At 41.9% G+C, this 566559-nt stretch overlaps 19 protein-coding genes and 1 non-coding gene across 44 annotated transcripts in view; 9 read left to right on the forward strand and 11 right to left on the reverse strand.

Annotated features, from left to right (window-relative positions):
• Positions 1–17804, reverse strand: part of LOC132881784 (NACHT, LRR and PYD domains-containing protein 12-like) — a 19124-nt gene extending 1320 nt beyond the window's left edge. The window contains exons 1-21 of one of the 2 annotated variants that reach the window (XM_060914670.1): positions 17727–17804; positions 16167–16218; positions 15942–16052; positions 13797–13907; positions 13612–13672; positions 13303–13498; positions 10356–12129; positions 10087–10260; positions 9830–10000; positions 7222–7389; positions 6915–7088; positions 5952–6125; positions 5514–5687; positions 4316–4489; positions 4021–4194; positions 3771–3944; positions 3498–3671; positions 2745–2918; positions 569–742; positions 317–490; positions 1–136 (exon numbers count right to left, since the gene is read on the reverse strand). The exon at positions 1–136 is cut by the window's left edge and continues 1320 nt beyond it. In XM_060914670.1, the coding sequence (XP_060770653.1) occupies positions 97–136; positions 317–490; positions 569–742; positions 2745–2918; positions 3498–3671; positions 3771–3944; positions 4021–4194; positions 4316–4489; positions 5514–5687; positions 5952–6125; positions 6915–7088; positions 7222–7389; positions 9830–10000; positions 10087–10260; positions 10356–12129; positions 13303–13498; positions 13612–13672; positions 13797–13907; positions 15942–16052; positions 16167–16201 (4581 nt within the window). In that variant the 5' untranslated portion in view covers positions 16202–16218; positions 17727–17804 and the 3' untranslated portion in view covers positions 1–96. Of the gene's footprint in view, positions 137–316; positions 491–568; positions 743–2744; positions 2919–3497; positions 3672–3770; positions 3945–4020; positions 4195–4315; positions 4490–5513; positions 5688–5951; positions 6126–6914; positions 7089–7221; positions 7390–9829; positions 10001–10086; positions 10261–10355; positions 12136–13302; positions 13499–13611; positions 13673–13796; positions 13908–15941; positions 16053–16166; positions 16219–17726 lie in introns of both variants that reach the window. The other variant, XM_060914669.1, reaches the window with a different exon arrangement.
• A 4187-nt stretch (positions 17805–21991) lies between these two features.
• thoc5 (THO complex 5) lies at positions 21992–48277 on the reverse strand. The gene is made up of 20 exons (XM_060914671.1): positions 48177–48277; positions 47438–47584; positions 46684–46827; positions 46476–46589; positions 46303–46400; positions 44349–44495; positions 36508–36622; positions 32879–33011; positions 32649–32726; positions 32244–32287; positions 32019–32118; positions 31790–31898; positions 31533–31634; positions 31306–31402; positions 29327–29438; positions 27004–27107; positions 26601–26688; positions 26301–26416; positions 22309–22502; positions 21992–22176 (listed from the first exon to the last, which is right to left on the reverse strand). Exons 2-20 carry the CDS (start codon positions 47531–47533, stop codon positions 22113–22115), a joined length of 2055 nt encoding a protein of 684 aa, XP_060770654.1. The 5' UTR covers positions 47534–47584; positions 48177–48277; the 3' UTR covers positions 21992–22112.
• Positions 48278–50931: 2654 nt separating this feature from the next.
• zgc:158398 (uncharacterized protein LOC568894 homolog) lies at positions 50932–68911 on the forward strand. Of its 4 annotated transcripts, none has more exons than XM_060914675.1 (7): positions 50932–51021; positions 58532–58723; positions 58851–59109; positions 59203–59374; positions 59467–59620; positions 68148–68282; positions 68414–68911. In XM_060914675.1, the coding sequence occupies exons 2-7, from the start codon at positions 58565–58567 to the stop codon at positions 68429–68431; spliced, it is 897 nt and encodes a 298-aa protein (XP_060770658.1). In that variant the 5' UTR covers positions 50932–51021; positions 58532–58564; the 3' UTR covers positions 68432–68911. The 4 variants fall into 4 exon arrangements, with proteins under 4 accessions (XP_060770658.1, XP_060770657.1, XP_060770656.1 ...); XM_060914674.1 differs by having other exon boundaries at positions 50932–51017; XM_060914673.1 differs by lacking the exon at positions 50932–51021 and adding an exon at positions 51063–51309.
• An 18229-nt stretch (positions 68912–87140) lies between these two features.
• morc2 (MORC family CW-type zinc finger 2) lies at positions 87141–122412 on the forward strand. 2 transcript variants are annotated; one of them, XM_060914677.1, is made up of 27 exons: positions 87141–87324; positions 89284–89441; positions 100015–100068; positions 100150–100184; positions 100349–100417; positions 100537–100627; positions 100755–100863; positions 101458–101617; positions 101713–101824; positions 101935–102060; positions 105683–105762; positions 105914–105996; positions 107019–107104; positions 107795–107935; positions 111796–111950; positions 112044–112172; positions 114654–114759; positions 114911–115043; positions 115137–115223; positions 115479–115769; positions 115922–116188; positions 116317–116377; positions 116492–116630; positions 119303–119479; positions 120900–120993; positions 121173–121361; positions 121674–122412. In XM_060914677.1, the coding sequence occupies exons 1-27, from the start codon at positions 87322–87324 to the stop codon at positions 121740–121742; spliced, it is 3204 nt and encodes a 1067-aa protein (XP_060770660.1). In that variant the 5' UTR covers positions 87141–87321; the 3' UTR covers positions 121743–122412. The 2 variants fall into 2 exon arrangements, with proteins under 2 accessions (XP_060770660.1, XP_060770661.1); XM_060914678.1 differs by having other exon boundaries at positions 87141–87316.
• Positions 122413–123894: 1482 nt separating this feature from the next.
• On the reverse strand, positions 123895–128378 carry LOC132869748 (glucose-dependent insulinotropic receptor). The gene is made up of 2 exons (XM_060903134.1): positions 127504–128378; positions 123895–123967 (listed from the first exon to the last, which is right to left on the reverse strand). Exons 1-2 carry the CDS (start codon positions 128376–128378, stop codon positions 123895–123897), a joined length of 948 nt encoding a protein of 315 aa, XP_060759117.1.
• A 25809-nt stretch (positions 128379–154187) lies between these two features.
• On the reverse strand, positions 154188–156028 carry prnprs3 (prion protein, related sequence 3). The gene has a single exon (XM_060908866.1). The coding sequence runs from the start codon at positions 156026–156028 to the stop codon at positions 154397–154399; it is 1632 nt and encodes a 543-aa protein (XP_060764849.1). The 3' UTR covers positions 154188–154396.
• Positions 156029–169598: 13570 nt separating this feature from the next.
• LOC132869756 (adrenocorticotropic hormone receptor-like) lies at positions 169599–170492 on the forward strand. Its single transcript, XM_060903146.1, has one exon. It carries the CDS (start codon positions 169599–169601, stop codon positions 170490–170492), a length of 894 nt encoding a protein of 297 aa, XP_060759129.1.
• A 7849-nt stretch (positions 170493–178341) lies between these two features.
• On the reverse strand, positions 178342–191119 carry LOC132881788 (prisilkin-39-like). Of its 2 annotated transcripts, none has more exons than XM_060914680.1 (2): positions 191010–191119; positions 178342–184748 (listed from the first exon to the last, which is right to left on the reverse strand). In XM_060914680.1, exon 2 carries the CDS (start codon positions 184746–184748, stop codon positions 183105–183107), a length of 1644 nt encoding a protein of 547 aa, XP_060770663.1. In that variant the 5' UTR covers positions 191010–191119; the 3' UTR covers positions 178342–183104. The 2 variants fall into 2 exon arrangements, with proteins under 2 accessions (XP_060770663.1, XP_060770662.1); XM_060914679.1 differs by lacking the exon at positions 191010–191119 and adding an exon at positions 188689–188881.
• Positions 191120–221791: 30672 nt separating this feature from the next.
• Positions 221792–242098, reverse strand: incenp (inner centromere protein). 4 transcript variants are annotated; one of them, XM_060914682.1, is made up of 21 exons: positions 241954–242098; positions 240928–241077; positions 240695–240802; positions 239682–240304; positions 237166–237229; positions 237026–237092; positions 236530–236668; positions 235116–235149; positions 234929–235028; positions 234639–234773; positions 234434–234451; positions 230811–230920; positions 230581–230704; positions 230317–230439; positions 224379–224569; positions 224151–224265; positions 223586–223690; positions 223409–223492; positions 223239–223328; positions 222538–222685; positions 221792–222374 (listed from the first exon to the last, which is right to left on the reverse strand). In XM_060914682.1, the coding sequence occupies exons 2-21, from the start codon at positions 241065–241067 to the stop codon at positions 222190–222192; spliced, it is 2703 nt and encodes a 900-aa protein (XP_060770665.1). In that variant the 5' UTR covers positions 241068–241077; positions 241954–242098; the 3' UTR covers positions 221792–222189. The 4 variants fall into 4 exon arrangements, with proteins under 4 accessions (XP_060770665.1, XP_060770668.1, XP_060770664.1 ...); XM_060914685.1 differs by having other exon boundaries at positions 223604–223690; positions 241914–242098; XM_060914681.1 differs by having other exon boundaries at positions 241914–242098.
• A 322-nt stretch (positions 242099–242420) lies between these two features.
• si:ch211-272n13.3 (ankyrin repeat domain-containing protein 26) lies at positions 242421–337826 on the forward strand. 8 transcript variants are annotated; one of them, XM_060914686.1, is made up of 45 exons: positions 242421–242895; positions 243369–243666; positions 262239–262353; positions 263027–263200; positions 263545–263651; positions 263804–263941; positions 264091–264239; positions 266153–266179; positions 268071–268107; positions 268201–268291; positions 272179–272239; positions 272318–272508; positions 277250–277379; positions 277473–277537; positions 277625–277748; positions 281186–281244; positions 281335–281410; positions 281502–281546; positions 281647–281661; positions 281791–282108; positions 282224–282301; positions 288209–288273; positions 288621–289448; positions 290266–290507; positions 291002–291187; positions 291451–291484; positions 297430–297571; positions 297791–298004; positions 298146–298329; positions 299824–299970; positions 303346–303732; positions 303912–304493; positions 304597–304749; positions 305136–305311; positions 307929–308022; positions 308411–308437; positions 323433–323510; positions 324187–324321; positions 324522–324634; positions 326507–326651; positions 326906–327196; positions 330259–330494; positions 334223–334433; positions 335245–335290; positions 336566–337826. In XM_060914686.1, the coding sequence occupies exons 2-45, from the start codon at positions 243467–243469 to the stop codon at positions 336727–336729; spliced, it is 7080 nt and encodes a 2359-aa protein (XP_060770669.1). In that variant the 5' UTR covers positions 242421–242895; positions 243369–243466; the 3' UTR covers positions 336730–337826. The 8 variants fall into 8 exon arrangements, with proteins under 8 accessions (XP_060770669.1, XP_060770670.1, XP_060770672.1 ...); XM_060914687.1 differs by having other exon boundaries at positions 282230–282301; XM_060914689.1 differs by having other exon boundaries at positions 277649–277748.
• On the reverse strand, positions 337806–353313 carry ccdc77 (coiled-coil domain containing 77). 6 transcript variants are annotated; one of them, XM_060914700.1, is made up of 12 exons: positions 353275–353313; positions 351666–351718; positions 349878–350055; positions 349571–349713; positions 346719–346815; positions 346564–346633; positions 346399–346484; positions 340392–340540; positions 340038–340284; positions 338751–338876; positions 338521–338673; positions 337806–338265 (listed from the first exon to the last, which is right to left on the reverse strand). In XM_060914700.1, the coding sequence occupies exons 2-12, from the start codon at positions 351701–351703 to the stop codon at positions 338119–338121; spliced, it is 1434 nt and encodes a 477-aa protein (XP_060770683.1). In that variant the 5' UTR covers positions 351704–351718; positions 353275–353313; the 3' UTR covers positions 337806–338118. The 6 variants fall into 6 exon arrangements, with proteins under 6 accessions (XP_060770683.1, XP_060770681.1, XP_060770679.1 ...); XM_060914698.1 differs by having other exon boundaries at positions 349878–350061; XM_060914696.1 differs by lacking the exon at positions 353275–353313 and adding an exon at positions 352704–352999.
• An 85-nt stretch (positions 353314–353398) lies between these two features.
• hdhd5 (haloacid dehalogenase like hydrolase domain containing 5) lies at positions 353399–370978 on the forward strand. The gene is made up of 8 exons (XM_060914701.1): positions 353399–353812; positions 360944–361159; positions 361234–361346; positions 362277–362370; positions 365120–365153; positions 365250–365424; positions 365955–366143; positions 370125–370978. Exons 1-8 carry the CDS (start codon positions 353720–353722, stop codon positions 370534–370536), a joined length of 1326 nt encoding a protein of 441 aa, XP_060770684.1. The 5' UTR covers positions 353399–353719; the 3' UTR covers positions 370537–370978.
• A 102-nt stretch (positions 370979–371080) lies between these two features.
• On the reverse strand, positions 371081–383140 carry LOC132881795 (ras-related protein Rab-19). 2 transcript variants are annotated; one of them, XM_060914705.1, is made up of 5 exons: positions 383049–383140; positions 382476–382550; positions 381975–382163; positions 377518–377701; positions 371081–371650 (listed from the first exon to the last, which is right to left on the reverse strand). In XM_060914705.1, exons 2-5 carry the CDS (start codon positions 382524–382526, stop codon positions 371373–371375), a joined length of 702 nt encoding a protein of 233 aa, XP_060770688.1. In that variant the 5' UTR covers positions 382527–382550; positions 383049–383140; the 3' UTR covers positions 371081–371372. The 2 variants fall into 2 exon arrangements, with proteins under 2 accessions (XP_060770688.1, XP_060770686.1); XM_060914703.1 differs by having other exon boundaries at positions 382639–383140.
• Positions 383141–383222: 82 nt separating this feature from the next.
• ccdc34 (coiled-coil domain containing 34) lies at positions 383223–398896 on the reverse strand. Its single transcript, XM_060914702.1, has 7 exons — positions 398811–398896; positions 393662–393925; positions 393437–393557; positions 392902–393009; positions 386006–386164; positions 385790–385919; positions 383223–384101 (listed from the first exon to the last, which is right to left on the reverse strand). Exons 2-7 carry the CDS (start codon positions 393916–393918, stop codon positions 383899–383901), a joined length of 978 nt encoding a protein of 325 aa, XP_060770685.1. The 5' UTR covers positions 393919–393925; positions 398811–398896; the 3' UTR covers positions 383223–383898.
• Positions 398897–401289: 2393 nt separating this feature from the next.
• LOC132881796 (chymotrypsin A-like) lies at positions 401290–407004 on the forward strand. Of its 2 annotated transcripts, none has more exons than XM_060914707.1 (8): positions 401290–401840; positions 403303–404146; positions 404776–404879; positions 405002–405081; positions 405388–405466; positions 405631–405811; positions 405952–406085; positions 406772–407004. In XM_060914707.1, exons 2-8 carry the CDS (start codon positions 404092–404094, stop codon positions 406931–406933), a joined length of 795 nt encoding a protein of 264 aa, XP_060770690.1. In that variant the 5' UTR covers positions 401290–401840; positions 403303–404091; the 3' UTR covers positions 406934–407004. The 2 variants fall into 2 exon arrangements, with proteins under 2 accessions (XP_060770690.1, XP_060770689.1); XM_060914706.1 differs by having other exon boundaries at positions 404077–404146.
• Positions 407005–419501: 12497 nt separating this feature from the next.
• trnat-agu (transfer RNA threonine (anticodon AGU)) lies at positions 419502–419575 on the forward strand. Its single transcript has one exon. It is a non-coding gene; the product is annotated as a tRNA-Thr (tRNA).
• A 3062-nt stretch (positions 419576–422637) lies between these two features.
• On the reverse strand, positions 422638–447520 carry slc7a10b (solute carrier family 7 member 10b). Its single transcript, XM_060908879.1, has 11 exons — positions 447367–447520; positions 441290–441494; positions 440480–440631; positions 430348–430473; positions 429914–430067; positions 428577–428700; positions 428267–428370; positions 426470–426566; positions 426168–426317; positions 425321–425498; positions 422638–422844 (listed from the first exon to the last, which is right to left on the reverse strand). The coding sequence occupies exons 1-11, from the start codon at positions 447518–447520 to the stop codon at positions 422714–422716; spliced, it is 1575 nt and encodes a 524-aa protein (XP_060764862.1). The 3' UTR covers positions 422638–422713.
• Positions 447521–450330: 2810 nt separating this feature from the next.
• faap24 (FA core complex associated protein 24) lies at positions 450331–459403 on the reverse strand. The gene is made up of 4 exons (XM_060914710.1): positions 458941–459403; positions 455375–455514; positions 453573–453728; positions 450331–451209 (listed from the first exon to the last, which is right to left on the reverse strand). Exons 1-4 carry the CDS (start codon positions 459047–459049, stop codon positions 450967–450969), a joined length of 648 nt encoding a protein of 215 aa, XP_060770693.1. The 5' UTR covers positions 459050–459403; the 3' UTR covers positions 450331–450966.
• Positions 459167–480036, forward strand: bmb (brambleberry). 2 transcript variants are annotated; one of them, XM_060914709.1, is made up of 13 exons: positions 459167–459575; positions 463285–463552; positions 463854–463982; positions 464972–465157; positions 467700–467922; positions 468117–468233; positions 471948–472127; positions 474368–474574; positions 474663–474825; positions 477828–477892; positions 477979–478103; positions 479508–479608; positions 479712–480036. In XM_060914709.1, exons 2-13 carry the CDS (start codon positions 463292–463294, stop codon positions 479839–479841), a joined length of 1887 nt encoding a protein of 628 aa, XP_060770692.1. In that variant the 5' UTR covers positions 459167–459575; positions 463285–463291; the 3' UTR covers positions 479842–480036. The 2 variants fall into 2 exon arrangements, with proteins under 2 accessions (XP_060770692.1, XP_060770691.1); XM_060914708.1 differs by having other exon boundaries at positions 459168–459566.
• A 33372-nt stretch (positions 480037–513408) lies between these two features.
• Positions 513409–566559, forward strand: part of ankrd27 (ankyrin repeat domain 27 (VPS9 domain)) — a 78113-nt gene continuing 24962 nt past the window's right edge. The window contains exons 1-12 of the mRNA XM_060914711.1: positions 513409–513537; positions 545191–545313; positions 552803–552913; positions 553005–553161; positions 556890–557044; positions 557136–557195; positions 557289–557342; positions 557760–557825; positions 562878–562954; positions 563073–563194; positions 563754–563832; positions 564656–564788. Coding sequence (XP_060770694.1) covers positions 545212–545313; positions 552803–552913; positions 553005–553161; positions 556890–557044; positions 557136–557195; positions 557289–557342; positions 557760–557825; positions 562878–562954; positions 563073–563194; positions 563754–563832; positions 564656–564788 — 1116 coding nt within the window. The 5' untranslated portion in view covers positions 513409–513537; positions 545191–545211. The remainder of the gene's footprint in view (positions 513538–545190; positions 545314–552802; positions 552914–553004; positions 553162–556889; positions 557045–557135; positions 557196–557288; positions 557343–557759; positions 557826–562877; positions 562955–563072; positions 563195–563753; positions 563833–564655; positions 564789–566559) is intronic.

Raw genomic sequence — 566559 nt, forward strand, 5'->3', positions numbered from 1 at the left:
ACCAGTTTGATTCACAAAGAGAAAATACAGAAGAGGAAGTGAAATGTCAAGGGAATGTTCCACATTGCTTTTCAGCGTCAAACTTGCATCCAGTCTTCACACGCTGTGTAATTGTTGTTCTCTGAAGGATTTTATCCTGTGATATAAAACAGCTGATAAATACATATGTAAAATAAAAAAAATCTATTTGTTTATACAATTTAATTATAATTATATTAATTATTTAATTAATCTCATAATTAATTTGTCCTATATATATTTAACTTTCTTATGCACTAGATTAGGCCAGATTTTGTTCAAATAATTTGTTACTCACCTTAGTTTTCTAAGTTTAACATTCGAATCACTCAGCACAGCAGAGAGCAGCTCCACCCCTGAGTCTCCTGGTCTGTTCTGTCTCAGGTCCAGTTCTCTCAGATGGGAAGGATTCAAACGAAGAGCTGAGGCCAAATAAGCACAGCCCACTTCTGTAATACCGCAGTTAAAAAGCCTGCAAATAAGATAATAGTTTTATTTTATTTTGCACAAGAAAATTATTTTCAAATGAATATCCATGTGAATGTCTTACTTGAGAGATTCAAGTTTGCATTGCGGGTTTTCAAGGACAGCAGAGAGCAGCTTTATTCCTGAGTCTCCTGCTTTATTAAGGCTCAGATCCAGCTCTCGTATGTGTGAGGGGTTCAACCTGAGAGCCTCAGCTAGATAGCCATATCCCTCATCTGTTATATTGCAGCTGTTAAGTCTATTGATAAATTTAAAAAAGAATAAAATCCAAGTGATTTGTTTACCTTAGCTATTAATAAAAGATATACAGTTAGGTCCATAAATATTTGGACAGAGACAACATTTTTCTAATTTTGGTTCTGTACATTAACACAATGAATTTTGAACAAAACAATTCGGATGCAGTTGAAGTTCAGACTTTCAGCTTTAATTCAGTGGGTTGAACAAAATGATTGCATAAAAATGTGAGGAACTAAAGCATTTTTTAAACACAATCCCTTCATTTCAGGGGCTCAAAAGTAATTGGACAAATTAAATAATTGTAAATAAAATGTTCATTTCTAATACTTGGTTGAAAACCCTTTGTTGGCAATGACTGCCTGAAGCCTTGAACTCATGGACATCACCAGACGCTGTGTTTCCTCACTTTTTAATGCTCTGCCAGGCCTTTACTGCAGCGGTTTTCAGTTGCTGTTTGTTTGTGGGCCTTTCTGTCTGAAGTTTAGTCTTTAACAAGCGAAATGCATGCTCAATTGGGTTGAGATCAGGTGACTGACTTGGCCATTCAAGAATATTCCACTTCTTTGCTTTAATAAACTCCTGGGTTGCTTTGGCTTTATGTTTTGGGTCATTGTCCATCTGTATTATGAAATGCCGACCAATCAGTTTGGCTGCATTTGGCTGGATTTGAGCACACAGTATGTCTCTGAATACCTCAGAATTCATCCGGCTGCTTCTGTCCTGTGTCACATCATCAATAAACACTAGTGACCCAGTGCCACTGGCAGCCATGCATGCCCAAGCCATCACACTGCCTCCACCGTGTTTTACAGATGATGTGGTATGCTTTGGATCATGAGCTGTACCACGCCTTCGCCATACTTTTTTCTTTCCATCATTCTGGTCAAGGTCGATCTTGGTTTCATCTGTCCAAAGAATGTTCTTCCAGAACTGTGCTGGCATTTTTAGATGTTTTTTAGCAAAGTCCAATCTAGCCTTTTTATTCTTGAGGCTTATGAGTGGCTTGCACCGTGCAGTGGATCCTCTGTATTTACTTTCATGCAATCTTCTCTTTATGGTAGATTTGGATATTGATACACCTACTTCCTGGAGAGTGTTGTTCACTTGGTTGGCTGTTGTGAAGGGGTTTCTCTTCACCATGGAAATTATTCTGCGATCATCCACCACTGTTGTCTTCTGTGGGCATCCAGGTCTTTTTGCACTGATGAGTTCACCAGTGCTTTCTTTCTTTCTTTCTTTCTTTCTCAGGATGTACCAAACTGTAGATTTTGCCACTCCTAATATTGTAGCAGTTTCTCGGATGGGTTTTTTTCTGTTTTTGCAGCTTAAGGATGGCTTGTTTCACCTGCATGGAGAGCTCCTTTGACCGCATGTTTTCTTCACAGCAAAATCTTCCAAATGCAAGCACCACACCTCAAATCAACTCCAGGCCTTTTATCTGCTTAATTGAGAATGACATAACGAAGGAATTGCCCACACCTGCCCATGAAATAGCCTTTGAGTCAATTGTCCAATTACTTTTGGTCCCTTTAAAAACAGGGCGGCACATGTTAAGGAGCTGAAACTCCTAAACCCTTCATCCAATTTTAATGTGGATACCCTCAAATGAAAGCTGAAAGTCTGGACTTTATGTCCATGTCCATTATATAACTATAACTTGAATATGTTTCAGTAAACAGGTAAAAAAAAGAAAATTTGTGTCAGTGTCCAAATATATATGGACCTAACTGCAGATAAGCCACTTTGGTTATATAGTCTTGTTCACTGGCAATCACCCCATTATTATTATTATTATTATTATTATTATTATTATTATTATGTCTGACACACTATACAATACTAGGTGATACTTGTTGATGCAGACTAGAAGCTAGTTGCATACTTAGTTAAGTAGTTATTTAATATGTCATCACCTCAGCTCTTGTGAACACAAATTTTCTTTCTATTATGCTTGAATCATGACTTAGTGTTTGTGTAATGTTTTCAATTTTATCGCTTACTTTAAAATCTCCAGTTTGCAGTTTAGGTCTCTTATGGCCTCCGAAAGAAATTTTGCCCCAGAGTCACCTGTGTGATTGTAGGTTAGATCCAGTTCTGTCAGGTGTGAGGGGTTTGAACTCAAAGCTGATGCGACAAAAGAACAGCCTTCTTCTGTGATACTGCAATATCTGAGCCTACAGTTAAACACAGAGAAGACTGAGCACATTGCCAGGTTCTAGTCCTAGTTTACAGTTTACATACTCAATTTTAATCATCTACTAGCTGATAAATGACACAATGAGGACACAATGTTTTGTTCTGTATTATACACAGCTTCTTAAATGGCATTCATAGCATTGCATTGATAGCAAGTGGCACTGAAAAAAAATTGAGCATGTTTGACAGTCTGCCTCTTTATACTAAGCTATATTTATTCAAAATGTAAAATTTCTCAGAGCTGCATAAAATAGTATAGCATGGACTTCCAGGAGCGGTGAGCTGAGAGCGTGTAGTTTCAGACATAGCTACCAGATACCAAATCCATCTATTATTAAGCTGTGCTTAAGCTGTCAGATGTGTTAATGTAGAGATTTTACTTACCTATACATTAAACCAGCACTTTCAGAACTGGTGTTATTATATTGTTGAACCACAGAGTTAATACAAGTTGTAAAAATATGCCTAAATGACCAAAAACATCAGAATATACACAAGATTCTCTCTCTCTCTTTTTTTGTTTGCGTTATATATACAGTATATTCATATGAATATACCTCATTCTTTCCAATTTACAATTTGGATTCTGTAGTAAATCTGCAACATGCTTTACGCCTAAATCTCCTGATTTATTGCCACTCAGATCCATTTCTCTCAGGTGTTCTGGGTGTGAAAGTAAGGCTGATGCCAGAACTATACAGTCTTCCTCGGTGATGCCGCAGTAAGTCAACCTGCAACAAGAGGGAGGGAATTTTAACCAAAGTCTTCATGGCCTTCACTGGGGTATTTATGACTTTAGGCCATTATACAACATAAGGAAAAACATTTACTTTAATGTGTCAAGTTTAAATATTGGGTCCTTCATTAAAGCAGAGAGACTCTTAATGCCTGAATGTCCAGGCTTACTAAAGCTCAAATCCAGCTCTTGTAGGTAGGAGGGGTTGGATTTCAGTGCTGAAGTCAGAAGTACACAGCTCCCCTCTGTCAGACCACAGTCATGTAACCTTTAATGAAAGTTAGAATATGTTAAATGGAGACAGTTACCAAAGTTATTTATTTCTGTAAACAAAACCCACATACTTCATTCTCTCCAATTTACAATGTGGTTCCTTCACTAGAGAAGAAAGCGATTCACTGCCCTCATCCCCTAGTCTGTTGTCACTCAAATCTAGTTCTCTGAGGTGAGAGGGATTTGAACCAAGCGATGAAGTGACACAGACAGCACCCTCATCTGTAATATTACAATTCTGGAGCCTGGAAATTACAGAAAGAAATTGTATTAATTGCACTCACAATACAAGCAAATATACAGTGAAAATAAATGACCGTGAGCAAAGGTCCAACTAAAAGTATTGTACTTTTAAATAACAAATACCCAATTTTCTCGAGCTGACAGAGTGGATCCTTAAACCAAGCTGAGAGATGTTTCACTCCTAAGTCACCCAGTCTATTTCCATCAAGATACAGTTCCCTCAGATGTGAAGGATTTAAGCGCCAAGCCAAAACCAAAGCAGCACAGCCTTCATCTGAAATCCGGCAGTTTGACAGTCTGCAAATTGGCATAACAGACATATTTATAATGTGTTGTACTGCATTTAGACCAATACTTTAACAGGGACATCTGTACATCTGCTCATTGATGCAATTCTTCAGTCAGTCAATGAGGTGGCACAAGAGCAATGAATAAAATCATGCAGCTACAGGTCAAGAGCTTCAGTTAATGTTCACATGAAACATCAGAATGGGGACAAATGTGATCTCGGTGATTTTTTTGACTATGGTGCCAAATGGACTAGTTTGAATCTGACAAAAACTGTTGATCTCCTTGGATTTTTTGCACAGAACAATCTCTGGAGTTTCCACAGAAGGGTATAAAAAACATCCAGTGAGTGGTAGTTCTTTGGGCAGAAATGCCTTGAGGTTAATAGAGATCTGAGTAGAACAGCCAAAGTTGTTTGAGCTGACATGAAGATTATGGTAATTTCAGTAACCACTCTTTTACAACTGTGGTGAGCAGAAGAACATCTCATAATATACAACACCTGCCTTTAGGCGGCTGGGCTACAACAGCAGAAGGGTTTCATTGGGTTCCACTTCTGTCAGCCAAAAACAGGAATCTGAATTCAGGAATCAAAACTGGGCAGATAAAGACTGGAAAAAGACCATGTTTTTACCATCTTTAATTGTCCAGTTTCAGTGAGCCAGTGTCCACTATAACCTCAGATTCCTGTTCTTGGCTGACAGAAGTGAAACCCAATGTGGTCTTCTGCTGTTTTAGCTCCTCAGCCTAAAGCTTTGACATGTTGTGCATCATGAGTTGCTTTCCCATTCTCCATGGTTGTAAAAAGTCATCATTACCACAGTCTTCCTGTCCGCTCATACCAGTCTGGTCATTCTCCTCTGACCGCAGAACTGATGCTTACTGGATGTTTTTTTGCTTTTCGCACCATTCTGTGTAAACAAGTCCTTTATGACATCAGAATGGGAGTGTTTCAGATGCTAAAATGTGCAGTATAGGACACACCAATATTGGTCAACACCGATGTGCAGAAAGACACAACAAAGCCACTCACACTAACTTCTCAAGTATACATAGAGGATTTCTTAGAACAGTACAAAGAAGCTCCATTCCCCCATCTCCAAATTTATTTCCACTCAGGTCCAGTTCTTTTATATAGGAAGGATTTTGGTTGAGAGCTGAAGCTACAATGGAGATACTTTCCTCTGTTAGACTGCAGTGTTTTAGCCTGCACATAAAGGGCAAGGTGTGAAAAAAGTATTAAAGTCAATGTGGCACAGTAATAGTGATAAATTCACGTGCTACCATACTGAATGAAACACATAAAAGACATGAATTTTGGAAGTTAACCTCAAGTTTCACTTGTGTGGCAGGACATTAATAAATTTATGCAAAAAAAAAAAAGTCCTAAAACCAAAACAAAGAAAAGTTAAATTTGGCCACAAAAGGCACTGAATGCTGCAAAATTGTAGTAACATGAAATTTAATGAACCTTAATTTCTCCAGTCTAAACTGTGGGTTCATTAGCTCATTGAAAAGCAGCTTCATTCCAGAATCTCCTGGCTCATTCTCACTCAGGTCCAGCTCTCTCAGGTGTGACGGGTTCATGTTTAAACTTAATGCTAATGCAGCACAGTCTTCCTCTGTGATATTGAACTCGTTAAGTCTGCAAAGAGTACGTACACATACACACACACGCAGACATTATTATGTACATCTACTGTAGGCATAGGTAATAATTATTATACCATTTATAGTCTGAAAGTGGTTAACAATATATTTTTAATATCACTCCTTCAATTAAATTCAATGATTTATTGCCATATCAACCACTGGAGTTTGTTTCAACACACTACCACAGCAAACATATAATCACATAGTATACACGATAAGCATATAATCAGCAATCATATACAAAAATGAACACTGTCACAATTACAATATACTGTAGTATATACAAAATAGTGCAACGGTGTGAGAAATCCTTTAAAATTTTAAAACTCTTCCACCGAATGTGGATATGGCATAGTTCAGAAATGGCAGAGAATTTGCAGCCTTTTTTTTTTTAAAGCTGTGTGTATGACTCTGTCCAGCAGATCTTTCTCGTTATACTTTTAAGTCAGTTCACTGATGGTAAACATTTCTCCAGTGACCTCTTTCATCAATGATACGTTTGTGGGTACTCTCTGGATAACTTATCTATGCGGATAAATCCATTTTATATCTATACAGACATCAGAATGATGCTGTGCAAATGAATCTGTCTGTGATGCATGAATTAGCTATTAGAGTGGGAATGTAAATCTATGCCTATCAAATTATATAAATATACCTGATCCCCTATTCTAAATACTCAGAAGAGTTCGATACAGTCAGCTGATGTCTTTGTACAACAGTGGTGAATGATAGAACTTAATGGTTGGTTAATCACCAATCATTAAAGAAAAAAACTCACTTTAATGTCATTACTCTACAGTGTGGATCCTCCAGCAAAGCAGATAATTTGTTAACACCAAAAGCTTGAAATTTACAGCAGCTCAGGTCCAGAATGTGAAGTAGTAATGGGTTTACTCCAAGAGCTGATTGCAGAGAATCACAAGCCTCCTCTGTGGCGGGGCTATTCAGAAGTCTGCCAAAGAAAGACCTTCTATGAGTTCATGGCATAAAGTGGTAAACTATTGTTTAATAATCACTCAAAAGAAACAAATGCGATAATTAATCATTTGTTGTTTGGAAAAAGTCCATGTTCTATTTGATACTACCTGAGTTTCTCCATTTTACAGAATGGATCCTCAAGCAAAGCAAACAGAAGCTTCACTCCAGTGTCTCCAGGATCGTTTCCCCTGAGGTCCAGCTCTCTGAGGTGTGAGCACTTTGAACTCTGGGCCAAAGCTGCGTATCCTTCTTCTTTTACTCCACAGTTTGATAATCTGAAAATTTGTGATTTAGTTTAATAACAGGACTGAGACAGGGAAAAAAATCACTGATTAATTGATAGTTAATAATTATTTTGTTGTTGTTGCTCGAGACATATTAACAAATGTAAAATGTAAGCCTAGGAATATTTAATAGTAGCATTTAATTGAAAAAGATGTACATATTTAAAGATAAAAAAAATAGGCTAGAAATTATTTCCATGACAACCTTCTGTATATTCTAGTCCACTGCATAAGGGGGTCAGTTCTGTGACTAATACAGTCTTCCAGTGCTCATTTCCTTTCTGGACATAAAGATACTAAGAAACTATCCTATGATAGTTTCCTGGTATTATGTCATATTCATCCTCTTTCTCATCATTGTCTTGCAGGTAATCAAATATACTGAAATATGACTCTTTTTTTATTTGCCTGTCTATTACTCTTAAATCTGACTGTATTTTAAGAACAGACTATAGCTTATGAAGGCTATAGTCAAAATGGCCTTTCAACTTTTGTACTGTCTGGGCAAGATGGAGTGCCGTTTACTCTGCCAAACGCTGATGAAGTTGGATGATGAACTGTGACTAATGCCTGGACTTGTTGCTAAATAATTTGTTTGCTTCATGTTTTTGATTTTTTCAGACAGCTTCTTGCTCGCCATTACTACTGTGAGACCAACCAGTGAATTGCATGCATTTTTGCTTAGCACACGATGCCTGTGTTGAGAACCAGAAATCAAACATGTCATTTTGTGGGTGAATGCAGCATTTCTGCAAAAGGCATCATCACAGAATCATATTAATAAAACAAATCAGTCCACACTATATGACCAGAGGTTTGTGGATACCTGACCATTGCACTGATATGAGGGTCTTCCCCCAACTGTTGCCACAAAATTGGAAGCACACAGTTGTATAAGATGCCCTTGTATGTTGTAAGTATTACAATTTCTCTTTACTGGAACTAAGAGGGGGCGGCACTGTGGTGTAGTGGCCAACACTGTCGCCTCACAGCAAGAAGGTCCTGGGTTCGAGCCCAGCCCACGACTTGTCCAGCATGTACCCTCTCGTCCATAGTCAGCTGGGATAGGCTCCAACTTGCCTGCAACCCTGTAGAACAGGATAATTGGCTACAGATAACGGATGGATGGATGGAACTAAGAGGCTCAAATCTGTTCCAGCATGACAATGCCCCTGTGCACAAAGCAAGCTCCATAAAGACATGGTGTGCCAGGGTTGATTTGGAAGAACATGAGTGGCCTGTAAAGAGCCCTAACCTCAACCCCACTTAACACCTTTGTGTTGTGCTGGAATGCTGGCTGTGTTCCAGGCCTCCTTGCTCAACATCATTGCCTGACCGTACTAATGCTCTTGTGGTTGAATGGGCAAATCCCCACAGCCACACTCCAAAATCTAGTTGAAAGCCTTTTCAGAAGAGTGGAGGTTATTATAACAATAAAAGTGGGATGAGAAGTTCAACAAGCACATATGGGTATGATGGTCATGTGGACAACAAATGTTTGGCCAGATAGTTTATCTACTTTTCCAGATGAGCCCAGGCCAGGCTTCTGTCCAGTGATACCCCTTTTCCACTAAATCAGTTCCAGGGCTGGTTCGGGGCCAGTGCTGGTGCTGGTTCACAACTCGTTCAACTTGCGAGCCAGCTGAGAACCAGTTTGCTTTTCCATAGCTCGCAGTGCTAAGCAGAGCCACGTCATTACGTCGCTGTATACGTCAGTTACGTCGCTGTATACGTCATTACGTCGCTGTATACGTCAGTTACGTCGCTGTATACGTCATTACGTCGCTGTATACGTCAGTTACAGCGCTACGTTTACATAAACCTTGGCGCGAATATCAAAGCAAAAACAATGAGGAAGCAGCAGCAGCAACAACAACAATAATAATAATAATGGATGACTTCGCGTTTGTACAGCTGCTGCTTCTCGCAGCTTAAAAATGGCGATCTTTCGTGGTCTTGTTATTGTTGTTGGTCTTAACAACTCCGTCTCCCCGCTGACGTAAGCGGTTTTTTCCTCTGGCCCAGCAGAGAGTTGGTGCTAGCCTGGAACCGGTTTTTCTGGCCCCAGAGCCGGTTCTTTGTCAGTGGAAACAGAAAGCCTGGTTCCAAACTAAGCACTGGCCCCGAACCAGCCCTGGAACTGCTTTGGTGGAAAAGGGGCATGGGTGCTCTCAAGCATCATGTGGAAGCTACTACCTGCTGGTCACTAGCTAGTTACTGGTCAGAGGACAAACATGACATAGCAGTGAAGCTACACAATATGACATTGACATTTGTACTCAGCAAGGACAAAAGTACAAAGTTATACTCCACTAGCTTCAAAGTAAACAGCCCTGACTGTCATTCGCCTTAGTTATAGGACCACTGTTACATATTTAACCTTTAATTTCAGCCAACTGTTATTGTTAAAATTGTGATTTGATGACCTTACCCAAGTTTCTCTAATTTACATTTCTGATTCTCCAGGCCAGTACACAGCCATTTTATTCCTGAATCCAGGAGCATATTTTGTCCAAGGTCCAGCTCTTTTAGATGACAGTTCGTTTTAAGAACTTTTGCCAGAGTCACACAGCTGTTGTGTGTGAGGTTGCATTCCCTGATCCTGGGGAAATTTTGCAATTTGTAGTTAATTCATACCTAAATTTCTCCATTAGAATGAATAGAAAAGGGAGAGAAGAGAAACTTAACCTCAGTATTTCAAGTTTGCAGAATGAATTCTTCAGTCCAGCAGAGAGCAGTCCCAACCCATTATCCTGCAGATTATTTTCACTCAGATCCAGCTCATTCCAGCATGTGGTGGATGAGTGCAGAGCTGTAGCTAATAAAGCACAAATTGTATGCGTCAAGTTACACCCATTGAGCCTGAGGGTAAGAAAAAAAAAAAAGAGTCTGTGTTACTTTTACAGCATTTGTTAATATAATTTGGGGGCTACTTGATTTACTGAGCCACTACTTACAGAGCTTTTTTAGCACATTTAACTGCAGGCAGCAGCCTGAGAAGACATTCTTCTGATCTGATGTACTTCTTCAGATCAAACTTATCCATGTGATCTTCTGAGGTCCGCAACAAAAAGACCAGAGCTGACCAGTGTGCAGGGTAGAGCTCAGTTTTGGAGAGGCTTCCAGAACTCAGAAAAGTTTGGACTTCCTGCACCAGTGTGTGGTCATTCAGCTCACTCAGACAGTGGAATAGGTTAATGGATTTCTCTGGAGAAGGATTCATCTTGATGATGTTCTTGATATAGGTCAGTGTGTTTGTTGTGCATTGCATCTTTTTTACGTTCTGTGTTAATAGGTTTTGGAGAAGAACTTGATTTGGCTCCGAAGAGAGGCCCAGCAGGAAGCGGACAAAAAGGTCTAGATGTCCATTCTCACTCGCCAGTGCTTTGTCTATTACGCTTTTGTGTAACAGTGTGATATCTCTGAATTGCATTCTTTTGATGAAGGAATTCTCTGTTGAGAATAAGTTGACATTGCTTTTAACAAACTTCAAAAACACATATAGAGCTGCGAGAAACTCCTGAATGCTCAGATGAACAAAGCAATACACCTTTCCCAGATACATCCCAAATTCCTCTCTGAAGATCTGTGTGAACACTCCTGAGTACACCGACGCATCTGTGATGTCAATGCCACACTCTCTGATGTCTTCCTCATAGAAGATTATGTTTCCTTTTTCCAGTTGTTGAAATGCTAACTTCCCAAGGAGGAGAATGCTCTTCTTGTTAAACCGAGGATCTACATATTTATTTCCATAGTACTTCTGATTCTTTTGCTGTGTCTGAAAAATCAGGAAGTAAATGTACATTTGGGTGAGTGTTTTTGGAAGCTCCCAGGAGTCTGGCTGAAAAAGCATACTTTCAAAAACAGTAGCTAAAATCCAGCAGAAGACAGGAATGTGGCACATGATGAAGAGGCTTCTGGATGACTTAATGTGTGTTATAATTTTGCTGGCATGGTTCTCATTAGTAATCTTTCTCCTGAAGTACTCCTGCTTTTGAGAGTCGTTGAATCCTCGAATCTCCGTCAGTCGATCAATGCACTCAGGAGGGATAGAATTGGCTGCTCCTGGCCGAGACGTTATCCAGATAAGAGCAGAAGGAAGCAGATTTCCTTTAATAAGATTTGTCAGGAGAGTATCAATTGAACTAGATACTGTCACATCACACACATTCTCGTTGCTCTGGAAGTTTAGTGGAAGACGACATTCGTCTAGCCCGTCGAAGATGAAGAGCATCTTGCGTTTTTCATTGCTTGAAAATGACAATTCTTTTGTCTCTGGGAAGAAACGTTGAAGGATATCTGTCAAACTGAGATGTGTTTCCTTCAATAAGTTCAGCTCTCGAAATGGCAGCGGAAATATTAGGTGCACGTCTTGGTTTGCCCTCTCATCAGCCCAGTCCAGAATGAATTTATGCACTGAGACCGTTTTCCCGATGCCAGCAACACCCATGGTCAGCACTGTTCTGATCTCTGTCTTTTCCTCCGCCATTTGCTTAAACATGTCATTGATTTTAATTGGGATATCAGGACGCCTGTGTGCAGTTTCAATCTGTCTCGTTTCATGTTCAAAATTGACCTCTCCGCTTTCCCCTTCTGTGATATAGAGCTCTGTGTATATCTTATTGAGAAGTGTTGGATTCCCTCTCTTTGCTCTTCCTTCAAATACACACTGAAATCTTGTTCTCATATTTACCTTGTGGCCATGAAAACATGCTGCAAGTAGTTTATCTGTTGCTGAAAGATCAAATACGAATTAATTTGTCAAATACACATGCTACCAGGTAATACTTTAGAATGACTAAATTAGAACTATCAATTAATGTGCACAAATAATGAAATAAGCCTGCCCAAAAAGCAGCAGTGGTTTCAGAAAGTATTTTTCTGAACAATTCATATATTGAATTTAAAATGTATTTATTTTAACTTTACTTTTTTTGGCCATTAATGTACACACAATAATCCATAATGAAAGATTTTAGACATTTCTGTAAATTTATTAAAAATCTAAACTTGAAATATTTAAATACATATCCAGAACCTTGGCTAAGGCACTCCAAACTGTACTGAGGTACATCCTGTTTGTTTTGATTATCTTGAGATGTCTCTAGACATCTAGAACAAACTTGAGTTCATTTGTTGCAAATACAGTAGCTTAAACATGACTTGGCATATTACCTATGTGTATAAGGCCCTACAATTCACATTCCATGTCAGATCAAAAACCAAGCCTTTAAACACAAGGATCACTCTGTTGATCTCCATAAACAAATTGTGTTGAGACATAGACTTGGACAAGGGTATAAAACCATTTTTAAAGGTTTGAATGTTCCCAAGAGCACAGTGGGCTCAATCATTGTGAAATGGATGAACCACCAGGACTCTTCCAGCCAACTGGGCGAGAAGGGCCTTGGTCAGGGAGGTGACCAAGAACCCAGTGACCATGTTCAGAGAGCTTCAGAAGGCCTTTGCAAACTGAGACATGAGAACTTGTCAACCATCTTCGAAATAAATGCTTTCTCAATCGGCCCTTTATTATCGAGTGATGAAATGGAAGGCACTCAAGGCATGGCATTTAAAGAATTCATGAGGAAAAAGATTCTCTGGTATAATTAGACAGACATTGTTTTTGAAACTTACTCAAGATGACCTGAAGCTGAAATTGCTGCCAAATGTGCTTCTAAAGAGTACTGAATAAACAATCTGAATACTTATCTAAATGTCATATTTTGATTTTGAAAATATTTTAAAAAACTGTTTTTGCTTTGTTATTGTGTGTATATTGATGGCCACAAAAATGAAATTTAATCCATTTAAAATAAATCTATAACACAAAGTGTGCGAAAGCTGAAGCGGTCTGAAGATCTTCTGAAGCCACTGTATATTAAAACATAGAACTCCTACATTTCTCTAGAGCATCTGCAAGGTCGTTCTCGTCCATGTCTCTCAGAAAGTGCAGCGTGATCTTTAGAGCCCCCTCTCTTGCATTGCTCATTTCTTCCACTGAACTCCCACAGTGAGCTGGAGTATCATTACTTAGAGTCTTGCTTAACCTTTTGAGCTCAGTCTTCACAAATGTTATGATTTTGTTCTCAAGTACCTTTAGATCAGCAAAGCAATATACAAACTTCATTATTTTATGGATTTCATTTAGGGAATAAAATGAACACTCACTGATTTGATTTTTCTTAAAAAAAAAAAACAGCAACATACCTGAAAAATGTACACCAAATCTTTCTGACATTTTTCTGGGTTCAGTTGATCCTGGTTATAGCTATAGTGAAATGAGATGCATTCAAGCAAAATGAACATGCTTTGTACTTATGTTCCACAGTTTGTAACATATTTTGAATAGTGCTATAACTAAAGTCTTAACACTTATGATGCAGTTATGATACCTTTGTTCATCATGGCCTTCTTCCTTAAAGTTAAACGGCAAATATCGTGACTGCTCACTTGCTAAACTTTCACAGCTGGGTGTCGGGGAATCTACGTTCCTGTGAGTTAGACTTAATAAATGGCACAGAAATACAGAATAAATCAGGATCATTCAGAGTTTGTAACATAGTGTTTTAAATAGGGCTACAAACTTTGCAAACTTCAGTATAATCTTAACGCTTGTAGTAGTAATAATAGTAATCTCATCTCATCTCATTATCTCTAGCCACTTTATCCTGTTCTACAGGGTCGCAGGCAAGCTGGAGCCTATCCCAGCTGACTACGGGCGAAAGGCGGGGTACACCCTGGACGAGTCATGGGGTCATCACAGGGCTGACACATAGACACAGACAACCATTCACACTTACATTCACACCTACGGTCAATTTAGAGTCACCAGTTAACCTAACCTGCATGTCTTTGGACTGTGGAGGAAACCGGAGCACCCGGAGGAAACCCACGCGGACACGGGGAGAACATGCAAACTCCACACAGAAAGGCCCTCGTCGGCCACGGGGCTCGAACCCGGACCTTCTTGCTGTGAGGCGACAGCGCTAACCACTACACCACCGTGCCGCCCAATAATAATAATAATCTCATCTCATCTCATTATCTCTCGCCGCTTTATCCTTCTACAGGGTCACAGGCAAGCTGGAGCCTATCCCAGCTGACTACGGGCGAAAGGCGGGGTACACCCTGGACAAGTCGCCAGGTCATCACAGGGCTGACACATAGACACAGACAACCATTCACACTCACACCTACAGTCAATTTAGAGTCACCAGTCAACCTAACCTGCATGTCTTTGGACTGTGGGGGAAACCGGAGCACCCGGACAAAACCCACGCGGACACGGGGAGAACATGCAAACTCCGCACAGAAAGGCCCTCGTCGGCCACGGGGCTCGAACCCGGACCTTCTTGCTGTGAGGCGACAGCGCTAACCACTACACCACCGTGCCGCCCAATAATAATAATAATAATAATAAGTTACATTTCTGTTGCACCTTTCAGTCCCAAGGTAGCTTTACAGGAGGGAGGCGGGAAAATAGACTAAGCAGTAATAGAGAAAAAGAGAAATGTTCACGGAAGAGATAAATCTTCAATTGATATTTGAAAGTAGAGAAAGAAAAGCAATCATGGAGAGCTTGAGGAAGAGAATTCCAGAGTTTGGGGTCAGTGTCACTGAAGGACGTGCCCCCCATGGTGGAAAGTCTTGTGTGTAGGACAGCAAGTAGGTGGTTGCTAGAAGACCTTAGTGAGCGAGAGGAGGTATAGGGGTTTAGTAGTTCCCTAAGGTAGATTGGAGCAAGATTATGCAGGGCTTTGAAAGTGACAAGCAAGATTTTAAATTTCATCCAGGACAGAACCAGTAGTAAGTGTAGCTGCGAGAGGCTGGGGTGATGTGAGCAGAGCATTTAGTATGAGTTAGAACTCTAGCTGAAGAGTTCTGAATATATTGTAGCTTTTGTAAAGACTTTGCAGGAAGGTCTATGGAGAGTGAATTACAGTAATTTAAACGGGACATAATGAAAACATGAACCAGAGTTTGTGCATCATTACTAGTCAGAAGGGGACAGAGGCGAGCAATGTTACGGAGGTGAAAGAATGCAAGTTTGGTGAGTAACTTAATATGAAAATCAAAATTGAGTGATGGATCGAATAGTACTCCAAGATTTCTGACAACATGAGCAGGCTTAACAAGCACACCATCAATACTAATAGAAAAGTTGGATGATTCAGATAGTAGGGATTTAGGGCCAAACAGTAGGACTTCAGTTTTCTCAGTATTAAACTTGAGAAAGTTTTCTCGCAACCAAAGCTTTAAATGTGAGGAACAGTCAGTTAGTGTACTGGGAGGAGAGTCCGCGGGTGAGTCTGTACTGAGATAGAGCTGAATATCATCTGCATAGAAGTGAAATTTAAGGCCATGGCTACAAATAATATGACCATATCTGAACTTGTGATGACCTTTATATAACCAAGCCACCACATATTAGACAAGCAGTGACTTATTGTATGTAAGCAACTTTGGAACACCCACATCATGATATTTTCACAGGGCATTAAGTGAAAAGAGAAAGGAAAAAATATGTATTATGATACCTTTGTTCATCATGGCCTTCCTTCTTAAAGTTGAATGGCAAATGTCGTGACTGCTCACTCGCTAAACTTTCACAGGTGGGTGTAGGGGAATCTAATTTCCTGTGAGTTAGACTTAATAAATGGCACACACACATGCAAAATAAATAGGGATCATTCAGATAAGGTTCTTTTTGTTTTAGAAAAATAAAGTAAGTGTAGTAAAGGCAGGTTGGATAAAGGAAATACCACTCAGCGTCAGCTTGTTTATCTAAGGAATCCATCCTGCAGCACACAGAACCTTAATGAGAAAAGCAAAAACAACAATCTATGTTAGTGTTTAGTCCTCCATGAAAGTTACATGTTTTTACTAAAGAAATATCCTTATTTTTTAAAAATTAATCTTTGATGGATTTATAATTATTACTTGCTAAAAAGATATAATGGCTCAAATAAGCCTTTAAAGAAACAGGATCACGTTTGTGCATACACAGGAAAATATTTCCTCACATGACTGATCAAGGAAACTGCTGACTTTTTTCTTAAAATAAAAAAGTCTGAAGATTGTTCGAATTGGAATTTGATCTCAAATGCTTTAAAATGGCAACAAACCCCAAAACACACAGGAGAAAATGAGCAACTATCAAGGAATAGTCAGAATGGCAAAGATTCAGCCATCCATCACCTCCAGAAAGATGATCTAAATTTACCTGGAAGTACCATTTACAGTCAGAAGACATTTGATCGAAGCTAAGCTATCAGCAAGAAGCCCTCATAAAGCACCATTGTTGAAAAAATGGCATGCGCAGAACTAGTTAAAATTTGCTAAGGAACACATCGATTGGCCCAAAGAGAAATGGCGTAACATTCTGTCGACTGATAAGAGTAAAATTGTTCTTTTCGGGTCTAGTGGTCATTGACAGTATGTCAGACGACCCCTGGGTACTGAATTCAAGCCACAGTATACTGTGAAGATAGTGAAGCATGGTGGTGCAAAAATCATGGGATGAGGCTGCTTTTCATACAACAGTGTTGGGCCAATTTATTGTATATCAGGGATCATGGATCAGTTTGAATACATCAAAATACTTGAAGCGATTATGTTGCCGAAGAGGAAATGCCCCTGAAATGGGTCTTTCAACAAGACAACAACCCCAAACACACAAGTAAGCGAGCAATATCTTGGTTCCAGACAAAGAGGTAATGGAGTGGCCAGCTCAATTCCCTGACCTCAACCCCATTGAAAACTTGTGGGGTGACATTAAAAATGCAGTTTCTAAAGCAAAACCCAAAAATTCACAGGAATTGTGGAATGTAGTTCTGCCTGTTTATAGATGCCAGAAGTTGGTTGACTCGATGCAACACCGATGCGTAACAGTTATCAAAAACAATGCTTATGCAACTAAATGTTAGTTCAGAAAAAATGTCGACACTGCTATATTTTTTTCACAGATTAATATTCCTTTTCTTTGCTCCTTGTAAAAGAATAACACAGACTTGATAAAATTTGCTAATGCTTTGATTTGGAATTGAATGTGGAATGTTACGACTACATTTGAAATATGGAAATAAAGGCTATTAAAAATTTTCACTTTTCACTTTTTTTAAATGCACTATTTATTTGAACACAATTCTAAGTGCAATATATGGTTAACAAACACTTCAGCAGAACCTATACTTAATTAGTATTTAATCCAGTTTACTACGTGCATTCACCTATTACATTACCAGAATCTCATCTCATTATCTCTAGCCACTTTATCCTGTCAAGTTACACTATAGTGGTCAAAAACACAACTTGTACCTTACCTTCATCATACTTCAATAAAGCATTTCTTTTTCTCTTCTCACTGTATACCGCTTTCCCTTTAAAGTCATACTATGCACTGTCATATGCTTATTTACTTGCATCTGGGCTCGATCGCTATCCTCCTAGATGAAAAAATGCAGTCAATCCAGTTATCATTTTTCCATCTTACGTTTTGTTGACACTTGTACCCAGGCATACAGAAAGTAAAATCTCATCTCATTATCTCTAGCTGCTTTATTCTGTTCTACAGGGTTGCAGGCAAGCTGGAGCCTATCCCAGCTGACTACGGGCGAGAGGCGGGGTACACCCTGGACAAGTCGCCAGGTCATCGCAGGGTTGACACATAGACACAGACAACTATTCACACTCACATTCACATCTACGGTCAATTTAGAGTCACCAGTTAACCTAACCTGCATGTCTTTGGACTGTGGGGGAAACCGGAGCACCCGGAGGAAACCCACGTGGACACGGGGAGAACATGCAAACTCTGCATAGAAAGGCCCTCGCCGGCCATGGGGCTCGAACCCGGACCTTCTTGCTGTGAGGCAACAGCGCTAACCACTACACCACTGTGCCGCCAGAAAGCAAAATAGTAGTTTAAATAAATTTGTCAGTCTGTCAGCCATTGTTCATTGTCTGGTCAATTGATTTGTGTCATAAGTTTAGGAATTATTTATGAAAAAGACAAACAAACATTACAGAAACATACAAAGGTGTGTGTGTGTGTGTGTGTATAGATAGATAGATAGATAGATAGATAGATAGATAGTGGAGTTTACATATATGGACAATAATGTCATCATGGACATTAATATCATGGGGTCAGGACTTGTTTAGTTTCATGTTAGCCTGCTTTATCCATTTTACAACCAGTTTTGATGTGCGTTTGGGTTCATTGTTCTGTTGGAACACCCAAATAGTGTTGTTTTGAGGTTATACTGAAGAATTCTGAGATAGTCCTCCTTCTTTATGACTCCATCCACTTCACCTGGCAGCAAAACAGCCCCAAATCATGATGCTACCACCACCATGCTTGACACACTGTTGGTACAATGTTCCTCTGTGCCTTTAGTCACTGTGGCCCTCCTCAAGAAGGCTTTTTCTTTGTCCATGTGGTCAGTTGCAAACTTTAGTCAAGCTTGAAGGTGTCAGTTTTGAAGTAGGGGCTTCTTTCTTGGATGACAGCCTCTCAGTCCATGGTGACATAAAACTCACTTGACTGTAGACAGTGACACTGGTATTCCACTCGCTTCCAGTTCATGGCAGGCCTGTCCCTTGGTGGTTCCTGGTCATCCAAACCAATTACCTTTCAGTTGAGGGTGACAGTTCGGGTCTTCTTCCAGCACAGCAGCTTGGCAAAGTGGCGACACCTCCTAATAACTTATGTACAGTTGTTTGAACTGATGATCTTGGAATCTGCACTTGTTTAGAATTGGCTCCAAAAGGAATTCCTGAGTTGTATTTATCTGTGGTCCTCTTTTTCAGATCTGCACTGAGCTCATTGGACTTTCCCATCATACTGTGTTCGTCAATCCAACGAGTACTGTCAAACAAACCCTTTTTATGTTGGCACAGAGAAGCTACCAGCTGTAGTCAGTCATGATCACTAACAGGAACACTAGAGGCCTTAGCAAAAAAACATTTTGGAATTTTCAGCACCACTGAATTAATAATCCAAGTGGATGTGTGTATACTTTTGACTCTGTATGTATAATTTTGACCTGGTGTTGATTTCAGAAAACCAAACATAAATTAAAACTTGTACACCAAATTCTTGTTTTTTTCCATTGAAGATGTATGTTGTACAATCATTCTGCCACGGAAAAGGAAGAGTTTAACAAAATAATTAAAACCAACATTGCATGACATCCCATACTGACATCCATGTTCATGTATGCAAACTTTTGACTGCAACTGTGTGTAGATAGATAGATAGATAGATAGATAGATAGATAGATAATCAGACATCAGTGGTTAAAGAAGAATAAAATCAATGCTTTGGAATGTCCAAGTCACAGTACTGACCTTAATCAAATGGAAATGCTATGGAAGAGCCTGAAGAAGACCCACCTACCTGAAGAGGACCACCTATGAAGAAACCCACCTACATCCCAGAGTTGAAGCTGTTCTGTACGGAGGAATGGGCTAAAATTCCTCCAAGCTGATGCACAGGACTGAGCAACAGTTACTAGAAATGTTTACTTGCAGTTATTACTGCGCAAGAGGGTCACACCAGATATTGAAAGCAAATGTTCACATACTTTTGCCATTCACACATACATAATATTGGATCATTTTCCTCAATAAATATATGACCAAGTATTTAATTTTGTCTCATTGGGTTATTGATCACTACTTTTGTGACTTATGTGAAAAACATATTTTAGATCATATTTATGTAGCAATACTGTAGGAATGTAGGAATTACTGTATTTATAAAAGTATTTACCCTTTCTAGAGCATGTTTTGCATGTGTGAAGAAGAAAGAGGGAAGTAAATCATGAATACTGCTGGCACAGGGTTTCAGGGGTGGACAATAACGAAGTACATTTACTTGAGTACTGTGCTTAAGTACACTTTGAATATTTGTACTTTACTTGAGTATTATTTTTTTTTGGAAACTTGTAACTTTAACTTCACTACATTTGAAAGACAAATATCGTACTTTTCACTCCACTACATTTCTATCAAGGTCCTCGTTACTATGAAGCAGCTTTAAAAGTGTTTTTTTTCTTTCTAAAATGTGATTGTTTTTTTTGCAGGTGACACTGAGAGCCCATCAGTAATCACTAGGGTCACATCACATCCATAGACTGTATAAAATCAAGTTCAGTGATTTCCCAGTAGCATTATTTGAACATGATCAGTTGATGGCAGAATGGAAGGAGGCGGTTCTTCTGGGGAATGCACACACCCATGGCCCACGAACCCACGTTTCAGTTTTCTGAAAGGATTAAAGATTCGTTTCATTTTAAATGCTTGCTTTGCTTGCCTACAACAAACCACATCATGGCCTATAAAAACCCGCTGTCCAACCTGCATTTTATTGAGGTATATAAACATTTTATTCCAAGAGAAAGCTTGCAATGAAGTTGTCTGTGCTTTTAGAGCTGGCAATAATGTTGCAATAGCGATGCAGTCTGGTTAGTCAAATGACTTTCTATGGAGTTGCCTGCCAAGTTGCCATCGCCTTGTCCACAGCTAACGTTAACACATAGCCAGTTAACTTGGACACTGTTAGTTAGCATGTAAAAACGGAGTTATGCCAACATGAATAACGTTAACTTATCTGAAGTGCTTTCAGAAATGTTTTAGTATCTCATCTCATCATCTCTAGCCGCTTTATCCTTCTACAGGGTCGCAGGCAAGCTGGAGCCTATCCCAGCTGACTATGGGTGAAAGGCGGGGTACACCCTGGACAAGTCACCAGGTCATCACAGGGCTGACACATAGACACAGACAACCATTCACACTCACATTCACACCTACGCTCAATTTAGAGTCACCAGTCAACCTAAACTGCATGTCTCTGAACTGTGGGGGAAACCGGAGCACCCGGAGGAAACCCACGCGGACACGGGGAGAACATGCAAACTCCGCACAGAAAGGCCCTCGCCGGCCCCGGGGCTCGAACCCAGGACCTTCTTGCTGTGAGGCGACAGCGCTAACCACTACACCACCGTGCTGCCATGTTTTAGTATAATCTTGCCAAATAAACAAAATGTAGAAATCTCTTTTCTAGTAACATTAGCTACCAAATATGACTTTGAGTTTGAAAAGAGTTTGCTAGCATGTCAGGTGGAGCATCACTGACTAGCTAGCTTAACATTAAAACCACCATGATGGCACAGCATACATTCATTTTGTGAATCCAGTCGGTTGTTTCAGAGACATTAGGTTTTGTAAGCGTTGTGGCAATAATACAATGATACACTGACAGAAAATGTACTTTTAATACTTAAGTATTTTTAAAAGCAAATACTTCAGTACTTTAACTTAAGTAAAAATTTGACTGGACAACTTTCACTTGTATCGGAGTAACATTTGACCAGTGGGATCTCTACTTTGACTTAAGTAATGAAGTTGGGTACTTTGCCCACCTCTGCAGGGTTTAAAGCCCTGCTCTAGTGTATAACCGGAGACAGTATGTATACTCCACCTATTGATGAAAGTTGTGACATCTTAGATGTGAGGCTTCCTGAGTGAGTAAACACCAAATTCATCTCAAAGATTTAGCAGAGAATTCAGTGGAGACAAAACGTATCACAAAGTGTTTTATTTCTTATTCTACACAGTGAAACATTACAATATAGGATTAACACTTGAAAAATTATTCAAGCTGTAAAAAAGAAAGCAAAATGTAGAGAAGAGGAAAGACAGATTTAACGATGACTGAAAAAGCCCTGAGGGTGGTTGTACTTAAAAGGCTTCAGACGATTAGGTCCCCTGGAAGTCAAGAAAGACATTCATCAGTGGTTAAAGTGTGTGAAATATTAAAAATTAATAATAAAGAGAAACTGGTGATTACTTCGGTACAAAATTTCAGTTGATGCATGCCTGTGCACTGAATGTTTTTACCTGGCAGAACGTAAGCACATTTTCTCCCTTGGGAATTCTCTCGGGCCCTCAGAACCGTCACACACTTGGCTTTCGGTCTCCAGATAGACATCTAGACACACACACAGACGCTGGATCTGATTGGTCAGTAGCTGTAGGCCTGGTCGGGGTCCCTGGAGTTCAGACCTAAACACATTCACCTCGCTCTCCAACGCCTGTCCGAAGAAGAACCAATCAGAAAGGCTGTGTACAATATGATATACCACTATACAACTTTACAAACACTGTTACTGATGCAGCGGACTTGTAACTCAATATGCGTGAGATCACGGTGCACGATTCAGCTAAACACTCCTGGCTACTGGACTTTGAACTGCTGCCTCAGTAAACTCCATGGAAAAAACAAATTGACAATCAATACAATTTGATAATTAAAAACATTTTATTTCAAATGTCATTAATGATTAAATGTTATAGTGCACAACAGTGTGCTTCATTTCACTTATATAGACACTAAAATTGCATTTGAAGACGGAAATGGTAGAGCATGCTACCACAGAGAAAACAATACAATTAAAGGCCTATAAAAGTATGAAGTCTGTTTGCATAACACTACACTGTTGGTCTCATGACAACTTATGCTTTCATGGGAGTAATATTTCGATTTGTAATTATCCAGTTGTGGGAATGTGAGAAACACTGGAGGCATATCATCCTTGGTTACACTATGCTTATTAATTGCTGTGTATTCTTTTTAGTTGTTCTGCATTATCTGGTTTTCTAGCTAATTTGCATACATCTGGCCAAAAAGTTAATGGGGTCAAAATGACAGAACATGATCCTCAAATGAATGATTAGTTAAGGACATTAATGTTTTCTCATTTCAAAACACAACACATGCCATGAAGCATGTGAATTACGCAGCTGTGAACAGTACCATAGTGTTTCTGACCACATACAGGTCAAGTCTCCGTATCAGTATTTTTGGTTCACGTGGAACTCAATTCCAGAAGAGCTGACTCACTGATTGCAGACACTGAAAACTAAAAGTCAACCCCAAAGCTTTGGAATCGATTCCACACGCTGAAAATGACTTGCCTAGTGTGCACATTTTGCAATGAAATTTATTTTGCCTTTATTTTGAATTTGTCTGGTTGGATTTGATCAAGGCCTTGGCATGCAGGCAAGATATACAGTACCAAACAAAAGGTTGGATACCTTCTAATTCAATGGTTTTTCATTATTTTTATTAATTAAAAGTCACTTCATGTCTTAAAGGTCATAGGCAAGGGTCGGAGGTGGAACGTAGAATATCAACTTTATTTTCTAGAAGAACGACCCAAAAAGCAAATTCAATCTTCCTGGTGTCTAATTTGCACCCTAAAATTGAGTAAAATGGTTAAAATATACTGGTTTGCGCAAGTTCCGAAAGTTTGTTTACATCTCACTTACGCGCACTTTCACCGCCAGGGGACCGTCGTCGTGATGTCATTTAAGCCAAACAGACTGGGAGCAGTTCTGTGTTTACTTGCGAACCGAGTACACGTGTATGGACTTTGGTTGTGAGAGGTTGTGTAAAATGTCTGAAAGCGATGGCGATTTTGAAGTAGGAACTCTCCAAATTGAATATCGAGAGGTGAAACCATATATGTATGAACCTATGGCCGTTGTGAAGCAATCGGTGAATGTGGCTCACTGGTTTAACCGTACAGCCTCGGAATCGGACAGTGACTCGGCCGACTCTGATCGCGGTGACCCCAGACCTCAACAAGACTCGCGCCCAAACGATTTATCCTGGTAGTTATGATAAATTCCTACTTTTGTCGTAATACTAAATAAGAGCCCTTTTGAAGAATAATTAAACCGCCCTCCCTAGCGGATATAGGTAACGATTATTTGACAGTACGCTGGTAGGCCACATTAGCCTGCCATCCACGGCATTATACTATTTATGGCCTACTCTAAGCAAGAAAATATCCCTTTGTCTCATTTCCACAATGATTGTACAGGATCCCTCAGGATTCTTGACTTGTCAATTGCAAGCAAAAGTAAAAATGTTTCCCTCCAATCTTCTCCTTTTTGCTTGAGCGTTGCTGCTCCGTTTCTTTTTTGACTACTTGATTTTGTGTTCGAATTTTGTTGGAACAGCGTCAGGTTTGAGCCTTCTCTGTCCAACACTGACACCTAAACTATCCAACAGATGGGGATTCTTCAAAAAGTGATCGGAGCACAGAGTGGTGTATTTACCCGGCTGCCAACCCTCTCGCTTCACGCGCACAATCCACTCTCTCCGGCTCTTCTCCTCTCTCGGTAAAAGGTAAAAACTTCTTCCTGAACCGGTCCCGTTGTTACAGTTCACTGCACAACAATAAGCCATGTTTTTTCTTTGGAAATTCCTGAACGCATGTCTGCGCTCAAGCTAAACGGCAATGTAAGTAAACGGAAGTGGACTCAACTCAAGTGGTTTGTTTGGCTTAAATGACATCACGCGCCGAGTGGTCACGAAAATAGCCGAACAGAAATTCGCCGCGATCCGCACCAACTTATTTTAATTATTACTTATTAACAATACTTCTTGGGACCAGAAGAAAATTACAGAGGGTTTTTTAACATATAAAGTTTCAAATGTGCATAAATTTAAAACCTTTGCCTATGACCTTTAAAAGTAATGATGGATGTCGTTTCTCTTTATTTAGCCGAGCGGTTCTTGACATTATATGGATTACTACAGTTGTGGAATAGGGAGATTTATTATATTTATATTATTTACTGTTTGATCACAAACACATTAAGAAGGCAAGAAATTGCACTCATTAACTTTTGACAAGGCATGCCTGTTAACTGAAAAGCATTTCAGGTGACTCCCTCATGAAGCTGGTTAAGATAATGCCAATAGTGTGCAAAGCGTCATCAAGGTAAACGCTGGCTACTTTGAAGAATCTAAAATAGAAACCATATTTAAAAAATTTTTAACACTGTTTTGTTTACCACTTTATAATACATAGGGCCAAATTACTCAATTCTGACTGGTCAATCAAGGAGGGCTTTTTTCCTTAACACGGGGCCGTATTTCTGAAATGCTATTGGCTAGCTCGTTGCTTGGTTACGGTTACAAAAATTAGCAAATTTTGTCAACAAAATGGCTTTTGTAAAGAAGTTCCAATAAAATTTTGTATACCACTTTCAAAATCCTCGTGTCGTGTCGCCGTGTCATGATGAAAGACGCTTTAGAAACTGATTCAAACGTGCAAGATAGTCTTGCGCCCTGATTGGTTCAGAAAAAGTGAATGACAAATGTTGTGAACTTGAATGGCTTCCGAAGTATGAATTTGGCCCTATATATTATAAACAAGTAATCGTATGATTCCTCGTAAAATTAAGGATCAATTTCACTTGTGATTTCAAAGTTTTGAATTTTCAAAACTTCAAAATCACTCGTGAAATTAATCCTTAATTTGGCCCCATACGATTACCTATTCTAATTCCATAGGTTATTTCATAGTGTTGATGTCTTTAGTATTGTTCGACAATGTAGAAAATAGTCACAATAAAGAAAAACCTATGAATAGAAGTAGGTGTGTCCAAACTTTTGAATGGTACTGTACAGTTACAAAAATAGTGTGACAAATCAGTCAAAAAAAATTCCGAGAATACCGTCATCTCAAGTTAGTTTAAATGTCTTCTTTAGTTGACATGAACACTTCATAATATTCTCCAATTTTGACCGATTATCTGATAAAACATCAGCAATTGTTGTATTGCTAGCAGTCTGTTATTTAATTAAGCCGTGTTAAGAGTTCTGTTGTAGTATTAGTTGACAGAAATGCTGCAAAGAATATTTTTAAATAAATATTACTTAAAATATTTTTAAATAATCTAATTATTAAAAAAAAAACAAAATTGATGGATTCATCAATGATCAAAATCATGATTAGTTCATCAGCTTTTGACCTCTGAAGATTAAAGATATCTTTCTGAAATCAGTACACTGTTTCCTCTAATACTGTTCTTACCCGCAGGTTATCATCTGTGCGGCCACTGCGTTCTCCTTTCCAGAGCAGGGAAAGTGAAAAGATAGGCGTGATCTCTGGATAGCGAGGATTCAACACCACCGCCGCCTGAAGACGAGCTGAGAGCCACAAAAAGGTCACGAAAATCAGACATACTGTAACTTTTAGTCAACTGTAAGATGTCATTTGTAAGTTTGTGAGAACAAAATGTTTACCTAGAGATTTAAATCATGTGCTTTGCTCAGCTTTTTGTTTCGTGCTTTTAAACCCAGTGAAAAGTATCTGCAAATGATTCCTACTCACCTGTTCCCCTCTCCACTACTGCCATGAAGAACAGGTCAGTCTCCCGCACCAGGCCAGCCTTCACCACATGCTGCACAAAGTCTAACTCCTAAAAAAACACACACACAAAATTTCTTGGCCACAGTGTATACAGATATTTATTCCTTGGATTTAATAAAACAGAGCTTCTCTTCTGTCCTGCATTAGAACATCATTACACTGAACTGAAAGTTACATTAGAAGAGTGACTTGTGTTTTATTGTATGACACCCAGGTATAAATCTGAAATGTAGAGAACCAGCTCACGACAAACTTCATCTCACACTGACAACAGTGCAACGTGAAAATCATCTTCTGAGCAGCTACTAATTCAGCTATAATGTCAAAATCATAAAACAATTCAAATATCGACAAACAGTCATACCAGGAAATCCTGACAGCTCATCATAGTCCAGCGAGCCAGGCGAGAGACCACTTTAGCTGGGAAGAGATGCTGGCACTCGGTGGAGACAGGAACTATGCTATGCTCTATAACAAGGGACACAAGCATCAACAAAATGCCCTGTCTTGTAAACACAAGTTAAAGGAAACTTTAAGAGGTTTTCAACATAATCTGCACTTAGAAATTAACTTTAAAAAAAAAACACCTAAAATGGAAGTACAGGACAGTTGTTGGAGCTCTCAATAAACAGTGTATACCAAATATATTTTTGTAGAATGCTACCATTAACATTTCAGTCTGCAGTGTTTGTATATTGAACCCGAATTCATTTTCCCTTTTTTAAGAGAGACAAATTTGTAAATATACAGTGGGGCAAAAAAGTATTTAGCCACCAATTGTGCAAGTTCTCCCACTTAAAAAGATGAGAGAGGCCTGTAATTTTCATCATAGGTACACTTCAACTATGAGAGACAGAATGGGGGGAAAGAATCCAGGAAATCACATTGTAGGATTTTTAATGAATTAATTGGTAAATTCCTCGGTAAAATAAGTATTTGGTCACCTACAAACAAGCAAGATTTCTGGCTCTCACAGACCTGTAACAACTTCTTTAAGAGGCTCCTCTGTCCTCCACTCGTTACCTGTATTAATGGCACCTGTTTGAACTCGTTATCAGTATAAAAGACACCTGTCCACAACCTCAAACAGTCACACTCCAAACTCCACTATGGCCAAGACCAAAGAGCTGTCAAAGGACACCAGAAACAAAATTGTAGACCTGCACCAGGCTGGGAAGACTGAATCTGCAATAGGTAAGCAGCTTGGTGTGAACAAATCAACTGTGGGAGCAATTATTAGAAAATGGAAGACATACAAGACCACTGATAATCTCCCTCGATCTGGGGCTCCACGCAAGATCTCACCCCGTGGGGTCAAAATGATCACAAGAACGGTGAGCAAAAATCCCAGAACCACACGGGGGGACCTAGTGAATGACCTGCAGAGAGCTGGGACCAAAGTAACAAAGGCTACCATCAGTAACACACTACGCTGCCAGGGACTCAAATCCTGCAGTGCCAGACGTGTCCCCCTGCTTAAGCCAGTACATGTCCAGGCCCATCTGAAGTTTGCTAGAGAGCATTTGGATGATCCAGAAGAGGATTGGGAGAATGTCATATGGTCAGATGAAACCAAAATAGAACTTTTTGGTAAAAACTCAACTTGTCGTGTTTGGAGGAGAAAGAATGCTGAGTTGCATCCAAAGAACACCATACCTACTGTGAAGCATGGGGGTGGAAACATCATGCTTTGGGGCTGTTTTTCTGCAAAGGGACCAGGACAACTGATCCGTGTAAAGGAAAGAATGAATGGGGCCATGTATCGTGAGATTTTGAGTGAAAACCTCCTTCCATCAGCAAGGGCATTGAAGATGAAACGTGGCTGGGTCTTTCAGCATGACAATGATCCCAAACACACCACCCGGGCAATGAAGGAGTGGCTTCGTAAGAAGCATTTCAAGGTCCTGGAGTGGCCTAGCCAGTCTCCAGATCTCAACCCCATAGAAAATCTTTGGAGGGAGTTGAAAGTCCGTGTTGCCCAGCGATAGCCCCAAAACATCACTGCTCTAGAGGAGATCTGCATGGAGGAATGGGCCAAAATACCAGCAACAGTGTGTGAAAACCTTGTGAAGACTTACAGAAAACGTTTGACCTCTGTCATTGCCAACAAAGGGTATATAACAAAGTATTGAGATGAACTTTTGTTATTGACCAAATACTTATTTTCCACCATAATTTGCAAATAAATTATTTAAAAATCAGACAATGTGATTTTCTGGATTTTTTTTTTCTCATTTTGTCTCTCATAGTTGAAGTGTACCTATGATGAAAATTACAGGCCTCTCTCATCTTTTTAAGTGGGAGAACTTGCACAATTGGTGACTGACTAAATACTTTTTTGCCCCACTGTAATGAACATGGTCAAAGTAGTAAACCTCAGGTTATGCATTTAGACACCACATAAATGTCAGAGTACCATCAGTAATGATAAGTAATTACATTTTACTGTATTGCTCCAGTCTTGGAAAGTTGAATAAAACTCCAGCTTAGGAAGAGACAGATAAGACAGAAAGACTTTCCAAAGACTCTTACTGTTTGAGTATAACAGCTGTAGTTTTAAATTTGCATTGTATAGTTTTATAACTGTCCTAAGGCTTCCATGCTTTCAAATCAACCGCATTTCTTATTATTCTTTTGTAACTACATTCTCAAAACCAAGTATGTTGAAGGCAATGAAGAGTATGAACCTAGAGAGCTGAACTGTTTGTGCAAAGCCAGGCGAGACAGCAAGCGTCCTCTCAGCAGCTTCACGGTGTTCTCCATATGACTGGCACTGAGAGAACTGCGTACCCCTTCCACCTGCAAGTGGTCAGTCACAGTCACTCAAATCTGTCATTACTACACTTTTATATGACACTTTCTATAGTGTTTTATATGACTCTTACAGTATATGACACTTTCTGTATCATACAAAAGAATAGAATTATGATGAAGTATATGACAGCATCCATCCAGCCATTATCTGGAATTGCTTATCCTATGCAGGGTTGCGGGTATATGACAGCACCTCGTCCTTAATTCAGAATCACTCTTTTAGTTTATAAAAACCGTAATGGACTACAATACAGTATCTTCAGAAAGTAAATGCCATGAGACAGTTATCATACTGTTTAGAAAAGGAACACCAAGCATGACATCCAAAGTCAGTGTTTCCCCTACCGTTAGAATTTTTTTTTTTGGTGGTAATCCCCCCACACACACATTTGAAAGTATAAACAAAAAAAGAAAGAAAACCCACAACAACCCTGGAGTGCAGTTCTATCGTAAAAATTGTTCTAAAATAAATGTGAGGACTTCGATATGAATCCTTTAACCGTTTGTTCAGGTCCAAATGCTCTGTAATAGGAGCCACAGGGAAGGGTCCTCATCCGCTCCCCCCCCCAAAAAAAGTAAACTTAGGGGAAACACTCAGTGCGTTTACATGCACATAGAGAAAAGCGAATTTCTGCCGTTGCTTGACTGAAATCGAAGTTCTAAATGGCATGGAAACACCTTAGCTAGGCTGAAATTGAACCGAACTTGATTCCTCGCAATCGAGCTACACGACCTAGATTATGCGATTTTTGCCGAGCTACTTAGTGCATGTAAACCCTATCGAGCTACGTAGTCGAGCTGCTTACTTCACCACTGCCCCTTCCGGAAGTGACGAGACCACAAGCAGGAAACACAACAGCCTCGGTCGGAAAAAAAAAAACCAGCCTCGGTCGGGGGCGGCACGGTGGTGTAGTGGTTAGCGCTGTCGCCTCACAGCAAGAAGGTCTGGGTTCGAGCCCCGTGGCCGGCGAGGGCCTTTCTGTGCGGAGTTTGCATGTTCTCCCCGTGTCCGCGTGGGTTTCCTCCGGGTGCTCCGGTTTCCCCCACAGTCCAAAGACATGCAGGTTAGGTTAACTGGTGACTCTAAATTGAGCGTAGGTGTGAATGTGAGTGTGAATGGTTGTCTGTGTCTATGTGTCAGCCCTGTGATGACCTGGCGACTTGTCCAGGGTGTACCCCGCCTTTCGCCCGTAGTCAGCTGGGATTGGCTCCAGCTTGCCTGCGACCCTGTAGAAGGATAAAGCGGCTACAGATAATGAGATGAGCCTCGGTCGGCATGACACTTCACCTTAGCCGCCACTTTATTAGGAACACTTGTGTCTGGGCATGTACGCACCCATTTCCAATTAGTTGCTAAGTTATTAGCAGGCTAACAGTTAATATGTTCATCACAGATCAACTTCAACTTAGTGGCCATTTTATTAGGAACACTTCTGTTCGTACATACAAACTACAAACACTTCTTGTGAACACGGAACTGATAACTTTGTTTATACTCTTGAACAGTGTTGCCAGATTGGGCGGTTTTAAGTGCATTTTGGCGGGTTTTGAACATATTTTGGGCTGGAAAACGTCAGCAGTATCTGGCAACACTGCTCTTGAATAGCTCTTCTTCATGACGACAACCGGAAGTGTACCAACACAATGGGGCGTGTAGCGCCACCTGTGGCTCGGGTGCACAATGTACCTCACACAATAGCTCTATTTCTTTGTGTGCATGTAGGATTGGATTTCTCTGGCACCCCTGCTGGGACCCTTAGCTCGATTACCGACAGCAGCTCGATTTGGATGTGCATGTAAACGTACTGACTGAAAGTACTGCAGTAAATACACTAAGGAACACATTTCTTACCTGTGGTGTGTCACTGGAAAATTGTAATCCTCCCAGATTCTGCACCCAAATGTACGGATGTCCAAGTTCAGACACATAATCAGCAAAAGTTGTGATGCTATATAACAAGAAAGAACAAAATCCATTAGCTGAACATTCCACTTCCCAAACCAAGGCCCTACCATTATTGATGTAGTTTATCTAATCAATATATCGAAGCTGTAGTCTGACCGAGAGAACTGTCTTACCCCACTTTGTCAAACTGGTAGCGGTTGGTAGGATTGGGGGTTTCTCGGCCATCATCATTAGCATACAGGCAGTTCAGCAGAGATTCTGGGTTCAGCAGCTCCCTACACAGCACAATAGGCGTTGTTTAGGAAAACTGAAATGGTCTAAAAACCGAGCAGCTGTTTTCTTGCACTTAGTTAGAGCTTGTTCATGTTTCCCATGAAGGCAGCTTTTTATTTATTTTTGTTTCATGATCTGAAGAACATGATAAACTCACCCTGCGCTGATGGCTCCTGAAAGGTCTGTGGAGGCTGAAACTTTTGCTTTCACAGTGAGAATGTTGAGGTTCATCAGGTAATAAAAAAACAGATGCAACACACTGCCATCTACACCAGCGCAGGGAGAACAGACATCATGGTCATACAGATTAGTGCATTTCAAAATGAATAATGCTGTCACGCATATGACTGACATCTATTCTTTGCACCTAGACTGACCCCACCCACCTTTACACTTGAGGTCGATGCACAATGAAAGAGGATGCCGTTTCAGCATTTCTTTACGCTTGTCATCAAGCTGAACACCAACAGTTCCTCGCCGTCGTTTCTGAACAAAAATAGAGACAACAGTGACAGGAATTTGGGAGGATTTACTCCAAATGTAGCTTTATTTTTGTTTCTCTACAATGATAAATGAATTAAATCAGAACTAGAGGGCACAACGTGACTTACAGTGTTCTGTTGTTCCTCCTCTGCATCAGAATCACTCTCATCATCTTGAGGAAAAAAAAGACAAGCATCAACTTAATCCACCGTGACTTATTTTGTCACAGTTAGACATGAGTGGCATTTCGATAGGGTGTCATATTCTGAGTGATTCATTTAATTAGCTTACAACACACGTTTTGTGGCCAAATGTTTCTAGTTACCCTGCTATATTCGAAAAACACCGTGACCTAAATCTCATTTTGAGACATTAAAAACAAAGCTTATATAAACATTTTGATTAATTTTTACTACTTTTTCTTCTTTATATATACAGCATCACTCTGTATAATCAGACATCAAAGAATCAAAGTGTTTATATAAAAATAAAAAACCTTGCACAAAAGCATATCAACAAAAGCACATTTTAACCTTGAGAATCCTCGGGTGGTCTGGAAAGAGCCTTGGCTTCATCCACATCTCCACTGATGGACACAGACAGATTCTTGTCTGAAACACAAACACAATCAGCTGCACTCATTTTCAATTTTCACTTTGATTGGTTATGAGATGCCACAGCTATAAAAATCAACAAATCTGGAAAAAAAAAAAAAAAAAGCGTGTTGTCTGAAATAGAAGCAGGAGAGAAGCATTTGCATTACCACAGGCTTGTCCATAAGCACTGGCTTGCACAAGCAGCACGTACAGAGGAGGTGGAAGGTGCCGCGCAATCTCAGCCTGTTTCTGCACATGCTCAAATGGCATGGACAAGTACTCCTGCACGGGCAGAGACGCCTGACAGACAGAGAGAGAGAGGGAGAGATGGACAATATGCTGTCATTTCTCATTTTAGAGCATTTTCAAGTACTGTTAATGGATTCGTTAATAATGCCAGATTAGGGCGTGTCCCCATATAGCATTTTTCTCTGGCAGAAAAGCGCTGGCTTCATCAAAAAGGAAAAAAATGGGTTTCCCCCCATGACAATTATATCTTGGCAACACATCACCACTCTAACCACCACTGTATGACAGACTAGCATCGCCCCTTTGCTTTTTATTATCCCTTTGTTATTCTTCTAGCTTAGGATAAACAGACTCGACCAGAACAAGCTTCTCCTCAATTTTCTTTGTTACCAGGGTAACAAGTCCTGCCCATATGACTGGTTGCCTGAAAAGGAGTGAAAGGGATATCAGTACCTTTCTGAAAAGTTCAGAGATTTTCAACTAGAAGTGCTTGGATCGGCTGCGAAAAAATAAATAAAGAGGCAGTGCTCTGAAAAAAAAAAAGATGCTGGGTGCAGCACGTTTACTCTAGGTAGGCCGTAAGGTGAACCCCGAAAAGTCTTTCAGAAACAAGATTCCGCTCCGACGTCTCCGAACTACATAATATCCAATTCTTAAAAATGGACGTATTATGAAATGATGTCATCAAAAAGTTCTCACCTTGTAATGCTGTCAATTTTTCACACGAAGGCTTGAAAAAGCGAACTAATGTCATCGGCGCGGAATGATATTTTGGCACCGCGGAATAAGATTTCGCTACAGAACAGGTTCCACGGTTGCTGACGTATCCCATAAACACCCGCGACGTAGCCCCATTTCGTAAACAAGAGACCAACATGGCAGTCGCCACAGCCTCGTCTAGCAGCAGTGGAGGAGAGGAAAGTTTGGAAATAACAGCAAAAAGGAGAAAACTTCTTGCACGTAAGCATTGCTATATGCATATATCTTCTGTAAAGCACGGAGTGACCCAGGAATTTACCTTCAAACGGTGGAATACCGGGACAGTATCCGACAGTGGCTGCAGTTGAGCGGTGAGAACAGGAGAGTAGCCGATTAGAGTTTGACAAGATACCCGAGGATGCTGCCTTCCACCCTGCATGTTACCGCAGGTTTACGGACAAACTTGCTATTGAACGAGCGGGAAAGCGTATGGTGCGCGAGAAAGAAGGGGGAGATGAAACTCAAGACGCCGCAAGACCCCCCGAAGCTGCCCCCCCCTCCGAAACTGGCCCCTCAACATCGGGCAGCACTAAGAGTCTTAGATCCAGGTCAGCACTGCCTATGTCCAGCTCAGGTCCCGTCCTTCCTGCCCTGTGCATTATATGTAAAAAAAAAACTCAAATTCGTCTTAAAGGGAGGCAAACGACAAAGGGAAGCTCTTTCAAAAGCTGAGACCTTAACAGCAGGTAAGCAAACCCACCCATCCCCCCCACACACACACAAAGGGTCACAATCACTGATCAACCCACCAACCCCCCTGCCCCCACACACACAAAGGGTCACTATCACTGATGACTATCTACAGTGCTATCTCCCTCTGCAAGTGTGTTTGCATGCATGGATGTTATGTTTCAATGTTTGTATGCATGTAACATATGTGTGCCTTTATGTGAATATGCTACTGGCAAACTTAAATTCCTACGTGGTAATAAGCATGTCTTTCTGTCTGGCAAGGCAAGTTGCAGACTGCTGCTGAGACTAAAGATGACCACAGTATTCTGGTACACATTAAGGACAAAGACTGTGTGGCTCTGGAGGTGCAGTACCACAAGAGCTGCTACCAGCAGTACACCAGATTTCTGAATGAGCCTGCTAGACAAGAGAAGGACAAGTAAGCCATGTACTAACTTCTCATACATGACCATAGAATGCTACTTGCTACTGTTCAATGTGAAGACAATTAGTCACAGCACTGTGTGTGTGTGTGTGTGTGTGTGTGTGTGTGTGTGTGTGTGTGTGTCTTCCCCCCCCTCTCTCTTTCTCTGTCACCTAGGTCATTGCCTGGATGCTGACCCCTGCCTTTTTGCACCGTGCCACAGGACTTTTATATATATAAAAAAGGAGGACTTATATATATATATATATATATATATATATATATATATATATATATATATATATATAGAGAGAGAGAGAGAGAGAGATTTTTTTTTTTGTATATATAAATTTGCATTTGTAATGTGTATATATCACTGTTTTGTTGTTTACATTTTCTATTAAAGTTTGCAATTTGCCACATAGTTCTGTTGTGTGATGTATGATGACTCAGTCTTGCATCTTCTTTGTTGCCGCTGCTGCAGGTGCATAGTGCTGCCTAGTGCGTTTACCTACCTCTACTGTGCCGCTGCATAGGTAGTGAATACTTGAATCCCTGCCATTGTGCCTCTGAACTGAGCAATAGAACTGCAAATATTATATATAGGTTGTATTATTATTATTATTATTATTGTGTATTATTATTCCTATGGACTCTTCTCCTTCCTGCACAATTTCTTAAATCTTGATCTGAAATCACACGCATTGGCTATATATTATATATGCCATTTTATGGCTAATCCATGGTGTGTATAGCCCACAATGACGAGTCAATACTCTATTCCATTACTGCCTGTGTAACATTGTAGGTCTGTTTTTCAAGCAAATTGTTTTATGGTTGATCAGTACTTTATAGTTAATAACCTAAGAGAATGAATACATGAATGGTCCTAGTCATAGACCATTACACCATATTTTGTACTATAATAATGGTGATAATAAAAATTATTTTTATTCTAATAATAATATAAACACTTCAATATATCACATATATGCAATATTGTCTTAGTGATGTATTCAAAGCACTATTTAGGACTTAGAAGACATTTCACCCACTTTGGAGGGTGTTTTGGAGACTTTTTCTACTAATGTGACTGTAATTACGCAAGCTGTCAGCTGATCTGTGGTCAAAAATCGGCAACGCGATTGGTCCAGACCGGTCACGTGATGTCCCGACACGTCATTTTTAGAGGAAAATACTTCGCCACGCGATCACTCGGTGCGAGGAATTGACAGGATTATAAGGTGAGAACTTTTTTCGCCACACTTTCTAGTACTCATTCTTAGTTTTAAAATAAATATTTCGTAGTTCGGAGACGTCGGAGCGAGATGAAACGAAAACGGGGTTCACCTTACGGCCTAAGGTGGCCACATGCAGCCACATACACACTCTCTTCATCGGAAACAACTGAAAAAGACACTGGTGCTCTGTGGGCACTCAACCTCAGCTACTTCTTTTAATCAAGAAAAAAAATTTAAATGTAACATCATGCTTCGTTCAAGCAAGATCAGCTTCTCGATTTATTAACGGTTGGATATGTTTTAGTTCAGTAGAAATAAAAAGTAATCCTGGATGGTCTTAAAACCTAGGACTAATCACTGATCACATGTGATAAAACGATACAAGTACATTGTGGACTCATCAAAACAAGCGAACCATCTGGGCACATGTTGACCTGTGTCAGTGAATTACCTGCATGATGGCCTGCAGGCCTGGCTGAAGACTGCTCAGGTACTCCTTCTTCAGCTCAATTCCTTTCAAGATCTTCTCCTTAGTGCATAGCGAGCTCTTATACTGCTCAGCCAACCTAAAATACAAATTGGCACCAACAAATCCTAATCAAATCACGTTCCTTTTAAAACCCTGCACATCGTAGGGTTCCATGAAAATGGCTAAAATTATAAACATGGTTGCTTTGTCAATACTGAATAAATTCTCCATAAATTGTACATTACAAGCTTATATTCCTTCAAATCTTTTAATCAAAATGAGGTCCGTCCCTAATTACAATAATCTAATCCTTTCGATGTTAAACCTGATTAAATGCTATACACAAAACACATCAAACACACAGCTAAAACAGAAATGTGAACCATGAGGAGTTGCAGTTAGGTTAACGTGGGGCGGCCTTGGGCGGAGGTGCCCTTGAGCAAGGTACCCTTGAGCAAGGTACCTGACCCCTGACTGCTCCCTGGGCGCTCTGGTGTGGCTGCCCACTGCTCTTAGTGTGTGCGCGCGCGTGTTCACTGCTTTAGATGGGTGTGGCAGCGGGGGCGTGGTCAAGCATAGGTCTGTGACCGGAGGGTGGAGTCAGGGAAAGTAAGTGGCAGAATCACTACACCTGACGTTAATTAATGTGTTTGTGTGTCTTCCCCAGTGACCGCGCCCTATTTAAGGAGAGAGAGCGAGAGCAGAGAGAGCTCTCTCCCCAACCAGACGACTGATGTGTGCGCGTGTGTCTGAGTGTGTGAGAGAGTGAATATAGAAGCTGAAAAGCTAAATAAAAGAGTTTTGTGAACTCAGTTCTGGCCTGCCGTCCTTCTGTGCTCCACCCACCTACACGAACTGTCACAGTGGTGCTGAAACCCAGACGAGCACAGAAGAGAACAGCCCCAGGGAGTCCTCCCCCTTCGCAGACCTGATCCACGTCCTCACCACAGCCCAACAGAGCCAGCACCAGGCGCTGCTCGCCCTCCGAAAGGAGCAAGAACAACGGTTCAAGGCCCTGGTGCTGGCGCAACAGGAAGATCGTCGGGCATTCCGGCACCTCCTCGCGTCGGCGGGGTCCACCATCTCCACCGCCGTGGGCCCTTCCCCCCTCACCCTCACGAAGATGGGCCCGCAGGACGACCCTGAGGCCTTCCTCATGCTCTTTGAGCAGGTAGCAGAGACCTCGGGGTGGCCGGTGGAACAGCGCGCGGCGCGCCTCCTCCCCCTGCTAACGGGAGAGGCGCAGCTGGCCGCGCTACAGCTCCCCGCCGGCTGGCCTATGCTGACCTTCGCTGGGCCGTCCTCCAGCGGGTGGGGCGCACCCCCGAGCAACAACGTCAGCGCTTTGCGCTTGGAGGAAGTCGGCCGGCTGTTCGCGTTTGGCCAGCAACTCCGGGACGCCTGCTGGCAGTGGTTGAGGGCCGACAACCGCGACGCCAAGGGACTCATCGACCAGGTGGTACTGGAGCAGTTCATCGCGCGTTTACCAGCAGGAACCGCAGAGTGGGTCCAGTGCCACCGCCCAGCGTCGCTGGATCAGGCAATCGAGCTGGCGGAGGACCATTTGGCGGCTGTCCCGACGGCAGGACAGCAGATGACCTCTTCTCTCTCTCCCCTCCTCCTGTGTCTCCTCCTCGCCCCATTCCCCCACCGCGGAGGCAGGGCCGGCGCCACCCCAGCTGGCCCGCCGCACCCGCAGTGCCCTCCCGTTTCTCCCTTCTGTGTCTGTCTCTCCCCCCCAGGTGAGTGAGCCCCAGACCACTAGTGCAGAGAGGAAGCCCGGGCTGGTTTGCTGGCGCTGTGGGGAGCCGGGCCACCTCCAACAGCAGTGCTCGGCAATGGAGGTGGGCGCAGTGGTTTGGATCCCCGACGCGCCAGGAGCCGCCCTCGATCGGGCCGGAGCACATTGCATACCGGTGAGTATCCAAGGGGATACATATCAGGCGTTGGTGGATTCTGGCTGTAATCAGACCTCAATCCACCAAAGCCTGGTGCAAGACGAGGCATGGGGGGGAGCACAATTGGTTAAGGTGTTGTGTGTGCACGGGGATGTTCACAACTACCCTCTAGTGTCGGTCCACATTCTTTTTCGAGGGGAAAAATTTATAGTGAAGGCGGCAGTTAATCCTCGCCTTACCCACTCAATAATTTTGGGGACTGATTGGTCGGGATTTCGGGATTTAATGACACACTTAGTGAAGAGTGGGTCCTGCCATAGTTTAACAGGGGGAGGTCCCGGTGTCGCGTTGGCGGGAGCAGCTGTCACAGAGCCGTCTACGTTGACTCCATGTCAGAGTGAGGAGCAGCTGGCTCCTCCTCTCTCTGTTGGGGAATCCCTCGCGGATTTTCCATTAGAGCAGTCGCGAGACGAGACGCTGCGGCAGGCATTTGACCAAGTGAGAGTAATCAATGGTCAAACGCTCCATCCAAACGCCACCCCGTCCTTCCCCTACATTGCAATTATGAAGGATAGATTATACTGAGTGACGCAGGACACTCAGACTAAAGAGCGAGTCACGCAGCTTTTGATTCCGAAGAGCCGCCGGGAATTGGTATTCCAGGCGGCTCACTTTAATCCCATGGCTGGACACTTAGGGCAGGATAAAACACTAGCCCGAATAATGGCCTGGTTCTATTGGCCAAGGATTCGCGGCGATGTCCGTAGGTGGTGTACGGCGTGCAGCGAATGCCAGTTAGTAAATCCAGCGGCCATTCCAAAAGCACCTTTGCGCCCTCTACCGTTAATCAAGACCCTGTTCGAAAGAATTGGGATGGATCTCGTCGGGCCATTAGATCGGTCAACACGAGGGTACCGCTTTATATTAGTTCTGGTGGACTGCAACGCGATACCCGGAAGCAGTGCCTCTTCGCAATATCTCAGCACGCAGTATTGCGGCGGCACTCTTCCGCGTTATCTCCCGAGTTGGAATCCCGAAAGAGATTCTGACTGACTAAGGCACCTCGTTCATGTCATGTATACTGAACGAACTGTATGGGTTGTTGTGTATTAAGCCGATCCGCACCAGCGTTTATCACCCACAAACGGACGGTTTAGTTGAACGGTTCAACCGCACCCTCAAGAATATAATTAAAAAATTCGTAAGTGAGGACGCACGTAATTGGGATAAATGCCTCGAACCCTTGCTATTTGCAGTGCGAGAGGTCCCCCAAGCCTCCACGGGGTTCTCCCCATTTGAATTGCTATACGGGTGTATGCCGCGCGGCATTCTAGATGTGCTGCGGGAAAATTGGGAGGAGGGACCTTCACCAAGTAAAAATGAAATCCAATACGTTATTGATCTGCGCGCAAAACTCCACACACTCACGCACCTAACTCAGGAGAATTTGCGGCAGGCCCAAGAACGACAAACCCGCCTGTATGACAAGGGTACGCGCCTTAGGGAGTTCACACCGGGAGATAAAGTACTCGTACTGTTGCCCACATCGAGCTCCAAATTGGTCACCAAGTGGCAAGGACCCTTTGAGGTCACACGGTGAGTCGGGGATGTTGACTATGAGGTGAGGCGAACGGATAGGGGTGGGGCGCTACGGATTTACCACTTCAACCTGCTCAAACTCTGGAACGAGGAGGTCCCCGTGGCGTTGGTGTCGGTGGTTCCGGAGAAGGCGGAGCTGGGGCCGGAGGTTCAAAAGGGAACATTGGCATCACGTACCTCTCTGGTCCCCTGTGGAGACCACCTCTCCCCGACCCAACTCACGGAGGTTGCCCAGTTGCAGACCGAGTTTTCGGATGTGTTCTTGCCCCTGCCCGGCCGCACCAACCTCATAGAGCACCACACTGAGATGCCCCGGGGGTGGTAGTACGTAGCCGCCCTTACAGGTTACCCGAACACAAGAAAAAAGTGGTTCGGGAAGAACTCAAGGCCATGCTCGAAATGGGCATCATTGAGGAGTCCCACAGTGACTGGAGCAGCCCAGTGGTCTTGGTACCCAAGGCCGACGGGTCGGTCCGGTTCTGTGTAGACTATAGAAAAGTCAATGCGGTGTCTAAATTCGACGCGTACCCAATGCCTCATATTGATGAGTTGCTCAATCGGCTAGGCACGGCTCGTTTTTACTCGACACTGGATTTAACAAAGGGTTATTGGCAGATCCCCTTGACTCCATTATCCCGAGAAAAAAACGGCCTTTTCCACACCGTTCGGCTTACACCAATTTGTCACACTTCCTTTTGGGCTGTTTGGGGCGCCCGCTACATTTCAGCGGCTGATGGATAGGGTCCTCCGCCCCCATGCCACCTATCTCGACGACATTATTATCTATAATAATGACTGGCCGAGGCACCTCGAACATCTGAGGGCTGTCCTTAGGTCGCTGAGGCGAGCAGGTCTCACAGCCAACCCGAAGAAGTGTGCGATTGGGCGGCTGGAAGTACAGTATCTGGGCTTCCACTTGGGCAACTGGCAGGTGCGTCCCCAAATTAACAAAGCAGCAATTGCGGCCTGCCCGAGGCCCAAGACCAAAAAGGGGGTGAGACAGTTCCTGGGGCTGGCTGGCTATTATCGTAGGTTTATACCTAATTATTCGGACGTCACCAGCCCGCTGACTGATCTGACTAAAAAGGGGGCACCAGATCCGGTCCAGTGGACGGAGCAATGCCAGCGGGCTTTTTCTAAGGTAAAGGCTGCACTGTGTGGGGGGCCACTTTTACACTCCCCTGACTTTTCTCTCCCCTTTATGTTACAGACGGATGCATCGGACAGAGGGCTGGGGGCTGTTTTGTCCCAGGAGGTGGAGGATTGCCCAGTACTGTATATCAGTCGCAAGCTGTCGGTGAGTGAGGGGCGCTACAGCACCATTGAGAAAGAGTGCCTGGTGATCAAGTGGGCGGTCCTCGCCCTCCGTTACTACTTGCTGGGACGCCCTTTCACCCTCTGTTCGGACCACGCACCCCTCCAGTGGCTCCACCGCATGAAGGATGCCAACACGCGGATCACCCGTTGGTATCTGGCACTCCAACCCTTTAACTTCAAGGTGATCCACAGGCCGGGGGCGCAGATGGTCGTGGCAGACTTCCTCTCCCATCAAGGGGGGGGGGGGGGGGGGGGGGGGGTCAGCTGCAGGCCGGACAGCCGCCCGGCCTCAGTCGGGCAGTGGGGGTATGTGGCAGCGGGGGCGTGGTCAAGCATCGGTCTGTGACCAGAGGGCGGAGTCAGGGAAGGTAAGTGGCAGAATCACTACACCTGACGTTAATGTGTTTGTGTGTCTTCCCCAGTGACCGCGCCCTATTTAAGGAGAGCGAGACCAGAGGGAGCTCTCTCCCCAACCAGACGACTGATGTGTGTGCGTGTGTCTGAGTGTGTGCAAGAGTGAATATAGAAGCTGAAAAGCTAAATAAAAGTTGTGTGAACTCAGTTCTGGCCTGCCGTCCTTCTGTGCTCCACCCACCTACACGAACTGTCACAATGGGTTAAATGAAGAGGATGAATTTCACTGTGCTTGAAGTGTGCATATGACAAATAAAGGTTTCTTCTTCTTCTGCAGTCAATAAAATACCTGAAAAGCTACATTTAACGTTAGCTAAATGTATCATATCCTTAGCATACCTATAGCTACACTCATCTGTATTGTAGGTGATCATGCTTAATTCATTGTAAGAAAAATAGTAAAAGACATTATGATTAAACTACAATTAATTGTGGAGTCCTGTTACACCGTATATACAGGGGTGCTTGAAAGTTTGTGAACCCTTTAGAATTTTCTATATTTCTGCATAAATATGACAGTAAACATCATCAGATTTTCACACAAGTCCTAAAAGTAGATAAAGAGAACCCAGTTAAACAAATGAGACAAAAATATTATACTTGGTCATTTATTTATTGAGGAAAATGATCCAATATTACATATCTGTGAGTGGCAAAAGTATGTGAACCTTTGCTTTCAGTATCTGGTGTGACCCCCTTGTGCAGCAATAACTGCAACTAAACGTTTCCAGAAACTGTTGATCAGTCCTGCACACCGGCTTGGAGGAATTTTAGCCCATTCCTCCATACAGGACAGCTTCAACTCTGGGATGTTGGTGGGTTTCCTCACATGAACTGCTCGCTTCAGGTCCTTCCACAACATTTCCATTGGATTAAGGTCAGGACTTTGACTTGGCCATTCCAAAACATTAACTTTATTCTTCTTTAACCATTATTTGGTAGAAGACTTGTGTGCTTAGGGTCGTTGTCTTGCTGCATGACCCACCTTCTCGAGATTCAGTTCATGGACAGATGTCTTGACATTTTCCTTTAGAATTCACTGGTATAATTCAGAACTCATTGTTCCATCAATGATGGTAAGCCGTCCTGGCCCAGATGCAGCAAAACAGGCCCAAACCATGATACTACTACCAGCATGTTTCACACAAATGGGATAAGGTTCTTATGCTGGAATGCAGTGTTTTCCTTTCTCCAAACATAACACTTCTCATTTAAACCAAAAAGTTCCATTTTGGTCTCATCCGTCGACAAAACTTTTTTCCAATAGCCTTCTGGCTTGTCCACGTGATCTTTAGCAAACTGCAGACGAGCAGCAATGTTCTTTTTGGAGAGCAGTGGCTTTCTCCTTGCAACCCTGTCATGCACACCATTGTTGTTCAGTGTTCTCCTGATGGTGGACTCATGAACATTAGCCAATGTGAGAGAGGCCTTCAGTTGCTTAGAAGTTACCCTGGGGTCCTTTGTGACCTCGCCGACTATTACACGCCTTGCTCTTGGAGTGATCTTTGTTGGTCGACCACTCCTGGGGAGGGTAACAATGGTCTTGAATTTCCTCCATTTATACACAATCTGTCCGACTGTGGGTTGGTGGAGTCCAAACTCTTTAGAGATGGTTTTGTAACCTTTTCCTGCCTGATGAGCATCAACAATGTTTTTTCTGAGGTCCTTAGAAATCTCCTTTTTTCGTGCCATGATACACTTCCACCAACATGTGTTGTGAAGATCAGACTTTGATAGATCCCTGTTCTTTAAATAAAACAGGGTGCCCACTCACACCTGATTGTCATCCCATTGATTGAAAACACCTGACTAATTTCACCTTCAAATTAACTGCTAATCCTAGAGGTTCACATACTTTTGCCACTCACAGATATGTAATATTGGATCATTTTCCTCAATAAATAAATGACCAAGTATAATATTTTTGTCTCAATTGTTTAACTGGGTTCTCTTTATCTACTTTTAGGACTTGTGTGAAAATCTGATGATGCTTTAGGTCATATTTATGCAGAAACATAGAAAATTCTAAAGGGTTCACAAACTTTCAAGCACCACTGTATGTCTCAAGGCTACCAACAATAAGAAACATTCATTCCAAATGATAGCAAGTATTACCAAAGCTCACGCTAGTTAAGACCCCTTATGCACAGTGCTGTTTAATTCTCAAAACAGATCGGAATTGATTAATTTTCTATATCAGCACAGTTCTGACAGTAGTGCAGGCTGTGATAATGTGCTCATTCAAATATGTTATAGTTTCTATTGTAAGAGCTCATTCACATTGTAACCCTTCCATTCAAACTAAACTAACCTTATGGTTTTGTCATCTGTCCTGTGGTTTACTCTGTACTCTGATTATACAAAGTGTACTTAATATATCTACTTTTAGCTTACAAGAGCATGAGTGAGGAACAAGGGTGGTGTAGTGGTTAGCACTCTCGCCTCACAGCAAGGAGGTCCTGGGTTCGAGCCCAGTGGCCGACGAGGGCCTTTCTGTGTGGAAAATTCTGAAGGGTTCACAAACTTTCAAGCGTGTGTGTATGTTGACAGGTTGTGTGTATGCGTGCAGAAGTGTTATTTCTTTGCATTTCTCACCTTTTCCTCTGCTCCAGTTCCCAATCGAGCCGAGCAAGTGTGAGCTGGTGAGGGTCGTCTTTGGTGAGATGAGGGCGGGAGATTTCAGCTGGGGCCTCCTTAAAGAACTCATCCACACTGACTAACTCAATCTCTTCATGCTGGGACCTACACACATGGGTTATTTTTAAAAACATTTCATTTGCAAACAGTACTTGAAGATTAAGGGCCTCTGCATGCTCTTGCGACAAGGCTTTCGCAGACAGCTTTTCGCAGACAGTTGTAATTTATCGTTGAGCGGGGAGTAATAGGCGTGCGCGATGTTATTCACCGCCACAACGCAAGGGGGCGTGAAATCGCTAGGAGTAGTTGGTGGGTGTGGTTAGTGGAGTGTTTATCCTCCGGTTACTTATAATGACTAGAACTGGAGTCGTATAGATGTACGTACTTCCTCACTTCCTCGATCAACCACTCTTCGTGCTGCTCCATCTTCGCTCGTGTTTTTAAAAATGGCGGTCGTGAAAACAAAACAAACCAGGAAAGTAGGGAAGCGGAAGTGCATGTACAGCGGATGTAGAGTGGACCAATCGGAGCCCTCTTGTCTGCGACGCTGTCTGCGAGGCTTCTGCAGTGGTCACAATTTTTGGGAGGTGCGCACAGAGCGTCTGCAAAGGGGGGGGGGCTACGCAGACGCCATCTGCGAGGACTGCGTTGTCAGCATAAATTGGCCTTAAGGCACAATAGCATACTGAATAACGCTCGAGTTTGGTCTTGGGAGTGTTATCGCTAAAATTTTCAGGGTGCAAGCTTTGAAATTTACCATTAAAAAAAGAAAATCCCTGTGTCCAAAATCACTCACTTATTCACTACTCCCTACTCACTATCTAGGGAATTCTATATAGAGGACTATATAGTGAGCTCATTGGTAAAATGAAAAAACGCTTTCGGACACGACTCTGTCACGCCGTTATTTACATCATTACTGTAGTACAATTAAAACGTGCCAGATCAGTCGGCTGGTGGGTTTTCAAAATAATAAATACATGCACGTGTTTTTGTGATAAATCCATATTATACTGAATGGATTTCCCACATTAATAAATACAAAGTACTTTGTGTCTGCTCCATCTTTCAGTTCTTTTAAATCAAAGCTGAATACTTTCTTCTTTACCGTTGCATTTTATTAAACCAAATTTGAGGCTTTTGATTAATTCCTCGCACAGCACTCTAACTTTTATTCTTGTATTTTATCTGTCTTATTCTATTTTAGATTTTCTATTCTCTTACTATTTTTAATTGTACTTGGACATCCATTTATAATGTGTTTCTTCCTTCGTCCATTCACCCCAACATGCTTTTTTTTCTTTCAGCGCGACCGCAGTGCATGATAGCACATAGTACTTGGTTAGTGACCATCGGTTGTACACTACTTTCATGATGCATTGTGGGATACTTTGAGTCAACTATACAAGGCGTAATAATTCTCACTCTACATTCGGACAGCACTACAAAATGGTGAACTCACTATCTAGGCCACTATATTGTGAGTAGTAAGTGATTTCAGACACAGGGAATGTGTCTATTACAATATTCTGTATCAATGTCCACGTCCTTTGTTAAATAAATCCCCAAATAAAGAACCAAAAACAAACATATCAAACCCCCTAATTATTGTTCTTTCTTAGAAATACAGTATATGCTTGAGAATAACTTTTGTAAAAAAAAAAATTATATCGTCAGCATTTAATCACCTTGTTATGGCAAGTGTAACAAGATAAATCAGCCACACCAAAAAAAAAAAAATCTAACTAGTGCAGCAGTGTGTAATGCTGTTTAGCCAAAATCAGACAGTTGTTTCATTTCATTTGGACTCATAGCTGTTGTGTGATAAAGTTACAAACATGCCATGTTTACAACTGTATTATATTATAAGGGATGAGGGACCAACAAGCTAAATGAAGATCTCCTCACTTACTTGAACTCGAGGCATTTTCCAATTTCTTTCTGAAGATGCATGACTTCATAGAGAAGATTCTGAAGCTGTAGGTGCAACACGTCCACTTTCTGCTTCGCCTGCAGAACATCAAAACTCCATATAAGTGCACTAGAAATATGACAGAAATTAAAAAAAAAGTGCATTGTGTAGACCTCATGTGTCTGATCCCGTGCTTTCTTCAGCCTCATGTGTGACAGACGATTCAACTTCTTCAGAGTGATGAAGTGAACACATCCTTGCCTGCGTTTTGCCTCAACCTCGATACTCTGGATACACAAACAGTGGTAGGTTTGCTTGAGTTGCACTTGGCTGTAACTCAAGATAGCTAGGTTTTGTTTTTTTTAATTTATAAAGACTCACCCCTTCTTTAGCTCCACTGGCTTTCAGCTCTTGGATTTCACTCATTAGTGTAGCCAGCGCCTCACAGGTGTTTTTATACAGGGCATAATCCTGTTCAGGGTCTCGAGCCTCCAGTTCCAATTCTTCATTATATGTACGCACATCCTAATGGAGGCACACTTGGTCAGAGACGCATAGACACAGTGTGTATATGTGTACACGCGCACATTCCCTCATATGCATCAGCTGATCAAGGATACTCTCTTCTAGTCAGATGCAGATAACCATCTAGTGTAAGTACTCCCTTCTCTTGCCCAAGTGTGTATGCAGAGAGATGTTTTGCTGAACCAGAGTCCTCACTGATAACAGCTTCCTCCGGCCAACACCGGCGAGCGCAACTGGAAACCCTACCTAGCAATAACAGTTGACATGAACCTGGATCTTAGCATCATCTCTGTTTCTCCTTGCATGTCACAAAACTTCTGTAAGATATCTTCAGTAACATGGATGGATCATAAAGCTCTAAAACTACCCAGTCCCTCAGGAGATTCTGAACGTACTGCAGTAGTAAGTAGAGGTGACTGTGTTTGTGTTTTAATCCTGAAGAAAAACATTTTCAATGAAGGAGCCTTACAGAGGCTGAGGACTTCACAGGAGGCCACTGTTTACTGCTACAGTCCGTTCCGAATGGTTATGTCGGGTTTCATTTAAAGACTTTGGCAGGATAGCATGTGCGAATCGGAATGTTTACCAGCGGCAGAAGGTGGGCACTGACCTGGTCTCCTTCTCCCCGAGCCCGTTTAGTTTCAGGAGTGCTGCCGTCACTGCGGATCACTTTGGTCTTGCGCTTTTTGAGAGGCTCAGAAGACATGGCTGAAAGAAAGCAGGAACACACCACGAAACCAGCACACAGATGGGGAGGCTGCATTTGGCAACATAGGAAGACAGAAATAATACATTAATAAAGCAATTTCAGTGCATTGTTTCTGTAGTAAAGTGCTATTAAACACCATGAAGTGCAGTAAAGATATCATTTTTCTAAATTTTTTTAATGTAGGTATATTTACTTTTATACATAATTGTTAGCTATATTCAGTTAGTTGCTTTAATTATGAGGCGCTTTTGAAAACTGTATAGCTGAATTTGCACAGTATATAATAATAATAATAATAATAATAATAATAATAATAATAATAATAAACATATGAAGCCCCTAAAGTCCTGGAAGGTTGTTTTTTTTTTCAATGCACACAATTTATTTAAATATCATTAATGTTTATTAAATAATTATTTAAATAACACACGTAGGGGCTTCATAAACACTTGCACACTCACACTAAACAACACTGTACACTATTTAACATACGGCTTTAGACTTAACTGCTAATCCACACTATCCAGGTTAGCGAGCAACGAGGTTTATTAAAATCAAATTTATTTATTTTTAAGCCTCACACTAAATCTTATATATCGCACAAACATTTCATTTGCTAACTAACATCATTAGTCCTCACCTTTGATTAATTTCTTCTGCTAAACCTAAAACTATATTACTATTAACCAATAACCGAGGCCGGGATCATTTGTTGAAGCCAACTACAGTCTCACTTCCGGATTTTGTTCCCCCTTTTCAAAATAAAAGTCTGCCTTTGAAAGACCTTTTACACCATTTACCTCAGAGAGCTTCTTCTTCTTCTTCTGGCGGCACGGTGGTGCCGCCTCACAGCAAGAAGGTTCTGGGTTTGTGCCCAGCAGCCGGCGAGGGCCTTTCTGTGCGGAATTTGCATGTTCTCCCCGTGTCTGCATGGGTTTCCTCCGGGTGCTCCGGTTTCCCCTACAGTCCAAAGGCATGCAGGTTAGGTTAATTGAAAAAGAAAAGAAAGAAAGCACAACTTTTATTCATCACACTCGTGTGAAATTTCCTCTCTGCATTTAACCCATCTGAAGCAGTGAACACACACATACCCAGAGCAGTGGGCAGCCATGCTAACAGTGCCTGGGGAGCAGTTGGGAGTTAGGCGCCTCGCTCAAGGGCACCTCAGCCCAAGGCCGTCCCATATTAACCTAACCTGCATGTCTTTGGACTGTGGGGGAAACTATAGCACCCGGAGGAAACCCACGCAGACACGGGGAGAACATGTAAACTCCACACAGAAATGCCCCGCCGGCCGCTGGGTTCGAACCCAGAACCTTCTTGGTGTGAGGTGGCCGTGCTAACCACTACAAAACCGTGCCGCCCAAGAAGAAGAAGAAAGAAGAAGCCTTTATTTGTCACATGCACACTTCAAGCACAGTGAAATTCATCCTCTGCATTTAACCCATCTGAAGCAGTGAACACACACGCACACACACCCAGAGCAGTGGGCAGCCACACTAGAGCGCCCAGGGAGCAGTCAGGGGTTAGGTGCCTCGCTCAAAGGCACCTCAGCCCAAGGCCGCCCCACGTTAACCTAACTGCATGTCTTTGGACTGTGGGGGAAGCTGGAGCACCCAGAGGAAACCCATGCAGACACGGGGAGAACATGCAAACTCCACACAGAAAGGCCCTCGCCAGCCGCTGGGTTCAAACCCAGAACCTTCTTGCTGTGAGGCGACCGTGCTAACCACTACACGGCGGCTCTAAATTGACCGTAGGTGTGAATGTGAGTGTGAATGGTTGTCTGTGTCTCTGTGTCAGCCCTGAGATAACCTGGCCACTTGTCCAGGGTGTACCCTGTCTCTCACCCATAGTCAGCTGGGATAGGCTCCAGCTTGCCTGTGACCCTGTAGGACAGGATAAGCGGCTACAAATAATGGATGGATGGAATTAAAGGAGACCCAAAAAGAGAGAACGAGACTTTTATTTTGAAAAAAAAAATCTTTCCTTCCACCTGAAGAAGTAAACAGATTCCCAGGGCATTTCAACTAGTTTTCTTTGGGCACCAGCTCATGTTGGTGTGGAGAGAAATGAGCAGGTTGACAAGCTGGCTAAGCAAACTCTTAATAATAAAGAAATACATTTGCAATCCAATTAGTAAGGCAGAGGCTAAGATTTATATCAAGTCCTATGCAAAGTCAGCCTGGCAGGAGTATTGGGATGGTATTGGGTACTAGACTACTTCACTGCAAGAAATATAAACATGAGAGAAATGAGCCTTTTCAATCTCTTAGAACGGTTAAACATCATAATTTCACATTACCTGGGTTATTAGGGAGACCATCAAGTCAGATATATATGTTATTTACCAGCTGGGAGGTCCGTATTGTGAAATACCGTGACCGAGGTCACGGTATTTCACCATACGGACCGACCTTAAGCTGGTAAATAATATATTCATTGTTTTCTTTACCAAATTCTAACAGAAAACGAGAGCGCCCGAAAGGGAAAACCGAGCTGAGCTGCCATTTTGAATCCTCAGTCACGGCTGTAATGCAAATTGCTTCCTCCTCAGTATACAAGTGCACTTCCATGGCAGGAAAAAAAAAAACTACGTTCTGCTGCCTATGTAGTCCCCTATTTATACAAATAGGAGTCATTCAGGATTCAGCCACGTTTTTGCTCGGTGTTAGCAAGTTAGAGGTTTTTAGCTTTCTCCTGAAATGTTTTCTTTTATTTCTTCTTCCTCAGGGTAGTAAAACTCGCTTTCACTGAACACTGTCGTTATCCATGCTGTAAAATTAATGCTATTCTCCTGAGAAATGCTGGCAAAATTTTATAATATTTTTGATAATCTTATAAAAAAAAAAAGATAAATGTTGACAAAAAATGCTACTATGTTTGTTGTTGTGAACGAGCGAGTTGCCAGAGGTCCATAACCGGAGTCTGGGTCCATACCGTAGGATATGGACCCGCTCGCCAACCAATCAGAGCACAGGATTTGGACCGCAAAAAAAAAAATATTATTATTATATCAAATTTCTGAAAGATACAGAAATAGCGGGCGGCACGGTGGTGTAGTGGTTAGCGCTGTCGTCTCACAGCACGAAGGTCTGGGTTCGAGCCCTGTGGCCGGCGAGGGCCTTTCTGTGCGGAGTTTGCATGTTCTCCCCGTGTCCGCGTGGGTTTCCTCCGGGTGCTCCGGTTTCCCCCACAGTCCAAAGACATGCAGGTTAGGTTAACTGACTGCGACCCTGTAGAACAGGATAAAGCGGCTACAGATAATGAGATGAGAGACAGAAATAGCTAAAATAATATAATTTTCCCCTCCCTATAGCTCCTGCTCTACACTCCAGCCCAATAGGTGGCGGTAATGCACATTTAAGTTGGTTTGCCAACCGCCATAAAACCAAGAAGAAGCAGGCTGTAAACATGCAACGAATATTTCTGCAGACGGGAAATCTACAGACAAGCTTATAGTATATGGGCAACGATTTAAGCAAGTATATGATATTAAATTTGTATGAGTTTGGTGTTTGTGTTAAAACTACTGGCTAAATGTTTAGCAGGGAGTAAGTGAAGAGCTGACTGCAGAAAACTCAAGTACTTTTATTATGTGTGGTAGTTAAATCAGTCAGCCATAGGCTGCACAGTCTTGGATCATCAAGTGAAGAAATTTGAGGATTAAATCACTCAGGATGTGCTGGGGAGCTATCAGATGAGTTGAAATACCACTGGTATTGACCTGTCAGTGGCTACAGCTAGTATCCTGGGCTTCCTTGTGGTGAATGGTGGGATCATAGACAAAAATCATCAAAAGATTAGTTTTTATGGCTCAGACCATCCTTAAAAAAAAAAAAAATCCGTTTCCTGTCCACCGGGTGAGCAAAAAAATTTTCAGTATGGAGTGAGGGATTTATATATATATATATATATATATATATATATATATATATATATATGGATGGATAAGAAATCGCAATGCTGTTTGCTTTTTCTTTCAGAACTTTTTTTTATTACAAAAGCAGACACATTTAATAAAATGACAGTTTAATCAACTGAAGCTTGTACAAAAACTTTAAGTTAGCATTTTAAATACTGACTGCAACATTTGCAGAACTTTTACAAAGGTACTTAAAATGTCCGACACACGGACTTTTTGCAATTCTAAATCGACCGTTAGGCCTAGTTCGGATGAAATTATTAAAACGATCACTGAATGATTTGTTTTTCTGAATCTTTACTATTTTGTTGTTCGCTAGAATACTCCGGATCTCCTTCCTTCATGGTGGCTGCCATTTTTTTTGTGCCGCACGGCGCATGCGCAGAGCTGATTCAATTCTATATTCTGCACGGAATGCGTAAATGTCAAGTTCGATTTTAGATTTACGAACCCGAAAAAAATGTCGAAAAACCGGCGCTAAAAAAAAATCAACCGCACAAACGGCACTCACCCGGCCGGTGGACCGGAAACAGAACATTTTTTAATAATGGCCTCGGTCAGTGTATTTCGTAGAAGAGTGCAAATCCCCAGGTCATATTGTTCATCAGTATTTAAACATGAAGGAACTACAGTATACACTGACTGATTGAAAGACAGAGTTAACAAATACTTATCTCACAAGTTCAGGCAATCTGATGACCTGTTTGATTTCAGAGACAGAAATTCTGTTGGCACTATAATGAGTGGAGGATTAGAAACCAGGAGGAGCGATTATATGGACAGATTCATCGCAGTTTGCAAGATCTTGTCTGTGTAGAATTTCTCCAAGCTATATTTCGCAACCTAGGTTGTATTTAAGACAACAATAATGACAACAGCCTTGCTGCCAAACAGCTTTCAAAACATCACGTTGTCTTCTGAAAAACTCAGCATGACTGAGTATAGTACAGTATCTATTTTATTGGTTGGGATATATCTATATAGATGTGCTTTTCTTCTCTTTGGATGATGATGATAGACTTTCCACATCACTAGTTCACATGCAAATGCAGTTGGTGCTAGTAATCATAACCATAACATTGGCTGGCCAAAATTAAACACAGAATAAGAAAATGTTTTCCATGTCTATTTAGTCTTTTATAATTTTAGCCTGCATTGTCATCTCTCTAGCCGCTTTATCCTTCTACAGGGTCGCAGGCAAGCTGGAGCCTATCCCAGCTGACTACGGGCGAAAGGCGGGGTACACCCTGGACAAGTCGCCAGGTCATCACAGGGCTGACACATAGACACAGACCACCATTCACACTCACGGTCAATTTAGAGTCACCAGTTAACCTAACCTGCATGTCTTTGGACTGTGGGGGAAACCGGAGCACCCGGAGGAAACCCACGCGGACACGGGGAGAACATGCAAACTCCACACAGAAAGGCCCTCGCCAGCCCCGGGGCTCGAACCCAGGACCTTCTTGCTGTGAGGCGACAGCGCTAACCACTACACTACCGTGCCGCCCCCTGCATTGTCAATTTATTAAATTTCATGATCTGTTTCATAATGAGGGGCGGCACGGTGGTGTAGTGGTTAGCGCTGTCGCCTCACAGCAAGAAGGTCCTGGGTTCGAGCCCCGGGGCCGGCGAGGGCCCTTCTGTGTGGAGTTTGCATGTTCTCCCCGTGTCCGCGTGGGTTTCCTCCGGGTGCTCCGGTTTCCCCCACAGTCCAAAGACATGCAGGTTAGGTTAACTGGTGACTCTAAATTGACCGTGAGTGTGAATGGTTGTCTGTGTCTATGTGTCAGCCCTGTGATGACCTGGCGACTTGTCCAGGGTGTACCCCGCCTTTCGCCCGTAGTCAGCTGGGATAGGCTCCAGCTTTCCTGCGACCCTGTAGAAGGATAAAGCAGCTAGAGATAATGAGATGAGATGTTTCATAATGTGCTGTCTATTGGAAGCGAATGTCTAGGTATCAGAATTTTGACAAGAGTATCATTCATTCACTCAGCGCTTCAGTGTATTTGTGCAGTCAACCAAGTCAAACGTATAACCAGCACTTGAATTGGAAAAGTGTTTTACCGAACCATTAACTAGTTTAAGGTATTAAGTAAATAAGACACTAAACATTCATTGTTTAAAACATACGGTATTACATTACAGTGCCTTGCAAATGTATTCATCCCCCTTGGTGTTTGTCCTGCTTTGTCGCATTACAAGCTGGAATTAAAATGGATTTTTGGATGGTTGGCACCATTTGATTTACACAACATGCCTACCACTTTAAAGGTGCACTTTTTTTTAAATTATGACAAACAATAATTAAGATGAAAAAACAGAAATCTGGAGTATGCATAAGTATTAAACAACCCCCCCCCCCAAAAAAAAAAAAAAAAAAAAATCAGTACTTTTATAGAGCAATCCTTTTGCTGCAATTACAGCTGCAAGTCTCTTGGGATATGTCTCTATTAGCTTAGCACATCTAGCCACTGGGATTTTTGCCCATTCCTCAAGGCAAAACTGCTCCAACTCCTTCAAGTTAGATGGGTTATGTTGGTGTACAGCAATCTTCAAGTTATGCCACAGATTCTCAATTGGATTGAGGTCTGGGCTTTGATTAGGCCATTTCAAGGCATTTAAATGTTTCCCTTTAAACCACTCCACTGTAGCTTTAGCAGAAGGTTTAGGGTCCTTCGGGGATAAATAAAGTTTTGTCTGATTCTTGTCCTGCTAGACCATAAACCTTCGTCCCAGTCTCAAACCTCTGGCCGACTAAAACAGGTTTTCCTCCAGAATTGCCCTGTATTTAGTGCCATCCATCTTTCCTTCAGTCCTGACCAGCTTTCCTGTCCCTGTAGATGAAAAATATCTCCACAGCATGATGCTGCCACCACCATGCTTCATTGTAGGGATGGTGTTATCAGGGTGTTGTCCATAGGACACGACATTTCCCATGATGGCCAAAAAGTTAAATTTTAGTCTCATCAGACCAGAGAATCATCTTCCATGTGCTTGGGGAGTCTGCCACATGCTGTTGGACAAACTCCAAACGTGATTTTTTTTTTTTTTTTTTAAGCAATGACTTTTCTTTTTCTGGCCACTCTTCCATAAAGCCCCACTCTGTGGAATGTACGGCTTAAAGTGATGGACAGATACTCCCATCTCTGCTGTGGATCTTTGCAGCTCTCTCAGCATTATCATTGGTGTCTTTGTTGCATCTCTGATTAATGCCCTCCTTTCCCAGTCTGAGAGTTTTGGTGGGTGGCCTTCTCTTGTCAGGTTTGTAGTGGTGCCATGTTCTTTCCATTTTGCTATAATGGATTTAATGGTGCTCTGTGGGATATTCAAAGTTTGGGATATTTTTTTATAACCCAACCCTGATCTATACTTCTCTACAACTTTGTCTCTGACCTGTTTGGAGGCTCCTTGGTTCTCATGCTGCTTGCTTACTAGTGTTGCAGAGTCAGGGTGTGTTCACTAGTGTTGCAGAGTCAGGGTCCTTCCAGAACAGGTTGATTTATACAGACATCATGTGACACTTTGCACACAGGTGGATCTTAATCAACTAATTATGTGACTTAAGTGAATTGGTTGGACCAGCTCTTATTTAGGGGTTTAATACGAAAGAGGGTGAATACTTATGCATACTCCAGATTTCTGGGGTTTTTTTTCATCTTAATTATTGTTTGTGTCACAATTTAAAAAAAAAAAAAAATGTGCCCCTTTGGGCGGCACGGTGGTGTAGTGGTTAGCACTGTCGCCTCACAGCAAGGAGGTTCTGGGTTTGAGCCCAGCGGCTGGCGAGGGCCTTTCTGTGTGGAGTTTGCATGTTCTCCCCGTGTCTGCGTGGGTTTCCTCCGGGTGCTCCGGTTTCCCCCACAATCCAAAGACATGTAGTTAGGTTAATATGGGGCGGCCTTGGGCTGAAGTGCCCTTGAGCAAGGTACCTGACCCCTGACTGCTCCCCGGGCGCGCTGGTGTGGCTGCCCACTGCTCTGGGTGTGTGCGCGTGTGTTCACTGCTTCAGATGGGTTAAATGCAGAGGATGAATTTCACTGTGCTTGAAGTGTGCATGTGATTTTAAAAAAAGGTTTCTTCTTTAAAGTGGTAGGCATGTTGTGTAAATCAAATGGTGCTAACCCCCCCAAAATTCATTTTAATTCCAGCTTGTAATGCAACAAAACAGGACAAACACCAAGGGAGATGAATACTTTTGCAAGGCACTGTATTTGGAAACAAGTGTTTTACTGGGAAATACACCACTCATAGGTTTTGGGGTTTTTTTTTTTCTCCTCATAAGAACTACATCCAGGACATGAAGATCCAAAACCATGAAATAAATCTCTATATGTCACTCATGAGGAAATCAGTGAAATGTTTTGATAAATTTGGGTACTTTTTGTTTGTGAATGTGTCTGTATAATAAAAAGAAAATCACACACTGACTTGAAGGTATGAAGTTTGAACATGATATTGAACGAGTTGAAGACGGCTTTGATTATATATAAAAAAGCCAGCCAATATTATTTATTATTATTATTATTATTATTATTATTATTATAATACATTCCTTTCGGGTGTTCAACACGTCTTTCTCTTTCAAAATCTTGCATATTTAACAAGGCAAACCTGGCGGCCATGTTTGTTTACAAATTGTCACGGTTGCTCGCTAGCGCGGACGTTTTACGTCTCCGACGTCGTGTTGTCTTGACAACCATGCGGTATCGTAAACCATATTCAATGCTCATTCTCCATTGGGTAGAGTGATGTAATACACGTAGGATAAGTGATATGCTAACAATACTGCATGCTATCAAACCAAATGAATGAAACCCATCAGAAAGGAATAGAATACATGTTTTTATTCCATGGAAAAAGTGTCCTGTATGGATAATAATTCCGGATATTTCACTCTGATGATGTCACGCCCAGTGTTTTTCCGCTGACTCGGCATGTGTTGTCAAAATGGTGAACCGGTTCAGAATTAAAACATGTCTGTATGTGTAAGTTAAAACACTTACACATACAAATATCATGCATGTGCAAAAGTGCTGGATATAAACAAACCAAAGAGCAGAAGTCATAATCACTGTTTTTAAAAAAGTGATGTCAAGATGTTTATATTTGTCAGGTTGCCATTACCAGCAATCTATAACTCACTCAACTGCTTTGTAGACTTGTCACATTGTGTGTGTGTGTCCATTTGCAGTACCTCAGCATATATTGAGGGTGTACATTAATCCAGGGGTTTTCAAAGTGTGGGAGAGTCAGCCCCCCCTCGGAGAGCAAATAAACAACAGCGCCCCCCCTTACAATTTTTGTTGTTGCTATACTTAATGTTCCATTCGTATTTTTAAAAAATGGTTGTTGTACACATTATTTTTTTTCTTTTTCACATTTTAAACATCTGTGCTTTTTAAAACATCTTGTTTTACACATTTTAAACATCCCATAGCATCGTTAGCTAGCACCTCTTGGCAGACAACACACTGTGGCAGTGGAGCATCTTCAGATCCAGTCCATGAAAATCCAAACTTTAAATAATCGTGGTCATACTTCCTTCTTTTTCCAGTCCCCCAGGATTCCGCGGGCCTTTTTTGTGATTGTTGTGGGCTAAAATGTCTGATGTTGCGGGGGGGTTTCCAAAAAAATTGCGATGAAAGTTGCGGTGTTTTTTAGGTTTTTGTTGCGATTACATTGCGGGAGGAAGTGAAAGTTGCGAGAAATTGTTGCGATTTTCTCTTTTTGTGATTAAAATTGAGTGATATGTTAAATATTAAGTTATTACTGAAAAACTATTGATTAAAAAAACAAAGAGAAATGGTCCTATAAACAACTTTACCAATATAAAAGATTACCAGGACTACAAAAATGCAGAAAAATAGGCTTTACTTATCCAAATGCACCTGTTGGTTCAAAAGTTAAAGTGCATAGAACCTCACAGCACAACATGAAGTTACCTTAAAATATAATATAAATGCCTCAGCTTTTATGTAAGAAAAAAAAACTATTAATACTAGTACTGTGTGCAGGCAGTCTCTCCTGAAGACTAAATTAAACAATAATTATAAACTAATAAAATAAATGGCTCAGGCTTCATAGAAGAAAAAAACAATTTGAACAGAATCTCACAGTATGATGCTGAAGCTGCCTAAACAATGGAAAATAAAATACCATTTTGGCAAAAATGTTGGCATCCATTAACTTCTTGTATTAAGTAAAAAAAATAAAGTGCACACAGTCCTTCACTGTAAACATAACACACTTTCAGTGTTGCCAGATACTGCTGACGTTTTCCAGTCCAAAATGTTCAAAACCCGCCAAAATGCACTTGAAATCGCCCAATCTGGCAACACTGCGCGCATGCTGCTTCTCTTGAACACACGGAAGTAAGGCGGAAGGTAGTTTGTCGACATCACCTCAAGACGACGCCAACGATTGGTCAAATTTGCGGGAAAGTTGCGGTGATTGGATATAATTGCAACACCGCCCTGAATTCGCGGGGATTGGTTGAATTTGCGCTGAAGTTGCAAATCGCAACATCCTGGAGGCTCTGTTTTTTTGCTTGGCCCAGACTTTGTCTCCTCACTCACTGTAGCTTTAGGTACTAAAAATCGATCCATTTTGTCTCTCACGTTGCGCCCCCCCTGAAGAACTCTGGCTCCCCCCAGGGGGGGCGCGCCCCACACTTTGAAAAGCCCTGCATTAATCCACACCGTCTGTGTAAAATGTGACCTATCATGTTGAGCTTCAGCATTCTTTATTTTCACTCATGTATAAGGGAAGCGTAAAATTCCCTAGAATTCCACTGAAATATTAGTTTTTATATGCTGTGAACTTCCGTCTAGTTTTGGGTTTTTGATTCTCTGGCTGGTCCGGAGTAAAGCAGAATAGGATACTTTGTCCCTCTGAGGGAACCTTTTAAAAGCTCTATGCTGAAGGACTCCAAAGTAGAGCAGTTTTTGGAGGCTAAAAACCCTTAAATCTTAGCCTCTTATCCAAATGAACGCATTTTTTTTTTTTAAATGAGTGTGTATAATATGACACCAAAGCTGTTCAGTGTTAAAGACTGACATGTGTTTCAGCATTGGGGTTTAGTGCAGGTTGTGGACTGCACTATGGCTCACTGGAAACCTGTCGCAAACCTGAGGAGCCAAATTATACACCATCCACCTGTGACTGTGTTTTTTGTGTGCCTGCTGCTCCTGGCTGGAGCCTTCATTAGCATTGGGCTGTACTCACGGAACCATGACATCAAGAACCCAGACATTTACATGGTGATTATACTGTTTATTTTTTAATTAAAAAAAAAAAAATCCACCTGAGATCTGGTGTCCTAGGTTGAGTTTGTTTGTTGTCAATCCTTTTTTGTTCTTTGTGTGTGGTTTTTTTTTTTTTTTTCAGGACTGGAATCGGATGCTGGTCTCTCTTGCAGATTGGAAGTTCTGCACACATTTAAACGACACAGATCTTTTAAATTTTAAGCCGGATATGATCTCGCCGCCGCTGTTAGATCATGCTGATGTATTGATCAAAAACACGCAACAAAAAAGTGAAGATGTTATTACCATGTTTCTGCTAGTGCCTCTCATCCATGTTGGAGATGACCTTGATCACAAGAACATTCGTGCCACATTACTGGGGAGCCAGTTAGACATGAAAGGTATGTATACTGGCTCTAAAAGAATGCAAACTGATGGCATGTGTTGAAGGTTTGGGGATATTTTTTTTCAACGGATTAATTTTCTGCCCACAGGTTCTGCTGGGAAACAGTCATTAAATATATCGCTGTTCTTGGATCTACAGACTTGTATGTCGGGCACTGATTCTGAAAGTATCCAAAAGCCTTCTAACAAGCAATCCAAGCCCCCGTCTTCCAGTTCTTGTCTGAAGATTACTGCTCCACGTTACGTTCTGCCTCACACTCCGTAAGAAAACACTGCTGCAAGATAGCAGCAATACATACTTCATGGATGTTTTGATGTTCTATATCTGTAGGCTGAGTTGATGTTATTTTCAGGCCTCCACCACAGTGTCCTTGTAATAAAAAGCTGGAGAACGACATGTCTCCTGTAAGGGCACATGCTGTAGAATCATATACGAGCTCTAATTCACTGCCATGCCTCAGCTTGAAGTTCACTCCTGACCCCAAACTGACTGTCCTGCTCACTCAGGTAAAACACTGGAGACGATATATCACTGAGGTACTGTAATATGCATGAAATAGTTAAGAAATTTCAGTTTCTTCATTCTGATAGGTGAATGAAAAATTTTTGGGCGATGAATTGAATTATTTAATACTTAATTGAAAAACTACAAAAAGTAATGAAAATAAACCATGGCAAGTCCATCTTTTTAATAGGAAATTACTCCAAAAACAGAGCAGACAAATAAATATAAAAATATTATACGTGTTGCCGCATCACTACTCCAGCGTCCCTGGTTGAATCGTTTTTAACTGTTTGGAGTTTCACGTGTTCTCCCCCTGTCCATGTAGGTTTCCTCCAGGTTCTCGTATTTCTTCACATCTCTTGTAGTAGGTGAATTGGTGACTTTACATGGCCGCTAGATGTGTACAAATATGAAAATGTGTGTGCATAGTGCACTGACATGGACTGTCATCCCACCCAGAGTGTAGTCCCACCTCGCAGTGTCTGGGGGATTGGCTCTATATCCACCACAATCCTGACCAGGATAAAGTGGTTACTGAAGATGAATGAATAAAACATGAGCTGCACATTGAGCAGAATATCAGGTTTTCTGGTGTTAATAATTTGTATGGTGTAGGGTTGTTTCTGATATGTTTGCATGAAATTTTTGGAAGTTCTGTTTTTAAAACCTGCTTCCACAGGCTGAGAGTGCGGAATATCTGATAAATGTAAAGCTGCCCCCCCCCCCCCCCCCCCCCCCCCACACACACACACACACACACACACACACACACAGCAAAAAGCATTTTCCTTATACGTAATGCCTTTTTGTGATCGGTCCCTTTTAGGGGAGGGTATAGATGATTTGATGATGTGATATGTAGTGAAAGTAGAAAGGAGGTTGAGTTGGGTTTGGAGAGATGGAGGTATGCATTGGAACGAAGAGGAATGAAGGTGAGCAGCAGAACAGAATACATGTGCATCAATGAGAATGGGGATGAGAGTGTAGTGAAGATGCAAGGAGTAGACGTAAAGAAAGTTGGTGAATTCAAGTACCTGGGGTCAACTGTGCAGAAAAATGGAGGCTGCGATAGTGAGGTGAGAAAGAGAGTGCAGGCAGGGTGGAGTAGTTGGAGAAGGATTTCAGGAGTCATTTGTGATAGGAAAGTCCCAGCAAAAGTGAAAGGTAAGCTGTATAAGACAGTAGTGAGACCAGCTGTGATGTATGGATTGGAGACCGTACCCTTAACGAAGAGACAGGAGGCAAAGTTGGAGGTGGCGGAGTTGAGGATGTTAAGGTTTGCGATGGGAGGTTGGACAGGATAAGGAACGAGCACATCAGAGGGACAGGACATGTGGAGAGCTTGGGAATTAAGCTAAGAGAGATGAGACTGAGATGGAATGGGCACATCCTGAGAAGAGATGCAGAGCATGTGGGAAGGAGAATGTTGAGGATGGAGCTGCCAGGCAAACGAAAATGAGGAAGGCCAAAGAGGAGATACATGGATGTGGTGAGAGAGGACATGAAAGTGGCAGGTGTAGTAGAGAAGGATGCGGAAGACAGGGAGCAATGGAGACGAAAGAACCTGCTGTGGCGACCCCTAATCGGGAGCAGCCAAAAGAAGAAGATAGATGACTTGCAACCACGTGATCAAAATGTGCTACGTCATGAGCGCCTGCCGTAATGGTGGATATACAAAGCAACTAGGATGGCAGCCGCTGAAAGCGTGTCTGTAAACAATGCTGAATTTTCTCAGTATTACGATTTGAACAGTCGAGCGAAGATTCAATACAAAGAGAAGCTAGAGGTGTGTGGTTTTGACCCATATTGTTTAAAAAAAAAAAAGACTTTTCTGAAGATAAGATGCTTCTACCGACCATCGAGTACCCAGATATCGCGTTCTATCTGGTTTGGCTGCTGAAGAATCAAGTCCGACCTTGGACGAAACATAGCCCATTTTCTGAGTGGGTGCCCAGTCTGGATTGTTTCTATCATATAATTTTGCTGGCACTCCTAGAAGCGAAATGGTAATACACGTGTTAAAATTATAACCATGACAAGAGAACTCATTTTAGAACAAAATTCTAGCAACACAAAATAAAATTCTTCCATGCTATTATTGAGGGAGCTTTTGAATCTCACCTGAGGTAAAAATGATAACTGCAAACACAAGCTGTTTTAGTTTTAGCCTCCGTTAGATCAGCCCTGCCGATGTTCAGCTGTGCTTGTCTTCTCTCCGTACTAAGCCTCAGTTTCCTCGCCCTCTTTCCGAATCACAGACGGAATTCTGGGCGGCACGGTGGTGCAGTGGTTAGCGCTGTCGCCTCACAGCAAGAAGGTCCTGGGTTCGAGCCCCGGGGCTGGCGAGGGCCTTTCTGTGCGGAGTTTGCATGTTCTCCCCGTGTCCGCGTGGGTTTCCTCCGGGTGCTCCGGTTTCCCCCACAGTCCAAAGACATGCAGGTTAGGTTAACTGGTGACTCTAAATTGACCGTAGGTGTGAATGTGAGTGTGAATGGTTGTCTGTGTCAGCCCTGTGATGACCTGGCGACTTGTCCAGGGTGTACCCCGCCTTTTGCCCGTAGTCAGCTGGGATGGGCTCCAGCTTGCCTGCGACCCTGTAGAAGGATAAAGCGGCTAGAGATAATGAGAGAGATGAGACGGAATTCTAAAAAATTGGAACATGCCATGTAGGGATCGACCGATTATGGTTTTTTTTTCAGGGCCAATACCAATTATTATGGAATTGGGATGCCGATAACCGATAAATGTAAACATTATAATTCACATGAAATTAAACATAGCACACACTGACACAGACCTTCATATCCATGAAATGTATGTTTAATTGTAAAATTGAACATGAAATTTTGTGCAGGGAGATGCCAGCAGCATTTGTACAATAAAGTCAAACATATTAGTTAGAATAAAATGAGAAATAAAATAATAATAAAATATTCACCAATAAAAAAATACACTCTGGATTCTTTTACACTAAGAACTAAGTAAGACTTACCAACGTCAAGTAGTTTTTAAATAATAAATCAAGTGTAGGGAGCTGCCTGCAGCATTTTTTAAAAAGTAAAATCAAACAAAGTAGGCTATCACTCCCTATTATGTAACAACTTAACAAGTAACCATCTACATTCTAATGCTTTTAATGCCCAAGCCTAATATTCCCAATTTAGGAGGATTATATTGTAGTGAAGGAAGCACAGTTGCTCTGCATGTTGTCCACTGAGGCGGTTTCTGTTTTTTGTATAAATTGCCGCGGCTCTGCTCCTTTAAGAGTATATCGCTTTCCGAATCGGAAGCGCTAGTGAGGAGAATCACTTGCGCAAGAATTATAAATACTAGTGGAGTACATTACAGCGCAATGTGAAGTAGCATAAGAACATTTAAGTCAAGAGTTTAATTGATGTATTTCGTTCATTACCGTTTATCCAAGCAAGTGTGCATCCACGACACAATTACTGAGCCCACAACAAGCGTCCTGACAAACTCCCTACAGTATTACATAGCTTACTAGCGCCATATCACACCTGGCTTGTTTAAATGTTCAAATAGCGCTTTATAAAGTTACCTAACATATACAAGTGCAATGCGCTTTTTGAGCACGAGTCACGTCATGAAGTTTACTCATCACCATAACAAATAGCCAGTAGGCTTGCGCTAGCCTACAGAATACAAACACTACGTTTTATTTCGTCTTCCCTTGACCACCTCTCTGTATGGCTGTCATTCTACTGTTCGAGTAGAACGACTGACACATTCACAACGTTTCCAGACGGGGATTTAAAAATGACTGCAGCCTACATTATGCTGGGGACTGCTTACTATGGACATTACATGTAGTTTCAGCGAGACTAGTTGGTTGTAGGCTAATTCAAGTGCTTCCTTCCGTAAGCTAAGTTTGCCTGGCTACACAGATGCAAATGGACAATTTTAACGAGTAGCAGATGAAGAATGTAAACATATAATGATGTTGTTCTTTTGCAACTTGTGTGTTTGTGACTTATTGTGGCAAAAGCAGCGTGTCCTTACCTCGAAGTGGGATCTGCTTCTGCCCGAGTGCCCATACGGCCACCTTGAAACAGTTCACAGCGTTTAGCTACGCGTGTTGATTGGCTGTACCCCTTGTGCCGCTTCTGCCTGAGTGCCCGTACGGCCGCCTTGAAACGGTTCACAGCGTTTAGCTACGCGTGTTGATTGGCTGTAACCCTTGTGCCGCTTCTGCCCGAGTGCCCGTACGGCCGCCTTGAAACGGTTCACAGCGTTTAGCTACACGTGTCGATTGACTATATCTCTTGTGCCAAACAAATCAGATGTTGTGGTGGGCGGGATCGTGTTCTTGAACTCAGAGAGGCGAGTGCAGGAAAGGACGTGCAGTGACAGTCGCGTTAGGAACGAAATGGCTGCAAAAAGGCATGTTATCGGCAGCGCTCGAAACTAACGGTGTCCCGATGTCCCGGGGACCATAAAAAATGTCATCGGGACACAAAATTATCATATCTGGGACAATCCCGGGACAATGGAAAAAAATAGATCTAGAAAAAAGTTCTACATTAATATTATTTACAAAGCCGTAACACATACGTAGACATTCACCTAATTTGTCAATTTTAATTTTAAAACGTTAACAGCGAAAAATACATAGTAGCTACACTTTCGATGCACCTGCTTCCGTAGGCTACAGAGCAGCGCATTCTGTTCTAGAATCTTCGGCCGGTGTCCGCATTATATGGACTTGGAATGGAATTGCTACCGCACACGCTGCGCCGACTCTTGCCAGAACAAAAATGCTTAAGTGGTTGAAGCGGACCGACCGCGGGGAAGAAACTGAAAGCCCAGACATAACGTCTCCGGGACCTTCAGGATCCAAAGTGTCATCGCCTGGTCTGCAGGCAACGCTAGCAACTGAATGAACTTAATGAACACTGTTAGACACGTTATAAAATACAACAGGAATGATGTGGATGATATTGACGGAAGATACCGTTCAACAGAATAAGTGAGTTTTCTTGGTGTCTTTCTAGTTCAGAAAGTTTAGTCAGTCAGCAGCACCACTAGGCTCGGACCTGCCACTATGCTGATGGTGCTAACATTTGCACCCGGCAGCGAAAGTTCATAAAAATGGATAACGGAAAGTTCATAAAAATGGATAACGGAAAGTTCATAAAAATGGATAACGGTAATGGATAACGGTAATGGATAACGGAAAGTTCATAAAAATGGATAACGGTAATGGTGAAAATTATAAGTTGGCCTTATAAGTGCCAACAGATATTCAAGGTATAAGTAGATGAAATGAACATAAAAGGGGTCTTATTTTCAACTAAAGTGTACTGCAGATGTAGGGAGTTGAAACATTTTCTGAATGAGCTAGTTGGCCCCTTTAAATAAACGGGTATCTATTCATACAGTGAGATCGCCAAAGTTTAATAAACTGAAAATGCAATAACTGTAATTTTGAAGTAGATGATGTATAGGACATGTGTCGCTTGTGTCTTGTGACTTATTGTAAAAATGATATAAAGGGTTCAAAATCGCATAGTTACAAATATAATAGTAACTTCATATGATGGGCGGCACGGTGGTGTAGTGGTTAGCGCTGTCGCCTCACAGCAAGAAGGTCCTGGGTTCGAGCCCCGGGGCTGGCGAGGGCCTTTCTGTGTGGAGTTTGCATGTTCTCCCCGTGTCCGCGTGGGTTTCCTCCGGGTGCTCCGGTTTCCCCCACAGTCCAAAGACATGCAGGTTAGGTTAACTGGTGACTCTAAATTGACCGTAGGTGTGAATGTGAGTGTGAATGGTTGTCTGTGTCAGCCCTGTGATGACCTGGCGACTTGTCCAGGGTGTACCCCACCTTTCGCCCATGGTCAGCTGGGATGGGCTCCGGCTTGCCTACGACCCTGTAGGGCAGGATAAAGCGGCTAGAGATAATGAGATGAGATGAGACTTCATATGATAATATTAACCACTGGTTATTTCAGAGAGGAAAAAAATGGGGACACTATTGCTTCCATTCGGGACAATACAACACAGAATTCGGGACCACTGGGGGACACAAAGAAAAAAAGTTAATTTCGAGCCCTGGTTATCGGCATATCGGTGGAAATTATGGCCGATACTGATAACCCTAAAAATGCAGAATATCGGCCCGATATATCGGCCAGGCCGATTATCGGTCGACCCCTAATGCCATGGTCATGAGTGCAGTTGTGACCATAACCATATACAGCACAAAGATATGGCATAGCTAAAAGAACCACTTAAAGCAGTGGAAAAACAAAGGGTTGCGCACGCGTGACTTTTGTATGGAATGTCGCTTGACCCCACACTTTGGAGATCCACCAACATGGGTGACATCTGGGTTTCTATTTTGCTTTGACGTCACTTGCAAGTCAAGGATGGACAGCATCTTTTCAGTCATAACAAAATCACATTCTTGTGACTCCTAAGGGGCTCAAATGCCTAAATGAAAGCTTTCTCGTTAGATCACGAAGATGTCATATACACGATGAAGAACAATCGGCATCTTCTCTCGGCTTGTTCAACTGACCAAGCAGCAATTCAAAAATGTCAGGAAGCACATGTTAACTTTTCCCTTCCCACATTGGCAACTCTCCTATGATAGGGAGATAAAACAGTGTTGAAAGTAGACCATCACCTCCACGTCTCAAAATTTAATTCAATTTATTTCCAGACTATGGCCAAAAGTATGCGGACACCCGACTCTTCTTCATCCCATAGCCGACAAGGGCCGTAGGGGCACCACTGATGACGTTTTAGCAGTTCATCATTGGTGCATCTAGGGCATTTAAACTTGGTGGAGCCCATCCCTCTCCAAGCTTGATCAATGGACAGTTTAGTGTAGCCAGTTAGCCTAACTGCATATCTTTTGGACTGCGGGGGAAACCGGAGCACGCAGAGGAAACCCACGCAGGCATGGGGAGAACATGCAAACTGGACACCTGACCATCACACCTGTATATGTTTCTTGAACAACCCTTTCTGAACTTGGTCCCCCTTTGCTGTTATTAAAAAATCTCCAGCCTCCTGGAAAGGCTTTCCTCTAGATTGGAGTAGGGTGTGAAGATTTGCTCATTCAACCACAAGAGCATTAGAGAGATCAGGTGCTGATATCAGGCAAGGAGGTTTGGGGTGCAATCAGTATACCAGTTCTTCACAAAGGTGTTCAGTGGGGTTGAGGTCAGGGTTCTGTGAAGGCCACTTGGGTTCTTCCACTCCATCGTTGGCAAACTATGTCTTTATGGAGCTTGCTCTGTACACAGGGGTATTGTCATGCTGGAACAAGTTTGGGCCTCTTAGTTCCTGAGATGGTAGATAATGCTACAGTAGTGATGCTCCATCCAACACTGATGCCCTGGTGTGTGTGTGTCCAGCACTTCTGCCGAAGCCCCATATCGAAGCATGTACAGTGCCTTGAAAAAGTATTCATACCCCTGAACTTTTTCACATTTTTCCACCTTACAACCACGAACTTAAGTGTTTTATTGAGATTTTATGATAGACCAACACAGAGTAGCACATAATTGTGAAGTGAAACGAAAATGATAAATGGTCTTTATCTCCAGGGTTGTTCAAAATTGAGTCATTCAGCCATGTTTTTGCTCAGCGTTAGCAACAGTTACAGGTTTTAACATTTAAGGAGAAAGCTATTCTTTTATTTCTTCTTCTTCAAGGTAGTAAAACTCGCTTTCGCTATGGAACACTGTCGTTATTGCTATCCATGATGTAAAATTTAATACTATTCTCTTGAGAAATGCGAAAATAAATGTTGACAAAAATTGCTACTTTGTTTGTTGTTGTGAACGAGCGAGTCGCCAAAGGTCCATATCCGGGGTCCGTACCATAGGATACGGACCCGCTCGCCAGCCAATCAGAGCCCGGGATTTGATGGAAACTGGACCGCGAAAAAAATAAACAACCTTATTTCAGCACTTTAATCAACAATCACATTCATTAGTTTATGACCATGCGTCACTTGTGTCTTTAATCCATATACAAGATTAGATAGAGCATCTTGCTATTACTTCTATTATCCACTAGATGTCGCTGTTTCACGACACGCCGACACAGGAAGGGGACGCGTTATGCGCTTCAAGGCTCCATCTGCCCATCACTATGCTACATCATACAATGGCATCCTATAAAATTGTATGCTACCAGTTTTGTGGCAACAGTTTAGGGAAGGTCCACAGATGGTGTGATGGTCAGATGTCCTCAAACCTTTGGCTATATAGTGTATATACCTCGATAATTTACCACTCATCCCTGTGCTGCACCTAACACATTTTAACTGGAAACTTTGATGGAAAACTGATTTTTTTTTTTCCCTCCCTCAGTGATTTATCTCCAAGTAACGATTCAGCTGTGTAGTCCTGTATTCCACCAGTCGCTCCAGACTGTATCAAGAGCTATGATACTTTATATACAGTATCTTGGAAAATGTCAGAGTATTTTGCAGGTGAACTACAAACAGTGATGCTTTTATATATGACCACCTGACTTATTTTTATTTTACCCAACCAGGATGAAAAAGCTCTTGCTAGATATCACCTGCTGTTGGTCAGCATTGTGCTGTTGATTCTCTGCATCATGATGTGTCTTTTTGGAACTCTTACCTGCTCCAAATCACGCCGTCACCTTGTAAACGATCCTCAAAAGGTAATCAAAATAAATTGACCAGCCTAAATGCATAGGTTGGTGGGCAAAAATGTGCCTATTTTTATTTTTTTTTAATTCAGTGATTATTTGGTACAACAATCCTCCTCTGAAATATCCACTTGACCTTACAGGAAACTCTGCTGGAGTGAAGAGGATGAGAGCTGCATCAAGAGTAGTGCAGAAGGTTTATCAATCCTGAAGAAGTCTATTTATGTTAAACATCTGTGAACAAAATACCAAGTGTCTTTGGATTTGCTGTGAAGCACATGTAATATAAAATCTTCTATGGGGTGTGTTTTGTGATCAGTTTACCTGTTCAGTCTTCTCTGTTAGGTGTGCAAAGTGAAAGTAATGTGGTGTTTTGTTTTGTTTTTTGTAAAATTAGGATTAAGTAGTTTTGAACAGAAGTTACAGATTTACACCACATGCATTTTGGTTATGTTCACACCTTAGTGCTCAAATTGGATTTTTTTTTTTTGTTGTTTGGCTGTTCACATTTTAAAAATTATGTGGCCAAAATCAGACGCCAGTGTGAACTGGTCATGGTCCTGAACTGATCTGCATGTGCAAAAGAACAGACATCTTATGCAGTACACTGTTATATAGAAGTAAACCTGGAGGCCACTGAAGTCAGTATTTATGGTTTTATTTATAAGTTGCTGTGCAGTGGAAGTCAGCGAATTTGTTCGATAATGAGGAGAAAGCGAACTACATTTTTAATTCTGGCTTTTTGTAGGGCAATAGCTGCCACCGTGTGTGTGTGTGTGTGGTGGGACCATGATGTGAATGACCGAGATTTCATCCAAAATGTCAGGATGTTGAGGGCTAATTTTAAGATCATCTGTTATCGCAGCAGTCTTCCATGTCTGTATTCAATGAGCAATTCCTGTCAGTGCAGGATTATGATGAATGTCTGTCTAGAGTATTCAGAATTTGTCAGTCACGTGAATTTTTTTTTTTTTTTTTGGGGGGGGGGGGGGGGGGGGGGAATCAGACCTGTACCTGATACAAGTCCCTTGCACACAAAGTCTAAATATTTGCAGGAAATCACACAGGTCATTAAAAATGTTCTTATTAGTCTTTACACACCAAGAATGAAATTCAAGACAATGAAAAAAATAAATTCAAATCCATGGTAGTTGTGAAAAGTCACATTGCAAAAATGACTGCCAAACCAATCAAATGAGGGTTCAATTGATGTCACACAATAGAATGACGAGAAGAAAAAGCCAGCAAAACAATGAGCATTTGCTACGCAGAAGTGTCACTCGCGTCCGGGTGCTGAGTGGCTGTATTTCACCTGTAAACACACAATACCATAAGGGTTGCTTTCTTTCATGTTGTCCAACATCCCATCTCTCAGCTTCAACTCTTGAACAAGATTATAAAACTCTCTTTGTCGTCATCGTCTCCATTCCGGCAACAGGTGTACCCAAAACATCCTTTTTCCTGAGAGCATGTCTATAATTGTCTTTTCATCACTACTAGACAACTTCATTGTTCACTCAGGACCAGAGGTGGGTAGAGTAGCCAAAAATTGTACTCAAGTAAGAGTATTGTTACTTTAGAATAATATTACTCAAGTAAAAAGTAGTCGTCCAATTAATTACTTGAGTAAGAGTAAAAAGTACTAAGTGAAAAAACTACTCAAGTACTGAGTAACTGCTGAGTAACTAGTTTATTGATCAGGATGTCATAACAGGCAGAGATTTCATATATATTTCACACAAACTGTGTGTAGTTCTGTGTATTAAACAATAACAAGAAGCTTAAGGCAGTCTGCACATAAACCATAACACTGTGTGTGTACGCGTGCATGTTCACGCTGTGAAGTGACTGTTCAGCTTTAACAGCAGCTGAACATCACACGTAATATCTCCTTATACGAAAAAGACTGGAAATAATCCTGTAAGATGCGATCAACGATGTTAATCCTTTCATCTCCCAAAAAGTTGTTTACTGGCTCCATCTCGTAGAGGAGTTAGCAAGTGGAAGTAACAAGCAAAAAGGTTGCTAACTAGCTGCCAGTGCCCAGCTTGGCTGGGTGGTGGTGGGGATTGCTAGCAAGCGGTCAAGCTAACAAGCTATGCCCTTCCTTTTGTGAACAAGCACTTGTAGACAAATAAAACAAATCTCACAGAAAAAAACACCTAAAGTCTTCACAAATCCCTCTAATCCACAACAAATACAGTAGCTTGAAAAATGGATATTTCACAAACGATATGTTGCACGTTTTATTTATTAAGTTTTCACCAGTCTTCCATTCCCAGTTTTTGACCAGAGCCGTGTATAACTGTAACGCTATTGAGGAGCTGACATTAGGCGAGCAACCTTATTTTCATTAGCATTTTTTGGTTTCACATCAATAAAAAGTGATTGTTAGGAAGATTTTTTTTTTGTAGTTTTATTTAGCCTAGGTCACAACCGGACGTACGATTTTTTGGCCGTGCGATTTTTGGCATTTCCCAAATCGCTGTTTTTTTTTTTTTTGTTCGTAGAGAAAGACGGGCATTGGCCGTAAGTTTGTCTTGCAACCTGAAAAAAACATAAGCACCCGTAGAGTTTGTTTGACAAGACAAAGAACCTCTGCGGCCGGTCTACGGCTCGAAAATCGGCATGTCACACGCGCGCCCTCCGTGCGTTTCTTGCACGTAGACCGGCCGTAGGAACACGTACGGCCAGTTGTAACCTAGGCTTTTCTTGGTTCTCTGGTGTGTGTGTGTGTGTGTGAGTTATCTTGCCGTCTGAGGCTGCAGTGCGTCAATACATTTCCACAAAACAATGTATTTTACAGTTATGATGTTACAACAGGGCTAACGTCTGCCTACGAAGACAGCCAAAGGCACATAGCCTACTTACCGCACTGTGTTTCCTCAAATTCGACGTTGAGTTTTTATAAGCTGAAACGTCCACTGGTTTGGGGAGACACATGTGACACCCCATAACATAACTATTATTTTTTGTTGTTTGGAGAGTGAACATGGTTTGTATGTGTGGCCAGGGGTGTGCCTCTTCGGCTTGATGAGAAACGCTGGCCGTTGTCTCTGCCATTTTTCTTCTGCTTCCGTGCTCTTTTCCACCTGGACTGGTCTTGCCGTGGGAATTTTGTGTGCGGGTACGCGTGGCGGCTTGGCTCTGTTTGATTGGCGAAATGGAGTTAAACCATAGCTCCTCCCACTATGGCTCTGGCTGCTACATTTGATCGGTGAGATGCTGTCATGTGACAGAGCCTCTGCTGGAAGTCTCGACAAAACAAACAGACCACGCATCACATGGATCAATAAAAATAAAGTAGCGAGTAATGAGCAGAATATAGCCCAATGTAACGGAGTAAAAGTACCGCTTCTTCACAAATATACTCAAGTAAAAAGTATGCTGCATTAAAACTACTCTTACAAGTACAACTCATCCAAAAAGTTACTCAAGTAAATGTAACGGAGTAAATGTAGCGCGTTACTACCCACCTCTGCTCAAGACACTACCAACAGTTGCAGCATAATAATAATAATAATAATATGTAGTATGTTGAGCGGGTGGGTGGAGCACAGAAGTACAGCAGGCCAGAACTGAGTTTGCAAAAACTCTTTATTTTCAACTTCAAATATTACTCCCAGTCACGCGCACACACATCAGTTGCCTGGTAGGGGAGAGAGCTTCCGTCCTCTGGTCTCTCTCTCCTTATATAGGGCGCGGTCACTGGGGAAGACACACAAACACAGATTAACCAACATCAGGTGCAGTGATTCTGCCACTTACCTTCCCTGACTCTGCCCTCCAGTCACAGACCGACGCTTGACCACGCCCCTGCTGCCACATATCCCCACCGCCCGACTGAGGTCGGGCAGCCGTCTGGCCTGCAGCCGACTGCTCCCCCTTGATGGGAGAGGAAGTCCGCCACGACCATCTGCGCCCCGGCCTGTGGAACACCTTGAAATTAAAGGGCTGGAGTGCCAGATACCAACGGGTGATCCGCACATTGGCATCCTTCATGCGGTGGAGCCACTGGAGGGGCGCGTAGTCCGAACAGAGGGTGAAAGGACGCCCCAGGAGGTAGTAGCGGAGGGTGAGGACCGCCCACTTGATCGCCAGGCACTCCTTCTCGATGGTGCTGTAGCGCCCCTCACGCACCGACAGCTTCCTGCTTATGTACAGCACGGGGCGGTCCTCCACCTCCTGGGACAGAATGGCCCCCAGCCCTCTGTCCGACGCGTCCATCTGCAACGTAAAGGGGAGAGAAAAGTCAGGGGAGTGTAACAGTGGCCCCCCGCACAGTGCAGCCTTCACCTCAGACAAAGCCCGCTCGCATTGCTCCGTCCACTGGACCGGATCTGGCGCTCCCTTTTTAGTAAGATCAGTCAGCGGGCTGGTGACATCCGAATAATTTGGTATAAACCTACGATAGTAGCTAGCCAGCCAGCCCCAGGAACCGTCTCACCCCCTTTTTGGTCTTGGGCCTCGGGCAGGCCGCAATCACTGCGGTCTTATTAATTTGGGGATGCACCTACCCATTGCCCAAGTGGAAGCCCAGATACCGTACTTCCACCCACCCAGTCGCACACTTCTTCGGGTTGGCTGTGAGACCCGCTCGCCTCAGCGACCCAAGGACGGCCCTCAGGTGTTGCAGGTGCCGCGGCCAGTCGTTACTATAGATTATGATATCGTCCAAGTACGCGGCCGCATAGGTGGTGTGGGGGCGGAGGACCCTGTCCATAAGCCGCTGGAACATAGCGGGTGCCCCAAACAACCCAAAAGGAAGTGTGACAAATTAGTGTAAGCCAAATGATGTGGAAAAGGCCGGTTTTTCTCGGGATAGTGGAGTCAAGGGGATCTGCTAATAACCCTTTGTCAAATCCAGTGTCAAATAAAAGCGAGCTGTGCTGAGTCGATCAAGCAACTCGTCAATACGAGGCATTGGGTACGCATCGAATTTAGACACTGCGTTGACTTTTCTATAGTCCACACAGAACCGGACCGACCTGCCGGCCTTGGGAACCAAGACCACCGGGCTGCTCCAGTCACTGTGGGACTCCTCGACGATACCCATTTCGGGCATGGCCTCGAGTTCTTCCCGCACCACCTTTTTCTTGTGTTCGGGCAGCCTGTAAGGGCGGCTGCGCACTGCCAGCCCCGGGGGCGTCTCAATGTGGTGTTCTATGAGGCGGGTGCGGCCGGGCAGGAGCGAGAACACGTCCAAAAATTCGGTCTGCAACTGGGCAACCTCCATGAGTTGGGTCGGGGAGAGGTGGTCTCCACAGGGGACCGGAGAGGTACGCGATGCCAATGTTCCCTTTGGAACCTCCGGCCCCAGCTCTGCCTTCTCCGGAACCAACGACACCAACACCACCTCCTCCCAATTTTCCCGCAGTACATCTAGGATGCCGCGCGGCTTACGCCCATATAATAATTCAGGCTTGTGGGACCTCTCGCACAGTGAATAACAGGGGTTCGAGCCATTTATCCCAATTGCGTGCGTCCTCGCATACAAATTTTTTAATTATATTCTTGAGGGTGCGATTGAACCGTTCGACTAAACCGTCCGTTTGTGGGTGATAAACGCTGGTGCGGATCGGCTTAATTCCCAGTAATCCATACAGTTTGCGCAGTGTGCTTGACATAAACGAAGTGCCTTGATCAGTCAGAATCTCTTTGGGGATTCCGACTCAGGAGATGACGTGGAAGAGCGCTTCCGCAATACTGCGTGCGGAGATATTGCGAAGAGGCACTGCTTCCGGGTATCGCGTTGCATAGTCCACCAGAACTAAAATAAAGCGATACCCTCGTGTTGACCAATCTAATGGCCCGACGAGATCCATCCCAATTCTTTCGAACGGGGTCTCGATTAATGGCAGAGGGCGCAAAGGCGCTTTTGGAATGGCCGCTGGATTTACCAACTAGCATTCGCGGCATGCCGTACACCACCTACGGACATCGCCACGAATCCCTGGCCAATAGAATCGGGCCATTATTCGGGCTAGTGTCTTATCCTGCCCCAAGTGTCCAGCCATGGGATTAAAGTGAGCCGCCTGGAATACCAATTCCCGGCGGCTCTTTGGGATTAAAAGCTGCGTGATCAGCTCCTTAGTCTGAGTGTCCTGGGGCACTCAGTGTAATCTATCCTTTATAATGGAGAAATAGGGGAAGGACGGGGTGGCGTTTGGCTGGAGCGTTTGACCATCGATTACTCTCACTTGGTCAAACGCATGCCGCAGAGTCTCATCTCGCGACTGCTCTAACGGAAAATCAGCGAGGGATTCCCCGAGAAAGGGAGGAGGAGCCTGCAGCTCCTCACTCTGATGCAGAGATGATGTAGACGGCTCCGTGACAGCTGCTCCCGCCAATGCCATACTAGGACCTCCCCTTGCTGAACTATGGCAGGACCCACTCTTCACGAAATGTGCAATTAACTCCCGAAATCCTGGCCAATCAGTCCCCAAAATTATCGAGTGGGTAAGGCAAAGATTAACCGCCGTCTTTACACTAAATTTCTCCTGTCAAAATAGAACGTGGACCGACACTAAAGGGTAATTGTGAACATCCCCGTGCACACACAACACCTTCACCAATTGTGCTCTCCCCAATGCCTCGTCTTGCACCAGGCTTTGGTGGATTGAGGTCTGATTACAGCCGGAGTCCACCAAAGCCTGATACGTATACGCTCCGGCCCGATGGAGGGCGGTTCCTGGCGCGTCGGGGATCCGAACCACCGCGCCCACCTCCATTGCCGAGCACTGATGCTGGAGGTGCCCCAGTTCCCCGCAGCGCCAACAAACCGGCCCGGGCTCACTCACCTGAGGGAGACAGACACGGAAGCGGGAAACGGGAGGGCACCGTGGGTGCGGCGGGCTGGCTGGGGTGGAGCTGGCCCCCGCCTCCACAGTGGGGGAACGGGGCGAGGACGAGACACGGGGGGACAGATCTGCGATCCTGCCGTGGGAACAGCCGCTAAATGATCCTCCGCCAACTCGATGGCCTGATCCAGCAACGCCAGGCGATGGCACTGGACCCACTCCGCGGTTCCGTCGGGGAGTCGTGCGATGAACTGTTCCAGTACCACCAGATTGACGATTCCCTCGGTGTCGCGGTTGTCAGCCCTCAGCTACCGCCGGCAGGTGTCCCGGAGTTGCTGGCCAAACGCGAACGGCCGGCCAACCTCCTCTAGGCGTAGAGCGTGGAAGCGCTGGCGTTGTTCTTCAGAGGTGCACCGCACACGCTGGAGGATGGCCTGGCGCAGGTCTGCGTAGACCAGCTGACTGTCGGCAGGGAGCTGTAGCGCGGCCAGCTGCGCCTCGCCTGTTAGCAGGGGGAGGAGGCGCGCCGTGCGCTGTTCCACCAGCCAGCCCCAGGCCTCTGCTGCTTGCTCGAAGAGCACTAGGAAGGCCTCGAGGTCGTCGTGCGGGCCCATCTTCGTTAGGGTGAAGGGGGGAGGACCCGCGGCGGTGGAGGTGGTGGACCCCGCCGACGCGAGGAGGTGCCGGAACGCCTGACGATCTTCCTGTTGCACCAGCACCAGGGCCTCAAACCTTCGCGCTTGCTCCTTTCGGAGGGCGACCAGCGCCTGGTGCTGGCTCTGTTGGGCCGTGGCGAGGGTGTGGATCAGGTCCGCGAAGGGGGACGACTCTATGGGGCTGTTCTCCTCTGCGCTCCCGTCCCAGGTTTCAGCACCACTGTCGTATGTTGAGCAGGTGGGTGGAGCACAGAAATACGGCAGGCCAGAACAGAGTTTGCAAAAACTATTTTCAGCTTTTCAGCTTCAAATACTACTCCCAGTCACACAGACACGCACACAAACATCAGTTGCCTGGTAGGAGCTTCCTTCCTCTGCTCTCTCTCTCCTTATATAGGGCGCAGTCACTGGGGAAGACACACAAAACACAGATTAACCAACATCAGGTGCAGTGACTCCGCCCAGAGACCGACACTTGACCACGCCCCCACTGCCACAACAATATTATTATTAATAATAATAATAATAATAATAATAATACACCACTACATCAGATTTGGTGTGCAAAAATGTAATGTCATGCATGGTAGTAAAGTGGTTAACACAGGCTACGTTTACATTACGTCGAATCAGCGGATCATCAGATTAACGTTCTTAAAACGATTCGCGTTTACACTAAAACCGTTAGCCGTGCACACAGCAATACCAATACACGGATACGCTCGGCTCCGCAGGCATCCTGCGCTCCAAATCACTCCGCCCTGAACAGCGAGTGCCCTCTGAAGGGTGCGCACTCCGGCCCTGCGCAGCTCACAGAGCGCGCGAGTGAAGTGCACAAGCCACGATTCGGGACTGAGCCGCTGTGTGTGAGATCCCAGCGCATATCACTTACTACTTGCAAGTGGAAGGATGGCAAGCCTAAAGACAATCATAACTACACAATGGGCAGTATTTGCATCAGTATTTGCAGTATTTTCATACTTTTATACTCTTTAATGAAAGGTGATACAAGGCGGAAGTCCGCGCCGTTTTTCAGCAGTCGTGTCACATGACCAACGCCAGCGAATCAGGAAGGTGGATGTCACAGTGACGTTGTCCAATGACGACACCAGCTAGAGCTCAGCACAGCGTATTCGCGTATCTCAATGTTTACACAGCACCGGACCAGATACGATCTAGACTGAATACGTGGACGCTGGCGGATTCCCGTTTCCCGGCTTTTCCAGGTGGTTTAATGTAAACGGACAGTGCATCCGCGAAGAAAACGAGACAGATACGGTCTAATGTAAACGTAGCCACAGTCACCTCACAGGAAGAAGATTCTAGGTTCAAACCTGCTGTACAACTTTCTGTTTCCCCTTTTCTACCAACAGCGAATGAGCTCCGTTCTGGTTCACGCACCAAATTTTGAACTGTTGAAGGCATTTCAAGCAAAACAAATTGGTTTGGAACCTGAAAAGTTAGTTCCCAGCTGGTACCAAAACACAGGTGGTTTTTCCAGTGCAACCGTGATGATATCAGTGGGCCCATTAGTTTGGAGAAGAAGCAGAACACAGCAAGAGAGAACGCAACAGAAAAGGATACTTCATAAAAAATGAAATGAAAAATATCCGCAATAACAGAACAAAGGCTCAGGAGATAATGAGTGCACCCTGCCATCTTGCTGCTACTGTTTAGTCCCATTGTTCATTGTGCAACGCCCTCCATTCATGACATCTTTGATTACAATGATTCTGCTCAAAACAGGCTGGTTCACTAGCTGGCACCAAGGTTCAAAGAATCCTGAACAGAACCAGTTCAAAAACCGGTTTCTTGTTGGTCAAAAAGGGGTGTGTGTGGAGTTTGCATGTTCTCATGTCTGCATGGGTTTCCTCCCACAGTCCAAAGACACCATAGGTGTGAATGACAGTGTGTCCATCTCTCTGTTCAAGCTCTGTGATAGATTGACAACCTGCCCAGGTGTACCCCGCCTCTTGCCTGAAGTCAGCAGGGTTTGGCTCCAGTTTCCTCCACAACCCACAAGGGATAAGCGATATAGATGATGGATGGATTTTGTCATATATGGTGTGTAAAAGCCTTTAAGACCACATATGAAAGTGGCTCCAAATCAGAATGGAAAAGATCAGATTCCATGTGATTTGTGCTGTTCTTACATAGAAGAAGGGAAAAGGAAAAAAATTCCAGCTCAGTGTCATATATGATGGGTGGTACGGTGGTTAGCAATGTCACCTCACAGCAAGAAGATTCCGAGTTCAAACCTCATAGCTGACAGGGGCCTTTCTGTGTGGAGTTTGCATGTTCTCCCCATGTCTGTGTGGGTTTCCTCCGGGTGTTCCGGTTTCCCGCACAGTTCAAAAGACATATAGGTTATGCAAAATATCCAGCCACTGGGTTTGTACAGGACAGTGCCAGTCCCAAGCCCAGATAGATTAGAAGACCCAGTGAGAGATTAGCGTGAGCTAAACTTATTAACCTTCTGAAAGTAGTCATATTATGAGTTTACAAAATCAGATCTGGGCCACTTGCGCCTCCAGTCTGAACATAGCCTTGGTGGTCAGACAGTGACAAATGCTTGTTTTTTTTAGCCATTCAGGTCATCTTGTGTGCAAAAAAAAAAAAATAGATCCATGAACATCACCTTTGACAGCATTCACCCTTGACTTGCAAGTGACGTCAAAGCAAAATAGAAATCCGGATGTTGGCCATGTTGGTGGATATACAAATGCGGGGTCAAGCAACACTCCATACAAAACAGTCACCCATGCACAACTCTGTTTTTCCACTGCTTTAAGTGTTCTTTTAGCTATGCCATATCTTTGTTCTGGACAGTGGTGCTTGAAAGTTTGTGAACCCTTTAGAATTTTCTATATTTTTGCATAAATATGACCTAAAATATCAGATTTCCACACAAGTCCTAAAAGTAGATAAAGAGAACCCAGTTAAACAAATGAGACAAAAATATTATACTTGGTCATTTATTTATTGAAGAAAATGTTCCAATATTACATATCTGTGAGTGGCAAAAGTATGTGAACCTCTAGGATTAGCAATTAATTTGAAGATGAAATTAGAGTCAGGTGTTTTCGATCAATGGGATGACAATCAGGTGTGAGTGGGCACCCTGTTTTATTTAAAGAACAGGGATCTATCAAAGTCTGATCTTCACAACACGTTTGTGGAAGTGCATCATGGCACGAACAAAGGAGATTTCTGAGGACCTCAGAAAAAGCATTGTTGATGCTCATCAGGCTGGAAAAGGTTACAAAACCATCTCTAAAGAGTTTGGACTCCAACAATCCACAGTCAGACAGATTGTGTACAAATGGAAGAAATTCAAGACCATTGTTACCCTCCCTAGGAGTGGTCGACCAACAAAGATCACTCCAAGAGCAAGGCATATAATAGTCAGCAAGGTCACAAAGGACCCCAGGGTAATGTCAAAGCAACTGAAGGCCTCTCTTACATTGGCTAATGTTAATGTTCATGAGTCCACCATTAGGAGAACACTGAACAATGGTGTGCATGGCAGGGTTGCAAGGAGAAAGCCACTGCTCTCCAAAAAGAACATTGCTGCTCATCTGCAGTTTGCTAAAGATCACATGGACAAGCCAGAAAGCTACTGGAAAAAAGTTTTGTCGACTGATGAGACCAAAATAGAACTTTTTGGTTTAAATGAGAAGCGTTATGTTTGGAGAAAGGAAAACACTGCATTCCAGCATAAGAACCTTATCCCATCTGTGAAACATGCTGGTGGTAGTATCATGGTTTGGGCCTGTTTTGCTGCATCTAGGCCAGGATGGCTTGCCATCAATGATGGAACAATGAATTCTGAATTATACCAGCAAATTCTAAAGGAAAATGTCAGGACATCTGTCCATGAACTGAGGCCAAATTTACATTAGACCGTATCTGTCTCGTGTTCTTCGCGGATGCACTGTCCGTTTACATTAAAACGCCGGGAAACGGGAATCCGCCAGGGTCCACGTTAGGGCTGTCACGATTACCGGTGTACACGGTTACCACGCTAAAATATTTTGACGGTGACCATAACCTTCTGAGTGTCAAAACCGCGATAGCTTCCATTTTCGCGAGACTTTGAACTTTCGTGCGAGTTTTCCCGCCGACGCCACTCAAGTTCACTCACTCACTCACTCACTCACTGTCTGAAGTTCAAGCATGGCGGAAGGAGGAGACTGTGGTGGTCATCAAGATGAAGACATCTATCCGCCTTCCAAGCGGATAAAATCGGAATTGTGGAATTATTTTGGATATTTCAAAAATTCGGAGGGACAACTTGTTGATGACGGTGCTCCTGCATGTAGAGTGTGCAGAAAAAAGGTGTCAGCGAAAGGCAGCAATACATCAAATCTAATGACTCATCTGTGAGACCATCATCAGCATCTGTACAGCAAGTGCAAGGTAGGTTAACGTGTATGTTTTAGCTGAAATGCGCAAAGTAACTTTTGACGAGGGAAGATGAAACAATTATTTCCGACTGTCAATAATGTTAGACCTTGATGATAATCTTTATTGTCGAAAGACGGCCACTGCTAGCAGTTTTAAAATGCATCTATCATCTGCGAGACCACCATCAGCATCTGTACAGCAAGTGCAAGGTGGTTAATGTGTATGTTTTAGCTGAAATGCGCAAAGTAACTTTTGACTTTTGACGAGGGAAGATGAAACAATTATTTCCGACTGTCAATAATGTTAGACCTTGATGATAATCTTTATTGTCGAAAGACGGCCACTGCTAGCAGTTTTAAAATGCATCTAGCACTAGCTGTGGTTAGCGCTATTCTGAGGTAAACATCACCATTCTAAGCTAAGTTACACAGCTAAACTTTCATTCGCCACAAGACGGTGAAAATGGATCAGTGAAACACACGAAGTAACGTATGACTTCGGGTCGAGGGAAAATACAACAGTTGTATCCGACTGTCAATAATGTTAAACTTTGATAATGATCTTTATTGCGAAGTGCGCCCACTGCTAGCATTTTAAAATGTGTCTAGCTGTGGTGTTTTGCGCTATTCGGAGGTAAACACCATTCTAACCTTTACCATGATGTTGAAAACGGCAGTTTTCATTAGAATTTATATATATATATATATATATATATATATATATATATATATATATATATATTTTACATTATATAATAAACACTGCACTTTTTAACCCATTGCTGCATGCTCCCTATTTCCACATACTGTACTTGCATCTCCAGGTCAGGATCCACTTGTCCACAGTCCAAACTTGAAAACCTGAACCACGCCCACTCAACCTGAGCCACGCCCACTCAAATAACTGTGATAATACCATACACCGCGATAATTTTGGTCACAATAACCGTCATGTTAAATTTTCATACCATGACACCCCTAGTCCACGTATTCAATCCAGATCGTGTCTGGTCCGGTGCTGTGTAAACATTGAGATACGCGGATACGCTGTGCTGAGCTCTAGCTGGCGTCGTCATTGGACAACGTCACTGTGACATTCACCTTCCTGATTCGCTGGCGTTGGTCATGTGACGCGACTGCTGAAAAACGGCGCGGACTTCCGCCTTGTATCACCTTTCATTAAAGAGTATAAAAGTATGAAAATACTGCAAATACTGATGCAAATACTGCCCATTGTGTAGTTATGATTGTCTTTAGGCTTGCCATCCTTCCACTTGCAAGTGGTAAGTGACGCGCATGCCCGATATGCACTGAGATCACACACACAGCGGCTCAGTCCCGAATCACTGCTCGTGCGCTTCACTCGCGCGCTCTGTGAGCTGCGCAGGGCTGGAGTGCGCACCCTCCAGAGGGCACTTGCTGTTCAGGGCGGAGTGATTTGGAGCGCAGGATGCCTGCGTAGCCGAGCGTATCCGTGTATTGGCGTTGCTGTGTGCACGCGAATCGTGTATTGGCGTTGCTGTGTGCACGCTAATCATTTTAAAAATGTTAATCTGATGATCCACTGATACAGTCTAATGTAAACCCCACCTGAATCTCAAGAGAAGGTGGGCCATGCAGCAAGACAACGACCCTAAGCACACAAGTCGTTCTACCAAAGAATGGTTAAAGAAGAATAAACAGTTAATGTTTTGGAATGGCCAAGTCAAAGTCCTGACCTTAATCCAATCGAAATGTTGTGGAAGGACCTGAAGCAAGCAGTTCATATGAGGAAAGCCACCAACATCCCAGAGTTGAAGCTGTTCTGTACGGAGGAATGGGCCAAAATTCCTCCAAGCCGGTGTGCAGGACTGATCAACAGTTACCGGAAACGTTTAGTTGCAGTTATTGCTGCACAAGGGTCTCACACCAGACACTGAAAGCAAAAGTTCACATACTTTTGCTACTCACATATGTAATATTGGATTATTTTCCTCAATAAATAAATTACCAAGTATAATACTTTTGTCTCATTTGTTTAACTGGGTTCTGTTTATCTACTTTTAGGACTTGTGTGGAAATCTGATGTTGTTTTAGGTCATATTTATGCAGAAATATAGAAAATTCTAAAGGGTTCACAAACTTTCAAGCACCACTGTATACAGTTGAACTCAAAATTATTAGCCCCCCTTAAATTTTGGAACATTTTCCCAAATATCCTCCAAATGTTTAAAGCACTGATAAAAATTGATATACACAAACAATCACCAGTACTATTCAGATGTTTGTGGTGCATTTTGGAATATGAAATTAGTTTTAGGCTGTCTTTATATGAAATATGGTAAAAATGAGTTGGTCAAAAAGATTAGCCCCCATGTGGATTCTTGCTTTTAAAACACAGTTAATTAACCAATCAGCTTTTAAACAACACCTGTGCAATCAATTGGCTTCCTAGCAACACCTGTAGTCAATTGGCTCCATTCAACAGTTTAAAAGGACTCCAAGGAACAGGGCATTTGAATGAATGAGGAGGATTACTATTTGTCACAATGCCGAAGACTAAAGAAATAAGTCTTGAACTCCGACAAAAGATTGTGGAGGCTCATGACAAGGGCCAAGGCTACACTGCCATTTCGAAGAGGTTTACAGTCTCCAGAACTGCAGTTCGGTGCATCATTGCCAAGTACAAGGAGACAAATTCGATCAAGAACAAACCTGGTCGTGGACGCAAGTGTAAGATCTCAAGAACTCTGGAAAGAAAAATTGTCAGAGATGTCCGTAAAGAGCCCCGTACATCTGCGAAGGAAATTGTTGTTGACCTGGCCTCTTCTGGAGTTTGTGTGTCAAGGCACACTGTTGTGAGGGCTCTTCATCGGAATGGGCTTCGGGGCTATCGTCCCAGAAGAACCCCCTTACTAAAACATCGTCACATCAAAGCCTGACTAAAGTTTGCCCGTGAGTACTTGAAGAAGAAAGATGAGTTTTGGAAGTCTGTGCTTTGGTCAGATGAGACGAAATTGGAGCTGTTTGGGCATATGGACATTGACTATGTATGGCGAAGAAAGGGAGAGGCCTTCAACCCTGTGAACACAGTTCCCACAGTTAAACATGGTGGTGGCAGCATCATGCTGTGGGGCTGTTTTGCAGCCTCAGGTACAGGCAGTCTGGTTCGGGTGCATGGCACCATGAAAAAGGAAGATTACCTAAAAATACTGAAGGAAAACATGCAGAAGTCTGCTCTCACTTTGCACTTAGGTCGTCGTTGGGTCTTCCAGCAAGATAACGACCCAAAGCATACATCTAAAATAGTCCAGCAATACTTCAAGGATACCAAGACCAACGTCATACAGTGGCCTGCACAGAGCCCAGATCTCAATCCAATAGAAAACCTGTGGCAAGTGCTGAAAAAGAACGTCCATACACGAAAACCATCCAATTTGGGCCAGTTGGAACAGTTTGCAATGGAGGAATGGGCCAAAATTCCTCAGGAGACCTGTGCCAACCTAGTGAAAAACTATTCCAAGAGGTTGTTGTCAGTTGTGGGTCAAAAAGGGTACACAATTGACTACTAATGGTCAGGGGGCTAATAATTTTGAACATCTCACTTTTGCTGTTTTTGGTTGAAACTCAGTGTGATAATAGGATATCGTAATTAAACTTGTTGGACAATGTCTTCATAGTGCATTTATTTCAAGAATAAAAACATTTGTTGTCAATGGTCATTTTCATGGAGAAATCAAGAATTATGTTCAATTCCACAAGGGGGGCTAATAATTTTGAGTTCAACTGTATGGTTGTGGTTACAACAGTACTCATGACCATGGCACATTCCGATTTTTTAGAATTCTGTCCGAGAGTCAGAAAGATGAAATTCAGAAAGACGAAACTCTGAGGCTTAGTACGGAGAAGAGACGAAGGGATCAGGACACTTCGTCCAATAGTTAAGACATTCCACGCAAAGCCTTTTTCATACGCACTACTTTATATTTCAGGTGTTCACGAATGAAATATTTTTATATTTCAGGTGTTCATGAACTATTTTATATTCCTGTGTTCACGAATGAAAGCCCCATGAGAGCGCTGCTCTGCGCCTAAAGATTTAATATGATCCAGCCAGCTTTAAAAATTAACAACTCGGCTGACAAAGCTCACAGCGAAGCCAAATTTTACAGGCACCTCCCTCTAAGGCTAAGTTTACATTAGACCATATCTGTCTCGTTTTCTTCGCGGATGCACTGTCCGTTTACATTAAAACGCCTGGAAACGCCGGGAAACGGGAATCCGCCAGGGTCCACGTATTCAATCCAGATCGTGTCTGATCCGGTGCTGTGTAAACATTGAGAATACGCGGATACGCTGTGCTGAGCTCTAGCTGGCGTCGTCATTGGACAACGTCACTGTGACATCCACCTTCCTGATTCGCTGGTGTTGGTCATGTGACGCGACTGCTGAAAAACGGCGCAGACTTCCGCCTTGTATCACCTTTCATTAAAGAGTATAAAAGTATGAAAATACTGCAAATACTGATGCAAATACTGCCCATTGTGTAGTTATGATGGTCTTTAGGCTTGCCATCCTTCCACTTGCAAGTGGTAAGTGACTTGCGCACACCGGCTCAGTCCCGAATCACTGCTCGTGCACTACACTCGCACGCTCTGTGAGCTGCGCAGGGCCAGAGTGCGCACCCTCCAGAGGGCACTCGCTGTTCAGGGCGGAGTGATTTGGAGCGCAGCCGCTGAGGAGGAAGCGATGAGCCGCACGGACACATTTCAACTTACGTGCCGAATTAGTCATGTGATTAGCGTATCCGTGTATTGGCATTGCTGTGTGCACGCTAATCGTTTTTAAAAACGTTAATCTGATGATCTGCTGATACTGTCTAATGTAAACCCCACCTAAGCCTCCCCCTTCAAAAGCGCATGGTCTCAGGTTGGTAGGACCACGCCTCAGCCTGGTATTCATAAACGAAGCCCCCGCGAGAGCACTGCTCAGCACCTAAAGATTTAATACGACCCATTAGAGCTGGGCGATATGGCCTTAAAAAAATCTTTGATTTTTTCACAAAAAAAAAATCCAATTTTAATCGATTTTTTCCCCCTATTAAAAATCAAACTACAGATGACAAAGAAATGGTTCAAAACAAGTTTTACCTTTATTTTGTTTTCACTTAAATTTCCCCTTTGGGGTTAAAGTGCAACCAGAAACTAAAAAGAAGCCAAAAAATAAGCTTGTAGATGAGAAAACATCGCGATAGCATCTGTGATTGCCTTCCACCATGCCTCATTCTTATCATAAGGCACACAGTTTGAAAACGTGTCAGGGATGGTTGCTTGCTTTACTGTGGATGGTGCGCTCGTGCTGCGGCTGTTTTCATTCTGCTGGGAGCAGCACTTCTCCCACTCCGCTGCATGCTTCTGTTTAAGGTGTTGGAATAAATTCGTCGTGCTGCTTCCTTTGGAAGCAACAGTTTTCAAACACACCTTACAATGAGGACTAGTTGGTCTGCGTCTGACGCCGCAAAACCGAACCAATTCCAGATCATGGAGGAAGTTACTCCTTTCTTGGGCACAAATTGCGGTTTCCCCCCCAGTCACTGCCATGTTGTTTGTATGTGTCTATGGCAAGTGCATGGGAGGAGGGCTATAGTGTCAGTGCCCGATCCGTCCCTGCTGCCCGATCCGTTCTGCACATACGCAGAGGGGAGCATCAGTGGCGGAAGTTAAAACTGAAAGAAAACCAATTTTCATAAAAACACACCGTCCTTAACTGTAAATTCAAATTAATCGATAAGATTGATTTATCACCCAGCTCTATGACCCATACTATGGCACTCATTTGCTTTGGTCAAATTCCATTGAGAATTCCTCCTTTTTTCAAACAAACAAATAGCTGCAATATAAAATAACTAGTGTGTGTGAAAAAGGCTTTGGACAAAATGGTCATGGGATGAAATGTCCTGTATTCGTACTCGATGGTCGATAGAAGCGTCTTATCTTCAGAAAAGCCTGACTTTTATATATGAGTCAAAACCGGGCAGCACAGTGGTGTAGTGGTTAGCGCCTCACAGCAAGAAGGTTCGAGCCCCGTGGCCGACGAGGGCCTTTCTGTGCAGAGCTTGCATGTTCTCCCCGTGTCCGCATGGGTTTCCTCCGGGTGCTCCGGTTTCCCCCACAGTCCAAAGACATGCAGGTTAAGTTAATTGGTGACCGTAGGTGTGAATGGTTGTCTGTGTCTACGTGTCAGCCCTGTGATGACCTGGCGACTTGTCCAGGGTGTACCCCGCCTTTCGCCCGTAGTCAGCTGGGATAGGCTCCAGCTTGCCTGCGACCCTGTAGAACAGGAATAAAGCGGCTACAGATAATGAGATGAGATGGGTCAAAACCACACATATCTATCTTCGCTCGATCAAATTGTGGTAAGACTGAGAAAAATCAGCATTATTTACAGACACGCTTTCAGTGGCTGCCATCTTTGTATATCCACAATCATGGCGGACGCTCATGACGTAGCACATTTTGATCACGTGGTTGAAAATCATCTATTGTTGCAGCCTCCATCAGTAACGTTTCTGATCTCCCGACCTTACACATTTAATCCAAGACATGTGCAGCATCAGTGTCTCCTCTCCACACACACACAGCCTTCATCCTTGGTAACAACAGCACCAAACCTCATCTACATGCAACATAACATCAAGATAAACCACTGAAAGTGAACAAACTGCAAACACCGGTGTGGTACTGCTCAGTAACGCCTAGCCTTCTACAAAAGTACTATAATCTCCTTCTTCCTATGTCGAGTAATAACTTTAAAGAATATTTAAATACCTAACGTCGACACACAAACTATAGTTATTCACCAGGAAACGACAAACCTCGCCTTTTCTTTTCCATGCCACACGCGACTCCACCATGAAATCCACCAGTCATGCTCTTACTGACTGACAGTCATATTGGCGAATCCGATGCGCAGGAATGAACATGGCGCCTTGTGATTGGCTGAGTCTTTGGTCAGGGGGCGGGCCGTTGATTTTCGTTCTCTAGTGTTTTTGCGCAGGACAACGAAGGAAGCTCGTGTGGTGCTAAAATTTTTTCGCGGCCTTTGGAGTGTCGGTCTTATGCACACCAGGACAAGGAATAAACACGACCGACTACTGAGAACTGGAAAAAGACTGGAGATAAACTACAAACGACAATCCCTGGAAGGTTAAATGGTTTGCAATATTGAATGGACATTTCTGAAAACATAACTGCACTAGTGGTATTTTAATACTAGTTAGCGCCTGTTAGCTAGCTAGCTAGCTAGCTAGTTAGCTAGCTAGCAGTTGGGGACATGGTATTGCTCCTAGGTTTTAGCAATGGAGACCATAAGTTGACCACCGCTCAGTGTTGATAAATATTCAGTTCTGTTTGAGAAGGACTGACTCAAGGGTAAGAGTGCATGGCTCCTGGGGAAGTCCTGGTGGCAATGTGTGAGTCCTGAGACTTGGTTTATAATAACTTTAGTGATTTAAGGAGTATTGAGAGGCTACTGCATGCAGCAGGGCCCATTTAAGTGTCTCAGTGTACGAGACATGGCCACCATGCAGCTCACACTCCAGCCTGCACTTCATTCATCCTGTTAGCTGATCATGGAAACAGAGACAGCATGTCTGCTATGAAGTCATGTAGAAGCCACATGAGCTCATTGTTACTTCTAGCACTTGTCTTTTGGACAGAGAGAGACCTCTTTTAAACTGGGTATCTGTTCTCTCACATGATGTGTTGTTACTATGTAAAGCATATCATTCAATAGACCAAAGTGAAGATTAAATGCAATAGATGCATATAAAACAGTTTTTTGTTTGGTTTATTTTTCAAGAGATGAAGTTTATAACTTGCCAAAAACAGACTGTGAAGGTATTAAAGCATCTGTGTTTTACATCTACTGTGCAAAAAAGCACATGGAAAGAAATGGTGTAGACCAAAAATGGCTTAAAAATAATGAAATGAAACTTTTCAGCAACAGTAAGCCATAATAAATGAAACAAAGTCAATATTTGGTCTGAGACAACCCTTTGCTTAAAAAAAAAAAAAAAACAGTAGTCTCAGGTACAGTGAGTGCAGTTTTATAAGGAAATGAGCTGTAGGTTTCACTGAGCATCTTACAGAACCAGCCACAGTTCTTCTCAACACTTTGTCACACTCGCGTCTTAATTCTGCATCAAAACCCAGCAGCCTTCATTATGTTTTTTTTTTTTTAATCTGAAAAGTGGTCTCGTATGTAATATGCTGCTCAGATAACATTTAATTTTGTGCTGGAAAACGAATATTTGGAACAATAAAATGTTTTTGGACTGACTCGATAATGTAGAAGTCATAAAATAGAAATCTATAACAAAAAAATAGGGTGCCTAAGACTTTTCACAGTACTGTATATATGTATAATTATAGAGGATATTACATGGTGGCAAGAAGATATGAAGTTTGTCTTCGAGCGGTGAATGTATACATCATGAGCGAGCAAAGCAAATGAGTGAAATATTTTTCAGCACAAGAAGAATATCTTCATATCTTCATGCCACTGTGTAATGTTCTTTGTTATATAAACGCATCCACAAAAAAAATGCAAGTTAATCAAAAACATTTTAATTTTGAATGATATATTTATTATATAAACATGAGTGTTTTCCTGGGAAATATGCCACTCATATTTTTCATACGAAATACATCGGGACATCAAGTAACAATATCCTCACTAATGAGGATATCAGTGACTCATTTTGATTAACTTGCATAATTTTTGTTTGTGAATGTATCGATATATTGAAAAGAAAATCACATTGGCTTGAAGTTATGAAGTGTGTCTTCTTGTCTTGAAAAACTCATATTTTTCATACGAAATACATTGCGGACACGAGTGACATATTTTCCAATATTTTCACTCGTGAAGATATTGATGATGTCACTTCCAGTGTTTTCGTTTTGTTTACTCGTGAAATATGTTCACCACTCAAAGATAAACTTAATATCTTAATGCCATCGTGTAATATCCTCTTTCTCTCATATAGATAAAAATGAGAGAGAAAATGGTGTGTATGGATAAAGGAGTTGAGACTTTGCAATAAAATAATTGGCATAATTGTTCATTAAAATTTGTTCTTTGTTGTTGGTTTTTTTTATTTCTTTCATAGGTGCTACAGAACTGCTGCAGAGGTACATCACTTCAAAAGTATGTAAAAAAGAGAAGTGACCAAGAGTGTTTTCCTCATCCGCATGAGACAATGGCTTATTCAAATTATAGCAGCTTAAACCGTGCTCAGCTCACCTTTGAGTACCTGCACACAAACTCGTAAGTATCACTGTGTTTTATGAGTGAAAGAAATTGTGTCTGCATGACAGCAGGAAAAAAAAACCTAATTCACTAATTACTCATCTCATCTCATTATCTGTAGCCACTTTATCCTGTTCTACAGGGTCGCAGGCAAGCTGGAGCCTATCCCAGCTGACTACGGGCGAAAGGCGGGGTACACCCTGGACAAGTCGCCAGGTCATCACAGGGCTGACACAGAGACACAGACAACCATTCACGCTCACATTCACACCTACGGTCAATTTAGAGTCACCAGTTAACCTAACCTGCATGTCTTTGGACTGTGGGGGAAACCGGAGCACCCAGAGGAAACCCACGCGGACACAGGGAGAACATGCAAACTCCGCACAGAAAGGCCCTCGCTGGCCACGGGGCTCGAACCCGGACCTTCTTGCTGTGAGGCGACAGCACTAACCACTACACCACCGTGCCACCCCTCACTAATTACTATGAGTCTTAATTACAAGAAATGGACCAGGAACTATTTTTTTGGTGTGTGATGTATTAAATAATGCAAGTAATATTGCTCTTGTTGAATGTGATTTAGAACTTATTTCAGCTTATTTGTAAAGTATGAATAAGTAGTTATAGTTCAAAGTCCTTCCTGCACCATTCATGGTGCATTTGGCGGCGCCAATCTCTGTTTCATAGCCCTTGGCCTCTGGTAACCGCGAGAGTTTGACTCCCCACTCGCATCTGTATTGCAGCATGCCCTGCCAGATGGCAGTAGGCACCATTTTTATGATGGTCTTTGGTATGGCCCGATCGAGAGGTGGACACTAGGCCACTTGCCTATTAGCCTGGGCCCGCCCATCCTAAGCGTGACGCAACACGAGGGCCTGTTGCGAGCTTAGTCTGGCCAGGCAAGCTATCTACAGCTCTTCCAAGCTCCTGAAAAATCGGGAACCAATCAACTTTGAGCATCTCCAACGGCCCTGGGTAGAGGCGTGTTCAAGGCACTGACGTAGTAGAACTGCGACCGGAAGCCATAGATTGTTTACAGAATCTATGCCGGAAGCGCTTCATTCACATCACGAACATGGAGCAGCGGCAAGCCTTTAACACAGCGGTAGATGCTGTATTGAAAGCATTCAACGGGAAGTTCTCATTGAAAACGGAGCAAAGAGCAGCCCTGGAGGTATTTATTGAAAGGAAGGACGCTTTCGCCTTGCTCCCGACCGGCTTCGGTAAGAGTTTAATCTACCAGTTAGCCCCGTCGCGTCACATACGTCAGAGGAAAGAGTGATGTGATTGGTTTAAGCTTCGTCACAGCCTTTTCTGGCTTCGACCAGTAGCAAACTGAGGCATTTCAGGGAGGCGGGTCAAGCACGCACTTTGGGAAACGGTTGGGCTTAATATCTTGGCCAGACCAATAGCTCGTAGAGCTTTGCAGTCGCGTTAGCCAGACTACTCGCCTATAGACCCTTTTCAGTCACGTGACCTTCGTAAACGCGACTGCCATTTTGGACATGTAGTGGACTTCGGCTCGAATCAGTTTGAATGCGAGGAAGGCGACAAACGAAAAACATAAAAGAAAAAGGAGCGAGATGCAGAAAACACCTTCACTATCCAGCGACGTAGGGCATTTACAGGGCGAGCAGAGGGAGAGGTATTTGCAAAAATTGAGGTTAGCAGGCTTAGAGAACGACGTTTACCTGCTTCCACCAGGATTGTTCACTGACGTACGGAAGTACACGAAGCCCTCGTCTTTACCTGACTTCGGCCCACATGATCTGTATACCTATGTCGTTAAAAACCCATCGCCATACACATACACACCAACGTCCGAGGTTCCGGAGCGCGCTCCGGCTTGCTCCCGGAGTGCTCCGGCCGAGGTTACGGAGCGTGCTCCGGCTTGCTCCCGGAGTGCTCCGGCCGAGGTTACGGAGCGCACTCAGGCTTGCTCCCGGAGTGCTCCGGCCGAGGTTACGGAGCGCGCTCCGGCTTGCTCCAGGAGTGCTCCGGCCGAGGTTACGGAGCGCGCTCCGGCTTGCTCCAGGAGTGCTCCGGCCGAGGTTACGGAGCGCGCTCCGGCTTGCTCCAGGAGTGCTCCGGCCGAGGTTACGGAGCGCGCTCCGGCTTGCTCCGGAGCAAGCCGGAGCGCGCTGCTTAATTTGAGGGAAACCTCGGCCGGAGCACTCCGGGAGCAAGCCGGCGCGCGCTGCTTAATTTGAGGGGAACCTCGGCCGGAGCACTCCGGGAGCAAGCCGGCGCGCGCTGCTTAATTTGAGGGGAACCTCGGCCGGATCATAATTACAGTAAACTAGTAAATACAGTAAAGGAAAAACTTGAGACTGAAAGGCTTTAACAGTCATCCAAATGACTGAACGTAAACATTGCTACAGTAACATACCAGCTACTTGTTGACATTAGCTAGTCAACAATAGCTACTACAGAAGAACAAAGAGGTTACAATGGGTTATTTTAACCTATTTGGTTACACACTCGCCGCCACAGAATGTTAACAGCAATGTAATGCCTTTTCTGGCTAATTTTATACGTCTTACCTCCAACAAAGTGGTCACTACACAAGCGTTGGTATGCCGAGGGCTGCCAATCTTTCCTGTTAATGGCCGCTATCCATCTTCTCCGTCGGGATCCGATAAAATGATAAACCTTGCCTTGTTTGTTGATGGTTACTACATCCAGGTGCACAACAATATAGTGGCATGATGGAAGTCTTGCTGAAAGTAAAAACTTTCTTTGCTGCCGTTCCTCAATGCTGGCTGTGGTAAACTACTGGTAGTACATGTCCAAAATGGCGGCCGCGTTTGTCGTGACGTCACGTGAAAAGGGTCCATAGGAGAACGGTAGAAATTGGTCATTTATCATTTGAGGAGGTTCACTGACGCTGAAAACCCACTTCAGATTTATTTTTTGTCATTAGGCGTAGCTAGTGATGAAGCACATTAACGTAATCACACGTGAAGAAACAGTGTAAAATAAAGAGTGATCTGTACTAATGTGTTTGATTATCTGACGGATTTTGTGCGTTTTAGATCTTATCTCCTATATGTACAATATTGTGCTCTAACATTTTTGAATTAATACAACAATCACCCAGTTGATTGATTACAGAACAAGTACATATGTGGCATCCTGGTGATGCAACAGAAAAAAACATTTACCAGGAGATTGTGAATCCCAAGAATGCCACGGCCATCCATGCCCAGGAGCCCAAAAGAACAAAATCCTCATGCCTGCTGGGTGGGAGGGATGGCTTTACTCTCTCCCCTGTCCATCTGAGTGGCATTAGTCAATCATGGACATCTGTGAGCTCCTGCATGTGGAAGTGGGCAGTTAACACTTTCCTTTGAGTGTGTTACTTTGTGTTTGGTGGTATGGTAGCTGTTTTTTTTGTGTCTTGGAGGCAGCACGTGCTCCTCCAAGCCCTCATTGTCCCGGTTGGTACCTGTTGTATGAGAAGGAGAGAACTGACTTTTGGAAACTGGCAAATGACCATACTGATATTGGGATATTATTAATAAATATGGAATAACTGCTGGATGAATGAGACATCTGTGGATGCTGTGAAGACTGACATAGTCTTAATGGTCTTATTTATAATTTGTTTATCTTATTTATGGCATATTAAGTTCTAAATTGCATGCGTTTAGACAGTGTTTTGGTGTTTTTCAGATGACCACGGAATGGAGTCTCTAAATGTAGTTTTCTCCTTTTTCACTTTTGTGGCCACACGTGCATTGATATGTAATCAGACAAGCACTTGTAGAACAGTAAGCAAGACTTTGCACGTTGACGTTAATTGAAAGTGGATATTTTCCAAGTATGTCATATTCTCACTCAAAATCTTACACGCTAATTGTGGTGTTTTAGATTTTGGAGAGGTCTTTGGTTACCATTACTTTGGTGGTAATACTCATCTTATTACACTGGAATGCCATAAAGCCTATTCCATTTACAATATATTTGCCATTTTATCCATATATCTGTAGAAAAAACAGTATTACAGCTGTCCCTTTGCTCCAGTTTGCTGGTTTTAAGGTGTGAACAACAGGTCAGTGTCGGTTCTTACGTTCTTGTTTTCCCATTCTGTTTTGGAACTGCTTTTGGCTGGCTCTATGACCAGATTGTGTTTCAGTTAAACGATTAACTTATTTTCAAGTATAAATTAATTCCTTCTACTCAGGCCATGGCAATTGGCTGTATAAGGCTGTATCTGAATACTAAGTGTGTACTACCATCAGTTAAGTATCTACTACCCAACTGTTATTGTAGTATGAGCATGCAAGCAAGTATGCAAATTAAGGACACAATTCAGATGTACTCTACCGCCGTCTTAGATAACGTATACCCACGTATGCAGCAAAAATAAAAAAACAATTATTTCTGCAGTGGCAGAAATGTTTCATATATTCCTGATACCTACATTTGTACACTGCCAGAGACACCACTTGGACGCTGCAACAACCAGCTTTGCTTCCGTCCTCTCCAGGTTGGTGGAGAAGTCCTGCCTCAAGTGGAGGAGTTTAAGTATCTCGGGATCTTGTTCACGAGTGAGGGAAGGATGGAGTGCGAGATCGACAGGCGGATCGGTGCAGCCTCTGCAGTGATGCGGTCGCTTTACCGGTCCGTCGTGGTGAAGAAGGAGCTGAGCCAAAAGGCGAAGCTCTCAATTTACCGGTCGATCTACGTTCCGACTCTCACCTATGGTCATGAGCTTTGGGTAATGACCGAAAGAACAAGATCGCGGATACAAGCGGCCTAAATGAGTTTCCTTCGCAGGGTGGCTGGGCGCTCCCTTAGAGATAGGGTGAGAAGCACAGTCACTCAGGAGGAGCTCGGAGTAGAGCCGCTGCTCCTCCACATCGAGAGGAATCGGCTGAGGTGGCTCGGGCATCTTTTTCGGATGCCTCCTGGACGCCTCCCTGGGGAGGTGTTCCAGGCATGTCCCCCGGGAGGAGGCCCCGAGGAAGACCCAGGACACGCTGGAGGGACTATGTCTCTCGGCTGGCCTGGGAACGCCTCGGTGTTCTTCCCAAGGAGCTGGCCGAGGTGTCTGGGGAAAGGGAAGGTTGGGCTTCCCTGCTTAGACTGCTGCCTCCGCGACCCGGTCCCGGATAAAGCAGAAGAAGATGAGACGAGATTTCTTTATCTTCTGTTATTTGGAGACTCCAGCTGAATTATGGGATAGTGTAGTGTGGTTCAGTTTCATGCTATGGATGTAGTAGATCATCCGGGTACTGTTTGACTACTATTAAATATTTGCTGAGTATTCGGACACCTTGCATGCTTCTTTCTGCATAGTAATAGTATGTAGGACTGTGCGATATGGGAAAAAATGAATATCCCGATACATTTTCTCCATTTCACGATATACGATATATATCTCGATATATTTAAATCTCCTCTAAAGGACCCCATGAAATCTAACTTTTACTCTTTACTGTTTTCACTACAATCCCTGCAGATTAAATAACATTCTTGGTTAACTTTACAGGTGGTTTTCAACAACACATTTTAAATTTTCATGTTAGTGATTAATCACAATTGAACTGAAATAAGACTATATTTTTATTCAACAAAGATGTGGCACAAACTGCAAAAACAATCTTGAAAATTGCAACAAAGGGGCAATACAATACAGAGCTGCTCAGAGCTCAAACCAATAAAGTGCAAGCTCGACACTGAGAGAGACATTTAGCCTAAATAAGAAAAGTGCTCATTCATTAAATTATTTTAAAAAATAGATCTCCAAGCTGGGCGGCACGGTGGTGTAGTGGTTAGCGCTGTCGCCTCACAGCAAGAAGGTCCTGGGTTCGAGCCCCGGCGAGGGCCTTTCTGTGTGGAGTTTGCATGTTCTCCCTGTGTCCGCGTGGGTTTCCTCCGGGTGCTCCGGTTTCCCCCACAGTCCAAAGACATGCAGGTTAGGTTAACTGGTGACTCTAAATTGACCGTAGGTGTGAATGTGAGTGTGAATGGTTGTCTGTGTCTATGTGTCAACCCTGCGATGACCTGGTGACTTGTCCAGGGTGTACCCCGCCTCTCGCCCGTAGTCAGCTGGGATAGGCTCCAGCTTGCCCGCAACCCTGTAGAACAGGATAAAGCGGCTAGAGATAATGAGATGAGATGAGATCTCCAAGCTATTAACCTGACTACTGAGAACCACTGGAACATTCACAATAGAGAGAGAGATTGAGGGAGAGAAGCGAGAGATCTGCAAAACATAATTTTTCTCTTTGCACACTTTTGAACTGAATGTTTTCTGGCTCTGCCTCTCTGATGTATATAATTCTGGTATTGACTTCTCTGTAAAATGTCTGTGACCAGGCAACTCATATTTGGGATCGAGTGTGTTTAGTAATTTTTGGAAGCCTGGTTTTTCCACTACACTAACTGGGATCATGTCTTCGGCAATGACGTTAGTGATCGCATCCGTTATAGCTCTCCATCTCTGACTCGTTTTCTCATATGGGGTGGCTTTGGAGAGCGAGGCCGCTATGGTCATTTGTTTAGCTCGTGGGGGGGTTTTAGCTCGTGGGCAAGTAGTTCGGAGTTTAAGAGACTCTTCATACTGTACCGGGTGAGTCTTCAGGTGATGGAACATATTTGTAGTGCTGCTGCCTTTCGTGATGACAGGTTTTTTTGCACACTTTACAAACTGGCATTCGCTGTTCCACGTCCTCCTCGCGATATCCAAAAAATGCCAGATGACTGACCCCTTACTAGTTCATTTAGGAACCAATTCGTCCGCTTCCATTTTTAATTTGTCGCTGAAATTTCCAGACCTTACACAGTAGCCTATGCAACACCAGCGATTGCACGAACTGAGTCAGTGCTGTAAACCGAAACTAGAAAATCTTCCCGCCGGCTGTGTTGCCAGATACTGCTGACGTTTTCCAGCCCAAAATATGTTCAAAACCCGCCAAAACGCACTTAAAACCACCCAATCTGGCAACACAACCGAAACTAGAAAATCTTCCCGGAAGTTCCTTTCAGCACCGAGATGTCGCCCGGGATTGGTTGGCGAGTGTGTGACGTTATTGTTTTTTTTACCCTTAGGCAGCCTCTCGCGTTACTGCCTGAGGGACAGGGAGAAAACCACCAGAAAATGTTTTAAACAAACACGAAACAAACGCAAGTCGGAAGATGACCATAAAATACTCGATAGTTACGATATAATAATTTTATGTATCGCACACAGAATTTTCAGCGATATATCGAGTATATTCGATATATCGCACAGCCCTAATAGTATGGAACTATGCGTATTCGAATGTAGCCAGTGTTTGGTTGTGTTTCAGGGACTTGAAAGTATTGTCATCAAACATGCCAACTTTTTATTTAAAAATATACTTTCTGTGCATTCCCACCTTAGCCATAGTGCCAGAAATCCTTTTAGTTGGTTTTTCAGGGAAGGTATTACAGTGTATTTAAAAAAAAAAAATCTACACATCCCTGTTAAAATGGCAAGTTTTTGTGAAGTTAAAAAAAATTGAACTAAGATAAATCATGTCAGGTGTTTTCTTACCTTTAATGCAAAATTGCAAACTATTGGAAAAAAAACCTGCATTAACCTAGTTGCATAAGTATGCACACCTCTAAACCAAGCCACATTGTGTGACATGGATCTAATAAACTTGGATACTACATCAAGTTTGATGTATGTAGACTGTACAGTGATGACGTCTACTGAATCATAGGCAATGACACAAGTCACTATACAAGGATAAGACGTTATCACTGTTCCCCATCCATCTGGTCTGCTATAGTGCTAAACCATGAAGCTAAGCGAGAATCAAGCCCTTGCTGAATTGGCACCAGTGTCCCGTTGAGCCGTGTGTCATTTCATGCTGCATTCATATTGTTTGGGAAGTAGACGTAGGTCTCCCTAAATGGTCATCCTAAATTTCTGACACTGTGTCAGAATTTTGTGCCAGGCTATCTTTGGTTGCAAGACTGTGATAGTAGCCATCGTCGAACCTCTCTCACAGTGTAACATAGGACCATGGTTTTAGAGCCACGACAAAAGATATCGCCACATTTCTTTCACGTTGGTTATCTTTTTTGTTTGGTACAGCCCAAAATCGCACAGTGTATACCTGCCATAAGAGTCTATCAGCATAGCACATCTTGACTTGGCAATATTTCTTTCCCCCCCAAAAAATAAAATATTTCTAGGCCTGTCAAATTGTGAGGGCATTTCCTGTGCACAGCCCTCTTCAGATCACCCCACAGATTTTTAGTATCAGGTATGGACTCTGGCTAGGCCATTCAGTCCTCAGATTTTCATCTTTTTTTAGTTAAGCTATGCCTTTACTGATTTAGACGTATGCGTTGGGTCATTGTTGTGCTGAAATTCCTTTTCATCTTCAGCTTAATGGCAGATGTCTGAATGTTTTACACTAAAATTGACTGGTAACTATTCATTATTCACTCCACCTTGATAAAAGCCCCACTCCTGGCTGAAGAAAAACAGCCTTGAAGCATGATGCTGCCACCACCATGTTTCATTGTAGGTATAGTACGGGATCAATAAAGTTTTATCTAATTTAATCTAGTGTTCTTTTAGTGATGTACTATTTTTTTTTCCACCAAACAAAACTTTTTTGGAATTATACCTTTTGGAATTGGTCTCATTAGACCATAACGCATTTTGCCAAATGGTTTGGGATGATTTAGTTGGATTATGATGTCTTTTTGTTAGAAAGGGGTTCCATTTAGCCCCCCAACCCCATAGCCCAGATATGTGAAGAATGAGAGAATTTTGTCACATACAAAGAGTAATCAGTACTTGTCAGATATTCCTGCAACTCCTTTAATGTTGTTGTAGGTCTCTCGGCAGCATTCCTGGTAAGTTTTTGCCTCGTCTTTTTGTAAATATTGGAGGGATGTCTTGTTATTGCTACTGTTGCTGTCGCGCCCCATTTTCTGTGCTAGTTGATGATGGAACACAATAAAGTCCATGGTACATCTAATGTTTTGGAAATCCATTTGTACCCCTTTCCTGATCAATATCTTTTGACAAGTGAGATACTGTGCATGCTTTGTAAGCTCTTTACAGACCATGGCTTCAGCAGTCACATGAATCCAAGAAGATGTCAAGAAATTCCAACAGACAAAACAGCTGATCTTTATTTGGGGTTAAACAGAATAATTTTATTGATGAGAGCTGTATGATGAGTACTTTTGAACATGAGATTGAATGTGATTGGTTCATTCTGAACACAGAATCACATTTTTTTGCTTCATAAAAACTTGCCATTTTAAAGGGGAACTGAAGGCAATTTTTTATCATCAAAATTCTATTTATCTCATTTTATTAAATATAGGAATGCATTTTTGATCGCTATTTTGTCACTGCTATAGCAAGTTATGAGTGTTTGAAATATGCTCTGTAATATATCAGTCCATATGTCAAAGCAATGGCTGTAAACGAGGTTCATTGAGACCTGCGCAAGACATCGTAGGACGGAAGTAAAATGTACAGCAGAAATCAAAGTGACCGACATCTGCCAACATTGTCAAAAGACGCACGTGCCCTCTTTCGAACACTGATGTAATCAAGCCGGAAGTTTTGTTTGTTCTGATAGCAATCAGGAAAGTTTGAAAAAAGTAGGCAGTAATCGTCATTTAAACTCGTTTTTGTGCAATATTTCGTTTGGAAAGCAGTTTTCAAAATGGCGGCACTGACACCTGGCTGATAGTTCACGTTTCAAAGTCTCGCACAAGTCTCGTGAAGATCGCACGGAAAAGTGACGCCTGCCGTGGACCAAACGAACTAAATTCAACATGGCTAAAAACCGAATAGGCCGATAAGTATAATATTTAATTGCAATTAGTTGCCAATACGAGTCACAATATAAGGTTACTAAAACCGAAAACGTAATTGAATAACACATTAATTAAGAAAATAAAGCAAGTTAAAAATGACTTCAGTTCTCCTTTAACAGGGGTTTGTAGACTTTTTATGTCCACTGTACTGTATCTGCAGATCAGGAACTTCTGGGGTGGACGTTAACATACTGAACATTGATTGGTCAAACACAAGTTCCACAGAATGACCAAACTGCATTTAGCCAATAAGCATGTTTTAGATCAGAGGCACTGGCAGACTGGAATATTTTTGTGAAGTTTTTAGGTTTTACCCAAGTACATGTTTCCTGTGAACTGTCTACATCACAAAATAAAGCATTTCTGTTGGTCTACATAATTATCAGTTATTACAGTTACAACTTGTTCATGAATTCTGTAGGATTTTTATTTTTTTTAAAGACACATCTTTATGACTTTGGACGCGCTGAACAAAAAACTATAGGTATTGAAACAGTGATTTGTGTGTGTGTGTGTGTGTGTGTGTGTGTGTGTGTGTGTGTGCCGCCAATATGGCATTTAGCTGATGGCTATGGCATTGCTTATCCACATCCTAATGTTTCCATATGCAGACATTCTTATATATTGACTGAGCTAATGAATCTTGTTAGGGGGCCAAGCACCAAAGGTGCATTTCTTCTTGTTCTTCATAATGATAATGATAGTCGTAGTAGTATTTTCCTTTGATTTTATATTTTGTATTATATTTAACCAACAGGACAACACATGAGTTTCTTTTTGGAGCCTTGGCCGAGCTTGTAGACAACTCAAGGTATCTGTCTAGTATTCCCTTCTTTTATTGATAAGTAAGTAACACTGAAAATGTCATCTCATCACTGTCTTTCATCTACAGAGATGCAAATGCTACAAGGATTGACATATATACAGGTACTGAATAATTCAGGAACACTTTAATATGTTGAGATGTTTTAGTATGACCAGGATATTCAAAATGGAGCTTAATTTAACATGCTAAATTCAACTATTGCATAATCATGCATAATCAACCCTTTTTTAATATCAGTTCATATTTACTTCTCTTGGAAATTCAGAGAAAAGACCAGACCTTCGAGGAGGCTTCATGCTTTGTTTCTTAGACGATGGGACTGGAATGGAACCAAGTGAGTATGCTTAATATCTAATATAGACTCACCTTCAAAACTCAACACTCCGCATCTCTCAGTAAACAAATGATGTAGTTGTTGAATGCTAAGGAAGAATACCAATCTCATTTGTATAGGTGAGGCAACGCATGTCATTCAGTTTGGTAAATCGAGCAAGAGGTTTCCTGAATCCACCCATATTGGCCAGTATGGGAATGGCCTTAAGTCGTAAGTGCCGTTAATATGTGCTTCCATAAGTTCTCATGAAAGAAAAATCTACCTGGAATGTTCTGTAAAGGTTTGTATTTACTCGTTCCTGTATAGGTTTTTCATAATTTCAATTTTTTTTTTTTAGTGGTTCAATGCGTATTGGCAAAGACTTCATCCTGTTCACGAAGAAAGATGAAAAATTAACATGTTTATTTTTGTCCCGAACGTTTCATGAAGAGGAGGGATTGGATGAGGTAAGAAATTATTTCAGTATGTCCAAAAGAGGCATATTTCAGTGTTTTTAAACAACATCTATTAATGTGTTTAGTTAAATATAAAGCACTGGGCCCATTTTAAATACTGTCCATGTATTTAATAGAAATAAGTACACTTAGAAACGTTTGTGACTTTTTATTGGAAACAAATGCAAACAATTTTACTGAATACTTTAATCAAGCAGTTGTAGCACACAACATAAATTTTTCTTACTTGTATATAAATGCATGTCTGGTTAACCCTTCTTTTTCCCTGCTGAATTAGTCATGAGTTAGATTGAACATTGGGCCAAATTTTCTCAGAGCAAGTATTTGGAACAAACCTACTGATGTGAAATGGAGATATTCCTCTGTTCGTTATTTGATAATCCTGGTTATAGAGCCTTATTAGGTTTTGAAAATTTGCCATTTAATCTATGCTTAAATAAAAACAATTAGGTCTTTATTTGAACATTGTTTTTCTTAATTAAACACACAATAAAAGCCATGTGTTTCTTATACGTCTTGCTTAATTTACAATAAACAAACATTCTTGGATATTATTTTCTCCTTCTCACTGTTGCGTGCTTGTAGGTTATTGTTCCATTGCCCAGTTGGGATCTGAAGACCCAGCAGCCTCTTACTCAAGACCCAGAGAAATATGCGATTGAAACAGAACTCATTTTCAAATATTCGCCTTTCAAGAGCGAAGAGCAGCTCTTCCAGCAGTTCAAAAAAATTGAGGGAGCCAGTGGTATGATTTCTAAATTCACAATGTGCCAAGTTCATAAAGTTGTGTGCCTCTGAATATGTGTGTCAGTCTCTTAAACCTTGTGTGTGCATTTACAGGGACACTGGTTGTGGTTTATAATCTGAAGCTTATGGATAACAGAGAGCCTGAGTTGGATGTGCAGACAGATCACCAAGACATTCTGATGGCAGGGACACCTGTAGAGGGAGTGTGGGTATTTTAGGCACCGTCCCACACACCGCTGTTGTCTTATTTAATTTGTTCTTTCCAAATTTCTCTGTTATTTTCCTTCATAAGTAAACATTTTGTTTTTGGAACAGGAAGCCTGAAAGACGGTCGTTTCGTGCCTATGCAGCTGTTCTGTACATTGATCCTAGGATGAGAATCTTTATTCAGGGACACAAAGTCAGGACCAAGAGGCTCTCCTGCTGCTTATATAATCCTAGGTACACACACATTATTTGTATATGGATATAATATTTTTGTGATTTGTGTGCGTGTGTGTTAGTGGGGGAAAATGCAGGTAATAGAAGTTTTGTCTTGTTTTATTTAACATTCATGACCGCCAAAAAATACAGTGGTGCTTGAAAGTTTGTGAACCCTATAGAATTTTCTATATTTCTGCATAAATATGACCTAAAACATCATCAGATTTTCAAACAAGTCCTAAAAGTAGATAAAGAGAACCCAGTTAAACAAATGAGACAAAAATATCAGGGTTCCCGCGGGGTTTTAAAAGGTAGTAAAAGGTAGTTAATTAAAATAGGCTAAATTATGGCCAGTAAAAGGTAGTAAACGTAATCTGACGTGGTAGTACATTTTTTTGACCCCCATCCAACTGGGCCTATGTGTTTTTCTAATTCGTTTAATTAACCTGCATGCCATAATATCCATAAATTACTACATTTGGGCAAATTTATTTTTATGTCTCGAGGAGGACCGCAGTGAGGAGTTGGTGGCGCATGCGCATTGAATTCCAATAACGGTCGAATCCAGTATAAATTTATACCAGAGATTGTTTAGTACGAGACTGACTTTGTTTATACGGCTCTAGTCGGATCTATCTGTTGACCCGACTGGTGACATCTGCACGAGAATTAAACAATGGGGAAATGCAAATTTTCAGACCTCTGGCTGGAGGAACCTGATTTTAAAGACTGGCTAAAGGCGGTAGATGGCAATCGGCGAGAGGCGTTCATTGAAAAGTTGATCGAGGCACATGTAATGCGTTGTGTGCGCGCGCGCGCCTGGTGCGTTGTGTGCGCGCGCGCCTGGTGCGTTGTGTGCGCGCGCGCGCCTGGTGCGTTGTGTGCGCGCGCGCGCCTGGTGCGTTGTGTGTGCGCCATTTGAGGCATCCAAAATGTGATGAGCAAATCTGTTGAACTGTTCAAATGATTAAGATTAACCCTCTAAAACACTGATCTCTGGGAGGAAGGTGTTGACTCTGCCCACGGGCCTTCACGACTACAGGACTGGTGCAAATGACTATCTTAAACAAACTTGGCAATGTGTTGAGAGACTGCCAAAATAGGGCTTGGGTTATGTGTGTTTTGTATCTTTAGGGTGTGTGTCTTGTCTTTGTCATGTGTGTGCGCGCTTTGTGTGTGTGTGTGTGTTCGTGTTTGCCATTTGACCTGATTTAAATGTAATGAGTTGATGTACCTAAGCACATAAGATTTTTTGTGCAAATCTGTTCACCTGTTCAAAAGATTATTCCACAAACAAAAGGTTGGCCACCTTGAAAGTGTTGGCTGACAAAATGTAATCAGATCTTGTACCTAATGTGAAGTGTTGACACACAAGGTTTAGTGCAAATCCGTGTACCCGTTAAGAGGTTATGGGCCACAGTTTCACAGTTCAATAAAATTATAACTTATATGTGGAAGTTTGTTTTCTTTTATGCAAATATGCATTACTCCATGTGTAGCCCTAGCAATGGGAGGTTCTATTATGCGTCCAAAGGGAAAGAGTTACACTACCGGTACGTTCAGATTTTCTTTCTATCTTGTCTCATCAATCCAACTCTTTGGGTAGAGTTGTCACTAACTTATGTAGCACATTCACTTGGACTAACACATACACTCAAAGATTACCTTGTTAAATTGTGAGAAAATGTCCAAATCCAAATTGTCGCTGTGGTAGTAAAAAAAATTGTGAAGGTAGTAAAAAGGTAGTAAATTCAACATAAAATATCTGTAGGAACCCTGAATATTATACTTGGTCATTTATTTATTGAGGAAAATGATCCAATATTACATATCTGTGAATGGCAAAAGTATGTGAACCTCCAGGACTAGCAGTTAATTTGAAGATGAAATTAGAGTCAGGTGTTTTCAATCAATGGGATGAAAATCAGGTGTGAGTGGGCACCCTGTTTTATTTAAAGAACAGGGATCTATCAAAGTCTGATCTTCACAACACATGTTTGTGGAAGTGTATCATGGCATGAACAAAGGAGATTTCTGAGGACCTCAGAAAAAGCATTGTTGATGCTCATCAGGCTGGAAAAGGTTACAAAACCATCTCTAAAGAGTTTGGACTCCACCAATCCACAGTCAGACAGATTGTGTACAAATGAAGGAAATTCAAGACCATTGTTACCCTCCCCAGGAGTGGTCGACCAACAAAGATCACTCCAAGAGCAAGGCGTGTAATAGTCAGCAAGGTCACAAAGGACCCCAGAGTAACTTCTAAGCAACTGAAGGCCTCTCTCACATTGGCTAATGTTAATGTTCATGAGTCCATCATCAGGAGAACACTGAACAACAATGGTATGCGTGGCAGGGTTACAAGGAGAAAGCCACTGCTCTCCAAAAAGAACATTGCTGCTCGTCTGCAGTTTGCTAAAGATCACGTGGACAAGCCAGAAGGCTATTGGAAAAATGTTTTGTGGCTGGATGAGACCAAAATAGAACTTTTTGGTTTAAAGGAGAAGCATTATGTTTGGAGAAAGGAAAACACTGCATTCGAGCATAAGAACCTTATCCCATCTGTGAAACATGGTGGTGGTAGTACCATGGTTTGGGCCTGTTTTGCTGCATCTGGGCCAGGACGGCTTGCTATCATTAATGGAACAATGAATTCTGAATTATACCAGCGAATTCTAAAGGAAAATGTCAGGACATCTGTCCATGAACTGAATCTCAAGAGAAGGTGGGTCATGCAGCAAGACAATGACCCTAAGCACACAAGTCGTTCTACCAAAGAATGGTTAAAGAAGAATAAAGTTAATGTTTTGGAATGGCCAAGTCAAAGTCCTGACCTTAATCCAATCAAAATGTTATGGAAGGACCTGAAGCGAGCAGTTCATGTGAGGAAACCCACCAACATCCCAGAGCTGAAGCTGTTTTGTACGGAGGAATGGGCTAAAATTCCTCCAAGCCGGTGTGCAGGACTGACCAACAGTTACCGGAAACGTTTAGCTGCAGTTATTGCTGCACAAGGGGGTCACACCAGATACTGAAAGCAAAGGTTCACATACTTTTGCCATTCACAGATGTGTAATATTGGATTATTTTCCTCAATAAATAAATGACCAAGTATAATATGTTTGTCTCATTTGTTTAACTGGGTTTTCTTTATCTGCTTTTAGGACTTGTGTGAAAATCTGATGATGCTTTCGGTCATATTTATGCAGAAATATAGAAAATTCTAAAGGGTTCACAAACTTTCAAGCACCACTGTAGATGAGCAAAAGCTGAATGAGGGATGCATAAATCCCAATTTTTCCACTTTATTTTTCCATTCATGTTGCCAACATAGAGTGGAAGTCTTAGATCAGTATTGGTATCAAAAGTCCTTACAGAGCTAAGCAGCAAGCCAAGTAAGGTGAAGCATCACATTGTGATAGTGACATGTTTTAAGACACTTTGTGTCCTGTGTTCATATGTGAGGTATGTGATGTTTCTATTAACATGTTCACGGGATAAACTCCATTAGTGGATCAGAAAAATGTATTAAATTTGATCTGATGCCAGTCCAGCATTTTATGGTATTGTTGGATGTTCAGTGTTGGATTGGTACATCCCTAAGTAGAGCTACGCTCAAATAGTGTTTGCTTTCTTGCAGGATGTATAAATACACATCAACACGCTTTAAAACACGTGCAGAGCAAGAAGTAAAGAAAGCTGATCACCTTGCAAAACTTTGTGAGTACATTAAAACACACTTTATAGAGGTACTGGTGATGAGGCCAAAGGTAGCCATAAGAAATACTGATTGGTGTTTTAGATTTGTGATGTGGGTGTGATAACTGCAACTTTATAGTCCTGTCTGTTTTTTTTTTCCTTTTCTCTAAAGCGGAGGAGAAAGCCAGAGAAGCAGAGAGTAAAGCTCGTGCTCTGGAATTGAAACTGGGAAATGATTTATCTAAAGAGGCCAGGGTGAGAACTCAGCCATCTGTTACACATTACCCATGTTATCTACACTATATGGCTAAAAGTATATGGACACAAACAGACCCATATGTAACCATTGCAAAACTATGGGCATTAACATGGAGTTGGTCCCCTTCTGCTGCTATAACAGCCTCCACTTTTCTGGGAAGGATTTCCACTAGGTTTGGAGCATGGCTTTGGATTTGCCTATTCAGCCACAAGAGCTTTAGTCAGGTCAGACACGACACGACATGGACAAATGGACCAACAGTGAAGTCCAGGCTTTACTGAGCTTATATGCGATGGAGAAAATACAGCGCAATTTTGATGAAATATAAAAATCTTAATTAAACTACCCCATGTTTTTTTAGTTATCACGAAAGAAAACCCTTAGCCTATAAAATAATAGTCCATGCTAACATGTCCGGTAAACACATCTTAGTCAGTCACTATTTTCCATCACAAATTTGTTCTTTATTATGTAAAATAAAGAATTTACTGTCGGCATGTAACACTTCCTGGTCTCTCCCATTCTACAGTGCACTGGAGCGATCCGTTTCTATAGAAACCTGTGATCAAAACACGGCACACGGAAGTAGACAAGTTGAAATCCTAATATTGCTAGTTTTCTGTTTTCAGAGCAAAACAAGAACATTGGTGGACAATATGCACATTTTAAAAGCAACAAATTAGTGACACGTCACAATAGCAACAGTCAGCCAGTTTATGGCACGGCACTTCAGCGTTCCTACTGATGGTGCAAATGCAAAAATGAAAAAAGCCCTTGAAGGTATATAGTTCTTGGGGGAGCTCCCCAGAGCATAGTTCCTCTTAATAAGTCCCTAGAAGTGTTGGTCCAAAAGTGCCATAATCTAGAACAGCCTTTTAAAGTCTCTTCACAAGGAATAGTGATGTACCTTTATGGTCTTTTTTTATATGTTTTAAAAGTTTTACCTTTTTTGCAGATGACTGTATATAGCTTCAGTTGTTTCTTTTAATTTATTGTTCTCTGTCTCAATTGTTTTCAGGCTGCGTTGAGAAAAGCACAAGATTCAGCTACAGCACTGCGTGCAGAAGCTAATCGAAAACAAGCCATTCATGCATCGAAACAGAAGTACTGCATACACACACAAAATCTACCCATATGGGTCAGCCAAAAACATTCTCACACAGTTCTTAGTACTTCAAAAAACTGTCAAAGTGCATCACATCAGCATTCAGTTGTAAACTGTTAAAACAAGTCCAGAACCTCAAGGTTCTGAATGTAACTATGTTTTGAGAAGTGAGTGGAAATAATTGAGTATTTCTGTTTGCTTGTTTATTTACTGAATAGCAAAGTGATGACCTTGGTAGCTTGTGACTGTGACCTAACGCGTGCAGCCTAAAAGAACCCTGCTATGATACTTTTGTCCTCTAGCCATTCTCATAAAAGCCACATGAGCCAGGTGGCCTAGTAGTCCTCTCGTCAGTCATAGAAAAACAGTTACAGAACCACTTCCTGACATTTTGGGCTACTAGGATAGTTTAATTTGGAGCTAGTAGAATTTGTGGATAAAAGTCACCATAAGGGTTCCTAGCACGTCCTGATCTCCTGCTCTCGTAAGTAGTGCTGGTAGCAAGGATTGTAATTGCTGATACTGCCCCCTATGGAAGGTGAGAGTCAATCAGACTCGCTACAGAGCACAGGAGCTGCAATGATGCAAGTCAGTGGGTCTAGGTAGATTGAGCTCCATGTTGTTGCTCCACAAAGAAGCAAACAGGAACTGTCTGATTAACACCCTGATTTCTGATGTTCATTTGGCAGGGCGCTAAAGGAGCCCAAAGAGCTGAATTTCATCTTTGGCGTGAACATTGAAAGGCGAGACCAAGACGGCATGTTTATCTATAACTGTAGTCGACTCATTAAGATGTATGAGAAGACCGGGCCACAGCTGGATGGGGGAATGTGAGTATGTGGACATCTAGCACGTGCAAGGTTTCAAATGTACCTGTATTGTGTAGTAGTAATATAGATATTTAGACAATGCCTAAAAGCGGAGCTCCTGATGAGTGTATGAGCAAAATACTTGCAAGGGCACAAAATCAACCTGAATAGAATAATAATATTCTAGCATATGAACCATCGAATTGTGTAGTTTCATGTATTTCGTGTCAGTAAATTGCTGCATTGTCTTGTGACAGTTAGACCAATAATGAGATACGCATCACATTTACGATACATATTTATTCCTTTCTTTGACACCGCATGCCATACGCCCGAAACAACACTACAGCATTTATTATGGTGTGACTCTGCTGGGTGCCTGGTGAACAGCGGTGAACCAGCGCTTTCACTTTATATCATTACTGTATAGTTACCATCGAATAACAAACTTGATGTGTCAAACAGTTGTCTGGTTACATCTCTCATGTTCATGCGCTTTGGAGCTCGGCACGTGCAGCCAGACTGTAAAGCACATGCATGCCATTATGACTAATTAGCATGCGTCTGTTGCTGATTACACGCCGTGATTGAGCTCTACATATAAAGACTCTCAGTAATACAGACTTTGTGAAAGCCTTGTATTTTGTATCACATTTCTGGTTTTGGCCGTTTGTGTTTTTGGACTTTGAGTATTGTATTACCTCTATCTTGTCTGTGACTCACTGACCACCACCTGTGTTTCTACTCTGCCTTTGTCTGCGTTTTGGATCTGTTTGCTACTGTGGTTTCAGTAAAACTCTTCCTCTGATTACATCCATCTATCGCCCTTACATGACAGAAACTGTCAACTGTCCAACAAGCTAGTGGATTGTTTTAACTAGTTTGATATGAAACTGCTATGAATATTTTTTTATAAAATGCGTTGGCAAATAATCCCATGTTATCTTTTTAAAAAGCAAATTAAAAATAAACGCTGGATTTAAAAACCCATCTATCTTACAGGGAGTGCAGAATTATTAGGCAAGTTGTATTTTTGAGGATTAGTTTTATTATTGAAAAACAACTATGTTCTTGATGAACCCAAAAGACTCAAATATCAAAGCTGAGTATTTTTGGAAGTTGGAGTAGGGCTTTCTTAGTTTTAGCTATCTTAGGAGGATATCTGTGTGTGCAGGTGACTATAACTGTGCATAATTATTAGGCAACTTAACAAAAAACAAACATATATACCCATTTCACTCATTTATTTTCACCAGGGAAACCAATATAACAACTCAACATTCACTAATATACATTGCTGGCATTCAAAAAAACAAACAAACAAATCAGTGACTAATATAGCCGCCTTTCTTTACAAGGACACTCAAAAGCCTGCCATCCATGGATTCGGTCAGTGTTTTGATCTGTTTGTGATCAACATTGCATGCAGCAGCAACCACAGCCTCCCAGACACTGTTCAGAGATGTGTACTGTTTCCCCTCCTTGTAGATCTCACATTTGATGAGGGACCACAGGTTTTCTATGGGGTTCAGATCAGTTGAACAAGGAGGCCACGTCATTAATCTTTCTTCCTTTAGACCCTTTCTGGCCAGCCATGCTGTGGAGTACTTGGATGCATGTGATGGAGCATTGTCCTGCATGAAAATCATGTTTTTCTTGAAGGATGCTGACTTCTTCCTGTACCACTGCTTGAAGAAGGTGTCTTCCAAAAACTGACAATAGGACTGGGAGTTGAGCTTGACGCCATCCTCAACCCGAAAAGGTCCCACAAGCTCATCTTTGATGATACCAGCCCATACCAGTACCCCACCTCCACCTTGCTGGCGTCTGAGTCGGACTGGAGCTCTCTGCCCTTTGCTGATCCAGCCACGAGCCCATCCATCTGGCCCATCAAGACTCACTCTCATTTCATCTGTCCATAAGACCTTAGAAAAATCAGTCTTGTGATACTTCTTGGCCCAGTCTTGACGTTTCATCTTGTGTGTCTTGTTCAGTGGTGGTCGTTTTTCAGCCTTTGTTACCTTGGCCGTGTCCCTGAGTATTGCACACCTTGTGCTTTTTGACACTCCAGTGATGTTGCAGCTCTGAAATATGGCAAAACTGGTGGCGAGTGGCATCTTGGCAGCTTCACGCTTGACTTTCCTCAGTTCACGGGCAGTTAGTTTGCGCCTTTTTTTTCAACGCGCTTCTTGCGACCCTGTTGACTATTTTGAATGAAGCGCTTGATTGTTCGATGGTCACGCTTCAAAAGCTGGGCAATTTTAAGAGTGCTCCATCCCTTTGCAATATATGTCACTATTTTTTACTTTTCTGAGTCCGTCAAATCCCTCTTCTGACCCATTTTGCCAAAGGAAAGGAAGTTGCCTAATAATTTTGCACACCTGATATAGGGTGTTGATGTCATTAGACCACACCCCTTTTCATTACAGAGATGCACATCACCTGGTATGCTTAATTGGTAGGAGGCTTTCAAGCCTATGCAGCTTGGAGTAGGCCAACATGCATAGAGAGGGTAATGTGGTCAACATACTCATTTGCCTAATAATTCTGCACTCCCTGTATGTAAATAAAGATACAAATTTCATTGTCCGGTGGTCAAGTGTTTGAGATGCATTGCCTTGCACTTACGGTCGGGTTCCCTGTGGTGGTACATCGTTCATCGTATGTATGGACAGACGTCAAGCCATCAAAAATCAGGTCAATGCATTATCATATTCTCTTAAGTATGGAGCTCTGCTAATATGTCCAAGTGATTAAACTTGTCTTTTATAATATCCTTAGTTTATACTGGTGTTTATTGGTTTTTAGGTTTCAGTGACCTACTGTAGATGCGTCAAAATTTTCATAACACAGTACCAGTCAAAAGTTTGGACACAGCTACTCCGTCATAGGTTTTTCTGTATTCTGACTATTTTCTACATTGTAGAACAGTACTGAAGACTATGAAATGACGTACATGGATCAGCCATAACATTATGACTACCGACAGGTGAAGTGAATAACTTTGATTATCTCATTACACTGGCACCTGTCAAGGGGTGGGATATATTAGGCAGTAAGAGAACAGTTAGTTCTTGAAATTGATGTGTTGGAAGCAGGAAAAATGGGCAAGTGTAAGAATCTGAGCAACTTTGACAAGAGCCAAATGGTGATGGCTAGATCACTGGGTCTGAGCATCTCTAAAATGGCACATCTTGTGGGGTGTTCCCAGTATGCAGTGGTTAGTACCTACCAAAAGTGGTCCAAGCAAGGACAACCAGTGAACTGACGACAGGTTCATGGGTGTCGAAGGCTCACTGATTTGCGTGGGGCAAAAAGGTTAGCCCATATGGTCCAGTCCCACAGAAGAGCTACTGTTGCACAAACTGCTAAAAAAGTTAATGTTGACACCTTTCTGTTTTAGCCAAAGTAGCCACCGTGTACCTTGATGACAACTTTGCATGCTATTGGCATTATCTTAATCAGCTTTATGAGATAGTCACCTGGAATGCTTTTCAATTAACAGGTGTGCCTTGTCAAAAGTTAATTAGTTGAATTTCTTGACTTCTTAATGCATTTGAGATCAAACATTAAATAGTAAATAATAAAAATATAGTAAATAGCCCTGTTCCACAACTGTAGCAATCCATATTAAGTCAATAACCGCTCAACTAAGTAAAGAGAAACGACATCCATCATTACTTTAAGACAGAAGTGTCTTTTAATTAATAAAAATAAAGAAAAAACATTGAATTCGAAGATGGGTCCAGACTTTTGATTGGTGCTGTACATCTTGAAAGACTTGCATGTTTGATGAGTTGAGTTATCTTGTAAAACTAAAATGTAGATGTCTCGTGTTGGCTGTAGTAGGACATTGTTTGCTCTGTTTGTGCATATTTCAGGGCATGTGGAGGAGTAGTAGGGGTAGTAGATGTTCCCTATCTTGTATTAGAGCCAACGCATAATAAGCAAGATTTTGCAGATGCAAAAGAGTACAGACATTTACTCAGAGCTATGGGAGAATATCTTGCCCAGTACTGGAAGGACATTGGTATTGGTGAGTATGTGAGGTCTTTTCTAATTCATATTTACATTCTTTTTTTCCTCCCAAAATGAATTCTAACTTGTATAACTTTAATTTACTGAACAGCTCAGAAAGGCATAGTGAAGTTCTGGGATGAGTTTGGCTACCTGTCAGCCAACTGGAATGCTTCACCTTCAAATGATCTCAGGTTCCGCCGACGCAGAGCCATGGAGATTCCAGTGACGATACAGTGTGGTATGAGCACAGGCCTTTTGGGTCTAGCACACACACTACTAATGGCCTAAACATGATTTATTGTACACTACCTGGCCAAAAAAGGTCACCATTTGGATTTAAATAAGTTAAGAGCCTTTGATTGGCTAATTACTGCTATGATTAATATGTTTCAGCTGGCAACAATTCTTTTAACCCTAACTGATACAGTGAGTAACTTCTCATTTCTTAAACAACCATGTCAGAAGATGTATCCCGTGATCGTGGAAAAGATGTTTGGGTGTTTCAGAAGGGTCAAATTATTGGCTTGCATCAAGAAAAGAAAATTAAGGAGATTGATGAAATTACTGTAATTGGATTAAGATCTCTACAACGCATTATTAAAACCTGAAAAGATAGTGGTGAACCATAAACTTTGTGGAAGAAATATGGTTGGAAAAAAAAATCTTAATTGAGCATGAGCAGAGATCAATTCTTGAAGTCAAATCGTAAAAAAAAAAAAAAATGACAGTATAACTCACGGCTATGTTTAATAAGGGAGAAGCCATGGCCTAATGGATAGAGAAGCAGCTTTGGGACTAAAAGGTCGCTGGTTTGATTCCCTGGACCAGCAGTACTGGCTGAAGTGCCCTTGAGCAAAGCACCTAACCCCCAACTGCTCTGGTAAGAGTGGCGGCCTACCTTGTGTCTGATTAGCCAAAGAAAAACTGATGATGTGATTATCAGTTCGGACAGTGCCCGGCAGTTCATTTTGTCGTATGTTTAATAGTGAAAGTAAGAGCATTTCCACATCCATGATGTGTCGAAAACCACTGGTTTGTTGTCATCACTTTTTTTGTCGGGTTTGAGGTGAACTATATTTGGTTGACTTGGTCAGATTTGCAGCAGTAGGATGGCCAGTTCCTTTCTACGCACTCTCTCACACTAGCCTGGGCCCGCCCATCCTAAGCGTGACGCAACACGAGGGCCTGTTGCGAGCTTAGTCTGGCACGGCAAGCTATCTACAGCTGTACCAAGCTCCCGAAAAATCAGGAGCCAATCAACTTTGAGCATCTCCAACGGCCCTGGGTAGAGGCGTGTTCAAGGCAGTGACGTAGTAGAACTGCGACCGGAAGCCATAGATTGTTTACAGAATCTATGCCGGAAGCGCTTGATTCACTAGAAACATTACGAACATGGAGCAGCGGCAAGCCTTTGACACAGCGGTAGATGCTGTATTGAAAGCATTCAATGGGAAGTTCTCATTGAAAACGGAGCAAAGAGCAGCCCTGGAGGTATTTATGTTCTTCCTGTTACTCAAGCAGTTTCCGTCGCGTCACATACGTCAGAGGAAAGAGTGATGTGATTGGTTTAAGCTTCGTCACAGCCTTTTCTGGCTTCAACCAGTAGCAAACTGAGGCATTTCAGGGAGGCGGGTCAACCACGCCTTTGGGAAACGGTTGGGCTTAATATCGTTGCCAGACCAAATGCTCGCAGAGCTTTGAAGTCGTGTTAGCCAGACTACTCTCACACACACATTCACACTTATAGGCAATTTAGAATAGCCAGTTAACCTAACTGCATGTCTTTGAACTGTGGGGGAAACCGGAGCACCTGGAGGAAGCCCACGCAGACATGGAGAGAACGTGCAAACTCCACACCCTGCAAAAAATGATATCTTAGCAAGTGAAAATATCTTGAAAATAGTTGAAACGATCTAGCATTTCCTATTGGAAGAATACAAGACACCAGTTCTGAGATTATTAAACCTAGTTCTAGATTGCAACCAACTTATTCTAAGATGTCTTATGAAGTAAAAATATCTGTCCATGCAGCAAGATAATTTCATGAGTATTAAGTAATTTTCTCCTCAAATTCAGTTTTCAGTTTTTTGCAGTGCACAGAAAGACCCCTGTCGGCCACTGGGCTCAAACCCAGAACCTTCTTGCTGTGAGGCAACATTGCTAACCACCATAACCAAAGACTTCAATTTACATTACTCTGGAGCAATGGAAAAGGTCATGTGGTCTGATGAGTCCAGATTTATTCTATTCCAGAGGAACGTGTGTCAAGATAAGAAGGGAAACGCATGAAGCGATGCACCCATCATGGATAGTGGCCTCTGTACTCTGAAGACAGTGTTATGATCTGGGCTTGCTCTAAATGGTCAGGTCGAGGCTCAGAAACGTTATGTGGCAATAAAATGAAGTCAACTGACTATCTGTATGTACTGAATGACCAGGTTATCCCATCAATCGATATATATATATATTTTTTTTTTTCTTCCCTGATGGCACGGGCATAAAATTATGGCTCAAATCATTTTCATACATGAATTGGCCACCACAGAGTTCTTAACTTAACCCCACTGAAAGTCTTTGGTATGCGCGGGAGTAGACTTGCTGGAGTTGTTCAATCCTCCCGTCTTCATAGTGTGCAACTTTTTTTTTTTGGCCTGGACAGTGTATATTTACAATAACATGTTTTCATTAACCCTCTCAACCCGTTTTTCTATTCTCTCAGATAAATGTCTGAAGTGGCGTACATTGCCGTTTCAGATGGATGCTGTGGATAAGCGTTACCCAGATAGCTGGGTCTGCCTCATGAACCCTGATGGAACGCAGGATAGGTACAGAAAATAAAGATAATAAGAGGGTTTGCTTGGTATTTTATTAATTCCCTCTCTTTCATATTATTTGTACACTGTCCAGTCCCTGCCTTTCAGGACTATAAAATTATCATTTTCCACTCTCTTGTTTCACACCATTTATGACTCCCAGGTGTGATGCCCCTGAACAGAAGCAAAATTTACCAGTTGGTGTTATGAAGAAAGATACCAAAACCTCGGAAGACAAACAAAAGGAGATCTCTGAAAAAATTCGCCAGCAACAAGAGAAATTGGAGGCTTTACAGGTACTGATCCATGCTTTTATATATTTTTGTTCTTTGGTATATATTGTTGTCTGTCTGACTTATTGTAACCCATTACATTACCTTCCATTACAGAAAACCACAACTGTTAAGTCGGCAGCAGATGTAAAACGGCTCCCACTAGATGTCAGTGTGAAGGCTGTAGAGGAGCGTACACCTCAGGTACTGCTTTTGAAGCTTCCCTGTTTGTTTATTAACTGTTGAGTGGTGCATGTGTCCTCCTTAAAAAAAAAAAATAAGAGTCAAATTGTTTCCTTTTGGTTACTGGGGTTACGATTAAGATTCAGTTTATTATGGTAGGTCCTCACCAGAATTATAAGACAAACGTGTTTGTGTGTAAGCATGTGCACGTATTTGCTCGTTTGTATATATGAAAAAGAAAGAATGCGATTTTGTTTTGTTTATTTTTCCTTGTAGACTGCCGTTCGGTCATCGCAGCGTGCAGCAGCTCGTCCTCGTTCACCCCCACTTCCCGCTGTGGTCAAAAATGCTGTGAGTCAGTCATCTACAGCTAAAACTCCACCTGCTAAATCTACAGGACCTGTACGTTCTAGTAGAACTCAACCAGCTGCTACGACTTCAGCTAAAGCCAAACCAGCCCCCACTCCACCCCCCAAATCGACAAAAGCCACCACTAAAGCCGTGCCCACACCTCCACCTTCAAAAGCATCACCTCGCAGGAGTGTAACTCAAACACGCAGTACAACAGTGAGTATGCACAAACATGCCTCAACATTGGCCAGGAGTTAGTAGTAGTTTCGAAAATCTGAATTGCAGGATTTGAAGATTATGATTGTAAATCAGTATAAGCCTTAAGTTTTTGGAAGAAATTCAAATGGTATATTTGTAAATGGTTCTAGCCATCCTCTACAAAGACAACCAGGCAAACATCAGCTAGCAAGAGAGGAAGTGCCAAGAAGGGTAAAGCACAAAAAGAAGAGGAAGCAGAAGAAAGTGAAGAGGAAGAGGAGGATGAGCAGGAAGAGGAGGAGGAAGAAGAGGAAGACAGTGAAGAGGAAGAAGAGCCACAACCCAAGAAATCCAAACTTGCAGCACCTGCTCAAACTCGTGGCAAGGGAACAGTTGAGAAGAAGGTCCTGCCAACCAAACAAGTTAATAGTACAGAGGTATTTAAACTATGCTATCATACTTCTCGGTCCTCTTTGCTAATTTTATACTGTATAAACACAATTAATAAATAAAGCATAAAATTTACAGATTTTTTTTAAACTAAGCACAAGTCGTCTTTTTTTAGCGAGTCAGCAATAGCACAGAAGATGATTTAAAACAAGATGCGCTGAAAATTGCCCAAAAAGGTACTCACCCCTTCTATATAAATACAAATCCATGTCCCTTCAAAACTTGAAACATTAGCTTGGCAATGGTAGACTTGCATCAAATATGAGCTTATGTGTTTGTGTGTTTCACAGATAAAGGCTTACAGGTAGAGGCAAAGGTGAATGGAGAATGGTTCACTGGCCGAGTGACTGCAGTGGAAACGAGCAAAGAGAATGTGCGCTGGAAAGTAAAGTTCGATTACGTCCCAATGAACACTCCACGAGACCGCTGGTATGAATTTATATACATGGCAAAATGCACTATCTGGCCAAAAAACTGTCGCAGTGTGGATTTAAATAAGCAAATACTTAAGAGCCTTTGATTATATAATTGGAAGAAGAAGAAGCCTTTATTTGTCACCAAGCACAGTGAAATTCCTCCTCTGCATTTAACCCATCTGAAGCAGTGAACACACGTGTACGCACATGTGAGCACACACGCATACCCAGAGCAGTGGGCAGCTATGCTATAGTGCCCAGTGAGCAGTTGGGGGTTAGGTGCCGTACTCAAGGGCACTTCAACCATGAAACAGTGGGTGGGGAAAGTGTTGTTTATTCATTCCCTTCACATTTTTCCTGCTGATCCCAGGAATTAAACCAGCGACAGTGATTAACATGTTTCAGTTGGCAACTTTTAACCCTAACTGATGCAGTGAGGAGCTTCTCACTTCTTAAACAACTACAGTGGTGCTTGAAACCCTAAAGGGTACAGTGAACCCTTTAGAATGTTCTATATTTCTGCATAAATATGACCTAAAACAACATCAGATTTTCACACAAGTCCTAAAAGTAGATGAAGAGAACCCAGTTAAACAAATGAGACAAACATATTATACTTGGTCATTTATTTATTGAGGAAAATGATCCAATATTACATATGTGAGTGGCAAAAGTATGCGAACCTTTGCCTTCAGTATCTGGTGTAACCCCCTTGTGCAGCAATAACTGCAACTAAACGTTTCCGGTAACTGTTGATCAATCCTGCACACCAGCTTGGAGGAATTTTAGCCCATTCCTCCATACAGAACAGCTTCAACTCTGGGATGTTGGTGGGCTTCCTCACATGAACTGCTCGCTTCAGGTCCTTCCACAACATTTCCATTGGATTAAAGTCAGGATTTTGACTTGGCCTGATTGTGGTCTGATGAGTCCAGATTTACTCTATTCCAGAGCAATTGGTACATCAGGGTAAGAAGGGAAGCCCATGAAGTGATGCACCCATCATGCGTAGTGGCCACTGTACAAGCTGCTCTCTACAAGCAGCTTTCTGAACATATACAGTGTCTTGCAAAAGTATTCATCCCCCTTGGTGTTTGTCCTGTTTTGTCATATTACAAGCTGGAATTAAAATGGATTTTCGGGGGGTTAGCACCATTTGATTTACACAATATGCCTACCACTTTAAAGGTGCATACTGTTGTTTTATTGTGACCCCTAAATAAGAGCTGGTCCAACCAATTAACTTCATAAGTCAGATAATTAGTTCAATAAGATCCACCTCTATGCAGTCAGTGTCACATGATCTGTCACATGATGTCTGTATAAATCAACCTGTTCTGGAAGGACCCTGACTCTGCAACATGACTAAGCAAGCAACATGAAAACCAAGGAGCACTCCAAATCTGACAGACAAAGTTATGGAGAAATATAGATCAGGGTTGGGTTATAAAAAAAATCCCAAAATTTGAATATCCCACACAGCACCACTAAATCAATTATAGCAAAATAGAAAGAATATGGCACCACTACAAACCTAGCAAGAGAGGGCTGCCCACCAAAACTCACAGACTGGGCAAGGAGGGCATTAATCAGAGATTCAGCAAAGACACCAAAAATGACACTGAAGGAGCTGCAAAGATCCACAGCAGAGATGGGAGTATCTGTCCATAGGACCATTTTAAGCTGTACACTCCACAGAGTAGGGCTTGATGGAAGAGTGGCCAGAAAAAAGCCATTGCTTAAGAAAACATGTTTGGAGTTTGCCCAGCAGTATGTGGCAGACTCCCCAAACACATGGAAGAAGATTCTCTGGTCAAATGAGACTATTTTTCATCTGCAGGGACAGGAAAGCTGGTCAGGACTGAAGGAAAGATGGATGGCACTAAATACAGGGCAATTCTGGAGGAAAACCTGTTTGAGTCAGCCAGAGGTTTAAGACCGGGACAAAGGTCCACATTCCAGCAGGCCAATGACCCTAAACCTTCTGCTAAAGCTACAGTGGAGTGGTTTAAAGGGAAACATTTAAATGTCTTTGGAATGGCTTAATCAAAGCCCAGACCTCAATCCAATTGAGAATCTGTGGCATAACTTGAAGATTGCTGTCCACCAACACAACCCATCTAACTTGAAGGAGTTGCAGCAGTTTTGCCTTGAGGAATGGGCAAAAATCCCAGTGGCTAAATGTGCTAAGCTAATAGAGACATATCCCAAGAGACTTGCAGCTGTAACTGCAGCAAAACGTAGCTCTGCAAAGTATTGACACTTTTTCTGCACACTCCAGATTTCTGTTTTTTCATCTTATTGTGTCACAATAAAAAACAGTTTTTACCTTTAAAGTTGTAGGCATGTTGTGTAAATCAAATGGTGCTAACCCCCCAAAAATCCATTTTAATTCCAGCTTGTAATGCGACAAAACAGTCGCACTACTAAATGTTTAGTAGTCCAACATTTCGCGTCTTTGCAAGACACTGTAAATGTTGTACTACTAAAATTTTCCACAAAAGTCTTCATCACAAGGTGGAAACATGTTTGCCTAACACACTACAGTAAAGTGCTTGATCAAAAAAATGACACTTGACACTGTGATATAACATCTTGGAGATAGGGTTTGTAATATGAGCATTTTGACAAATTAAATGTTAGCTTATTGTGTTTACAATACTTTTTTTTTTCTTCTTTGTTAAGGGTGTTTAAGGGTAGTGAAGACGTCCGCCTTATGCGGCCTGCCTCACCAGAGTCACGTAGTCCAGACACCAATCAGGCCCCAGCGCGGTCTGTGACTCCGCCTACCGCTGCAGAGCCTGATACAACCCAGAGCGTCCCGAGCAGAGAAACAACAGAAGGCCTTGTCACTATGATGAGGTGGGTGTGTGCATGTTTGTGACAAGACTGGTAATTAAGGCTTTTTCTCTTCCATCATGATTGAGTTGATTTAAATACCATCGTTTGATGGTAACATACACTCATGCACTTTATTAGGAACAGCTGTGCGTCTACTCATTCATGCAGTTATCTAATCAGCCAATCATGTGACAGTAGCGCAGTGCATAAAATAATGTAGATACGGGCCAGAAACTTCAGGTAATGTTCATATCAACCATCAGAATATGGAAGCAATGTGATCTCAGTGATTTTGACCGTGGCATGATTGTTGGTACCAAACAGTCTGGTTTGAGTATTCCTATTACTGCTGATCTCCTGGGATTTTCTCTAACAACAGTCTCTAGAGTTTACTCCGATTGGTTCAGTAAAGGGGGAAAAAAAACATCCAATGAGTGGCATTGCTACAAACAGAAATGCGTTGTTGTTGTCTTTGAGAGAGGTCAGTGGAGAATGGCCAGACTGGTTCAAGCTGACAGAAAGGCTACAGTAACTCAACTGGTCACTCTACAGTTGTGATGAGCAGAAAAGCATCTCAGAATGCACAACAGGTTGAACCTTGAGGAGGATGGGCTACAACAGCAGAAGACTACATCAGGTTCCACTTCTGTCAGCCAAGAACATCAGCAGTGGGCACAGGCTCACCAAAACTGGACAGCTGAAGATTGGACAGACATATCCTGGTTTGATGAATCTTGATTTCTGCTGAGGCAAACAGATGGGAGGATTAGAACTTGGTGCCAAAAGCATGAATCCATGGACCCAATCTGCCTTCCACAGTCCAGGCTGGTGGAGGTGGTGTAATGGTGTGGAAAATGTTTTGCTGGCAAACTTGCTCAACTTCTGTTGCTTTAAATGTGCTCTATAAATAAACTTTGACTTGATTTTTTTTTTTTTTTAACCAGTCAATCTTTGCTTGAATGCCATGGCCTATTTGAGTATTGTTGCTGACCATGTGCATCCCTTCACGGCCACAATTTACCATCTTCTGATGGCTACTTCCAGCATAATAATGCACCATGTCACAAAGCAAAAGTCGTCTCAAACTGGTTTCATGAATATGACAATGAGTTCAGTGTTCTTCAGTGGCCTTCCCAGTCACCAGATCTGAATCCAATAGAACGCCTTTGGGATGTGGTAGAACAGGAGAGTCACAGCATGAAAGTGCACCTGAAAAAAATCTGGAGGAGTTATGTGATGCAATTATGTCGACATGGACCAGCATCTCAAAGGAATGTTGGCAACATCTTGTGAAATCCATGCCGTGAAGAATTGAGGCCATTTTGAGAACAAAGGAAAGCCCTACCCAGTATTAGTATAGTGCTCCTAATAAAGTGTTCTGTGAGCGTACATATTTGTTTTGAGTTGAGTTGACTTTTTTTTTTTTTTTAAATAATTCTAGGACGTTGCTGCGGTACTTTTTCCCGCCCGATTTCCGAATCCCAAAAGATTCTGTCAACACTATGAGTGCTGAAGACCTTGTGGCTTTCCCCATTGTGAGTACATTTCTTACTGTTGTGCAGCTCAGTACTTTGGATTAATTTAATCAGCGTTAGCAGAGAGTCCATGTGAACTGTGGCTTGAGCAAAGCTGATAATCCCCTAGTTAATATATATATGTGTGTGTGTTAATACAAGTTTATTATTAACTAATACAAGCCATGTCTGTGTTGCAGAAAGAGTATTTTCAGCAGTATGAGGCAGGGCTGCAGAAGCTGTGTAACTCGTACCAAAGCCGTGCTGAGTCTCGAGCTCGGGCCGTGGAGGAAAAGAGCAACGGGGCAGAGGCTAAACTCCGAGAGTCTGAAGAAAAACTACGCAAACTCCGAACAAATATAGTTGCGCTGCTGCAGAAAGTCCAAGAGGTCTGAGACACACACACTCTCTCTCTCTCTCTCTCTCTCTCTCTCTCTCTCTCTCTCTCTCTCTCACACACTCAGCATACATTAACACCACTGCACACACACAATTGCATAAAAATGTATTCTCTCACTCGGGTATTAGAAATCAATTCAGTATTTATTATTAACTATTCAATAACTAAAATGAAGTTATGAAGAAATGTAATTAATTAGTCTGGACTGATTGATGGGTCTTTGGACATTTTGTTTAATCATATGTGTTTCTCTATACTGTAAATGGTGTCTGAGCATATACCATATGGATGTTTTTTCTAGGATATTGAGATCAGCAGTGATGATGAGCTGGATGCCTACATAGAGGATCTGGTCACTAAGGGCGAGTGAAACACTCCAGTGCTTTCTCCGTCTCTCCCTGGTTTCCTTTGTATGTTCTCTCAGAATCTGATTTCCTCTTTATTCATCCATATTCTTCATTGATTTTATAAGTTCTGTTGACTGGTCAGAAGTCACGACGTTTCCGTTATGCCTCCCACTTCCAGCCTGAAGTTAGCGATGTGCAGACAGCATTTTTACACAATGTTCACAAACTTCCTTCCCCTGTGCATATATTGTAAGCTTTGATCAAAGGAGCTTATGCTGTATGCTTCACGTATTTTATGTTATACAGACACTAGTCTCTGTTTGTTTCTTCATTTGGATATACATACGAGTCATTGAGTATTTCAATCCCATCTCCAAAAACATCTGCAGTATATCAGTATAAGCTTGCAACATTAAGGAGAAAAGAAACCTACTGTTATGAGGAAGGCTGAAACTTAATTACTGTAAGTTCTGTGTTCAATCCCTGCTTGCTTTTTCTTTTGTTCCTGTAGGTTCCCTGTGTTTTGCAAGCATTAGCGTGGGTTCCAGGACTGTTTTTGTTTTCTTCTTTCTGAATAACTGTAAAATGGTTTACCCCACAGTTCACATTTAGTCACCGTCTTTATATATGAATATATTTTTTAAACACTTTTAAGAAAATGTTCCAATGTTCCAATAAAAATTAGGATGTTTATGCAGTGTTCTGTTGTTTTTCTATGACATATTCTTTAAATAATTATATAGCATTTTAATACACGAGTCTCACTTTTTAAACATTCATGTAGTGTCATTCAGCATTCAGTAAATCTTGTCTTAAGTGTGTAAGCCGGAAGCCCTTGTAGCATTTTCTTACTAGGGCATGAAGTGATATTAAAAACCCACAGCACAAATGCCAAAGGATACTGATCTGATGGGAAATTGAACAATTGCACAACCGAAGTGGAATATGGAAACATTTTTATAAAATTGCATTTGGCATTTTCTCATTTCTTTTTTTAGCAAGGCCAAAATAGGCTCATATTATATATGATTACTGAACATTAACATTATTTACATTTTCAGACATTATTCAACTCATTTACACAGTATCTTTATTTTGGAATAAACTGGCATAAAGATGAGGTCAGTATTTTTCCTTGAGTTATTTAAAGTGGTTCTGAGAAGTTTGTAAACAAGTTTCTTAGCTAAAAGAAATAAATATTGTCAATCTCAAATACCTTGCTTTATGAAATAGTCTTTGCATTCACATTTACCTTCAGCATCACAGCTAAAGCCTCCTGTTATCGTATTCAGATTGTGAAAATATTCCGCTGTGACTATTCATCCATCCATTATCTGTAGCTGCTTATCCTGTGCAGGATCACGGGCAAGCTGGAGCCTATCCCAGCTGACTATGGGTGAGAGGCAGGGTACACCCGGGACAAGTCGCCAGATCATTGCAGGGCTGATGCATAGAGACAAACAACCATTCACACACTCATTCACACCTATGGTCAATTTAAACCCACCGATTAACCTAACCTGTATGTCTTTGGACTGTGAGGGAAACCAGAGGAAACCCACGCAGACATCGGGAGAACATGCAAACTCCACACAGAAAGGCCCCCGTCGGCTACTGGGCTTGAACCCAGAACCTTCTTGCTGTGAGGCAATAGTGCTAACCACTACATAACTGTGTTGCCAACTCTATTCACTGATTAGAAAAATAAATACATTTTCTCAAAAAATCTAAATCAAGTTATATGCTTTTTTTTTTTATTTTTTAATTGTGATCACAAAATGTTTAGATAAAAAGTTCTTCAAAATGTACCTTGTAGAGTTAAGGTTTCTTATAATTAAAGGTTCTAGTGTGAACCAGTTTCTGATTTAAAAAAAAACAAAAACCCATACGCATTAGGGTCATGCATGTAACCTTTAAGGGTTCCCCAGAGGGATAAGTGAAGAAGCATTAATGATTCAAATATTTGTGTTTATTTACAAATAATTCACAATCAGTGGTGTAGTATAGCTGTACAGAAACCTTGTTCATTTGACTTGCTGTGTCAAGCATATGGAACAAGTGCCTTTCCATATAAAACAAACTCAAGTTTGAAATATTAAAGATAAACCAGTCTAATCCAGACCTGGCTGTGCAATGATTAGCTCTTCGTCTGTTTCTGTCTCCTGCTTTTGCCATTCACATGTCCTTCGAGCTCTGTGAAATGCTCGGTGCTTTATCGTTCTCTGGTTTCATGTTCATACTGAATACTCTAAGAAAGAAAAGAAAGCATGAAATGAATAATTACAGTCCACCAGCCTTATTTAAACGATAGTTCACAATATATACATTTAAATCTGATTTGTTTTAAACTTTGCTTTGTAATACCTACTGCATTTTTTGAGCTCTTAACCCTTGTGTTCAGTTCAGGTCAACGTTATCAATTTTAGTGGAACTGTACTAAATTATTTTTCAATATGCAACTTTATGTTCTTGGTTCATTGTGTCTACTGAACCTGGAAAAAAAAGATAAATTTACTTCTGATGTATCTGCTATACCTCACTTCATATTTATATTCCAATCCTTTTGACCTGAGCATAAAATATATTACAGCAAGTGGTGAAATGTCAGTTGACACAGAGGCATTTTGATTGATAGATCGACAGACAGACAAATAAGCAAACACAAACATACTATATTACATGACCTCCGTGTCTTATTTGCACTCATGCCAGATTACACGCCCCTGTATCCCCAGACCTGAGAAGTCATTTTTGGGCATCTTTACTGTTCCCCAAAAATATAAATATACCTGTATTCGAAGTAGGTTATTTCAAATGTATCTATCTGTCTTAAATGTCAAAAGTCAATATGGCCTGTGAACAGCACATCCATTGCTACGCAGTAAACAGAACACAACAGTTAAGGTCTTCAGTATAGGATACAGATAGCCTGTCCTGCAGCAGTGATTTTTGTCCTGTTTGAAGTTTTTTTCCCAGTCAAACACACCTAATCCAACTCAGCTAATACCAGTCCCTCCCTGAGTGGAAGTGTGTGTGGTAGTGTTCTATCCATCTATTATCTGTAGCTGCTTATCCTGTTCTACAGGGTCGCAGACAAGCTGGAGCCTATCCCAGCTGACTATGGGCGAGAGGCAGGGTACACCCTGGACAAGTCGCCAGGTTATCGCAGGGCTGACAGAGACAAACAACCATTCACACCTACGGTCAATTTAGAGCTATCAATTAACTTAACCTGCAATGTTCCGGTTTCCCCCACAGTCCAATGTTCTTTGGAGGAAACCCACACAGACAAGGGGAGAATGTGCAAACTCCATGCAGAAAAGCCCTCGCTGGCTGCTGGGCTCAAACCCAGGACCTTCTTGCTGTGAGGCGACAGTGCTAACCACTACACCACCATGCCGCCCTGGTAGTGTTCTAGCAAAGAAAATAATGAACGGTGCAGCACAGGGCTACTCCAGGACCAGGGTTGGGAGTCACCCAGCTTCACTGCTGAGCAAATTGAACTGATATCGGTTGAACCCCCACAGAGTTGAATAGCACGTTTTCCAGAGCTCTTTTGTGGCCTGTTGCACATTTCCATATGTGAAAACAAAATCACTACGGAGTTTGTCCATATAATAATAGCCATATTTGTTTTATCTGTAACTACTTATCCTGTGCAGGGGGCAAGCTGGAGCCTATCACCAGCTCATCGCAGGGCTGACACACACAACCATTTACGGTCAATTTAGAGCCACCAATTAACCTACATATCTTTGGACTGGACGGCACGGTGGTGTAGTGGTTAGCACTGTCGCCTCACAGCAAGAAGGTCCGGGTTCGAGCCCTGTGGCCGGTGAGGGCCTTTCTGTGTGGAGTTTGCATGTTCTCCCCGTGGGTTTCCTCCGGGTGCTCCGGTTTCCCCCACAGTCCAAAGACATGCAGGTTAGGTTAACTGGTGACTCTAAATTGACCGTAGGTGTGAATGTGAGTGGTTGTCTGTGTCTGTGTCAGCCCTGTGATGACCTGGCGACTTGTCCAGGGTGTACCCCGCCTTTCGCCCGTAGTCAGCTGGGATAGGCTCCAGCTTGCCTGCAGAACAGGATAAAGCGGCTAGAGATAATGAGATCTTTGGACTGTGAGAGGAAACACACACAGACAGGCCCTCATCAGCCACTGGGTTTGAACCCTGAACCTTCTTGCTGTGAGGTGACGGTGCTAACCACTACACCACCTGATATAGATATATCCGAGCTATATCCTGATCGAGCTATATTTAGTGCACTGAATTGGTGCTATTTCTGAAAGATGATGCTTTTCAGAGATGAACTCCAAAATGCTGCACTAATGCTGGTGTCTGAAAATCAGGGTTAGGGTTTCTGTGCAAATAACACTGGGGAACAATTTGAAAAAAAATTTCTGTTGAGTTAGATTTTTATGCTGATTAAAACTAAAATTGGCATGCTGATCCCAAAATTGCAGCCAGTTTTTTTTCTAGCACGTCAAGTTTTTTCTCCACAGCTTACCCTCCAGATAAGCAAAATTCCACTGTAGTAAGACTATTTGAAGGTTATGGAAGAACGTTATCAGGGTAGATGGGATGTACATATGATGGCTGACTATTGTTGGAGCATCAAACGCGATAGTCCTCAAGATGAACACTCCAGAAAGAGCTATAAATGTACATTTTTACCTTAACTACTTGCACAGGTGGCACGGTGGTGTAGTGGTTAGCACGGTCGCCTCACAGCACGAAGGTTCCAGGTTTGAACCCAGTGGCCGGCGAGGGCCTTTCTGTGTGGAGTTTGCATGTTTTCCCTGTGTCTGTGTGGGGGTGCTCTGGTTTCCCCCACCAATCCAAAGACATGCAGTTAAGTTAACATGGGGCGGCCTTGGGCTGAGGTGCCCTTGAGCAAAGTACCTGACTGCTCCCCGGGCGCTGTGTGTGGCTGCCCACTGCTCTGAGTGTGTTCACTGCTTCAGATGGGTTAAATGCAGAGGATGAATTTCACTGTGCTTGAAGTGTGCATGTGACGAATAAAAGTTTTTTCTTCTTCTTGCACACAATTATAATTACAGTAGCCATCTCATCATCTCTAGCCACTTTATCCTTCTACAGGGTCGCAGGCAAGCTGGAGCCTATCCCAGCTGACTATGGGCGAAAGGCAGGGTACACCCTGGACAAGTCGCCAGGTCATTACAGGGCTGACACATAGACACAGACAACCATTCACACTCACAGTCAATTTAGAGTCACTAGTTAACCTAACCTGCATGTCTTTGGACTGTGGGGGAAACCAGAGCACCCGGAGGAAACCCATGCGGACACGGGGAGAACATGCAAACTCCACACAGAAAGGCCCTCGCCGGCCCCGGGGCTCGAACCCGGACCTTCTTGCTGTGAGGCGACAGCGCTAACCACTACACTACACCACCGCGCCACCCTACAGTAGCCATATCCTTTGTAAAAACATAAGTGTTAAATAAACATTGCAGTCATGCCTGTTTCTTTCATATTTCATTGTATGTCAATATTTGTAAATTTTTATAAAACAAGCACATATCTGTTAAGTACAGTATTTTTCATATTTTTAAGAAAACGGGGATTCAAAAACTTGACGTGATAGAGAAAAACTGAGATCAGTTTTGGATTCCGCACCCAAAAAATTAGTTAAAAACAGCTGTCAGACCTAACTCAACAAAAATTGTGTTCCCCAGTGTAATGTACCCGAGCTGTTCCAGAACACACTGTATCTATCAGAAAAGGTTTGTGGAGGAAGCTGTCAGTGTGTGTGTGTAAGGGACCTTGTAGTCCTGATGTGGCACGGTGCACACACTCTCCTCCACACCGTGTTCCACACCGCGGCGCGCAGAGCCGGACTGCCCCAGATGTAAAGCGCAGGAGTGCTGAGCGCGTTAAAGCGCGCCATGCTGGCAAACACGTTGGTCGCTTCGTTACTAAAGCGCAGGCCGCTGTTTGACAGATACCTGACTATGATATTCACGAAGGAGGGACACCACAGCGACAAAAAACAAATCACTACGAACACGATGAGGCGCAGTGACTCCTTCTTGCTGTCTCTGTCCGGACTGGGCGCCTCGCGTCCGAGCTGGTGTTTGGCGATGATATATAACTTAATGGTCATCAGGACTTTGATCACAACTATGATCTGCAGCATCATGACGCCGAAGGCGCTCAGCTTGACAGCTTGTGCGACTGGTAAAACGTTCTGAACAGTCAGGATGAGGTAGGTGTACACCCAGGAGAACACACAGCACGCGATGACAAAGGCGCGCGTAATGAAGCGGCTGTAAAAGAACGGGTGGCCCACAGCCAGGTAGCGGTCAAACTGCGCCAACAGAAACGTGATCACATTCACCCCTAAAAAGGAGGGCAAAATGTAAAAGGTGCCGTTTCTGGATGGGTAACCCTCCTGCACGTCGAACAGGCCGAGGTAATAGACGGAGAAACCGGTGAGGGTGTCACTAATGCTGGTGTTGAGCATGAAGATGAAGCGGTTCTGCTGGCGGAGCGCCCGGGTGCACACGATCCCGAGGACCACCGAGCCCGCCAGCACAACCGCACATGTGGCGAACACGAGGTGGTAAATGAAGATGAAAAAATCTCCCAGACTTGTAAAGTCAACCGAGAGAGAAATGGTGAAATTCAAACTAGACATTTCTTTCTTGAAGGCGAGGTGACCCGCTCGCCCTCCACGAACAGAGGACAGGGCTGTGTTTTATGAGCTGTGTGTGGAGACCTGGGGGACTTACATTCACTTTTTCAACAAATCATTATGCCAAATGCCACACGAGAGCAGCCATCACCTTGAAGTGTTCTTATTTACGTTGTTCTGATGGAGGCCATAGACGTCCAGACCCGCTGTTGTGCTAAGACTTACACTACCGTTCAAAAGTTTGGGGTCACTTTGAAATGTCCTTATTTTTGAAAGAAAAGCACTGTTCTTTTCAATGAAGATCACTTTAAACTAATCAGAAATGCACTCTATACATTGCTAATGTGGTAAATGACTATTCTAGCTGCTGGTTTTTGGTGCAATATCTCCATAGGTGTATAGAGGCCCATTTCCAGCAACTCTCACTCCAGTGTTCTAATGGTACAATGTGTTTGCTCATTGCCTCAGAAGGCTAATGGATGATTAGAAAACCCTTGTACAATCATGTTAGCACAGCTGAAAACAGTTGAGCTCTTTAGAGAAGCTATAAAACTGACCTTCCTTTGAGCAGATTGAGTTTCTGGAGCATCACATTTGTGGGGTTGATTAAATGCTTAAAATGGCCAGAAAAATGGCTTGACTATATTTTCTATTCATTTTACAACTTATGGTGGGAAATAAAAGTGTGACTTTTCATGGAAAACACAAATTGTCTGGGTGACCCCAAACTTTTGAATGGTAGTGTACATAGACATGGCCTCCATCAGAACAAGAACACTTCTTAAAGCATATACGCAGAACCATGGCTTCACTTTCGTTTATAAATGCCTTGAGACCTCAGGAATGGCACAGGAATAATAATAAGTTCAATTTATATAGCACCTTTCTCAAAACCCAAGGTCGCTTTACAATCCATCCATCCATTATCTGTAGCCGCTTATCCTGTTCTACAGGGTCGCAGGCAAGCTGGAGCCTATCCCAGCTGACTATGGGCGAGAGGCAGAGTACACCCTGGACAAGTCGCCAGGTCATCGCAGGGCTAACACATAGACAACCATTCACGATCACACCTATGGTCAATTTAGAGCCACCGATTAGCCTAACCTGCATGCCTTTGGACTGTGGGGGAAACCGGAGCACCCGGAGAGCATGCAAACTCCACACAGAAAGACCCTCGCCGGCTGCAAACCCAGGACCTTCTTGCTGTGAGGCGACAGTGCTAACCACTACACTACCGTGCCACCCTGCTTTACAATTATAGGGAACAAAAAGTCCACCAAGTAAAGGTCAGGATGTCATTCCAATGGTGTAGCACCCACAGTCCCACCAAAAGGCGCATGAAAACAAGTTCCACACCTCCAGCACAGCTGCCATGACAGCACCGGGCAACACCGCCCGGAACACCATGCCATGGATCCACAAAGCGAGTACAGATACACTGCTATGCCGAGCGCTGGTATGTCCCAAACCGCCTGAACAGCTGCTGCGACGCTACCGAGCAACATCTCTCGGAACATCACGCCAAGCACAAAAGCACCGCTGCACAGAGCACTGGACAACCACAATGTTAAAATGAGCAACGAACTCACAGCAGTCCATAACTAGGAGCACAGATATCACCCATGGTGAACCAAGGCCTGGAGGGAACTGACACCCAAAACTGGGTCCGGAGCTACACCACAACCGGCAGACAAAAACACTCAAACAAAAAAACAAACATCACACTACACAAACACAAAAAAAACAAAAGAGAAAATAAAATAAAAATACAAAGCTCGGCTGAGAAGTGGCAGCCAGAATGCGCACGGCATACTCTCAACCGGAAACGGAAAAAGGAATAGTTTTAAGCATTAACAATAAATCTAATATAGTAATTTTTACGATTAAAGTGATTCATATAGGTAGCGGTCTGAGTGAATGACCTTGACGTCCATAACGTCACAGCAGGTAGGCTATCGGTCTCATCGCCATTTCCACTATGCTAAAACACAGAGCTGACTGCAACTCTGATCCTCCATTTTAAGCTAATTTATCGCCATGCCACGTGGATGTGTTACTAGCTGGTACAGCAACATGATAGAAGGTGGATTTACGTTGCATTCATGGCCCAAGAATGTTCAAACTGCAAAGATTTGGACGCATTTTGCAAGAAATTCATAGACACATTGGGCGCCTATGAAGTAGTCTCTCCTCTGCTCTGCACATTTTACTGAAGACTCGTATGAGACCTCAGATCTGTTGAGGAGCATTGGCTATAAGCCCGTATTGAAAGAGGGTGCAGTACTGCCAATTAAATAAAACTACAAGAAAAGGAAAGTATTTATTTATTTATTTATTTTATTTATTTTTTTAGAAGGAAAGTGAATTCAGTCGCACCAGTTCTCCCGGAGCGTGAGCCGAGGGTTGCTGGTAAAACCTGGGATGAAATGGGACGGGACATATCGCGCGGGCAGTGACCTCCCCGCGGTTGTTGCTAAAACCGGTGACATACCGTTCCGTCCCGGGTTTTAGCTGAGCAGTAATGGCGGAGTACTCAGGATGGAGAAAATGGAGAAAGAGTGGACCAGCCGTCTTATTTCTAAACTGGATATTGCTGCCATCTTGCCCTTACATGGAAGAAGCGAATGAACGGAGAACTGAACGAACAACTGAAAGTCAGATTGTTTCAAAACAATCGGCCGCAAGATCGGCCTTCAAGAAGCGAGAACACAGATGGGTAAGCTCCGACTCTCATTTGGATAAAAAAAAACACGTTGTTTACCTGCATTTAGATTAATACATGTAACTTGTATTGTGTGTTTAAATTACTGGAATAAAATTATTTAATTTACTTCAGAATGTGATTGTCTCAATTCATCTGATTATTTAATTAGCCTTTTACGTTTTATCAGTGAAAATGCATGCATGTACATGTATGTTGCATAAGTTATAACACCTATCCTGTTTTAATGAGAGTCAACCCACAATCATTGAAGTTAAATCAGTCTTAGTTGAGCAAGTTGGTAACGTTATTTCTTACTTTCACCATAAATTTTTATTTATATGACTTTGGTCTATAGCTGTAAAAGGCCTTGGCCTTAAAACTGGTTCCCGCTGTGACGTCACGCACTCAGGGCTGGCTGGCTCAGTGGGGCAGCTCAAATGCCAACTTTGCGGTCGATTTTAACTCTCAAAAATATTTTTTAAAATTCCCATTTATGCAGCATACAAGAGTCAAAGATGGAGATACTATCCACTCAGAAATGTATTTAAAAATAAAGGTTCTGTGTATCTCCTTTAAACATTTACAAGGTGATAGCTTGTATGGATCCTCCATGACCCTAAGCAGGATAAGTCAAAGTCCCTCTCATGCCAGGCAGTCTCCTGTCCTAGTACTAACCAACTCTTTAAGGCGTATCTTCGTTTTGATAGCCCTCAGCCTCTCACCTATACAGCTAGGGTTACAGTGGGGGGCTAGTCCTCTGGTAACTTTGAGAGTTTGACTCCCCACTCGCATCTGTATTGCAGCGTGCCTTGCCAGACAGTAGTAGGTATAATTTTTATGATGGTCTTTGGTATGATCTGACCGCAAGTAGAACTCGCGGTCTTCCAGTCGAGAGGCGGACACGCTAATCACTAGGCCAACTCGCAGTTGAGCAGGATAAGGCAGTTACTAAATATTAATGAATTAATGACCAGTTGGCAGCACAGTGGTGGTGTAGGTCGATTTAGTACTATTTAGTTCAGAACACTATGGCAGCTTCATTAGTTATTTATATATTTAAAAGCTTTATTATTCAATTGGTCAGTCTTCTTCAGTGTTCTGCCTGATGGCAGGTCTGGCTCTGACATCCATCAGAGTTTCTAGGGAACATTACAGTAGTGATTTCCCATTGCCTTCTACTGGATTATTATAGATGTTTTCTCATCTCAACCATTCACACTTGTGGACAATTTAGAGTAGCCAATTAACCTAACTGCATCAGGGGCGATTTCTCAGAGACAACAAGGGAAGCCGAACTTCCCCTAAAATTCTCTCCCCAAACTGCGGCGTCTACGACGTTGAATTCTCATTAAAACAATAACTTGCATAACATAATATATGCCCAAGATTGTATTTACGTTCATAACTATCTCTATAGGCGGCACGGTGGTGTAGTGGTTAGCGCTGTCGCCTCACAGCAAGAAGGTCCTGGGTTCGAGCCCCGGGGCCGGCGAGGGCCTTTCTGTGTGGAGTTTGCATGTTCTCCCCGTGTCCGCGTGGGTTTCCTCCGGGTGCTCCGGTTTCCCCCACAGTCCAAAGACATGCAGGTTAGGTTAACTGGTGACTCTAAATTGACCGTAGGTGTGAATGTGAGTGTGAATGGTTGTCTGTGTCTATGTGTCAGCCCTGTGATGACCTGGCGACTTGTCCAGGGTGTACCCCGCCTTTCGCCCGTAGTCAGCTGGGATAGGCTCCAGCTTGCCTGCGACCCTGTAGAAGGATAAAGCGGCTAGAGATAATGAATGAATGAACTATCTCTATGTCATCCTGTAACTTATTTGAGTGATGTCTGACGAACTTGCAGTTCGCTACGAGAATCACCTTTGCTGCCAGGCTGTAACCTTACCTTTCTTATTTCAATGGGCTCTATAGACTGGCAGCCGGGTATCCGTTGCAGTCTACGAGACGGCTCTGAACAGCCAATTTTGGCTAGTTGTTATTGGTTAAAATCGACAAAATCGTCACTTCCAGGGAAGCCAGGTATCTCTGGGGGTAAACGGGACATTGGGAGGGCCAAGAAGCCGGGCTGATAAAGGATTATTGGAGGTGGTGTTTGAAAGACATGAGGAGGGCGGTCACTGTACTTTGGCGAGGAACACGGTAAGCATGATCAGCCAGTCCCTAGCAGATTTCGAGAAAGTGTATTCGTGTGCCAAAGTGCTGTCTGAATTTCTTTTCATATAAACGTTTCTTCTCATTGATGTCTCTGTACATTACTCTGTAAATAAATGTAAATATTACTCGTTGTGCTCCGTTAACTTTCATCCATTCTATCAGTTTGATCATTCGTGAATTCACTTGTTTATTTCATTTGTAGTTCAATCAACGTGGTTGTAGGCTAGCTTGAGCCTTATTGGGATCTGCAGTGCTAGCTGCTAACAGCTGGTATCTATCTGCTATAATGGCAAACGTCGTGGACATGCTTTTGTCAAAACGTTTTGACACTCTGCCATATGAGGAGAAAGTGATAATTAAAGAGCAAGGCAGACCAAAGCCCAAGCTTAATCTCATTCAAAAATCAGCAGGTCATAACAGGTCTTTTCAGGTGTCTTGGTATGAAAATGTGAACTGGTTGACTGGGTCTCTTGTGACTAATAAAATGTACTGTTGGCCATGTCTTTTGATGAAGCCCTCTCAGGGAAATTTAGTTTGGTCAAAAGATGGGTTTGGGGACCTGGTGAATTTCAAAAGGGCTTGCAAAAGGCATGAAACGAGCAATGAGCATGTCACTTCATGTGCAAGACTTAGCTGTCTGGGGAGGGTCAGGGTGGAATATGCCATCGATGAAGGTGCTCGTATACAGTGTGCATCATATAATGTTCATGAATCTGAAGTGTGTATATTGTTCAGTAATGTTAAGAGAATGGTGGGCTCTGTGTTATAGGTTATACCTGGGTATAATATTCAAGGTTCTGTGTGTTGCATAGCCTACCTGGTTATGAATTTCCAGACTGTGTTGCAGAAGATGTTCAAGGATGTGTTGGACAGCTGGGTGTTGTGTTAAAGACTCTGTGTTGCATATCAGGGTATGATGTTCAAGGCTCTTCGTTGAATAGCCAGTGATTTTTGGATGTTTGATATTTTTGATTAAGGATATGAGGCACTAGCCTGGCAAGCCAGACTATAACATGAAATGTACAAGCAAAAATACTTTCTGCCACTAGGTGGGGTTGTCTAGTTCACTATGCTAATGGCGCACACCTTTCTATGCTTTGATATCTGGCCTACAGGTTTTACGATGAATGCGTAAAATGGGCTTCCCCTGTTTTAAAAACCAGCAGCCGCCACTGAACTGCATGTCTTTGGACTGTGGGGGAAATCAGAGCACCAGGAGGAAACCCACACAGATACAGTGAGAGCATGCAAACTCCACACCGAAAGGCCCCCTCCAATGAGCCGCTGGGCTTGAACCCAGAACTTTCTTGCTGTGAAGTAACAGTGCTAACCACTACACCACCATGCTGCCAACTGGTCATTTATTCATTCATTAATATTTAATAACTGCCTTATCCTGCTCAACCATAAGTTGGCCTAGTGGTTAGCATGTCTGCCTTTCGACCAAGAGATTGCGAATTCTACTCGCGGTTGGGTCATACCAAAGACTATCATAAAAATGGTACCTACTACCGTCTAGCAAGGTATGCTGCAATACAGATGCGATTGGGGGAAGTCAAACTCTTGTGGTTACCAGAGGACTAGCCCCCCCCCCCCCCCCCCACACACACACACACACACACACACACACTGTAACCCTAGTTGTATTGGTGAGAGGCTGAGGGCTATTGAAATGGAGATATGCCTTAAAGACTTGGTTAGTACTGGGACAGGAGACTGCCTGGGAAGACCAGATTCTGGTGTGAGAGGGACGTTGACTTATCCTGCTCAGGGTCATGGAGGATCCAGAGCCGGGATGTTTTTGGGAGGTGGAAGAAAACCAGAGAACCCAGAGGAAAGCCATACATTCACAGACAGAAAAATTAAGTAGCTAATAACAGTGTAATAAGAGTCCATAGGCTACACAGTTTACACGATTTACATCTTTGTGGAGGAATTATATCACAGCAATGCATACTTGCCAACTCTACCAAGTCACATGGTAGTTGACTGATTTTGACAGGTGAATACAGCCTACCGCTTTAAGTTCTAAAAAATACTGCATTACAAAATAATCAGTGAACACTGTTGGATTCGCTCTTCTGAGCTTCCTTCAGCTGTTTTCATCATAGGGGATACAAGTATATACTGTCAAATAGTCATATTAAGTGAAGCCGAACGGAACAGTGTGAGAATTATGTTGAATCTAAATTGTATTGCTCTATTGTGCCATTCCATTGGTTCTTGTTATAGATCTAGCCAATCGACAATGAGCTCACATATTACAACAAATCATGCCAGTATTTGTTAAAACCAAACATGCTGTGGTGCTCATGAACAATGAAAATTCTGAAGAAAAAAAGATTCACTATGACAACAAGTCCAAGGTGACTTGGTCATTGGATCATCCAGCATCAAAGCATCAAGGCAAGGTGAGAGGCATGCATTTTGTGAAGTATGTTGATCCAATTTCCCAGTCAGTTTTCATTAAATATGGCACTTAGAATGCAGGAGAAGGCACCTTTTTTTTTCAAAATTTTTTATTTTTGTCACACAATCTGATCTCCCACTTTTCATTCTCTGGGGGTTGGCAAGTATGACAATGAGTGCAACATAACGATCATATGACATTAAAGACAATATGTTTCAACTAATAAAAAGTAGTTTACCTAGGCTATGGACTTACCAACACTCATTCCACATCAGCTAGAGAAAGTGCACACACTGTACAGTGAAACAGGCTTTTTATTCTAACAATAATACATCCATGAGTGTAACACAGCAGCCTGTGTGAGGCAATGACAAAAGTCATTATCGCCATCTGCAGGTACACTATAACATTACAGGTTACTACTGATAGACTAATTCTAGTGAATATGATAGTAGAGTGAGTTCACCGATTTTCTGATCTTTATATTTGGCTTATATTGCATTGTCTTGTCTTATTGATACTGTGTGCATTTAAATTGATGTCTTTTTTATTGTTTTTGTGTGGACCCCAGGAAAACTTGAGGGAAGGTAATCCTAGACAACGCAATAGGCCAGTGACAGATAAGATCATGTAGAGTTCCATCTATGTCCCCAGCACTTTTCAAACCAAAACCCATGGTTAGCCTATAAAATTAGCAGTCTGGTGGTTTGCCTTAACAGTGTGATCTGGGATAGAGTCAAATTCCTGGCCTGGATTATTGTTTCAGTCCACCCCTGTCGACCAACAAAGATCACTCCAAGAGCAAGGCAGGTAATAATCTGTAAGGCCACAAAGGAATCCAGGGTAACTTCTAAGCAACTAAACTTGGTTAAAGTTAATGTTCCTGAGTCTACCATCAAGGGTCCAGAAGGTGCCCGTCTGCACCTTATACCAGCCGTGAAACATGGAGGTGGTAGTATCATGGTTTGGGCCTGTTTTGCTGCGTCTGGGCCAGGATGGCTTGCCATCATTGTTGGAGCAATGAATTCTGAAATATACCAGCGAATTCTAAAGGAAAATCTCAGAACATCTGTTCATGAACTGTCTCAAGAGAAAGTGGGTCATGCAGCAAGACAGTGACCCTAAGCATACAAGTTATTCTACCAAAGAATGGTAAAATAAGAATAAAGTTAGTGTTTTGGAATGGCCAAGTCAAAGTCCTGACCTTCCTCCAATGGAAATGTTATGGAAGGACTTGAAGTGAGCAGTTCATGTGAGGAAATCCACCAACATCCCAGATTTGAAGCTGTTCTGCACAGAGGAATGGGCTAAACTTCCTCCAAGCCAAAGTGCACGACTGATCAACAGTTACGGGAAACATTTAGTTGAAGTTATTGCTGCACAAGGGGCTTATACCAGATATGGAAATCATTAGGTTCACATACCTTTGCCACTCACAGATATGTAATATTGGGTCATTTTCCTTGATAAATAAATGACCAAGTGTAATATTATTTTCTCCTTTGTTTAATTGGGTTCTCTTTATCTATGTTTAGGATTTGTGTGAAAATCTAATGATGTTTTCACAAACTTTCAAAAATATACATATAACACACCTAATATTTGGTTCAAAGTCCTTGAGCAAGTTTCACCTTGTCTTGTTGGATCACCCAGTCGTGTACAAGTTTCTGATAGTTTGAGGTTATGCTGAAGAATTCTGAGGTAGTCTTCCTTTTTCATTATTCCATTCATTTTGTGCAATGCATCAGTTCCACTAGCAGCAAAATAACCCCAGAGCATGATGCTACCACCACTGTGCTTAACAGTTGGGACAGTGTTCCTCTGTACCTTTGGTCATTGTGGCCAAACAATGTTATAATTGTCTTATCTGATGATAAAACTTTTCTCCAGAAGGACTTTTCTTTGTCCATCTGGTCAGCTGAAATCTTTATTCGAGTTTGAAGGTGTCAATTTTGGATTGGGGCTTCTTTCTTGAATGGCAGCCTCTCAGTCCATGGTAAAATAAATCTCACTTGACTGTAGAAAGTATTCCAGCAGCTTCCAGTTCATGGCAGGCCTGTGCCTTGGTGGTTCCTGGGTTATTCCTGACCATCCAAACCAATTTTCTCTCATCTGAGGGTGACAGTTTGGGTCTTCTTCCAGCAAAGTGGCTTGACAAAGTGGCAACATCTCTAAATAACTTGTACGTACATACAATTGTTTGAACTGATGATCTTGGAATCTGGAGTTGTTTAGAAATGGCTCCAAGAGACATTACTGAGTTGTGCAAATCTACAATCCTCATTCCTGGATCTGCACTGAGTTCATTGGACTGTGTGTCAGTCAATCCAATGAGTGCTGTCAAACAAGCCCTTTTTATGTTGGCACAGAGAAGCTACCAGTTGTAGTCAATCATGATCACTAACAGCTAAGAGGCTATGGCAAGTTAAGACATTTGGAACTTAGAGCACCACTGAATTAATAATTTAAGTGGGTGTATGTAAATTTTTAACCATGTATGTATAATTTTGACCATGTATTGATTTCAGAAAGCCCAAAATAAATTATAACTTGTGCACCAAATTGTTGTTGGAATTTTTTTAATTAAAAATGAATATAACATCAATATTTAAAAAAAGGATTGGTGCATAAAATTGGCCACTATAAAATGAGTCATGAAAGAATTAGCATAATGTTTATTTAAAAAATTGTGGCATAATTTATACTTATTTATAATTTAAGTCACATTAAGTAGTAGTGTGTTTACTAACAGCTGTTGACTAATTTAGACTATTATGAAATATAATCAATGCTAGGTAATTTAAGGTTATTTTGATAAATTCAAATGTTGTAATTTACTTTAAAAAAAAACCCATCAAAACCCATTTATATCCAAAGTATCAAAATGGAATAGTTTTAATCTGAAATACTCAATGGTATGATGCCAGATTGTGAAGGGCCTTGCAGCATTTTCTGCATGGTTTCATCTCTCTCATTCTTTTGATCTAAATGCAGCTGGACATGAGCGCAATTAAGTGAGTTTTGTTTACGTGCTGTTCTAACTCCCGGGCTGACTGTCGGTCCCACTCCGGTCCTGCTGCTCCCAACAGGTCTGAAGTGTTTTCATGTTGTTTTGAAAGGTTTGAGAGACCGCAAAGGAAATCTCTGAGTCATTTTAAAAGCTCTATGGCTAATGAAATGTCCACATTTGTGTGTTTACTGCTCTGATGGCTTTGCTCCCGCATGGCCACCCTGATTAAATCTAATTCCTCTGTTTTTGTTAGTGGTTTGGGCCCCGTTCTGCCCTCAGCAGCTTTGGGAACGTGCTGCTGTTTCTCTTCAATATCCTCCTGGCTACGGCCATAATCTTTCTCAATGTGTCTGTTTTTGTGTCCATCCTATTAAACAAGTCACTGCATGGCAAGAACTGCTTCATGTACATGCTGAGCACGTGCCTGAGTGACACGTGCTCAGAAGTTTTGTACTACTACTGCAGTGCACTGGATGTGCATGACAATTCTGACTCTCCCACTCAAACTTACTACATAGTGCCTACTTTTTTGGGTCTGTCCTACATGGCCATTTTAGCAGCTCAGGCAGATCGCTATCATGCGGTGTCTGCACCATTCAAGTACTCACAGTGCATGACGTGCAGCAGGACGCTGGTAGTACTTGCATTCTACTGGGTGTACGCTTTCATCATCATGGCTGTCAATAACCTTGTGACGCAGGACATTGCCAAGCAGGCCACAGGCTTTGGCACTTTTGTGAGAAACTTTTTCACCTTGATTATCATGATTGGGCTAAATGTGCACCTGTTCTTGATTGCGAGGTACCAGCTGGAGTGTGAGCCGCCCAGCATAGAGCGGGAAAACAAGTGCACATCCATCTATCTCATAGTGGTCGTGGCCTATATGCTGGCTGCCAATATTCTTGCACATTATTGTGTGTACTTTCTCAGGCACCTCGTGCTACTCATCTCGCAATGAGGGCTAGGACCCGCTGTGCATCATACCATGCATAAACACTGCACTCACATCCGTGCTGTACATCAGGGGCTGTGCAGGACTCCGGGCCACACTGCTCACCAAAGTGTGGAGAGTGTGCTACAGGCATGTTGGGTAAATCTGAGGTCTCTCTCTCTGCATAACACACCTAAAATTAACAGCACCTTGGCTTTCATTAACTATGCACCATACACTCCCAGAAATAAAGGAATAAATTGTACTTTTCCTTATCACTGGGGTGGTGCCATCAATTGTACATCTTGTGTACCTTTATTAAGATAAGATAAGATAAGATAAGATAAGATAAGATAAGATAAGATAAGATAAGATAAGATAAGATAAGATAAGATAAGACTTTATTTATCCCCAAGGGGAAATTCAAATATCCAGCAGCTCATTTAAAAAAAAATCATTTTCCACCAGTCATAACCATAAAGACTAAAATAAACAGAACAATTAAATAACAATAAAAATAGGGATAAGAAATAAGATAAAAACATGATAAATAAATACATAAAAAGTGCAAAATGGGGGAGGGGTCAGAGGGCATTAAAAAGTCTTATTGCAGTGGGGACAAAGGACCTCCTGAACCACTCAGATCTGCAGCGCAGTGAGAGGAGCCGCCTGCTACTGCTGCTCCTCTGCCCAACAAGGAGGCTGTGGAGAGGGTGTCTGCTGTTATCCATTAAAGCTTTCAGTTTGTTCAATGTACCCCTCTCCACCACAGTTCTAAGTGAGTCCAGCCTCCTGCCAAGCACCGAGCTGGCTTTTTTCACCAGCTTGTTCAGCCGCTTGGTGTTTTTGTCCATCAGGCTGCACCCCAACACACAGTAGCATAAAAGATGACACCGGCCACCACAGTATGATAAAATATGTGCAGCATCTCATCACACATATCAAAGAACCTCAGCCTCCACAGTAAGAAGAGGCAGCTCTGCCCCTTCTTGTAGATAGCATCAGTGTTCAGGGACCAGTCCAGCTTGTCATCCAATAGGACCCCCAGGTATTTATAGGAGTGCACCACCTCAATTTCCTGTCCTTGCATGGAGACTGGCAGATGGGGTGGCCTACATCTTCTGAAATCCACCATGATCTCCTTGGTCTTAGAGGTGTTAAAGGGATAGTTCGGGATTTTTGACATGAATCTGTATGGCATCCCCATCAATAGTGTCGTGCAAACACACTGACTTACCCCCGACAGCATCCTGTGAGTCCAGTTCTTGTCCAGTTTTGGTCCAGACGAAAGTAGTCCGGCAAGTTTGTTGGGGTCACGAAAGTAAAACGTTTTTCGTCTCAAAACAGTATGTGTTCAAAAGAGTGATATATTTGCATCACAAAACCGTTGCCAAATAAAAAGTCAGACCTCGAAATCGCTTGGCACTATTTTCTCTCCCTTCTTATCACTGCGCGCTGCCGCCAGGTGACAGCCACGGCTGTTTCATTCATTGTTTTAGTGATGGGAATTTCGGCTCTTTTGGCTCTTCTTACTATAAGGAGCCGGCTCTTTCGGAAGATTTTTTATAATTATTTCTCATGACTTGTACATTCACATCGAGTACACATATCAATGCAAATTAACACAAAGGGATTTACTAGACCAATTTATATCTGGAACTATTTTCAGCCACAGCACAGGCAAAGCACCGCTGCAGGCGCAAAGACACCGCGCAGCGTCTGAAAACGGGTTTTCAGGCGCTGCGCACCCGTTTTCAGGCGCTGCGCGGTGTCTTTGCGCCTGCAGCGGTGTTTTGCCTGTGCTGTGGCTGAAAATAGTAGGCTTGCTTGGTAGTTATGTGTTTGTTTTGACAGCAATAAACCACATATTTCTCATCATCACACCGCAAATCCAGTCAATAGAAGATTGGCCTACTATGAGAGGGGTCTATGAGTGGCCTTTACGTAACCTGTTTTATGCTATGGTTTTATGTCGTTGTCACTTACCAGTACCTCCTCCTCTGGTGAAATTCCCTCAACTGCCCGCCCCTCATCATGACTATCATCATCAGCATGTGGTTGGTCAGGTTGGATGTCCACCTGGTTCTCAGTCTCGCTCGATGATAACGTGACATGAACATTACTGTTGCTGCTTGCAGTTGCACTGCTGCCAAAAAGCTCTGTGAGCTTTCTACATTTTGAAGCATCTTCTTCAAGTGACTTCACTTTCTTTTGTTTTAACTTTTCCCATCCACCTTTCTCCTTACATTTTCTGCTTGCCATCTTTCTGTTGACAGACACTAGCCTTACTCTTCTTTGTTGGCTTTTAGGCCTATGGAATAATGACTGACAGATAAATTATCGTTAGCGCCACCTGTTGTTAGCTGATAGACTGAAAATTTTGGTTATTAAACAGGGCCGACGGCCGTAGACCGGACAGCCGTTCTGGACTTTTCCAGAACGCACAGATTGCCAGTCCGCCCCTGCTACCAAAGGTGTAGCCCTTATGGTACCAACCCCAGTTAGGAGGCAAAGTACAGTTTTCTACCTTCATTTCTGAGAGTGTATCATATAATCCTCAGTCACCTTTATCATGCATTAAAAACTCCACCATGTTCATATGATTGTTCATTTGTATATGAAATTAGAGGACTCTCAACGTACCATACACAAACCATACCAAACACAAAGATAACCAATCTGTTTAACTTTCTGATGCTGGGTAAACTTAATAATTGTGCCATTAGAGTATCCCATAAGAGATAGTGAAAGTATCCTGGATCTATGGAATGTAATGTGCTGTGTTATTGTTTTGTAGAGCTTGTGAACACTTATTTATGTTAAAATGACTAAAGCCTGAGATATAAATAGGCCACAGCAGAATGTACCATGTAGCTATGCAAACAGTATAACATGGCACGTTGGTGTAAGTGGTTAACACTGTCGCCTCACAGCAAGAAAGTTCTGGGTTCGAGCCCAGCAGCCGACGGGGGCCTTTCTGTGTGGAGTTTGCATATTCTCCCCGTGTCTGTGTGGGTTTCATCTGGGTGCTCCGATTTCCCCCACAGTCCAAAGACATGCAGTTAGGTTTACATAGGACGGCCTTGGGCTGAAGTGCCCAAGAGTGGTGGCACATACATATGCAGCGGCTTTGCTCTCCTGTGATGAACTAAATTTCATTGTACATTTGTGCAGTGACAATAAAAGCATTCTATTCTAATGGGTTGGTTCCAGTTGCAAAACTCAGCATTACAGGAGAAAAGAAATGATTTTTATGTAGGCTATACAGGGACACAATGAGAAAAGCTTGAAGATGCTACAGGGTAATTGGCTATAGGTATCCCCTTTTATATTAAGGAACATTAATGCATTATAGACAGCTGACTTGCAACACCATGATCGTCAAAGTACACTGCTATATACTGTAGTGTTTCCCATTAAATATAAAAGAATTGGGCTTTTAGTTCACTTTATTTTATGCTCCACGTTAGACAAGTGAAGTGCTTCTAACCTAAATCATATACACCAACGATGGCCACACATACGTACATGTGTTAGATCAGCTGTAGTTAAAACATTGATGTGTTATCCTGAGTGGTGTCACAGTTGTTATTTCACTTGATTGAATGCATCATGGAAATCAGTTTATCAGTCGGCTAAATGTGGATAATTTTGTCTGCTGTTATCTTTTTCCTTTATAGAATTTATCCGGGGTATCGGGAGAGGTCTATCACACCTAATGTCCAGTCTGTTTCCATGGTGTGCAAAAAGTAGAAGACCAAGTCAAATAGAGTAAAATCATGGTGTCTTTGTCATTAAATCAACTTCTTTAGATTGATAAGGATAGTTATAAAGGCGATTATGTGGTCAGAGAAAGGAACACACTATTCATGTGTCATGTTCAAATAGGCATACAACTGCATCCCCAAATCAGAAAAAGTTGGGACAGTATGTGGAAATTAAAATTAAAACTGAAAACAATGATTTGTGAATAATATTTGACCTGTATTACACTCAAAGCAATATAACAGCACATTATTTGACATTTTGCCTCATGAATTTGATTGTTTTTCAAAATAAACACATTTCACTTGTGATTCTTTTAACACATTTCAAAAAAGTTGGGACAGTAAAGCATTTACCACTTTATAATGTTGGGTTTCTTCTCGCAACACTTAAAATAATGTTAAGGGACTGAAGACACTAAGTGATGAAGCATTTCAGGTGTTATTTTGTCCCATTCTTCTGGCAAACAGGTCTTAAGGTATGCAACAGTATGGGGTTGTCGTCTGATTTTTCCTTTCAAAATTTACCACACATGCTCTATTAGGGACAGAGGGGACAGACACCCTCTTCTTCCGCAGCCATGTCTTTGTAATGTGTGCAGAATGTGGTTTTGTCAAGTCAAGTCAACTTTATTGTCAAATATGCTATACATGCTTGACATACAGCACAGATGAAGTTTCAGTCCTCTCTGACCCACGGTGCAAACGGGCAATGCAATAAATAAAAATAGAATAACTGAAATAAAACATTGTAAACAGTATAAACAGTCTACAGTAGATAAGAAATAGACATAGACGCTCTCTCTCTCTCTCATATATATATATATATATATATATATATATATATACATACATACATACATACATACATACACACACACACATACACACACATATAAATTGGAGCAAAAGGACATAAAATAAACAGTCAAGGGCACTTGAGGTATAGCAGGTAAACATGAAATAAGCAGTATAAACAATAATAGCTGTTAAGGTGAGGTAGTGCAGAATAGTGCAAATGAGCGAGGTAAAGTGAAATGTGCAGTCCCTGAGTTCAGTGTGCGAATGAATGTTGAGAGTATGTGTGTGTGTGTGTGTGTTGGGGGGGAAACTGTGAGGGTGACATGATGTCAGATGCTGAAGGGGGGGCAGAGTATTTGCACTGTATTGTTGAAATATCCCTGGAAAAGATGTCGTCTTCAAGGCAGCATATGTTGCTCCAAAATCTCACTGTACTTTTCTGCATTAATGCTGCCATCACAGAAGTGTAAGTTACCTTTGCCAAGGGCACTGACACAACCCCATACCATGACAGACCCTGGCTTTTGGACTTGTTTCTGGTAACAGTTTGGATGGTCCATTTTCGTCTTTGGTCCAGAGCACACAGTGTCTATTTCTTGCAAAAAAGACCTGGAATACTGATTTGTCTGACCACAATACACATTTCCTTTTTTTTTAAAGATATTTTTTTGGGCTTTTTGCACCTTTATTGGATAGGACAGTGTAGAGACAGGAAATGAGCGGGAGAGAGAGAGAGACAGGAAGGGATCGGGAAATGACCTCGGGCCAGAATCGAACCCGGGTCGCCCGCATTCATGGTATGGCGCCTTAACCACCTGAGCCACGACAATACACATTTCCAGTGTGATGGTCCATCCTAGAAGCCTCTGAGCCCAGAGAAGTCGATGGTGCTTCTGGACACAGTTAACATAAGGCTTCCTTTTTTCACAGTAAAGTTTTAACTGGTATTTGAGGGTGTAACTCTGTATTGTAGCGCTTGACAAAGGTTTGCTAAAGTAATCCTGAGCCCATGTGGTTCTATCAGATAAATGATGGTTCTTGATGCAGTGCCATCTGAGGGATCAGAGGTGTTCAGCTTAGGCCCTTCTCCTTAATGCATTGAAATTCCTCCAGATTCCTATGCACTGTAGAGGGTGAAATATCCAAATCCCTTCATAGCTTTCTTTGAAGTGTTAGGGTTTTGCTGGGATTCAAACCCAGGTCACTGGCATGATAATCCAGCAAACCCCCACTAGGCCACCAGGGGGATAACTCAAGTGCAGAGGCGTGAGGCGAAAGTAGAGTATCAAAAATAGTTTATTTACACTATATACAGTCCAAAAGGAAAAAAACAAAAGGATAATCCAAAAGCTCAGAAGATGTACAAAAAACAAAAATATCCAAAGGGTCAAAGTCCAAAATCCAACTAAGAAAAGAAGAGGCAAAAACTCAAACGCTCAGAAGATCAAAAGGTCAAAACAAAATCCACAAAGTCCAAAAGAAAGAAGCAAAAACCAAGAATACAAAGACACAGGCAAGGTACATGGGACAGAGGGAACTAGCACTAACAGCATAGCATAGGAAAAAGACTCTGTGACAAGGGAACAAACAGAGGGGTATTTATACACACAATAAATTGAACACAGGTGAAAATAATGAGGATTAAACAGGCAATCAACACAAACACAAAACACAGAAACAGTGGAGGCCTCTAGAGGCCAAAACAAACATGACACAAAAAGGAAATAACAGCGGCCTCTAGAGGCCAAAACAGTCCCAGTCCTAACATGAAGAACATTGTTTTTAAATATTTCAATAACTTTTGCATGCATTTGTTGACAAACTGGAGATCCTCAGCCCATTTTTACTCCTCAAAGACTAGGACTTTCCTGGATATTGCATTTGTACTGAATCATGATTACAATAAACTGTTGACATCACCTGTTTCAAATCACATCATTATTTAATAGTTTTACATCATTACTAGCCCCAGATTGCCCCATCTCAACTTTCTTTGGAATGTGTTTCAGGCTTGAAATAGAGGAATGGATGTATATTAACAAATGAAATGAAGTTGACCAGACAAAACATGAAATATATTGGATTCATACTGTCTGCAATGAAATACAAGTCAAAGTACATTTATAAATAATTGCTTTCTTTTTTATTTGCATTTTCCACACTGTCCCAACTTTTTCTGATTTGGTGGTTGTAAATATATTTACTCTTGTGTTGGCGATAAGTTAAAGGTAATGCTTTTTTTTTGTCAGTCATGCTAATATTTAGATTAATGACAAAGCTGTAGTCATCAGTACTTGGCTGTAGTAATTACATGTTTTGTGCTTGGTTTTGATGACTTTGTATGGAATTAATATTGAGAATAAGAGTCAGGGACATACCTCCAAGCCTGCATACTACTGTACTCAAAAGTATGGACCAATGCTAGCAGTGTATAATTTTTTACATAGTTTCACATGATCAGCTATGCAGAGCATCACCATGCAGAGCCCTGATACCATGACAGGGATGTAAAATTACGTGACATAACACAAACAGATTTTTGACTATTTCATGATCATTTAATTAAAATTATATTTTTTCTTTAGGTTTCATTTCATTATCTTTAATTATTCCATTGTGTTTTATTATCTTTGATGTGTATGCTGATTTGTAATTGTATTATAAATATAATAAATGTAAGTCCAAGAAAAAAGGAAGAAACATTCTTTTATTTTTCAACCACACCAAAAAGAGTGAAACTATAGTTTGCTAAAATTATATCAACATCTTCAGGCATACTAAAGACACAGGATCCTGGTCAGGATCAATAATTGCAAATATTTCTCATTAATTGTCATGCTAATACATTTTAAATATAAAACAATCCTATAAAAAATCATCATCATCATCATCATCATCATCATCATAACCTTCTACATTATAAAGCATCTAAGCTCTGCTGTAATAAAAAAAAGATTAAAAAACATTAACATGTCAACAGAAAGAGTGTCTAAATCACAGAAATTGCAACAAATTAAATCAGTCACCTGAAAATAAATGTCATGTCTGCACCCACTGGGACTTCACAGCAGCCTTCAACATGGCCGCTGTGGACTACAATAACCATCCTGCACTTCACTGTGCTCACTCTCCAGAGTACTGATTATCTCACACACCTGTTCCTGATCACAGCCTCATCCCCACTCTACATATAAGCACTTTCACAGCAAAAGGCCTTTGTGAAGTCAAAGTGTTCTTGTACCTGACTTTATCAATCTTTTGTTGCTTCATGCTATTTAATGACCCAGTTTGTTCTTTGATAAATAAAAGGGAGAGCCAGAAGGGAACACGGATTTGAGGGAGCCTTGGGACATAAAGTAGTCAGCCTCTCCACCGTCAACAAACCCAAGTGGAGGGGCAACAGCATCCATACATCCCAGTTTACCAAAACACTCTATGCCTGAGGACCTTCCAGATCTTCTCCTTTACTTAATAAAAAGCTATTAACAAAAGGCTTGAACAAAAAGATATGTTTTCAGCCTAGACTTAAACACTGAGACTGTGTCTGAGTCCCGAACCCTACTTGGAAGGCTGTTCCATAACTGTGGGGCTTTGTAAGAAAAGGATCTGCTCTCTGATCTAGCCTTCACTATATGGGGTACCAACAGATAGCCTGCACCTTTTGATCTAAGTAGGCATGGCGGGTCATAAAGGACCAGAAGTTCACTTAGGTACTGTGGCACGAGATCATTCAGTGCTTTATTATATTTATGATTAACAAATTGAATGATTAACTTGACTTAAAGGTCCCATGGCATGAAATTTTCACTTTCTGAGGTTTTTTAACGTTAAAATGAGTTCCTCTGACCTTCTTAAGTCACCCCAGTGGCTAGAAATTTCATAATGTGTAAACCAAACTATGCCCAACATTTGAGAATGGCGCGTCAAAATGGCGCGTTGATAAGCTCTTCCCTTTACTACGTCAGCAAGGGAGATGATCCCCACACCCCCCCTCTGGATTCCCACCCACTGTATGGATTGCCCCGCCCAGCTGTAGTGAGGAGACCATACAGGACACAACAACATGGCATCACCTAAGCGAGCGAAACATGGAAATTGCGCTGTACATGGATGTGACAACACAGAAAAGAGTCTGTTTTTACTGCCGACGGGAGAGCCCCTGAAGACGCAGTGGCTTAATTTTATTTACTTCAATAATACGCCGTCGAGTCTACCTAAGACGGTGTATGTTTGTCGGAAGCATTTTCCTGAGGAATGTTTCCACAACTTGGGACAGTACAGGGCAGGTTTTGCACATCAACTGTCACTGAAGCCTGGGTCCGTACCAAGCATCCCTGCCGCATCAGCCACAAACACCGAACAAGTAAGTGTATAACTGTTAAGTCGTTTTGCCGTGTTTTAAAATCGGTGCGTTTGCAATGGCTACATTAGCTGTGCAGCTAACCGCTTCCTGCAGTTAGCCAGGTACTCTGCACTACCTCTGTTATAATAGCCAATCAAAACAGTTTTTACAAAGACACCCACATTCTTTTTTTAAGTCACTCGTTCATTTTATTTGTTTGTTTGTTCAGTAAAAACCCAAACATTTGTTGAATTTATTTTATTTCCTCGCGTCGCACCTTAATGACGTCAGCGCGCGGTATTTTTCCCTGATTCTGGGCCGGGGTGTCGTGAGTGGCAGAGCAGCTCCATCGCTGCGATCCATTGAAAGTCAGCCCTAGATCCAATCTTTTGTCGGGAGCCGAGGTCGCGCGGGCGGCCCTCCAGCGGCACCGGCCGCCCGTGGAGGCAGCGGTTCTCCCAGGGGCGAGTTGGGGGGAGGAAACGGCAAAGTCCCCACTCCTCCATGGTAAAACTGCTCAGTTTTACCATGGGCCTCAGGCTGAAAAAAACCCGACAAAGTCCCAGTTTTACCATGGGCTCGAGTTGTACCATTTTTTTAGACAGGGCGGACGGACCAGGGCATTCGCCCGCCTGGCCGTGCCCGATGAGGAGCGCTCTCTGTCAGCTTGGGAGGCAGACGGCAGCCCCTCCCCCCATGGCATGCCCCCACCCTCTACCCTTCCCCGCCTCCTGCTTCTCATTAGCAAAACGACGCACTGGGAAAAGTGCTGAAATGGGGCTTTCTCCCAGGAGGCTATATCTACGTTCCGAGGGTTCATTTCGAGAAAGGCTGCGGATATAACATCCGGAAGCCTCCACGATCCCGTTTAAAGCATCAACAAACCACCATGCCATGGGACCTTTAATGAAACTAATACTAAAACCCCGATTCCAAAAAAGTTGGGACAAAGTACAAATTGTAAATAAAAACGGAATGCAATAATTTACAAATCTCAAAAACTGATATTGTATTCACAATAGAACATAGACAACATATCAAATGTCGAAAGTGAGACATTTTGAAATTTCATGCCAAATATTGGCTCATTTGAAATTTCATGACAGTAACACATCTCAAAAAAGTTGGGACAGGGGCAATAAGAGGCTGGAAAAGTTAAAGGTACAAAAAAGGAACAGCTGGAGGACCAAATTGCAACTCATTAGGTCAATTGGCAATAGGTCATTAACATGACTGGGTATAAAAAGAGCATCTTGGAGTGGCAGCGGCTCTCAGAAGTAAAGATGGGAAGAGGATCACCAATCCCCCTAATTCTGTGCCGACAAATAGTGGAGCAATATCAGAAAGGAGTTCGACAGTGTAAAATTGCAAAGAGTTTGAACATATCATCATCTACAGTGCATATCATCATCAAAAGATTCAGAGAATCTGGAAGAATCTCTGTGCGTAAGGGTCAAGGCCGGAAAACCATACTGGGTGCCCGTGATCTTTGGGCCCTTAGATAGCACTGCATCACATACAGGCATGCTTCTGTATTGGAAATCACAAAATGGGCTCAGGAATATTTCCAGAGAACATTATCTGTGAACACAATTCACTGTGCCATCCGCCGTTGCCAGCTAAAACCCTATAGTTCAAAGAAGAAGCCATATCTAAACATGATCCAGAAGCGCAGACGTCTTCTCTGGGCCAAGGCTCATTTAAAATGGACTGTGGCAAAGTGGAAAACTGTTCTGTGGTCAGACGAATCAAAATTTGAAGTTTTTTATGGAAATCAGGGACGCCGTGTCATTCGGACTAAAGAGGAGAAGGACGACCCAAGTTGTTATCAGCGCTCAGTTCAGAAGCCTGCATCTCTGATGGTACGGGGTTGCATTAGTGCGTGTGGCATGGGCAGCTTACACATCTGGAAAGACACCATCAATGCTGAAAGGTATATCCAGGTTCTAGAGCAACATATGCTCCCATCCAGATGACGTCTCTTTCAGGGAAGACCTTGCATTTTCCAACATGACAATGCCAAACCACATACTGCATCAATTACAGCATCATGGCTGTGTAGAAGAAGGGTCCGGGTACTGAACTGGCCAGCCTGCAGTCCAGATCTTTCACCCATAGAAAACATTTGGCGCATCATAAAACGGAAGATACGACAAAAAAGACCTAAGACAGTGGAGCAACTAGAATCCTACATTAGACAAGAATGGGTTAACATTCCTATCCCTAAACTTGAGCAACTTGTCTCCTCAGTCCCCAGACGTTTACAGACTGTTGTAAAGAGAAAAGGGGCTGTCTCACAGTGGTAAACATGGCCTTGTCCCAACTTTTTTGAGATGTGTTGTTGTCATGAAATTTAAAATCACCTAATTTTTCTCTTTAAATGATACATTTTCTCAGTTTAAACATTTGATATGTCATCTGTTCTATTCTGAATAAAATATGGAATTTTGAAACTTCCACATCATTGCATTCCTTATTTATTTACAATTTGTACTTTGTCTCAACTTTTTTGGAATCGGGGTTGTAGTTGCTGTAGATAAAGGTGCTATCATTTGTCTGCTTATGAATGATTTTGTCATTGAGGCGGTGTTGATGATGCAAAGTAGGCCCTTCAGTAACAAACACCAATTCACTAATTATGATACAGTTATAAGTAATTAAGAAACTGTTAGTTAAACAATAGCTCTATTAGGTTCTCCTACAGATCTGTCAGGGTCATTAATAAAGTAGGTAATGAATTTCGCATAACAAAACTCAAAAGCTGTTTGTAACGTCTCGGATGGATCAAGATCAAGCAAATTTTCCAGTAACGGTTTGTGATGGTCCGACACACGGACTTTTTGTAGTTCTAAATCGAGCGTTAGGCCTAGTTCGGATGAAATTACACTATTAAAATGATCACTGAATGATTTGTTTTTCTGAATCTTTACTATTTTGTTGTTCGCTAGAATACTATTTTGCAATTTCACACTTAAGCAAATGTTTGAAAACTCCGGATCTCCTTCCTTCATGGTGGCTGCCATTTTTTTGTGCCGCACGACGCATGCGCAGAACTGATTCGATTCTATATTCTGCGCGGAATGCGTAAATGTCAAGTTTGATTTTAGATTTACGAACCCGAAAAAAATGTCAAAAAACCGGCATTAAAAAAAAATTCAACCGCACAAACGGCACTCACCCGGCCAGTGGACCGGAAACAGAACATTTTTTAATAATGGCCCTGCATGTTTCAGCTTTTCAATGTAACGTGATCTGCAGGTATAATCTAAATTGTTAATCGTTTCAGAGAGATTGTGCTGACAGCAGTCATCTCAATTTTCCCCACATAGCACTGGCGGCTCGTTAATAGGGGCGATTTGGGCAACGCACTCCCAAACAGGGAGGGAGTTTTTTTTTTTTTTATCTACTCCTACTACCACGGCAACAGTAATGTCATTGTCCAATCAGGCTAAGGTCGCGCCTGGTGTAGCCACGCCCTTTTGGGGCAATTTCTGTCAGGTTCAGATTTGCCCCAAAATCTCCCATTGACACTAATAGTACGTAGTTTTTTTTTTCGAAAATCCTGCTCCCAATGCATTTTCTATTAGGTTTTATGTGCTCGCACAAGCAGCGTGCTTACGTCATACGCCTGTTGCGCCGCGCAAGTGTTGCCAGATTGGGAGGTTTTAAGTGCTTTTTGGCGGGTTTTGAACATAATTTTGGGCTGGAAAACGCAACTTGCGCAGGAAATGTGTGAACATTCTATGAAGATGGCGGCGAATGTTGAGTGCAACAATACGATAGCGGCTCTGAAAGAAGTTCCCTTTAGTCGTCGTACCAATGAGGAGAAAACGGCAATCAAACAGCTAGGACCTCCTAGACCGAATTTAAACATCAAGCAAGTGTCTACGAAGGGGGAGAAGACCTACTCAAGAGGTTTTAACAAGAACTGGTACCACTGGAAAACTTGCCTAGCTGGCTGTGATGTAGTCAATGCTCTTTTTTGCTACCCTTGCGTTCTCTTCCACCCTGGAAGTAGCACAGCAGATGGTACAGTGATATCTGATATTTGAATTTACTAGGCAAAAGTTGTTTTTGTGTGTGTTTTACCAATGGCAGTTTAACATTGCCATGTTTTTGTTTTACCAATGGCAGTTTAACATTGCCATGCTTGGAATATTTCAGTAGCCTCAAGTTCTCTCTGATTTGGTGTAAATTAAGCATATTTTCAGTTTTTATATATTGTACAGTATATGTGTTCATTGGAGCCAGCAGCACCTTACCTTTTTTCCAACTTGTTAAGCCAAGTTGCACTGACTACAAAACCTTGTGTAACCTTGTGTGTATATAGCTAAATAACTAAAGCCTTTTGTGTTCATTGACATGCTTGTAATACTTTAAATTTCCTTTTAAGGCATGGCTTTCTGGAGGAATTCTTGGAAAAAAAAAACTGCAGAATTTATTTAGAATTATTTGTTGTTAAAATGGTGCAATTCCATATTAAAAAAAACACATAATTAAGCTGCACATGTTTGTTTGATGGTTATGCTTTTCTTCATCTTTTTCAAAACTTAAATAAACACTTGTTTTGGATTTATATCCTGCCACTTTAATTGCATTCTTTAGAATTGAAGAAATTAGAATGTTTATAATTAAGAATTTGTGTCTACTTATTATAGAATACTGGAATAATATGAGAAAATAAATGAGTAATGTAATATTAATTGATTGTGATGCCAAATGTTTTGCTTTGAAGGCTTCACAATGAATCTTCCTTAGTTTTAGCCTGGCAAGCCAGACTAAATGTGAATATTTGCCACTTGTAGGCAAAAATATTTTTGGCCGCTAGGCAGGTGGGTCTAGGCTACCTTAGTTTGCCACCTTTAACTTGTTTAGTGTTGCCACCTATTGGAGAGAAGAGATATTGTCTATATTGATATCTGAATTTACCAGGCAAAAACAAGTTCGGCCAATTGATTTGCTACCTACAGTAGGTCAATTTACTTCAGTCCTGTGGACATTTACGGTCCGTGTAGACATAACAGGGGAAAATTGCCCCCCCTGAAAAAAAATTCAGGAGCCGCCACTGCCACACAGGCATGAGGAGAACATACAAACTCCACACAGAAAGGTCCCAGTCAGCCACTGGGCTCCAACCCAGAACCTTCTCGTTGTGAGGCGACAGTGAGGCGTCACCCAAACGTGACTGTGTAATCCATATATACCCACGTGCAGTAATCCTGGAAAATTATATAACTGGAAGTTGCTCAATCAACATTCATATTAGCTAGACTTGTATAAATTTACGCACACTCAGAAGCACAAGTACGATTGATAAATGAGGCCTATTGTAATTTCTAGAGTACCACAAGCAGTAACATTACTGATCTAAAGACATGAAAATATTTAATAAGCAGCATGTGTCCAGATTGTGGATCTGATATCCATAAGTCAGCAGGAAATAAAAAAAAAAAAGTACAGTTTTGATTGCAGAAATGGTGCAACATGTTGAAGACCAAGGGGTGCGGCAGTCTACACACTCATGTAGTGAGATCATGAAAACAAGACAGATTTATCTTCATTCAGTGTAATGACAAAATCAATCATGAGTCATTGCAAAAAACAGGTAATGTCCTCTGGGGTTTTCTTAATCAATAATAATAATAATAATAATAATAATAATAATAATAATAATAATAATAATAATAAATGTTTGAGGCAGAACTCCTTACTTATTCTGAAATATGGATTCCTTGCTTTTTATAATTAGCCAGGACTGAGCGTATATACATCAACAGATTATGTTTATATTCTCAACTCAGTGTCTGCATGCCGGACATCAATTTTTTTTCCCTTGTAGTTCACTTAATATAGGTCTTACCATAACTAAAGAGGGTGTACATGATTTCAGAAAAGCTCACTAGGTTCAGTAGAATAACAAAGAGCTCATAAGCAGAGAGATGAGCATGAGCCCATGACTAAGCTGTATGAGCTGTTCAGCACCATTAGCATCATTACCACGATTACCACCACCGTGCACTTGAGCCTGTTTCTCAGCATGTTGCTGAGAGTAAACCATGTAAAGATCAATACAGCGACGAGCTTTCATCTGCTCAATCAGTGCAGGATAGCCTATCTCCAATATGCTTACGGTATCATCTTCCTTGTTCAGCTCATCAGTCGTCTTCTCCTGAGGCTCAGTGGGTGGCTCTGTAGCACCTGTAAGCTTTGCAGCGAAGGGCAGAGGGTTATCTGTGGCATTGCTAGTTACATTTTTTCCCCCAGTGTTCTCATTTCTTGTAATAAGGTCTGATCCTTGAGATTCTGCTTCCCCAACTGGTTTATCACCCAGCTGCTCATTTGGACCTTCTTCAGTCAGAACCTTTTTACTATCCTCTGCCTCTTGTGGCAATGAGTATTCAGCAGCTCTCTTATTTCTGCCCTGCTCCTCTCGCAACAAATCCGTCCTCTTCATACAGCTGTCCATGTACTTGTCATATGACTGCGGTGGAGGATATTGAAGGATGTTGTGAACATTACTAGTTGAACTTGATCCAGAGTCACTTGGCCCCGCTCCTGGAGAGCTGGGGTTTGTGTTACTGTCAGGAGGTCTGGTACCATAGCGCCGGTACATGTAGTGGTTATAATAATATTCTTCTTGTGGGCTGTGAAACGTGAAGTGTGGGCGTGGAAAACTGCCCAGGTCATAACCCACCGCCATGCCAGCCATAGCTCCAACTCCAGCAGCCAACACTGCCTGCTTACCAAACCCCTTTGATTGGATAGAGGGCTTCATACCCATATTGTGCACAGACTGGGCAAAAGGAGAACCTCCTGCTCCATAACCACCATATCCATAGTTACCACCATAACGAGGGCTGATGATTTTATTGTTGGGGTTCCAGTAGGGGTATTGTGCTGCTCCAGGATATCCTCCTGCACCACCATACTGGTTAGGGCTGGAACCAGGATAAGATGCTCCCCGGACTGGGTACCCAGGGTAAGAACCACCTTGAGGATAAGGGTACCCTCCACTCCTTCCTGGTTGGCTGTTAGGATATGAAGCTGCACCAGGATATGATCCTTGACGTGGATATGATCCTTGACCTCCCTGATTAGGATAGCCTCCCCGATTAGGATAGCCTCCCCGATTAGGATAGCCTCCCTGATTAGGATAGCCTCCCTGATTAGGATAGCCTCCAGCACCCCCTCTGCCTGGATAAGAGCCAGCATGTCCTCCACCAGTGCCAGGATATGGTGGAGGGTTTTGGTTAGGCACTTGAGGCTGACGAGGATAATTGGCTGGCTGGGAGTGTGTTCCTCCAGCTGAGGACCCTCTGGTGTTACTGCCTCCTCTGTTTCCCGTGCTGCTCCCTTTACTGCTGCTGCTGCCCCCTTTACTGCTGCTGCTGCTCCATTTACTGCTGCTGCTGCCCCCTTTACTGCTGCTGCTGCCCTTGCACCAGCTGAAACCCCCTTTAAAACCACCGCTTCCTCGTCTGGCCATCGCACACACCACCAAAGCCAGACACACCCACACCACTGCAACACGATTCATCTTTAAGCAAACAGAAGAAAAAATATATATATATTAGAAATTGTTAGACAGTAGTGTAAACCCATTTCTGGCACCATAATAACGAGAAGGTTTCTCATAGTTATGACTCGAGTACTCATGATAAATGAGACTGAAAGTCATAATTATGAGAAATTTCTCATAATGTAGAGTTTCTCTCAACAAGTTACTGTAGCAGAGGCTCCAACTCTCCCGCCATGGGCGGGAGATCTCCCGCTTTAGGGAACATTTAGAAAATCCTCCCGACCTCCCGCTGACAACATAAAATCTCCCGCCTGCCCTTACTACACATGATTAGTAAAAAAAAATTAAAAATTATATATATAAACTTGATACGTTTATGTTGACGAAAATTAATAGTTGACTTTCCGCTTTTCGTATGTCTGACGTATGGGTGGACTCAAGTGTGTACCCCGCGGTATATGCCGATTCCCCGGTCGGTACACCAATCGGCGTAACGGGGGGATTGGAGTGAATGCCGGAGGCATGCGCGCGCAGATCAAGCGCGCATATGAATGGAGCGGAATTCAGTATGCCGCGGGGTGCACACTTGAGCCACCCACTGTCTTAGCAGTTACCAATAAAGCATACAGATGGTGCTATTAATTATACATGTGAGAGAACGAGAAAACCCGCGACACAACCATTTTGTTTGTTTTTTTGCATCTGCATTTATCACCTGCTCATCTTTAACTTTATGTTCTCTTGAATGAGATAATGAAACAAAGTTCCGTTGGTGGAAATGGCGAAAGCCAAACTACGAAGAAAAAAATATCAGAAAATCACCAAGATAAAGTTGGGATCGCCCGTCGCGATGGTCGCCAGGGACGAATGGCGGACTATTTTGGATGGCAGCAAGACGACCCTATATCTGACAAAGTTAGATCACCAGACCAGATGTTAGATTCTAACCAACTTGTCTGACTTTTACTAACTTAGACTTAGAAATAGAATATTATTAGAACAACATTATCATCAGAGGGTCTACCACTGGCAATTTATAATAGGGTTGTTTTACAATCAGGGTACAAAGTTTGTGTCACAGGGGTCCAAAATTCAAACTGATTCAAACTGGTTCTTGTACCAGTTTTTAAGTGAAGGACAAGTTAAAGAACAGATTTCAGGTAATTTTTTGACATATGTGTATGGTAGTTTTGTGTAATCTGCTATAAGATAAAGAAGATTAAGTGTAGCTTTAAGCAGGGCTGGGAGAAACAAATGAAGTGATTCTCAGAGAGGACATTTTTTTTTTGACAATTCAGAATCCACTACTTCCATCATGCTTTTAAATATAAGGCTGTAAGCTTTGTGTTAGTTGTCTCTAATATTTATGTCCCAATATCTTGACCACATTTTAGGATGAAAATAATAATTTTAGATATGTTAATTAGACAGGGAGATTCTTTTGTGTAATCTGAGGTGAAGTGGGGTTTGCGCGCGCTCTCTCTCTCTGCTATGCCGGTCGGTCCTCGAGAAAAGGGGTAAAAGCCCGCCCACACTGAAAGCTGATTGGCTTATTTTGCTGAGTAACCCAATCAGGATGCTCTTTGTCTGGCATGCACTACATGAACAGGCACACAGGCAGTGTTGCCACATTGGGTGGTTTTAAGTGCATTTTGGCGGGTTTTGAACATATTTTGGGATGGAAAACGTCAGCAATATCTGGCAACACTGCACACAGTCTCCCTCGCGCGCGCACATTCTAAGATGCGTGATGCAGACCTTAATGTTGCGCGCGCACGCTCTTGCTCGCTTCTATCAATATGCAGGAGACTCCCGGAACTTCCGGGAGACTTGGGATGTCTGCGTTATAAGGTGACCACAGATCGTTAATCATACCCCCCCCCCCGAAAATTTCTCAACGGATTTACATCGATCTCAAAAACGATCATTTTGGTCTGAAAAAGTCGGAAATCCGACATTTTTTTGACACAATTACATACTAATTTGATCAAAATAGTCTGAAAACTTACTGGCATTCAACATTAAAACTTAACTATGTTTCCAATGATATGGAACCATATATTTGTTTTATGGTATAAAAAATGATTTAAGTGCATTCCTTTTGGAGCTACCTGTGGTCAAAAAAAGCACTTTTTCTAAATGACACGAGTAATTTTGCTAAATATGACATTGTAAGTGTAGAGGCTTGTTCGTAGTGAGACCTTGAGAAAAGTGCTATAGCTTACGCTGATGAAGTCTCTGTCCCAAAGTAACTGTTTCCACTCTGTGTCCGTGTGCCTTGTATAAATCCACTTGAAACGTCTTGAAAGTTGAACTTTAATCCTCGTTTAACAATTACAAAAGGTTCTAAGATACAGAGAGTCGGTGAGTCAGAGAGTCAGGTAAGAAAAACTGTTCGCTTCTCGAGATCTCCATGAGAAGCGTAAGACCGTTCTTATATAGCTGAATGAATTCTAATTCTAATTCTTGAGAAGCGTGAGACCGTTCTAATTCTTGTTCTAATTCTTCACATATGAATTCTTAAGAAGCGTGAGACAGTTCTGAACATAAGAATTGCAGACGTTTACAGACTGTTGTAAAGAGAAAAGGGGATGTCTCACAGTGGTAAACATGGCCTTGTCCCAACTTTTTTGAGATGTGTTGTTGTCATGAAATTTAAAATCACCTAATTTTTCTCTTTAAATGATGCATTTTCTCAGTTTAAACATTTGATATGTCATCTATGTTCTATTCTGAATAAAATATGGAATTTTGAAACTTCCACATCATTGCATTCCATTTTTATTTACAATTTGTACTTTGTCCCAACTTTTTTGGAATCGGGGTTGTAGTTGCTGTAGATAAAGGTGCTATCATTTGTCTGCTTATGAATGATTTTGTCATTGAGGCGGTGTTGATGATGCAAAGTAGGCCCTTCAGTAACAAACACCAAGTCACTAATTATGCTACAGTTATAAGTAATTAAGAAACTGTTAGTTAAACAATAAACTGTTGTTTACTTTTAAACTAACCATCTGAGTGATTACAGGGATATGTGGGTATCTGGGATGTAACAGGTAGGTCAGAATATTTAATCTGTTAACTGGTGGTATATGTCAAATGCATGCTTCATTAGGCAGAGAAAAGCTGTGGCTCTCAAACATTGTCCACTTAATCAAGTTGTCACGTCAGTGTGCACTGGCACTCAGAGCGCACAGCATGGACTGCAACTTGCATGCAGTGTTGCGCTCAAGCTCATTGGGACTAATTGCCATGCACATGCTGCTGATCAGAGTGCAATCTCAGTGAATCCATTTTAGAAATTTCCTAAACACACAGACTTTGAAGTATACGTTTAGTACCCTATGTCTAACATTACTAAGCCTTTGTCATTGCATTGCTTTTCTGGTTTTGACTCTCTTTTGTATTTTGCCCCGTTTCGGTCTTTGATATTGTTTGTGCCTTGCATGACCCTTGCCTGTTTCTTCACTTTGCTTTTGCTGGATGTTTTGCCAGCTTGTTTTTAAATAAACTCTTTCAGCACTTACATCTGCCTATCACTTATTTTACCTGACAGAATATTTCACTGACCACAAGGCTGTAATAGAAGAGAGAAGGCATGCTGAGCAACACCACACCAAGCCAGATTCAGAGAGGTAATGACACCTAGAATTTTTTTTTTTGGGTGGGTGCTAATACCTGTAAGGCTGACATGGTGGCAGATGGGGAGACCTCCACTCCAGAGCTCCCTCCTAAGGCCAACAGGGCAGCCCTTGTTCTAGAGCTTGCACCAGAGGCAGACAGGGCAGCCTTCACTTCAGGCTTCAGGGAGGATGAGATCATTTGATTTTCACACATGTTGTACAAGTAGATAAATAGAACTCAAACAAATGAGACAAATGTGAGTGTGAATGGTTGTCTGTGTCTATGTGTCAGCCCTGTGATGACCTGGCGACTTGTCCAGGGTGTACCCCGCCTTTCGCCCGTAGTCAGCTGGGATAGGCTCCAGCTTGCCTGCGACCCTGTAGAAGGATAAAGCGGCTAGAGATAATGAGATGAGAATGAGACAAATGAGACAAAATAAAAATACTTGGTCATTTATTTATTGAGGAAAATGACCTAATATTACATATCAGTGAGTGGCAAAAGTATGTGAACCTTTGCTTTCAATATCTGGTGTGCCCCCCCCCCCCAATGCAGTAATAACTGTAAATAAACATTTCCGGTAACTGTTGATCAGTCCTGCACATTGGCTTGGAGGAATTTTAGCCCATTCATCTACAGAACAGCTTCAACTCTGGGATATTGGTGGCTTTCCTCATATGAACTGCCCGCTTCAGGTCCTTTGGATGATGGTCAGAACTTTGACTTGGCCATTCCAAAACATTAACTTTTCTTCTTTAACCATTCTTTGGTAGAATGACTTGTATGCTCATTGTCTTTTTCCTTCTGTATGACCCACTTTGTCTTGAGATTCAGTGCACTCACAGGTATCCTGACATTTTTCTTCAGAATTTGCTGGAATAATTCTGAATTCATTGTGCCATCACTAATGGCAAGCCATCCTGGCCCACATGCAGCAAGACTGGCCCAAACCGTGATACTACCACCTCCGTGTTTCACAGATGGATTAAGATTCTTATTCTGGAATGCAGTGTTTTCCTTTCTTTAACCATAACACTTCTCATTTAAACCAAAAAGTTCTATTTTGGTCTTATTTATCCACAAAACATTTTCCCAGTGGTCTTCTGACTTGTCCATGTTATCTTTAGCAAAGTATAGATGAACACCAGTGTTATTTTTGGAGAGCAATGGCTTTATCCTTGCAACCCTGCCATGCACACCATTGATATCCAGTGTTCTCCTGATGGTTTACTCATGAACATTAACATTAGACAATGTGAGAGAGGTGTTTAGTTGCTTATAAATTACCCTGGGTTCTTTTATAACTTTGTGGACTATTACACACCTTGCTCTTGGAGTGATCTTTGTTGGTTGACCACTCCTGGAGAGGGTCACAATGGTCTTGAATTTTCTCCATTTGTACACAGTCTGTCTGACTGTGATTTGGTGGAGTCCAAACTCTTTAGAGATGGTTTTGTTACATTTTCCAGCCTAATGAACATCAACAACTCATTTTCTGAGGTCTGCAGAAATCTCTTTTGTTTGTGCCATAATACACTTCCACAAATATGTTGTGAAGCTCAGACATTGATGGATCCCTGTTCTTTAAATAAAACTTGCCCTCACTCACACCTGATAGTCATCCCATCAGTTGAAAACACCTGATTCAAATTTCACCTTCAAACTAACTGTTAATCCTAGAGATTCACATACTTTTGCCACTCACAGATATTGGATCATTTTCCTCAAAAAATAAATGACCAAGTATAATATTTTGGCTCATTTGTTTAATTGAGTTTAATTGGGTTCTTTTTTGAGGCAGCATGGTGGTACAGTGGTTAGCACTATCACCTCACAGCAAGAAGGTTCTGGATTCAAACCTGCTGGTCGACTGGGACCTTTCTGTAAGGAGCTTGCATGTTCTCCCCATGCCTGTGTGGGTTTCCTCCGGGTGCTCCCTTTTCCTCCCACAGTCTGAAAACATGTGGATTAGGTCACCTGACTACTCTAAATTGCTGTTAGCCCTGCAACAGGCTGGCGAGTCCAGGGTGTATCCCGCCTCTCGCCCAATGTCATCTGGGACTGGCTCCAGCTCACCTGTGACCCACAATAGATAAGCAGTATAGAAAATTAATGAAATAATGGGTTCTTTTTTATTTTCAATTCATTTTATGTATTAGATGTTCATTTTACATTACAACAAACACATCCCATTTGAAAGGCGGCACAGTGGTGTAGTGATTAGCACTGTCACCTCACAGCAAGAAGGTTCTGGGTTTGAGCCCAGTGGCCAATGGGGGTCTTTCTGTGTGGAGTTTGCATATTTTCCCCGTGTCTGCATGGGTTTCCTCTGAGTGCTCTGGTTTCCCCCACAGTCCAAAGACATGCAGGTTAGGTTAATTGGTGGTTCTAAATTGACTGAGTGTGAATGGTTGTTTGTCTCTATGTGTCAGCCCTGCGATGACTTGGCGACTTGTCCAGGGTGTACCCCACCTCTCGCCCATAGTCAGCTGGGATCGGCTCCAGCTTGCCCGTGACCCTGCACAGGATAAGCGGTTACAGATAATGGATGGACATCCCATTTGAGTCTGCACTAAATACTAAAAGTCCATCCATCCTTTATCTGTAGCCCCTTATCCTGTTCTACAGGCAAGCTGGAGCCTATCCCAGCTGACTGTGGGCGAGAGGCGGAGTACACCCTGGACAAGTCGCCAGGTTATCGCAGGGCTGACACAGAGACAAACAACCATTCACACTCACTTTAGAGCCACCAATTAACCTAACCTGCATGTCTTTGGGGGAGAAACCAGAGCACCCAGAGGAAACCCATGCAAACACAGGGAGAATATGCAAACTCCACACAGAAAGGCCCTCGCCGGCCACTGGGCTTGAACCCAGGACTTTCTTACTATGAGGCAACAGTGCTAACCACTACACCACTGTGCCGCCCATACTCAAAGTCAAGTCTATTAAAATGCAATTGCTTTGCTAATGCCTGTCACTCCATTGAAACATCAATCATATTTACACTTCAACATTAATTATACTGTATGTCAGTGAAGGCAGTGTTTGCGTATTAGCTCCACAGTAACCATCATCTCTGAGACATGTCGTGCCATGACATTTGGAGGCTGTGGGGCTCATTATGTCAATACACTGGTGATATAAGTAGTAGTCTGAGTCCTGTGGTTATACACATGGTCTGAAATTCATTTTAGCTCTGCTTGATTAACCGTGTTAATGATACCAGTGATGTCAGAAAAAATGGCTCTCTCCAAGGTGTTAATGTTTCCCCATAACAGCCAAATTAAAATAAGTGGCAGTGACAAGGTTGTGCTTTTGTGTGCATTTTGAAGGGTATCAAGATACCTTGGAACCCAGGTAGACCAGGAGAGCTGTTAATTCATACCCAGGGACCAATTAGTGTAGCTGATTAGTGATCATTAGGGTTAAATATGTGTGGGTATATATGTGCATATGTCACACCAGGTAAATCAGCTATACTGAACTTGGGAGGAGAAAAGGTCACACAACACATGATAAGGCTCAGGAGTATTAAAAAATATTTCCCATGCAAATTTAAAGCTGGCCCTTTGGAGACATCACAAATGATGTTTTGCTTCAAGGGTGTGTGTTTTGTAAAATTGACTAAATTGTAAGAAGATAATTGCTTAGACTGACATCATTATTCTGAGGGTCTTTTTGTGTTTCTTTTACAGAAATTAGTTAGTTCCCCCACTTTCAGGTGCATGATGCTTGTGGTTCTACCATTCATACTACAGTACATGACAAAAGCAATATAAACAATTCAAATGTTAAAAAAAGCTGATTCTTTTGAAGTGAAACAAACATCACTTTAACCTGAAATTGATCACCCATATTACACTTAACATAAGTGTAATATAAAATAAATCCAAATCGGATTCAAATAATTTACATACAGTAAACCATACAAATTTTCTTCAAAAGATGCTGCCACGTTGTGCAAAGTTTGAATCTAAGAATGACAGAAACCTTAAAATTGAATATGAGGATTACTTTTCACAGGTTATACAAGATTTCATTTATAAGTGAAGGCAAGGTTATGGATGCTGGAGAGGTGAATTTAGATTTCAGGGCGGTTCTTCCACTGTTTACCTTTAGTCTAATCATTCATTCATATTCAGTAACCTGGTTATCCTGCTCAACTCCTCTATTAACCAACAACTGGAAGCTGCTTTAGCTGAGGCATACCTCATAAGATGGCTACATTTACTCAAAACATCCAATCAGATCAAACACCAATCAAGCAATTACAGTACATATAGGCTCATTTAAACGAACAGGGTGTAACATAAGGGTATAAAGTAATGGTATAAATTATATACCGTATATAACCATGTGTTGAGAGTTGTGTTCACTTTGGCATTCTGTTCTATTCTGATTAGATTGACTGACTGTTAAAGCCTAAATTAAAGGTTAAAGATGAAAACTGAATCAGGATTGCCAGATGACTGTTTCATATGTACAGATAGGAGATTCTAATCCAGTTGATATTACTATCTCTGCTCTCAAGGAAGGACAACGGGTGAACAGGTGACAGGGTCATGGGCACCCAAGGCTCATTGATGCACATGGGGAGTGAAGGCTAGCCTGTCTGGTCCAATCCCACAAAAGAGCTTCTGTAGCAAAACTACTGATAGAATTCATGTTGGCAATGACAGAAAAGTGTCAGAACACAGTGTATAACAGCTTGCTGTGTATGGGCCTGCATAGCTGCAGACTGGTCAGAGTGCCCATGCTGATCCCTGTCCACCGTTGAAAACAACTACGATGGGTAAGCATAAGAACTGGACCGTGGAGCAATGGAAGAAGGTGGCCTGGTCTGATGAATGTTTTCTTTTACATCACGTAGAAGGCTGGGTGCCTGTGCATCACTTACCTGGGGAAGAGATGACACCAGGATGCAGGATGATATGGGAAGAAAGCAACCTGGTGAAAGAACTGTATAGAAGAAACCTTTATTCGTCACATGCACACTTCAAGCACAGTGAAATTCATCCTATGCATTTAATCCATCTGAAGCAGTGAACACACACACACACACATGCTCAGAGCAGCGGGCAGCCACACCAGAGCGTCCGGGGAGCAGTCAAGGGTCAGGTACCTTGCTCAAGGGCACCTCAGCCCAAGGCTGCCCCACAGTGTGGGCCCCACGCCCCATACCTCACCCCAAGTGTGATGCTCTGGGCAATGTTCTGCTGGGAAACTTTGAGTCCTGGCATTCATGTGGATTTTATTTTGAAATGTACCACCTACCTAAACATTGTTGTATACCATGTACATCCCTTCATGGCAATGGTATTCCCTAATGGCAGTGGCCTCTTTCAGCAGGATATTGCGACTTGCCACACTGCAAAAATTATTCAGGAACATGACAAAAGGTGTTGAATTGGATTCCATATTCCCCAGCTCGCAATCAGATCAAGCATCCGTGAGATGTCCTGGACAAACAAATCTGATCCATGGAGGCCCTTCCTCACAACTTACAGGACTTAAAGGATCTGCTGGTAACATCTTGATGCCAGATACCACAGCACACCTTCAGAGGTCTTATGGAGACTATGTCTTGACAGGTCAGGCAGGTAGTTTTAATATTATGGGTGATTGGTATAACAGTATATGGGGTCCCAAGTCTGAGGCCATTCATGAAAATTCTTCTAATGCTTTCGAATTTAATGCAACAATTTTTATTACAAATTATATTATTGACAACAACTTGAATGAAAAGGAAAATCTTTGAAATATTTACATGAATTCAGAGTTTTTTAAGTATATGGTACATCCCCTTTTCACTTTAATGAGAGTGTACACTTGAGCTGGCATGGACTCCACAAGTTTGTGTAAAACCTTATGATCTGTTTCAGATCAAATCCATGTCATCTGAACACATGCTTCAGTCGAAGAGATTAAGAATGAGAAAAATCTGACCTTTTGTACAAAGCTGTTAAAGGGGAACTGAAGTCATTTTAAAACTTGCTTTATTTCTTAGTTAATGTGTTATTCAATTACGTTTTCGGTTTTATTAACCTTATATCGTGACTCGTATTGGCATATTATATTACACTTATCAGCCTTTTCGGTTTTTAGCCATGTTGAATGTAGTTTGTATGGTCCACGGCAGGCATCGCTTATCCGCGCGATCTTCGCGAGACTTGTGCGAGACTTCAAACATGAAGTGTCAGCGCCGTCATTTTGAAAACTGTTTACACAGCAGCCAGATTGCCATATCATTCCAATTTAGATTAATTTCGAGATTTGCCAGCTTCATCAGTGATGGAGTGTCAGTCCTGCGCGCTGTGGCGCGTGCACCCGAAGGCGCGCCTCCGGCTGCGCATGCACTGCGCATGCGCTGAGTGGACTCCAGCACGTGCGCTGTGAACAAGGTGCACCTGAGCTCAATTAAGGAACTATGTGTTTGCCTATTTAAGGACTGTGCCGATGCATCGTGAAGTATTACGATACGCATGTACACCTTACCGAGCCTTTCTACCTGTTGTCTTGATTTCCTGTTTCACGATCCTTGTGCCTGTTTCTCGTTCTTGTCCTCGCTTAGCCTTTGATATACTGTTTGCACCTCGACCGACCCTTTTGCCTGTATTCTCGTTTTGATCTCGCCTGCCGTTTTGGATTGTTTGCCTGTGTATATATTGTCTCACTGTATATATATTCTGCACTTTATTAAACTGCATACTTATGCACATACATCTGCCTCCCTTGTGTACGTGACATGGAGATTATTCTATACGACTTCGAACCAACGTGGAGTAGAGAAGAGTTGGAAAGACGACAGGATAAGGACTAGTCCGTCGCGCTGGTATTTACGTCATTACTGTCGCACAATTAAAACGTGCCAGATCAGGTGGCTGGTGGGTTTTCAAAATAATAAATATATGCATGAATTTTTGTGATAAATACATATTATACTGAGCACATTTCCCACATAATCCCCACTAAGGTTTCGGACAGCACTACAAAATGGTGTCTCCACTATATAGTGCCCTATATAGTGAGAAGGGAGCAATTTCGGATACAGGGAAAACTTCCGGCTTGATTGATCCAGCATTCGAAAGAGGGCACGCGTGTCTTTTGACAACATTGGCAGATGTCGGTCACTTTGATTTCCGCTGTACGTTTTACTTCCGTCCTATGAAGTCTCGCACAGGTCTCAGCAAATCTCGTTTACGGCCATTGCTTTGACATATGGACTGATATATTACAGAGCATATTTCAAACACTCATAACTTGCTATAGCAGTGACAAAATAGCTGTCAGAAATGCATTCCTACATCTTATAAAACGAAAGATAGAATTTTGATAATAAAAAATTTGCCTTCAGTTCCCCTTTAACATGGTCAATATCACAGACATGTTTACATTTAAACAGGGGCCTAAAAATAGTGCAGAATTCATCCATCCATCCATCCATCCATCCATTATCTATGCCACTTATCCATCAGGGTTGCAGGTGAGCTGGAGCGAATCTCAGCTGACTTCAGATGAGAAGCAGGGTACACCCTGGACAGGTTGCCAATCTATCGCAGGGCTAACACTCAGACAAACAACCATTCATGCTCACATTCACACCTATGGGCAATTTAGAGTAGCCAGTTGGCCTAATCTGCATGTCTTTGGACTGTGGGACGAAACCAGAGCATATGGAGAAAACCCACGCAGGCATGAGGAGAACACACAAACTCCATACCGAAAAGCCCCAGTTGGTCATGAAGTTCGAGTTCAGAATCTTGAATATTAAACATTTAAGATATTAAACATTTACTTGATTCATTTTAAATACAAGGTGTTTAAAAATATATATATATTACTTGAGATGTAAATATCCCAGAAACTACATAGTCTAGGCAAATGAAACTGAACAGGCTTAATGTTGAGCAATATAAGATTTATTCCTCAACATCTGAATGAGAAATTCAAAAGTATGTGGATTCCATGAACGAGTTCACAAATTTTCATTATTTGCGAACTCGCTCGACCGTCTTTTCTGATGCTGGTGGTCATCCAGATCCTTTTTCCCTGCACAGACAGCCTTCCTCTTTGAACTTTTTGTGCCGTGTCCAAATCTGCATTGCAGTCGGTGCATTTTTAGAGAATTCTTTCATAAATACACTCTGCACTGTCCTGTTCAACTGTGTTTGAGCGTACTCTAACACACAATGCCTTTTCTTTTCCACTGAATGGCAGTTCTATACCTAAAAAGATAAAAACAAAAAACATTAAACATAAAATTTTGATGTTTCCACACATGCTGTTAAAATTTGAGCTCAACTGAACGAGAACTGGCAAAGTTATTAGATTGTGAAAGGATATCAAATTTTTTGAAACACCCTGTATTTCAAAATTTTAAAACATTTTGTTTATTTACAATTTTAAATAAGAAAGAGCCATCCCAGATATTTAATGTGGTCTCAGGAAATATTTTGATGATGGTGATGGTAATGTTTTTCACTACTAATGACAGTCACTGTTCATTAACATCGAGCTGCTTTATAATTCAACACAGCTTTACTCTCTTTTTCCCTTTCCCTTCTGTTGATACACAATATGGGCCTACCCATTATAATTGTAATGGTTTTACAGGCCTGCTTTCACAATACCGAATCTGGGCTGATAATTATTACCTGATGATCAAGTGATGCTTCTGAAAGAAGTGAGAATTAAAAAGAAAAGGGTGAGCAGAGCACGGTTCAAGACACAGTAGATTAACATTGTGTTAACTATGTGATTGTGGTTGGTTTGGTTCTGTGTTCCTTGAAACACTAGATGGTGCAGCTTGGACATAGTGATGTTCAAGGGTGTTCAGGTGTTTCAGGACATAGATCATCAGACACCATCACCCTGGCAACCCAGCTGGGGGTAATCAATCCTCTTGTGTCCAAGTGGTGTGCTACACCATGGACCTCGATGACTTTTCTATAGCTTTGATGATGATCTTGGTGGCTCTGCTTTCCTGCAATCCTCTGTTGCCAAGGTGTTTGATTAAATATTGCCCTGCAAAACCACTGTAGCCTACCTCAGTGGGCTTGCAGCAGGCTTTCCACCCATTCCTTCTATATTCCTTTACCAGCTCAGGATATTTAGCCTTCTTACGCTTGTGGGCCTCCTCTATCTGGTCTTCCCAGGGACAATAAGTTCCAACATGACCGCTTGTTTTGAACAGTGAGATGTTAAGACCAAATCTGGAGTATGATCACAATGGAATAGCTTTGATCTGAAATACTTGAATGTTTGATGCTAGCTTACGGGTGGCATGGTGGTGTAGTGGTTAGCACGGTTGCCTCACAGCAAGAAGGTTCCAGGTTCGAACCCAGTGGCTGGCGAGGGCCTTTCTGTGCGGAGTTTGCATGTTCTCCCCGTGTCTGTGTGGGTTTCCTCTGGGTGCTCCAGTTTCCCCCACAATCCAAATACATGCAGTTAGGTTGACGTGGGGTGGCCTTGGGCTGAGGTGCCCTTGAGCAAGGTACCTGACCCCTGACTGTTCCCTGGGTGCTCTGGTGTGGCTGCCCACTGCTGTGTGTGTGTGTTCACTGCTTCAGATGGGTTAAATGCAGAGGATGAATTTCACTGTGCTTGAAGTGTGCATGTGACCAAATAAAAGGTTTCTTCTCTTTCTTCTTGTGAAGGTCCATGCAGCATTTTTTGCATGGTTTCTTCTCTCTCATTCTTTTGATTAAATGCAATTGGACACAAGCGCAATTAAGCAAGGTTTGTTTATGTGCTGCTCTAACTCCCGGGCTGACTGTCAGTCCCACACCGGTCCTGCTGCTCCCAATGGGTCTCAGGTGTTTTCACACTATTTTGAAAGGTTTGAAAGACCACAGAGGAAATCTTCAAGGCATTTTAAAAGCTCTGTCTGGGCTTACAGTGCATGTAACCTAATGAAATGTCCACATCTATGTGTTTACTGCTCTGATGGCTTTGCTCCCGCATGGCCACCCTGATTGAATCCAATTCCTCTGTTTTGGTTAGTGGTTTGGGCCCCATTCTGCCCCTCAACAGCTTTGGGAACGTGCTGCTGTTCCTCTTCAATATCCTCCTGGCTACGGCCATAATTTTCCTCAACGTGTCTGTTTTTGTGTCCATCCTACTGAACAAGTCACTGCGTGGTGAGAACCGCTTCATGTACATGCTGAGCACGTGCCTGAGCGACATGTGCTCAGGAGTTTCGTACTACTACTGCGGTGCACTGGACGTGCGTGACAGCTACGACTCTCCCACGCGTACTTACTACATCGCCCCCACTTTTCTAGGTCTGTCCTACATGGCCATTTTAGCAGCTCAGGCAGATCGCTACCATGCCGTTTCTGCACCATTCAAGTATTCACAGCGCATGACGCGCAGCAGGACACTGGTAGTAATTGCAGTCTACTGGGTGTACGCGTTCATCATCGTGGCTGTCAATAACCTTGTGACGATGGGGATCGCCAAGCAGGTCACAGGCTTCGGCACTTTTGTGAGCAACATTTTCACCGTGATCATCATGATTGGGCTAAATGTGCGCCTGTTCCTGATTGCCAGGTATCAGCTGGAGCGTGAGCCGCCCAGCATAGAGCGGGAAAACAAGCGCACATCCATCTATCTCATAGTGGTTGTGGCCTTGTGCTTTCTTATATGTTGGCTGCCAATATTCTTGCACATTATCGTGTGTAATTTCTCGGGCAAACCGTGCTATTCGTTCCACAATGAGGGCTCGGACCCTCTGCGCATCATGCCACGTGTAAACGCTGCTCTCACGCCTGTGCTGTACATCAGAGGCTGTGCAGGACTCCGAGCCACACTGCTCACCAAAGTGTGGAGAGTGTGCTACAGGCATGTTGGGTAAATCTAAGGTCTCTCTCTCTGCATAACACACCTAAAATTAAAAGCACCCTGGCTTTCATTAACTATGCACCATACACTCCCAGAAATAAATTTTACTTTTCCTTGTCACTGGGGTGGTGCCATCAATTGTACATCTTGTGTACCTTAATTATGCACATTTTACCTGAGAAACTGGATGGGATGTACTTTACACTTCTAACTGGAAAGTCCTTAAAGTTTTATTATGTACCTTACATTTTTTTTTAAGATATGAAGAGACACACTACCAAAGGTGTAGCCCTTATGGTACCAACCCCAGTTAGGAGGAAAAGTACAACTTTGTACCTTCATTCATGTACCATATAATCTTCACCTTTATCATGCATTAAAAACTCCACCATGTTGATATGATTTTTCATTTGTATATGAAATTAGAGCACTCTCAACCTATCATAAAACACAAAGATAACCAATCTGTTTAACTTTCTGATGCTGGGTAAACTTAATAATTGTGCTATTACAGTATTCCATAAGAGATAGTGAATGTATCCTGGATCTATGTAATGTAATATGCTGTGTTATTGTTTTGTAGAGCTTGTGAACACTTATGTTAAACTGACTAAAGCCTGAGATATAAATAAGCCGCTGCAGAATGTATCATGCAGTTGTCCATACAATATAACAAAATAACGGGTTCCATTTTCAAAACTCGGCATTACAAGACAAAAAGAAATGATTTTTATGTAGGCTATACAGGGACACAGTGAGAAAAGCTTGAAGATGCTACAGGGTAATTGGCTATATGTATCCCCTTTTATATTATAATCTAAAACAAAAATGCTCTTGTTTTTAAGGAATAGTAATGCATTACAGACAGCTGACTTGCCACACCATGATCGTCAAAGCACACTGCTATATACTGTATTAAATATAAAAGATTTGGGCTTTTAGTTCACTTTATTTTAGGTTCCATGTTAGACATGTGCTTCAAACCTAAATCATACACACGAACGATGGCCACACATGTTAGATCAGCTGTAGTTAAAACACTGATGTGTTATCCTGAGTGGTGTCACAGTTGTTATTTCACTTGCATGAATGCATCATGGAAATCAATTTATCAGTCGGCTAAATGTGGATGATTTTGTCTGCTGTTATCTTTTTCCTTTATAGAATTTATCCGGGGTATCGGGAGAGGTCTGTCGCACCCGATGTCCAGTCTGTTTCCATGGTGTGCAAAAAGTAGAAGACCAAGTCAAGCAGAGTAAAATCATGGTGTCTTTGTCATCAAATCAACTTCTTTAGATTGATACAAGATGAAGTTGATTATTGTCAGTCATGCAAATATTTAGATTAATGACAAAGTTATAGTCATCAGTACTTGGCTGTAGTAATTACATGTTTTGTGCTTGGTTTTGATGACTTTGTATGGAATTTTTACTGAGAATAAAAATTGGGGACCTACCTGTGAACCTGCATACTCATCTCATCTCATTATCTCTAGCTGCTTTATCCTGTTCTACAGGGTCGCAGGCAAGCTGGAGCCTATCCCAGCTGACTACAGGCGAAAGGCGGGGTACACCCTGGACAAGTCGCCAGGTCATCACAGGGCTGACACATAGACACAGACAACCATTCACACTCACATTCACACCTACGGTCAATTTAGAGTCACCAGTTAACCTAACCTGCATGTCTTTGGACTGTGGGGAAAACCGGAGCACCCGGAGGAAACCCACGCGGACACGGGGAGAACATGCAAACTCCACACAGAAAGGCCCTCGCCGGCCACAGGGCTCGAACCTGGACCTTCTTGCTGTGAGGCGACAGCGCTAACCACTACACCACCGTGCCGCCCAACCTGCATACTACTGTACTTAAAAGTAAGGACCAATGCTGGCAGTGTATTATTATTTTTTACATTGTTTCACATGATCAGCCATGCAGAGCATCACCATGCAGAGCACTGATACCATGACAGGGATGTAACAGTGAAATTACATGACATAAACAGATTTTTGACTATTTCATTATTGTTTAATTAAAATTATATTTGTTCTTTATATTTAATTTCATTGTCTCATTATTTCATTAGAGGACAAGATAAGTGTGCTTTCTCTTATGGTCTTCCATTGTGTTTTATTATCTTTGATGTGTATACTGATTTGTAATTGTATTATAAATATAATAAATGTAAGTACAAGAATAAAGTAAGAAACATCCTTTAATTTTTTTAACCACACCCAGAAGAGTGAGACTACAGTTTACTCAAATTATATGAACATCTTCAGGCATACTACAGACACACTCTCCAATTTTGAAAACATGACAGTGATGACTGTTCCAATTTTTAATGCAACAGTTTAAATGCAGATTCATTCATTCATCTTCACTATCTGCTTTACCCTGGCCAAGCTGTTCTATTTATACAATAACATAAAACAGTGGCAATTTAATCATCATCATCGTCATAAGAAGAAGATGAATATAACTTTCTGCATTCTAAGGAACCTAAGGTCTTCTGTAACAAAAAAAAAACTAAATAAAAATTAACACAACACAAGGGTCTCTAAATCACAGAAAGGGCAATAAATTAAAGCAGTGGCCTAAAATAAAACAATACCATATTTTAGATTTCATGATCCAGTCCAGAAGACATCACAGTAAAGCAAATCAAGATTAAAAACGTATAATTATTATATCAGGGTTTTTTTTAATAGTGTTCCTTTTTTTTTTTTTTGGTGGGGGGCAAAATAACAAGCATCCCACTTATACCCGGAACATATGGATTTTAAAATATTCCAGCTTTTATACATCACCATCACGTTGAGCAAAAAAAATATATATATATTTGATCTGGGTTCGCCCCCCCCCCCCAATATTCTTCATTCTACTGTAAACCTATTGGCCTTAAATTTAAAGACATTCACCTTTCTGAGTCTCATCGTGCTCTGTGTGATGTCTTCGACCTTTGTCTGTGTGTCTGTTTTGTCTTTCTGTCTTCTGTCACTTTTTGACACAGTTATAGAAGAGAAATTATTTATAATCACACTGTTCGGTCCTTCACCCAGATGATGATAGGTTTCCTTTTGAGCCTGGTTCCTCTCAAGGTGTCTTCCTCTATGGCAATTTTTCCTTGCCATCATCACCTCTGGCTTGCTAATTAGGGCAAAAGTTATAAATTAAAAATTTACATATATCTAGAATGTATATATTGCTGTAAATCTGCTTTATGACAATGTCTATTGTTGAAATTGATATACAAATAAATTTGAATTTATATGAATTCTGTCTCCCGGATTCAGTACAGCTGATCACCTTGTGTTGACATAGCCTTAGTTAATCACAATATAAGGTTTTCTAACATTAATAAAGTCCTTCCCATGCCATGTGGCGCATAGGGTAGCGCCGATCTCCGTTTCTGTAGCCCTCGGCCTCTTGCCTAGTACATAGCTAGGGTTACAGTGGGGGGCTAGTCTTCTGGTAACCGCAAGAGTTTGACTCCCCACTCGCATCTGTATTGCAGCGTGCCTTGCCAGATGGCAGTAGGTCTGTCAAGGTCTGTCAGAGTCTGTCAAGGTCCTGGCAACTTGTCCAGGGTGTACCCTGCTTCTCACCCATAGTCAACTGGGATAGGTTCCAGCCTGCCCGCGACCCTTCCCAGGATAAGTGGCTACAGATAATGGATGGATGGATGGATGGATGGATGGATTAATCAGCCTCCCAATAGTCACAATGGCCTTCATAAAGACAGAAGTGACAAATGTAAAATAAATGGCATTTAAAAAAGCATTCTCACATAAACTATAAAATGATAAACTATATTTCACCAATTCCAAAGAGGACTGCAAAATCTGTATGGTAACGTGATGAAGTGACATGAATTACACAGCATTTGCTTCTTCAAATATATTTCAGATCATGTTACTATAACAGTGTTCAGAGGCATCACAACAAGTGACTGATTTACATCTGAACTGGGAAAAATCACACACATGGGATACATCCAGATGATATTAACAGTCTCTGCAGCATTTGTTTTGAAGACGTTACATCATGCATAACTCCTGACGTTTCAATTAGCGTGATGAAAACAGCTGCACACACAATCTACAAAAGAAAGCACAATGTCAACTTAGTGATTACATCACTGCCTAGCGCCACCACCACCCTACTCTTTACCAAAATGGTGAGAGACATTCATTGGGTCAATAAACACATGATAACACATAATATATGCAGTAATAGTACAACCCCGATTCCAAAAAAGTTGGGACAAAGTACAAATTGTAAATAAAAACGGAATGCAATAATTTACAAATCTCAAAAACTGATATTGTATTCACAATAGAACACAGACAACATATCAAATGTTGAAAGTGAGACATTTTGAAATTTCATGCCAAATATTGGCTCATTTGAAATTTCATGACAGCAACACATCTCAAAAAAGTTGGGACAGGGGCAATAAGAGGCTGGAAAAGTTAAAGGTACAAAAAAGGAACAGCTGGAGGACCAAATTGCAACTCATTAGGTCAATTGGCAATAGGTCATTAACATGACTGGGTATAAAAAGAGCATCTTGGAGTGGCAGCGGCTCTCAGAAGTAAAGATGGGAAGAGGATCACCAATCCCCCTAATTCTGCGCCGACAAATAGTGGAGCAAAATCAGAAAGGAGTTCGACAGTGTAAAATTGCAGAGTTTGAACATATCATCATCTACAGTGCATAATATCATCAAAAGATTCAGAGAATCTGGAAGAATCTCTGTGCGTAAGGGTCAAGGCCGGAAAACCATACTGGGTGCCCGTGATCTTCGGGCCCTTAGACGGCACTGCATCACATACAGGCATGCTTCTGTATTGGAAATCACAAAATGGGCTCAGGAATGTTTCCAGAGAACATTATCTGTGAACACAATTCACCGTGCCATCCACCGTTGCCAGCTAAAACTCTATTAGTTCAAAGAAGAAGCCGTATCTAAACATGATCCAGAAGCACAGACGTCTTCTCTGGGCCAAGGCTCATTTAAAATGGACTGTGGCAAAGTGGAAAACTGTTCTGTGGTCAGACGAATCAAAATTTGAAGTTCTTCATGGAAATCAGGGACGACGTGTCATTCAGACTAAAGAGGAGAAGGACGACCCAAGTTGTTATCAGCGCTCAGTTCAGAAGCCTGCATCTCTGATGGTATGGGGTTGCATTAGTGCGTGTGGCATGGGCAGCTTACACATCCGGAAAGACACCATCAATGCTGAAAGGTATCCAGGTTCTAGAGCAACATATGCTCCCATCCAGACGACGTCTCTTTCAGGGAAGACCTTGCATTTTCCAACATGACAATGCCAAACCACATACTGCATCAATTACAGCATCATGGCTGCGTAGAAGAAGGGTCCGGGTACTGAAGTGGCCAGCCTGCAGTCCAGATCTTTCACCCATAGAAAACATTTGGCGCATCATAAAACGGAAGATACGACAAAAAAGACCCAAGACAGTTGAGCAACTAGAATCCTACATTAGACAAGAATGGGTTAACATTCCTATCCCTAAACTTGAGCAACTTGTCTCCTCAGTCCCCAGACGTTTACAGACTGTTGTAAAGAGAAAAGGGGATGTCTCACAGTGGTAAACATGGCCTTGTCCCAACTTTTTTGAGATATGTTGTTGTCATGAAATTTAAAAATCGCCTAATTTTTCTCTTTAAATGATACAGTTTCTCAGTTTAAACATGTCATCTATGTTCTATTCTGAATAAAATATGGAATTTTGAAACTTGCACATCATTGCATTCCGTTTTTATTTACAATTTGTACTTTGTCCCAACTTTTTTGGAATCGGGGTTGTACAAAAAGAATGGCAAATGGCAGCTGTGGTTAAGTGCACAGCAAAAGCGGTTCAAAACAGGCTCCTCTGGGCGGGATTGAAGTCATGCAAAGCTAGAAAAAAGCCCTTCATCAATGAGAAGCAAAGAAGATCCAGGCTGAGGTTTGCTAAAGACCATAAGGATTGGACTGTAGAAGACTGGAGTAAGATCATCTTCTCTTTACATGTTTTAAACTTAACTTTTACAGTCTCTGCATGTTTTAAACTTTACTTAACTTTTATTCTGCTGTTTTTTACTGAACTTTTACTTCATTTTATTATTTTATTTCTACTATTGTTTAATTCTTATTTTTTTCTCTTCTTCCCCCTTTATTTTATGTAATTTTATTTTCTATTGTTTACTGTTTTGCTTTTACCTCTGTAAAGCACATTGAACTGCCACTGTGTATGAAATGCGCTATATAAATAAACTTGCCTTGCCTTCTCTGATGAGTTCCAATTTTCAGCTTTTCCCATCACCTGGTCATCTAATGGTTAGACGGAGACCCGGAGAAGGCTACAAGCCACAGTGTGTCGCACCTGATGGAGGATCATTGATGATCTGGCGGTGCTTCAGTAAGGTGAGAATGGGGCAGATTTTTGTTTGTGAAGGACACATGAATCAAGCTATGTACAAAGTTATCCTGGAAGAAAACTTATTTCATTCTGCTCTGACAATATTCCTGAACTCTGAGGATTGGGTTTTCTAGCAGACAATGCTCCATGCCACACAGACAGGTCAATCAAAGTGTGGATGGAGGACCACAAGATCAAGACCCTGTCATGGAATAAAACATAAATGTTCATGTTCCTCAAACATGTACCTATAAATAGTAAAACTAAGAAACTGATAATTTTGCAGTGGTCTCATAATTTTTTCCAGAGCTGTGTACATACACACGAAAACAGGTTTTCCTATATTTTGTCTATAGAACAATACTGAAGACAATTCAATCAATTATTGGCACACCTGGAAATTATAATGTACAAACTGTAACTGAAACATGTTTCCCATTTAAATTGTATATTTTTGAGTTGTGTGTGTAGGAACTTTCAAGCTGTAATCCATGACTTCCTGATTAACTGGGGTACAAATATGAGGTGACAAAATAATTATTTCTTGATAAGGGGTTTGTTTTTCTCTGAATAAGAGAGTATGTTGAACAGCATTAAAAGACAATGCCATGGAAAACAGAACCTAACACTGCCCAAGTCATTGCAGCCCATCCACCCTTTATTACATTAATAGCACTTAGCAGATGCTCTTATCCAGAGCATACCCAGAGCAGCCTTGCTCAAAGGCACTTCAGCTATTCCAGGGAATTGAACTGGTGAGCATTAGTTCCCAAAGCTGCTTCTCTAACCATTATGCCATGACTTTCTCTTTAGGCATCAATATTCTTTATTGATTGACTGGTCTTGTCTTAATTTATGGATTTAATGGGCTTTTCCTTGGTCCATGCTACACCCTTCTACCAAGTTTTATGGAAATCAGGTCGACAGGTTTTGCGCAATTCTGCACACAAAGAAATCACAATGAAAACATCACCTGCTTGGCCGAGGTAATAATATTAATACACAAGTTGAAATTTGTCAATTATTTTCCAATGATGATATTATAAAACTTCATAAAAAGTCAAATACTTTGTGTTTTTATGGTGTTTATGTTGTTTTCAACATTAGTGTTTTCCCTCAGGCAGTTTTTCTGCTCACCAGGCTGCAATTGTGAAAAAAAGAATTGGTTCTCTTAAAATTATACTGCAGCCTAGGTAAGCAACAACTTAAGACTAGGCGACCTTAACTACTCTCAATTATGAGTTCCTGATCTCATGGTTCCATGATATTTTCTCATAATTACAAAATCCTGAACTTATAATTATGAGATATTTTCTTGCAATTACAAGATAGTAACTCCTAATTACAAGATAAGGTGTCTTTTTTAATGAATACAATGTGCTTCCATAGTTTACTGACTAAACTGAAAAAAAAATACATACAAGGAGTGAGACAGTGAAACACCGCATTTAATTTAAGATCAAGAGAAATATTGACAGTGATGTTTTAAAAGTATTAGTAAACCATGAGTACAGGGTACATTGTCAGTGCAGTATTCAGAAATAGGTAAACACACCAAGACATCCACATTTCCATCTTTGTATCTGTTACAATGCTTCAAGAAGCAAAACGTAACCGTCTTGCCCTTTACGAAACCATTCATCAAGCACACATGGTGTGTTACGTATACATTTAAGGTGAGCTATGAATCCTGTAGTGAAGTTAAGTTCAGAGGTCCACATCGAGGGAATAAACAGAGTTTAGACACAAACTTGTACGAAAATTTAAATCGTGACTTAAAGGCCTTTACACACCGTTTTTTTCCCTCTCGTGCGATTAATTCATGTTGATATATTTTTTTGAACTGTTGTTTTTGTCATGAGTACTTTCACACAGAACACACACATTATGCAGTGAAAAAGTAACTTTTTTTTTTTGCACCGAGATCAAATTTCTCTGAACTTTTGTGCTGTGAATAAACGCATCAACCGATAACATTGTATGGAACAGATGTCACATGGGGATGTAGGAGACAGCCAGCAAAACAGCTTTGAATGTAGCAGTGAGCTTCTGCTACGCATCAGTCACATCCAGGAGCTGAGCGGCTGTATTTCTATACAGTTTTATTTCTATCTTTAATCGAGAGCACCGTCTTTCAATTCGAGAGCAGTGTTCATTAATTTCACGTTCAGATTTTGCATTGCGAGCAGATGATCCACAAGCACACAAAGCAGTCTGACCACGAGCAGGGGCTATGGGGGGGAGGGGGGATGCTGCAAAATCTGAACTTGACATGAATAAATACTGCTGTCAAATTGAAAGACCATGCTTTTGATTAAAGATAGGAATATAAAACTCCATATTATTTAACCTGTGAACATAACACAGTGAGCATTGCTTTCTTTCTTGTTGTCCAACACTGTCTCAGGTTCAACTTGAACAAGATTATGAAACTCCCTGTTGTCATTTGTACCTTAAATTTTCTCTTTCTTGCGAGCATGTCTATAATTCTTATCACTGATAGACGACTCCTTTATTCGCTCAGGGTACTACTGACAGTCATAGTGCAAAACCAGCATGAACGAGAGCACAACATATTAAAAAATTCGCATCAGACTGTGTATATACACTTACACTATACACACATTAATTTTTCACATTTTCATATGGCAATTTCGTGTCGTATTGGGTGTGTAAAGGTCTTAACACTTTTAAAATCAACTCATGTCTTTAAAAATAAATAAATAAAGTTGCACATTTTACAGTGGTGTATTAGGGCCATTATAGGTTTAAAAAAATACGGAGCTGAAGGAGGGGATAATATTCCATGCAATATTCTCAGCTGAGCTGAGTTATAGAAAATGCAGACTTTCCACCTTGATTGCACAATAAAAGGCGAAGAAATTTTCAACCGCATTTTCCAGGATGCCCTGCAGCTGGGTACGTGATCGTTGCACTTCCTAGAGGCAAAAGAAGTGAAAGTATAAAGCACATAGCTTTGTTTATCCATGTCCTTTTTTTTTCTTGTCTTAGCTGTTTATAAATGTAATGATTGTGCCCAAGCTCCATATTTTTTTTTTATCTACAATGGCCCTAATATGTGGTCATAACATCTAAAACAAAAGAGTTCAAAAATAATCCGTCTCGAGATTTTTACTGAAAACCTTAAAAACAGTGCAGTGAAATAAATGTACATTCATGTAGTTTACATAGACTAATGTATTTTAGCAGAGTCATAGATGCCATCACTGCGCTATTTACAAAGTAAATCAACAAGTACAGGAGAAGCCTTTGTGTCACATGTACACTAGAGCACAGCGAAATTCCTCCTCTGCATCTAACCCATCTGAAGCAGTGAACACACACACAAAAGTCAGCAATGAGCACAGACAGCAGTTGGGAGTTTCAGCCATAGACAGAGGATAGTGCTGTTCATTCACCCTCCCACATTTTCCTACTGATCCAGGGAATCAAACCAGCAACCCTTTGGACCCAAGGCTGCTTCTCTTAACTTTAGGCCACGGCTGCCCCTGCTGAGCCACAGACACGGAGCCTCATGTATTAATCTTTTAGTAAAACTGTGTGTAAATGTTTCCGTAAGCCAGACTGAACTAAATTATTTGCACAATGTACAAACATTTTGGAAAAGCTGATTTTCTTTGAGCTTCCATATGTATACTGAGTACCTGTAAAGTGCAAAGACCATTCCTGACACAAGTCATTTAGTGACAACCAAAAAAAAAAGTCGTCAAGCACTCAGAGGGCTGAAATCACAAATTGACTACAGGGCCCTTTCACGATAGCCTGGGAAATCCCATGCTGCTTTGCACAATCGTTCCGATCTGAAAAGACAGCATGGAAACTATGGTCTAAAGGCTCGCCTGAGTTAGGGAGCCAATCAGAGAGTGGGGAGGGGTGGAAAGACGGTGACGTGTACTACTCGACAAACGGAAGCTTGTAGTTTATTTGGGACTGTTTACGGATCACATTTAACATGGCGGCGAGCGATACGAACCAAACTTTTATTTTATTATATATATATATATATATATATATATATATATATATATATATATATATATAAAAAACTTTTTTGTCTTGCACAAACGGCAGTAATCGTTCGGTGCCATTGTTTTCCTATTTTTGTTTTGCCTTCTCTTTCCTTCTCTTCTTCGCCTCTTCGTCGCGCTAACTACATCACCGGGTACAACTGCCATGATTGGCCATGGGCTACGTATACGCCAAATGATAGACATTCGCAACGTCCAATAAACGGCCGTTGACAATCGTAAACCACACCTCCCCTACGAGAAATTCAATAGGCGGATTCCAGACCATATTCACTTGTGATATGGTCTGGTGTTAACCAGACTACTTTCACGATATCATAACTGCAGATTTGTTTACACGGCCATATTGCTGGCCAAGCTTTGTGTTTGACACTTGTGCCAGTCATTGTGTGCGAGTGATTGTAAGCCCAATTCAGTAAACATCTACAGATAAACTTGTAGAAGTTTATTTCACTGCCTCTTTATGTCCTGGTGGCCGTCTAAATACCACAAGCAGTTTATAATGTTGATTACTACATTTGTTCCTTCAGTTTGGCCAGTATGTCTAGATAGACAAGGTCCTTCTCTCTGGATGTCTTTTATAATTTCGTTGTGTAATTCGTTCTTTTTATCTGCTACAGACACAGCTTTTAATTCTGTCCAGCCAACCAGCATTAGTTCCGTAAACACATTTTTTTGTTCAGTTCCATTCTCATTTTGAATAGCTCTATTAGGTTCTCCTACAGATCTGTCAGGGTCATTAACAAAGTAGGTAATGAATTTCGCATAACAAAACTCAAAAGCTGTTTGTAACGTCTCAGATGGATCAAGATCAAACAAATTTTCCAGTAACGGTTTGTGATGGTCCGACACACGGACTTTTTGTAGTTCTAAATCGAGCGTTAGGCCTAGTTCGGATGAAATTACACTATTAAAATGATCACTGAATGATTTGTTTTTCTGAATCTTTACTATTTTGTTGTTCGCTAGAATACCATTTTGCGATTTCACACTTAAGCAAAAGTTTGAAAACTCTGGATCCCCTTCCTTCATGGTGGCTGCCATTTTTTTGTGCCGCACGGCGCATGTGCAGAGCTGATTCGATTCTATATTCTGCGCGGAATGCGTAAATGTCAAGTTTGATTTTAGATTTACGAACCCGAAAAAAATGTCAAAAAAACGGCGTTAAAAAAAAAAAATTTCAACCGCACAAACGGCACTCACCCGGCCGGTGGACCAGAAACAGAACATTTTTTAATAATGGCCCTGCATGTTTCAGCTTTTCAATGTAACGTGATCTGTGGGTATAATCTAAATTGTTAATCGTTTCAGAGAGATTGTACTGACAGCAGTCATCTCAATTTTCCCCACACAGGCATGAGGAGAACATACAAACTCCACACAGAAAGGTCCCAGTCAGCCACTGGGCTCCAACCCAGAACCTTCTCGTTGTGAGGCGACAGTGAGGCGTCACCCAAACGTGACTGTGTAATCCATATATACCCACGTGCAGTAATCCTGGAAAATTATATAACTGGAAGTTGCTCAATCAACATTCATATTAGCTAGACTTGTATAAATTTACACACACTCAGAAGCACAAGTACGATTGATAAATGAGGCCCATTGTAATTTCTAGAGTACCACAAGCAGTAACATTACTGATCTAAAGACATGAAAATATTTAATAAGCAGCATGTGTCCAGATTGTGGATCTGATATCCATAAGTCAGCAGGAAATTTAAAAAAAAAAAAAAAAAAGTACAGTTTTGATTGCAGAAATGGTGCAACATGTTGAAGACCAAGGGAGTCTACACACTCGTAGTGAGATCATGAAAACAAGACAGATTTATCTTCATTCAGTGTGAATGACAAAATCAATCATGAGTCATTGCAAAAACCGGGTAATGTCCTCTGGGGTTTTCTTAATCAATAATAATAATAATAAATGTTTGAGGCAGAACTCCTTACTTATTCTGAAATATGGATTCCTTGCTTTTTATAATTAGCCAGGACTGAGCGTATATACATCAACAGATTATGTTTATATTCTCAACTCAGTGTCTGCATGCCGGACATCAATTTTTTTTCCCTTGTAGTTCACTTAATATAGGTCTTACCATAACTAAAGAGGGTGTACATGATTTCAGAAAAGCTCACTAGGTTCAGTAGAATAACAGAGAGCTCATAAGCAGAGAGATGAGCATGAGCCCATGACTAAGCTGTATGAGCTGTTCACCACCATTAGCATCATTACCACGATTACCACCACCGTGCACTTGAGCCTGTTTCTCAGCATGTTGCTGAGAGTAAACCATGTAAAGATCAATACAGCGACGAGCTTTCATCTGCTCAATCAGTGCAGGATAGCCTATCTCCAATATGCTTACGGTATCATCTTCCTTGTTCAGCTCATCAGTCGTCTTCTCCTGAGGCTCAGTGGGTGGCTCTGTAGCACCAGTAAGCTTTGCAGCGAAGGGCAGAGGGTTATCTGTGGCATTGCTAGTTACATTTTTTCCCCCAGTGTTCTCATTTCTTGTAATAAGGTCTGATCCTTGAGACTCTGCTTCCCCAACTGGTTTATCACCCAGCTGCTCATTTGGACCTTCTTCAGTCAGAACCTTTTTACTATCCTCTGCCTCTTGTGGCAATGAGTATTCAGCAGCTCTCTTATTTCTGCCCTGCTCCTCTCGCAACAAATCCGTCCTCTTCATACAGCTGTCCATGTACTTGTCATATGACTGCGGTGGAGGATATTGAAGGATGTTGTGAACATTACTAGTTGAACTTGATCCAGAGTCACTTGGCCCCGCTCCTGGAGAGCTGGGGTTTGTGTTACTGTCAGGAGGTTTGGTACCATAGCGCCGGTACATGTAGTGGTTATAATAATATTCTTCTTGTGGGCTGTGAAACGTGAAGTGTGGGCGTGGAAAACTGCCCAGGCCATAACCCACCGCCATGCCAGCCATAGCTCCAACTCCAGCAGCCAACACTGCCTGCTTACCAAACCCCTTTGATTGGATAGAGGGCTTCATACCCATATTGTGCACAGACTGGGCAAAAGGAGAACCTCCTGCTCCATAACCACCATATCCATAGTTACCACCATAACGAGGGCTGATGATTTTATTGTTGGGGTTCCAGTAGGGGTATTGTGCTGCTCCAGGATATCCTCCTGCACCACCATACTGGTTAGGGCTGGAACCAGGATAAGATGCTCCCCGGACTGGGTACCCAGGGTAAGAACCACCTTGAGGATAAGGGTACCCTCCACTCCTTCCTGGTTGGCTGTTAGGATATGAAGCTGCACCAGGATATGATCCTTGACGTGGATATGATCCTTGACCTCCCTGATTAGGATAGCCTCCCTGATTAGGATAGCCTCCCCGATTAGGATAGCCTCCCTGATTAGGATAGCCTCCCTGATTAGGATAGCCTCCCCGATTAGGATAGCCTCCCTGATTAGGATAGCCTCCCTGATTAGGATAGCCTCCCTGATTAGGATAGCCTCCAGCACCCCCTCTGCCTGGATAAGAGCCAGCATATCCTCCACCAGTGCCAGGATATGGTGGAGGGTTTTGGTTAGGCACTTGAGGCTGACGAGGATAATTGGCTGGCTGGGAGTGTGTTCCTCCAGTTGAGGACCCTCTGGTGTTACTGCCTCCTCTGTTTCCCGTGCTGCTCCCTTTACTGCTGCTGCTGCCCCATTTACTGCTGCTGCTGCCCCCTTTAAAACCACCGCTTCCTCGTCTGGCCATCGCACACACCACCAAAGCCAGACACACCCACACCACTGCAACACGATTCATCTTTAAGCAAACAGAAGAAAAAAAATATATATATATTAGAAATTGTTAGACAGTAGTGTAAACCCATTTCTGGCACCATAATAACAAGAAGGTTTCTCATAGTTATGACTCGAGTACTCATGATAAATGAGACTGAAAGTCATAATTATGAGAAATTTCTCATAATGTAGAGTTTCTCTCAACAAGTTACTGTAGCAGAGGCTCCAACTCTCCCGCCATGGGCGGGAGATCTCCCGCTTTAGGGAACATTTAGAAAATCCTCCCGACCTCCCGCTGACAACATAAAATCTCCCGCCTGCCCTTACTACACATGATTAGTAAAAACATTTTTTATATACGAGTGATTCCACGCTTATGGGTACTGAAATGGGGACATTAACTTATTTTTTAAAATTCACCTAAAACCATTTCTTTTTTTACCATCAGGTCACAAAACATGCAATCTTTAATGAATGATATGTTAAAAGATAACTTTAATTTTCTGAGATGTAATAAAAACATATTTATATGCCAAAGTCAAGCCTATGAGTTCCAAAATGATGTCTGTTACATTACTTCTGTTACGATTGTCCATCTCGCGTCTGTTACAAATTAATTACAATCTAGCTATATACCATGTTAATCTTATTGAAAGAATGTGTATGTTTATTCTACTACACACGTTTATTAATTATATTTGCTAAAACATCACCTTCCTCTGTTTCAAAAAGTAATTCTACATTGTTAAAATTGAGAATATATATGTCCACAACACTTCTGTTACGTTCTGACTTTGGCATATAAATATGTTTTTATTACATCTCAGAAAATTAAAGTTATCTTTTAACATATCATTCATTAAAGATTACATGTTTTGTGACCTGATGGTAAAAAAAGAAATGGTTTTAGGTGAATTTTTAAAAATAAGTTCATGTCCCCATTTCAGTACCCATAAGCGTGGAATCACTCATTATATATATATATATATATATATATATATAAACTTGAAACGTTTATGTTGACGAAAATTAATAGTTGACTTTCCGCTTTTCGTATGTCTGACATTGTATGGGTGGACTCAAGTGTGTACCCCGCGGTATATGCCGATTCCCCGGTCGGTACACCAATCGGCGTAACGGGGGGATTGGAGTGAATGCCGGAGGCATGCGCACGCAGATCAAGCGCGCATATGAATGGAGCGGAATTCAGTATGCCGCGGGGTGCACACTTGAGCCACCCACTGTCTTAGCAGTTACCAATAAAGCATACAGATGGTGCTATTAATTATACGTGTGAGAGAACGAGAAAACCCGCGACACTCCACCATTTTGTTTGTTTTTTTGCATCTGCATTTATCACCTGCTCGTCTTTAACTTTATGTTCTCTTGAATGAGATAATGAAACAAAGTTCCGTTGGTGGAAATGGCGAAAGCCAAACTACGAAGAAAAAAATATCAGAAAATCACCAAGATAAAGTTGGGATCGCCCGTCGCGATGGTCGCCAGGGACGAATGGCGGACTATTTTGGACGGCAGCAAGACGACCCTATATCTGACAAGGTTAGATCACCAGACCAGACGTTAGATTCTAACCAACTTGTCTGACTTTTACTAACTTAGACTTAGAAATAGAATATTATTAGAACAACATTATCATCAGAGGGTCTACCACTGGCAATTTATAATAGGGTTGTTTTACAATCAGGGTACAAAGTTTGTGTCACAGGGGTCCAAAATTCAAACTGATTCAAACTGGTTATTGTACCAGTTTTTAAGTGAAGGACAAGTTAAAGAACAGATTTCAGGTAATTTTTTGACATGTGTGTATGGTAGTTTTGTGTAATCTGCTATAAGATAAAGAAGATTAAGTGTAGCTTTAAGCAGGGCTGGGAGAAACAAATGAAGTGATTCTCAGAGAGGACATTTTTTTTTGACAATTCAGAATCCACTACTTCAATTATGCTTTTAAATATAAGGCTGTAAGCTTTGTGTTAGTTGTCTCTAATATTTATGTCCCAATATCTTGACCACATTTTAGGATGAAAATAATCATTTTAGATATGTTATTTTCAGGGATGAGAATGGAAAATATTTAAAAAGTCTGAAAAAACCAGGGCGGGGCCCATGCCTGCATATTAAGCAGGCAACATTCAACATCACTTATCACTTCCCTTTCAACTGTTGTGTGTACTAACTAGGATTTATCTGGACAGGATGTTGTGTAATGTAATGCATATACCATATGGTCAATTTGAAGATCGAGATGGTGATTTTGAGTTAAAGAACAGGCATGTACAATGGGCATTACAAATTGGAAAAATTTTTTTAAATCAAAAACTATAAGTTCATCTCAGCCTAAAAAAACGTGGGCAGACGCTCCTGCGCGGCACGTGCCAGCAATTCCCCCCCATGAAATGAGCAATAAGTAGGAGAGTTATACACGGTATCATACCTAAAATTTTATCAGAAATATAGATATGATACTATGATTCTCCCCAACATGCTACATTAGACAAGCTAACCTCATTTATAAAAAGATACACACTTATATATGACGTGTATTTGATATATATGATGTATATTCATACATTGTTACTTTACGGAAATCTTCAATAAGTTTGGTCTTTTCATGACAGCCTGTTGTTGACCTAAATATAATGCACATGAACTAACACTCCTCACCTCAACATGTCCTTTACAATCATTTAAGCCACCATGGGCAATGCTGAAACCACTGCTGCAAACAGTACATCGCGCAAAACTGTCATTATTTTCTACCCTTATTAGACAGGGAGATTCTTTTGTGTAATCTGAGGTGAAGTGGGGTTTGTACTTTGGTTTTTTGGGGCGCGCGCTCTCTCTGCTATGCCGGTCCTGTCGGCTGCATTGACTCAACTAAAAACTTCGGTCCTCGAGAAAAGGGATAAAAGCCCGCCCACACTGAAAGCTGATTGGCTTATTTTGCTGAGTAACCCAATCAGGATGCTCTTTGTCTGGCATGCACTACATGAACAGGCACACAGGCAGTGTTGCCACATTGGGTGGTTTTAAGTGCATTTTGGCGGGTTTTGAACATATTTTGGGATGGAAAACGTCAGCAATATCTGGCAACACTGCACAGTCTCCCTCGCGCGCGCACATTCTAAGATGCGTGATGCAGACCTTAATGTTGCGCGCGCACGCTCTTGCTCGCTTCTATCAATATGCAGGAGACTCCCGGAACTTCCGGGAGACTTGGGATGTCTGCGTTATAAGGTGACCACAGATCGTTAATCATACCCCCCCCCGAAAATTTCTCAACGGATTTACATCGATCTCAAAAACGATCATTTTGGTCTGAAAAAGTCGGAAATCCGCCGATCGGCGGAAAATTCTCATCCCTGTATTTTATATTGAAAAATTAGCTGTCTCGGAGAGGACATTTTTTTGACACAATTACATACTAATTTGATCAAAATAGTCTGAAAACTTACTGGCATTCAACATTAAAACTTAACTATGTTTCCAATGATATGGAACCAAATATTTGTTTTATGGTATAAAAAATGATTTAAGTGCATCCCTTTTGGAGCTACCTGTGGTCAAAAAAAGCACTTTTTCTAAATGACACGAGTAATTTTGCTAAATATGACATTGTAAGTGTAGAGGCTTGTTCGTAGTGAGACCTTGAGAAAAGCGCTATAGCTTACGCTGATGAAGTCTCTGTCCCAAAGTAAAGGCCTCTGCATGCTCTTGCGACAAGGCTTTCGCAGATAGCTTTTCGCAGACAGTTGTAATTTATTGTTGAGCGGGGCAATAGGCGTGCGCGATGTTATTCACCGGCACAACGCAAGGGGGCGCGAAGTCGCTAGGAGTAGTTGGTGGGTGTGGTTAGTGGAGTGTTTATCCTCCGGTTACTTATAATGACTAGAACTTTTTTTTTTTTATAATGACTAGAACTGGAGTCGTATAGATGTACGTACTTCCTCGATCAATCGCTCTTCATGCTGCTCCATCTTCGCTCGTGTTTTTAAAAATGCCGGTCGTGAAAACAAAACAAACCGGGAAAGTAGGGAAGCGGAAGTGCGTGTACAGTGGGTAGAGTGGACCAATCAGAGCCCTCTTGTCTGCGACGCTGTCTGCGAGGCTTCTGCGGTGGTCACAATTTTTGGCAGGTGCGCGCAGAGCGTCTGCGAAGGTGGAGGGGCTACGCAGACACTGTCTGCGACACCATCTGCGAGGACTGGGTTGTCAGCATAAATTGGCCTTAACTGTTTCCACTCTGTGTCCGTGTGCCTTGTAATAAATCCACTTGAAACGTCTTGAAAGTTGAACTTTAATCCTCGTTTAACAATTACAAAGGTTCTAAGATACAGAGAGTCGGTGAGTCAGAGAGTCAGGTAAGAAAAGCTGTTCGTTTCCACGGCTTCTCGAGATCTCCCTGAGAAGCGTAAGACCGTTCTTATATAGCTGAATGAATTCTAATTCTAATTCTTGAGAAGCGTGAGACCGTTCTAATTCTTGTTCTAATTCTTCACATATGAATTCTTAAGCGTGAGACAGTTCTAATTCTTAACATATGAATTCTAATTCTTCTAACCTTGCCACATATTATTCGTCATCTTAATCATGAAATAAACTACTTATATGAAATTACACACTCAAATGAAATTATTTATACCTTTTAACATAAATTGTAATTCACATCTATATGAATTCTACTTTGGCCGCTACAGTAAGGTTTTATTCCTTTGTAAGGATAAATAATTATAAGTATTTATTCTTGACCAAGAAGGCAGTAATTTATTTTGTGACAAAATTGTAAGGATTTATTCTTAATATTCTGTTTTATTCTTAATGTTCTGTTTATTCTTAATGTTCTGTTCTATTTCAGCTAGAAGGCACTGAATTCTTCTGTGACCTTCTGTTTCCTGTGTAACTGTGTTACCTTCTGTCTAAGCTAGACACATTGCTCGAGACGTAATATTGATAACTTTTGGAACATTCTATCAGAACTGTGCTATCTCTGACCTAAGGTTGTGCGTAAATGCTGATATCTGTTAGAACATCTGCTAATATGAAATGATCCAAGGTTTCACTCTGTGAATATAAAAACCCCTGTATTCTTTCGTTGTGTTGGGGGACTTGCGAATAAAGATGTGAACTACTTTGGGGTTCCTGTCTTTCTTTGCAACCCACCCCCCAGAGCTCTGGGTGCACGCGGGGGGGACTGACCTCGAGAAGTTGACCGTTCCAGCTGGGGGAACCCTTACAGACATATTGCCATACATTCACCAAAAATAACTATCACCAAATTTTTTTTGCATGGTAAATAGAGCGATCACAGGACTACAATAAACAACCAAGTTTAATTAGTCAAGCCTTTTGATATTGAAGATAATAAGTGTTAAATGTGATTTTTAGCTTGCGGACCCTGATTGTAAAACAACCCAATAGTCATTATTGACATTAACATTAGGCATATTAAAGTTTGGTCTATAGTCACTGGATTTATCTAGGTCTGTTACTATTAATAAGATTTAATTGACACGAAATGTGGTGAATCATATTCATATATATATATAAAACTCGCCGAGGGAAAATCTCCCTCTTTGCAATTTCCCAAGTTGGAGCCTCTGCTGTATCATAATACTAATTGTAAGGCTATAACAATTCTGACTCAAGGTCTCAATGATTACTCTCATAATAATACAATATTAATTCAATTTTGAGAAAATGCTCTCATTATTATTAAATAGGTCAGTCATTAATATGACTGTCATAATTACGAGCTACTATGTGGCTTCATTTTCCCCCCCAAACAGCTGAAACGGGTTTCCACAGAAGTGCCTGTCGAATCTAAATCAAATCTAAAATAACTAAAACCAAAAACTGCTAAACAGTCGAACCCAAAAAGATACCACATGACCCAGCTGGCCATCATGGTTAACCAGAAACGCCCGTTTGTTTTTCCAGAAATGGCTACTTAGCTACATTAACAGGCCGATAATAATAATAATAATAAATACCCATGTAGCTCGCTAACCAAACAATGGTATGACAGCTAATAAATAGTAAAAGAGAATTTGTGAGTTGTGTGCGTATTACACGGCAGCTAACAGAACTGCGCATTAATCCTCTTTGCTAGCTTGCTAAGCTCACAACGCGAATAACGGCGCAAAACTAGCGAGATAATAATAACATCATCCTCCAACAGAACGAACCACATTTATATCAACAGGTCATACTCGAGGTCCAGCCACAGAGTTATTAGAGAAAAATAAACACGCATTTGTACAGCTACCTTCTTCTGGACTCGAGACGACGTCTATTCAACAACAGCAATCAAAACGCTGAACTGGAATCCGACTCTGGGGGAAAAAAAAAAAGAGAGAGTCGATTCTCTGATTTGGAGTCGACTCCGCCCGGTTCTGTTCGACTCGTGTTCCAGAAGTACCAGCTACATCAGAGGCTCCAACTTGGGAAACTGCAAAGAGGGAGTAGCTCGGAGGGAGACAAGTTTGAGCGCGGCACGGTGGTGTAGTGGTTAGCAGAGGTGGGACAAAGTCACTAATGTGCAAGTCACAAGTAAGACTCAAGTCCGAGACAAGTCAAGGCACTTTTGACCAAATCGAGTCCAAGTCTCATTTTTTTCCAAGTCCCTAACAAGTCACCATTTATTCTACAGGCAATCAACACATTTTTGATCACAAATGTATTACCTCTCCACACTGCAGTGTATGTCCTCCTTTTCCAGTCACCTTGGATAAAAATGTCTGCTAAATGTAATGTCAATGATTCATAGAGTCAGCACAAGTAACTACAGTACACCCATTCTTTTCCATTTTAAAATGTTTTAGAGCTTGTGCCCCAAGACAATCAAAGAATCTCAGAGGAGACAATGATTAGTTAGTTAACGTTAGTAAAGCATCCTAAATTTTCAGTGAGTTTAGTTTGAGTGAGTCAGTGTACATCTGAGGCTAAGGGTGTGAGAATGAGTGAAAGTATGACCATTTCCTTAAATTTTTTATTGGAAAATTAGTGAGAAATTAAAACAAAATTCTAAACAAAACTAGTACTGGTACTGTGTAACAAAAATCATTTTCTTTTCATTTCATTCATGTCATTTTTCACATAAAAATGCTTTTCATGTGCATTTTAAGACATGAAACTCAAAGTCCAAGCTAACAGATGATCTGTGTACTTTTAGAATCAAAGAATGGTTTTCCTTCTGAAGTTAGGCACTGTCCCAACATACAACATGACATGCCTTTAACACAATACAATGTGACTTGAGTACGTTTGTGTGTGTGAGAGAGACCAACTAACTGACAAAAAATTCCAGAAATATCTGTTCTCCACTACTGAGAGAGGGATGCTGCATCCAATGACCAAATCTGTTAGTATTGAATTTGTGATGGCTTTTTGTTGTGGGTGGGTAGCATTGTACTGTCTATCTTTTGCAGTAAGGAATCCAGAAATGGACGGCTGCTCTGTCTCACTTGGATGATCTTGTTCTTCAGATATTCTGCAAATCTAAACAAGAAAAAAAAAATGTAAAATTAGTAGGCCTACTTGTTTTCTGTTTTTAATCATGTAGACATTAACATGTTTTTATCATTTTCAATATCAAAGTCTGAGTTCATTTAATCTGAACATATTTGTTTATACACAGTATAATGTTTAATACAAGCCAGCCAGGATGTTCCCTTAAGCAGTTTAGCTAGACCACAATGCATTCACTAAACACTCGCTAAAATACCGGTAGCCTCAGTAAACACAGAACGTTGTGACGATGTAGCCAGAATCAGAGTCCTCTAGGGCTCTGGCCAGAATGTGAGAATGAAGCCCTGGCAACATTCTAGAGAGCCGTATAATAAAGTAGAATAAACAGTTGTTGTGAATTTCAGAATGTTCAGCGGAATCCTCCAGATCCAAGTTGCGTGCTTTTGGCGAATTTGGTTTCTCGCCAGAGACTAATAAATGCACTGGTAAAGCCACGCTATGTAGAGGCATTGTGTGCCCTGTCGTTTGGGTAAGACTGTGGGATAATGCTTCGCGTCGGAGTAGGCTACACTCCAATCTGTCGGGATGTACTGCGCTATAAAACGTCAGCTGAGCTTACATTTTACATAGCCCAAAAATGGCCCATTATTCACATTGCCTACATGACACCAGAGAGAGGAAGAGAATAGAATTGAATGTTTCTGATGACACGTAACCCCAGCACTAATAACACACATCGCACAGCGTCCATGACTTGGTGCAGTACGTAGCAAACAGTTAAACGCCTGGTTTAACTTGCATTGCTAGTCATCTCGTCTCAGTGGTTTAAATGCCTTTCATGACAAGCACTGACTCTCATTGCAAAGAGCGAACTTCTGTTTTACATACTTAGTTTGCAGCCTGGGTAACTGTTTATTTGATTCACGTTTTATCCTTTGCTGTCCGGTTCTTATCATAAGTCTGTGTCGTTCTGACCAGAGCCTTTATAACAATCTTGTAAACGTTCTCTGCTCTGACCAAATCACCACCTTCTGGCTATGCCTTCCCAATGTGTGTTAACTGGTAGCCTAGCCCACATAATCTAACACTAGACTGAACACAAAAGCAATCCAATAAAAAAAAAATCTACTTCACTATTTTATATTCAGCAAAGCAAAACAAATCCTTGACAGCGTTAATATATTAACACATTCCACTTCTAGCCACCAACTAGCCTGGACAGATTCTTGCTAGCTGTAGCCTAGCTTTGTTACTTACTTTTCCTTATGCAGCCTCAGGTGACGAGCGAAGTTTGATGTGGTTGACTGGCTGTCCGAAATTGTGGCTCCACATGTTCTGCACGTAGCAATGCGTTTGCCATCTGTATTGGAGTATTCTTTAAATCCAAAGGAAATTACGCGGGGAATCATGTTTTTATCCGTCCGTTCATCATTCAGCGTCCTCGTTGCCCATCACCGTTTGGTTTTTCATTTGAACCAGTTGAAGTGCTTGAGTGACACGTAGTGCTAGTGGATTGAGCTGCCGTAGCCTAGGACAAGGAGCTACACCGCATTCAAATAATAACGAGTGTACTTGGATTCAAAATCGAGGGGGGGAAAAAAGAATATTTTATACCTGATACGCCAAGTCATTGCAAGCTAAAACTGTCAAGTCCAAGTCAAGTCTCGAGTCAACAGTGTGCAAGTCCGAGTCGAGTTGCAAGTCATTCCTCATCTAGTGATTTCAAGTCTCAAGTCATCAAAATGGTGACTCGAGTCTGACTCGAGTCCAAGTCACATGACTCGAGTCCACATGTCTGGTGGTTAGCGCTGTCGCCTCACAGCAAGAAGGTTCTGGGTTCGAGCCCCGTGGCCGGCAAGGGCCTTTCTGTGCTGAGTTTGCATGTTCTCCCCGTGTCCGCGTGGGTTTCCTCGGGGTGCTCCGGTTTCCCCCACAGTCCAAGACATGCAGGTTAGGTTAACTGGTGACTCTAAATTGACCGTAGGTGTGAATGGTTGTCTGTGTCTATGTGTCAGCCCTGTGATGACCTGGCGACTTGTCCAGGGTGTACCCCGCCTTTCGCCCGTAGTCAGCTGGGATAGACTCCAGCTTGCCTGCGACCCTGTAGAACAGGATAAAGCGGCTAGCAGGGCCGTGCAAAGACCTTTGGAGGGGCAGGGGCTCAACATTCAAAAAAAGGGCACTTGGAACAAATTTTTCACACAAGTTAACTTTATTCAAAACTAAATTTCAATTGCAACTGAACATTCTGTGTGTGTGTGTGTGTGTGTGTGTGTGAGTGAGATCCATCTCAATGCTTTTGAATGTATTCTTCAAAGCAGCAGTCTTTGGTTTGCCATGTTCTTGAAAATGTCTATGACAACACTGTATTCAATATGGATATCTTTCTCAATTGCCAGCAAAAGAAGGTCTGACAGCCTAGAATATGTTGTGGACGTCGTCATTCAGCCTTAAGTTTTCGAAGCTGCTAGAATATGTTATTAACGCCGTCGTTCAAACTAAAGTTTCCGAATCTGCCACGTTAATGAAATGGATGGAGCAAACGGTTTAAATATAGCCTAGGCGGCTTCATTAAATGATAAACAACCCTACGCATTTACTGTTGTGTTCTAAGCTGCACAATATTGCATGTTCAGATAAGAAATGAAAGGAGACTTTCAGTGTGACCTTACCATGCCGTTCCTCGCACTGTCTCCCACTGTCAACCGCCTGCATGTGCTTTCTGCACGGAGGTTCACTGAATGCATGACGTCACGGATTGATGCCCGCATTTACATAGAAAAACATTATTTTATAAATCTATAATTTCATATATTATTGTCAAATTGTAGAGAATATTGATGTTGGAGCTAACTTATCTTTTACAAATATTAAAAAAACAAACAAACAAGGGCGGTGTAGTGGTTAGCGCTGTCGCCTCACAGCAAGAAGGTCCTGGGTTCAAGCCCCGTGGCCGGCGAGGGCCTTTCTGTGCGGAGTTTGCATGTTCTCCCCGTGTCCGCGTGGGTTTCCTCCGGGTGCTCCGGTTTCCCCCACAGTCCAAAGACATGCAGGTTAGGTTAACTGGTGACTCTAAATTGACCGTAGGTGTGAATGTGAGTGTGAATGGTTGTCTGTGTCTACGTGTCAGCCCTGTGATGACCTGACGACTTGTCCAGGCTGTACCCTGCCTTTCGCCCGTAGTCAGCTGGGATAGGCTCCAGCTTGCCTGCGACCCTGTAGAAGGATAAAGCGGCTAGAGATAATGAGATGAGATGAGAAAAAAAAACCCCAACAAAACAGTCCCTATGAAAAGGGCACTTTGGACAGCAAACAGAAAAGGGGCAGGGGCTAGAGCACCTGTAGCACCGGTTCATTGCACGTGGGTGGCGGCTAGAGATAATGAGATGATATATATATATATATATATGATTGATTCAGGGCGGCACGGTGGTGTAGTGGTTAGCGCTGTCGCCTCACAGCAAGAAGGTCCTGGGTTCGAGCCCCGGGGCCGGCGAGGGCCTTTCTGTGTGGAGTTTGCATGTTCTCCCCGTGTCCGCGTGGGTTTCCTCCGGGTGCTCCGGTTTCCCCCACAGTCCAAAGACATGCAGGTTAGGTTAACTGGTGACTCTAAATTGACCGTAGATGTGAATGGTTGTCTGTGTCTATGTGTCAGCCCTGTGATGACCTGGGGACTTGTCCAGGGTGTACCCCGCCTTTCGCCCGTAGTCAGCTGGGATAGGCTCCAGCTTGCCTGCGACCCTGTAGAAGGATAAAGCGGCTAGAGATAATGAGATGATTGATTCACCACATTTTGTGTCGATTAGATAAAACTTTATTGATCCCTTTTGTTCGTGTGAGAACCCTAGCCGCTGCATTTTGAACCAGCTGAAGTCGTTTGATGGTCTTTTTTGGCAGGCCTGTGAAAAGGCCATTGCAGTAATCAACCCTACTAGAGATGAAGGCATGTATAAGTTTTTCCAGATCATTTTTTGACATAAGTCCTCTTAGTTTGGAAATGTTTTTTAGGTGATAAAATGACAATTTAGTGATTGCTTTCATGTGACTGTCAAAGTTTAGCTCGCTGTCAATGAAAACACCAAGATTTTTAACCATATCTTTTGTTTTAATTCCCTTTGTGTCAAGAATAGTGGTAATCCTGAGTCTTTCATCTTTTTTCCCAAATAGAATTACTTCTGTTTTATCTGTGTTCAGCTGGAGAAAATTTTGTGACATCCAGTTGTTGATTTGGTCGATACACTGGTAGAGACATTCAAGGGGGGCATAATCATTAGGTGATAGAGCAAAATAAATTTGGGTGTCATCTGCATAGCAGTGATACAAAATTGAGTTGTTCTTGATAATTTGTCCAAGTGGGAGCATATAAAGGTTGAATAGTAATGGTCCAAGGATCGACCCCTGGGGGACACCACAGGTCAAGGACATTGATGTTGAGGTACAATTTCCCAGGGTAACAAAGAAGCTTCTATCTTTTAAGTATGATTTTAACCAATTGATAACTTTACCAGTCAACGCAACCCAGTGTTCAAGTCGATATAGCAGTATGTTGTGATCAACAGTATCAAAAGCTGCACTGAGGTCCAGTAACACCAGGACCGATGTTTTGCCTGCATCAGTATTAAGACGTATGTCATTTATAACTTTAATCAGCGCTGTTTCAGTGCTATGATTGGCACGAAATCCTGACTGAAAGTTATCAAAACAGCTGTTTGATATCAAGAAGGCAGTTAATTGATTGAAGACAATTTTTTTAAGGATTTTCCCGATGAATGGTAGATTTGATATTGGCCTGTAGTTGTTCAATACTGAAGCATCTAGATTATTCTTTTTAAGTAGGGGCTTTACAACGGCTTTTTTCAGGGACACAGGAAGAATGCCAGTCTCTAGGGATGTATTTATGATCTGAAGCACATCTGTAATTATAAGGTGAAGCACAGACTTAAAAAAGTTGGTGGGCAGAATGTCCAAATCAGATGTTGAGGAACTGAGATTTTGTACAGTTTTTTCAAGAGTCTCATAATCAAACAAAATTCTGACATTGTGTTGAAATTGTCTGTCTGTGTCACTGGTGATTGCAGTTTTTCAGTTATTTGCAACTGAGATATATTATGAGCAATATTCTGCTGTATTTTATCAATTTTACCTTTGAAGAAAGATGCAAACTCATTGCATTTATTAACTGAGAGAAGTTCAGGTGCTAATTGTGGTGGAGGATTAGTTAGCTTCTCTACTGTTGAAAATAGCACATGGGCATTGTTCATATTCCTGTTGATGATGTTGGAGAAGAAAGACTGTCTTGCTTTACCAATTTCATAATTATATTTACAAAGCATCTCTTTATGAATTTGATAATGGATGTGAAGTTTAGATTTGCGCCATTTTCTTTCAGTCTTCCTACATTCTCTCTTTAGCAATTTAACAGCTGGGTATTGCTTCCATGGTGCTTTCTGCTTGTCATTGACTCTTTTGATTTTGAATGGAGCAATATCATCCATAATTTGGGTCATATTTAAATTAAAAATTTCCAGTAAGTCATCTACAGAGTCTGACATTTTAGTTGAGATCCAAGAGAGAGCTTGCTCAAAGAGAACGCATGTGTTGTCGTTTATGACTCTCCTACCCATAGTCGTTGAGCTGTTCTGAATGTGAGGGGACATAGAAACATCAGAGAAAACACAGAAATGATCAGATAAGGCCAGGTCAACAACAGTAGTAGAAACAATAAGACCCTTTGTGATAACGAGGTCAAGGGTATGACCACGAGAGTGGGTCGGCCCCTGTACATGTTGTACTAGGTTGAAGTTGTCAATAAGTGCAAGTAGTTCTCTGGCATAAGTGTTTTCAGGATTATCTACATACAAGTTAAAATCCTCAGATATAATAAGACAGTCAAACTCTAAGCAAATGACTGACAACAGTTCACCAAACTCTTCCAGAAAAACTTTGGCTGAATGTCTTGGAGGCCTGTAAATAGTTAATAACAATATGTTAGGAGAGCATGTAACAAGTGCACATAAGTGTTCAAAGGATGTAAAATCACCAAGTGAGGACTGTGTACATTGAAAAGAGGCTTTGAATATATTTGCAATCCCTCCACCTTTCCCATGTCGGGTAGCACTCATGAAATTAAAATTTGGGGGGGCTGCTTCAGTAAGGGTGGTAGCAGTCTTTGCTTGATCCAGCCATGTTTCAGTTAGAAGCAAAAAAAATCAAAATTGTTTGCAAATAAGATCGTTAATTAAAAATGACTTGTTTGAAAGTGATCTAACGTTCAGAAGAGCTAGCTTTACAGAAAGTCTAGAAGTAATATCCGCTTGGGCATTCCGATGTTGTTTTAAAACAGGAAGGAGACTAGACTGGTTTACCCCCTGGGTTAAATATGCTCTATGTTTTCTATTTCTTATCAACACAGCAGTGGCGGCTGCTGGTTTTTAAAACAGGGGAAGCCCATTTTACGCATTCATCGTAAAACCTGTAGGCCGGATATCAAAGCATAGAAAAGTGTGCCCCATTAGCACAGTGAACTAGACAACCCTACCTAGTGGCAGAAAGTATTTTTGCTTGTACATTTCATGTTATAGTCTGGCTTGCCAGGCTAGTGCCTCATATCCTTAATCAAAAATATCAAACATCCAAAAATCACTGGCTATTCAACGAAGAGCCTTGAACATCATACCCTGATATGCAACACAGAGTCTTTAACACAACACCCAGCTGTGCAACACATCCTTGAACATCTTCTGCAACACAGTCTGGAAATTCATAACCAGGTAGGCTATGCAACACACAGAACCTTGAATATTATACCCAGGTATAACCTATAACACAGAGCCCACCATTCTCTTAACATTACTGAACAATATACACACTTCAGATTCATGAACATGAACACTATTTATACACAAATTCTGCCCTCCGCTCCTTTTCCAGAAAATGGTCTGTGACCCTGTCATACCAGCTGGTTGTGCTTTCCAGAGACTTCACCAATTTCTGTTAGCAGCTAGCACTGCAGATCCCAATAAGGCTCAAGCTAGCCTACAACCAGATTGAACTACAAATGAAATAAACGAGTGAATTCGCGAATGATCAAACTGATAGAATGGATGAAAGTTAACAGAGCACAACGAGTAATATTTACATTTATTTACAGAGTAATGTACAGAGACATCAATGAGAAGAACCGTTTATTTGAAAAGAAATTCGGACAGCACTTTGGCACACGACTACACTTTCTCGACATCCGCTAGGCTGACTGATCATATTTCCGTGTTCCTCGCCGAAGTACCGCCCTCCTCATGTCTTTCAAACACTACCTCCAATAATCCTTCATCAGCCCGGCTTCTTGTCCCTCCCACTGTCTCGTTTAGTCCCAGAGAAGCCCGGCTTCCCTGGAAGTGACGATTTTGTTGATTTTAACCAATAACAACTAGCCGAAATTGGCTGTTCAGAGCCGTCTCATAGACTGCAACGGATACCCGGCTGCCAGTCAGTGTTGCCAGATACTGCTGACGTTTTTCATCCCAAAATATATTCAAAACCCGCCAAAATGCACTTAAAACCGCCCAATCTGGCAACACTGCTGCCAGTCCATAGAGCCCATTGAAATAAGAAAGGTTACAGCCTGGCAGCAAAGGTGATTCTCATAGCGAACTGCACATTCGTCAGACATCACTCAAATAAGTTACAGGATAGTTATGAACATAAATACAATCTTGGGCATATATTATGTTATGCAAGTTATTGTTTTAATGAGAATTCAACGTCGTCGACGCCGCAGTTTGGGGAGAGAATTTTAGGGGAAGCTCGGCTTCCCTTGTTGTCTCTGAGAAATCGCCCCTGCAACACAGAAATAGAGAATGGCATAGGCATACTGGGTCCCAGCTTGTTTTCAAAACTACACCCAATGCAGGGACCCACAGCACATCATACAAGACTCTCTGTATGTTCCATGAGGATGGGAGGGGGAAGGATTGGAGATGTCATGTATTTTTTAGATGGTGAAAAAGATTGGTAGCCAGCTGAAAGTCCTGGGCGAACACAATTCAGTCTGTTGGTTGATTTTCGATGAACTGGGTACACTGCTTGTCGCGAATGATTTGGGCTGGAAAAAGAAAGTGCAGCCATTGGCAGCAATCTCTGCATACTTTTAGGGAAATCCATGCAGGGGGGAGACGGAGATGGTACAACAAAGTCAGAAGAGCGAGACTGAGATTGGGACTTTGGTGAGGTCTCTGTGAGTGTCTCCATGACTGTCTCTGTGGTGACTGTCTCCCTGACAGTCTCTGTGATACTTGCATGGGGTCGAGATGTGGATGATGCAGCCTTGGCATGATTGTCTTTGGTCAGGTCCTCAATCTGGATGGGCAATGCAGATATCTGTGGCTGCTCATTGTTAACAATATGTTCTCCATGTGATTGTAGATGTCCTTGGCAGTCTGCCCCAGATGGTTCTTGGCAGTCTGCCCCTGATGGCTGTGTGTCATTGTTGAAGCATCTTTGATGTGCTTGCATGGATGGTTGTTTTGACTTTGCAGAGGTATTGTTGATATCTGTAACTGGGTCAGTCTGTGATATCTTATCAACAGTTCTGCTCAATGTTGGCTGAGAAAAGAATGCATGCTGGAGAGAGAGGCTGTAGTGATCAGCTAAAACTTTGGTCCCAATCCGGCTGAATTCAGTGCTATTTGGCTTGAAGAATTCTCTGCGATTCCAGAAAAGGTTAAAATTGTCTATGAAGTTCATACCAAATAAAAAACAAGTTTTTCCAAGCCAGGTGTTAAGACTGAAGAGTCTAGTAAATGCAAAGCTTCCCCTTGCAGGGAGTGGGCCACTGATAAAAGATAAACATAAAAGAATATACAAATATAAAAGAATAAGATATGGGAAGGGGGAGAAGTGGGGTTAGGGTAAGTGTGTGTGTGTGTGTGTGGGGGGGGGGGGGGGGGAGAAGCAGGAAAGATATTGCACATTGTCCGGTATTGCTTATTGTTAGGCTAGGCTACTGCTCCTTCCCGTCCTCTGTCCTCCTGTTACCCCTCCTCCCCCCCAGAGAGGAGTTGTACAGTCTGATGGCGTGAGGGACAAAGGAGTTTTTGAGTCTGTTCGTCCTGCACTTGGGAAGGAGCATTCTGTCACTGAACAGGCTCCTCTGGTTGCTGATGACGGTGTGCAGAGGGTGATTGGCATCGTCCATGATGTTCAATAGTTTGTCCATAGACCTCTTCTCTGCCACCATCACCAGAGAGTCCAGCTTCATGCCGACCACAGAACCGGCCTGCCTGATCAGTTTGTCCAGCCTGGATGTGTCCTTCTTGGATGTGCTGCCCCCCCAGCACACCACGGTATAAAACAGGACACTGGCAACCACAGACTGATAGAACATCCACAGGAGTTTCCTGCAGATGTTAAAGGACCACAGCCTCCTAAGGAAGTATAGCCTGCTCTGTCCCTTCCTGTATAAGTGATTGGTGTTGCAAGTCCAGTCCAGCTTGCTGTCCAGCCACAGCCCGAGGTACTTGTAGGAATCCACAGCCTCCACCTCGACTCCCTTGATCAAAACTGGTCGTGACCTTGGTCTGGACCTCCCAAAGTCAATGACCAGTTCCTTGGTCTTCGAGGTGTTGAGCTGCAGATGGTTCCTGTTGCACCACACAGCAAAGTCCCTCACCAGGCTCCTATACTCCTCCTCTCTGTCATCACTGATACACCCAATGATAGCTGTGTCATCGGCAAACTTCTGAATGTGACACAGCTCCGAGTTGTAGCAGAAGTCTGCGGTGTACAGGGTGAAGAGAAGAGGAGCCAGCACTGTGCCCTGGGGTGCTCCAGTGCTGCTAATTACAGTGTCAGATGTGATGTCCATCAGCCTGACGTACTGCGGCCTGTCCATGAGGTAGCTGGAGATCCAGGTGACCAGGCAGGGGTCCACTCGCATCCTGTTCAGTTTGTCCCGAAGCAGTAGGGGCTGGATGGTGTTGAAGGCACTTGAGGAATCCAAGAAGAGGATCCTCACTGTGCCATTTCCCTTATCCAGATGCGAGTAGGCTCGGTGTAGCAGGTAGAGGATGGCGTCTTCCACACCAACACCTGCCCGGTACGCAAACTGCAGACAGTCCTGGGCATGTTGTACCTGGGGTCTGAGGAGGCTGAGGAAGAGCCGCTCCAGTGTCTTCATCAGATGTGAAGTGAGTGTCACCAGTCGGAAGTCGTTCAGCTCGCTGGGCCGATTCTTTTTGGGAACTGGAACGATACATGATGTCTTCCAGAGGGTTGGCACTCTCCCCAGCTGCAGGCTGAGGTTGAAGATGCGTTGGAGTGGTTCACCCAGTTCAGCAGCACAGGTCTTCAGTAGTCGTGGACACACCTTGTCCGGGCCTGCTGCTTTCCTGGGGTGAAGCTTCCTCAGTTGACCTCTGACCTGGTCTGCAGTAATGCATAGAGGAGTCTGCGTTGAGGTGGGGGAGGAGGGGGCTGCTGTGTTGACTGGGGGAGGTGTGTTGAGGGAAGAAGGAGAGATGGCTGCAGTGAAGGAGAGGGTGGGGGGGACGTGGACTGGTTGAACCGATTGAAGAAGTCATTCAACTTGTTCGCCCTCTCCACTGTCCCCTCAATGACTCTGGTCTTTGTATTGTGGCCTGTGATGGTTTTCACACCTTCCCAGACCTCCCTCATGCTGTTCTCCTTCAGCTTCTGCTCCACCTTTCTCCTGTAGCTGTCCTTAGCTTCCCTCATGCAGCGTTTCACCTCCTGCTGTGCTGCTTTCATCGTCTCCCTATCCCTGCTCCTGAAGGCGGCCTTCTTCCTGTTGAGGACAGCTTTGACTTCCTGTGTTACCCATGGCTTGTTATTAGGGTAACACCGTACAGTCTTAGCGGGGGAGACCACGTCTGCACAGAAGTTGAGGTAATCTGTCAGACAGTGTGTCAGCCCCTCTATGTCCTCACAGTGTGGGCTAAGCAGCACATCCCAGTCCGTGATGTCATAGCAGTCTCTGAGGGCATCTTCCATTTCAGGGGACCACCTCCTGATGGAGCTAGTTGTTGCAGGCTGCCTTTGAACCAGGGAGGTGTACTTTGGCTGTAGAAGAACCAGGTTGTGGTCAGACTTCCCTAGTGGGGGGAGGGGTGTGGCTCTGTATGTATCCCTCACATTAGCATACAGCAAAGTCAATTGTTCTGTTGTTCCTTGTTGGACAATCCACAGCCTGGTAAAAAGCAGCCAAAGTAGAGTCCAAAGTAGCGTGATTAAAGTCTCCAGAAATTATGATAAATGCCTCAGGGTGCTGTGTCTGCAGCCTTGCTGTGACAGAGTGAATCAAATTTTATTAATAGTAACAGATCTAGATAAATCCAGTGCCTATAGACCAAACTTTAATATGCATAAAGTCAATGTTAATGTCAATAATGACTATTATAAATTGCCAGTGGTAGACCCTCTGATGATAATGTTCTTCTAATAATATTCTATTTCTAAGTTTAAGTTAGTAAAAGTCAGACAAGTTGATTAGAATCTAACGTCTGGTCTGGTGATCTAATCTTGTCAGATATAGGGTCGTCTTGCTGCCGTCCAAAATAGTCCGCCATTCGTCCCTGGCGACCATCGCGACGGGCGATCCCAACTTTATCTTGCTGATTTTCTGATATTTTTTCTTCGTAGTTTGGCTTTCGCCATTTCCACCAACAGAACTTTGTTTCATTATCTCATTCAAGAGAACATAAAGTTAAAGATGAGCAGGTGATAAATGCAGACGCAAAAAAACAAACAAAATGGTGGAGTGTCGCGGGTTTTCTCGTTCTCTTGCATGTATAATTAATAGCACCATCTGTATGCTTTATCGGTAACTGCTAAGACAGTGGGTGGCTCAAGTGTGCACCCCGCGGCGTACTGAATTCCGCTCCATTCATATGCGCGTTTGATCTGCGCGCGCATGCCTCCGGCATTCACTCCAATCCCCCCGTTACGCCGATTGGTGTACCGACCGGGGAATCAGCATATACCGCGGGGTACACACTTGAGTCCACCCATACAATGCCAGACACACGAAAAGCAGAAAGTCAACTATTAATTTTCGTCAGCATAAACGTATCAAGTTCAGGGCCGGAACAGAATTTTAAAATCCCCAAGGTCCGTGATGCGCAAAGCGCGCGCCGAAAATTTTCCGACATATTTAAATGAGCGGGGTGAATTACACGCCACACAAGAGATCTATTCCTGAAATTACTTTTAATGGTATTTGAACTGAATACCATCAGTTTTGAAAAAAAAATCATGTATGTGGCAAGAGTAAGAATAATTTAAGCTTGTTTAATGGTTTGATCTGGCCCAAGGAATGAGGACAAAACTGCGCTGCTTCGAAAATGTAAATTTAACAGCTTGATGAAAGTGCGCTGATGGTTACTATGGAAACCCCGTGTCTCCTGCACTGCGTTCCTCCCCCGAGTCGCACGCTCATTTGCTTTTGTGTTCTTGGTCTCAGAGCTGCGCGCACCAAACAGACACAGAAGACAGAATCAACATTTAACATCATTAACAATGCACTTTTTACGGAGATGTTTTAATGTTATTCTTTATTTTTTTTATCCAGTTGAATATTTAGCGTACAAATGTATTTTCAGCTCTTAAAAATGACCGAGGTCCGGTCCACGGGGGCCTCATAGTTGGCTACAGCCATTATCATATTATATATTTTTTTAACTAATCATGTGTAGTCAGGGCAGGCGGGAGATTTTATGTTGTCAGCGGGAGGTTGGGAGGATTTTCTAAATGTTCCTTAAAGCGGGAGATCTCCCAGTTGGAGCCTCTGCTACATTCATGAGAGATCTTAAAGGAGATACGCAGAACCTTTATTTTTAAATAAATTTGAGTGGATAGTATCTCCATCCTTGACTCTTGTATGCTGCATAAATGGGAATAAAATATTTATTTTTTTGGCGGTCCAAATCCTGCGCTCTGATTGGCTGACGAGCGGGTCCGTATCCTATGGTACGGACCCCGGTTACGGACTCTGGCGACTCACTCGTTCACAAGAACAAACATAGTAGCAATTTTTATCAACATTTATTTTCGCGTTTCTCAGGAGAATAGCATTAATTTTACATCATGGATAGTGATAACGACAGTGTTCACAGTGAAAGCGAGTTTTACTACCCTGAGGAAGAAGAAATAAAATAAAACATTTCAGGAGAAAGCTAAAAACCTCTAACTTGCTAACGCCGAGCAAAAACATGGCTGAATCCTGAATGACTCCTATTTGTATAAATAGGGGACTACATAGGCAGCAAAATGTAGTTGTTTTCCTGCCATGGAAGTGCACTTGTATACTGAGGAGGAAGCAATTTGCATTACAGCCGTGAATCGGAATTCAAAATGGCCGCTTGCCTCGGCTCGGTTTTCCCTTTCAGGCACTCTCGTTTTCTGTTAGAATTTCATCTCATCTCATTATCTCTAGCCGCTTTATCCTTCTACAGGGTCGCAGGCAAGCTGGAGCCTATCCCAGCTGACTACGGGCGAAAGGCGGGGTACACCCTGGACAAGTCGCCAGGTCATCACAGGGCTGACACATAGACACAGACAACCATTCACACTCACACCTACGGTCAATTTAGAGTCACCAGTTAACCTAACCTGCATGTCTTTGGACTGTGGGGGAAACCGGAGCACCCGGAGGAAACCCACGCGGACACAGGGAGAACATGCAAACTCCGCACAGAAAGGCCCTCGCCGGCCCCGGGGCTCGAACCCAGGACCTTCTTGCTGTGAGGCGACAGCGCTAACCACTACACCACCGTGCCGCCCTGTTAGAATTTGGTAAAGAAAAAAATAAATATTATTTACCAGGTCGGTCTGTATGGTGAAATACCGTGACCTTGGCCCAGAGGGCCTCGGTCAGTACTTTCAAGACCTCAGTCATGGTATTTCACGATACGGACCTCCCAGCTGGTAAATAACATGTATATATTTTTTGAGAGTTAAAATCGACCGCAAAGTTGGCATTCGAGCTGCCGTCACAGCAGAAACCGGTTTTAAAGGCTAAGGCCTTTGACAGCTATGGACCCTTTTCACGTGACGTCACGACAAACGCGGCCGCCATTTTGGACATGTACTACCAGTAGTTTACCACAGCCAACATTGAGGAATGGCAGCAAAGAAAGTTTTTACTTTCAGCAAGACTTCCATCATGCCACTATATTGTTGTGCACCTGGATGTAGTAACCATCAACAAACAAGGCAAGGGTTATCATTTTATCGGATCCCGGTAGATGCTGACCAACGGAGAAGATGGATAGCGGCATACCAACGCTTGTGCAGTGACCACTTTGTTGGAGGTAAGACGAATAAAATTAGCCAGAAAAGGCATTACATTGCTGTTAACATTCTGTGGCGGCGAGTGTGTAACCAAATAGGCTAAAATAACCCATTGTAACCTCTTTGTTCTTCTGTAGTAGCTATTGTTGACTAGCTAATGTCAACAAGTAGCTGGTATGTTACTGTAGCAATGTTTACGTTCAGTCATTTGGATGACTGTTAAAACCTTTCAGTCTCAAGTTTTTCCTTTACTGTATTTACTAGTTTACTGTAATTATGATCCGGCAGCTATTTACACCGGATCCAGTATAAATAGCTGCCGGAGCCAACGTCCGAGGTTCCGGAGCGCGCTCCGGCTTGCTCCCGGAGTGCTCCGGCCGAGGTTCCCCTCAAATTAAGCAGCGCGCGCCGGCTTGCTCCCGGAGTGCTCCGGCCGAGGTTCCGGAGCACACTCCGGCCGAAGTTCCCCTCAAATTAAGCAGCGTGCTCCGGCTTGCTCCGGAGCAAGCCGGAGCGCGCTCCGTGACCTCGGCCGGAGCACTCCTGGAGCAAGCTGGCGCGCGCTGCTTAATTTGAGGGGAACCTCGGCCGGAGCACTCCGGGAGCAAGCCGGAGCGCGCTCCGGAACCTCGGACGTTGGCGTGCATGTGTATGGTGATGGGTTTTTAACGACATAGGTATACAGATCATGTGGGCCGAAGTCAGGTAAAGATGAGGGCTTCGTGTACTTCCGTACGTCAGTGAACAATCCTGGTGGAAGCAGGTAAACGTCGTTCTCTAAGCCTGCTAACCTCAATTTTTGCAAATACCTCTCCCTCTGCTCACCCTGTAAATGCCCTACGTCGCTGGATAGTGAAGGTGTTTTCTGCATCTCGCTCCTTTTTCTTTTATGTTCTTTTATGTTTTCTGTTTGTCGCCTTCCTCGCATTCAAACCGATTCGAGCCGAAGTCCACTACATGTCCAAAATGGTGGTCGCGTTTACGAAGGTCACGTGACTGAAAAGGGTCTATAGACCAAAGTCCATCCATCCATCCATCCATCCATCCATCCATCCATTATCTGTAGCCACTTATCCTGTTCGCAGGCAAGCTGGAGCCTATCCCAGCTGACTATGAGTGAGAGGCGGGGTACACCCTGGACAAGTCGCCAGGTTATCACAGGGCTGACCGTAGGTGTGAATGTGAGTGGTTGTTTGTCTCTGTGTCAGCCCTGCGATAACCTGGCGACTTGTCCAGGTGTATTAGCGTTCAAATGTAGCTGGAACACAGTAGGAATACCTAGAATGCTGTTAGAATGCAGTAAGAATATTAAGAATGCACTTCAAATGCCGTACGAGTGTGGTTCCATTGCTGCCTGAATACCACCTGAAGTCGGGTTGGAAGGTGCCTCGAATGCTGTACGAATTCACCTCAAATGCAGTCAGAACACTCCCAGAATAGCCGATGAATATGTTTTGAACATCTAAGAATTCAAAGAGAATGCAGCTTGAATACTTAGAATGTACTTCGAATGTAACACGAATGTCCCGAGTTTACCAAGAATGCCACCGGAATGGTCCCCGGTAGGGTATAAAACGCTGCCGAATCTAGCATTTTCATCAGTCTCAGCCCAGACACCATAGAGTATGGACCCCCTGGACCATGTTGCTTTGCTCCAGATTACTGTCCTCTAGCAAGACCTGCTTGAAAGAGATGTGGAGAAGGCTAGGAGAAGAAACATTAGAAGGAGAAAACCCAGAAGGTATCAGACCCGACCATGGCCGCGGCCAGTGGTGGAGTTCTTGACCTTGGCTTCCTTCTTTCTTGGCAGCATGACGTGAGAAACTTGGGAAACTTTTAAAACTTTTTTAAAACAATGGACAAAAGGTTGATGTTGAGCAGGCGACTCCTCAATGCAGACTGAAGTTCAAGCGGCAGCTAGCCGCATTTTTATGCGATTCAGTGGTGTTCTGAATCACGTCCGGACTCATTTGAGGGCCAATCGGGAGGTTCCGACTGCATTTGAGATGTATTCGAGCGGCAATCAAAATATTCAGATGGCATTCGAAGTGCATTCCAGCTGACCTATTTTAATATCGAAATAGATTCTGGCAGCAGTCGAGATGCACTCGAGGTGCATTCCGGCTCATTCGAGGCACATTCGAGACATTCTGGCAGGATTTGAAGTGGCTTGCCATTTCGATTTTTCCCTCGAACACGATCAGAATGTTTCAAATGCCGTAAGAATATTTAGAATGCAGTTAGAAGACATGTCGAATGTCGTTTGATATTTCTCCTCTTCGAATGCACCTTGAATGTTTTGCACATGAGCAAAACATTCGGGCCGGCCACAAGAATGGGCCCGAATGTTTGGAATGCACTCAGAATGCAGTCAGAATTTTTAGAATGCACTTTGAATATCCTGGAATATCCGAAGAATTTTCATTCCGACATTCCTGCTCATTCCGCCTCTAGTGTGACTCCATGAGTTGTTGAAGTCCAAGCTGTACAGTATGTCCAGAATGTGCAAAAATAGTTCACATGATGATGATGATGATGGAGAAGAGACATGATCAAAATGCATGTGAGGAAGAGAATGCGTGTAATGGGCTAAGTCAATAACCAAGCTGTACAGTGTGTGCCGGAATGTGCAATAAAGGTTCACAGGATGGAGATGTAGGACATGGCCTTGAAATGTGCAAAACCGCAGTTCAGAGAAAAAATTCCATTAATGTTACAGATTGAAGTGTGAGGTTAGAGTCAGTGGGGTCTCTGACCTTATTGATGGGGCCAGGCCCCTCCCCGACACACACACACCCCGACTGCTTTTATCTAAAAAAAAAAAAAAAGTTATCACACCAAATATTGACTTTGTCGAGTTTATTGTTCTATATAGTTTTTTTTTTAAATGTATAAACAGTAAATGATTATTGTTGAAGGCTTCTTGGCGTTACAGCATTTCTTTGCATGTACCCAAGACTGTTGCACAGTACTGTATAGTGGAATCGGTTCTTCGAACTGACTCGATCGATTCCCAATTATTGGAATCAGAGTCGAGTCCACATTCCTCGGTTGACCATATATGGATTATTCACCCTGTGGTCTTATTCCTCCAACACACACACACATACAGATAATGGATGGGTCATAAAGCTTCACAGTTATAGCTGAAATACACTCTGTACACTTTTTGGAGGTAAACAGTCAGCCGTTGTAACATTAAATAGTAATTATACATCACAGTTAACTGGAATAACCAACACACTTCGAATAAATGCTTTGATCCTTCAGACAGAGCTGAGGTTGTGCAGTGTGACCTGGGTCACGTGACCATGCTGTGAGCACATTTTTCCATCTGCCGCTTAGGGTGGAAAAATCCAGTGAGGAACGAGTGCTGGGAAACATTTGAGACAAGGCAGGACGCCCAACTTGTGACGTCCCACTGGGAGGGAAACAAAACAAAACAAAACCAATTAAATTGTCAACTTAAAAGTAAAATAATACAGCTCCAGGGTTGTCAGATCTCCATCACAAAGCAGCTTAAAAAATACCTGAAGTAGCATTAAACAGACCTTTCACCCATGCCTAAAAGCTTATATTAAAATATTACCAATATTGTCATATATAAGAATGAACAAACCAATTCATACAGTAACGCAGAATTATGTGACAGTAGTGTTTCTCAACCCTCCTCCTGGAACCCCTCTGTTCTGCATATCTTCTGTTCCATGCCCTCTCTCTCCAGACCAAACACACCTGATGATTGAAGTTAGTGTGATTAACATGCTCTTGATTAAATCCGATGTGCTCAGCTAATCAAAAGTGCCCCTGATGAGTTCAGTCAGGTCGGTAGAGCAAGGAAAGATGCAGAGCAAGGGGCCCTCAGGAGCAGGATTGAGAACCAGTGTGTTAAAGAATGAGAGCAAGAGGTACAAAATGCTATAGTGGCCATATAGTCTCCAAATCCACTCTGCTATGAATAACTGCAGTAATCACATGCATAATTACAACCCGATTCCAAAAAAGTTGGGACAAAGTGCAAATTGTAAATAAAAACGGAATGCAATGATGTGGAAGTTTCAAAATTCCATATTTTATTCAGAATAGAACATAGATGACATATCAAATGTTTAAACTGAGAAAATGTATCATTTAAAGAGAAAAATTAGGTGATTTTAAATTTTATGACAACAACACATCTCAAAAAAGTTGGGACAAGGCCATGTTTACCACTGTGAGACATCCCCTTTTCTCTTTACAACAGGCTGTAAACGTCTGGGGACTGAGGAGACAAGTTGGTAAAGTTTAGGGATAGGAATGTTAACCCATTCTTGTCTAATGTAGGATTCTAGTTGCTCAACTGTCTTAGGTCTTTTTTGTCGTATCTTCCGTTTTATGATGCGCCAAATGTTTCTATGGGTGAAAGGTCTGGACTGCAGGCTGGCCAGTTCAGTACCCGGACCCTTCTTCTACGCAGCCATGATGCTGTAATTGATGCAGTATGTGGTTTGGCATTGTCATGTTGGAAAATGCAAGGTCTTCCCTGAAAGAGATGTTGTCTGGATGGGAGCATATGTTGCTCTAGAACCTGGATATACCTTTCAGCATTGATGGTGTCTTTCCAGATGTGTAAGCTGCCCATGCCACATGCACTAATGCCAACCCCATACCATCAGAGATGCAGGCTTCTGAACTGGGCGCTGATAACAACTCGGGTTGTCCTTCTCCTCTTTAGTCCAAATGACACTGCGTCCCTGATTTCCATAAAGAACTTCAAATTTTGATTCATCTGACCACAGAACAGTTTTCCACTTTGCCACAGTCCATTTTAAATGAGCCTTGGCCCAGAGAAGACGTCTGCGCTTCTGGATCATATTTAGATACGGCTTCTTCTTTGAACTATAGAGTTTTAGCTGGCAACGGTGGATGGCACGGTGAATTGTGTTCACAGATAATGTTCTCTGGAAATATTCCTGAGCCCATTTTGTGATTTCCAATACAGAAGCATGCCTGTATGTGATGCAGTGCCGTCTAAGGGCCCGAAGATCACGGGCACCCAGTATGGTTTTCCAGCCTTGACCCTTACACACAGAGATTCTTCCAGATTCTCTGAATCTTTTGATGATATTATGCACTGTAGATGTTGCTATGTTCAAACTCTTTGCAATTTTACACTGTCGAACTCCTTTCTGATATTGCTCCACTATTTGTCGGCGCAGAATTAGGGGGATTGGTGATCCTCTTCCCATCTTTACTTCTGAGAACCGCTGCCACTCCAAGATGCTCTTTTTATACCCGGTCATGTTAATGACCTATTGCCAGTTGACCTAATGAGTTGCAATTTGGTCCTCCAGCTGTTCCTTTTTGTATCTTTAACTTTTCCAGCCTCTTATTGCTCCTGTCCCAACTTTTTTGAAATGTGTTGCTGTCATGAAATTTCAAATGAGCCAATATTTGGCATGAAATTTTAAAATGTCTCACTTTCGACATTTGATATGTTGTCCGTGTTCTATTATGAATACAATATCAGTTTTTGAGATTTGTAAATTATTGCATTCCGTTTTTATTTACAATTTGTACTTTGTCCCAACTTTTTTGGAATTGGGGTTGTATAAATACACAGGATAAAATAATTACAGTGTTGAGATCAGAGGTCTCATATCAACTTCAACCAGTTAAGTATCTTACAACCTTTGTCACATACTATTTTTTTTTCGTGGTCCAGTTTCCATCAAATCATGCGCTCTGATTGGCTCATGAGCGGTCTGGAATCCTACGATACGGACCCCAGTTACGGAACTTTGGGGACTCGCTTATTCACAACAACAACAACAACAACAACAACAACAAACATAGTAGCAATTTTTTGTCAACATTTATTTTTGCATTTCTCAGTATAATACAGTTGTGCTTGAATGTTTGTGAACCCTTTAGAATTTTCTATATTTCTGCATAAATATGATCTAAAACATCATCAGATTTTCACACAAGTCCTAAAAGTAGATAAAGAGAACCCAGTTAAACAAATGAGACAAAAATATTATACGTGGTCCCTTATTTATTAAGGAAAATGATCCAGTATTGCATAGCTGTGAGTGGCAAAAGTATGTGAACCTCTAAGATTAGCAGTTAATTTGAAGGTGAAATTCGAGTCAGGTGTTTTCAATCAATGGGATGACAATCAGGTGTGAGTGGGCACCCTGTTTTATTTAAAGAACCGGGATCTATCAAAGTCTGATCTTCACAACACATGTTTGTGGAAGTGTATCATGGCATGAACAAAGGAGATTTCTGAGGACCTCAGAAAAAACGTTGTTGATGCTCATCAGGCTGGAAAAGGTTACAAAACCATCTCTAAAGAGTTTGGACTCCACCAATCCAGTCAGACAGATTGTGTACAAATGGAGGAAATTCAAGACCGTTGTTACCCTCCCCAGGAGTGGTCGACCAACAAAGATCACTCCAATAGCAAGGCGTGTGTAACGTTCCGTAGAAGTGGGTGGAGCACAGAGGACGGCAGGACAGAGACTGAGTTCGCAAAACTCTTTTATTTTCACTTTTCAGTGGGAAAACGTTTCTCTCTCAGCCACGCACGCACACACATTCCGGTCCTCGGCTTGTGGAGAGAGACCCTCTGCTCTCGCTCTCCCTCCTTAAATAGCCCGGTTTACTGGGGAGAACACACACAAAACAGATTAATCACACTCAGGTGAAGCGATTCTGCCACTTACCTTCCCCAACTCCGCCCTCCTGTCACAGACCGGCGCTTGACCACGCCCCCGCTGCCACATACCCCCACCGCCCGACTCAGGCCGGGCGCCCGTCCGGCCCGCAGCCGACTCTCCCCCCCCCTTGACGGGAGAGGAAGTCCGCAACGACCATCTGCGCCCCCGGCCTGTGGACCACCTTGAAGTTGAAAGGTTGGAGCGCTAGATACCAACGGGTGATCCGCGCGTTGGCATCCTTCATGCGGTGGAGCCACTGGAGGGGCGCGTGGTCCGAACAGAGGGTGAAAGAGCGCCCCAGCAGGTAGTAACGGAGGGCGAGGACCGCCCACTTGATCGCCAGACACTCTTTCTCGATGGTGCTGTAGCGCCCCTCACGCACCGACAGCTTTCGGCTGATGTATAATACTGGGCGATCCTCTCCCCCCACCTGCTGGGACAAAACGGCCCCCAGCCCTCTGTCCGACGCATCCGTCTGTAACAAAAAAGGGAGAGAGAAGTCAGGGGAGTGTAAAAGTGGCCCCCCACACAGTGCAGCCTTTACCTCAGAGAAAGCCCGCTGGCACTGCTCCGTCCACTGCACCGGATCTGGCGCCCCCTTTTTAGTGAGGTCAGTCAGCGGGCTGGTGACGTCCGAATAATTAGGTATAAACCTACGATAATAGCCAGCCAGCCCCAGGAACTGTCTCACCCCCTTTTTGGTCTTAGGCCTCGGGCAGGCCGCAATCGCTGCTGTCTTATTAATTTGGGGACGCACCTGCCCGTTACCCAAGTGGAAGCCCAGATACCGTACTTCCACCCGCCCAATCGCACACTTCTTCGGGTTGGCAGTGAGCCCCGCCCGCCTCAGCGACCTAAGGACGGCCCTCAGGTGTTGCAGGTGCCGCTGCCAGTCATTACTATAAATGATGATGTCATCCAAGTAAGCGGCCGCATAGGTGGCGTGGGGCCGGAGGATCCGGTCCATCAGCCGCTGAAACGTAGCGGGCACCCCAAACAGCCCAAACGGAAGTGTGACGAACTGGTGTAAGCCGAACGGTGTGGAAAAGGCCGTTTTTTCCCGGGATAATGGAGTCAAGGGGATCTGCCAATATCCCTTCGTCAAATCCAGTGTCGAGTAAAAGCGAGCCGTGCCTAGTCGATCGAGCAGCTCATCAATATGAGGCATTGGGTACGCGTCGAATTTAGACACCGCGTTGACTTTTCTATAGTCCACACAGAACCGGACCGAGCCGTCGGCCTTGGGAACCAAGACCACTGGGCTGCTCCAGTCACTGTGGGACTCCTCGACGATGCCCATTTCGAGCATGGCCTGAAGTTCTTCCCGAACCACCTTTTTTTTGTGTTCGGGTAATCTATAAGGACGGCTATGCACTACCACCCCCGGGGGCGTCTCTATGTGGTGTTCTATGAGGTTGGTGCGACCGGGCAGGGGCGAGAACACATCCGAAAACTCGGCCTGCAACTGGGCGACCTCCGTGAGTTGGGTCGGGGAGAGGTGGTCTCCACAGGGGACCGGAGAGGTGCGAGATGCCAATGACCCTTTTTGGACCTCCGGCCCCAGCTCCGCCTTCTCCGGAACTACCGACACCAACGCCACGGGGACCTCCTCGTTCCAGAGCTTCAGCAGATTGAGGTGGTAGATCTGTAGCGCCCCCTCCCTGTCCGTTCGCCTAACCTCATAGTCAACGTCCCCGACTCGCCGTGTGACCTTGAAGGGCCCTTGCCACTTGGCGATTAATTTGGAGCTCGACGTGGGCAGCAGGACGAGTACCTTATCTCCCGGAGTGAACTCTCTAAGGCGCGTGCCCTTGTTGTACAGGCGGGTTTGCTGTTCCTGGGCCTGCCGCAAATTCTCCTGAGTTAAGTGGGTGAGCGTGTGGAGTTTTGCACGCAGATCCATAACGTATTGAATTTCATTTTTGCTCTGCGAAGGTCCCTCCTCCCAATTTTCCCGCAGTACATCTAAGATGCCGCGCGGCTTACGCCCATACAATAATTCAAACGGGGAGAACCCCGTGGAGGCTTGGGGGACCTCTCGCACTGCAAACAGCAAGGGTTCGAGCCACTTATCCCAGTTACGTGCATCCTCACTTACGAATTTTTTGATAATGTTCTTGAGGGTGCGGTTGAACCGTTCAACTAAACCGTCCGTCTGTGGGTGATACACGCTGGTGCGGATCGGCTTAATACCCAGTAGCCCATACAATTCTGCCAGTGTTCGTGACATAAACGAGGTGCCTTGGTCAGTCAGAATCTCTTTCGGGATTCCGACCCGGGAGATGACGTGGAAGAGGGCCTCTGCAATACTACGTGCGGAGATATTGCGAAGAGGCACCGCCTCCGGGTATCGCGTTGCATAGTCCACCAGAACCAATATAAAGCGGTACCCTCGTGTTGACCGATCTAATGGCCCGACGAGATCCATCCCAATTCTTTCAAACGGGGTCTCGATTAATGGTAGGGGGCGCAAAGGCGCTTTTGGAATGGCCGCTGGATTTACTAACTGGCATTCGCGGCACGCCGTACACCACTTACGGATGTCGCCGCGAATCCCCGGCCAATAGAATTGGGCCATTATCCGGGCGAGTGTTTTATCCTGCCCGAGGTGTCCCGCCATGGGATTAAAGTGAGCCGCCTGGAATACCAATTCCCGGCGGCTCTTTGGAATTAACAACTGGGTGACACGCTCCTTCGTCTGAGTGTCCTCCGTCACTCGGTACAACCTATCCTTTAAAATGGAAAAATAGGGGAAGGTCGGGGTGGCGTTCGGCTGGAGCGTTTGACCATCGATTACTCTCACTTGGTCAAACGCGTGTCGCAGAGTTTCGTCTCGCGATTGTTCCAGTGGGAAATCCGCGAGGGATTCCCCAATAGAAAGAGGAGGGGCCGGGGGCTCCTCACTCTGTCGCGGAGATGACGTAGACGGCTCTGCGACCGCAGCTCCAGCCAAAACGACACCGGGACCCCCCCCTGCTAACCGGCAGGACCCACTCTTTACTAGGTGTGCCATCAACCCCCGGAATCCCGGCCAATCAGTCCCCAAGATCAAAGAGTGGGTAAGGCGAGGATTAACCGCCGCCTTTACTATGGATTTGTCCCCTCTGAAATGTATGTGGACCGACACCAACGGGTAGCAGTGAACATCCCCGTGCACACACAACACCTTCACCCCTTGTGCTCCCCCCAATGCCTCGTCTTGCACCAGGCTTTGGCGGATCGAGGTCTGGTTGCAACCCGAATCCACCAACGCCTGATATGTCGCCCCTTGTACACTTACCGGTATGCGATACGCTCCGGCCTGATCAAGGGCAGCCTCTGGCGCGTCGGGGATCCGCACCACCACCCCCACCTCCATCGCGACACACTGTTGCTGCAGGTGGCCCGGTTCCCCGCAGCGCCAGCAAACCGGCCCGGGCCTCCCCTCTGCAGCTGTGGTTTGAGGGTCACTCACCTGAGGGGGGGGAGAGACAGACACAGAAGGGAGAAACGGGAGGGCACCATGAATGCGGCGGGCCGGCTGGGGTGGAGCCGGCCCCCGCCTCCATGGTGGGGGACTGGGGCGAGGACGGGACACAGGAGGAGGGGGAAGAGAGAGAGAAAGAGAAGAGGAGAGAGAAGATGATGACAGCCGTTGTCCTGCCGCCGGGACAGCCGCCAGATGATCCTCCGCCAGTCCTACGGCCTGATCCAGCGACGCCGGGCGGTGGCACTGGACCCACTCCGCGGTTCCGGCGGGTAGGCGGGCGATGAACTGTTCCAGCGCCACCTGGTCGATGATCCCCTCGGCGTCACGATCTTCGGCCCTCAGCCACCGCCAGCAGGCGTCCCGGAGCTGCTAGCTGAACACGAACGGGCTGCCGACTTCCTCCATTCGCAGCGCGCGGAAGCGCTGGCGCTGCTGCTCCGGCGTGCGCCCCACGCGCTGGAGGACAGCCCGGCGAAGGTCGGCGTAGGCCAGCCGGTGGTCGGCGGGGAGCTGTAGTGTGGCTAACTGCGCCTCTCCCATCAGGAGGGGGAGGAGGCGCGCCACGCGCTGCTCCATCAGCCACCTCGAGGCTTCAGCGACCTGTTCGAACAACGCGATGAATGCCTCGGGGTTGTCCTGCGGGCCCATCTTAGTCAAGGTGATGGGAGATGGGCCCGCGGCCGGGGCGCTGGTGGACCCCGCCGACGCGAGGAGGCGCCGGAACGCCTCTCGGTCTTCCTGTTGAGCCAGCACCAGGGCTTCGAAGCGCTGCTCCTGCTCCTTCCGGAGCGTGACGAGTGCCTGGTGCTGGCTCTGCTGAGCCGTGGCGAGGGCGTGGATCAAGTCCGCGAACGGGGAGGATTCCATGGGGCTGCAGGACAGGTGCTCCACGATCCCCGGGTTTCGGCACCACTGTAACGTTCCGTAGAAGTGGGTGGAGCACAGAGGACGGCAGGACAGAGACTGAGTTCGCAAAACTCTTTTATTTTCACTTTTCAGTGGGAAAACGTTTCTCTCTCAGCCACGCACGCACACACATTCCGGTCCTTGGCTTGTGGAGAGAGACCCTCTGCTCTCGTTCTCCCTCCTTAAATAGCCCAGTTTACTGGGGAGAACACACACAAAACAGATTAATCACACTCAGGTGAAGCGATTCTGCCACTTACCTTCCCCAACTCCACCCTCCTGTCACAGACCGGCACTTGACCACGCCCCCGCTGCCACAGCGTGTAATAGTCTGCGAGGTCACAAAGGACCCCAGGGTAACTTCTAAGCAACTGAAGGCCTCTCTCACATTGGCTAATGTTAATGTTCATGAGTCCACCATCAAGAGAACACTGAACAACAATAGTGTGCATGGCAGGGTTGCAAGGAGAAAACCACTCCAAAAAGAACATTGCTGCTTGTCTGCAGTTTGCTAAAGATCACTTGGACAAGCCAGAAGACTATTGGAAAAATGCTTTTTAGACAGATGAGACCAAAATAGGGCAGCACGGTGGTGTAGTGGTTAGCGCTGTCGCCTCACAGCAAGAAGGTTCTAGGTTCGAGCCCCGTGGCTGGCGAGGGCCTTTCTGTGTGGAGTTTGCATGTTCTCCCCGTGTCCACGTGGGTTTCCTCTGGGTGCTCCGGTTTCCCCCACAGTCCAAAGACATGCAGGTTAGGTTAACTGGTGACTCTAAATTGACTGTGAGTGTGAATGGTTGTCTGTGTCTATGTGTCAGCCCTGTGATGACCTGGCGACTTGTCCAGGGTGTACCCCGCCTTTCGCCCATAGTCAGCTGGGATAGGCTCCAGCTTGCCTGCGACCCTGTAGAACAGCATAAAGCGGCTAGAGATAATGAGATGAATGAGATGAGACCAAAATATAACTTTTTGGTTTAAATGAGAAGCGTTATGTTTGGAGAAAGGAAAACACTGCGTTCCAGCATAAGAACCTTATCCCATCTGTGAAACATGGTGGTGGTAGTATCATGGTTTGGGCCTGTTTTGCTGCATCTGGGCCAGGACGGCTTGCCATCATTGATGGAACCATGAATTCTGAATTATACGAGCAAATTCTAAAGGAAAATGTCAGGACATCTGTCCATGAACTGAATCTCAAGAGAAGGTGGGTCATGCAGCAAGACAACGACCCTAAGTACACAAGTTGCTCTACCAAAGAATGGTTAAAGAAGAATAAAATTAATGTTTTGGAATGGCCAAGTCAAAGTCCTGACCTTAATCCAATCGAATTGCTGTGGAAGGACCTGAAGCGAGCAGTTCTTGTGAGGAAACCCACCAACATCCCAGAGTTGCAGCTGTTCTGTACGGAGGAATGGACTAAAATTCCTCCAAGCCGGTGTGCAGGACTGATCAACAGTTACCAGAAATGTTTAGTTGCAGTTATTGCTGCACAAAGGGGTCACACCAGATACTGAAAGCAAAGGTTCACATACTTTTGCCACTCACAGATATGTAATATTGGATCATTTTCCTCAATAAATAAATGACCAAGTATAATATTTTTGTCTCATTTGTTTAACTGGGTTCTCTTTATCTACTTTTAGGACTTGTGTGAAAATCTGACGATGTTTTCGGTCATACTTATGCAGAAATATAGAAAATTCTAAAGGGTTCACAAAGTTTCAAGCACCACTGTAGCATTAATTTTACAGCATGGATAGCGATAATGACAGTATTCACAGTGAAAGCAAGTTTTACTACCCCGATGAAGACGAAATAAAAGAAAATATTCCAGGAGAAAGCCAAAAACCTGTAACTGTTGCTAACGCCGAGCAAATCCAGCAGTTTATTGAGGAGCAAAGGGCAGAAAATACAACAAAAAAGACGACCTACAACCTCAATGTCTTTGGGAAGTTCTGTCGAAACCTAAATGAAGGTCAAAAGGTGGAAGACATACCTGGCGAAGAACTAAACATGTTGCTGTACAACTTTTTGATGTCTGCCATTTTTCTTTGTTGCAATGTGTATGAGCCATCCTTGCTCACATCTTTCCAGAGAAGTATCCAGCGCTATCTGAATCAGTCCGGCTCAAAACTAAATATCTTCACGGACCCTGAGTTCAACAAGGCAAGAGAAGTCCTTGTGGTCTGTAAACGGCAGTTGGTCGAGGTTTTCCACAAGCAGCCAGGCCGTGTTTTTGACGAGCTTGTAGCAGGTTTGTTCTAAATATGTTTTCCCTTTCAGGCACTCTCATTTTGTGTTAGAATTTGGTAAAGAAAAAAATAAATATGTTATTTACCAGCTTAAGGTCAGTCCGTATCGTGAAATACCATGACCGAGGCCTCTAGGCCAAGGTCACGGTATTTCACGATACCGACCGAGCTTAAGCTGGTAAATAATATATATGTATAATTAACGAGGCATATTCTATCAGATTATAACAAATAAAGCAACTTTTATGGTTTTTTAAAATTCAATATAAAATGTTAACTCTCCTCCTTTATCATAGGCTCACTTATACTATGGCCAAAAGTTTGCAGACACCTGACTTGCTCGATATCTCACTTCAGATTTAGCTCCCCTGTTATAATAACCTCCCCTCTTCTGGGAAGGCTTTCCATTAGATATTGAAGTGTGTTTGGATATCCACTAGATATTGGAGTGTGTGTGTAGGGGGTGGATTTGCCCATTCAGCCAAAAAAGCATTAATGAGCTCAAGCATTAATATTAAGCGAAGAGAGCAGGGGGCAGTCAGTGTTCCAGTTCATCCCAAAGGTGTTCAGCGGGGTTGATGTCAGGACTCTGTGCAGAACACTCAAGTTCTTCAGTTCAGCCTTGGCAAACCATGTCCTCGTGGACCTCACTTTGTGCACAGGGGAATTGTCATGCTGGAACAGGTTTGGGCCTCTTGATTCCAGAGAAGGGAAATTTTAAAGCTACAGAATACAAAGACATCATGTACAATTGGGTGCCTTCAGCTTTGTGGCAACAGTAAGGGGGAGACTATATTCCCCAAAATGTTTGAGAACCTCAACCCACGTATGCAGTCTAGAGAGGTGGCTGAAGTTGTCTGCTTTTACTTAGATGAGAGTTAAAACTCAAGCCAAGAAGTAATTCATCCTGCTACTACCAATACACTGTATACGTTCACTGAACACTTCTATGCACACTACACACTCTCAGAACACTGTACTAATACCAGGTAGAGCCTCCCTTTCCTCTCAAAGCATGCTCAGGTTTTTTTTTTTTGTGGCATGGATTCCACAAGATGTTGGAAACATCCCTTGGAAATTCTGGTCCATGTCAACATGATTGTATCACACAATTCTCCACTGAACTCTCTCAAAGGGTTTCCCTCCTCAGAACTGCTGCTCACCGGATCTTATTTCTTTATTGCACCGGTCTACGTAAACTGTAGAAGCTGTTGTGCATGAAAATCCCAGGAGATCAGCAGTTATAGAAATACTCAAACCTGTCCACCTGGCACCGTCAATCATACCATGGTCAAAATCCTCCTCCCCAAACCGATGGTTGATGTGAGCATTACCCAAGGCTGCTGAACCATACCTGCATGATTTTATGCATTGCACTGCTGCCACATGATTAGCTGATTAAATAACTGCATTAATGAATAGGTATACAGGTGTTCCTAAGTGCGATATGAGGGGATAATGAGATACATGGTATAATGTAATGACTACAGTATGCATACTGTACACCACGTTATAATAAATGTGGATTTTTGAAATAATTACATGCTCTCATTTTTAACTGAATGTCATGATTAATTCCCTAGGCTGAGGAAACATGCACCTTTTGGTTATGTAACTTTTATTCTATCATTTAAGGGCAAAAAGAAATCAAACTTTAGTTTACTCTTTAAAAAAAAAAAAGAAAAAAGAAAAACCCACCCAATAAAGACACAAAACAGCATATCGCTGAAATATTTAGGCAATGAGAGTTTCTTTTTCTCAGCATATTAAAAAAAGAAAATATGACAGTTTGGTAAAAAGTCTATACTTAAATGAGAAGATATTAAAACTTAACTCTCTCCCCCCCCCAACTACTCAGACAAATGTGGGGAACTTAAACCCTGCATGTTTAAATATATTGGAAGGTTCAAAATGAAAATCAGGGGGGAATTAATGACACAAACTCTGATCAATTAAACTGCTTCATTTCACAACAAACATTAAGATTATGCAGGTTTTAAGCAGAGAATTTTACATTAGACATATAGTGATTTCTATAAACCATAAGAGAGTGTATCCCAAAGTGGCCATGCCATTTCCTAATGAATGTATGAAGACCATCATTCCTAACAGTATTAAGAAATACTGTAGGTTTAAAAAAAAAAAAAAAAGAAAAGAAAACCAGAGGGGTGCATTGCCACAGCATTTTGTTGCAAAACCATTTTTGATTTTGTATTACTCTACTTCTGATACATTTTATAGCACTTTATTTAAAGTGAAATCCAAATGTTTTATACAAACACAAACCTAAAATGCTTACATATATAAAAAGACAGAAAAATAAACAAGGCTAACAACAGTTTCCAGCTAGTTGGGCATGGCACCCATGCGTGGAGGGGAGTGCCAGACAGCAGAGCTTGTGCGCTTGAAGAAACGTGGTTTGCTCCTTTGGAAAATCTTCTCTAGTTTAGGCTGCTCAACATTCCCAAAGTAGGAGTGGAGATCCAGTGGGTCATAATACTGCTTCATAATAGCTTGCTGAAGCTGCATGCCTGTATACACAAGAGTCTATGCTTAATATATTCTGTTAAAACCACTTTTGAAGAAAAAAAAAAAAATAGAGGCAAGGGCAAGTAAAATCAAACCTCCAAAGAACCCCTCCCCAACACACACAAGAGAGAGAGAGAGAGAGAGAGAGAGGTGCCGATATCTTACCCTCAGCCCATGAAGGGATGGGTTTCCTGGGTGCCGACTCATCATCTGTAGAGTCATCACTGTTCTGATCCATGCCATAGTCCTCTGGATTGACTAAAACCTCAACCTTCTTACCTTTAGGTGTAATCTGGTAGGACTGTGGAGACTGCTGTAGGATACAAGTCATAAACAGTTTATCCTCTGGTGTAGACCACCACATCATCCAGACACACAACTTTTCCAGTCTGTACAATAACAAATTTAAAGGAAGGTGACCTTGAACATATGAATCCAGTTACCATATTTTAAAGAGCTGTTCCATTCAAAGAAAACAGCTTTGTGTTTAACCTAACAAGCACCGTTGCATACAGATACATCAATGCACTCATGAGGAAAGAAAAAATTATTTTATATACTGAGAGATGCTGTGTGATAGTATGGCGCTATACTGATTATATACTGGGGGGGGGTCTATTAAAATATGAGCACTCAATCCGTTTTAATAAATATTTCAGCAGTTCATTACAACTGCAAGATTTTGGCATGTAAATTTATCACCTTGTCAAACTCCACCTTTAACTGCTGACAAATTCAGCTTTCAGGTCTCATTGGCATTTTTTTTGGTATTGTGAAATTCTAGTATGGCAAGAACTCTACTCAGATGGCCTTTACCAGATTAATAAACAAGCATTAATCTTAAAGGGAGACAAGCGTTAACTTACCTCAACATCTACAGTAACATTCAGTGCTGATCCCTGATCAATCGTCTTATGAGCCGTCCCTTTGGCAGCAGGAGTTTTCATGACTGATTGCTGAAAGAGACGAACAACTGAATACCACCAATACCTGAAAATAAGGTAAGTGATCTGGCAGTAGAAGACAAGAGTCTCACCTCAATATCTACAGTAACATTTAGTGCAGGACTGTGTGTAAATGTGGTGTTAAGAGTTTTGCTGACAGGCAGTTTTACAACAGTCTGGAAAGGTGGACAAAATATAATTCAACACAATTAATGGTAAGGTAGCATGAAGGATTCCAGTTACTTTAGTAATAATAACAGTAATAATACAGTGGATGTAGTGGGTACAGTAGCAGCAGCAGCAGCACGTTTCTGTTGGGCCATTCTCTCCTCCTCAGCCCTTTTCTGCTCCTCAGCCCTTTTCTGCTCTTCTTCCTAAATGAATAATGCACACTTGATCTGAATATTTTATCTCTGAAATTCCTATAAATGCATGCCAACAAGTCTAGTCCTTGTTACAAATTTGTATGCCTGAAATACTTAAAAAAAAAAAAAACAACCTATGAGTAGCTATTGAAGAAAAACTAAAGAGGATGACATTTGACCTTGCTGTGACACGGATTTGGATTGATTCCTAATCGACTGAATCAGTTCATCTGCTGGTTACAGTGACAATCCATGAACATCATTCAACCACTCCTCCTAAAGTTCATGCTTGGTGGGATGCACAACCCAAAATGATAATGCCTGAAACCCCCTAGTACATAGAGAACACAATCTAAAAGCAACCTCCCTGTCCCTCCCAAAATAATCGAAAACAAACACCCACAATAAACTTGAAAAATGTTTTCTTGATGGCCACTGTGAATTACAGGAGCAGAGGTCAGAGACTGACCTTCCTCCTCTTCTCCTCCAGCTCTCTCCTCTCTTTCTCCTTGGCTGCTCTCTCCAGTTCCTTCTGAAGAGCTATGGCCTTCTCCCGCTCCACTCTCTCCCGCTCTAACTGCTCTCTGAAACAGTTTAATTTCCTATTATGTGCTTGCCCCATTTTCCCCATGTAATACCATCAAGAATTAAAAAAGTATGAGAAAAATGACCGATTTGGGGAGTTTTCAGCACCAACCTCTCAGCAGCAGCCTGTCGTTCTCGCTCCCTCTCTCTCTCCTCATGTTGCCTCTCGCGCTCTCGTTCCCGCTCTTGCTCCTTCTTGAGCTCCAGAGCACGAGCAGCCTCGGCTTGTTTGCGTGCCTTCTCCCTCTCCTCCTCAGCCTTACGCTTGGCCAGGAGCTCCTGGTGTCGCCGCTCTTCCTCCTCCTGGGAAGGAACACATACTTCAGCGTGACATTCAGTAGGGATGGATGATGTGGCTTTCCAACATCAACTTTCAGAAAATATTTGGAAGATTGGGGAAAAGACTTTGGTTATAGAGCAAGGTTGCAGTGCATCTGATCCATCTAAAAACCCAAGTCCAAAAAAACAAAACCCTCCATTTTTTAAATATTTTTTTGGGGGGCTTTTTTCACCTTTATTGGATAGGACAGTGTAGAGACAGGAAATGAGCGGGAGAGAGAGACGGGGAGGGATCAGGAAATGACCTCGGGTCAGAATCGAACCTGGGTCCCCGGATTTATGGTATGGTGCCTTAGCCGCCTGAGCCACAATGCCCCCACTCCATTTTTTTTAACTGAGAAATGTTAGTTAAAAAAAAAAAAAAAAAAAAAAAAAAGATGCTCATTTTGAACTTGATGTCAGCAACACATTTCAGAAAAGTTGGAATGGGGCAACAAAAGACTGAAAAAATTGAGTAATGCTAACCCCCCCCCAAAAAAATCCAACCCTCATTTGGTTAATTGGTAACAGGTCAGTAACATGATTGGGTATAAAAAGAGCATCCCAGAGAGGCTGAGTCTCTCAGAAGTAAAGATGGGGAGGGGTTCACTGCTCTGTGAAAGACTGCGTGGGCAAACAGTGCAACAATTTACAAAACTTTCCTCAATGTAAAATTTCAAAGAATTTGGGGATCACATCATCTGTGGTACAGATCATTAAATGATTCACAGAATCTGGAGAAATCTCTGTATGCAAGAGACAAGGCTGAAAACTGACATTGGATGCCTGTGATCTTCAGGCCCTCAGGCGACACTGCATTAAAAGCAGACATGTCTGTAGTGGAAATCACTGTATTGACTCAAGAACACTTCAGAAAACCATCGTGTGTGAAGAGAGTTCATTACTGCATCCACAAATGCAAGTTAAAACCAGATAAATAATATCCAGAAACACCACCGCCTCCTCTGGGCCCGAGCTCTTTTACGATGGACTGAGACAAAAGTGGAAAATTGTTCCGAAGTCTGATGAATCAAAAGTAGAAATTTTTAGAAATCATGGACACCATGTCCCTCTAGGCAAAAGAGGAGAGGGACCATCCGGCTTATCAGTTCAAAAGCCAGCATCTGTGATGGTATGAGGGTGCATTAGTGCACATCTCAGAAGGCACGATTAATACTGAATGAATGATTATATAACTAATACACACACACACACACACACACACACACACACACACACACACACACACACACACACACACACACACACACACTTACTTCAGAGCAACATGCTGCTATCTCGAGTGCCTTCAACACCATCCAGAACCCTATTGCTTCAGGACAAACTGAACCGGATGCGAGTGGACCCCTGCCTGGCCACCTGGATCTCCAGCTACCTCAGTGACCGGCCACAGTACGTCAGGCTGAAGGACATCACATCTGACACTGATTAGCAGCACCGGAGCACCCCAGGGCACGGTGCTGGCCCCTCTTCTCTTCACCCTGTACACCGCAGACTTCTGTTACAACTCGGAGCTGTGTCACATTCAGAAGTTTGCCGATGACACAGCTATCGTTGGGTGTATCAGTGACGACAGAGAGGAGGAGTATAGGAGCCTGGTGAGGGACTTTGCTGTGTGGTGCAACAGGAACCATCTGCAGCTCAACACCTCGAAGACCAAGGAGCTGGTCATTGACTTTGGGAGGTCCAGACCAAGGTCACAACCAGTTCTGATCGAGGTAGTCTAGGTGGAGGCTGTGGATTCCTACAAGTACCTCAGGCTGTGGCTGGACAACAAGCTGGACTGGACTTGCAACACCAAACACTTATACAGGAAGGGACAGAGCAGGCTATACTTCCTTAGGAGGCTGCGGTCCTTTAACATCTGCAGGAAACTCCTGTGGATGTTCTATCAGTCTGTGGTCGCCAGTGTCCTGTTTTACACCGTGGTGTGCTGGGGGGCAGCACATCCAAGGAGGACACATCCAGGCTGGACAAACTGATCAGGCGGGCCGGCTCTGTGGTCGGCATGAAGCTGGACTCTCTGGTGACGGTGGCAGAGAAGAGGTCTATGGGCAAACTATTGAACATCACGGACGATGCCAGTCACCCTCTGCACACCGTCATCAGCAACCAGAGGAGCCTGTTCAGTGACAGAATGCTCCTTCCCAAGTGCAGGACGAACAGACTCAAAAACTCCTTTGTCCCTCACGCCATCAGACTGTACAACTCCTCTCTAGGGGGGAGGAGGGGTAACAGGAGGACAGAGGACTGGAAGGAGCAGTAGCCTAGCCTAACAATAAGCAATACCGGACAATGTGCAATATAATGTGCAATCTCTCTCATGCTGCCCCCCCTTTCCCTTCTTCCCCATATCTTATTCTTTTTATTTGTATATGTAAATAATTTGTTTTAATTTATCTAGAAGTTCTCTCTATTTATTTTCTCTGTTCATCTGTAATGATGCTGCTGGAATCTTAATTTCCCTGAGGGAACCCTCCCAAAGGGATCAATAAAGTTCTCATCTAATCCAGACAAAATCTTTTTTCAGGGAAGGCCTTCCTTCTTTCAGCAAGACAAAGCCAAACTGCTTTCTGCACATTAAAATTGCATAGCTCCATAGTTTAAAAAAATAAGTTTGTCCAGGTGCTAAATTGGCCTGCCTGTAGTCCAGATTTGTCTCCCATTTAAAATGTTTGGTGCATTATGAAGCACAAAATACAACAAAGCATTTTGTCCCTCTAACAGTTGAGCAACTGAAATTGTGCATCAGGCAAGAACGGGACAACGTTTCTCTTTCAAAACTAGAGCAATTGGTCTCCTCAGTTCCCAAACATTTACAGATTGTTAAAATTCGAGGTGATGCAACACCGTGGTAAACATAACCCCTGTCCCAACTTTGAAACATACTGCTGACATCAAATTCAAAACGAGCGCGAGCATATTTTTATACATCTCCCCCTCAATTTTGGTATGTTTTTACTCAAATATAACTACACTGAAGTTTAAAGCTAGACTGCCTTTCAGATTTTTCAAGTGTAGGTCATAAAAACAATTTTCCCGACACCCAATTATTTTTATTTAGTGGACCGAAAGCTACTGAATTCAAATTACAAACTTCCAATTTTATTATTTTTTTAAATAAATAAAAATTAATGAATTGAGAGCCCCGTGGCCCTAAATTCTCCACTGTTTTTTTTCTTGCTTCACCATGACACAAAACAAGAGACTGCCATGCATCACGTGGTGGGCTTTCCCTGTTCGCGCAAGGCATTGTGGGATACGAATTTGAAACTTGAGAGAAAAATGGACGAGTGAGTGTGCAAATGAAACGTGAAAAACCAACTACAGTAACGGAAATCGAGAAGACACGTTATATACGAAGGAAAGGAAACGCAGGACCAAACTAATAAATATTGGTGGTCAGTGAGCACCCTGGTGTGATCAGCTGTTTGCTTAGCGACAGAATGATGTAACCGTCAGTCCTCTGTCTGCTTGAAGCATGAAATCGCTTGCACATTATTTGCTAGGGAATCCACTCAAAGTACAGAACTTGCCAGCCACAGAATGGCCTGCATTTTTGTGAGATATTACAGAAATAAACTTACATCACAATGACCAAATTTCAGAGGGAACTAACACTACGTTAAGGCCAAGTTTACATTAGACCGTATCTGTCTCGTTTTCTTTGCGGATGCACTGTCCGTTTACATTAAACCGCCTGGAAACGCCGGGAAACGGGAATCCGCCAGCGTCCACGTATTCAATCTAGATCGTATCTGGTCTGGTGCTGTGTAAACATTGAGAATACGCAGATACACTGTGCTGAGCTCTAGCTGGCGTCGTCATTGGACAACGTCACTGACATCCACCTTCCTGATTCGCTGGCGTTGGTCATGTGACACGACTGCTGAAAAACGGCGTGGACTTCTGCCTTGTATCACCTTTCATTAAAGAGTATAAAAGTATGAAAATACTGCAAATACTGATGCAAATACTGCCCATTGTGTAGTTATGATTGTCTTTAGGCTTGCCATCCTTCCACTTGCAAGTGGTAAGTGACGCGCATGCCCGATATGCACTGAGATCACACACACAGCGGCTCAGTCCCGAATTACTGCTCGTGCGCTTCACTCACGCGCTGTGTGAGCTGCGCAGGGCCGGAGTGCGCACCCTCCAGAGGGCACTCGCTGTTCAGGGCGGAGTGATTTGGAGCGCAGGATGCCTGCGGAGCCGAGCGTATCCGTGTATTGGCGTTGCTGTGTGCAGGCGAATCGTTTATTGGTGTTGCTGTGTGCATGTTAATCGTTTTAAAAACGTCAATCTGATGATCCGCTGATACGGTCTAATGTAAACCCCACCTAAGACTGCAACCTGAAACGACCCATATCCGATTTGTTGTGAAATCCGATTTTTTTGTTAGGCCGTTCACATTACCAATTATATGAGACTTGTATGCGATCTCCAATATGAACGGAAAACGACCCAAAAGTGTCCCGCATGCGCAAACTGACACGTAATAAGCACATCTACGTAATACGTTAAAAAAAAAAAAAAAAGCGCACTCATGTTTAATGATTTCTTTTTTTTGTTTGTTTGTTTAATTATCTGGTTAGTGTTAAAGTGTGAGGTCTCGTGTGTGTTTGTTTCTGAACTGAAATGAAAACGTGTAGCCTGGTAACGAGGGTTGACTCCTAAATGTCTCTCTAATTTCTATAAGTGTACTACATGTTACTAGGAAGTAATGGATTTTTAAACTCTATAGTGCACTCGAGCTTCAGTAGGCAGTCATTTGGGATACGGCCGCTGTATTACCAAACTCTTAATTCAGGCTTAATAATTTGCACATATTTATTTCGTCATATTAATAAACTTTTTCTACATTTTTATAAATATTTATTTAGATTGTTTATAGCCAGCTGAATTCTGCAGCTTCTCTCAGTGCTGGCTCAAGGTGCAGAAACCAGTGCAGTTTGCGATGGAGATGAGGCGAGACCTGGCGATGTGGTTTTTGTGGCGGCAGCGGAACTCACACAATAATCTGATTAACAGCAGACTAATGAGACCGAAGGTGTCAAATTACTGGAAATTTCCAGAACAATCTTATAAAGTAATACAGGATGGTTTAAGTTATAAATCAGTTATAGAAACTGTTTTATTTAATCAGGCTAACAGATCAACATCCAGGTCCCTACCAAATCCACCATTAGCTTGATCAATTCTATAAAAGTCTATTTAAATTCTGAAAACTGTACAAATGTTGTTTTCCACCAAAGAGGCGGGATTAGCCAACGCAGAATAGTGACGTTTGTCTCTTGTTGATGACGTGTAGGTCGCATGAATGCGACCTGTCCGGTCAGACTGCAGTCGCATGTGAAAATATCGGATATGCATCGGATTTAGGACCACATATCCAAGCGGCCTGGGTCGCATGTGAAAAAAATCGGATCTGCGTCATTCAGATTGTCAATAACAAATCGGATACAGGTCACATATGGGCAAAAAAAATCGGATATGGGTCGTTTCAGGCTGCAGTCTGAACGTAGTCTAAATTTCACCAAGTTTATGAAATCGAAAGGCCGTCCACTTTCAAGATTGAAAGTGTGACATTTTGTTGAAACAATGAATTTCTGAAAATAAGAAAGGCCAGTAGCAGCTTCTGTATTTTAGAACAAAGACGGACATTTTCTAAAACATTTTCATGCAGTGGGATTAAGTATGAAAGTGCTCACAACTTGCTGAAGCTTTTTCTTCCGTGCTGCTTCTTCCTGTTTCTTGCGAAGTTCCAATTCCTCTTGACGCTTCGTTGCCACTTTTTTCTTAGCTTTCTCCTCAGCGAGCCGCTCCACACGCATCTGACAGTGCAAGATAAAGGTTACAATCTAGACTTACAAACCTGTTCATAGGAGCCTCTCAATTATATAAAGATTTTAACTTGAAACAAAAACCTACAAATTGCATTCAATGAGCAGAACACTTGTTAAATGATAACCAACCATATCGTTTTTCTTCTCCATTTGTGCCATTTTCTCTTCTATTTTTTTCTTCTTTTCCAGCTCCTTCTCCTTTTCTCCTTTCACTCGGGCCTCCACTACCCGTCTCAAACGCTCGTCCCGTTTCCTAAAAAGGAGACATTTCTATAGCTTAATCTCCTCAAAAACACACACACTGGATTTTATTTATTTTTGTAGGAGAGAGAGAGAGAGAGAGAGAGACACTTTCATACTTTTTCATTTCTTCCTGTTTCTTCCTTCTCTCCTCCTCCAGCTTTTTCTTTCTTTCATTTTCTTGTTCAATCTTCTTGTTAAGAGCATCCCATTTCTGTCGCTCCCGCTCCTGACCGAAGAGGTAGGTAGGTCAGGGAGAGTAATGACAAACACACACAGTGCCAAATCTGACAGCCATGGGGTGATTTTAATGAGACGTTAATTGGGTTGGAAATTAGGATGATTAATAAGTAAATGGTCCCCCCACCCAGGTGCAGCCTTTGGAACTCAAGTCATAGCCATGTATTGGAGTAGTAAAGCATTGCCAAATATACACCCATCTTTTAGTAAGGTCGAATAATCCTTGACACATGAACAGTACGAGTCCCTTATCCCAAATGGGGATGTAACAGCTTTAATCAATGGTGCAAAACTAGGTACTAAAATAGCAATTTTCCACCGAACGGTATAGCACGGCACAAGTCAGTAACAAATCAGAACCCAGGACAAATCAATAACTGGGCCAAATACATGTGATGATTTATTGTCACGTACAAGTGAGAGTATGTCTGGGAATACCAGTAATGGGCAGGAGACACAGCAATCCTTACTTAACTGCAAAATGCACACCAAATTAGTGCAGCAATCCTTACTTAACTGCAAAATGCACACCAAATTAGTGCACCAATACTTAAACTTTAGATATGCACAGGTTCTAAAGCTGAAATGCAAATGGTATTCTATACTAATATATATATATATATATATATATATATATATATATATATATATATATATATATATATATATATATATATGGCATTACATAGGATGTACAGCACCATTATGTTATACTTTATATAGGGTGTAAACAAAGTGAATAGGGAGCCATTTAAGGCACGCTAGAAGATGGCAGAAAGGAACCGAGGTATAAAATGTAAAATAAAAGGTAAATTGTGTGTAAATAAATACATCTGAATTGAATTGATTAAACAGACAAAATGGATAGATGGATAAAACTGATGTGAAATGTTGATGTTAATTCACTAAAATCAGCCAAAAAACTTGGCAAGCAAAAAACTTTGCCAGATATTTTCTACACTACTACTATGCAAGAGAAGTGACTCCAGACACTCAGGATGACTGCATGTGACCAATCAATGGACTATTTTAGGTCCACCTGTATGTCCCTGTTAGACCGACTTGGTACTCGGACACAAAGGAGAACCAAATTCAGCAAGGATAGCGCACGGCTTACGTGGCAGTGAAAACGTAATTCTCTCACATCAAGTCATGCTGCACTGTCAAGTGGAAAGGCACTATAAAGCACAGCTCCTTCAGTGATGTTTGGTGTTAAATTCTGATTGTGCACAAACAATAAAGAAGGCAGTAATTTGGTGTATAGAATTTGATACAGGAACAAACCAAATCATGCAGAATCTGGTCAGTGTTAACATGCGAGCCACAATACAAAATCCCAAGCAGACCAGAGTTTAAAAGGTCATAGGCAACAGTTTTAATTTTATGCACATTTGAAACTTTATATGTTAAAAACCTTCTGTAATTTTCTTCTGGTCCCAAGCAGTATTGTTAATAAGTAATAATTAAAATAAGTTAGTGCGGATCGCGGCGAATTTCTGTTCGGCTATTTTCGTGACCACTTGGCGCGTGACGTCATTTAAGCCAAACAAACCGCTTGAGTTGAGTCCACTTCCATTTACTTACATTGCCGTTCGGCTCGAGTGCAGACGTGCGTTCAGGAATTTCCAAAGAAAAAGCCCATGCCTTATTGTTGTACAGTGAACTGTAACAACGGGACCGGTTCAGAAAGAAGTTTTTACCTTTTTCCGAGAGAGGAGAAGACGCAGAGCGAGAGGGTTGGCTTTTTCCAAAAGAGGAGAAGAGGCAGAGCAAGAGGATTGGCTTTTTCCAAGAGAGGAGAAGAGGCAGAGCGAGAGGATTGGCTTTTTCCAAGAGAGGAGAAGCGGCAGAGCGAGAGGGTTGGCTTTTTCCAAAAGAGGAAAAGAGGCGGAGCGAGAGGGTTGGCTTTTTCCAAGAGAGGAGAAGAGGCACAGCGAGAGGGTTGGCTTTTTCCAAAAGAGGAGGAGAAGAGGCGGAGCGAGAGGGTTGGCTTTTTCCAAAAGAGGAGAAGAGGCGGAGCGAGAGGGTTGGCTTTTTCCAAAAGAGGAGAAGAGGAAGAGCGAGAGGGTTGGCTTTTTCCGAAAGAGGAGGAGAAGAGGCAGAGCGAGAGGATTGGCTTTTTCCGAAAGAGGAGAAGAGGCAGAGCGAGAGGATTGGCTTTTTCCGAAAGAGGAGAAGAGGCAGAGCGAGAGGATTGGCTTTTTCCGAAAGAGGAGAAGAGGCAGAGCGAGAGGATTGGCTTTTTCCGAAAGAGGAGACAAGGCAGAGAGAGTGGATTGTGCACATGAAGCCAGAGGGTTGTTTTTTTCCCCCGGAAGAGGAGACGAGGCAGAGAGAGTGGATTGTGCGCGTGAAGCCAGAGGGCTGGCTTTTTCCGAAACAGGAGAAGAGGCGGACAGAGTGGATTGTGTGCGTGAGGGGGTGGAAAAACAAAAACAAACAAACAGTCAAGCAGTCAAAGACGACACGGAGCAGCAACGCTCAAGCAAAAGGGAGAAGATTGGAGGGAAACATTTTTACTTTTGCTTGCAATTGACAAGTCAAGAATCCTGAGGGATCCTGTACAATCATTGTGGAAATGAGACAAAGGGATATTTCCTCGCTCAGAGTAAGCTATAAATAGTATAATGCCGCAGATGGCAGGCTAATGTGGCCTACCGGCGCACTGTCAAGTAATCGTTACCTATATCCACTAGGGAGGGCGGTTTAATTATTCTTCAAAAGGGCTCTTATTTAGTATTACGACAAAAGTAGGAATTTATCATAACTACCAGGATAATTCGTTTGGGCGCGAGTCTTGTTGAGGTCTGGGGTCACCGCGATCAGAGTCGGCCGAGTCACTGTCCGATTCCAAGGCTGCACAGTCAAAACAGTGAGCCACGTTCACCGATTGCTTCACAACGGCCATAGGTTCATACATATATGGTTTCACCTCTCGATATTCAATTTGGAGAGTTCCTACTTCAAAATCGTTATCGCTTTCGGACATTTTACACAACCTCTCACGACCAAAGTTCGTACACGTGTGCTCGGTTCGCAATAAACACAGAACTGTTCCCAGTCTGTTTGGCTTAAATGACGTCATGACGACGGTCCCCTGGCGGTGAAAGTGCGCATAAGTGAGATGTAAACAAACCTTCAGAAATTGAGCAAAACAGTATATTTTAAGCGTTTTATTCAATTTTAGAGTGCAAATTAGACACTAGGAAAATTGAATTAGCTTTTTGGGTCGTTCTTCTAAAACAATACATTTGATATTCTATGTTTCACCTCCAACCCTTAACCCTTACCTATGACCTTTAAGACTAACGATGTTGACACAAATACTGAGGACTAAACAGAACCGTGAGCAAGGTGAACCATTACACCCCTAAATGTTAGATGCCAAAAAGTAAGCACCCAATTACATGTGTACACAGACCTCCCAAACAAATAAACAAACAAACAAACAAACAAACAAAAAAAGGTCAGTGGCTTAAACCAATACCAGAGTTTAACTTACCACTGAGCCAGTGCTCAACTGGGGGGGGAACAAACAAGAGCAGGATTACTAGCTCAGCAAGTATGCTACATCTGCTTTTAACCCATTAGTCGTGATCAAATATCTAAGTGAAACAATTCCAAGCCCACAATCTATGTGATGAAAGACCTTGATAAGCAGTGTAATTTTAGCATTAATGGTCTGTGTGAGGTGAGCAGACTGTTACCTTGACATCAAGTTTTCCACTCTGTTTAATAAAGGATTTCATGACAGAGCTACGACCAAGAGAGTTTGGAGTCATCATCAGCAGCTGGTTCTTCTGCACCGTGTGCAGGAAAGAGCGCATGCCGGGTGTGATGCCCTATTACAGCCAAAACAAAACGCATGTAGGTAATTTAAAACTAGACCAAGGAATGTCAACAATTTCCCGATTAACTAACATTCAGAAGAGATATAGACAGAAATAGCTGATCCCTGAGGAGCATTACAATTGGTTAATTATGGAAGGGGTCTTACAGTCATGCACTTCTTGGGAGGAGAGTGCTTCTTCTTGGGGGTGCTGAATGCTTCTGCTGCTGCCTCTGCGGCTGCACGTTTGGAAGCTGAGCGAGAGGCCCTGAAACACACAACTACTAGTACACACTATTCTAAACTATATAAAATTAGCACAAGCTAAAACAGAGTATTAGCAAAGCAAACTTACCGAACATCATCCTGAGCGTTTTTCCCACTGTCATCTACAGATAAACACACAGAGTTGCAACCATTTCAGGACTTTTATTAAAAAAAAAAAGTGTATGTAATGCCTTATTGTAACACTTTAAAATGAATATTTTATTAGTAACAACCAAAATGACTTAATAAAGCTTGGGGGATAATATTGGTTATTTTATCATCAAGCATAAAACTAATCGATAAATCGCGGCTTTCGGATCCCGGAAAAAGGCAGCCTTGCCCCAGGGCTAATCTCGCATGACGTCACGCATGGAACCCTGGTTATCTGGGTCATTTTGGTTCCTTTGACACTGTGCTTGTTTACTCCCTGAAATTGGATACATTTTTGTTGAAATCTTACAAAAATAACGATAGGAAAGCGCTGCATTGTGTTTGGACATTCAAATTGATATATAACAGGACATTCAATTCACAAATTTCCGAGAAATGACACTAATCTAAAGCAACAGTGGGTGAGGTTTGTACAAACGAAGTGGGCAGATTTCATGTCGCCTACTAATAATAAATTAGATTCATCAAGTGTTCATCACCACCAGAACGACCACATGAGAATTACTGGAGAAAAAAAAAAAAAAACATTTATTTAATAAATGACGTTTGAACAGTTCGTTGACTCTCCTATTATCGTCCACTTCATATTTTCTTTCAATAATTACACTGAATAAGTATGTTTTAAAGTTCATATGTTTTAATTTACTGAGGTACATGTAAATATTTTCCCTATATTTTACCATGGCCAGCTTGGAATAAAAATCCACAAACCAATCAGTGTTTCCAGTTCTCTCTGGCTGGTGGTGCGCTATCGGCGGTGAGTGGGACTGTCATGAATTGAGTTAACTGGCAGTTTCTCATCTTGGGGGCTCAAAAAGATAACCATTTGCTCCAGAATATTCTTAATAATCATCTGCCCCTTCATCCAACATAAGAATCCTAATCACTATCAGAATTCTCTCCAAAACATGATTCCATATTGAGACTAGTCTAACTACTGCTGCATACGAGAATGAAATTGAGACCTGGATTTGTTACACGTGATGTCACGCACCCTTTTGGGATCTTCCGGTTCAGTCTCGCCAGATTCCATGAAAATCAGCTGATTTTACATTCATTTACGGCCTTTTGGATCAGCTATGGTTTGAAAACACATGGTCAATCAACATGATTATTGCTTTGTACAAGGGGGAGGAGGAAAAAAAAAAAAAAAAAAAAAGTGGGGTTTAGGGACATTAAATCCACTTTAACATGCTGTTAAACCACACCACCTGAAGCAATAATTGTCTTCATGATGGCTAGGCTTTATTGTGTAGCCCAAGCTCCAGTTTTTGTCAGAGTCATTAACGGCCAATTTAACAATAAAGTGGAAGCTTCAGACACCATGGTACCTGATCCTGAGGGCTGAGCCATGGACCGGGTGAAGCGGCAGTTTTCCTGGACACTGGGAGATGCTGTCACTTCTTCCTCCACCAGTCTGGGAACATCCTCCACTACATGCTTCATGGGCTCAGACTCCTGATCAAGCACCTGCACACACACGTATGAGAATTCCCTAAATCACTTGAGGATATACAAGATAACTGCTAAGAGATTGTGGCTTTTAAATTAAAGTGCAAGCCAGCTGCACAAATGAAAACATACTTAGCCTTAATATTAAATCAGAAACTTGAGTAAAATAAAAAATTTGGAAATGAAGAAAATAGTAAATGTCAATTATTAGAGCCTTTTAGAGGTTTTATTATTAGAGTTTATGACATATATAAATTTCATTTTATGAATTATTTACCTTTTGAAATATGAGAATGTGCTTCTACTCCTCGAGGTCATTATGAATTTTTAATCTCATGAGAACTTTAAACTGACCATGCTAATGAACATCTTTACCTTAGGCTGGGTTGGCTCAGTTTTAACATTAGATTCTGCTGCTGCTGTCTCTCTCTCAGTAACCACCCTACAACAGAGGTGGTGATTAATCTCAGATACATAACTTGAGCATTGCAAAGAAAGAAAATTTTTTTACTTACTCCTCCATCCTGTCCTCCAGCAATTCCTCATTTTCCTCCGGTTCTATATCCACAGACACATCCCCTACACAAACAAGTTGTTTTTTTTTTTTATAAAAAAAAACAGACAAAAAAAAAACCACACCCCCTCAAGCATCAGCAATGTTATACACGGCAGGATAAGTATTTAGTTTTACATTGACCATAATCAACTTCAATCCCAACTGGCCACTGCAATGAAGGCCTGCAACCAGGGATCCGTGTTCAAACTTTCAGGAAAGATTAGTTCAGCTCCCACCAAGTTTATGCCCATAATTCAAGTGGGGAAAAGAGGCAAACTTTTTGCCAGGAACTCAGTTCCATTAAAAAGACATTTTGTAATAAAAATGCCTTACGCATGTCCTGAAGCAACAGGCTGTCAAATTTTTTTTTTGCTCCCCCATAAATAAATAAATGAAAAACAAAGAAACGAACCATACTATGGCATGACATTTCCAACAAGAATATTGCAAAATTTCCTACCTAATCATCTCATCACCTAATGTGGGTGCACAGACAACTGATCTACAGTGCACTGATTACAGGGATGTGATTTGGGGCTGGTGAAATTATCTGAAAATTTTAGCAGGGGGTCTGGGGGCTGTAGGCCCCCAGCTGGTCCAGGGCAGCGCCCTGGTGGGGGGACAAGGGGGGCAAAGCCCCCCCAAAGCTCCTGGGTTCTGGGGTTTTCTGACTTAAAAATTGTACTAAAATGGCAAGCAAACACACAAGAAAAAACTTGTCATGATTAACAAATTCAAGCCAATTTAATGGTCAACATGCAACTCAGAGCCCCTATAGTAAATTCAATTATTCTTAACTGACAAAAAGCCAAAACATGAAACCTAAAAATGTCATTCTAAATTAAAATCTGCATTAGAATAAATATAAAATTGTATAAGGAAAAACAAAATTTATACTTTCAATTACTGTCGAAGTTGAACATACCTAAATGTGTCTTTTCAAACAAACATGATGCAACATAAGAATTCATCCACAAGTCTTCAGGAACTCTCAAAGGAAAAAGATGCTCGCATCCATGTCCAGTTCCAGCATATCAGTCACTTTTTTCTGCAGTTTCTACTCTAGCAATGTCAACTTCATATACATAACTCCACAGTGTTCACTCACCAAAGGATAATCATAACTCCACAGTGTTCACTCACTTAAGGATATTCAAAACTGTGTTCACTCACTTAGGTTTCGTTTCTATCCTGGGCTCCAGCCCGACTTTGCACGTTCGTAGCTCGGGCAGGGGAGGTCCCAGCTGCCCCAAACTTGACAGCCAGGGTCCTCTGCCCTCTCCCCAAAGAAACAGTGCGGGCAGGGCGCGCCAGCCCCGCGCCTCGGGACGAAGAGCCACGGTGCTCGGCTTCAGTTTCGCTTTCCCATCGGCGGCTCCTGCCCGACTTTGCACGCTCGTAGCTCGAGCAGGGGAGGTCCCAGCCTCCCCAAACTTGACAGCCAGAGTCCTCTGCCCTCCCCCCAAAGAACCAGTGCGGGCAGGGCGCGCTAGCACCGCGCCTCGGGACGTAATTCGCCCCGAGGCGAGCCGCGGCGCTCCACTTAGGTTTTGTTTCTATCACGGGCTCCAGCCCGACTTTGCACGCTCGTAGCTCGGGCAGGGGAGGTCCCAGCTGCCCCAAACTTGACAGCCAGAGACCTCTGCCCTCTCCCCAAAGAACAAAATCGCTGAACAAATGTCTCACAGTCTTATGTCCAACGTCTGTAGCAACCTTTTTCTCCAACCATTCCCAGCGGAACTTGTTTTTCACTATTCTGTCGATTTCTTTAACTCGATTTGCATCTTTACGCTCGATCACGGAGGCTGCCATCTTTCAACTCTGTTTGAAGCGAGCTTACGTACAGCTATCTAACAAGCGCGTTCATTGGTTGTTACAGAGCGATGGGCCAATCACGTACCTTGTTTCATCTCAATGACGGAATTACTGAAAGTCGGAATGAATAGGATACGAATGAGGATTTTTGAGCGAAAAATCGGAAATTTTTTTTTCAAATTTTGAGGTGAAAAAAGCAGAATTCCACGAATTTGCGGAAAAGTCACATCCCTGTGATTAACGTTGGTCATTATGATTTTAATGTGTTACCAAATCTCCACAGTGAAAAACTTCCACATAGCCTGAGGTCACATGGAATTACAAAACACTGCTATAACGTACTGTAGTTTATCATCAGATATAGTAATTGCAGTTTTCATCCTGACAAAATGTTTCCAAAATCACTTCACTAATGGACAAGGATTTATCTGCTAAAGTTACTGTTTCATACTATTTAATAAATGTTTCTATTACCTACATTTCAAAAATAATATATATATATATATATATATATATATACACACACTTTTTATTTGAATAGAAACCTGGCCTATGGAAAGACTCAGCTCTTCATAAGCTTAACCATCCTATTTTTCAAACTTAGTGGCTTTCTCCAAATATTATAATAAATCCTGTCATTGTGTGCATGTGTAATCTCACCACTGACGGTGCTGCTGCATGTAGAGTTGCCTAGCCTGGCCTTCTTCTTCAGGAATGAGCGTCGAGAAGCACGCCGCACTGCTTCTTGCGTCATATTGTGCCTGAGGCCTGCTAGGGAGCGCCGCACCACCAGGGAGTGTCGGGTTGAGCGCCGCATCGATGCCTGGCTACCTGCATCTGCGATTGTAATCTTCTGTGCAGCGCGACCAGAAGAGGGGGAGCACTGAAGCAGCTTTTCAGCAGAAAGACGCTCAACTGAGGGGATTTTCACCACAACCTCAGACACCAGTGCCTGCACAGGAGGTGAAGAGCTGCACGACTCCTCTACCTTGTGCTCCTTTTTCTTTGAAACATTCTCAGGTGACTGTGGAGCAACTGGCGACTCCTCTGCCATCTTCTCAGCCTGCTCCTTTGCCTTGGCAGCTTTGTTGCGCGTGCTGCGTTTGACTGGCTCGCTGTCTGCAGCTACGGTGGCTTTATTACGGCGTGTGCGGCGAGCAGGCTCCTCAGCCACACTGTCAATACTGTTATTGGGGACATGTGAAACCACCAACTCAGAGACTGTATTTAGAGTGAGCTGGACTGAGGAACGTCGCAGGTTACTGCGCTTCCCCTTAGAAAAACTGAAAGAGAAAAAAAAAAAGTAATAAAAAAAAAGAAAAATGGTTACAACAGACACATAATGACTAAAGATTTGTAAGAATGTGCCAATATAGAAATTCTGGGCCGTTACATACTGTCAACATGTACATCTATATTTTATACATTGCAAAAATATATCATACACAAATAGGGAATAAAATTTTACTGTTTGTGCTCCAACAGCTACAAAACCTATCAAAATATACCAGAGGTGTTTTTTGTTGGTTTTTTTTGGGTGAGAGTAAGAATAGTGCCTGTAATCCCTCTTTAAAAACAGCATTATTGCCAATGTATAGTACTCAATGAGTACAAGCACAGTCTAAAACTCATGTATTTACACCGATTCAATGGTATAATCTCCTCACTCTCACCGTCTTCTGCTACGAGCGTCACTGAGCTCTGTGGACACCCGTTTCCTGCGGTTTGTCTTTTTCTGTGATGGAGTCTTTGGCATAAGCTCTGGCTCTGTGCTAAAGTCACTGCAATACAAACCCCCGAGAATTAGTTCTCTCCACATAATGACAGATCAAGCTCAACAGTAACAAAATCCATTGAGACAAAACAGAAACAGCAGTGTTCACTGATGCAAATCTGTACTGTATACCTGGAGAACATGCGTTTAGCCTCTTGCTGAATCTCCTCCAGCCATACCATGTGGACAGTCTCGATCTCATTGGTGAACACCTGCAGCTTCCCATTGAATACCTGCATGAGAGAACGCGTGGCCTCTGGCAGGGAACTCATGGCTGCGTCCCTAAAAACACAAAACGAGACTACTGAATGAGGGATGAAGTCAGAACTGAGAAAATGCACAACATAAAAAAAAAAACAACAACAAAGCTGTAGCTACAAATTAAGGAAATGGACATAAGGGATGCCTTTCGGTCAGCAGCAGGACTTCAGATCATATATACCTCATACGTTGACCCCTTTAAAATGAGATCTGAAGACAGGAATACACTGTTCAATTAAAAGTGAAAAAGATAAATAAAAAGGCATGTGCAAAAAGTCCATACTTTTTGCACATGCTTTTAGACTGTCAATATAAAGTGTCAAGATATCCATTTGATCCATGCACGACAAATATCAGGATTTACCCATTGTGCATTCTGCCATGAAAAACAGCATCACAGCACTGTATCTGCTTGGCTCATTTTAACTTAACCGTGGTTTAGAAACAAATCTACTGATTATTTACTTCCGGTTACTGCCAAATTTATTCTGAATGGCTCAGTAAAATGTAGGTAATTTAAACTACGACACCACCATGTAGCTCATTATAATTATGCAGCTTATTGTTTAAGGCGTTTTTTTTTATTTATTTATTTATTCCACTGGACTGTAGCTAGTTAGCTAGCTAGCTAGCTAGCAGTAAGCAAAAGAAAATATTAGCATCCTAGATCATTGATACATAACACGTACACAAAATGTGTAAAAAAAATAAATCTGGTTAAAACAAGGTTTCGATATTGTTCCTAAGAAAACATTAAACTAACGAGTCAATTTGCTAACCGTTGAAGCTTTGCTACCACAACTACCGACAAAAAGCTAACACACTATCAACTTCAGAGAAACACTGAACCAGTCTACCTTTTGGTTAAAAAAAACAAAAACAAAAAATAAGCCTAACAATTCAGTAGACGTCTTCTTCTGGCCCCGTGTCTCCGTTTATCAACAACATCCAAACCCGGCTGCACTACAAAAACAATTACAATTTCTCTCATATGTAGGAAATCGTCCTTTCGAGCCACCCGCTCAAAACGGTTTAAGTAGTTTAAAATTCTAAGAACACCAATCAGAGGCTACACGCCAAGCCATTGGTCAATATCTTTGTCTGTCAGACTCAATATGCCCAATCACAACAGAGAGCAGACGAGTTGACACAAATGGGCAGTCTTCTTAGAGGAAGTATAAAATCAGTCAATTTGATTGGACAACCCGGACGTCCATCATTGATTCAAACCACCCAATCCAACTGAAACTAGAAATCTAGCTCCGCCTTCTGGCTATATTTTTTCCCCCCCGTGTGTTTTAAAAAAAAAAAAAATCCACGCACGCAACTAAAGTACACAGCGATTCGACTTTTACGTTAGATAACACTGACTGAAAATGTCAATCGAAACGCGGATATACTTTATACCAAAATATCCACCTGGCTTCTAATGATAATTTTCGCAAATGTGAACGTGTTGAATATGACGTTCTCTTCAGATACACATTTAAATTTTTTTTTTTTTTGGGGGGGAGGAATTGATCATGAAATAAGTGAAAATTGACGTTTATTTATTACCGAGTTCAGACTGCATTTTATCCGCTTCTAAACTGCGAATCAGCAGCTTGAATCAGATGCTCAGATACTGTTGCGTTGCCTTGGTTACCGAGCTAGCCTAGCGTGGATTCAGCGTCCACTTGGCAATCAGCTAGCTAGCTGGCTAGCTAAGGTTGGAGAACCAGTGATGTGTTCCTGGTTAGCTGGTTAAACGTAACACGTAATACATTTCGATCTGTATATTTATCTGATGTGTGAGACTTTGTAATGAAGACTCTCCCAGTTTGCCTGTTGATCAGCAAGGTGAGTTAGAACTGCCTGGTTGGTAAAGAATGTTATTATTAGTTAGCTTACACGAGTGTAGAAGTAGCTCGTGGATAAACAGAAATACTATTAATTTAACAAGGAAATTTAACTAGTGAACAAAATGAATAGTTAGCTAAATACCTAGGGACGTAAGTTATTAGTTTCTGTTTGAATGATAACGTTGACGTGTACAGCTAGCTAGTTGATTAGCTTGCTGTATTGTCATGTAACGTGACTTGGCTGATTAACTAGCCACTGATACTCTGTGATGTTAATTTATCTCGAATATTACATTAGACGAGAAGAGCTTTTATTTCCATTAACGTCATGTCTCGTTAAAACCAATGGACTTTGGCACTAGACTGACACCTTGAATGAAATCCTCATCAGTTGCACTCTGCTCGTTGATGCTTTGTGTCCTTGGGCTTTAAAACTCTTAAAGTGAATCCTCTTACACACTTTATTTTTAGTAAGATAAGAGGGAGACACGATGAGCGAGCGCCTGAGCCTGAGGTAAACCTGTTAGAAGAATGCAGTATTGCTCCTGTGGACTGCAGTGCTGGATAAGATGAAGAAAATATTCCATTTCACCAAAAGAAGAAAAGGCTCTCCAAGTGCGTCTGAAACAGCCAGTGTGCTTTCTGTGGGCTATGACCTGAAGGAGAAAGACCTGGGCAAAGTGCACAAGGCTGCATTTACTGGAGATGTGGCTAAACTCAAACAGCTTGCCAAAAAGAATGATTTAAACCAGCTTGACAAAGAGAACAGGTGAGTTGTAGGTATAGTACTCATCACTAACAATGTAATAACAATACTAGTGCGGTGGCTACAATTGTCGACAGTCCATAATTATCGACACCTTTTCAGATTTACCAGGTTATAATACATAGGGCCAAATTACTCAATTCTGATTGGTCAATCAAAGAGGGCTTTTTTCCTTAACACGGGGCCGTATTTCTGAAACGCTATTGGCTTGTTCGTTGCTTGGTTACGGTTACAAAAATTAGCAAATTTTGTCAACAAAATGGCTGACTCAGCAATGCCGCATTTCACTATATTTGACGAAGAAATGATAAACCAATTGAAAGCTGCAAACGAAAATGAAAATACCAAAAAAAGTAAGAATTTTTGTCTTTCCGTGTTTAAAGACAAATAAACGACTCTCTGATGGCATATGAATGCTGTGAGTTAGACAAGGTGCTATCGCAGTTTTATGCAGAAGTGAGGAAAGAAAATGGGGAAAACTACGAACCAGACTCTCTTAAAGTAATGCAGGCTTTTGTAAAGAAGTTCCAATAAAATTTTGTAAACCACTTTCAAAATCCTCGTGTCGTGTTGCCGTGTCATGATGAAAGACGCTTTAGAAACTGATTCAAACGTGCAAGATAGTCTTGCGCCCTGATTGGTTCAGAAAACGTGAATGACAAATGTTGTGAACTTGAATGGCTTCCGAAGTGTGAATTTGGCCCGATATATTATAAACAAGTAATCATATGGTTCCTTGTAAAATTAAGGATTAATTTCACTCGTGATTTCAAAGTTTTGAATTGCCAAAACTTCGAAATCACTCTTGAAATTAATTCTTAATTTTACTCAGCCCCATACGATTACCTGTACAAAAAACAATTTTACAAAGGTGAGTTTCAGTTACAACAGTTATTATTGGTTAATTAATCAATCAGCAGACCCCCTCGCCCTTTGATCTTCTTGTCTGATGACACAGCTCGTTACCTGAGATGGAATTTTTTTTTAGCACGATCAGCAATTTGAGGAAAACCCAGATGTTATCATCGCAGGTAAGCATGGTGGAAAGATCATGGACATGTTTTTACTGATCAAATTCACCAATATTTCATGATATCCTTGTCGGAACCTACTTTGTTTCTTACTCTTTCATTTGACAGTCACCATTTTGTATCTAAACTCGCGTTTGAGAATTCACGTGAGGAGTTGATAATAGTGAGCACTTTCACCGGTGTCCACCATTATCGACACCCTGTGGAATTAAGTGACATTTACAACTTTTATGTATTGATCTTTGTGTAATATTGTTGAAGTAGATGAAGTACTTAAAAAAAAAGTGCTGTGATTTATAATATTTTTTTCTGATTCATAGCAGAATGGAATGTTTATAGAGTATTTAGAATCCTATTCCGATAAATAGAATTAGACCAGAATTAAATTCCTAGTGTATAAAAAATTACATGCTTGAAATATTCAGATTTTTCTATTCCATTCAGAGTTTATTTATTTATTTATTTATTTTGCAGCTTGTTGTAATTATCTACCACACGTTACAATGTCAGTAGACATTTTATATTTTTAGATGTAAACTTAAAATTTAAATTAAAAAAAATTAAACACTTGTTACAGTGTCAATTGCCTGTTGAAATTTTTGGTAAACTACAAAACTAGAAATTAATACAAACAACAACGAATGATTAACAAAATGTGATACTTAGAAAGTGGGTAGAAAGTGGAACAAAAAGATTTTCTAACACAGGTTAAACATTATCAGTGCATTTGTTTACAAACATTAGAATTACTTCCTCATTTACGTAAGCACTGATATCGATACATTTATATAAAAGATATTTTGTACTAAATATGTCTGTGTACAACAAATTTTAAATAAAAACTATGTTTTGTTAACTTAATCCCATATACCGATGGATGTCAATAGAGGATGTGCAGTCACGTGACCTGTCCATGTTTACTCCGCCATATTGGACGGCTTCAGGATTGTTTACCTTGCGCGAGCGTAATGGATCCAGGGGGTAATCCCCAAGAAAATTTGGAAAATACCCCATCTACATCGCGCGATAACTTGTCTAAGTTTGTTCAGCATCTTGAAGGTGACGTGAGGCAGCGTTACGTGGAAAAGTGTTCCAGGTTGGGGATTGCAGATCCGTACAACTTGCCGCAATCCTTGTTCAGGGAAATTGGGAGCTGCGGTGCCGGCGATTTGCCCGATCTGGCCGACCACGACAATTTTCTTGTTAATCGTGAATCGTGTTACACTGGCAAAGCCCTCAAAGCTTACAAGAGCCTGGAAGCTTATAAATATTTTGTTGCGGGATGGGTATCCCAACTATACCTCTGGAAGGTTCCGAAGAAGAATGTCTACTTGATAACCTCACGGGTAAGTGGCATTAAAACGTTTATCATAAAGAGACTATGCAGGACGTTTTATCGTAAGAATGTTCGAAATCTAAACTCAGTTCCAGATAATGACAGGGTTGTAAATATGTATGTTTTTGTCTGAAAAAAAAAATCACAAATCACCACTATCTTTATCTGTGCAGAATTATTATTCAATATCAGATATAAATGTTTTAGAAGATTACACCTACCTGATGTGAAGTGTTCACTACAAATTCGGCTGGTAGAACTGGGGTACCAGTTTTCTCTTCGCACAGCGGACACCCATTTTGCGCGTCTCTCCTCGTCTGCGGGGAATCTATAAAATGACAGGCCCTCCTTTTGGTCCTGTCTATTGGTACAACCAAATGCTGAACAAGATAAAACCATTCTCGAAAGATCTACTCCCACACACTTGATAATTAGAATGGGTTCGTCTAAGTTCTATGCGCACCCATGCCATCCAAGATGGCAGATAAACAAATATCACGTGCCCTCGTGATGTCACGTGCACGCTCTCTATAATTGTGGAATGGTGTCGATAACTGTGGACAAAGGTGTCGATAATTATGGAACAATGTCATGTGATCTGATACGCCAAGTAATCGGGAATCAACTCATTTTTTTTCCAGTGGAAGTTTGAGTAATTATTCATGCACAATTTACGTATTGAAAATCTTTTAGACTTTTGCAATGGCCAGAAGATTGTTAAGGTGTCAATAACTGTAGCTGCCACTTTATTAATGATTTATTTGTTCCAGCTTCAGGTTTTGCATCTACCATAAGTTATTCAAAGACAGATAACTAATGAACCAGGAAGGTCAGGTATGACCACCCAAAAGTTGATTATTTTTCGGTAACAGTGTGTCCTGAAGTATACGTGTCCTGAGTGGCATGGTGATGTAGTGGTTAGCACTGTCGCCTGTCCGGATGGTGCATGACTACATGTTAACTCTGGTCAAGCAAATCCACCCACACCTGATGAGTGGGATCACCTGGATGTTCCTGGAGGGTGAAGCCAACTGTGGGGTTGTGAGCATGATTGAAGATCCTGAGCTCCTATGTGCCGGAGAGAGTGTAGTGTGGATTGTGTTGTGTAGTGTAGAGTGTGTTATAGAACATACTGTGAAATGTGTTACAGAATACAGTATAGAATCTGTATGGAATATAGTTTCAAGTGTGTTATGGAATACAGTGTAGAATCTGTATGGAATATAGTGTCGAGTGTGTTACAGAATACAGTGTAGAATCTGTATGGAATATAGCATCGAGTGTTATGGAATACAATGTAGAACCTGTATGGAATATAGTGTTGAATGTCTTATGGAATACAGTGTAGAATCTGTATGGAATATAGTGTCGAGTGTGTTACGGAATACAGTGTAGAATCTGTATGGAATATAGCAGCGAGTGTTACGGAATACAATGTAGAATCTGTATGGAATATAGTGTTGAAAGTCTTATGGAATACAGTGTAGAATCTGTATGGAATATAGCGTCCAGTGTGTACGGAATACAGTGTAGAATTTGTATGGAATATAGTTTCGAGTGTGTTACGGAATACAGTGTAGAATCTGTATGGAATATAGTGTTGAAAGTCTTATGAAATACAGTGTAGAATCTGTATGGAATATAGCGTCCAGTGTGTACGGAATACAGTGTAGAATTTGTATGGAATAGAGTGTCAAGTGTGTTACGGAATACAGTGTAGAATCTGTATGGAATATAGCGTTGAATGTCTTATGGAATACAGTGTAGAATCTGTATGGAATATAGCGTCCAGGGTGTACAGAATACAGTGTAGAATTTGTATGGAATATAGTGTCAAGTGTGTTACAGAATACAGTGTAGAATCTGTATGGAATATAGTCAAAGTGTGTTACGGAATACAGTGTAGAATCTGTATGGAATATAGTGTCGAGTGTGTTAAAGAATACAGTGTAGAATCTGTATGGAATATCATGTCGCGTGTGTATGGAATACAGTGTAGAATCTGTATGGAATATAGCATCCAGTGTGTATGGAATACAGTGTAGAATTTGTATGGAATATAGTGTCGAGTGTGTTATGGAATACAGTGTAGAATCTGTATGGAATATAGTCAAGTGTGTTACGGAATACAGTGTAGAATCTGTATGGAATATAGTGTCGAGTGTGTTAAGGAATACAGTGTAGAATCTTTATGGAATATCGTGTCAAGTGTGTACGGAATACAGTGTAGAATCTGTATGGAATATAGCATCCAGTGTGTATGGAATACAGTGTAGAATCTGTATGGAATATAGCGTCCAGTGTGTACAGAATATAGTGTAGAATTTGTATGGAATATAGTGTCGAGTGTGTTACAGAATACAGTGTAGAATCTGTATGGAATATAGTGTTGAAAGTCTTATGGAATACAGTGTAGAATCTGTATGGAATATAGTGCCGAGTGTGTACAGAATATAGTGTAGAATTTGTATGGAATATAGTGTCGAGTGTATTACGGAATACAGTGTAGAATTTGTATGCAATATAGTGTCGAGTGTTATGGAATACAATGTAGAATCTGTATGGAATATAGCGTCCAGTGTGTACAGAATATAGTGTAGAATTTGTATGGAATATAGTGTCGAGTGTGTTACGGAATACAGTGTAGAATCTGTATGGAATATAGCGTCCAGTGCGTACAGAATACAGTGTAGAATCTGTATGGAATATAGCGTCCAGTGCGTACAGAATATAGTGTAGAATCTGTATGGAATATAGTGTCGAGTGTTCCAGAATACAATGTAGAATCTGTCACTGTGACCCTTTAACAAAAGAATAATCCGGAGCCTTCTTTTGTTAAATGGATCCCAGTGACATCATACTGCCAAAAATGCTTATGATTATTATTTGAAATGATGCTATATTTGTCACATTTGGACAACTTCATTTCGTGAGAGTGTTTATAAGTACATAATCTTTCTGCAAACCCAAACTAATGAATTAAGTTTTCTACTCCTTTAAAGCAGATTAATTCTCCTTGGCTTTTCTTGGCCCAATGTTGGGCAACCCTCTCATAGTCCATCTCGCTGTCATCCATGCTGATGTGGATCAAATTGTCCAGCAAGTGCTTTTTGAGCCAGTTGCTGTGATCAAAAGTGACGGCGTTTTCGTTGTCGTGACAGTTGTCTGGTTTTGTGTGCCATCACTCGCATGGGTTTGTTGACGTTTAGTCAACCAATCTTTGATCAAAGCCATAATGATAATAGACTAGGTCAAACTTTTGTGATTAAAATAAGTCGGCTTTGTCCGTCTGGTGGGGGACAACATCGGCAGCCAATGAGATCGCTTATAATGAATCTGAAAATTCCGGGATGTCTGACGTTTTCTTTCGATATTTTTATTGGTTGGTTTGAACACGTGATCTTGACATTGCCAACAGATTGCAGTTTGTTTACATCATACCACGCGGACATATTACTTTGACAGAATCAACACAAACATTGGAAAAAAAGACCACTTGTTTAATACAAATATCAATCAATATGTAAATGGATCTATTATTTGCTCTCCTATGTATCTAGTTACTTGTGGGTAGGAAATTTAACGTATCGGTATAAATCTAAGCTTATCGAATTTTAACTAAAGCGACTAAGCGTATCGGCAGGCAGAGCAAGTGTATCTGGCCCAATACACTAAAATGCTTTGGGGAAAACCATGAATTTGTATGGAATATAGCGTCCAGTGTGTACAAAATCCAGTGTAGAATCTGTATGGAATATAGCATCCAGTGTGTATGGAATCCAGTGTAGAATCTGTATGGAATATACAACCCCGATTCCAAAAAAGTTGGGACAAAGTACAAATTGTAAATAAAAACGGAATGCAGTGATGTGGAAGTTTCAAAATTCCATATTTTATTCAGAATAGAACATAGATGACATATCAAATGTTTAAACTGAGAAAATGTATCATTTAAAGAGAAAAATTAGGTGATTTTTAAATTTCATGACAACAACACATCTCAAAAAAGTTGGGACAAGGCCATGTTTACCACTGTGAGACATCCCCTTTTCTCTTTACAACAGTCTGTAAACGTCTGGGGACTGAGGAGACAAGTTGCTCAAGTTTAGGGATAGGAATGTTAACCCATTCTTGTCTAATGTAGGATTCTAGTTGCTCAACTGTCTTAGGTCTTTTTTGTCGTATCTTCTGTTTTATGATGCGCCAAATGTTTTCTATGGGTGAAAGATCTGGACTACAGGCTGGCCAGTTCAGTACCCGGACCCTTCTTCTACGCAGCCATGATGCTGTAATTGATGCAGTATGTGGTTTGGCATTGTCATGTTGGAAAATGCAAGGTCTTCCCTGAAAGAGACGTCGTCTGGATGGGAGCATATGTTGCTCTAGAACCTGGATATACCTTTCAGCATTGATGGTGTCTTTCCAGATGTGTAAGCTGCCCATGCCACACGCACTAATGCAACCCCATACCATCAGAGATGCAGGCTTCTGAACTGAGCGCTGATAACAACTTGGGTCGTCCTTCTCCTCTTTAGTCCGAATGACACGGCGTCCCTGATTTCCATAAAGAACTTCAAATTTTGATTCGTCTGACCACAGAACAGTTTTCCACTTTGCCACAGTCCATTTTTAAATGAGTCTTGGCCCAGAGAAGACGTCTGCACTTCTGGATCATGGTTAGATACGGCTTCTTCTTTGAACTGTAGAGTTTTAGCTGGCAACAGCGGATGGCACGGTGAATTGTGTTCACAGATAATGTTCTCTGGAAATATTCCTGAGCCCATTTTGTGATTTCCAATACAGAAGCATGCCTGTATGTGATGCAGTGCCGTCTAAGGGCCCGAAGATCACGGGCACCCAGTTAGGGGTGGGTGATGTGGGCAAAAAATAATATCTCGATATTTTTTAGGATTTTAACGATAACGATATTTTGACGATATTTAAAAAAAAACCACTTGCTTAAAGATTACAATAATTACAATGACTAAAAGAATCATTGCAGTGACACAAGTATTTAAGGAAAAGCCATATTTATTTTCTTAAACAACTTTAAATTAATAAAAATGAATAATTCAAATGACAGTTCGTAACGGCAGCAAACATTCTAATCAACCGTCTCTGACGGCAGTACGGGTCTGCAAATATCCTGCCTGTTCCGCTGCCAACAACCAATCATATGTCGATCTGAACCAACAGCTTTCCAATCATCTTGCAGCTTCGTGCTCCGCTGTCCCTCTCCTGCCGTTATAGAAGTACTGCGCCTGCGCAGTGTCAAAATAATCCACGAGAAAAGTGGATTTTAAAGCTTTTTCTGAGTCATGAGAACCAACCTAACACTCAAGTATAATCAACTTTTCATGGCGATTTCAATCATATGCTCTTCGCGACCGTTAGTTTTCACAGAGTCCAGTATTGATATCTCCCCATTCATGTTCAGAGGGTCTGGTCTCACTAATCCGAAAAAGATGCCTGAAAGTGGCCGGCGAGTGACAGCACTTGGCCTGATAGGAGCCCGTCACAGCTTCTTCTTCTTTGTTTTTTTTCCCCCCTCAAAAAAACCCCCCGTAAACTACAAGTCAAAGTTTTTCAGTATAACAACAATAAAGAAAAAATGTGCTCAATTTAAAATGTATTGAAACTATTCGAAATCGGCTGATCGGTTCATTCATTATTATCCGTGAGTACACTAGTAATAATTTCTGGATCATTGCTATAAACGTGGACTAATATTTCTTGGGAACCAATGGGTTAATGACATGGAATGAACCAACCAACCAATCGCATTTTTTCTTCAGATGGTATCTGGGTAAATGAGCAGCTGTCTCAGCCAATCACATTTTATTGCTGGACGGGATCATATCACGACATCTTCCGGTAGATACCCGAAATCAGCTTTGTGCGTTGTGAGGCCAGCGGAGCAAAAAAAAAAAAAAAACTTTTAATATGCTGAGCAATGTTTGATACATTTTGGAAAGTTGTTTTGGTTGCTTTATAGGTTTCTTAGAATATTTAACTCGTCACGTCTGTGCTGCTCTCCTGGGTTGCTAGAAACAGTTGTGTTGCCCTGGCTTGGCGTATAAAATGTGTGCCCCCCCCAAAGCAATTCAAGGCCTGTCCGTCAGTCCGTGTCTGGCGCCGGGTCTGCTCCGCTCTGTATTGATTTTTGGCGGCTTAATTAAAAAAACTCGATAATGCAAAATTACACATCGTCGAAACAACATTCACGATGACATCGCAGACGATACATATCGCCCACCCCTACACCCAGTATGGTTTTCCGGCCTTGACCCTTACGCACAGAGATTCTTCCAGATTCTCTGAATCTTTTGATGATATTATGCACTGTAGATGATGATATGTTCAAACTCTTTGCAATTTTACACTGTCGAACTCCTTTCTGATATTGCTCCACTATTTGTCAGTGCAGAATTAGGGGGATTGGTCATTCTCTTCCCATCTTTACTTCTGAGAGCCGCTGCCACTCCAAGATGCTCTTTTTATACCCAGTCATGTTAATGACCTATTGCCAGTTGACCTAATGAGTTGCAATTTGGTCCTCCAGCTGTTCCTTTTTTGTACCTTTAACTTTTCCAGCCTCTTATTGCCCCTGTCCCAACTTTTTTGAAATGTGTTGCTGTCATGAAATTTCAAATGAGCCAATATTTGGCATGAAATTTAAAAATGTCTCACTTTCGACATTTGATATGTTGTCTATGTTCTATTGTGAATACAATATCAGTTTTTGAGATTTGTAAATTATTGCATTCCGTTTTTATTTACAATTTGTACTTTGTCCCAACTTTTTTGGAATCAGGGTTGTAGTTTCGAGTGTGTTACGGAATACAGTGTAGAATCTGTATGGAATATAATGTCGAGTGTGTTACGGAATACAGTGTAGAATCTGTATGGAATATAGTTTCGAGTGTGTTACGGAATACAGTGTAGAATCTGTATGGAATATAGTGTCGAGTGTGTTACGGAATACAGTGTAGAATCTGTATGGAATATAGCATCGAGTGTGTTACGGAATACAGTGTAAAATCTGTATGGAATATAATGTCGAGTGTGTTACGGAATACAGTGTAGAATCTGTATGGAATATAGTGTCGAGTGTGTTACAGAATACAGTGTAGAATCTGTATGGAATATAGTGCCCAGTGTGTTACAGAATAAAGTGTAGAATCTGTATGAGGGCAGTGGGCATGTGCTGTCCTTGACCGCCATGCAATGGAGTAGTAAGGTGTCTCCTTCCCTCCACTATCCTGGGGTTGTTCCTTGAGCAAGCACTAGCAACCCTTCACTCCCCCTAGTCAGGCTTACGACCAAAGACTAGACTCGGCAGATTGCATGGAGCAGACCATCACCTGGCGGTTCAATGGGTAGGAAGGCGGACCCAGCAAAGTGTTTGTGCAGCATGATCAGGGCACAGTGCAACACGTAGAACACTGTTGCCCATCCACTGCATCCTGACCTAGCTCCAGCCATCTTGATTCTGTCTTGCCCCAGACCCAGTTAGGTCGGGATGAGAGAGTGAGGCTGATGGCCGCGCAGCTCGCCCTCACTCTAATCCAAGTCATGTGCAAGTCATGACTTCAAATTCAAGTCCTGTGGTGATGGGCAAGTCGCAGAGCAGCAGGTGCAGAAACACTGGAAGCTGTAGTCACGAACTTGCACACAGGCGGCCCAGGGCATAGGGTTGCTCTCTGCTGGAACAAAGCAGCAGTGGAGTTTGGCAGCCCCCTGAGTGTCTGAGCAACCCTGTTTAGGATTCATTCTGCTCACCTCCATGGGGGAAGGGGCTTGAAGAGGTGTCCCAAACATAGCCTGCTTCACCTCACCCTGGCCAGCACACCGTGGCTGGCAGCGATCCCACTTAGCAGTCGAAATACAACACATAAGAAAATAAATAAGATAGTGAAGGTACTCAACATTGGCACATGGAACAAGTACACTCTGCTGGATAACATCAAAGCAGACAGGTCGGAGAGAAGAACTGCACTAGTCACCAGGGAACTAGCTCATTACAATGTGGACATACGTAGCTGCCCTCACTCAGCGAAACACTTCTAGCAGACAAGGTCCAGCTCATGGAACGTGGTGGTGATTATACCTTCTTTTGGAGTGGTCGTAGCAGCACTGAACAGTGAGAGGCAGGTGTTGGATTTACTGTAAAGTCCCACCTCGCCCAGAAACTTATCAAACTCTCGGAGGGCATCAACGATCGCCTGATGACACTTCAGCTCCCACTTGGAGGCAAGAAGAACACAACGGTGATTAGTGCTTATGCTTCCACAATAGATGAAATGCATCCCAGAGGCCCAGAAGAAACCAGCTGCGCAGAAGGCTCGAACTATCACCACCCTCACAACAGCACCTATCCACATGTGCCCAACATGTGGGCGTACCTTCAAAGCCCAGATTGGCCTCATCAGTCACCTCCGGACCCACAACTGCCACCCACCAAATTGAAGTCATGGTTATCTTTGACCCCGAAGGATGAACATCACTGTTGCCTCACAGCAAGAAGGTTCCAGGTTCAAACCTCACTGCCGACGGGGGCCTTTCTGTGTAGAGTTTGCATGTCCTTCCTGTGTTTGTGTAGGTTTCCTCCGGGTGCTCCAGTTTCCCTGACAGTTCAAAGACATGCAGATTAAAATACACAGCTACTGGGTTTGTACAAGAACGTGCATACTTAGTGCCAGTCCCAAGCCTGGACAGATTGGAGAGGGTTGCGTCAAGAAGGGCATCCGGTGCAAAACCTATGCCAAATCAAGTATGCAGAACAGATCCACTGTGGTGACCTGAGCAGCCAAAAGAAGTGTGTATTATTCATCTTGTACCACAGCAATTTGCCAACGATTCCAATTTTTTAATCCATTAATGAACAATTGGTCATGCTTTTTAGCCATTTATAGTTACATTTACATTGTCCACAAGACTGTTTATTTAGTTCTTGTTACTGCTTAGCAGGAGTAAGCAGTTGTTCCTTCATCAGCCTTTCATTTTTCTCTCTCTTGAAATTAATGACCAAAAAAAATTGCAACTTGTCATTTTATAGAAAAACTGGAAAGTGTCCTGAAGTGTCCCATCCTGAAGACTCTCATAAACCTGACACTCCTTACATAAATGTTACAAAAATACAAACACTGTATGGCCAAAAGTATGTCGACACCTGTGTGGACTTTGTATACTACAGGGTTCCTACGCAGTATGGAAAAGTATGGAATTTGATTTTAGTATTTTCCAGGTCTGGAAAAGTATGGAAAATGGAAATTAGGGTATGGAGAAATATTTGTGTTTCCAGACCTTTGCCGCTACATAGTAAAATGAAGCTCAACATTCCGACATTCAGTTGAATTTTGCCAAAGAAATGTGTTGAAATGCGGAGGGAGAGAAACGGGTGTTCTGTTGTACTGGCATGCGCTCCACCACACCTCCTGAACCTGCTTGCTTCTTGCAAGACTTTGGACAAGACGCAGGAAAACCCCCTGCTACAAAACGCCTCTTGAACACGCGTGAACACACATCATAGCTCCAGTCAGTGTAAAAATGCTTATGGCTTATTTGGCAGTGTTGCCAGAATTTGCTAGAAAAATAAGGCACATGGACCCTGAAAACAAGCGACCCAAGACAAAAAAAACTGCCAACAAAAATATGAAGGCTGTGTAAGCAAACATACATATAAACTGAACAATACTGTTATTACATTATTATTATAATTACATTACATTTAGTTGTCGCTTTTATCCAAAGCCACTTAGTTATTACAGGGTACAACATGGTTACAACCTGGAGCAATGTGGGGTTAAATGCCTTGCTCAAGGGCACTGCAGCCATTACATACTGGTTAGGGTGGCCACGTCTCGGCCACGTCTGCCATCTCTTGGTATGTGGACAAAATGTGATCTACAGTGGAACTAACACAGGGCCTTCATAAAACACAATAGTAAATACAAAAAATGCCATAATGACTGTTTTCAAATTAGAAGCTTCAGTAAACTTGTGTGTGCGCACAACATACAGGGTGTCCCGAAAAAATGTATACACACTTTGAATCATTGTGAAGTAGGTGTTTATTCAAATTCATTTCATTTTCAAGGTGTAATAGAATTTACAGACATCACTTTATTGTTTTATCACTGCCTCTAACTGACGTTTATAGTCAACGCTATGAGACCTGCAACAGTCACTGAAAGTGAATGTCCAAAAATACCAAGAGAATTGAATGTGATTTGCATTGTCAGCAGTGACTGGACCAGAATGGATGTCAGTTTGAGAACAGGCGGTGACTAAATAATAAAATGTCTGTAAATTCTATTACTCTTTGAAAATTACATGGATTTTAATAAACACATACAGTACTTTACAGTGATTAAAAGTGTGTATACATTTTTTTTCGGGACATCCTGTATGTGCTTGACATCTTCACACACCTGTGTTTTAATGTCTTGAAGTGTGCATCAGATACGTGTGCGTCAGAGTGGCATCCTGTATTTTGTGTAATGTGTATATATATTTATGACAAAAACAGGGCACTGATACAAATTTTAGGCCAAGCTAAATATGGTACGCATTTTGGTGGTATGTCATAATGTGAGTACCTGTTTGATTTTCAAGTAATTCTTTTAAATATATGAGTAGTTGTTTGTTCGCTGAAGTCTCCAAACCTGAGAATTTGAGTATGGAAAAAGTCTGGAATTTTAAATTTGAAAATGTGTAGGAACCCTGATACTAGAGCATTATGATTTTCCTTCACTGAACAGTAACAAAAACATACTCAGACACAATAGAAATTGCAGCATTCACGATGGTGCAAATCCAGAGAACATGTGTTTAGCCATCTTCTGAATCTCCTCCAGCCATACCATGTAAATATTCTCAATCTCACTGGTGAACTCCTGCAGCTTACCATTGAAACGTGTTGAAATGGCACGGTGGTGCAGTGGTTAGCGCTGTCGCCTCACAGCAAGAAGTTTCCAGGTTCAAACCTCACAGCTGAAGAGGGCCTTTCTGTGTGGAGTCTGCATGTTCTACCCATGTCTGCGTGGGATTCCTCTGGGTGCTCCAGTTTCCCCCACAGTTCAAAGACCTGTAGATTAGGTACAATGGGGGCCACTGTAATGCCGCTTTTCCACTACCAACGCGGCTGAGCCGTGCCGTGCTGAGTTGGGCTGAGTCGAGCTGAGTGGGGCTGTTTGAGTTGCATTTCGACTACAACCACGCTGAACCGTGCTGGCTGGAAGTGGGTGGACACATTGGGTGGAGTTAGCGAAAGTGGGTGGACGTCAGGTGATGTCGTTTGGCGGCGCAAACAGTGACATCAGTGAGCTTTTAAGCGGTAGTCTCACAACCCGGAGAGTAAACAATAAACATGGAGGACATGGAGTCGTTAGTGTTGCTGGTCTTGGTGCTGTGGCTTGTTGTCACCGACAACGCCAACAGATACTGGCAAGAGCGTATAGATGAGGCGAGGCGCATAAGGCTTCATAATTCTCGTAATTCGTAACTCTCCTTCTTCCGGGTTTACGGTGTTTACAGATCCCAGCATGCTCGCGGGGCGTGTGTGAGCATGTGAGGACACTCCTCCTCACCAATCAGCGCGCAGGGGAGTGTCTGCTCATGCCCCTAGCCTCACTCAGCTCGGTTTGGCTCGCTTCAGCCCCACTCCAAAACCGTGCGAGTTTTGGGGGCTAAGCAGGGCTGAAGCAAGCTGAGTCGTGCTGTTTTTGGATAGTCGAAATGCGAGCCGTGTCGGGCTGAAGTGAGCTGAAATGAGCTGAAAAAGGGTAGTGGAAAAGGGCCATAATTGGCACAAGCTGTAGTGGTTTCCCAGCCACAATGTATGTACATTATACTGTATATCTTGCTATGGCAAAGCTAAATAAATTAAAATGTTCTAGTATGAGAATGCCCCTGACTGCACCCCAGGCCTCCTTGTCTGACATCAGTGCTTGTTCCTCACTATCCATCCATCCATTATCTGTAGCCACTTATCCTGTCCTACAGGGTCGCAGGCAAGCTGGAGCCTACCCCAGCTGACTATGGGCGAAAGGTGGGGTACACCCTGGACAAGTCACCAGGTCATCGCAGGGCTGACACATAGACACAGACAACCATTCACACCTACGGTCAATTTAGAGCCACCTGTTAGCCTAACCTGTATGTCTTTGGACTGTGGGGGAAACCGGAGCACCAGGAGGAAACCCACGCGGACACGGGGAGAACATGCAAACTCCACACAGAAAGGCCCTCGTCGGCCACTGGGCTCGAACCCAGGACCTTCTTGCTGTGAAGCGAGAGTGCTAACCACTACACCACCCTTGTTCCTCACTCATGCTCTTGTAAGCTAAAAGTAGATATATTAAGTACACTTTGTATAATCAGAGTACAGAGTAAACCACAGGACAGATGACAGAACCATAAGGTTAGTTTAGTTTGAATGGAAGGGTTACAATGTGAATGAGCTCTTACAACAGAAACTATAACATATTAGAATGAGCACATTATCACAGCCTGCACTACTGTCAGAACTGTGCTGATATAGAAAATTAATCAATTCCGATCTGTTTTGAGAATTAAACAGCACTGTGCATAAGGGGTCTTAACTAGCCTGAGCTTTGGTAATAGTTGCTATCATTTGGAATGAATGTTTCTTATTGTTCGTAGCCTTGAGACATACAGTGGTGCTTGAAAGTTTGTGAACCCTTTAGAATTTTCTGTTTCTGCATAAATATGACCTAAAGCATTTTCACACAAGTCCTAAAAGTAGATAAAAAGAACCCAGTTAAACAAATGAGACAGAAATATTATACTTGGTCATTTATTTATTGAGGAAGATGATCCAATATTACATATCTGTGAGTGGCAAAAGTTTGTGAACCTCTAGGATTAGCAGTTAATTTGAAGGTGAAATTAGAGTCAGGTGTTTTCAATCAATGGGATGACAATCAGGTGTGAGTGGGCACCCTGTTTTATTTAAAGAACAGGGATCTATCAATGTCTGATCTTCACAACACATGTTTGTGGAAGTGTATCATGGCACGAACAAAGGAGATTTCTGAGGACCTCAGAAAAAGCGTTGTTGATGCTCATCAGGCTGGAAAAGGTTACAAAACCATCTCTAAAGAGTTTGGACTCCACCAATCCACAGTCAGACAGATTGTGTACAATCCCCAGGAGTGGTAGACCAACAAAGATCACTCCAAGAGCAAGGCGTGCAATAGTCGGTGAGGTCACAGAGGACCCCAGGGTAACGTCTAAGCAATTGAAGGCCTCTCTCACATTGGCTAATGTTAATGTTCATGAGTCCACCATCAGGAGAACACTGAACAACAATGGTGTGCATGATAGGGTTGCGAGGAGAAAACCACTGCTCTCCAAAAAGAGCATTGCTGCGCGTCTGCAATAAAGATCACGTGGACAAGCCAGAAGGCTATAGATAGTTTTCACTGACGTCACGGCATTCCGGGGAATGCCCCCAGCCGCCATCTTGCGGGGCAAACAAAACGGACCATCGCCACTACCGGCTACATTATCTCGGACGACTTTATGAAGTTATATAGTCAGTTTTCTAAAATAAAGATCAATGTCGGCAAAATCAAGCAAACAGAAGTATATAGATACACATCTCACGGTATGCAGCCAAACTGGCCTTGATTGGGGGAATTGACCCCTACGAAGTGGACAAAGATGCATTTTCAAGTGACTATGCAGGGCTGCCAAAGCCTGAAACTGCCAAAGCCTGCTCCAAAGCCTGCAACTGACTTCATCAAACTTTAAAGGCTGTCTGATATATACAACTTTATATATTCACAGCGCGCCTTTTGGCGGATGCCGCCTGAATCGCGCAGATCCGATTTTTTTTTTGGGGGGGGGCGTTGGAGTGTCTGATTATAATTTCAAAGTAAATTCTGTATTAAAATTATTAAATAAGCAAATCCGTTACAGTCCATGAAACAGGAAGTATAAGGATGAGAAAAAACAGTTTAAATCGGGAAGCTGCGCACATTTGCGCAGTCCTGCACACCGCTCGGGCTGCGCAAATGTGCACAGCTTTCCGATTTAAACTGTTTTTTTCTCATCCTTATACTTCCTGTTTCATGGACTGTAACGGATTTGCTTATTTAGTAATTTTAATACAGAATTTACTTTGAAATTATAATCAGACACTCCAACGCCCCCCCCCCCCCCCCCCCCCCCCAAAAAAAAAAATCGGATCTGCGCGATTCAGGCGGCATCCGCCAAAAGGCGCGCTGTTTGCATCCCAAACACAAATCAAATCATACAGAATAGATCTAAAATGTTTTTCAAAAATGACCCTCGCGTGAGTGAAGTGACAAGTTTCAAATAGAAACGTGACAAACGAGCGATATTAAGTGTACATTACAATGTAAACGTACACTCAGCGGTTCCAGTTAGGCATTCTCCAGAGATTGTTCACATGATGTTTTGGTTTCCAAAAACAAACTTAAACACAATTGATTGTTTATTTAAACAACTTACCACTTATAAAATGATTGGAGCAGATTTTGCTGTGTTTGGAAGGCTGATAATCCTTGCGGTTGATTCTCGCAAGCCATAGATTTCTCCTTTGTATGCTGAGTTTGTTTGCTCGCCTTCGTGCTCCCGTACAGTGGGAATTCCATAAAAGCGCCGCTTGACGTCATCATCTGACCTATTACGACAGCCGTGAATACAACAGGTGTGCATCATTGCTAGCTTTAAATAGCCTGCTTGGGTTCTTTTGAAGACTTTGTACTCACGCGTTACAATGTGTGCTCAGTCACCCGTACAGTAAGCTTGACCTGCAAGATGGCCGCCACTAGGGAATCCCCGACTCTGTGACGTCATGTGAAAACTATCTATTGGAACTAGATAGAACTCGATGGGGATGCCTCCGCCCGATAGACTACATGCCTTATTAAGTTGTGATTTGGGGATGGACATTTGACCTCACAGTAATCTTGACCTGGTGAAATTACTTATATTAGCCTTGGAGATACTGTGTTCACAAGGTTTTCGGACAGACATTTGACCTCACAGTGACCTTGACCTTAGACCTTTTGATCTCAAAATCTAATCAGTTTATCTTTGTCCCCAAGTGCACAAATGGTGAAAGTTTGGTGAAATTCCTTTCATCAGCCTTTGAGATATCGCATTCACAAGGTTTCGGGACGGACACACGGATGGACGGGAGGATGGATGGACGCGCGGACAGACGGACAACCTGAAAACATAATGCCTCCTGCACCTTACGGTGGCGGAGGCATAAAAATGTTTTGTGGACAGATGAGACCAAAATCGAACTTTTTGGTTTAAATGAGAAGCGTTATGTTTGGAGAAAGGAAAACACTGCATTCCAGCATAAGAACCTTATCCCATCTGTGAAACATGGTGGTGGTAGTATCATGGTTTGGGCCTGTTTTGCTGCATCTGGGGCAGGACGGCTTGCCATCATTGATGGAACAATGAATTCTGAATTATACCAGTGAATTCTAAAGGAAATTGTCAGGACATCTGTCCATGGACTGAATCTCAAGAGAAGGTGGGTCATGCAGCAAGACAGCGACCCTAAGCACACAAGTCGTTCTACCAAGGAATGGTTAAAGAAGAATAAAGTTAATGGTTTGGAATGGCCAAGTCAAAGTCCTGACCTTCATCCAATCGAAATGTTGTGGAAGGACCTGAAGCGAGCAGTTCATGTGAGGAAACCCACCAACATCCCAGAGTTGAAGCTGTTCTGTACGGAGGAATGGGCTAAAATTCCTCCAAGCTGGTGTGCAGGACTGATCAACAGTTACCGCAAACGTTTAGTTGCAGTTATTGCTGCACAAGGGGGTCACACCAGATACTGAAAGCAAAGGTTCACATACTTTTGCCACTCACAGATATGTAATATTGGATCATTTTTCTCAATAAATAAATGACCAAGTGTAATATTATTGTCTCATTTGTTTAACTAGGTTCTCTTGATCTACTTTTAGGACTTGTGTGAAACTCTGATGATGTTTTAGGTCACATTTATGCAGAAATATAGAAAATTCTAAAGGGTTCACAGAATTTCAAGCACCACTGTATATAGTTTTGTGTTATACTGTATGTGTATTGTTAAGCTTAAAATTCCAGTTACAGTGCTGCTTTCATAACATGATCATATTGGGTTGTATGGAAAATCTGTATTTGTCACTGGTTTTTTTTGGGGCTTGCAGAACTGCACTACATATAGCCTGCGTTCATGGACACACAGAAGTGGTTCAGTATTTGGTGGAAAACAAAGTTAAACTCAACCTATGTGACAATCAAAATCGCTCCGCCTTAATGAAGGTAAGACCAGATGTCCTTGTGTATACCGGTATGTACTTTTTCCCAAATGCCGGCAAATCAGTGTCAGTCAGAAAAATAGCTGTTTTGCATTGTTGTAACCCAAAACTAGACTGTTAATTGTTTTCCTAAAAGAGCATTAAAGAGGCTGACTCACCCTTTCCAGAATTCAATTCATTGTTTTTGTTTTAAAAGCATGTGACCACTACGTGATAGCTGTCTGTGCAGCGTAGCTTACGTAAATTCACTGTTAGTGAGCCCTATGAAACCCAACTCAAACATTTTCTTCATCTACGCGTCACATGTGGAAGGTTTGAACAAAATACTTATTTTTTCTTTACTTCGCGGCTGCATGCAAGATGGCCGAGGCCAGTTCGGGTCCATTAGAGTGGAATAACCAAATGAATGGACCAGTTGAAAAAATTTGAAATATTGAAACTTGACAAATATCTTCAATTTCATGTTACAATTCAAGATTTATGGCCTAGGATGTTGCCGGATTGTTTTCGGACCATCATTTGCATAGAAAATGCCAAATTGCTACTTGGTGAAGAGGATTCTGGGAAGGGTGAGCTGGCCCTTTTAACTTTACATGATGAACACAATCATTATATAGTCGCTTTACTCTGTGTGCCTCCTTGAATGTGTTTGTTGGGTTTTCTGTGGGCCTTCGTAGGCGGTGCAGTGCCAGCAGGATCGCTGTGTGTCCATCCTCCTGGAGCATGAGGCAGATCCCAACTTGGTGGATATCAACGGGAACACAGCATTGCACTTGGCTGCTCGCATCCCCTCGCTGCCTGTGGCACTGAAGCTCCTCGAACATGAGGCGCACATCAATGCCCAGAACAAGGTGAAGCCATAACAGGGTATTTGCCTGGACTTTCCATTTAGCATTTCATTTACGGTAGCTTTATCCTTACTCGACAGGTGAGGGATCCATTTCTGTAAGTGGATCCTAGTGGCACCATGAAATTGAACCGTCACATACCAACAGATGAAAGAGCAAAGAGAACTTTTGCTTTCTTTCTGATAAGATCTCAGCTTTCAGTGGATAATATGATGTGAATGTGATTTATTTTTCCGGGATGCTAGGTGTTTAGGTTTTAGGTTTTGGATACATTTTTATTCACAAATGGAAGTAAACAAAATGAAACTTATTCTGTGGTTCAACACTTTTGTTTAATGTATTGATAGGAAGGCAATACTCCCTTGATATTGTCAGTGGAAGAAAATCATGCAGAGATGGCTGAATTTTTACTTAAGGAGGGGACAGATGTTAACCTTCAGAACAAGGAACAACGGTAAGGATGCAACTCTTTAAATTTAAATCTCAAGTAAAAGATCATCTTCTCAACACCCAACAGTTACTTGTTATTACAAATAATACATACTGTAATTACATTGAACTGCCAGGAAATCATTCATATCATTTATACATCTTTTTGCCAACAAGAACCCCTTTACTGATTGCTGCTTGCAATGGCCAAATCAGTATGGTGCGACTGCTCTTGCAGTACAATGCTGATATCACTGTGAGGGATAATAAAGGATGGTCATCTGACGACTATGCTGTAATGAATGGGCATCATGCGTAAGTGTTATTTATGTATTTATCTGTACAAGTGCTGTTTAGTTTGTTCGTCTGTGTGATTTAAAATTCAGCCACAAAAGTATTGCGCAAGCTCTCCTTATCTGCAGAAACAGTACAGAGACCTAATCCATATTGCAAATGATTTTCAGTTGTTCACATCTAATCATTGAGCATGGGACAAAGAAGAAGCCGATGCAGTCACCCTCCCATCTTCCCTTCAATAAAAACAAGCAGACTTCACTATTGGGCAGTCCTGAGGCTGGCTTTGCTCTCGCAGGTCCAGCTCTAGGCAAAGACGGTGAGTGCTGAATGTCACCTCTGAAGTCTGTTAGTGATCTGTATATAGAGTGCTTTCCTAAGGCCCTGTCCACACGGCAACGGATTCAGGTGACTCCGATACAATTGCTTATTGTTTCGGCCTGGCGTCCACACGGCACCGGCGTTTTGGGTGCCCAAAACGCAATCTTTTTGAGAACGGGTTCCAGAGTGGAAAGATCTGGCAACGTTGCCGTTGTGAAGTCGTCTGGATGAGTAAAACGGATTTGTTTACGATGACGTCACAACCACATGACTGTGAGTGCTTCACGCCGGGTAGAAGTGTAACGAACTCAATGCGAGTTGTCAACAAATCCTATAACTTGGTTCATGAAACGCGCTTACAAAATATTTTCACTGTGAATATTTATTGTGTAATGGTGCAAAGTGAGAGAGAGAGAGAGACTCTGCAATCCCGTCAGCAAAAATAGGGGAAAAAAAAGGAGCGATCTCACCTCTTCAGATGTGGGTTTAAGTCTTACAGTACATTCCTCAAAAAGGGCGTAGAAGAAATTAATCCATCAACGTGTATCATTCAATTTATTCCGGACCATTAAAGACGCCGCCTTCCGCGTAGAATCATACGTCATCCTCGTCGCCATTTTGGAGAGGTCAAAGCGGAGAATAAAGATTAGCTGCGTTTAACTGTACCAACAGGTTTACCATCCAAACGAGATCACATGGGATTACCTTTCACAGGTGAGAAACAACAAATGAATCCATCAACGTGTATCATTCAATTTATTCCAGACCATTAAAGACGCCGCCTCCGCGTAGAATCATACGTCATCCTCGCCGCCATTTTGGAGAGGTCAAAGCGGAGAATAAAGATTAGCTGCGTTTTAACTGTACCAACAGGTTTACCGTCCAAACGAGATCACATGGGATTACCTTTCACAGGTGAGAAACAACAAACTAATCCACCAACGTGTATCATTCAATTTATTCCGGACCATTAAAGACGCCGCCTTCCGCGTAGAATCATACGTCATCCTCGCTGCCATTTTGGAGAGGTCAAAGCGGAGAATAAAGATAAGCTGCGTTTAACTGTACCAACAGGTTTACCGTCCAAATGAGATCACATGGGATTACCTTTCACAGGTGAGAAACAACAAATGAATCCATCAACGTGTATCATTCAATTTATTCCGGACCATTAAAGACGCCGCCTCCGCTTAGAATCATACGTCATCCTCGCCGCCATTTTGGAGAGGTCAAAGCGGAGAATAAAGATTAGCTGCGTTTAACTGTACCAGCAGGTTTGCCGTCCAAACGAGATCACATGGGATTACCTTTCACAGGTGAGACTGGAAAAATACTTTGCATTGTATTTGGTCATTATAATGTAATTTTACAAACAGATTTTCCTGACTTTGTGGCTAATATGAAGTCTCGCGCATAATAGTTTATGCGCATGCGTCCTTACTTCTTCTATTGTTCTGGTGTCTCCGAAGGGACCGTCTTACAGCTCCCCTAGAGGTGTGGCATGTGTATTGCATCGTTTTCAGCAAGCGTTGCGTTGCCATATGGACCTGATATTTTACTGATCGTTGCCCATTTGGACGTGATATATTTTTAAATAACATCTCGTTGCCGTTGTCGTGTGGATGTAGCCTAAGATTCAGTGTTTCATATAATACACATGGTTCAGAATGAATGAAAGAACTTTTCTGATTCTTTAGCTTTCATTCTTGGTTATACCATACATAACCTCAAGATCTTTGTAACTCATGCTAGATGTTGCATTACCGTATTAAAGCATTTCATAATGCTTTTGCATCCTCATTTGTGCTCCAGAATTCTTATACCATTGTAATGTGCAATGTTCCATCTGAAGGCCTTTTATTTTCCTCTCATTCCTATTGCTTACATTTGCTTGTCAATGGATAACTGCAGGAGGAAGTGCAAAAGAAGAAGGGAAAGGTATTAATGAAGCCGCTAATATGCCACAAACCAGACACAACATTGTTTACCATCAATCAACTAGCTAATGAAAATATACAATGGGGTCCAAATTTCTGAGACCACTTAGAAATCTGGGAATATTTTTCCCTTTAAAGCTGGAAATAAACAAAGTTTTAGCTGAAAAATTTGAATATTTTAAAGAAGAAGAAGCCTTTATTTGTCAAATGCACACTCAAGCACAGTGAAATTCATCCTCTGCATTTAACCCATCGGAAGCGGTGAACACATGCATACACACACACATACATGTGAGCAATGAATACACACACATACCCAGAGCAGTGGGTAGCTCTGCTACAGCCCCCATGGAGCAGTTGGGGGTTAGGTGCCTTGCTCAAGGGCACGTCAGCTAACAGCCGCCCCACGTTAATCTAACCTGCCTGTCTTTGGACTGTGCGGGAAACCAGAGCACCTGGAGGAAACCCATGCAGACACGGGGAGAACATGCAAACTCCACACGGAAAGGTCCTCGTCGGCCGCTGGGCTCGAACCCAGAACCTTCTTGCTGTGAGGCGACAGTGCTAACCACTACACCACAGTGCCGCCCCCTCTTAGTTCCAGTAAAGAAAATGATGGTGGACTCATGAACATTAGCCAATGTGAGAGAGGCCTTCAGTTGCTTAGAAGTTACCCTAGGGTCCTTTGTGACCTCGCCAACTATTACACGCCTTGCTCCTGGAGTGATCTTTGTTGGTCGACCACTCCTGGGGAGGGTAACAATGGTCTTGAATTTCCTCCATTTGTACACAATCTGTCTGACTGTGGATTGTTGGAGTCCAAACTCTTTAGAGATGGTTTTGTAACCTTTTCCAGCCTGATGAGCATCAACAACGCTTTTTCTGAGGTCCTCAGAAATCTCCTTTGTTCGTGCCATGATACACTTCCACAAACATGTGTTGTGAAGATCAGACTTTGATAGATCCCTGTTCTTTAAATAAAACAGGGTGCCCACTCACACCTGATTGTCATCCCATTGATCGAAAACACCTGACTCGAATTTCACCTTCAAATTAACTGCTAATCCTAGAGGTTCACATACTTTTGCCACTCACAGATATGTAATATTGGATCATTTTCCTCAATAAATAAATGACCAAGTATAATATTTTTGTCTCATTTGTTTAACTGGGTTCTCTTTATCTACTTTTAGGACTTGTGTGAAAATCTGATTGTTTTCGGTCATATTTATGCAGAAATATAGAAAATTCAAAATGGTTCACAAACTTTCAAGCATCATTGTAAGAAACTGAAAATGTTCAGTATCTTCATTATTCAGTAATCAAGATTCTACACTGATGAAATGTAAGAAAATTTTATGTTGAATATATTAACTACGTTGTACAAAAGATCAGATTTGTCTTGGGTCTTACCCCTTCAATTGAAGCATGTGTTCAGAAGACACTCTGGTGGATTTGACAATCTTTTGGAGAACATGCCAGCTCGAGTTCACAGTGTCATTAAAGCAAAAGGTCAAATACTAAGAAATTCCGATTCTACATTTCACTCAAATTATCGCTGATATAATGAAAATGTTTGTATTCAATTAATAAATGCAAAATAGAAGCATTTTCATTGGTGGTCTCAGACTATTGGACCTCACTGAATTTGTGTTATTGAAAATGGTGTAAGTCAGTTAAATTAATATATAGATATCAAATGAAATTGTCAAATGATTGATTTAGTTTCACATTAATATAACCCAAATCTTTTGTTCTGACTCTATTGCCAATTATATCTGTATGGCTTAGAAAAAAAGTAATAAATCATAAATGTAACAATAGCATTGTTAAAAATACATCCACAATCCAAATCAGTGATGTGTAATAAATATGCAAATTGTGTTTTCCAGATACAGAGGACAATTCACATGCAGATTCCATTAGCAGGTAAGAAAATATACAGAACAACTAGAATTCTGCAATTGATGAGGGTGTGTTTGAGTATGAGCTCATATACCTAATAATAAACTCAAATTTCAGAGCATCAAAAAGCGGTCCTGCTGATTCCTGGCCCTCGACAGATGATGATGATGATGATGATGACAATGAAGAATTTGATCTCAGCCCAAAGGTAATTATTAACGCCCTGCAGAGATTCATATACTGGAGACATTTTCTCCGATATAGATCTACAACCCCGATTCCAAAAAAGTTGGGACAAAGTACAAATTGTAAATAAATAAAAACAGAATGCAATGATGTGGAAGTTTCAAAATTCCATATTTTATTCAGAATAGAACATAGATGACATATCAAATGTTTAAACTGAGAAAATGTATCATTTAAAGAGAAAAATTAGGTGATTTTAAATTTCATGACAACAACACATCTCAAAAAAGTTGGGACAAGGCCATGTTTACCACTGTGAGACATCCCCTTTTCTCTTTACAACAGTCTGTAAATGTCTGGGGACTGAGGAGACAAGTTGCTCAAGTTTAGGGATAGGAATGTTAACCCATTCTTGTCTAATGTAGGATTCTAGTTGCTCAACTGTCTTAGGTCTTTTTTGTCGTATCTTCCGTTTTATGATGCGCCAAATGTTTTCTATGAGTGAAAGATCTGGACTGCAGGCTGGCCAGTTCAGTACCCGGACCCTTCTTCTACGCAGCCATGATGCTGTAATTGATGCAGTATGTGGTTTGGCATTGTCATGTTGGAAAATGCAAGGGCTTCCCTGAAAGAGACGTCATCTGGATGGGAGCATATGTTGCTCTAGAACCTGGATATACCTTTCAGCATTGATGGTGTCTTTCCAGATGTGTAAGCTGCCCATGCCACACGCACTAATGCAACCCCATACCATCAGAGATGCAGGCTTCTGAACTGAGCGCTGATAACAACTTGGGTCGTCCTTATCCTCTTTAGTCCGAATGACACGGCGTCCCTGATTTCCATAAAGAACTTCAAATTTTGATTCGTCTGACCACAGAACAGTTTTCCACTTTGCCACAGTCCATTTTAAATGAGCCTTGGCCCAGAGAAGACGTCTGCGCTTCTGGATCATGTTTAGATACGGCTTCTTCTTTGAACAATAGAGTTTTAACTGGCAACAGCGGATGGCACGGTGAATTGTGTTCACAGATAATGTTCTCTGGAAATATTCCTGAGCCCATTTTGTGATTTCCAGTACAGAAGCATGCCTGTATGTGATGCAGTGCCGTCTAAGGGCCCGAAGATCACGGGCACCCAGTATGGTTTTTCCGGCCTTGACCCTTACGCACAGAGGTTCTTCCAGATTCTCTGAATCTTTTGATGATGATATGCACTGTAGATGATGATATGTTCAAACTCTTTGCAATTTTACACCGTCGAACTCCTTTCTGATATTGCTCCACTATTTGTCGGCGCAGAATTAGGGGGATTGGTGATCCTCTTCCCATCTTTACTTCTGAGAGCCGCTGCCACTCCAAGATGCTCTTTTTATACCCAGTCATGTTAATGACCTATTGCCAATTGACCTAATGAGTTGCAATTTGGTCCTCCAGCTGTTCCTTTTTTGTACCTTTAACTTTTCCAGCCTCTTATTGCCCCTGTCCCAACTTTTTTGAGATGTGTTGCTGTCATGAAATTTCAAATGAGCCAATATTTGACATGAAATTTCAAAATGTCTCACTTTCGACATTTGATATGTTGTCTGTGTTCTACTGTGAATACAATATCAGTTTTTGAGATTTGTAAATTATCGCATTCCGTTTTTATTTACAATTTGTACTTTCTCCCAACTTTTTTGGAATCGGGGTTGTATATAATATAAACATGTGTCTTACAGCTGTAGTGTAGCATGAGTAACTCTACAAGTAACAACCTGTTTCTGATCACATAAAGGGTGTTGGAACCTTTTCAAAAACTTGTATCTGACATAAATGAAAACAGATGATGTAAATCTGTACTACAGTGGTGCTTGAAAGTTTGTGAACCCTTTAGAATTTTCTATATTTCTGCATAAATATGATCTAAAACATCATCAGATTTTCACACAAGTCCTAAAAGTAGATAAAGAGAACCCAGTTAAACAAATGAGACAAAAATATTATACTTGGTCATTTATTTATTGAGGAAAATGATCCAATATCACATATCTGTGAGTGGCAAAAGTATGTGAACCTTTGCTTTCAGTATCTGGTGTGACCCCCTTGTGCAGCAATAACTGCAACTAAACATTTCCAGTAACTGTTGATCAGTCCTGCACATTGGCTTGGAGGAATTTTAGCCCATTCCTCCATACAGAACAGCTTCAACGCTGGGATGTTGGTGGGTTTCCTCACATGAACTGCTCGCTTCAGGTCCTTCCACAACATTTTGATTGGATTAAGGTCAGGACTTTCACTTGGCCATTCCAAAACATTAACTTTATTCTTCTTTGGTAGAACGACTTGTGTGCTTCGGGTCGTTGTCTTGCTGCATGACCCACCTTCTCTTGAGATTCAGTTCATGGACAGATGTCCTGACATTTTCCTTTAGAATTTGCTGGTATAATTCAGAATTAATTGTTCCATCAATGATGGCAAGCCATCCTGGCCCAGATGCAGCAAAACAGGCCCAAACCATGGTACTACCACCACCATGTTTCACAGATGGGATAAGGTTCTTATACTAGAATGCAGTGTCTTCCTTTCTCCAAACATAACACTTCTCATTTGAACCAAAAATTTCTATTTTGGTCTCATCCGTCCACAAAACATTTTTCCAATAGCCTTCTGGCTTGTCCACGTGATCTTTAGCAAACTGGAGATGAGCAGCAATGTTATTTTTGGAGAGCAGTGGCTTTCTCCTTGCAACCCTGCCATGCACACCATTGTTGTTCAGTGTTCTCCTGATGGTGGACTCATGAACATTAACATTAGCCAATGTGAGAGAAGCCTTCAGTTGCTTAGAAGTTACCCTGGAGTCCTTTGTGATCTCGCCGGCTATTACACGCCTTGCTCTTGGAGTGATCTTTGTTGGTCGACCACTCCTGGGGAGGTAACAGTGGTCTTGAATTTCCTCCATTTGTACACAATCTGTCTGATTGTGGATTGGTGGAGTCCAAACCCTTTAGAGATGGTTTTGTAACCTTTTCCAGCCTGATGAGCATCAACAACACTTTTTCTGAGTTCCTCAGAAATCTCCTTTGTTCGTGCCATGATACACTTCCACAAACGTGTGTTGTGAAGATCAGACTTTGATAGATCCCTGTTCTTTAAATAAAACAGGGTGCCCACTCACACCTGATTGTCATCCCATTGATTGAAAACACCCGAGTCTAATTTCACCTTTAAAATAACTGTTAATCCTAGAGGTTCACAAACTTTTGCCACTCACAGATATGTAATATTGGATCATTTTCCTCAATAAGTAAATGACCAAGTATAATATTTTTGTCTCATTTGTTTAACTGGGTTCTCTTTATCTAATTTTAAGATTTGTGTGAAAATCTGATGATGTTTTCGGTCATATTTATGCAGAAATATAGAAAATTCTAAAAGGTTCACAAACTTTCAAGCACCACTGTATGTTAGCATCATGAATAATGCAGGAATAAGCAGCGAAGTGTTCAATCACAATGTTTCCTGGAGAGATTGCTCAGAAATTTTGCAGTAAATACCGGAAACTTTTAGCTTGATGGGATTTTTTTTGCATAGACAGTCACTGAAGAACAGCACAGCATCTCTGTTACCTCTGCAGACCTTTCATATGCCAGGGCATTATAATAGGCCAGTTCTGTAATTTAACGATTGATATATTTTGTCTTAGATTAGATGCTGTTGCATTGTGCCCAGCAATAAACCTTCCTTTAAGAAATCCAAGGAGACTTAAGTTAGCTAACCACTATGTACAATCATTGTCCTATTATATTATAGCTGGCTGAATCCAGTATAATAGACATATTAGCCAATTATGTTTGAGGTTACTCTAGTGTTTTGTACTATGTTAATAGATTATCATCATAATAAGATAATACCTGTTCTATTGCTGTAGAAACCTCAAAAGCTAAACTTGAAGAAACTCATGAGTGCCTCCAAAATCAAGGGGAAACGATGTAAGTACCGTGTTCGATGTTTAGTACATCTTCTTTTAGCTTGTGGTTGTGCTTTAACTTGAAACCCCTGCCCTGTAGTCGCTGTGGATCAGGATCCAGATAAATCCTGGAGTGGCACTGAGTCCGAGCCTATCAGCGAGGGCAATGCAGTAGAACACATGGCTTTCCCTGGTAGCAGTGCGTCCACCCAGCCTCCTGTAACCCCCAAACCTATCTCCTTTTCCAACCTTCCCCAAATAACCTCCACCCCCGTCATCAGTTCCCAAAAGGTAATCTCACCAGCCAGTCTCTCATTGTGGTCTTCTTCTAAATTTTGCTTTTCTATCCTTTTCTCTCTATGCATTCCATCCCATCCTTTTGGGGTAGGTGATGAGGCTGAAGTCTCAGAGTTGCCCTGTGGCAGCAAATCGGATGCAGTGGCCAGTGAAAGTTCAGAAGAAGAATCAGAGGAAAGTGAAGAGGTTGAAGATAGCGAAGATGAGGAAGAAGAAGAGGATGAAGAAGATGAAAATGTTGATGAAGAAGATGATGAAGAGGACTGTGAAGAAGGTGAAGACAATGAAGAAAGTGAAGACTATGAAGACAATGAAACCAGTGTTGCAATAACACAAGAAGGTGATCACGGGAGAGAGGTTCCTGAGATGTCAAAGATCCCAGGTGTAGAGGAGAACTGTGATGTTCAGCTGCACCATGATGCAAACATGGAACCTACTGTACAACCTGAGCCATCAAGCACATTGGTTAAGTATAGTGATCGCACGAAAGAGCACTTTAGTTTGATGGAGGCAAAAGTCTCAGAAAACCGTGATCTTACAGAGAGAGCAGAGTTGGAGGACTTGGAGAGAGAAAAAATAATACTTTCAGAGGTCACCAATGATGCCATGGAAAAGGCAGTGCTACAGACACTAGATATAAAAGATGGCTGTCTTTTATCAGGCATTAGGGTTGAGTCAACATTTTCTGATGAAGAAGAAAATAATTACAGTAACACAGGAGCATTTAGAACACCTCTACAAATTTCAGGCACTATGCCAAGAACTGAGAAGAATTATAAAGGTGATGGTGATGAAGAGAACTGGGATGAGGATGAAGACAGTGAACCCATCAGAGCTGGGAAACACTCTGGTGTTTCAGAATTTTCAGAAAATACTCTGGTAGTTGAACCAAACATCACATCCAGACAAAGTAAGATGGTATCTAAAAAACCTCATGAAATAGGCGATGAAAAGAATATCACTTATGACATAAAAGCTGATAATACTGGTTCACAAACACTCTCTCAGTTGTCTACAATTCAGGGCAAAGCAGATGATGACAGCCATCAAGAAAATGTAAATGAGACAACAAATCCATCAGAATCAATCTTGAAGATTCTGGGACATAAAGAAGAACCCGAAAGTTCTGAAGACACCTGGGGACCTGGCTCAGAGAATGAAAAAGAAGGTTCAGTGGAAGGTGACACTTCAGATACTGAGCCAGTTAATCTTAAGCTTTATGAGCGGGAATTTATGAGAGTTGAGGACCGGACAGTAATACATCATGATGATGAGAATTTGCCAGTGTCCATGATTGTTGGCAGTGATCATTTAGAAGATACAGAAAGGCATATCAGGTTACGCGATGAAAGTGTTGCTAAGGATGGAGAACTTGTATGTCATGAAGAAATCCCACAGACAGTCATTGATGATATTGACGTGACTTCTTATCCTGATAAAAATGATGAAGATAAAGAGCATGGAAATGTAAAGGTACAAGAGCCTTTATACCATATTATTCCAGAGCAAAGAACATTGCAGGTATGGGGAAGCCTCACATAGTTTTAGATTGGGGGATGGTGTATTTAAGACCTTCAGCTGTTTTGATGCATTAAAGTGGTGATAATTATTCATTCCTTCCATTGTATATTCTTCATCCAGAATGACTGTAATCTAAAATGTACTTAATATCCTACAGTGGTGCTTGAAAGTTTGTGAACCCTTTAGAATTTTCTAAATTTCTGCATAAATATGACCTAAAACATCAGATTTTCACACAAGTCCTAAAAGTAGATAAACAGAACCCATTTAAAAATATGAGACAAAAATATTATACTTGGTCATTTATTTATTGAGGAAAATGATCCAATATCACATATCTGTGAGTGGCAAAAGAATGTGAACCTTTGCTTTCAGTATCTGGTGTGACCCCCTTGTGCAGCAGTAACTGCAACTAAACATTTGCGGTAACTGTTGATCAGTCCTGCACACCGGCTTGGAGGAATTTTAGCCCATTACTCCGTACAGAACAGCTTCAACTCTGGGATGTTGGTGGGTTTCCTCACATGAACTGCTCGCTTCAGGTCCTTCCACAGCATTTTGATTGGATTAAGGTCAGGACTTTGACTTGGCCATTCCAAAACATTAATTTTATTCTTCTTTAACCATTCTTTCATGGTTCTTTCATGTTTCACAGATGGGATAAGGTTCTTATGCTGGAATGCAGTGTTTTCCTTTCTCCAAACATAACGCTTCTCATTTAAACCAAAAAGTTCTATTTTGGTCTCATCTGTCCACAAAACATTTTTCCAATAGTCTTCTGGCTTGTCCACATGATCTTTAGCAAACTACAGATGCACAGCAATGTTCTTTTTGGAGAACAGTGGCTTTCTTCTTGCAACCCTGCCATGCACACCATTGTTGTTCAGTGTTCTCCTGATGGTGGATTCATGAACAACATTAGCCAATGTGAGAGAGGCCTTCAGTTGCTTAGAAGTTACCCTGGGGTCCTTTGTGACCTCGCTGACTATTACACGCCTCGCTCTTGGAGTGATCTTTGTTGGTCGACCACTCCTGGAGAGGGTAACAATGGTCTTGAATTTCCTCCATTTGTACACAATCTGTCTGACTGTGGATTGGTGGAGTCCAAACTCTTTAGAGATGGTTTTGTAACCTTTTCCAGCCTGATGAGCATCAACAATGCTTTTTCTGAGGTCCTCAGAAATCTCCTTTGCTCGTACCATGATACACTTTCACAAACATGTGTTGTGAAGATCAGACTTTGATAGATCCCTGTTCTTTAAATACAACCCCGATTCCAAAAAAGTTGGGACAAAGTACAAATTGTAAATAAAAACGGAATGCAATAATTTACAAATCTCAAAAACTGATATTGTGTTTACAATAGAACATAGACAACATATCAAATGTTGAAAGTGAGACATTTTGAAATTTCATGCCAAATATTGGCTCATTTGAAATTTCATGACAGCAACACATCTCAAAAAAGTTGGGACAGGGGCAATAAAAGGTTGGAAAAGTTAAAGGTACAAAAAAGGAACAGCTGGAGGACCAAATTGCAACTCATTAGGTCAACTGGCAATAGGTCATTAACATGACTGGGTATAAAAAGAGCATCTTGGAGTGGTAGCGGCTCTCAGAAGTAAAGATGGGAAGAGGATCACCAATCCCCCTAATTCTGCGCCGACAAATAGTGGAGCAATATCAGAAAGGAGTTCGACAGTGTGAAATTGCAAAGAGTTTGAACATATCATTATCTACAGTGCATAATATCATCAAAAGATTCAGAGAATCTGGAAGAATCTCTGTGCGTAAGGGTCAAGGCCGGAAAACCATACTGGGTGCCCGTGATCTTTGGGCCCTTAGACGGCACTGCATCACATACAGGCATGCTTCTGTATTGGAAATCACAAAATGGGCTCAGGAATATTTCCAGAGAACATTATCTGTGAACACAATTCACCGTGCCATCCGCCGTTGCCAGCTAAAACTCTATAGTTCAAAGAAGAAGCCGTATCTAAACATGATCCAGAAGCGCAGACGTCTTCTCTGGGCCAAGGCTCATTTAAAATGGACTGTGGTAAAGTGGAAAACTGTTCTGTGGTCAGACGAATCAAAATTTGAAGTTCTTTATGGAAATCAGGGACGCGGTGTCATTCGGACTAAAGAGGATAAGGACAACCCAAGTTGTTATCAGCACTCAGTTCAGAAGCCTGCATCTCTGATGGTATGGGGTTACATTAGTGCATGTGGCATGGGCAGCTTACACATCTGGAAAGACACCATCAATGCTGAAAGGTATATCCAGGTTCTAGAGCAACATATGCTCCCATCCAGACAACGTCTCTTTCAGGGAAGACCTTGCATTTTCCGACATGACAATGCCAAACCACATACTGCATCAATTACAGCATCATGGCTGTGTAGAAGAAGGGTCCGGGTACTGAACTGGCCAGCCTGCCGTCCAGATCTTTCACCCATGGAAAACATTTGGCGCATCATAAAACGGAAGATACGACAAAAAAGACCTAAGACAGTTGAGCAACTAGAATCCTACATTAGACAAGAATGGGTTAACATTCCTGTCCCTAAACTTGAGCAACTTGTCTCCTCAGTCCACAGACGTTTACAGACTGTTGTAAAGAGAAAAGGGGATGTCTCACAGTGGTAAACATGGCCTTGTCCCAACTTTTTTGAGATGTGTTGTTGTCATGAAATTTAAAATCACCTAATTTTTCTCTTTAAATGATACATTTTCACAGTTTAAACATTTGATATGTCATCTATGTTCTATTATGAATAAAATATGGAATTTTGAAACTTCCACATCATTGCATTCCGTTTTTATTTACAATTTGTACTTTGTCCCAACTTTTTTGGAATCGGGGTTGTAAAACAGAGTGCCCACTCACACCTGATTGTCATCCCATTGATTGAAAACACCTGACTCTAATTTCACCTTCAAATGAACTGCTAATCCTAGATGTTCACATACTTTTGCCACTCACAGATGTGTAATATTGGATCATTTTCTTTGATAAATAAAGGACCAAGTATAATATTTTTGTCTCATTTGTTTAACTGGCTTCTCTTTATCTACTTTTAGGACTTGTGTGAAAATCTGATGATGTTTTAGATCATATTTATGCAGAAATCTAGAACATTCTAAAGGGTTCACAAACTTTCAAGCACCACTCATCTCATCTCATTACTTTTAACAAATCTTTGTTCTCAGGAAAGAGAGGAAAAGTCATCTTCAGAAGATGAATGTGAGGAAGAGGATGTGGATGAAGAATACGATGAAGTACAAAATGAAAGATCAGAGATTGTGCATGTACAAAAGACAGAAACTTGCAAGAAGAGGGGTAAGATTTAAAATGTTATAGATCCATGTAAGGCTTATAGAAGAAATTTGCTTCTCACGTATTTCATGAACGTGTTTAAACACCGCATTTCAGATTTTTTGTCAGAGCTGGGAATTGAAAAGGAAGATGAGGAAGAAGATTCTCCTTGGGATTCCGAGGTTAGTATTATAGCACTTGTCAGTTTTGCTGTTTAAATAGTGTGCAAACCCTCTTCATTTTCTTGAATTAATGTTCTTTGTTTCAAGCTAAGTGACGCTCTTGTCTCTCAGTCTGGCTCAGACAGCGCGAGCAAAAAGGAGGAAAGTGGGCTGAACTCTCCACCCAAGTCACATAAACCCATGTCCAGTATTCGTGAGGAGAGCAATGAAGGTATGGACGTTATAGCACTTTTTGCCCTTTCATGCTTAGAGCTAGAAACCAGTTTTAAACAGGACAAGCTTTGCTTCATTAAGCCATCTCTGCAGTCATTTCATGCTTCAAGAAAAATTCAAAGCTGCAAAAACATTTTTATTGTGGTTCACTGCTTCTGCTTTCTCTCAACTGACGCCATCCAAGCATTTCAGTATGGACTTTCCCGTTATAAGAGTTATAAAGGTGTAACAGGTACAGTCGGAGGAAAATGTTTGTACACCCTTTGGAATTTTTTACATTTCTGCCTAAATTGGTCATAAAACATCGCCTGAACTCTCCAGCAATCTTAAGAATGAACAAACAGTGTCTGCTTGAACTAAAACCACTCAAACAATTACATGTTATCATATTTTTATTGGCCATAAGATGGAAATATTGACAGGATAGGGAGGCATAAGTAAGTACACCCTTAGCTAAGGCTCATCCAAGAGCTAATTAAACTAATTAGATGATTAAACAATTTGACTCAGGTGTGAGCCAACCTGATGTCCAATCACTGAGGTGTGTCGTAAGCTACCCACCCCACTGGAAAACCAGTTAAAAGGTGTGTTTTGATGAGAGGCATGTTCTGTGCATCATGCCTCGCTCAAAGGAGCTGTCTGAAGACTTAAGACACAAAATAATTGATTTGTATAAAGCTAAAAAGGGTTACAAAACCATCTCTAAGACCCTTGGTGTTCATGTGTCTACAATTAGAAAAATTGTGTATAAATGGAGACAATTTGGAACTGTTGTTACTCTGCCAAGGAGTGGCCGCCCTGCGAAGATCACTCCAAAGGCACTGTGAGTCATCATCAATGAGGTAAAAAAGAATCCAAGAGTGTCCGCTGAAGACTTGAGGAAATCACTGAAACATGCAGACATCTCTGTGGACACATCTACTATAAGAAAGACACTGAACAAGAATGGGATTCATGGGAGAAGGCCACGGAGGAAGCCATTGCTGTCCAGAAAGAACATTTCTGCTCGTTTGGAGTTCGCGAAAAAGCATTTGGATGCTCCTCAGCGCCACTGGAAAAACATATTGTGGTCTGATGAAACCAAAGTTGAATTGTTTGGGGGGAACACACCACATCATGTGTGGAGGAAAGTCGGTACAGCACACCATCAGCAAAACCTCATCCCCACCGTCAAGTATGGCGGCGGTAGCATCATGGTGTGGGGGTGCTTTGCTGCCTTTGGGCCTGGACAACTGGCTATAATCAATGGGAAAATGAATTCTCAAGTATATCAAGATATTTTGCAGAAAAACCTGAGGCAATCTGTCAAAAAGTTGAAACTCAAGAGAGGATGGGTCCTGCAACAGGACAATGACCCTAAACACAGAAGCAGGTCGACATTAGAATGGTTTCAGAAGAACAAAATTCATGTTCTGGAATGGCCCAGTCAAAGCCCCGACCTCAATCCAATCGAGATGTTGTGGCATGACCTCAAGAAAGCCATCCATTCCAGGCATCCCAGGAATCTTGCTGAATTGCAACAGTTTTGCAAAGAGGAATGGTGCAAGATTTCTCCTGATCGTTGTGCCCATCTAGTCTGCAACTACAGGAAACGTCTGGTTGAAGTTATTGCAGCCAGAGGAGGGTCAACCAGCTACTAAATCAAAGGGTGTACTTACTTATGCCTCCCTATCCTGTGAATAATTCCATCTTATGGTCAATAAAAATATGATAAAACGCAAATGTTTGGGTGGTTTTAGTTCAAGCAGACACTGTTTGTTCATTCTTAAGATTGCTGGAGAGTTCAGATGATGTTTTATGACCAATTTAGGCAGAAATGTAAAAAATTCCAAAGGGTGTACAAACATTTTCCTCCGACTGTAGTTATTTGTGTAGGAATATTTTAATTTAAATAAAAACGATACATTTTGTAAAGCACAGTTGAACACATTCTACTATTTTCCTGTAAATCATTTGTAATCGATTCCTTTTTTTAGCCCTGCATTATATTCCATCTTTCTTAAGAGGATCGAATCACACTAGTGTATTCAGGACTGTTGCTCGGCCTGGAGGTCAGAAGGCAGTGGGTATGCCAATTAAATTGCTGCACGATGTCCTGTTTTTCTCCAGGACTTGATATATCCCATAACCCCCTGCTTTTACCATTTCACGTCGTATTATGTTACTTTCTCATGTCTGTTACAGGTCTTGGTCCATAATGGTTTATTTGTGTTTTTGCATATTTGTTGTCTTTGTCTGTGTTGAACACGGCGGTCTTTATCACTTGCGTTCTGTAGAACGGATTTATTGTGAAGAGAGAATGTGATTTACAACTGACTTATGATAGGTTGTCTAAGTGACAGGTACTGATGCTTAAAATGAAGTGATAATAGTGACCTCACCAAGCAGTGAGACTGAGTTAATTACATTTGAGTTGACAGACTGCGAGTTTAATAAAAGACACACATACACACTAGTATCTTATAGTGTTTCACTTCACTAAAGTTTAAAACACTGATCGTGACAGTGAAGCATATGAAATAATATAACGCAGCTTGTGTGAAAATTAAGAGCATTATATAGATGTTTGTAGGCCAGGCAAAAAAAATCTAAATATTTGTGCTTTGAAGTGTACAATTTACCTTACCTGCACTGTGTGTGAGTTTACATCTGTTCTCTATGGTCTGTTTACGTGCTTTACATAATTTGATTGCTAATAGTCATTGGGTTTCTTTCTTGATTGATTAAATGATTTGATTGCCAGTTGCTTCTTTGGTTGCTTTATGGAGTGGGCTTTCTAATGTCTCCGATAAACAAAACTGATACATGTAGCCAGTAAGGGTTTGTGTGTAAATTTGAATTAAGCCTAGTTTTAGCATTAGTGCCCAAGTTACAGCTTGAACACAAAAAAATATTCCTGTTATGCCGAAGAACATAGTTAGATATCCTTCTTAGTTCAGTAGTGCGGTTTCTCATGGAGAGTTAATTGATTAAAATAGAAACATACAATTGTGGACTCTAACATTATCGTGTTTTGTTGCAAAAGCAGGTGTTTCTGTTATGTCGTGACAATAAAGGTACACTCCATATAAAAGTGATTGAACAGGATCTAGTCCTGAGAGAGAGGATTTAGTACAGAGAGTTTGTAGTATTGTAATATCAGGAATTTCAGGACTTGTATCTCTTGCAGCTGCACTAACATATACAATGGTGCTATGCAGTTTGTAAATCTTAATGTATGAAAAAAAATCTGCATAATTTTCAGTGCTTTGCCTGCAGATCAAAAGCTCACATGCATTAAGGAAATTGGCATTTTGCATGTGCATGCCTGCACTGTAACTGCTCTAGAGGCTTGTTTATTCATTGTTTTTATGTCTTGTGTTCTTGTACAAGAGTAGAAATATGTGCTTTTTTACTCTTAATGTGTCAATATTTCAAATTTCTTTCCTTATGCAGTTTTAAGGACTAGTCAGGAAAAGGAGGATAACAGTGATGAAGAAAAATCAGAAAAGCAGGTAAACTTTCAGTATGCCTTTTTCATTATATTTTTATTTATTTATTTACATTTAAATTTATGAATGATTCCCTTTTTTTTTTTTGCTCAGCACAAACTGCTTCACAGGGAGCGAGTATCTGTGCTGAATAAGCTGCTGGAGTCCAAAGATGCTAGAAAAAAGACAGGTAATAACAGTGGTGTATCTTTATTTTAATGTGGCTTTAACTTGTCATTTAGACACTCCTAATAATCTCAGTGCTACGTCTTTGCTTACAGATGTAATGGAGGAACTTGGTTTAGGAGATGTTGATGATCTTGAAGGTAATTTTTGACCTGATTGGACCTTTCATTATATTCTCAATCAGGTTTTTTTTGTAAGGATTAAACTTTTTTGTGTATTTTTATCTTCTCTATGTAAAAGAAAACCACCCAGCAGGTCAGATGTTCTGTATTTCATTCTGCTCCGAGTTTTGTAGTGTTAGGATTTTTTTTTTTTTACAGTAAACGCTACAACATTAACACCTTAATGTATAGTCCCAGACTAAATATCTTGTTCTCACCACAGATGCTTCAGACTGGGACTCAGCTAGTACCAGCAGTAAAGCCAGTAAAAACCTGCCAGTCTACAAACCAGAGGAAGAGATGGCGAGGGAAACCCCAGTGCCTTTGCCAGTTGTACGAGAGCAAGAACTGTATACATCTGTTGCAGAAACACAGCGAGCTGCCAACACAAAAAAAGAAGAAGGAAAAGAATCTTCCCTTTTAGGAACTCGCCCACTGCCAAGTCCACGCTCATTCAAACCTCTTACCAGCACACCGCTCCAACCTGAACCTCAAACATGCACTCACAAGGAGTCCATTAAGCAATCAATGAGTGATGAAGGTGAGAGAGAACTTTGCTTTTTTTTTTTAAACCTGTGAAGCATGTCCTTTGTGATTTGGGTATGCAAAGAATGATCAGTCAGCCTAAAGTTATTATTTTTCAAATGATCTTGGAGACTCAGACTGGGACACAGACAACACGTTCAGTCCTACAAAGATGACAACTCCACTGCCAAATGTTGAGACTGAAACAGGTATGTAGATCACTTGAACATACTGATACCAGCTTTAAATAAATTCCTTAACACAAGTACTATCAGATATTCATCTTCCAATTCTGCTTCCACTGATATGCTACATGATGGGGTATCTCTCATAGTTTTCTTAGTGGTTGGGGGTTAAATGTCGGGGGGGGGGGGGGGGTGTCAAGGTCATTGCTAAAATTTGCACATTTTCCATTATAACTCGAAAATGGTTAGAGAGGTTTATCATTATCAACATATGGACCCTTTTCACGTGACGTCACGACAAACGCGGCCACCATTTTGGACGTGTACTACCAGTAGTTTACCACAGCCAGCATTGAGGAACGGCAGCAAAGAAAGTGTTTATTTTCAGCAAGACTTCCATCATGCCACTATATTGTCGTGCACCTGGATGTAGTAACCATCAACAAACAAGGCAAGGGTTATCATTTTATCGGATCCCGACGGAGAAGATGGATAGCGGCCATAAACAGGAAAGATTGGCAGCCCTCGGCATACCAGCGCTTGTGTAGTGACCACTTTGTTGGAGGTAAGACAAATAAAATTAGCCAGAAAAGGCATTACATTGCTGTTAACATTCTGTGGCGGCGAGTGTGTAACCAAATAGGCTAAAATAACCCATTGTAACCTCTTTGTTCTTCTGTAGTAGCTATTGTTGACTAGCTAATGTCAACAACATCATAGCTGGTATGTTACTGTAGCAATGTTTACGTTCAGTCATTTGGATGACTGTTAAAACCTTTCAGTCTCAAGTTTTTCCTTTACTGGATTTACTAGTTTACTGTAATTATGATCCGGCAGCTATTTACACCGGATCCAGTGTAAATAGCTGCCGGAGCCAACGTCCGAGAATTAAGCAGCGCGCTCCGGCTTGCTCCCGGAGTGCTCCGGCCGAGGTTCCGGAGCTCGCTCCGGCTTGCTCGCCCTCAAATTAAGCGGCTTGCTCCGGAGCAAGCCGGAGCGCGCTGCTTAATTTGAGGGCGAGCAAGCCAGACCGCGCTGCTTAATTTGAGGGCGAGCAAGCCGGAGCGAGCTCCGGAACCTCGGCCGGAGCACTCCGGGAGCAAGCCGGAGCGCGCTGCTTAATTTGAGGGCGAGCAAGCCAGAGCGCGCTGCTTAATTCTCGGACGTTGGCTCCGGCAGCTATTTACACTGGATCCGGTGTAAATAGCTGCCGGATCATAATTACAGTAAACTAGTAAATCCAGTAAAGCCGGAGCGCGCTCCGGAACCTCAGCCGGAGCACTCCTGGAGCAAGCCGGAGCGTGCTCCGGAACCTCGGACGTTGGCGTGTATGGCGATGGGTTTTTAATGACATAGGTATACAGATCATGTGGGCCGAAGTCAGGTAAAGACGAGGGCTTGGTGTACTTCCGTACGTCAGTGAACAATCCTGGTGGAAGCAGGTAAACGTCGCTCTCTAAGCCTGCTAACCTCAATTTTTGCAAATACCTCTCCCTCTGCTCGCCCTGTAAATGCCCTACGTCGCTGGATAGTGAAGGTGTTTTCTGCATCTCGCTCCTTTTTCTTTTATGTTTTTCGTTTGTCGCCTTCCTCGCATTCAAACTGATTCGAGCCGAAGTCCACTACATGTCCAAAATGGTGGTCGCGTTTACGAAGGTCACGTGACTGAAAAGGGTCTATAGGAAGTCATATATGGGCTTTCATTTGGCACCATGACCTTTGACCTTGTTTGTGTGTGTGTCTGCCTGTTAACAATCTAGCGTCTAGACCAGGGGTCCCCAAACTTTTTCCTGTGAGGGCCAAATAACTTTTCCCTTCTCTGATGGCGGGCCGGGGCCAGTTTGTAACAAAAAGTGAGACGATCGCAGAGGTGTCTAAACGTAAACATTTATTGTTTTCCAGAAAGCCACACATAACCAAAAATTAACCCTTTCTGGGATCTTGACAGGAAAAAAAAATCAGAAAATAAATAATAACATTATTAATGAAATAAATAACACTATTTATGAAATAAATAATAACCAAATAACCCTTTTCAAGTTTTCACAGAAAAAAAGACCATGGAACATTAACTTTCTTGTAGACACAACTGTTTGCAGCTCTCTCTCATCATCTTCACTCTGAAAACCAGAAAGCAAGCAGGCTATGAAACCAAACTGATACCAACACCTACCAACACAATACATTTCACTACCAGTATGGTTGTAGAACGGATTTTATCTCAGTAGATTTCATTATGATTATATTTGTTTGTACTCAGAATGGCTCGTTCAAGTCAGAAAAGTAAGCTTACCTATATATGTTCATCAGTGTGAACTGTGGGCCTGCATCTGGCTGGTGAGAAGTTCAATGTCAGGTTCCATTTTAGTCACAGCAAGTCTCAAACACTGATGGAGATGTTCATCTGTCAATCTTGATCTCATCGGAGTTTTCAGGTGGTTCATGCGTGAAAAGGTTTGCTCACAGATATACGTGCTGCCAAAAGCTGTGGACATCTTCATTGCGTGTTTTTTAATGTTTGGGTACGTGTTGTTTGGGAGGGCAGCATAGAAGTCAATGAGACTGTTGGGCTTGAATGCATCTTTCAGGGCATCACAGTTCTGTAACTCGGCCAACTCAAACTGATAAGAAGGTTGGGCTTCGTCAATGTCGGAAACAAAGGGGTTCTGGAAAAGGCGGATATCTTTTGCATTAACATGTAGTTCACTGAATCGCACACTGAACTCCGCCTTCAGCATTTCCAGTGCTTCCACACACTTTTCAGCTGGGAACGGGACCGCTGGGTTCTCTGTAGAGAGGTTTTGGGTAGCAGGAAGATGGATGAAGTTGTTGTTTTTCACTTGATCCAAAAGCAGCGCTAGTTTCACCTCAAATGCTTTTATGTGGGAATACATGTCGCAGATTAGTTTCCCTTGGCCTTGTAGCTGCAAGTTAAGGCTGTTCAGTATTTCTGTCACGTCTGTTAAAAATGCTAGGTGCCATTTCCATTCTGGGTCGATCAGCTCGGGGACCGTTTTGTCTTTTGAATGAAGAAATGCGTTTATCTCAGGTAGCAGCTCGTAAAAATGCCTCAAAACTCTGCCGCGGCTCAACCATCTGACCTCTGTGTAGTAAAGCACATTGCCATGCGCAGACTCCAGTTCAGACAGGAATTGTTGGAACTGCCTGTGTGCCTGTGCCTGTGTCCCTTTGCCCTGATGAAGTTTATGCATGACGCCACAACCTTCATGACAGAATCCCACTTCAACACTTTGCAGCACCGTGCTTGCTGGTGAATTAGGCAGTGGACTTGTAGCGGGGCGATAAGACCCCGTTCTTCCATCTCCCGGTTCACGAGCCCGATCAGACCCCGAGACGCGCCCACCATACTAGGAGCTCCGTCAGTCGTGATGCTAACAAGCTTTGACTAGTCCAGGTTCAAGTCTTCCATGGTTTGGCATACTTTGCCAAAAATATCCTCCCCCGTCGTAGTCCCTTTGAGACTTTGGAGGGCTGCCAGATCCTCGCACATTTCAAAGTTTGCGCTAACTCCACGAATAAAAATTAGCAGCTGCGCTGTGTCCTGCACATCCATGCTCTCATCCAGTGCTAATGAAAAAAAGTCATATTCTTTCGTCTTCTGCTGCAGCTGGGCATATACATTACCCCCAAGTTCTTCAGTGCGTCTTGTGATTGTAGTCGCCAACAGACTCACGGCATTAAAGACATCTTTCTTCTCAGGACACACCTCCTCCGCGACAGCATTCAAACATTTCTTGACAAATTCTCCATCAGTGAAAGGTTTACCGCTGCTAGCTATCAGTTGAGCAACCCGAAAGCTCGCTCGAACAGACGACTGGTTCAGCTGAGCTTGGCGTACAAATGTATTCTGCTGAGCTAACAGTATACTTTTTAGCTTTGAGAGTTTGTCTGCTCGCATTTGGCCTTGCAAGCTATCATACTTGTCTTTGTGACAGGATTCATAGTGTCTGCGCAGATTGTATTCTTTGAATACAGCCACTGTCTCTTGACAGATGAGACAAACAGCCTTTTCTTTGCATTGAACAAAAAAATAATCGTTTGTCCACTGCAGGTTAAATACCCTGCATTCTGAATCTATTTTTCTCTTACCTAATCTTTTCGCCATTATTCCGTGTTATTTGACAGTGGTGTGTCCAGGATTTTTATTTTTGAGGGAGGGGTTTCAGATATGGCACAGACTGCAGAAGGGTGGAATAGAATGTTACGTTTCTATGCATGTACAAGTCCAATCACGCGGCCAGACTGAAAAATAAATCATAATGCATCTCTGGTATTGTTCAGGGGGCCGGGCAAAATGTGGAGGCGGGCCGTATCCGGCCCGCGGGCCATAGTTTGGGGACCACTGGTCTAGACGGTTGCACCAATTGACTTCAGATTTTCAGGGTAGGTGGGCAATGGTCCGTAGATTACATGATTAAAGGGATAGTTCGGGATTTTTGACATGAATCTATATGGTATCCCCGTCAGCAGTGTCGTGCATCCACACTGACTTACCCCCGACAGTGTTCTGTGAGCCTAGATATTGTACAGTGTTGGTCAGTGCACAAGTGGTTCCGGCAGGTTTCCTGGGGTCTGCAAAGTAACACGTTTTTCTTCTCAAAACAGCTCGTGTTCGAATGAGTGATTTAATTAGCATAACAAAACCCTTGTAGTCCAAAAAGTCACACCTTGTAATTGCTTGGGGCTACTTTCTCTCGATAGCGATCAGTGCACGCTGTCACTGTTAACAGTTGTGTGCGAGCTAGCCAACAACTTTCATTAGTTGTTCGACAGTGTTTAGCAGCAGCAAATTGCTTTCCTCCTCAGTATACAAGTGCGCTTCCATGGCAGGGAAAAAGAAACTACCACTGCTGCCTATGTAGTGCCCTATTTATACAAATAGGAGTCATTCAGGATTCAGCCATGTTTTTGCTCCGTGTCATGGCTGAATCCTGAATGACTCCTATTTGTATAAATAGGGCACTACATAGGCAGCAGTGGTAGTTTCTTTTTCCCTGCCATGGAAGCGCACTTGTATACTGAGGAGGAAAGCAATTTGCTGCTGCTAAACACTGTCGAACAACTAATGAAAGTTGTTGGCTAGCTCGCACACAACTGTTAACAGTGACAGCGCGCACTGATCGCTATTGAGAGAAAGTAGCCCCAAGAAATTACAAGGTGTGACTTTTTGGACTACAAGGGTTTTGTTATGCTAATAAATCACTCATTCGAACACGAGCTGTTTTGAGAAGAAAAACGTGTTACTTTGCAGACCCCAGGAAACCTGCCGGAACTACTTGTGCACTGACCAACACTGTACAATATCTAGGCTCACAGAACACTGTCGGGGGTAAGTCAGTGTGGATGCACGACACTGCTGACGGGGATACCATATAGATTCATGTCAAAAATCCCGAACTATCCCTTTAAATTTTGGGGGTAATCGGGTTAAGGTCAAACTCAAGGTCACCGGAAAGATCAACCTTTCAGTGAAAATAACATATTTTCCATTATAACTCAAAAACAGATGCCGATCGACAAATGTTTACTATTATGAGCATATAGGAACTCCCATATGGCCTTTCATTTGGCACCATGATCTTTGACCTTGAGTGACCATGAAAGGTCAAACTCAAGGTCACGGATTTTCAGAGGGCTATAACTTGAAAACGGTTGATGGTAGACAGATATTTACCATTATCAACTTATAGGAAGTGTCATATGGGCTTTCGTTTGGCACCATGACCTTTGACCTTGAATGACTCTGAAATGTCAAACTCAAGGTCATGGATTTTCATAGGACTATAACCTGACAGCTGATGATTGAGAAATATTACCATTATCAACATATAGGTATAAAATAAGTGCTGCCGAGCGAGGTTTGTTTTACCTGGCAACATTTGTTGAATATTATTCCCTCTGTTGCTCCAGTGTCCCCACCAAAAGAAGACAGAGAGAGAGCTTGTAGCTCAGAGGACAATGAACATCCAGAAGAGGTGGGCAGAATTCAATGTATTCTATGACACACACACACACACACACACACACACACACACACACACACACACACACCTTTATTTCATGCACCTGCCTCCCCCTTGGTTGTTTTTATTTAGGTGTCTTGCTGTAGTTTATATTGTTGTTGTTGTTGTTGTTGTTGTTGTTGTTGTTGTTGATAAGCAACCATTTGAGCAGTGTTTGTGGAGTTGAAACTACATTTGATAAGCTTCTCAATTCAAAAGTATTCTGTATCCTGTAAATGTAATTTTGGTTAATGCACAGTTCTTCCCATTGTTTTTTTTCAATGTTAATTGTATTTCTTTGTCCACTCATGCTGTCAAAGGAGAGAGAGACATTAGATGCGCTTGAGAGAGACCTAAATAGTCCATATCAGCTAGCCCCCTCTGAATCCCAGACCACTGAGGTAGAGGAGAAAGAAGAGGATAAAGAAGAGCAAGAGGATAGAGAAAATACATCTTTCCATGAGTCTACCTGGGAGCAACGCTATGAGAAAATCTGGGTGGAAATCGAGAAAAAAGAGACAAAATCCCAATACAAAAGCGTAGCTGCCGAGCTGAAAGAAAGGTTTGGAGAGATAGAGCAGAACGAGCAAAGTGAGACTGCCCAGGACAAAGAGGCAAAGGAAGAGAAAGAAGAAGCAAATAAAGATATAAAGAAAAACACAGAAGTTCCTGTGGGAGCATCTGAAGAAGACTCCAGTGAAGACAAGGAAGAGTTGATAGTGCGACCCACTGCACGGGCTAGGAGTGTTGGACTGCTACCTATTCCTGAACAGAGGGAGTCTGGACAAGAGGAATCCTACTCTGAAGAGCTTCCCAATAATGAGTTTGCCAAACACAAAGCTATCCAGCAACATTCGTCAGAAATTCTGAATGAAACTGCTCAAGAAACAGGAAGCACCTCTTACCAAATGCCTGGCGATAGTGCAGACTCTTTCTCTAATATATGTGAAAATAAAGAGAACTTAAGATTGGCTCACTTGGGTGATCTCGATTCTCCATTTGCTATGACCCAAGAATCTTCACCGGAAGCCGGGATTAGTCCGCTGCATTTGGTTGGGGAGGCAAGGGTCCTTCCCTCTATACCAGATGCAGTCTCTTGCAACTCAGATGAATTGGTTGAGGAGGACCCTCAGAGGTCCATAATTGAGGTAGGGAAATGGACAAGAAGGATTTTGTAGCAGTCGTCTCCAATGTCATTTTTGTCTTTTTGTCACATCCTTTCCTTCACTAATACTGTAACTATGAGCAGGACAGATTTTTAATTAGACCTATTTGTTCCTCTCAAATATTATAGTCTTTACGCCAGGTTGCTGTTGTAGTTTAACTGTTTCAGTATTTTACATGATACATGCATGATGATTGTTTGTTTATTATTAGTGATTATAACCTTAAAGACAATGAAACAGTGAACCTGCAAAATATAATTTGGTGTTTGTGGCCTTTTGCAAAAACCACGATCCATGTGTTGCACATTAAGTATTTACTTGTGCAGCCCTAGTTCCTTCCTACCTATTTATTCAAATAGCAGAGTCTGAACTGCTCATACCTTATTCCCCATCTGGCTCAGGCTGCTTAGCCATTAAAATTTAACAGCTTGAATTTTGCCCAGGTGTCAGGTTATAAAATCGCACACCTTATACTGTCTTTAGGGCATCTTTTCACAATTCAGCTTTTGTGTGTCATTCATAATTTCCTTCAGCTACCTGAAGATCACATCTAATCCTACCCGAGTAGTGTACCGTATATCGTGTGAGTGTGTCTGTGCATTTACATCCCTTGCTGAGCCCTTGTTTGGTTTGAAGTGTTTTCCATTATTAATGCTTCTTTTAAAAATTTTAAAAGAAGACTTCTGTATTGTTGAATGTTGTGTTTTTCTGCTTGTTTCTGTACTTTAAATGTTACACATTTGTACACAAATACTAAATTCTTGTAAACTAAACAAACAGCATACGCTCTTGTTTTTAGGGTGGTGTGGCAGAGGCTGGTGTCATGAGAGGAGAACCTAAATCCAGTGCCTTATGGAAGGCTCGTGGCTCTGGAAAACAAACTGACGTTGACCAAGGAAAAGGCAAGAAAGCGGACACCAACCCTGACCAGCCAAACCCTAAACAGGAAGGGACCTGTGATATTGGATCCCATCAGAAGGATGATGCATTAAAGAAAAGGGATCGTGTTTCACCAAAATGGCCAACAAGAAGCCCAAGGAGGTAAGATTCTATCAGTTGGAAGTTGGGGTTGACATTTAGAAATGTTACTATGAAATGTCAAAGAAATCTGGCTTCCATCCGTTCAGTTTTCTGTGTGGAAAAATTTATGCACGAACATGGCTAGTCAGACACCATTTCCAGTAAACGTGGCAGTTTTTTTAATTAGTAGATTAACCCGAGTTCAGTACAGAGTTAAATAGCATGTACACAAACCTACATACTCATGATCGTAGAAACAGTTTAATTTTATTTCAGTGACAGTTCCTAGTCTGAGTTTCAGGCTGTGTATATATTTAGTCATTCTGCATTTGTTTTGAATTAAATGAGGTGCCTTTAGCAGTAGGCAAAAACGTGTGTCCTGTGGTCTGTGACCTTACTATTACTTCCTCGAAAACACTAATTTATGGTTATTTTAGTATCTTTGAGTGAAAGCTGGGGGTGGGCGGCAAAATCTTTTCACCCTCATGATGAATGATGAGATTTGTAATCCCCAGCACTAACAGGAGGACATCACTACTTGATGATGAGGAGAAGAGAGCTATGGGTAGCCAGGGGAAACTACTACATGTTCCTGCCCCAAAGCAGTCTAGAGATCCCTGCACTGTGAACCACCGTAATGGAGGCCTCCTGTCTGTGTTTGATGATAGTACTTTAAGTGAGGTGTCAGAAGATGAAGGAAGGTACACATGCAGTATGGCTTTCTTTTCACAGGATTTGGACTTTCTGGCTTGCTCATTATGCACTCAAATATCAGATACTACTACTAAAATCTGTTTACCCTGGATGCCACATACATGTGTGGTACAGTATAGATACTGCATTGTACCATTTCTAGATTGCGCAACCCAGGTTGTCCCTGGGTATCAGTGTATTTTTTTTATATTACATAATAGCATATGAAGCTTAAACAAGTTTTGTATTGTCTTTTGTTGATTCTGTGTAGGTCTCCATCCTCATGGCAGAGGCCTGAGAAAAAGGTAGGGTTGTTTATTAAAACACTGTGTTCAAGTTATAATCCCTTTTATAATATCATCATTTGATGACCCCTAAGTTTACTGGCTGGGGGGGGGGACCTCAACAAACAGTTAAAGGAGTCGTATTTAAGTCTTCACATTTATTTTAGAACAATAATTAGAGTAAATTTACAACAGCTCTCTTTTTTAAATCCAAGTTGGATCAAAGCCAGTGATCCTGTGGTGAGTCCTATGCTGAGGGGATGCAGTTTCAGCAGGAGAGCTGGTCGTGTTCTATTTGGGCAGGGGTGGAATCTTGATTTCAAAGATGGGGGGGACAAAGTACAGGCACAAATCCTCGAAAGACCTTAAGTTTTTCAGATACCCCTACCTGAGGCCTATCTACTGTACTCCGGTCTCTCTTGCAAAAGGAATCTTGATCTCAATTAAATTCCCTGATTAACCCTGACTGGTACACATGCCCAGACTGATGCATCTGTACACAACACTATTTCATGTGCTTTGTATCTATATTCAGTATACAACTGCCTCAATTTGTTTGAATGATGTGTGAACTTGTAAGTCCACAGCGAAAACAGAAAAAAAATCACCAATATTTGATGGTATCTTTCTGTTCTATAATGTACGTTTTGTGCCTTCCAACACAAAAATGCAGTAACTCACCATTTTTCGTCGCACAACAGAGTTTCACATCTAAATGACTGCAATTTTCTTCCGCTTCTGACGCCAATCTTTGTGCAGCTCAATTATGCACCCCAAATAAGGGAATTCCCAGAAACTTCAGGCATATTGGTCACAGCTCGGGGAGGGCTTGGATGCCGTCAGTGCTGATGACATCACGGCCAGGCTCATTTGCATGGGTTTTGGCGCGAAAGGTGATGGCGAACATCGGATACAAAGGGATGCCGTCGGGGCACGCGGACAATGGAATGCAGCGGGATCTAGCAGGGCAAAACAAAGGCGCACGGCGGGTGCTAATTGCGAGCGCTCTCCTTTTTTTTTTTTTAACCTCCTTGGTATCTGCAACAAACTATACAAAAATAGTGAAATGAATCCTGTTAATGTTGGTGAGTATATTGTTTGAATAAAGTGTGGCTGAAAATAGCTGAAAATTAGAGTCTGGCTGGGGTCCACATGGACCCCAAATGAAAATCTATTATAGAAATTCTATAAATGCGTGCAACACAATAATCTCTAGTGTGTGGAGTGACAACTACATAATATAGCAGACAAAAAAATTGGTAACATAAAAAATATTACAAAATATGTAGTGCTGGGTTCCGCGCGGACCCCAAGTGTACTGATTAGGGTTAAATAAAGGTTGTATATAAATGAGAGAATATCTTGGAGGAAAGTTCATCCCTCCAATGCGGTTCCACAGGCTTGGCAAGGAGCACCTGAAGATATTCTGGAGACTCATGGTGGCCTCACTACTAAGACACTTCATTTTGATTTTAATTTGTCACCCATCTGTACCACAGCCTCTCATACCTTATTGCTTGATTCTGTAATTTCTAATTTGCTCACCTCTCCACTTTCTACATGCTGTCTCTGCTCCCTGCCTATCACCTGGGGCAGCTGTCCCTGCTCCCTGCCTATCACCTGGGGCAGCTGTCTCTGCTCCCTGCCTGTCACCTGGGGCAGCTGTTCCTGCTGAGTTACAGACACAATAAATTATTTCCAAATAAAAATACTTTCATGAATGAAAGTATTATTATGTAGTGATTTAGAGATTAAAATTGCATATGAACTACAGTTTTAATGGATTTATAATTCTAACTAGAAAGTCGGAGAGCTTATTTCTTCTTTCTATAATTTTTCACTCACCTCTCCACTGCCTGTCACTACTCTGATTTATGTGCTGAGTGAAGAACTACAGGAGTAGACTGACTGTGCTTCTTTGAAATAACACATTTTTTTTAAAAAAAGTCATTTTCTAAGGCTAGCTAACTTGAAGATGTTTACAAAGTGATATCATATTCCAACATGAGCTCACTATGAATATCCGTAACATAACATTAGCTAACTGTAACAGTCCGGTATGGATGGGTGGAGCACAGAAGACGGCAGGACAGAGATCAGGTTGATAAACCGTTATTTTTATTGTCACACTTTTCAGTCTAACTTGGAAACCACAGACAGCCACACACACAACCGGCGTCTGGTTCGGGGAAGAGCCCCTCTGCTCTCGCTCTCCCTCCTTAAATAGGGTGCGGTTGCCCAACTCAGGCCGGGCGGCCGTCTGGCCCGCAGCCGACTCCCCCCCGCCCCCTTGACGGGAGAGGAAGTCCACCACGACCATCTGCGCCCCCGGCCTGTGGACCACCTTAAAATTGAAGGGTTGGAGTGCCAGATACCAACAGGTGATCCGCGCGTTGGCATCTTTCATGTGGTGGAGCCACTGGAGGGGCGCGTGGTCCGAACAGAGGGTGAAAGGGCGCCCCAGCAGGTAGTAACGGAGGGCGAGGACCGCCCACTTGATCGCCAGACACTCCTTCTCGATCTTGCTGTAGCGCCCCTCACGCACTGACAGCTTCCTGCTAATGTACAGGATGGGGCGGTCCTCCCCCTCCACCTCCTGGGACAAAACCGCCCCCAGCCCTCTGTCCGACGCATCGGTCTGCAACACAAAGGGGAGAGAAAAGTCAGGGGAGTGTAAAAGTGGCCCCCCACACAGTGCAGCCTTCACCTCAGAAAAAGCCCGCTGGCATTGCTCCGTCCGCTGGACCAGATCTGGTGCCCCCTTTTTAGTGAGATCAGTCAGCGGGCTGGTGACGTCCGAATAATTAGGTATAAACCTACGGTAATAGCCAGCCAACCCCAGGAACTGTCTCACCCCCTTTTTGGTCTTGGGCCTCGGGCAGGCCGCAATCGCTGCCGTCTTATTAATTTGGGGACGCACCTGCCCGTTGCCCAAGTGGAAGCCCAGGTACCATACTTCCACCCGCCCAATCGCACACTTCTTTGGGTTGGCTGTGAGCCCCGCTCGCCTCAGCGACCTAAGGACGGCCCTCAGATGTTCGAGGTGCCTCTGCCAGTCATTACTATAGATGATATCATCTAGATAGGCAGCCGCATACATGGCGTGAGGGCGGAGGACTCTGTCCATCAGCCGCTGAAACGTCGCGGGCGCCCCAAACAGCCCAAACGGAAGGGTGACGAATTGGTGTAAACCAAACGGTGTGGAAAAGGCCGTTTTTTCTCGGGATAATGGAGTCAAGGGGATCTGCCAATATCCCTTCGTCAAATCCAGCGTCGAATAAAAGCGAGCAGTGCCGAGTCGATCGAGCAACTCATCAATACGAGGCACCGGGTATGCATCGAATTTAGACACCGCGTTGACTTTTCTATAGTCCACACAGAACCGGACCGACCTGTCGGCCTTGGGTACCAAGACCACCGGGCTGCTCCAGTCACTGTGGGACTCCTCGACGATGCCCATTTCGAGCATGGTCTCAAGTTCTTCCCGAACCACCTTTTTTTTGTGTTCGGGTAGTCTGTAAGGGCGGCTACGCACTACTACTCCCGGGGGCGTCTCTGTGTGGTGCTCTATGAGGTTAGTGCGACCGGGCAGGGGCGAGAACACATCCAAAAACTCGGTCTGCAACTGGGCGACCTCCGTGAGTTGGGTCGGGGAGAGGTGGTCTCCACAGGGGACCGGAGAGGTGCATGATGCCAATGCCCCCTTTTGGACCTCCAGCCCCAGCTCCGCCTTCTCTGGAACCACCGACACCAACGCCACGGGGACCTCCTCATTCCAGAGTTTAAGCAGGTTGAGGTGGTAAATTTGTAGTACCCCACCCCTGTCCGTTCGCCTCACCTCATAGTCGACGTCCCCGACTCGCCGTGTGACCTCAAAGAGTGGGTAAGGCGAGGATTAACCGCCGCCTTCACTATAAATTTTTCCCCTCGGAAAAAAATGTGGACCGACACCAAAGGGTAGCTGTGAACGTCCCCATGCACACAACACCTTCACCCCCTGTGCTCCTCCCAATGCCTCGTTTTGAACCAGGCTTTGGTGAATTGAGGTCTGGTTACAACCAGAATCCACCAACGCCTGATATGTATCCCCTTGGATACTCACCGGTATGTGATACGCTCCGGCCCGATCGAGGGCGGCCTCTGGCGCGTCGGGGATCCGAACCACCGCGCCCACTTCCATCGCCGTGCACTGCTGTTGCAAGTGGCCCGGCTCTCCGCAGCACCAGCAAACCGGCCCGGGCTTTCCCTCTGCACCGGTGATCTGGGGCTCACTCACCTGAGGTGGGGGAGAGACAGACACAGAAGGGAGAAACGGGAGGGCACCGCGGGTGCGGCGGGCCGGCTGGGGTGGTGCCAGCCCCCGCCTCCGCGGCGGGGGAATGGGGCGAGGACAGGACACAGGAGGAGGGGGAGAGAGAGAGAGAGAAGAGGAGAGAAGAGACTATGCCATCTGCTGTCCTGCCGCCGGGACAGCCGCCAAATGGTCCTCCGCCAGCTCGACTGCCTGATCCAGCGACGCCGGGCGGTGGCACTGGACCCACTCCGCAGTTCCTGTTGGCAAGCGAGCGATGAACTGTTCCAGCACCACCTGGTCGATGATTCCCTCGGCGTCGCGGTTGTCGGCCCTCAACCACCGCCAGCAGGCGTCCCGGAACTGCTGGCCAAACGCAAACGGCCGGCCGACTTCCTCCAAGCGCAACACGCGGAAGCACTGGCGCTGCTGCTCTGGGGTGCGCCCCACGCGCTGGAGGACGGCCCGGCGAAGGTCCACGTAGGCCAGCCGGCGGTCGGCGGGGAGCTGTAGCGCGGCCAGCTGTGCCTCTCCCGTTAGCAGGGGGAGGAGGCGCGCCGCGCGCTGGTCCATCGGCCACCCCGAGGCTTCGGTGACTTGCTCGAAGAGCGTGATGAACGCCTCGGGGTCATCCTGCGGGCCCATCTTGGTGACGGTGAGGGGAGACGGGCTCGCGGTAGGAGCGCTGGTGGACCCCGCCGATGCGAGGAGGTGCCGGAACGCCTCTCGATCTTCTTGCTGGGCCAGCACCAGGGCCTCGAAGTGTCGCTCTTGTTCCTTTCGGAGGGTGACGAGCGCCTGGTGCTGGATTTGCTGGGCCGTGGCGAGGGCGTGGACCAGGTCGGCGAACGGGGAGGACTCCATGGGGCTGATCGGCTGGTGCTCCACTCCCGGGTTTCGGCACCACTGTAACAGTCCAGTATGGATGGGTGGAGCACAGAAGACGGCAGGACAGAGATCAGGTTGATAAACCGTTATTTTTATTGTCGCACTTTTCAGTCTAACTTAGAAACCACAGACAGCCACACACACAACCGGCGTCTGGTTCGGGGAAGAGCCCCTCTGCTCTCGCTCTCCCTCCTTAAATAGGGCGCGGTCACTGGGAAGACACATACAAACAGGTTAATTGTCGTCAGGTGTAGTGATTTTGCCACTTACCTTCCCTGACTCCGCCCTCCTGTCACAGACCGACCCTTGACCACGCCCCCGCTGCCACACTAACTTAATATAGAGTGTGTCTGAAGACATCACTCTCTTTTTGGAAGAAAAAATGTCGTATGTCCTCCATCTTTTGCCGCTTGGGGGGTTCTGACATTGCTAACTATTGTTTGAATTGAATCATTTGAATTGTTTTTGAGCGCACAAGAGGAGAGCGCAGCTTGAGTGGGGGCTGTTTCTACATGGTCCTAGTGCCTGCACCCCTGTTTTTGAGCAGGCACACTTTCCGCGTGGTCCTAGCGCCTGCACCCCTATTTTTTAATTATTATTATTATTATTCCAGAACTTAAAATGTGTGTGTGTTTGGTGGTGGTGGGGTTTATTTAATGGTGGGGGGAACACTGTCACTGTTGTATTTTTCATTCTTCTTATTCCTCTTCAGTTGATAATGTGCAATGTGTATATGGCTGTACTTTAAACAGAAATTTAAAACTTTGTGAAACTTTTATCTGTGCAGAATGATAGAGATTTGGAAATGGCAGATGACTTTGAAGACCTCACACAGTCGTCCGACACAGCTACTGAGGAGCTGGAGTCTGCTACATCAGGCTACTTTAATGCCTCTCTACTCATCAAGCAGCTGGACACCAGCTCTTTAGGTGAACTGGACTTGTATATTTTCATACATTTCCAGTAAGCACTATATTGAAGACTGCCAATTTGAGCAAAGAAAATATTCTGATTCATTTCTGCAGGCTTCATGTGACTTAATTTGTTTCCTAAGGGTACAGTGATAATGTAGTAAGATACACTTCATGCAGAAAGGCAGGTATTAATGATAGTTGATCCTTCATTTTCTTTTCTACCTGTCTCTATAGATTCAGTGAGTATGGTGAAGTTGCAGAACATGTTCCATGAGTACGAGCACACCATCCAGAAGGAACGCAACAGACACAGTCGACTGGCTGATAAGGTTTCTCAGCTGGAGCAGGAGCGGAATGAGCTCAAACTCCTGTTAGATGAGAGCAGAGAGAGCAAGTCCACCTTGGAGCATCTCCGACTAGAGCTGGAGACAGACCTGAACAACCTCAAGTGAGTTGCACTGGATTTTGTCTGTGCGATTTTTACAATTTTCCTAAATAGCAAGTGTCAGCATGTTTTCATGGTCACTAGAAACACAGTTGATTTATTACCACAAAGACTCTGAGCTCAAAGTTGCACTTTCCACCATAGGTTTCTGTTGAAGCAGGAACAGGAGAAGCACCAGAGTGCTTCTATGCTGTATGATAAGACCCGGGAACAACTGTTTAGGAAAGAAGAGCAGCACCGAGACGAGGCAGAGGAGAGGGAGAAAGTGGAGCTCAAAATGAGGAACCTGGAACTAGAGATTAGGGCCCTGATGAACAACATGAAGCAGGTAAATCTATGACAGTGAGAAAGTTAGACTGAGAGCAAATTTGATATAAATAATAATATAAAATCAGGTACTACCTAATAGCGGAGCTTCTATTCAAATGAAAACAAACATGCAACAGATGATGTACTTTGATGTGTTTCAATTTCAATTTTATCACGAGAAGATAAATTTCTCCAAACTCACATGTATATTATTCTTTTTATTACTATAAATTGGGGGGTACGGTGGTGTAGTGGTTAGCGCTGTCACCTCACAGCAAGAAGGTCCGGGTTCGAGCCCCGTGGCCGGCGAGGGCCTTTCTGTGCGGAGTTTGCATGTTCTCCCCGTGTCCGCGTGGGTTTCCTCCGGGTGCTCCGGTTTCCCCCACAGTCCAAAGACATGCAGGTTAGGTTAACTGGTGACTCTAAATTGACCGTAGGTGTGAATGTGAGTGTGAATGTTTGTCCGTGTCTATGTGTCAGCCCTGTGATGACCTGGCAACTTGTCCAGGGTGTACCCCGCCTTTCGCCCGTAGTCAGCTGGGATAGGCTCCAGCTTGCCTGCGACCCTGTAGAACAGGATAAAGCGGCTAGAGATAATGAGATGAGATTACTATAAACTACAGTGTGCTTTAGGGATTTATAGCAAAATGTTTTGAAAACAAAAGGTCCACGATTCATGAAAACACCGACTGGATTCAGGTCAACTTGTCAGATCCTGAAGGATTTCGCAGTGATTTCAAAATCAACATCACTATTTAGAATTAAATTCCTACAACTCATCATTTCTATTAATTCATTTTTTACACGTTTTCTTTCTCTTTCAGCTTGTCGCTTTTCTTGTGAAAGATTTCTTTGCCTTTCTCTCGCTCTTTCACGTCTTCTTTCCTTTTCTTCCTCTGTCAAAACTCTCTTTCTCTTCCCGGTTTTGACTTCATCTTTCTCTCCTTGGTTAACTTGTTCTGACATCTTTTTAAAGTTTGTATTAAAGTTTGTAAAAATGATTATCATTTTGTTGCGCTGTTTGAGTTGTTCTCGGTGGAAAAACCCGATAAATATGAAAATATCTGTAGACAAAAATAAGTTATGTAGGCGCACTCGCTTCTAGTTCCCACCAAAATCAAACAGCCAATCAGAATCGCGAAGGGCACGGATGGACGGACGTATACGGCTGGGATCCCTGTGTGTCCATGAAAAATCAACTTGATGGGTTACCATATTTTCTTAAGTATGGAGCTCCGCTCGTGCGGGCCTTTGATCTGCGCGAAAGCTCTGCTATAATGATTTGTTTATATAAATCAGTCAAAAACTCCTGAGATTCCTGAGTTAATTATTTATGAGTTATTCAATGTTTGTATATTTCCTAAAAAACTGAAACATTCAATGAGGGGGAAAAAATGCAATAATGTAGGAAATACTTTTCATGGAACTATAGTAATAGTTAAAACCGAATAAGCCGTAATCTATTCAGTTTATTTTTACTTTGTCTAATGAGTACATGTGGTATGCTGCATAGTTGGAGGAAGACAGGAATGAAACCCAGCGTCTTTTGGTTCATGAGCAAAGTGCTCGAGCCTTACAAGAGGACCTTCTGAATAGTCACCTACGCAAGCAGCAGGACATTGAGGAGAAGAACCTCAGGAACCTCACCAAGAGCAATGAGGTAATGGCCAAACTATGTGAATCTGATGCTAATCCGGTAAGAATCATACTGGAGTCATTGTACTGTATTTGTCACTGAGGTCAGTTAAAGCATATACGCAGAGCCATGGCCTCACTTTTGTTTATAAATGCCTTGAGACCTCAAGAATGGCACAGGAATAGTTTTAAGCGTTAACAATAAATCTAATATAGTAATTTTTATGATTAAAGTGATTTATATAGGTAGCGGTCTGAGTGAATGACCTTGACATCCGTAACGTCACAACAGGAAGGTTATCGGTCTCATCGCCATTTCCACTATACTAAAACACAGAGCTGACTGCAACTCCGAGCCTCCATTTTGAGCTAATTTATCGCCATGCCACGTAGATGTGTTGCTGGTGGGTGCAACAACACGACAGAAGGTGGATTTACGTTGCATTCATGGCCAAAGAATGTTCAAACTGCAAAGATTTGGACGCGTTTTGCGAGAAGTTCATGGGCACATTGGGCGCCTACGAAGTGGTCTCTCGTCTGCTCTGCACATTTTATTGAAGACTCGTATGAGACCTCTGATCTGTTGAGGAGTGTTGGCTATAAGCCCGTATTGAAAGAGGGTGCAGTAACAACAATTAAAGGAAAAGAAAACTAAAAGAAAAGGAAAGGATTTATTTATTTATTTTTATAAAGGAAAGTAAGTTCAGTTTCACCAGTTCTCCGGGAGTGTGAGCGGAGGGTTGTTGGTAAAACCCAGGACGGAACGGGACGTGACATATTATCACTCGGGCATTGACCTCCCCACGGTTGTTGCTAAAACCGGTGACGTCCCATCCCGTCCTGAGCTGAGCAGTAATGGCGGAGTACTCAGTATGGAGAAAATGGAGAATGAGTGGACCAGCCATCTGATTTCTCCACTAGATATTGCTGCCATCTCACCCTTACGTGGAAGAAGCGAATTAATGGAAAACTGAACGAACAACTGAAAGTCAGATTGTTTCAAAACATTTGGCCACAAGATCGGCCTTCAAGAAGCGAGAACACAGATGGGTAAGCTCCGACTCTCATTTGGATACAAAACAATTAAAAAAAAACACGTTTACCTGGATTTAGATTAGTACATGTAACTTGTATTGTGTGTTTAAGTTACCGGTATAAGATTATTTAATTTGCTTCAGAATGTGATTGTCTCAGTTTATCTGATTATTTAATTAGTCTTTTACGTTTTATCAGTGAAAATGCATGCATGTACCTGTATGTTGCATAAGTTATGACGCCTATCCTGTTTTAATGAGTCAACCCACAATCAATGAAGTCAAATCAGTCTTAGTTGAGCAAGTTGGTAACGGTATTTCTTACTTTCACCATAAATTTTTATTTATATGACTTTGGTCTATAGCTGTAAAAGGCCTTGGCCTTAAAACTGGTTACCGCTGTGACATCACACACTCAGGCATGGTTAGCTCAGCGGGGCAGTTTGAATGGCAACTTTGCGGTCGATTTTAACTCTCAAAAATATATATATTTTTTATTCCCGTTTATGCAGCATACAAGAGTCAAGGATGGAGATACTATCCACCAGTGGCGGCTCCTGAATTTTTTTTCAGGGGGGGCAATTTTCCCCCGTTATGTCTACACGGACCGTAAATGTCCACAGGACTGAAGTAAATTGACCTACAGTAGGTAGCAAATCAATTGGCCGAACTTGTTTTTGCCTGGTAAATTCAGATATCAATATAGACAATATCTCTTCTCTCCACTAGGTGGCAACACTAAACAAGTTAAAGGTGGCAAACTAAGGTAGCCTAGTAAACTAGACCCACCCGCCTAGCGGCCAAAAATATTTTTGCCTACGAGTGGCAAATATTCACATTTAGTCTGGCTTGCCAGGCTAAAACTAAGGAAGATTCATTGTGAAGCCTTCAAAGCAAAACATTTGGCATCACAATCAATTAATATTACATTACTCATTTATTTTCTCATATTATTCCAGTATTCTATAATAAGTAGACACAAATTCTTAATTATAAACATATTCTAATTTCTTCAATTCTAAAGAATGCAATTAAAGTGGCAGGATATAAATCCAAAACAAGTGTTTATTTAAGTTTTGAAAAAGATGAAGAAAAGCATAACCATCAAACAAACATGTGCAGCTTAATTATGTGGTTTTTTTAATGGAATTGCACCATTTTAACAACAAATAATTCTAAATTAATTCTGCAGTTTTTTCCCCCAAGAATTCCTCCAGAAAGCCATGCCTTAAAAGGAAATTTAAAGTATTACAAGCATGTCAATGAACACAAAAGGCTTTAGTTATTTAGCTATATACACACAAGGTTACACAAGGTTTTGTAGTCAGTGCAACTTGGCTTAACAAGTTGGAAAAAAGGTAAGGTGCTGCTGGCTCCAATGAACACATATACTGTACAATATATAAAAACTGAAAATATGCTTAATTTACACCAAGTCAGAGAGAACTTGAGGCTACTGAAATATTCCAAGCATGGCAATGTTAAACTGCCATTGGTAAAACAAAAACATGGCAATGTTAAACTGCCATTGGTAAAACACACACAAACTTTGCCTAGTAAATTCAAATATCAGATATCACTGTACCGTCTGCTGTGCTACTTCCAGGGTGGAAGAGAACGCAAGGGTAGCAAAAAAGAGCATTGACTACATCACAGCCAGCTAGCCAAGTTTTCCGGTGGTACCAGTTCTTGTTAAAACCTCTTGAGTCAGTCTTCTCCCCATTCGTAGACACTTGCTTGATGTTTAAATTCGGTCTAGGAGGTCCTAGCTGTTTGATTGCCTTTTTCTCCTCATTGGTACGACGACTAAAGGGAACTTCTTTCAGAGACGCTATCGTATTGTTGCACTCAACACTCGCCGCCATCTTCCCGCGCAAGTTGCGTTTTCCAGCCCAAAATTATGTTCAAAACCCGCCAAAATGCACTTAAAACCAATCTGGCAACACTTGCGCAGCGCAACAGGTGTATGACGTAAGCACGCTGCTTGTGCGAGCACATAAAACCCAATAGAAAATGCATTGGGAGCAGGATTTTCGAAAAAAACGTACGTACCATTAGTGTCAATGGGAGATTTTGGGGCAAATCTGAACCTGACAGAAATTGCTCCAAAAGGGCGTGGCTACACCAGGCGCGACCTTAGCCTGATTGGACAATGACATTACTGTTGGTAGTAGGAGTAGATTAAAAAAAAAAATCTCCCTCCCTGTTTGGGAGTGTGTCGCCCAAATCGCCCCTATTAACGAGCCGCCAGTGCTATCCACTCAGAAATTTATTTAAAAATAAAGGTTCTGCGTATCTCCTTTAATGTTGACCCATTTATCACTGTAAGCCTGTATTAACCTAAGGTTGTTGACTGCCTTGGATAGGCCGCATCCCAAATGACTGAAGCCAGTGAGCGTGAGAGGGAGCTGCAGCAGCAGGTCTGCACCTTGCAGGAGGAGCTGAGCTCAGTGCGGGTTGACCTAGAGCATTTTCGTTCCCTCAGCCAGCAGGAGGAGAGCAGACTGGTTGATGAGAGAGATGCACTGCGAGAGAGACTAGAGGATACTCGACGTGACCTAAAGCTAAATGATGAGACTCTAGCCCAGACCGTCTTCCAGTACAACGGGCAGGTGAGCACCCTGAAGTCAGAGTGTGCGCTGCTCAGCACCAAACTGGAGCACGAGAGGCAGGTGCGCCAACAGCTAGAGGCTGAGGCTGAAACCAACAAAACACGGCTGCAAGTAGCACTGCAGGAGACCGAGAGATGTCAGGTGCGTATGTGTGCTGTTTGCGGTTTTAATATAAGGTCTATAAGGTGCATATTTGTACTCCTCTTTGTTACTGCAATTGTCTGGTGCCAATTTTATATACTGCATCCTTGAACAAAGTTCATTCAGTTTAGTTTGTGCTAGTACTGCTCTTTGCTAACTCCCTCTGCTCTTGTTATCAGGCGGCACGTGCAGAGACAGAGCGCACCCTGCAGCGTGAGCGTGAACAGCATGAGCGATCTGAAGAGAAGCGGACATCAGAATCCAGTTCACAGCGTGACATCATCCAGTCACTTTCTCAGAAGCTGAGTGAGGCTGAGGCCCGTGCCAACAGCCTGGAGAATGAGTGGCACAGAGCCACTCTGAGTGTGGCTGAGAAGAGTGCGCTGCTGGAGACAGCAGCTCGCGAACGGGAACAGACCCGTACACGACTTGAGGAGCTGGAGGGGACGCTGCAGAGTGAGCGTGATCGGGCCAGCCGTGCAACTGCGAGACATGATGCCATGCAGGAGAGGCTAGCACAGGCACAGAGCGAGGGTGCCTTGCTCAGGCAGCAGTTGGAGGAGGCACAGAATAGAGGCACAGCCAAGGAGCAAGCTGTTACAGATGCACAGGAGTGCTTCACTCAAGCGCTCAACCAGATGCGCGCCAACAGTGAGGAGATAGTGCAGCTGGTTGAAGAGAGGAGCAAAGAGCTGGCAACCAAAAACGCAGAGCTCCAAGAGCAAAACTACAGACTAGAGCAGGAGAAATCTGATAGAGAGGTGTGCATGATTTAAAATCGGTCCTGTTAGACGTGTTTTTTTTAAATGAACACTTACGGTTATTTTAATAGAGAGTTGTGATGCGCTGTTGTCCCTATGGTAGAGTGCTCTAAGGCAGCTTCAACAGGAGTTGGCTGACTCTCTAAAGAAGCTATCCATGTGTGAGGCGTCTCTGGAGGTGAACACTCGGTACCGCAGCGATCTGGAGGAAGAAAAAGTGCGTACTCAGAAGGACATGGACAGACTCAGGGGAAAGGTATCCAAAGAAGTCCCATTTTCTAATGACATCATACTGCGTGATGATTGTGGCATGATAGTTGTAGCATAAACTGAAGTTCAGTCAAGTTTCAATTTCACTGTTCAGTTACTCAAAGTAGTAACTGAACAGTGAATTTTTTTTTATCTTCTATTACAGTTTTTATTACTTATTGTATTTTTATATAGTATTCATACAGTATTTTTATATAGATTTGATTGGATTTTCTGGATGAAGAGCCAAAATTGTGTTTGGAAAGCCGGAAATAAACCATTATTATTATTATTATTATTATTGTTATTATTATTATTATTATTAACCAGTAATATCAAGTTGGCTGAGCGTTGTGAAGTGAATTTTTTTGTTTTGTTTTGTTTTAACTCTAGCTTCAGGAGAGTGAGGAGCACAACATTCAGGTGGAAAGGCGCATTAATACTTTGATGGGCACTTTGGACGAGAAGGAGCGGGACCTCATCAGCACTAATCAGAAACTCCAGGAGGTGCACACTGCTACAACACATTCAGAACAAACCATTAAACAGCTAGAGGAGGCAGTACAAAGGTATAAGATTTGGAGATGCAATATTTGATGCTTTTTTTAATGTGCTGTGTTGCTAGATTGTTTTTTAATTTTGTGTTATTTGTAATAAGTAAATCGTAAAATCTTTGTGGGTTTTTTATCCCCTGCCACGAAGTGCGCAGGGGGAAATAGGAATGGAGTCCGTCCATCCGTTTCAATCTGGACAAGTTTTCTCAGAAACTACAACCCCGATTCCAAAAAAGATGGGACAAAGTACAAATTGTAAATAAAAACGGAATGCAATGATGTGGGCGTTTCAAAATTCCATATTTTATTCAGAATAGAACATAGATGACATATCAAATGTTTAAACTGAGAAAATGTATCATTTAAAGAGAAAAATTAGGTGATTTTAAATTTCATGACAACAACACATCTCAAAAAAGTTGGGACAAGGCTATGTTTACCACTGTGAGACATCCCCTTTTCTCTTTACAACAGTCTGTAAACGTCTGGGGACTGAGGAGACAAGTTGCTCAAGTTTAGGGATAGGAATGTTAGCCCATTCTTGTCTAATGTAGGATTCCAGTTGCTCAACTGTCTTAGGTCTTTTTTGTCGTATCTTCCATTTTATGATGCACCAAATGTTTTCTATGGGTGAAAGATCTGGACTGCAGGCTGGCCAGTTCAGTACCCGGACCCTTCTTCTACGCAGCCATGATGCTGTAATTGATGCAGTATGTGGTTTGGCATTGTCATGTTGGAAAATGCAAGGTCTTCCCTGAAAGATGTCGTCTGGATGGGAGCATATGTTGCTCTAGAACCTGGATATACCTTTCAGCATTGATGGTGTCTTTCCAGATGTGTAAGCTGCCCATGCCACACACACTAATGTAACCCCATACCATCAGAGATGCAGGCTTCTGAACTGAGCGCTGATAACAACTTGGGTCGTCCTTCTCCTCTTGAGTCTGAATGACACGGCGTCCCTGATTTCCATAAAGAACTTCAAATTTTGATTCGTCTGACCACAGAACAGTTTTCCACTTTGCCACAGTCCATTTTAAATGAGCCTTGGCTCAGAGAAGACGTCTGCGCTTCTGGATCATGCTTAGATACGGCTTCTTCTTTGAACTATAGAGTTTTAGCTGGCAACGGCGGATGGCACGGTGAATTGTGTTCACAGATAATGTTCTCTGGAAATATTCCTGAGCCCATTTTGTGATTTCCAATACAGAAGCATGCCTGTATGTGATGCAGTGCCGTCTAAGGGCCCGAAGATCACGGACACCCAGTATGGTTTTCCGGCCTTGACCCTTACGCACAGAGATTCTTCCAGATTCTCTGAATCTTTTGATGATATTATGCACTGTAGATGATATGTTCAAACTCTTTGCAATTTTACACTGTCGAACTCCTTTCTGATATTGCTCCACTATTTGTCGGTGCAGAATTAGGGGGATTGGTGAGCCTCTTCCCATCTTTACTTCTGAGAGCCGCTGCCACTCCAAGATGCTCTTTTTATACCCAGTCATGTTAATGACCTATTGCCAATTGACCTAATGAGTTGCAATTTGGTCCTCCAGCTGTTCCTTTTTTGTACCTTTAACTTTTCCAGCCTCTTATTGCCCCTGTCCCAACTTTTTTGAGATGTGTTGCTGTCATGAAATTTCAAATGAGCCAATATTTGGCATGAAATTTCAAAATGTCCCGCTTTCGACATTTGATATGTTGTCTATGTTCTATTGTGAATACAATATCAGTTTTTGAGATTTGTAAATTATTGCATTCCGTTTTTATTTACAATTTGTACTTTGTCCCAACTTTTTTGGAATCGGGGTTGTACATAAATTACACCAATGAAACTTCGTACGCTCAGATTACTATTCATGATCTACGTTGAATTTGAAAATCATTTACGAGAAATTATTATTTTCAGAGTTATAGCCCTTGATTTTCGTTATTGTACTTTGTACAAGTGGACTCAATCTGGACAGGTTTTCTCAGAAACTACGTCAGTGAAGTTTTGCGTGCTCATTCTACTGAAAAATGCTGGGTAGCATCTTATGAAGGTGTCATAGCACTTACGACATCATAAGTCAGTATTAAGGCAATGGGCTTATAAGGGCGTAAGTGTTAAGAGGTCTTCATAAAATGCTCGTGGCGGGGGATAGTGATGATCATGCCTTCTTGTTTTTTGAGATTTGATCATTAGTGTCTGATGCTTAGGGCATCTAAAGTGGTGGTTCTCTCTCTCTCTCTCTGTCTCTCTCTCTTTCATTTTTTACAGCAGTGTAAATCACAACCCACCATTTATCAAATATATTACATTTACTTATTGGGTTCTTATAGTATTTTAACCTGATTGACTGGTAACTTGAATTGATTGTGTTTAATCCAAACCTTAAAAACTCAAAAACAAATCTGCCTATAAATAATGTCAATTTGCACCTTATTTATTCTGTATTCTGTCAGTAAAAAGTTCAGGAATTTAAAAAATGGGTTCAATAAATAGCCTATTAATATTATTGTACATATTTAAATAATGAACCTAATATTTAAATGATTCATTTTCAAAAAGTCTGTGCTGAGGAGTTTTTGGATTTCTTTAACTGGTTCAAGTGATTATAGAAATAATGTGATTTTGACATGTTCACAGATTGGAGATTGAGAACGCCAGACTAGAGGCAACGGTAAAACAACAAAATAACCGCATTGAAATACTCCAGAAAGAAGCTCAGGAAGCTACTGCTGTAAGTACAGATTATTATTATTATTATATAATTAAGCTGTCTCACTAATTGCATTACTTTTTTATGTTTCTTCTATTCTGTTATAGTAAAGAGATGAAGTGAATAAATTAAGGAAAAAGGGAAGGGAAAATATGAACTCTAACAACTAATAATAGACTGTTTGTGTCTGTACTTGTATCATGCATCAGTAGGGGTACTCAACTCTAGTTCTGGGGACCCACACAAAACATTTGAGTGCAGTGAGTCCCCAGTACTGGTCCAGAGATCCTCTGCTATAGAACGTTTAAACCCGAGTGTGCATTTATAGCTCATAAATCTTGTACATTCTCACCTCCATGAAATGCTTCATGCCTGCTGTGAACTGATAGTATGAGTATTCTTTTCACAGCTGACGGAGTCATCACCAGGAGGAGCGGTTGGTATTTTACATGTAGCTGTGATGCTAATTGCTATTTCTACTGAGTTCTTAATCAACCACTTTACTAAGTGTCCACATACAGCCCAAGCCAAAGTGCAAACCTTTAAGTTGTTGGGTTCCTATGCTCCAGCTAATAAAATGATGTTGAGTGTAAGTGCAGAATGCCAGAGAATATTTACATTTCATTTGAGTTTACTAGATGGTATTACATCTCTATTGGATGACTCATAAAAGAATGAGAGCTCTTTTATCCATACATTTTTCAAGTCAAGTCAACTTTATTGTCAAATGTGCTATACATGCTCGACATACAGCACAGATGAAATTTCAGTCCTCTCTGACCCACGGTGCAAATAGGCAATGCAATAAATAAAAATAGAATAACTGAAATAAACAATATAAACAGTATAAACACCCTAGATAAGAAATAGACATAGACTAAACACTCACAGGTGTATATTGTATATACTAGTGCATCTCAAAAAATTAGAATACCATGAAAAAGTTCCTTTTTTTCACAATTTAATTCAAAAAGGTAAACTTTCATATATTCTATCTTCATTACATGTAAAGTGAAATATTTAAAGCCTTTTTTGTTTTAATTTTGATGATTATGGCTTATAACTCATGAAAATCAGAAATCCAGTATCTCAAATTATTAGAATATTCCCTAAGATCAATCAAAAAAAAGGATTTACAATACAGAAATGTCCAATTTCTGAAAAGTATATTCATTTATACACTCAATACTTGGTTGGGGCTCCTTTACCATGAATTACTGTATCAATGCGGTGTGGCATGGAGGTGATCAGTCTGTGGCACTGCTGAGGTGTTATTGAAGCCCAGGTTGCTTTGATAGTGGCCTTCAGCGTATCTGTATTTTTGAGTCGGGTGTTTCTCATCTTCCTCTTGACAATACCCCATAGGTTCTCTATGGGGTTCAGGTCAGGCAAGTTGGCTGGCCAATCAAACACAGTAATATCATGGTCAGCAAACCATTTGGTAGTAGTTTTGGCACTGTGGGTAGGTGCTAAGTCCTGCTGGAAAAGGAAATCAGCATCTCCAAAAAGCTCGTCAGCAGATGGAAGCATGAAGTGCTCTAAAATCTCCTGGTAGATGGCTGTGTTGACTTGATAAAATACAGTGGACCAACACCAACAGATGACATGGCACCCCAAATCATCACAGACTGTGGAAACTTCACACTGGGCTTCAAACACCTTGGATTCTGTGCCTCTCCACTCTTCCTCCAGGCTCTAGAACTGTGATTTCCAAATTAAATGCAAAATGTACTTTCATCTGAAAAGAGGACTTTGGACCACTGAGCGACAGTCCATTTCTTTCTCTCCTTAGCCCAGATAAGACACTTCTGACATTGTCTCTGGCTCAAGAGTAGCTTGATATTAGGAATGCGAAAGTTGTATCCCCTTTCTTGAAGATGTCTGTTCGTGATGGGTCTTGATACACTGACACCAGCCTCAGTCCACTCCTTGTGAAGCTCTCCCAAGTTCTTGAATCAACTTTTCTTGACAATCCTCTCAAGACTGCGGCCATCCCTGTTGCTTGTGCACCTTTTCCAGCCACCCTTTTCAGCAATGACCTTTTGTGGCTTACCCTCCTTGTGGAGGGCATCAGTGATCATCTTCTGGACAACAGTCAAGTCAGCAGTCTTCCCCATGATTGTGGTTGTGTGTACTGAACTAGACCGAGAGATACACTGTGTTCATACTGTTTTACTCAAACTCGAAATGAAATATTCTAATATTTTGAGATGGGTTTTTTGTTTTTGTACTGTATGCCATACTGATTAAAATTAAAATAGAAAAATGCCTGAAACATTTTAGTTTATGTGTAATGAGTCTATAATATATAACATTTTCACTTTCTTAAACAACTGATGGAAAATATTGAACTTTTTCACAATATTCAAATTTTTTGAGATGCACTAGTGTGTGTGTGTGTGTGTGTGTGTGTGTGTGTGTGTGTATATACAGTTGAAACCGTATATTTACATACACTTTAGGAAAAGACAATCTTTTTTTTCTCATAGTCAGACATGAAATCAGACATTCACTTTAACTTTTTCATGTCTGTCTGAATATTTAAAATTATTTCAATGTACTTAATGCCAAATTAATCAGAGAAGGAGTTTTTTATTCAATATTTTAATTGCTTTTATCAAATCAGAAGTTTACATACACTTCATCAGTACTTGGTACAATTGCCCTTAAACTGTCTGACTTGGGTCAAACGTTTTGGATAACCTTCAACAAGCTTTGCACAATACTTGACAGGAATTTTGGCCCATTCCTCTTGGCAGAACTGGTATAACTGGGCCATATTTTTTGGCTGCTTTGCATGCACATGTCGTTTCAGCTCTGCCCACAAATGCTCAATAGGGTTGAGGTTGGGGCTTTGTGATGGCCACTCCAAAACATTGACTTTGTTGTCATCAAGCCATTTTTTGACCAGTTTGGCGGTGTGCTTCGGGTCATTGTCCATTTGGAAGACCCATTTGCGGCCAAGCTTTAACTTCCTGGCAGATGCTTTCAGGTGTTGGTTCAGTATCTCCACATACTGTTCCTTCTTCATTACTCCATTGATTTTGTGAAGTGCACCAGTACCTCCTGCAGCAAAACAACCCCACAACATGATGCTGCCTCCGCCATGTTTCACTGTTGGTATGGTGTTGTTAGGATTGTAAGCGTCTCCTTTTTTTATCCAAACATATCATTGTTGATTATGGCCAAACAGCTCAATTTTAGTTTCATCCGACCACAAGACATGTCTCCAAAAATTGAGATCCTTTCCCCTGTGTTCATTTGCAAACTGTAATCTGGCCTGTTTATGTTTGTGTTGGAGTAATGGCTTTCTCCTGGCAGAGTGGCCTTTCAGCCCATGTTGGTGCAGAACTCGTTTCACCGTGGACAGTGACACACTCTTACCAGCTTCAGCCATCATCTTCACGAGGTCCTTTGCATTCATTCTTGGGTTCTTACGCACAGCACTGACCAGAACCCGCTCATCTCTGGGACTCAGAATCCGTCTCCTTCCTGTGCGGTATGATGGCTCGACATTCCCACATTGTTTATACTTTCGTATAATGGTTTGAACTGAAGACCGTGGCACCTTCAGGCTTCTTGAAATTTCCCCCAAAGATGAGCCAGACTTGTGCAAGTTAACCATTCTTAGTCTGAGATCTTGATCAATTTCTTTAGATTTACCCATGTTGTGTACAAGGAAGCACTGTGTTTGAGGTGTTCCTTAAAATACAATCACAGGTGTGTGTCTCAGGTGTGTCTCCAATTAATTCAAATGTTGCCAATTAACCTATCAGAAGCTTCCAAAGACATGACATCATCATCTGGGCGTTCCTACATTGTTTAAAAGCACACAAACTGCAGTGTATGTAAACTTCTGATTAGATAAAAGCAATTAAAATATTGAATAAAAAACTCCTTCTCTGATTAATTTGGCATTAAGTACATTGAAATAATTTTAAATATTCAGACAGACATGAAAAAGTTAAAGTGAATGTCTGATTTCATGTCTGACTATGAGAAAAAAAAGATTGTGTCTTTTCCTAAAGTGTATGTAAATATATGGTTTCAACTGTATATATACACACACACGTACATATACAGGTGCTGGTCATATAATTAGAATATCATGAAAAAGTTGATTTATTTCAGTAATTCCATTCAAAAAGTGAAACTTGTATATTATATTCATTCATTACACACAGACTGATATATTTCAAATGTTTATTTATTTTAATTTTGATGATTATAACTGACAATTAATGAAAATCCCAAATTCAGTATCTCAGAAAATTAGAATATTACTTAAGACCAATACAAAAAAAGGATTTTTAGAAATGTTGGCCAACTGAAAAGTATGAACATGAAAAGTATGAGCATGTACAGCACTCAATACTTAGTTGTGGCTCCTTTTGCCTGAATTACTGCAGCAATGCGGCGTGGCATGGAGTCGATCAGTCTGTGGCACTGCTCAGGTGTTATGAGAGCCCAGGTTGCTCTGATAGTGGCCTTCAGCTCTTTTGCATTGTTGGGTCTGGCGTATCGCATCTTCCTCTTCACAATACCCCATAGATTTTCTATGGGGTTAAGGTCAGGCGAGTTTGCTGGCCAATTAAGAACAGGGATACCATGGTCCTTAAACCAGGTACTAGTAGCTTTGGCACTGTGTGCAGGTGCCAAGTCCTGTTGGAAAATGAAATCTGCATTTCCATAAAGTTGGTCAGCAGCAGGAAGCATGAAGTGCTCTAAAACTTACTGGTAGACGGCTGCGTTGACCTTGGACCTCAGAAAACACAGTGGACCAACACCAGCAGATGACATGGCACCCCAAACCATCACTGACCGTGGAAACTTTACACTGGACCTCAAGCAACATGGATTCTGTGCCTCTCCTCTCTTCTTCCAGACTCTGGGACCTTGATTTCCAAAGGAAATGCAAAATTTACTTTCATCAGAGAACATAACTTTGGACCACTCAGCAGCAGTCCAGTCCTTTTTGTCTTTAGCCCAGGCGAGACGCTTCTGACGCTGTCTCTTGTTCAAGAGTGGCTTGACACAAGGAATGCGACAGCTGAAACCCATGTCTTGCATACGTCTGTGCGTGGTGGTTCTTGAAGCACTGACTCCGGCTGCAGTCCACTCTTTGTGAATCTCCCCCACATTTTTGAATGGGTTTTGTTTCACAATCCTCTCCAGGGTGCGGTTATCCCTATTGCTTGTACACTTTTTTCTACCACATCTTTTCCTTCCCTTCGCCTCTCTGTTAACGTGCTTGGACACAGAGCTCTGTGAACAGCCAGCCTCTTTAGCAATGACCTTTTGTGTCTTGCCCTCCTTGTGCAAGGTGTCAATGGTCGTCTTTTGGACAACTGTCAAGTCAGCAGTCTTCCCCATGATTGTGTCGCCTACCAGTGGCGTGCACAGACATTTTGGGGGGCAAGTGCTCTGGGGGGAAAAAAGGGCACTTTTTTTGTGCATGTGGAACACCTTATTATAAAAGTCTGAGATTTAACCCTCCTCTTGTGTTCGGGTCGCCACTGACCCGTTTTAGTTTTTAAAGGTGTAAAACAACCACTTAATGTTAATTTATTACATCAAGGCTTTTTGACTTTGCCAGGAATCTCTAGTTGAACAAAATAGAAAAATAAATTTTTGTTTTCCTAAATCTGAAAATGGTCTAGCAAAAAATATAATACTTATGTGCAGTTGTTTCTGTATGCGATGGGCTACTTCACGACAAAATAATTACAGCTTGGGCTTAGAGGGCAAACAATACATTTTCACTCAGTTCATGTGTTACCTGGCTGGTGGGGCAGGGGAAGAGCTGACTGACTGCCCGATGTGTTGTCTGCGCTACGACAAGGCCGTAGCTTCCAGGACGCTATGCTGCTGCAACCTCACATTGAATGCACTGCACGCTTGTTCACGTGACAGAGCAAGAGAGACAGAGGTCCGGTGTGTGTGCGGAGGGGGCACACATCGGGACATTATTTTCACACACGCTTTTAATGCCGCGGCTTTTCTAAAAGATCATGTCGACATTGGCCTCAGTAAACTGTAAAAAAAAAAAATTAAAAAGGGCACTTTTTTGGACAGAGGGCAGAGGGGCAGGTGCTTGAGCACCACCTTGTGTCTATCTGTGCACGCCACTGTCGCCTACAGAACTCGACTGAGAGACCATTTAAAGGCCTTTGCAGGGGTTTTGAGTTAATTAGCTGATTAGAGTGTGGCACCAGGTGTCAATATTGAACCTTTTCACAATATTCTAATTTTCTGAGATACTGAATTTGGGATTTTCATTAGTTGTCAGTTATAATCATCAAAATTAAAAGAAATAAACATTTGAAATATATCAGTCTGTGTGTAATGAATGAATATAATATACAAGTTTCACTTTTTGAATGGAATTACTGAAATAAATCAACTTTTTCATGATATTCTAATTATATGACCAGCACTTGTATATGTGTGTGTGTGTGTGTGTGTGTGTGTGTGTATATATATATATATATATATATATACACACACACTACCGTTCAAAAGTTTGGGGTCACCCAGACAATTTTGTGTTTTCCATGAAAAGTCACACTTTTATTTACCACCATAAGTTGTAAAATGAATAGAAAATATAGTGAAGACATTTTTCTGGCCATTTTGAGCATTTAATCGACCCCACAAATGTGATGCTCCAGAAACTCAATCTGCTCAAAGGAAGGTCAGTTTTATAGCTTCTCTAAAGAGCTCAACTGTTTTCAGCTGTGCTAACATGATTGTACAAGGGTTTTCTAATCATCCATTAGCCTTCTGAGGCAATGAGCAAACACATTGTACCATTAGAACACTGGAGTGAGAGTTGCTGGAAATGGGCCTCTATACACCTATGGAGATATTGCACCAAAAACCAGCAGCTAGAATAGTCATTTACCACATTAGCAATGTACAGAGTGGATTTCTGATTAGTTTAAAGTGATCTTCATTGAAAAGAACAGTGCTTTTCTTTCAAAAATAAGGACATTTCAAAGTGACCCCAAACTTTTGAACGGTAGTGTGTGTGTGTATATATATATATATATATATATATAAAAGGACAAAAACAGTCAAGGGCACTTGAGGTATAGCAGGTAAACATGAAATAAGCAGTATAAATAATAAACTAATAGCTGTTAAGGTGAGGTAGTGCGGAATAGTGCAAATGAGCGAGGTAAAGTGAAATGTGCAGTCCCTGAGTTCAGTGTGTTAATGAACGTTGAGTGTGTGTGTGTGTGTGTGTGTGTGTTTGGGGGGGGGAACTGTGAGGGTGACATGATGTCAGATGCTGAAGGGGGGAGGCAGGGGTGTGTGCGAGCAGAATCTGTGACAGGGGGCAGAGGGGGGAGGAGGGGCAGAACAGGGAGGGAGTTGAGCCTCCTGACCGCCTGGTGAAAGAAACTGTCCTTGAGCCTGCTGGTTTTGGCCCAGAGACTCTGCAGTCTCCTCCCCGACAGCAGCAGACTGAAGAGGCTATGAAATGGGTGGGTGGGGTCACCTGCAATCCTGATGGCTTTGCAGGTGAGGCGGGAGTTATAGGTCAAGTTTACATTAGACCATATCTGTCTCGTTTTCTTCGCGGATGCACTGTCCGTTTACATTAAAACGCCTGGAAACGCCGGGAAACGGGAATCTGCCAGGGTACACGTATTCAATCCAGATCGTGTCTGGTCCGGTGCTGTGTAAACATTGAGATACGCGGATACGCTGTGCTGAGCTCTAGCTGGCGTCATCATTGGACAACGTCACTGTGACATCCACCTTCCTGATTCGCTGGCATTGGTCATGTGACGCGACTGCTGAAAAACGGCGTGGACTTCCGCCTTGTATCACCTTTCATTAAAGAGTATAAAAGTATGAAAATACTGCAAATACTGATGCAAATACTGCCCATTGTGTAGTTATGACTGTCTTTAGGCTTGCCATCCTTCCACTTGCAAGTGGTAAGTGACGCGCATGCCCGACATGCACTGAGATCACACACACAGCGGCTCAGTCCCAAATCACTGCTCGTGCGCTCCACTCGCGCGCTCTGTGAGCTGCGCAGGGCCGGAGTGCGCACCCTCCAGAGGGCACTCGCTGTTCAGGGCGGAGTGATTTGGAGCGCAGGATGCCTGCGGAGCCGAGCGTATCCGTGTATCGGTGTTGCTGTGTGCACGCGAATCGTGTATTGGCGTTGCTGTGTGCACACTAATCGTTTTAAAAACGTTAATTTGATGATCCGCTGATACGGTCTAATGTAAACCCCACCATAGATATCCATTAGAGAAGGGAGAGAGACACCAATGATCCTCTCAGCTGCTCTCACGATGCGCTGCAGAGTCTTGCAGCAGGACACGGTGCAGGCGCCGTACCACACGGTGATGCAGCTGGTCAGGATGTTCTCGATGGTGCCTCTGTAGAAAGTGTGCATGATGGGGGTTGGGGCTCTTGCTCTCCTCAGTTTGTGGAGGAAGTACAGACGCTGTTGGGCTTTTTTGGCCAGTGATGCAGTGTTGTTGCTCCAGGACAGGTCTTCAGAGATGTGCACACCCAGAAACTTGGTGCTGCTCACCCTCTCCACTGCAGCACTTTTATAGCAAAAAAGGAGACATTCTGCATCTTAGATATTATTTCATTTCAAATTAATTGTGCTGAACTACAGAAGGTGAAATAATGAAAATGTGGCTGTCCAATTTTTCGAGGGAAGAATGTTTAAAGTAGCCAGTTCACCTTTCCCAGCAGCCTCTGCGCTAAGTAGCAAATCGCCGTTTTCAGCGTTATCAATGCACAAACAATCTGCAACAGCAATGCGCAAACAATCCACAACAATGCGATGACATCCTAGGCCATAGATCATAAATTGTAACGTGAAATTGTAGATATTTTGACAAAGTATTTATAATTTAAATTCTTTTGACTAATCCATTCTGTTTTTTATATGGTTATTCCATTGTAATGGACCAGAAGCAGCCTTGGTTGTCTTGTGGGCAGCCACAAAGGAAAGAATATCTCATCTCATCTCATTATCTCTAGCCGCTTTATCCTTCTACAGGGTCGTAGGCAAGCTGGAGCCTATCCCAGCTGACTACGGGCGAAAGGCGGGGTACACCCTGGACAAGTCGCCAGGTCATCACAGGGCTGACACATAGACACAGACAACCATTCACACTCACATTCATACCTACGGTCAATTTAGAGTCACCAGTTAACCTAACCTGCATGTCTTTGGACTGTGGGGGAAACTGGAGCACCCGGAGGAAACCCACGCGGACACGGGGAGAACATGCAAACTCCGCACAGAAAGGCCCTCGCCGGCCCCGGGGCTCGAACCCAGGACCTTCTTGCTGTGAGGCGACAGCGCTAACCACTACACCACCGTGCCGCCCCAGGAAAGAATATATCAGGCATAATGTGCTCAAAACTTTCATGTATGACATGTGGATGAAGAAAAAGTTTGAGATAGGTTTTGTGAAGATTCTGCTGCAGCATGCACATGGTGACCCAGAGGTGGTTAGAATAAGCAAAAAACTGTAATCAAATAAAAGTATTGTTACTTATTATTAATAATAATAATAATAATAATAATAATAATAATAATAATGGGCGGTGCGGTGGTGTAGTGGTTAGCACTGTCGCCTCACAGCAAGAAGGTCCGGGTTCGAGCCCAGCAGCCGGCAAGGGCCTTTCTGTGTGGAGTTTGCATGTTCTCCCCTTGTCCGCGTGGGTTTCCTCCGGGTGCTCCGGTTTCCCCCACAGTCCAAAGACATGCAGGTTAGGATAATTGGTGGCTCTAAATTGACCGTAGGTGTGAATGTGAGTGTGAATGGTTGTTTGTCTCTATGTGTCAGTCCTGCGATAACCTGGCGACTTGTCCAGAGTGTACCCCGCCTCTCGCCCATAGTCAGCTGGGATAGGCTCCAGCTTGCCTGCGACCCTGTAGAACAGGATAAGTGGCTACAGATAATGGATGGATGGAATAATAATAAGAATGACTCAAGAAGAAATAAAAGTACTCATCAAATAACTTGAGTGTGAGTAAAAAAGAATCTCATAAAATGACTACTCAAGTAGGGAATAACTTCACATGATGATTTATGTAATGTATTACATTCAAATATATCAGAGCATCAGTTATGTCCAAAATAACAATTTAAAGTGCTTGTCTAATAAATACAAGGTAAAATCTGTTCATTCAAGTACTGTACCTTCCATCCATTATCTATACTGCTTGTTGTCAGGGTCATGGGGAAGTTGGAGCCAATCCCAGCTGACTTTGGGCAAGAACTGGGGCACACCCTAGGCAGATCGCTAATCTATCGCAGGGCTAACACAGAGACGAACAACCATTCACACCTATGGGAAATTTAGAGTAGCCAGTTGACCTAATCTGTGGAGCACCCGGAGCAAAACTGCGCAGCTACTGGAAGAACATGCAAAGTCCACACAGAAAGGCTCCAGTTGGCCACAAGGTTCGAACCCAGGACCTTCTTGTTGTGAGGCGACAGTGCAAACCACTGCACCACCGTGTTGCCATACAATATCATTATCTTAATAAAAAATACTAAATTATATATTTACCAAATAACATGGGTGGCACGGTGGTGTAGTGGTTAGCGCTGTCGCCTCACAGCAAGAAAGTCCGGGTTCGAACCCCGTGGCCGGCGAGGGCCTTTCTGTGCGGAGTTTGCATGTTCTCCCCGTGTCCGCGTGGGTTTCCTCCGGGTGCTCCGGTTTCCCCCACAGTCCAAAGACATGCAGGTTAGGTTAACTGGTGACTCTAAATTGACCGTAGGTGTGAATGTGAGTGTGAATGGTTGTCTGTGTCTATGTGTCAGCCCTGTGATGACCTGGTGGACTTGTCCAGGGTGTACCCCGCCTTTCACCCGTAGCCAGCTGGGATAGGCTCCAGCTTGCCTGCGACCCTGTAGAACAGGATAAAGCGGCTAGAGATAATGAGATGAGATGAGACCAAATAACATAAATTAGGGCAATTTTGCCACAGGTTAGTTTCATAAATCTTCCTAACTAGTTTAACATCTTGTGAAAGCGGGGGCATGGTTGATGCCAGTTTGTGAAATGGTAAGGAGTTTTACCTGTGAGGGATTTATGTTAATAAGCATACTGTGTTACAGAGAACTGAGCAATACAGAGCCATGTGTGTGGTCAGAAAAAACGAAAATCTCTGAAAAGCAAAAGTGAATGAAAATAAAGCACACACTTGAGTTGTCGTAAGCCTGCCTCCTGTCTCCTTATTTTCCCCTCGAGTGTTACACATCTCTTCCATTATTTCTTAATATAAATCTTTTGAAACCCATACCAAAGTCACAAAACTGTTTAATTTCTTCAAACTTAATACAGTCCATTTGTGTGTTCAAAATCTATGTATCAAAGCAATCAACGTTGTAGAACCTGTGCGCTCGTGAATAAAATGTAATAAATAAAAAATAGCGAGAAGTGTATAGTCGAATGTAATGGGGTATAAATATGTATTTTCGATTGTAAAAAAAGATACTCAAGAGTGAAAACTATTATACATTAAGACTACTCCTATAAGTAAAAATTTTTGGAAAAACAATGCACTGAATTCTGGGAAGAGTGAGATGGCCCATTTGAATAGCCATTTTCATAAGACAGAAATATAATACATACCTTTTTTAAGGCATACGGTGGTGCTTGAAAGTTTGTGAACCCTTTAGAATTTTCTATATTTCTGCATAAACATGACCTAAAACATCAGATTTTCACACAAGTCCTAAAAGTAGATAAACAGAACCCAGTTAAACAAATGAGGCAAAAATATCATACTTGGTCATTTATTTATTGAGGAAAATGATCCAATATTACATATCTGTGAGTGGCAAAAGTATGTGAACCTCTAGGATTAGCAGTTAATTTGAAGGTGAAATTAGAGTCAGGTGTTTTCAATCAATGGGATGACAATCAGGTGTGAGTGGGCACCCTGTTTTATTTAAAGAACGGGGATCTATCAAAGTCTGATCTTCACAACACATGTTTGTGGAAGTGTATCATGGCACGAACAAAGGAGATTCCTGAGGACCTCAGAAAAAGCGTCGTTGATGCTCATCAGGCTGGAAAAGATTACAAAACCATCTCTAAAGAGTTTGGACTCCACCAATTCACAGTCAGACAGATTGTGTACAAATGAAGGAAATTCAAGACCATTGTTGCCCTCCCCACAAGTGGTCAACCAACAAAGATCACTCCAAGAGCAAGGCGTGTAATAGTCGGTGAGGTCACAAAGGACCCCAGGGTAACTTCTAAGCAACTGAAGGCCTCTCTCACATTGGCTAATGTTCATGAGTCCACCATCAGGAGAACACTGAACAATAATGGTGTGCATGGCAGGGTTGCAAGGAGAAAGCCACTGCTCTCCAAAAAGAACGTTGCTGCTCGTCTGCAGTTTGCTAAAGCTCATGTGGATAAGCCAGAAGGCTATTGGAAAAATGTTTTGTGGATGGATGAGACCAAAATAGAACTTTTTGGTTTAAATGAGAAGCGGTATGTTTGGAGAAAGGAAAACACTGCATTCCAGCAGAAGAACCTTATCCCATTTGTGTGAAACATGCTGGTGGTAGTATCATGGTTTGGGCCTGTTTTGCTGCATCTGGACCAGGACGGCTTGCCATCATTGATGGAACAATGAATTCTGAATTATACCAGTGAATTCTAAAGGAAAATGTCAGGACATCTGTCCATGAACTGAATCTCAAGAGAAGGTGGGTCATGCAGCAAAACAACAAGCCTAAGCCCACAAGTCGTTCTACCAAAGAATGGTTAAAGAAGAATACAGTTCATGTTTTAGAATGGCCAAGTGAAAGTCCTGACCTTAATCCAATCGAAATGTTGTGGAAGGACCTGAAGCGAGCAGTTCATGTGAGGAAACCCACCAACATCCCAGAGTTGAAGCTGTTCTGTACGGAGTAATGGGCTAAAATTCCTCCAAGCCGGTGTGCAGGACTGATCAACAGTTATCGGACACGTTTAGTTGCAGTTATTGCTGCACAAGGGGGTCACACCAGATACTGAAAGCAAAGGTTCACATACTTTTGCCACTCACAAATATGTAATATTGGATCATTTTCCTCAATAAATAAATGACCATGTATAATATTTCTGTCTCATTTGTTTAACTGGGTTCTCTTTATCTACTTTTAGGACTTGTGTGAAAATCTGATGATGTTTTAGGCTGGGCTGCCAACTCTCACGCAATGAGCGTGAGACACACGCATTTGTCTGTCTTCGCATGCTCACACGCCATACCTCCGATTTCTCACGCTAGAAAAAAAATCTACTTTATCTATCTGATCTAGGCTACCCATTGCGTTGCGCCAACCACTTGCAATCGATCAATTATGCCTTACGCACGGCTAAACAGGCAGAGAGGTGTTCCCTTCTGTACACACTCCCCTATGGTAGGTGGCGCATCTAATGATGCTGCACTCGCCGGAAGTTGGATAATTGCCTACCGTCAATTTAGAGGAAGAGGAGAGAGAAGAAGGTATCTGAGTTGAAGACGGGTGACTCAGACAGGTTTGTACATATGCACGCCAATGTGTGGTGTTACTGGCGTAATTATGAACTTAAAGTTTCTTAATCGTTTTAGCCTATAAGTGTTGTGAAAATATTTAATGTCATATCGAGAGCTGTGTACTAGGCATGCTAAATCATTATAGGCCTACTGCCGTGCCACAGCCTCTATCTTCCCCAACAAGCAGCACGGGAGAGCACCTCCTTAGCACACGTTTATTAAGGTGCATTTTTAGTTTGTTTACTGTATGTTATCATACTTTATGACTTTATTTGAAGCCATACTGGAAATGTTGTAAAATAAAGCAAGTAAGAGATAATATTACAAATGCAAGAAGAGCCATTAGCCACCATACCTACTGTTTATTTACAGGGTATTTATTTTTAATTATTTATGATGTATGTAATTGCTCAGTTAAAGTAAATAAAGCATGGTCACCTGTAATATCAAAGAACTTGAACTTGTGAATAATTAAAAAAAAGACAGAGAACAATATACTGAGGAGACAGGGTTTCAAAGAGGGCGAGACAGGTAGAGAATATTTGTCAGATAACAGGCCCTGACGAATGCTCTATTACTAATAAGAAACATAGATAAGAAATAAATTAATAAGAAATATATTAATATAGCTTATTTAAGTATGACCAAAATTTTTAAGCCCAACTTTGTGTGCACATTCCCACCTATGGCCAAGGTTCAGCTTTTTGTGTTTCAATACTGTTCAAACTTAATCATTTTAATGTTTCTTGTAGCACATGCACATTTTGCTTACTGTTTAAGCATTTTATTTGTTATTTTGCTGTTGATATTTTTCCCCATGCCAATCTTCTGCTGAACCCAGTGGTGGGGAAAGCCCTTAAATGCATAATGAATAGTCAGTGAGGGACAATCTTATTTTTTGCAACAGTTATTAAAAACTTAACATTTAGTTTCAATTCAGAAGGTGTTTAGGCTTAGCTGATGAAATATTTTCAAACATGAACTTGCCTTTAAATCTGAAACACAGGTCTATAGGGCTACAGGAACATTGGCAGTCATCTGTAGTTTTCTAGTGTGGGGGCTTTTAAGCCAAAACTTGGTGCTTTTGTTGGCCACAAGCTGAAGGCCTGGCAAGTCAGGGTGGTAAGAATGTAGGTATGGCACAGCAGGCCACTCCAAAAATCCACCAGAATGCAGGAACATCTACTAAATCCAAAATCTCAACCCCCCCTCCCCCCCCATTGTCCATCTCCAGCTGGACGACCCACAAACAAAACACCAGAATGCAGGGGGACAAATGAATATCAAACTGAATACAAAATTCCCACTTACTGCATGGTGTGCGGAAAAATTTTGCTGCCCCCCCCCCCCAAAAAAAAAAAAAAAATCTCACTCCAAGGAATTTTGAAAAGTTAGCAGCCCTGTTTTAGGTCATATTTATGCAGAAATGTAGAAAATTCTAAAGGGCTCACAAACTTTCAAGCACCACTGTATGTTGTAGTAAATTTTTATCGTAAATGTTATAACAAAGTGTTTCTGAGACATATATCTGTACCACAATTCCATCAGTGCTCCTAAGTTTCCAGTGCACTGCACAAAATATCAAGGCCTTCAAGACAATGCCTGCCATATTTGAATAATTAGTTGGGTTGTTTATGGACATTTTCTGCTCTTGGTGGTGGCATTTCTATCGGGTTTTTTTTTTTCCCCATTTGGTTGAGCTTGCTGTTACATGAAACTTCTGCTGTGTTTATGGTTCTTGGGGGTCTGAACTGCATTTTAGTGTTGGTTTGTGATGAAAATAGTTTAAAATCTGCATGAATGTCACTGTATGCTTAAAGATTGCAAAGAACTCTTCATATCGCTATGGAAATGCCTCACGTGCCTTTGTATGACCTCTTTTGCATTCTCATAGGTACGAAATCAGTTGGAGAATTTAGTCACAAATTTGCAAAGCAGCAAGATGACTCTCGAAGATCAGCTCAGTCGTGAGGTGCGACTTTTCTCACTCTGCTATTCAATTAAAAGTATCTGGTTTGGCTTTTCAGTTGCATTGCTGAGGAGTATGTTAAACTTACGTTTTTTAAAGTACATTCAACATGATTTCAGTAGCTGCTGTAGTAGTTATACCAGAGGGTGATATTTGGATCACAAATCTGCAAGACTCTTACCATTACTGGAGGCCCAGAAGTCGAAAATGTAATTTTTTTTTTCATAGGACGAGATAATACAGTTATAGAGGTTGGTTGTCAAATTCAGAATGATGAGTATTGGCCAAAATTAAGATCAGTTACAGGCAAGATAAGATGGCGGTATTATTACTGCATGATACAACTACATATCTGGAATGATCATTTTAATAGGTAGTATGCTAGCTTCAGATCTGTGGTGTTTTAGATGATGTTGAAGATGTTAGCTTATATGCACAAGCGCTGCAGATGCTACAGACGGGAGATGTTTTTTGACACAACATTACCATTTATGAAAGGACTTAATTACAAATTTGAGTGTGATTAAGATTAATATAGGAACCTACTGGGTAGGACAGTATAGAATAAAAAATAATTACAGACTTGTTCACTAATGTTATTATTGTTAAGTGCATGCATGGTTTAAATATGCTGGTAAAAGCTTAAACTTAAATTAGACTGATGTTGCTTTCCTCTCAGGTACAGAAGCAGAGTACGCTTTCCCACAATGTCCATGACTCTCAGGCTCTGTGGGAAGAGGAGCTGAAGAATCGGTCACGGTTCAGTCTCCGACTGGCTGAACTGGAGAAAGAGAAAGGAGAGCTCAGCAACCAGGTCACTGTAACAGCCAGCCTCACTTTTGTTCTGTAATTTTATGTCATTCATACGATGAAATCTTTCCTAAAGGAAAAACCATACAATGGAGTAAGGCTGTGTGAACACGGTCATTGTGTCAGTTAAAGTAATTAAGTGGAATCGGAGGTAATTTCCAGAATCTTTGTTGGTTTTGTGCCACTACTCTATGTGTACTCCAGATGGAGCTAGAAAAGAAGAAAGCCAAAAAGATAGCAGAGCAAAAGAAGGCCGTGGATGCCCGACTGGACCAAGAGATGAAAAGAAACACTGAACTTCAGAAAGAAATGTACAGGTAATTCTAAAAGTCCATCTGCCTCTCCCTGCAGTACTGAGAGACCAAGCTGTGTTTAGCAAGTCATGCTTAAGCGGATAGTACGTTTCCTGCTTCAATACCGACTAGTGGCCTAGTGGTAGCGTGTCCGCCTCTCGATCGGGAGATCGTGAGTTCTATTCACGGTCGGGTCATACCAAAGACCATCATAAAAATGGTACCTACTATCATCTGGCAAGGCACGCTGCAATACAGATGTGCATGGAGAGTCAAACTCTCGTGGTTACCAGAGGACTAGCCCCCCCACTGTAACCCTAGCTATGTAATAGGCGAGAGGCTGAGGGCTATGGAAACGGAGATCGGCGCCGCCCGATGCGCCACCATACAGGTTGGGCCTGGTTAGTACTTGAGTGGGAGACTGCCTAGGAATACCAGGTACTGTAAGCGGCGTGGGAAGGACTTTGATTTGATTTTGACGTTTCCTGCTTCTGGATGTCCCAATGGACTGTGGGATTAGGGCGAGTTGTTCTTATTAGATGCCATGTCATGGTCAGGCAGCACAGTGGTGCAGTGGTTAGCACTGTCGCCTCACAGTAAGAAGGTTCTGGGTATGTGTACCTGCCACCAGATGTGTGTGCTATATTCACCCAAGAGAATTCAGGGAAGCTACTTGATGGCGTCCTGGATCGCCAACCCTCAACTATGAGGATGGCAGCAGACAGATCGACATTGACATCAAGGCCTGGTTTGGTCAAACACTTAGAAATTATTTTTATAGCAGGACATATTAACACTTCTTTATCTATATCTGTGTATATAGATATATCTATCTATACATTTATTGGCATAAAACACTTGTCCTACAAAGGCAAAATGGCAGTAGCACTGACAATAAGAAAATAGCATCAAATTTTTGCAGTGAATATTAATTATTCTATCCACATTCACTGGATATGAGCAACTGCATGCTCTGATTGGCTACTCTACTACTACGATATCAGCTCATATACCGTGAGTAGAGAAAAACAAAATGGCAGAGCGTCTTGCTGAACCAACTGAGGATGAAATAAAAACTGTACTCGAAAACAAAACCCTAAAAGTTATCAAGTATTTAAAAGAGAAATACCGAAAAGAATATAGTTTGTTGTTTTTGTGTGTTCCCCCCCATTATCTCCTGTTCCACCCTCCAGCCCAGTCGGTGGTGGTAATGCACCTTTAAGTTGGTTTGCCAACCACCAAAAAACCCAAAAGGAGAAGACGACCAAACTCCCCCCCCCCCCCCCCCAAAAAAAAAAAAAAATGGAATAAAAGTATTTGATGGGAAGAACATCTTTTTTTATTTTTCAAGAATTACGGTATTATTATAGCATTTTTCACAAATTGCTCCTGTCATTTCACCAGTTTGTTTACATTCTCAGCGGAAATTATTTTGTCGGACGTTTTGTGTAAAGTTTTTATTTATCGAATTTGCAAAAAATAAAAATGCTCTGTTTCTCAAAATCCAGTGAATGTGGATAGAATAAAACAGTTATTCCACTCAATCTCATCGTACACGGCTTATCGCCGACTCGGTGCTCCGCACCTCGTCAGCTATCAACTCGTGTACGACTCGATCTCATGGAATAACTGTTAATTATCTACCATGAATTAACTTCTGATTTTTAAAGATTTTGACACATTTTGTGTGCATAACTGCAATAATTTCAAACTTGCTGCTCGGTGGGGGAAACCTGGACAACCCAGAGGAAACCCATATAGACAGGAGAATACGAAACTGTGCATAGACAATAACCCAAGTACAGGATTGAACTGGGGACCCTGCTTTATATGGACAGAACCATTTGTTTATTGTACTTGTATATGCTGAATAAAGGGAAATGTGTGTGTTTGCAGGTTGCGGACTCTGGTGAAAACTGCTAAGAAGAAGCTGCGGGAGCAGGACATAGGAGAACTGGGTTCTCCACTGGGCAGTCTGAGAGGAGAGCTTTCCTATAGACAGAATGAGATGGAGGGAGCTGTCAGCAGGATGAAGATAAAAGTATGTCTCAACGTACAAAACTGTTTATGCTCAAACATGGCAGAATTGTTTGATCCTGTATTCATTTTACATCTTAAAGATATTGTATGGGGCTATTCCTGTCGTATAGGTGATCAACAACTCATGAGGTTTCAGCATTTATTATTTTGAACTCTACAGTTTTTCTTTTTTTTTTACCCCTGTTTATTTATTGGTCTTCCTTCTCATGCCAGTTATCTTACTCCCTACATCTCCCCCTCTCTGTATCTCTACAGGTGGATGAGTTACAGGTGCAGTTGGAGCGGGAGGCGTCGCGCTGCTCCAAGCTGGAAGACATGAACCGGGAGCTGAAGGAGCAGCTCAACTCTCTTAAGAGCCTGGGGCGCACTCACGAGCGTCTGGAGCGCAGTAAGCAACAGCTGGAGGATGAGGTGACAGTCCTGCGCAGGAGGGTGGAGGCAGGAGTCATGGACCAGAGCCAGGCTGAACAATTCCGAAGAGAGACAGAGGAGAGAGCCAGACAGGAGGTCCGGCGTAAACTAGAGGAGATCAACCTCTTCTTGCAGGTACAGGCAAAGGGAATATGGTGAAGCTTATAAGGAGCAAGGATTTTAGAAAGCTTTTTGTTAATGTGCTCGTCGATCCATATCATTCTTTACATGATGATTATATTAATTGGTGCAGTCACCACACCTTTTTATATTTTAAGGTGTCAAAGCGCAACTGTGGGCTGCAAGAATGACAGAAACATGGACCTAGTGTAATCCCAAACCCTTAGCTTATCAGTCATTTTATACCTAAAGATGAGTCATGCCTCTATACAGGAACCTTTATCTGAAATTCACCAAATGAAACCATTGGTATGGCGATGGCCAAATAGACAATCCTTATATTATACTTTCATAATGCAAAAATTATTCTTTATTTCACGACATTGTATAAACAAGATCAGCTGTGAGCTACTGCTCACTTGCGTATCCCCCCCGCTCTCACTTATATCAGAATGCAAGCAATCGAAGGAACAGGACACTTATTATGAATGTTGACTTCAACAAATAATTAACCCTGAAACGAGTAAGTAAAGAGCAGTGTTCTCCCCAGGGATTTCAAATAGCATCCTGGTAAACTGTCATTTTGAAATAGCATCTTGCTTCTTGAAATAGTGTCAAAATCCACGCTATATGTTTCGTAAATACATTCAATCGGTAAACAGGAAGTCGATGTGGGACAGACCCGAAAATGGTATACATGGTATAGAACCCCAAGCTGAAGTTAAGTACCAAATATCAAGCAGGTGTGATTTGTAGTTGCTGAGAAAAGTGTTACAAAAATTTTGTACATCCACCTTATACAGTGGGGCAAAAAAGTATTTAGTCAGCCACCAATTGTGCAAGTTCTCCCACTTAAAAAGATGAGAGAGGCCTGTAATTTTCATCATAGGTACACTTCAACTAAGAGACAGAATGGGGGGAAAAGAATCCAGGAAATCACATTATAGGATTTTTAATGAATTAATTGGTAAATTCCTCGGTAAAATAAGTATTTGGTCACCTACAAACAAACAAGCAAGATTTCTGGCTCTCACAGACCTGTAACAACTTCTTTAAGAGGCTCCTCTGTCCTCCACTCGTTACCTGTATTAATGGCACCTGTTTGAACTCGTTATCAGTATAAAAGACACCTGTCCACAACCTCAAACAGTCACACTCCAAACTCCACTATGGCCAAGACTAAAGAGCTGTCAAAGGACACCAGAAACAAAATTGTAGACCTGCACCAAGCTGGGAAGACTGAATCTGCAATAGGTAAGCAGCTTGGTGTGAAGAAATCAACTGTGGGAGCAATTATTAGAAAATGGAAGACATACAAGACCACTGATAATCTCCCTCAATCTGGGGCTCCACGCAAGATCTCACCCCATGGGGTCAAAATGATCACAAGAACGGTGAGCAAAAATCCCAGAACCACACGGGGGGACCTAGTGAATGACCTGCAGAGAGCTGGGACCAAAGTAACAAAGGCTACCATCAGTAACACACTACGCCGCCAGGGACTCAAATCCTGCAGTGCCAGACGTGTCCCCCTGCTTAAGCCAGTACATGTCCAGGCCCATCTGAAGTTTGCTAGAGAGCATTTGGATGATCCAGAAGAGGATTGGGAGAATGTCATATGGTCAGATGAAACCAAAATAGAACTTTTTGGTAAAAACTCAGCTTGTCGTGTTTGGAGGAGAAAGAATGCTGAGTTGCATCCAAAGAACACCATACCTACTGTGAAGCATGGGGGTGGAAACATCATGCTTTGGGGCTGTTTTTCTGCAAAGGGACCAGGACGACTGATCCGTGTAAAGGAAAGAATGAATGGGGCCATGTATCGTGAGATTTTGAGTGAAAGCCTCCTTCCATCAGCAAGGGCATTGAAGATGAAATGTGGCTGGGTCTTTCAGCATGACAATGATCCCAAACACACCGCCCGGGCAACGAAGGAGTGGCTTCGTAAGAAGCATTTCAAGGTCCTGGAGTGATCTAGCCAGTCTCCAGATCTCAGAAAATCTTTGGAGGGAGTTGAAAGTCTGTGTTGCCCAGCGACAGCCCCAAAACATCACTGCTCTAGAGGAGATCTGCATGGAGGAATGGGCCAAAATACCAGCAACAGTGTGTGAAAACCTTGTGAAGAGTTACAGAAAACGTTTGACCTCTATCATTGCCAACAAAGGGTATATAAAGTATTGAGATGAACTTTTGTTATTGACCAAATACTTATTTTCCACCATAATTTGCAAATAAATTCTTTAAAAATCAGACAATGTGATTTTCTGGATTTTTTTTTCCTCATTCTGTCTCATAGTTGAGGTATACCTATGATGAAAATTACAGGCCTCTCTCATCTTTTTAAGTGGGAGAACTTGCACAATTGGTGACTGACTAAATACTTTTTTGCCCCACTGTATGTTTCATAAATACATTCAGTCGGTAAACAGGAAGTCGATGTGCGACAGACCTGAAAACGGTATACACAGTATAGAACCCCAAGCTGAAGTTTGGTACCAAGTGGCTATGACTTGTGGTTGCTGAGAAAAAGGACATTTCAGACGGACAGAAATATGGACAGACGTTAACCAGTATACCCCGCCCCCTCCTTTGGAGCAGGGGTATAATTACCCTTTTTCTAAACTTGTTCATATCTCAGTAGATATGAACACTTGAACCTTGCAAGCTATCAAGATACCTATTCTGACACATAGGGCATATTGCATTAACTACCTGAATTTATTGTTGGAAATGACTCCATGCAGTTCTTAATAACAGATATCAACCTCATCTATCTAAAAATCTTTTTATAAAGCACTTGTACCTGTAAACATATTCCTCCTCGAACAACAGGTCTGACCAAAATACAACACTTTTTAGAAAAACAGTTGTCCTTCTCGACCCTTTATAATGGAACAGCCTATTTTTTAAGAGCATATAAGATACTATCTTGTGTTGTACGTTTAGAAGTGTTGCTTCCAGAATGAAATGAAATGCTGGTGGCAGTATTTTAAGATGTCATCACAATAGATTTTCTAACTGATTATCAGGTCATGCCTGTGGTCAGGTGTAGTAACTATGATGTTATTTGTTTGCAGACACAGGCAGCGTCTCAGGAAGCTCTGGAGCAGATGAAGGCTGCTAATGAGGCGAGTCAGAGAGCTGAGCTGGAGCAGCGCATTAGGGAGCTGGAGGCCGACCTGAGCCGTGCAAACTCCACTCAGCAGGACAGTCTTCTGCAGAGAGATTCCAGCCGCGCAGAGCTTGATCGCTACAGACAACTCTACACTGATGAGCTGAGACTCCGGAAGAATCTCGCTACCAAGCTGGAGAGGTAAGGCACACACGAACACCTGCAGGTTATTTTTCTATACATGTTTTTCTTGTATTGCATTTTGTGATGTATTATTTTGCTCAGTTATTGTTCTTGCCAGTCATACCTCTGCAATACTGAGCAGTTCAGGTCCTTAAAGGAGATACGCAGAACCATGGCCTCACTTTTTGTTTATAAATGCCTTGAGACCTCAAGAATGGCATAGGAATAGTTTTAAGTGTTAACAATAAATCTCATCTCATTATCTCTAGCCGCTTTATCCTTCTACAGGGTCGCAGGCAAGCTGGAGCCTATCCCAGCTGACTACGGGCGAAAGGCGGGGTACACCCTGGACAAGTTGCCAGGTCATCACAGGGCTGACACATAGACACAGACAACCATTCACACTCACATTCACACCTACGGTCAATTTAGAGTCACCAGTTAACCTAACCTGCATGTCTTTGGACTGTGGGGGAAACCGGAGCACCCGGAGGAAACCCACGCGGACACGGGGAGAACATGCAAACTCCACACAGAAAGGCCCTCGCCGGCCCCGGGGCTCGAACCCAGGACCTTCTTGCTGTGAGGCGACAGCGCTAACCACTACACCACCGTGCCGCCCAACAATAAATCTAATAAAGTAATTTTTATGATTAAAATGATTCATATAGGTAGCGGTCTGAGTGAATGACCTTGACATCTATGATGTCACAGCAGGAAGGCTATCGGTCTCATTGCCATTTTTGCTATACTAAAACACAGAGCTGACTGCAACTCTGATCCTCCATTTTGAACTAATTTATCACCATGCAACGTAGGTGTGTTGCTGGCGGGTGCAGCAACACGACAGAAGGTGGATTTATGTTGCATTCATGGCCCAAGAATGTTCAAACTGCAAAGACTTGGACGCATTTTGCGAGAAATTCACAGATTGGGCACCTACGAAGTGGTCTCTCCTCTACTCTGCACATTTTACTGAGGACTCGTACAAAACCTCTGATCTGTTGAGGAGTGTTGGCTATAAGCCTGTATTGAAAGAGGGTGCAGTACCAACAATTAAAGGAAAAGAAAACTACAAGAAAAGGAAAGTAAATTCAGTTGCACCAGTTCTCCCGGAGTGTGAGCTGAGCAGTAATGGCGGAGTACTCAGTATGAAGAATGAGTGGACCAGTCAGATTTCTCCACTGGATATGCTTGCCTCAGCAGCAACATCTCGCCCTTACGTGGAAGAAGCGAATGAACGAAGAACTGAAAGTCAGATTGTTTCAAAACAATCGGCAACAAGCTCGGCCTTCAAGAAGCAAGAACCCAGACAAGTAAGATGCGACTCTCATTTGGTTACATCACAACAACACTCGTTGTTTACCTGCATTTAGATTAGTACATATAACTTGTATTGTGTATTTAAGTTACCGGTATAAGATTATTTAATTTGCTTCAGAATGTGATTGTCTCAGTTCATCTGATTATTTAATTAGCCTTTTACATTTTATCAGTGAAAATGTATGCATGTACATTTATGTTGCACAGGTTACAGTGGGGCAAAAAAGTATTTAGTCAGTCACCAATTGTGCAAGTTCTCCCACTTAAAAAGATGAGAGAGGCCTGTAATTTTCATCATAGGTATCCCTCAACTATGAGAGACAAAATGAGAAAAAAAAATCCAGAAAATCTCATTGTCTGATTTTTAAAGAATTTGTTTGCAAATTATGGTGGAATATAAGTATTTGGTCAATAGCAAAAGTTCATCTCAATACTTTGTTATATACCCTTTGTTGGCATGACAGAGGTCAAATGTTTTCTGTAAGTCTTCACAAGGTTTTCACACACTGTTGCTGGTATTTTGGCCCATTCCTCCATGCAGATCTCCTCTAGAGCAGTGATGTTTTGGGGCTGTCGCTGGGCAACACGGACTTTCAACTCCCTCCAAAGATTTTCTATGGGGTTGAGATCTGGAGACTGGCTAGGCCACTCCAGGACCTTGAAATGCTTCTTACGAAGCCACTCCTTCGTTGCCCGGGCAGTGTGTTTGGGATCATTATCATGCTGAAAGACCCAGCCACGTTTCATCTTCAATGCCCTTGCTGATGGAAGGAGGTTTTCACTCAAAATCTCACGATACATGGCCCCATTCATTCTTTCCTTTACACGGATCAGTCGTCCTGGTCCCTTTGCAGAAAAACAGCCCCAAAGCATGATGTTTCCACCCCCATGCTTCACAGTAGGTATGGTGTTCTTTGGATGCAACTCAGCATTCTTTCTCCTCCAAACACGACAAGTTGAGTTTTTACCAAAAAGTTCTATTTTGGTTTCATCTGACCATATGACGTTCTCACAATCCTCTTCTGGATCATCCAAATGCTCTCTAGCAAACTTCAGACAGGCCTGGACATGTACTGGCTTAAGCAGGGGGACACGTCTGGCACTGCAGGATTTGAATCCCTGGCGGCGTAGTGTGTTACTGATGGTAGCCTTTGTTACTTTGGTCCCAGCTCTCTGCAGGTCATTCACTAGGTCCCCCCGTGTGGTTCTGGGATTTTTGCTCACCGTTCTTGTGATCATTTTGACCCCACGGGGTGAGATCTTGCGTGGAGCCCCAGATCGAGGGAGATTATCAGTGGTCTTGTATGTCTTCCATTTTCTAATAATTGCTCCCACAGTTGATTTGTTCACACCAAGCTGCTTACCTATTGCAGATTCAGTCTTCCCAGCCTGGTGCAGGTCTACAGTTTTGTTTCTGGTGTCCTTTGACAGCTCTTTGGTCTTGGCCATAGTGGAGTTTGGAGTGTGACTGTTTGAGGTTGTGGACAGGTGTCTTTTATACTGATAACGAGTTCAAACAGGTGCCATTAATACAGGTAACGAGTGGAGGACAGAGGAGCCTCTTAAAGAAGTTGTTACAGGTCTGTGAGAGCCAGAAATCTTGCTTGTTTGTTTGTAGGTGACCAAATACTTATTTTACAGAGGAATTTACCAATTAATTCATTAAAAATCCTACAAATGTGATTTCCTGGATTCTTTCCCCCCATTCTGTCTCTCATAGTTGAAGTGTACCTATGATGACAATTACAGGCCTCTCTCATCTTTTTAAGTGGGAGAACTTGCACAATTGGTGGCTGACTAAATACTTTTTTGCCCCACTGCATAACATCTATCCTGTTTTAATGAGAGTCACGTGAGACTGTCAGTTCAATTCCATCCAGTTCTCTAGACGGCTTTGTTCTCTGGCTTTATTCCGTAAGATGGGGGCCTCCGTGGCTGACGTGTTACTATCGGATTCACTTTCCGATGGTTCGAACTGATACGGTTCTACATGTATAGCAGTAGCATGTACACACACACACTCCAATTTCAGGACTATCACAGTCAGATGTACTACTGTCTGAGGAATCCAAAGAATCTCCAATAAATCTGAACGAAGAGGCCATTGCAACCACTCTCGCCTACCGAGTCTGGCTTTGGTCTTTAGCACCGGTTCCCACTGTGACGTCACTCACCCAGGGCTGGCTGGCTCAGCGGGGCAGCTCGAATGCCAACTTTGTGGTCGATTTTAACTCTCAAAAATTATATATATTTTTAATTCCCAATTATGCAGCATACAAGAGTCAAGGATGGAGATACTATTCACTCAGAAATGTATTTAAAAATAAAGGTTCTGCATATCTCCTTTAAATGCATTGCCATTATGTATTGGAATCAGTTATCTGCATTTTATTTTTTTCCACTGATATTGTTTTTCTTTTCAGGTCTAATGAGCGGCTAGCAGAGGCCAATGCAAAACTACTAGGTGAAAGACAGCGCAGCAAGTCTCTCCTCAGCAGCAGTATCATTAACGGAAGCCTGGGAGGAACAGCTCTGGATGCACATCCCTCTCTTGGACGCCTGGGTTTGGGAGCGTCTCTGCTCAGCCCTGTGGGGGAACAACACAGTAACCGTGTGGAGGCCTACCTGGCAAAGGTAAGCTGGAGCAGACTTGAGTCATTGTTTAGTAAGTGCGAGTTTTAGCTTTTGAAACATTTGTTTTCAGTGTCATTACAAACAGATTTGTAAGGAAGGAATTAGCAAGTCCTTCCTTAGGCAGTTACCAAATATCAGCCATTTTCACTCTGCAGCAAGGAAAGCTTTCCACTCCTTTCTACATCAGCAACTAAACACTGCTCTTCCACTTTTCCTCCCTTTTCTATTTGTCACTCCCTCTTTTTTGGGTTTCCTATAGTGTATGCACGCATAACCTCTTCTGTTTCTTACTTCTTCAGCTCCTAGCTCAAAAGTCTGTCTCTCACCTCTCCTCTCTTCAGCCTGATTCATAAGCAGGTGTGTAATTGGGTGTAATTCACTGCTGCAAAAAGCATGGCAGCATAGCATTGCTTTCAAATTAGCTTTAGCTGTTAAGCTTGACGAAGTTGTTGTGTTTTGTTTGTTTTTTTTTCCCCCAACTTTGGTATTGAGAACTTATGGATTTTAACATCAAAATGTTTCCATTACAGGCATTCATTCATTTCATAGTAATGTGCTTGAACCTTTATTTCAGAGTTTATAATAAATCTTATTTGAATCAAAGCTTTAAACAACACTGAGCACAGGATATCATTGGACCCTTCATAGATGATGATAATAATAATAATAATGTGTGAAAAATTTGTTCTGACATTAATCACAGCTTATAGCAGCAACCAAATTTTCATCCAGTATTATGAGGTCTGCAAAATAAAAGTAGTGAATAAATGAGTACACACACTAATCTATTTTATCCACCTGCTTTATGTAGATGCAGTCTGAACTGGAGAAAAACATATCAAAGGAGCTGGACTATGGTGAGTGCCTCTGTTTATGTACAGAGAAGAGCAATATCCACCTTCACAATCACATCATAATTCAGTTATGACTATAGGTTGTGTGGTGGGTTTTTTGTAAATACAAACTCAAATCGGTTTTTGAAGACAAACCCTGTGTCCAAAATCACTCACTACTCACTATACAGTGGACTATATAGTGAGTTTGCCATTTCGTAGTGCTGTCTGAACGTATAGTGAGAATTATTACACCCTCGATAGTGGACTCGAAGTATCCCACAATGCATCGTGAAAAGTAGTGTACAACCGCTGGTCACTAATAAGCAATATACACACACCATCATGCATTGCAGTCACACTAAGAGGGGGAGAGGGGAAGAAAAAGAAAGAAAAAAGTGGTTGAGGTGAATGGACGGAGGAAGAAACAAACGGACGTTCAAATACAATTAAAAACAAAGAATAGAAAATAATCTAAAATAGAATAAGACAGATAAAATACAAGAATAAGTTACAGTGCAGAGCGAGGAATTAATCATTCATTCATCTCTCGCCGCTTTATCCTGTTCTACAGGGTCGCAGGCAAGCTGGAGCCTATCCCAGCTGACTACGGGCGAAAGGCGGGGTACACCCTGGACAAGTCGCCAGGTCATCACAGGGCTGACACATAGACACAGACAACCATTCACACTCACATTCACACCTACGCTCAATTTAGAGCCACCAGTTAACCTAACCTGCATGTCTTTGGACTGTGGGGGAAACCGGAGCACCCGGAGGAAACCCACGCGGACACGGGGAGAACATGCAAACTCCACACAGAAAGGCCCTCGCCGGCCACGGGGCTCGAACCCGGACCTTCTTACTGTGAGGCGACAGCGCTAACCACTACACCACCGTGCTGCCGGAATTAATCAAAAGCCTCAAATTTGATTTAATAAAATGCAGCGGTAAAGAAGAAAGTATTCAGCCTTGATTTAAAAGAACTGAAAGATGCAGCAGACACAAAGCACTTTGTATTTATTAATGTGGGAAATACGCCCAGTATAATATGGATTTATCACAAAAACACATGCATGTATTTATTTTGAAAACCCACCAGCCGACTGATCTGGCACGTTTGAATTGTGCGACAGTAATGTAAATAACAGTGCGACAGACTAGTGTCCGAAAGCTTTGTTTTATCTATCATCAATGAGCTCACTATATAGTCCTCTATATAGTAATTCCCTAGATAGTGAGTAGAGAATGAGTGATTTCAGACATAGCCAAACTCTAATTTTGGCTTCTTTCATTCAGGTACAAGTGAGCTGGAGGGTGCCTCTACCCGGATGTCTCCAGTGGGTTCTGCTTGTGGCTCCCAGAAGAATCTCAACTCGAATCTGAATGTGGAGCAGCAGGACCCACTGAGTCGAGCCACCCAACAGTACCTGGAGGTTCTCAAAAAAAACTACATGATCTGAAGTGTTTCAACACTAAAATAGGCCAGTGGGACAGATTCCTTAGCACAAGCAAATTAAGGTGACAGAATTTGTTATATTTAAGTAAAAGGTGAATTGTGTGTGGAGAGAAACCCATTGTTACCACCTAATCTTTACGGTTAAAGTTATTGGTCTAGTGCTGTAAAAATGCACTTTACAGCCTTCATGTACAATTTCTCCTGGTGGTTCTGTCTGTTGTGAATCCTCATTGAAGTATTAGCAACAACAGCGGTACTAGTGTCACTCCGTGCAAGAACTGCCTCTGCGCAAACATAATGGATAAAGGCTTACAAATAAGCCTTGTGACCGAGAGAATTCACTTCATACAGGTAGACATGTATGAAGCCTTCAGGAAAAATTCTACATAATGCTACTACACTATCAAAAAAGGCCAAAGCCGAAGTACTAATGTTTTATTTGTATTACTATTTTTATCTATAATGCATCGACAATGCACTTTGTACCTCAGCTACTCAGGAGAACGAATAAAACTTTTAAAAACAATTAAGTGGCAGTAAAAGCTACAGTGGTTCTATAACAAATGGGTACACAGAGTGCTGCTACATTTTTATGCCTGTTACAGCTTAAGGTATTTTGAATGTACAATGATGAGTTTGTACTTGTATATGCCATTTCTGGAAGCATTTGATTTCGTACCATGAATATTATTGCCAATTACTCATGATAGTACAGTCTGTGCTCTTGTGCAATACAGTGGTTAACTTTAGTTTTAATTTCTGAGGATAAATTTTTTTTTTTACACGTTATTTTGAAATGAAACTAGACCACAAACTACCTAGTGACTCCTTCATTGTAACACTGCGTCATGTAGTATTATACGGTACAGTGGTTCAGTGTGGTGTCTCCCCCCCTCCAAAAAAAACCCCCAAAGCATTTCAGTATTTCCATGTTTAAAGAACAGAAACATTAAATGAGATGGTTTAATCCCCTCCCCCCAAAGTGTGTGTGTGTGTTAGTGACTTCAATTAATTAATTGATCTGTAAATTGAGTTATTTATTTGCTTTTCAGCCAATAAATAAATAAAAGGCCAAATACCTGCAAAGCCATTCCATTTATTAATTCACTTAAAAATAAGTTACCAAAAATGACTTGTATCTGAAAAATCCACAATGCACCATTATTGCTAATGCTGGTAGAATTTGCACATGGAAAGGACTCCACAAATCCTTTCTTCTGCATCACTATAGTTTGTGTCAAATGTTACGCAATGATATTGAATAATGAACCAGTCCATCATAAATCAGTCAGCTGATCAATATAACCGATTAACTCACCCCTAGTGGGACTTTCTTGGTGAAATTTTATATTGGCTGCACTGCAAAGGCTCAAAAAGAGCAAGATTTTAAAATTCAGCTGAATCTCAGTTCATTCTCCAGTCCATATATCTTTGCTTTTAGGCTTTTTAATTCATCCTGGATTTTCTTGGTGCGGGCGTTTGACTGTCGAACTTCATGTAGAATGGCCAAGTCCTGATCCGGCCCCACGTTAAGGGTCACCTGAAAAACGAATGGATTGTATCATGATTTACATGTACAAAGTTAACCCCCCCCCAAATTGCCCATAGGTGCAAGCGTAAATGGTTGTCTGTCTGTCTGTCGGTCTGTGTTGGCCCTGCAGTAGGTAAGCGACCTGCTCAGGATGTACCCCGCCTCTCACCTGAAGTCAACAGAGATCGGCTCCAGCTTCCCCGTGACCCTGACGGATAAATGATACAGAAAATGGATAGTTTGAGGATTGTGTTGGCCAATTACCTTAAAGAGTTGCTTCTCCACATCTTTGAGTTTCTGTCGCAGCTGTTTGATGTCAGTCTTAAAGCCTTCCACCTCCATGGATCTCCTCTTTTCCAGAGCTTCATAACGCTGAGTCATTAAGTGGAGACGCTTGGCCATCTTGTCTGAGCGCTCCTGCACAGACACATCGCATCTAGATCACTTCGAATTTAATTTAAAAACATTAAGCGCCTTTACGTTTGTCTACTTGCCTTGAAGATCTCTCTGCCTACGTCTCCCTCCTCTCGGATCTGCGCCAGATCAGTCTCCAGACTGACACACTGCTCTCTGTACATGTCTGCTAGTTTATGGGCTTGCTTCAACTCCTCTTGTAGCACCTAAGGAAGAAACAGAGCAACTTGTACGCAAGTTCCTCACTGACAATAATGATGTTTGTTTTCAAAGATCTAGTTCAAGTACACTACCGTTCAAAAGTTTGGGGTCACCCAGACAATGTTGTGTTTTCCATGAAAAGTCACACTTTTATTTCCCACCATAAGTTGTAAAATGAATAGAAAATATAGTCAAGCCATTTTTCTGGCCATTTTGAGCATTTAATCGACCCCACAAATGTGATGCTCCAGAAACTCAATCTGCTCAAAGGAAGGTCAGTTTTATAGCTTCTCTAAAGAGCTCAACTGTTTTCAGCTGCGCTAACATGATTGTACAAGGGTTTTCTAATCATCCATTAGCCTTCTGAGGCAATGAGCAAACACATTGTACCATTAGAACACTGGAGTGAGAGTTGCTGGAAATGGGCCTCTATACACCTATGGAGATATTGCACCAAAAACCAGCAGCTAGAATAGTCATTTACCACATTAGCAATGTATAGAGTGGATTTCTGATTAGTTTAAAGTGATCTTCATTGAAAAGAACAGTGCTTTTCTTTCAAAAATAAGGACATTTCAAAGTGACCCCAAATTTTTGAACGGTAGTGTATTTTTGTTGGATCAGTCATGGAAATGACAGACTTCCACGATTAAGTGGATGACTGAACCAGAAAAGGTCAGAAAATCACTTCAATATACTGTTTTGATATTTATGATCCATGTTACACAAGTGGTCATTTTAGATGAAGTAGATTGTTCAGTTTTTTTTTTTAAAACAATAAGACCAGCTGATTCAGTCAAGTGAGTTTCAGAGCCTCCGCCATGTACAGTTACATCAGCTTTCTGTCGAACTTGCTCGGCCACAAGCTATTGTGATTAGCCATCAAAATAGAGTATAAAAATTAACTGAAAGACAGCATATTATTATTTAAAATATTCAATAGTTCACTGCCTTTTATACATTTTCTACATTCACCAATCCTGTTTGACAATAAATTGAAAATTGCATTATTGCAGTGTATTAGAAGGAAGGTTCTGCTCCTGAACTCTTCAATGCTTCATCTATCAAACTTCCTTAAGATGGTAACATGGTTTCCTCCCAGAATAAATTGAAAGTTGACATTAGCATGTTAAACTAGTTTTAGAATGCAGTTTCTCTGCTCTTACTCTGATCTGGTCACGATGCATCTGGCTGCTCTCTGGAGTTGGTTGGGTGAAATGTAATGGGCTTGTGAAGGCTCCTGGCTGCTCTTGGAAGCTGTGCCTCTCCCTCAACCTCTCCTGACACGAGTCCATCTCTCTCAGAAGTCTGTCCTTCTCCACCATCCAGCTCTTCTCATGGGCTCGACTTTCAAACTTCAGCTGCAGAAAGTCTCTGGTGCTCTCATAGAGCAAGTTCTGTGTGCGCTGGAGTCTGAAGAGATGAGCAAAATTGGATTGAGAAAAAGCATGTACACAATTTTCACTAAAGCTCTAGATCATTAGAAACTAAATGGGGATTTCTTAGAAGGATGGAACTACTTCTCCGTTAATGCAGCGATTCTCTCCTGGTCTCTCTGACGCTGGACCTGTCCCTCCTCTATGTGAATTCGTCTGTCCTCCAGTAAGGACTCCAGCTGCTCTTTAGCCAGGCGCGTCTGCTCTTCTAGCTGTGCCTGCAGTGCCTCCACCTCACAAGACCAATCATAGCAATATTTGTCATCAAGAAGCTTATACTGTGTTTGAACTCACTAACTCCGTCCCTCACTTCACTGGTTTATTACACTGCTCTTTATAGAACACTAAATTGACAGCAGTGAGGGAGACATTGGGCTGAATTCAGACAAGTCCCTTGAAGCACAAATTCATGCATGCTAATACATTTTTCAAGACCATTCTTAAACTAGATTTTAAAAGGTTCTGATACGTACCTGTAGTACAACCCCGATTCCAAAAAAAATTGGGACAAAGTACAAATTGTAAATAAAAACGGAATGCAATAATTTACAAATCTCAAAAACTGATATTGTATTCGGGCGGCACGGTGGTGTAGTGGTTAGCGCTGTCACCTCACAGCAAGAAGGTCCGGGTCCGAGCCCCGTGGCCGGTGAGGGCCTTTCTGTGCGGAGTTTGCATGTTCTCCCTGTGTCCGCGTGGGTTTCCTCCGGGTGCTCCGGTTTCCCCCACAGTCCAAAGACATGCAGGTTAGGTTAACTGGTGACTCTAAATTGACCGTAGGTGTGAATGTGAGTGTGAATGGTTGTCTGTGTCTCTGTGTCAGCCCTGTGATGACCTGGCGACTTGTCCAGGGTGTACCCTGCCTTTCGCCCGTAGTCAGTTGGGATAGGCTCCAGCTTGCCTGCGACCCTGTAGAACAGGATAAAGCAGCTAGAGATAATGAGATGAGAATGATATTGTATTCACAATAGAACAGACAACATATCAAATGTCGAAAGTGAGACATTTTGAAATTTCATGACAGCAACGCATCTCAAAAAAGTTGGGACAGGGGCAATAAAAGGCTGGAAAAGTTAAAGGTACAAAAAAGGAACAGCTGGAGGACCAAATTGCAACTCATTAGGTCAATTGGCAATAGGTCATTAACATGACTGGGTATAAAAAGAGCATCTTGGAGTGGCAGCGGCTCTCAGAAGTAAAGATGGGAAGAGGATCACCAATCCCCCTAATTCTGCGCCGACAAATAGTGGAGCAATATCAGAAAGGAGTTCGACAGTGTAAAATTGCAAAGAGTTTGAACATATCATCATCTACAGTGCATAATATCATCAAAAGATTCAGAGAATCTGGAAGAATCTCTGTGCATAAGGGTCAAGGCCGGAAAACCATACTGGGTGCCCGTGATCTTCGGGCCCTTAGACAGCACTGCATCACATACAGGCATGCTTCTGTATTGGAAATCACAAAATGGGCTCAGGAATATTTCCAGAGAACATTATCTGTGAACACAATTCACCGTGCCATCCACCGTTGCCAGCTAAAACTCTATTAGTTCAAAGAAGAAGCCGTATCTAAACATGATCCAGAAGTGCAGACGTCTTCTCTGGGCCAAGGCTCATTTAAAATGGACTGTGGCAAAGTGGAAAACTGTTCTGTGGTCAGACGAATCAAAATTTGAAGTTCTTTATGGAAATCAGGGACGCCGTGTCATTCGGACTAAAGAGGAGAAGGACGACCCAAGTTGTTATCAGCGCTCAGTTCAGAAGCCTGCATCTCTGATGGTATGGGGTTGCATTAGTGCGGGTGGCATGGGCAGCTTACACATCTGGAAAGACACCATCAATGCTGAAAGGTATATCCAGGTTCTAGAGCAACATATGCTCCCATCCAGACGACGTCTCTTTCAGGGAAGACCTTGCATTTTCCAACATGACAATGCCAAACCACATACTGCATCAATTACAGCATCATGGCTGTGTAGAAGAAGGGTCCGGGTACTGAACTGGCCAGCCTGCAGTCCAGATCTTTCACCCATACAAAACATTTGGCGCATCATAAAACGGAAGATACGACAAAAAAGACCTAAGACAGTTGAGCAACTAGAATCCTACATTAGACAAGAATGGGTTAACATTCCTCTCCCTAAACTTGAGCAGCTTGTCTCCTCAGTCCCCAGACGTTTACAGACTGTTGTAAAGAGAAAAGGGGATGTCTCACAGTGGGAAACATGGCCTTGTCCCAACTTTTTTGAGATGTGTTGTTGTCATGAAATTTAAAATCACCTAATTTTTCTCTTTAAATGATACATTTTCTCAGTTTAAACATTTGATATGTCATCTATGTTCTATTCTGAATAAAATATGGAATTTTGAAACTTCCACATCATTGGATTCCATTTTTATTTACAATTTGTACTTTGTCCCAACTTTTTTGGAATTGGGGTTGTAAAGTGTCGTAGTGATTTTTTTTTAAAGCCACGTCAGCACCGAAGGCTATTTCATTGCAAGATCATTTCTAAAAAAGGCACATCTCCCATAACCCGGTACGGAACAGTACAGTCATGTATTTTAATGTGGGGTCACGCATTTTCTTATATTTAATATGGGTTTTAATATGCTGTTCCGTCTCATGTATAACAAGTGTTCCCTCCTGCAATACCATTTTTGTGACATTTACTTACATAATGTATAATCTTACCTTTTTTGTTTCAGTTTCACAGAGACATCTGTCACGTCCACCATTTTATTAATCGGTACTTACATTAGTCATCCCACCTTTATAGATGAACCCGTCCCGTATGATAAATAAAGTTAGAAGAAAAACAAAATCTATTGTTTTGTTTTATTGTCAAAACAATAAATTGTCTATTTTACAATTTCTTGCCTCTTCCCCTACCTCTACCTTTTCGTTTCTTCAGCTGACATTGTATACATTTCAAGTTCTTTTTTGATCTGCGCTTCTGTTTTATGACCCACGTTTTCACAATCAGTGTGAAACCACATTTTACATTAATTGCACAAAAAATACAAATCTGAATCTTCTGGTAACTTACAACTACAGTAAAGCCTTTCTACATGAATGGTTCTATATCGATCATCTCATCTCATCTCATTATCTCTAGCCGCTTTATCCTTCTACAGGGTCGCAGGCAAGCTGGAGCCTATCCCAGCTGACTATGGGCGAAAGGCGGGGTACACCCTGGACAAGTCGCCAGGTCATCACAGGGCTAGACACAGACAACCATTCACACTCACATTCACACCTACGGTCAATTTAGAGTCACCAGTTAACCTAACCTGCATGTCTTTGGACTGTGGGGGAAACCGGAGCACCCGGAGGAAACCCACGCGGACACGGGGAGAACATGCAAACTCCACACAGAAAGGCCCTCGCCGGCCCCGGGGCTCGAACCCAGGACCTTCTTGCTGTGAGGCGACAGCGCTAACCACTACACCACCGTGCCGCCCCTATATCGATCAGTTTTCTCAATTTTATATGGGAACATGGTAAAGAGTTTGTTTCGCATACAAGTGTGTAAGTGCTCTCTCATGACCCATAAAATCATACTAGACAGTACATGGGTCAATGCCATGTAAAATACTGACAGTTTGCTATGGCAAATACACCACAGGAATTAGTATCAGGTTGGGATTGAACATCTACAAATTTCTGTGACATTGATGACACTGGTCTTGCAAACCGAGCCACACTTCTTAAACATGTTAACCTGAGATAGTTGCCTCCTCCACTGTCCAACACTTTTATTCTGAAATTCATTCTTCTCTTTCGCAAGTAGCGCTTTCTCATAAAGCTGACTGCTGTCTCTCTGCTTTCTCTCCTGTTGATTCTTCTAAAGTATCGGAAATTACGACCAAGTCCTCCTCCTCCTTATGTCTGTTGGACCCTGCACCCACTGCACTTCTTAAATCCTGTGTATCTGCTATCTCCCCTTATATTGTTTTGCTTTAGGCACTGTTCCCATCTCCCTCAAAATTGCTTCTGTTACACCAATACTAAAGAAGCCTGGTCTAGATTCTTTTTCACGGTCCAATTACAGACCCATTTCAAATCTCCCTTTCCTAGCTAAAGTAACGGAGAGAGTTGTAGCCTCTCAGCTTCATACTTTCCTTGCTCGTAATGATCTCTATGAACCCTTTCAGTCAGGCTTCTGCAATCTGCACAGCACTGAATCTGCTCTCTTAAGAGTTGTTAATGACCTCCTGCTCTCACCTGATGCTGGTCATCTCAATATCCTTGTTCTCTTGGACCTCACAGCTGCCTTTGACACTGTACATCATGAGATATTCATTTCCAGACTGTCTTCTTTTGGTATTACTGGCTTAGCTTTATCCTGGTTTCAGTCATATCTAGCAAACAGGCAACAGTTTATTTCTATTGGTGTTCATAAATCATCCACTGCTACTGTTGCTCAAGGTGTGCCTCAGGGTTCTGTCCTTGGTCCCCTTCTTTTTATATTATACGTTTCTCCTATAGGCCAGATTATTCGTAACCATGGCCTTAATTTTCATTGTTATGCTGATGACATTCAAATCTACATCACTATCACCCCTTCCATAGCCTCTGTTCAGCTCCTAAGGACTTGCATCACTGACCTTAAGCAATGGCTGCATAAGAACTGCCTTAAACTTAATGCCAGCAAAAAGGAGGTTCTATTAGTAGGTACCAAAAGACAGGTTCTGAACTTCTCCAGTTTTATTATTGATGTTGATGGTGTGTCTATTAGTCCTTCCCAAGTTCTAAAAAACCTTGGCGTTCTCTTTGACTCCACCCTTACATTTGAACCCCATCTTAAACTCATTACTAAGAATGCTTTCCTTCACCTCCACAATATTGCACGTCTCCACCCTTTTCTCTTTGAAACGGATGCCAAAATGTTGGTCAGTGCGTTTTTTTTCTCGTCTTGACTACTGCAATTCTCTCTTTTATGGTCTCCCTGCCACATTGCTCAATCGCCTGCAGTACATCCAAAACTCAGCAGCTAGAGTCCTCACACTCATCAAGCGCACTGCTCACATCACTCCTGTTTTACAGCAACTGCATTGGTTGCCAGTTCTCTCTCGGATAAAATACAAAATCTTGCTTTTAACCTATAAAGCTCTTCATGGTCTCGCCCCTTCCTATCTCTGTGAGCTAATTAATTTGTACTGTCCCTCCCGCTCCCTCAGATCTTCGGTCTGTGGACTTTTGCCTGTCCCATGTTTTAAACTGGCATCTATGGGTGGCAGATCATTCAGTGTTGCTGCTCCTAAACTTTGGAACTCGTTACTACAATCGCTTCGTCACTGTTCCACTCTCTCGTCCTTCAAAGCTAACTTGAAAACTTCTCTTTACCTCACGCTACTCTTCCTAGTGTGCCTTTTTTGTTTTTTTTGGTAACTCCTGTGTAAAGCATCCTTGGGTTTGTGAAAAGCGCTATATAAATTGAACTTATTATAACGTATCAAAATCATGACAGTTAAAAGTGGAGACAACTATCCAGTGAGAACCCATCCCAACAGGATGGCACTCGTTCTGCCATACGGGATTTCTTTGTGACGTCATGCCGAGGTATATTCCGTAATTGGAGTTCTGGGCTTTTAGATAAATTTCGATTGAAAACATCGTGAATATAACGTTAATACAATGTGTCGGGATATAATAAATACCGGATAATCAAAGAAGACAAGACAGTGATACGTGTGAGTACAAGATGTTAAGTATGAAACCCCTGAATATTTAGAAAACGTAAATGTTATTGTAATGTACAGTCCCGTTCTGGTTCATACTTTCCGTACTGGGTTATGGGAGATACCTTAAAAAAAAAGGTACTATAATTTCTTCATTAATAATTAAAAACAAATAAAAAGTGAATCAATAAACAAATAACTAAATGAGATACTTCAGATACACGTGATAATTTTAAAACTTTGTGGTGACACCTTGTTAAAAACATCATCCAAAGTACTTTGAGAATAAAATTGTTCCCTTGTGGTGTTCAGACCAGGACAACAAAGTAAAATATGCTTGACTGTCAGACATATTCTGCAGAAACGGCATGGTAGTGGTTCTTCACCCTTTAATAAAAACACACCTGTAGTAAAAGTGTCTGGTTATCTTTCTTGTACTGCTCAGAGTTTGTGTCATCTCCTCCACTTTTTGACGGTCTCTTACCCCCTTCTACAGGAGAAAAATTCAAATGGTGAACGGAGACCAAATTCAGCTCAAACACATAAAATTCATAAAACACCACCACGACCTTTTGATGAGCCGTGCCTTGGTTTTGTCTGCTGGGTTCTGGGTTGGACTTTCTTTTGTGGAATAGTGACCTAATGAAAAGTTGCATAGGAAGCTGATGGTTACTTTTATGCATCTGAAACAAATGACATTATCAACAGAAATAACGTTTCTAACCTTGTGTGGAGGCTCTCTGTGAAAATAAGTGATCTCGCCTGCATCTGGGCCCACCAGCACTAAAAGGTGCTGAATCTTCTTCCGGTCTTCAAGCTCTCTAGATAGCAATAGCAGTAAACCTGATTACTACAGCTTTTCAATTTGGCAACATTACGGGGGGGGGGGGGGGGGGAGAGGTTGGGCTTAATGTCACTAAAGCTTTTTACTGAAAATTAGTCAGTACAACTCAGCTACAGGGCGGCACGGTGGTGTAGTGGTTAGCGCTGTCGCCTCACAGCAAGAAGGTCCTGGGTTCGAGCCCCGTGGCCGGCGAGGGCCTTTCTGTGTGGAGTTTGCATGTTCTCCCCGTGTCCGCGTGGGTTTCCTCCGGGTGCTCCGGTTTCCCCCACAGTCCAAAGACATGCAGGTTAGGTTAACTGGTGACTCTAAATTGACCGTAGGTGTGAATGTGAGTGTGAATGGTTGTCTGTGTCTATGTGTCAGCCCTGTGATGACCTGGCGACTTGTCCAGGGTGTACCCCGCCTTTCGCCCGTAGTCAGCTGGGATAGGCTCCAGCTTGCCTGCGACCCTGTAGAAGGATAAAGCGGCTAGAGATAATGAGATGAGATGAGATGAGAACTCAGCTACATTAATTTTACTGGGTCCTGCATATTTATACTTTGTAATGTTAGTATTTTGTTACTAATTTGACCTTTACATTTTATGACAATAAAATAATATTTCTCTTCACTTAGAAATGGAAACCCCCCGAGTAGGTACAGGTGTTCCTAATATTCTTGCTATTCTAAAGGTTTGCACTCAAAGTTCTTTAATACAGAACTACAGCCACCATGGGCATCCAGTCAAGGATAAAGGAGACGGTAGAAGTTTGTTTGCAACCTTTAATCTCCTTTCGTCATTGATGGAGTGTGGTTATTTGTTTTCATGTTGACAAATCCAATAATACTGGGTCGTTCTTCTGAAGTTATCTTCTAACCAGTTCTGAACCTTCTTCTGTTGGTGGTTTCCAAAATTTGTGTACGTGTACTGTGCAGCGCTCAATTATACCTTCCCTCCCTGCTTCCACTTCTTATAGCCATCCTTCACAGAATACCACTCCAAATTATCCCTCTAGGGTACTGATCGGTCAACAGAACACACATCTAACCAATCACCTAAAGCAATACTGAACATTGTAGGTCTTAAAGAAACATACGCATCACTTTTGTTAGGGCATTTTCAACGCTTGCAGTTGTCTAATCAGACAACCATGGGACAGTGGTGCAGTGATGAAGTCATGAAGATATGAGCCAACAGCTTTAGGTAATGTCTGGTCTGGTGAATCGCAGTTTTTGCTGAGGCACACAGATGGGAGAGTCAGAATTTGGCTTCAACAGAATAAAAATTCATGGACCCAACCTGCCTTGTGTTAACAGTCCAGGCAGGTGGAAGCTTAAGGATGTTTTCTTAACACACTTTGGGCATGTTAATACCAAATCACCTGAATGCCACAGACTTTTTGTTGGGGACCATGTGCATCCCTTCATAGCCACAATTTTCCATCTTCTGATGGCTACTTCCAGCATGATAAATGCACCATGTCACAAAGTAAAAGTCACCTCAAACTGGTTTCATGAACATGACAATGAGTTCAGTGTTCTTCAGTGGCCTTCCCAGTCACCGGATCTGAATCCAATAGAACATCTTTGGGATGTGGTAGAACAGGAAATTCTCAGTATGGAAGTGCACCTGAAAAACTTGCAGGAACTGTGTGATGCAGTAATGTCGACATGGACCAGAATCTCAAAGGAATGTTTCCAACATCTTGAGGAATCCATACCACAAAGAACCAAGGCCGTTTTGAGAGCAAAGGGAAGCTCTACGCAGTATTAGTCGTGTTCCTAATAAAAGTGCTCAGTGAACATAATTAAGTTCATTACATAATAAACTCAGCTGCCACACACATTTTACTAAAAATATTCTATTATTTTTCTGAGGCATTTTTCCATCACTACAAATAAAATTTGGATTATTAAAAAAAAAGGATTTAATTAATTCCCTAGGACCTTTTCCTGAACTTTTTTATTTTAAACGACATAGCCACTTTAAAAAGTGTGATGATATTGAGGATAATGAAAAATCCCATGACTATTCCAAACCCTAATGGATATTTCGCCGTCTCTGGACTGTCCTCTGGACTCCATTGAGGAGGTTGGTGAGAGGATGTTGTTAACCAAGCTGACATCTATCATGGATAACCCCTCTCACCCCCTACATGAGGCTGTGGGGGCTTTAAGCAGCTCTTTTAGTTGTAGACTGCTACACCCACGGTGTAAGAAAGAGAGATACCGCAGGTCATTCATACTTACTGCTGTCAGACTGTATAACACCCACAACTTGTAATGTAGCACCAATAACCTGTTTGTCGTTATATTTGCACTACTTCACCACTACTACCTCTGCCATCTCTCATCGATGCAATTATTATGTGCAATAATATAGGCCTTAAACTATTTTTATGCATACTTATATATGTATGTGTCTGTATACACACACACAGAGTCTACTTGTAGTGTGCAATTTTTCCGAGCCTCTCAATAAGGCAATATTTCTATACTTTTTCACGGTAGATAATGCAAATAACCCTCTGTATTTAATCTTTCGTTTGTCTAATTTTTATTTCAGTTTTATTTGTTATCTGTATGACATTTTCTTGCTAATGTAACACGTGAATTTCCCCGATGTGGGATCAATAAAGTGAATCTAATCTACGAAAACTTTTCCTCCCCAAGGACTTTTTTTCCCCAGAAAATTTGATTTATGACTTTCCAGAATCACACCAATCCTAAAACTGTAAAAACAAAATTCTTACTTGATCTTAAGGCGGTCATTCTCAGCATACAGCCGAAGAGCCTGTTCTCGCTCCTGGAAGAGGTAAACCTGCATATCACTCAGAGCCTTCTGCAGTTCTGCGATCTCCTCTTCCCGCTGACGCACTTCCCACTGCAGCTTGTGCTACAGGAACACACAGACGTTTAAACACACCAGTGCAAAACCATATAAAGAAATTGTGGTTCATGCTGTGAACATTCCATAGTCATAAATGAGCGCAAATGCAAATCCAAAGACACAGGAACGTGTACAAATATTTAGTCACTGTTCTCACTGCAAAGGCCTACCTGGTCCTCTGTAGTGCTCTTATACTTCTCAAGCAGCTGCAATAGGTCATCATGTTCTGCATCAAATTGAGCCACTTTCTGTCTGTAAAACTCCAGAAGCTCACGAGATGGCCTCAGATAAGCTAAGCGCTCAGAGATGGGCGGCAGCGGGGAGTCTGTCTCATCCTTGGACTCACAGCTAATCCTCACAGAAGATCAAAGAATCAATCAATCAATGAATTAATCAATGAATGAACCAATCAAAGAATCAAATCAATGAACCACTCAATGAAATAATGAAAGAAAGGTGTTAACAGCCAGGTCTATATATTCCAGATTTTTTTTTTCATGCAAACTTTGTAAAGCTGGATTTGTAGAACAAATAATTAAAACAAATTAGGTTTGAGATTATGTTGTGAAGTGAGAAGTAATACTTGATATGCATCATTAAAATAAGGCCAAATAAAATACATAACAGTAATTGTCAATCACCGAATGCAGAAAACTCGTTTAATGATTGAGTAAACGAACACAAAAATCATTTTGCCACTTTTAAAGAAAGTCCATTAATTAACTAACAAACAAAGAAAGCTTGAGTCTTAGTCTGTTTTAGTCAAGTCCACAACCCTTAACTGGATAAACAGGAGATTTTATGGTGCATTCACTCTAATTATGACAATCATTTTTACACCCATTTTCCAAATACCACCAGCTTTTTCACATCCTTAGTTCTAGCAGTGACTGGTGGTGTGCATGTGCATATAACGTGAATGCATGTAAATCAAACTTCTGGTATTTTAACCAATTTAATGGCATGTTGCTGCTGCTATGTTGATCTAAAACCTCTGATGTTTGGGTCTATATTAAGCTTACAATAAAAATTCCATGAAACAAGATTTCTCATTCACACTAATAAATTTGTATTTAATCCAAAGCATATCAGCAGCGTGAGGAATCCTGATTGGTTAAAGTTTCAGTCCCTGATGTCAGCGAAAAAAAAATTAGAAGTTCTGTGTCTCCCCCCCAAAAACAAACAAACAAACAAAAAAAACCCCCACAACACTTGTGCTCAAAAGTATGTGGACACCCGACCATCAACACCCATAAGTGGAATTTCCCCAAACTCTTGACACACAATTGTTTAGAATGTCTTTGTGTACTATCATCTCCCTTCAGTGGAACTAAAAAGCCCAAACCTGTTTCAGCATGACAATGTTCCTGTGCACAAAGCATTACATTACAGGCGTTTAGCCGATGCCATTATCCAGCGTGACATACAATGAGCGCGCGCATGCACACCTAGTGCCTGGGGAGCAGTTGGGGATTAGGTGCCATGCTGAAGGGGACTTCAGCCATAGATTTTCCTGCCGGTCCAGGGAATCGAACCAACAACCTTTTCAGCACAAGGCTGCTTCTCTAACCTTGAGGCCATGGCTGCCCAAAGCAAGCTCCATGAAGACATGGTTTGCCAAAGTTGGAGTGGAAGAACTCCAGTGTCCTGCACGGAGCCATGACCTCAACCCCACTGAACACCAGGACAAACTGGAATACCAACCGCACCCCAGGTCTCCTCACCCACCATTAGTGCCTGACCTCACAAATACTCTTGTAGCTGAAGGAGCAAAAATCTCCACAGCCACAATTTAGTGGAAACCCTTCCCAGAAGAGTGGAGGTTATAACAACAGTAAAGAGGGGAATAAATCTGGAACGGTGTGTTCAAAAGCACATATGGGTGTAATGATCAGGTGTCCACAAATTTTTGGCCATAGTGTATGTGGCACTAATCTAGACTCTATATGAAGACCTACCCTTCTCTGATACGCTGCCGCGTTGGTGAAAAATCCATCACGCTTCTTATTACCTGGAAAAACAGGAAATAGCACAAACAAAGATCAAGTAAAACAGATAAAGCAGCACAATGTGTTATCGTAATGTACTTTATACCATCAGGATTTTACATTACGGTTAAGGGTTGTTTTACAATCAGGGTACAAAGTTTGTGTCACAGGGGTCCAAAATTAAAATTGATTTAAACGGGTTCTTGTACCAGTTTTTAAGTGAAGGACAAGTTAAAGAACAGATTTCAGGTAATTTTTTGACATGTGTGTATGGTAGTTCTGTGTAATCTGCTATAAGATAAAGAAGATTAAGTGTAGCTTTAAGCAGGGCTGGGAGAAACAAATGAAGTGATTCTTGGAGAGGACTTTTTTTTGGACAATTCAGAATCCACTACTTCCACTACTTGCTTTTAAATATAAGGCTGTAAGCTTTGTGTTAGTTGTCTCTAATATTTATGTCCCAATATCTTGACCACATTTTAGGATGAAAATAATCATTTTAGATATGTTATTTTATATTGAAAAATTAGCTGTCTCTGAGAGGACTTTTTTTGACATAATTACATACTAATTTGACCAAAATAGTCTGAAAACTTACTGGCATTCAACATTAAAACTTAACTATGTTTCCAATGATATGGAACCAAATATGTGTTTTATGGTATAAAAAATGATTTAAGTGCATCCCTTTTGGAGCTACCTGTGGTCAAAAAAGCACTTTTTCTAAATGACACGAGTAATTTTGCTAAATATGACATATATTGCCATACATTCACCAAAAATAACATTATCACCAAATTTTTTTTGCATGGTAAATAGAGCGATCACAGGGCTACAATAAACAACCACGTTTATTTAGTCAAGCCTTTTGATATTGAAGATAGTAAGTGTTAAATGTGATTTTTAGCTTGCGGACCCTGATTGTAAAACAACCCTTAATAATTAAACTGTTCCAGTACAATGAACGACCAAATGCTTACTATTAATCAGGAAATTACACTGAAATACCATAAACAGAGTGCAGATATAAGGAATATCTGCAAAGATGCATTAAATTAAGTCTTGAAGTAAACAACAGCGTCTCCTTGTTAAACACCGCGCGGTTGCCAGGCGGAAGTGACGCAGCCCAGTGACGGGAAGTTTAAACAGACCGATTTGTTTTTTATATATTATCAACCTAGATGCGTAGCCATGCATTTACTACTAATACATTTTTATTCAAGCAGAAATAATCAAAACCAAATGACTGTGGGCGCCATATCATAAATCCGGGGACCCGAGGTCATTTCCCGATCCCTCCCCGTCTCTCTCTCTCCCGCTCATTTCCTGTCTCTACACTGTCCTATCCAATAAAGGTGAAAAAAGCCCAAAAAGATCTTTAAAAAACAAACAAACAAATGATTAAAAGCTGAAAAAAACAAACTGTTAGCTAACTTTAATATTCCCTGTTAGCTCGTATAAAGAGTAGCACCCGTTAGCATTACAAACCAAATGGCTGGAATGGAAGTTTGATTATTACATGCTGTTAAAATGCGTTTATTATTATTATTTTGAAAACTGATGTCACACAATTCACTACCTTATCATACAGTACAGGACATAAATTCGTGCTTTTGTTTGTTTGTTTGCCCATTAACCCGGAAGTTGTTCAGGGTAACCCGCTGCGCAACAATACTGCGCCTTTTATGCGCAAACTAGCCGCAAGAGGTTTTTTTTTTTTTAGGTAGTTGTGATCGGTTAATGTCAGCTGATGGAATCCTCGTTATTTATTTTAAAAATAATCGGTATTTGGACTGCTGTTTGTGGACCAGGCTCGTTGCTTGTTTTCTGCAAATAAATAGTTAATGTCATTTGGTCGTAAATTATTGTACAGAAACAATGTTTAGGCTGAGCCTCGGTAACTAACCACACAGAGAGTGAAACTAATTTAGCCGGTTGGATAGCAGCTGAAACTAAAACCTCTGAAGTGTCATGTACTGAACGAGGTAGTTGTCTAGTTCCTGCATTGTGCCAAAGTAAAAGAAATGATCGAGTTAATTTCGCGATTGAACATGTTTAAACTGGGCTGGCAGGCTCTGAGATTCGGCACAGCGGCGCAAATACGGCGCTACACCAATGTAAGTTCATCTTTTTATTCATCGAGTTTTCTATAAATATCTTAATGTGCAGTACAAGTTACGTGTTTATTTCTTGGTGGTTTGGTATTCTGTTGTATGTGAGAGAACCAACAATGAATTATAATGTCGGTATGTTAAGGGATGGATGGCAATCAGGAAAGATGTATTGTTTCAGTCTGTTTATTTGCCTGTGCGCATGCGCATTTCAACCAGCAGTTAGCACTAGGTGGCTGCGGGTCGAGACGCGCGCGCCCCTGAGTGCCCTGAAGTAGTGATGGGAAGTTCGGTTCTTTTCAGAGAGCCGGCTCCCAAAGAAGAGTCGGCTCTTTCGGCTCCCAGTTTATCATCTGTAGCCTCATATTTTAGCCTAACTTGGCAAATATGAATGCTTTGTGTGTTGATAAACCCTTTTGCATTTAGTGTTTTTATGAGAAGCCTTATTGCCTAATTTTGTGTATTTGTTCTGTTACAAAAGCAGGCATTCTTACTTTTGTTTAACATTTTAATTTAACACAAACAAATGAACAAAACACTGCAAACAAATCCACAGAACCAGAACCAAACTCAGTAACCAAACAGTATGTCCTCAGTGCAGGTTGGCATTCAAAAAAATCAAATGCCTCCGCTTGGATGGGCTGATGCGGTTTCTCCTCTCACTCAGTATCTGCCCTGTTTTTGAGACGACTCTCTCTGAAGGAACAGATGTTGCCACAATACACAGTCTCCCCTTCATCACCTTCATCAGGTGTGGGAAGACTGAGGGCTTGGCCTGCCACCAGCTCAGTAGGTCTTCTGCTCGTTGGATGAGGGGCTCCTCAAGATAACATCACATCTCCATTATAACGTCAGCTGTAGTATTTCTCCTTGCAGCATCTCCTGTAGCTCTTTCATCAAAGATCGTCCACGCAGCAGAAGTTTGTGGTTTCTCCTCCACTTGGCCCTTTAATGGTGGAGCTGGCTGCCTGCTGGGGGTGCATTTTGCATCAGTACTTGCACTACTAGTAGCTGCTGCAGCAGTTGTTGGTTTGGGACCAGGGTCAGTTGACGTTGAGCCAGCTTGCCCTCTCTCCTCCAACTGCACTGTGGGACGGACAGTTCTGATTAGATTAGATAGATTTGGGAGGGTTCCCTCAGGGAAATTAAGATTCCAGCAGCATCGTTACAGGATAAATAGAGAATAGAAAAAAGAGGAAAAAACTTCGAGATAAATTACATTAAGTATTTACATATACACATATAAATGCTTGATGCTTGATCCATCCTGGTGCCCTGTGTCTGGTCGGAGTTTTATCGCATCGCTCCTGAGGAGGATGGCCCCATGCGGACAGTTGAAAGTCACACTTGGAGGACGCTCTGGACTCTTACAGTAATGCTTTTATGGCTGAGGACTACAGTTGACTTGCTAACTTTAGGACTGCAGTTGTCATGAACAGTTTTGCACTCAAGTTTCCATCAGTGAAGAGTTTATAACATCAATAAAACTGACTTCATGTTAAAACTGTTAATGTTTGTGGCAGTTCGGAGCAGGTGGGTGGAGCACAGAGGACGGCAGGACAGAGATCAAGTTCCAATTTAGTATTTATTGTCACACTTTTCAGCATAACATTCACTCACAGACACAAACAACGGGTGTCTGTTCAGGCAAGAGTCCCCTGCTCTCTGCTCTCACTCCCTATATAGGGCACGGTCACTGGGAAGACACACAAACACAGGTTAATTGCTCTCAGGTGTAGTGATTCTGCCACTCACCTTCCCTGACTCCGCCCTCCTGTCACAGACTGGCGTTTGACCACGCCCCTGCTGCCACATACCCCCACCGCCCGACTCAGGCCGGGTGGCCGTCCGGCCTGCAGCCGACTCCCCCCCCCGGCAGGAGAGGAACTCCGCCACGACCATCTACGCCCCTGGCCTGTGGACCACCTTGAAATTAAAGGGTTGGAGTGCCAGATACCAATGGGTGATCCGCGCGTTGGCATCTTTCATGCGGTGGAGCCACTGGAGGGGCGCATGGTCCGAACAGAGGGTGAAAGGGCGCCCCAGCAGGTAGTACCGGAGGGCGAGGACTGCCCACTTGATGGCCAGACACTCTTTCTCTATGGTGCTGTAGCGCCCCTCACGTACCGACAGCTTCCTGCTGATATACAGGACGGGGCGGTCCTCCCCCTCCACCTCCTGGGACAAAACCGCCCCCAGCCCTCTGTCCGACGCATCGGTCTGCAACATAAAGGGGAGAGAAAAGTCAGGGGAGTGTAGAAGTGGCCCCCCACACAGTGCAGCCTTTACCTCTGAAAAAGCCTACTGGCATTGCTCCGTCCACTGGACCGGATCTGGTGCCCCCTTTTTAGTGAGATCAGTCAGCGGGCTGGTGACGTCCGAATAATTAGGTATAAACCTACGATAATAGCCAGCCAGCCCCAGGAACTGTCGCGCCCCCTTTTTGGTCTTGGGCCTCGGGCAGGCCGCAATCGCTGTGGTCTTGTTAATTTGGGGACGCACCTGCCCGTTGCCCAAGTGGAAGCCCAGATACCGTACTTCCACCCGCCCAATCGCACAGTTCTTTGGGTTGGCTGTGAGACCCGCTCACCTCAGCGACCTAAGGACGGCCCTTAGGTGTTCCAAGTGCCTCGGCCAGTCATTACTATATATGATGATGTCATCAAGATAGGCGGCCGCATAGGTGGTGTGGGGGCGGAGGACCCAGTCCATCAGCCGCTGAAACGTAGCGGGCGCCCCAGACAGCCCAAACGGAAGTGTGACGAATTGGTGTAACCCAAACGGTGTGGAAAAGGCTGTTTTTTCTCGGGATAGTGGAGTCAAGGGGATCTGCCAATATCCCTTCGTCAAATCCAGTGTCGAATAAAAGCGAGCCGTGCCTAGTCGATTGAGCAGCTCGTCAATACGAGGCATTGGGTACGCGTCAAATTTAGACACCGCGTTGACTTTCCTATAGTCCACACAGAACCGGACCGACCCATTGGCCTTGGGTACCAAGACCACCGGGCTGCTCCAGTCACTGTGGGACTTCTCGACGATGCCCATTTCGAGCATGGTCTGAAGTTCTTCCCGACCACCTTTTTTTTGTGTTCGGGTAGCCTGTAAGGGCGGCTACGCACTACCACCCCCGGGGGCGTCTCGATGTGGTGCTCTATGAGGTTAGTGCGCCCGGGCAGGGGCGAGAACACATCCGAAAACTCGGTCTGCAACTGGGCGACCTCCGTGAGTTGGGTCGGGGAGAGGTGGTCTCCACAGGGGACCGGAGAGGTACGTGATGCCAATGTCCCTTTTTGAACCTCCGGCCCCAGCTCCGCCTTCTCCGGAACTACCGACACCAACGCCACGGGGACCTCCTCGTTCCAGAGTTTAAGTAGATTGAGGTGGTAAATCTGTAGCGCCCCATCCCTGTCCATTCGCCTCACCTCATAGTCGACGTCCCCGACTCGCCGTGTGACCTCAAAGGGTCCTTGCCACTTGGCGATCAATTTGGAGCTCGACGTGGGCAGCAGTACGAGTACTTTATCTCCCGGAGTGAACTCTCTAAGGCGCGTACCCTTGTTGTACAGGCGGGCTTGCCGTTCCTGGGCCTGCCGCAAATTCTCCTGAGTTAGGTGGGTGAGCGTGTGGAGTTTTGCGCGCAGGTCCATAACGTACTGAATTTCGTTTTTGCTTTGTGAAGGTCCCTCCTCCCAATTTTCCCGCAGCACATCCAGGATGTCGCGCGGCTTGCGCCCATATAATAATTCGAATGGGGAGAACCCCGTGGAGGCTTGGGGGACCTCTCGCACTGAGAACAGCAAGGGTTCGAGCCACTTATCCCAATTACGTGCATCCTCACTTACGAATTTTTTAATAATATTTTTGAGGGTGCGGTTGAACCGTTCTACTAAACCGTCCGTTTGTGGGTGATACACGCTGGTGCGGATCGGCTTAATCCCCAATAACCCATACAGTTCGCGCAGTGTCCGTGACATAAACGTAGTGCCTTGATCAGTCAGAATCTCTTTCGGGATTCCAACTCGGGAGATGACGCGGAAGAGCGCCTCTGCAATACTGCGTGCTGAGATATTGCGCAGAGGCACTGCTTCCGGGTATCGCGTTGCATAGTCCACCAGAACTAATATAAAGTGGTACCCTCGTGCTGACCGATCTAATGGCCCGACGAGATCCATCCCAATTCTCTCAAACGGGGTCTCGATTAACGGTAGAGGGCGCAAAGGCGCTTTTGGAATGGCCGCTGGGTTTACTAAGTGGCATTCGCGGCATGCCGTACACCACCTACGGACATCACCGCGAATCCCCGGCCAATAGAATCGGGCCATTATTCGGGCTAGTGTTTTATCCTGCCCCAAGTGTCCAGCCATGGGATTAAAGTGAGCCGCCTGGAATACCAATTCCCGGCGGCTCTTCGGAGTTAAAAGCTGCGTGACTCGCTCTTTAGTGTCCTGCGTCACTCGGTATAATCTATCCTTCATAATCGCGAAGTAGGGGAAGGATGGGGTGGCGTTCGGCTGGAGCGTTTGACCATCAATTACTCTCACTTGGTCAAACGCATGCCGCAGAGTCTCGTCTCGCGACTGCTCTAATGGGAAATCCGTGAGAGATTCCCTAATAGAGAGAGGAGGAGCCGGCGGCTCCTCACTCTGACGCGGGGATGACGTAGACGGCTCTGTGACAGCTGCTCCCGCCAAAGCGACACCGGGACCTCCCCCTGTCAAATGGCAGGACCCACTCTCTACTAGGCGCGTCATTAAACCCCGAAATCCCGGCCAATCAGTCCCCAAAATTAAAGAGTGGGTAAGGCGAGGATTAACCGCCGCCTTCACTATAAATTTTTCCCCTCTGAAAATAATGTGGACCGACACCAAAGGGTAGCGGTGAACATACCCATGTACACACAACACCTTCACCCCTTGTGCTCCCCCAATGCCTCGTTTTGAACCAGGCTTTGGTGAATTGAGGTCTGATTACAACCAGAATCCACCAACGCCTGATATGTAGCCCCTTGGATACTCACCGGTATGCGATACGCTCCGGCCCGATCGAGGGCGGCCTCTGGCGCGTCGGGGATCCGAACCACCGCACCCACTTCCATTGCTGTGCACTGCTGTTGAAGGTGGCCCGGCTCCCCGCAGCGCCAGCAAACCGGCCTGGGCTTTCCCTCTGTACCGGTGATCTGGGGCTCACTCACCTGAGGTGGGGGAGAGACAGACACAGAAGGGAGAAACAGGAGGGCACCGCGGGTGCGGCAGGCCGGCTGGGGTGGCGCCGGCCCCCACCTCCGCAGTGGGGGAATGGGGCGAGGATGGGACACAGGAGGAGGGGGAGAGAGAGAGAAGAGGAGAGAAGAGAAGATGCCATCTGCTGTCCTGCCGCCGGGACAGCCATCAAATGGTCCTCTGCCAGCTCGACTGCTTGATCCAGCGACGCCGGGCGGTGACGCCGGGCAGTGGCACCGGACCCACTCCGCAGTTCCTGCTGGCAAGCGAGCGACGAACTGTTCCAGCGCCACCTGGTCGAGGATTCCTTCGGCGTCACGGTTGTTGGCCCTCAGCCACTGCCAGCAGGCGTCCCGGAGCTGCTGGCCAAACGCGAACGGCCGGCCGCCTTCCTCCAAGCGCAGCGCGCAGAAGCGCTGGCGCTGCTGTTCTGGAGTGCGCCCCACGCGCTGGAGGACGGCCCGGCGGAGGTCCGCGTAGGCCAGCCGGTGGTCGGCGGGGAGCTGTAGCGCAGCCAGCTGTGCTTCTCCCGTGAGCAGGGAGAGGAGGCGCGCCGCGCGCTGCTCCATCGGCCACCCCGAGGCTTCGGCGACTTGCTCAAAGAGCGTGATGAACGCCTCGGGGTCATCCTGCGGGCCCATCTTGGTGACCGTAAGGGGAGACGGGCCCGCGGTAGGAGCGCTGGTGGGCCCCGCCGACGCAAGGAGGTGCCGGAACGCCTGTCGATCTTCTTGTTGGGCCAACACCAGGGCCTCAAACCGCTCTTCTTGCTCCTTTCGGAGGGTGAGTAGCGCCTGGTGCTGGCTTTGCTGGGCCGTGGCAAGGGCGTGGACCAGTTCAGCGAACGGGGAGGACTCCATGGGGCTGTGAGGCTGCTGTGCTCCAGGTCCCGGGTTTCGGCACCACTGTGGCAGTTCGGAGCAGGTGAGTGGAGCACAGAGGACGGCAGGACAGAGATCAAGTTCCAATTTAGTATTTATTGTCACACTTTTCAGCATAACAGACACACACAGACACACACACACACGACAGTTGTCTGTTCAGGCAAGAGTCCCCTGCTCTCTGCTCTCACTCCCTATATAGGGCACGGTCACTGGGAAGACACACAAACACAGGTTAATTGCTCTCAGGTGTAGTGATTCTGCCACTCACCTTTCCTGACTCCGCCCTCCTGTCACAGACCGGCGCTTGACCACGCCCCCGCTGCCACAGTGTTATAGTCATGTTGTCTGTTGTTGCCCAAATGAGGATGGGTTCCCTTTTGAGTCTGGTTCATCTCAAGGTTTCTTCCTCATGTCGTCTGAGGGAGTTTTTCCTCGCCACCGTTGCCACAGGCTTGCTCATTGGGGATAGATTAGGGATAAAATTAGCTCATGTTTTAAGTCGTTCAAATTCTGTAAAGCTGCTTTGCGACAATTTTTATTGTTAAAAGCGCTATACAAATAAACTTGACTTGACAAAGAATAAGATATGGGGAAGGGGGGGAGGTGTGTCTGTGCAGGTTTGTCGTGGAACCTGCTCTTACTGTTATTTTCATTTTACAGTGAAGGCAGTCTGCTCTGCTATTCCCAATATCTTTAAACTGCAGCCAGATGCTGCTTCGTTTATGGGTGTCAGTCATATTTACGTGTTTTTGTGACGCACTCGCACTCTCCTCCTCACCACTGTCTACTGTCTCGCTCTTAGAGCCGATGCTTTTGTGCATGACACATCACTACCCTGAAACGTGATCTTTGACTTGATTTGCCTCTTTCTCCAAAGTACCCAAATAGTTTAAAAGAAAAATAAAGCGTTCCCTTCTGAGACATGTTTTTACCCATCAGACCAAATTAACTCCATTCGATTATTAAGTGTTTCTAATATTTTTCAGCAGCACTGTTTCTTGAAACTGATCTGTTTTTGAATGCTGTTTTTAAAGCCTTCCCACTGCAGTCACAACTCTTTTGGTCTGCTTTTCGACATTGATGGGGTCCTGGTCCGTGGAAGAACCCCCATTCCAGCAGCCAAGCAATGCTTTAGACATCTAGTGGATGGAAATGGAAAATATAAAGTCCCAGTGGTCTTTGTGACCAATGCTGGGAACTCTGTCCGGCAGACCAAAGCAGAGCAGCTGTCTCATCTTCTTGAAGTGGAGGTCAGTCTTGCAGATCTACAGTGTGCCCTGTCCAAGAAGTCAGCATTTATCTGTTAATGTTTTTTTTTTTTTAGGTGTCACCGGATCAGGTCATGTTGTCCCATAGTCCTTTACGGGTCTTCAGTCAGTTCCATAAGATGTGTGTGCTAGTGTCTGGACAGGGGCCGGTTGTGGAAGTTGCACACAAGTATCCTTAAATATCTGTTTGTTCTCAGCAACTCGTATTGCTGTTCATATTTATGTCACCTTAGTCCAAATATACTGATGGTTTGTGCAGCAATAATTTGAAATAAGACCTAGACCTTTACCGTACACTGTCAGAAATAGGGGTTACAGTAGGAGTCCATTTCTGTCCCCCAAGGTACAGTCTACACTAATGTACCCACAAGGACTCATTATTGGACCTTAGAGTAACTATGTGTACCTTTTTAGGGCCAAAAAGGTACATATATGTTCCTGAGCGGTATACAAAGGGTACAAATCCGTACCTTAGAGGGTACTGGCTCAGTGACTAGCTGTTGTACCCCTAAAGGTACAATAATGTACTTTTTCTGAAAGAGCAGTGAGTACAGTTTCTTTGCGTTTGTATTCTGTACCTACATCGATCCATTATCTGTAGCCACTTATCCTGTTCTACAGGGTCACAGGCAAGCTGGAGCCTATCCCAACTGACTCTGGGTGAGAGGCGGGGTACACCCTGGACAAGTCACCAGGTCATCACAGGGCTGATACATGGGCACAGACAACCATTCACACTCCCATTCACACCTACGGTCAATTTAGAGTCACCAGTTAACCTAACCTGCATGTCTTTGGACTGTGGGGGAAACCGGAGCACCCCCACGCGGACACGGGGAGAACATGCAAACTCTGCACAGAAAGGCCCTCGCTGGCCACTGGGCTCGAACCCAGGACCTTCTTTCTGTGAGGCGACAGTGCTAACCACTGTGCCACCCCTCTGTACCTACAATTATATTTATTTTTAATACTCTTTTTAGTCACCGATGGACAATCTTTATGTTGCACTCCCACTATCCCGTCAAAATAATTCATGTTTCTGTTTCAAACAATCCTTGCATTTGTTTTAAAAGATTGACTTTAACAAAAACAACTCCAGTTTGGGCTTTCAGAATGTTGTCACCATTGATATGCTACGAGAGGCGTACCCTCTACTGGATGTGGTGGATCACAATCGCAGACCCAAAGATGTGGTGAGGAACGACATTGACAGTAATACAACAGTTTCCACATGATGGATAGGGATTAAAACAAAATGAACTTTTAGATTTGTTTGAAGACTGCATTCTTTATTCCAAAACCGATCAGAATCTCATCTTATTATCTCTAGCCGCTTTATCCTGTTCTACAGGGTCGCAGGCAAGCTGGAGCCTATCCCAGCTGACTACGGGCGAAAGGCGGGGTACACCCTGGACAAGTCGCCAGGTCATCACAGGGCTGACACATAGACACAGACAACCATTCACACTCACATTCACACCTACGGTCAATTTAGAGTCACCAGTTAACCTAACCTGCATGTCTTTGGACTGTGGGGGAAACCGGAGCACCCAGAGGAAACCCACGCGGACATGGGGAGAACATGCAAACTCCACACAGAAAGGCCCTCGCCGGCCACGGGGCTCAAACCCGGACCTTCTTGCTGTGAGGCGACAGCGCTAACCACTACACCACCGTGCCGCCCACCGATCAGAATGTTTAAGCAATTGCAGTATATTTCTGCATACACATATCAAATAGCTTTATGCCTTAGAAATGATGTACAGTCAAAGTAAAAAGTATGTGAATCCTTTGGAATTATCTGGTTTTCTGCATGTATTGGTAATAAAAAGTGATCTGATCTTCATCTAAGTCACAGGTACTGATTTACACAATGAGCTTAAGCCAATAACACACAAAGTTCTACTTTTTCATGACTTTATTATACAAATGCATTCAACATTCACAGTAGTGGTGGAAAAAGTAAGTGAACCTTTGGATTTAATAACTGGTTGACCCTCCTTCGGCAGCAATGACCTCAACCAGGTGCTTCCTGTAACTGCAGATCAGACCTGCATGTCGTGCAGGGGGAATTTAAGTCCATTCTTCCCTGCAGAACTGCCATATTCTTGGGTTGTCTTCTGCGTATGGCTGTCTTCAAGTCATTCCACAGCATCTCAATAGGATTGAGATCCGTGCTCTGACTAGGCCACTCCAAAAGGCGGATTTTGTTCTTCTGAAACCATTGTGCTGTGGATTTGCTGCAATGTTTGGGGTCATTGTTCTGTTGCATCACCCAGCCTCTTCTGAACTTCAGTTGACAGACAGACACCCTCACATTATCCTGGAGAACTTGTTGATAAGTTTGTGAATTCATTTTCCCCCTCTATGATGGCAAGCTGTCCAGGCCCTGATGCAGCAAAGCAGGCCCAAATCATGATGTTCCCTCCACCATACTTTACTGTAGCTATGATGTTTTGATGTTGATATGCAGTGCCCTTTTTACACCAAATGGAGTTCTGCTTGTTCCTCCCAAATAGTTCAATTTTGGTTTCATCACTCCACAAACCATTTTCCCAGTACCACTGTGGAGTGTCCAAGTACTCTTTTGCAAAGTTCAGGCATGCAGCAATGTTCTTTTTTTGACAGCAGTGGCTTCCTTCTTGGTGTCCTGCCATGGACTCCTTTCTTGTTCAATGTTTTGCATATTGTTGAATCATGAACAGAGATGTTAGCCAGTTCTAATGACATCTTCAAGTCTTTCGCGGTCACTCTAGGGTTCTTCTTTACCTCATTAATGATTTTGCTTTGTGCTCTTGGGGTTATCTTGGTGGGGTGCCCACTTCTATTGTGGCAGAGTAGCCACAATACCTAATCATCTCCATTTATAGACAACTTGCCTGACAGTAGACTGATGAATACCTAAAATCTTTGAGATGACTTTGTAACCCTTTCCAGCCATATGCAAGTTAACAATTCTTGATCTTAGGTCTTCAGATAGCTCTTTTGTGTGAGGCATGATTCCCATCTGGTTATGCTTCTTGTCAAAAGTTCAGACTTTTTCAGGGGATTTTATCTCATCTCATCTCATTATCTCTAACCGCTTTATCCTGTTCTACAGGGTCGCAGGCAAGCTGGAGCCTATCCCAGCTGACTACGGGCGAAAGGCGGGGTACACCCTGGACAAGTCGCCAGGTCATCACAGGGCTGACACATAGACACAGACAACCATTCACACTCCCATTCACACCTACGGTCAATTTAGAGTCACCAGTTAACCTAACCTGCATGTCTTTGGACTGTGGGGGAAACCGGAGCACCCGGAGGAAACCCACGCGGACACGGGGAGAACATGCAAACTCCACACAGAAAGGCCCTCGCCGGCCACGGGGCTCGAACCCGGACCTTCTTGCTGTGAGACGACAGCGCTAACCACTACACCACCGTGCCGCCCCGGGGATTTTATCAATCAAAATAATTCTAGGCCACACCTCTGAACTCGTTTCATTAAATGGAACCCAGGTGTGCTAAATTCTTACTGCAATGAGCTTTTTAAAAAGTCATTAGCGTAGGGTTCACTTACTTTTTCCAACCGTCAGTTTCACAGTTTGAATGATTTATTCAATATGGTCAAACATTCTTTGAAAATCTGTGTATCTTTAGTTATAGGAGACTGTCTTTGTTCATTATTGTGACTTGCATGAAGATATGACCATGTTTTATATGGGAATTGGACATAAATATAGAAAATTCCAAAGGGTTCACAAACTTTTTTTTTTTTTTACTTTGACTGTAAACCTAAAAACATTTGAGAAACACAAGAAATGCTTCAGAACATTTGAATAGGAAAACAGTTAAATATGCTCTCAGTTGCAGTGTTGTAGGAACTGAAACCTTGTAATGTACTGGGCTCTGAGTGTAAATTGCACACACACAAAAAATATATATATTTATTTATTTTAGGTTCCTCCATCCAGTGACCTCCAACCAATTGAAGGCAAGTGTTATTATTCGTTTAATTTTCTATTTTATCTTAATTTATTCCCTTCACTTTGAGTCCCACTTGGATTTCACCAAACACTTTCATTTTCAGCTCTCATTCTCATTGGTGAGCCAATCAGGTGGGAGACTAACCTTCAGCTGATTATGGATGTTCTCCTGACCAATGGGAAGCCAGGAAGTCCCATAACATCACTACATTACCCACATATCCCTGTGCTGGCCTGCAACATGGACCTGTTATGGATGGCAGAGGCAAAGAGTCCTCGGTCAGTCCCCCCTCCCCCCCCCCCCCCCCTTTTCTAGAAATAAAGGCTTTCATTTAAATTGAAATTAAAAGTGGGCTCCCGAGTGGTGCAACAGAAAAGTGATTGTGATCTTACGACAGTGCCGCAGCCATCCATGGTTGGGAGCCAAGGGAGCAAAGTTGGTCATGCTCTCTGGGTTGGAGAGATATCATGCTCTCTTTCCGCTGTCAATCACAGTGACACTAGCCAGTTGTTGCTGTTTTTGAGCTCCTGTATGCGTAAGAGGGCAGATGGTGCTTTCCTCTGATTGTGTTATGCTGCCCAGTGATGCAACAGTTCAAAAAGTTGTGGTTGGCTGACCTCACGTGTCTCAGAGGGAGCATGTATTAACCTTCACCCTCCTTGAGGAAAATCCAAAAAAAAAAAAAGGAAATGCAAACACAGACTTATTAACTCTATATTAATATTACATTGTGGTTAACACTCTTATTTAAAAAATCCAAAATGTGGTGTCAATGACTCCTTTATTTGGTTTGTTATTCCTGTTTTAGATTCGGTCATGGAATGTTCCTGGTGTGTTTGGAGAGCATCTATAAGAAGATCACAGGTTATGACCTGCAGTATGAGGCTCTGATTGGGAAACCCAGTGTGGTGACCTATAATTATGCAGAGCTGCTGATCAGACAGCAGGCAGATAAGTTGGGCTGGACAGAACCTGTCCAAAGACTGTATGCCATTGGGTGAGTTAAGGTCTTGGTGTACTTCTTACAGAGATGATGTTCATGTCATATGGTTGCATCAAAGAAAAAGAAAAAAACACAAATGTCATGCAGAGACTTTGCATGCTGGGGGAAGCCATGGCCTAATGGTTAGAGAACCAGCTTTGGGACCAAAAGGTCACTGGTTAAATTCCCTGGACCAGCAGGAATGGCTGAAGTGCTCTTGAGCAAAGCACCAAACCCCCAACTGCTCCCCAGGCTGCCCTGAGTATGTTGTACATTGCTCTGGATAAGAGCGTCTGCTAAATGTCTGTAACGTATTATGCTGATGTCAGCTGTGTGGACAAATACACTAAATCAGGGGTTTTCAAAGTGTGGGAGAGTCAGCCCCCCCTCGGAGAGCAAATAAACAACAGCACCCCCCCCCCCCCCCCCCCCCCCCCTTACGATTTTTGTTGTTGCTATACTTAATGTTCCATTCGTATTTAAAAAAAAATGGCTGTTGTACACATTATTTTTTTTCTTTTTCACATTTTAAACATCTGTGCTTTTTAAAACATCTTGTTTTACACATTTTAAACATCCCATAGCATCGTTAGCTAGCACCTCTTGGCAGACAACACACTGTGGCAGTGGAGCATCTTCAGATCCAGATCCAGAAAATCCAAACTTTAAATAATCGTGGTCATACTTCCTTCTTTTTCCAGTCCCCCAGGATTCCGCGGGCCTTTTTTGTTATTGTTGTGGGCTAAAATGTCTGATGTTGTGGGGGGTTTTCCAAAAAAAATTGCGATGAAAGTTGCGGTGTTTTTTAGGTTTTTGTTGCGATTACATTGCGGGAGGAAGTGAAAGTTGCGAGAAATTGTTGTGATTTTCTCTTTTTGTGATCAAAATTGAGTGATATGTTAAATATTAAGTTATTACTGAAAAACTATTGATTAAAAAAACAAAGAGAAATGGTCCTATAAACAACTTTACCAATATAAAAGATTACCAGGGGCCTCATGTACAAAGCTTGCGTACGCACAAAAAAGCTACGTACGTCACTTTCTGCGCAAACATTCGTATGTACAAAGATTGACTTGGCGTGGAAAAGTGCGGTACTCTACGCAAACCTCATGGCTGGCGTACGCACATTTCTGGTGCATCTTGGTACTTGGCGACACTTAGAGGCAGAGCAACGCAACTACATTTAGGCCTACTCGGTCAAGAGTCATGACATGGCGATAAGAGGCATCCAAAAATGCATCGGAACATCAGGATGCGTGAATTGAAATGTATGTCAGTCATACGACATTGTCGAGACACATAATGCGAGACTGTTGGGTAAATGCCGACAGATCCATCAACCATCCCTTCCATATTGTAATTACGGGAAATGAGAAACCCCAGCAATATCATTTCGATATTATTCCCATTGACTATTGGTTAATTAATTAAATTAAAGAATGCACATGCAGGAGCATGCATTGCAGCTAGCTTAATAGATCTTCTTCGCGCATTTGCCGCGAGGTGTCAGACTGAAATATTATTAGTTGATGTTGCGTGGGGTAGCTTATCACATAATTACCAAGATCAATATATGAAACGATTTCCAAGTGCGTACAAATCAGACACAACCGCGGTGTGTGGCGTGTTACACAATGTGGCGCAACGGCACGGCGTGCCAATAATGGAGCGAGACCTGCCGGAGGACCCAGACCCTGGGCCTCACAACGAGGTGCCACAGCGACATGGCATACAAACCCGGCAGCGCTTAATAGCCACAATGTGAAAAGGTAAGGACAGACGGGATACCATTCATTTTTTAAGATATTCTTTTAATGTGTTATTCAGTTCCTTCAATTCCTCGCGGATTCCCTCGAGGTTGTCGTTAATCGCCTCTATCCCCTTTAAAATTTCCCCCTGCGACTCAAGGACTGCTCGCGTCAGCACCCGGCCTGTGGACCCGGCGACAGGGGCAGGCGGTGGAGAAGGGGGGCAGGTGACAGTGACGCTGGATCCGCTCGGCTGGGGGTCCTCTTCCTGCTCGGGTGGGATGGACTGGGGGCCTCCTGTTGTTCCCTGGCACCCTGCTAGAATACATTTGTCATTAAAATCCTATTGTGGAAAATATGTGCACATGTTTTATTTCTGGTTACATGTGGCTAGGAATATTGGGCCTACTAAGAGAGGAAGACATTTCCTCAAATACAGGGTGTCCCCGAAAAAATGTACACATTAGAGCACTAAAGGTGTTTTTTTGTTTTCAAAACCCATGTAACTCAAATAGACACTCATTGTGGCACAGGCACTGCGGATGATGCGAATCATACCGTTATCTTGGTATAGGCTACATTCACATTCAGTTGCATACAATCAGTGACCGTTGCATGTCTCATAGCATGCACTTTGAACATCACTTTAATTGGAGGTGACAGAACAATTAAGTGATGTATGTGAATTCTATTACACTGTGCTAAAGGCAGGGATTAACGCGAATAAATGTTAATGTTAAATGTTAATAATAAATGTTAAATGTTAATTTGATTAATGCGAGATTTCTAACATTTAATTAACATTAACGCGTTAGTAAAAGTTGCCATGTCTTTTACCTAACGCGGGCCTTACTGCAGGCCTATTTATACTAATTAACATATTCAGTGTGGAATAATTGAGGGAGGAGACGGGGCGGGGAACGGGGCTCGTGCATGTTCGCCGAATTCCACGTTGATTGGGATGTACAACAGGAGAGTGCGTGGAAACCTTCGTACGCACTGATTGATACATCTGGATTTTTTTGGTCATACGCAAATTTCCCGATTTTGACGTGCGCACATATTTAGTGGGAAATCCACGCAGGTCTTTGTGCATGAGGCCCCAGGACTACAAAAATGCAGAAAAATAGGCTTTACTTATCCAAATGCACCTGTTGGTTCAAAAGTTAAAGTGCAGAGAACCTCACAGCACAACATGAAGTTACCTTAAAATATAATGCCTCAGCTTTTATGTAAGAAAAAAAAACCTATTAATACTAGTACTGTGTGCAGGCAGTCTCTCCTGAAGACTAAATTAAACAATAATTATAAACTAATAAAATAAATGGCTCAGGCTTCATAGAAGAAAAAAACAATTGGAACAGAATCTCACAGTATGATGCTGAAGCTGCCTAAACAATGGAAAATAAAATACCATTTTGGCAAAAATGTTGGCATCCATTAACTTCTTATTAAGTAAAAAAAATAATAAAGTGCACACAGTCCTTCACTGTAAACATAACACACTTTCAGTGTTGCCAGATACTGCTGACGTTTTCCAGTCCAAAATGTGTTCAAAACCCGCCAAAATGCACTTGAAATCGTCCAATCTGGCAACACTGCGCGCATGCTGCTTCTCTTGAACACACGGAAGTAAGGCGGAAGGTAGTTTGTCGACGTCACCTCAAGACGACGCTAACGATTGGTCAAATTTGCGGGAAAGTTGCGGTGATTGGATATAATTGCAACACCGCCCTGAATTCGCGGGGATTGGTTGAATTTGCGCTGAAGTTGCAAATTACAACATCCTGGAGGCTCTGTTTTTTTGCTTGGCCCAGACTTTGTCTCCTCACTCACTGTAGCTTTAGGTACTAAAAATCGATCCATTTTGTCTCTCACGTTGCGCCCTCCAGGGGGGGCGCGCCCCACACTTTGAAAAGCCCTGCACTAAATTACAAATTATGTGAATGGATCATTAATACACAGTAGCCAAAATGAAACCAGTGAGCATGTGCTTGTTTAAAAAACAACAAAAAAAGTGGTTTTGATGTCTTGGTTTCTCTGAAAGTATACGAAGGCCTTCAGGATTAATTTTGCCATCAGTGATAAAGGCATTCTTTTATTTTGTTACTTGATATTTGGTTGATAAAATGAATGATCATAAAAATGTTTGCCTCTTTCTGATCCCAATCATCCCAAAGCTTGTTTTATAGCATTCTGGACCTTTATTGATGCGTTCCTCTAACAAGAGCCGTGTCTCCCACAGGGATAACCCCATGGCTGACATCTATGGTGCAAACCTCTACAACCGTTACTTGCAGTCAGTGCATCGTGGCAGGACTCAGGTACATGCACAAGGTGGCTCAGTCAGTCACATAGTAGGTGATTTCCACTATGAAACAGCCGATGATACAAAAAGTTCAGGCAAGGTGATGGTCGGGGGCTCATATGAGCACCGTCTACCCGAGAGCTGCAGCTCCATCCTGGTGTGCACAGGTGTTTACAACCGAGAGCAGCAGGAGCTCTCTCCTGAGCAAACGGTCACAGAGCAGCGCATCTTCCATGGGCATCGGGATTTCCGCTTTGATCCAACCCTGACCCAGCCTTCTTTTGTAGTTCAGGATGTATTCGAGGCTGTGGAGCTCGTCTTCCAGCAAGAGGGCTCTAGTCTGGAGTAAACCAGACACTTCTCGGGTTACCACAAATACGTACAGATAATTAGAGAACCAAACTTAACACCTCACACAATGGAAACCCTGCACGTGAAGAAATGCCGTGCACCTCCAGGTCACTAACGTATGCTGTAAGACCCTGAAAATGACTCACTGTAACCGTAGGATAAAGGTTTTTTTTTTTTAAGGATTTGTAGTAATTACAACTAGAACATGAACTCTGTTTATTGTTAATATATTAATAAAGTCATGTTTTGGGTAGAGCAGTTCTGCTTTAGTGTGTTTTAAATTAGACGTCATGTTTACCATACTATTTAAGTAAAGTAAGGATGGTTGTCTTTTTCAGCATTTAAGTTTTTTGGATTTATTTTTGGATACAAAATCTTTTCATCCTATGTTGGTATGCAATTGTTTGTTATTTTAACCTATTTTTTAAAAATGGATGAATTATATTTGGATGGAATGTTTGAGGTTTTTTTTTTTGCCATATACTGTTTAAAATGTGAAAGTTGACTTTTTTTATGCAAAATAAATATAGGACCTTCATGGCTTAATTTCTCCACTTTATTTCTCATTAACATGGGAAAAGAACACAGTTTAAGTTAATTTATAAGTTACAATTTGTTAAACTATCATATTGCACACAATACATACATACATGCCCCCGTTTGCTGTATACATGTGACCGCATGTAATAAGTGTTTGAAAATGGAGTGTGTGTGTTGCTGTTTCTCCTCTGAACCCTTGTATTAATGTGGTTAATGTTTGGGCTTGGAGAATGTTTTAGAAGTCTTAAAGGCATCTCTGAAAGAACACCATTCCTTTAATTAAAACCCAATATTTCAGCAGTCACAAGACTTCTTTTCTAGGGACTCCACTTCTTCGATTGGGTGAGTCTCAGAGTATAGAAGGAGATTTGGGGAATCTGACAGGGCTTCCTGTGGGACTATGCCTCCATTTCGTACGATCAGCTCCCGTGCCATTAGCTCAAAGGCTTCTTGTACGTTATGGTTCTCCTTAGCAGATGTCTCCAGAGCAGCCAGTGCACCTTTCTGTTCAGCCAGAGTGCAGGCATCCTCAAACAACACCTGTCGGTGAGGCTGCAGGTCACACTTATTACCTGAAGAGAGAACAACAAAATGGAAGTTGAGATGTTTTACTTGGACTTTTGGTAAGGTCAAAATACCCTGAAAGCAATTCTATATAACTTGATACATCCCGTACAAAAGAAAGCAACATTACCTGAAATGAGAAAATGTGTTACAGATTATGTCCTTTTACAGAAAGTTGTCCATTTATTTTAGGTTTAATTCCACATTTTCTTTTGTTTTCAATTACAGGAGTAATCAAGTTATGGACCCTATAGTATACATAAACTTAATTTATACCCTTTCTAAGTGGAACCTCAGCTGTGTAGGTCATCATGACGCAAGCACATGGCCACCCTGTATAAATGAGGAGTAAATTAAAAAAAAAAAAAAAAAACTGACTGATCTGGAGGTTGTATTTAAAGCCATTGGTTATTGTTTTGCGGAACCATCAGCTCTACTGTATGTGTCACACAATTCAGGTCCACTACATTCACAGACTTTCCTTCTCAGTACCCCATCTATAATTATTAGTTCCTGTTTCAACTCTAAAATGACCTCACCAACAAGGTAATAGTTTGAGAAATTAGAGAGCTTAGATACTGAATGCGGGCAGCATGGTGGTGTACAGTGCCTTGAAAAAGTATTCATAGCCCTTGAACTTTTTCACATTTTTCCACCTTGCAACCACGAACTTAAAAGTTTTTTATTGAGATTTTATGTGATAGACCAACACAGAGTAGCACATAATTGTGAAGTGAAACGAAAATGATAAATGGTCTTCAAAATTTTAAACAAATAAAAATCTGAAAAGTGTGGTGTGCATTAGTATTCAGCCCCCCTGCATCAATACTTTGTAGAGCCACCTTTTGCTGCAATTACAGCTGCAAGTCTTTTGTGGTATGTCTCTACCAGCTTTGCACATCTAGACACTGAAATTTTTGCCCATTCCTCTTTGCAAAATAGCTCAAGCTCAGCCAGATTGGATGGAGAGCGTCTGTGAACAGCAATTTTCAAGTCTTGCCACAGATGCTCAATGGGATTTAGGTCTGGACTTTGACTGGGCCATTCTAACACATGAATATTCTTTGATCTAAACCATTCCATTGTAGCTCTGGCTGTGTGTTTAGGGTCATTGTCTTGCTGGAAGGTGAATCTCCTTCCCAGTCTCAAGTCTTTTGCAGCCTCCAACAGGTTTTCTTCCAGGATTGCCCTGTATTTAGCGCCATCCCTCTTCCCATCAACTCTGACCAGCTTCCCTGTCCCTGCTGAAGAAAAGCATCCCCATAGCATGATGCTGCCACCACCATGTTTCACAGTGGGGATGGTGTGTGCAGGGTGATGAGCAGTGTTAGTTTTCCGCCACACATAGCGCTTTGCATTTAGGCCAAAAAGTTCAACTTTGGTCTCATCTGACCAAAGCACCTTCTTCCACATGTTTGCTGTGTCCCCTATATGGCTTCTGGCAAACTGCAAACGGGACTTCTTATGCCTGTCTTTCAACAATGGCTTTCTTCTTGCCACTCTTCCAAAAAGGCCAGATTTGTGGAGCGTACGACTTATAGCTGTCCTGTGCACAGATTCTCCCACCTGAGCTGTGGATTTCTGCAGCTCCTCCAGAGTGATCATGGGCCTCTTGGCTGCTTCTCTGACCAGTGCTCTCCTTGCTCGCTCTGTCAGTTTAGGCGGACAGCCATGTCTTGGTAGGTTTGCAGTTGTGCCATACTTTTTCCATTTTTGAATGATGGATTGAACAGTGCTTCTTGAGATGTTCAGAGCTTGGGACAGTTTTTTATATCCTAACCCTGCTTTAAACTTCTCCAGAACTTTATCCCTGACCTGTCTGGTGAGTTCTTTGGTCTTCATGATGCTGTTTGTTCTTCAGTGTTCTCTAACAAACCACTGAGGCCTTCATAGAACAAGTGTATTTATGCTGAGAGTAAATTACACACAGTAGGACTTCATTAATTAATTAGATGACTCCTGAAGGCAATTGATTGCACTAGATTGTATTTAAAGGTATCAGAGTACAGGGGGCTGAATACTAATGCACACCGCATTTTTTTTTTTAGATTTTTTTTGGGCTTTTTTCACCTTTATTATTGGATAGGACAGTGTAGAGACAGGAAGTGAGCGGAAGAGAGACGGGGAGGGATCGGGAAATGACCTCAGGCCGGAATCGAACCTGGGTCCCTGGATTTATGGTATGGCGCCTTATCCACGACGCCCCCATGCACACCGCATTTTTCAGATTTTTATTTGTTTAAAATTTTGAAGACCATTTATCATTTTCGTTTCACTTCACAATTATGTGCTACTCTGTGTTGGTCTATCACATAAAATCTCAATAAAACACTTTTAAGTTCGTGGTTGTAAGGTGGAAAAATGTGAAAAAGTTCAAGGGGTATAAATACTTTTTCAAGGCACTGTAGTGGTTAGCACTGTCGCCTCACAGCAAGAAGGTCCTGGGTTCAAGCCCAGTGGCTGCCGCGGGCCTTTCTGTGCGGAGTTTGCATGTTCTCCACGTGTCTGCGTGGGTTTCCTCAGGGTGCTCCGGTTTCCCCCACAGTCCAAAGACATGCAGGTTAGGCTAATTGGTGGTTTTAAATTGACCGTAGGTGTGAATGTGAGTGTGAATGGTTGTTTGTCTGTGTGTCAGCCCTGTGATGACCTGGTGACTTGTCCAGGGTGTACCCTGCCTCTCGCCCATAGTCAGCTGGGATAGGCTCCAGCTAGCCTGTGACCCTGTAGAACAGGATAAGCGGCTACAGATAATGGATGGATACTGAACGCACTTACAGACTAAATCTGACTCCAAACAACATATTTGTGTCGTACATTTGGTATTTACCATCCATCTAAAGTATATTTTGATAACCTGTTTTATTAACGTGGTGCTCATGTGAGGGATGCCTCAAGGCTAAGGTGGTCAACAAGGCCCCAGTGGTGTCAGGGACTTCTGTGAAAGTTATTTCTGACACCATTCGTTTCCCAGTACAACACACTTAGAGATTAACCGAAGCACTGTAAGGAGAGGTAAAGCAGAACCTAAAGGGCACAATTTCAGGATTGTAGTGTAGTTGCTTGGCGTAATCAAGCTTTATAATCAACTATTAAAAGTCACATCCAGAACAACAAGCCATTCAGAAAGGGCTGCAAAAAAAGTCCTTCCTGAGAGCTAGAAACAATCTAAGCTGGAAATGTGCCTCAATCACTTTTTCAAAGTGCACTTCGATAAAACAAAATTTTGTGTTCTCTTGTGGCATAAAGTGAACCAAATGTTTTCAGAAAAAAAAAATCACTTAATACACACACTATATGGCCAAAAGTATGTGGACTCCTGACCATCATACTCGTGTTTCTTCAACATCCCCTTCCATATTTATTCCCCCATTTACTGTCATAATAACCCAAACTCTTCTGGGAAGGCTTCCACTAGATTTTGGAATGCGGCTGTGGGGATTTTGGTTCATTCAGCCACAAGAGCATTAGTGAGATCAGGCACTGATGTTTGGTGAGAAGGCCTGGAGTGCAGTCAGCATTCCAGTTCATCCCAAAGGCGTTCTGTGGCACTGAGTTCAGGTCTCTGTGCAGGCCACTCGAGTTCTTTCACCCCAACTATGGCAAGCTATCCTTTCATGGCACTTGCTTTGTGCACAGGAGCATTGCCATGCCGGAAAATGTTTGGGTCCCTGAGTTCCAGTGAAGGGAAATTTTAATGCTACAGCACACAAAGACATCCTATACAACGGTGTTCTTCTAAATTTGTGGCAACAGTTTGGGGAAGAACCACATCTGGGTGTGATGGTCAGGTGTCCACATAGTTTTGGCCACATTGTGTATTTGTGATTCCCCCCCCCTTCACCTAATATTCTGTATGACATTTGGGGTGGATCATTGCTGCATCAGGACAATAACCTAAAACATACAAGTAAATTAAAAACAATTGTTTAGACAATTAATTTTGGAATGACCAAGCCAGAGTTCAGACCGTAATTAAATTTCGATTCTGTAGCCTGACCTCAAGAGTGCAGTTTATGCAAAAAATGCTAGAAATAAGCTAAACTGAAGATTTAATAGGTCTAAAATTCCTCCTCATTGTTGTTCAAGCCTCATCAGCACCTACAGGAAATGTTTGGTTTTTACCAGTTATTAAATACTGGAGTTCATATTTTTCTGCATGTCTTTTTTTTCCCAACAAATATTAGACATTAGAGGACGCAGCTCAGGCATGCCGTCCTCTCCAACAACTAGCTCGTATCTGCTCATAGAGCCTCATGGACACCAAATGTCCAGGCTGATCAAGTACATTTAAAGTAAAGAATAATTGGTGTAAATGTGTTAAGACAGAGCCTGAAAACTTGTGGAAAATCATACACGCTCTGTTGGTCTTTAGTCTCCACAGAAAACTTGTGCTTGATCTTTCTGGCGTTAAGTTCATACAATAATGCTTTGAAAAATAATGCTCTTTTTTTTTTTAATCCACATCTAGCTTCATTTTTTTTCCAGTCTGTCAATAGAGACATGCAACCCCTCATCCATACTAAGGGGTTAATTGAACATATTTTCCCCAAATGAAACTACTGCATCCCTCTTTTAATTTTCAGTTTCCTGCACACTCTTATTTAATGTAAATGGTCTATTTAATCTACCTGTATCATCATCTTGCAGATCCTTATCTGTTCTGTAGACCGTTACTAGGTGTTGTTTTATGGTTTCACTAGAATTTTATTGCACACTGTGATCAAAGGGAAAAAGTCAGCAATTTCCTATAAAGCATTTCATTTGCATACTTATTCTGTCTATTTGCCCCCAATTCATATAGACTAAGACGACTGATCATTAGATCTTTAGAATAATTCATCCTGCAGTCTTAGTGGGTCTCAGAGAGGGTCTGGGAAGCATAGCCTGGAGATCTTGTTACAATGGTGGAAATCAGAATCTATAGCAATCAAAGTTCTCGTTTAAATAAAATATACAGTCATACACCTATAATTAATGCCCTCTTGGACCTAATGTGTTCCGTCGGTGGATTATTCAGGACTGTCTATATTAAATAAATACCATGTAATTGCACATATTTAAATAATCTTTTCTTCAGCACAGTGGTGCAGTGGTTAGCACAGTCACCTCACAGCAAGAAGGTTCTGGGTTCAAACCCTACGGCCGGCGGGGCCTTTCTGTGTGAAGTTTGCATATTCTCCCCGTATCTGCGTGGGTTTCCTCCGTGTGCTCCGGTTTCCTCCCACAGTCCAAAGACATGCAGATTAGGTAAAAATAGCCAGCCACTGGGGTTGTACAAACCAGTGCATACTTAGTGCTGGTCCCAAACCCATTTAGATTGGGGAGGGTTGCGCCAGGAAGGGCATCCAGTCTAAAACCTATGCCAAATCAAATATGCAGAACAGATCTGTTGCAGCGACCCCTAATGGAAACAGTTGTAAAAAGAAGACATTTTAATAAAATTAATTAAATAAATTTGTACTGTACAGGTCTGTGGAATTTATTTTACAGTTAATGGGGGCTCTGGTTATAAAATAGTAAAAAATCCCTCCTATCTCTGGCCAGTTAATTGTATCCAGGAATTCCTGGACCAACTCCTGGCCTGGTCCTCTGTAGACCTGTTTGGTATGGCATGGCATTCATCGGAAACAATAAAGTAATCCATAACTGACTACAGCAAAAAAATAACACCCAATATAATCCATTCTCACAACTGCCTTCAAAACAATCCACAATGACTGAGAAAGAATTTTAATCACATCTTCAGACTTTCCATCAAGCAGCACTTTCCTCTTTGCCCACTTAAAAAAATAACATATCGGCTGCCAGTCCAAAGTTCACCTGAGGTTCATCCCAGTACATAAACACAGAGTAATAAAATACAAATGACTCATACCTATGAGTACAAAGACTACATTGGCAACTCCATACTGTTCTACTGCATGTATCCAGTGAGGTAGTGAGTCAAAGGTGGAACGGCGTGTCAGGTCATAGGCGATCATAGCCCCATGGGCACTGCGGTAGTAATTCTGTGTGATGGTGCGGAAACGCTCCTGGCCTGCTGTGTCCCATATCTGCATCTGCAATACACCAGAAATCTTTCTTACAAATACTGAACAAACAGGTGCCTATTTTTTTCATGATGCTAACATGCTAATACCAGAGCTCAGAGCTCAAAAGAGCTCATCATGTAAGTCAATTAAGGTTTTTCACCTGACGTCACAGGGTCACGTGACGCCCCGGTGTCCACCATTTTGAAGGTCAAGCTAGCTAATGTCAACATCATCATAGCTGGTATGTTACTGTAGCAATGTTTACGTTCAGTCATTTGGATGACTGTTAAAACCTTTCAGTCTCAAGTTTTTCCTTTACTGGATTTACTAGTTTACTGTAATTATGATCCGGCAGCTATTTACACCAGGTCCAGTGTAAATAGCTGCCGGAGCGCGCTCCGGCTTGCTCCCCCTCAAATTAAGCAGTGCGCTCCGGCTTGCTCCCGGAGTGCTCCGGCCGAGGTTCCGGAGCGCGCTCCGGCTTGCTCCCCCTCAAATTAAGCAGCGCGCTCCAGCTTAATTTGCAAGCCGGAGCGCGCTGCTTAATTTGAGGGGGAGCAAGCCGGAGCGCGCTCCGGCAGCTATTTACACTGGAGCCGGTGTAAATAGCTGCCGGATCATAATTACAGTAAACTAGTAAATCCAGTAAAGGAAAAACTTGAGACTGAAAGGTTTTAACAGTCATCCAAATGACTGAACGTAAACATTGCTACAGTAACATACCAGCTATGATGTTGTTGACATTAGCTAGTGCTAACAGCTAGCTGCTAGTACACTGCTACAACACAGACACCGACCCTAATAATACAGTTCTTGGTCATTGCCTGGTAACAGCAAATTTATAACGGGCCATGTCTCAACAGACTAAGAAGTTATTTCAATGACATTTAATAACATTTTGTTTATCCTGAGGACCGAAAGTAAATGAAAATGTGAACAAACCTTAGCTGTAATAAGATGGCGACCACCGGCTCCAGGGACGACCTGCTGATGTAGGCATGTTACCCAGCCTGACACAAAATATTTGTAGGTATCCAAACTCTTATACGCTTTCAGATCAATACCTGTGTATGGCGATGGGTTTTTAACAACATAGGTATACAGATCATGTGGGCCGAAGTCAGGTAAAGACGAGGGCTTCGTGTACTTCCGTACGTCAGTGAACAATCCTGGCGGAAGCAGGTAAACGTCGTTCTCTAAGCCTGCTAACCTCAATTTTTGCAAATACCTCTCCCTCTGCTCGCCCTGTAAATGCCCTACGTCGCTGGATAGTGAAGGTGTTTTCTGCATCTCGCTCCTTTTTCTTTTATGTTTTTCGTTTGTCACCTTCCTCGCATTCAAACTGATTCGAGCCGTGATGTCCAAAATGGCAGCCTCACATGACTTGGTCACGTGGGTGAAAAACCTCAATATGAGCTGAATGGTAAGTGTTTATTAATATTATAACTTGACTTTCAAGCAGACGAATGTCCATTGGTGTTTGAAAGTGATGTCATATCAGTCCTTGCTAATACTAACTCTAGCTGAACCACTGTAGGTTCAGGGGGTAGAACTTATTTAACTTCACCTATTTAACCACTAGAGACCTAATCTTGCCAAATGTTGCACCTTTACCAGCTCTGAGTAGGTGTGTTAAAGCAGGAAAACACTAACATATGCAGGACTATGGACATGGGCGCTGCCAGGGGGGGAAAGGTTAGAACAATTCTAGGGGCCCAGCACTGCCATGGGGCCCTTTAAGGGGCTGATAATATGCTTTTGATGATTTTAATAAGACTTTTGAAATAACAACAATGCAATATTCCATCTGGTAAAATGAGCTAATTGAACAAGGTTGTCTATTTCTTGAGTTCTTCAACATAGTCATTTAACCCTCCCCCTTTTGCGAAATGGTACGGTCCAGTTCTGGTAGAAGCGCGATGCGTTAAATCTGTGTGCTGATCAGTGCAACGCTACTTGCTGCTGTGTCGCGGTGCAGCAGCCAGCCAGCAGTGGAGTGCGTACAGTCTATGATCGCTAAATATGAAGAGTGGCTGTCAAAAACGTAAAGAAAGGCAGCTGAAAGCTGAGAGGGACCAGAGAGGCAGGCAACTGCTCACTCAGTTTTTCCCAAAGAAAGGTAGCTATCGCTCACGTGTTCAAAATATTAGCGAATGGTAAATGAACAGTATGAACGTGGTTGGATTAGCCTATCAAGAGAACACTTTTACAGTTTGTACAGTGACATTTTTTCCATTTTAATAACTGAACTGACTTGTGTGATAAACAAGATGAAATATTAGGTTATGCTGGTGCTAATAACTAGTGCTAATAACCAGTTTCATAACTAATGGGGTGCCCTAAATATGCACAGATTCAGCCTCAGGGGGGCCTCCGCCCTACCAAACCACTGAACCCCCTTTGGAGAAGGAGGTAAGCAGCAATACAACCCATAAATGCTTTAGGATTGAAGTTTTTAATGAGCGAGCGCCATATACTGTTTGCTAGATTAAAGTGTTGCTAATGTAACAGACGTTGCGTTGTGTTGTTCGCCAGTCTTTTTATTCTGAAGAAATGAGACACAAATACACTGCTGAGGACGGGCTGCAAACGTCCAGTGGCATTGGCGCTTAGATTTCCAAAACGAACTGAAGGAGGCCAACGTCTCGTTCCCATAACTACCTGCGCTCTTAAAGGGCCAGCACAGAATTTCCCCACCACTACACACAATGGCAAGTGGAAAAAAATAAACCCGTTACACTAATAACGGACACCAGTCAAGTGTTTGACATGGTTACGTGTGTGGAATGTTCACACGTTCTAAACCATTGGTTTCAACCATTGGTTAATACATAAAATGCAATAACAAAGTCACAAACTCAAGGTCCATGGGCTATCAAAAGTCAAATAATGACAATAGTGCAATTGTGACGAGGGTGGGCAAAGTTTGGGGGCCCAAAATTTCTGGCGGCGCCCCTGACTATGGGTACTCCAGGACCATGGTTGGGAAACCGTGTACTAATGAGTCAGCTTCAGTGCCTACATTACAGCCACACTCGTACCTCATACATGTCAAATTTATTTCATGAGGAAAAACTAATATATTTAGCAATGGGCACTAGACAATCAGTCTGGGATTATTCCTCAGTCTTTTAAAGGTAGACTGCCTTTCAGATTTTTCAAGTGTAGGTTATAAAAATAATTTTCCCGACACCCAAATATTTTTGTTTAGTGGATCGAAAGCTACTGAATTCGAATCACAGACTTCCAATTTTATTAGTTTAAAAAAATGGAACAATTAATGAATTTACAGCCACGTGGCCCTAAATTCTCTGCTATTTTTTCCTGCTTCATCATGACCCAATTCAAGATACTACGTCATGCATCACGTGGTGGGCTTTCCCCGTTTGCGCAGGGCATTGTGGGATACAAATTTGAAACAGGAGAGAAAAATGAAGGACTTGAGTGTGCGAATGAAACATGAAAGACCGACTACAGTAACGGAAAGCGAGAAGAAAAGATGTTATGGAAACGCAGGACCAAACTAATAAATATCGGCGGTCAGCGAACACCTCAGTGTGATCGGCTGTTCGTTTAGCAACAGAATGATTTAACTGTCAGTGCACGGTCAAGGTAAACCTGTAGAGGGCAGTAATGCAACACTGGAGGCCAGCTGCCGTAAAACCCAAAAGAAGACGACAACGACGACCCAGTTAAACCTGCGCATACGCACACGGACTTCCTGTGCTTGACCGTGCGAAGCGAGTGATTTCATGCACATTATTTGCTAGGGAATCCCCTCAAATTAAATAACTTCCCAGCCACAGAATGCCCTGTTTGTTTGTTTTTTTAAAGATATTACAAAAATAAACAAACATCACAACGATCAAATTTCAGAGTGAACTAAATTTCACTGATTTTATGAAATCGAAAGGCCGTCTACTTGTAAATGTTGCTTGAATGATCAAAAGGCTTAAATGATTAACCAAGGCCAAAAAGGCTAGATTTTGAGTAAATAGTATATATGTCAACTGACACAAAGTTAATATGTCAGATAAAATCTCACACAAAGAACTGCCTAACACATGATAACCTTCACTGGGACCTGTAATCATAAGGGTGATGGAACACTATTCAAGTCAATAAAGTTAGAAATGGCTTCAAGACAAGCTTTCCATATTTCTCGTCCTGGTCAAAAACAAGCAGGTTAAGCTGCTACATAACAGCAAATACATCTCAGACTATCTGACAAGATAGTAGTTCTTACACTTGTAAATCAGCTTTGCTAATAAAATAATGAAAAATGTTTTTAGGTACTCACCTTCACCCTCTTGCCGTCTATATCCATGGTATGCACAGTGAAGTCTACACCAATAGTGTTATGCTGCTGGTCTCTGAACTCTCCAGACTGGAAGCTGTGGATGATGCATGTTTTTCCCACGTTGCTGTCTCCAATGAAGATAATTTTAAATAGGAAATCACAAGCATCCTCTTCCTGTGCTCCTGTGGACTGCGTAGTCATGATCAGCACCGAGATTGTAACACGCCAAGAGCTTCCACATTTGACCCTGTAGTTTACTTATAACTATTTTAATGGCTTTTCACTCTTAAGCATGATGTGTTCAGAATATATTCTGAGAGGAAATGGGATCCAGCTCTTCTGTCGTAAATGAACACAGCTTTGGAAAGCACCTCTATATCTAAAATAGACAATTAACTAACTACTATGAACTAAATAGATTGTACAAACTGATCACTGCTTCGCCTTTGTTTTCTCTTCCCTGCTTAACAAGAACTGAAATGTCAACAAACACACCCTTACCTGTCCTGGCAGGTGAGATTTCCATTTGCCGGCCCATTTGCACCACTGCATGTCCTGGAGTTGGTTTTTGCAAAGCTTGGTGATCAAAGTACACACAGGTTTGTTCCCCCTGCCTTGTTCACTTATTAACAAGTATTTAAAATATGCAAAACAACAGTCTCACCTTGTGAAGTGAAAACAGAAATACACAGACATTTTCAATTTTAGTGTCTTGGGAGGGGACCTTTGGTCAGCAAATCAGCATGTAAACACGTAGCTTAGTGAAGCACGCCTTGTCTCGTTCTAACAGCCTTTTGTTCTTACACGCCAAGCAGGAGCTCAGCTTTCACAACTGTATTCAATACTCTCAACAACTGAGACCAAGAATTACAGCAGATCCTGACTAACCAAAAAATAAATAAAATAAAAATTGTTAAAAACCCATTCAGTTTTCTCACCATCATCTCCTCACACCAAGTAATCCAGTAAACATACAGTGATGATAATAATTTTAAGGTCCTGCATTGGAAGCATTAAATCTCAGAGGGGGCAAAAAACCCATCCAACAACTTAGAGTGATAACCGATATATTACCTTCGGTCCCAGGAAGTTTCTTTATGTAATAAGCTATGACGTTAATACTGTCCAAGTGCGTAAGACCGTCTTCGTATTCATTCATCCACCCCCACCTCCCACCCCGGCTTGTGTCGTCAACACAGTTCACAGAGCCACAAGGCTCTGCCAGGCACAAGACAGTACACAAGTGTGTGAAATAGACACCTGACATTTATTTTGAGCCAAAAGCTTTTTTATACCTGCGCAAATAAAAAAGCCTGCTTTTTGTGAAGAAAGACTTAGGACTAACATGTGCTGACAGTAACCAACATCAGTTTTACTGTGTCATTGTCTACTGAATTCTGTCCTCCCCTGAATACGCGCTGCTTGGAGCACACAGGCTACTTGTTGAGACAGAGAAGTCTTTGTGAGAGAAGTGTAGGAGTAAGCCTGTACGTATAAACGAGAATAAAGACTCATTAATTACTAATCCTAGCAAGTCTAGTTTTGGTTCCTTTGGAAACTCCATGAAACCAAACATACAGAGTGTGCTGATATATTGAAAACTTGAATTTTCCTATCCTTGCTTATGCAGAAGAATTTTATTAGAGGGAAAAAAACACCTTCAGGTTTTAAAAGTGCTTTTTTTTTTCAATCACTTCCTCCAAAATTACACAGTTATAACCATCACCTCATTCCTGTGTGGTGTCAGTGAAGTGGAAAACTAGCCTGTGAGCACTGTAAACAATTGAAAGTTACATTTATGCAAGATCAAGACCACACAGAGTTCTAAAATCATCCTTCAACATTAAAAAAAAAAAGCTTCCTGTTTGTACTGTACATTTTAATAACAATAAAAAGTTCCATGTTTGCTCTTAATCCGAGAGTATCACCATCTTTTGGATGCACAGCTGATCGTGTCTTTTGGTTTGTAAGTGAGACATGGAGTTGAGTGATATTTCGGTGGACCTGGCTGCTTCCTGTGTGTCGAGTTCTTCTTGGCTGTTCTGTCGTGCTGAGGAATGTGAATGGGCTTCCAAGGAATAGGATTCACAAAACTGGGAGCTGGATAGTTTAGATTGTCATAGCCACCTGAAAACAAGGGGGAAAAAAAAAAAAAAAGGTTCCGCTTCCACTGACACAAAATTAAGGAAAGGCGTATTTTTACATAATTAAACTATGAAATCTAAAGATTTGGAAAGGATGATCTAACTTTCATTTAAAGGTCCCATGGCATGAAATTTTCATTTTCTGAGGTTTTTTAACGTTAAAATGAGTTCCTCTGACCTTCTTAAGTCACCCCAGTGGCTAGAAATTTCATAATGTGTAAACCAAACTATGCCCAACATTTGAGAATGGCGCGTCAAAACGGCGCGTTGAGAAGCTCTTCCCTTTACTACGTCAGCAAGGGAGATGATCCCCACGCCCCCCCTCTGGATTCCCACCCACTGTATGGATTGCCCGCCCAGCTCAAAAGTTACTGTTTGTCCTACCAAGCCTACTGCGCATGCGCGAAGCCTACTGCGCATGCGCAGAACACATGACTACATTTTGTAGTGAGGAGCCCATAGAAGACACAACATGGAAGTTGCGCTGTACATGGATGTGACAACACATTACTGCCGACGGGAGAGCCCCTGAAGACACAGTGGCTTAATTTTATTTACTCCAATAATACGCCGTCGAGTCTACCTAAGACGGTGTATGTTTGTCGGAAGCATTTTCCTGATGAATGTTTCCACAACTTGGGACAGTACAGGGCAGGTTTTGCACATCAACTGTCACTGAAGCCTGGGTCCGTACCAAGCATCCCTGCCGCATCAGCCACAAACACCGAACAAGTAAGTGTATAACTGGTCGTTTTGCCATGTTTTAAAATCGGTGCGTTAGCCTAGCAATGGCTACATTAGCTGTGCAGCTAACTGCTTCCTGCAGGTACTCTGCGCTACAAAACTAAAGAGCATGCAGCATGCTTTGTTAAACTGAGTTTAGTCTGGAAATTGACTGTAACTTATGAGCTTATGTTTGACTATTGCTCCGCAATGCATGTCTTCTGTTGGATAAGCGATATGTTGCTGTAGTTGCTGCTTCTATCCTCTTTGGTTATGGAGTGCGTGTTCAAGCTACCATCTGTGGGATTATGATTGAACGCCTCTAAGTCAGAATCCCGCCTAGACATGACGATACCGCAGCGCCGCGGATCTTCGGTTGGTCTGGCGAGGTCGCGCGGGTGGCCCTCCAGCGGCACTGGCCGCCCGTGGAGGCAGCGGTTCTCCCAGGGGTGAGTTGGGGGGAAACGGCAAAGTCCCCACTCCTCCATGGTAAAACTGGTCAGTTTTACCATGGGCCTCAGGCTGAAAAAAAAAAAACGACCAAGTCCCAGTTTTACCATGGGCTCGAGTTGTACCATTTTTTTTTAGACAGGGCGGACGGACCAGGGCATTCGCCCGCCTGGCCGTGCCCGACGAGGAGCGCTCTCGGCCGGCTTGGGAGGCAGACGGCAGTCCCTCCCCCTCCCCCCATGGCACGCCCCCACCGTCTACCCTTCCCCGCCTCCTGCTTCTCATTAGCAAAACGACGCACTGGGAAAAGCGCTGAAATGGGGCTTTCTCCCAGGAGGCTATATCTACGTACCGAGGGTTCATTTCGAGAAAGGCTGCGGATATAACATCCGGAAGCCTCCACGAGCCCCTTTAAAGCATCAACAAACCACCATGCCATGGGACCTTTAAAAAAAAAAAGAAAAAAATGTGGCTTGTTTTTAAGAATTTTCCACTTACTAATTGAACATGCAGATGACTGACGTTTATGTCTTTCTTTGTCCTTAATGCTTTGAAGCCACTCTTTAAACTTCTCATCTGCTCTCTCTTTCCGTTCTCTCTCCTCATTTTCTCTTCTCGCGATTTCTTCCTGTTATTCAAAATAAACAAACAAATAAAACAGAGAAGAGTCCGTCTGGTTGACTTGAATAATTTTCAATGCCTCTGTGAACATACTTGCTCTTTCAATTTCCTTTCCTTTTCCTCATGCTTTTTCTTGTGGACCCATGCGCTATATTTTTCTTGGGCTTTTTTTTCCATCTCCAACCGTTTCTGTTCTTCTTGAAGCATTTTATTTGTTTTCTGAGACTCCCGGCAAAGCTTTTCCTGTTTTTCCTGGGAAAGAAAAAAATTGGTTGCTAACAGGAAAAGTTTAACAAAACCGAACAGAACACACTCTGAATGGTTTTTTTTTTGGGGGGAGGGGGTATTTTTAGATAAAACACAGCTGAGTATGTGCTCGTTTATCGGTAAGGGTATAAGGATATTCTCCGGTCACAATTCAATTCAATTCAATTCACAATACTGATTTCATTATTTCGATTCAATTCTCAAAATATTTTGGACAAAATTTGAATGAAGAAAATGCAAACCAATGTGCATTTTTGTCTGTATAAATAAAAATACATAAAAATAAATTTAAAAAACCCTGCTATGAACAGAAGTTTAATATTATAAACAAAATGTACTACAAGTTCACCATATCGTAAACAAATTTATAAATTCTTCCAAATATTTTGACTGAATAAACAAAGTGTCTGATCTAGGGTTAATGACCAACCACCAGTCTGGACCGTTGAACATAAGGCAGGTTGGGTCCATGGATTCATGCTGTTGGCACCAAATTCTGACCCCACCATCTGTGAACCTCAGCAGAAATCGAGATTCTTCAGACCAGGCTACATTTTTCAGTCTTCAGCTGTCCAGTTTTGGCGAGTCTGTGCCCACTGCAGCCTCAGTTTTCTGTTCTTGGCTGACAGAAATGGAACCTGATTGTGGGCTTCTGCTACTGTAGCCCATCCGCCTCAAGGTTCGACGTGTTGTGCATTTTGAGATGCTTTTCTGCTCACCACAATTGTACAAACAGCATGAATCCATGGATACAACCTGCCTTGTGTCAACGGTCCAGGCTGGTGGTCGATCATTAACCTGAGATCAGACTGAGACTTGACTGTTTATTCAGTCAAAATATTTGGGAGGTTCTCTTATTTACTGTAGCCTTTCTGTCAGCTCGAACTAGTCTGGCCATTCTCCGTTAATGTCGCTCATCATCTCATCTCATTATCTGTAGCCGCTTTATCCTGTTCTACAGGGTCGCAGGCAAGCTGGAGCCTATCCCAGCTGACTACGGGCGAAAGGCGGGGTACACCCTGGACAAGTCGCCAGGTCATCACAGGGCTGACACATAGACACAGACAACCATTCACACTCACATTCACACCTACGGTCAATTTAGAGTCACCAGTTAACCTAACCTGCATGTCTTTGGACTGTGGGGGAAACCGGAGCACCCGGAGGAAACCCACGCAGACACGGGGAGAACATGCAAACTCCACACAGAAAGGCCCTCGCCGGCCCTGGGGCTCGAACCCAGGACCTTCTTGCTGTGAGGCGACAGCGCTAACCACTACACCACCGTGCCGTTGATGATGTCGCTCATCAACGGGAATAAAAAAATGTGCAGATATTAGCACAGAGAAACTGTTTGAATTAGACACTGCAGATGGGAAGAGAGTTTATATGAGAAAAGTGACATTAAAATAAAGCCTGTTTCGTCATTGAAACCCATGGGGATGGGCAGGGCTAAAAATGGTACTGCAACCAGCCAGTGGGGCTGCTAGACCTGTGCTGGCTTCACTTTTTAGAGATGATGCATTGTCCATTTTGTAGACAGGCTATGATTTTAACTCTATAGGTTGTGCAGATTGGGATGTCTGGTGTTTAAATGATGCAACTGAACGCTGAAATAATAAAATGCTGACACACATTTCCACAATGCATGCACATTGTCACATTTTTGCATTGCGATGCATTATGTCACAATGTATTGTTACACCCCTATTTATCAGTTATCTTTAATTATCCCACAGCACTGCTGAATAACAACAGCTCTCACAGTGGTGCTGGCTGTAATTCAAATCCCAGGTTTATATTAACAGGGTTCCTACAAATTTCCCATTTCAAAATTCCATACTTTTTCCACACTCAAATTCCCAGACTTCACCGTACATTTTCCAGACCATATTTGACGTCAAAGTACAAATAACTACATGTTTATTATTTAAATAAATGACTTTAAAATCCAACTGTCGATGTGGATGTTACATTGTGTGTATGTAAGCGAGTATGTTGCCAAATAATTGCCAGAAGCAAGCAAGTAACTGCTGATATTATATTCTTTCATAGGGCCAAAAATTTCTAGTGGCTCCCTGTGGTAAGGTCCTGCAGCTCATACAAATCAATTAAACCCAGACAAGTTCAGTGTACAGCATTTTATTCAAGCTGCAATGCTAAAACAGTGCAGTGTTATTCTGTTTCCGCCTGTAAATCTGGAAAACTAAACTGATCCCTTCTCCCTGGAACAGTAACAGGAGGGATGCTGATGTGGAACTCATCAAAAGAAAAGGGAACAGAAGTGCACGGACTTTCCTTTACTGAATATTAGATGGAGAAAAACTGTTTACTGTAAACATGGTTTAACACGCTGTTCAACAAAGAACCAGACATAATGTCTAATAATAATAATAATAATAATAATAATAATACAACAACCCCGATTCCAAAAAAGTTGGGACAAAGTACAAATTGTAAATAAAAACGGAATGCAATGATGTGGAAGTTTCAAAATTCCATATTTTATTCAGAATAGAACATAGATGACATATCAAATGTTTAAACTGAGAAAATGTATCATTTAAAGAGAAAAATTAGGTGATTTTAAATTTCATGACAACAACACATCTCAAAAAAGTTGGGACAAGGCCATGTTTCCCACTGTGAGACATCCCCTTTTCTCTTTACAACAGTCTGTAAACGTCTGGGGACTGAGGAGACAAGTTGCTCAAGTTTAGGGATAGGAATGTTAACCCATTCTTGTCTAATGTAGGATTCTAGTTATTGGTGGGACATGGCGATTCATTTCCGCCAGTTCGTTCATGTCGGTCAGTTCAGCAAAGAAATTCGTTCGTTCAGTTCGTTCACTTTGATGACGTCACACCAAAGCGGCACAACAATGGCTGTCGTCCGAAGTTTAGTTCATATTGAGTGAACGAGAGGCGGCGGAGGTGCCATCCACAATAGATTTTCATACATTACAATGTGCTTGAGAAAAAGATGGAAGAAAAACATTATCCTAGCATTATCTGAAAAAGACTACATAAACAAAGCTCTGAAAGTTAATTAAATGTAGATGAGAATAAAGCTGTTTTTATATTTATTATATTTTAGTAGAGCCATGGTCTGCCGGCTATGCAGTTGTTCTCTCAAACCCATTAAGCAAAAAAAAAAAAATTGCTTATTTAACAGCAACACTCATTTCAGAGAATAAACAACTTTACAAGTCATCGTATTAAGCAAACAGTAGCCTGCGATGTCTCTCTGCTGCATTCATGATCATTCATTGTTTGGCCTGGTCATGGACATGGAAACGGTTGTTATGCACGAACATTCGATTGACGTCACGTCTAGCGAGACCTTTTCCAGCTGTTCGAGCAAGAGACCTCCTTTGCAGACTGTTTCATGCAGTTGTTCAAACCCATTAAGTAACACCCATTTTGCTCATATTCAACAGCAACGCTCATTACAAAGAACAAACCACTTTATTACAAATTGCATTAACATTAAAAAAACGAACACAGTATGCCGCGATCTCCAGAGCCACGTTCTTCATTGTTTATCACAGTCATGGAAACCGTTGCTATGCGCCCAGCCCAGTATGGCAGCAGGCAGGCTGGCTGCTGGCTGCTCGTTCGTTCGCGAACTGCTGAGCTCGTTCGCTGTGAACTGAAATGTATTGCTGAGTGAGAGCTCTAAATTGTAAACTAAAGACCTGGCATGTGTCAACGCTCTGATAATAGGGCTCAGATAGCCCTTAAAGAAGTAAAGTAAAGTGGCGCTGCTCTGCACAGATCAAAATGCAAGTTGGATGCCCTTTTGCTACTGAACAGATCCTGCTGATTCGCCAACAACCGAGATTCAGCGACCGCCCTGCTGCCAGCAAGCAGAGACTGCTGATTCGCGAACGACCGAGAACGAGAGGCAGCGCGAACTAGTTCTAGTCGTTCACTTCGAAGACTCGTTCAAAAAGAACGGTTCATTCGTGAACGACACACCACTAATTCTAGTTGCTCAACTGTCTTAGGTCTTTTTTGTCATATCTTCCGTTTTATGATGCGCCAAATGTTTTCTATGGGTGAAAGATCTGGGCTGCAGGCTGGCCAGTTCAGTACCCGGACCCTTCTTCTACGCAGCCATGATGCTGTAATTGATGCAGTATGTGGTTTGGCATTGTCACGTTGGAAAATGCAAGGTCTTCCCTGAAAGAGACGTCGTCTGGATGGGAGCATATGTTGCTCTAGAACCTGGATATACCTTTCAGCATTGATGGTGTCTTTCCAGATGTGTAAGCTGCCCATGCCACACGCACTAATGCAACCCCATACCATCAGAGATGCAGGCTTCTGAACTGAGTGCTGATAACAACTTGGGTCGTCCTTCTCCTCTTTAGTCTGAATGACACGGCGTCCCTGATTTCCATAAAGAACTTCAAATTTTGATTCGTCTGACCACAGAACAGTTTTCCACTTTGCCACAGTCCATTTTAAATGAGCCTTGGCCCAGAGAAGACGTCTGCGCTTCTGGATCATGTTTAGATACGGCTTCTTCTTTGAACTATAGAGTTTTAGCTGGCAACGGCGGATGGCACGGTGAATTGTGTTCACAGATAATGTTCTCTGGAAATATTCCTGAGCCCATTTTGTGATTTCCAATACAGAAGCATGCCTGTATGTGATGCAGTGCCGTCTAAGGGCCCGAAGATCACGGGCACCCAGTATGGTTTTCCGGCCTTGACCCTTACGCACAGAGATTCTTCCAGAGTCTCTGAATCTTTTGATGATATTATGCACTGTAGATGATGATATGTTCAAACTCTTTGCAATTTTACACTGTCGAACTCCTTTCTGATATTGCTCCACTATTTGTTGGCGCAGAATTAGGGGGATTGGTGATCCTCTTCCCATCTTTACTTCTGAGAGCCGCTGCCACTCCAAGATGCTCTTTTTATACCCAGTCATGTTAATGACCTATTGCCAATTGACCTAATGAGTTGCAATTTGGTCCTCCAGCTGTTCCTTTTTGGTACCTTTAACTTTTCCAGCCTCTTATTGCCCCTGTCCCAACTTTTTTGAGATGTGTTGCTGTCATGAAATTTCAAATGAGCCAATATTTGGCATGAAATTTCAAAATGTCTCACTTTCGACATTTGATATGTTGTCTATGTTCTATTGTGAATACAATATCAGTTTTTGAGATTTGTAAATTATTGCATTCTGTTTTTATTTACAATTTGTACTTTGTCCCAACTTTTTAGGAATCGGGGTTTTAATAATAAACAATCATACAGTAAAAGAATACATTTTGAAAACTTAAAATAGGGCGGCACGGTGGTGTAGTTGTTAGCGCTGTCGCCTCACAGCAAGAAGGTCCGGGTTCGAGCCCCGGGGCCGGCGAGAGCCTTTCTGTGCGGAGTTTGCATGTTCTCCCCGTGTCCGCGTGGGTTTCCTCCGGGTGCTCCGGTTTCCCCCACAGTCCAAAGACATGCAGGTTAGGTTAACTGGTGACTCTAAATTGACCGTAGGTGTGAATGTGAGTGTGAATGGTTGTCTATGTGTCAGCCCTGTGATGACCTGGCGACTTGTCCAGGGTGTACCCCGCCTTTCGCCCGTAGTCAGCTGGGATAGGCTCCAACTTGCCTGCGACCCTGTAGAAGGATAAAGCGGCTAGAGATAATGAAATGAGATGAAACTTAAAATATAAAATCAGTGGTCACAAAAAGTTTAGAACGATCTCCCCCTTTCTTTTTATGTCTCTCCTTCGGTCATAAGCGTGTGGACGCACACAGCAATGGAAACACGCAGGAAACCAGCTGTATCCTGCTTCACAGACCGATTGAGTGACAGAGACGTCCACACACACACACGTTCAAATATGAAGATAAAACATGGCAGTAAGACAGTAATCAGGGTGAGAAGTCTTGTGCGAGTGCCTCACACACACACACAAGAGCAACTATGTTCTCACACACATTTATTCTAACACACACACCTATGTATGTACATACACATGATATTTTGCCATCATTCATGCCTGGGGGCCGCCCCACAACACCGGCAAAACCTGCCAACTCTGAAAAAAGTTGCAGTTACTCATTCTTACATTTGTAGTGTTGCAATGTGCGTTCGTGCCGGGTTTTTTTTTTTAGCTCTGCAGAGGTACGACGGAGCCCAACGTGCTAACGTCAGATAGTTCACTGATGGCAGATGCCACAGAAATCACCTCCGACACATCACGTCTTGCCTCGCTTAAATTCAACATCAAACTCACATTGGTTTGAACATTTTGGCTTAATTTTATATTTTAGAAAAGAAAGTAGGGCAATAGTCTGGAAACAGAAATATTTTTCCATACTCTATTTTCTTTTTTCCATACTTGTCCAGACTTGGAAATGACTAAAATCAAATTCCATACTTTTCTGCACTATGTAGGAACCCTGATTAAAGTTCATGGACCTGTATGGCAAACACTACATGCTAACAAAATAAAAACTGTTAGAGTTGACAAATTGCCGTGGTATGAGAGGAATAAACCTCGCTGAAATGTGCTGCTATTGGAAACAATCCACTCTGGGGTGGTAACAGTAATGCCACTTTGAGTCAGCTGGATCACACCACCTCACTGTTGACTGGTTTCCTGTATTTTCCCATCATGCCTTGTCTTATTCCTCAAATGTTTAATTTCTCTAGTACGTTATTTCCACGCCTTTCAGGAAACTGTGAAAACAAAGTGAGGGGTACCTGTTCTCTCTTCATTTGAAGCCACTCTTGAATTTTACATTCACTGACTGCTTTTTTTCTTTGTTGTTCCGTTTCTTCTCGTTCCTTCTTTTCTTTCAGAGCTTGTTGCTGAAATATATATACATTTACTCAAAGTTTATGATTTTGTTCTAAAACAGAACAAAATATATATCATACTGTACACAAATATTACATTTAAAAAGTATCAAGTTACAGAAATGTTTCTCTACTGGACAGTGTGCAATATAAATGTGCAATACCTCTCCTGCTGGACTTCCCCCCCATATCTTTTTAATATATTTGTATATGTAAATACTTAATTTATTTACCTAGAAGTTTTCTAAAGACTTAATTTATCTAGAAGTTCTCTCTTTTTTCTATTCTGTTCTCTGTTTATCCTATAATGATGCTACTGGAATTTTAATTTCCCTGAGGGAACCCTCCCAAAGGGATCAATGAAGTTCTATCTAATCTAATCTCTAAAATATTGAATGGTCGCAGTACTGTAGTAAATATCCTAATAAACAATATGTACCTGCAGGGATTTCTGGTGCATTTTGATTCGCTCTTCTTTGGCTTTACTCACAAGCCACTGCTCCCATGCACTCAGATTCAATTTTCCTGTAGAGGTATCTTCCCCATGAAGGGACTCATTCCTGGGGGAAAAAAAGGACATGCATCATATTGCATACCGATTTCAACAAACTGTTAAACTATGAAACTGACTAATAAAACATTTGCCTAGTAACTAAGAACATACCTGCTTGGACTGATGGGTAATACACCTTCATGTTCTGTGAGAGAGGGATCATGTGACTGAAACTGTTTCAGTGCTTCTTCCTTATCGTCTTCTGATAATTCAAAGCTATCGTGGTAAATGGGGGACAATAGGGAGTAGGTTGAATCGCCTGTCGATTCCACACTCCTGCTTCTCGGGATGCTCCTTGGGACGGTGGATTTGCTTTTGAGTGGAGTTGAGGTAAAACTTTTCGATGAGGCAGACTGAGGGACTGACATCTCAAATCTGTCAGGACAAGAAATATCAAGAGCAAGTTCAGTAGCTATATTCCTCTATGAGAGAAGCCACCTTTATTTGTCACATGTACACTCAAGCACAGTGAAACAACTCCTCTGTATTTAACCCATCTGAAGCAGTGAACACCAGAGATGAGAATTTTCCGCGGATCTGCGGAATTCCGAGTTTTTCCCACTGAAAATGTCATTTTTGTGAAATGTGTAAATCCGCTGAGAAAATTTCGGGAGGGTAGGGGTTGGCACGAGGCGAGGCTTGTGGTGGCACAAGCAGGCAGGACCGACCGACCGCCCGCCAGCATCTTTCGGCAGCGCTCATCGCAAAATTAGTTGCAGCTGTGATAACAGAAATCGTCATTGCTTTCTTCAATATTTATGCTAACGACAACTCACGACGATTTCCAGCAACGTTTTGGCGCTAGTTTCATCTCACTTCTACAATTCACGGAGAAACAAGCTATACGTACACGGTTTTGATCACTTCTTAAGTTCTAATTATTTTGGTTAGTTTTCAAAGTTACTTTGCCAATATGGCAAAAGTTTTGGACCGCAAAAATGAGGATCGTGCCAGGGAAATCGATAAATCGAACAGGATAAAGAACTGTTTCCGATGGGCATGGCTCGATAGTAGCGTTACCGTGCAGATAGGGACACAAACTGTGACGACGTGCCTGACGGAACATATCCGAAAAGTGGACGTGCCGGGAAAGGTTCTGTGTATTCTGTGCTCAGATATGATCAATTATGGAAACAGAGGAGCTAGAAACACCCAGAAGTACATCAAAACAAAAAAGCACAAAGGTACGTTTTATTTAAATTGTCAAAGATAGAGTCAGGAGGAATCTAAGGGTGTTTTCACACTTGGTCCCTTTCAGCCATCTAACCGAACTCAGATCGATGACTCAGCATTTTTTGCGCATATGCGAACACTCCAACCGTACCCAGACCCCTTTAAAGCGAACCGAACTGAGACCACCTCAGGAGGTAGTCTCAGTACGGTTCGCTAAAAATCAACGGTACGGTTCGCCTAATCTGCGGGTTGTGAACAAAAAGCGCACCGGATTCACTTCGCCTTTTTCACTGGAGTTTAACCTTCTTCGTTTGCCGTAGTTGGTCACGTGACTGTAGCAGGGAAACTCAACTTCCTTTTGGAACTTACCACAGCCGCTTTACAGTTCTCTGAACTTACTGACTGATGAGTCGGCCACAATAATATAACTATATATATATATATAAATAACATACATACACACATATACACACACACATATATATATATATATATATAAAAAATAAATTTATTGTCCTTAATCCTCACTATTTTGATCAAAGAATACAGCAGGGCAAGCATGGCAGCAGACATTTTGATTCAAGAGAAAATTACCCAGAATTCCGTGCACTGGGGGTCTGAGGGCTCTAGAGGACCTGGTGTGAACAGAAAGAGGACTGAGGCCCCATCAAAGCTTAACTGGACCAGAAAGAGAACCCAGTCCTCTTTGTAATAAATTCACAGTGTGAACACAAAAAGAACCGAGTTCTTTTTCTGTTGGTCCACTTTTTGGTCCACTTAAAGAGGACCGAGTCTGGTTCCTTTAAAGGGGACCAGGTGTGAAAACACCCTAATATATCGTTACAGTTACCTTCATTATCACTCACGATATATAATCTCTAGGGATTTGTTATCTTAGGCTACGTTTACATTACGTCGAATCAGCGGATCATCAGATTAACGTTCTTAAAACGATTCACGTTGACACTAAAACCGTTAGCCGTGCACACAGCAACACCAATACACGGATACGCTCAGCTCCGCAGGCATCCTGCGCTCCAAATCACTCCGCCCTGAACAGCGAGTGCCCTCTGGAGGGTGCGCACTCCGGCCCTGTGCAGCTCACACAGCGCGCGAGTGAAGTGCACAAGCCACGATTCGGGACTGAGCCGCTGTGTGTGTGATCTCAGTGCATGTCGGGCATGCGCGTCACTTACCACTTGCAAGTGGAAGGATGGCAAGCCTAAAGACAATCATAACTACGCAATGGGCAGTATTTGCATCAGTATTTGCAGTATTTTCATACTTTTATATTCTTTAATGAAAGGTGATACAAGGCGGAAGTCCGCGCCGTTTTTCAGCAGTCGCGTCACATGACCAACGCCAGCGAATCAGGAAGGTGGATGTCACAGTGACGTCGTCCAATGAGGACGCCAGCTAGAGCTCAGCACAGCGTATTCGCGTATTCTCAATGTTTACACAGCACCGGACCAGATACGATCTAGATTGAATACGTGGACCCTGGCGGATTCCCGTTTCCCGGCTTTTCCAGGTGGTTTAATGTAAACGGACAGTGCATCCGCGAAGAAAACGAGACAGATACGGTCTAATGTAAACGTAGCCTTAGTTTATAAACATTTTAAACCATCATTGAATTTGAAAACATTCATATAGGAGTGATTCCACGCTTATGGGTACTGAAATGGGGACATGAACTTATTTTTAAAAATTCACCTAAAACCATTTCTTTTTTTACCATCAGGTCACAAAACATGTAATCTTTAATGAATGATATGTTAAAAGATAACTTTAATTTTCTGAGATGTAATAAAAACATATTTATATGCCAAAGTCAAGCCTATGAGTTCCAAAATGATGTGTTACATTACTTCTGTTACGATTGTCCATCTCGCGTCTGTTACAAATTAATTACAATCTAGCTATATACCATGTTAATCTTATTGAAAGAATGTGTATGTTTATTCTACTACACATGTTTATTAATTATATTTGCTAAAACATCACCTTCCTATGTTTCAAAAAGTAATTCTACATTGTTAAAATTGAGAATATATATGTCCACAACACTTCTGTTACGTTCTGACTTTGGCATATAAGTATGTTTTTATTACATCTCAGAAAATTAAAGTTATCTTTTAACATATCATTCATTAAAGATTACATGTTTTGTGACCTGATGGTAAAAAAAATGGTTTTAGGTGAATTTTTAAAAACAAGTTCATGTCCCCATTTCAGTACCCATAAGCGTGGAATCACTCATATACACTCACCGGCCACTTTATTAGGTACACCATGCTAGTAACGGGTTGGACCCCCTTTTGCCTTCAGAACTGCCTCAATTCTTCGTGGCATAGATTCAACAAGGTGCTGGAAGCATTCCTCAGAGAGTTTGGTCCATATTGACAGGATGGCATCACACAGTTGGCGCAGATTTGTCGGCTGCACATCCATGATGCGAATCTCCCGTTCCACCACATCCCAAAGATGCTCTACTGGATTGAGATCTGGTGACTGTGGAGGCCATTTGAGTACAGTGAACTCATTGTCATGTTCAAGAAACCAGTCTGAGATGATTCCAGCTTTATGACATGGCGCATTATCCTGCTGAAAGTAGCCATCAGAAGTTGGGTACATTGTGGTCATAAAGGGATGGACATGGTCAGCAACAATACTCAGGTAGGCTGTGGCGTTGCAACGATGCTCAATTGGTACCAAGGGGCCCAAAGAGTGCCAAGAAAATATTCCCCACACCATTACACCACCACCACCAGCCTGAACCGTTGATACAAGGCAAGATGGATCCATGCTTTCATGTTGTTGACGCCAAATTCTGACCCTACCATTCGAATGTCGCAGCAGAAATCGAGACTCATCAGACCAGGCAACGTTTTTCCAATCTTCTATTGTCCAATTTCGATGAGCTTGTGCAAATTGTAGCCTCAGTTTCCTGTTCTTAGCTGAAAGGAGTGGCACCCGGCGTGGTCTTCTGCTGCTGTAGCCCATCTGCCTCAAAGTTCGACGTACTGTGCGTTCAGAGATGCTCTTCTGCCTACCTTGGTTGTAACGGGTGGTTATTTGAGTCACTGTTGCCTTTCTATCAGCTCGAACCAGTCTGGCCATTCTCCTCTGACCTCTGGCATCAACAAGGCATTTCCGCCCACAGAACTGCTGCTCACTGGATATTTTTTCTTTTTCGGACCATTCTCTGTAAACCCTAGAGATGGTTGTGCGTGAAAATCCCAGTAGATCAGCAGTTTCTGAAATACTCAGACCAGCCCTTCTGGCACCAACAACCATGCCACGTTCAAAGTCACTCAAATCACCTTTCTTCCCCATACTGATGCTCGGTTTGAACTGCAGGAGATTGTCTTGACCATGTCTACATGCCTAAATGCACTGAGTTGCCGCCATGTGATTGGCTGATTAGAAATTAAGTGTTAACGAGCAGTTGGACAGGTGTACCTAATAAAGTGGCCGGTGAGTGTGTATATGTGTATATATATATATATATATATATATAAAGGCGCACCCCCCTTTGAACCCCCCCATGCACGCTTTGCGTGCATTATGTCTGCTCTTGGCAGACATTTCAGAGTTTTTTTAAATGTCCCATTCTTATCCCTGGAACACACACACACATCCACATACTCAGAGCAGTGAGCAACAGTAGCTCATGCAAAAAGACCATCACTGACCAGATGGAACATTAGTGGCAGTTTCTGACTACAGAAACTTTTTTTTTCGAAATACTGATGTGGGATATTGGTGTTTTGGGATAAAAAAAAAATGCTTTAAGGGACACTTTAAAGGGCCACAGTATTGAAAAGTGCAGTGAAATTCCTTAATTTCACAAAACTCAGTTCATTAATCCCGTCATGAAGTAGTTAGCCATCTAATAACCAACGTTATTTTCACCAGCTTCTAACAACAAACCGGAGTGAAATTCTAGCTAGCTTTAGCTTCGACAGCACTCTGGCTAACGGCTAAGTTAAAGTTAGTTAAAAGACACGCCCGGAAGTTACGACACTATATTCCTATAAATGTAGCTATGATGAAGATCTGAAATTGAGCAACATTAATAACTCACCAGTGTGTGAAGTAAATCAACAACAACGGTTTAAATTGATTTCCCTCTGTTCGTGTGCTAGTGGGTTTGCTTTACCAACGTCCCGCCCAATTACGCGGGGGTCGCACAATACACACGTCAATCATGTGAGCGAGGACAGTGATTGGCTCTCCGCTCTCTGAGCGTAACCACGCACGTGATAATGGAAGCGTTTCTCATAGAAACAGCGTCTGTGGTTGCAACAGTGTGATGGGGATGATACACACACACACACACACACACACAGGGCTGTGCAAAAGTCTTAGGCACCCTTTTTATTATTATTAATACAAACTTTATTATAGATTTATATTTTATGACTTCTACATTATCGAGTCAGTACAATAACATTTTTAGAGTCCAAACATTTGTTTTCCAGCACAAAATTAAATGTTACAGAAAAAAAAGTTTGTATCTGAGCAGCATATTACATACGAGACCACTTTTCAGATTAAAAAAGAAAACATAATGAAGGCTGCTGGGTTTTGATGCAGAATTAAGACGCGAGTGTGACAGTCAAAGTGTTGAGAAGAACTGTGGCTGGTTCTGTAAGATGCTCAGTAAAACCTACAGCTCATTTCCTTATGAAACTGCACTCACTGTACCTGAGACTACTGTTTATTTTAAAGTAAAAGGTCATCTCAAACCAAATATTGACTTTGTTTCATTTATTATGGCTTACTGTTGTTTATAGTGTCTTTTTTCTCATGTTGAAACATTTCATTTCATTATTTTTAAGCCATTTTTGGCCTACAGCATTTCTTTACTTGTGCCTAAGACTTTTGCACAGTACTGTATGTTCACTGTGTGCCAGTTGACCTGTGACGAAATGCTTATTGAGGTGATGTGGCTTTTTTTTCCGCATATTTTTCCTGCACTATATAGACAAACAGGCTTTGCAATATTTGTAAACCCTGGTATGAGCATGGTTAAACATTGACCTGAAGGTCTGAGGTTGGTCACAATGCCCACAGGGAACAATGGCACATTTAGTCATATGATCGAGGGCTCTTTTACATACTGTAACTTTCCATTATAGGAGTTTTCAGTGATATTTTGATTAGTTTCAATCAGGGCAGCCAAAGAACAGAACTCATTATGTCTGTTTTGTGGCATCCTACCTTAGACATCCTAAGACTTTTGCACACTTATATATCTATATATATATAAAATCTATCTATCTATCTATCTATCTATCTATCTATGAGGGTAAGTTAAAAAGTTCTAAGACAGATGTTATAATTTCAAAAGGAATTCAAAAGAATTCAAAAAAGAATACAAAGAAGGAATTCTCTGATGGAAACATCGCTTGCAGAAATGTTTAGACTTAAGTGGAGGATATGTAGAGAAATAACTTTGTTATTTTCATAAATAAAGATTTTTTTATTTGTCTTAGAACTTTTTGACTTACCCTTGTGTATATATATAAACAGTTATTCCATGAAATCAAGTCGTACATGAGCTGATAGCCAATGAGGCACTTAGCGCCGAGTTGGCTATAAGCCATGTACGATGAAATTGAGTGGAATAACTGTTATATTATATCGACATTCACTGGATTTGGATTTTGAGAAACAGAGCATTTTTATTTTTTGCTAATTTGATAAATAAAAACTTTATACAAAACTTCCGACAAAAGAATTTTCGCTTAGAATGTAAACAAACCAGCAAAATGACAGTAGCAATTTGTGAAAAATGCTATAATAGTAATTCTTGGAAAAACAAGATACATTCTTGCTATCAAATACTTTTATTCCATTGTATTACCATCAGATACTTTTATACTTTATAGACCACCACGTAACACACAAAACATTAAACATACAGTGGTATGCAAAAGTTTGGGCACCTCTGGTCAAAATTGCTGTTACTGTGAACAGTTAAGCAAGTTGAAGATGAAATTATCTCCAAAAGGCATAAAGATGACTCATTCCCTTTATATTTTAAGCATAAACAAATTTTTTTTATTTTCATCTTTTACATTTTCAAAATGACAAAAAAAGGAAAAGGGCCTGAAGCAAAAGTTTGGGCACCCTGCATGGTTAGTACCTAGTAACACCCCCTTTGGCAAGTATCACAGTTTGTAAACACTTTTTGTAGTCAGCTAATAATCTTTCAGTTCTTACCTGGGGGATTTTCACACATTCGTCCTTGCAAAAGGCTTCCAGTTCTACAAGTTTCTTGGGCTGTCTTGCATGCACTGCTCTTTTGAGATCTATCCACAGATTTTCAATGATGTTTAGGTCAGGGGACTGTGAGGGCCACGGCAAAACCTTCAGCTTGTGCCTCTTGAGGTATTCCATTGTAGATTTTGAGGTGTGTTTTGGATCATCGTCTTATTGTAGGACTCATCCTCTTTTTAACTTCAACTTTTTTACAGATGATGTGATGTTTGCTTCCAGAATTTGCTGGTATTTATTCAAATCCATGCTTTCCTCGACCAATGAAATGTCTCCTGTGCCACTGGGTGCAACACAACCCCAAAGCATGATCGATTCACACCCATGCTTCAGAGTTGGAGAGGTGTTCTTTTCCAGGAATTTGGCACCCTTTTTTCTCCAAACATACCTTTGCACATTGTGGCCAAAAAGTTCTATTTTGATTTCATCAGTCCACAGGACTTGTTTCCAAAATGCATCAGGCTTACTTAGATGTTCATTTGCAAACTTCAGACGCTGAATTTTGTGGCTAGGACGCAGGAAAGGTTTTCTTCTGATGACTCTCCCATGAAGGTCATGTTTGTTCAGGTGTCGCTGCATAGTAGTAGAACAGTGCACCACCACTCCAGGGTCTGCTAAATCTTTCTGAAGGCCTTTTGCAGTCAAACAGGTTTTTTAAATTTGCCTTTCTAGCAATCCAACAAGCAGTTCTTTCAGAAAGTTTTCTTCATCTTCCAGACCTCACCTTGATCTCCACTGTTTCTGTTAACTGCCATTTCTTAATAACATTACAATCTGAGGAAACAGCTACCTGAAAACACTTTGCTATGTTCTTGTAGCCTTCTCCTGCTTTGTGAGTATAAATTATTTTATTATTCAGAATGCGAGGGAGTTGCTTAGAGGAGCCCATGGCTGTTGATTTTAGGGACAAGTTTGAGGAGTCAGAGAATTTATACAGCTTTGAAATCTGCATCATCTGACCTTTCCTAATGAAGAATTTGATCAAGCCACAGCTCAATGAACTAATTAAGGTCTGGAACCTTGGTAGAAGTTACCTGAGAACTCAAATGTATTGGGGTGCCCAAACTTTCGCATGGTGTTCCTTTTCTTTTTTCACTCTCCAATTGTACAAAACAAAAATAATACACAAATCTTGCAGAAAATGCTGAAAAGAAATGTGTCATCTTTACCTTTATGCCTTTTGGTGATCAGTTCATCTTCTGCTCACTTAACTATTCACAGTAACAGACAATTTCAGTAAGGGTGCTCAAACTTTTGCATGCCACTGTATAAGACAGACAACAGAACATGGATACAGCTACAGTACATGACCAAAGTGCTTTGTGCGTTGTATGCAAATAACTCTACAGCTTGTTTAACAGAGTGATTGTAGCTGGAACAAAGCTGTTTTTAAATCTTATGGTTCTACAACCAGGGACTATTAACCTCTGTCCAGAGGGAAGATACTCATCTCATCTCATCTCATTATCTGTAGCCGCTTTATCCTGTTCTACAGGGTCGCAGGCAAGCTGGAGCCTATCCCAGCTGACTACGGGCGAAAGGCGGGGTACACCCTGGACAAGTCGCCAGATCATCACAGGGCTGACACATAGACACAGACAACCATTCACACTCACATTCACACCTACGGTCGATTTAGAGTCACCAGTTAACCTAACCTGCATGTCTTTGGACTGTGGGGGAAACCGGAGCACCCGGAGGAAACCCATGCGGACACGGGGAGAACATGCAAACTCCGCATAGAAAGGCCCTCGCCGGCCACAGGGCTCGAACCCGGACCTTCTTGCTGTGAGGCGACAGCGCTAACCACTACACCACCATGCCGCTGGGAAGATACTACAATTCCCTATTCAAAAGGTGCAGGCTATCTTCTAAGAGAACCATAGCTATCCGCTGTAGTTGTTTAGCATACAGGGATGTGGGGTACAGCTGAGACTCACCAGTCAGCTTACTTGACCATCTTACAATTTGATTTAGGCGATTCTTGTGCTTAACTGAAACACACCCAAACCATGACACTAGGGAGAAAGATATGATTGATTCGATAAAAGCACGATAAAATAATGTCATCATGGTCCTGTCTATATGAAAATGAAGCAATTTTCTCAGACAATTTAGACGCTGTTGTCCTTTTTTACAGGCAGCTTCACAATTCTCCTGGAAATTTAATTTAGAACCAATAATTGTCCCTAGATATTTATAGGATTCTACTTGTTCCACAAGTTGACCATTTATAATTGTGGCCTCATATCTTGGAGTTTCACCAAAATCAATATACATATCTTTTGTTTTAGATATGTTCAACTGAAGGTGTGACTCCTCACACCACTGGACAAAGTCTTCAATTATTGGTCCATGGGCTCTGTCATTTTTTATGGAGCAAGCTCACGATGACGGAATCGTCCGCGTACTTAATAATGGTCCTATTTACATATTTGCTCTGACACATGTTTGTATCTAGAATAAACAGGAGGGGTGAAAGTATGTACCCCTATGGTGAGCCTGTAAATCTATGTGAAATTTTGTATAATTTTTGAACAATGTGATATGTTAAACTTTTGCACTAAGCTGTTTTTAGCCTACATGTTACAGAGTAACTAGCTTATCAATTCTTGAATAAACACTCCCTAAAGTATTAACAGGGCAGTTCAAGAATATTTTTATTTTAAAATAAGTGAATGTATTTTTGTAACCTAGAAATAATTTGTCTTACAATCTAAATAAAAGCAAAAAAAACATTTATTACAATGGTTACAACAGGTTTTATTTTGTTAATTCAAGTGGACCATCAAATAAAAAAAAATCATTCTAAATAATTACTTATTGCATTTATCAGGGTTACATGCGCTTAGGTCAGGCAAGGCAAGGCAGGCAGGCAGAATTCCTTAAAATCTCTTTGTCAAGCTTTTATTGCAAGAATTGCAGGAAGTATTTCAATACGTGTCCTGGGAAAAATATTCTGATATCACTAATTGCACAGGTGATGTTGGAGTTATTTTGGGAGGGTTTAACAAGATATGGTGAATCCAAGGTCATAATAGCTCTATAAAAACCCTGACTCTATCCAGCTATAGCAGTGTGAAATGATGGCTCTCCTGTGGGTTCTCTCTTGCCTCGCCTTTATTGGAGCAACATATGGTATGTAACTTTGTATTTTCTCTCATCTCATCTCATTATCTGTAGCCACTTTATCCTGTTCTACAGGGTCGCAGGGAAGCTGGAGCCTATCCCAGCTGACTACGGGCGAAAGGCGGGGTACACCCTGGACAAGTCGCCAGGTCATCACAGGGCTGACACATAGACACAGACAACCATTCACACTCACATTCACACCTACGGTCAATTTAGAGTCACCAGTTAACCTAACCTGCATGTCTTTGGACTGTGGGGGAAACCGGAGCACCCGGAGGAAACCCACAGGGAGAGCATACAAACTCCACACAGAAAGGCCCTCGTCAGCCACGGGGCTCAAACCCGGACCTTCTTGCTGTGAGGCGACAGCGCTAACCACTACACCACCGTGCCGCCCTACTTTGTATTTTAATATTAATAATATACACCTAGTACTTGTGTTCAAGAATAAAACTGAGACTATTTGCTATCTTATACAAGCACTGTCTTGCTTATGGATGTTTTTTCTTTTTAATCTCATCAACACTACTTGTTTAAGTCGGGCATTTACATGGCTGCACAGCAGGCCAGAGCCCTTAGAATGATTCACCAAGAGTTTCAGATCTGACACATGGAAGTGTGTGTGATATTTTAAGGTTGTGGTGTTCCCGCCATTACTCCTGTGATTACTGGATATGCCAGGATTGTGAACGGCGAGACGACTGTGCCTCACTCATGGCCCTGGCAAGTGTCTCTGCAGGTGAGACTTACCGGTACACCCCGGTCTCTTTTGATCTCTACCATGCTGAGCTTCCTTTTACAATACAAGTATGGATAAGCAGAATGGAACCACACTTAATTTTCTTGCTGCTCTCTTCCCAGGACAGCACCGGCTTCCACTTCTGTGGTGGTTCCCTGGTCAATGAGTACTGGGTGGTGACCGCTGCTCACTGCAGTGTCAGGTAGGAACAGAGAACTGAGCTTCAGGGTTTTGTTCTCCCTTTAGCTTTCTAAGAGAACTGCCCTACAAATTGGTATTAAACACAACCTAACATAACTGCGATGCCACTTCATGTATCATGTAACCTTTACGGATGTATCCATGTACACAAACCTTTGCAATAATTAATTGACAGGGCAGGGGATGTATATAGAAGTGAAACTGTATTTGTTTTCTGAATAAAAACAAATATATATCTCCAGCAAATCAAATTATAAACCAAAATATTATACATGTCATGAGTGCAAGTGTAATTTTTGGTTTGCAGAACCTCTCACCTTGTGATCCTTGGAGAGCATAACCGCGCCTCTAACTCAGAGAGCATCCAGACCATTAGAGTTGCGAAGGTTTGTATTAGGTCTAACTGCATGAACTCATATAATCAGATGTTAATTAGTACATTTATAGTAATCTGATATTTTGATCAAAAATATTTTCTGGTTCAGATTAACCAGTAAGATGATCATAAAAAAAATCTACTTTCATTATATCCATTTTCTCTCCGATACAGTCCATCAGGCACCCCAACTACAATCCATACACCATCAACAATGACGTTGCTGTGATCAAACTGGCCTCTCCCGCCAGGCTCGGCCCCCGTGTGTCCCCTGTGTGTTTGGCTGCGACCACTGACAGCTTCCCAGGTGGCATGAGGTGTGTCACAACTGGCTGGGGCTTGACCAGATACAATGGTAATGCAAAGCTTGTGATATATGAAGTGAAATTGTAAGCTTTTTAAAGACTCTTCGAAGAACCATTTCTGTTTTTTTGTTCTGTTATTCCACATAAAGTTATTTCTTCCTTTAATATCAGCTTTCTTGTTCTCTTTTAGCTGCAGACACTCCTTCTCTTCTGCAGCAGGCTGCTCTGCCTCTGCTGACTAACACCAACTGCGAGCGTTACTGGGGCAATAAAATTACTAGCCTGATGATCTGCGCTGGAGCCTCTGGAGCTTCCTCTTGCATGGTAACGTTGATCATCATTCAAACTTTATCAGCAAAACTGTAGCAAATTAAGAGATTCAGGGTTAGAGGCACAAAGATTAAAGTTAAAGGATTAGATAGAAAGTATTTTTAACTTTTACATTTTTAAATTGTACATCTTTTACATTTTTAACATTAGTTAACTCGCCCACATCACCGTACTGCAAACTGAATGTCTAAATGATCAACTAAATGATTATTTAGTTGACTAACTAACACACCAGATAAAAGCCACTAAAATAGCTTACCTGTTGAGCAAGAAAAACGCAATCTCAAGATTAGTCATAAATTTCTTACGAGTTCTGAAAAATCATGTTTTTTTTATATTAGGCTCAAAATTTCTATGAAACTGAACATGAATAAAAACAACAACAACAACAACAACAACAACAACAACAACATTATTAATTGGTGATATTTATTTTAAAAAAATGTTTTTTCTCCCAGAACAGTTAAATTTGATTTTGTTCCTTAGACTATGTTCTGTGGTAAATATTGATGTTTCTGGTTAATACTTTAATGAAATTCCATTTTACTTCTATAGCACTTTTAACAGTGGATATTGTCACAAAGCAATTTTACAGGTTTGTGGATACAGACCTTGGCTAATAAGACATAAATGATCATAAATCAAATTCATGCATATGTTTTCTTTCTTTCTTGTTTCAGGGTGACTCTGGTGGCCCTCTTGTGTGCCAGAAATCTGGAGCTTGGACCTTGGTTGGTATTGTCTCCTGGGGCAGTGGCATGTGCTCTACATCCACGCCTGGAGTGTACGCTCGGGTCACTCAACTTCGCTCCTGGATTGATCAGACCATCGCCTCCAACTAAAGCCTTTACAGCTATTGTGGCTTGACTCAATTCTCAACATCTTCCTTATGAATAAAGATCATAACAATGCATATCATCAACTGTTTACTGATCTTACCAGCAAAACTTCTCGTTTTAGTTGAAAAAAATATATCCAACATGCATATACAGAAGATATTGATTGGCACTGTATTTCTTTAAAAAGAGTTGGTTCCTATCATAAACATAGACTGATTTCTTAAAGCAAAGCATTCCACAGGAATAGGCTAACAATGTGGACAGTAATACTAAGAACAAACAACAAACAAACAAATAAGGAACCTTTTATTCATAGACTAAAGAAAATAAAATATTTATGAATAAATAATGAAAAATGTGTCAAAATAAATTATAATTATTATTTTTAAATAAACTATGAATAGAATAGACCAAATAAAATAGAAACAAACAACTAAAATAGATAAAAGGGTCATTATGACAAATTGGTGCCTTTTAAATCTCTATAGCAAACTCTAACATACAGTAATGTCTGGAAAAATAAAAGGTTTAAACCTCTATATTTAAAGGTAGACTGCCTTTCAGATTTTTCAAGTGTAGGTGATAAAAATAATTTTCCCCGACACCCAATTATTTTTGTTTAGTGGACCAGAAGCTACTGAATTCGAATCACAGACTTCCAATTTTATTATTTTTTTTTAAACCAAACAATCAATGAATTTAGGGCCACATGGCCCTAAATTCTCTGATATGTTTTCCTGCTTCACCATGACCCAATTCAAGATACTACATCATGCATCACGTGGTGGGCTTTCTCCACCCGTGGAAGGCATTGTGGGATACAAATTTGAAACAGGAGAGAAAAATGGAGGACGCGAATGAAATGTGAAAGACCGACTACAGTAATAGAATAGAATAGAATAGAATAGAATATACTTTGTCATGTCCTACATGAAAATTGTCTTTGGTCTCACTGACAAAAATAATATAAAACACATATAAAGGAGGGGGGAAAACACTTTAAAAGATGTTATATTGCGAAGGAAAGGAAACGCAGGACCAAACTAATAAATATTGGTGGTCAGCAAACACCTCGGTGTGATCAGCTGTTCGTTAAAAGAAACATATCACAATGACCAAATTTCAGAGGGAACTAAATTTCACCGATTTTATGAAATCGAAAGGCAGTCTCACTTTAAAGCTGAGCTGAGAGATATTTTAAATATCATCCCTCTAAAATATTGTTCTTTTATTAATTTAGAGTCTTGTAGTCTTGTAATTTAGAGAAAGTGATGCCATTTTCCTGGTCAGAAGTCAAGCATCGAAATCTAATTATTGTTTCACCCTTAGTTTTGATGTTATTTACATTTAGGATATTTAGCAGATGCTCTTATCCAATGTGGCTTGCATAAGTGCATCTTTTGAAAGTATCTTTTGAAAAACACGCCCTCCACACTAGTCCAAATACATTACATTGCATTACATTACAGGCATTTGGCAGATGCTCTTATCCAGAGCGACGTACAAGTGCAAAAGTTGTGTACAAGAAATGCTGAACTTCTAGACAAGACCTTGTTAGCACTTACATTAAATCTACAGTAAATGTGGTACAATTAGTGTAACAGCCAAAGATACATTGCAGTACTCACAGGAGACAGGCTCTGGTCTAAGCATAGGTTATTAACATGTTTGTAGCCAGAGGCCAGGGCTAGTTCTGAAGACATGAGGGCTCAAAGCGACAACTTACTGAGGGCCCCCTACTCACACCAATCACGTTATGTTTTATACAATGGTTAGTTCATGTCCGCTAGTTTGATTGGATAAGCGACATTCCAAGAGTGCTGATATTTACTGTTTGTATCACTCCTGTTGAAAATGCCCTAACAAAAGTGATGCATAGTTTCTTAAAGACCGACAATGTTCAGTATTGCTTTAGGTGATTGGTTTGATGTGTGTTCTGTTGACCAAAGAGTGCCGAGTTTCCCAAAAGCATCGTAGCACAAAGATCATCGTGAAATGGTACAGCGAGCAACACAATGAACACTCTCTCTCCTAGTTAAGATGTTCTTAGAGTTAAGAGGCTTTTGGGAAACCCACCAGAGATCAGTACACATACACAAAAATTTTTTGGGAAACCACCAACAGAAGAAGGTTAAGAACTGGAAAGGAGATTAAAGATTGCAAACAAACTTCTACTGTCTCCTTCATCCTTGACCGGATGCCTGTGGCGGCTGTAATTCTACATTAAAGAACTTCGTGAGTTCAAACCTTTGGAATAACTCCACTTGTTTGTGTTCATGATAGGTGTAGCAAAAATTCATTACATTGAGACTGTTAATACACTTACGACAGGCTTTCGGTCAGTCTGTGTGTTGTCATAGAAACTGACAACACTCCATCCAGCTGTAGCTTCTTTGGTAGTTATTTCCATTAACAGGGCAAAAATAAGCAAAATATTTGGCCATATTTGTCTGAAATGTCAGTTTTTCAATATCAATTTCTTATTAATAAAACTGTTGCATCAAAACAACTTGACCATGCTGTTATACTGAATATCAGCACAGCTGTGATTATCTGCATTCTCGTGCCTATGGCTCAGTCAGAGTGGTTGCAATATTCCATGTAATAGCATGATTGTGAGTGTGATATTACTTAATTATGTAAGTATGAACAGAATTAATACTTCATTATGAATTACTGTTCTCATAGTCCTGTCACTGTCATAGTTAATGAGCTAGCATCACAGTGTTAGCCTAACAATTCTTTTATGCCAGGATCAGACTAAATTACTTCAGTCTGATTTTGACATATTTCTGTCACGGCTGACAACTTTCCAGCTTCGGGCCCAAATATGAATGTTGAGAATGATGAATGGGTCTTGCAGTGTGACATAATCAAAGAACAGCAATGTGGCATCTGGAATGCCCCACACCACCCTACTAAAGGTCAAGCAAGTCAGAATATTTTTTGTATTTTCTCGCCTAATTTGATAACTCCTATGATGTTCCTTCTGTAGCCTGATTAACAATTTCTTTACCTTCTTAACCAACGACATGCCCTCGTGAACAAACACAGTCAAACTTGTAGAGTTGCCAGTCTCCTGATAAAGACACAGCAAGAATTTATGGCACTATGATTGCCTAATCTGACATGTGACCATTGTGAAAGACAAAAGTAGTGTGATCTTGGCACTTGTCTAAATACTAGCTAGCTGACCAGTTAACTTCTCACCTTTTCCATTTCAATTACATCAACAGAAATAGGAAGTGGAAGCAGAAAAACAGATTATCCATCCATCCTCTATGCTGCTTATCCATGCAGGACGTGGGTATGCTGGAGCCAATCCCAGCCAACAGACGGGATACACACAGGACAGATAATAATAATCATTATACGAAACCACTTATCCTGTGCACGGTCACGGGCAAGCTGGAGCCTATCCCAGCTGACTGTGGGTGAGAGGCGTGGTACACCCTGGACAAGTCGCCAGATCATCGCAGGGCTGACACATAGAGACAAACAACCATTCACACTCACACCTATGGTCAATTTAGAGTCACCAGTTAACCTAACCTGCATGTCTTTGGACTGTGGGGGAAACCGGAGCACCCGGAGGAAACCCACGCGGACACGGGGAGAACATGAAAACTCCACACAGAAAGGCCCCATCAGCCACTGGGCTCGAACCTAGAACCTTCTTGCTGTGAGGCGACAGTGCTAACCACTGTGCCACTCCTATTATTAAAAATAATTTAGTATTTTTGAATGAAACAACTCTGCCTTTATCTGTAAATTCCATGAACCCCCTTATTATGGGTTTATATTTATGTCTTTGAAATTTTGGAGTTATTGAGGTTTGGATTAAAGCCATTCAAATAAAAGGCTACAAATCAGCTACAGGAATAAATATAAGGATTTGGGCTGTGATTTCTAATAAAACCTAAGTAATAAAAATATAATAATAATAATAATAATAATAATAATAATAATAATAATAATAATAATAATAATAAAAGGGAAAAAACAGACCTTCTTGCTATTCTTCACTGACCACTTCTAAGGATATTACCCTATATGGCCAAAAGTATGTGGACACCTGACCATCTCACCCATATGAAGTACTTCCCCAAGCATCTGCGACAAGGTTCAAAACACACAGTTGTATAGAATGTCTTTGTATCCTTTAACATTACAGTTTCCCTTCTCTGGAAATAAGAAGCTCAAACATGTTTCAGCATGACAATGCCCTTGTGTACAAAGTGAGATCCATAAAGAAATAGTTTGTGAGAATGAAAGAATTTGAGTGTCCAGCACGGAGCTCTGACCTCAAACCCCACTGAACACCTTTGGGATGAGCTAGACTGACTTAACAACCTCCTCCTCCACCAACATTAGTGCCTGAAACACAATAATGCTCTTGTGGCTGAGTGAGAAAAAAAAAAATCTTCACAGCCACGCTCCAAAATCTAGTGCAAAGCCTTCCCAGAAGAGTGGAGGTTATTATAACAGTAAAGGGGGGGGGAATCTGGTAATGGATGGTAACAGGCATAATACACATGGGCATGATGTCAAGTATCCACACAATCTTGAATATTGGCCATATAGGATGAAAGGATAATTAACAATTATTTGCCAAAGGTAAAGCGAATATTGATGAATAATAATCAAGACGAAGTTGAGGTTATTATTCACCGATATTCACTGAGCCTGAGGTGGATAATTGTTTTAGTACGAAATGAATACACAGGTGATTATTAAAGAAAAATCATGTTTTAAAAATCATTTATTTAAAATTTCAAAAGTGGCATGGTGGTGCAGAGGTTAGTACTATCGCCTCACAGCAAGACGGTCCTGGGTTCGAGCCCAGCAGCTGGCGAGGGCCTTTCTGTGTGGAGTTTGCATGTTCTCCCCGTGTCCGCGTGGGTTTCCTCTGGGTGCTCCAGTTTCCCCCACAGTCCAAAGACATGCAGGTTAACTGGTGACTCTAAATTGACCGTAGGTGTGAATGGTTGTTTGTCTCTATGTGTCAGCCCTGCGATGATCTGGCGACTTGTCCAAAGTGTACTTTGTCTCTCACCCATAGTCAGCTGGGTTAGGCTCCAGCTTGCCCGTGAGCCTGTCGAACAGGAAAAGTGGCTACAGATAATAGATGGATGAAAGGAAAAGTGGCATGCAAATGTAATAAAGGCACAGCACAGACTTGTCACTTATGTATCTATGCTGAGTCACAAAATACTTTGTTTTGAAATCAATAAAATAAATTACAATTCCACCTTAACTTTGAATAGTTTGAGACCAAACTTCATAGCATCTTTAGTGATTTTAGGAACAGCATTTTTTCCCCGAATTTGTAATTCTTCCTCACTTACGGTAATAAAACGATCGGCCGCCATTTCACCGAATTGCTCAAGGTGGTTATTGAGAAATAGTCTGAATTTCTCGAACAATAAGCACAAACTATTTTCTAAAATCACCTGCATATTTATATTAAACCGTATTATACATATTAAATTTAGAGATGGCCAATTCCCCACAAAGGTATCTGTGAATTCATAAATGATTGTGAAATCTAAAACAAAACAAAACAAAAACATAATTTGTTAAATACAAAATGTGAACATGTAAAATGCATAATGTGTGAAACTATTTGTAAAACAAAAGACATATTTTCTACGAATTTAATTAATTAATACAATTAATAACCTCATAGTAGCAAAAAAGCATTAAAATAGTTCCCAAATGCTAATCACATACAGTGGTGCTTGAAAATTTGTGAACCCTTTAGAATTTTCTATATTTCTGCATAAATATGACCGAAAACATCATCAGATTTTCATACAAGTCCTAAAAGTAGATAAAGAGAACCCAGTTAAACAAATGAGACAAAAATATTATACTTGGCCATTTATTTCTTGAGGAAAATGATCCAATATTACATATCTGTGAATGGCAAAAGTATGTGAACCTCTAGGATTAGATGTTAATTTGAAGGTGAAATTAGAGTCAGGTGTTTTCGATCAATGGGATGACAATCAGGTGTGAGTGGGCACCCTGTTTTATTTAAAGAACAGGGATCTATCAAAGTCTGATCTTCACAACACATGTATGTAGAAGTGTGTCATGGCACGAACAAAGGAGATTTCTGAGGACCTCAGAAAAAGCGTTGTTGACGCTCATCAGGCTGGAAAAGGTTACAAAACCATCTCTAAAGAGTTTGGACTCCACCAATCCACAGTCAGACAGATTGTGTACAAATGGAGGAAATTCAAGACCAATGTTACCAGTGGCAGCTGGTAGTCTTTCAAACAGGGGAGGCTGGTCGGTTACGATATTTCCAGATTTTAAAAGAAAAAACACATCAATTTTGCCCATACTCTTGCCTCTGATCTGGCTGATTGTTGGCAGGGTCACAAACTGTGAAATAACAGGTTCTTTTGGCCCATTAGCCTACTGTACAATATACATGATGGTGGTGTTGGGGGGGAGGGGTATATTTTAACATTTTATATTTTAAAATTGTGGCATGTTGTTTAAAAATTGATCATTATTGAAAGCAGCTCTTTGTCAGGAACCTCAGCAGTAGAGCTGGGTGCCACACATTTCATTCAATGACACTTTCCCTATATTTTACTTATTTTGACTGAGAAATGTTTTATTGACAATTTTGATAACCCTTCACTTTTAATCCAGGTCTGTAGTGGGGTCATTCCGTGCCAACTCACCTAAGGGTCCCCACATCACCGTCTCAGATTTTGCTAAAAAAATTCTATAATCAAGAATCATATGTTTGTACCACACATGCAAAATATTAGCTCCCAATTCATTGTAGTTTTGGAACTACTGGCCTTTGAAATTTTGATGTCAAAATACCACGACAAAATGGCTCTTTCCCCAACTTCAGAGACCCATAACTTTTTATTGCAGCTATCTAGACAGTTGTGTGTGCAGATTCTTACTGAATGATACCCACTCTTTTCAAATCTGTTGTCAGAAAGCCTCTGAAGGACATACGTTTTGCATAATGGGAAGCCAAAAATGACGTTTTGGCCAAAATCACATAAAATTCATTAAAACTCTAGGGGGCATAGTAGAAATATGAAGCTAGTTAGATTTTTTTCCTCACTACATAGTATTTGTAGGGTTGTTATCTGTTCACAGAAACATATTTTGCCATGAAATTTCAATTCCTGAATTTACAAAAAATTTTTTAACATCTTACGTCCTTTCCGAGGGGGCTAAAATAGGGCATTTTGCCATCTTATTTGGTCATGTGGCTAGGGGTTTAGGATCTTCAAATTTTTTGTGAAGATGCTCTCATATAAGATGTAACTACTCCCTGATTTTTTTTAACAAACGCCCCTTGCTTCATATTTTAATAATTTTTTTTGTACATGGACAGTTTCATCATTTTTCACTTTTTTCCACATTCAGAACTCTGTAACTCTAAATTGGAAGATTCCTACTAGCAGCTATTTCAGATTTACATACACTGACACACAAATTTTCATATTTTAGTAGTTGTATGCCCAAGAAATTCATATTTTTCTTTCTATTGGGACCTAAAAACAGCTATTTGGCCAAAAATGACAAAAACGCTGGGCAGCTTTTAATAAACAAGGGAATAATAAAGGGGTGTTTTGCACACAAATTAAGGCTTATAAGAACCTAATCTAGGCATACACATTTCCTGAACAACTTTTTCTGTATTGTATATTATTTTTTGCAATTAGAAAATTTTAGGTATAATTGCAATTTTTGTTGAATATCCTTGGAAAATATAGAAAAATAACAACAAAATTCTGGAGTAGTATTTTTTATATACTTCAAGGTTGTGTAAGCACAAAACATTTAGCAATGAGGTTTTATTTACATATTAACACATTCAATGATCCATGATCATGATGTTGAAAAACATCACAAGATTTGTACATAATTTAAAGTCAAATATGGGCATCCGTGATAATGGGTAATTCATTCACAGGCAGTACAGTTTCATGTGATGTGCTAAGACACTCATAAACTGTCATCTTGCACCATCAGAATGACTTCAACTTGGAGGCTGAGTGGCATTTTTTTGCCACCAGCCACGGAAAAAGTCCGTGTGACGGTATTGGGGGCACAGTGAAACGACTTGTTGCAAGGGCTAGTTTGCAAGCAGCTGACCATAACCAAATTCTCACAGCTGAAGCAATGTATAAATGGGCTGACCAGAATATCATGGGAATCAAGTTTTTATTTGTCTCTGCAGAAGAAATTCTTCACAATGCTGTGGCATACAAGTTGGAACAGCGTTTCAAAAATGTTTCAACCTTTCCTGGAACAAGATCTCATCACAGCTTCTGCCCAATTGCACCCACTCAGCTGGAGATGAGAAGGGTTTCTTCTGATGTGGTACCATCATCGGTAGTGGACATAGGACCTGAAACCACACCAGTTTTACAGTCCCAGTTACAGGCCCCAAGCCAAATGTCCCAATCTGCACCAAATATGTACCAGCCAGGCAAATATATTGCCTGTGTTTATGACAGAAAATGGTACATTGGAAATATTGTCACCAGAAATGAAGAAGAAAATGATGTGTATGTCAATTTCATGAGACAAGGACGAGGCAACACATTCTCATGGTCACCACAAAGCAGGAAAGATGAATGTTGGGTGCCTTTGCTTCATGTCCTTTGTGTGGTAGAGGCCCCAAACATAAAAAGTGGGGGACGCCATTACCAACTAACAGAGGATGACTTCAAACTTGTGAAAGACTTAAGTTTTAACTTATGTACTACTAGATGACAGTTTATGAGTGTCTTAGCACATCACATGAAACTGTACTGCCTGTGAATGAATTACCCATTATCACGGATGCCCATATTTGACTTTAAATTATGTACAAATCTTGTGATGTTTTTCAACATCATGATCATGGATCATTGAATGTGTTAATATGTAAATAAAACCTCATTGTTAAATGTTTTGTGCTTACACAACCTTGAAGTATATAAAAAATACTACTCCAGAATTTTGTTGTTATTTTTCTATATTTTCCAAGGATATTCAACAAAAATTGCAATTATACCTAAAATTTTCTAATTGCAAAAAATAATATACAATACAGAAAAAGTTGTTCAGGAAATGTGTATGCCTAGATTAGGTTCTTATAAGCCTTAATTTGTGTGCAAAACACCCCTTTATTATTCCCTTGTTTATTAAAAGCTGCCCAGCGTTTTTGTCATTTTTGGCCAAATAGCTGTTTTTAGGTCCCAATAGAAAGAAAAATATGAATTTCTTGGGCATACAACTACTAAAATATGAAAATTTGTGTGTCAGTGTATGTAAATCTGAAATAGCTGCTAGTAGGAATCTTCCAATTTAGAGTTACAGAGTTCTGAATGTGGAAAAAAGTGAAAAATGATGAAACTGTCCATGTACAAAAAAAATTATTAAAATATGAAGCAAGGGGCGTTTGTTAAAAAAAATCAGGGAGTAGTTACATCTTATATGAGAGCATCTTCACAAAAAACTAGAAGATCCTAAACCCCTAGCCACATGACCAAATAAGATGGCAAAATGCCCTATTTTAGCCCCCTCGGAAAGGACGTAAGATGTTAAAAAAAATTTAAAAAATTCAGGAATATAATTTTCATGGCAAAATATGTTTCTGTGAACAGATAACAACCCTACAATTACTATGTAATGAGGAAAAAAAATCTAACTAGTTTCATATTTCTACTAGGCCCCTTTGAGTTTTAATGAATTTTAAGCGATTTTGGCCAAAATGCCATTTTTGGCTTCCTATTATGCAAAAAGTATGTCCTTCAGAGGCTTTCTGGCAACAGATTTGAAAAGAGTGGGTATCATTCAGTAAGAATCTGCACACACAACTTTCTAGATAGCTGCAATAAAAAGTTATGGGTCTCTGAAGTTGGGGAAAGAGCCAATTTCGACGTGGTGTTTTGACATCAATATTTCAAAGGCCTGTAGTTCCAAAACTACAACATAATTGGGGGCTAATATTTTGCATGTGTGGTACAAACATATGATTCTTGATTAGAGAATTTTTTGAGTAAAATCTGAGACGGTGATGTGGGGGAGTTCCTGAAATTTAGGTGAGTTGGCACGGAATGACCCAGTGTGAAATGTTCTCGGCTGTGTTTTTGTTTAAAAATGTCTTCCAAATTGTAGCTGTGTTTAATTCATATCCAGAAAAATATATATTCCAATATAATATACTCAGCATAAACATTTTAAATAGTCTATATTTTTGGTCCATCCATGACATATTACTAAAGTAGCCTATTTACTGTTGTTGATGTGGGTCACTTGCTGTTAGCCAATTCACTTTCTCGTACCAGGAGAGCTGAAAGGAACGAGTATTATTCCCTACCTTTTTCACCAAGTCAATTTGAGGTGTTGGTCTACCCTGCTCTTTAATTTTAATTTTTTCCTCGAAAGGAAGACTGGCAAATGGCTTCGCCAAAATTAAATCAGCAATGCTTGGCATCCGTGCGCAGCTTTCTTGCTAGCTGACTAGCCCCCTCAAGTTCAAGTTCAGTCACTCAAATAAACAAAATTTCTGGAACTAAGATAACAAACTTGACAACACTATATTTACACTTTATTTACAATGGAGATATATACAAACTAAAAAAGCTGGTAGAAACCATATGTAATGAATGAAATCAAAATGTAAGCTGATCTCTTACAATACACCACAGCACTTGTGAATCCGCATGGGACTGAACTGAAATTCACCGCTGCCTGTCTATATTTGAAACGAGCTGTCAATCAAAGAAAATATCCGGCCGCTTTCACCAATCACCAGTCTCCTCGCGGAAACTGCCATGTCCCTCCCATGTGAGGCTCGGAGTCCGTGGGGCGGGCGTTTTCGCAGTATTTGTCCAATAACCATCTTGCATTTTGAGATTGAAAAGCGCAGAGCTCCCAAATGCCATTGAAGTGCACTGAGGCTGCGCTGCATCGCGCTGTCACGAGGGGGAAAAACTCATGCACACATTAAAGTTATAAGGGAATGATTTCGCACTGTAGTTGGGTTGAGCACATATATTTCTATGATTCTGGATCTGAAATAGCAATGTTATAAGGTCGGCTATAACATAAGCCTAGCGCAATTCATCCTACGCGATGTTCATAATTTTTAGAGGAGGCTGAGCCTCCTTCGTTGTCTTAGAGCAATCGCCCGTGATTGTTACCCTCCCCACAAGTGGTCGACCAACAAAGATCACTCCAAGAGCAAGGCGTGTAATAGTCAGCGAGGTCACAAAGGACCCCAGGGTAACTTCTAAGCAACTGAAGGCCTCTCTCACTTTGGCTAATGTTAATGTTCACGAGTCCACCATCAGGAGAACACTGAACAACAATGGTGTGCATGGCAGGGTTGCAAGGAGAAAGCCACTGCTCTCCAAAAAGAACATTGCTGGTCGTCTGCAGTTTGCTAAAGACCACGTGGACAAGCCAGAAGACTATTGGAAAAATGTTTTGTGGACAGATGAGACCAAAATAGAACTTTTTGGTTGAAATGAGAAGCGTTCTGTTTGGAGAAAGGAAAACACTGCATTCCAGCAGAAGAACCTTATCCCATCTGTGAAACATGGTGGTGGTAGTATCATGGTTTGGGCCTGTTTTGCTGCATCTAGGCCAGGACGGCTTGCCATCATTGATGGAACAATGAGTTCTGAATTATACCAGTGAATTCTAAAGGAAAATGTCAGGACATCTGTCCATGAACTGCATCTCAAGAGAAGGTGGGTCATGCAGCAAGACAACAACCCTAAGCCCACAAGTCGTTCTACCAAAGAATGATTAAAGAAGAATAAAGTGAATGTTTTGGAATGGCCAAGTCAAAGTCCTGACCTTAATCCAATCGAAATGTTGTGGAAGGACCTGAAGCGAGCAGTTCATGTGCGGAAACCCACCAACATCCCAAAGTTGAAGCTGTTCTGACTGATCAACAGTTACTGGAAATGTTTAGTTGTAGTTATTGCTGCACAAGGGGGTCACACCAGATACTGAAAACAAAGGTTCACATACTTTTGCCACTCACAGATATGTAATATTGGATCATTTTCCTCAATAAATAAATGACCAAGTGGAATATTTTTGTCCCATTTGTTTAACTGGGTTCTCTTTAACTACTTTTAGGACTTGTGTGAAAATCTGATGATGTTTTCGGTCATATTTGTGCAGAAATATAGAAAATTCTGAGGGGTTCACAAACTTTCAAGCACCACTGTAGCATAGGCAGTGTAACGCCATTTACTGTTTATAACGTCGACACGTTTTAACCTTGTACTTTAGCTATTTAGTAGTTTGCCTTTTTACTGCATAATTGACTTTTTAAGCCTTGACAAAAAATATTGGCCCATTTCAGGACATATAGCTAATATAATAACGTCTTGAGCCAAGACTAAGTCGTGTTGGTCCACAGAGTCTTTGAGTAACGAAGGGCAAACGGCTCGAAAGGGTGATTCATATTAGGATGCATTTTTAAAAAATAATTTATACGCTTATTACATCAGATTTGAGTAAATAATAGTCTCAGAAAAAACTGAGAAATTGTAGTTTTGCTATTGCTAGCAGCGGCGCCGTGGCTTAGTTGGTTAAAGCGCCTGTCTAGTAAACAGGAGATCCTGGGTTCGAATCCCAGCGGTGCCTTTTGAGTACAACATGGGAAAGTATGTTATAGTAATGAGACACACACGGTATTTTCATTAGGGTTATGACTGTGAAAGTGTTTTCAAAATTTCTACTTTCCTGATGTTGCATTGGGTGAACTTTTACTCATATATTACTTTTTTGAAGTTATTTTTATTGGGTCATGCAAAAACCTCCCACACCCAACATCACCTCACTTTTGATAAATACATGTATATTAAATAAATAAATCATCTCATTATCTCTAGCTGCTTTATCCTGTTCTACAGGGTCGCAGGAGCCTATCCCAGCTGACTACGGGCGAAAGGCGGGGTACACCCTGGAAAAGTCGCCAGGTCATCACAGGGCTGACACATAGACACAGACCATTCACACTCACGGTCAATTTAGAGCCACCAGTTAACCTAACCTGCATGTCTTTGGACTGTGGGGGAAACCGGAGCACCCAGAGGAAACCCATGCGGACACAGGGAGAACATGCAAACTCTGCACAGAAAGGCCCTCGCCAGCCACGGGGCTCAAACCCAGGACCTTCTTGCTGTGAGGCGACAGCGCTAACCACTACACCACTGTGCTGCCTAAATAAATCATGATTATGAAATAAATTAATTGAAAGATGTGTAAAGTACTTTTATATAACAATAAATTGCTTAACAATTGTTGTAATAATAATTATAATTGTTAATTAATACAAATTTAATAATTTAATTGTAAATTTAATATTATTAATACAAATTTAATAATTTAATTGTAAATTTAATATTATTAAATTTGTATTAATTAATTATAATTATTACAACAATTGTTAAGCAATTTATTGTTATATAAAAGTACTTTACACATCTTTCAATTAATTTATTTTATAATCAAGATTTATTTATTTAATATACATGTATTTATCAAAAGTGAGGTGATGTTGGGTGCGGGAGGTTTTTGCATGACCCAATAAAAATAACTTCAAAAAAGTAATATATGAGTAAAAGTTCACCAAATGCAACATCAGGAAAGTAGAAATTTTGAAAACACTTTCACAGTCATAACCCTAATGTTCACTCTTATAATTGGGCTAAATAATAATTGGTCCAAACAAAATAGTATTAATTATTCTTTATTCACTACCAGTAGTGTTAAACCATTTTATCATTTACAAAAAGACAGACAACTGGTAAACATGGAAGTACCTCTTCCACTGGAAATAAACTATACAAATAATTTACAGATTCAAGACATTGAAAACGTATTCTTCTCCATAGGTCTGCATAGACAAAATGAGCATGTTGAAAAAAAGTATAGCTTAAAGTAACTGAGACAGTGCTTAATTTCTGGCAGTTTGATATCTCCACATCCTTTCACTTATTACATACTTCATCAGGACATTAACAAACAAACAAAAACAAACATACAAACAAGATAATGCTATCCAGTTCAGTGGCTCTGCAAAAAAATATTTACAGTAAAGGTTTAGGGACACCTTGCCTTTTTCCTGAAATGCCCCAATTGCTTCTACTGACCTCAAACATACCTCAAGGTTACACAGGACATATTTGTTTAGAAATGAAGCAGGGTTGTCTGTAATGGAATGGTCTGCCAAATCCCACCGACCTTAAATCAATATAGCTGCTCTGTATGGAGTTGGACCAAAAGGTTTTATACTCTCAGAAAATAAAGTACATTATTGTACCTTTAGGGGTACAATGGCTTGGCACTGGGGCAGCACCCTCTCAGGTACTTATTTGTATCCTTTATATACTGCTCGGAAACATATATGTACACATTTGTCCATAAAAAGTTACCCAAAGTTACCTTGAGGTCTAGTAATGAGCCCTAGGGGGTACATTAGTGTAGAGTGTACCTTGGGGGACAGAAACGAATTCCTACTGTACCCCTATTTCAGACAGTGTAGTGACGTTTTAGAGATCAGCTCCAAAAACCTTGCAGGGCGTCTCCTGCAATAGACACAACAGTGTGTTTATTAGGAATACCTGGAAACACTGTTTTTATGGAGAAAGTCTGTGTAGCAGTTAAGACATTTTTTAATGAATATATAGTTTCATTATTTTTTAAAGTAGCTTTCAGAAATGTTTACATGTGAGATGTACTTTAATTTTCTTCAGAATAAGCATGGTCAGTCATTAAAATGTTATATGTTAATCTGCTAACAAAAATATTTGAGAAAGCGAAGTGTCCCCAAACTTTTGATGGGTAGCGTATAGCCAATGAAACATGCTTTTATTACAGTATCATAACAGGGATCACTGTGGAAATGTGCCATGGGTACAGATTTAGCATTATGTTTCCACAAGTGCAGACTACTGAAATATATACATAAGGTTTAACATGTGTGTAGAGGAACATGGTTCACCTGAAGTCACTGTAATTAAACAAATATTAGACTCATGTTGTTTGTTTAGAATGCAAACAGAATATAAAGAATACTTTACGGATTATTAGAGTAAAATAACAATTGTGCACGTTGTCTTCACAGAAAATAACATGTTCTCAAGTATTGAGTAATTAACAAATGGTTTTAAGATAAGGTATAGGGTATGCAGCTTGTCATGCACCCTGCTGAGTTAGCAAAGCTAATGCATTCCTGAATGCCAGATTTCTACCTGTGCTTTAAAGAGGTAAAATACACTGCATACAATCACTTCTCTATCTGCCAAATAGCAATAAATATATTCAGCATTAGCTCTTATGTCTCCACTGTTACGTATTTTATGTATACAGTATATACAGGTAACTACCAGAGAAATACCCGAAGGCACTTATACACTTCAGGTAATAATTCTGAATTAATCCAGTTAAAACATACTAAAGTATTTCAGTGTATGTTTTTCATGTAAGGCACAGTAAGCACAAGATAATAGCCAATATATCAAATAAATTGTTAGAAATGTTTTAAAAGTATTTAAATGTACATCTATGGGAAGTCCATTTGAAGTGTTAAGATAGTGACGTTAACTTATGTGTACCAGTAGATACAAAAAAGAGAAAGACATTATCCAAGGCTTATAGACATTTATGTTTGAATATGTACCCAAGAACCCAATTTTGGGGCTTTAAAATAAGAGGGCAACTAACGTTTAACAAAAACATAATACAATTAATGTAATAAACAAACAAAAATATAATATATCAAACAGGTCCAGAGGTCTTGCTCACGGCAGAAGACTTGTCCGTCCATTCTCTTGGTGTTATTTCTTCAGTGGGGTCAACTTGGGGGAAAACGACAAAAAACACTCTCTGACCCAGATACGTGGCCCATTCTGTGGCAACACAACATACGATCATTTGCATAAAATTAAAACATCAGTATAGTTTTCATTACAAATTATATTATCAGTAATGTGAGTAAAAAGTACAAACCCAATTCCAAAAAAGTCGGGACACTGTGTAAGCTGTAAATAAAAACAGAATGCGATAATGTGCAAAGCATGGAAACCCTATATTTCATTGAAATTAGTACAAAGACAACATAACAAATGTTGAAACTGAGAAATTGCATTGTTTTTTGAAAAATATATGCTCATTTTGAATTTGATGTCAGCAACACATCTCAAAAAAGTTGGGACAGGGGCATGTTTACCACTGTGTTGCATCACCTCTACTTTTAACAACACTCTGTAAATATTTGGGAACTGAGGAGGCCAGTTGCTGTAGTTTTGAAAGAGAAATGTTGTCCCATTTTTGCCTGATACACAATTTCAGTTGCTCAACAATTTGGGGTCTCCTTTGTCATATTTTGTGCTTCATAATGTACCAAATGTTTTAAATGGGAGACAGGTCTGGACTACAGGCAGGCCAGTTTAGCACTCAGACTCTTTTACTATGGAGCCATGCAGTTTTAATACGTGCAGAAAGCGGTTTGGCATTGTCTTGCTGAAAGAAGGAAGGCCTTCCCTGAAAAAGATTTTGTCTGGATGGCAGCATATTGTTCTGAAATGTGTTTATATCATTCAGCATTAATGATGCCTTCCCAGATATTCAAGCTACTCATGTTATGTGCACTAATGCACCCTCATACCATTACAGATGCTGGCTTTTGAATGGTCTGGATGACCGGAGGGCCCCTCTCCTCTTTTGCCTGGAGGATGTGGTGTCCATGATTTCTAAAATGAATTTCTACTTTTGATTCATCAGACCTCAAGACAATTTTCCACTTTGCCTCAGTCCATTGTAAAAGAGCGCAGGCCCAGAGAAGGTGGCAATGTTTCTGTATGTTGTTTATATTTGGTTTTAACTTGTATTTGTGGACGCAGCAATGAACTGTTTTCACAGACGATGGTTTTCTGAAGTGTTCCTGAGCCCATCCAGTGATTTCCACTACAGACACATGTCTGCTTTTAATGCAGTGTTGCCTGAGGGCCTGAAGATCACAGGCATCCACTGTCAGTTTTCAGCCTTGTCTCTTGCATACAGAGATTTCTCCAGATTCTCTGAATCTTTTAATGATATTATGGACCACAGATGATGTGATCCCCAAATTCTTTGGAATTTTACACTGAGGAATGTTATTAAATTGTTGCACTGTTTGCCCACACAGTCTTTCACAGAGCGGTGAACCCCTCCCCATCTTTACTTCTGAGAGACTCCGCCTCTCTGGGATGCTCTTTTTATACCCAATCATGTTACTGACCTGTTACTAATTAACCAAATTAGTTTTTTTTAGCATTAAATTACACAACTTTTTCAGTCTTTTGTTGCCCCATCCCAACTTTTCTGAAATGTGTTGCTTACATCAAATTCAAAATGAGTATATGTTTTTCAAAAAACAGTAAAATTTCTCAGTTTGAACATTTGGTATGTTATCTTTGTACTATTTTCAATGAAATATAGAGTTTCCATGATTTACAAGTCTTCACATTCTTTTTTTAATTTATGTTTTAGACAATGTCTCAACTTTTTTTCAAATTGGGGTTGTACAATCTTGGAAATATTGACATGAATTTTAGAATTTCTTAGAATTTGGTGTGTCTGCCTTTTTCTTTAATGACAGTGTGCAGTCGATTCTAAAATCTTCTATTTACTTCTATCTTTAAATGGAAAAAAATCCCAGATTTAAGTCTGGTCTCAGATATTATAAACAGGATTTATGAAAAGCCCTTTTCACATGTAGGATATTTGGATCACAGTTTACTTTGTATGGCGATGCACAGTCCAGTAGGGGTGGAGATATGGCCTTTAAATAATAACACAATATTTCATTTCATTCATCTCATTATCTCTAGCCGCTTTATCCTGTCCTACAGGGTCGCAGGCAAGCTGGAGCCTATCCCAGCTGACTACGGGCGAAAGGCGGGGTACACCCTGGACAAGTCGCCAGGTCATCACAGGGCTGACACATAGACACAGACAACAATTCACACTCACATTCACACCTACGGTCAATTTAGAGTCACCAGTTAACCTAACCTGCATGTCTTGGGGGAAACCGGAGCACCCGGAGGAAACCCACGCGGACACGGGGAGAACATGCAAACTCCACACAGAAAGGCCCTCGCCGGCCACGGGGCTCGAACCTGGACCTTCTTGCTGTGAGGCGACAGCGCTAACCACTATACCACCGTGCCGCCCCACAATATTTCAGTAGATGTAAATTAATTTCTAGGCAAATATGAACAAATGTTATCATTTCTAAAAGTTGATGATTTAATCTGCTCTTTAATATATAGATTTTGGGCAATATTGAGTTTAAATGGAATAGGGTACTGAATCAAAAGCATTTTATTATATTAAACTTACCAATGAAGTTATAGATACACTTTGGCTTGTCTCTCCAGTGCACTCCCAGAAAGTATACAGGTACCCCAGTGAGCATGATGACCAGTCCCACTCCACAGACCACAGGTTCTGAGTGCAGACTGAAGCCCAGCAGAAGGACCCAGAACAGGAGGTAACACACCGGAACCAACAAACTCACCTGTGCACAGGACACAAGAAGATATCAGATGTGATTCGATGCAATTAGCCACTGGAGAAATTCAAATTGTTCATTCATGTAATTTTTCTAAAAGCGTATTAAAACTTTAAAAGTGTTCCAGTTATGCTCTTGGAAGTGTTCTGCTGTAGATTGCTAGTTCAATTTTATTTTTATAGTGCCTTTACCATCGACAGTCACAATGCAGCCTTACAGACATCCAGATTCAATTCCCTAATGTCCCTAACGTGCCTCTAGTGGTAGTGGCAAGGAAAAATTCCCTGAGACAACACGAGGAAGAACTTTGCGGAGGAACCAGACTCACAAAGGAACCCATCCTCTTTTGGATAAAGGGATTATAAATCATCACAACATACAGGTGTAGAACAGTAAAGGCAAACAAATAATAAGTGTGTTGAAAGGATGTTCATTATGATTTATTGTGAATAAGACTCCTGGGGTGAGCACAGTACAGTATTTATGACTACAGGAGCAGTTCTTAGAAGGTATAAATTTACAGTATCCAGTCTATTACACTATCAGCAGAATTGAACACTGAGGTGTTTTCTCATTTGTGCACCAATGTCATTCTGTTACCACAACATCTTAGATATGACACATAAAGAAGCACCTTGGCATTATTTTCTGAATAGAGGCTTGTTTTAATGATACCTTGATAGGCCTGTACAGGTTTGGCTTCTTCCACCTGTAATACAGCAAGCCAGCAATAGTGACTCCATAGGAGAGGTAGTTGATGAAGGACACATAGTTTATAAGGTTATGTGTTTCACCAATGCACATGATTACAATTGTGGCAGTGCACTGCATAAGAATATGAGAGAAAACAAGAAGAATGGAGACAGGATGAGAAACAGAGGGACAAAGGCAAATGAAAATGTTAGAACTTGATGATACCAAACTGATGGTAAACCATGATCAAAACAAAGTATTTTGTATGTTATGTAACAACTTACACAGACAAGCAGGGCTGGAATTGGGGTGCAGCTCTTAAAGTGAATCATCGCTAGTAAGCTGGGTAAATGTCCTTCTCTTGCACCAGAGAAACAAAGTCTGAACGTGCACAGAGAGAGAGAGAGAAATATATAATCACTCTCACATACAAAAAACATTTACCAGTAGGCAAGCATTTTCAGGAAAATTCCCTTTTTTGAGTGAGGGCAGAATGGAAAGATTTGAGAGCGATTATTGATAAGAAGTCGGACTCCAAAGTTCATTTCCATAGTAAATCAGGGTATACACAACCTCTCTCAAATCTCTCACTTCCAACTTTAACCTTATCTCATCTCATCTCATTATCTGTAGCCGCTTTATCCTTCTACAGGGTCGCAGGCAAGCTGGAGCCTATCCCAGCTGACTACGGGCGAAAGGCGGGGTACACCCTGGACAAGTCGCCAGGTCATCACAGGGCTGACACATAGACACAGACAACCATTCACACTCACATTCACACCTATGGTCAATTTAGAGTCACCAGTTAACCTAACCTGCATGTCTTTGGACTGTGGGGGAAACCGGAGCACCCGGAGGAAACCCACGCGGACACGGGGAGAACATGCAAACTCCACACAGAAAGGCCCTCGCCGGCCCCGGGGCTCGAACCCAGGACCTTCTTGCTGTGAGGCGACAGCGCTAACCACTACACCACCGTGCCGCCCAACTTTAACCTTATGATTGAATAAATCAGTGTCGACGATGAAGTGTTCATTGAAACACTACATTCTATTATAAGTTATTGAAACTGAGATTAAACCCATTCAATTCAGGTGAGACATCAAATGAGGTAATAAAAATAAGAACTCAATAATAAATTTAAAAATACCTTTGATGTTGGGAAGCCCAACATTGTTGCCTCACAACTCAAGGGCCCTGGTGTGATCCTGAGCTCAGGTTATGAACTCAGGTTACTGTCTGTTGGTTTCTATGTTCTCCAGTTTCCTCCCACTTCCCAAAACTCGCCAGTAGGCTTCCTGGCTATGATAAACTGCCCCTAGGTTTGTATGAGTGTGTAAATGTATGGTGCCCTGTGATGTACCCTGGTATCCCATCCATGGTATAGTTCTACCTTGCCCCAGAGTCCCTGGAATAATCTCTAGATTGACCAAAACCCTGACCAGGTTACTGAAGATGAATGACTGGGTATGCTGGGTTCTGATTTTGGGACATCAGCATGGGAATTAAAAAAAAATTTATATATATATATATATATATATATATATATATATAAAGCGGACCCCATTTTGAGAATCACTGCACGACACTCACACTGACTGTAAGTCACTGAACTTCCAGAAGGGGGCAGCATAACATTTCACTATATTCAATCACATATCTTCTAAAGGGCGGCACAGTGGTGTAGTGATTAGTGCTGTCGCCTCACAGCAAGAAGGTCCGGGTTCGAGCCCCGTGGCCGGCGAGGGCCTTTCTGTGCGGAGTTTGCATGTTCTCCCTGTGTCTGCGTGGGTTTCCTCTGGGTGCTCCGGTTTCCCCCACAGTCCAAAGACATGCAGTTAGGTTAACTGGTGACTCTAAATTGAGCGTAGGTGTGAATGTCTATGAATGGTTGTCTCAATGTGTCAGCCCTGTGATGACCTGGCGACTTGTCCAGGGTGTACCCCGCCTTTCACCCGTAGTCAGCTGGGATAGGCTCCAGCTTGCCTGCGACCCTGTAGAACAGGATAAAGCGGCTAGAGATAATGAGATGAGATGAGCTATCTTCTAAGAGAGAGAAGTAGTGGGATGACTGAGCTGACCTGGATGAGGTGAAGAGATAGCCATTGATCCCGCCAAATGTGGAGAGTGCCACAGAGATGGGAATGATTGTGGAGAACATTCCAAGCAGCTTCTCTCCAAATGTCTGTTGGACATAAGTGTCAGAATGTAGCACATCCTCAAGACAATCACTAATGAGATGTCAGCTGTAAGAATGAGATGGGGTATATAACCTAAAGTTCTGGAAATTATGTGCAATCACATACCGTAGAATAGACTTTTAAACCTAGCCACTAGTTAGAATCTCTGGGTGAACAGCTTGTGAGAGGGAAGAACGTGTTGTGTACTTACTACGGCCACAGCATTAGAGGACAACAGCTCATCTGGGGACATGGAGGAGAAGTAGGCGATATTCGTGAGCGTGTACACAAAGGTCACCAGTGGAATGGAGATGTAAATCGCACGTGGAAGGTTCCTGATGAAACAACAGCACTGCTGTTATAACATTACACTGCACAGCTGACAAGAATATTGTTCAACAGCACTTGTGTGTGTAAAGTATTTCAGATATATGGAAAAAATACAGCAAGATGTAAATATTTAGGGATTCTCCTCTGCAGCTACCATCACTGGCACATAAAACATCACCCATTGAGAATGTGCAAAATATAGAGACAATGTGTTTATCATCTTCAGTCAAACAGCTAACGGGCACATTTTGAGAACTTGTTGCTGTCGGATAAGCCTTTAGATTGAATGCCACCAAAAACATTACACAAAATTTCATGAAACTCATAGACATATAAATATAGACGCCGCATTCTGTGTAGAATCATACGTCATCCTCGCCGCCATATTGGATGTGGCAAAGTGGAGATTCTTCAACCATCTCTGGTATAGCGTCTAGACAATAGCCAAGAATAAAGATGCCTCATTCATATGCTGCGTTTAACTGTACCAACAGGTTTACCGTCCAAACGAGATCACATGGGATTACCTTTCACAGGTGAGACTGGAAAAATACTTTTCATTGTATTTGGTCATTATAACGTAATTTTACGAACAGATTTTTCTGACTTTGTGGCTAATATGAAGTCTCGCGCATAATAGCCGCTCGGTGAAACCTGTCTCCAAACAACGAAGTATGATGAATGTTTTTAACCTTTCTGAATGTGAAGGAATCAGTGATGTATTTTGTTTTGGTATGACGTTAGAACCTGGCCAAACTCAGTTTGGCGCTCATTCAGCTCACTTTATTCAACGAGAGTAGGTCTGTGTGGTGACTCAATAAATAAAACAGTAAATTTTTATTTTCATTCACTGTTTCCAGTTTTTCCACTATTTATCATATTCAGTCTTGTAGGTTGGTTATTGTGGCCTCAGGTTTTGGTAGCTTGCTACGGTATGCTTTTTTTTTTTAAAGATTTTTTTGGGGCTTTTTTCACCTTTATTGGATAGGACAGTGCAGAGACAGGACAGGAAATGAGCGGGAGAGAGAGACGGGGAGGGATCGGGAAATGACCTTGGGTCGGAATCGAACCCAGGTCCCCGGATTTATGGTATGGCGCCTTAGCCACCTTGATAACAGCTAATATAACATTATAATACATTTATCCTTGATAACAGCTAATATAACATTATCAACACCATTATACAAAACACTCAATATGTCTGGAGTCCATGCTCACCTCCTGGGATCCACCACCTCTTCCGTGACGTAATTGAGAAAGTTCCAGCCACTAAAGGCAAAGGAGGCCTGAAGGAACGCCAGAGCAATCTGCCCCACTGATGGTGTCTTATAAAATTCAAATGCTATTTGTGGTGTAAGACCCTTGTAATTGCCTGAGGAGATAGGACAGTATACCACCGTTTACATTTATCTGTCTGAGGATATTTAAACTAAAAAAAAAAAAGCCATTAGGATAATCCTTTTCTTAGGGATCCCACTTGAAACCTTGTTTACAATAGCACCATTCAGTGGCTAAGGCCAGCACACAGCAATATCATAATTATTCTACATTACAATATTCTACTGAACATACCTATTCAACTTAGTCATATTTCCCATTAACATTCATAGGTAAGGATAATTAAATGGTATGTGGTGCTACAATGGTCTCACCTTCGTAGATCTGAAGCAGTCCCACAACTATAATGAGGCCCAGGGCCAGGAGCTTCCCGACAGTGAAGATATCCTGGATGCGTGTGGCCAGACGCACACTGAAGCAGTTCACCCATGTGAGAAATACTGCAAACACAGTTACACACAAACACACGAAACATTAGATCTCCAAGAGGAAAGTGGGCTCAATTGTATATAATTTTGTCTGCACAAATTATTAGATGACATGATACCTGGACACTCTCAGCCACAAAACATCAATGCTAAGTTAGCCAGCTAGTTAACTTTGCTAGTTCTAGATAAACAAAATCTTGATAGGAATGATGTACTGTGATATTTGTAATATTACATCCTTTAAAGTACTAATGATTTGGCTTTAAAAGGTATGTTCCCTTTGATAGGAGTGCATGCATCAAAGGGCTTGAATGGCTTTGAGATGCACTACTGACATATAAAACACCAGTTTCAATTTTATAAGCATTTTCAAAAATTACTGCAAATACAAACATGATTCTTTGCTTCTTTTCAGAGTTTTTGCACATAGTTAGGTGTACACCTTAAATCTATGATAGTCAACTGCAATTTGGAGTCACAAGGAGAGTAACTCCTACAGTGGTGCTTGAAAGTTTGTGAACCCTTTAGAATTTTCTATATTTCTGCATAAATATGACCTAAAACATCATCAGATTTTCACACAAGTCCTAAAAGTAGATAAAGAGAACCCAATTAAACAAATGAGACAATAATATTATACTTGGTCATTTATTTATTGAGGAAAATGATCCAATATTGCATATCTGGGAGTGGCAAAAGTATATGAACCTTTGCTTTCAGTATCTGGTGTGACCCCCTTGTGCAGCAATAACTGCAACTAAACATTTGCGGTAACTGTTGATCAGTCCTGCACACCGGCTTGGAGGAATTTTAGCCCATTCCTCCGTACAGAACAGCTTCAACTCTGGGATGATGGTGGGTTTCCTCACATGAACTGCTCGCTTCAGGTCCTTCCACAACATTTTGATTGGATTAAGGTCAGGACTTTGACTTGGCCATTCCAAAACATTAACTTTATTCTTCTTTTACCATTCTTTGGTAGAACGACTTGTGTGCTTAGGGTCGTTGTCTTGCTGCATGACCCACCTTCTCTTGAGATTCAGTTCATGGACAGATGTTCTGACATTTTCCTTTAAAATTCACTGGTATAATTCAGAATTAATTGTTCCATCAATGATAACAAGCCATCCTGCCCCAGATGCAGCAAAACAGGCCCAAACCATGATACTACCACCACCATGTTTCACAGATGGGATAAGGTTTTTATGGTGGAATGCAGTGTTTTCCTTTCTCCAAACATAAGACTTCTCATTTCAACCAAAAAGTTCTATTTTGGTCTCATCCATCCACAAAACATTTTTCTAATAGCCTTCTAAGGCTACATCCACACGACAACGGCAACGAGCTTTAAAAAAAAAATATATCGCGTCCACATGGGCAACGGATCAGTAAAATATCAGGTACATATGGCAACGCAACGCTTGCTGAAAATGATGCAATACACATGCCACACCTCTAGGTGCGCTGTAAGACGGTCCCATCGGAGACACCAGAATAATAGAAGTAAGGACGCATGCGCATAAGCTATTATGCGCGAGACTTCATATTAGCCACAGTCAGAAAAATCTGTTCATAAAATTACGTTATAATGACCAAATACAATGAAAAGCATTTTTCCAGTCTCACCTGTGAAAGGTAATCCCATGTGATCTTGTTTGGACAGCAAACCTGTTGGTACAGTTAAACGCAGCACATGAATGAGGCATCTTTATTCTCCGCTTTGCCCCATCCAATATGGCGGCGAGGATGACGTATGATTCTACCTGGAAGGCAGCGTCTTTAATGGTCCGGAATAAATTGAATGCTACACGTTGATGGATTAATTTGTTCTTCTACGCCCTTTTTGAGGAATGTATTGTAGGACTTAAACCAACATCTGAAGAGGTGAGATCGCTCCTTTTTTTCCCCTATTTTTGCTGGCGGGATTGACTCTGCCCTAAGGGCTATTCTCTCTCTCTCTCTCTCTCTCTCTCTCTCTCACTTTGCACCATTACACAATAAATATTCACAGTGAAAATATTTTGCAAGCGCGTTTCATGAACCAAGTTATAGGATTTGTTGACAACTCGCATCGAGTTCGTTACACTTCTACCCGGCTTGAAGCACATGTGGTTGTGACGTCATCGTAAACAAATCCATTCTACTCATCCAGACGACTTCGCAACGGCGCCGTTGCCAGATCTTTCCACTCTGGAACCCGTTCTCAAAAGATTTCATTTTGGGGCACCCAAAACGCCGGTGCTGTGTGGACGCCAGGCCGAAATGATAAACAATTTTATCAGATTCACCTGAATCCGTTGCCGTGTGGACAGGGCCTGACTTGTCCATGTGATCTTTAGCAAACTGCAGATGAGCAGCAATGTTCTTTTTGGAGAGCAGTGGCTTTTTCCTTTCAACCCTGCCATGCACACCTTTGTTATTCAGTGTTCTCCTGATGGTGGACTCATGAACATTAACATTAGCCAATGTAAGAGAGGCCTTCAGTTGCTTTGACATTACCCTGGGGTCCTTTGTGACCTTGCCGACTATTACACACCTTGCTCTTGGAGTGATCTTTGTTGGTCGACCACTCCTGGGGAGGGCAACAATGGTCTTGAATTTCCTCCATTTGTACACAATCTGTCTGACTGTGGATTGGTGGAATCCAAACTCTTTAGAGATGGTTTTGTAACCTTTTCCAGCCTGATGAGCATCAACAACGCTTTTTCTGAGGTCCTCAGAAATCTCCTTTGTTCGTGCCATGATACACTTCCACAAACATGTGTTGTGAAGATCAGACTTTGATAGATCCCTGTTCTTTAAATAAAACAGGGTGCCCACTCACACCTGATTGTCATCCCATTGATTGAAAACACCTGACTCTAATTTCACCTTCAAATTAACTGCTAATCCTAGAGGTTCACATACTTTTGCCACTCACAGATATGTAATATTGGATAATTTTCCTCAAGAAATAAATGACCAAGTATAATATTTTTGTCTCATTTGTTTAACTGGGCTCTCTTTTTCTACTTTAAGTACTTGTATGAAAACCTGATGATGTTTTCGGTCATATTTATGCAGAAATATAGAAAATTCTAAAGGGTTCACAAATTTTCAAGCACCACTGTAGCCACAACCATACACAAAAATTGTCACTGTATCTAAAATCACCTGAACCAAGTGCTCATCCAAGAACATTGTTATTCTGGGACTGTAGCTAGCTAACCATGTATATTACATAACCACTGCTAACAAAAACATGACTAGCTTATAGTTAATATTTACTAACTGCCTTGTTCCTGGATGCATACTTTTGTGATCACACAGGTGACAGGTGTCTTCACCTCATCTATAGCTTGGTGGCAAATAATGTTCAACATTGTAAAGAAAATATATTTAAGAAAATAGAATGGGTTCCAATCTTTATAAATTATAGACATTTTCTCTTAATTTAGCTGGTTGGCTAGGGTGACCAGATTTCCCTAGTCTGAAACCGGGACACTTTTGCGCGCGACCATGCTCGTGCACGCACACCTTTTTTTTACGTAAACGTGACACTCAGAGAGGTGCTCTTATCATTTTGTTGAAGCTCACATTTATCAACATCTCACATGAAATAAAACAAACAGGCATTTTGTTATCTAGTAGCATAGTGGTATACAGATCAGTTAAATTATGGTCAGACAACAGATTTTGTAATGGCTGAGAATAGGCCAGGCTATGTCCATAGGCCAAATTTAAACTGATTTATTTCACCTGTTTGTGAGAACACCAAGAAGAATGCATATGCACATGTAGGCTATATCTCTAAAATTGTATGCACTATAGCATGAACTTAAAAAGTAGATATGTGACCTCAACATAGCCTAGGTCAGAATCAACCTTACTAACCATTCCCCACAACTGAATGAATAAAGCAAGAAGATGGGTACAAAAGTGAACACTTTAATGGAAGGTGCAACAAGCTGTTCAACACAGCAATATGGCCAAACTGTCAGAATGGTATGTTAAACAGAAACAAAAAAGAGACAAGTGATTTGAGAATATATACTACGGAAGCCGAGAGTGGCCCTTCATATAATCCTTTTTTTATTCACCTTGTTATCCCGAGATAACGACATAATTAATTCAGGATCTCAAGAAAACAACACAACTAATTCGAGATCTCGAGAAAACAAAACCGTTATTCCGAGATCTCGAGAAAACAAAACCGTTATTCCGTGATCTCGAGAAAACAAAATTATTTCATGATCTCAAGTAAACAGCTGAGAAATGGTTCATTCAGGTGCGCCAAGAGACTTGTGATATGCTGACTTTGGGGCTATTTCTCATTCTGTATAGACGCAACTTTGGTCATTAGAATGTCTGGAATAATTGGTCACCTAATAAGGCAATATTTTGATCAGGTGTTGACACAGGGAGAGATTGCATTAAGTCTTTTAATAAGGGATAATTTCAAAATTAGTCTGCGGCACCTCCGCAGAAGACTGGCCCGGCTTCGTCTCTACCAACGGAGATACAGTGATCCAGCTGAGATCACGGAATAATTGTTTTGTTTTCTCGAGATCTCAGAATAACGGTTTTGTTTTCTCGAGATCTCGAATTAGTTGTGTTGTTTTCTCGAGATCCTGAATTAATTATGTCGTTATCTCGGGATAACAAGGTGAATAAAAAAAAGATTATATGAAGGGCCTCTCGCGGCTTCCGTAAATATACACTCAAACAAAACAGCAGTAAAGGAGGAGAGGGGCGACAGCCCGAGGAAAGCCCCCACAGGACCGCACAGCATTTGCAGCACAGGCTACCCAACTCAGTACAAGAACAAAGCACTTACAGTGTGTGCAGTAGGCTTCGTGCGCATTGTTCTGCACCTCTCGGAGGAAGGGGTAGGTGCCCTGTAAATCTTTGGAAAAGGTACATTTTCTTTTTGGCATAATTGCTGCGGCATTACTGCTGCTAGCTGCTAGACAAAGAACATTCGCGCCAGTTAATGTTTATTTTATTGTTGCATGGCAACCCGTTCTGTTGTCTGGAATAATGTGGCTAAATAAACACCCATGCCACAGGGCCAGGGGGCAGTAACCAGGAAAGTTTGCGATTCCTGTCAATTCATCAAAATAGTAAATGCAGACATTTCTCCGCTAATGAGTCCCACGCTGCTCTGTCGCAAACATTGCGAGTGGCGAAAACCGGGACATATCCGTGTCCCAACAGACTTTTGTTGGGACTCGGGACACACAACCCCAAACCGGGACTGTCCCGGTAAAACCGGGACTGTCCCGGTAAAACCGGGACGTCTGGTCACCCTATGGTTGGCTGGCAGACTGTCAGTTTGTTGGCCTTGTTAGTTTTATATACTGTAACCACCTATGTACGCATCCGCAAAAAGGTAGCTAGTAGCTAAAAGTAAAATAGAAGCCAGTCATATTTCTATTAACATTACTTGAGTAATAGAAGTGCACAGGTAGCTAGTTACAATTCCAGGGTAGCGATCTCAACTGCTGCTGTGTTCAGCCCATGTTTGGTGTATGGCTGCACAAAAAAAAAAAGAAAAAAAAAAGAAAAATCACATTAAACTAGAAATCTGACATTGTCACTGACAATTTCGAGTCTTCATCTATCTCAAACGTAAACTGACAACATTAATGTTAACAGCCTCGTACCATTTGCGTCGTGCTGAGTGACAATCGCCTCGCGCCAAGCGACATTCACCTAGTGAATCACTTCACAGACAGTTACCCTCACACAGACACACAGTTCTGTAATGTTACTCTTTTTACAATACATTTACGCTACAACCAATGTACACTTTCACTGCACTTTTACCAGTTACACTTTTTAAAAGCCTGACGACAACTTCTCTTCTTACATATTGACAATCAAATCTGATATAGTTCTTTTTTTAAAGGTCTTTTAAAGAGAACTTTCTTGTTATGCATCATTTTACAGAAACTCCATCTGTTTGCCATTTATTTCCATTACAATATGCACTGAAGATTGTGTTTACTCCCGAAAGTATCTGTACAGCTGATGAAATTAGTGCATTAAAAACTGAAAATGACCTCCCTGACCTCAGAAAGTAGGTCAAATCTGACAGTTGATTCAGGCAGAATGGGTATACATTTGTGGTAGTTTACTATAGCATGTTATCAGCCAAAAAAAAAAAAATTCATGGTGAAAATTACATTTTTGTCCATTTTGATAGTTTTTCAGACTTTTGACCTTGACCTGAAAATATTAGAGAAACATGCGATTTGACAGAATGAATAGAAAGATATGTAAATTATATATCGTGAATAATACATTCCATTTATGTCAAGGTAATAGTTTACACTAAAAGTAGAGAAAACAGCAATGCAAAGTTTTAAGTGATAACCATCACATTTGGGAATTTTTGTTTTTTTTTATAGAGCTTTTGATAAAATATATCAATTTGTCAATAATCTACAAAAGAATATGCACTAAAGAAAAAATATAAGGTCATTGTATGTAAATATTAAACTATTTTTATGAATTTTTGAAAATAGTACAATCAGAAACAGAAAATGACCTTTTTGACCTCTAAAAGTAGGTCAAAGGTCAAATTTGACACATGATTCTGGTAGAACAGGTACATGTTTGGGGTAGTTTACTATAGCACATTATAAGCCAAAATCAATATCTCATCTCATTATCTGTAGCCGCTTTATCCTGTTCTATAGGGTCGCAGGCAAGCTGGAGCCTATCCCAGCTGACTACAGGCGAAAGGCGGGGTACACCCTGGACAAGTCGCCAGGTCATCACAGGGCTGACACATAGACACAGACAACCATTCACACTCACATTCACACCTACGCTCAATTTAGAGTCACCAGTTAACCTAACCTGCATGTCTTTGGACTGTGGGGGAAACCGGAGCACCCGGAGGAAACCCACGCGGACACGGGGAGAACATGCAAACTCCACACAGAAAGGCCCTCGCCGGCCACAGGGCTCGAACCCGGACCTTCTTGCTGTGAGGCGACATCACCATGCCGCCCCCAAAATCAATATTTCATGATTAAATGGCTATCTTGACCATTTTTGCGAACATTTAAAATACTCTGAATTCAATTTTTTGAAAACCGATAAAGACTTCTTTACTAAAGAAGAACCTGCACTGATCCAGAGCAAATGACAACTTTTGCCACCATTTGTGTTTTTGAACATGTTGTGGTTTTGGCTATTTAGGAAACAAACTGTTTTTGACCACGGTCCAGAACATGTCGCATTCCACTTGACTGGCATCAAAGCTTTTTGCGCAGGAAATGAGCACATCATTTGTTTATATAAAATCTAAGGGGAAATTCTTATATCTTTAGTAGATACTGTAATAAACGACATTACATTTTCAACAAAAACCGCAGAAGATATGCTCTGTGACCTTGAAAAATAGATCAAGGTCACTCATCTTGGGTCAGTGAGCTTCCGTTGTCTGTGGCTACCAGCGGTTAAAATTTTGTCCGAAACCTAACAACTTTTGAAAGGAAAAAAAAATCACCAAAAACAATAGTCTTCATCTATGAAACAGGTGAAGACTAACAATTATGTTGTTTCCATTGCATAGTTGTTGTACCCAATGAAATCACACATTCACCTGAAGCATGGCAACTTGGTGAGGGTAGAGAAGAAAAAGCGGAGAAACAACATTAGAAAGCTACACTGTGAGTGAATTTTAATACGATTCAAACACTCACTTGTAATGAGAAGTAACAAATTTGTCCGAAACAAAGTTTTAATATTGTGTTTTTCATATTTAGTTTCAAATGACTGAATAACCAGTGATGTCAAATGAATGAATAGCACCATCTTACTCAAAACAAGCCAGCGACACATGACACACACAGCACATTTATTAAGCCCAAACTTGATGCGCTTAGAAGAAAAACAGAAACATTGCCACGACTAATTGTTAATCAGCCGTTATTGCTGTGGGCTTAGTTTTAAATTTGGGAGCATACGCTGTGCTCTTAGTCACCATAATATGATTAGAGTCTGAAACTAAAATAGCAGTTGTTTGTGTTCAGGATTTAAAGCCACTCTAGTACAAAATGCAGACAAGCAGTCATTCACAAACATCTGGTAGGAAACTGCAACTGCCACGGTCTGCTACAATAATGTGAGAATCAAATAAATGTACATACATTACTGTTCCTTACAAAGTGGTCAAATAATCATGAACAAGAATCCATTAAGAATCGTGCAGCCTTGGGTGACACTTAATGGTTCATTGACTTCCTGCTCCAAATTCCAGTTGACCAACAGACATTTGAGATCTATGCCTTCTGCCAAGACCAGTGGAAAATGTACCAGAAGAATTCCAAAATCAAGAAAAAAAAACATGATGAGAATGTGGGAATCCTTAAAAAAGTAGGAAAGGAATTGTAATTCTTTTAGCTCATCCATCACTGTCCGAGTCACTCTCTTTTCCTCCATGTTCTCTTTTCCCCTCACATAAGGTCCCTTTTAACCTCAACTAACAAATTGCTCCGTGGTGTAATAGAACAAAAACAGAGGGCAATGAGCAGGTCTGTGAAAAGATGGAGCGCCTCACTCTTTTACAGAACTCTTCTCTTGTGTGGGCTCCACAAACAAGAGTAAGTAATTAGAGGTTATGCAGTAATCACACGCCTAGTCGTCTCCATCACAGCACAGTCAAGTGCTCCACTGTTGTTGCTCACTGCCCCCTGTGAGAGTTTGGCCTAATCAAGAATGAATGTGCTCCGCATGTGACATATTGGCTGTATACTGTTCTTGTTTTGGTTTTTATCTTTCAGTGTGTTGTTCCTATTCACTGATCTTTTTTTTTTTTTTTAGCTCTCATTACATTGCCACTGTTTCATGGAGTGTAGCTGCTGGAACTCTGGGAAAGTGGGTTGGCTGATTGGTCAATTAGGCAGGTTGGTAATTCTAAAGAACACGGCGCTAAAAAGAGTAAGATTTACTTCTTAGTGCTTCACAGCTTCTTAAGCTGTGCTAATGAGCCAACCCCATTAAGACCCTGAAATATGCCTTAACATCTTTGTGTGCTTCAATAATGACCAAGTAGCGCAATCCTATTGTATTCAATTAACGTACATGTATCTCAGAAAATAAAGTACATCATTGTACCTTTAGGGGTACAATGGCTTGTCACTGGGGCAGTACCCTCTTAGGTACTTATTTGTACCATTTATATACTGCTTGGGAACATATATGTACTTTTTTGATCCTAAAAAGGTACACATAGTTACGTTGCAGTCCAATAAGGAGCCCTAGGAGGTATGCTAGTGTAGACTGTACTTTGGGGTAAAGACATGGACTCCTACTGTACCGCTATTTCTGACAGTGTAGCTTGTGTTAATGTAGAACACTGAGAGGTGCCTATAATTATTACATTATTGCCTAAATGCCTACTATTTAAACCCTTACACATGTTTTGGTCTTGGTGTCCATGTTAGTATCACTATACTATAATCAGAGCTGAATGTTTTCCTTTAGCATCATGTCAAGATCCAAAACACTCAGGACATATTTGTAACTATGATGCCTTGAATTATCATTCCACATGATTTCATGATGAATTTTTGCTAGACTATGAACTACTGTGACTTTTCTGCACCATTCATTACATTACAGGCATTTAGCAGACGCTCTTATCCAGAGCAACGTACAATAGGGCCCTGAGATACCCACAGCAGTGGGCAGCCCGGGGAGCAGTTGGGGGTTAGGCGCCTTGCTCAAGGGCACTTCAGCCATTCCTGCTAGCCTAGGGAACTGAACCAGTCACTTTTTGGTCCTAAAGCTGCTTCTCTAACCTTTAGGCCATGGCTTCTTCCCCATTCAGAAAAATGAACTTCCCCAAAGGTTTCTACAGCAGCCTAGACACAGCATGCTTATTTTACTAATTTCTCTCTGTATTACTAAAGAACATAGTCATTTATTAAATTCATTTAAAAATACAGGGCCATTTACCTTTGAAAGAGCCAAGGAGGGTGCAAAATGAATTGCACAAAGTATAAGATGTTGCTTTACTCACATATGCAGACAGCAGAGAGCATACGTGTAGCCATATAAGGAGGAACGCAGTTGGGAAAGGCTGGCTGTAGGACATAGTTGGAGAAAGTGAGGGCTATTACAGCCAGAGTAGTAGGGTACATGATCAGTACTGCACTCCATAAAAGCAAGAACCTGGAAGAAGGGAGAAGATAAAAGGCATGAGATATTTTATGTAACTCAGCTGTTTAAAAAAAAAAAAAGATTAGACTATAGATGTTGATGATGCACTTCATGCCCAGAAGGCCATGAGAATATAATTTCATTCAGTTAGAAGAAATATTTTGACTTTTACTAGTGGAATATAATCTGGAACCAGGCTTAATTTCTGTTTGAACTTCATACCTTACTTGGAATCTACTTTACTCTCATGCACAATGTTTGAACATGTCAAATGACACTGCACTGATATACATGTACATCCATCCATCCATCCATCATCTATACCACTTATCCATCAGGGTCGCAGGGGAAGCTGAAGTCAATCCCATCTGACTTTGGGTGAGAGGCGGGGTACATCCTGGACAGGTCACCCATCCATCACAGGGCCAACACAGAGACAAACTACCATTCAAACCTGTGGGCAATTTAGAGTAGCCAGTTGACCTAATCTGCATGTCTTTAGACTGTGGGAGGAAACCAGGGCACCCAGAGGAAACCCACACAGGCACGTGAAGAACATGTAAACTCCACACAGGAAGGCCAGTCGCACTAATGTATATTCAAAAGTAAAGAAAAAAACCCAAAACAAAACAGATTCTAGTTGGAGTTTGATTACTTTTTTATAACTTACCCAACAAGGCCTCCAAAAATCTCTGTAACATACGAGTAGTCTCCCCCTGACTTAGGGATGGTGACCCCAAGTTCAGCATAACAGAGAGAGCCAAGAGCAGCAATACCCCCTCCTAATGTCCATACCACCAGTGCCAATCCAACAGAACCCGAGTGCTCCAGGACCCCTTTAGGAGAGATGAAGATTCCAGAGCCAATGATGTTACCTGAGGGAAAAAAAAGTGTGATGTTATACTGCCATGGTTTGCAAAATAATGTAGGGTGGGTGACCCCAGGGATCTGTGACATACAGGCAGAGGGTATGCGATTTTAATATTTGTGTTTCTAATAACATAATTATAGTTGAAATCACTATCAACTATGACTGATATAATTATTTTACGTAGTTTAGCAATTAAACATGTAAGCCTAATAGACAGGTGACTTGAATTGAATGGGTTTAAAACAATGTCAGTCAGACTAATGTGAATCTACCTGCAATATTAATTCAACTCATTAAATTACTGTGATGCAAGTGATTTCGATTCTAGATTTTAAGACAGTTTAAATAAGGCCATTTCAGTTCTGTGGGTCCAAAGATCAGGATTAAAAAGCTTTACTGCATCCAATGAATAAATTAGTATTTACAGTGAAAAAGGTTCCTAGCTGCAAAAAGTTTCAGAACCTACAATAAATTTACAGTACAACAGATGGAATGCAGCAATTCTTTTAGCCTATAAGCTATGGTGAGATTTTACATTTACACTGGAATCTAATGTTTAATTAGGCCCTGTGAATCAGGAAATTATAGACTATCATGCTAAGCATTGTAACATATCTGTACTTCAACATAACTGCGGCAATTTTCCAAGGAGAAAACTGACTATACGATGAGGGTGTCAAGGATGAACTTAAATTTAAGTGATAGTTATACAAATAAAATGATAGAACTGAAAATCTTTTTTCTGTTTCTCTCACCTCCCAAAGACATGAATAAATGAAAATGTGAGTGAAACAAATGAAAAACATTTTTACAGGTAGGATGCCACAAAACAGACATAATGAGTTCTGTTCTTTGGCTGCCCTGATTGAAACTAATCAAAATATCACTGAAAACTCCTATAATGGAAAGTTACAGTATGTAAAAGAGCCCTCTATCATATGACTAAATGTGTCATTGTTCTCTGTGGGCATTGTGACCAACCTCAGACCTTCAGGTCAATGTTTAACCATGCCACATCAGACCAGGGTTTACGAATATTGCAAAGCCTGTTTGTCTATATAGTGCAGGAAAAATATGCGGAAAAAAATAAGCCACGTCACCTCAATAAGCATTTTGTCACAGGTCAACTGGCACACAGTGAACATACAGTACTGTGCAAAAGTCTTAGGCACAAGTAAAGAAATGCTGTAGGCCAAAAATGGCTTAAAAATAATGAAATGAAATGTTTCAACGTGAAAAAGACACCATAAACAACAGTAAGCCATAATAAATGAAACAAAGTCAATATTCGGTGTGAGATGACCTTTTGCTTTAAAAAAAAAAGTAGTCTCAGGTACAGTGAGTACAGAAAAAACACATGAATTTCCCATGTATTTCACATGTGATCACATGTTACCACATGTGGTAACATGTGGAATACATGGTATCAGATTTTGTAACGTGTTACCATGTAGAGCTCATGTGTAAAACATTCCCACATGTGATTCACATAAAATTGGGCCAAAATCATGTTTCCCATGTGCTAATAACATGTTTCCCATGTGCAAAACACATTTTCCATATATTTCACATGTGAGAAATCACATGTTAAAGTCACATGTGCAAAAGTCACATGTGATCTCACGTGAAAAATCACATGTGAAGTTCATGTGGTTTTTCTGTAAGGGCAGTTTGATAAGGAAATGAGCTGTAAGTTTTCCTGAGCATCTTACAGAACCAGCCACAGTTCTTCTCAACACTTTGACTGTCACACTCGCTTCTTAATTTTGCATCAAAACTCAGCAGCCTTCATTATGTTTTCTTTTTCAATCTGAAAAGTGGTCTCGTATGTAATGTGCTGCTCAGATACAAACTTTTTTTCCCCTGTAACATTTAATTTTGTGCTGGAAAATGAACGTTTGGAACTCTAAAATGTTCTTGTACTGACTCGATAATGTAGAAGTCATAAAATATAAATCTATAACAAAGTTTGTATAAAAAAATAGGGTGCCTAAGACTTTTGCACAGCACTGTATACAACACTAACATATCAGTAATTTACTGCATTGGCTGTCAGCAAGCCAAACTGCCACCAGCAGTAATCCGTAACACAGGGAGCTGTGCAAAGTCTAGCTGAACAATCTATAGTTTACAGATTATATAACTGTACATTTCACATAAGTAGCTGTTTGCTGTATAGCGAATGCACTCACTGGCCACTTTATTAGGAACACCCACACACCTGCTGTTTCATGCAGTTATATAATCAGCCGATCCCTTGAAGCAGCACAATGCATAAAATCATGCAGATACAAATCAAGAGCTTCAGTTAATATTCACTTTAAACATCGGAATGGGAAATAGTGTGATCTCTGTGAATTTCACTATGGCATACGTGTTGGCTTGAGCTGGATGGACTGGTTTGAGTATTTCAGAAACTGCTGATCTCCTGGGGTTTTCATACACAACAGTCTCTAAAGTTTGCAAAGAATGGTGTAAAAAAAAAAAACATTGAGTGAGCAACAGTTCTGTGGCTGGAAACATCTTGTTGATAAGAGAGGTCAGAGGAAAATGGCCAGGGGTGAATTTCCCAAAAGCCTCTTAACGCTAAGAGCATCTTAACTAGGAGAGAGAGAGAGAGAGAGAGAGAGAGAGAGAGAGAGAGAGAGAGAGAGAGAAAACGTTCATTGTGCTGCTCTCTCTACCATTTAACAATGGTCTTTGTGCTGCAATGCTTTTTGGAAACTCAGGCCAGATTGGTTCTAGCTGCCAGGACGGATATCGTAACTCATATAATCAATCACTCTTTACAACTGTGGTGAGCAGAAAAGCATCTCAGCATGCAACAGTAGAAGAGCACATTGGGTTCCACTCCTGCAGCCAAGAACAGGAATCTTAGAATCAAGAACAAATTCCTATTAAAGTGGCCGGTGGGTGTATGTTCATATGACTTTGCCTATGTTTCCACACACTGGTTTGTGACTCACTCTGCCTACTAGATAGGCAGAGTAGATAGGCTCTGTAGTTTTTAGCTCTTTAAACCTCTTTTTCTTCTTAATTTCCCTGAGGGAATCCGCCCAAAGGGATCAATAAAGTTTTATCTAATTATGTTCAATATAGTAATAACATTTAATTATTCATGCTTTAGGACTGTGATTAGCAAGTTTTGGGTCTGTGTTATTAACATGACCTGATTTGACCAAAACCCTTGTTTGTGTTTATTAAGTAATTACAACTTTTTAAGTACTATTTCGAAACATTTAAATTTTTGCTGGCTGAACCTATGCTATAATGATGATATCTTCTAGAGCTGGCTACTGCTCTGATTAATTAATCGAGCCAAACCTATTAAAGTCTTATTTTGGTTAGGGATTGCATTGTCCCTTAATATTATCTTGTTCACAAAAGCTCTGTAATCCTCACTGGTTGCATGTAGACTAACTTGCACTTTTTAAATTTGTTTTACAGTTTGTGTTATGTTCCTGCCATTTGCTTATTTGTGTTATGAATGAGCAATGTAAAATTACAAAACCCGAACAGCATGTAATCTGCTGGAAACTATATTAAAGGCACCATTGATAGTGTACTAATTTGTCATGCTATTCGTGTGTGTGTGTGTGTGTGTGTGTGTGTGTGTGTGTGTGTGTGTGTGTGTGTGTGTGAGAGAGAGAGACAGAGAGAGAGAGAGAGAGAGAGAGAGAGAGAAAGAGTGAGAAAAGCTAGAATGGTGCTTTATCTGCTTAAACAAATGGAAAGCATTTAGAGTGACACTAGTACAGACGTTTTAACTTCCTGTCCACAGTACCACCACCGACAGAGCTCAAAACCAGACTCTTACTCCAAACACTCAACCACAGGCCTATAATTATAGGTCAGATGGTGTTCATCTCAATGCAAGAATAGGTATCCAAGCCGCACACATCTCTAGACGGTTACACAAAACATACACAGTATTTACCATTTCGACAGGTAATCATCATCATCTTTTGTGCACAAGATTAAAAAAACACCTTTCCCCTCATAAAAGAAGTGAGCATTTGCTTATAAATCCAAATCACTACTGTAGCTTATAACACTCTAAAGCATTAACCTAATCTTCAAATGCAGTGCATGATAATGAAGAGGAAAAAACAACCAACCAACCAACAAACAAACAAACAAATCTGACAGAACATTTATAAATCGGCATGAAAAATCACTACTGTAGCTTATATTCTGGTATAACACTCTAAAGCATTAACCTAATCTTCAAATGCAGTGCATGATAATGAAGAGGGAAAAACCAACCAACCAACCAACCAACCAACCAACCAACCAACCAACCAACCAACAAACACAAATCTGACAGAACATTTATAAATAGGTGTGAAAAATCACTACTGTAGTTTATATTCTGGGATAACACTCTAAAGCATTAACCTAATCTTCAAATGCAGTGCATGATAATGAAGAGGGAAAAACCAACCAACCAACCAACCAACCAACCAACCAACCAACCAACCAACAAACAAACAAACAAACAAACAAACAAACAAACAAACAAACAAATCTGACAGAACATTTATAAATAGGTGTGAAAAATCACTACTGTAGTTTATATTCTGGGATAACACTCTAAAGCATTAACCTAATCTTCAAATGCAGTGCATGATAATGAAGAGGGAAAAACCAACCAACCAACCAACCAACCAACAAACAAACAAACAAACAAACAAACAAACAAACAAACAAACAAACAAACAAATCTGACAGAACATTTATAAATAGGTGTGAAAAATCACTACTGTAGTTTATATTCTGGGATAACACTCTAAAGCATTAACCTAATCTTCAAATGCAGTGCATGATAATGAAGAGGGAAAAACCAACCAACCAACCAACCAACCAACAAACAAACAAACAAACAAACAAACAAACAAACAAACAAACAAACAAATCTGACAGAACATTTATAAATAGGTGTGAAAAATCACTACTGTAGTTTATATTCTGGGATAACACTCTAAAGCATTAACCTAATCTTCAAATGCAGTGCATGATAATGAAGAGGGAAAAACCAACCAACCAACCAACCAACCAACAAACAAACAAACAAACAAACAAACAAACAAACAAACAAACAAATCTGACAGAACATTTATAAATAGGTGTGAAAAATCACTACTGTAGTTTATATTCTGGTATAACACTCTAAAGCATTAACCTAATCTTCAAATGCAGTCCATGATAATGAAGAGGGAAAAAACAACCAACCAACCAACCAAACAAACAAATCTGACAGAACATTTATAAATCGGCGTGAAAAATCACTACTGTAGTTTATATTCTGGGATAACACTCTAAAGCATTAACCTAATCTTCAAATGCAGTGCATGATAATGAAGAGGGAAAAACCAACCAACCAACCAACCAACCAACCAACCAACCAACCAACAAACAAACAAATCTGACAGAACATTTATAAACAGGTGTGAAAAATCACTACTGTAGTTTATATTCTGGTATAACACTCTAAAGCATTAACCTAATCTTCAAATGCAGTGCATGATAATGAAGAGGGAAAAACCAACCAACCAACCAACCAACCAACAAACAAACAAACAAACAAATCTGACAGAACATTTATAAATAGGCGTGAAAAGAGGTTGTTGACAGGAGAACTTTTTGAGAAGTATTGTAATCAGTAATTTGTCCTCAAGTTCTTTTTCACTGGAATTTTTCCCCCCAAACACCTCAAGGTTAAGTTTCTCTCAAGAAGACTTTATAATAAAAAGTTTGTTGTTAACAATAATAATAATAATAATAATGGCCTATATATGCACATACACACACTACGTAGTTATATTGCATATTACATGGGATAACAATGTAAAACTTGTGCAGATGATTTAGCTCACCTATGATGATGGTGCAGGCGCTCAGCAGTCCGATTTCTTTCTTGAGAGTCACTCGCTCTGGGATCGGATCGCACTTTACCTCTCCGCCTGTCATGGTGCTCGGCTGAGCCTCGGCCTTGTGCTTGGTGTTTCTCTGCCGCTCCGCTCCATGCATTTCAGCGCGCAGCCCCCAAAGCGAGCTGGGCTCTCTCTCCCTCTCCGGCGCTGCGCTGCGCTCACAGCATTGATGCACGGTGAAAAGAAGGCGCATGTGCAGCATCCGCCGCCCGTCCAGGACAGAATGCTAACGACTCCTCAGGAGTGAGCGAGGACTCGAGTTGACTGCTCTATATAAGGAAATGCCCTCTCAGAAAATAAAGTACATTATTGTACCTTTAGGGGTGCAATGGCTTGGCACTGGGGCAGCACCCCCCCTCTGAAGGACTGCTTGGGAGCATATATGCACCTATAAAACTAATAATGAGTCCTGGGGGTACATTAGTGTACTGTAGGTTGTACCATGGGGGACAGAAATGGACTCGTACTGTACCCCTATTTCTGACAGTGTAGCATGTCATTAATGCATCCAAGATGTGTTTGACCCTTTGTTGTGGGATAGCTCTCACCTGCAGGCACACACTGATCACAGGCCCTCCCACTGTGCCCAGACTGAGGTGTTGAAGGGGTCCATTTTGTTTACCACTCTTGTATCTTGAAACCTGATGCTGAACACCTACAGTACATGCAGCCCAACAAGCCCACCTCCAACCATGTTACGGTCATTCACGAGAAGGTAAAATACAGAAGAAATGTATAAAGCACTTAAAACATATTTTACAATGAAGCTGCTTCCTCACATCCCTATTCATTCTTGAAGGATCTCTGGCATGGAATTTAGTAAGTCAAATCGTGAATTTGTGCTGTGGCTTTTCCTGGCTAACAGCGCCGGGCACACAATGAAGGGCTCTGGATTCAGTTGATCCCCGCCAGAGAGCCTGTTCAAAGTGGAGCTGCTTTGTAAGCCGGCAGGAAGGCCCAAACACTGCCAGCAGTGTGCAGCCCTAAAAGGGAGAAGTCGAGCAGAAAACCAATACATCACAAGAGCCACCAAGGAAGGAAGGAGAGCTAGAGAAACCGAGGGAATGACAGATTGCTTGAATGAGGGAGTCGTTGAGACAATGAGAACGTACTCACCAAATACCTTGAGAGGCTAGGGGAACTCTAAAGCACTCTAAACGTATATTATAGAAATTAGGACACAGTGACACTCACTCTAAAGCATCGACTGGTAAAATTCACCTTACTCAAAAAAAAAAAACTAGAAAAGCACTCGGAGAGCGCAGACCTCCGCCAAGAATCCTTTAAAAAAATCCGGGATCCAGAAGGTGATCCGGATCACCGCCAAAATTTAATGGATTGTTACTTGTGCCCAGTCACACCTCTGGAAAAAATTTCAGAGCAATCCATTCATTACTTTTTCTGTAATGTTGCTAACAGACAAACCAACAAACAAACCAACGCTACCGAAAACATAACCTCCTTGGCGGAGGTAATAATAATAACTAGAATGCATTTCCGGAGAAAATGCGAAAGTGTGCTTGCTCAGGTGCGCCGCCATGGCGACCCGGCAAGAGAGGCGACCGCATGCCCACACGACAAGTTTTGTGTCAACACGCGAAAGTTTGGCCAAGACACAAGGCGGATTCTCATACGGAGATGACAGGCTGGCAAGGTTCTTTACAGGGACATCCCAGAGCATCACTAACATGAAAATGTAGATGTAATTCTAAATCCATAAAGAGATATGACCCAAAACATGTTTTTGCTCATTGTGGCGCCCCCTAGTGGCCAAATGACACCAAATTTGATGAGGGTACATTAACTGGTGCCGAAAGTCATCTCAACAAATATGGTCTTGATACGTCAAAGCGTTTCTGAGATATGAGCCAAAATAAGTTTTTGCTAATTGTGACGCCCCCTAGTGGCCAAATGACACCATATTTGATGAGGGTAGTTTGGATGATGTCCAAAGTCATGCCACTAAATATGGTCTTGATACGTCAAAGCGTTTCCGTGATATGAGCTCACTCCCTGTTTGGTGGCTTTGCCATCGATTTTGATTGGCTGCCACAGGCGAACGCTTCGACGTATGAGAGTGAAACGAAGATCATTCATTAGGCATGGACTGGAGATCATGTGTGCCAAGTTTCGTGATGATCAGACAAAACATGCGGCCAGGGTCACTCTACCTCCACTTTGGACAAAATTCAAAATGGCGGAAAATCTAATTCAGCGGAGAATGACGTCATAGGGTGCGTTGGAATCGTCTAGCTCCAAGGATTCCAACGGCACAAGACTTATGAAAATTGGACATACAGATCAAAAGTTACATGCATGAACACATGCAAGACTGTGATCAGTTGTTGGTGGCGCTACAGCATGAGATGTACCAACATGAAACTTGATGAAATCAATCAGGGTCCACTCCTCTATCAGTGTACCAAGTTTCATGACTTTACACCTTACGGTTTGGCCTACAGAAGGAAGAATCTGTTTGGGCGCGCGACACAAAATTCATTTCAACGTGGAAAAAATTAATCCTTTAAAAAAATCCAGGATCCAGAAGGTGATCCGGATCACTGCCACAATTTAATGAATTGTTACTTGTGCCCAGTCACACCTCTGGAAAAAATTTCAGAGCAATCCGTTCATTACTTTTCCGTAACGTTGCTAACAGACTAACCAACCAACGCTACCAAAAACATAACCTCCTTGGGAGAGGTAGCAAGTCAACCAAAAAGTCTGAGGTTACCACAAAGATGCCAAAACAAGACAAATGTCTCAATCATAGTTAAACAATTGACCATTTAAAAAGATCTGTACATACTGTCTAAGACTTAAATGTATTATATTTATGAATTTATCAGCAGTTCCATCTTGGGATATTATTCAAAAAGAAATGATCAATTGCACACACAAAGAAAATTAACTAGACAGCTACATTATTTAAAAAAAACAACAACAACAACAACCATACAATTGTTTCTGTATCCAGTGTTACAACAGAAAAGACCCCCCACACACACACACCTTAAGCTCAAGCAGCGCAGGTGTATTTGACCTTGACTGGGAAAGCATGCTGAGCTAATTAGAGAGACAGTTCATCAGGAAGGCGGTTGACTCAAACCTTCCCCTGTCGTGTACCACTTACCCTCATTATAAACAGTCTACTCAATCGTAATGGGTTCAGTTGCTATTGTAGAACAGCAGGAGATAAGTTTAAATCACAGCATTAAAATATCCTTGACCAGGATAAAGAGGTTACAGAAAATGACATGACAAATTAATTTTTTTTCCCCCAAAAGGACAAGCAAATACAACCCAACCTATCCACATTTTATTATTTTCACTGCAGAACAATATTTAGGAAATATGCAACGTGCCTGAACAAAGTAATTCAGTTTTCCTTGAACAAGAAAAAAAAAAATCTATTACATTTTGACAGCCTCACACCAATGTTTGAGGTTTGGGTTTTTTGGTTTATATTAGGTTAGACTTTACATGGCAAACAGCAAATAAGTCCAGTGTGAAAGTCTCTGCAAAGTACCATGTGGTAAAATATCATGGAAATATTTCATGGAAAAAAGCCCAGATGTGTTGAGCAGCGGCCTGCCCCACAACAGGCTCCAGGTCTTCAACTGAAACGTTGCTGATTTTATGGATGTTAGAGAAGTGCTGGAGTAGGGCCATGGCCTTCACCTTGCCAACCCCAGGGATCTGCTGTACCACGTTCAACACCACTGGGTCCAGCAGTCTGGCTGTGCTTCTCTTGCGGAAGGGGTTCTCCTTGCTCTCTCCATGAACCTGTGGGAGAAAAAAAAAAATTTAATATGACATTTAGAAAGAACTGTAGTGGGTGGGGTTTAGCAAGATGTTTAGGCAACCATGCTTCAAAACAACATTTTTCAAGAAAATTTTTTCAATGGCAAAACAAAAAACTGTTATATAGGTTACAATTGACAATAGCCAACTAATAGTATTTTATCAGATTAATTTTTGGTTGCACTGCAGAAAGATCAGAAGAGTTGGCTAGACACACCATCAGAATCTAATATAAATCTGGGACACACTTCCTGTGCTGCTGCAAATCAAAACAGCATCCTTTAAACAGCATTTCATTATAAATGTTGTAACTATGTCTGGATGACCATAAAAATACTGCAGTTTCATCAGAAGTAAGATGACTGAAGAATCAGGAGACCAAGCACCAGGTTACAATAAAGGAGCAAAAGACAACCTGGGCATTCAATAGCTGTTGTGTACAGTACCAGACAAAAGGTTGGAGCTCAGTAAAGCAGTCCAAAACCAAAAATAGTGCATCTCCCATTAGTATCATGCTAATGAACTTGCCCTTTTTGCACAGATATCCTGCAAATCTAAAATGCGCACCGCTATTAACTAGGTTCCAGAGAAAAATACATCTACCTTTTCCGATGCCAACATTCTGGGCCAGTTTCAAATCTTTTAATGTAGTTTTTGAGTTGGAAGTTAGGGGGTGGGGATTTTGCTCCATCCCTCCCCATGACCTTCAGCAATCTGTTCTTTAAGGTTCAAAAGTAAAGTAAAAACCTTGTGCTTGGGACTTTTTTGTCCAGTCCCTGAAGTTCACAAGTTTAAAAACAAAAATAAAAAACAGCAATTATTCATCTCTATCTGTTGTGTGCATTCTCTCTTCAGTCTCAATGATGTATTCATGTTCAGTTACACCCCTAAAGGCCAGGATCAGAGGAGTTTCTAATTTGCTAAATTATTGTTCATATAGAAAAAAACATTTTGGGTGCTCAGGAATGTTTATTTTTATTTATTTATTTTTAAAGTTGTCACTCATTTCTTTTCGCAAAGTATTTGAAGGATTTACCATTTTATAATCAAATCACCATTATGCCATTCTGAATGAAAGTACACATACTGGTAACTGTCTGGTTCTTACTGTATTACAATATGGTCATTGGCCCAAACTTTACCTTCACATGAAAGGCACTACTGTCATTCAGACTAACTAAAGTGTGTAATTAGTTAGTTTAATTAACTTAGTTTAATAATGCCTGGAATTCTGTTAATGGAAACAAATCTAGGCAAAGATTAACAAAACCCAAAAATAAACTCCTTTATACTGACAGATAATATCCATACAAGACATGTTCAAGTGTTCACTTGTTCATATTTGTACCTGTATACGGTGTACAGATTTTATTGTTTTTAAAAAAATATATATTGTCCCCGGGCGTGGACATCTCACTCTCTCCGAAGTTCAAATTGTGATGTCACCTACACAGTACATGACTTACCGAGGCTAGCGGATCTCATGGATACGTTGCTTCTAAATTGCTGTAAACAACCCTGAAGATACTTAAGTGTCAAGCATTTGGGTGTTTTTAAATAAATAAATAAATAAATAAATAAAATACACATGCTATGGCAATAAATTAAATATACTGCTATGGCAACAGGATTGTTTACTAGCATCTGTGTCACTACCACGTATGCGTTATCTAGCCGAATGAAATTTAAAATTCATAAAAGTGAAGTCAGCTGTTTAGCAAATTGTGTTGCCAGTAAAAATCACATGGTTACAGAAAATTTCTGATTAGATTTTTAGAATTGGAAGCCTTGATCGGTCACATATACATTACAGCACAGTGAAGTTCTTTCTCTGCTTTCAACCCATCTGAAGCAGTGAAAACGCACACCCCCTGCATTCCAGTGTCCGGTGACTTTAAAAAAAAAAAAAAAGAATTCGAAGCCTTCATTTGATGGCTCTGGGTAACGAAGGGAGTGCCGTTAACATCATATGTGGATATCCGACTTCAGTGCAAATGGTTGCACCTAGAAGAGCCTATTTTTAGCAATATCACTTTTAAAATGGATACACTGTTGTCAAAAAGTTTTATTTCTAATTTAAACACACGTTGGGGCACATCAGGGCACTTGCCATGATCAGCAAACAGCATTTATTTTTGGGTTTTGTTTGACTGTCTTTTGTTTGACTTTGTCTTATGATGTGATCCAACTGGGCAACATTTTAGCACCTCAGGCTTTTTTGTTTGTTTTAAAATGGTAGACCTATTTTAGTGCTATTTAGATGAATGTTGTGCAGCACTGAGCAGCATATCTGTTATTAACACTAAAATATTTTGGGTAGAGCTTTACATCTGACAACGACTCACCATCTGTGTAATAAGCTGGGCGGCTTCGCCAGGACCTGCGACATGCAGAAGGGCCAGGCCCAGCTCCAACACCACAAACTTCTGCAGTCCACTGAAGTACTGCTCACTGAGACGAGTCTTCTCCACAAGAACAACCCCATGGAAGTTACTATTGGCCTGTAACATAATTACCTCGATTAATAAACAAAATTACCACAGCTGTTTTAAACAGTTTTCATATACAGCGTAATGTCTACAGGGGCATGGTGGCGCAGTGGTTATCACGGTCACCTCACAGCAAGGTGGTGATGGATCCGACCCTCACAGCTGACTAGGGCCTTTCTGTGAGGAGTTTGCATATTCTCCCCATGACTGTATGGGTTTCCTCCCACAGTGCAAAGACATGTGGATTAAATCAACTGGCTACTCTAAATTGCCCATAGGTGTGAACATGAACGGCTGTTCGTCTCCTGAGCTAGACTGACGACCTACCCGGTTGAGAGTACGCCGTGCGCATTCTGGCTGCTGCTTCTCACCAGAGCTTTTTATTTTATTTTCTCTTTTGAGTGTGTTGTCCACCGGTTGTGGTGTAGCTCCGGACCCAGTTTTAGGCGTCGGTTCCCTCCAGGCCTTGGTTCGCTGTGGGTGATGCCTGTGCTCCTAGCTATGGACTGCAGTGAGCTCGTTGCTCATTTTAACATCGTGGTTGTCCAGCGCTCTGTGCAGCAGTGCTTGGCATGATGTTCTGAGCGATGTTGCTCGGTGGCGTCGCGGCAGCTGTGCAGGTGGTTTGGGACATACCAGCGCTCTGCGTGGCAGCTCGTCTGTGGATTCATGGCGTGGTGTTCCGAGTGATGTTGCCCGGCGGCAGCGCGACAGCTGTGCTGGTGGTGTGGGACTTGTTTTCGTGCCCCATTTGGTGGGACCGTGGCTGCTACACCATTGGAATGACATCCTGACCTTTATTTGGTGGACTACTTTTTTCCTACCTATAATTGTAAAGCGACCTTGGGTTTTTAGAAAGGTGCTATACAAAATGAAATTATTATTAATAATAATAAATTACTACCCAGGGTGTACCCCACCTCTTGCACAATGTCAGCTGGGATTGGCTCCAGCTTCCCCCACAACCTTGACGGATACACGACAGACAATGGATGGACGCAATGGCTACAGTTTAATCACCAAGAGTTAAGTTTCTACGAGCAGATTAAACTACATGTTTCCACCAATATTATTTAAAGAGCAATGATATACATTTCTGTCATCACACCAAAATTTACTCTTGTCTGGTCTCTTGCTCAGTCAAGCTCCCTTTTTCCCTTCCTGGCTTCCTCTGACAGCGTCTTCTTTGGTTTCTTCACCTCGACTGCTATGATGCTCGTTCTAAGAATACTGATTTTGCTTATTTTTAAAGCTAGCATTGTTTCACAAACCCATGGCTATACATGCAGCAGTTTTGCAACAAAATACATTTTAAGACAAATACTTTGGTTGCCTCAACTTGCCTGTGTAGTATTTCTCCAACACAATACAAATGATGTTTAAAAATTTTACTATGGTTAACAAATCTTCCAATTTCTCCTTTGTCAGCATACATATGCACTACTTCTTGCACCCTACAATGTGTCAGACAGATGCATTTTGATAACCAAGTTGGCCCTAATTCATGCTGACATTATGGTACACAGGCTACGTTTAATGTTGGAAAAGAAATGTTTCTCTTTTTTTTTTGGTCAGGACTCGGAGAGAATCAAAATCACACTACTTAAGCGCAAAACATGACCTGGAAATGAAGACAGCATCAAAACATCCACACTTACATTTCTGAATCGAACGATTTTTCTTTTGTAGTCATTCCCTGCCACCAAGTCACTCTCTGACACATACAGGACACAACTTTTGTTACTGAGGTAAAGGTCCACAACACCAAGCTCCTCCTCAAAGACCGTCTTCACATTCCCTGTGAAGGAGAATAAAAACAAGTAAGCAAGTATATTAGAGGCAAACAAGTAGCAACTCATTTGGTTTTGATTAGGATTTCAGAACTGTAGAAAGTCATCATATACTGTATTTGCAAATAGCAAAGGGTTAAATCATGAGTATGTAAACCTGTTACTTAGTATTTTCCTGGCTCTAACACACACTTCAACTCAGGAAGGGCTGATAGAAAGGATCTGTGGTGTTGTCTGTTAGGGAAGCAGTATCGCAACAGCAGAGGAAAAAACTGAACAAACTGATTAGGAAGGCAGGATCTGTCTTGGGCTGTGCACTGGACTCAGTGGACGTAGTGGGGGAGAGGAGGATGTTGGCCAAGTTGTCATCCTTAATGGCGAACACCTCCCGTCCACTGCAGGAGACAGTAGCAGCACTGAGAAGCTCCTTCAGTGACCGAGTCCATCTGCGGTGCGTTAAGGAGAGATATAGCAGCTCTTTCCTCCCTACTGCTGTGAGACTGTACAACCAGCACCTCACCAAGCACAGCACCAGTCACTCCTCACAGTAAAGAACAATACTGTCCAGATCACGTCTACATCCAAAGAAATCCCTCTGAACGGATATTGTTTGTTCACTGACTAGCAGCATCAGTATCCATCCATCCATTTATTTGTAGCCGCTTATCCTGTCCTTATTATTATTATTATTATTATTAATAAATAATAATAATAATAATAATAATAATAATAATAAATTACTACCCAGGGTGTACCCCACCTCTTGCACAATGTCAGCTGGTATTGGCTCCAGCTTCCCCCACAACCTTGACGGACACACAACCATTCACACCTACGGTCATGGGGAGAGCATGCAAACGCCACACAGAAAGGCCCTCGCCGGCAGCTGGGCTCGAACCCAGGACCTTCTTGCTGTGAGACGACAGTGCTAACCACTACACCACCGTGCCGCCCTTATCAGCATCAGTACTTTACAGCAAACTGCTAGCTACACATGGTTAAAATGTCTCTTGTGCAATACTATCTGGCTAATACTGGTAATAATACCTGTTCAATACCACCTCTATAATACACTTATGTTAACTATACATCTGCAAACCATTTAATTTATACAAATTTGTTAATTTATTTCATAAAATCCTTTTTTGTATATTTAGTACTTTTGCATTACTCCTTCACTGTTATCTTTTTATGCCTCCGCCACCGTAAGGTGCAGGAAGCATTATGTTTTCGGGTTGTCCGTCTGTGCGTCCATCCCGAAACCTTGTGAACGCGATACGTGTTGTTTTACAATCAGGGTACGCAAGCTAAAAATCACATTTAACACTTATCTTCAATATCAAAAGGCTTGACTAAATAAACTTGGTTGTTTATTGTAGCCCTGTGATCGCTCTATTTACCATGCAAAAAAAATTTGGTGATGACGTTATTTTTGGTGAATGTATGGCAATATATGTCATATTTAGCAAAATTACTTGTGTCATTTAGAAAAAGTGCTTTTTTTGACCACACGTAGCTCCAAAAGGGATGCACTTACGGTAAATCATTTTTTATACCATCAAACAAATATTTTGTTCCATATCATTGGAAACATAGTTAAGCTTTAATGTTGAATGCCAGTAAGTTTTCAGACTATTTTGATCAAATTAGTATGTAATTGTGTCAAAAAAAAAAAGAAGTCTTCTCCGAGACAGCTAATTTTTCAATATAAAATAACATATCTAAAATGATTATTTTCATCCTAAAATGTGGTCAAGATATTGGGACATAAATATTAGAGACAACTAACACAAAGCTTACAGCCTTATATTTAAAAGCACTATGGAAGTAGTGGATTCTGAATTGTCAAAAAAAAAAAAGTCCTCTCCGAGAATCGCTTCATTTGTTTCTCCCAGCCCTGCTTAAAGCTACACTTAATCTTCTTTATCTTATAGCAGATTACACAAAACTACCATACACACGTCAAAAAATTACCCGAAATCTGTTCTTTAACTTGTCCTTCACTTAAAAACTGGTACAAGAACCAGTTTGAATCAATTTGAATTTTGGACCCCTGTGACACAAACTTTGTACCCTGATTGTAAAACAACCCTTACCTCAAAGGCAGATGAAAGGAATTTCACCAAACTTTCACCATTTGTGCGCTTTGGAACAAGCATGAACTGATTAGATTTTGAGATCAAAAGGTCTAAGGTCAAGGTCACTGTGAGGTCAAACGTCTGTCCAAAAACCTTGTGAACACAATATCTCCAAGACAGATTAAAGGAATTTCACGAAACTTTCACCATTTATGGATTTGGGGACAAAGATAAACTGATTAGATTTTGAGATCAAAAGGTCTAAGGTCAAGGTCACTGTGAGGTCAAATGTCTGTCTGAAAACCTTGTGAACACAATATCTCCAAGGCTGATACAAGTAATTTCACCAGGTCAAGATTACTGTGAGGTCAAATGTCCATCCCCAAATCCCAACTTAATAAGGCGTGTAGTCTACCACACTGCAAAAAGTAAAATCTAATCAAGATTAAATATCTTAAATCAAGACAAAATATGCTTATTTGTCTGCCAAGATAATTCTCCTTTCCAGGCAGGTTTTGTGTAAGAGTATTTCACTTACTTTAAGCATTTTTCCCCTCAATTATCTTAAGGTATTATAACTTGTTATTGAGATTTTATTACTGGTTATGAGTAAGTTCTGTCTTAAAATGAGAATTACCATAATTTCATCGGTGTTACATTAACCATGACAAGTCTGTCAAAGTCAGAATTTCTTATTTCAAGCATCTTATCCTTTCTTTTAATCTCTTAACACAAAACAGATAACTAAATGAAATGAATTGTTGTATTGTCAATCTGGCAACAAAAATAGGCTACAAAATGGATTGGTTTGTTGTTTTGATTTTGATTTATTTGATGGTCTCAGTTGGTATAAACACTTACGTAAACAGAGCACACCAATATGCCCAGATGAAATAGTCAAACTTGGTTGGGGGACAAAGTATCTAGCATGTTAAAGTGAGTAGTACAACTTTACTTGTTTTTAGTATAAATACACTAGTTTTAAGACATCTGTGGGGTTTCTGAAGCTAGATATATTTACTTGTTTTTAAAAATCTTGCCAAGTCAAATTTTCTTGTTCTGTTGGCAGATAATTTTGCTTATTTTAAGTAAAATATTCCTAATTTTATTACCTTTTTTCCTTGTTTTTGTAAGCCAGGTTTTTGCAGTGCGGGCGGAAGCATCCCCATCTAGTTCTCTTTAGATATTTTGCTGCTGTAACAATGTAAATTTCCCCTTGTGGGATAATAAAAGGCTCTTATCTTAATTAGATGGTCAGTTAAACCAGGTGATTTGAGAGAAGGGAAAACTCGAACATGTGCAGGACATGGAGTACTCCAGTTTACACACTTCGGAAATAATTAGACTAGTAGATACCTTTAAAATGCTGCACTAGGATGGAGCCCCTCCACTTGGCGTTGATGAGGACATGTCCGTATGGAGGTACAGCACTAAACACCACCGCTGCCGACGGCTTTAGCTCCATTACAGTTACACAAGCACGGTCATATTTATACCGAGACAGCTAGTGAGGCCGGATATGACGTAAAGGAGTAGTTTCTTATTAGTTACTAGCAATAATCTAAAACAGCAGCTTTATATCAGTATTACCAATTAACATCATGACCAGCTCGCTAGCAAACTAAACCGCTTAATAACTGTGATATTCCACTAATATCGAGCTAAATTATTCTTTCAGAAACTCATTCCAAAATAATTTCTAGGACTAGAAACGGTTTCGGAAGCTAACTTCTGTAACAAATAAACTAAGCTAGTCAGCCTGCGCATAGCACAACAAACCAGCTTAAATCTCGCGCCAGTTAACGTACCAAAGAGTTCTCACGAGATTTGCATGTTCACGCTGCAGCCACCGCCGCTGTTCATTGGCTGCTCCTTTTCCATTTAAATGGTTAAAGAGACACAGAGGCGCTTTCTCAGCTGCAAATCTGTAGGAATTCTTCAGGAGGCGGTTTTACATTCAGTCAAACAGCTATTACAGCAAAGTAAGTTTGGTGGGTTTTGTTTTATTTATTTTTAAACGCGAATCCTTAGCATTTAATTTTTTATTTTATTGCTTGTTAATGTATCATGAAAAGTAATTTCAAGAGCAGTAAGAACGCGCATGCGCACACACACAGTAATTCCTGTCAGTTGGATGAGGATCTATGCCCAGGCTTGTCCTGGACCTCCAGATACCGACCCTCAGTACTGCAATTTCATCATTATAATGATTATGGTTCTGATCTAATCTCTAAGAGCAAGGGTGTTTTATCTGGGTCTGGACCTAATGAGAAGGTTTTTTGTTGTTGTTGCTGCATTGGGGTTGTTGATGTACTCTTGGCTGTGATTTAAAAAAAAAAAAAAAAAAATCCACCTGAGACTTAATGGTACTGTGAGGATTTATTTAGGAACATGCAACAAAAGAATGTTCTCTGATAGTTTGAATTATGCCATTTAGAAAAAGTTAATACACAGACATAGGGTGGTGCTTGAAAGTTTGTGAACCCTTTAGAATTTTCTATATTTCTGCATAAATATGACCTAAAATCATCAGATTTTCACACAAGTCCTAAAAGTAGATAAAGAGAAGCCAGTTAAACAAATGAGACAAAAATATTATACTTGGTCATTTATTTATTGAGGAAAATGATCCAATATTACATATCTGTGAGTGGCAAAAGTATGTGAACCTTTGCTTTCAGTATCTGGTGTGACCCCCTTGTGCAGCAATAACTGCAACTAAATGTTTGCGGTAACTGTTAATCAGTCCTGCAGACCGGCTTGGAGGAATTTTAGCCCGTTCCTCCGTACAGAACAGCTTCAACTCTGGGATGTTGGTGGGTTTCCTCACATGAACTGCTTGCTTCAGGTCCTTCCACAACATTTCCATTGGATTAAGGTCAGGACTTTGACTTGGCCATTCCAAAACATTAACTTTATTCTTCTTTAACCATTCTTTTGTAGAACGACTTGTGTGCTTAGGGTCATTGTCTTGCTGTATGACCCACCTTCTCTTGAGATTCAGTTCATGGACAGATGTCCTGACATTTTCCTTTAGAATTCGCTGGTATAATTCAGAACTCATTGTTCCATCAATGATGGCAAGCCATCCTGGCCCAGACGCAGCAAAACGGGCCCAAGCTATGATACTACCACCACCATGTTTCACAGATGGGATAAAGGTTCTTATGCTGGAATGCAGAGTTTTCCTTTCTCCAAACATAACACTTCTCATTTAAACCAAAAAGTTCTATTTTGGTCTCATCCATCCACAAAACATTCTTCCAATAGCCTTCTGACTTGTCCACGTGATCTTTAGCAAACTGCAGATGAGCAGCAATGTTCTTTTTGGAGAGCAGTGGCTTTCTCCTTGCAACCCTGCCATGTACACCTTTTGTTGTTCGGTGTTTTCCTGATGGTGGACTCATGAACGTTAACATTAGCCAATGTGAGAGAGGTCTTCAGTTGCTTAGAAGTTACCCTGGGGTCCTTTGTGACCTCGCAGACTATTACACGCCTTGCTCTTGGAGTGATCTTTGTTGGTCAACCACTCCTGGGGAGGGTAACAATGGTCTTGAATTTCCTCCATTTGTACACAATCTGTCTGACTGTGGATTGGTGGAGTCCAAACCCTTTAGAGATGGTTTTGTAACCTTTTCCAGCCTGATGAGCATCAACAACGCTTTTTCTGAGGTCCTCAGAAATCTCCTTTGTTCGTGCCATGATGCACTTCCACAAACATGTGTTGTGAAGATCAGACTTTGATAGATCCCTGTTCTTTAAATAAAACAGGGTGCCCACTCACACCTGATTGTCATCCCATTGATTGAAAACACCTGACTCTAATTTCACCTTCAAATTAACTGCTAATCCTAGAGGTTCACATATCTGTGAGTGGCAAAAGTATGTAACATTGGATCATTTTCCTTGAGAAATAAAGGACCAAGTATAATTTTCTCATTTGTTTAACTGGGTTCTCTTTATCTACTTTTAGGACTTGTGTGAAAATCTGATGGTTTTTGGTCATATTTATGCAGAAATATAGAAAATTCAAAAGGGTTCACAAACTTTCAAGTACCATTGTAAGAAACTGAAATGTTCAGTATCTTCATTATTCAGTAATCAAGATTCTACACTGTTGAAATGTAAGAATTTTATGTTGAATATATTAACTATGTTGTACAAAAGATCAGATTTGATGAGGCAAAGGCTTCCACTCTGGCATTGGCTGTGAAATGGGGCAGTCAAACGCGGTTTGTAGCATCCCTCAAATAGTCGATGACTTTGCGGCGCGCAAGGCGCATCGAATGCCTTTTTAATGACGAACGCAGGTTTCCGTGTCGGCTTTGTAGTTGAAGACGTGCTTACACAATGAGGGTGTATCATTCATGATTGCTGGATTTTTTTTTTTTTAGTGTTTATTTGGAACATAATAAAAATGAATGGAAAATACAGGTTATGTAGGCCTATAAAAAAAAAAAAAAAAAACTTTGAGCAAGTTCTGTTCTAATATAGCCTAATTATATGCCGCAGGCCTTGTTTGTTTGCAATTCCAAAGGCTATGTTCTTAAACTGCTTTTTGTTAGATATAGTCTGAGTTGGTCTATATGCTGCAAACCTTCTAATTTGTTTGTTTGCAATTTCGCCATGGGGGCACGCCTGATTTGGTGTTTTGCCCACTGAGCACCACTGAATACATCTGTAGCCGCTTTTCCTGTTCTACAGGAAAGCTGGAGCCTATCGCAGTTGACTATGGGCAAGAGGCGGGGTACACCCTGGACAAGTTGCCAGGTTATTGCAGGGCTGACGCATAGACAAACAACCATTCACATTCACACCTACGGTCAATTTAGAGTCACCAGTTAGTCTAAGCTGCATGTCTTTGGACTGTGGGGGAAACCGGAGCACCCGGAGGAAACCCGCACAGACACGGGGAGAACATGCAAACTCTACACAGAAAGGCCTTCACTGGCTGCTGGGCTTGAACCCCGGACCTTCTTGCTGTGAGGCGACAGTGTTAACCACTACACCACTGTGCTGTGTGTCCTTTCTATCTGTCTGTCTGTCTGTCTGTCTGTGTCTGTCTGTCTGTCTGTCTGTCTATGTCAGGGTGAGTATAGATCCAGAGTTTTGATCCCAGGTGGGAATACACCCTGAATAGGCTAGCAGTCCATCATGGGGCACCATGAACACTCATTCACACCTGGGGCAGTTTTACGTCTTGTTTACACTTGGCTTAAATATGTGTCTTGGATGATCAGATCACAAATCTGATTACAACCTGAAACATATTGCTGTTTACATCCCAGTTGTCTGGAACACATTAGGATGCATTAGCTCTTACGCTGGTTTGAGTGAATGTATCTTGGTGGTTGTTTAATGCTTGTTTTTGGTGTTGTCTGCATTAGCTCTGCTTACCCAAGATGCATTTTTAAAACCATGTATGAACAGGGTCTGAGTGTAACCAATCCTCCTACCAGCGTGTTATTGAACAGTGGGAGGAAACTGGAGAACCTGGAGGAAAACCAGGCGAACATGGGTAGTGTGTGCAAACGCCACACATGCGCTAACTTGAACTCAGGTTTGAACCAGGCACCCTGGAGGCACACAATGCGCTGCACTACTGTGACACCTGTTTTTCAGTCATTCTTTTTAAACTCTTGTGGTTCCTACCCCCCCCCCCCCCCCCCCAATCCTTTTTTTTTTTTTTTTTTTTTTTAGGGGTCAAATGGTTGAGACACACTTGATATGTTTACAACTGTGGCTGCTCCTGGTGCGTTTGTTGGCTCTGTGTGGTGAAGCCGATGCTTTCTTTGAATGGATGAAGAAGGAGGCACCGGCTCCAGTCTCGGTGCCTCCGGTTATGCCCACCCAGCCAACTCCTGCCCCAAATGATGCCACACCATTTGAGATGAGTGTTGCTGATGAGAAGATTTTGGCTGAGGCAAAACTGATTGATTTGAGTCCTCTTGACAGCTGCCATTTTAGGGTAAGTACAGAATTTCTTGAGCCATTCCATAACAAGCAGGTTTTTACCTGAATAGTGCCTGGACAGTGTTACAAACCCTGAACGATATGTCCTGTTCACAGGCAGAACAACTTTCTTGTAATGGTGTCTATCGCTTTGTTCTGTGTTGGTAAATATTGTTGAAAAATCTATGAATGTTCGATGACGTTCAAGTGACCAGTATGTGTTTTTTTTTTTTTTTTTTTTTTTTTTTTTAAAACTTCTATTTGGTTTATATTCTATAGATTCTTTTATATTTATAGCCTTTCTGACTTCTGTTCAGGTTGTTGCTCAACTTAAAGCTACCTGCAGTGGCCTTTCAGAAGAACAGCTGGCAAAACTGGGAGTAGCTTTGTTCAACTGCCAGTCAGAAGTCGAAGGACGCAGGACTTTCCTGTGCACTGAAGAGATGGTACAGTGCACATTGATTACTGTATTTTTAAAATTTCAGATTTATGCAATAATGTTTTCATGGAGCCATTAGGATGGGTTCTTGGTTAGATTGTGCATGATTCATCTGTACTGATCACTTAATAATAATAATTAATAATATTCATAATCTCCTTCTGGGTGGCACGGTGGTGTAGTGGTTAGCGCTGTCGCCTCACAGCAAGAAGGTCCGGGTTCGAGCCCCGTGGCCAGCGAGGGCCTTTCTGTGTGGAGTTTGCATGTTCTCCCCGTGTCTGCGTGGGTTTCCTCCGGGTGCTCCGGTTTCCCCCACAGTCCAAAGACATGCAGGTTAGGTTAACTGGTGACTCTAAATTGACCGTAGGTGTGAATGTGAGTGTGAATGGTTGTCTGTGTCTGTGTCAGCCCTGTGATGACCTGGCGACTTGTCCAGGGTGTACCCCGCCTTTCGTCTGTAGTCAGCTGGGATAGGCTCCAGCTTGCCTGCGACCCTGTAGAACAGGATAAAGCGGCTACAGATGATATGAGATAATAACCAACCAGCAAAGACATGTTAAGATGCTCACTTTTACAAGCCAGTCAAGTGACTAATGGATAAAACCCAAAGTCTGGCCTACCTAAATCTACTGTTTCACTGTGAATACATAATGCTGGGAAAGAAAATGTGTCCAGAATTCCATTTCATGTTGTCTTGAGACCATTATAGATGGTTTGGTCTCTAGTTCTTGAGTCATTGCCTATCCAGTAGGCAAACAACTACAATGGTAATTTCATGACTTGAAGTGATGTGATGCTCTCATTTCATTCAACTATGAAAGTCTCATAAAAGATTTGTACAGGTCCATTGTGACTGTTTTTTGATAACTGAAATCACCACTAGGCCCCCAATATTTATAAATTAAGAGCACTGATTGTTAATTACTCCTGTCTGCAGTCATTTGTTGTTTATACTTGATATGACTATTACCTCTTATTATTTTTATTTTTTGGCAGTCAATTAAGGAGTGCACAGCTGACATGGATTCGGATACCTGGAATACATACCATATTGTCAGCAACCGTGCACGTGCAGTGTGTTATGCCACACGTCAGCAGCAGTTTCGAAGGCAGACTGAGTTTACTGTGAATGCCCTAATCTCAACAGCAGCAAGTCAACTGGATGCTATGAAAGACCTGAAGGTCTGCATATGAAATTTTCATTGTGTGTGGGTTTTCTTTCTTTAACAATAATGGGTAAGCTGTTTACTTCAAGGATAATTGTTATATTGTGCGTTTAGTAAATGGTGCTTATTGACACTTAATTGGTGATCAAGTAAATTTAAAAAAAACCTATGAAGAGCTTGAATGCACTCAGTTGGTGGCTACACCCATCTTGCACCCACTGGCCTTTTTATTAGGTATAGGTATATTTTGATGTATATGTGGAAGAAAAAAAAATACTTTCTTTAGATAATCAGTAACTCCCATCCATGTAATAGGTTTATTTTCAATAATGGCTGAGGAGCAGTCTCCCACCAAACTAAGTTTCGCGTGCCATTATATAGGATACAAATTATAATAATACTCAGGTGATTGGTTACAAAGAGATGATGATGATGATGATGATATTTATTGAGGAAACTTTTTTCATGATTTTCAAAAAGGACCTCATAAGTTAAAGCTACTAAAATACAAGCAAATAGTATTTAAAACATTAAAAAAAAACTAAATCATGAATATCTAGTACGTAAAAATAATGTTGAGCTTAAAAATACGAACATTCCCTGATTCTCTAATTTCCTAATTAAGTGTATTGTAATCTTCTGACTGCATGAAATGCAGTCTTTTGCTTTCCCCAGTTCCTCTGAGTTTTGGGGAGCCTGAGTTATCCTTATTTCTTGTTTATAGCTATGTCGATCTTGATGCCTAATCAAATTGTGTTCTACAGGTCCATTTAGATACTTGTACACGCATCTTCTCTGGAACAGTCTTTTTCTCCAGAGATGCCCACTTAAGTGTGGTAAGAGCATGCCTGGCAGAAGAATAAAAAGGTCTATCTAGAATTAATTTAGCAGCCTTATTTTGTAGTACTTGTAAACTGGCCATTAAAGTTACATAATGTTTGTCTCCCCCAAACTATATCCAAAGGCATAACAAGACCATTATAAAAAAGAAGGCACAATTTAAAAGGCAATACATGCTTGATGCGTCCAAGTAAACCAATCCTTTGATTAATTTTACTAGCCACATATTCAACATGGTTTGTCCATGTAAAATCAGCTGATGTATAAATTCCTAGATATTTAAAACTACGGACATTATCCACGTTATGATCGAAGATAGTGTTGGGGCACTTTTACTTTCCAGTCTGCGATTACTGCCTATAAGCATACATTTGGTTTTCTCCAGATTCAGTGTTGACTTATGTTCCTTCAGCCACTTTGCAACAGTCAGGAGGTCTTGGCTTGGCTTTTCACTCAAATCCTGGGACGACAAGCCATAACAGATCACTGTGTCATTTGCATAGAGTGACGCATAACAGGAATCCAACACACTTGGCAAGTCATTGACGTAAATGGCAAACAACAAGGGGCCTAGAATATTCCCCTGGGGGACCCTGCGGGTAACAGACAGTTTGCTGGATAACTCATTTTCGCAGCATGTGCGCTGTTTCCTATTCATGGTCCACCATGTCTAAAGCCTTAGAGCCAAAAACATGGCCCCGCATAATTTCCCCTGCTCCATATTCAGAAGAACTTTGTTGGCAAAGGATGTTAGTGCAGATACAGTAGAAAGTAAGAGACAAAGTAATTCATGCCCTATGGTAAAATCAACATGGATTACCATAATTCAATTTAAATTTTATTATAGAGGAAGCAGGAAACAACCCATACTTAGTCACCAATTGATGTCATAAGAGTAAGAGATGTAATTTTCAGTTCAACTAGAGGTGAAAAACATCACTATAAATTCCAACTACATAATATCTCTCCTTCCTTAAGTATTCCAAACTTGACAGACTTAAAATTATGGTCCCTAGAAGTAAAATCCCCTCTACACAGCTGCACACCCACTCAAGATAAGGGACACTACAAAGTCATAAGCCTTTCTACAACCTGGAGTTACAGAAGGTCTCCTTATACTAGGAATTAACTTCACTGAAATGAGAGAAAAGAAATAAAACTGAAAAAGGCTCAAAGTATGAAATGAACTCCATTAAGCCTAGGTCACAACCGGATGTACGATTTTTTTTTTTTTTTTTTGGCCGTGCAATTTTTGGCGTTTCCCAAATCGCTGCTTTTTTTTTGTTCGTGGAGAAAGACGCATGTTGGCCGCAAGTTTGTCTTGCAACCTGAAAAAAATGTAAGCGCCCATAGTTTGTTTGACATGACAAAGAACCTCAGCGGCCGGTCTACGGCTCGAAAATCAGCACGTTACACGCGCGCCCTCCGTGCGTTTTTTGCACGTAGACCAGCTGTAGGAGCACGTATGGCCGGTTGTGACCGAGGCTTTACCATATGTAATTATTAGTAGCCCGTCTGTTGCTTTATCAGCCACTCTTGAGAGCATGGCTTCTTGAACCTTTGTAGCTAGGCACAGGTGGGGTTTTTTTTTTTAAATACTGGAACACCCACCTCTGTCAAGTCAGTAAGGTGAAATAAGTTCAGATTGAGGAACTTGAGGGATTGAGCTTGCATAACAGAGCCCTATTCATCCTGCCAACACTGCCGTGTATTTGCAGGAAGGTCAGCGTGAACTACGGGACATGACTGCTGCATCGCTGGACAGGCTGTTGGAGGGTCACAGTGCTCTACAGCTTCAGCAAGGGGCACTAAAGGAAGGTCAAGAGCAATTGGATGCTTCAATCGCAGCTAATTTGCAGAGGTTGGCACAGGAGAAGGCTCTGATCAGCAGTGGGCAGCAGTTGGTGGCGCAGCTTATCCAGGGAATTACACAGAGAATCGGTATGTCTCATGGATGATCAGTTCAAAAAAATTCTTGTTTGAAATTGAGCATTTCTGTCTGTTCATTTCTGAAATGCACTTTTGTTGACCGCTCGTGTTGGGATTCTTTGAGAGGGATTGTTTTTTAATTACAGGTTTGGGTGTGTGATTAAGATGTGAATGTCTGACATGTCCCTTCTGTTCTGTATGCTTAGAGAATGTCGGTGAGCAGTTGAAAGGTCAAGGTACAGATGTGCAGGAAGGTCATCAGACTATTCTGAATGACCTGGCTGAAGTCAGAGGGCGTGCACAAGAGATCTACAGTAAAATGGGTAAATCTTCACCATACCACATTTAGCTACCTTAGTGGTTTTTAAAATGGCTTTTTTTTGGGGGGGGGTTGACAACTAGTATATAATGTAGTCTATAATAGATGGGCTAAATAATAATTCAGTAGTGTAATAAGTTTTGCATATCTTTTTGTGTTGTCTTATTAGTGAGCCTGCATGGTTTTATTTACAAGACATTAGCACTGTGTGTGACATGTATTGATTGGTGAATGCATTTTTGTATCCATGGCATGTTAACGTCACACCTGGCTGCCAGTTCTTAATCTTTCTAATCTAGCTACTTTATGTAAATTGCTTATTTGAAGTTTGCTTCAGGTCTTGGGTATGTGATGAATAATGCTTAAAAACTGAATAATTTACCTTGAAACTGCTGGAAAAATGCTTGAATTTCATGTAAGCTAAGCTCTATGAACCCTGAAAATACTGTCCGGTCCATAAGTATTTGGACAACGATGTAATTTTGCCTCGATCCACAATCACAGTGGATTTGAAATGACTCGATAAAGATGAGTTTGAAGTGTAGAATTTCTGCTTTAATTAAAGACCGTTAACAAAAATATTGCATTAAGTTTAGGAATTGCAGCCGCTTTTTAAAACTTAGTCCCTCCAGTTTCGCAAGCTCAAAAGTAATTGGACAATTGACTGATGGTGTTATGGCCTGTTTCCTTGTTATTTCATGAGTTAACTAAAATAAGTTTTGGGGGCGGCAGGGTGGTGTAGTGGTTAGCGCTGTCGCCTCACAGCAAGAAGGTCCGGGTTCGAGCCCCGTGGCCGGCGAGGGCCTTTCTGTGCAGAGTTTGCATGTTCTCCCCGTGTCCGCGTGGGTTTGCTCTGGTTTCCCCCACAGTCCAAAGACATGCAGGTTAGGTTAACTGGTGACTCTAAATTGACCGTAGGTGTGAATGCGAGTGTGAATGGTTGTCTGTGTCAGCCCTGTGATGACCTGGCGACTTGTCCAGGGTGTACCCCGCCTTTCGCCCGTAGTCAGCTGGGATAGGCTCCAGCTTGCCTGCGACCCTGTAGAACAGGATAAAGCAGCTAGAGATAATGAGATGAGAATGAAATAAGTTTTGGAGTTGATTCCAAGTGTTCAGTTTGCATTTGGCAGCTGTTCATGGGAACTGGCAATATGCAGTCAAAGGAAGGAGGCCATTAAGCTGAAAAAACAAAATTGACATATGAGAGATAGCATAAATATTAAGAGTGGCCAAATCAACAATTTGGTATTTATTTATTTTTTTTAATAAAGAAGGAATGCACTGAGCTTAGTAACACCAAAAGGCCTGGACGACCACGGAAGACAAGGTTGATGACTTTGTAGAATTCTCTACTGGGTAAAGGGTGGGGGGGGGGGACCCTTCACAACATCTAACTCAGTCAAGAACACATATGCTTATGCTGATCAGTGTCTTGGTCTACAATCAAGAGATGCCTTCATGAATGGACATTCAAAGGGTTTACCCCAAGATGCAAGCCACTGGTAATGCTCAAGAACAGAAAGGCCAGATTAGACTTTGCTAGAAGGTTTGCCCAGTTGTGAAACAAGATTCTTTGGGGCCAAGTAGAACTTGTACCAAACCTGGGAAGAGTATGGAGAAGGCAAAGAAATTACAACCCCGATTCCAAAAAAGTTGGGACAAAGTACAAATTGTAAATAAAAATGGAGTGCAATGATGTGGAAGTTTCAAAATTCCATATTTTATTCAGAATAGAACATAGATGACATATCAAATGTTTAAACTGAGAAAATGTATCATTTAAAGAAAAATTAGGTGATTTTTAAATTTCATGACAACACATCTCAAAGTTGGGACAAGGCCATGTTTACCACTGTGAGACATCCCCTTTTCTCTTTACAACAGTCTGTAAACGTCTGGGGACTGAGGAGACAAGTTGCTCAAGTTTAGGGATAGGAATATTAACCCATTCTTGTCTAATGTAGGATTCTAGTTGCTCAACTGTCTTAGGTCTTTTTTTTGTCGTATCTTCCGTTTTATGATGCGCCAAATGTTTTCTATGGGTGAAAGATCTGGACTGCAGGCTGGCCAGTTCAGTACCCGGACCCTTCTTCTACGCAGCCATGATGCTGTAATTGATGCAGTATGTGGTTTGGCATTGTCATGTTGGAAAATGCAAGGTCTTCCCTGAAAGAGACGTCGTCTGGATGGGAGCATATATTGCTCTAGAACCTGGATATACCTTTCAGCATTGATGGTGTCTTTCCAGATGTGTAAGCTGCCCATGCCACACGCACTAATGCAACCCCATACCATCAGAGATGCAGGCTTCTGAACTGAGCGCTGATAACAACTTGGGTCGTCCTTCTCCTCTTTAGTCCGAATGACACGGCGTCCCTGATTTCCATAAAGAACTTCAAATTTTGATTCGCCTGACCACAGAACAGTTTTCCACTTTGCCACAGTCCATTTTAAATGAGCCTTGGCCCAGAGAAGACGTCTGCGCTTCTGGATCATATTTAGATACGGCTTCTTCTTTGAACTAGAGTTTTAGCTGGCAACGGCGGATGGCACGGTGAATTGTGTTCACAGATAATGTTCTCTGGAAATATTCCTGAGCCCATTTTGTGATTTTCCAATACAGAAGCATGCCTGTATGTGATGCAGTGCCGTCTAAGGGCCCGAAGATCACGGGCACCCAGTATGGTTTTCCGGCCTTGACCCTTGCGCACAGAGATTCTTCCAGATTCTCTGAATCTTTTGATATTATGCACTGTAGATATGTTCAAACTTTTTGCAATTTTACACTGTTGAACTCCTTTCTGATTTTGCTTCACTATTTGTCGGCGCAGAATTAGGGGGATTGGTAATCCTCTTCCCATCTTTATTTCTGAGAGCCGCTGCCACTCCAAGATGCTCTTTTTATACCCAGTCATGTTAATGACCTATTGCCAATTGACCTAATGAGTTGCAATTTGGTCCTCCAGCTGTTCCTTTTTTGTACCTTTAACTTTTCCAGCCTCTTATTGCCCCTGTCCCAACTTTTTTGAGATGTTGCTGTCATGAAATTTCAAATGAGCAATATTTGGCATGAAATTTCAAAATGTCTCACTTTCGACATTTGATATGTTGTCTATGTTCTATTGTGAATACAATATCAGTTTTTGAGATTTGTAAATTATTGCATTCCGTTTTTATTTACAATTTGTACTTTGTCCCAACTTTTTTGGAATTGCGGTTGTAAATGTTCTTAAATGGCCGAGCCAATTCAGCACATCTTAAATTTGCTTTATAAAACTGCGAGCAGAAGGTTCCATACCCACTGCAGCCATCTTAAAAGTTCCTGCTTAAAGGCCTGGTAAAGCATCTCAAGGGAGAAAACTCAGCATTTGGGATGTCCATGGGTTCTAGACATCAGGTAGTCATTGACTGCAAAGGATTTGCATCCGAGTATTAAAATCGATGCTTAAATTTATAATTGTTAGTTTGTCCAATTACTTTTGAGCCTGTGAAGATGTAGTGATTACATAAATAATGGCTGTAATTTCAAAACGGTGAATGAAATATTTTTGTCAAACTGTTTTGAATTAAAACTGAAAGTCTGTACTTCAATTACATCTTGATGGCTTCATTACAAAAATGGTCACTGCCCAAATACTTATGTACCTGACTGTATATACTGTATGCATATCCTGGTTGTGATTTTGCTATTGTGTTTTAACTCTAAGTCTTGTTTCAGAGCTTAATTTGAATGGAGTCCTGCAGCAGCAGAACACAACAGTTCAGTTCTACGCTGAGCTCATGAGAAAGCTGGAACGCATGAACAGCACTCTGGGATACATGCTGACATACCTGGACAGCATGCAGAGCAGGCTAGAGGATCGACTCCATATGATCCAAGAATACTTGGGATGGGCTGGTACTTATTATTTAAAGCATGTTAAGAGTAAAATAATAAAAAGTGCTCACACATCTGGAGCTGCATTCTAAGCTAAGGTGTGGAACATCTTTCTCAGGTGATTTAATCACAAGTGGACAAGGGTGACACTCTTTACATGTACTTTTTTGTGTTGAACATGGAAATTGCATTTTGTGACTAGAAGAGCTGGTAAATCTGCCAAAAGTAACCAAATCGCCTCAAGACCATCCCAGAAATACTAATCAGATACTGAAACTTCAACAAAGTCCATATTCAAGTCAAAGAGCATTTCCTAATTAAAATACCAGGCACTTGGATTGGTTGATTTTTGGGAAAAGCAGTTGTGCAGGTGCACACTGTCTGTTCAGGGATTTTTAACAAAGCAGTGTGATATAATTTGACTGACCACTGACTCTGATTCCAGTTTTATTTGCAACTGCCCTGAGGCCAAGCAGCAGAGTTGTGGCAAAACTTGGTGCATCGCTTCTCTAGTGGCAGTGGGGTGCAGAGAATGGGCTTTGTGGTTAAGTGTACACTACCGTTCAAAACTTTGGGGTCACCCTGACAATTTTGTGCTTTCCATGAAAAGTCAAACTTTTATTTCCCACCATAAGTTGTAAAATGAATAGAAAATATAGTCAAGCCATTTTTCTGGCCATTTTGAGCATTTAATCGACCCCACAAATGTGATGCTCCAGAAACTCAATCTGCTCAAAGGAAGGTCAGTTTTATAGCTTCTCTAAAGAGCTCAACTGTTTTCAGCTGTGCTAACATGATTGTACAAGGGTTTTCTAATCATCCATTAGCCTTCTGAGGCAATGAGCAAACACATTGTATCATTAGAACACTGGAGTGAGAGTTGCTGGAAATGGGCCTCTATACACCTATGCTGGGAGCGATTTGCTGGGGGGGGATCATCCCCCCCCCCCCCCCCCCCCCTGGTTTTTATCTCTGCTGAAAAAAAATCCTCGGGGGGAAAACCCCGTCAATAAAACAAACAAACCAAAAAAAAAAGTTGACATGACAGGCATGTTGTGACACAGTTTTCTATGGTCTACATTGCACTCACTTTCAAAATGACCCAAAGTGGCAGCTTTGATGTTCACGAATGTCCCCAGCAAACAGATACATTGTAGATAATAACAATATCCAGAGTGTGAACGTGGATTTAGCGCCATGAATCACATCCTTACTGATGAGCGCAACAGAATGAATGTATCCACACTGACAGCCTTCTTTTCCTCGCTGTCAATGGGCCAGACGTGCGTTCCTTCCCTGCTGAGAAATTCGCAGAAATGTGGATTAAAGAAGGGCGAAACGCAGCGGATAGTGCACCGATGGGAAAGCAGAAAAGGCCACATGAACTGCGCCATCAGAGCAAACTGTTCATTTAGTATTCATGTATTTTAGTGATTTTCGAGTCACTGTCCATTTAATCCGGAGGGAGCGAAACATCACAGCAACGCGACAAGCAATGCGAACTTTCTTGTGTGTTGGTGTTCGTGTATTTAGTCAGAGAGATAGGAAGATGAATTTACTATCTCTGGTTTAGCGTTCGTTTTCATTTAGTGTTATTCATTTGATATCATCGGATGTTATTGAGCTGTTAGCCTATTGTTACCTTAATTTTGTGACGTTTCATGATTAAAAAAAAAAAAAAATCTCTCTCCCCCCCCCCCCCCCCCTTCTAGTTTTTTGACAAATCGCACCCTGCACCTATGGAGATATTGCACCAAAAACCAGCAGCTAGAATAGTCATTTACCACATTAGCAATGTATAGAGTGGATTTCTGATTAGTTTAAAGTGATCTTCATTGAAAAGAACAGTGCTTTTCTTTCAAAAATAAGAATTTCAAAGTGACCCCAAACTTTTGAATGGTTGTGTAGCTCAGAGAGACTTGCAGGGGTCCTGGTGTGCTACCATGAATCTTGCCACAGAAAATGTGTGATGCAATGAACACTCCTATAACCTATCCGTTTTAAAAAGAGGAAAAGAAGCTGATGTCCCAAATTTTCAGAGGAACGAAAAAGTGACATTCTGGAGGTGTGTATAAAAACCTCAAAGGCAATGAGCCAAATGTCTGTGCTGTGTAAACACCAGTCTTTATTGTCTGTTCAGTACAAAAAGGTCAAGATCAGCTTAGAAGTATCAGGAAAAGGATATTTTAATGTTTTTAAAACCCCATGCCAAAACTGAATTAAGTGGTTGGCCTGATTTTATTATTCATTTTTAAATTCAGGTCCAAGTCTGCATGCCATGTGGATATGCATGGTGCATGCTGTCTATTTCCTGTTCTCTGCGGTCCTGCTGTCCTTCTTGCAGTGTCCCATGTTCTCCCGTGTCTCTCTGCTCATCATTGTGCCCATCAATGCCATCGCTGAGGTCAATCAGCAGTCAGCTCTCGACCTGGTCACGCTCTCTCTGCTCCTCTTTATACTCTCGCTGGGTTAGTTGCTGTACTTCTGTTCACTTCCATGTTTGCAAGGCTTTGTAACTGAATCTATGCAATAACATTGTGTGATCTTGCTTTCCAGCACGTTGGTTTGTGCTGCAGTTGTTGTGGGCCCTGTCTAACTTGAAGGGCCAAAAGTGCAGTGATTGTGTTCATGCTGCTCTTCTGGCTCCTCCAGTGGAGAAGACTCCTGAAAACTCCCCAAACCCTGCATACAATCCAGCAACCTCCTCAACACCTCTAGAGTAAGTCTTTTCATAAGGAAGAACTACTTTAGCCCTTTGTGTCCTACTAAGGAATGAAGGCACATTTTAAACTAGAGCATTTCTTTATAGCAAACATTAAGTGTAATTTTTTTTTTTTGGGGGGAATCCTCTTACTTATTTCTTTGCCCATTGTCTCCCCAATTTGGTCACCTGTCAATTCGTACCCACTAGGCAGCTCTTCCCCATCATACAAGTACCAACCTGGTAGGGGAGAGCATTTTACAACCCCAATTCCAAAAAAGTTTGGACAAAGTACAAATTGTAAATAAAAACGGAATGCAATAATTTACAAATTTCAAACTGATATTGTATTCACAATAGAACATAGACAACATATCAAATGTCAAAAGTGAGACATTTTGAAATTTCATGCCAAATATTGGCTCATTTGAAATTTCATGACAGCAACACATCTCAAAAAAGTTGGGACAGGGGCAATAAGAGGCTGGAAAAGTTAAAGGTACAAAAAAGGAACAGCTGGAGGGCCAAATTGCAACTCATTAGGTCAATTGGCAATAGGTCATTAACATGACTGGGTATAAAAAGAGCATCTTGGAGTGGCAGCGGCTCTCAGAAGTAAAGATGGGAAGAGGATCACCAATCCCCCTAATTCTGCACCGACAAATAGTGGAGCAATATCAGAAAGGAGTTCAACAGTGTAAAATTGCAAAGAGTTTGAACATATCATCATCTACAGTGCATAATATCATCAAAAGATTCCAGGGGCGATTCTAGCATCTGATCTTTGGGGGTGCTTAGCCCCCAGAGCTGACAGAGGCACCTGGCTTGAACGACAGTGTTTCCATGTTTATTCCGTATTTAGACTAGACTTAACTAGACAAGAAGACTAGACAAGACTAGACTTATGCAATGTTTTAACAGAAGCTGACCCAATAAACTATGATATCTACACATTTACAACCACAAAGTATCTCGATATGGATGATAAATGTCGTTTTTATCATTCTGTTCATAGACCAGGGAACATCAATATTGCATTATGCATATTATTGTGTTGTGTTTAACAATTGTAACTCCAGTCTGTACCTTCACATCTCGCTATGCCAGTAATACTCAGGTGCTACTTCGAGTTCCTCATCGGCGTGGAATCCAGTTAAAAAAAAAATCATGTCGTAGCAAGCACTCGCGCGGACAGGCAACCCAATCAGAGGGGACGCAAGGAGGAGAGGGATTTTACTGGTCATAGAACTATCACGTAACAGGTGAATTCAAGAACACACACACGCCCGCGCACACATTCATTGCGCAGTGCGCAAGGGCACTTATTTCTGAAAATTACGTCCAAAAGCAATGTTTTTGAGGGTGCTGAGCTAGGGGGTGCTGAGCTCGTTTTTGGGGGTGCTTGAGCACCCCCAAAAATAGGCTAAACACGCCCCTGAAAGATTCAGAGAATCTGGAAGAATCTCTGTGCGTAAGGGTCAAGGCCGGAAAACCATACTGGGTGCCCGTGATCTTTGGGCCCTTCGACGGCACTGCATCACATACAGGCATGCTTCTGTATTGGAAATCACAAAATGGGCTCAGGAATATTTCCAGAGAACATTATCTGTGAACACAATTCACCGTGCCATCCGCCGTTGCCAGCTAAAACTCTGTAGTTCAAAGAAGAAGCCGTATCTAAACATGATCCAGAAGCGCAGACGTCTTCTCTGGGTCAAGGCTCATTTAAAATGGACTGTGGCAAAGTGGAAAACTGTTCTGTGGTCAGACGAATCAAAATTTGAAGTTCTTTATGGAAATCAGGGACGCCGTGTCATTCGGACTAAAGAGGAGAAGGACGACCCAAGTTGTTATCAGCGCTCAGTTCAGAAGCCTGCATCTCTGGTATGGGGTTGCATTAGTGCATGTGGCATGGGCAGCTTACACATCTGGAAAGACACCATCAATGCTGAAAGGTATATCCAGGTTCTAGAGCAACATATGCTCCCATCCAGACGACGTCTCTTTCAGGGAAGACCTTGCATTTTCCAACAAGACAATGCCAAACCACATACTGCATCAATTACAGCATCATGGCTGCGTAGAAGAAGGGTCCGGGTACTGAACTGGCCAGCCTGCAGTCCAGATCTTTCACCCATAGAAAACATTTGGCGCATCATAAAACGGAAGATACGACAAAAAAGACCTAAGACAGTTGAGCAACTAGAATCCTACATTAGACAAGAATGGGTTAACATTCCTATCCCTAAACTTGAGCAACTTGTCTCCTCAGTCCCCAGACGTTTACAGACTGTTGTAAAGAGAAAAGGGGATGTCTCACAGTGGTAAACATGGCCTTGTCCCAACTTTTTTGAGATGTGTTGTCATGAAATTTAAAATCCCCTAATTTTTCTCTTTAAATGATGCATTTTCTCAGTTTAAACATTTGATGTCATCTATGTTCTATTCTGAATAAAATATGGAATTTTGAAACTTTCACATCATTGCATTCCATTTTTATTTACAATTTGTATTTTGTCCCAACTTTTTTGGAATCGGGGTTGTACTTCAAGACATGTGAAGTCAGACAAATGCAGGTTTTTGAACTGCTGCTTATGTTGAGTCATGGGGTGGTATACCAAAAACCGCTGTCTAACCTCTTCTGCATACATAAACTCATAGATACCCACGAATGATTTGGTGTTGCCGTGATTTGAAAGGGGAGAGAGCAATACCATCCTTCCCACCCAGACCACATGGCCAGTTTGACTCCTTTGGCTTCTGGTCATGTGTGGCAGAGACATCATTAGGACTCAAAGTTGTGATCTGATGACAAGACGAACAACTTTTTATCACTCGATTCAGTTTGTTAGTTTCAGATTATTTGCACTTAAATAGGATCTGTAATATGAAAATTATTTGTTCATTAGAATCCAAACAAAAGTAGAATTTTGTTTTTAGTCTTTTTTTTTTTTTTTAATTAAATCTGAACAAGACAGTGGATTTTCTCACTTATTCTAACTACATGTGCCTGTTTTTAGAGGAGACCTGGATTGTGATTTGGGGTTCGAGGTGCCATGTCTTGATCAAGACAGCTTTATGACCGGTGCGTTCTTGTCGCGTGTGTGTACACATACTGGAGTGCTCTAAAACATACATTCATAGGTTTGTCCTTTATTGTGCTTGGTGTAGGCGACCCATGTATGGTGGCTTTATCGCCATCCCACACTTATGAGCCACTTGGACATGGATGTCTGTCTGTAGGCACCCCCAGCCATTCTACACCCAGACTAAAGAGTCGACATAGCCTTGGACGAGTGAGTAGAAGACACATGGGCATGAACACAAAGCACTCATCATTTTTATTTATTTATTGATAAAGAGGAAAAGTGCCAACTTCTTTTTATTCATATAATATATAGGTCCCTCACTTTTCTTTTTAAAGCTAATACTGGGCCTCTTTTATCAAGCTGGATAAAAAAGGATTTATTCATAATGCATTTGTGGGAGCATTTAAAAGAAACTTGGATCTTCATGAAAATACTGTGAGTTTACAAAAACGCTTGTATCGTACTGCTTCTGAGGGTCTAAATGTATGAATAAGACAACTAATGTAAACCTTGTTTGATAAAGTTTAAATGCAGGGGTGATAGCGTTCCGGTGCGCTGCGCCGGATTTCCGGCGCGCCGTGGCTGGGGGGGGAAAAAAAAAATCTAGTTCGCCCATTGTCCTGTGTCATTCTGAGATGCGCAGATAGACAGTAAAGGGAATTCGGAATTCCCTTTACTGTCTATCTGCGCATCTCAGAATGACACAGGACAATGGGTGAACTAGATTTTTTTTTTTTTTTTTCCCCCAGCCGCGGCGCGCCGGAACGCTATCACCCCTGTAAATGGCTTATGTTCACAACACTTAGCAGATGCCCTTATCCAGAGCAATTTACAGACGTGCTTTTGAGTCTCTATCATTTTCACACATGCGTACGCTGGTGCTGGGGTCAGGGGCTATGAATACCATACCTTTTTTTTAATTTTTTTTTTTTTTGAAAAGGACATTTTGTATCATTGGCATTTAATTAAAGAATGAAAAATAAAGCAAGCACAGTAACACAACCCCAAAAGTGACCAATAAAACTCTACAATCTATGACAAATGTCGCTGTATTAAAGGAAGACAGGCTGGCCTGCCTCTACATAGCTATAAGCCATAAACTAATGCCCCAGCTGATGGGAGATTAAGGGATTTCACACTCATTGTGAGGAAAAGGATTTCTAAAGGCCGGCATGACTTGAGGTGTGTTTTTATATAAAAAATTTTTTCCTTAGCTGTTTATGCTCATTTCAACACTGAGCTTTGCCTTTTATGGAATTTTGTGGGCATCACCAAATGCAAATTAGCTGTACACACACCTGGTGGTTTTCAGCTTGGTTTGGCTTGCACAAACATTACATGCAGTTTTACTGAGATATTGTGATGAATGAGGCCCATTTGTCTGTCTGATAAAGTATTTTATCTGTCTACCCCAACACTTCATAAAACTATGAATCTTTTACACGTGTTCTCATTCAACATCAATCATGATATGGTGCTTTTAAAATGGAGAATAATAAAATATTAATTTTTTGTTAAAGGTTTCAATTTTGGAAAAGAATTAAAAATTTAATAAACATTTTAATTTCATAAACTTTAATTTAATAATACTTTGCCTGTACTGCTTGGCAGGCCGTTCTTGAGACCATTACCCAGAGGAACCTGGGCGGTGTCTTGGATACAGTTAGCCAATCCCGGAGCTCCAGCCCCAATCAGTCAGTCTCCAGCAACAGGTATGTCAATCTAAAATGACACTTTGTGTGGATTTTTGTCATCATACTGATTTGTTTGTTTAGTACATTCTGTAAACACTAGCTTAACTTTTTCTTATCACAGCTCTTTGTCGGGGCGTCCTCTGTGTAGTGGCACCACCAAGCTGGGACAGCCATGTAAGAAGAGGGCACTGGCAGGTCAGGACTTCTGTAGGGTTCATGAAGTAGGGCACAACTCCTATGGTCACCTGTGAAACTGTAGCACTCCACTGCCACCTGTAGCACCAGCAAGTGTATTGTGTGTATCTTGTGTTTTTCTCCAACATCGGCACTTCGTTTGTTTTAACATTTTTGTCATGGTCTGTTTTTAATTCATCCTCTTTATGGATAGAAGATGGTGTAAGGGTTTTTATAATAGATTATTAAAATATAATTTGTATTTGTCTTAAGTGCAGTTTGTAATTTTTTTTTTTGTAAAATCATTTTTAAAATATTGCTTTTGGAAAAGCAGTAGCTTCCAGATGACCTTGTCCATTAATCATGAGCCTAGTGCTTCTACAAAGTTTAACAGGCCACTTTTTAGTGCAACATAGAATTAAAATTAATCAATAGTTGAATTGTGTGTTGGGGGCAACTTGGATAATTACAAAGCTCTGACATCACCAGGGCTCTCAAGTTTTGAAGTCAGTTCAAAGCAACAAGGCTGGAATGTGAAGGTACGCCCGGTGGAAGTAGGCTGCAGGGGATTCATAGCCACCTCAACATCTGGGCTACTCGGAGATGGGGGTGCGAGGGAAGGCCCACAGGCAGGCAATCAAGGATCTCTCCAAGGCTGCTGAGAAGGGGAGCCAGTGGCTGTGGACCAGGAGGAAGGACCTGACATGGGGCTCCAAGTGTGTGATGGCTGATGGGAGTGAACCTGGGACACTGGGATTCACTGCTGAACCCTCTGGAGGTGTCGTGGGCCTATCAGCGAAACACCCAAGAAGGAGGGCGCCCACTTGAGAACCCAAAGGATGCCATCACTCATTTGATGGCCACAGTGTCTCGTCGGTGCCTTAGGTATCTATTGGATAACACCTAGTCCTACATAACAGATCTGTCAGGAAGGGCGGGGTGGTGTTGGTGAGGGGTGTCGGCGGCGGTGCACAGGGGGGTGATGGGGGAGGGGGGTATGATTGGTGTTGTGCGTTGTAAATGTTAGTGGCAGATTTTGAGGCCTTCAGTACGGGGGTAGGGGGCTCCCACTTGAAACACAGTGGTTCCAGGCCTGCCATTTTAACAGCCATGATTGAGGAGAGAGTTCTGTCAAGGGCAACGTGTAAATAGGAGCACGTAACAATCTACTACTATATCTGTGTATTTTGCAGTTTGGCAAGTACCCAGTAAAGGAAGAGATGAAGGAAAAAAAAAATCACTGAGTTTTCATTCAAGTGTGCAACACTAGGACTAAAAACAGGTGTCAAAAATAGCTGTTGAAATTAGCAAGGATTCAAGATTGAAGTGGCTAGACAAGCTCACAGACTCTGGGCAAACTGATAGTTAACATTAGCTGGAGACAATATTTCCCAACATCAGCTTTCATTATTTTTGTGATGCAAGTACTAATTTCGTTCAGGAAATACAAAAATCATATGAAGAGATGATTTACTGTACTGTAGGCTACTCATCGAATATGGCGCTCCTGCGTCGTCCAATATGTCGGTCTGCACTTCACCGCATTGTCTTCTTTGGAAAGTTATTGGCGGGATCACGTAAATTTTACCCGGATACAACAATGCTATTTTTTTGATTGGCTGTTGGGTAGCTACATTTCTCAATTTATTGATCGGTGTGTGGCAAGCTATTTCTGAACTCTGCAGGGAAACCGCTTGATGCCTGCTCTTCGTCCACAGCTAAATAGCGGCGCACCTTGGTGGGCATTGTCTTAGTAATTTCTGTGTGTGAGAGATGCAAGGTGTGGCATGTGAACTGCTTGAAATGCGTGTATCTCGCGCCCAATGCGTGAGACTTGAGAGCCCTGCATCACTCATTTAGTAGTTTTTGTTTATTGTAAAAATACATTAGCCTTATGTGGGCTGTCTGCCAAATAAGTTCTGGTAAATTATGGGGCTTTTCCACTACCAACGCTGCTGAGTTGGGCTGAGCCGTGTGGTGCTGAGCGGGGCTGTTGGAGTTGCATTTCGACTACAACCGCACTGAGCCGTGCTGGCTGGAAGTGGGTGGACACATTGGGTGGAGTTAGCGAAAGTGGGTGGACGTCACGTGATGTCGTTAGGCGGCGCAAACAGTGACATCCGTGACCTTTAAAGCGGTAGTCTCACGACCCGGATAGTAAACAATAAACATGGAGGACATGGAGTTGTTAGTGTTGCTGGTCTTGGTGCTGTGGCTTGTTGTCACCGACAACGCCAACAACAAATTTGTCATAATTCTTCTTCCGGGTTTACAGATGGTGGTTAAAGATCCCAGCGTGCTCATGGGGCGTGTGTGGGCATGTGAGGACACTCCTCCTCACCAATCAGTGCACAGGGGAGTGTCTCCTCACGCCCCCAGCCCCACTCGGCTCGGTTGGGCTCACTTCAGCCCCACACCAAAACCATGCGAGTTTTGGGGGCTGTAAGGCTGAAGTGAGCTCAGTCGTGCTGCTCTGAGGTAGTCGAAACGCGAGCCGTGTTGGGCTGAAGTGAGCTGAAAAAGGGTAGTGGAAAAGGCCCATTAGAGGTTACTGTAAAAACAATGTATTAGAATGAGCGCTTTTAATATAAACCTGTTAGTTGAATTAGAACCGAGTTGCTGTTGCAGAATTATCACACTAGATAAGCAACACCTTCAGACCAATCTGAAATGAGCATTCAACAGCACTGTGGTATAAAATACAAACGTACTTGCATAAACTAAAGTAAAACTAACTTCAGTAATCCTAACAAAAGATCAATGCACATCCTTTCTTGCCTCAGTGTTACCTGTTCTATTAGATCGTACCATAATTACTGTGTAGAGCCATGAGGTTAGTTTTGCCATCAGTTTATGATGGACATGCATTATTACCTTCACGCTTTTTGATGTATAATGGTAGCTTGTGAATTTTTTTTTTTTCCTTAAGTTTAAATAAGACATGCATGAACACCACCTTCATGATGTGCTGCATCAATGTACGCTAAACCATGATCAGAATGTATGCATCTGTATGTGCCACGATGGTGAAAAAACAGAATAAGGGCTGTTTAGATAGTAGGAAGACTTTAATATAAATTCACTAGTAATTTGAACAAAGTTTAGCATAATTGAATGGTTGAGGCTCAATTGAGCACAAAATGTTTATTAAATGAGATGGTGACTTGTTTCATCTTATCTCAGATCCATCAGCTCTGTAATGAGAAAATGACATGAATTAGTTCAATCATGGAGTAGACATTTGCTGAGAAATAGTTTCAACAACAGCAGACCAACTCTTGAAGACTTGCCTTCATTTCTTCCCCCGTTTTCTTCTGGAAGCAAATGCACTGTAACATGAACAAACAGTGTCATAGTCTATAGTGGCAGATAGTCCCAACTATCTCGTTTTATAGTAGAATAAACCGAAATAACTCACCGTTATGTTCAAAAGCTGCATCATGTTCAAAAGTGTTGTCGGTTGCAATAGTTTGATACCAGTGGCTTCCTGCATTCCTTAGGGTGATGGTCCCATCTCCAGTTTGAAAGAAAGTCAAGTTTTTCATTATACACTGATAGCACCACTTCATCAATGTGACAAAATAATTAATTCAAGCTGAGGCAAGTACCATCTTGTTGTCTGGGCACAACAGCATGTGCTCCTTCTATGGGTGGAGGGCCTGAAATTTAAGAGAAGACGTTACAGTATCTTAAACAGTACAGTGGCAGCATGGTTCCTCCCCCCCCCGACAGTCTCTGCTGTTTACTGAAGGTAAAAGGAAGGCGTTTGTCAAGACTCTTTCCTGTTCTGGTACGTATGTGACGGAATGAACTTCCTCTACTTGTCTGAAAAGCTGAATTATTGGTAGTCTTCAAACATCTAAATACCTACCACTTCCTGAAATACTTAAATTAGTACTTTCGTTCAAAAAAAAAAAAAAAATCTTGTTGTCTTTGTGCTTTTCTTATTATATTACTTCCCCAACATGGACTTTTAGACTGATGGTATTCATCTGTGACCTAGTGAACCAGTATCAAGAGGTATTTTTTGATAGAGGCCTCAAAGCACTTATGCAAGTCGCTCAGGATAAGGGTGTCTACCAAGTGCCATAAATGTAATCAGAGTAATTTAATTCTTAGCTAAAGAATGTACAGTGGATATAAAGTGTACACACCCCGTTAAAATGATAGGTTTTTCTGATGGGCTTTTCTGGGAAAAGTTTTGAAATTATTTATCGTGGTCGCTTTTTTTTTTTTACATCAGAAAAACCTATCATTTTAACAGGGTGTGTACACTTCTTATCTCATCTCTCATTATCTCTAGCCGCTTTATCCTGTTCTACAGGGTCGCAGGCAGGCTGGAGCCTATCCCAGCTGACTACGGGCGAAAGGCGGGGTACACCCTGGACAAGTCGCCAGGTCATCACAGGGGTACACTTCTTATATCCACTGTAAATACATAAAAATAAGTACATTGCAAAATGCTGTATAATTAAATTGCAGTAAAATACAATGTATTATTGGTCATTTTCTCACCAGTGTAATTGGTACGACTTGTAACCTGTCCTCTAAAGGTATTTCCTGCCAGAATTGCACCCATCTGCACACCACCTCCTGTAACGTCTACGTTTACTCCATTATGTGCTGTGAGAAGAACAAAATCATTTCCAACCTCTGAACATACAAGACAGACCCTGAGTTAAGTGTAAGGGTGTTTTGCACAGATATTTACTAAATGAAAGTACTTACTATAGTTTTGGTTTCGTGGTGGTCCGCCAGCCATGTCGCACAACTGAGAAGAAAGATGTACCAAACTGCAAAGGTTTTCTTTCTTCTTCTTGCTTCCTTTGTTCATGCGTTCCTTTCTTCTTGCGGCTGACCGTATTGTCTCCCAGTCTTGTATATTTCCGCTTCTGGTGATGTAAGTCGTACGATGACGTAAATATTGTGTTCAGATGTAAAATAAACGTGTTTTAAAAAAAGAGAATATATAAAAATGAAATGGTACATATTTTCAGTGATATTTTGTTCCATTGTAAAGGCTTGCACTTTGTTTTCGAAGTACAGAATCAGGTTTACAGGAAATGGAAGCAATAAGAAGAGGGTGAGGAGACAGAGCAGGACATGCCTTCAGCCGTGAAGAGGCACATTTAAAACAGATCAGAATGAATGGGGGAAGGGTGGTATTATACTTGAGCAAATCCAGAAGGTATTAAATGTCAAACACATTGAGCTTATCTCCGATTCAGAAAAGGAGACACAAACCTTGCAATGTACAGTCAGGTCAATAAATACATAGACACTGACAAATGTGTTTTGTTTGTTTTAGCTGTCTACTACAGTATACACTCTTACAACTCCGATTCCAAAAAAGTTGGGACAAAGTACAAATTGTAAATAAAAATGGAGTGCAATGATGTGGAAGTTTCAAAATTCCATATTTTATTCAGAATAGAACATAGATGACATATCAAATGTTTAAACTGAGAAAATGTATCATTTAAAGAGAAAAATTAGGTGATTTTAAATTTCATGACAACACATCTCAAAGTTGGGACAAGGCCATGTTTACCACTGTGAGACATCCCCTTTTCTCTTTACAACAGTCTGTAAACGTCTGGGGACTGAGGAGACAAGTTGCTCAAGTTTAGGGATAGGAATGTTAACCCATTCTTGTCTAATGTAGGATTGTAGTTGCTCAACTGTCTTAGGTCTTTTTTTGTCGTATCTTCCGTTTTATGATGCGCCAAATGTTTTCTACGGGTGAAAGATCTGGACTGCAGACTGGCCAGTTCAGTACCCGGACCCTTCTACGCAGCCATGATGCTGTAATTGATGCAGTATGTGGTTTGGCCTTGTCATGTTGGAAAATGCAAGGTCTTCCCTGAAAGAGACGTCGTCTGGATGGGAGCATATGTTGCTCTAGAACCTGGTTATACCTTTCAGCATTGATGGTGTCTTTCCAGATGTGTAAGCTGCCCATGCCACATGCACTAATGCAACCCCATACCATCAGAGATGCAGGCTTCTGAACTGAGCGCTGATAACAACTTGGGTCGTCCTTCTCCTTTTTAGTCTGAATGACACGGCGTCCCTGATTTCCATAAAGAACTTCAAATTTTGATTCGTCTGACCACAGAACAGTTTTCCACTTTGCCACAGTCCATTTTAAATGAGCCTTGGCCCAGAGAAGACGTCTGCGCTTCTGGATCATGTTTAGATATGGCTTCTTCTTTGAACTATAGAGTTTTAGCTGGCAATGGCGGATGGCACGGTGAATTGTGTTCACAGATAATGTTCTCTGGAAATATTCCTGAGCCCATTTTGTGATTTCCAATACAGAAGCATGCCTGTATGTGATGCAGTGCCGTCTAAGGGGCCGAAGATCACGGGCACCCAGTATGGTTTTCCGGCCTTGACCCTTACGCACAGATTCTTCCAGATTCTCTGAATCTTTTGATGATATTATGCACTGTAGATGATGATATGTTCAAACTCTTTGCAATTTTACACTGTCGAACTCCTTTCTGATATTGCTCCACTATTTGTTGGCGCAGAATTGGGGGGATTGGTGATCCTCTTCCCATCTTTACTTCTGAGAGCCGCTGCCACTCCAAGATGCTCTTTTTATACCCAGTCATGTTAATGACCTATTGCCAATTGACCTAATGAGTTGCAATTTGGTCCTCCAGCTGTTCCTCTTTTGTACCTTTAACTTTTCCAGCCTCTTATTGCCCCTGTCACAACTTTTTTGAGGTGTTGCTGTCATGAAATTTCAAATGAGCCAATATTTGGCATGAAATTTCAAAATGTCTGCTTTCGACATTTGATATGTTGTCTATGTTCTATTGTGAATACAATATCAGTTTTTGAGATTTGTCAATTTATTGCATTCTGTTTTTATTTACAATTTGTACTTTGTCCCAACTTTTTTGGAATTGGGGTTGTATATATTTAAGTAATTAAACTTTATCATTTATTTTCTTGATGATTCACTTTATCGATTGTTACTTGAGTATGGATAGTGGGATTGCGATGCTGGGAATCAAACCCTGGTCTCCCAGACGCAAGACTGAGGCTAACTGAATCAGGCTAGGGAGCTGGCCACCCTGTGAGCTGCCATATGGGAGCAAAGAGCTGGTGTCCCTATGGATTGCATCATGTTCTGCCCTCTCTAAAACAAGTGTTACATATCAATAGTGATTACCATTTGTTCTGTTTGATCCCCTGCTGGATTCAAGTGACAGAAGATCAGAAACTTCTGAGAATCAAGGTAAGCTAAATCTAATATCTTATTTCAGCAAGCTTGACTCTAGCTAAGGACTATTTTAATGCAAGCATTCCCCCCCGTAGATATGAGTTACACAGCTTGGACAAAATATGAAGTGTGTGACTGGCTTGAGGAAGAGGGTTTTGGTGATTTATTCAAACACATTTGCTGGTGAGGTATTGAAATGAATTATCCATGTCCACGATGTCCTGTTAAAACCAGTACACAAAACAAATACCTGAAACACCTGGAATTGTATCATCAATGTGAACCTAATTTTGTTGTTGAATGTGACAAAAATGGATGCCCCAGTGCATGTACAAAAATATCATCACTCCGAAAGCATCTAGCCCAGAAGCACAGCACCAGAATCCAACAGGAAAATTTTTTGAAAATTTTAAACGACATCTTGCCTTTTTTTTTTCTTCTCAAGCTTCAGGAAGTTCACACGTTACCCCAAGTAGTACAAACAACTATTACTGAAGGTGTTGGGGAGCTTTCTCATAATTTCAATGAGCAATATCAAGATCTGCTAAAAATCTGTCTGGAGGACAAGACTGAAGTAGATCAAAACCTCAATATCCTTGTGAAGGAAAACAACATATATTTGACACGTGTTTTGAGGACATTGATAGTGAATATAAGTTCAACCAGTACTGCGGCAATGAATTTGGCTGTGTAGAGCCAACGGAGTACTTGCTTGGACATAATTCACATGGCAAGAAGGAATCCTTCCAATATATTCCAGTCCTGAAAGTTCTGCCAACCATTCTTACTCGAAGTGACACTAGAAATCATGTTTTAGGGGATACTAGGGTGTCTACAGGAGACATTCTATGGGACTTTCATGACGGGTCCCTTTTAAGGAATCACCCTTTTTTCAGTTTCTCAGAAAAACGATTGCAGATAGTTATTCACCGATGAATTTGAGGTTTTGAATAGTTTGGGGTCTAAAGTTGAAACACAATGTTGACTTTTTATTTTCTTATTGCAAATCTACCCCCAAAGTATAGATCACAACTACAGAAAATCCATGTTACTATCGTTGTGAGACACAAGTTTGTGGAGAAATATGGATATGAACTTGTTCTTAGACCACTGATACTATGTGACTTGTTAAAACTTCAAGTTGATGGGGTGATTATCAATATTGACAGCGAGGAGCACACAATCAAAGGGGCACTTGTATCCATTGTATCAGACAATGTTTCTGCTCACTCTTTGGCTGGATTCTCCACATGTTTCAGCAATGGAAGAATTTGCAGGCACTGTCTATGCCACCATGAAGATATTGCAACCCACACAGATGAATATTCCTGTGTACACCTGCTGTTCACAAACATCATTTGGACCACACTGACAGAAAGGGTTTGTATGGTGCAACAGGACCCTGCCCTTTTGATGTCATACCTCATTTTGTGGTTTCTGAGAAGTTTTCCCCAGATGTCATGCATGATGTTCTGGAAGGCACCATTCCACACACAATTAAATTGATATTGCAACGGTTTCATGGTGAGAAAAACTGTAACCCTCCACCAGTTCAACACTCACTTGAAAGAATTTTGCTTTGGGCAGAATGACAAGACGCATAAGCCTGTGATGCTAAAAGAATCCATTCTTTGTGATGCACCTCTTCCAGGGAAAGCAATTGAAAAGTGGACTCTCTTCCGCCACCTTCCTCTTCTGATTGGCAGGTTTGTTCCTAAAGACAGCCCTCAATGGCATCTGTACCACCTTCTGCGGAGCATTTGTGAAATCATCTCAGCCCCACAAATCAAGCTCAGTTGGCTTGGGTACCTGTCCTCACTGATCTCTGAATTTCTTGCAGAGCTCCAGATCCTTTGTCCTAGCAAATTAACACCAAAAATCCACCATCTTGTACACTATCCATGACTTATTAGCAAATTTGGGCCTCTCAGAACTCATTGGTGCATGTGGCTTGAGGCCAACATCTGTATTTCAAGCATCTGTCATCTGTTTGCAACTTCTAGAATATTTCTCTCACACTAGCAAAAAGATATCAGAGGCGCCAGTGTTGGAATATACAGAAAAGCACAACCACTGATGTGGCACCTGGTGCATGTACTGAAGTCCCTATTTCCAGACTGCGAGGACTGAAAGAAGTGATCACTTCTGAGGACATTTCACATGAAACAGTCTGGAAGGTTAAAAGAATTGTAACTGACAGTATCCTATACAAGGGCGGCACGGTGGTGTAGTGGTTAGCGCTGTTGCCTCACAGCAAGAAGGTCCGGGTTCGAGCCCCGTGGCCGGTGAGGGCCTTTCTGTGTGGAGTTTGCATGTTCTCCCCGTGTCCGCGTGGGTTTCCTCCGGGTGCTCCGGTTTCCCCCACAGTCCAAAGACATGTAGGTTAGGCTAACTGGTGACTCTAAATTGACTGTAGCTGTGTGTCAGCTAGGGTTGGGCGGTATCCAAATTTTGATACCTTTAAACTGTGTGTTTTCCCGGGGTATATGGTATTACCGAGAAAAAAAATATTTTGTTTCGGCCTACTGTGTAACGTGCGCCTATACCGGCGGACCTTGTCCAGACCTGCGCCTATGCCTCAAATGTACTATTTAAAAGCAGCATAGCGAATTGTGTGCATTGTGGTATGGATTAAGCAGCAAAGCGAATTTTGTGCATTGATGAATGGATTAAGAGATATTTCAAAGCATCACGCAACTCTTCCTTCATCTTGAAAATAGCATTCAACTGTCGTTTACACATGTCTGCGTTGAAACGCCATTTGCAGCACTATTTCACCTACTCCATCAAAAAAAGTACACGATGAGCAGGATCATACCCTTTCAAGCATGGGAAATAAAAAGAAAAAGAATCAACCAACACCCCGTTTAGACTGCGCGATAAACCATATTCTTCAGCGCAAATGAGGCGAACCTAATTCAAATGCGTGATAGCTGCACAAGGCAAAATCATATGGGCCCACGTCATGCCATGGCGGGGAAATTAATAATCAAATGGCCTTACCTTGCTTAAAACATTGTCTTGATCACATAACTCCTTACAATTATTCCACTTAAATCCATACGGTTTAACACACCCAACAAAGATAGCAAGCGCATTGCTAATTCCCACCAGAAACCTAACAGTTTACGCTACGATGTTTTCTTCCGTTTCTTCAGTAGATGACATTTCAAACGTTTATTACCCACATCCCAAATGTCATACGTTATATTATTTTACCTTGTTGTTACTCATGTAACCTACTCAAAACACTCAGACTGGAGGTGTTCCCCTCTCGCGCCGTGACCGTCTTCTTACATACTTTACACACAGCTTCATCTGTGTTTGCTGGCTCTCCCTTTTCGTTTGGTTTGAAACCAAAATACTGCCACACTGCCGATGTTGGTTTTTTTTTTTTTTTTTTGCCACTAACTCGTTACCTTGACTTGCCATCTTTCAACCGCGGTCTCAGTCTCTTGCGAAGCTTTCTGTCAGACTCCAAATGTCACGCAGGGTTTCCATGGTAACGACAAACAACCCTGCACGCGATGAGAACTTCTTTAGGAAATTGATAGAATTAGTGAAAATACGATCACACAGTTATTTGGGATGATCTTCAATTTATTATTTTATATTATGACCTCATGTACTCCATTTATTTAGATATTATATATTTTTTTTAAATGACGGTAATGAGACCGATACCGTTGGTACTTTTGGATACCTCGGGATACCTTCTTACCGTAATACCGCCCAACCCTACTGTCAGCCCTGTGATGACCTGGCGACTTGTCCAGGGTGTACCCCGCCTTTCGCCCGTAGTCAGCTGGGATAGGCTCCAGCTTGCCTGCGACCCTGTAGAACAGGATAAAGTAAGTTGGAGATTTTTTTTTTTTTTTTGTTCTTGATGTAGTGCATGGAGAAGAGGTCCCAATTTTTGTAAGAGTCCTCCATCTTGTCAAGTATTAGGGTCAGTGGCTGGTTTGTGGACATCTGTATACAGCTACACATTTTGAGGAGCACTTTCATGCTTAGTCAGGGATGTGATTTGGGGCTGGTGAAATTATCTGAAAATTTTAGCCGGGGGTCTGGGGGCCTAAGGCCCCCAGCTGGTCCAGGGCAGCGCCCTGGTGGGGGGGACAAGGGGGGCGAAGCCCCCCGAAGCTCCTGGGTTCTGGGGTTTTCTGACTTAAATTGTACTAAAATGGCAAGCAAACACACAAGAAAAAACTTGTCATGATTAACAAATTCAAGCCAATTTAATGGTCAACATGCAACTCTGAGCCCCTATAGTAAATTCAATGATTCTTAACTGACAAAAACCTAAAACATGAAACCTAAAAATGTCATTCTAAATTAAATCATCTGCATTAGAATAAATAGAAAATTGTATAAGGAAAAACAAAATTTATACTTTCAATTACTGTCGAAGTTGAACATACCTAAATGTGCCTTTTCAAACAAACATGATGCAACATAAGAATACATCCACCATTATTTATTAAACTCTATTGCTCCTGGTAGTCTCCCGGTTTGCTTCTTATGTATGGCAACTTCTAATATTTAAGTTACTGCACACCCCGTTTAGACAGGGTAACAGGATTGACACACAAAAATTAGTCATGCATAGACTACTTACCAAAACTGAAATTTTTAAGTAAATATTCTCATTCAATTCATTCTGCCATCCATATAAAAGGTGAGAATATGTAGATCCTTGGCAACAAATAATTTCAATAATAGCTTTTGGGAGCATTTATTTTTATGTGATTAATCACAGTAACAGAACTGACACAAGCCTCTGGGACAGGTACAAAAATTAACAAAACATCGAAAAAATCTCTCTTCTTAATGGCATTTTCAATTTGTGACATCATATGTCCATTGTGGTTTCCACAGTCTTGTCGTTGAACATGAAAAAGTTTCAATTCCACCTTTGTTTAACATTAAGACTACGTTCAGACTGCACCCTGAAACGACCCATATCCGATTTTTTTTTTTTTGCCCATATGCGACCTGTATCCGATTTGTTATTAACAATCTGAATGACACCGATCCGATTTTTTTCACATGCGACCCAGGCCGCTTGGATATGTGGTCCTAAATCCGATGCATATCCGTTATTTTCACATGCGACTGCAGTCTGACCGGACAGGTCGCATTCATGCGACCTACACGTCATCAACAAGAGACAAACGTCACTATTCTGCGTTGGCTAATCCCGCCTCTTTGGTGGAAAACAACAACATTTGTACAGTTTTCAGAATTTAAATAGACTTTTTTTTTATAGAATTGATCAAGCAAATGGTGGATTTGGTAGGGACCTGGATGTTGATCTGTTAGCCTGATTAAATAAAAGTTTCTATAACTGATTTATAACTTAAACCATCCTGTATTACAAGATTATAAGATTGTTCTGGAAATTTCCAGTAATTTGACACCTTCGGTCTCATTAGTCTGCTGTTAATCAGATTATTGTGTGAGTTCCGCCGCCGCCACAAAAACCACATCGCCAGGTCTCGCTCGCCTCATCTCCATCGCAAACTGCACTGGTGTTTATGCACCTTGAGCCAGCGCTGAGAGAAGCTGCAGAATTCAGCTGGCTATAAACAATCTAAATAAATATTTATAAAAATGTAGAAAGTTTATTAATATGACGAAATAAATATGTGCAAATTATTAAGCCTGAATTAAGAGTTTGGTAATACAGCGGCTGTATCCCAAATGACTGCCTACTGAAGCTCGAGTGCACTATAGAGTTTAAAAATCCATTACTTCCTAGTAACATGTAGTACACTTGTATAGAAATTAGAGAGACATTTAGGAGTCAACCCTCGTTACCAGGCTACACGTTTTCATTTCAGTTCAGAAACAAAAACACACACGAGACCTCACACTTTAACCAGATAATTAAACAAACAAACAAACAAAAAAGAAATCATTAAACATGAAGAGTGCGCTTTTTTTTTTTGTTTACGTATTACGTAGATGTGCTTATTACGTGTCAATTTGCGCATGCGGGACACTTTTGGGTCGTTTTCCGTTCATATTGGAGATCGCATACAAGTCTCATATAATTGGTAATGTGAACGGCCTAACAAAAAAAAATCGGATTTCACAACAAATCGGATATGGGTCGTTTCAGGTTGCAGTCTGAACGTAGTGTAAGAATCATGTCTGAAAAAAAGTCTCTTTTCAGTGGGACAGCCATTTTTGCTCATTTTCGACCCTACAATTTGCTACAAAATACACATTTATGAACCAAAGTAGTCAAATTTTGAAATGCAAGGTAGAACTGATAATGTTTTATCATATGAGACCATAAAAAGGTTTTAGAAATCTCAAAATGTAAACGAAACACGTCCGGACAAAAAAAAGTAGTTTTCTGTGAAATTGACTCATATACAGAACTGTACAGTGTTCACTCACTTGAGGATTTTCATATGTAAGAATAAAAATCACTTTCACTAAACAACATTCACAAAAAATGTGTTTGCAATTAATTGGGCTCCACTGTTTTTATCATTTCAACCGCGCATCAGTCCCTCGGCCAACTGAAAATGTCTTTCATGCACTTTTCTCCCTCATGAGAATTTTGAAAAGTTGGCAAGTATGTATTATTTGCACTAACATTTTTAATATTGAATAAACAAATCAAAATTGTGTATAATTACCTTACAGCCACGCTGTGGGAAAAGTTTTGAGCGAAAATTAAAACTAACTTGGAGTGAAAAAGGTGAAATAACCTGTGATGAAGTTGGCAGAGACTCTGAGGTAAAGTGAGGGGAGGGGTCAAGCATCACTGCCGCCTCACAGACTCACTTTCCCGGGTTAAACTCCCCCCGCTCTCTAGCTTTTGCTTTGTTTTCACTGAGTAACCTAGAGCCGCGATTTAAACTGCTGTTTCTTCGGACGTAACTAAAACAAACTGAAATAAAAACCGCCCCTTCTTTTCTCCTCAGAAGGTTTAGCCTCCGATGCTAACCTTTTCACCACAGCTTTCAGAGCGTGCGCATGCGCATCCAGGAAGCAACAGATGGCGCGAGGCCACGTTGCCACGGCAACCTTCGTCACCCCGCGAAAACATACCCAGCTGTCGCACGTGCAGTGACGCCATCACCACTCACAGACCCTTTGGTGACTGACCCCTTGAAAATGGTTCCTCCAGGAACCATGACGTTTCAGTTGTCAAGATAACGGAAAAACTAAAATACAAGAGCATTTTGTTTTGTGCACAAGAGCATTGTGACGTATCTTTCTGTTTTTGTATTTTATTTAGTTTTTCCGTTGTCTTGACAACTGAAACGTCATCGTTCCTGGAGGAACCATTTTCAAGGGGTCAGTCACCAAAGGGTTAATATAGGGAAAGAAATGAGCTGGGTTGTTTTTTCTTCTTCTTCCCCATGTTTATTTACTTTAAAAACACACACACACACACACACACACACACACACACACACACACACACACACACACCCCAAACTGATGATCAGGTGCATCTTTACGCTCGATCACGGAGGCTGCCATCTTTCAACTCTTTGTTTGAAGCGAGCTTACGTACAGCTATCTAACAAGCGCGTTCACTGGTTGTTACAGAGCGATGGGCCAATCACGTACCTCGTTTCATCTCAATGACGGAATTACTGAAAGTCAGAACAAACAGGATATGAATGCGGATTTTTGAGCGAAAAATCAGAAGGTGAAAAAAGCGGAATTCCGCGAATTTGCGGAAAAATCACATCCCTGTATGGGAGAAAATTGACACGTGACCAATTCCTGCAAATGGCCTATTTCATGTGGACTGCATTTATGATAATCATGTATTTGGCACTAATATTTTGTTCCTCCCTTCAGCTTCTTTGGGCAATGAAAGAACAATTCCTTGTTGAAACTGATCGCAAAATGGTCACCGAGCTGAACAAAATGCCAACAAAAACGGTTGATGTAAAACGGTCACGTAGAAATTGGTATTATCCACAATGTTGCTGTATTCACAGCAGGTTTTTACTTTTGTTTTACTTACTGATATGTATCTGTTTTTGTTATGGGAGCAAATGCTCCTACTCCAGCTATAATGCTCCATGGCATGGAGGAGGGAAACCCTCTGCAGGCGCACAGGATAACCCTACACCTGGATGAGGTACAGGTTTTGACTGAGGACAGCAGCACGGATATTTCAAATGCTATGAGTGCATTAATGTCCCTCTATTTTGTTTTTGGAGTTCAGTATCCTAAAGAAATGAGGAAAAACTCCTCATTTTCATTGAAAGATTTGTTTTGGGGATCAAGGGCCACAGTGTTGTGCCAATTATAACTAAGAGACTGTACAACTCTGTGTAGTGATGTGGAGAGATGTTGATTGTGCTTCATCTGGTGCAGTAAGTGTACCTTGGATTAATGCTACATCAGGCTTTCCCCAGCAGGTGGATTCATGTAATTTCCAGCAATAATAAAAAAAAGATGTAATTGAAATTGTTTGAATGTTTCCTCAATGTCAAGATTGTAAACAACCACAATATAGTATAAGGGATTCAATAAGTGTTTTGCCTAATCTGTAGAATACAGTATGGCTTTTCATAAAACCCTATGATGAAAAGAGGGTTATTGTTGGAGCCTACTTTGTGGGTTGCAGATGAAACCTTTGTAATATACTGTAAAAGGGTTCTTGGCGGAACTCCCTGGGTGGGTTCTGGATGAAACCTTTGAAATATGAAGGGGTTCTTGGCGGAACTCCCTGGGTGGGTTCTGGATGAAACCCATAGAAGGTGGAAAGGTTCTGTGTGCAACCTCTAGTAAGGGTTCTTTGTAGAACCTCTCATGGGAGGTTCTACATGGAACTTTTCACAGATGGTTCTAGGAATAACCCTTCAAAAGGGTTTCAGGTATAACCTTTTATAAATGGTTCTACCAAGCACCAAAAATGGTTCTCCTATGAGGACAAGTCGAAGAACCAAAAATGGTTCTACTTAGCACTTTTTTCCCTAAGGGTGCATACTGGAGTTGAAAATAAATAATGAATATTGCAGTTTCAACTTAAGGGTATTTACATCCAAAGTGGGCGAATGGTGTAGAAAGAACTTTTTTTTTTACATGTAGTCCCCCATTTTTAAGGGACAAAAAGTAATCAGACAAGCTAACAATCATATAAATTAAATTATTTTATAGTTGGGTGCAAATCCTTTTCAGACAATGACGTCTGAAGTCTGGAACCCACAGACATCGTCAAACGCTACGTACGTTTCTTCCCTGGTGCTGCTCTGCCAGGCCTTTACTGCATCTGTCTTCAGTTCCTACTTCTTCTTAGGGTGTATTTTGGCTTCAGCCAGTGATGTGCCTGCTCAATTGAATTCAGATTTGGTGATTGACCTGGCCATTACAGAACATTTCACTTCTTTACCTTAGGCAGCTGGGCCATAGAAGGTTCACGCTGCATGCTGCACGCTACACGTTCACGTGAAGAACCGGACCCTGGGCCATTAAACTTCATGCTTGGATGTTCACGTGTTGCGTCTGTTCTACTTTGACCGAGTAACCAACAATATGGACTCTTCGGATGACGACGATTGCCTCATTCTGCTTTTACTGAGACAGAGGAAGAGAAAAAGGAACAGAATTTGGAGCCGAGAACACTTCCTTCTGAGAGAAACCCGTGGTGAATTTCACCGAACATTCTATAATCTGCTTGACAATCCCGATGAAGAACTATTTTTCAATTATACCATTCAATTATATTTTTTCTGAAGTTTTCCCCTGAAAGCATAGCGTTATCTCCCTAGACCCGTTCTGATTGGCTGGCGCGGCGGTGACCGCATGCATTGACTGGAATTTCCGTCTTCACGCCTAGAAAAAAGTGTGCATGTTCATTTCATGCTTCACGCGTGCAGCGTGCAACGTGAACGCCGTTCTATGGCCCAGAGCAAGTCATGCTACGTTTGTCCACTTTTCTTTACACGCGTGCAGCGTGCAGCGTGCAGCATGCAGCGTGCAGCGTGAACCTTCTATGGCCCAGCTGCCTTAAAGTCTTGAGTTGCTTTCTAATTATACTTCAGGTCATTGTCCATCTGCACTATGATGTGCCATCCGATGAGCTTTTGGTATTTGGCTGAATCTGAGCAGATAATGTAACTCTAAACACTTTAACACAGAATTCATTGTCAGCAGTCACATTAGTAAATAGAAGGGAATCAGTCCGGTGCAGCCATACATGCCCATGCTATGAGATGAGGTGGTAAACTTTAGATCGTGAGCAGTTCCTGCTCTTCTCCATACTCTCCTCTTCCCATCACTTTTTGGTACAAATAGATCTTTGGGTGCATTTGAAACGAGAGGTTGCTGCCTTGTTGCCACACTGCAGGTGTGACAGGTGTCTCCTTAGGCATGACTTTCAATTGAAGGCATCTTCTAAGAATGTTTGGTTCGAATGACTTTTTAGGATAGCATTTACGGTAACTGGTGATGTCAGCATATCTGAACTAAGGCTATATTTACATTACCAGGAGGAAGTGACTCAAATCTGATTTTTTTTTTTTTTTTTTTGCCTTAATTTGACACAGATCCAATGGGCTATGTTGACACACAAATCCAATCTTTTCAGATCTGATCTTTGAGTCACTTTGGCTATGTTCTGACTATCAGTCCAAATTTGATTTATGTGCATATCAGATGGGAATACTATGTAGCAAGTCTGAACAGTTGAAAATCAGATGAGATCTGATTTATTGCAAATCTGTTTCAAACCACATTTGTATGTGGTTTGAAATATGATTCAAATCGCAGTTTTGCAAATCCATTAGTTCTGACTGCTCTGATCAGATTTCAGGTGTTTTCTTTAATGTCCGTGACTTTTGATGCCATGTGAAGTTCACACTTCCATCACACATTCAGGAAACATGCTCATTTGGTGATGCATGAAATAAAGTGGAGCAGGCAAGTTTTCTCTCTCTGATGCAGCTTTTTGCCTATTCACATACACTGAGCGATATCTTCATCAGCACTGGAAGCGTCATAAAACAATGGAGGAGAGCTACAATAGCTGCGAAAAAAATTAAAGCTAGCCGTCTTTTTTTTTTTTCGCCTTCTTGACCTGATCACGTACAACTAACAAATTGCTGCCCTTCAGAACAAAATGTGACGCTTACATTAGCTACTAGTGCGGCCATTTAGTTGGTTTTAACACCTTCCTTTAAAAAAAGTCCTTTATTCAATATTTTATTTCAACTTAAATAGACAATGAAAATAATAACTATTTGTGCATTGAAACAGTTATGGACCTCACTATATATGTGAGGTGCTCTGTGAAAATGAACGACACTGTGGCTAAATGATGATAAATCAAATAACATACTTTTACTTAACTACATGACAGTAAAACAGACATAAGCCTAAATCAATTCACTTTGTGGTCCGATACTTTCAGAGGTGGACAAAGTACCCAAATTCATTACTAAAGTCAAAGTACAGATCCCACTGATCAAATGTTACTCCAATACAAGTGAAAGTTGTACAGTCAAAGTTAAAGTACTGAAGTATTTGCTTTTAAAAATACTTAAGTATTAAAAGTACATTTTCTGTCGGTGCATCGTTGTATTATTGCCACAATGCTTACAAAACCTAATACCTCTGAAGCAACCGACTGGATTTACTGACTAGCTTGTAGAACCTGTAGAATAAACACCTGGTAGAAAATGAAAAATTGAATTGACAAAATAAAAGGGCCATTGCCATTTTCATTTTTTTTTTTAAAAACACTCCTCCCCTCCCCTACAAAGCAGCATAGTAATGTTCTGACACAGCTGTGGCAGTGTGTACACATGTATATGTATGTTAATCAGCAAGACAGTGGAATAGCTGTAAATGCAGCTTGCTCAGAAAATTAAAAAAATGACAATCCAACCTGCTTAAAACCCAGGTCCACACCTCCAGCTTAATAACTGCCCAACAGCAATGCTGCTTTAAGCAAGGCAGAAAATGCAAGACAATCATCTGACATCAAAACAAAACTAGCTATGTGTTAACGTTAGCCGTGGACAAGGCGATGGCAACTTGGCGGGCAAATATACTCAGCAAAAATAAAAACTTGACACTCATTATTTTTCAAATAGTGTTTAGAAACTTTTCTTGAAAGACTTCTTGTTGTGATTATGGTTAAATGCATTGTCAAGGGCATTACGTCACACATTCATTCTACTGGTCGGGCCTACGTAGCACGTGCGAGAGCACTGCACGCTAAAATCACGTTTCCACGTGACAAGTGACATGACCTATTGATACACGTGCAGTTGATCTCACGGTAGCAGAGTAGAGTGTCATCTCAGAAAAACAAGGTTTTATGGTTAATTATTCGTTAATTTGCAATGCCACGACTGTCAAACATTTCAGCGTGAACGTGCCATTGGCATGCTGAATACGGGAACATCCGTCACTGACGTTGCGAGGGTTATGGGATGCAGTCGACAGACCATCCATAATCTCCAGACACGTCTCCATCAAACTGGCACCACAGCCGACCGTAAGGAACCCTCCACAGAACTTGCAGGAGCTTGGTGCCATGTTGGTACAAATATGGCGGCGCATTCCCCAAGCTGTGTTCAGACGCATCATCCAATCCATGAGGAGACGTTGTATCGCAGTTGTGAACGCCCATGGAGGACACACCCGATATTGACATGATTTCATTAAGTTGTGACTCGCAGTTTTTGATCATGGACATTGTCGTCGCATTTCCGGTGGAACCGATTCCATGACAAACATGATCTGTATGCTATAGCATCTTTAATGACAAGATAATTGAATACAATCGTTATTTCAAACCTATTTTCCAAAATGTTCAAATTATTGACTTTGAAATGAGTGTAAAGTTTTTATTTTTGTTGAGTATACATAGAAAGTCATGTGACTAACCAGACTGCATGGCTATTGCAACATTATCGCTAGCTCTAAAAGCACACACAACTTCATTGCAAGCTTTCTCTTGGAATAAAACATTTACATACCTCAATATGCTTCCGCAGGTTGGACAGTGAGTTTTTGTAGGCCATGATGTGGTTCGTTTTAGGCAAACAAAGCAAACATTTAAAATGAAACCAATCTTTAATCCTTTCAGAAGACTGAAACATGGGTTCTAGGTATGGCCATGAGTGTGTTCATTCCCCAGAAGAACCACCTCCTTCCATTCTGCCATCAAATGATCGTGTTCAAATAACACTGCTGAAAAATCACTGAACTTGATTTTATACAGTCTATGGATGTGACGTGACCGTAATGATTACTGATGGGCTCTCAGTGTCACCTGGAAAAAAAAAAATAAAAATCACATTTTAGAAAAGACAAGAAAAAAACATCCACTTTCTAAGCTGCTTCATAGTAACAAATAACAAGGACCTTGATAGAAATGTAGTGGAGTGAAAAGTACGATATTTGCCTTTCAAATGTAGTGAAGTTAAAGTCACAAGTTTAAGAAAAATACTCAAGTAAAGTACAGATACTCAAATGGCCCTTTTCCACTACCCTTTTTCAGCTCACTTCAGCTCACTTCAGCCCGACACTGCTCGCGTTTCGACTACCTCAGAGCAGCACGACTCAGCTCGCTTCAGCCCTACTCAGCACCCAAAACTCGCACGGCTTTGGAGTAGGGCTGAAGCGAGCCAAACTGAGCCGAGTGGGGCTAGGGGCGTGAGGAGACACTCCCCTGTGCACTGATTGGTGAGGAGGAGTGTCCTCACATGCCCACACATGCCCCGTGAGCACGCTGGGATCTGTAAACACCGTAAACCCGGAAGAAGAAGAATTACGAATTACGAGAATTTCTGAAGCCTTATGCGCCTCGCCTCATCTATACGCTCTTGCCAGTATCTGTTGGCGTTGTCGGTGACAACAAGCCACAGCACCAAGACCAGCAACACTAACGACTCCATGTCCTCCATGTTTATTGTTTACTATCCGGGTCGTGAGACTACCGCTTAAAAGGTCACTGATGTAACTGTTTGCGCCGCCTAACGACATCACGTGACGTCCACCCACTTTTGCTAACTCCACCCAATGTGTCCACCCACTTCCAGCCAGCACGGTTCAGCGCGGTTGTAGTCGAAATGCAACTCCAACAGCCCCACTCAGCTCGACTCAGCCGCGTTGGTAGTAGAAAAGCGGCAAAAGTGTACTTAAGTACACAGGAGGACAGAGAGAACCAGCAATCCATTGATCACCCTAACGACTCTCTAGGCCGTTCACACCCAGCCCCCAGTGACCCACACCAACAGGATAGCTCAACAACACCTTAGGATTGCTTTTCATCCATGAGAGGATAAATACCTGATACTCCCTATTAGTCAGACAGAACTGAAGAAGCCTTTCGGATGAGAAAGCAAGCAAGTCCAGTTGCTCTCTTTTACCACCCACAGTTTACTATGACCTGGATGACTGAGAATCTTCACAGATGTGTACTTACAGTGGGGCAAAAAAGTATTTAGTCAGTCACCAATTGTGCAAGTTCTCCCACTTAAAAAGATGAGAGAGGCCTGTAATTTTCATCATAGGTATACCTCAACTATGAGAGACAAAATGAGGAAAAAAAATCCAGAAAACCACATTGTCTGATTTTTAAAGAATTTATTTGCAAATTATGGTGGGAAATAAGTATTTGGTCAATAACAAAAGTTCATCTCAATACTTTGTTATATACCCTTTGTTGGCAATGACAGAGGTTAAACGTTTCCTGTAACTCTTCACAAGGTTTTCACACACTGTTGCTGGTATTTTGGCCCATTCCTCCATGCAGATCTCCTCTAGAGCAGTGATGTTTTGGGGCTGTCGCTGGGCAACACAGACTTTCAACTCCCTCCAAAGATTTTCTATGGGGTTGAGATCTGGAGACTGGCTAGGCCACTCCAGGACCTTGAAATGCTTCTTACGAAGCCACTCCTTCGTTGCCCGGGTGGTGTGTTTGGGATCATTGTCATGCTGAAAGACCCAGCCACGTTTCATCTTCAATGCCCTTGCTGATGGAAGGAGGTTTTCACTCAAAATCTCACGATACATGGCCCCATTCATTCTTTCCTTTACACGGATCAGTCGTCCTGGTCCCTTTGCAGAAAAACAGCCCCAAAGCATGATGTTTCCACCCCCATGTTTCACAGTAGGTATGGTGTTCTTTGGATCCAACTCAGCATTCTTTCTCCTCCAAACATGACAAGTTGAGTTTTTACTAAAAAGTTCTATTTTGGTTTCATCTGACCATATGACATTCTCCCAATCCTCTTCTGGATCATCCAAATGCTCCCTAGCAAACTTCAGACGGGCCTGGACATGTACTGGCTTAAGCAGGGGGACACGTCTGGCACTGCAGGATTTGAGTCCCTGGCGGCGTAGTGTGTTACTGATGGTAGCCTTTGTTACTTTGGTCCCAGCTCTCTGCAGGTTATTCACTAGGTCCTCCTGTGCGGTTCTGGGATTTTTGCTCACCGTTCTTGTGATCATTTTGACCCCATGGGGTGAGATCTTGCGTGGAGCCCCAGATCGAGGGAGATTATCAGTGGTCTTGTATGTCTTCCATTTTCTAATAATTGCTCCCACAGTTGATTTCTTCACACCAAGCTGCTTACCTATTGCAGATTCAGTCTTCCCAGCCTGGTGCAGGTCTACAATTTTGTTTCTGGTGTCCTTTGACAGCTCTTTGGTCTTGGCCATAGTGGAGTTTGGAGTGTGACTGTTTGAGGTTGTGGACAGGTGTCTTTTATACTGATAACGAGTTTAAACAGGTGCCATTAATACAGGTAACGAGTGGAGGACAGAGGAGCCTCTTAAAGAAGTTGTTACAGGTCTGTGAGAGCCAGAAATCTTGCTTGCTTGTAGGTGACCAAATACTTATTTTACCGAGGAATTTACCAATTAATTCATAAAAAATCCTACAATGTGATTTCCTGGATTCTTTCTCCCATTTTGTCTCTCATAGTTGAAGTGTACCTACGTATGACGAAATTACAGGCCTCTGTCATCTTTTTAAGTGGGAGAACTTGCACAATTGGTAGCTGACTAAATACTTTTTTGCCCCACTGTAAGTACAGTACTCAAATGTACTTCGTTACTGTCCACCTCTGGATACTTTGTCAATGTCTGCAATGCTCCTGTGCTATCACATCAAAAAATAGATCACAGAAGATCATTTAGACACTCCAGTGATGAGAAAGCGACTGATGTGGACAATTTGTTTAACTGGGTTCTCTTTATCTACTTTTAGGACTTGTGTGAAAATCTGATGATGTTTTAGGTCATATTTATGTAGAAATATAGAAAATTCTAAAGGGTTCACAAACTTTCAAGCACCACTGTATAAACGAAGTCAGAATTTGATGCCTGCAACACACTCAAAGTTGGGACAGAGGCAAAATAAGACTGAAAAGTTTATAGGATATTCAAGTAACACCATTTTGGAAGATTCTGCGATAAGTGGGTTAATTGGTATCATGCTTGGGTATAAAAGGAGCAGCACCAAAGGCTCAGTCTTTCCAAGCAAGGATGGGCTGTGACTCTCTTCTGGGTCAATTCAAAAAGAACATTTATCAACGTAAGATTTTAGGTCTTTCAAACTCTACAGTACATATTGTAAAAAGATGGAGGGAATTTGGAGACATCTCGGTGCATAAAGGGCAAGGTTGGAAACCATTGTTGAATGTGTGTGACCTTCAAGCCCTCAGGTCGCACTGCCTGAGAAACCGTCATGTTAATGTGACAATTATATCCCCACATGGACTCAGGAGTACTTGGGAAAACCATTTTCACTTAACACAGTCCACTGCTGCATCCAGAAATGCAACCTGAAACTGTATTATGCAAGGAGGAAGCCATTTATCAATTCAATGCAGAAATGCCACTGATTTCTCTGGGCTCGAACTCATCTCAGGTGGACAGAAAGACAGTGGAAATGTGTGCTGTGGTCAGATGAGTCCACATTTAAGGTGTTTTTTTTTTTTTGGAAAACCGGACATTGAGTTCTCAGTGCCAAAGCTGAACATGACCATCCAGTTTATCAGAGAAAGGTGCAAAAGCCAACATCTGTGATGGTATGGGGGTGCATCAGTGCCCACGGCATGGGTGAGTTGCATGTGTGTGAAGATACAGTTGATATATTGGGGCATATATGGGGATTTTAGAGAGGCATATTCATCAAGGCAACGTCTCTTCCTGGGAAGTCCATGCTTATTTCAGCAGGACAATGCCAGGCCTCATTCTGCTTGGGCTACAACAGGGCTCGACATTAATGGTAGTCCGACTGTCCGGGACAACCAAATGTTTGGTCCAGGCAAGCCAAATCCACATTTGCCTGTCCAATGGAACAGGTTGAATATTTGTTGAAAATCACCATTTCAGAGTAATTATTCAAGAATTACATCAATAAAGTTCCAACAAAACTAATTCAATCGCCTTGAGCTGGCCTTGTTATTGTTTATGAAATTCCGGAGAAGCTGAGTACAGCAGGTGCATGTGTAAAAATAACGACACTGTAATATCTAATTATAGATTATTAGACTTTGAATTCATCGAAATTGAAAAAATGGCGATGAAATACCTCAATAGAATAAATATCTGTGGTGAAACATTATTTCATTTGGACATTTACTGTATTTTTCTTTTGTATGATACACATTAATGATTATAAATGTCGTAAAATATTTTGCGGGAATTTTACAACAGTGCTGAACTCATTAACAGTTTGTTTTCATTCACAGTGTGATTCTGTCACCCTTATCATATCCAGCTTGTTTTCTTTTGGTTTTATTTCTTTAAATTAATTTATACTTCAAATTTTACTAGATTAACCAAAATGTAACTTTATTTCCTCCAAAAGCTTTGAATTTGGGTCAGTCTGACTCACAACTGCATATCAGGTAATGGGTTATAACAACGCATGCATCATAATGGGGCATTGGATAGTTTTTGTTTATTGTTAAATTTGGGGTTTATTGAAAAATTATAAATCATTAAAGCATAATGATTATCATAACTATATCTGCTTTTTGATAAGCTCTGTTAACACTTTCCTTTCACTGAAATAGTAACTACATAGTAATAAAAGCGCTATGTTCAGACCAAGTTAATACATGGTCAGAACAAGTGAAAAATCTTGCTGCTTGTCCAACTGGACAAATGGATTAAACAGTTAATGTCAAGTCCTATACAACAGTTTGGCTTCATAGACAGAGTGTGTGTGTGCTTGACTGGCCTGCTGCCAGTCCAGATCTGTCTCCTATTGAGAATGTACGGTACATCATGAAGAGGAGAATCAGACAATGACAACCACAGACTGTTGAGTAGCTGAAGTCTTGTATCAAGCAAGAATGGACAAAGTTTCCAATTGCAAAACTGCAACAATTAGTATCCCCAGACCCCATACAATTAAAAAAGTGTTATTAAAGGAATAGTGATGTAATACAATGGTGGTAATGCCTCTGTCCCAACTTTTTTTGAGTGTGTTGCAGGCATTAAATGCTACCTTTGTTTATATTTACAAAATACAATTAAGTTGGTCAGTAAAACTATTGAAAATCTTTTCTTTGTACTTTTGTTAGTTAAATAAAGGTTCATGTGAAATAACAAATCACAGATTTTTATTGCATTTTGGAAAACATCACACTTTTCTGGAAATGGGGTTATTGAGTTCTAACTTTGTAGCAACAGTTTGGGAAGAACAACATATGGGTGTGATGGTCAGGTGTCCACAAACATTTGGCCATATGGTGTAATCTTTCCACAGAAGGGGCCCACAGAGTTGTTATTATTATTATTATTATTAATAAATCAATTATAGTTCAAGGCGGCACGGTGGTGTAGTGATTAGCGCTGTCGCCTCACAGCAAGAAGGCCCGGGTTCGAGCCCCGTGGCCGGCGAGGGCCTTTCTGTGTGGAGTTTACATGTTCTCCCCGTGTCCGCGTGGGTTTCCTCCGGGTGCTCCGGTTTCCCCCACAGTCCAAAGACATGCAGGTTAGGTTAACTGGTGACTCTAAATTGAGCGTAGGTGTGAATGTGAGTGTGAATGGTTGTCTGTGTCTGTGTCAGCCCTGTGATGACCTGGCGACTTGTCCAGGGTGTACCCCGCCTTTCGCCCGTAGTCAGCTGGGATAGGCTCCAGCTTACCTGCGACCCTGTAGAACAGGATAAAGCGGCTAGAGATAATGAGAATGAGAATTATAGTTCAAGGGATTTGGGCAGAAAGTTTTTAGAAACGGCCTTTCGATTTCATTAAATCTGTGAAATTTAGTTCCCTCTGAAATTTAGTCACTGTGATATATGTCTATTTCTGCAATATCACCAAAAAAAAAAACCACAGGCCATTCTGTGGCTGGGAAGTTATTTAATTTGAGGGGATTCCCTAGCAAATCATGTGCATGAAATCACTGGCTTCGTGCAGTCAAGCAGACAGAGGAAGTCCATGTGCGCACGTGCAGGTTTACCTTCTTCTTTTGGGTTTTACGGCAGCTGGCAGCCAGTGTTGCATTACTGCCATCTACAGGTTTACCTTGACCGTGCACTGACAGTTACATCATTCTGTCGCTAAATAAACAGCTGATCACACCGAGGTGCTCGCTGACTGCCGATGTTTATTAGTTTGGTCCTGCGTTTTGTTTCCTTCGCAACATAACATCTTCTCACTTTCCGTTACTGTAGTCGGTCTTCCACGTTTCATTTGCGTCCTCCATTTCCCTCTCCTGTTTCAAATTTGTATCCCACAATCATACATGTCAACCCCTCATTGCTCTCACCTGTACTCCCTGGTAAAGAAATCCATAATTTCCATACCAAATCCATAGTAATATTTCATGCATAATAAAAATGTATCAGATCTTACCTAATATATGCACTGATTTATTTCTGTACATCCATATGTACTGTTAACACTCAATTAAACAACAGTCTATATCAGTTCAACAAAATTTAGTGTCTCTTCTCACATAATCCAATAATTTGGGGTTCACTTGGCACATTGTTCAGCAATGTTCCTGATTGTATGAACATGTTGCACTTCTACCCAACTTTACATGTTCATGAGTTATCTCTAATTTGCAGCATAAGTCAAGCCCGTAGCCAGCATTGTGGAGGGGGGGGGGGATCTTTTTCCCCCAAAAGTGGACTTCATCTGGCCCCCTACTCCCGTACCCCCCAAATACACAAGCACACTTCAAATCTTCTAATTTAGACATTTTTTTATTCGTTATAAGTTCTCTGTTGTCTAACTTATTATTGTTATCTTCCTACAACTGTGCTGTGACTTCATTGTCTGTTTCTGTTGCTCACCTCAGTTGTCTGTTGTTGCTCTCCTTCACTGTCTGTCTCTGTTGTTGCTCTCCTTCACTGTCTGTTTCTGTTGTTGCTCTCCTTCATTGTCTGTCTCTGTTGTTGCTGTCCTTCATTGTCTGTTCTTGTTGTTGCTCTCCTTCACTGTCTGTCTCTGTTGTTGCTCTCCTTCATTGTCTGTCTCTGTTGTTGCTCTCCTTCATTGTCTGTTCTTGTTGTTGCTCTCCTTCATTGTCTGTCTCTGTTGTTGCTCTCCCCTCATCTGTCTGTCTCTGTTGCTCACTTCAGTTGTTGTTTATGGCATCAGAACACTCCTGATCTGCCCATGCTTTAGCATAAAAAACAACAATAATTTCTAATTGAGAAATGTTTCAAGTAATCCTGAGATTGAAATAATATCGCACAGCCCTATAAGGACAATTGATTTAAAAATGCCCAAATGTAGCAACAGTGGGTGTTTTCACACACACTGGTCTGAACATTTTCATTTTTCAGCTAGTGCACACGTTTCTTTTCACTCTGATCCAAATGCCAAACCACTGACAGGGCGTCATGTTACCATGATGCCATGTTACCATGACGACTGAAAAACACGTGCTCTTAAAGTCTCGCATTTTACTGTCTTCACACCACACCACAGCTCCGATTTCCAAAGCTGGAAAAAAAATAAAAGCAGCCCCAGGTCCGACGCTACTAGTACCTAGCCATCGAGCCACCTAACTCATCTCTGTGTGTGCGTGTCACTGACACACATAGACTGACGGGCTGACGCTACCCCCCACTGATCACTCTGACAGATCGATCTACCACTACTGTTGTAAACAAAAGAAAAGCAAAGTCCTGCACTCAGCACCTTACCCATTTTGGCCCTTTTTTGGAACATGGCGCCAATATTTTGGGACAAAGTAGCAGCGGATTTCTTGCATTTTCTGTCTTTATCTTCTTTTATAGAGGGCTACTGCGTGACGTCACTGTACCGCGAGATTGTGCTAGGGCGCCATACTGGAAGATCAGGTACATGCATACATACATACTCACAATATAAAACAAAGTACGAGCAAGAGTAAAGTGACACGATGGCTGATAATTCTGGTTATATGTGAGTACATTACCAGCTGCAGAAAGGGCACAGTATGTGGAGAAACTGGCTGTGATTGATGGGTTTGACCCATATGATAAGACTCGGGGCAAGGGAGAGTGGATTTTTTTATTTCATAATTTATTTTTAATTTACTACTTATCTGTTTTTATTTATATATATTTGAATTATTTGGACATGGGGAAAAACTATATTTAAAATCCAAAGAGGGATGGAGGGAGGAAGATTAAAACAAAAGAAAGAAATGAAATATAGAGTAGAGTATATTTGATAAAATTAAGGATGTTTTTATTCAGTAAACATTTTTAAAAAATGTTCTACAACACTCTAGCCTAGTGACTTACCAGTAACAAAATAGACTTGAAGTATTCAGATCCGCTCTGCATAAAGCAGCTAAATCCTCTCTCTGTCTCCCGGCAGAAAGCTCCTTGGTTTGCTCCCCTTGTGTCTCAATCTCAGCTGGTATTCTGTAGAAAGACTTCTTTTCACCTTTCCCATCAGCTTTGTTGGAACCCTAACACAGCACAAAAGTTTACCATTGTAGGTTTTTGATGAACCAAGTGCCTCGTGGGTTCACATACCGCGCGCTGCCGTTATTTCCCCCTAATCACGAGTTTGTTGGTCTTCCAATATGGCGCAGGGTTTGTTTACTTCCGGTTTCGGGTGCTGTCAGTGAAAGGGGTCTAATGGGGGCATTACCGCCACCCACTGGATTGGGGTGTAAAGCAGTCTGAACAAAACGTGTAAACATAAACATAGGAGAAATGAACCCGTTTTTCTAACTCGTCCTCACTTAGTCTACTTTTCTTTTTTGATTAGTCTGGATTTGATGTTGTAAATTTAAATGTGAATCAATGTATATTCATCGGACATCAGTGGTGTAGTGGAGATTTTTAAAGTGGGGGTACGCGATTCGTGACGTCTCCCCTTCTCCCCCCTCTCTCTCTCTCTCTCTCTCTCTCTCTCCTTCTGTTCCTCTCCCTCGCCCCATTCCCCCACCGCGGAGGCGAGGGCCGGCTCCACCCCATTCATTTCTATGGAATTAATTGAAAAAAAAAAGAAGCACTTTTTCAAACATCCGCTGCTCTGGCATGCTTTCACCTAGAGACGTGATTCAAACTCTAAAATGTAGGAAAACTTCTCCTCTGTGGATCTGGCATTCAACTTTTCTGCTAGGTTCTACACTTTCGGTTCAGTCCCGGCTCAAACGCCATGTGGGTTCTGGGAGAAAATCCGGCTTTTGAATGGGTGTCTATTGCGTTACACACCAGTGAAGCTCGTTTACTTAGAGTGGAGAGAGCTTGAAAAAATAGCTCAAACTTTCTCGCTTAAACTGTGTTTTCAGCCACAAATTTCACTCTACAGACATGATTTTCTCAAAAGTAGTAGTCACACTTGTCCTGATTCACACAATGTGTCTACCTAACCGATAGGATTTACAGTTTTTGAATGAGAAGCCTCAAACTGAGGAGAGTGCAGCCGAGAGGCCTCATTGACACCCATTATAAACGTGACAGAAAAGTCACTCATTTTTAACTCGCTCTAGTGTCCTCATTTTTAATACTACAGACAAAAAATTACATCAGTGTATTCAGGAGACCCATGTAGCGCTCACTGTGAAAGAATTTTGTGAATAGCTGCTTTCGTTTTCGAGTTATTTGTCGTTGTTCGAGGCCTGCGCCTGAGCAAAAAACAGCAGAAAACTGACAAGCTCTTGTGTGACTCAGCGCTCCTGCTCAGGCCCATCGCCATGCCGACTGGGGCCAGTGAGGGAGCAGAGAGGGGAGGGGCTGCTGTCTCAAGCACACACATAATCATTGTAGCGTCATAGCAGGTCACACATTCACGGCCAGCAAACATGCGTGACCAAATTGCTTTGCGCACTGCATCCTCTCACAATTTCCAGCAGGGGAACTGTCACCTTGGGAGAAGTGGGTGGACGGCGTGCCCCCGCGTACCACGCCCACTACACCCCTGTCAGACATGAACAAATGAATAAATCTTGAGTAATCTTGAGGGGCGTGTGTGTCCGGGGGGGGGTGGGGGGGCGCGGTGTTGCGGGGGGGATCGAACGAACCCTCCGATCCCCCCTGGCTACGGGCCAGTAAGTCACTGTTCATCTTGGTCTGCAGGAGTGCAGTTAGAGTATCCATAGGCGGAGTTTGACTTTTGCGTCGGGGGGGGCAAAAATTGTCACGCGCTCTCACACGAACGGGCGCGCGTGCACACACACATAAAGCAAACCCATAAAGCGCATTACACATGTTGGCACACAAGTGACACTCACTGCCGGCAACCATAAAGTTCAACTTTTATCACGATTAGATGATGTTCAAAACCAGTTGTTACAATAGTGTATACAGTACACAGTAGCTGCTAGGCCTACTGTATATCTATTTATTTAAAGAAAGTGTCTTACCTAGTGCAGAAGTAAACGTCTTTTTTTGCGTCCTGCGTAAATATCCACAATCGTCTCGGGAGACAGCTTGGCAGTTATGTCGCCCTCGATGTGAAGAACAGCAAGAGCTGAAAACCTTGCAGCTCCCATTGTTAACCGTAGCCAGTTCCGAATCCTTCTCATTGCAGAAAAACTTCTCTCAGATGTGGCAGATCCAACAGGTAGAGTCAGTGCCAACTGCAGCATCTTGTATAGATTTGGGTAGATGGCTTTTGTCACAGTTTTTTGAAGATGTTCACGTGACACATCTCCGACAGTAGAGGCTTTAACAAGGTCCATCTCTGCCCCAAGAAGGCGATGGTTAATTTTCAGAGGCTGTGCATTATATTAATGCGGCATTACATGTTGGTCCTGGCGGCTCTTGTTCGACTTCTTGCGGAATGTTGGTCGAGGGACGTTTTAAACGCCAAATATCCATTTGCATTCACTTATTGACATATACAACTGTATTACGTTCACTGAATAACAGCGACTAGCAAGACACTGATACTGAGAGGGGAAACCACCACGTAGCCAACGGAAACAGTCAACGTCACTATGTCACATGACTACAGAAAAATACATTTAATACAAAACAAAATATAATAGGATTCATATTAATTTCATACTAGCATGTAGTTTAACTGAAACATTTAAAATATCAGTACGTTTAAAAACATATTTTGCCATTTCCTTGACTTAATGTCGTTACATATTTCAGGCACCAGGGGGAGCAGTGCCCCCCTGCCCCCCCACAAACTCCTCCCGTGAGAGTATCTGCATTCCTGTTCTTTCTGCAGTCAGTGTGGATCTCCCTCACCTGGGAGAACACCCTCTCACAATCAGCATTGCTGTGTGGGAGACATTGTGTTGAGCAATGAAATTGCAAAATGCCACTTCTGATTTTAAGATAGTGTCAGATACAACCTTTGTTGGCTTTTGCGTGAAGAAATTAATTGATGGCTGTCTCTTTTTCTGGTTTGCATTCTTCACATGCATTTGAGATTTCATGTGTTCCCTCACGTAAATTCCAGAGGCAAACACTTTCACGTCTCTACAACAAATTGTGCAGTTGACATACTCAGCACCCATTTTGGAAGCGATAATTATTCCATTGAATGTTTCTGTCCATTCGGGAAGAAAGCGACCTCCAGTTTTAGATGTTTTGAGTTTTTTCTTCGGTGGTGCCGACATCTTGACCTCTTGACCTGTCTATTGTTATGCTACATGTGCCGTTATTTCCCGCTCGGTGTGCAGGAAAATCACAATTGCGCATGCTCAGACATTCGGAATGGCTTGTTGGTACTAGCGGAAGTACCGGTTGAGTAATTCTAAATGTAGAAAATGGCGGCTCCCATGCATTTTCATATTTCATGATGATTTTTTTGATGGTAATAAATCAAAATAATTTTAAGGTGAAAATGTAGAAAAATCCGTAGTTGAATACCACTACGCCCGTACCATTTTTAAAATGGCAAAATCCGTAGGGAATACGGGAAATCCGTAGGGGTTGACATGTATGCACAATGCCTTGTGCGAACGGGGAAAGCCCAACACATGATGCATGACGTAGTATCTTTTTTAGTATTTTTTTTTCTCTCCATGCTTCCATGGAAGCCGGTCGCATTCTGCTCTACCTCTCCCTCCTTTTTTCCCCTGCTTGTGCTTTTGTCTCGTCTGCTGTACTTTATTCCTCTCTGCGGTCGCCATTTTTACCCCCAGTGTGACAAGCGGGTGCGTGACCAGCGCCTTCATGGCTGCAGGAGCGGACGGCTGCTTGCTTGCGCTGGATTACCCCCTCTCCTCCCCCCTTACCCCTGATTCCCCCCTCAAGTCCTGTGTTTAAAGTGTACTTGTGTTGCTGTGTGCTTATGCAAAGGTTTTTTAAATGTTCCCACACTGTACTCCTGACAGGACCATGGTGGTGGTGATGGGGTGTTCTTTTTTCCTTATCTCTCCTCATGTTGTGTTTCCTTTTTATCTATGTCTTCCTGTCCTGTCTACCCTATGTCAATTGTATGTTGTATATGCACGGACAGGTTGACGGCTAATTTCGCTGGTACATGTGACTAGTGACAATAAAGGGCATCATCATCATCTTGAATTGGGTCATGGCGAAGCAGGAAATAATAGCGGAGAATTTAGGGCCATGTGGCCCTAAATTCATTAATTGTTCTATCTTTAAAAAATCTAATAAAATTGATTCGAATTCAGTAGTTTTCGGTCCACTAGACAAAAATATTTAGGTGTCCGGGGAAATTCTTTTTACGATCTCCTTATGAACACTTGTGAAATCTGAAAGGCAGTCTAGCTTTAAGGATGTGTGTTTACTGCTCGCCGGAATTATCTCGGGGTTGTGTGTCTTTGATTTTACCTGCAAGATGTTAAGCAATAGACTGAACGGATGACATTTAAATATTATTTAGAAAATGATTACACTTCATTCGTTCAGTCTTAATTGTGAAATTCAGATTTGTGAATTCACGTTCAGATTTATTTCCCACAGCGGTTTCCCTCTGATAGCTTTGAGCAAGTAAACGCACCATCTGCACGTATTTGCTGTGTGAGCTGTAGCGCCGTCCTGATTGGTCAGTGTCCCTGTCAATCTGCAGTGCTGACGCTTCGGGAAGTGGTGTGGCGCTGCTAATGCTGTAATGTGGAGTCGGGCAGGCTGCGTTATCACCGGGCTGCTGGCGGAAATCTCCCCTGCCATGCACACGAGACTCGCATAAATCAGGTAGGCTTTTCAGACCGGTTTACAGCACGTTATTTGATTCGTCACGTTTGCGACACCGCACTGAATAGCCGTGTCAGTGTGTTAGCTAGCTTGCTGTGTGCTCTTGTGGCTAACCGTGTTTACTGTAGTGTTGAGTACAGCTGCTGAGGATAATCTGACTGACACACTGTCTGTCTGCGCTGCTATGCGAGCTAAATCAGCGCAGTCCACTGGGTTGTGTTGTAATCAGCGCAGTCCACTGGGTTGTGTTGTAATCGGCGCAGTCCGCTGGGTTGTGTTGTGATCAGCGCAGTACGTGTCGGATGACCAGTTTGAGGAAATGTCACAAGCTAGTGAGCGTTTTAGCAAGCTCTGGGTTTCCTTGCTTTTCGGCCGGATGAGATGTTCTGCAGCTGTGCTGAGTGTCTGAGCCAGATGCGCACCGGCAGAAACTCTTCTCTGGCCTTTAGATGGCCGCTGGAGCTCTAAACTCCGTACCTGACTCTACAGTTGGGTAAAAGTGTACTCATAAAGCTACATTATAAACATAGTCTCCGCCTCTAAGGCTAATGCTAATTAATGCTTATAAGCTAATACCTAGAGACTAACTAAAGCCAGTGCTGGTTTCTGTAACTGGCCCCGAGTGACTCTTTGTGTAGTCTCATCTAGTCCAGGGTAGTCCTTTTTAGTCCCGTATGGTCTCATTGAGTCTCGTGTTGTCCTTTGTAGTTTCATGTAGTCTTGTATAGTCTCATGTAGTCCCATTTAACCCGGCGTGGTCTCGTGTAGTCCCATTTAACCCGGCGTGGTCTCACTGAGTCTTGTGGAGTCCTTTGCAGTTTTGTATAGTCTCATGTAGTCCCATTTAAACCAGTGTAGTCCCATTTAACCCAGCGTGGTCTCATTTAGACCCATTTAACCCGGTGTGGTCTCACTGAGTCCTGTGGAGTCCTTTGCAGTTTTGTATAGTCTCATGTAGTCCCATTTAAACCAGTGTAGTCTCGTGTAGTCCCATTTAACCCGGCGTGGTCTCGTGTAGTCCCATTTAACCCGGCGTGGTCTCACTGAGTCCTGTGGAGTCCTTTGCAGTTTGTATAGTCTCATGTAGTCCCATTTAAACCAGTGTAGTCTTGTGTGGTCTCATTTAATCCCTTGGAGTCTCACTGAGTCCTGTGGAGTCCTTTGCAGTTTCGTGTAGTCTCATTTAATCCAGTGTAGTCTTGTGTGGTCTCACTGAGTCTTGTGTGGTCCTTTGTAGTTTCGTGTAGTCTCATGTAGTCCCATTTAGTCTAGTATAGTCTTGTGTAGTCTCACTGAGTCCCGTGGAGTCCTTTGCAGTTTCGTATAGTCTCATGTAGTCCCATTTAATCCAGTGTAATCCAGTAGAGTCTTGTGCAGTCTTGCATAGTCTCATTTAGTCCCGTGCAGTCTCATTTATTCTGGTGTAGTCTCATGATGTCTCATTTAATCCTGTGTACTCTTATGTGTAGTTCAGTGTAATCTCATGTAGGCTTGTGTTGTTTTTATGTAGCTCCATGGTCCTAGAGGAACGTTGTTTTGTTTCACTGTGTACTGTACTAACTGTATCTGGTTGAATGACAATAACAGCCACTTGACTTGTCTGATCACCGTGACTGGATGAGCACCTGAGGCCCTGTCCACACGGCAACGGATTCAGGTGAATCTGATAAAATTGTTTATCGTTTCGGCCTGGTGTTCACACGGCACCGGCGTTTTGGGTGCCCCAAAACGAAATCTTTTGAGAACGGGTTCCAGAGTGAAAAAATCTGGCAACGGCGCCGTTGCGAAGTCGTCTGGATGAGTAGAACGGATTTGTTTACGATGACGTCACAACCACATGACTAGAACAAGCAGCACTCTCGCTGTTTTGTATGAACCACTGCATTGCATTCACTTTTGTATACAGCTTTTCTTTTAAATAAACAAGTAACAGAACCATTTCTTGAATTTCTTTTTTTTTTATTGGATAAGGCTGCTTTTCAAAATGTTCACACACAATATAAAAAGTTATATAAATTATATAAAAATGCTTTTCAAAATGTTCACACACAATAAGAAAATTAAGTTATATAAAACTATGCACACTAATAAAACTAATTTGTACACACAGAAGGCACGATTTCCTCGCGTAGTCGCAGCCATCTTCTTGTTGTTGTGTGTTTGTTCCTGTGAGTGCTTCACGCCGGGTAGAAGAAGGGGTTTATGCGTGTAACAGACGTTGCGTTGTGTTGTTCACCAGTCTTTTTATTCTGAAGAAATGAGACACAAATACGCTGCTGAGGACGGGCTGCAAACGTCCAGTGGCATTGGCGCTTACATTTCCAAAACGAACTGAAAGAGGCCAGCGCCTCGTTCCCATAACTACCTGCGCTCTTAAAGGGCCAGCGCAGAATTTCCTCACCACTACACACAATGGCAAGTGGAAAAAAATAAACCTGTTACATGCGCATGCGTCATACTTCTTCTTCTATTGTTCTGGTGTCTCCGATGGGACCGTCTTACAGCGCACGTAGAGGTGTGGCATGTGTATTGCATCGTTTTCAGCAAGCGTTGCGTTGCCATATGGACCTGATATTTTACTGATCCGTTGCCCATGTGGACGCGATATTTTAAAAAAAAAATCTCGTTGTCGTGTGGATGTAGCAACAGCATTGCTAACTTTTTTTTTTTAAATCCTTCATCAGTCAGGAATCACTCTTCCGATCATTGTGTTATGTGTTCTGTTGCTTAAAAATGGGAAGTATGCAAGTTTATTTATGAAGCACATTTACACTAAAGTGCTGTATATACACTTGCAACAAGCATGAAAAACAAACAAAAAATAGACGTATGCATCAACTTTACATAATCAAGCTGACTTACGACAAAAGTGATTTTTACAATTACTTTCAAGCTGTGTGAGATGATCCAAATGGAATCTTGGTGAAATAGGATAGCAGATTAAGCAATAATGTGCTCTCCACATCAGATTGTGCAATGAAGATCTTCTAATGATAAACCTGCGATTTAAAGAAAGTTACTACATTCTGGCTATGTCATCAATCAGTGAAATCCAAGCTCCTGCAGAAAATTGGATAACAGAAACATGCTCCAACATGAGATTGAGGGAATAAAGATACACACTTACTGAGCACTTTATTAGGAACCTATCCGTTTACTCATTCATGCAGTTATCTAATCAGCCAATCATGTGACAGCAATGCAGTGCATAAAATCATGCAGATATGGGCCAGCATCTTCGGGTAATGAACCATCAGAACATCAACCATCAGAATCGGTGAGGGGGGAGGGAATGTGATCTCAGTGGCCCTGTTTACAATTGGTTTTAAAAAAGCATGTCACTGTTTACACGTTTCTGTCGTGTGTCCAAGCTGTCCATCTGACCACTTGTGTTCAGATTTTGTTCCTGCCTACATCACTGTTCCTATTGCGTCCTTGTCAGGGACACACAAGTGTTTATGGTACAAAATAGGGGTGGGCAAAAATATCGATACGGCGATATATCGCGATACTTTTTCTTCCGATTCAGTATCAATACTCAAAATTTGAATATCGATATTTTTTTCAAATAATAAATCATGTTTCAGACGGGTTGTAAATCCAGTACGACTTCCGCACCTCCGCTCCGCAAGGTGTCGCTGTACCGCTACCTCACTGCAAGGCACTCTTCGTCTTCTCTTTTTTTCCCGGTGGTTGCAGTGAGGAAAAAAAAACAAGCAAGCATGGCTGTTAACATAAACCTAGAGACGCCGCCGAACTTTAAGGCAGATGTTTGGAGGCACTTTGGATTCCAAAGGAAAGGAGAAAAAAAAAACAGTGAGCTGGACCAAGAGTATGCACTCTGCAAAACCTGTTTCGCTCCAATTAGATATTCAGGTAACACAACAAACTTGCGAACTTACTTAGCACGACACCACCCCGACATATTAGCTCAGCTGGAGCCACCGAAACCCGACCCGAAGCAAACTACACTGGACAGCGCCAAAGTCCTCCCGTCTACTTCAGTGATGTGTGACTTGCTGTAACTGTGAACTTAATTTTGTCATTTAAGACCAAAGGCAAGAAGCTGCACTTTATTTTGCATTTTCAATTTTAGTGTGTGTGAGACACTGCATTTTATTTTGAGTATTTACTCAAAGTTCAGAAGAAACATGATTCACTGAGGTTTCAGTTCAGTTTCAGTGTGTGGACACTGACCCACACTGCACTTTGTTTCATAATTGTGCTCAGGGAGACTAAGATGCCCACTGCACTTTTCAGTGTGTTCCAGACAGTGTGCTGTTCCTGCAAATATGTTGTAACTTGCGCTTGTATAGTTACAATAAAATGGCATGGATAATTAGAATTACATTGTTTTGACTCAGTTTGTCCCATGAATTATCACTATCATCTGATGTACATACAACTCGGATTTTAAGATGCATAATGCAGTTTACATTTTTCAGTGAACTATGTAAAATATCGCAATATATCGCAATATCGTATCGTGACTCAAGTATCGTGATGCGTATTGTATCGTGAGGTCCTTGGCAATACCCACCCCTAGTACAAAAGATATGTGGTCAAATGTGTCCAAGATTACCTTGGCAAGGGCTGTTAGTGAATGCACCTTGATGGTTTTTTTACACTTGTATTTATCGCTGTCCACTTGTTGTCTGATCGCCCAAGATGCATTTTAAAATCAAGTGTAAACAGGGTCAGAGATTTTGACTGGCATGATTGTTGGTGCCAGATGGGCTGGTTTTAGTATTTCTGTAACTGCTGATCTCCTGGGATTTTCACTAACAACAGTCTCTAGAGTTTACTCAGAATGGGGAAAAAAAAACATCCAACGAGCAGCAGTTCTGTGGCTGGAAATGTGTTGTTGAGAGAGGTCACCGGAGAATGGTCAGACTGGTTCAAGCTGACAGAAAGGCTGCAGTAACTTAGATAATCACTCTGTACAGCTGTGGTGAGCAGAAAAGCATTTCAGAACGCACAACATGTCGAACCTTGAGGAGGATGGGCTACAACAGCAGAAGCCCACAATCAGGTCAGCCAAGAACAGAAAGTTGAGGCTGTCATGGGCACTGGAAAGGTGCAGACTGGAAAACCATCGCCTGGTCTGATGAATCTTGATTTTTGCCGAGGCACACAAATGGTAGAGTCAGAATTTGGCACCAGCAGGATGAATCCATGGACCCAGCCTGATTTGTGTCAACAGTCTAGGCTGGTGGAGGTGGTGTAATGGTGTGGGGAATGTTTCCTTGGCACACTTTGGGCCCGTTAATACCAATCATTGCTTGAATGCCACTGACTATTTGAGTATTGTTACTGACCATGTGCATCCCTTCATGATAATGCACCATGTCACGAAGCAAAAGTCATTGTAAATTGGTTTCATGAACATGACAATGAGTTTATTGTTCTTCAGTGGGCTTCACAGTCACCGGATCGGAATCCAACAGAAGACCTTTGGGATGTGGTAGAACAGGAGATTTGCAGCATAAAAGTGCACCTGAAAAATCTGCAGGAATTGGAGTTTTGAAAATATTGTGGAATACATGCCACGAAGAATTAAGGCAAAGCGAGGCCCTACCCAGTATTAGTAGCTGGAATATGGTAGTAGTTTGTGGTCACCTTACACTACTAAGCATTGAGCCCTCTTAGAGCACGTCCAGCGAAGAGCAACTAAATTTGTATGGAACATATGACTAATTAATTAAACTTAATTTATTGCCTTTAGAATATCATCGGGGGCAGCACAGTGGTGTAGTGGTTAGCGCTGTCGCCTCACAGCAAGAAGGTCCGGGTTCGAGCCCCGTGGCCGGCGAGGGCCTTTCTGTGCGGAGTTTGCATGTTCTCCCCGTGTCCGCGTGGGTTTCCTCCGGGTGCTCCGGTTTCCCCCACAGTCCAAAGACATGCAGGTTAGGTTAACTGGTGACTCTAAATTGAGCGTAGGTGTGAATGTGAGTGTGAATGGTTGTCTGTGTCTATGTGTCAGCCCTGTGATGACCTGGCGACTTGTCCAGGGTGTACCCCGCCTTTCGCCCGTAGTCAGCTGGGATAGGTTCCAGCTCGCCTGTGACCCTGTGGGACAGGATAAAGCGGCTACAGATAATGAGATGAGACTACTGCTATTTTGTACATTGTTTGATTTTAGTGTGTTTTTACCCATATTGTCCAGATTTTACAAGTAAGGTGAGGGAGAAACGGCATTTTCATTCTCCTATATGTCCTGGATATATAGTGAATTGACAATTTTTGAATCCTGAATATTTATTTTTCTAAGCAAGGAACTTGTAGTCCTTCAGGTTAGATGTTAATTTAGCTTGATGATATACATTTTACTCCTTTACATTTATTCTTATTTACTTATGTACTTTTAGACTGTATTCTTAACGTATGTAGTATTGTAGGGGGTTAGATTGCAATTGGGACGCAAGTTCTGTTTCTTTCCCCCGTCACACCCCGTTTTAGTTTGAATTATCTGTTTGAGTCAATAATTGTTCTTTCTTTTATTTGTATTGTAATGTATTTTTGGGGCGGCACGGTGGTGTAGTGGTTAGCGCTGTCACCTCACAGCAAGAAGGTCCGGGTTCGAGCCCCGTGGCCGGCAAGGGCCTTTCTGTGTGGAGTTTGCATGTTCTCCCCGTGTCCGCGTGGGTTTCCTCCGGGTGCTCCGGTTTCCCCCACAGTCCAAAGACCTGCAGGTTAGGTTAACTGGTGACTCTAAATTGACCGTAGGTGTGAGTGTGAATGGTTGTCTGTGTCTATGTGTCAGCCCTGTGATGACCTGGCGACTTCCCTGGTGCAAATCCTACACAGGATCCTGTAGGATCTTATTTAGGAATGGGATCCTGAATAGGATCCTACATAGGAACAGGATCCTATTTAAGATCCTGAATAGGATCCTATGTAGAAATAGGATCTTGCACAGGATTACATTCCTATTTAAGATCCTAAGTAGAAATAGGATCCTATATAAGATCCTGTGCAGAATCCTAAATAGGATCCTAGAAGGAGCCAAAATCTTGGAAGTGATAGGATCTTGAACATGATCCTGTATAAGATCTTGAAAAAGTATCAGGATCCTGTAAAAGATCCTAAGTAGGATCCTGAATAAGATCCTAACTCAAATGCTTCAGGATCCTGAGTATGATCTTGTAGGATCTTAAACAAGATCTTGAGTAGGATCCCGAATGAGATCCTAAGTCGAATGCTTCAGGATCCTGTGTAGGATCTTGTAGGATCTTAAACAAGATCTTGAACAGGATCCTAACTGGATACCAACAGGATCGTGGGTATGTTCTTGTAGGATCTTAACAAGATCCTAAGTAGGATCCTGAATAAGATCCTAACTGGATACCAACAGGATCCTGAGTAGGTTCTTGCCGAACGAATTCCCAATACTCTGATTCAGCAAATTCAGGGTAGCATGGAAACAAGGCTTGCTAGCCCTAAATTCTTGAATAGATAGTGCATTTAAAGTTTTTTTGCGAGGTTTTTTTAAACTTAAATAAATATCCTTCTGTACAAGAGCAGAAGAGGGCTCACACATACTATATGTGATTTAGGGTTTAAATATAGCTAAATATGATGACCTTTATTTCAACAAACCATAATAATGTGAATATGGAAGACAATTTTAACTATTCCATGATAATATTTCAGAGTTACAGTTTTCATGAGTTTGCTTGAATAAAGTTATAAAGAGCAGTGTTCCATATTTATTCAGCTATGAAACCTAGTACAATCAACAGCATGTTTGGTTGAAAAATAACCTTCATAATAATGTGATTCATCTAAAAGCCCTGGTGCAAATCCTGGCCAGGATCCTAGCAGGATCTTACCAGGATCCTAACCAGGATCTTGTACAGGATCTGAAATATAATCCTAAAGGATCCTATACAAGATCCTGTAGGATCCTGTAGGATATTGTATGATCCTGTTCAAGATCCTGTAGGATGTTGTAGGATCCTGTACAGGATCCTGTAGGATATTGTAGGATCCTGTACAAGATCCTGTAGGATATTGTAGGATCCTTCACAAAATCCTGTAGGATCTTACCAGGATCCTGTACAGGATCCTGTACAAGATCCTGGTTAGGATCCTACAGGATCTTGTACAAGATCCTACAGGATCCTACAGGATCTTGGACAAGATCCTTTAGGATTATATTTCAGATCCTGTACAAGATCCTGGTAAGATCCTGCTAGGATCCTGGTAGGATCCTGGCCAGGATTTGCACCAGGGTTGTCCAGGGTGTACCCCGTCTTTCACCCATAGTCGGCTGGGATAGGCTCCAGCTCGCCTGCGACCCTGTAGAACAGGATAAAGCGGCTACAGATAATGAGATGGATGTATTTTTGGTGATGAATTCATTAAAATCTAAAGTATAGTGTTCCTAATAAAGTGCTTTGTGATTGTATTTTTGGTGTGTGAATCTGTTTTCTTAGTACTGGGAAGCAGTCTATACGAGCTGATTGTAATCTAGGCAAGATTAAACAAAAGCCTGTATAACTTTGTCCAGGGCTTGAAAAGAAATAAATGGTTTGATTTTAACAGTTGCTGTAGTTGAAAGAGGAGCTGATGATCAAATCAGTGCTGCGTTTCTGATATGAGATTGAAGATATTGCGACAGAGGTCCTAGGTGCTCTAAAGTACTGCACTGCTAGCTTAAAAGTTAGCTGTACACTAGTGGTGTACTGAGAGACAGGACTAGTACTGGCTTGAAATACTGGATCATGTTTGATTGGATTAAAACTGATGTCACGTGTCAGGAATATTTGTTTTGTTGACTGACATGACGCAGATCTTGTCATAAACAGGCTGGTATTATGCTTCCTGTGGTCAATGGAGATGCAGTGGAGCACCGTTATAACACAGTAATCGGGATCCAAAGAATCCGACGCGTTATGAGTGAATCTGCGTTAAAATCTGTCATGGCTCGAGTAGAAAACGTTCTATGAGCTTTTTTTTTTTTTGGATAAACCAGATCACTGAAGATATCCGATGAAGAAATTGCAAGAACTACGATCGTTTTTACCATGCTGATAACTTTTTTTTTTTTTTAAATTTGTTGACTGTCGATGTAATAAAATATTTTGCTGCCTGTCACATCCGCACGCTTTCACGTCTGGTGTGCTCGAACTCTCACTCGTGCTGCTGCGCTCTGAGAGATTCTCTTTTTCTTTCAGTGTGCATTTTCTTTTTCTGCGGATCCACTTTAACTTGCAGCAGTGAGTGACAGATACAAATATTTCAAATTTTTTTACAACTTGAAATGTGCATTTATGTTCAAACACGATGTTATTTTAGCAGACCAGAGTGTGTTTTTATATATATATCGCATGCACGCTTGGGAATTGAGCTAAGAGAGATGAGACTGAGATGGAATGGGCACATCCTGAGAAGAGATGCAGAGCATGTGGGAAGGAGAATGTTGAGGATGGAGCTGCCAGGCAAACGAAAACGAGGAAGGCCAAAGAGGAGATACATGGATGTGGTGAGAGAGGACATGAAAGTGGCAGGTGTGGTAGAGGAGGATGCGGAAAACAGGGAGCAATGGAGACGAAAGATCCGCTGTGGCGACCCCTAATCGGGAGCAGCCAAAAGATGATGTATAATAAATATATATATATATATATATTATTTATTTATAATTTTTTTTTTTTAATTCTTAAAATGATTTCTGAATGTAAATGTATTTATTTGTTTTACTTTGATCATAGTCAACCAAAGAAAACTATCCAATCGCGTGGAAAAAAAAAAAAATTCAATTGGCTGCTAGTAAAAGAAGGCGTGTCCGGGGCACACTATTGCCGCTTTTCCACTACAAACGCGGCTGAGCCGTGCTGTGCTGAGTTGGGCTGAGTCGAGCTGAGCGGGGCTATTGGAGTTGCATTTCGACTACAACCGCGCTGAACCGTGCTGGCTGGAAGTGGGTGGACACATTGGGTGGAGTTAGCGAAAGTGGGTGGACGTCACGTGATGTCGTTAAGCAGCGCAAACAGTGACATCAGTGAGCTTTTAAGCGGTAGTCTCACGACCCGAATAGTAAACAATAAACATGGAGGACATGGAGTCGTTAGTGTTGCTGGTCTTGGTGCTGTGGCTTGTTGTCACTGACAACGCCAACAGATACTGGCAAGAGCATATAGCTGAGGCGAGGCGCATAAGGCTTCAGAAATTCTCGTAATTCTACTTCTTCTGGGTTTGCGGTGTTTACAGATCCCAGCGTGCTCGCGGGGCGTGTGTGGGCATGTGAGGACACTCCTCTTCACCAATCAGTGCACAGGGGAGTGTCTGCTCACGCCCCCAGCCTCACTCGGCTCGTTTTGGCTCGCTTCAGCCCCACTCCAAAACCGTGCGAGTTTTCGGGGCTAAGCAGGGCTGAAGCGAGCTGAGTCGTGCTGTTCTTTGGTAGTCGAAACGCGAGCCATGTCGGGCTGAAGTGAGCTGAAAAAGGGTAGTGGAAAAGGGCCATTTGTGCCCCAGGCTCACTCTTGAATCCGTCAATTAAAGCACAGCCTCAGGTCACCTGATCTACAGAAGTTTGTGTAGTCACATACTCGTTTGGTCGGCGCCCCGGTAGGCGGAATTATACAGGAATCGGAGATATTCTTGTCACATTTCAATGAATACAGTTTAAAAATGGGTTAAAAATAATTAAATGGTTACAGGGTGAAGTAGAATGAGTAAACCATTTTGACGTAATGAGTACTTTTGCTTAATTAATTTAATATCACATAGTCTTGGGCAGCACGGTGGTGTAGTGGTTAGCACTGTCGCCTCACAGCAAGAAGGTCCGGGTTCGAGCCCCGTGGCCGGCGAGGGCCTTTCTGTGCGGAGTTTGCATGTTCTCCCCGTGTCCGCGTGGGTTTCCTCCGGGTGCTCCGGTTTCCCCCACAGTCTAAAGACATGCAGGTTAGGTTAACTGGTGGCTCTAAATTGAGCGTAGGTGTGAATGTGAGTGTGAATGGTTGTCTGTGTCTATGTATCAGCCCTGTGATGACCTGGCGACTTGTCCAGGGTGTACCCCGCCTTTCGCCCGTAGTCAGCTGGGATAGGCTCCTGCGACCCTGTAGAACAGGATAAAGCGGATACAGATAATGAGATGAGAATGAGATCATGTAGTCTTTCTCATCTGGATAATTGGAAGGAGGACGGTGCCCCAGTGCCTCGTATTGACCAGCTGCCACTGATCTTAACGTATTTTCAAGTAACTCTTCTTCCAAGTCTGAGACTGTTGAGTTCTCGAATGCAGCTGCATAAAATTAAAATTTTGTTAGCCATGTTGCAATGGTTTTCATGTAATGGCGGTCTGCTGTAGTCATAATGGTTGCTGTGAGGATGCCATCGTATCGAGAACAGACAAAAAAACAAAACAAAACCTGGGCTCGGTTTCTGAGTTGTATTGTGCATTCATGTTGAAGTTCAATATTTACCTTGTGTCTACCTGCCTGTTGGTCTTATTGAAATGTAAGCTTATTCCATACAAAGAAACTTCTCTTGATCTTGTTGGGAAATAGTTTTAGAGGGACCGAATCTGTAAGGATTATCACTACAGCAGTGTGTTTCCCTCTTGTGAAAGTATTTGTTCTCCATCATCACGAGTGTGTGGTTCCCCGCCAACCAGTTCTGGCCCATAAACACCAGATCACATGGTGGTGGTTCACATTCCTCTGCTTCTCAGCATCCATCTGAAGCACTGTGGTGATGAGGGTCAGAGATCGGGGGTGGGATATGATGGAGGGGAGGCTCCTGCTTTACTACACTAAGGCTCGGGTCTTGACCTGCCTTCAGGGATCTTGTGATTTGCGCTCCCACTATGTGCGCTCCTTAGTCTGCTTGAACTGGACTTTCATAAGCTCGCTGATGGCTCTGTCTTTCTTGATTCGTCACATTATGGGTCTGAAGATGCGATTATTCTCTGCGTCACATGCTCTACTTAATCGTCATAAACAAGTGAGTATTCAGACGTCTGAGGTGGAGAAATGAGTATAGCGAAGGGATTTGTAGCTTGATGAAGTATTCTTAAGTGCGTATGTAGCAGTTTTGAAGACTTCGTTGAATACCTGTTGTCGCTGATTTTTAAAATATTTTCGTTGTTGATCAAACTTTGTCCCGGATTAAAGCAGTGATTATCCGTTGTAAATCCTGTCTAGCCTAAGAGCGTGCTTAATCTTCCTAAGATTTTAAGAAATGTGAACTAGGCAATACTTAAGTGTCTGATCATAGTGGAACGGGATCCAGCACTTTTATAGCCTTTTTTTTCCTCCCCTTTCAGCAGCAACAACGACAAAAAAACCTAAATAAATAAAATTTAAATCATACGTATTCCTTAGGGTGCATCAGTTGCCCTCACTTTCATAAAATCTGATGCATTTTTGTCTGGGTGTTCCTTTTCACCAATAAAGACATCCTGTAAAATTTTTTGACCATATTCAAAAGTCTAATGGTGGCACCATGAGGTTCGTTTTTTGCCAAAAAACGCTTATTTTATGTTTTCGCGTAAGGTTTGAATCACAATTGGACTCCATTTATTGATTTCTTGTGAGCCAGAGATCATGTTAAGAACCTTCGCAAGGGATTGAGAAGCATTAATGTGATTCATAATACATTTGTATTGTTTAAAAGTAGTTGAACAATGATTCAATGAACAGCTAAAACTCAAACTGTGCTTGATAATATATTTAGAATATGCACTAAAAATGTGTATCTAAGATATTTGGTATACTCTATAAGGTGCCATAATGTTTCATGAAAAGTGATCGAAATTTTGTCATAAAATAGCAGCTTTTTCTAGCCTAGTAAACTAGACCCACCCGCCTAGCGGCCAAAAATATTTTTGCCTAGCGAGTGGGTCTAGTCTCGCACCATATAAACAAAAACACCCCGGGCATCAAATCGTGCCCGCCAATCACAACGCAAGGTTTTTGTTTGGATTCTTTGGGCGGGCTTTTGCTAGCCTGGCTAACGCGACTTCAAAGCTCTCCGAGCATTTGGTCTGGCCAAGCTATTAAGCCAAACCGTTTCCCAGAGCCCGTGGTTGACCCGCCTCCCTGAAATGCCTCAGTTTGCTACTGGTCGAAGCCAGAAAAGGCTGTGACGAAGCTTAAACCAATCACATCACTCTTTCCTCTGACGTATGTGACGCGACGGGGCTAACTGGTAGATTAAACTCTTACCGAAGCCGGTCGGGAGCAAGGCGAAAGCGTCCTTCCTTTCAATAAATACCTCCAGGGCTGCTCTTTGCTCCGTTTTCAATGAGAACTTCCCGTTGAATGCTTTCAATACAGCATCTACCGCTGTGTTAAAGGCTTGCCGCTGCTCCATGTTCGTGATGTGAATGAAGCGCTTCCGGCATAGATTCTGTAAACAATCTATGGCTTCCCGTCGCAGTTCTGCTACGTCACTGCCTTGAACACGCCTCTACCCAGGGCCGTTGGAGATGCTCAAAGTTGATTGGCTCCCGATTTTTCGGGAGCTTGGAAATGCTGTAAATAGCCTGCCTGGCCAGACTAAGCTCGGAAAAGGCCCTCGTGTTGCGTCACGCTTAGGATGGGCGGGCCCAGGCTAGGCTTTTGCAGGAGTGACGACAAAGCTGCACGACGCTGGAGAAAGCGCAGCAGGAAAGATGGCTACGGGCTAGTGAACAGCGCGCGTTTGACTCCGCTTTGGAATCAGTTTTAGAAGAATTAGACTTGGAGTTTTCGTTGAAACATGAGCAGGAAGAGGCTCTCTGCTCATTCCTTTTCAAGAAGGACGTTTTCGCTGTTTTGCCGACCGGCTATGGCAAAAGTCTGATCTACCAGCTGGCTCCGCTCGTAGCCAAAAGGATGGGGCTAGTTTGTGCAGTACGAAGAATTAATAAACAGCTTTGAAACATTACTTTTTGATTGTTTCTTATTTTCCCGTTATTTTAAGTTTAAGGGAAATTATTTCACCAAACACCACTAAATAAAAACTCTCAAACAGTTTAAGCAAACCCTTGAAAAACACTTGGAAAAAAATGTGTATGTGGTACAGACTCCAAACTTGTGGTCATTATCTCCAAACTTCTTAATATCTAGAACCTGTTTATTAATTAATACGCATTTTGAAAAATTATTTATTTCAAGGCCTCCCCCACTGCTTTCTGTCGCTCTGACTGCGTCACAGTCACTGTTGCGCTGATTGGTCAGAGCGTTGGCCTATACGCACAGAGACAGTCTGAAAGACAGCGGTTTGTTCCTCCTACCTGCTTCGGAAATGTCTACGGATTGAGGTCAGACTAAATATTCACATTTAGTGTGGCTTGCCAGGCTAAGCTTTTTCCATAACTTTGAGCTCCTGGTGCCACCATTAAACTTTTTGAATTTTGTCAAAATATTTCACCCAGTGTGTTTTCTTACCAAAAGGAACCCCAAAAACAAAAATGCATCATGATCGGAGGAACTTTTCATTTTTAGGGGGCAACTGATGCACCCTAGTATTCCTTCATGTGTTCCCTTCCAAAAAATGTAATAGTCTTATTTCTATGATGACCAAATGGTAACTTAGCCCATGTTTACATTAGACCGTATCAGCGGATCATCAGATTAACATTTTTAAAACGATTCGCGTGCACACAGCAACACCAATACACGGATACGCTCGGCTCTGCAGGCATCCTGCGCTCCAAATCACTCCGCCCTGAACAGCGAGTGCCCTCTGGAGGGTGCGCACTCCGGCCCTGCGCAGCTCACAGAGCGCGCGAGTGAAGTGCACAAGCTGTGATTCGGGACTGAGCCGCTGTGTGTGTGATCCCAGCGCATATCACTTACCACTTGCAAGTGGAAGGATGGCAAGCCTAAAGACAATCATAACTACACAATGGGCAGTATTTGCATCAGTATTTGCAGTATTTTCATACTTTTATACTCTTTAATGAAAGGTGATACAAGGCGGAAGTCCGCGCCGTTTTTCAGCAGTCGCGTCACATGACCAACGCCAGCGAATCAGGAAGGTGGATGTCACAGTGACGTTGTCCAATGAGACGCCAGCTAGAGCTCAGCACAGCGTATCCGCGTATTCTCAATGTTTACACAGCACCGGACCAGACACGATCTGGATTGAATACAGTACGTGGACGCTGGCGGATTCCCGTTTCCCGGCGTTTCCAGGCGGTTTAATGTAAACGGACAGTGCATCCGCGAAGAAAATGAGACAGATATGGTCTAATGTAAACGTAGCCTTAATCGTAGTACTTGCGGTATCAGTCATATGTTCACACATCATAGATATGGCATCGACATGTTGGGGGGGAAGGCAGCTGACTTTTCAGCAGTCGTGTCTTCAAGAAGCAAGCAAGCATTACTGAACACAACAAGATGGTAAAAAGCAAGTTTGTGTTTCCGAAATTTGGCCCAACATTCAACCCTGTGCTGTGGGTATTTTTTTTTCTTTTTTTGAATTTCTACTGGACGCCGAACTACCGCAGAGTAAATTGTGAAATCAGAAGGAGACTGTAAGTTATATGACTGACTGCATATTTAGGCAAGCTAAGAAAGTCTTTATTTCTTTGATATTAGTATTTGCGTGATGTTGTTTAAAGGCCATAATGTACTTTCGTAAAACCCAGTGTTCTGAGCAAAACCTTTGTTGTGAGGCTGAGTGTGTATTGTAAAGTTGTACAGCTATTTTGATGGTTTACAAATGAAGCACTGACGCGTGCCATGTACTATGCTGTATTATATATTATATGGACACGAGTGTTTTACTGGGAAATACACCGCTCGTATTTTTCATACGAGCTACATGTGGGACATGGAGACCCAAAACCCATGACGTAAATCTCTATAGGTCACTCGTGAGGAAATCGATGAATTGTTTTGATAAATTTGGGAACGTTTTGTTTGTGTCTATATAATAAAAAGAAAATCACGTTGGCGTGAAGATATGAAGTTTATTTTCTCGTGTTGAAAAACTCGCATTTTTTCATACGCAATACATCACGAGTCTGCGTGACATATTAATCAAATATACCATACTCTGAGAGGCTCTGGTTGAAATTATGGATTCTCTTCGGTGACTGGCATAGTACTATTTTCTGAGGGGTGAAGAGAATCCATAATTCCGAGTGCCTCTCGGTGCATGGTATATTTGATTTATATCCCTCATCAAGAAATTCCAAACTAAGTGTTAAGATTGAATCTCGGCATAAACTCAGCAGAGGCACCATGTTTGTTGTTTTATGTTGGAGCGACCTTCGATCTGCATGCGTGCAATGTACCAAACATGAGTGAGCGAAGGAAGTGAGTGAAATATTTTTCAACACGAGAAGATAAACTTCATATCTTCATACCACTGTGTAATGTTCTCCATATGTGACGCCTCACCAAATCCGAGATAATCGCAAAAGAAGCATTTTTTTTTTCAAAATTTGTGATTTTTGTTTTTTTCCATCATGTGCAAGTTGAGATCTTGAAGAATGCAATCAGTATTTCAGATAAGAGATTGTTTTGTTGGAAAAGCATACTTTTTTTTGTTGCAAATTGTCTCGTTTTTGTCAGGACTGTAGCCTGCTGGGGTGTGTGGGTAAATTACCATATGGGCCATTCACATGATGATTTAAGTCTTTTGGGTTTTTTTTTTTCGCGAATCAGCTGTATGATACGAGCTGAGCTCGTGGCTACTTAAGCTGCATACAGGCATGTAATTTCACAATGGAATGAGCAAGCTAAACAGAGCGCAGAGGAGCTGAAACGCCGCGACGCAAACAGACACACGGTTTTTACATCGGAGATAACCATTTCTAGCAAAAAAAAACCCAACCGAAAGGAAGCTAGGATTACATTCCATCGGAGGCATTGGTGTGTGCAAGGCGCCGTTTCTCTTTCTGATGGGGTAAGTTTATTAATCTAAGGCTGTGTGGTTATTTTTGGATGTAACAGAGTGTTGTGGTTTGGTTACGCCTAGGTCACAACCGGACATACGATTTTTTTGGCTGTGTGATTTTTGGCGTTTCCCAAATCGCTGCTTTTTTTTTTTTTTTTTGTTCATGGAGAAAGACGCGTGTTGGCCGTAAGTTTGTCTTGCAACCTGAAAAAAACGTAAGCGCCCGTTTGACATGACAAAGAACCTCTGCGGCCGGTCTGCGGCTCGAAAATTAGCACGTCACACACGCGCTCTCGTGTGTTTCTTGCGTTTTTTGCATGTAGACCGGCCGTAGGAGCACGGTATGGCCGATTGTGACCGAGGCTTTACATGAAACTAGCGTTGTGTTAGTTGTGTCATCATCGTGCTATCTTTCTTTCTTACGGTGTGAGTAATTTTTCAACCACAAAACGTTAAAGTATACTTTAGGACTTATTTTTGTACTTCATAATTGTGTTGGGCATACTTTGCATGGAAGGAAAATTGACGTGGTGATCTTTGTTTACATGAAAGTAGCATCATGCTAGCTCGTAGGGGGTAGGGCTTTCCTTAATGTCATGCAAATGAGCACCATTATGTGCCCGCCCTACACCCAGAGTAGCTGAGATGGAAAACTTTGAGGGCGATTTTCTCCCTTTTCTGTTTTAAGAGGTATGCACTTTCAAAAGGCCACACATTCTTCAAATATTGTCAGATCTCCACATGGAAGGCATCATTGGAAAGCTTAGAAACTGTACTTTCTGAATCTGTCAATAACTCAAAATGCCCCCGGGCAGACATGTGTCCCTGGATTTGGGCACATTATACGGACGCACCCACAAATGCAAGTTAGTCAAAAGAATTTTAATTGTGAACTGGTTCGCCATTTTGACAAACCCGTGTCTAGCCAGCGGGAAAACGCTGGGAGTGATGTAATCGGAGTGAAATATCGGTAAATATGTCGCTCGGATCCGTGATGTATTTTGTTAACTCGGGTGCAATATATGTATACAGGAATCATTGTATATAAAATCACCTTCATTTTGCTTTTACTTAAGTTATTGAACTTTATTCTTTTTTTCAGACGATTTTATCTTCTATTTTTTAGACATGTTTAATACTTCTTCTTTGATTCAGGAGCTTGGTAGTAAATTTGAATTTTCCCTCCAGGGATTAATAAAGTAATTCTGACTCTGTATGAAAAATGCGAGTTTTTCAGCACGAGAAGATTAATTTCATATCTTCAAGCTAATGTGTGATTTATTTATTTTTTTTTAAATTTTTTTTTTTTTTTTTTAAATTATGTAGATACGTTCACAAACAAAGTACCCAAATTTATTAAAACAATTCAGTCACTTGTTAGTCCATGTCCTGGATGTAGTTTGTATGAAAAATACGAGTGGTGTCTCTCCCAGTAAAACACGTATTAGAGGCAGGACCTAAAAGTGGAGCTCCCAGTGAGTGTAAAATGTGTTTGTAAAGTTCATTTTTAAAAAATAACTTGAATAATCACATTTATTTTAAAAAAAAAAAGCAAATTAAAAATAAGCGCTGGATAAAAACTGGTCTGCCTTATGTAAATAAAGATACAAATTTGTTGTCCGGTGGTCGAGTGTTTTGAGATGTTGCTGTTCACTTACGATCGGGTTCCCTGTGGTGGTACACGTTCATCAGTCGTATGTACAGATGCCGTATGGGCGTGAAAGCCATCAAAAATGAGGTCGATGCATTACCATATTCTCATAAGTATGGAGCTTTTGCGCCACATGCTTTTCATGCAGGGAGCTTCGCTATAATCAGGGCTCCTACACAGTATGGAAAAGTGTGGAGTTTTGATTTTTAGTAATTTCCAGATCTGGAAAAGGGAAGATGGAGTATAAAAAAAATTTGTTTCCACACTAATACTCCTACTTTTTCTTTTCTAAAATATAAACTTAAGCCAAATGTTCAGACCAGTGTGAGTTTGATGATGTTGAATTTAAGCGAGGCAAGACGTGATGTGTCGGAGGTGATTTCTGTGGCATCTGCAATCAGTGAACTATCTGACGTTAGCACGTTGGGCTCCGTCGTACCTCTGCAGAGCTAAAAAACAAACAAACAAAAAAAACCCAACAAATCAGCACGAATGCACATTGCAACACTACAAATGTAAGAATGAGTAACTGCAAGTTTTATGAGAGCTGACAGGTTTTGCCGGTGTTGTGGGGCGGCCCCAGGCGTGAACGATGGCAAAATGGTGTGTGCATGCATGACAATGCATTTGTCTTGTCTCTGTGTGTGTGTGTGTGTGTGTGTGTGTGTGTGTGTGTGTGTGTGTGTGTGTGAACGTCTCTATCACTCAACCAGTTTGTGCAGCAGGATGCAACTGGTTTCCTCCGTGTTTCCATTTGTGTGTGCGCACTTATGAGAGGAGGCGAGACATAATAAGACAAAGGGGGAGAGCGCTCTAAACTTTTTGTGACCACTGATTTTTATATTTTATTCTCAGTTCTGTTAAGTTTTCAAAATGCATTCTTTACTGTATAATTGATTTATTATTAGACTTTATTTCTGGTTCTTTGTAGCCTAGCAAGCCAGACTAAATGTGAATATTTAGTCTGGCCTCGATCCGTAGACATTTCCGAAGCGGGTAGGAGGAACAAACCGCTGTCTTTCAGACTGTCTCTGTGCGTATAGGCCAACGCTCTGACCAATCAGCGCAACAGTGACTGTGACGCAGTCAGAGCGACAGAAAGCAGTGGGGGAGGCCTTGAAATAAATAATTTTTCAAAATGCGTATTAATTAATAAACAGGTTCTAGATATTAAGAAGTTTGGAGATAATGACCACAAGTTTGGAGTCTGTACCACATACACTCATTTTTTTCCAAGTGTTTTTCAAGGGTTTGCTTAAACTGTTTTTGAGAGTTTTTATTTAGTGGTGTTTGGTGAAATAATTTCCCTTAAATTTAAAATAACGGGAAAATAAGAAACAATCAAAAAGTAATGTTTCAAAGCTGTTTATTAATTCTTCGTACTGCACAAACTAGCCCCATCCTTTTGGCTACGAGCGGAGCCAGCTGGTAGATCAGACTTTTGCCATAGCCGGTCGGCAAAACAGCGAAAACGTCCTTCTTGAAAAGGAATGAGCGGAGAGCCTCTTCCTGCTCATGTTTCAACGAAAACTCCAAGTCTAATTCTTCTAAAACTGATTCCAAAGCGGAGTCAAACGCGCGCTGTTCACTAGCCCGAAGCCATCTTTCCTGTCGCGCAGCTTTGTCGTCACTCCTGCAAAAGCCCGCCCAAAGAATCCAAACAAAAACCTTGCGTTGTGATTGGCGGGCACGATTTGATGCCCGGGGTGTTTTTGTTTATATGGTGCGAGGCTAGACCCATTCACTAGGCAAAAATATTTTTGGCCGCTAGGCGGGTGGGTCTAGTTTACTAGGCTAGGTCCTTTGTTGAACAGCGTGTTAAACCGTGCTTACAGCAGGGTTTTTTCTAGAAAAATTTAGTATGAGGGCGCTCACCATGGCGAGGGAGCGAAGCGGGGGGGAGATGGTGCCGGTTTGTCAGGGCTGTGGCTTGAACCCATGACCTTCAGATCAGTTAACCAGAGCCTTAAAGTGCATGTCACGGATAAATTCAGGAGCAAGATCAATGTAATTCTCCTATTTTATATTAAACTTTGGTCAAATATCTCTGCATGCTCTGCAATTTTTTTTTACCTTGTGCAATACCAGAAAAATTCAGTTGAAATCAAGCCATTTGAGGCAAATTGGTCCGCCTCTGAAAAAACTTGCCATTTGGATTTCCCAGGAAACATTGATTTTCATGACGTCGCGTGCGGGACGCCTCCCTCTGAATCCTACGTCAGCGCTGGTTTGTTTGAGAAAACGACCTGGTGGTTTTCTGCAAATTTCTTCAACGTTATCGCGTAATTATTAAAATGGTTAACAGATGTATCGTAGGAGGGTGTAGCAACACCAATCTTGATGGGATTAGTACTCATCGTTTCCCAAAAGACCGGACAATGAGAGAGAAATGGGAGCGCTTGGTCTACACAGGCTGTGCACTGAAACCGTGCAAAGCTCGCGCAGCCTGCTGGCGCTTCCGCAGGTGACGTCACGAATCTGGCTCCAGACTCCCTTGGGATTTTTCCAGACGTGTTTTATTTTATTTTTTTCTGCTGTAGACAGATGGCCTTGTGCAAAATTCCCCTTCTGGATGAGTGTGTAAAGGGACATACTTTCATATAAAAAAAAAAACGAAATTGGTCCAGAATATGCCCTTTAATCGTTGAGCTAACAGTTGTATTTTTAAAATTATTTATTTAAATAATAAACATCTAGTTATTTGTACTGTGGTGTCACATAAGGTTGGGAAAATGTACGGTGAAGTCTGGAAATTTGAGTATGGAATATTGAAACAGAAAATGTGTAAGAACCCTGTTTAACATAATTTGGAAACATTTACCAGAACTATCAGTTCCTTTTTCTTGTACACATGTTTATCAAACTAATCAGTAATTGCTTTGTGGTTTTGTGGCTGCGTGTGACGTGTTTCTGGTGATTTTACATTTGATCAGTTGATTGTCTGCGCAGCAACACGGTGGTGCAGTGGTCAGCACTTTTGCCTCACAGCAAGAAGGTTCTGGGTTTGAACCTTTCACCCGATTGTGGCTTTTCTGTGTGGAGTTTGCATGTTCTTCCTGTGCCTGCGTGGGTTTCCTTCCACAGTCTAAAGATACGCAGATTAGCTCAGCTGGCTGCTCTAACTTGCCCGTAGTCATGAATGTCTCCAAAAAGCCAAGGATCACAGGATTAAATGACTATAGACTCGTTGCCCTGACTCCTGTGGTTATGAAATCCTTCGAGTGCCCTGTGTTTTACCACCTTAAAGCCACCTGCTCTTGGACCCCATGCAGTTTGCCTACAGACCCAACAGATCTGCAGGCGATGCTGTCAACATGGCCCTTCATTTCATCCTTGAGCACCTGGATTCCCCAGGAACCTATGCTAGGATCCTGTTTATAGATTTCAGTTCTGCCTTCAACACAATCATCCTGGCTCTTCTGCAGGGCAAGCTGTCCCAGCTGAGCGTGCCTGGCTCCACCTACAGTTGAATCACTGACTTCCTGTCTGACAGGAAGCAGCACGTGAAGCTGGGGAAACGCGTCTCTGACTCCTGAACCGTCAGCATTGGATTCCCCCCCCCCCCCCCGGGCTGTGCTCACAGCTCGTGATACTCGATCATGCACGATTTTCGGGGGTACGATACGATATCGTTTACTCACTTGAAAATCGAAAATCCCATATATGACATATTTCATGCATATCTCCCGGTTCTGTAGCAGGTTGTCATCAATTTTCACTTGATTTAAAGCATGTTTCATGACAGAAATTGATGGAAATTCATGCTTGCAACCTGTTCCAACCAAAAACGTTTTTATTTACAAATGGCGCTTCCAGTTACTCAGGGCATGCACACTAGAAATAAGCCTTTTGCTGCGTTCATGTGCTATGGGAAGATGATATTTTCCAGTTGGGAAGTGGTATTTACCAGTGTGTTGTGTTCACATGCTTTTGATGTTGTTGACAAATTAAAGATGGTGGACCAGATTCAGAATCAGGCCTGTTATTTGGCTAAAACAATTATAGATTGCCTTGTTCATCAGCTGCAGCAGGAATATGAGTTATCAAAAGTCAAAAGGTAAATAATGCTGAATATTTCCTGATCATGACAAGTAGAGATTTTCTTAACACATTGAATGCCACGCAGTTTTTGGAAATTTGGCTGTAGCCACAATGAGAGTAGCCAGTATCTAGGTCATTGTTGGCGTTCTTTGGACAGCCACAGAATATTTTGTATTAGGCTATAATATACATATTATAATATACATAACATGACTCGTTTAGAAGGTGAGAGTCAGCTTTCCGTAGGTGAAAACCACTTCTTTCTTGGTTCATAAGCTAGTCTTGTACCGCTCGCCGCCATGTTGAAAAGGTTAAAGTTCATCTCGTCTCGGCAACTCATGTATCAAAATTTTCTATGAGTTGCCCAGTGGAAAATACCACAAGAGGGGGCGTTCATGTGTGCTTTCCATGTCGGCGTTTGGTATTTACCATAATTCCCATAGCACATGAATGTACCATTTTTTTTCATCCAAACTACTTTTTGAAACCCTCATTCTGATTGGCTGGTGTATTATAAGCCAGCCAATCAGAATCAGTGTCTTAAGGCAGCAGCATGCCATAATGGCTGTTTATTGTCTAATCAGTATCCAATATCTCTGTCATTTGTGCCTTTATTGTCCGACTTTTGTTATTGAAACACAACAAATGTCTAAAGATGTTATCTACTTCATCATTTAGTGACCCAAATCTGAAGTTTGCTTGGATAATATCAACTGGAAGTGGCTCAATCGGTATGTTGTTATCAGTAGATTAAGTTTCAATGGGCTCTGCTACAGACGCTGCAAGCTGCTAATTACGTCCCCCATGTCTCCATGGCCTCGTCTCGAGACTCATTGATCGAATAATTTTGGCGCCAAACGTATTCGCGCCCTCTGCTTACAATACATTAAAGACATCGTTTAACTCGATATATCACAATATATATGGTACGATATCATGAGCAACTGATGGCAAACGAGCACAGCCCTACCCCTCCCAGGTTGCATCCTTTTTTTTTTTTCTCTACTCTTCTCCCTGTACACCAACAGCTGCACCTCCAGTCATCAGTCTGTCAAGCTCCTAAAGTTCGCAGACGACACCACCCTCATGGACTCATCTCTGATGAAGGTGAGTCTGCCTACAGGTGGGAGATTGACCATCTGGTGTCCTGGTGCAGGCAGAACAACTTGGAGCTTAATGCAGACTTCAGGAGGAGCTCTGCCACACCCCTCCCCATCATCCTGCTTGACTCCCCAGTAATCTCTGTGGAGTATTTTCGCTTCCTGGGCACTATAATCACTTAGGACCTTAAGTGGGAGACAAACACTTGCTCTCTTGCCAAGAAGGCACAGCAGAGGATGCACTTCCTGCAGCAGTTGAAGTTTGATCTGCCAAAGACAATGATGGCAGTGGAAAAGTGCACCATCATCGAGTCCATCCTCGCCTCCTCCATCACTGTCTGGTACACTGCTGTCACCGCCAGGGACAAGGGCAGACTGCAGCACATCATTCGCTCTGCTGAGAGGACGATTGGCTGCAACCTTCCATCTCTTTAGGACCTGTAGGAGTCCAGGACCCTGAGGAGAGCAGAAAGGATTGTGGCTGACCCCTCTCACCCCGGACACAAACTTTTTGAATCACTCCCCTCTGGTAGGAGGTTGCGGTCCATTTAGAACCAAAACCTCACACCATAAGGCCAGGTGTTTTTTTTTTTTTTTTTTTTTTTCCCCCACTGCAGCTGCCTCATCAATGCAGCTCGAGACCCCACTGACTCTAACCTCACACTTCAATCTGTAACACTAATGCACTTTGTCTCCGAACTGCAGTTTTGCACATTTCATGGTCATGTCCTACGTCTCCATTCGGTGAACCTTTATTGCACATTCCGACACACACTGTACAGCTTGTTTATTGACTTGGCCCGTTACACGTAGTCGCTTCTTCTCATATATTCGTATTTTCTCCATCTTTACCATGTGACCTATTTTTGCACATTCTGGACATACTGTACAGCTTGGACTTCAACAACTCATGCACATACCTCTTAAATTTGTCCACTTTTCAAATATGTACAGTGGTGCTTGAAAGTTTGTGAACTCTTTTTAGAATTTTCTAGATTTCTGCATAAATATGACCGAAAACATCATCAGATTTTCACGCAAGTCTTAAAAGTAGATAAAGAGAACCCAGTTAAACAAATGAGACAAACATATTGTACTTGGTCATTTATTTATTGAGGAAAATTATCCAATATTACATATCTGTGAGTGGCAAAAGTATGTGAACCTCTAGGATTAGCAGTTAATTTGAAGGTGAAATTAGAGTCAGGTGTTTTCGATCAATGGGATGACAATCAGGTGTGAGTGGGCACCCTGTTTTATTTAAAGAACAGGGATCTATCAAAGTCTGATCTTCACAACACATGTTTGTGGAAGTGTATCATGGCACGAACAAAGATTTCTGAGGACCTCAGAAAAAGCGTTGTTGATACTCATCAGGCTGGAAAAGGTTACAAAACCATCTCTAAAGAGTTTGGACTCCATCAACCCACAGTCAGACAGATTGTGTACAAATGGAGGAAATTCAAGACCATTGTTACCCTCCCCAGGAGTGGTCGACCAACAAAGATCACTCCAAGAGCAAGGCATGTAATAGTCTGCGAGGTCACAAAGGACCCCAGGGTAACTTCTAAGCAACTGAAGGCCTCTCTCACATTGGCTAATATTAACGTTAATGAGTCCACCATCAGGAGAACACTGAACAATAATGGTGTGCGTGGGAGGGTTGCAAGGAGAAAGCCACTGCTCTCCAAAAAGAACATTGCTGCTCGTCTGCAGTTTGCTAAAGATCACGTGGATAAGCCAGAAGGCTATTGGAAAAATGTTTTGTGGACGGATGAGAACAAAATAGAACTTTTTGGTTGAAATGAGAAGCGTTATGTTTGGAGAAAGGAAAACTCTGCATTCCAGCATAAGAACCTTATCCCATCTGTGAAACATGGTGGTGGTAGTATCATGGTTTGGGCCTGTTTTGCTGTGTCTGGGCCAGGATGGCTTGCCATCATTGATGGAACAATGAATTCTGAATTCTACCAGCGAATTCTAAAGGAAAATGTCAGGATATCTGTCCATGAACTGAATCTCAAGAGAAGGTGGGTCATGCAGCAAGACAACGACCCTAAGCACACAAGTCGTTCTACCAAAGAATGGTTCAAGAAGAATAAAGTTAATGGTTTGGAATGGCCAAGTCAAAGTCCTGACCTTAATCCAATGGAAATGTTGTGGAAGGACCTGAAGCGAGCAGTTCATGTGAGGAAACCCACCAACATCCCAGAGTTGAAGCTGTTCTGTACGGAGGAATGGGCTAAAATTCCTCCAAGCCGGTGTGCAGGACTGATCAACAGTTACCGCAAATGTTTAGTTGCAGTTATTGCTGCACAAGGGGGTCACACCAGATACTGAAAGCAAAGGTTCACATACTTTTGCCACTCACAGATATGCAATATTGGATCATTTTCCTCAATAAATAAATGACCAAGTATTATAAATTTGTGTCTCATTTGTTTTACTGTGTTCTCTTTATCTACTTTTAGGACTTGTGTGAAAATCTGATGATGTTTTAGGTCATATTTATGCAGAAATATAGAAAATTCTAAAGGGTTCGCAAACTTTCAACCACCACTGTATATTTCAGAGTCTTCTATTTTTTTTTCTATGTATATAACTGCTTTTGTCTTTACTAAATTCTTCTATCGTAACTGTTCAATCACCAATCACCAAAGCAGATTCCTTGCATGTGAGAACGTACATGGCAGTAAACTTGATTCTAATTCTGATGTCCGTTTGAATGGTTGTTCGAACATGGTGTGCCCTGCCTCTCAAACGAAGTCAGTTGGGATTGGCTCCAGTGTCCCCCAGGACCCTGACAGATAAGCGGTATAGATGATGAATGGATGTATTGTCTGTGCTATTTCTAACCCCAGCTGCCTTTTTCCAGTTTAGCTATTAGAGTACATAATGAGCGTAACCGCATACAGCTTGGTACAGTTCACTCGGCAGTGGAAGTTACACGGAAATATGTGATCATAGTTAGCAGACTAATTGTGTTAATTAGACTTGATGGCAGATCTAATTCTTCTCTCACACAAACCTGATCTACAGGACACTTATGGTACATTCAGACCAAATGTGGCAAAAGCGTGGATGTTCACTCTGGCTGCCCTGCCTGTGACATAAGGGGTGTTCACACGGCAACTTTTACTCCGGTGTAGCACCGGGGCTGCCCCGGTAGAGCGTTCACACGGTACAAAGTTATACCGGTGTAACCCCTGAAAGCTGCTTAAACCGGTGCAAATCTAACCCTGCTCGGGAGGTGGTTTAAGAAATTTACTCCGGAGTGAATGCTAGTTTGCGGGGCAGCACCGGTATAAAATGGGACGTCTGAACACTACAGGGGTAGACTCTCTACACGTGAGGAGAGTTGATTACATACGGGCATTGCATAATTTGCATCCTGGTATTTTGCGCTTCCAAAATGGCAAATATCAACAACAGAACTGCGTGTCTTCATCCACGTTGTTTTCCCGGCGCTTGGTGATGCCATGACAACCGGGAAAAGGAAGTACATTTTCACGCATGCGCATATTTCATTTCCGCATTATTACTATCGTATAGCACGGTCGCAAAAACTGCCGTGTGAACGCAAGTGGGGCTGCACCGGTGCTAACACGCGTCTCTCTAGTAAGCAGGTTTGTGACGTGTGAACGCTCCACAAAATTTACACCGGTGTAAGATATATCGCAACAAAATACATCGGTGCAGCATCGATGCAAATATGTGCCGTGTGAACACCCCTATAGATGAAAAAGGCGGCTACACGTTTGTTCAGAATGCTTGGTCTTGCAAACTTTAAAGTCAACCAGAATCTTTGTGCGCCAATTGATCATGAAATCTTTTTAGTGTGAAGGTAAGAAATCGATCGATTGAAGGAAAATAATGAACCATTATGATTAAATATTTGGTAAGAAAATAAATTAACATAATTAAAAGCTGTTTGTGTGGTGTGTCTTTTGGATTGATGCTAAGTCCAATTTCAATATACAGTTTATTCATTTTTATCCCCTTTCGGGCCTTTTGGCCGGCAGGGGATTATGTTGTGGCGATTTCTGTCTGTCTTGGGAAGGGTGCTCACCTTCTGAAATCAACTCTTCTCACAGTTTTTGGAGGAATTTCACAGAACTTGGCAGGATTCTTTGTCAGTAATGTGCATATTGTAATTTCGTTAAATTGGGTCACATTTTACCAGAGTTACAGCCCTTGATTAACAAAATTATACTTTGACGATTTCATGTGTGTTTCCTTCTGAAATCAGCTCCTCTCACAATTTTTGGAGGAATTTCACAAAACTTGGCAAAAGGCCTTGTTATGCAGGCCTAGAAATTCATATATATATATATATATATATATATATATATATATATATATATATATTTTTTTTTTTTTCACCAGCCAGCCGGACTAGTTACCTTCCAAAGTAACTAGCCAAACAGAAAATCAACTAGCCAAAATTTGTTCATGTATGAATTTTACTTCTGTCAAAAGTAACACAAAAGAGAGTAGTTACCATTGTTCATGACTAATGTGCATTTATTTCAAGACCCGAGTATTTTGATACTGTTGTTAAATACATAAATGAGAACAACACAGAGCACCATAATATAATATCAACAAATAATAATATATTGGAAAACTTGGCAACTTGGTGTATGAGTACTGAAAACAAATATATTTACCATCATAGCACCCAAAATATGTCCAACATGCTTTCTGTATTTAACCATTTATGAGCGAGAAAGCATTAGGAGCTTCATATTGACTAGGAATCAACTTGAAAAAAATTAATTATTCCATAAAAATCGTATCGCAGCCAAGGCCTACCCTGCTCCCACGTTTGCTTATAAGTCCTTTGTCGTTTCTCCTTCTCATACGCTTTATCGGCGGCCTTTTTCTCCTCTTCAGACCGAGGTCGCTTTGTCCCCGTCTCTGGCGGTTTCTGTACACCTTTCAGAAAATTCCACATCGCAACGTAGCTTTGGCAGATGTAGATGTAAACAACAACAAAAACACGTGTTTAAATGGGCGATAATGTGGCCACATCTATTGAATTTGATAACGTGATTACCGCAATATTCAACAAGATGCGTTATATGCATGCGCAGTAGTGAAAAAAACGACAGCCTGACTTATACACGATATGATTCGGAATTCTTCGGTATTTTCCGTCCTGCCGATAAACACATCGATTAACACAGACACGGCACACACTTAATATGTGGCGGCTTTAGTTGATGGTGTGTCTGAATCTTCGCTTCATATATATATATATTTTTTATTTTCAACTAGCCAGCCGGGCTGGCTAGTGACAGGAATTACCCGCCAAATGACTAAGTCGCCTCGGGCGACCGGACCACCGCGAATTTCGAGCCGTGTTATGTCAGTAGTACGCGTATTTTGTTCAATTCGGTCTCATTTTACCAGAGTTGTGGCCCTTGATTAACAACCTTGTACTTTCACAATTTCATGAATGTGTGCTTGCCTTCTGACATCAACTCCTCTCACAATTTTTGGACGAATTTCTCGAAGCTTGGCAAAAGGCCTTGTTATATGACCATAATGCGCATATTGCGATTTTAACTTCGTTTGTGAAAATTTTAGCAGGGTTTTGACCCTTGATTAAATAACTTGTACTTTGGCAATTTTATGAGGGTGTACTTTTTCTTCTGAAATCAACTCCTACCACAATTTGTGGAGGAATTTCACCAAACTTGGCAGAAGGCATTGTTGTGTGACAGTTATACGTATATTGAAATTTCGTTTAATTTGGGCAAATTTTACCAGAGTTATGCCCTTGATTATTAACAAACTTTGGCAATTTCATCAAGGGGTGCTTGCTTTCTGAAATCAACTTCCCTCACAATTTTCATTATCCCCCACTGGCCGAAAGGCCCGAAGGGGGATTATGTCGTGGTGATGTCCATCTGTCTGTCTGTCCCGGGAAGGGAACTCACCTTCTGAAATCAACTCCAATCACAATTTTTGGAGGAATTCCACAAAACGTGACAGGATTTTGTCATATGTCGGTAATGCGCATATTGCAATTTTATTCAATTCAGTCACATTTTACCAGAGTTATGGCCTAGTTGCCAGCGGGGGATATTGTGTTCTCAGAGCACTCTTGTTTATGTCCCTGTACACAAATGGGGACATGTCATAAATAATGGGGTAACCCACCACCGCAATTAATAATTTCTCGTCCATTGTACTTCGGAATGGTTTCAACATGCGGTTTATAGGACACGTTTACTGGCCTTGGTCTTTAATTAACCAGGCTACATTAAAGTAACTTTTTGGTCCTGGTTGAAGTTTAGTAGCTAATTACTGTAACTGGTCAAATCAGTGTTGTTTAGAGCCAATGAATTTGCCTTCCTTCCTGCTTTAAAAATAAGCTTTCCAAAGCAAAAATGCTTTTAGCAGATGCCCTTAATCAGAGTGACATACAGACTACGAAGCACTTCTCTATCAAAACATACCCTCATACTAATTCAAGGACTAGGAGTACCATGAAGCTAAACCCTGCTGGGGGTTAGTACATTACATTACGTCACAGGCAGACGCTCTTATCCAGAATGACATACAACATACCCAGAGCAGCAGTTGGGGATTAGGTGCTTTGCTCTAGGGCAGGGCTTTTCAAAGTGTGGGGTGCGTCTCCTCTAGGGGGCGCCAGAGTTCTTCGGGGGGGGGCGCAACGTGAGGAAAAATAAACCAGAATAAGTTACTATTGTGGACATTTAGCGAACTTCAGCTAGCCTTTGCCAGAGACAAAATGGATCGATTTTTAGTACCTAAAGCTACAGTGAGTGAGGAGACAGAGTCTGGGCCAAGCAAAAAAAGAAGGAAGTATGACCACGATTATTTAAAGTTTGGATTTTCATGGACTGGATCTGAAGATGCTCCACTGCCACAGTGTGTTTGTTGTCTGCCAAGAGGTGCTAGCTAACGATGCTATGAGATGTTTAAAATGTGTAAAACAAGATGTTTTCAAAAAGCACAGATGTTTAAAATGTCTCATCTCATCTCATTATCTCTAGCCGCTTTATCCTTCTACAGGGTCGCAGGCAAGCTGGAGCCTATCCCAGCTGACTACGGGCGAAAGGCGGGGTACACCCTGGACAAGTCGCCAGGTCATCACAGGGCTGACACATAGACACAGACAACCATTCACACTCACATTCACACCTACGGTCAATTTAGAGTCACCAGTTAACCTAACCTGCATGTCTTTGGACTGTGGGGGAAACCGGAGCACCCGGAGGAAACCCACGCGGACACGGGGAGAACATGCAAACTCCACACAGAAGGGCCCTCGCCGGCCCCGGGGCTCGAACCCAGGACCTTCTTGCTGTGAGGCGACAGCGCTAACCACTACACCACCGTGCCGCCCTGTTTAAAATGTGTAAAAGAAAAAAATAATGTGTACAACACCCATAATTTATTTATTTTTTTTTTAAATACGAATGGAACATTAAGTATAGCAACAACAAAAATTGTAAAGGGGGGGGGCTGTTGTTTTTTTGCTCTCTGTGGGGGGGCTGACTCTCCCACACTTTGAAAACCCCTGCTCTAGGGCACTTCAGCCATTCTTGCTGGTCAAGGGAATCAAACCAGTGACCTTTTGGTCCTGAAGCTGCTTCTCGAACCATTAGGCCATGCCTTCCCACCATCAAGGTGGCACCTGAGATATTCATGTTCATGAATTAGTTTAGCTATGCATTCTGTAGTCAGGCATTTTCTTTGGGCTTCGTAATATGAATATGCCAATATGGCACCTTTCAGACTCCGCTACCACAGCTATGACCCTAATCAGTAAGCCAGACTCTATTAATATGAGCTAATAGGATTAATGTGATGTGCAATGCCCTCTCCGCTCTCTTTCTCTATTTCACCTTGCGTCCTCCTTCTGCTTAGCTTTTCCTTTTTCTCTTTCTGCCTACGTTGTTACTCACTCTCCTTTTTCTACCTTGTCTCTCTTCATCCCCCTCCTCACTATCCTTTCCCTTTTCCCCTCCCTGTCCACTGTAGGAGTCTGAGTGCTGGGTCCCTATGGCTGTGTATGATGAGGACATTCTGAAGAATCCATTTTACCTGGCACTGGAGAAGCAAAGACCAGACCTCTGCAGCCGAGTGGCAGAAGTGCATGGCATCGTAAGCAAATTTTTTCTTTACAACATCCAATTTCTTCAGTCTGCCTCTGTAAAAACGAGTCTACACCCTGTGATGTTCATGCAGATTTTGCTCACGGCTATTGTCTATACAGTCTTAATATCAGAAAAACCGTACCATGACCAAAAGTATGAACACCTGACCATTACACCTAATATATGAGCCTTCCCCAAACAATTGCCACAATGCTGGAAGAATGTCTTATCCAGAGCGACACACAACGCTTCCAGAGCAGCCTGAGGAGCTGTTGGAGGTTAGGTGCCTTGCTCAAGGGCACTTCAGCCATTCCTGCTGGTCCAGGGAATCGAACCAGTGACCTTTTAGTCCCAAAGCTGCTTCTCTAACCTTTAGGCCAGAGGTCTTCAACAGGGGGTCCGCGGAGGTACTGCAAGAGGGGTCGCAAAATTTATGGTTGATTTAGACAATTTTTTAAAATATATTTTTAATTTTTTTTTTCAAACCAGTTTTTTTTCCCACAAATTTAAATGTCTTTAAATACACATTAACATGAATCCAACATATTGTAGTGAATGGATAAATGGAGGCAGAAGATGTTATCTTTCAGTCAGCAATGCACACATTCAGGACACACAGGAGCTCTCTCAGGCTGTGCACCGGTTCACTCACAGCACGAGACTAGCCTAGACCTGTCCCTCCAAGCCTCTTGTACACAAAGAGGAGGACCCGCCCCATCGCTGCTGTGCCAATCACGAGGCCCCATGTTACAGGCTGGCTCTTACCCTGTCCACACTAGGGATTTTGTACCGATACGATACTACTTTCATACCGCAACACCTGTCCACACTAGTAATTATACCGGTACTGTAGCGGTATAACTGTATCGGTACGAAACCCACAAATGTATGGGTTTCGTACCGGTACAGTATCGGTACTGTAGCGCTTCGCTGTAGTGTGGACAGATGAAGCGGTTCTGTATTGATACAAATATAATGCACATGCACAATGAACCATTCCTACTTCTTCCGGGTTATTCATACAATACAATACGCACGTGCTTTCCAGCTGTAAATAAAACGTCAAAATGGCTCAAAACGACCGTGGAGCTACATGGAGCAAAGACGAAGTTATGTGTTTGTTGGAGCTTTGGGGAGACGAGCGATGCCAGGAACAGCTGAGGGGTACACATCGACATGTACAGACAACTGTCGAGTGATCTCTGCTGCTTCATGGGCGAAGATGCGGCTGGTCGCACTCCGGAGCAGTGCCGGTCGAAAATAAGTGTTGATACGCAATTATCACAAAGCAAAGAATCACAACAGTAGGTCTGGGGCTGGACGTAGTAAGTTTCCATATTATGATATAATGGATCGGGTTTTACAAGATAGGTCCTTGACATCACCGGCATTCTCTCTAGATACAAGCGATACGGCTGATCCCACTGCCAGTTCGTAGAACGAGGGAAGTGCTCCCGCTGTGACAACAAAAAGCGCACACATGTTGTTTCATCCGCCATATTCTCGGAAGGAAGTTACTCGGTAACCACGGAAACATTTCGCGCACGCGCATTTCAACTACCGTGAAAGAAAACCGCAAACATTTCTCGCTAGTGTGGACAGATGCACTAAACTGTACCGGTATACTTTGTATCGATACAGTTATACCACTTTCATACCGGTATGTACTGTATGTGAACACCGCTTCTGTCAGGTTCCCCGTGATTGGCCGAACCTATTCAGTCCCCAGCTGACTAAGATCCCAGACACAAGACGCACGCTGCAATATTATCGAAAAGAAGATACCTTTTGTAAAAAAAAAAAGATCAAATAACAAAAAAACAGACGACATTTAGTTCCCCAGTAAACCCTTTTGAAATCTTTTTTGCAAGATATTCCTGGTCTAAAACACTGCAGCTCCTATCCACAACAGCCAGTACTGCGGCTAGTATATTATTATGCCAAGTGTATGGACATTCTTATGAGCAAAAATGGATCGTTTTGTAGCTCGACCAAAAAACTCCACAAACTTGAGAGAGATACCCTCCACCTCAGAAACCACCGATGAAAATGCAAGTGGCGAGGCTGCACCTGCTGCTGATGTAGCAGCTGATAAGGGTAAGTGCAAACGAAAAGTACGTTCAGAAACACATGAAACTAAACCACTCACCCAGTTCTGGATCTCTTGCCAGAAAGTCTTTCCACAATTGGCAGCAAAAGCTATGATGAGCCTTTTGCCCTTTGCAACAACATATCTTTGCGAAAGTGCATTTTCCTCACTCACCTATAGGAATGGGAATCGAAAACCGGTTCTTGTTGAGAACCGGTTCCCAGTGTTTCAATTCCATGGAATCGTTTGCCAGATTTGCTAACGATTCCCTTATCGATTCCAGCGGGCACGACTAACGTCATGTATATTACGCAAGTTACGCAAAGTGCGTAGCGACATGCAGTAAGCAGTCAACATGGCAACCAAGTGGTTTAAACGCTCAAAAGTTTGGCTGCATTTTTCAAGGAAAGATGACAACCGGGCGACCTGCAGCCATTGCAAAGTAGATATTACATCGTCGGAAGGGAACACGAGTAATATGCAAAAACATTTGCGCACACAGCATGCGATACTTTTAAATGAATGTCACGTTTTCGACACGCTTCGGACTGGTGAATCTGTGTTACTCCTAAACTAAACAAAGTTGATGCTAATCGACCTGTTTGTTTTCCTCTTTTTTTCAAATGAGAATCGATAAGAGAATCGATAAATAACCGAATCGTTAAGCAGAATCGAAAATGGAATCGGAATCATAAAAATCTTATCAATTCCCATCCCTACTCACCTACCTGAAAAACAAATACAGGTCAAGACTGCAGCCTGAGGCTGATATGAGCCTCTGACTGACAACCTCCATCCATCCAAGGTTAGACAAGTTGTGTGCTACTCATCAGGGTCAGACGGCTCAATAATGTGGGAGTATGTATGCCATCCAAAGATGGCTTGAGGATCCACTGTCCCTTCTACATGAATCTGTGAATTATTTTAATAGCTCGGAGTTGTATGCAACATGTATGTTTATAAATGGCAGTGGCATGGCCACCCTGTACCTTGCACGTGTTTAAAATAAAAACATGAATATATGAACCTGTGTATTATTTGAATAGCTTAGAATTGAATGCACAATAACAGGGTAGCTATGTTTATACATGGCACTAGGCCCAGTTTGATATAAAACACAATTTTATACAATATGTATAGTAGGGGGTCCCTGCTCCATCTCTCCATCAGTTTGGGGGTCCTTGGCCTGAAAAATGTTGAAGACCCCTGCTTTAGGCCATGACTTCCCCACATGGCAATGCCCCTGTGCACAAAGCGAGGCCCATGAAGACCCAGATTGCCAAGGCTGGAGTAGAAGAACTCGAGTGTCCTACACAGAGCCCTGACCTCAACCCCACTGAACACCTTTGGGATGAATGAAATGTTGAATGCATGCCAGGCCTCATCACCAAACATCAGCACCTGACCTCACTAACGCTCTTGTGGCTGAATGAGCAAATCCGCACAGCCATGCTCCAAAATCAACTGGAAAGTCTTCCCAGAAGACTGGAGGTTGTTAAAGCAATAAAGGGGGACTAAATCTGGAACGGGATGTTCAACAAGCAATTTTCAGCCATATAGTGTATTTGAATTGTGTTGCATTTGGTCTACAGGACTTGAAGGTTATTGTACTCAACACTGAGTGTTCTACGTTCAGTATGCAGATGTGTCCTTTTGACCTTAAGCGCGAACAAACCATCATTACTGATTCAGTTTTCACCATGAGACTGTGTGATTCTCACTCTCTCACAATACATACAGTTTATTTCCTAAACTCTTACGTTCTTCTAATTGATTTAATAACCAGTGTCAGCGATGCAGTAGCTCACATGGCCATACCAAGCACAAAACTAGGGAGGAACTATTGTGCAGACTGATTAGATCTTCTGTTTAACACGCAATCTTCTAGATGGATAAAGTTTGAGAATCTTCTGTTATTAGACGCACAACAAATTAGAAGAATAATGATGGATAAGACAGACTTCCAGCAACTGTTGGGCAGAGTCCTGACAGGAGCACCCTGAGGAGTGCGATACTCTACTAGGGGAACATGACGATGCTTCCAAACAAAACAATCAAATTTAAAATCAATTAAAAATTTGGGAAGGAGTAGCGATTTTCCTGAAAGTTTCTTAATCGGCCAAATTAGCAACTTGCTAATGAGAACTCGCAAAACCAAAGAGTAACTTTTGTACACTCTGATTTAGATCTTCCAAACAAAGCAATCAGAATCAAAATCCATTGGAAACTCGGGGAGGAGTAGCAATTTTTGTGACTTGTGGACAGACGGATGGATGCCGAGTGATGGCAACAGCTCATCGGCCTATGGCCGTGTGAGTTAATGATTAATGGCACGTTCAGCCAGTAAATTCTCAATAGTCAATATCCAGCACAAAACAAACACTATTTAGTATAAAACGCATCATATGAGGAGGCCATTAGCAGTGCGTTTTGATGTTTTTTTTCCTCTCCTTTTCCTTCTGTAGACTCAGTGCGTGAGATCACATGGTACAATGTCTACAGCCACTGATCCAAGAATAAAGGGGCAAATAAAGTTAGGTCCATATATATTTGGACACTGACACAAATTTTGTTTTTTTACCTGTTTACTGAAACATATTCAAGTTATAGTTATATAATGGACATAGTCCAGACTTTCAGCTTTCATTTGAGGGTATCCACATTAAAATTGAATGAAGGGTTTAGGAGTTTCAGCTCCTTAACATGTGCCACCGTGTTTTTAAAGGGACCAAAAGTAATTGGACAGTTGACTCAAAGGCTATTTCATGGGCAGGTGTGGGCAATTCCTTCGTTATGTCACTCAATTAAGCACATAAAAGGCCTGAAGTTGATTTGAGGTGTGGTGCTTGCATTTGGAAGATTTTGCTGTGAAGAAAACATGCGGTCAAAGGAGCTCCCCATGCAGGTGAAACAAGCCATCCTTAAGCTGCGAAAACAGAAAAAAGCCATCCGAGAAATTGCTACAATATTAGGAGTGGCAAAATCTACAGTTTGGTACATCCTGAGAAAGAAAGAAAACACTGGTGAACTCAATGCAAAAAGACCTGGACGCCCACAGAAGACAACAGTGGTGGATGATCGCAGAATAATTTCCATGGTGAAGAGAAACCCCTTCACAACAGCCAACCAAGTGAACAACACTCTCCAGGAAGTAGGCGTATCAATATCCAAATCTACCATAAAGAGAAGACTGCATGAAAGTAAATACAGAGGGTTCACTGCACGGTGCAAGCCACTCATAAGCCTCAAGAATAAAAAGGCTAGATTGGACTTTGCTAAAAAACATCTAAAAAAGCCAGCACAGTTCTGGAAGAACATTCTTTGGACAGATGAAACCAAGATCAACCTCTACCAGAATGATGGAAAGAAAAAAGTATGGCAAAGGTGTGGTACAGCTCATGATCCAAAGCATACCACATCATCTGTAAAACACGGTGGAGGCAGTGTGATGGCTTGGGCATGCATGGCTGCCAGTGGCACTGGGTCACTAGTGTTTATTGATGATGTGACACAGGACAGAAGCAGCCGGATGAATTCTGAGGTATTCAGAGACATACTGTGTGCTCAAACCCAGCCAAATGCAGCCAAACTGATTGGTCGGCGTTTCATAATACAGATAGACAATGACCCAAAACATAAAGCCAAAGCAACCCAGGAGTTTATTAAAGCAAAGAAGTGGAATATTTTTGAATGGCCAAGTCAGTCACCTGATCTCAACCCAATTGAGCATGCATTTCGCTTGTTAAAGACTAAACTTCAGACAGAAAGGCCCACAAACAAACAGCAACTGAAAACCGCTGCAGTAAAGGCCTGGCAGAGCATTAAAAAGGAGGAAACACAGCGTCTGGTGATGTCCATGAGTTCAAGACTTCAGGCAGTCATTGCCAACAAAGGGTTTTCACCCAAGTATTAGAAATGAACATTTTATTTACAATTATTTAATTTGTCCAATTACTTTTGAGCCCCTGAAATGAAGGGATTGTGTTTAAAAAAAAAAATGCTTTAGTTCCTCACATTTTTATGCAATCATTTTGTTCAACCCACTGAATTAAAGCTGAAAGTCTAAACTTCAACTGTATCTGAATTGTTTTGTTCAAAATTCATTGTGTTAATGTACAGAACCAAAATTAGAAAAATGTTGTCTCTGTCCAAATATTTATGGACCTAACTGTAAGTGCGGTGTTCTATGCAGTGGCTACCCAAGTGCAGCATAATTGACACTGATTTTATTGAGAAATAAATTTAAATAGCAGTTTTTAATACCATTTGTTGTGCAGCTCTTCTCTTAAAAAGGCTGCACCATTAATGTTAATGCAATAGAAAATCTCTCTGTGATAAAGCTTCATAAAGGAAAAAATGAGCGCTTTTGCTGAAGCGTGAAACGAAAAAATGTACAATGGGATTTTAGCTCACCTCAGCTATACTTCACAACCTCTCACCTTGTACTAAAACGAGTATTAAACCTTTGAACAGACAGGAAGTGGCCACCTGTAGACTGTTGCGTGGAATGTTACCTCCGGCGTTAATACCAAGTTCATTTTTTTTTTTCCAGATCAACTAGAGGAAAAAGAATTGAAAGTCTTTGAACATCTGTAACATAAAATGGGGGGCTGAGTGAAGGGATGTGGATACTTTCTGAATGCAGTGTAATTTAAAGGAACAGTCCACCGTACTTCCATAATGAAATATGCTCTTATCTGAATTGAGACGAGTTGCTCCGTACCTCTCCGAGCTTTGCGCGACCTCCCAGTCAGTCAGACGCAGTCAGACGCGCTGTCACTCCTGTTAGCAATGTAGCTAGGCTCAGCATGGCCAATGGTATTTTTTGGGGCTGTAGTTAGATGCGACCAAACTCTTCCGCGTTTTTCCTGTTTACATAGGTTTATATGACCAGTGATATGAAACAAGTTCAGTTACACAAATTGAAACGTGGCGATTTTCTATGCTATGGAAAGTGCGCACTATAATGACAGGCGTACTAACACCTTCTGCGCGCTTCGGCAGCGCATTGATACGGAGCTCAGATATCAATGCGCTGCCGAAGCGCGCAGAAGGTGTTAGTACGCCTGTCATTATAGTGCGGACTTTCCATAGCATAGAAAATCACTACGTTTCAATTTGTGTAACTGAACTTTGTTTCATGTCACTGGTCATATAAACCTATGTAAACAGGAAAAACGCGGAAGAGTTTGGTCGCGTCTAACTACAGCCCTAAAAAATACCATTGGCCATACTGAGCCTAGCTACATTGCTAACAGGAGTGACAGCGCGTCTGACTGCGTCTGACTGACTGGGAGGTCGCGCAAAGCTCGGACAGGTACGGAGCAGCTCGTCTCAATTCAGATAAGAGCATATTTCATTATGGAAGTACGGTGGACTGTTCCTTTAACAGCTTGTTTGTCTGTAGGTCTTGGTTCCATGTCGAGGAAGTTTATCAACTGGTTCGTTCACGGCAGCACAGTTTGAGAGCTATGTCCTCTTGCCTGCAGAACAAGGCTTCCAGACAATTGATGGGAAGGTACTTGCAGACATGCGCACTTCTGATCAATCCCTGGGAGGGTTAGTAGTGTGTAGTGATTGTAAGCACTGTTCTCTGTTGTATCTTTCAGGAGGTGTCGATAGAAAATAACCAGGTGCATTTGGTGACTGGGTTTGTGAGCCCGGCTTCAGTCCCCATTTTGTTTGAGGAGACGTTCTACAATGAGAAGGAGCAGGCCTACAGCATCCTGTGTATCACTCGGCCTGTTGACTCTGAGCCGAGCACAGGTAGAGCTCTCCACCTTTATACACTGGACCCTTACTGACCGGGTGCTGGTGTGGAGCCAGTTCAGGGAACTGATGGGGATTTCAAGAAGTGATCTATGTTTAATGATGCTATGGCATGTAAGAGTTTTATAACGCAGTATCCAGTTATTTAGCACAAAAATCTTTTAGCACAAATCTAAAGTCTTTTAACACAAGTTCTAAAGTCTCTTAGCACAACTCTGGATTATGGTCACAATAGTCGAAAAAAATACTCAACTTGATATAGGAAGGGGTTTATTACGGTTGCTTAGGGACTGGAAGCTGGAATTTCTGCTGCTGTGCATGTTAGGAAATTCACTTTGTTGCAGCATGTTTATATTTGATTTCAATGGCAGTGGGGAAATGCAGTCACTCGTTTTCGATTGGAATCTTGGCAGCTTTCATAAAATCCATCAAACATCTTTAAACATGATCAGTAAGTATTCATAATAAAGATTAAGTGTTCTTGGATCTTGTGCTAAAGAACTTGGAGTTGTACTGAGATTTTAGAACTTGTGCTAAATAACCGTAAACCTATAACGCATGGGATTAAATAACAACAACCATTGCGTTTTACGAGTTTGTCGCTGATCGACTACGTTTTATCATCCAAACTTTTTCTATTAAAAAAGCACGGTTGAAGAATTTGGTTCCAAAACATGAGAAGTGCCATTTAAAAAAAAAAAAATGAAGTTCCCACCAAAAGAAGTTTGACATGCGATCGCTATTCCAAGTTCCAAACTCAGTTTTGTGCAAAACATGATCTCCACCACATTTCTCTGCATTGTATATCCCCGTTTTTTTCCAAACTGTGACAAGCGCCACTACTGATTTTTCCACAGATTGCGTTATTTCCGCTTGACCAATCACAGCACACCATTCAAACACGGAAACAGTAATAGTAGCTCCCAATGACTGTCAACATTGCAGAGAATTCCTGTCATTTTGTTCAAACTTTCACTAAAGAAATGTGTAAATCTGATGGAATTAAAATTTCTTCTTCTTATTATTATTATCTCATCTCATCTCTAGCCACTTTATCCTGTTCTACAGGGTCGCAGGCAAGCTGGAGCCTATCCCAGCTGACTACGGGCGAAAGGCGGGGTACACCCTGGACAAGTCGCCAGGTCATCACAGGGCTGACACATAGACACAGACAACCATTCACATTCACACCTACGGTCAATTTAGAGTCATCAGTTAGCCTAACCTGCATGTCTGTGGACTGTGGGGGAAACCAGAGTACCCGGAGGAAACCCACGCGGACACGGGAAGAACATGCAAACTCCACACAGAAAGGCCCTCGTCGGCCACGGGGCTCGAACCCGGACCTTCTTGCTATGAGGCGACAGCGCTAACCACTACACCACCGTGCCGCCCTATTATTATTGTTATTCCAGTAAAGAATGTGGTCCAATGTTATTTTCCACTTTGAGTGCACCTGCTTCTTCCTGGGATCTAGATATGCCACTTAATATTTTTTTAAGGCAGTGTCGAAAAGCAGAGCTCCCAATGAGTGTAAAATATGTTAGTAAATAATCCATGTAAATTTTTTTTTTTAAATAAAAATTAAACATTAACGGCTGGATTTAAAACCCATCCATCTTGTGCAAGTGTCACCGGCGAGTGGTCTAGTGGTTAGCGAGTCTGCCTCTCGATCGAGAGATCGTGAGTTCTACTCACGGTTGGGTCATACCAAAGACCATCATAAAAATGGTACTTACTTACTGCTGTCTGGCAAGGCACACTGCAATACAGATGTGAGTGGGGAGTCAAACTCTCGTGGTTACCAGAGGACTAGCCCCCCCCCCCCCCCCCCCCACACACACACACACACACACACACACACTGTAACCCTAACTATGTAATAAGCGAGAGGCCGAGGGCTACAGAAATAGAGATCGGCGACGCCCTATGCGCCACATGGCATGGGAAAGACTTTGATCTTATGTAAATAAAGATACAAATTTCGTTGTCTGGTGGTCAAGTGTTTATGAAATACATTGCCTTGCATTTATGATCAGGTTCCCTATGATTGCAGAAGCCAGTAAAGATCAGGTCAATACATCACTATATTCTCTTAAGAATGGAGCTTTGCTTTGCACCTGGGGAGCTCGGCTATGAATTTAACTGTATACGCTGTACACGGTGTCCAAACTTCTACATTTATTGTTCCGAATAAAAAGTTTGTCCTTTTAAAAAAAAAAAAGTTTCCATGTAAACATCTGACTGGGTCTATTAACATTCCTCAGAGCTTTGTGTGTAAAATAAATAAATTGGGGCTTTTAGACAACAAGATGGATGAAATTTGGGAAAATCTGTGGTCCAGTATAAGAGATGGTCCAAATTCAGAGGCTGTCATGTGTGTTGATCAACTTTTACTTCTTGTTTCTAGTTATATTTCACATAAAAAAATAAATAAAGTGCCCTGTGATGACCTGGCGACTTGTCCAGGGTGTACCCCGCCTTTCGCCCGTAGTCAGCTGGGATAGGCTCCAGCTTGCCTGCGACCCTGTAGAACAGGATAAAGCGGCTACAGATAATGAGATGAGAAAAAATAAAGTTTTTATTGATGTAATAGATTTATAGCATTTTGGGGAAAAATGTGTCAAACATGTATATTGCATTTTGGAAAAAAAATCAGTTTTAAAAAAATAGAATTTTCAAAAACAAAATCCAGATTTTCATCTCATCTCATTATCTCTAGCCGCTTTATCCTTCTACAAGGTCGCAGGCAAGCTGGAGCCTATCCCAGCTGACTACGGGCGAAAGGCGGGGTACACCCTGGACAAGTCGCCAGGTCATCACAGGGCTGACACATAGACACAGACAACCATTCACACTCACATTCACACCTACGGTCAATTTAGAGTCACCAGTTAACCTAACCTGCATGTCTTTGGACTGTGGGGGAAACTGGAGCACCCGGAGGAAACCCACGCGGACACGGGGAGAACATGCAAACTCCGCACAGAAAGGCCCTCGCCGGCCACGGGGCTCGAACCCAAGACCTTCTTGCTGTGAGGCGACAGCGCTAACCACTACACCACCGTGCCGCCTATATTGAATATAATTATCATAATTAGATTTGTCAGTAGGATCAGGCATCGTTTCAGTTTTATCGATTCTGGTTCTTATGGATTCCTGCTTTCAATCCTAGAATGGTTAAAAAAAAAAAAAAGAGGTCCAGTGTTTTAGACTTAAAAAAAAAAACTTTATTCTTTTAAGTGTAAACTGAACATTCACAAAGTAACGGTCCATCTTTTACACTGTTGTAACATTAGCCATGCATGCTCGCCTGTATCTACACAAATGGACACGCTGTTGTGTTGACATAGTCATGGCCAAGTATGGCTTTGCAGATATGTAGCCTTTGTTTGCAATAATAAAGGGTTAACACATTTAGGATCCCATAAGCAGAACTGAAATTAATAAAAAAAATTTTTTACAGGTACCCAGTACTTGTCATTTTTGATTCGGTTTTAATTTGGAACGGAGTTTCAGTTCCCAACTCTATTCCTCGGAATGGGATGATACATTTTGTTAGTTTTTGTTTCAAGAGAACGCCTTTTTTATTTTTCAATTCTTTTAAAAAAAAAAAAAGAAAGCCCACAGAGAAGTGAGACTTGTTGCTGACTGAACGATTTCTGTGAGCTCCGTGGTGTCTAAGACTTGCGGAGTTTTGATCCTTGTGAAATTCTGTTTGTCAGTTGAGCTGAGTCCTGTCCCTGCGCACTACTGCCTGAAGAATCTCGAGGAGGTAAAGAACTTCCTGGGCCGCCATGCCGAGAAACTGGATAAATTCATTGCTGCATTCTGCCAGTCCTTTAAAGAGCAGGAAAGGAAGGGTCTGCGCCATCACATAGTGAGAGAGAGTCCATTTCCCCATATAACTCCTTTAATGGAAGTATCGTTTAATCAAGGGCGAAATGACTCCATGTTCTTTCCCTCCCCAGGATGCTGTGCATGCTCTGTATACAAAATGTCTTCAGTGCTTGCTGAGAGATTCGCGTCTGGTATGTAGACATGGACTTGTGCTCTCAAGTTCAGCTGTGTCTGTACTGGTGTCTTGTGCTGTGAGTTGATGAAGTGGGTGTTGTGGGTTTTAGAAGGTGCTGACCAAGCAGGAGCTTCAGATGACCCTTCTCAAACAAGCAGTGGAGGTAAGCTCACATAAGGCTGCTGTGACATATATATATTTTTTTCCCCCTCAAGTACCAACATGTTTTAAGGGAAAAACGCAAGCACTTTTCAAAAACTAGCCGTGCCATACTCTGCCTCCTAACAAAAGTCTAAATATTGAGAATTAATTTGTTAATAAAGCCAATAAATCTAGCTACCCAGTACAGTTTATGGTTACAGTGTGAGTGTCACATGAGCGTTTTTTTTCCCCTTCTTTCCCCCCCTTCTGTATCTGCTTCAAAAGTTTAGCTGTTTGTCAGGAAAAAAAAAATGCACAGTGTGAAAACAGCCTAAATCAGGACAGCATACATGCAGCAAAGGACTGAGTAGATATCTTGAATGTTGGGATCCATTTGTCTTTGGAACACATTATTCATGCTGCTCTTGTTTTTTGGCAGATGTACATACATAATGGTATCCATGATCATCTCTTTAGTTATGTGGGAACTCTCGAAGCAACTCAGGTACTGTGTGTGTGTGTGTGTGTGTGTGTGTGTGTGTGTGTGTATCAGTGGTGGCTGGTAGTCATTGAAATAGGGGGAGCTCAGTTTTAGGTCTACGTAAGAAAACTTTTTTGTCATTAGTCAATTATTTGTCAATTTATTGTTATTTATACACTACCGTTCAAAAGTTTGGGGTCACTCAGACAATTTTGTGTTTTCCATGAAAAGTCACACTTTTATTTCCCACCATAAGTTGTAAAATGAATAGAAAATATAGTGAAGACATTTTTCTGGCCATTTTGAGCATTTAATCGACCCCACAAAATAATGTGATGCTCCGGAAACTCAATCTGCTCAAAGGAAGGTCAGTTTTATAGCTTCTCTAAAGAGCTCAACTGTTTTCAGCTGTGCTAACATGATTGTACAAGGGTTTTCTAATCATCCATTAGCCTTCTGAGGCAATGAGCAAACACATTGTACCATTAGAACACTGGAGTGAGAGTTGCTGGAAATGGGCCTCTATACACCTATGGAGATATTGCACCAAAAACCAGCAGCTAGAATAGTCTCATCTCATCTCATTATCTGTAGCCGCTTTATCCTTCTACAGGGTCGCAGGCAAGCTGGAGCCTATCCCAGCTGACTACGGGCGAAAGGCGGGGTACACCCTGGACAAGTCGCCAGGTCACCACAGGGCTGACACATAGACACAGACAACCATTCACACTCACATTCACACCTACGGTCAATTTAGAGTCACCAGTTAACCTAACCTGCATGTCTTTGGACTGTGGGGGGAACCGGAGCACCCGGAGGAAACCCACGCGGACACGGGGAGAACATGCAAACTCCGCACAGAAAGGCCCTCGCTGGCCACGGGGCTCGAACCCAGGACCTTCTTGCTGTGAGGCGACAGCGCTAACCACTACACCACCGTGCCGCTTATTTATTTGTTTGTTTGTTTGTTTATTTATTCATTCATTTGTTCATTCCTCCTCAAGTTTATCACCGTGGATTTATCATGTTTTGGAACCAAACCTTTCACTTATAGACCTAAATGATAACATGCAAAATGACCAAGCTGTCTGTTAGTGCTTTTACCTCGCAGAAAGGCCCTTGCCGGCCCCGGGGCTCGAACCCAGGACCTTCTTGCTGTGAGGCGACAGCGCTAACCACTACACCACCGTGCCGCCCAGCTAGAATAGTCATTTACCACATTAGCAATGTATAGAGTGGATTTCTGATTAAAGTGATCTTCATTGAAAAGAACAGTGCTTTTCTTTCAAAAATAAGGACATTTCAAAGTGACCCCAAACTTTTGAACGGTAGTGTATGTAAATTCTGCCATGTTCTACTCCGACTCTGCTAAGTAGACTTAAGCGTGCACATGAACTTAAGTGTTCCTTGCTTTTCTCAAGCCTGTCACGCCCTGTCAAAGTTGGCCAAATCTCCAAAACTTACCATGTCCGAAATCACTCACTATATAGTGAGGTCGCCATTTTCTAATGCTGTCCAAATGTATAGTAAGAATTATTACACCCCTATATAGTGCACTCAAAGTATCCCACAATGCACTGTGAAAAGTAGTGTACAACCGATGGTCACTAACCAAGCAATATATACCATCGTGTAGCAGTTGCACTGAAGGAAATCAAATCAAAAGCCTCAAATTTGATTTAATAAAGGGCAGCGGCACAGAAGAAAGTATTCAGCCTTGATTTAAAAGAACTGAAAGATGCAGCAGACACAAAGCACTTTTGTATTTATTAATGTGGGAAATACACTCAGTATAATATGGATTTATCACAAAAATAAATGCATTTATTTTTTTCGCGGTCCAAATCCTGCGCTCTGATTGGCTGGCAAGCTGGTCCGTATCCTACGGTACGGACCCCGGTTACAGACCTCTGGCGACTTGATCGTTTACAGCTACAAACATGGTAGCATTTTTTGTCAGCACTTATCTTTTTTTTTAATAAGATTTATTTATAAGATTATTAAAAATCTTATAAATTTTTGCCAGCATTTCTCAGGAGAATAGCATTAATTTTACAGCATGGATAGCGATAACGACAGTGTTCACAGCGAAAGCGAGTTTTACTACCCTGAGGAAGAAGAAATAAAACATTTCAGGAGAAAGCTAAAAACCTCTAACTTGCTAACGCCGAGCAAAAACATGGCTGAATCCTGAATGACTCAATTTTGTATAAATAGGGGACTACATAGGGAGCAAAGTATAGTTTTTTTTTTTTTTTTTCCCCTGCCACGGAAGTGCACTTGTATACTGAGGAGGAAGCAATTTGCATTACAGCCGTGAATGAGGATTCAAAATGGCGGCTCGGCTCGGTTTTCCCTTTCGGGCGCTCTCGTTTTCTGTTAGAATTTGGTAAAGAAAAAAATAAATATATTATTTACCAGCTTAAGGTCGGTCCGTATGGTGAAATACCGTGACCTCGGCCTTAAATACTGACCTCGGCCCAGAGGGCCTCGCTCAGTACTTTCAAGACCTCGGTCACAGTATTTCACAATACGGACCTCCCAGCTGGTAAATAACATATGTATTTATTATTTTGAAAACCCACCAGCTGACTGATCTGGCACGTTTTAATTGTGCGACAGTAATGAAGTAAATAGCAGCGCGACAGAGTAGTGACCGAAAATGTTTTTTCATTTTACCAATGAGCTCACTATATAGTCCTCTATGTAGTAATTCCCTATATAGTGAGTAGGGAGTAGTGAATGAGTGAGTGATTTTGGACACGGGGCCAGTTTTGAGCAAATAATTCATCCCTGGGATGGTCTCCTTAAGAGAGAAGGCCAACAGTACATTCTCTTGGTCAAAGCCCTCCCAGTTAACCAGTTTACTTTGCCATACCAAGGCAGCTGAAATGAGCAATTGTGTCTCCCTGACTTCTGAATTAAATCGACCTTGGGCATTGATCTGCCCTGTTTAATTTTGTCTTCTCCAAAATCAGGTCAGCAACGTTTGCCATTTCGCACAGCTAACAGCTAGCTGGTTAGATTTCCCCTCTATTGCCTGGCTTCAAATAAACAAACAGCCTTTACTGAACTGAAATGAAAGCAAGTAACAAACTCATAAACTCTATTTCCAATTTTATTTACAGTATATACAAATGGAAATAGGAACTGTATATTGGTACGAAAAGAATGAGAATGAGCAGCAGCTAGTCTCTCAACTTCACTTGCCAACACACCGCATGGACTGAGCTTGAATCCCTCCGATGCGATGTATAATTTTAAAACGCAGTCAGTCAAATGACATTCAAAAGAGATTTGAGGGTTCCTCCAATCATCATAGAGAAGCCCAGCATCCAGTCCCGCCTTACTGTCAGCGACTCTCCATAAACCCCCAGTGAAACCAGGTGTCCAGAAACTCCATTTTAAAAGCATGTTGTCCAGGAAATATCTAGCTTTGCTGCACTAAGGTCAAAGCATATTCCATAGTGGCATTAAACTACAGAGACGCTGGGAATCGAAGGGTTTTCAATGGGTCGTGCTTCCACAGGCTTCTAAGGGGAATAAACACGTCATCAGATTACAGTGACCAGCGAGAAAGAGCTGCTGATTGAACTAGCCATAAAGCTGAGCACTTTCTAGCACAAAATATTGATTTGGATTAAGAGAGTTAAGTCGTGTAAATACATATTTAATAGACAAACTTTTTTTGAGACGTTTTACAGGAAGCTGGGCTTCCCTTGTAGTCTTAGAGCAGTCGCCTCTGGTGTGTATGAATGCATGTGTGCACATTGTTTGGGTCATGGTGGTGTTTTTGACACCCCCCCCCCCCCCCCCCCCCCAAATTTATAATGTATGCAGTTTGTGTGTCTGCTATATTTAATGTTGGCGTATTATGGAAGGGATAAATGTACAGCGAACAGGTATTTGATTTGATTTATTTGGCAATAATACAGTAAATAGAAATGATAAACGTAACAAAATAATCCAAAATAGACAGGAGTATAAAAAAAATGCATAAAACGGATATTGCCGGGGATAACACACAGTTTAAAAACTTGTATTTCCGTTGTGGTTCCATTGAGGTCATTCTTGTGAAATAAACCCCGACATGGTGATGCAGTCTTGAATTACCCTGAATGGGTTTATTTTGCAATAATGACCAGTTTGCTGTACGGTTATCCCGCTTATTACATGACTGCTTACTTAAAGAAATCATTTTATGCCAAATTATTTTATTTAAAAGTTATTTTATTAATTTGGAAATAATTGTATTACTTCCACTAATGACATGGTACATAGCAACAGTTTGTTGTTCATAGCAACGGTCTGTTCTACAGAAACAACAGAACATTAGAATGCTGCAATTAACCAATCAGAATTGAAGATTCAAATGAGCCACGTAAATAACTCTTGTATACTACAACGCTGTTAAATTCTCAGTTTTAATGGGTCAGAAGTCATTGATTAATTTTCTATGACAGCAGCTCTGACAGTAGTCCTGACTGCAGGGTAAACCACAGGTTTATAGTCTTATTTCTATAATGCTGTGTTTCTTAAACAACCTAATTAAAATAATAAATTGATTAAAAAAAAACTATTTAACAAAGGCTTTTAACAAAGTTTTCCTCCACTGGAGAGGCTTTATGGTTTCTCCGTAACATGACAAGCTGTTGGGGTTTTTCTTTTTTTTTTTGGTAATAAATTATAATGATACTTTATTTTTTTACTATAAATTTTAATAATTGAAAATATTTTTCTTAATAAATTTGAAGAGTGGTGGGGAAAGAGGCATGTGGGGAAACGGCTATAGCTGCGATAGCCTAAGTGATAACAAGAATTAACTTGTCTCACAGACATTCCACAACATTAGACATAACTATAAACAAATAAAAGTATGATGCATTGTTTTTTTTTAATTAATAAAAATGTTATTGTTGGGAAATTGCTCTGGTGTAAGAAAAGTACAATATTTTAGAATGCACTGTTTGGGGAAAATATTCAAATTCAGGGTAATAACAGCATTCTACCTTGTTGTTGATTATTTTCCCCTAATAGCACATCTCACTGTGTTTTCCATATCTTGTATTTTAATAGGATGCTGCATTCAATAAAACAACAAGAGGGCTGCAGGAATTACAGCAGAAAGATCTTGGAGTCAAGTCAGAGTTCAGGTGAACTGAATACAGTGAAGTACAATTCAGAGTTGATTTATTTGTCATTCAGTTCTCGCTCTGTCTCACACCCTCTCCCTCTCTTGTGCGGTCCTTTTATTTTTCTCTCTTTCTGCAGTATAAATATACCTCGTGCAAAGAGGGAATTAAGTCAGCTTAACCGCTGCAGCTCTCCTCAGCAGAAGCTGCTGTGCCTCAGGAAGGTTGCCTTCACCATCATGCAGTCCCCCAGCCGCAAAGGTCTGTTTCTTTTTGTGTAACCTGAGCCTTATTTCTTTGGAATCTGGTTGTGCACTGGTTTCTAGAACGGGAAGTACCGGGGGGGGCTTGTTTAAAAAAGTTTGTTTGTTTGACCCAATAACTGTGCATCATCATTTTCCCTGACAACGCAGTTTAACAGGGCTATGTTTTTGCAGTTGGTGTCCTCACAGACAATGATGCCTTTATCTTTCCGTCCAGCCATTCTCGAACTCTATAGTAACCAGATTAGCACGCATGTGCGCACACACACACACACACACACACACACACACACACACACACACACACACAATACTTAACCCTGTTTCACTGCAAAATGTTGTTATTGAAATACACAGTGCTGGCAGCGCAACAACACTTGGATATTTTGTGTAAAGTAGCAGTCTGGTCAAGACAACGGTTTGCTAAACTGCCAGTGAGCCAAATTGTAGATTAGTGAAGCAGACACAGGAGGAGTGTATAGAAATGGTGAGACTGGAACACACACACACTAAATATAAGACTGTGACGGATGTATTTCCTCTCTGTCTTCATCCAGTTAACTTTGAGGCAGTATGTGCAGATGACCTCCTTTCAGTTATTCTGTATCTACTGGTGAAAACTGAGGTTCCTAATTGGTAAGTAAACCAGCAATCCATCATTCTCAGCATATAGCGTCATATATAGAGGCGTTGCACCATCACGTGACACCCCCCACAGCAACAGTAACTACGCTGCCATGACAGGGGGCACACTTGTAGTGCTTCATTCAGCTGAGTTAGTTATTATTGATCAGTATGGGAAGGTTTTGCTGCGTTTTTGGATGTGCACATCATTCTGAACGAAACAAAGACATCAGTTTTTTTTTTTTTTTTTTTAATTTACCAAAAGTAATTCATAATCGGGGGAAACAAAAAACTAGAGATTTCTAAACAGAGAAGGGAAAAATGGGGGAAGAACATTTGGTGGAACTCGGTGTCAAACAGAGAGCTCAAAAACCCTATGGTACGCTCACTTCATTTCCATGAAGGTAAGAACTAAAAAAAAAAATCGCAATTGCAGCAATATTCATGCAGTGTATTCTTTATATTCATGCAGTGTATTCTTTATAGAGTGAAGTGAACATGAGCAACACAGCGGCTCGGCATCACGTAACCTTCACCGAGACTTCAAATGCATTTACATTCAGGGATCTTTCAGAGCACGGTGTGCGTACACTTGGGACCCAGTCATTATGGGAAACACCTGATGCTGATTTCAGCGCTACAAGCGTGCCCCCATCATGGTGGCATAGTTACAGTTGCTATGGCGTCACGTTACTGTGTAAAGCCTCTATTGACTGACTATATACTTGGTCAGTATGTAAATCAGTTTACTCTAAAAGCCGTTTAATTATTTGTCAGCTCCCCCCCCCCCCTCCTTTTGATTCCACTGATGACAAATCTGTTCAATTTTTTCTAGGATGGCAAATCTCAGTTACATTAAAAACTTCCATTTCTGCAACTCCACCAAGGACGACCTGAGTTACTGCCTGACATCGTTCGAGGCAGCTGTGGAGTACATCAGCCAAGGCAACCTTAGTCAGGGGCCGACGGTGAGAGATGAACAGGCTCTTATGTCTGAATGTAGTTCTCTTGCATTCATGAAAAATTGTATTTATTTTTTTTAACGTGCTTTCCAATGAAGGTACCGCGCCTTTAAATTTGATACCTGGTGGGTGCGTAAGTTCCAGTAGAATAACTAGAACCAAACAAAGGGAACTCGCACACCTATATGCCGATATAATAATGCACTTTTATTGCATATTAAAACAAACAAAAAGTGCTACCCAAGTGAAAAGTGCAAACGTTTCGGTCACAATCAGACCATCCTCAGTGCAAACAATTAAAAATAAAGACACGCCCATATATAGACAAGGCCACGTACACGGAAAACAGGTAGTAGACCTACAACCAAGCTTGAATACAGGTTAGGGTGCATGGATAAAGACATCCTATCATCAGTACCGTTCCTGTTATGATTTAACTAATCACATAATTTATAGTCATAATAAATGTCATAAGGAAAGAAAAAAAAAAAAAATATATATATATATATATATATATATATATATATATATATATATATATTAGTGCTGTCAAGCGATTAAAATATTTAACTATGACCGACAGTCATAGTTAACTCGCGATTAATCGCAATTTAATCGCACATTTTTGTCACATAAAAAACCATTGTAATTCTCTTATCAGCATAAAAAAGTGAATGGGCTTGCTTTGTACCAATGATTTTTTTTTTTTTAATTGCAAAGCATAACACGTCTTGACACAGCCACCGCAAAGCGAAACCTAAGCTGAGCACCGGCGCGGGGCTAGCAAGAGAACCATGAGTGAAATGACCTACTGTTTGAGTTAGTCTACAACTAAAGAGAGATAGGTTACACAGTGACGGTAGGCTTGACATGCTTGATTATAATATAAAGTACACTATTATATTAAGTTTAAGTTGTTCGTTGATCAATATTGCATTGAATCTGATCTTTACTGTTTCAGCTCACTTAACACATTTTGTACTTTTACACTTTCTGCCTGTTGATGCGTCGCGCTGTCCAATCAGAGGCGGCCAAATTTGCATATTACAGGAAGGATTTCTGGGATAGCATTGAGTTTACAGTTCAGAGGGATCTGGCTTCTTTAGACGCTGTCTTCTTAAAACTGAATAAATATTTAAAAAGAGCCAAATTAGCCAGTCTTTTGAACGGCTCTTTTCAAAGAACGGATCACAAAGATGCGGATCCCATCAAAGAGCCATAAATCCCATCTCTACTAGCGCGCCCTGCCCGCGCTGGTTCTTTGGGGGGAGGGCAGAGGACTCTGGCTGTGCGGGGCGTGGCATTACAGTCTAGCTGCTATCGGTTTTTTTGCAAAGTCTTTGTTCCAAGTTCCTGGCAGTTTCAAAAGCTTATGAAAAACCTACATCATGTCACAGAGCGTTAATCTCGCCATAAAAAAATTATCGCCGTTAAAATTGAGTCAAGTTAACGCGTTAATAACGCGACATTTTTGACAGCACTAATATATATATATATATATATATATATATATATATATATATATATATATATATATAAAAAAAATAAAAACACAGGAAAAAAACCCATCAGACAATCAGAATATTTTCTTTCCTGATGACATTTATTATGACTATAAATTATGTGATTAGTTAAATCATAACAGGAACGGTACTGATGATAGGATGTCTTTATCCATGCACCCTAACCTGTATTCAAGCTTGGTTGTAGGTCTACTACCTGTTTTCCGTGTACGTGGCCTTGTCTATATATGGGCGTGTCTTTATTTTTAATTGTT

This window comes from Neoarius graeffei, chromosome 2 (assembly GCF_027579695.1).
Source record: "Neoarius graeffei isolate fNeoGra1 chromosome 2, fNeoGra1.pri, whole genome shotgun sequence".
Classification (NCBI taxonomy): domain Eukaryota; kingdom Metazoa; phylum Chordata; class Actinopteri; order Siluriformes; family Ariidae; genus Neoarius; species Neoarius graeffei.

What these genes read in the sequence shown, in the direction of transcription:
- thoc5 (XM_060914671.1), bottom strand. Translation starts at nt 47,533, where the DNA reads ATGTCTTCTGAGCCTCTCAAAAAGCGCAAGACCAAAGTGATCCGCAGT. An exon ending in CATCGACCTCAAGTGTAAAG is followed by an intron (nt 31,899 to 32,018) that starts GTGGGTGGGGTC and finishes GCGCTGGTGTAG; the next exon opens with ATGGCAGTGTGTTGCATCTG. An exon ending in AGTAGTGGAGAGGGGAACAG is followed by an intron (nt 26,417 to 26,600) that starts GTGAGTAGGAAT and finishes TGTGGCTCTCAG; the next exon opens with CTCGTCTTCAGGCGGCGGTG.
- zgc:158398 (XM_060914673.1), top strand. An exon ending in AGAACCCAGACATTTACATG is followed by an intron (nt 58,724 to 58,850) that starts GTGATTATACTG and finishes TTTTTTTTTCAG; the next exon opens with GACTGGAATCGGATGCTGGT. An exon ending in TACGTTCTGCCTCACACTCC is followed by an intron (nt 59,375 to 59,466) that starts GTAAGAAAACAC and finishes TGTTATTTTCAG; the next exon opens with GCCTCCACCACAGTGTCCTT.
- morc2 (XM_060914677.1), top strand. An exon ending in AAAAATTGAGGGAGCCAGTG is followed by an intron (nt 101,618 to 101,712) that starts GTATGATTTCTA and finishes GTGCATTTACAG; the next exon opens with GGACACTGGTTGTGGTTTAT. An exon ending in TGATCACCTTGCAAAACTTT is followed by an intron (nt 105,763 to 105,913) that starts GTGAGTACATTA and finishes TTTTCTCTAAAG; the next exon opens with CGGAGGAGAAAGCCAGAGAA.
- LOC132869748 (XM_060903134.1), bottom strand. Translation starts at nt 128,378, where the DNA reads ATGTCTAGTTTGAATTTCACCATTTCTCTCTCGGTTGACTTTACAAGT. An exon ending in TGCCACATCAGGACTACAAG is followed by an intron (nt 123,968 to 127,503) that starts GTCCCTTACACA and finishes TTTCTTTCTTAG; the next exon opens with AGTATTCAGTATGAACATGA.
- prnprs3 (XM_060908866.1), bottom strand. Translation starts at nt 156,028, where the DNA reads ATGAATCGTGTTGCAGTGGTGTGGGTGTGTCTGGCTTTGGTGGTGTGT.
- LOC132869756 (XM_060903146.1), top strand. Translation starts at nt 169,599, where the DNA reads ATGGCCACCCTGATTGAATCCAATTCCTCTGTTTTGGTTAGTGGTTTG.
- LOC132881788 (XM_060914679.1), bottom strand. Translation starts at nt 188,721, where the DNA reads ATGGAGCAGCATGAAGAGCGATTGATCGAGGAA. An exon ending in AAGAGCGATTGATCGAGGAA is followed by an intron (nt 184,749 to 188,688) that starts GTACGTACATCT and finishes GTTTGCTTAAAG; the next exon opens with ATGAATCGTGTTGCAGTGGT.
- incenp (XM_060914682.1), bottom strand. Translation starts at nt 241,067, where the DNA reads ATGAGTTCCCTGCCAGAGGCCACGCGTTCTCTCATGCAGGTATTCAAT. An exon ending in CTCCCAAGAAGTGCATGACT is followed by an intron (nt 234,774 to 234,928) that starts GTAAGACCCCTT and finishes TGGCTGTAATAG; the next exon opens with GGCATCACACCCGGCATGCG. An exon ending in ATGTTACTGTAGATATTGAG is followed by an intron (nt 223,329 to 223,408) that starts GTGAGACTCTTG and finishes CGTCTCTTTCAG; the next exon opens with CAATCAGTCATGAAAACTCC.
- si:ch211-272n13.3 (XM_060914686.1), top strand. Translation starts at nt 243,467, where the DNA reads ATGAAGAAAATATTCCATTTCACCAAAAGAAGAAAAGGCTCTCCAAGT. An exon ending in CTTCAGAACAAGGAACAACG is followed by an intron (nt 263,652 to 263,803) that starts GTAAGGATGCAA and finishes TTTGCCAACAAG; the next exon opens with AACCCCTTTACTGATTGCTG. An exon ending in CATGCAGATTCCATTAGCAG is followed by an intron (nt 268,108 to 268,200) that starts GTAAGAAAATAT and finishes CTCAAATTTCAG; the next exon opens with AGCATCAAAAAGCGGTCCTG.
- ccdc77 (XM_060914695.1), bottom strand. An exon ending in AGAGCACTACAGAGGACCAG is followed by an intron (nt 349,714 to 349,877) that starts GTAGGCCTTTGC and finishes GTGTTCCTGTAG; the next exon opens with CACAAGCTGCAGTGGGAAGT. An exon ending in ACAGAGAGCCTCCACACAAG is followed by an intron (nt 346,634 to 346,718) that starts GTTAGAAACGTT and finishes ACTTTTCATTAG; the next exon opens with GTCACTATTCCACAAAAGAA.
- hdhd5 (XM_060914701.1), top strand. Translation starts at nt 353,720, where the DNA reads ATGATCGAGTTAATTTCGCGATTGAACATGTTTAAACTGGGCTGGCAG. An exon ending in CTCATCTTCTTGAAGTGGAG is followed by an intron (nt 361,160 to 361,233) that starts GTCAGTCTTGCA and finishes TTTTTTTTTTAG; the next exon opens with GTGTCACCGGATCAGGTCAT. An exon ending in GCAGAGGCAAAGAGTCCTCG is followed by an intron (nt 365,425 to 365,954) that starts GTCAGTCCCCCC and finishes TTCCTGTTTTAG; the next exon opens with ATTCGGTCATGGAATGTTCC.
- LOC132881795 (XM_060914705.1), bottom strand. Translation starts at nt 382,526, where the DNA reads ATGCAGTGGTGCAAATGGGCCGGCAAATGGAAATCTCACCTGCCAGGA. An exon ending in AATCTCACCTGCCAGGACAG is followed by an intron (nt 382,164 to 382,475) that starts GTAAGGGTGTGT and finishes ATGACTACGCAG; the next exon opens with TCCACAGGAGCACAGGAAGA. An exon ending in TAGACGGCAAGAGGGTGAAG is followed by an intron (nt 377,702 to 381,974) that starts GTGAGTACCTAA and finishes GGTGTATTGCAG; the next exon opens with ATGCAGATATGGGACACAGC.
- ccdc34 (XM_060914702.1), bottom strand. Translation starts at nt 393,918, where the DNA reads ATGTCAGTCCCTCAGTCTGCCTCATCGAAAAGTTTTACCTCAACTCCA. An exon ending in TTACCCATCAGTCCAAGCAG is followed by an intron (nt 393,558 to 393,661) that starts GTATGTTCTTAG and finishes TTTTTCCCCCAG; the next exon opens with GAATGAGTCCCTTCATGGGG. An exon ending in TGCACCAGAAATCCCTGCAG is followed by an intron (nt 393,010 to 393,436) that starts GTACATATTGTT and finishes TATATATTTCAG; the next exon opens with CAACAAGCTCTGAAAGAAAA.
- LOC132881796 (XM_060914707.1), top strand. Translation starts at nt 404,092, where the DNA reads ATGATGGCTCTCCTGTGGGTTCTCTCTTGCCTCGCCTTTATTGGAGCA. An exon ending in CTTTATTGGAGCAACATATG is followed by an intron (nt 404,147 to 404,775) that starts GTATGTAACTTT and finishes TGATATTTTAAG; the next exon opens with GTTGTGGTGTTCCCGCCATT. An exon ending in GGGCTTGACCAGATACAATG is followed by an intron (nt 405,812 to 405,951) that starts GTAATGCAAAGC and finishes GTTCTCTTTTAG; the next exon opens with CTGCAGACACTCCTTCTCTT.
- slc7a10b (XM_060908879.1), bottom strand. Translation starts at nt 447,520, where the DNA reads ATGCATGGAGCGGAGCGGCAGAGAAACACCAAGCACAAGGCCGAGGCT. An exon ending in CCTCTAATGCTGTGGCCGTA is followed by an intron (nt 428,371 to 428,576) that starts GTAAGTACACAA and finishes TATGTCCAACAG; the next exon opens with ACATTTGGAGAGAAGCTGCT. An exon ending in TTCCAGCCCTGCTTGTCTGT is followed by an intron (nt 426,318 to 426,469) that starts GTAAGTTGTTAC and finishes ATTCTTATGCAG; the next exon opens with TGCACTGCCACAATTGTAAT.
- faap24 (XM_060914710.1), bottom strand. Translation starts at nt 459,049, where the DNA reads ATGGAGCTAAAGCCGTCGGCAGCGGTGGTGTTTAGTGCTGTACCTCCA. An exon ending in CCTAGTGCAGCATTTTAAAG is followed by an intron (nt 455,515 to 458,940) that starts GTATCTACTAGT and finishes TCTCCTTCACAG; the next exon opens with GGAATGTGAAGACGGTCTTT. An exon ending in CCCAGCTTATTACACAGATG is followed by an intron (nt 451,210 to 453,572) that starts GTGAGTCGTTGT and finishes TTTCTCCCACAG; the next exon opens with GTTCATGGAGAGAGCAAGGA.
- bmb (XM_060914709.1), top strand. Translation starts at nt 463,292, where the DNA reads ATGGTTGAGACACACTTGATATGTTTACAACTGTGGCTGCTCCTGGTG. An exon ending in TCCTGTGCACTGAAGAGATG is followed by an intron (nt 463,983 to 464,971) that starts GTACAGTGCACA and finishes ATTTTTTGGCAG; the next exon opens with TCAATTAAGGAGTGCACAGC. An exon ending in CAGTCAGTCTCCAGCAACAG is followed by an intron (nt 479,609 to 479,711) that starts GTATGTCAATCT and finishes TTCTTATCACAG; the next exon opens with CTCTTTGTCGGGGCGTCCTC.